The sequence below is a fragment of the Diceros bicornis genome (genome assembly GCF_020826845.1).
Source record: "Diceros bicornis minor isolate mBicDic1 chromosome 32 unlocalized genomic scaffold, mDicBic1.mat.cur SUPER_32_unloc_2, whole genome shotgun sequence".
NCBI lineage: Eukaryota > Metazoa > Chordata > Mammalia > Perissodactyla > Rhinocerotidae > Diceros > Diceros bicornis.
Genome location: NW_026690908.1, coordinates 295,361 through 700,779, shown reverse-complemented (window position 1 = coordinate 700,779; position 405,419 = coordinate 295,361). Strand labels below are relative to the sequence as shown.

The 405,419-nt window shown below is 43.2% G+C and overlaps 2 protein-coding genes and 3 long non-coding RNA genes across 44 annotated transcripts; 1 reads left to right on the top strand and 4 right to left on the bottom strand.

The window, feature by feature from the left end:
* Positions 1 to 37,584: 37,584 nt before the first annotated feature.
* Positions 37,585 to 391,543, bottom strand: LOC131402214 (ral-GDS-related protein-like). Of its 36 annotated transcripts, none has more exons than XR_009218398.1 (11): positions 368,091 to 368,306; positions 367,273 to 367,568; positions 366,887 to 366,981; positions 366,289 to 366,354; positions 361,851 to 361,972; positions 360,715 to 360,892; positions 237,054 to 237,175; positions 235,920 to 236,097; positions 231,999 to 232,197; positions 231,487 to 231,582; positions 221,150 to 222,403 (listed from the first exon to the last, which is right to left on the bottom strand). XR_009218398.1 is itself a non-coding variant. In XM_058537092.1 (9 exons), the coding sequence occupies exons 5-9, from the start codon at positions 138,397 to 138,399 to the stop codon at positions 133,366 to 133,368; spliced, it is 435 nt and encodes a 144-aa protein (XP_058393075.1). In that variant the 5' UTR covers positions 138,400 to 138,561; positions 139,080 to 139,150; positions 139,322 to 139,635; positions 142,238 to 142,359; positions 182,179 to 182,299; the 3' UTR covers positions 133,204 to 133,365. The 36 variants fall into 36 exon arrangements, 13 of the variants coding, with proteins under 13 accessions (XP_058393075.1, XP_058393073.1, XP_058393082.1 ...); XR_009218401.1 differs by having other exon boundaries at positions 360,715 to 360,813; XR_009218404.1 differs by having other exon boundaries at positions 367,362 to 367,568.
* On the bottom strand, positions 45,607 to 53,009 carry LOC131402209 (ral guanine nucleotide dissociation stimulator-like). 2 transcript variants are annotated; one of them, XM_058537069.1, is made up of 8 exons: positions 52,835 to 53,009; positions 52,402 to 52,718; positions 51,452 to 51,631; positions 50,945 to 51,044; positions 50,377 to 50,446; positions 49,001 to 49,074; positions 47,891 to 47,923; positions 45,607 to 47,530 (listed from the first exon to the last, which is right to left on the bottom strand). In XM_058537069.1, the coding sequence occupies exons 1-5, from the start codon at positions 52,935 to 52,937 to the stop codon at positions 50,397 to 50,399; spliced, it is 750 nt and encodes a 249-aa protein (XP_058393052.1). In that variant the 5' UTR covers positions 52,938 to 53,009; the 3' UTR covers positions 45,607 to 47,530; positions 47,891 to 47,923; positions 49,001 to 49,074; positions 50,377 to 50,396. The 2 variants fall into 2 exon arrangements, with proteins under 2 accessions (XP_058393052.1, XP_058393053.1); XM_058537070.1 differs by having other exon boundaries at positions 50,377 to 50,442; positions 50,953 to 51,044.
* On the top strand, positions 68,528 to 71,535 carry LOC131402229 (uncharacterized). The gene is made up of 3 exons (XR_009218438.1): positions 68,528 to 68,884; positions 70,879 to 70,925; positions 71,298 to 71,535. It is a non-coding gene; the product is annotated as an uncharacterized LOC131402229 (long non-coding RNA).
* LOC131402220 (uncharacterized) lies at positions 271,805 to 308,211 on the bottom strand. Its single transcript, XR_009218425.1, has 3 exons — positions 308,042 to 308,211; positions 275,261 to 275,345; positions 271,805 to 273,089 (listed from the first exon to the last, which is right to left on the bottom strand). It is a non-coding gene; the product is annotated as an uncharacterized LOC131402220 (long non-coding RNA).
* LOC131402222 (uncharacterized) lies at positions 325,640 to 341,838 on the bottom strand. 4 transcript variants are annotated; one of them, XR_009218429.1, is made up of 3 exons: positions 341,724 to 341,838; positions 341,262 to 341,627; positions 325,640 to 325,850 (listed from the first exon to the last, which is right to left on the bottom strand). It is a non-coding gene; the product is annotated as an uncharacterized LOC131402222 (long non-coding RNA). The 4 variants fall into 4 exon arrangements; XR_009218430.1 differs by having other exon boundaries at positions 325,836 to 325,850; positions 341,471 to 341,627; XR_009218431.1 differs by lacking the exon at positions 325,640 to 325,850 and adding an exon at positions 326,171 to 326,215 and having other exon boundaries at positions 341,471 to 341,627.
* Positions 391,544 to 405,419: the final 13,876 nt, after the last annotated feature.

Below are 405,419 nucleotides of genomic sequence, written 5' to 3'. Positions count from 1 at the left end.
CTTGGTGGAATGTCCCTTTTATCCTTATATAATGTCTGTCTTTGTCTCTTGTCAGGCAAGGGAAACAAAAGAAAAAGTAAGGAAGTGGGACTACATCAGACTAAAAAGTTTCTGCACAGCAAAGGAAACTGCCAACAAAATGAAAAGACAACCTACCAACTGGGAGAAAATATTTACAAATCATATATCTGACAAGGGGTTAATTTCCAAAATATACAAAGAACACATACAACTCCACAACAGAAAAATGAACAACCTGATCAATACATGAGCAGAGGACATGAAAAGACATTTTTCCAAAGAAGTTATACAGATGGCCAACAGGCACATGAAAGATGTTCAACATCACTAATTATTAGGGCAATGCAAATCAAAACTACAATGAGATATCAACTCACACCAATCAGAATGGCTATTATTAAAAAGGCAAGAAATAATAAGTGTTGGAAAGCATGTGGAGAAAAGGGAACCCTCATACATTGCTGGTGGGAAGGCAAACTGCTGCAGCCACAATGGAAAAAAGGATGGAGATTACCCAAAAAATTAAAAATAAAAATACAATAAGATCCAGCTATTCTACCTCTGGATATTTATCCGAAGAATATGAAGTCAGTAATTCAAAAGAATGTATGCGCCCCTATGTTCTTCACAGCATTATTCACAATAGCCAACACTGGGTAGCAACTCAAGTACTTATCAATGGATGAATGAATAAAGATGTGATATATATACATATATACCATGGAATACTACTCAGCCATAAAGAAGACAACCTCATGCCATTTGTGACAGTATGGATGGACATTGACGGTATTATACTAAGTGAAACAAGTCAGATAGAGAAAGAAAAATACTGATTGATTTCACTCATATTTGGAAAATAAACAAACACATAGATAAGGAGTACAGATTGTAGATACCAGAGGGAAAGAGGGAAAGGTGTAAAGGGACACATACGTATGGTGACAGATGAAAACAAGACTATTGGTGGGGAACATGATCCAGTCTATACAGAACTGAAATATAGTAATGTACACCTGAAATTTACACAGTTATAAGCCACAAGACCTCAATAAAATTAAAAAGAAATTTATTTTTAAATATGGCAAGACCCACTTTACACCTGGGCTGCAGGCAGCCCACGCACTCACTGAATTACACAGAAGGGCAGTTTCCCAGGTGAGTCCTGTCTGTTTTGCCACCCTCGGAACCTCCTGATGAAGAACACAGGCCCTAGGATGCTGAAGCAGGTGGTACCCCTGGAGCAGGTAATGTTCTGAGAGTGTGTGACACAAAGTATCTGTGCAGTGCATACTGGATAGTGAGTTTGTGCTTCTCTTCAAGGTATGGCTTTGGTCATAATCTGCCGATAACTCAAGGAAAATCACTCTTAGGCTTGTTAAATGGAAAATTCTCATGTCCCAACTTCAATGCTGCTGAGTTAGAATTCTGGGGAAAGGGACACTGGACTTGTCCAGTTATTATCGTGTAGACTGAAGTCTGAGAAGCACTGCTGCTGGTGTCCAGGTGTAGCCACTGCCCGAGGTCAAAGCTCCACATCTTGTGAGGTCTGAGACGGCTCCCAGAGGAGATTTCTGTCTGTCGTCTGCAGAGGGGCGGCCGCCTCACCTCTTCCCGCTGACTCGCTTCCCTAACTGGCTTCCTTGTGCCTTTCTTAGTCCTTTTCTTTACCTTCAGAGATAACTGGGAGAGGCAAGATAGAGATACAAATTTTACTAAATCTATCTTTTAAATAATCTTTAAAAAAATTGTACAGCGTTCAGATGTAATATTTATTTTTCTGTTGGGTTGCTTTTTGTCTTTCTCCCTATTGTTGTCTTAAAGTATTTTGTGTTATTGGCTGGGAAGATAGCATGATATTAACATCGGCTTTATATTGGGCCCCAAACCAGGAAAGCACTTTATATTTGTCATATGGAATTAAGAATCACATTTGTGTAATGATGTTTAAAGGAATTTTGTTGTTTTATTCCTTGTTTTTTCTTCTTTTTGACATAATAAGGTCCCAGTTTCTTCTTGGTGGACTGATCAGGAATATTGATGTCTGATCTATAAGTGAAGATTAAATAGAAGGGCATTGTTACTATTCATAAATCTGTTCCTCACCAACTTTTCCTAAATGATAGCATGGGTGTTAGAGTTAAGAATTTTGATTTTTCCCCCATTGGATTATAGAAAGAAAGATAGTCATTAGAGACTTCACTTGGAGTTGTAGTAAAAGAGCATAACATAAGAGCACTGAGCTTGGGCTCTGCCATGCATCAGCTTTGTAACCTGGGTGAGTTTTCTAGCTACTGTACCCAGTCTCTTCATCTATAAAATGATGAGAAGAACAACATTTACTACGTCAGGATATTTTGAGGGTTATGGGAGTTAATGTATGTTCAAGCACAGAATTGACATTCAGAATGCAGTGCCTGGTTCAGTAGAAGTGTTTGCTGCTGTTATTATAGTTATCATTATTTCATGTCCTATCTTCCTCATGAGTTCCCTGTAAAACCAGCAATATTCCACAGTGTAAACAGTTTTATTCCAGGTCCCTGCTTAAAGGCCTTCACAGGGAGCCTCGTGCTCATAACCTCCTGTTTTTATCCCAGTCTCTTGAGGGATACATTGACCTCTTTCTTCTTTGCACTGAGGCACTGAATGGGGGCCCACACCCAACCATGCATGTCCTCCTTTTAGTATCCGATGCTTCTGAGACACTGCTTAGTGTTTACTTGGTGGACTATACTCCCTGACATGAACAACTCATGGGAGATAAAATGTAGGAAACATTGTTCCATCTAGGTCTCTGAGTTTATCATAACTCTGAGTACAGTTGATCAAGGACCAAGGTAGAGTTCCGCAATGCAAAGATCTTCAGAGATGAGGGTGTTCTAATGTGACACCACCTGAAAATAAAGCAAGCACATAAAAGCATATGAAGTTTTCAAAGGAAAAGCACACAACTAAAAGAATTGATCCCATTACATACACTATTCTATTTGTTTATGCATCAAATTACTGATAGGAAATAGCCAGGTGTAGAGATAGTAGAATTGATCAATTTCATGGAGAATCCTTTTTAACAGTTGTTCATATCTTGTGTTTTACATCATTGATTAGGGTAATATTTTCAGCATTTCCTTTCCTAGTGTCTTTATCTTTCTCAACTTTTCCAAGAGATATATTTATATTATCCTCTAAAATTTTAGGGCAATATAAAAAAAGTTATCAAACATTTTAAGTTATTGATTTTGTATACTGGAGGAGATCTAGATTGAAAGTTAATTAGTGATAATTAGAGTTTTAGTTTGGTAAAAGATGGTAGTTGGAATTGATAACAGGATGTTTGTAACCTAGTTTTTTCTTCATTATTTGATGTAGTTTTCAAAATGACAGAGCAAGTAATTTTTCATGTAATATATTGTCTCATTTTAAAATATGTGTTCTTGGAGAGGGTGATGGAGGTAACTAGAAAATAATTTAATGTAGTGACTTGTTTTTCTCAAGTTGATCTGTTATAAACCCAACAGCTATATAGCGTCATTTTGTCCAAATGACCTGATGGCACTTTCTTCACTTTTCTTGCTGTGACTCTAGCAATCTGAGATCACACCATCTTTTCCCTCCTAGTCATCTTTTCAGTTGTAAGAGTGACACTATCAATAATATAGTGACAACATTGCACACAGTCTACTATTTACTAAAATATATATGTCAATTGCAAACTTTGATAACATAATTATTAAGTAATGAACTATTTGCAGTGCACTTAACAACTGATTGCTACACATTATTTTGTAGTGACATCATGGTTAAAACCATTATTTGCAACATGTGACCCCTTTCAATTTTATTTTAAATGAAAGGGTTCAATGACTTTTTTCTTTTTGAAGAAAAAAGACTTTCATTTCCATCTTAGAAAATTGAGAACTTGCTTTTTGCCTTTTTTTGTCTTCAGCTCTTCTTCCTACCAGTTACTAATTCACAAGTCCAGTTTCTTCAGATTCATGGTGCTACCTCTTCTGCCTTTTTCATGGTTCTCACTTTAATTTTTCTATAATCCCATCTGAGAAAGATGTTTATCTCCACCTTCATATATCGAGGAAGGAACCGACCCTCCTTTATGTGAACTTGGAGACAGAGGCCAAAGCGAAGCCTTGGTGCCTCTCCCCACCAGTGAGCTGCAGAAGGGCTGCAGATTCCTGTGAATCTTTTGCTCCCCTACTGACTCACTACATAGTTGACATTGACTCCACGGAGAAGCCCAGCTTGGTACAATCGAATTTTTGAAGTCTATAGAAGCCTGCTGAAGATAAGATTGGCTAGAAAGGACATCAGCAAGTAGTGTGCTCCAAAAGTTGGTGGCAGAAACATTAAGAAGAAGAAAATCTTTCTGTTTATCTTGTTTTCTTTTTATGTTCTCTATCTTCATTTTCCTTTACTTAGATGGTAAAAACCCTGTCCACCCCCCATGGTGGTTCTTTTCCTGGAGTCCCACGACAGTTTATTCATATCTCTTTCATTCAAATTATTTCTGTAGTGTAATTTATCTTTTCATATATATCTGTTTCCTTGCAGACTGCCAACATTTCAAGACCTTTGGACACATAGTGTATACTTAAGTATTTAAGTGAATAATGAAGTATAAAGTGAATAAATGAAGCTCTTTTGTGGAATAAGATCAAAATAAATAAAATACCTACTAAGCACATGAATGCAAGCATTTGAGAGAGAGTGTTGTGTCTGCTGAAGCAGCCTGTGGACCAGTTTAGGGGCTCAGTGCCAAGGTTACTTAATAGATTTAGATAAAATGAAAGAGATAATTTAGTTTTAAAATTCTTTGAGAACAGGAACAGCATATCTAGGTGTGGATCAGGACTTTATCATTCTTGTTGCATCTTTGGAAAATCCAGTCCTTTATCTTTCTATGAAAATGTGACTGGCCAAGAGAATGAACAGAGGACTGGCTTTTAGAAAGGGAATTTTGTCACAGGAAATCCTGGAGGAAAAAATGTAGAAGGAGAGCTGGTAGAAACACGGCAGAAACTTTTTGTATAGAAACCCTAAAAGTTGGGTTTACATGCTGGCTGAAAGAATTGTAACCCAACTTTTCTCCAATATAGATTTGAGCAGCTTTTAAATATCTAGGTATACAAAAGGATTACAAAGGAAAATAGATCAAACTGAAAGGAATTTAGGATGGAACAAGGAAATGAAGCTGAAGTAAGCCAGTGCACTGAAATGTGTTTCAGAAGGACCTGCAGTTTTTAAAGGTAGTTGGAAATGTATCCCTCAGGTTTAAAGTAGAAAGGGAAATGGGAACAATTCTCTATCATCTCATGTCCATGAGATTAAAAGCAACAGTCTCTCAGAGAAGCAAAACTTTTCTGGCCTCTAATGTCCCCAAAAGTGTTTTGAATGGTGCCTAATGAAAGAGATTCTGTGTGACGTAATGCAAATACAGTATCATCAACTCATTTCCGAGTTTAGTTCAAACACTTTAGGACACGTTCAATTGAGGTAATGCAGAATTCTATAAGGGGCCAAGGAAGAGGCCGACAGCATTCTCTCTCAGCTTCTCACTTGACCAAGGGAGTAATTGTTCTTGAACAGATTGACCACATCTCCTAAAGACAATGCTCCATTTTCAATTTTTCTTTTTGTAATCTCAGTCTGCATTTCCCATTACATATGCAAGCTGAAGCCTGTGTGTAGACATCCTTCATTGGCAATGAGGAGCAGATCCATACTATTAAGTAATCAAATAAGCAGAACATCTGGTTGGCCCCTTTTAGGAAAATTGCAGGTTTAAGCTCACCTTCATTGGTGGAAGGACATGGTATACCTGAATTAAAATATCTATCACTTATTATGCAGCTAATGATAAGTCATGCTATTTAAATGAAACTGAATGAATTCTTCTTCTATTAAGTGGACTAGATTTTAGACAAACTGATGTATAATTTCAAATAGGTGCATTTTTACTTAAAATGTAAAACTCTTTAGAGACCGTTTCATTCAGTTTTAGAGGCATATTTTGTATATTTTGATGATTTTATTTATTTTCCTTCATAGTAGAAAGGAACATCCTACACTTTTTCTTGCTGCCTTTTCTCTACAAGATAAAACTCATCCAAGTTTATTTTGTTTTCTAAGGCATAGGCTTACATTGTCATGATAAAGAGATCATTTCTGAAACATGTTTGGAACTGTAAGGAGCCCAGAATTTTAGATTATGCTCAGAATTTCGTGAGGTAACTTCAAAAAAGATGGAACATTTAAAATTTGGGCAGAAAAGCTTTCTCTTACTTTTCTTCACAGTAATTAAAAAAAAAAAAAAGTTTAGTGTCTTAATTCTTCAGATGGGTGAGTGAAGGAGTTGGCAGGATTAAATGTACCCTTGAAAGAGCTCTTTCTGGGTTACTCTTTCAAAACAACCATTGTGGGCCGACCCCGTGGCTTAACAGTTAGGTGCACGTGCTCTGCTGCTGGCGGCCTTGGTTCGGATCCCCGGCTCCAACCGACGCACCTCTTCTCCGGCCATGCTGAGGCCGTGTCCCACATACAACAACTAGAAGGATGTGCAGCTATGACATACAACTATCTACTGGGGCTTTGGGGGAAAAAATAAATAAATAAAATTTTTTAAAAACGTAATTCAAAGAAAAACCCACCATCCTAGTTGATGAGTATTTAATGGGGACTCTGTCAGTCCCAGAGCTGCTGACAGAGGCAGTTCCCAAAGCTCCAGCAGGTCCCGGGAGAAGACAGCACTGGTAATTAGTGTCATCAGAGTTTGGATGAGGCGTGGTCATTCTGTGGATGTTAAAACTGAATGGAGTTCTCAAATGCAGGCCAGTGACTCTAGACCTGAGCCCTGCTCAGAAGCCACTTGACTTGTCATTCCTTCTGAACATGGTGTCTTCCCTCTGCTTGTGCCCCTTTTTGCCATTTCTCATGCCTCTCTTGACTCTTTCTCTTTCCTACACCTTCTTTCTTATTTTTTCTCTCTTTCTTACTTTTACTCTCTATTATACTCCTTCTCCTTATCATTTTTTCTTCCTTCTCTTATTGTTCTCATTTATTTTCTTTTTATTTTGTAGTACAGTTACTCTGTACATCATGTTCATCTTAAAATCTTGACCCTCTACAACTCTTATACTTCAGCTAACTATTTTGAAGAAAGCGTTTTGATAAATTTCTCTTAGATGTAATAACATGCTGAGTCAAGAAGATAAAAACTATCATGAAAGGGATGGGAATGGAGAATGAATTCAGTTCAGGTAGCCATGGAATTAGACAGAGGGAAACTGAGAGCTTAGGTGTGGGTGTTCACAATATTTCCTGATACATCTTTGTAGTTCATTGTTGTGGTAAACTACACATGGTCTTATTTACTGTTGGAGCCCAGAAGTTTGCTCCTCTGGGCAGGTCAGCAGGTCTCGGCCTATAGAAAAGAAGCTAGGAACACTGCATGCATTTCTAATGTAAAGAACTGTTCATGTTCCACCAGGAGAACTTTGGGCTCTTCCCTGCACTATCTGAATAGAAAAAGAGGAAGAAGGCCGCCAGCAGTGGAGCGTGCACACTCAACCGCTAAGCCACAGGGCCGGCCCTATTCTACTCTTAATCTACTCTTGATAGAGGTTATTACGTAAAAAGATTTTTCTTTACCTTTGAGTTAAGTTTATCTAAAAAACAGAGATCTGTTTTGTTAAGGTAATTTCCTATGTTCAGAAGACTGAGGTCTCTCTTTTAAGGTCTTTTTGACTGTTTAACCGCTGTTTGTTAACTAAGCATGGTTTCACTGCAACAAGAGCAGCAACTCCTTGATCTTGTCGGACCAAGTGTTTGAAACCCTTCTATATTTTTGACAATCTCCCCAAAATTCATATCCTAAATAAAGTCTGTCTTATAACTTTTTTCTTTGAGAATTTTCAAAGGACCCTGGCAATTCTCAAGAAAATTTTCTCTCTTCCTATAAAGAGGGAGATACTAAACTAATTAGGCTAGTTTGCTATGTTAAATTGCACGGGAGACATTGTCAAGTAAATGATAAAACTTCTTAGGTTATACTGTGTAGGTAAATATTACTCACTATGTTTCCAACATTACAAGAGGAAGGACCACGACTGCATTCTATTTAATTTGGTTTACAGATGGATCTTACTTAAGTGATAAGCAAGATATTACCAAGCTGGATATGCTGTCTACCCTCGACAATGCCTGTGTTGGGGAAGAGGGAGAATCCCGCTCTGCCCTTTCCCTTAAGGTTCTTATGGCTGGCCAAATAATTAACAAGACAAGTTAGCAGGAGAAATTAATACCAAGTATAATAACATGTATATGAAGAATGTAAATTATGTTAAAAATTTAATATGTTAACACCTTAAGGGGCAGTTGGGGCGAGTCTTCTATGAATAGAGTCTATCGATCTCAACTGACTCTGTTCGCGGAAGACTCACCCTAAACTGTTCAGAGAAAATTGAGAACAAGGGAGTGCTACAGAGGGATAAGTTTGGGAGGGTCGGGGTGGAGGGGGGCCAGATGGGGACATGTGTGTGCACCTTGATAGCTGTTTCGCGCCGTAGCAATTCGCGCCATAAAATGTAACTGTCTGAATGTTTTGAATTAACCAATCATGTAAAACCGCGCCAACCTTTTCCCGCTTTATGCTCCCAAATCCTATAAAAGAACTTGCCCCCTAAGGCTCGGGGTCGACCCCTCTGTCTCCTGCGAGAGACACTAGTCGACCCGGAGCTCCGTTCAATAAACCTCTTGCGTTTGCATCAAGTTCGGTCTTCTGTGTCTGTGGGCCCGCGTCATCCCGAGACCTGGTGAGTTGGGATTTCCCTCCCCTTCCCCTTGGGAATCCAACAGTATACATGGGGGAAACAAGGGACACTGCGATTCTCAACAAAATAGCAGAAATTCTGATCTTAAATACTGTCTTTACATAAAGACAGAGGAGGATGTGGGGGTCAGGGGTGTCAGTTACAGGAGATCACCACTAAAGCACTGTAAACAAGAGTAAGACTATTATGCAGATTTAAGGCCTCACCTTCCATGTTCCACCTTCCACCTTCCAAGTTTCTAGAAATGAGGTCATTTCTCTTCCAATACAGAGAGGGAGATACCTTTACAAATGGAGATTTCCCTTATAAATGTAAATGTTTGTCTGGCAACTCCTCAGCAGGGCCATCCAGAGAATGTGGCCAGAGAGACAAAACTTCTGATAAGACGGGCTTGTTGATGTCTTTCCTATTGTAACATCTATTTTACATTATGTTACAGCCATCAGATAGAAGATCTGTTGCGGGAAAGAGTTACTATGTCAAATTCTTTAGGCAGTTAGTGGGGGAGGTCAAATGTCCGTCAGAGAAAACAATCGAGGTAAAGAGATATATTTCAGGGTGGCCAAATCTTTATCTCCCACACCTGCTAATTCCTATTAACTCTGTTAACCCTATAAAAGACTTCTTTCCACAGGCTTGAAAGAAATTGCCACCGAAGAAGAGAAACAGATACAGCAGTCAAAAGGGGGAGTTTTTGACACCCCCTCACAGATGTGGTTTGCACCCAGTAAAAAATCCCATAGTAGCTATTGGAGCACAATTGCCACTGCTCCAGCATATTCACCAATGAACCCACTGGGCACCTGAAAAGATAATTTTGTGGGAAGACCAATGCTTTTAAAAACCTTCTCCCACAGAGGCTCATAAAGCTATACTGATTGTGTTATATGCCCAAAATATCATCTAGGGACACTACTACATGAATCACAAGGCCACTTTCCCTTTACTAAAGGACCCTTTGAGGTATAGCAATCAGATTTTGTCCAAATGCGACCATCTCAAGGATAAATACATCTTGTAATGACTGCGTGTTCTCACATTGGGTTGAGGCCTTTCCTTGCAGAAGAGCAATGGCTCTAATAGTAGGTAAATTACTATTAGAGAGAATAATTCCTGTTTGGGGAATTCCTGCTGAGTTACATAGTGACCAGGGAACTCATTTCACTGGACAAATAGTCTATGTGTAATATTGGGCAAATGATACAGCATTTCCACTGCGCTTAACATTCCCAATCCTCAGGATTGTTGGAAAGAACTAACGGCACAATCAAAACTCAATTAGCAAAGCTTTCAGGAACATTTCATCTCATGGCTGAAAGCTCTTCCACTACTGTTCCTCAATCTTAGATCCACGCCCTTTGCTAAACATCGGTTGTCTCCTTTTGAGATAATAACTGGACAGCCTCTGCAATTAGATAAAGAAATGTATGAATCAACTTCGAGTAAAGAAAATATCTTAATTACTGCCAAGGTCTCATTGAGACACTTAAAAATATATATATATGAGAAGTCGGTAGCCGATTCTTTTTACAGAGCCCTCCCAGACCTTAAGGATGATAACCTAGAAAATTTATTTATCAGAGAAGACATCAAATAAAAGACTCTACAGCCCTATTGAAATAGACCATACCAGGTACTTTTAACCAGTTCCTGCACTGCAGAATCAAAAGACATAGACTCATGGATTCACATTTCTTGTTTTAAAAAGAGGCTTTTGCATCTGAGTGCATTACAGTTCCTATTTCTGAAATCTGACTTCAACTGGCCAATACGAATATCTCCAAACCAGGATGAGAAGACAACATCAGTTGTAGACAGCTGTCCCAAGACTCCGGACTAGGACTGTATTCCCAACCTTAAATCCACTCATTTATACCTTTGTTATGCTTAAACTGCATACCTATTTTATAATTGTTACATTTAAGATTTTCAGAATACTATCATACTTAAGGAAGGTGCTTGATTTGGAACAGACTGGTCTTAATGTCCAGGCATTTATCAGGTGGCTCCTAATATAACTTAATGGTTGTATAGAACAAATCTCTGGCCTTGGCTACTGGCCTGATGGCTAAAACACTGCACCCGATCTTCCCTTAAATGCAGGGAAGGATTCACAGTCACAACTGCTGCCAACCTTCCTCTGCTTAAGGCCAGACGGGCTCATTCAGTGTTCCCCTGGTATGACCACCGAGCAGCTAGCTATATTTGTTCCTTTTTTAGGGCTAAAGGATGTCACATCACATACAGAAGCCCTTAATGACAGTCAAGCAAGAATTGCCTTATTAAATACTAAAATGTCTTTAATAAAAAGACTGTCCTTCAAAATAGAATGGCCTTAGATATTTTAACTACATCCCAAGGTGGTACATGTACAATCATTCAAACTGAATGCTGTGTTTTCATACCTGACGAGTCTTCCTATGTGTTCTCTCTGCTAAAGCCCATGAAAAAGCAGGTGAATGCCTTAAGCGATCCTGCGTTCAGTCTTGAGTTGTTTGGTTGGCTCCTTTCTGGTATTGGTTCCCTTTTTTGATCTGGATTGCAATTCCTATTTCTATTACTTCCTGGAATTCTTGTACTAGTCATAATACTTAAACTAATTGCTGTTTTCTTTACTCAGTGCTGTAAGACTGTCATGTAAGCTGGAGTAATGAAACTTGAGGTGGTCGATTGATCTTATAGCCTTGGACAAACTTCCTTTTTTGATAAGGACTACGCCTAAGAACTCATTTTAAAATAATCTTTTCAAAGATGTTAAATGATTATCATTGTTACTGTACTTGTTCTATAATTGTGCATAGCGTAAACACAAGGAGTCATAAAAAGCACATACACAGTGTTTGTGCAACAACCTAAAATTAATCCAAAACCCATGAAATGCTTCCTCTATTAATATATATATCCCTCTTTGCTTGTCCACTATATCCAATTAATTCCCCCCAACGGGGACAACTGGGCAAATAAACGTGATAAAAGCCTGGCACCGAGGGACATGAGGGACCCAGGGCAGGCAGCAACCACTCTGGGGCCGAGGGACAATATTTTGATCATCAATGCTTTCTATCAAAATATTATAGATCAAACAGGGGAAAATGATAAATAAATGGCAAGCAATAGGATATATTGGAACATAAGAGGAAGCCGTTTGGGGTAAAACTAATTCAGCCTGGGTTTTTTTTTCCAGAAGTGCCTGTCGCCTGCATTGTGTATGTGCTTTGCCATGTCCCAAAGAGATGAGTAAATGTCCTTAAGATAAGGATACAACTTCCCCCTCCTTGTCATTTCCTTAAGGATAAGCATTTCTCCCTAGGCTAGGATTTGACTGCTGCAGTCATCCTGTGACCACCCAGCTGGAGACAACAGACCTGACACCAGCCACGCCCTCCCCACTGTGTCCATCAATAGCTATTCTGGCAGGGCAACCTGGCAGGGCGATCTTGTGGTTATTGTGAAAGGGACATTGCAATCCTATGTGATACATGCTCTTTGATGGTATATAACCACTCTGTACGCTCCATCTCTTTGGTGCCCTTCCTTCTTTAGGGAAGGAAGACCCTGGGCCATGGTCCTCAATAGTTGGTTCATAATAAACTCGCGCCAATTTTGATTTATAGATTGATTATGGATTATTTACGTCGACATGTTTTACAAGTAATAAAATTTCTTGAAAGGAAAAAACAATAAAGCAGCAGCCCTGCATTACACATGAAAGTTGTGCTCCCCCTGGAGGGAAAATGAAGATACAACATGGGTCGAGTACTTGATTTTATAATCCACTGGTGCCTTTCAAAAATATAGCTATTATTGTAAGAGTAAAGATATCCTTAAGAATATTGCCACAAAACAGGTTTTCCCAGCTTCTTTTGTCAGATCTGAGACCGACATCAGGCTGGGGCACTTGAAGAGGCATGGGGGACTCAGCTGAGGGTTATTTAATTACTGTAGTTTATTAGCCAATAGTGAATAAGATGCAGAATGATTAAAAACAGGTAAAGGGGCATAAAGTTGGAAATAATTAAGAAAAATAATGCCTTCAAAATATCCTCTCATTATTTTTATAGAATTTTTTTTTTTTTAAGGTATGACTAGGATAGTATGTTAGATTTTTCTAAATCCTTATCTCCAGGGAATATGTTACTGAGTTCTTCATTAAATATGATAATGCCAAAGAAAACCTGGACAAAAGTATTCTGTACTATCAACAAGGATAAAACATGTACAACATTGTTCTATATATTAAGATTCCAGCTGTAATAGTCAAGATATATATTCATGTGTGTAAAATTATAATGATTTTCTATTTTTCTCGGGCTGTGAACCATGGTAAAATATATAATAATAAGCAGAAAACCTGATGAACTAGGTGATTTAAAACACCTGATTTTACAGCTTGGACATTCAAGGGTGAAATACACCAATTTAAATTTCACACCTTCTCCTTTCCTTCTAGCCAGTGAAGTGTCTGGAAGACACAAAATACATAAAATTAATTGAGAGTTAACAGTATTTGGAAGCAGTTGAGGTTAAGCCTTCAACAATGGTGGCCCTTACTTCTGGAGCCATTGACTCTTTGTCATAAGTTTATTGTATAGACGAGTTCTCTTCTTAGATGATTTGTGCATGTTTCACAGAAGAGAGACAGGGCAGGAGAATTAACTATCACTCTACACCCGTCCCTTTACTGTATTACCTCATGCAATTCTTACAGTAATCCTTTAAAGTAACTATTATAATTCATATTTAACTGATAAAGAAAACCATGTTTAGGGGCCTGCCCGGTGGCGCAAGCGGTTAAGTGTGCTTACTCCGCTGCGTAGGCCTAGAGTTCGCCGGTTCGGATCCTGGGCACGCGCAGACACACCACTTGGCAAGGCATGCTGTGGTGGCATCCCGTATAAAGTGGAACCAGATGGGTATGGATGTTAGCCAAGGGCCAGTCTTCCTCAGCAAAAAAGATGAGGATTGGCAGATGTTAGCACAGGGCTGATCTTCCTCACAAACAAAATAAGACCATGTTTACAAAATTGATCAAGGGTGAGAGGGAAGATCTGAACATCAGTCTGTTGGGTTTTATGCCTCTATTCTCTCTACTGTGATAAAAATGGTACTTCAACATGGGTACTCACCATCTGGCTATTTAATACCAGTTCTTGCCAGCATCACTGGATGAGATGAGATGAGAAGTTTATTTCCAAAGTTATTCTATTATATTTAAACTATACTATTTATGAGTCAAATGTCAAGTGATATTTTAGAGGCATAGAGAACTGATTAATTCATCTACACATTTTTCAGTTTTACTATAACTTTCGTGTGCCACATTGTGTCAACTTTGTGTCAACTTTACCAACTTTAGTGCTTCACTGTTCTTTTTTTAAAAACTCACAATTTCATTTTCCATGTAAAGCACCTTGCTGTTTTCTTCTTAGTCACTAGATGGCAGTTCTGCATCTCTGTAAATTACCACTGCAGCAGGAAACGAGAGGTCTTAAGCCAGTTTACTCTGTACAAATGATGGACATAGGAGGATTTCTGGTCCATCAAGGCTGCCTGTGTTATTCTGTGGCCGAAACTGGGATATCCAGGACTGCTTAGTCAGGGGCACGAAGAAGAGTCAGAAAGCATCCTCTAAGTTCTTCTTCAGATGTGAGTTCAGGGACCTAGCCTCTCACTTGAGCACACTGGAGTTTATTGAACGTGTTCTGACTCTTACTTTCTCCCTGTAGTTAATAAGTCTGGGAGCTTCATACCCCGAGAAAAAAACAGGACTCATAAAGCCTTTTCTCAACTAAACGGAGTTGAGGGCTATGGTGTTGCCCGAGAGTCTGATGCTTAAAGCAAACGCAGCTGGTGCTCATATGGAGGGAAAGAGCGTCAGCTACACCTGAAGCACTTTTATTGTTGCTCCTATGGAATGAGCAAGTTTAAAATAAAACCACATTGCTTAAACCTCACTAACTGATTATTTTATTTTCAAGTAATATGCTGTGAAAATCTGCTTTGTCTAAAAAACTATTTCATAAAACTGAAACAATTCTGTTTTTTATTCTCTGGTATTTGAAATACTATTAAAACTGTAAATAACATTCTACAATATACAAATAGGCAAATATCAATTTTATTCTCTAAAAATGTTTGCTCCCATGTTAAAGATTAATACATGGTAGCAAAACGGGTTACCACCCAGTTTTTAACTAAGTTTTTGCTTTTGAAATTACATATAAAATTTGTGTTTTGAAGTGTTTTTCTAAAACAGCATCTTTCTGATATAAATGGACTAGTTGACAGGTAAGTAGAATGAAATTTGATCTTTAAAACTCTAGCTTTGTGTAAGAATTGATAATATCAGGCAGTTGAAAGTTGGGTCTCTCCACATTATGATATTTATTAATTGTGAATAGCCACATCTATTACAAAGTGCTGAATAATAAAAAGAAATTAAACAATATCAGCCCTCTCTTACCCCACATGTACAGTTTATATGCAAATAAACTCTCAAAGGTCAGAAAAATGCTTATGATTTCAGCTAACTGGTAAAATACTATCTCATTCCAGTTTTAACCTCATTTGAAATTGATTTAATACTCTTCTCTTAGGATCCTGCTCTGATCAGTGCCCCCTCGTCCCCTCAATGCCTTATTTGATTGCAAACTTATCTGAGGAATTGAATATTCTTTTCCATTTGTTCTCTTGAAGGTATCTGTGATAGTACTTTTTATACAATTTATTATTATTTTCAGAAACATCTTGGGCCAGCCTCGTGGCTTAGCGGTTAAGTGCGTACACTCAGCTACTGGCAGCTCGGGTTCAGATCCCAGGTGCGCACTGACGTACCGCTTCTCTGGCCATGCTGAGGCCAAGTCCCACATACAGCACCTAGAAAGATGTGCAACTATGACATACAACTATCTACTGGGGCTTTGGGGGAAAAAAAAGGAGGAAGATTGGCAATAGATGTTAGCTCAGAGCTGGTCTTCCTCAGCAAAAGAAAAAGAGGAGGATTAGCATGGATGTTAGCTGAGAGCTGATCTTGCTCACACACACACAAAAGAAACATCTTTATTTAGGAGCAAATCAAGGAAACAGATGTGAGGAATGTGAGGTCGCCTAGTTGATGGTGCTTGAGGGATTCCTCACGTGAGTCTCGGCATAGAAAAGTTTAAAGAGTAAAGCAGCATTGGTCAGATCAAAAGTGTGGGGTGAACATAATTCTGAAAGAATAATGATGGAGACGTAAAAACAAGAAGCCACTTGAATTGCATTGGAAGGTATTAGACACATCAAACGGCTGAGAAAAAACCTTGTTTAATGTAAGTTCTTTCTAAACTCTAAGGCAAAAAGTAATATGAATTTACATGGTAATTATAAACCACAAAACATCAACTCACAAGACAAGTAAACAACTAAAGTAGAAACCAGAATAGGAAAAATAGAGGTTAAAGGAGAGATGGAGAGAGATGGTTGGGGTCAGAAAACATGGCTTAGTCATCCTTGAAGTCTCCCTCAGACTCTGATCATTCTTAGTGCTCAGTAAACACTTTGAACCCATGAGCCTGGGGAGGGGCAAAGCGAGAGGTGGTTAGAAGGGAAACAATGCGAGGATACCCTTGTGGAGGCACTGACATTGAAAATCAGTGACATTTTGCCAAGGTGTTTACCATAATATATTAAGGATTATTCTGGAAAGTTAAGGATTTTTCTGGAATGTATATTTTCATTTTATGGAAACTCCAAATAGCCCAGAGAATGATTTAGACATATCAGCTTTAGAAATAAAGAGAGGGACCAGCCCTGTGGCACAGCGGGTAAGTGCACGCGCTCTGCTGCGGCGATCCCAGGTTCACATGTTCAGATCCTGGCGCGCGTTGATGCACCGCTTGTCAAGCCATGCTGTGGTAACATCCAATATAAAGTAGAGGAAGATGGGCGCAGATGTTAACCCAGGGCTAATCTTCCTCAGCAAAAAGAGGAAGATTGGCATCGGAAATTAGCTCAAGGCTGAACTTCCTCACAAAAAAAAAAAAGAAAAGGAAATAATGAGAAACTTTTCTGTCAGTTTTAAGAATGAAAACCAGTTAGCATTTGGAAAACAGTTGCAATTTGAGATGAGAATGTGGAGGAAAAATTAGATGTCACACGTTGTTTTTGCTTTTCTCTGGGACAGTAAGGCTTGCAGGGGGAATGAAGTTCCATCTTTGCTCTATTGAGTTTGAGAAGGTGTAAAATTCATTTGTTCTGGGCAACACTGTTGACCTGTGGAGAAAGACAAATGGTTCAAGCAACTGATCTAAAGGAATAACTGAGCTCATAAAAGTTTTTAGCTCATAAAGGGTGCTTCTTTATTGAACTTTACTGGACATCTATTGACCTATATATGCAAGGTATTTGTGGTAGGTATTGAGGGAAATACAAAGAATTATAAGGTTCCAAGCTCCTCCACATACATGAAATTGTTTGCAAGATGTAATTAGATTCTACCAAGGTATTAGTGTATGTTGTATTATAGACCTTAAAAAAATGGGAATGTTATCCAGAAATTGTAATTAAGGACAGCTTCTTAGGAGAGGTGAACTAGATCAAGTCCTCAAAGGGACCACTTTTGGGCAGGTGGAGGAAAGAAAGAGTGAGGATTTCAGATGGGGGAAGAGGGGAAAGGTACAGACGTAGAAAGGAACATGGCATTTGGGCATGGGGGTGGGGAGGCCATGACAGGCACAGTCTTCTCGTGACTGAGAGGCAGCTCAGTTTCCTCCTCCAGAAGCCCAGCACTGCTTCCCACCTCCTGGCCTCCTCCACCTGCAGACCCCCCGCCTGAGCCAAGGCCTATCTTATCTGGATCACTGCCTAATCTCCCAACAGGTCCCTTTACTTCCAGTCTTAATTTCTTCTAATCTTTCCTCCACAATGCCTCCAGAGTTACCTCCTAGAATCCAAATTTGCTTAAATCTGACATCTGCTTAGACTCCTTCAATGACTGCTCAGAGCATTTGAGAGAACATTCAGACTCCTGAGCTGGACACGCAGGCTTTCCCTTGCTGTCCTCATCTTTAGCCTCATCACCCACTGTCTCCTACATGTTCGCTTTGTTCCAGCCTTAAAAATACCATTTTCTGAAATCTTTAGCATCCTTTGTATCTGTATTTTTATATGTGTTTCTTCTGTCCTCCTACCCGCTTTTTTAATCAACTTAATTCCTATTTCTTAATCTAAACTCATGTCAAAGGTTCCGTCCTCATGGACACATCTCCTGAGAGGTCTCCATCCAGAGACCCCTTTTGATGTCCCCACTCTGGGACCCGGTACTTATCTACTTTTCCATAACTGTTGTTTCATTCATGTCTCATAGACAGTGAGCTCCTTCAAGCTGACACTATCCTACTTCTTGATGAATAAACGGCGAACAATAGGATACATTGGAGCATATGAGGAAGCCATTTAGTGTAAAACTAATTGGGCCTGACCTTGTTTTTTTTCTTCCAAAAGGGGCCTGTAGCCTCTGTTCATCCATTGTATATCCGGTTTAAGCAATTAACATGTCCCAAAGACAAAAGCAACGCCCTTAAGATGTAAATGCAACTTCCCCCACATTGGCATTTCCTTAAGGATAAGCATTTCTCCCTAGGCTAGGATTTGATTGCTGTGCTCATCCTGTGATGAGCCAACTCGAGACAACAGCCACGCCCATAGAGACAGCAGACCTGATACCCACTGTGTCCATCAATCGACATGCCGAAAGGTCAACGTCATGACTACTGTAAAAGGGACATTGCAATCACGTGATACGTGCTCTTTGATGGTATATAACCACTCTGCACACCCCACTTTTTTGGAGTGCTCCATTTCGTCGTGAAAGGACTCTCCTAGGCTATATGACCCTCAAAGGTTGGCTCATCATAAACTCACCCCAATTTTGATTTATAGATTGGTTATGGATTATATGCATTGACATTCTATTTGTCCATCCAGTATCTAAACACAGTACCTGACACCTTTGGGGCACTCAGAAAATGTTTGATGAGTGAATAAGTATGTGGAAGACCACACTGACTGGTGCAGAAGGGGCTTTTCAGGGAGTGGTAGAAAATCCGCTCACATTCCTACCATAGTGGTTGAGGCTGTGGGCTTTGGATCAGTTTGTCTGGGCACCAATCCCAGTTATTCCACTTTTTTTTTTTTTTTAAACATTGTTGGTTTTTTTTTTAATTTATTTTATTTATTTTTCCCCCAAAGCCCCAGTAGATAGTTGTATGTCATAGTTGCACATCCTTCTAGTTGCTGTACATGGGACGCGGCCTCAGCGTGGCGGGAGAAGCGGTGCGTTGGTGCGCGCCCGGGATCCGAACCCGGGCTGCCAGTAGCAGAGTGCGCACACCCAACCACTAAGCCACGGGGCCGGGCCCCCAGTTATTCCACTTTTAACTGGGGAACCTGTGCAAAGTATTTACTCTCTGAGCCTTAGTTTCCTCATGTATAAAATGCGGCTACTGAGAACTCCTGTCTCATAGGGTTTTAGTGAGATTTAAATGCATTAACTAATGTAAAGTGCTTAGAAGAGCTCCTGGCACATAGTAGGCACTTAAATGTTAGCTGTTATGTTATCATTATTGCTCTTATTTCTGAGCAAAACTCTGGTTTTGAAAAGACGCTTTCATAATATAGTTGATCCTCATTATTTGTGGAGTCCGTGTTTGCACACTTGCCCACTAGCTAAAATGTACTGGCAGCCTCCAAATAAACACTCACAGGGCTTTCATGTCCATTTGAAGATATGCACAAAGTGGTGATAAATTTGATTCACTGGACGTGCACGTTCCCAGCTGAGGGGAACCAGGTGACGCTCTGCCCTCCTTTCAGCTCATATTGTAAACAAGTGTCCTTCTTGCAGTCTATTTAGTGCCTCATTTCTTATCTTTTTGTGCTTTGTGTTGGTGACTTTGCTGTTTAATATGTCCCACATGTGTAGTGCTGCAATGCTGCCTGGTGTTCCTCAGGGCAAGACGCTGTGACGTACCTTTACAGAGAAAGTATGTGTGTTCAACAAGCTTCTTTCAGACACGAGGTACAGTGCTGTTGGTGTGAGTTCAATGTTAATATATCAACAATATATCTTAAATAAGGTGACTTTAAAGAGAGACACACAGAAAATAATGTTATGTATTGATCAATTGAAGAAAATGTGACTAAGGCTTGCAGCAACCTAACCCTGCATTTCCTGTAGTAGCAGTGGTTCATATTCACCAATTCAGTGTTCACGGTGACTTTATAGAATGTCACACTGTGCATAACGAGAACTGACTGTATCTTACGTAATCCTCACATACTCCTTTATAGTAGGCAGGGTAGGGAACAGGGTGTCCACATTCTACAGGCCATTACAGGCCTTATGAGCTAAGTAGAGAATTTAAAATGTCTTGTGCTCAGCATAAGAGCCATGAGATTTTGAGCAAGGAAGACTTATGATGAACTGATGTTTAAGTAACAATTACCTGGCAAGAGATTGTAGTATTGAGAGGAAGAGGGAGAACTGAGCCGGAAAGGAGGACCAGCTGTGAAACTCTCCAAGTATTCCCATTGTTAGGTGAGGCGATTCGGAGCTAAGGTGCTGATGTGATAAAGGAAAAGTAGCAGCCAAAGGATGAAATAATGGATTTGGTAACCACATATAGGGTGTAAGTTAGGCTGTGGATCTCAAAGTGGGGTCCGTGGACCAGCAGCATCAGCATCACCTGGGAACTGGGTAGAAATGCAAATTCTCAGGTGCTGCTGCAGACCTGCAGAACTGGAAACTCTGGGGTGGGGCCCGGCAATCTGGGTTTCAACAAGGCCTCCAGGTGCTTCTGGTGCCCATCAAGTTTAAGAGCCAATGAATTAGAAAATGATTCCAACACGTCACCATGCCCAGGTAAGCTGCATGGCAGGGAGGTGGTATTTGTTTAGAGGATAAGATGCATTTTAAATTTTAGGCAAAAGTAGTTCAGCGTCTGTTTCATCGTAAGGATTCCAGAGATGCCATTTGAGCTCTCTGCGTTTAAGCTCTTTTTTCCACAATGTGTTCTCTTTTAGAGACCCTTTGGTAACTTATTTACCACTTACCACATGTTCTGAGAGTCCCTTCTTTCTTGAAATCCCCTTTCAGACGTGAAAATATATTTTATTTTTGTGCACAATCTCCTTTATTTAAAATCTGGATTTCTCTTCCTATAGGATCATGTATTGCAAGTGCAGCCTTACTGTAAATTTGGAATGCCATTGGTTTGTTCTAAAACCTTAGAATGTTTTAGAATTTAGAACCTGATGAATAGAGAATTTATATGCTTCTGTGTAGGACTCATATTTTTCAGATGTCTAGAGGTATCCCAACTTGCCAGTAATGTGGCCTTAGATTTAGCAGAACTTGAAAATCTGAATATAGTAGAGAATGAATTACTTCTCTCATATTAACATTTACAAAATAAATGATCACAATGTTAACTTACCAATAAGCACTTTCTATATTCTAGGCTCTGAAAGTATCATGCTTACATAATAAACATGTCAAAGTTTCAAAGATGAGCCAATTAACTTTTCAGCAAAAGCTTTACTTGAGTGTATCTTGGCTTCCTTTTTGATAGTTTTAGCCTTAATAATAATGTTTTCTTTTCTGGGAATCAGATAATCTTGTATTTGGTGAACATTTTAATTTTTAATGGCCACTTGTATTTTGTGATATGCACGTGTTCAAACAATCTGTAAGAACTAACCATTACCACCCACATATAAGATTATACAGGAATGGAAGAATGTTGGCTGACTTATTGTATATAATTGTTCAGCCAAAGCAGATGACAGACTCTATCACTCACAATGATTTAGGGGTTTGAAGCAGTTTTAAATACAAATAATCTCAAAATTAGTAATATATAAAGTATATTACTTACTGTGTTAACTAATCAAAATAGTTAAATTTGTTATTTTTCCTCCATTTATAAGGATGCACCCATTATATAGATTCTGTACAAAATTGCAAAGATCACTTTTTTCCTTTTCAAAATTTATTTATTTTAATTTTTATAGTGAGAATCTTAGTGTTGGGTAAAGTGCTGCACAATTACTGGAAATGCTGAGAGTCTTTTGGAAAAGTGTAGAAGTTGAAAGAGAATGTAAAGTACATTTCTCCAATGTCAAGTCCTTTGAGCCTCTGTCTAGTTGTACCTTGAAGAGAAGGAAGATTAAGTACCAGTGTGGGAGATCAAGATTTGGCCACCCTGAAATATATCTCTTTACCTTGATTGTTTTTTTTTGAAGGACATTTGACCTCCCCCGCTAACTGCCTAAAGAATTTGACATGGTGGCTCCTTCCTAGAACAGATCTATCATGATGGCTGTAAAGATAAGGTAGGGTAAATGTTACAATAAGAAAGGCACCAACAAGCCCATCTTATCGGGAGTTTTGTCTCTCTGGCCACATTCTTTGGATGGCCCTGCAAGGAGTTGCCAGACAATCATTTACATTTATAAGGGAAATCTCCATTTGTAAAGGTATCTCCCTCTCTGTTTTGAGAAGAGAGGGGGATGGCCTCATTTCTAGAGGCTTATCAATGTGGAAGTTGAGGCCTTGGGACTGTATAATAAACCTTATTCTTGTTTACTGTGCTTTAGTGGTGATCTCCTGTAACTGACTCCCCCACCCCCAAAATCCTCCTTTGTCATTGGCTGAACATGGTATTTAAGACGAGAATTTCTGTTATTGTGTTGAGAAACGTAGTGTCCCTGCTTTCTCCCATGTATACATGTTATTAACCTTGGTATTATTTTCTCCTGCTAACCTGTCTTGTTAATTATTTGGCCAGCCATAAGAACCTTAAGGGAAAGGGCAGAGGGAGATTCTCCCTCTTCCCCCGACAGTTTTGGCGTAGTCGCCAGGAGCCACACTGGCTGGCAAGTTGCCTTCTCTGGCTGGAAGACCTGCCTTCTCCCTGGACTACTGCAGATGATGGGATACGGGAGCGCCTGACGAAAGCAGGCAAAAGGTAAGACTTCTTACCACGTCAGCCTCCCGGAATCTCTATCTGCAGAGTCCGGCGGAAGGAAATGGTGAGAATTTTTTCTCTTTCTAAATTTAGATTGGCAGGAGAAAATATTTGGGAAACTAGTTTCTTGGGTTTTTAGTGACTCTTGGTTTAAATTTGGTAAAGTACTCTTGGTTTTGATCTTGATCCCTTTTCCTCCCAGAGTAGTCTCTGTCTTGTTCTGTGCCCTGAGAACTTGGCTTTGTGACCAGTGAGAATCTTCTCCTTGGTCTCCACCATACGGAAGGTGCATTTATCGGAGTGCACCTTGGTGGCCAGTCAAGTAGACTGGGGTTCCGAACTGTCTCTTTGTCCGGCTGTGCCAAGCTCTCAGGGGAGTTTGTCATAAAGGGCCCAGTCCATAAGGGCTTTTGTCGTCTTAACCTTTGTTGCTTGTTAGTGCTAGAAAAATCCCATTCCAGTATCACCTGCCCGGTGTCACAGATTAGCGGGTCTGTGACTGGAGGCGTCCCACACTATTGTGGGAGACCGGAGACACCGTTTTCACTACACCATCCTTACCGCCTGTGCAACGAAGGTCTTTACTTTCTCTGAATATCTTTGAGAGTAAATTCTGTAGATCTTGGGGGCTACATCATCTGCGCCCTTACCAGGGACGACTCTTGCATCCATGGTAGATTTATTCTAAGCGTAAAAAGTTACCTCCGGGTCTTTCCTTAAAAAGGCTTATTGGTTCGAGTCACTATTAGAATAAATATACAAATGAAGATCCTACTCGTCAATGGCCAGACGACGGATCCTTTGATTTGAAAAAACTTCTAAATTTGAGGAAAAAAAATTGTTTTGAGAGCTCTCACATAATTATTTATTTGGTACCTAAAAAAGGCCAGAAAAAGAAAGGAAAAAATTTGACTAGCCTTACGACCTTGACTCAGGTTACAATTAAATTGAGAACATATAAAAGTGTAAGTGTTGATAAGATTATAAAGGTTAAAATGTTTGAGCTAATTTTATATAAAGATGTTACATCAACTTTGCCTGAGTATGTTTTAAAATATCTGACTGGGAATGCTTCCCTTGTCCAAAATTAAAAGACCAAGACCTATTGATAAAAATCTTAATGATAACTATGTTTAAAGGTATAAGAGGTGATGAAATTTACATAAAATTTTGTAGAAAAAAACTGATGTTATTTCTATTACAGAACTGATTAACAAAAATAGTAATTTAAATGATGGCTAATTTTATCTGATGTCTTATGAAGTCTTATAGGCAATCTAAATAATTATTGAGAACAAGTAAATAGTTGTGAAAAAAATAAATGTTAGATGAACTTTAAACAATAATTATGTGTTATTGTGGTTACAGCTTCCAAACTCTTTTTGGTGACTTAAAACTTTAGAGTTTTGCTAAAATTTATGATAAAAATTCTCTGAGTATCATCATTTCCAAATAACATAAGATATTAGACATTGATTGCTAAACTTACGTTTGTCTACACTTGGCTTTTCATTACAGGAAAACTAAAAGGTGTTTTGGGTCTATTGGTAAACGTGTTTTATTAAAAGATTGTACTATAAAGTAACATATTTCTAGAAGTTATAAAGTGTTCACAAATTTTCCAATCCACAAAATGCTAATATAAAAAAAAAGTTTATAACTGCTTACTTAGTTTTTACTTAGAAGTCAAAGTCTATAAGGGTTAAAATTTCTAATTAATATATGTGATTGAAACTACTAAAAATTAAGAAAAATATGTCTGTGTACAAGGAAAATAAGATGTATAAAAAAGGTACAAAAAATGAAAATATTTTGTTTGATTGATTAAAAAGATAAATTTGTCCTCAAGTACTAAGAAGAAAAAAAAAGACATGGGACAAATTCTGAATGTAAAAAAGAAGTTATAGAAGGTTTGTGGAAGAGGAATTCTGGAAAAAGAGTTTTTGCATGGTCAAGTTGGCTAAGATTGAAATGAATTTAATTAAGTAAATGAGTTTTAATAGCGGAAGTAAGCTGGTGCAAAATTGAAATTTCTCGTAAAAGGATAATTTGCTTAAACTTGATAAAGAGGTTATAAAAGATTTTTCTTTACCTTTGAGTAAGTCTACCAAAAAAAAAAAAACTGTTAAAATAATTTCCTGTGTTCAAAAGACTGAGGTCTCTCTATTAAGGCTTTTTGGACTGTTAATGCTCTGTTTGCTTTGACTTTTTATATTTTTGACAAGCTCCCCAAAATTCATATCTTAAATAAAGTCTTTATTTTTACCTTTTTCTTTGCGAATTTTCAAAGGGAGACTTCTCAAAGAAATTTGCTCTCTTCCTATAAGGAGGAAGACAAATAAATTTGCTCTCTACCTATAAGGAGGAAGATACTAAACTTATTAGGCTTACTCAGTATGTTAAATTACATAGAAAACATTGTGAGACAAGTGATGATAAGCCTGCTTAGGTGGTATTTTATGGGTTAATGTTATTGACATAGGTGTTTTAAAATTGTATAACATTACTGAAATGCTGATCTGTCCTGATTATCAGTCATAATTCTGGTTATTATTCTAAAGTGTTGTATGTCACAAAATTAACCAAATTTCTTTGTCAATTGACATTTTGAAGTCTTGTTGTTTACAGACATTTCTTTGCTCTAATGCTTTTGCAAAATATGTTTCAACTTCAGAAAAATTCATGGAAAGGACTCTGATATTTACACTGGAATACAGGTTTCTGACAAACTTTCTGATCATAAAACTGAACTTGGTAAAAAAATTACAGAAATCTGATGGAGAAACTGACATCATAAAGCTGGTAACAAAAAGACTGGGATCAAGAATGGATTACACAGGACTGAACGAACTGATAAAGATGATTATAATTTTTATGATTTTTCATTTGAAGTATTGCTGAACTTTTAATGTTTTGTTTTTTCAGATTTAAAGAAAACTTTTTCTTGTTTCTCCTGTGCTAGCTATGACTTATAACAATTTGGTAAATAATACTTTTGTAAGTACAATGGAAATATTTATCTTTTTCTCTCTACCTGATCCCTCCAGGATTTGGAAACTCTTAGTAAGTGAGTATTGTTGTTTTCATGGCAATATAGTTATTTGCATAAGTTCAATAAGAATCTGTTCTCCTTATAACAGGACACAATTAGAAACACTGGTTATATTACCAAGGTTGTGACTAGAACATCATATTTACGATATAACCATACAGCTTTTGAGGAATGAAGATTAGACTTTATGGAATAAAGCCACGTGGAAATATTGGCCTGGTACCTTATGTTCCAAGCAGCACTTACCAGGATAAGTAAAAAATGTCACTTATCTGGCAGGTACAAGGAACCTCGAAATATTTTGGGGGAACCACAGAAGAGAGGAATTCACCCAAATCTGTAGGTATTGCAGGCAAAGTCTGATGACAAAATCCTTGGCTTGGCTTTCCTGGCCTCGAGAGGCTTTTGAAGTTCAATCTGAGATTCCTTATAAAAAGTTCCAGCAAAGCAGATTTAAGAGAGCCTATGTGATCAACTGTTATTCTTGCTGTACTTATGCAAATAATTGGGCCAACTCTATTGGAACTAGACTTATTTTGCAAACTAGTTAGTTTTAATTTGGCTATCTTTGATAAAAATGAAGGTGATTTTAGAAAAAAAATTATATTTCAGTAAAAACTATAGTATACATTAGCGGATATTAGATCCTAGTTTTGTTAATTGTCTTTTAAGGTTTTTGTTTTATATCTGTTGACGGGACTGGATCCTGATTTCTTCTAGTCTCCTAAAATATCTGGCTACAGATGTCCAAACTAACGTTTTTGATTTTTTCCGTCATTTTCATTTAGAATCACTAAAAACTGAAACTGCTCTTTTTCCTGAAGCCTTACAAACTAAAGCTGATGGACTTGATATAAACTTGACCTGAAGACGCCATCAGAGACATTTAAACTGCAAAAGATACTTTGACGCTGACATCTAAAATTCTTCTTCACTGGCTGTCCTCTGAACTCAAAAACTACTTTACAACTTGCTCTAACCATTAACCTTGTTTTTCTTTCATTTACACAGAAATGCTTCTTATTAAATATTTCATTGCTTGCTTCCACAACATAGGTTTAACCTTCAGAGCTCACCTACATCACCACCTTCTAAAATGAACTTAATTGAACTGATCTATCATCAAGACAAAAAAAAGTGTGTTCAGTGAGATGAAACAATCTATCAACTCAGTTTCTGGACTATGAAACTTCTTTAAGTTTCAAAAGGACTGTGAAACTTTTAGTTTCAAAGGCGGGACTGTGGGAGATCAAGATTTGGCCACCCTGAAATATATCTCTTTACCTTGATTGTTTTCTCTGAAGGACATTTGACCTCCCCTGCTAACTGCCTAAAGAATTTGACATGGTGGTTCCTTCCTAGAACAGATCTATCATGATGGCTGTAAAGATAAAGTAGGGTAAATGTTACAATAAGAAAGGCACCAACAAGCCCATCTTATCCGGAGTTCTGTCTCTCTGGCCACATTCTTTGGATGGCCCTGCAAGGAGTTGCCAGACAATCATTTACATTTATAAGGGAAATCTCCATTTGTAAAGGTATGTCCCTCTCTGTTTTGAGAAGAGAGGGGGATGGCCTCATTTCTAGAGGCTTATCAATGTGGAAGTTGAAGCCTTAGGGCTGCATAATAAACCTTACTCTTGTTTACTGTGTTTTAGTGGTAATCTCCTGTAACTGACTCCCCCCACCCCCAAAATCCTCCTTTGTCATTGGCTGAACATGGTATTTAAGACGAGAATTTCTGCTATTGTGTTGAGAAACGCAGTGTCCCTGCTTTCTCCCATGTATACATGTTATTAAACTTGGTATTATTTTCTCCTGCTAATCTGTCTTGTTAATTATTTGGCCAGCCATAAGAACCTTAAGGGAAAGGGCAGAGGGAGATTCTCCCTCTTCCCCCGACACCAGCAAAGGACACAAGAGAACAGGCTGCCAACTTGAGAGCTTCCCACTGACCACAGAATGCCTGGCAGATGCTTGGAGATTAAATCTGGGCTTTGTCCATGGGTGGACCCTGAGAGGAGGATTTTGCTTAAATGACCAGACAATAGACAACCATTTTTCTTCATAATAAGTAATACTTACCATGTAAATTTCTTCATAAATCTCTGAATAAAATAAAAATATATAACCCACATAGATATAAACTCTTACTGACAAGCCCCACAGCCTTCTCTAGAGAGCCCAACAGAAAATGTTGCAGCTGACTGTGAATTGGTCTTCTCTGAAGCCAGCCAGCCCTTCACTGATAGCCCTGGATAAGGAAGGCCAGATACAATTCTTTGAAGATGTTTAGCTGAATTCAGAACCCAAAATCCTACCTCCAGTTGGCTCCTCTGTGAGAATGGATGGCCAGCCTTATTTCACAGGCTGGGCAGTTGAGGTTTCAGATGAGCTTATTTGCCCTGTTCCCCGGGGATGGGAAAGGAGGAATGTGACATTCATTCAGGGCTGAGATTTTGCAGGTAAAGATAGGGTTGTCGGGAGAGAGGGAGAATCTCCCTCTGCCATTTTCCTTAAGGTTCTTATGGCTGGCCAAATAATTAACAAGACAGGTTAGCAGGAGAAAATAATACGAAGTTTAATAACATGTATACATGGGAGAAAGCAGGGACACTGTGTTTCTCAACACAATAGCAGAATTCTCGTCTTAAATATCATGTTCAGCCAATGACAAAGGAGGATGTTGGAGGTGGGGGGAGTCAGTTACAGGAGATTACCACTAAAGCACAGTAAACAAGAGTGAGGTTATTATGCAGATTTAAGGCCTCACATTTTACAATGATAAGTTTCTAGAAATGAGGTCATCCCCCCTCTTCCCAATACAGAGAGGGAGATACCTTTACAAATGGAGATTTCCCTTATAAATGTAAATGTCTGTCTGGCAACTCCTTGCAGGGCCATCCAAAGAATATGGCCAGAGACAGAACTTCTGATAAGATGGGCTTGTTGGTGCCTTTTCTATTGTAACATCTATTTTATATTATATTTACAGCCATCATGATAATAACTCCTTCCTGAAACAGATGTTTTGTTTTAAATTCTTTAGGCAGTTAGTGGGGGAGGTCAAATGCCCTCAGAGAAAACAACCAAGGTAAAGAGATAGATTTCAGGCTGGGCAAATCTTGATCTCCCACAGGGTCATAGAGGGGAATAAAGATTTCAGCAAATTGTTTTTTTGTTCTCTACAGTGGAAGTAATTTAAGAAGAAGATAGTCTCTCACTCCAATTTGTCTTCCCTGTTCTCTATCTGTAAGATGGCTGTAAAAATTCTGTCTACAAAAATTTCAGTCTTTTTTCTTTGTAGTCTATTATCATCTTTACAAATTCTTTGACTTCACCACCTTCTTGGCACCACAGCACTAGCCATTGAGATATTATTATAGATTCAGTTTTGCAATTTCATCCTTTTATCTCTATTTCCTCTGCCATTTCTTAGTTTTAGTTCTTATTGTATCTTATGCTTGAAAACATTTCAAGCCTACAGAGTATATCAGTTCCTTATCTTCTCAACTTTTTATTATCTAAGTGCCCTCAACTATCACTTTTTTAAAAAAAGAAGTGAAATAGATAATACAACAATATACTGTAATAAATTGACCACTTATAAAATTTAGTTCAACCTGCAATCCCTCCACACTTAACAGCGATCATCTTTTATAACTCACCATGCTTTAGTTTGGGCAGGGTGTGTTTATCAATGATTTCTGGATGTTTTAAACCACATGAGATAAGTACAGTGTAAGGTAAAATTGTTATTCTTGCAGAAGTTGTAGAATATCCTGATGGTTATGGAAGTTGGTGGCGGAGAACCTGAATCATATGAAAAGTAGTTGATTAATTAGCACCTGACAGAGTTTGTTAATTTGGTAAGGACAATAATAAGGCATAAATGTTGAAAAGATAACTTTGCATATCAGAATATTGTCAGAGGCCACTGGGGAAATTCATAATATTCTCAAAATCCAAAAAATGACCATTTTTTCATAAAAGATGTCATACATGATGACACCATATACTTCTGTCAGAAAATTTGCAATGAAGAAAATTAAGACTTGAGTCATTTTAACGATTTGTTCCTGCTTACTATTAGGTTAAAAAATCATATTAGAAATAAAGTGATAAGGGATGTACTTGCTTAATTTTTAATTTTTTTTAAGAAAAAGTCTTTTTCACATTTTGAAAAACTATTTATTTGTATTTATTTTATGCTGAATTTATTTGTGGGCCCAAAGCCTTTTTTTAATTAACTACCACCAATTCTTTTCAAACTCTTTCAAAAAGTTGAAGAGGAGAGAATACTTCTAAAGTCATCCTATGGGGTTAGCACTACCCTGATATGAAAGCCAAAGACACTAAGAGAAAAGAAAACCACAAGTCAGTATCTTTGATGAATATTGATACAGAAATCCTCAATGAAATAATAACTAACCAAATTCAGCAGCATATTAAAAGGATTATACATCATTTTTAAGTGGGATTTATTCCTGGAATACAAGGATGTTTCAATATATGAAAATGAATCAATGTAATAATCCACATTAACAGAATGAAGAAAAAAAACATGATCATCTCAATGGATGCAGAAAAAGACTTGACAAAACTAAACATGTTTTCATGTTAAAAACACCAGAAAACTCTCAGAGTAAAAGGAAGCTATTTCAACATAATAAAAGCCAGATATAGAAATACACAGAGAACATCATATTCAAAGTTGAAAGACTGAAAGCTTTTCCTCTAAGATCAGGAAAAAGGCAAGAATGCTCACTGTCACCACTTCTATTCAACATGGTGTTAGATGTTCTAGCCAAACCAATTAGGCACGAAAAAGAAAACAATAGCATCCAAATTGGAAAGGAAGAAGTAATATTATATTTGTTTACAAATATTATCTTATATGTTGAAACCCCTAAAAATTCCACAAAAAAATTGTTAGAACTGATAAATTCTGCAGAGCAGTGGGACACAAAATCAACATGCAAAAATTAGTTGTTCTTCTATACATTAATAATAAGTAATCTGAAAAAGAAATTTACAAACTTTACATTTTTATTTACAATATCATCAAAAAGAGTAAAATACCTAAGAATCAACTTACTCAAGGAGATAAAAATTCCAATGATGTTTTTTGCAAAAATAGAAAAATCTATCCTAAAATTCATATGGACTCTCAAGAGACTCTAAATAGCCAAAACAATGTAGAAAAAGAAGAACAAAGTTAGAGAAGTCACACTTCCTGATTTCAACTTACTACTAAGTAATCAAAACAGTGTGGTACTGGCATAAATACACACAACATACTAATGAAATAGTATAGAGAGCCCAGAAATAAACCTTTGCATATATGGTCAAATGATTTTTGACAAGGGTGCAAAGACCATTCATTGGAGAAAGGATATGTTTTTCAACAAATAGTGCTGGGAAAACTAGATGACCACATGCAAAAGAATGAGATTGGACCATTACCTTACACCATATACAAAAATTAACTCAAAATGGATCAAAGATCTAATGTTAGAGTTGAAGCTATAAAATCCTTAGAAGAAAACACAGGGTAAAACCTGCGTGTCATTGTCCAAACGCCATTGCCAACAATGATTTCTTTAATATGACACCAAAGACATAAGCAACAAAAAAACCCAACAAATTGGACTTCATCAACATGCAAGTTTTCTGTATCACAAGATACTATTAACAAAGTAAAAAGGCAACCCACAGAATAGTTGAAAATATATGCAAATCACATATCTGATAAGGGATTAATATCTAGAATATATAAAGAACTCCCACAACTCAACAATTAAAAAAACAACCCAATTTAAAAATGCACAAAGGACTTGAATAGACATTTCTCCAAAGATATAAAATGGCCAGTAAACACGTGAAAAGATGCTCAACATCACTAAGTATCAGGAAAATGCAAAATAAAACCACATTGGGAGATACCTCTTCACGCACATTAGGATAGTTTTACCATCACAAAATCAGAAAATAACAAGTGTTGGCAAGGATGTTGAAAAATTGGGACCCTTGTGCTTGGATGGTGAGAATACAAACTGTGGAAAACAGTATGACAGTTCCTTCAAAAATTAAAAATAGAATTACCATATGATCTAGAAATTCTACCTATGGGTTCTGAAATAATAGAAAATATATGCATGGATCTCTGCCTCCAGTTCCTGGCACAGAGCTCCTAAAACCCTTGTAATTTCCTAAATGATAAGAACACTAGGAGAATCATTTGTTCTATTGAGGCAACTCGGGGTGGGCTCTTGGATGGCTCCTGGATGGGGGCTGGTCACCAGAAAGACCAAGCCCCGATTAGAAGCTTGGAATTTTTAGTCCTACCCCTTATCCTCGAGAGAGGGGAGAGGGGCTAGAAACTGAGTTAATAATTGATCATGCCTACATGAGGGAGCCTCCATAAAAATCCCAATAGAATGAGGTTCAGAGAGCTTCCAGATTGGCCATGACAAGGAGTGCTTGGAGAGTGGTGCTCCTGGAGATGGCATGAAAGCTCTGTGCCCCTTCTCCATACCTTTTCCTATGCACCACTTCCATCAGGCTGTTCTTGAGTTATATCCTTTTATAATAAACTGGTGATCTAGTAAATGTTTCTCTGAGTTTTGTGAACCACTCTAGCAAATTAATCAAACCCAAGGAGGAGGTTGTGGGACTCTCTGGTTTACAGTCATTCAGTCAGAAGTATAGGTAACAGCTTGGGCTTGTAACTGGCATCTGAAGTTGAGGTGAGGTGGGTGGGTGTGCAGTCTTATAGGACTGAGACCTCAACCTGTGGAATCGGATGTATCTCTGGATTGACAGTATCAAATTGAGTTGAATTATCTAATGACCAGCTGGCATTCCAAGTATTGCTTGTTGGAGGTGTGGGGAACCCTCCCACATGTGAAAAAATGAATCTCAGAACACCATATATGGATATAAACCCAAAAGAACTGAACGCATATATAAAGACATATACATACACCCGTGTTCTTAACAGCGTTATTCAAAATAAGCAGAAGCTGGAAGCAGGCCAGGTGTCCATAAACAGATGAATTGACAAAAATATGTGTATACACACAGTGGAATACCATTCACCCTTAAAAAGGATGGAATTCTGACACATTCTATGACATGGATGAACCTTGAGGACTTTATGCTAAGTGAAATAAAGCCAGCCACAAAAGGAAAAATACTGTATGATTCCACTCATATAAGGCACTTAGAGTAGTCAAATTCATAGGAATAGAAAGGAAAATGGTGGTTTCCAGGGGCAAGAGGGAGGGACAACAGGGAGTTGTTTCTTAATGGCTACAGAGTTTCAGTGCAAGGTGAAAATAGATCTGTGGATGGTTGGAGGTTATCACTACACAATAATGTGAATTTACTGAATGTCACTGAACTGTACACTTAAAAATGGATAAAGTGGTCAATTTCATGTTATGCATATTTTATGACCATTTAACAACATTAATTATTTTCAACAAATGAACAAACACTAGCTACATGCAATAACATAGATGAATATCACAACCATAACGCTGCATAAAAGAAATTATATTCAAAAGGCTATACATTTTATAATTCCATTTATATAAAATACAAAAAAGAAACAAAACCAAGGTCTAGGTTCCAGTAATAGTGGAGTAGCTTGTTGAACTAACACTCTCACAGATAATGATAAAATCTGCATGAAATATTATATATATTTATATAGAATCACGTATCTATATGTAATACACATATAATAAATGTGTATATGTGTGTACGCATAAATCTCTTCCAAAGGCAAGCAGAACTGAGGGGAAGTCTTCCCTTGAATCATGGGAATTTTACCAGGAGATATTTGCAAGCTTGAGTCTTTGCCTCAAAGCATTCTAAAATCTGTACATGGCCCAGACAGGGGAAAAACTACAGTATTACTTGTAATGTTAGAGGATGTATTTTGGGGCTGGCAGAGCAGCTGGAAAGTTAGGAGAGAAATTCTGGAAGGGAGGGAACCACAAAGAGGAAAATCTTAAAATATGTATGAAAGTCTGCCCCCCACACACTACCCAATTGGCAGATCTTTGGACAACACACATGCAGGGTAGACCCCAGAGGGTGTAGTGTAAAAACAGCAGTTGGAAAATGAAAGAACTGAATGAGGATTTCAGCTATGTCCACTGTAAAGGAGAGAGGATTGCAGTTTCAGTCCAGCCAAGTTAACACCCTGTTAGAAAAATAACAACACTCTTCAAAGGGATACAATAGAATCCAGAGTCTCTATAACTATCATCCATGGTTTCCAGTACATAATTTAAAAAATCATGAGATTTGAAGAAATAGGAAAATATAATCCATATACGACCAAAAGCGGGCAGTAGAAATTATTCCCAAGGTGTTGCAATTAGCAGACAAGAATGAGAAAGCAGCTTTTATAAAGATGATCATGGTGGTAAAGAAAAATATTCTCATAATGAATGAACAGATGTAGAAACTGAGCAGAGAAATGGAAATTACAAAAAAGAACCAAATAGGAAGATGAAATACAGAAAATATTTTTGAGTTTACAGGTAGATTCGAAACAGTAGAAGAAACATGAAGATAGAGCAATAGAAATTATCCAATCTGAAGAAAAGAATGTAAAAGTTTTGAAGAAAATTGAAGACAGCCTTAAGATCTGTGAGATGAGTGATTCCCCATCAGAGAGGGGAGAGACAAAAAATTAAATGAGGCAGAAAGGCAAATCAATAAATAATAGCATAAAACTTACAAAATTTGGTGAAAAATCTAAAATTTTAGATCCAAGAAAGGAAACCCACAAAATAAAATACAAACTAAAACCATACCTAGGCACAGGATAGTCAAGCTGCTAAAATCCAAAGATAAAAAGAAAATCTTGAAAGCAGTCAGGGAAATACATATGTACAGGGGAAGACATTACATACAGGGAGAAATAATGTGACTGATGGATGATATATTATCAAAAACAAAAGAGACAAATCAACAACAAAATGACATTTCTCAAGTGCAGAAAGAAAACCCCAAAGTCAACACAGGATTCTATATTTAGCGGAACTCACTTTCAAAAAGGAAGCAGAAGCCACAATAAGAGACCACACACCTATTAGGTGGCTAAAATAAAAAATAAAATTGCAAATACCAAGTGCTGGTGAGGACTAGGAGCAACTAGAACTGGGAATGCTACATGATAGTTGCATTCGGAAAACAGTTTAGCAGGTTCTTATAAAGTTAAACATACACTTATTATATGACTCAGATATCCCACTCCTAGAGATTTACTAAAGCAAATTGAAAACTAATGTTTAAACAAAAATCTTTGTGTGAATCTTCATACCCATTTTATTCATAATCGCGAAAAGCTGGCAACAAACTAAATGTCCTTCATCAGGTGAATGGAGAAAGAAACTGGTGCGTCAGTACATTAGAATCCACTTGACAATAAAAAGGATAAACTCTTGATTCACACAACAACATGGATGAATCTTGGATGCATTTCTCTAAGTGAAGGAAGCCAGATTCAAAAGGCAATATAATATATGATTCCATTTATATGACTTTCTAGAAAAGGCAGCATTACAGGGATGGAAAATGAACAGTGGTTGCCAAGGGATGGAGTGGGGGAAGGGGTTGACTACAAAGAGACAGTATGGGAGAATTTTGGGAGTGAAAGGAACAGCTCTGTGTGGTACCGTGGACGTGGATACATGACCATAAAGTTGTCAAAACCCATAGAACTGTACACCGCATAGAGTGAATTTTACTCTGCAAATTTTAAAAATCAATCAGGATGCTGGGGAACTCAGATGGAATGCAGTGACAAATGAATCTCACTGTATTACAAGCATGTGACATAACCACACAGAAGGGGTGGGGATGAAAGGTCCTGACCTAAGTAACTTTGAAAGACAGTGTTTTGATGGGATACTGTAAAACTAAAGTACTGTACAAAAACACTGTACTCTAGGTGGTAAATGTGTTTTTCATAAGGGTATGGATTAGCAATTCTGAAACTAATGACACATTAGTAAATATATTGTAGGTAACAGTTTCTCACTGTTGGTGAAAGAAGTTACAAATAAACAAAAGGGGAATGCTGGAATAAACTCTGTGGTGCTGGATTGGACTTGGAAGTATCAGTATGAATCCATGTCTCTTTTAATATATCTATCCAGATAGATAGATAGATTGATAGATAGATTGATAGATTGACATATCGATAGGAAGATGTGTATATACCTGAGTTTATAGTCATACATACATTCCCAAGCTCTGCTGAGAGGGTCTAGAAGCAGTGACACCCTAGTATCAATGAGCACACCTAGCTCCCAGATCTTGGTTTCTAAATATCATTCTCCAATAAAAAGAACCATGTTTTCTTGGAGAAATGGCTAATTCTAGATCTGGGGATGGGAAATAGAATATGAGGCTGGAGCTTCTTGTAGTGACAGAAAGTAGGAAAGTGCTTTAAAAAAAAACACAGAAAATGATGAGATGTGTCAAAAGGAATCAATCTTAAAGACTTCCCAACGGCTCAAGCTGGAAAACTGAGAGCAACAAAATAAATAATGGTAGCATTGGATTATTACCCAGAGAATAAAATAAATATCCATGAGTCTATACTGATATAAAGAAGATTAAATAAGAAAGGAAGAAAGAAAAAAAAGGGGGTGAAGAATGAGAGAAAGAGAGAAAGAAAGGAAGAAGGAAGGGAGAGGGAGGGGGGGAATCTTCCTCACAGAATTCCAAATAATAAACGCGGCTGGATAGCATGAAATAGAAAATCGCCACTAGAACACCACAGTAATAATTACTGTGGGCAAGACTGACTAATGAATGCAAAAACTGTGAGTGAAACTTAAAGAAGAAACAGTACATTTGCAGATCCTCAAAGCATTTCCCTCCCAATACTTAACATTTTTCTCTTAATTTCATTAAAAGACCTATGACTATTTAAAGAAAAATCATAACACTGTATTGTGGGATTTATAACATGGGGATATGTAAAATTTATGACAACAATAGCACAAAGGACAGACAGAGGTAAATGGAACTGTTCTGTAGCAAGGCTTCCATATTTTACATTGATTAAACTGCTGCACTATTAAGTCTAGGTAGGCTGTGATATGTTAAAGATGAATATTGTAATCTGGACCAACCACTAAAAAATGCAAAAGTGTGTCACTTAAATGCTAATAAAGGAATCAAACAGCATACAAAAAGCGTTTGTAGAAGAATGTTCGCAGGAGATGACCTGCACATCACCAGGAGGAAGATGAGCGCACTGTGGGGCATCCACAGAGCAGAACGCCCTCAGCCATGCCGAGGAACAAACCCTGACACACACTTGCTGGGTGAGACTCATCAACCTCGTGCCGAGGGAGGCAAGCTGGACAGAAAACAATACACGTGGGATGAATTCAGCCAAGATGAACCTATGGTGAAAAATCCAGAACAGTGATTGCCTCGGGGGAAGGAAAAAATTGCCTGGGAAGGAACAGGAAGGAGTTTTCTGGGGGTGATGGAAATACTTTATTCTTAAAGGGGTGAAGGTTATATGGGCATGTTTATTTGCCAAAACTGTATGATTGAGATTTGTGCCTTTCAGTGTGCGTACATCTAACCCCCCCACACACATAAAAAGGACTAAAAGAATAATAAAGTGAGGTGGGAATGGGAGGGAGTGTGGATAAAACAAAAATGGCAGATGATTAGTAGTTGTTGAAGTTGGGTGATGGGCCTACTATGCTATTTTGTTTATTTTGTATATTGTTTAAATTGTCCTGTAATAAAACACTTGTATAAGAAGACAAACTCGATATACAGTGTTTGCTGGTAAGATATTGGTTACCTTTGGGGAGGATGGAGGGAGAAAGGGATTGTCGGGGCCTGAATGAACCTGGTGCTAGTTCTTGGTCACACAAATGTGTTCACTTTGTAATAATTCTTTGAGGTTTACACGGATGACTTCTGCATATATTTCTGTACGAATGTTATACATCAATAAACACTTTAAATCCTGAATATTTTCACAAAGATACTAACTCAGTATCTGAGAATAACAGCAGTGTTTTGTTTTAAAGTGGAACACATTCACTCATGACACCATCAGATGGATTTTAATACTCCCAAGTATCTATTAATGCCCTCACCCTTGCTTGGCCCGCTGGGTCTTTCCATTTTTGCCTCAATTTGGCAAGTGGCATGGCTTTGAGTTTTTATGACGCAATCTTTTTCCAACAATGTCCATCCCCACAATGATGCTCACCAAGGCCTTGACATCTAGCACAGTGCCGTCTTCACAGCAATCACTCAAGAATTGTGGGACTGGGTTGAATGAGGAACAAAACGAGGAGCAACGATGTTCATAACTTATGTCTAGGTGCCATATCGTGACTTAGGAAATTGGTAGGATTTTTTGATAGATTTGCTATGCTTTCTAATTTTTCCTATTTAAAACAATGGGAAATAGAGTCTCAGAGTTCTTTCTCAGAGAAAGTCTGACATTTTAGGCACAGATTACTGACAACTATTAATGGTATATGACTTTCCCACCTCATCTTAGTTTTAAGTTTTTAATTCCTTACCTTGGAAATGACCTAACTTCGCTTCTTCCAAATCTTGTAGTAATACTGATACTCCAGAAAGTTGGGCCACGGATATTCTGCTGTTGTGCGTCCTCCCTGCAAAGAAGTGGAGCTGTGCATCCACCAGTCTAGAAGGGTGTGGTGCTGTAGTATTTGGAGTCAATCAAAGAAGCTAAGTGGAAAAACGACTCAAGAGAATTATCGCTATAACCCCCAAGAGCAACAAATTATTTTGCTTAATTATTTTGTGATTCTGAGGGTATATTTAAAAAGGGATATTAAAACTGGTTCCCAAGGAGCCAGCCCTATAGCAGAGCAGAAATTGCATATTACCTTCCTGCACAAACTTCCCTGACATTGTGAGAAGGACCAACGGGAAGTTTCAGGTCTATTGCCTGTGTTAATGAGGCCAAGAGGTCCACACCAGTATAAGGAAGTCCAGTGAACAAGCCTGTGTGCAGCATCAGAGAAGGGGCATGCATGTGGTCCCTTGAAGTGGCTTAGGGGTCACTTACCAGTGCACTTTAGTTTCCCGTCTGTATATGCAAGAATTGGGGCTGTCCACTGTGATGTTTTATCCTTTTTGTGACATGGCTCACGGCAGTCCTTCAAAGATGCCTGACCAAGGTAGAGGCCCTTCAGGCAGGCGGGGTCCAAAGGGAGGATCTCTGCAGCGACCCTGACCATGGAGTCCAAAGGGAGGATCATGGCAGCCTGGAGGGATGGAGGGGATAGTAGGACAAGCGGTCTTGAAAAGGCAAATTCCAGGATCCCAGTCACCCGGTATTTCCATTTTAGATATTGAATTTACATTTCAAATACTGGCCAGAGAGCTTCAAGGAGGGCTGCAAGCATCTTCAGCAAGAGCCAGGCTGGTGAGCCCCACCCCTACCTGAGTACCGGCCTCAAGGGATGCAGCCCAACAACGCTGTGCGAACTCCGGGTGGTGGGCAGGGCATGGAGTGTGGGCGTGGTAGAGAGAAGAGGTAGGATAGAGGGTGGGGTGGACAAGGAGAGGAGTGGGGCCCAGGGGTGGAGGGACAAGGAGGGAGTTGGGGCCCCTAGCTGTGCATGCTGGGAGCATTTGTCTCTCAACCGCTCCTGGCTGGGAGTTTGCAGGACTACAGGACTACAACTCCCAGGATGCTCTGGGAACAGGGCGGTGCCTAGCCCTGAGGGGAGAAGCAAGGCAGTGTGCTCTTGGCCAAGGGCCAAACCACCATTGGCTGCGGACTCTGGTCCTGCACCTGCTCCACGTGGACTGAGTCCCAAAGGGATGTGACAGGACGAGAGGGACCAAGGAGTTAGGAGGGTGTGGCGGCTGCATGGGCAGCCGCGGGCCTGCATCGTGCAACCGCTTTTGTCCAAAATTGAAGCCGGACTCACGTCTATTCCACACCGCCTCCCTCCGTTGCTTGATTCCTCCTCCCACCTGCATGCCTGTGGGTCTTTCCACAGCCTCCTACCTAGTCCAGGGCCAGGTGCTTCTCTAAAGTGCTTATGGGAACTGGTTTGACATCCCAGAAACTTTCCTCTGCCTGCTGCCCTCTGCCTTCTCCAGCCAAAGTGCCATCATTTCATCAGCTTCTGGGAAAAATTCACCCTTGTGACCCCTCTTGCAAGTGCAATTTAAGAGCTTTGCAGGGTGGTAACATTGGCTGTTGCTTGCCTTTTTCGCAGATGTGGAAGTTGAGGCATCCGTGAGGTTAATCATTGGTTTTCCCAGGATCCGCCAAGAGCAGAGGAGAACAACCCAATTCCCACGCAAGTCTAGTAGAACATTTTCACCAACACATTCCAGTGCAGAGGCCTCTGAAACAGCATCCTTAAGATGAGAATAGCTTAAGCATTTTGCCATTTAGATTGATAGCCTAATCTCAGCTCAGGCCTGAGGGCCAGTCTCTCAGGGACATGGGTGACGACTCTGATCCCTCAGGAAGAGACTGGTGGTCCAGCTTTGGGAGAGGGATGTTCAAGGTCGACAGCACTTGGGCAGCATTTGAAACCCATCAGCTTTAACATCTCTGCTTTGGATTCCGGCAAGGTTCCAGGATAAACACGCCTAGGGATAGTCAGATGTACCATATTCTTTAAAAGTTGTTTAGAGTAGTGAAAGGAACAGAGCATAAAATATCCTGCTTATTTGCAAAAGATGAAATGCAACCAAGACCTTGTTTTTTTCTTTTTTTTTTTGTGAGGAAGATCAGCCCTGAGTTAACATCCACGCTAATCCTCCTCTTTTTGCTGAGGAAGACCGGCTCTGAGCTAACATCTATTTCCAATCCTCCTCCTTTTTTTTCCCCAAAGCCCCAGTAGATAGTTGTACGTCATAGTTGCACATCCTTCTAGTTGCTGTATGTGGGATGCAGCCTCAGCATGGTTGGACAAGCAGTGCATCAGTGCGTGCCCTGGATCCGAACCTGGGCCACCAATAGCAGAGCGCGCTTACCTAACCGCTAAGCCACCGGGCCTGCACAAGACCTTCTTGTTAATTTTTTTCTGCTCATTCTCTATTGGAATCATTGTATCATTACATGATAATTTATTCCTCAAACCTGTAGGATGGCGAGCTAAAAGAAAATCAAATTTCAATGGCTTCTTTTCTTTGAAGGACCAAGATGTTCTTTCACACTTGGAATCCGGATTAGAGGATAAATCCATCAAATCAATGGAAACAAGCTAAGAAATGGACAGAGGAAGCCATCTGCCTCGATCTCCTGGGTTACATGTAGATTCAGGGGTCTTGAGTGTGGCTTCAGAGCAGCTAAATTTTATCTATTTCTCCCCTTCCTTCTCTCCAGCTGATCTCAGTCTTGACTATCATATTTTAAAGACCAATTATAGTTATTTACATGAGTTTCTTGTTCATTATTGCAGAGTAATAATCAGGCATACCATTAAATATCATTTAATTGACCTAATTTAATTTGTTGTACCTTATAAATGATTAGAACACTAACTTTATTTCAGAGTTTGATATTCACCAAATGTGTTAATCTGCTTACAACTGCCATGTGTCTCACTCCTCTTAGATGTGCATCTTTGGCCCATCACAAGATTTTAATGAATGAAATCATCATAAATTAAGATAATGTACTGTCTTTTGGATGATAGGGAGGCATATGGGTCCATTTTGGAAATATGTCCATCTGTCTTTGCTCCCCATGGGAAGTTTCTGGTCACTAGGTCTCCAGGTGGCTTGCACAAGCCCTAGGTCTGTAATAGTTTGGTGCCTCTCCTTCTACTTGGGGTAGAAATAAAAGAGATCAGAGATACTTACTAAAGTTTTGGTTGCATGAAGTCTTCGATGAAGAATATCCATACATATTGTTCTGGATAGCTCTCTGTTCCTAAGAGTACTAGTTACTTTAAGGGCTTGTCAGGAACCGTGAAAGGTATGATATTTTACCTTACCTGCAAGCTAATAAGTCAGCCTATCATGGTCTTATAGATGTTGGCAAAAGATACGAGACCCGTGGGTCAGAGACAAAGGACTTAATGACACAGCAATAGCAGTGGCCAGAGTATCAACATTTGCACTGGTTCACTAAATCCCACTTCCTACAGGGTAATACACAGTGGGCCAGGTGACATGCAGAAGGTTGCAAGAACACAGAGCTTAAGGAACTCTAATCTTTGATAATGGGCAGGACGTCTGCTGACCTTTGTGCCGGGGAGGGGTGTTATTTTTATTATACTGGGCAGTAAGCAAGCCTGCCCTTTGCTCCAGAGGAGGCCACTATTTCTATCTTCCAAGGCTGACAGCTCTACACACATCCTTGAAAAGATATCCTGGTTTCACTGGCTTTCAAAGATAAGCTTGACTGAGACTCGATCATCATTCAGTTCTTCTGTTTCCTTTATTGAGATTGTGCAAATATGCTCTTTTCTCTGTAAAGTTCACTAACTTTATTCATACATAAGGGATGCTTTTGGTTTTATTTATTAAGTTGAGATTTTCGTATTAGAGCAAATGAACTATTATGGGTTGGATCTGAAAGTATGCTTTTCCAGGAAAAATGTGAAAGAAGATCAGTGCTCACAGAACTCTGCCACAAGGATCTGATAGCAACTTAAATGATTTTAATTTGAATACTGTTTTGTACAACTTTCTTCCATCTTACTTCATCCTCTCTGCTTCCTGTAACTCCCATATGGGAATGGGGCAGTTTCAGGGATTCACTGAACTCATTTACAATATTCACATCATTTTGTCTGTTGTGTTTTTTTAATTGAGCTAAAGTTGACATACAACATTATATTAGTTTCAGGGGTACAACGTAATGATTCAATGTTTGAGTATATATTGAAATGATCAGCACAATAAGTCCAGTTAACATCTGTCCCCGTATATAGTTACAAAATTTTCTCATGTGATGAGGACATGGCGTATTTCAAGATGCAGAAGAATCAACGATGATGTCATACTTTTCCATATACAGCTTGATGAATTTGGACATAAGTATACACCCTTGAGACTGTCACCACCATCAAGGCCACAAACATATCCATCACCTCCCAAAGTTTTCTCTCACTTCCTTTATTACTATCATTCTGAGGTAAGATCTCTTAAGATCTACTCTATTAGCAAATGTGATGTATGCAATACAGTCTTGTTACCTGTAGGCCCTATGCTGTAGCCTACATCTCCAGAACTTATCTATCTTGATAACTGAAACTGTATCCTTTGACCATCAGCACCCGAATTCTCCATCCTCCCAGCCCCTGGCAACCACCATTCTAACCTCTGCTTGTATGAGTTTAACTACTTTAGATTCCACATATAAGTATTTGCCTTTCTCTGTCTGCCTTATTTCACTTTGCATAATGATTTCTAGGTGCATCCATGTTGTCAAAAATGGCAGGAATTCCTTCTTTTTTCAAGGTTGACTAATATTCCATTTCTTTATCCTTTCATTCATCAGTGACATTCAGGTTACTTCCATGTCTTGGCTATTGTAAATTAGCTGCAATGAACATTAGAGTGCAGGTATCTCGTTGAGACCCTGATGTCAATTCCTGTGAGTATATACCAGAAGTGGGATTGCTGGATCATATGCAAGTTTTAATTTTTGGAGGAAGCTCCATACTGTTTTCCATAATGGCTGTACTAGTTTACATTCCCACAAGGGTTTCTTTTTTCCACATCCTCACCAACATTTGCCATCTTTAGTTTTTTTGATAATCGCCATCTCAACAGGTGTGAAGTGATAGCTTACTGTGGTTTTGATTTGCATTCCCTGATTAGTGATGCCGAACACCTTTTCAGACACCTATTGGCCACTTGTATGTCTTCATTGGAAAAAGTCTATTCTTCTCCCTTGCCCATTTTTTAATTGATTTTTCTTTTTGTTATTGACTCAACACAAAAAAGGAGAACAAAATTTTCAGGCATTATGGGTGCTTCCCAGTTGATGCAGATGGTTTTGTATTTACAGTGGTACCAAAAGATTATGTTTCCTGCTTTTTCTTCAGCTTGTTATAAGACCAGCAGTAGCTGCAGCATGGCAGATAATCGGGATCATCTGGGTTTGGAGGTTTACAACATAAATGAGTGGTAAGGAATTTTTTATTATTCCAAGGAAATTATTGAGATCATAGTCCATGGAATCCAGGATTGATAGGTGTAGGAGGAAATTAAGGTGAGGATCGGTGATCTGGCATTACTTCTGATCTTGAGGGACAGGTATCTACTGTATGAGTGTTTGAATAAAAGTATTAGAGATCAGTAATTTGTGGTGGGTTAATATGTTTTCTGAATTATTTACTTTGAACATAACCATTTGGATTATGTGAACATCTGGGATATGGGAGTAAGTCCCTAACAGGGGGCGGTTGACAATGTCACTATTGATTTAACTTCTATGAACACCGAGTGGTCAATGGATTAAGCAAATGAGTAGTCAGAAAACACAGAAATGGTAGGATTTGGGATTTAGTAAAGGACTGGGGACCGACTGTCCTGAGAGGGAGTGCCAGGACTTGTGCGGTTGAGAGTGACAAGGACAAGAAGACAATAGAAACACACTCAAACAAGGAGGGGGTGTTAACAGGATGGAGGGAGAGAAATGATCTGGAGTAGCCTTGAATTTTGACCTTGAGCTTTCTGTTCTTGATGCAAATCTGCCTGATGACATCCCAGGACACAGGTCAGATCCCCAGATAGAGGGAGGGTGGAAGTACAAAACAGCCAGGATAATTGTCCTAAAAAGGCAGGCTTCCTTTATCATTTGACCCAATTTCATGATTTATTTTTGCAGGGTAAAAGGAAAAGAAGGATGATAGTCATGTCTTCACAGAGGAAGCAGCGTAACTGTGGGAACTAGTCCAAACCAAAGCCTGGTTTAAGCATCTCCATCCCTTTGAGGATGTCCAGTGACATATTCAAGAGGCCGGTGACTAGAATCCCATCCCATCCTGGCAATGAAGGGTCTCTAGGAGGACACCTTGGACCAGCCCCACCAGGTCTGCTGGCCCGAGAGACCACAAGGACTCCAGGCCTGCAGCAGTGCAGCACAACTAGTAAGTCCTTTCAATCTTGCCAAAGTGTTGCAAAAACTTGCACCTAGTCACACAGGTGAATCCCTTCCAGGTGTGCTCCCAGGTGGTCTGCACTCCAGGTCCCATGCCCACTCCTGCTGGTCTTCAGATTTGGCAGGGATGACTCCAGGAGCTGATCTGGGCATTCCACAGCTCCACTGCCAACAACTTCTGGTGACTGAGGAATGTATCAGGAAGGAGGAAAGGGCAGTGAGGAGCACAGGAGAGAGACTGGTGGTAGCGCTGATGGTGGACAGATTTGCTATCGAGGCAGAGAAAGTGAGGGGTCAAGAAGGCCGTCCTGACAGCAGAGGCAATGGAGCAGGCACCTCAGTGAGGTCCCTTGGCAGCGTCCCTAATGTTTCCTTGCTTTGAGCTCTTGAAACTTTAAAACATACCAATACGTTTCTTTTATGAAACGCCACTGCATGATATAGAAAATATAGACAGCAGTTTCTTTCTGAGGTGAGAGGTTGGGTTTCAGGTGAAGAGAACAAGGAGATCTTCCTTTTTCATGCCATTCTCTCATTTTCCCTTACTATGTACATTATTTATTTGTACTTTCAAGTCAGCAGCGAGTTATCAATGTCACGAGATGATTCAGTTTTTCCCCTCACAGTCACAGTAAAATCTACTTAAAGTGGATTATTCTTTTTGTGTAATATTCCAATAGATTCCAAAATATTGTTTCAAAAGCACTTTGATGTCTATGTACTCAAATTAGATATTTACTTCTAGGTCTCCATTTTTATGTTCTTTGTTGCATGCTAATTCAGAGTTGCATCTAAGGAAATACCAGATTTCCCTCAGTTTTTTAGATCCATATGTGTTGGAAATTTGATTCATGAAGATGGACATGGCAGTTGGGGGATTGTGCTATTATCAAAAGAGGCCTTTTCAGCGTCAGTAATCTGACATGAACCCACTGCTTGTTGGGATTTAATTGTCTATTTGAGGGATCAAGCTTTCACAGTTGGCACTTCTCTTTCTCTTTCAAGGGAAAGTACGGCCTTCCCAGTCTTTCCATTACCAAATCACTTTCCTGGGTGGCTATGCCGGGTCAGGAAGGGCCTGGGATGCCGAGAACCAGGATTCACCCTCAGCTTCTGGCTGTCCTGAGAAGGCTTCCGTGGCAGAGTCCAGCCTGTGTGTCTGGGTGACACTTGCAGCCATAAGAAAGGAGGGGATAGCTCACAAGTGCCAAGCGATTCATCTGTCCCTTGTCTTACAGGGTGTTCCCAAGGGAAGAGGTTCAAGATGCCACTTGGTAACCCACTGAAAGCTCCTAGTCATGGGACGGGTTCTCGGTGTGAGCTCAGAGCAATGTCTATTCACCACCAGATGGGGAACATTTCAGTATTTTAATTGGTAAGGCTGTGTTCATGTACGTCCACAGATCATCAGTTCTGTGGCATTCCCTGCTGGACACCCCAACACCCCTGTCATGTCTCATCTTTCAAAGCTCCAAACAGGGTTCACACCCCAGCAGGTTGTTGTAATGTAACCACAGCACAAGACTGGGGAAAAAAACACAGCCACCCAGGGGTGACACACTTTATTGGCTTGGGCCCAATTGCCCCATTTGGACGAGTTCGGAACACCAACACTGAGTGTGTAAACTGGAGGATTGGCCAAGGCCATGGACCTCAGAAGGACACGGGCTCAGAATTCACCTTGGACAGCAAGGGACAATGTGGGGTCACTGACTCGCCAGGATTATGGTCCCTTATCCTGGCAAAGCAGAGCTCACTCGGGATCCATCTGGCCAAGCCAGGGAGGAGACTGGGGGCCTTCTAGGGAATTTCTGTCCTAAAGGGAATTGCATAAGGAAGGCAGGGGTGCTGAAAATCCTAGTTCACAGGGAGCAGTCATGTTTATGTAACGAGGCCCAGCAGTAGCCTTAAAAGCTGCATCAGAAATCGTTCCTCCTGGATACAAATCAAGCAGGAAAAGGAATTCAGAGTCCTGTACAAGGATCCCAGCAGGATTCAAATCTAGGTCAGGGGTGAACACGGAGCCCCTAGAAGGGTCTCAGGAGGGAAAGTCCTGCCTGCCTTTAGTCCATTTTCAAATGATCTTCCTCGGGCCTTGTCCTCTCCACCTGCACGTTTTGATCTTTTTACATTGGTTTCCCCACTTAGAGCTGATGCAATTCCAGAGATTGAACTAGAAAACTAAAAGTTCCTAAAATTTGGTCAAAAGAAACCTCAGCAGCTGGAGTCTGGGTGCCCTGGGGTGGTCATGCAATAAGTTCTGGGGCTGACCAGGGGGCCACGGAGACAGGCTCTCTGCACTGGCCAACAGGGAGAATCCACCCCTGCCCTCACCCAACTCCTGTACGGCCTCACCTATCATTCTCGTTGAGCAACTCCATGTCCTGGAACCAGGCCCCAAATCACTCCTCGGGGTCTTGGTATAATTCTTTGCGGTGACCTGGAGCAGCAGGATCTCCCTCATGACTCGGTATTATTCCTGGGACCAGAGGGAAGGAGAGGATACAGACAGGGCCTGGGTGGGGGATGCTGCAGGGGACTTGTAGGGGGTGAGGAGTGGGGCAGGGGACGAGTCCTGGGAACCCTCCTTCACTCCAGTTCCATCAAGGCTCTACCTGTTCTCAGAATGGGAATAATCAGCCCCTACTCCAGGATGTTTTCCTCGATGCCATCCTCACCTCAACCCACGCGCCAACTGGATGGGTCTCCCACTTCTCTGTTATCAAACTGTTCCATTCAATGTAAGATACAGGGGGTGGAGCCAGAAACTGTTCTGCCCAGAGGGTCTCTGGTTTCCACCTCCTTCCCCTCCCCTGCAGGGAGTGCCACAGCTGCTCACCTCAGTCCTCTTCTCAAGGTTGATCTCATTCCCCTGGAAGGCAGAGAGCCAGAGTCCATCAGACAGAGCCCCCTAGCCTGACTAGCCCCCTATGTCCACCCCTTCTCATGGTGCACGACTGCCAGGTCCCCAGAGGTGGCCGAGCATGCACAGAAAACAGGACTTGGAACTAGGCCGGGCTCTGGGCTCCAGAGAAGGAGGCCATGGGGGTGAGGCTGAGGGACCTGGTAGCACAACCCTCTCTGATGACAGACTTGGAGGCTGAGGCCTCAGGCAGAGGGGACTGCTCAGCCACTTATGTGTTGCCTGACTTGGGGGTCCCAACTTCTCTCTCCCTCCATGGGCAGCATGGGAGGGAGAGGCTGAGTCCAGCTCAGATAAAACCTCATGCAGCTGTGCCATCAAGCAGCTCTGAGCTTCCCCAGCCTGGAGAACCGGAATGGATGTCTCAGGCAGAGCCTCTGTTCACTCATCCCTAAGATGGGCCTGATGCCCCAGCTCCCAGGGGCGGCTGGGAGGCTCTCAGGAGAGGAGATGTGTCAAGTGCTGAGAGCTCAGAGCTCAGTTCGGGGGCTTTCGCATCCCAAGGCTCAGGATCCTGGTCCTCCCTGCCTGGTCCTCAGATTCATCCACTTCAAGATAATCACCCATCGCCAGGTGCAGCATCAGCAGGTCGCCGAGGAAAATGCCAAGATAGGGGATGACACTCTGTGACATCGGGGTGCAGGTGGGATGAGCCCTTGCTCTCAAGTCGACCCCCTGCATACCCTCCCCTGAAAAGTCCTCAGCATCCTGGCCCACCCAAGGGTTCCCACGGGGAGCAGCCTAGGACCCTCAGCAGTCTCCCCTCAATTCCTCCTCCCTTCACACCCCAAGAACACCACACTCCTCCTCCTCACCTCCCAGGGCTGGCTTCTGGCAAATCACAGGGTGTGCGGTCCCTGGACCTCCCCACAACAAACCCATCCTGCACCAGCTCTTCCAGGCCCTCCTCCTGGTCACTTCTACTGGGGGATTCGGACACTGTGGCACCAAGAGGAAGGGCCCTCCCCTCTTGATTTGAGGCCTCCAGTTGGGAGCGCAGAGCCCCTCCCCCACAGGCACACTCACCTGCTGCTGCTGCTGCTGCTTCTCCTGCACTCTCTGAGGGTTGCTCTCCAGGGGGCAAACGTGGAAGGCCCCTCCTGCCAGGGTCGAGGACAGTGCCAGTGAGGCCATAGTCCCCTCACCCCATTTCTCTCTGTCATCATTGTTCTCGCCCTCGCCCCTCCAGGTGGAGCAGGCAGAAAGCTCCCACATTCCTTTCCTCCCTCTTACCTCTTCACCCCCCTGTGAGGCCTGCACCACACAATCACCATACCTCCATTTCCTTGATGGGGAGACAGAGGCCAAATAGGGGCAGTGAGTTGCTCAGGGGCCCACAGAGGAGAGGCCGCTTGCCCCTCTCAGCCAGAGGCCCTGTTCCAACATCCTCGCCTAACCCCCAGCCCCACCACTGACAACAGTCCTGTCCCCTGATCTCTCAAAGCTTGGCCCTGGGCCGAGCCGTGGATGGAGAGGATGGGGTGTCTTGGGAGTCTGGTTGAGTGGCTCCTGCCTGCCCCAGTCCCCGTGGAGTGTCTCACCCCCAGGCTGGGACTGAGGCAATGCCAAACCCTTCTCCTCCCCAAAGAACCACTCAGGATATTCGCCTGCACTGAACTCTTTCTTTATCCACTCAGGAACTGGACCCACAAGGTGCCACCTCTGATCAACAGCAAGGGGGTGACAGGACGCTTTGCTTCCCCGTTTACATGAAGCTCCTAACGTCCTTTCAGCAGGATCCACTAAGAATCCATCAGTTGCCTAGACGCTACTCATAAGCCACCTGGGACCTAAGTCATTGCCAACCAGGCACTCAGGTGAGACTCCTGTGGTTGACTCGAGTGACTGCTCTAGGGGTCCAGTGGGGAGTCCCACAATGCACACACATCTGTCTCTGGTCCAGCCGTTCAGATCCAAGGATGAGCAGCCTCTTTGGCCACCTGGGCCAGGGGAATCCCCTGCTGTGCCCGTCCCTGGGGCAGGCAAGGTGCCCTCCCCTTGGAGACATGGTGAAGATAGAAGGAGCGGCAGGGTCCTGGCTTCCTGAGGACAGGTTTAGGCTGAGGGCTAAACCCACGCCAACCACCCAACAGCCTGGAAAAAGCTACATCCAGCAGGATGGATGTGCATGGAAGCCAGAGACCTGCTGATGGCGCCAGCTCAGCAACTCCTCCTGGAACAGCCCAGCCAACACCACTGTGTCCCATGACCAAGGCCTCCTGCCCAAAAATGGCACCCCACCTGCCCATGGGCAGAACAGATCCCTCTACTTGTTAACCTGGACAAGATAGATGGGAACGTTTCAGAGAAAGTTCAAGTGAGAAACTATCAAAACCACAGCCTACCCAGTCCCTCTCCCCCCCCGCCCCTCCTCTCTTTCCAGACCCCAGCCTCCACTCTACCTTGGTCATCAGTTCTCTGCTCAAGGACTCGTCTTGGCTATAGCGCTCCTTAAGTTTTTCAGAGCTCTCCCTGAGGGGAGGGGAAAGAAGGAAGGATAAATTTAGGGATAATGTGAGGGGTCTAAGTGCAAATCCTTTTCTTTGACAACCTGGGCGTTTCAAACTTCCTGGAGGAGTGTTCTCACTGGGCTCCTCTGAGCGCTAAGGTCTCGTGGGACTGGGAGAGGGCTCTCCTGTTGGTCACTGGGGTATCCATTTCCCAGCTATACAGAGCAGCTCTCTTTTGACCACTTTGAGTTTCAACTGGGCATAGAGTTCTGTTGCTATAAACACTTGAAAATCTCCAATGTGGCTCAATCCAGTACCTGGTATTTAGGGAAACCGAGTCCTGAAGCAGAATTGGTGCACTAAGCACACCGGAAGACTTAGAGACCCACCGCCGAGGCCCAGGCCCTGTCCCAAGCATTTGCTGCCTCCCAGGAGTTCCCACCTGACTGAAGGGCCAATGGCAGACATACAGGAAATCCCCCATCCACCCTGGTCCTCCTATGGAGAGAGGCCTACCCACCAGGAAACTTCCCCCATGTGTTCTTCAGGTGGCATATGGATGTTTTCTGCAGAACAGAGATGACAGTGCAGAGAGAGGAGTTCTTCAGGCTCTCCCACTCCTGGGGAAGGGAAGGGAATGAGTTGTGAGGTGGGGTGCTGGAGCCCTGCTTGCTCTAGTTTCAGTCCCCTTCTATTTAAATCTCCTCTCTTGGATGAGACAGATGCTCAGGGAGCCCCAGAAGGGTACATTTAGGACCCAAAGTGTAACACTCACAGGGAGGAGGATTTTAGCTCAACCCAGGGAGAGAGCCAGGTAGGAAGTGAGCATCCTCGCACTAGGACCTGGAGTCAAGTTCAGCGTGCCCCTGGCAGGAAGGGCCTAGGGACTTGCAGGGGCTCAGACCACACACTTCAATCCTGGGAGCTGATAAAGGTGGAGGCAGTTCCTAAGGCTCCAGAGAGGGGCTCCACTGGGCCTCCCACAGCACACCTGGGCCACCTGGATCCAGCACTCCACCACCCTCACCCTGTCCTGGGCCATCATGCTCGGGTCCCCAAGGTAGGTGGTGATGACGAGGCTGGCTACCCTTCTGAAGTGGTCGAGAGTGGCCCGGACGGTGGGTGCCAGGTGCTCATGGCCGGGCTTGTTCCTCTTGCCCCAGGTGGAGCCCAGGCACTGAGAGGGCACCACCTTCTGGAAGAGCTCCTGGGGAACAGGGGGAGTGTCACCCAGCATTGCCACACCCTAGCTCTGTGTCCCCAGCCCCCAAAGTCCCACACAGGGGTCACAATTTAGAGCTGGAGCTCAGGAAGCTCAGGATGTGGCCTGAGCCTTGTGAGAGTCCCTGGCTTTTCTTCTCTGTCCACCGAGGACACCCAGCACAGGATGACCCAGGACCCAATACTGGCAGGGAAGGGAGAGGGGCATTTGCATCCAGCCCATCCTGGCTAACTCCAAGCTCCAGACGGTGGATCAGCTCGGCTTCTCCCAAGGGGACATCTTCCAACACCCTGATCCCCCCTCTGGTCCCACTCCACATTCAGATGCACATTCCCCTGTGGCAGCTACACCCACGGGCCTTGTCTGTCTCCCTCATAGTGAAGTACACATCAGGCGTCTAATAAGTCCTGAGGCTGTTGAGCCTCTTGAGCAGACGGTTGGGCCAACAGGGACCTGGCTGCACACAGTGAGTTCCCCTCCACCACTGATGTGCCAGGCCCTGCTCACCCTTCCGTTTTTTCTACTTCATGGAGCCGTCACAGCCACTCTGTGCAGCAGGTCCTGTTAGTGTCCACCTCTACGGTCTGCAGGTGGACAGCAAATGTTTGGGGTTCAGAAAGTTGCCCAGGTCGTATGGTTGGTAAAGGGGTGGAGCCAGGATTCGGGCCCAGATCATAGGAGTCTGGATCAGGTCTGGGGCACTGATGGCAGAGGGAAGGCCTGTTCCACCCTGCCCTGAGAGCCCAGCTGCTCACCGCATCCATCACGGTCAACTGCTCCACCACCAGCTTAGGAGGGAAGGCCGTGAGGTTAGGCTTCTTCTCACGCTCCTTAACAGCCACAAATGGAGATGGACTTCCCACTAGAAATGATGGTCCAGGTGACTCCAGCTCAGCAGCTCCCACTCCTGCTGGAGCCGATGTTGGCCCTTGCTCCAGCTCCAATGCCGCTGATGGAGGGGATGCTGGCTCCAGCGCTAGAGAGGGTGGTGTCAATGGAGCTGGAGCCAGCTCTACCTCCACCACTGCCCACTGCTCTGCTTCTGCTGCTGGCTGGAGCTCTGCAGCTGGAGCTGGAGCGAGATAAAGACAAAGGTTCACTCACATAGCTGACTTTCCATGTGTCCTTCTAAACACAGGAAAGATCCCACTTCCTTTCCTGGAATACCCAGGCTGCAGTCCCCCTTACCCTCTGGCTCTGCCTCAGTGGCCTCCAGAAGCTCACACCAGACAAGGGTAAGAGGGTCACAGCAGTTCAGCTCTGAACCAGGCAAGGTTACTTGCATGTACATCCCCCTTAGCTTGAAAAAGAGACAGCCCCTGTCTGGTCCCACCCTAGTTCTGGTCCAACCCCATCATCTCAAGGTCCTAGTGTGGAGGCCCTCTGCTCCTGCTCTCATCTCAGAGCAGCACTGGATGGTGTGGGTGGCCTCATGCACCTGCCCCTTGTCTAGTGAGTTGGTGGAGTTGAAACCATTGGGCAGCTACTCGATGACCTCCTGAGTTGAGTTCTGCAAAGACTGCCAGGGAGCTGGGCCAGAGGGAATCAGGGGCTGCCTTCACACTGCCACTGGGGCCAACCCCCAAGAGAAAGTCTGCTCCTCAGTTCAGGCACAGAGGGCATCTTGGCAAAGAACTCTGGTCAGGGAGGGAAGGAGATGAAACCTCTAGGGCTCAATAACATACGACTTGAGGAGCTCACTTTCTCATGCTGCCAGCCATGACCTGGTAATGAACATGACAGACCCGCCAGACTTCCGACACCTAACAACCAGCTCCTGCCCAGGAATGGCCTGCCCCACATACCCTGCCTTCCTCACTCCACACAGACACACAATAACACACAAACACACGATGAGGGGCCTGGATTTTGGGGTTGATCAGGTGGGATCACCGTTGTGTCCTGGTCTGCACTAACCTTTCCTGGGCTGCCCCATGTTACCCTTCACTGCCTCCTGTCAGACACCCAGAGGCGTCAGGGATGAGGGCTGAGCCAATGCCGGCAACAATCAAAAAGATTCTCTTTCTGGGCTTTTTTGAGCCCAGATCCTCCAAAAGTTGGGATAAAACAACAAAACATTTTTGCCTCTTGACAGTCTCCAGTCAAGTGAGCTGGATGAGGGGCTGTGGGTGCCTGGTTACCAGAGTTCAAAGATCTGTTGAGGCCTAGGACCAAGTAGATGAGGTCATTTTTCAATATTCCTATACCTGGGCCCCTTACCTCAATCAGACTTCTCCAGAGCTGCCCCCTGAGCCCGGGCTGCTCACCCTCCTCTCTCATGTCACTTCCTGAACTGTACACAAGGAGCCTACACAGCCCTAGCCACAGCTCCCTAGAAACCTAACTCAGGTCCTAGCTTTGAGGAGACAGAGATGAATGCAGACCTCCTTTAACTTACCAGTTCTTCATCCTGGGATAGTCCCTGTGCCTCTCAGGTCCTCCCCAGTCTCCAAACCTACACCAGGGGAATCAGGCTAGAATCTACTTCCTAGGGATGTCACCCGGTGTATATGAGATAATATCTATTACCCCTGTGGGCTGGTGTCACATGTACCTAAGGCACAAAATTAGAGATGGAAAAATAACAAGAAGGGGTGACATGTAGCACAGAACACCACTCAAAACAGGCCTGGGTTCTAGCAATGTGATATTGGAACAGTCATTTCCAACTTGGCCTCATTTTCAGGTCAGCATGATGAGGGGGTTGAAACTAATGGAAATTTAGATACTGCCATCCTGTGGCATTAAACCATTCAATTGTTTGCTGTTTTATGGAGAATGAGACCCAAGTGCCTCATCTTGGCCTATGAGGTGGGCAGCCTCCACAGTGGTACCCAGTAAGCCCCACCCATGGTATACACATCCCCATGGAACCACTAAGTGGTTAGTAACTGGCTTCTGAACATAATAACAGCCAAAGCAATGGGATGTCTTGTCTAAATTTTAACTACACAAGTCTCTCACTTCCTCTTACACCCTCTCTCATGTTCCATCTCTCCCTCTCACTCTGTCGAATCCCTGTAACTGAGGAATCAAATACCAGTGTTTTGGGGCTGCCCAATGTGAAGGCCTATAGAGGAGAGAAGCACAGGAGTGCCCAGGCCAACAGACAGAAAGGAACTCAGGCTCTCAGTCCAAACTGAACCCTGAAAGCTGAGAGTGACCTTGGGGGCTAGTCCTCCCCCCGTCAAGCCACAGTTGAGGCCACAGCACCAACCTGTTCAACTCACTGAGGCAGAGGCACCCAGCTAAAACGTGCCTGATTGCTGATCCACACAAATTGCGAGATAGTCAACATTTGTAGTTTTGAAATGCAAGGTTACGGGCAATGAAGTCAGAGAGGGAAAGGTAACTGACACAGCCTACCAGGCCCTGGCCCTATCTTCCACCCCAGCTCCTGTTCTCTCCTCCCAGGCTCCCTCCAGCCACACTGGCCACATTTCTAACCTCCTCTGGCCAAACTCACTTCTGCCTGTGAGACTCAGGACCAGTGGTGCCATCTCCCTGACACACTGTTCCCAGACTTGTGCAGGGCTGACTCCCTCTTGTCATTCTGGTCCCAGCAAATGTCACCCTAGTGAGGTCTTTCAGACCCTCCTACCCAATGACACCCAACCCTTCCTCACAGCCCCCTGCTGTGTTTCTCTACAGCACTTGCTCTTTTCTTTCTCATGTCTTTGCTTTTGTCCATTTCCCCTCTGGACTGTGATCTCCTGGCAGGCAGGGACCACTTGGTCATTTTCATCCTGCACTTTGGCCCACCAGGGCACCTGGCACAGGGTGAGTGCTCAGTGCACAGCTGCTGAATGAGTACATGGGAAGATCTTGCACCCCTCCCCCTGCTTCTGACCAACTTTGATTGTGGAGATGAACACTAGTAATAGGAGGTACAAGTTGTTTCTGAGGCAGGGGGACAGCCAGAAAGACCTCTGCTTGACTCTTCTCTGCTCCAGGAGGTCAAGTAAAGTTCAGTGGACACCGTGTAAATTCCAGGTTTACAGCAGAAGGAAAGGACTTGATGTATATATATATTATGTAATGGTTACCAAATAAGTTTAGTTAACATCACTCACCAAACAGAAATAAAAGATTTTCTCCTGGTGATGAGAAGTTTTAGGATCTACTTTCTTAGCAACTTTCAAATGTACCACACAGCAATGTTAACTTGCATAGTGCTGTATATCAAGTATATCTCAATACAACTGAAAAAAATAAAAACAAAATTTAACTTGCCACCACTGATGCAAGAGGCTGCCCGCCCCCTGGTGGCCAGCACTAGCACTGCAGCTCTCACCAAAACTCCACCAAACAGAAGGGAACCATTCCTCAGATGTCCTCAAGGCAGAGGCTCTCCAGGGTCCCAGAGGTAAAGGAGCAGGACCTGTCGCCTTCGAGAGAGTGGGGTGAATCTCGGGAGCTTACCTTTCCCATCTTGCTGTCCCCCACAACCTGTCTTCTTCATTCCTGAGGCATCCAACCTCAACCAGGACAATGACTCCCCCCTGCCTCCAGATGAGGACCCCGAGGGTCCAACAAGAACTGGTCTTCTCCCTCATCTCTAGACTTGGTGTCCAGTGCTCTGGCATCTTCTTCCTTATCCCCAGTTCTCATCCACCCAAGCCCCCATGTCTCCTCAGTTCTAAATGATCTCAAGTGGGTGGAAAGCATTTTCTCAGCATTTCAGAGCACAGTAGGTCATCAACAGAGAACCTAGTCCAACAGACACGTTGTGAGTGCATGGAACACTTGGAGTCACCTGCTGGATGCACTCCACTTTATACAGGAGGACCCTCACTGAGGTCTTCTCTCCTGTTCCCAATGCCTACACAAGGTGAGATGCACTCATCACAGTTCTGGGTGCCCACAGAGGTGGACTGCAGGACCCCAGTCCTGTGCTCCCCAGGCTTGGCCAGGGATGGGTCTGGAACAGGCAGAAACCTAGGAACCTTAGGGATTCCTCTGCCCATCTTTGGGCCCCCGGGCATGTATCTAGGAGAAGGAATGCCATGGTCCCCTGGGAGAGCTGCCTCCAATCTCTCTCCCCCTGCCTCTTGTCACTTGCTCTGGATCGGTTCTTTCTTGACTGCACCTCCATGGCCCCCACATGAGAAGTCAGCGTGAGTGGGGGTGCCTGTGCACATGTGATGATGAGGAGAGGAAAATGACCCCATATGGAGAGGGGTGGGCAGCAATCCTCTAAGATCTTAATGCCTCTCATTAGCAAAGGAAACCTGAGGGAAAGGGTGGAGCCTTGGCCAAGGACGCTGGAGCTCTGTCTAGTCTTTGGGACCCTGACTACCTCCTGTGGTCTGGGCCAGTACTTACATCTTTCTGGGCTAGTTTCCCAACTATACAGTGAGGGGTAAGATGTGCAACAGCAAAAGCACGTGCTTGGCCAGGACAAGTCATCAGCTCCATCAATACATTAAGTATGTTTTAAGTGTATTGAAGACATTAATATTGCTGTGCAATCATCACCACGATCCATCTTTAGAAGTCTTTTCATCCTACAAAACTGAAACTCTATACCCGTTAATGAATAACCCCCCATTCCTCCTCCTCCCAGCCCCTGGCAAACACCATTCTACTTTCTGTCTCTCTGAATCTAGAGATTTCAGGAACCTCATAGAAGGGAAATCACACAAGGTTGTATTTTTGTGACTGGCTTATTTCATTTAGAGTAATATTCTGAAGGTTCATCCATGGTGTGCCATATCTTAAAATTTCCTTCCTTTGTTAAGGATGAATAATATGCCATTTTATGTATATACCACATTTTGCATATCCATACATCCCTGGACAGATACCCTAGCCAGGCCCAAAACCAAGCCCAAAATAAAATGGGGCCCCAACCAGACTTTTATCACGGGCCCTGGAGACTACTTTCTTAAGCCACGTTCCATATATTTACTAAGGATCTAGTCTTGGGCCATGAGTTGTTTTTCAGAAACTCCGTTTTTCCTCCTTGAGCAAGTTTCAACTGGTTTGAACCAGTGAGACCACAAGACAGCTGGCAAGACTCAAACCGTCACTCCTGTTTGAGTCAAGTGACTGGAGGATGACGTAGGGGACAAAGAACTCTCCTGCCAATCATGTTAAGGACACTGCCTTTTGAACGTGGGATGTATGACAGAACATGAAAATCTTCTTGAGCAAAATGTGTAGGACCGCCCCCAACCTCCCGCACCCACTCCTTTGCCCTTAAAGAGCCCTTTCAACTGCCCATTGGGGAGAAGGATTTAACCTTTGTCTCCTGTCTCCCTGCTGGCCAACCTCGTAATAAAGCTTTTTCCCTTCTACAACAGCAGGTATCTCATGGTTGGCTTAAGGGGTGCATTGGGCAGTGAGCCCCTCCTCGGTTACAATACTTGGGTGGCTTCTATGTTTTAGCTATTATGAATAGTGATGCTATGAATATGGGTGTTGAAATATGTTTTGAAGAATATGCTTTCAACTCTTTGGGGGCATATATACCCAGAATTGGAATTGCTGGGTCCTATATATTTTTAATTTTTTTTAGGAATTGTTATACTGATTTCTACAGCAACTATATATTTTATCTTCCCAAGACAGTGCACAAGGGTTCCAACTTCTCCACATCTTGACCAACACTGGTTCTATTCATTTTCTTCTTCTTCTTCTTCTTTTTTTTTTTTTGATAGATGCCATCTTTTTTTTTTTTTGATAGAAGAATGTGAGGTGGTCTCTCACTGTTTCTGATTTGCATTTCCCATTGATTACTGATGATGAGCATCTTTTCATATGCTTATTGGTTATTTGCAGATCTTCTATGAGGAAATGTCTACTCATGTACTTTGTTCCTCTTTTTGCTGAGGAAGATTGGCCCTGGGCTAACATCTGTGCCCATCTTAATCTACTGTTATATGGGACACCGCTACAGCATCGCTTGACAAGAGTGCATCAGTGCTCACCCGGAATCCAAACCTGCAAACCCTTGGGCTGCCGAAGTGGAGCACACACACTTAGCCACTGCACCACTGGGCCATCCCTAGACTGGGCACTTTTAACAACAGAAATACATTCCTCACAGTTCTGAAGACTAGGATGTTCAAGATCTGGATTCCAGCTGATTTGCTTTTGGCGAGAGCTCCCTTCCTGTTTTGCAGAAGGACAGCTCCTTGCTCTACTCTCATCTAGCAGAGAGAGTTCTGGCCCTCCATCTCCTTACAAAGACACGAATCCCATCACTGGGGCTTCACATGCATGGCCTCACCTAACCTAATTAACTCCTCACGGCCCCACTTCCAAATACTATCATGTCGTTGATTAGGATTTTAACATATGAAATTGAGCTACATAGACATTTAGTCCATAGCGTTCATGAAACCAAAAATTAACAAATATTTATAGAAGTCATACAGCCCAAACTGAAGAATGTTCTGCAGATCATGTGGCAAATGGTACAATGTTCTTCCCTTCACAGAGTCTTCTAGTGGAGGCAACAAAAATTAAGCCAAACAAAGCTTGTGATATTAAAAAGCTAACATAGACCAATTATGACAGATTATACTTCCTATTGTCTTCTGGTAACACAAGTCTGATTATCAGAGTCCAGATTCAGCAAATTCCCCTGGGTGAGGGCTTGTCTGGCAATCTCACCTTAAAAGGCTCTTCTTTTTTTGAAATTTTATTTCATCTAGTCCTGTTTGCTTCCACATCTCCTTGGTGTTTTCAAACATACAGTATTTATTAAATCAACGTTTAATTGTTGCTTTGCCTTTACCACATCTGACTGGAAGCAGAAGTTACTGGACTTGGCTGGAACCAAATTTCAGTTCATTTTTCCTCCTCTTTCTGCTCAGACTCTCTTCTCTCACTGTTGAAATAGCAAATGCCTTAGGGGAGAAGCCGCGTGGAGCTGGTGCTCACAATCTTGTGCTTCCCTCATCTCAGAGATTATAGACCCCCAAGTCCTGCCTGCACGGGATGTTCTCTGACCCTTCACACAGCTGTTCTGTGTGCTTTGTCCTGCTTTTCTAGCTGCCCAAGGAAAGCTACTCAATAAAAGTGGAACCTGCAGTTATTTTACCCTGAAATGTTTTAAATGTTTTAAATCAACGAATATTTGTCATTTTTCAATGAGTATTTCTATAATTTTATAAGAAACATTTAAACAGGAATTTTAACAGCAATAATGGCTGTTCCTTGGCCAGAATTCCACGTCATTCATTGTCTGGAATTATACCTAAGCTTTGATGAACTCTCCTCAGTGCCTTTTGAAATATCACTGTTCCTTACATTTCAATATCTTGTGATGGGTTTGTATCAGTCACCTCCTTTGTACCATTTCAGACCCTCTTGGCTCCTCATACCTTTGAGTCATATGTCATTTAGGAACCAGCTTTGCAGGTGTCACATTTGCTTTACGCAAGTGTCTCCTGACTGCTCCCCACATTTTCTCCCTGTGCCCTCTGCCTCTCCCTCTCACCCTGGGATGTCCATGTTGATGCTGAGGTGTGAAAAATCCCCTGATCAAGCCCACATGTGCACGGCCACGTTCCTTGTTGTGTGGATGTGTGTGTGTTCAGCAATTCTGTATGGTCACAGGGTGCACGGCTATTATGGCATCTATGTGAAGGTGTGTTTTGTTGATGTTTGTGTGTGTTTAGAGAGTTCAAGTCACTGTGAGCTCTGAAAAAGTGAGTGGTCTGTATGTGTGTGAGTTTGTGTGTATGTTCTGAGTATCAGTGTGCATTATCAGGTGTAGTTTACAGTCTGAATGCTGCTGGTCATTTGCGAATAGTGTGTATGTGGGTGTGGGTGTGTTGTCAGCATTTCCATGTGTTCAGACGATGTCTGTCATTGTGGGAATGCGTAGAATAAGTATGTTGTTACAGATCAGCAGGGGCAGCAACAGTGTTTGCCTGTTACTAGTTCAACACTCAAGACCCCTGAAGAAACACTGAGTCCAGACAGACACAGCCCCCATTAGGCCCACAGAGATCCTACTCAGCTGTTTTCTTCTCATCACAGAAATATGAATGGGTAGCCAAGGACCACTTGATATTTGAAGAATTCCTCTAGCATGAAAAATGGAGCAAGAAACACATACACTGAAGTGAGGGACTAAAGGAGCAGCAAGGAAATGCAGAGATCATAGTGAAACTTCAATTGCATATCTAGTAACATCTTCAAAACAATTAGACATGGGCCGGTCCCATGGCCTAGTGGTTAAGAGAACTCCATTTCAGCAGCCCAGGTTCAGTTCCTGGGCATGGACCTACACCATTCATCAGTGGCCAGGCTGTGGTGGCAAGTCACATACAAAATAGAGGAAGACTGGCACAGATGTTAGCTCAGGGTGAATCCTCCTCAGCAAAGAAAAAAAAAAAGACAAAACATCCATTAAGTGTATATATATGTATTGATGTTACTGCACAATATTGGGGTTCTCTTTCCCAATGCATATTAAAAAAGCCAATTATTCTGGCATCAGCCTTTGGGGAAAGAATTGTAGCTTTACTTTGTGATATTTATCTGCAAGGAGACAGGGCGCATGTGTCTGTCTCAGATCTGTCTCCCTGATCCAGGGCTTGGGGCATAATTTATGGGATGAAGGGCAGGGTGGTCTGACATGTGGAGGTAGATAATTGGAAGTAAGGAGAAGTGAGGTAATTGATGATCTGCACAAGCAAAGTCAAGCTTCGTGCCTCTTCATCGGATGTGTGTTCAGAAATTGGCAGTGTTACGATGATCTGAGGATGGAGCTTTTAGCTCCTTGATGTCAAAAATGTCACTTATCAAGCATTTGCGCAGGCCTAGTTGATGAGTTGGTGGTCTCAACTGGCCTGAACTGGACTAGGGGTCTCAGTTCCTGAAAGAAAACTCTTAACTACTCTGTTGATAAGATGGGGTCAGTTGAACTGGTCCTGGAGGGCCCATGGTTATGTTGGTATATGCCTATATATGCATATGGATGAGATTATCTGTGTGTTAAACGTAGAGTATACACAAAGCCAGGATCTAGTTAAAGAGGTCAGGACAGATTTTAATCAGTAAAATACCACTGCAATAGGGAACAGGGAACAGGGTGACCTGAACTCAATTTGATTTGTGCAGAGGTGACTGGGCATTTGAAAAGGAGAATGAGGGAGCAGGCAGAGGGGTGAGCAGGGGCTCAGTAGAGTCAGGGAGGGAAAAGTTACAGAGTGTTGGTAAGGGGCAGTTTCATCTGGCCAGTCATGTCTGCTGGTTGGAAATGATCAAAGTTTTACTTCTCTCCTCTCGCAGAGTCTGGGAGACAGACACCCTGTCCTCATATCAATGAATGGCTCTATACAATTCAAAAGGACAGAGGAAATATTCACAGTTGTCAGCACTTTTGGGTAAATGCCCTAAGAAAGGGATGTCAGGGGCCAATGATTGAGTGTTGGCCAGAACAAACAGTCAATTCTTTTGGCTGCCTTGAGCTTTCTCAGGCAGGCACTTTTAGGGGGCAGTGGTCATCCTAAGGATGTGGATTTGAGCTGTTAGAAACTATGTCAGCATTTAAGTCCTATAATGTGTGTGTGTGGGGGTGAAATGACTGGCGCTGAGAGGCCATAGTTATAATTGGCCAAGATTGAGGCCTAGTCAAGAAGAGGGCTCAATGGAGCCTGGCTTGAGTTTGGTCAAGTACAGGATCATATAAAGAAATAAGATATGTACATTTTTTTGAATAATATAAGTCATTATATTGAATAATATATTGAATTAATATATAGTTAATGAATATATATTGAACGTGTATAAATAAGTATGTGTATATATATTTGAATTAAATAATATAAATATATAGAAGAGAGTGACGTCAGCATCATGGCAGAGTGAGCTTCCCCTACTGAACTCTCCTCCTCTAAGACACAACACAAAAGACATTCACATTCCAACAGAAGCTATTCACAAATAATATAAATATATATATGATTTAAAGGAATATTCAGACATAATAACAGAAATTTCCAGGGCCAGCCCCATGGCTTAGTGGTTAGGTGCACGCGCTCTGCTGCTGATGGCCCGGGTTCAGATCCTGGGCGAGCACCAATGCACCGCTTCTCCGGCCATGCTGTGGCGGCGTCCCACATACAGCTACTAGAAGGATGTGCAACAATGACATACAACTATCTACTGCAGCTTTGGGGGAAAAAAAAAAGAAGGAGGATTGGCAATAGATGTTAGCTCAGAGCCAGTCTTCCTCAGTAAAAAGAGGAGGATTAGCATGGATGTTAGCTCAGGGCTGATCTTCCACACACACAAAAAAAAAAAAGAAATTTCCAGAATTGATAAAAGACTTCTATCCTAGATTCAGGCAGCTGAATACATCTCAAACACAATTAAAAAAAAAAAAATCTAGAGTCAGATTCATCCAGGGAAACCAAAGAACACCAAATACAAGAGAAGATATTCAAAGCCCCACAGAGGGACAGAACACTTACAGAGACTTACATTTAGACCTATGATACATTTCTTAACAATGGAAGGCAAGAGAGAGTTGGATTAAATATTCAAGGTACAGAGAGAAAATAACTTTCAGTGTACATCCAATCAAACCATATCTCAAGAACTAGGGTGACTTAAAGATATTTTTATGCAAACATTTACTAAGAGTATTACCACCAACAAATGCTCATTAAGGAACTTCTAAAGAATGTACTTTAAGGGGTCCGGCCACCTGGTGTAGTGGTTTAAGTTCATCACACTCTGCTTCCAAGGCCTGGGTTCGTGGGTTTGGATCCCAGGTGTGGACCTACACCACTCATGAGCCATGCCATGGTGGTGACCCACATACAAAATAAAGGAAGATTGGCACAGATGTTAGCCCAGGGCAAATATTCCTCAAGGAAAAAACTTAAAAAGTAAAAAAGAATGTACTTTAAGAAGAAAGAAATTGATAGAAGAAGAAACGGTAAGAGGTAAAAATGGATCGTGAGGATAAAAAAATGTAAACATCTGAATAAATCATTGAAAGCATGACTTTACCAAACAATAATAATATTGACAATGTATAACAGATGGAGTTAAAAACTAATGACAAGGGAACTTCTGGTTTAGAGGAGACTAGGACAGGAAAGCACACTTGCTGCAAAACTGGACAAAGCCAGATAAATTATAGATATATTTTTAGAGCATCAGACAACTCCAGAATCAACCAATTAAAATTCCAGAAAGAAGAAAAAGTCTTTTATGTGAGCAAGTATTTTTATCTTTCTTTCCCCTGGAGGCGTTTTCTGATTCTAGCTGATTGCCAAGGATCTGGCTTGCTCAGTCAGAGCCTCTGCTAGAGAAAAGAGAAACTAGGCAAACTTGTAGTGATTCTGCAGGACTGGTGTGGCAGAGGAAACGTGAGGGCTTTCAGACACACAACTGCTCTTCCTCACAGCACCTGTGCTAAGTTTTGGTGCCACACAGGAATCTGGGGAGCTAGGCCACAAGCTTCCACAAACCAAAGTGAAACCTCCAGAAGTGGTGGAAGTGGCCTAAGTCAAACATACTGCTAGTCTGACCTTCAGGGAATTTGCCATATTGTGAAGCGATGTAAGGTAGGAGGCTGGAGAGCTGCACTGAGATGCCTGAAGGGAGTAGCTGAATTTTCTGTGGGCTCCCAAACCTGAAGAGACAGAGATCTACCAGACTTAGAACTAGACTCCTGTGCGGGGAAGAGGAGCACAGCAAACAGGAACGGGGGAAAGCGGAAGGGCTGGGTTTACTAAAAGTGAGACCCGGCCCCAACTCTGATCAACGTCTGATTGGACTCAGGTGCTCCAACCTCACTCTGTTTCTCAACGAAGGAAAATAAGGTCATGTGGAGCCTCTCGAGTTACGTTACACAGACCTTCCAAAGACACTGGTGAGAGGATGGAGAAGGCACGCCACAGACTGGGAGAAGACCTTTGCAAATCACATATCTGACAGGACTATAAAGAACTCTCAAAACTTGGTAATAAGAAAATCCAAGTTTAAAATGGGCACAGATTTGGACACTTCACCAAAAACCATACACAGATGGCCAATAAGCACATGAAAAGATGCTCAACGTCATTAATCGTGAGAAAAATGTACATAAAAACCACATTGAGATACCGCTATGTACCTATTAGAATGACTAGAATTAAAGAGGATGAACATACCAAGTGTTAATGAGGATGGAAAGTAACTGGAACACTCCTACATTGCTGGTGGGAACACAAAGTAGTTCAGCCTCTTTGGAAAACAGCTTTCAAGTGGAGTTTGTTATGCTGCTGTAACAAATTACCACAAATTTCATGGCTTAAAACAACTCAGATTTATTGTTTTCCAGTTCTGTAGGTTAACAGTCTGACACGGGTCTCCTTGGGCTAAAATCAAGGTGTTGGCAGAGCTAGGTTCTTTTTGGGGGACTCTAAAGGTTAATCCATTTCCTAGCCTTTTCAAGCTTCTAGAGACCACCACATTCCTTAGCCTATGGCCCCCCTCCTCCACCCTCAAAACCAAGAACTGGGCATCTCTCTGGCCCTGCTTCCCTTGTTGCATCTTTTTTCTACTCGACTGCTTCTCTTTCCCCTTTAAGGGCCTTTGTGATGCACTGGGCCCACCTGGATAAGCCAGGATAAGCTCCCTATTTTAAAGTCAGTTGATTAGCAACCTTACTTCCATCTGCAAATTTAATTCACCTTTGCCAAGTAAACTAATGTATTCCCAGGTTCCAGGGATTAGGACATCTTTGTGGGCCAAGACTTTGCTACACAAGCAGTTTTTAAAATAAAGTTAAACATACACATACTATATGAACCAGCAATTCCAATTCTATGTGCTTACCCAAGAGAAGATATGTTCTCACAGAAACTTGTTTGCAAAGATCTATAGCAGTTTTATTCATAGTCAAAAAAGACAAAACTGAAAATAACTCAAATATCCTTCAACGGGTGGATGGATAAACCGTGGTACATTCATACAATAGATACTACATTCAGCAATAAAACAGAAAGAACTGCTGATACAGGCAACAACACGGATGAACACTCACATAAATGTGTTGTGCTACATGAAAGAAACCACACTCAAAAGGCCAAATACTGTAGGATTCCATTTATAGGATATTCTAGAAAAGACAAACCATAGGGAAAGACAACAGATCATTAGCCACCAGGGGTTAAGGGTGGGAGAAGAGTTGACTACAAAAGAGCAGCTCAAGGAGTTCTGGGTGCTGGAACTGTTCTGTATCTCAATTTTGGTAGTTGCACAGCTCTGTGCATTTGTCAAAACAGTTGTACAAGGAGGAAAACAAATACATCATTTCTCACTCATCAGATTGGCAAAAATTTAAAAATCTAACAATGCCCATCTGACAATTCCTAGGGCAAGGATGACTCAGACATTGTTGGCGGGAATGGAAATTGTTAAAACTTCAGAGGATGATTTGGCTGCAGCTCGTCAAGTTACAGATGCACATCAGCCTCTGGCCCAGCAGCCCACTCACAGGCAGGTGTCCATTCTAGGGAGTCCTTCACAGGTGTGCTGGAGGAGACACATACAAGGATAGTCCTTAAACATGGTAGGGGAATGAATTAATTGTGGTTAGTAGTTATTTAAAAAAGAAAGGAAAAAAATGCATAAGGGAAAGAATTAACCCTGATGGCTACATATATGATTTGGGAAGGTAACTCATTGGTTTGTCTACTTAATAGTATGTAGCACAGAGAGCACTGTACTAGGAATCTGGAGACAAGCATCTGAACATTTAGTTTCAACTCTGCCACTAAAGTAGCAGTCAGACTATGGACGACTTAAGAAAACTTACTTTCCATTTCCTGGAAAATGAAGGGGTTAAGTTCTACAATCACTAATATTATTTCCAAATCAACAATTCTATGATTCAATAAGTCAACAATCAAAAATTATATTCCAAAGTACCTATGTTGAGAAACTGTTTTTCCCAGACACCCTGAAATCAGAAACTATCAGAGAAATAAGACATCTTAATATATTGATACATAGAATGGTCCAAATTTCTTGGAATGTTTATGACCAGCTTTTTAATCAAGATCGTAACTCAGAAAGAGTGTATAAGCAGCTAAACCCACCATATTGACTTGGGTCACCCTCAGGTAAAACTTATATATCTTCTCCCACTTTAACATTCCAAAACAAGTTCACCATACTAATGAGTCCATCTTGTCAAGTTCAGGTCTGTCTAGCCAAAAGTCATTCACGTATATGGTAAGATTTACTTGATATGTTAACAAAGATAAAATGATGAATGGCTTTTTGTATTTTTGCCTGTTTCATCAAGATCTTACATTATAATTTAATAGCTTCAGCCTGCTACTTTAAAGAGCCTTTTGAAACTTGTAATATGCCGTGTCTAACAGGATCTAATAAAAAAATCAGTAGTCCAGAATCCAAAAAAGCTTATTTAAAAATTTCATTACCGCCAATACTTACGCTTCAAAGACACCAATAACCAACATGTCATTTGTTCCTACTGCAGAATTTAATAGGTTATTAACTTCTGGTCTCATCCAAAAGCATAATTAGGATGCTATCATTAAAATGTATATTTTTAATCAGAAATATTAAAACTAATGATTAAACTATTAAACTAAATGATTAACTAAATCTTAAAACTAATGACAACTAATGATCTGTTGTCTTTTCCTATGGTTTGTCTTTTCTAGAATATCATATAAATGAAATCCTACCGTATTTGGCCTTTGGACCTTTCACCTTGTCAGTCAAATCAAAATTTCAAAGTTCTTGTTCTATGGGCTTTCCAAATCTAAATTCTTACAATTCTGAGTACGGAGACAAAACACGCACTACATACTGCTTCTAAAAACCTCCTCCTTATCGGATTTTAATTTTAGCACCAACTGCCAAGAAAATTTTTTCGACTGAAACTAAAATTCCGTACACATTATATCAATCATCAATTGATCAGTCATCAATCTATGTTAACAGAAGGTGAGTTATTATTAGGAAGTTACATAATTTGTACCAAAGATTGTTAAAATTCCTTTCATTAAATGCAGTTTACAACAATTCACAGGCTTCAAAGTTCGCCTTGCAAATATACAGTCAATTATCAGAAACCATTAATGGGATTAGGCTTTTCTATAAAGGTGGTCCCAAGGAAGTAGGAACCTTTATTTGTTTCAAGAACGCAATGAGGAGCCCAATAGCCTGCGCGGAGTCAGGCAGAGGAGCGCTGACCACAGTCCATCTTCTGAAGGAAAGTGTTCACCCGGGGATGTCGAGACCTGGCCTAGACCGGGTGGGGGGGGTGCGAACTCAAGGGCGCGCGCAGAGGGCAGGCGACTCCCTGCCGCCCCCTGCACCTCCGCTGGGTGGGGCCCCGCCAAGGCAGAGGGACCGGCGGGCCAGGCGGCGCTCCTCTGCTCCTCCAGAGGTTGGGCTCCCCCGCCTGGGGCAGCCCGCCAGCAGCCCCGGCCCCCGACCCCATCTGCCGCCCCGGACACCGCGCTCCCGCAGTCTGCGCGGAGATCTCTACGCCGAGCCCGCCGCCCACCGCCCACCGCCTACCTCCGCGCCGCCTCCTGCCCAGCGCTCCTCCACACTGCAGAAAGGAGAGCTCCCCAGCGCTGAAAATCCTGGAGGAAAGATCCCGCCAAAGCCCCTACACAAACCAGTGTGGCTGCCACCTCCGCACCAGACCCTCCACCTCCAGTGTGCGGCCCAGGGCTCTCCAGCTCGCCGACCCCTCTGCTGCTCCCAGCCCCGGTTCTGCGCGTGCGCGGGCCTCCGAGGATACAATGGGAACCGCTGGGGCGGGGGTGGGAGGCGCTGCCGCTCCTAGCGCCGGTCCTGCGCACGCGCGGGCCTCCAAGGATACAATGGGAACCGCTGGGGGGGCGCCAGGAGGGGTAGGGGGATGGGGACCACAGTGTCCCTGAGACGGAGAGCAGAGCGGGCTGGCGCTCTGCAGCCCTTGACTCTGCTCTCCCTGGATGACCGTCAGCTCCTGGAGAAGATCTGCCTTCCCTTGAGGTGGCTTCTCCTGTCCTGAGAAGCATGTCACACGATCTAACATTTGTTTAAAAAAGAATGATGACATCCTTAACACCTGATGTGTCGTGTCCCCAGAAGAATTCTCTGCTTCCCCAGAAGACTAGACAGCGAGCAGCTGGGACCGAGTTCTGATCCAGGAAGCAAGGATGCTGAGGGCACAGCTGTCTCCCCTCTGCCGGCTCCTACCCCTGATCTGTGGCCCTGATGGGGAAACAGCGCTGGGGACTCGTGCAGGTGACAACGCTCAAGTGTTTGCCCACCATATTACATTTCTTATGGTTGAGTGGTTAAAACGGGAGGCTAGCTGTCAGTTTTTCAGATGATTTCACTTGCAGAAATGTCTTTGGACAAAGAAGTTTGTTTTCATTTCTGATTTTTAAAACCAATAACGATAATTAAAATACTTATTTTCTTAATCTCATTGGCATGCTAAAACAAACAAGTCACTTGGTTTTCACCAAATTGGCCACATTTTCATTAAAACTTTGGAAGTATTGTTGTTTGAGGTAAAGAAAGCATTTGGGAAGAACAATTACCCTTGGATAATATCTTCCCAGATAAATGTACAAACACACAGTTATGAGCCATTTTGAGGGGCCTGGCAAATCCAGTTTGAGGTCTACAATGGATCGTCCAAAGTAAAAGTTAAATTAGTAATTTTCTGAGGAGTTTGCAAGTAAATGTTCATGTCGCCTTCATCAAATAGGTCTGGTGATTTAAATGAAGATTGAGCTTAATGATAAAAGTTTTCAAGAGACTGAGAAATACTGAGTAAACGTACTTAAAAAAAAAAAGGTGGAAATTGAAGTAAAGCCCGCCATTATCCACTTTAAAACAGAGTCACAGTAGCACTATTGTCAAGGTATAAGAAGGAATAGAAATGCTTTATAAGGTCAATTCTTCACTTCTAAAGGACCTAACATGACATTCTAGAAATCTCCATAGTCTTTCACTCATCTAGATTTAAATTGCTCAATTTATATTTTAAAGACTAATGAATCTGTGGGCAAAATATTCAAGGTCATTGTTTAATTGTTTTTCATTATTGCAAAGTACATGTGTATAAAGTGTGGCTGAAATCCATGGTCTTGGAGAAGAAAAATATAGAGAACTTATTTATCACTCTCACAGTGTGTCCTGACTTAATCCTACAAATGTCCCAAGAGTAAAACCTCAGTGAGTTCCATTCTGTTCTTAGATATGACATCTTTCATTCATAATGAATATTCTCAAATTAGGTTCTAGTTAGTAATTATGTTCCTGATGCAAATAGGCAATAAAAACAAATCCATGCTTGACTAAATTGGGCTCAAGAGGACTGCTTAGAACCAAAATTTGTTTTTGGTTTTGTTTTTCTTTATCAATTTCTTTCTTTCTCCTCAGCGGAGTCGGCAGATAAATGACACAGACAGCTGAGAGACTGAGGGCAGGGTCTTGAAGAAAATGGGATTTCCTGATCTTCAAGATCCTTTTTATCTTTAAAATTCTATGATTTATGCTATTTATATGGGGATTCATTTTTTCTAATAGTGAGACTAACAAAAGTTAGCACCTGTGGAACATTTTTCCTCGTAAAAATTTAAGTTATTCTGACAATTGTTAATATTTTAACAAGCCATTAAGAGCTAATCTGATGTTCAGAGGATTTTTAGGGTAGTGAGACTGTTCTGTACGTAATGGTGGCTACATGTCACTATATGTGTGTCAAAACCCATGGAACTGTACAACGCAAAGAGTGCCCCTTAAACTAGGGACTGTAGTTCATAACAACGTTTCAATATTGTTCATTCATTATAACAAACGTATCACACTAATGCAAGGTGTTAATAATAGGGGAGATGGGGCTTGGGAGAGAGAGGAGGGGCAGTGTGAGGGGTGTATGGAGCTCTATGTACTATCTGTTCAATTATCTGTAAATCTAAAGCTCTACTTTTAAGAATAAAGTTTTTTAAAGTTTGTTTGAAAGGCACCGAAAGGTGAGCTAACACTGTAGGGCATCTATTATGTGCAGAAGGGCAAGGAAGAAGTTGAAATGATTTAAACAGTCCACCTTGTGACAGTTTGAATTGCGGTGTTTCTGAAGCCTTAGACAAGGGCAGGACATGGAATTTGAGACATGGATGAAATAAAGGAGACGGAAGACATCAGCGTGATCAGACCTGATCAATTAATATTTAGGACAAATTACTAAATTGGATGGATTTGTTTTTATTTTCTTTGCTTTTTAGAAACCTTACACCTGTCTATGAAAGCCACACGTGCACAGTGTCAACAGGTATGTTTCCTACCGAGCGGCACCTGCTTCTCTCCCTCTGCATCTTCTATTCCTTTCCCCCGCCTCTCACTACCTCTGACTGATGGTCGCTGTGTCTATCTCCCTTCCTTACTCTCCCTCTCTCCTGTTTGTTTGTTTGTTTATCTTTGTGCTTCTTTCTCCTCTAACACATCAGACTAACCATAACCTTCCTGGTCACTGTTTAGTTCCACTGAAGGAACTCAGTGGTTTCCATCAAGAAATGATAGATCAGTGTTCTGGGAAAAATTTCTCTATTTCAGCTACTTCTCCACCCTCAATCTGAAGCAGGAAAATTTCTTGAACGTTGAACCAATTTTTTATATTTTTTTCTTTTTTGAATCCAAATTTCAGAGCTCCTGGTCATATTGGAAAAATTCCTGAAGAAGGCTGCCTGGAGTTGAGCCGATACTTCTTCCTATGGCCATAAAGAGGAATCCTTATTTTGTCCATGGGGCCTCAGGAGAAGCCCTCGTGAGAGAGGAATCCTTGCTAACCCTATGTTGTACCTAGGACTGGCTTCTCCTAAGACAGTGGTTCTCGAACTCCAGTGTGCATTAGAACCGTGTGGAGGTCCCCTGCAACACAGAGTGCTGAGCCCATCCAAGAATTTGTGATCTAATAGGATGGAGGGACCCAAGAATTTACGTCTCTGACCATTTCCCAGGTGATGCTGCTGACCAGCCACACTTGAGAACCACCGGCTTAGAAGCCCTAGGTTTCAAAGGAAGCTTTGCTTGAGCAGACAGCCAAAACTATCAAAAGCTTAATCAAGATTCACCAACAACTTGAATGTGTTGGCATTTGGATCTAGAGGCTCCTGAATTTTCGGGGGCTAAAGCAAACATTACTCTGAGTTCAGGGTTTGTGACTCTCCTAAGTGTCACCCAATTCCTTTGCTTGCTTCCGTCAACCCCTACCTGGCTAGGAAAGAATATTAAAAACAAAGCCAGCTTTGATTATTTAATCTTCAGTCAATTAAGACATTTTTGAGTGAGGTTTTTTTCTTTTTTTTTAATTTATTGTTTTTATTGATGTTTTAATGGTTTTTAACATTGTGAAATTTTGGGTTGTGCATTTTTGTTTGTCCATCACCATATATATGTCTCCCTTCACCTCTTGTGCCCACCTCCCCACCCCCACTGCCCCTGGTAACCACAGTCCAGTTTTCTCTGTCCACGTGTTGGTTTATATTCCACATATGAGTGAGATCATACAGTGTTTGTCTTTCTCTTTCTGGCTTATTTCACTTAACATAATACGCTCCAGGCCCATCCATGTTGTTGTAAATGGGAAGATTTTGTCTTTTTTTATGGCTGAGTAGTATTCCATTGTATATATATACCACATTTTCTTAGTCCAATCGTCAGTCGAGGGACACATAGGTTGCTTCCACTTCTTGGCTATGGTGAACAATGCTGCAATGAACATAGGGGTGTATAAGCCTCTTTGGATTGTTGATTTCAGGTTTGTTGGATAGATTCCCAGTAGTGGGATGGCTGGGTCATAGGGCATCTCTATTTTTAAGTCTTTGAGGAGTCTCCATACCGTTTTCCATAGAGGCTGCACCAGTTTGCATTCCCACCAGCTGTGTATGAGAGTTCCTGTTTCTCCACATCCTCTCCAACACTTGTTGTTTTTTGTCTTGGTGATTATAGACATTCTACCGGGCGTGAGGTGGTATCTTAGTGTTGTTTTGATTTGCATTTCTCTGATGATTAGTGATGTTGAACATCTTTTCATGTGCCTATTGGCCATCTGTATATCTTCTTTGGAGAAGTGTCTGTCCATTTCCTCTGCCCATTTTTTGATTGAGTTGTTTGTTTCTCTGTTGTTCAGTTGTGTGAGTTCTTTCTATATTATGGAGATCAATCCCTTGTCAGATGTATGTTTTGCAAATATTCCCTCCCAGCTGGTGGTTTGTCTGTTCATCTTGATTCTGGTTTCGTTTGTCTTATAGAAGCTCTTTAATCTGATAAAGTCCCACTTGTTTATTTTTTCTTTAGTTTCCCTAGTCTGGGTAGGCATGTCATCCGAAAAGATTCCTTTATAACCAATGTCAAATAGTGTGTTGCCTATATTTTCTTCCATGAGTTTTATAGTTTCAGGTCTCACCTTCAGGTCTTTGATCCATTTTGAGTTAATTTTTGTTAATGGCAATAGTAGATGGTCCACTTTCATTCTTTTGCATGTGGCTGTCCAGTTTTCCCAACACCATTTATTGAAGAGACTTTCCTTTCTCCATTGTATGTTCTTAGCACCTTTGTCGAAAATTAGCTGTCCATATATGTGTGGTTTTATTTCTGGGTTTTCAATTCTGTTCCATTGATCTGTGTGTCTGTTTTTGTACAAGTACCATGCTGTTTTGATTTTGAGTAAGATTTTTTTGACAGAAGGGCAAACTTTATCTACACTATAGGAAATGAATTATTACTGATAACAATGGTTATTTACTGAGGTCCTAATATGTCTCAAGCCCTATACATACTTTGATTGCTCTGCTTCTCAGAACCCTACGGCATCCCAGGTGTGTTTACTGTTTCTCTACCACTCCTCTAAGGAACTCCCCAGAGCACACTCATATTTGACCTCACCATGCCTTCTCTCATTTAATTTAGCAGTAGATTAAAATTACAGAAGAAACTTGAATGGGTCTTGAGCCCCAGCAGGAGAAGGTCTAAAGTCTATCTAGGACAAATGGCTTAATGTTTGTTTCTGAGAAGTTTCCAGGGACCAAGACTCCACAACCTCCAGAAACCAGTTCTGTTGATTATTAATATCTCTAATCAATGATCTACATTAATTGTTTTCTTGTTGATTGGTTGATTGTCTGCTATATTACTTTGCCATATAATAAAATTTTTCTTTGTGTTATTTAAATAATTTTCACTTTATATCCACTTTTTAAATTTAGCCTTCTCTGGACTTCCTCATACATTGAAGATGGTAATTGTCACCTATTAGCATTTTCCTCTTCAGTTTAGATAACCTAAGTTTCTTTACTGTGTTAAAAATATTTAATACGTTTTGTGTTTTTTTTCTCCAGTTCTTCTCTAGGTTCACTTTATTAGGTAGTATAGTGGAAAGATGACTTCAGAGGTCCTGTGTGGTAAAGAATCATCTTTGTACTGTATTCAACATGAATAAAATCTCTATTAGTTTTGTGTTCAGTCTAATCTGGAATCTGAACCTTTCCTTCCTTCCTCCCTCTATTGTCTGGAATAGTTAATAATCCCAGACCTAGAGTTTTGCTTGTGGAAAGTGTTTGTTGTCTTTGTTGGTTAGTTGGCTTGACGTTCTAACAATTCAATTTATTTAGTAGATATGTGAGTTTTCCTATTTTATGTTATTTTTTGTGTCAGTTTCAGTATATTGGTTTTTTATAAAGTGAATTTTGACCTTTGATATCTAATTCACAGTCCTAAGTATTTCACAAAATGGTGTATCTCGTTAAGATCTAAGCACTCTGTAGAGAATATTTCTTATTTGATTTCTGATACTGGTCATCTGTGTTTCATTTCTTTTTTTTTCCTTAATCAGTTTTGCTAGTGGTTTATTAACTTTATTATTATTTTAAAAATAACTTTTAGCCTTTGTTTCTTTAGTATTTTTCTATTTCATTGATTCTTATCTTTATTATTGTTTCCATTCTGTATTTTTTCCAGTGTTATTCTCTTTTAATTCTTGAGACAGAAGCTGAGATTGTGGATTTCCTGTCTTTCTTCCATACTCATACATTCGTTTAAGGCTACACACCATTGCCTTCTAAGCACAGATGTAGCTGATATCTCTTGTCTTCCCTAGTGTATTTCTAAACTCTGTGCTGCAAGCCATGTCTGCCCCATAGGATCTCCAGCCCATGAGCCTGCAACGATGTCAGCCTTCGTGTGTCTCCATCCCTCTACCTGAAGCTCATATCTTCTGTCCAGTGTCACCATCTCATATGATTGCAGCCCATGTCTGACCTTTTGTGTTGTCAAGTTTTTCTCTCCCCTCTGTCCATACCACCTCTCAAAAGTCTCCATTCCTTGTTCCTGTAGCCCATGCCAACCCATATGAGTCTCCATCCCATCTCTCTAAAACCCATGTCAGACAACTAATGTCATTCTCTCACGTAATTGCAGCGCGTATCTTTCCTCGAGTGTCTCTCTCCTGTGCCCACATTTGATACCAGACCTCACATGTCTCTCTCCTTGTGTCTGCATCCCTTTCCATCCCTGAGCATGCCTGTCCGCTGTGCGTCAGCCCACGCCAGCTCGTGTTTGTGTACGTTCTCTGTGCCTCCAGCCCATCTAGACAACCAGTGTTTTCATTTACTATTCCTCTAGCCCCTGTCCGAACTTGTGTGTTCCCTTACCCTGTGCCTGTAGCCCATGTGTGCCTCAAGTATCTTCACCCAGTGTCCCACACTTGGGACACTGTTAAAGGATATCATGGTTCCTTCTAGGTTTTGGCCATTGTGAATAAAATTGCTTTTTAGATGTTCTTAGCGGTCTGTGTGTGGATGTATATTTTCATGGTAGTTGGAGATATACACTGGTGCACAATATAGTGACACTATGCTTAGCTTCACAAGAATTAGCAAGATGTCTTCTTAAAAGGTTATACTGTGTGTATTCCCATGAGCAATGAATGAGATTTCCTATTGTCCCACATCCTCACCAGTAATTGGTATTGTGAGTTTTTGGTTTTTAGCTATTCTACTACAAGAGTAGAGTATCTCATTGGTGTTTTAGTTTGCTTTTTCTTAATGCACAATGGATTTTATTTTCCAATAATTCCTTGTTGTTGAGCAATTTATATTTGCTTATTTCCCATGTATATATATATTTTTGGTAACTTGTCTATTCATATTTTGGTCTATTTATTTTAATTTCGGGAGTTTGTTTTCTTGTTGCAGCGTTTGACTGGTTCTTTGAATATTTTGCATGCAAGTCTTTCTGAAGATATGTGTTTTACAAATGTATTATCTTAGTCAGGAGTTGTATTTCCACTCTGTGAATGCTGTCTTTCCCAGATTGGAGAGTTTAAATTTAACCAAGTCCACATGATCAATTGTTTTCTTCATGGATTGTGCTTTTTGTGTTGTATATGAAAACAAATCATCAAACTATAAATCATGAAGATTTTCTCTTGTTTCCCAGTATGATTTTTATAGTTTTGCATTTTATATTTAAGTTGATGAGTGATTTTGAGTAAATTTGTGTGTAAGGTGCAAAGTTTGTGTCTTTGTTCATTTATTTCCATAGGGTCGTCCTTTTGTATCATCACCATGGTTGATGATTACTAGAGACTAAAAGACTAAGGACTAAAAGACTATTATTTTTTATGTTAGAGTGCATTTACTGTCATGACCAAGATCAAGTTGTCTGTACTTGTAGAGATCTATGTGTGGACTTTCCATGTTTTTTCATTTACCTCTGTGTATATTCATTTTAAAATATCACGGTCTCTTGATTATTGTATTATTGTAAAATATCACAGTCTCTTGACTTTGTAATTAATCTTGAAATTGAGAAGTGTGAGTTCATCAATTTTTTCTTCATCAGGATTTTCTATCTGACGAAGAAAGTCTGTATGTCTGTGTTATATCCAATGCTGAAAACTAACAAGCTTAAATAAGCTTTTATTTACCAAATATTATTTCATATCACGTTAACTGGAAAAACATTTGGATTTAGAAATAACTTTTCTAAGCACTTGCTTCAAGTTAATTGAATAGAGCTCTTAATTTTGACCATAACCTCCAGAGGTAAAATACAGTGCACATATAACATACATGTAGACACACACATATAAAGAAGAGACAGATGTTGGGGCCGGCCCAGTGGCTTAGTGGTTAAGTGCGCACGCTCCGCTACTTGTGGCCCAGGTTCATATCTCGGGCGGACACCGACCCACCGCTTCTCCGGCCATGCTGAGGCCGCGTCCCACATACAGCAACTAGAAGCATGTGCAACTATGACATACAACTATCTACTGGGGGCTTTGGGGAAGAAAAAAAGGAGGAGGATTGGCAATAGATGTTAGCTCAGAGCCGGTCTTCCTCAGCAAAAAGAGGAGGATTAGCACGGATGTTAGCTCAGGGCTGATCTCCCTCACAAAAAAAAAAAAGAAAACCGGTACTCAACTCGGCGTGCCAGTGGCAGTTTGGTGAGAAACTGCAGAGATAGATTGTATGTATAACTGAGATCAAATGGTATTTGTCTTTCTCTGTCTCAGTTATTTCACTTAGAATAATGACCTCAAGGTCCATCCATGACATCACAAATGGCAAGATTTCTTCTTTTTTATCGCTGAATAATATTCCATTGTAAATATATACCCCATTTTCTTTCCTTTTTTTTTTTGTGAGGAAGATCAGACCTGTGCTAACATGTGCCAATCCTCCTCTTTTTGCTGAGGAAGACTGGCCCTGGGCTAACATCGTGCCCATCTTCCTCCACTTTATATGGGACTCCATCACAACATGGCCTGACAAGCGGTGAGGCAGTGCACGCCCAGGATCCGAACCCTGGGCCACCACAGCGGAGCACATGCACTTAACCACTACGCCACCAGGCTGGCACATACTACATTTTCTTTATCCACTCATCTATTGATGGACATTTAGGTTGTTTCCATATCTTAGCTATACAAATAATGCTGTAATAATCACAGGGGTGCATATATCTTTTCAAGTTAGTGTTTTCATTTTCTTCGAATAAATACACTGAAGTGTATCTATTTTTAATTTTTTCAGGAACCTCCACTGTCTTTTCCACAGTGGCCACACCAATTTAAATTCCCATGAACAGCACACAAGTGTTCCCTTTTCTTCATATCCTTGCCAACACTTATTATCTCTTGTCTCTTTGATGATCACCATCCTTACACGAGTGAGATGATAGCTCTATGTGGTTTTGATTTGCATTTCCCTGATGATTAGTGACGTTGATCTCCTTCTCATGTATGTGTTGGCTATTTGGATGTGTTCTTTGGACAAACGTCTACTTAGTCTTTTGCCCATTTTTCAATTGGATTGCTTTGATGTTATTGGGTTGTATGAGTTCTTTATAAATATTCTTATGGGTTGTATAAGTTTTTTATAAATTTTGGATATTTAACCCCTTATCTGATACGTGGTTTGTAAAATTTTTCTCCCAGCCGTTTGATTTTGTTGGTTGTTTCTTTTGCTGCGCAGAAGCTTTTAAGTTTGATGTAGTCCCATTTGTTGATTTTTTCTTTTGTTGTTTGCAGTTTTGGTGGGATATCCACAAAATCATTGCCAAGACCAATGTGGAGGAGCCTCTTGCCTATGTTTTCTTCTAGCAGTTTTACAGCTTCAGGTCTGAGAATGCCCAAAAGGCCGGGAGGAGCAATGTCCCTTTTGTTGGAGCTGAACAGATTCAGTCTCTCATTTCTCTATCAAGCAGTTTTGTTCAGACCTTATAAACACAATTCTTTCCAATTTTAAGCCAAATTAAAAAGGTCAGCTTGCCCCATTCACTCCAAAAGTGCCCCCTAGGCTCCTCTGGTCTAGGAAATACCCCCTGGGTTTCTATTTCCTAGGAATTCCCCCCTAGGTTCCTCTGACCTAGGGAATGTACCAGTACCCCCTTAAGACACCTAGCCTTAAGCCTTGAAAACAGCTCAAATAAACTCTGAACCGTTGACTTACAATAAGGAGGTCCGGGTTTCAGGAGAACTCACCAGGATCACCTGAAGAATGCAGTGATCTGGGGGGCACAATGGGCCCCTATTAGTACCCAATGCCAGTTCAGTATAGATTCCAGGTGGTCTCTGGTGGGTTTCTCTGAAATCCTGCCATGACTACACCAACAAATGTCTACGTCAATAATCCATAATCAATCTATAAATCAAAATTGGAGTGAGTTTATTATGAGCCAACTTTTGAGAACCATGGCCCTGGGGCTTCCTTCCATAAGGAGGGAAGAGCACCAAAGAAGTGGGGTGTTATACCATCAAAGAGCATGTATCACATAGGATTGTAATGTCCCTTTTACTATAGCCACAAGATCACCCTGTCAGATTGCCTAGCCAGAATAGCTATTGATGGACACAGCGGGGAGCAGGTCTGCTGTCTCGATGGGCTTGGCTGGTGTCGGGTCTGTTGTCTCGAACTGGGTGGTCATAGGATGACTGCAGCAACCAAATCCTAGCTTAGGGAGAAATGCTCATCCTTAAGGTACTGCCAATGAGGGGGAAGTTGCATCCTTATCTTACGGGCATTTACTCTTCTCTTTGGGACATGGGAAAACAGATACACAATGCAGGAGACAGGCCCTTTTGGTAAAACAAACTTCAGCCAAATTAATTTTACCCCAAATGGCTTTCTCATGTGCTCCAATATATCCTATTGCTTGCCATTTATTTATCAGTTCCTTAGTACTCATTGTGTGTCTGTTATGTATATAGAATATGTAATACCCTGGGGAAAACAGGCGTTATACCATATGGTGCCTGGAGGCAAGGAGCTTATAACCCTACTTGGAAAATAACTACATTTCTGAAGTGCTAAACAGAAATACAGCAGAGAAAAAGACATGCCTCAATGGTCGAGGAAATCCCACAGCAAAGTTATTAATTGAATGCAAAACTTAGCGACAGTCAGCACCAATGCCAAGAAAGCTCTGGAGACTCAAGTTTGCTCAACTAGCTTCTCACAACAAAGCAAAGATTCAGCACTGGTTCTGGAGAGACCTTGATGTGGACATATGGTGATGACTTTGAATTCCTCTGAAGAGAATTTTTTAATTTTTTTTTTTTTTGTGAGGAAGATCAGCCCTGAGTTCTAACATCCATGCTAATCCTCCTCTTTTTGCTGAGGAAGACCGGCTCTGAGCTAACATCTATTGCCAATCCTCCTTTTTTTTCCCACAAAGCCCCAGTAGATAGTTGTATGTCATTGCTGCCCATCCTTCTAGTTGCTGTATGTGGGAGGTGGCCTCAGCATGGCCGGAGAAGCGGTGTGTCGGTGCGCGTCCGGGATCCAAACCCGGGCTGCCAGTAGCGGAGCGCGCGCACTTAACTCCTAAGCCACGGGCCGGCCCTGAAGAGGATTTTTTAAACACAGGAAATAATGTGTGATTATTCTAACTAAACGTAGATTTTTAAAATGTCAAAACGAGTGGTACCCCTGGTTTGTTATTTCTGAATAACAGCTGTCATTGTCTTAGCTCTTTCCGCATAGTGTTTACTCCTGCCTCACACCAGCCCTATGAACAGGGCCAGGGCGGGTATCATTCCTGATTTCCTGATGAGAACGCTGAGGCCTTGTAAAGTTAGGACATCTGTCATGGCGCCAGTATTGATGATACCCTAGGATTTTTGTCTACTCTGTATTTTTTATCTTCTGTAATTGCCGTTAGGTTTCGATATAACTGATAACTTGCTACCTTGATTTTTCAAATGAAACCCACAAAGGTTGTGGGTATCTTTTGGTACCTTATTAAGCAAATGAGGAAAATTAGATTACCAGCTACAGCTGCTGCTCATATTGACAAACCATTTCATTTATTTTTCTACCTGACAAGCGTGTTCATTCAATAGACATTAAGTGGCTGTTATGCAGTCATCATCACATTGTCAAGAGTGGGGGGATTGACAGGACAAGTGTGCACACTTCTCATGCTGAGGAGGCTTTCATTGCACTTGAGGGAAGATGAGATACACTCAGGAAAGTGTTAAGCCTCCACCCTTCCAGACAGCACAACATTATTGTCAAAACGAGGAGTGCAGGTGTGCCGTGTCTGTGTGTTGATTCCAGAGGGGTCCAGGTGAGCTGGGGCTTCAACCTGACTTTACTGATTGATGAGACTCTGTGAGGGGAGGACCAGGGAGGGCCTTCTAGTGGACTGGAGCTAGACTCAGGAAACAGGGAGAGACGATTTTGCGGGGAGGACGGGAAGCATGTAGAAAAATATAAGTGATAGTCTGGTTGAAGAGATGGCATCTGTAGACACTAAAAAGCCATGAAAGAAATTGTGTTTTCCTTATTTTCTGCTACTGGATCCATGAGGTGAAGGAGAGGTTTTGAGATTTCATCACAGCACTGCAACGTGTGACAGTCTTGGGGTGTGGCTGAAAGTCTGGAGGACCAACTGAACTTTCCATATATATATAGTTTATATGGGGTTGTATAGAGTGCTTATAGCATACTTTGTATTGGGGTGAACCTGCAATCCTAAGTGAAACCATTTATCCCTTTGGCTGTTGGTGTTGCCTGTTTTATATGGAGCCAGTGAAGTCCAAGATTGAGTGGCATTGTATTAAGATGATGAAGCGCTCTAGGCAAGAGTCCCTTCATCAGGGGATGTGCAGCTTGCTACCCGGATAAATGCCCGGCTACACCTTCCATGAAAGTTTCACATGATACAGACATGAAGGAGGCAGGATCCTGTGCCTAAAGGCTGACAACAGGCAAGGAGACGTTTTCCTAAACCAGCAGCTGGCACAGCGCTGTCAGGACATCACGCCTGACATCCTCTCTTGCCCGAGTCATACCTTCTTCCACTAAGTATGAAGATATTCTCTGATGTTTTGGCCAATCGACATGTATGGGATGCCTTCAGTTTCACCAATGAGAGCTCATTTGTAAATTCATGCTAATTAAATGAACCACTCATTTCACCAGTGAAAAGCTATTTCTGATATTCAGTAAGCTAAGTAGCAAAGCCTCTGATGCTTATCAAGATATGACTAGCTTATGGGCCGGCCCCATGGCTTAGTGGTTAAGTGCGCATGCTCCGCTACTGGCAGCCCAGTTTCAGATCCCGGGCATGCACCAACGCATCGCTTCTCCGGCCATGCTGAGGCCGCCTCCCACATACAACTAGAAGTATGTGCAGCTATGACATACAACTATCTACTGGGGCTTTGGGGGAAAAATAAACAAATAAAATTATTAAAAATAAATAAATAAATAAAAGATATGACTAGCTTAAAGAGACGTGAATAGCTGAAACGCACAGCCACGTCTGAAATGTGACACTTGCTGATACAAGACTAGCTGACCCCTGGAATCTGAATTCTCTATTAGGGTCAATGACTGTCCCTGAAGGTAAAGCTTGAACTAACTGATCTATGCATTGTGTATTACCGTCAATACTGAAGAATATTTTATGAATTTTTTAATTTGTTAAAAAAATTACAGAAAGAGCATCTCCTGTCCATCAGCTAATTCAGTCTACTTTATAGTCTCAACACGATGACTACAGTATGTTTTTTGTTTTTAATTTGCTCTTTACCTCTGCCACACAGTTATTCTCTTCTCTTTGCTTTATAATCAACAAAGGTTTAGGGAAATATACGTATAAGTAAGTGAAATATCATGAGGAGAACCGAGGACAAAAAATGCATATGGGAAAGAATCAACCCTGCTGGCTACACATAAGATATGGGAAGGTAACTCACTGGTTTGTCTACTTAATAGTACGTAGCTGTGGGAGATCAAGATTTGGCCACCCTGAAATCTATCTCTTTACCTTGGTTGTTTTCTCTGAGGACATTTGACCTCCCCCACTACCTGCCTAAAGAATTTGACATGGTGGCTCCTTTCTGGAACAGATCTATCATGATGGCTGTAAAGATAACTTAGGGTAAATGTTACAATAGGAAAGGCACCGACAAGCCCCTCTTATCAGAAGTTCTGTCTCTCTGGCCACATTCTCTGGATGACACTGCGAAGAGTTGCCAGACAATCATTTACATTTATAAGGGAAATCTCCATTTGTAAAGGTATCTCCCTCTCTGTTTGGAGAAGAGAGGGGGATGAGCTCATCTCTAGTGACTTGTCAATGTGGAAGGTGAGGCCTTGAGCTACATAATAAAACTTACTCTTGTTTACTGTGCTTTAGTGGTAATCTCCTGTAACTGACTCCCCCCACCACCAAAATCCTCCTTTGTCATTGGCTGAAAAAAGATATTTAAGACTAGAATTTCTGCTATTGTGTTGAGAAACACAGTGTCCCTGCTTTCTCCCATGTATACATGTTATTAAACTTGGTATTATTTTCTCCTGCTAACCTGTCTTTTTGATTATTTGGCCAGCCAGAAGAACCTTAAGGGAAAGGGCAGAGGGAGATTATCCCTCTTCCCCCGACATAGCACAGACAGCACTGTACTAGGAATCTGGAGACAAGCATCTGAGCATATAGTTCCAACTCAGCCACTAAGTAGCAGTCAGACTATGGATGACTTAACTTGAGAAATCGCACTTTTCATTTACTGGAAAATGAAGAGGTTAGGCTCTACAACCACTAAAATTATTTCCAACTCCACAATTCTATGCTTCAATAAGTCAACAATCAAAAATTATATTCCAAAGTACCTATGTTCAGAAACTGTTTTTCCCAGACACTCTGAAATTAGAAACTATCCGGGAAATAGGATATGTTAAAATATTGATACATAGGGCCGGCCCCGTGGCTTAACGGTTAAGTGAGCGTACTCTGCTGCTGGCGGCCTGGGTTCGGATCCTGGCTGTTCACTGACGCACCGCTTCTCTGGCCATACTGAGGCTGTGTCCCACATACAGCAAATAGAAGGATGTGCAGCTATGACATACAACTATCTACTGGGGCTTTGGGGGAAAAAATAAATAAACAAAATTTAAAAAAAAGTAATTCAGAACAAAAACCACCATCCTAGTTGATGAATATTTAATGGGGACTCTGTCAGTCCCAGAGCTGCTGACAGAGGCAGTTCCCAAAGCTCCAGCAGGTCCCGGGAGAGGACAGCGCTGGTAATCAGTGTCGTCAGAGTTTGGATGAGGCGTGGTCATTCTGTGGATGTTAGAACTGAGTGGAGTGCTCAAATGCAGCCCAGTGACTCTAGACCTGAGCTCGGCTCAGAAGCCAGTTGACTTGTCATTCGCTCTGAGCATGGTGTCTTCCCTCTGCTCGTGCCCCTTTTTGCCATTTCTCATGCTCCTCCTGACTCTTTCTCTTTCCTACACCTTCTTTCTTATTTTTTCTCTCTTTCTTACTTTTACTCTCTATTATATTCCTTCTCCTTATCAATTTTTTCTTCCTTCTCTTATTGTTCTCATTCATTTTCTTTTTACTTTGTAGTACAGTTACTCTGTACATCACGTTCATCTTAAAATCTTGACCCTCTACAACTTTTATACTTCAGCTAGCTATTTTGAAGAAAGTGTTTTGATAAATTTCTTTTAGATGTTATAACATGGTGATTCAAGGAGATAAAAACTATCACGAAAGGAATGGGGATGGAGAATGAATTCAGTTCAGGTAGCCATGGAATTAGACAGAGGGAAACTGAGAGCTTAGGTGTGGGTGTTCAAAATATTTCTTGATACATCTTTGTAGTTCATTGGTGTGGTAAACTGCACACAGTCTTATTTACTGTTGGAGCCCAGAAGTTTGCTCCTCTGGGCAGGTCAGCAGGTCTCGCTCGGCCTATAGAAAAGAAGCTAGGAAACACTGCCTGCATTTCTAATGTAAAGAACTGTTCGTGATCCACCAGGAGATCTTTTGGGCTCTTCCCTGCACTATCTGAATAGAAAAAGAGGAAGAGAAGCTTTTCTCCATCTGCAGAAAACCGGGACCTTATCTTGAGTTTGAGAGGATTTGCATGTGACTGAAAACAAAGTGTTCCCGAGTTTGGATTTGCTTTAACAAGATCTATTGGCTGGGTTTGATGTTAAAGGTCTTTATTCAAAATTGGCTACCTCTAGTGTTAAGTTCAGAGTTGAGATTTGTGAGTATAAGAAAGAAGAATCCCTTTTTGATTAACTCAGTGAAATACAATATTTGGGAAAATGGTTATATTTGATGGCCACTTGTTAATATTCTGTTGCCACAGTGACATCTGTTGGTAAGTGACTACTTCATGCTATTTTCGATGATTTCTGTTTGAAAGACACACCCTGAGCTTGATAAATAAATGGCAAGCAATAGGATATATTGGAGCATATGAGGAAGCCATTTGAGGTAAATCTAATTCAGCCTGAGTTTGTTTTTCCAAAAGGGCCTGCCACCTGCATTGTGTATCTGCTTTGCCATGTCTCAAAGAGAAGAGTAAATTCCCTTAAGATAAGGATGCAGCTTCCCCCTCATTGGCATTGCCTTATGGATAAGCATTTCTCCCTAAGCTGGGATTATAGTGCTGCATTCATCCTGTGACCACCCAGCTCCAGACAACAGACCTGACACCAGCCATGCCCATGGAGACAGCAGACCTGCTCCCTGTTGTGTCCATCAATAGCTATTCTGGCAGGGCAACCTGGCATGGTGATCTTGTGGCTATTGTAAAAGGTACATTACAATCCTACGTGATACATGCTCTTTGACGATACATAACTGCTCTATACATCCCACTTCTTCAGTGCCCTTCCTTCCTTATGGAAGGAAGGCCCAAGGCCATGGTCCTCAAACCTTGGCTCATAATAAATTCACCCCAATTTTGATTTGTACATTGGTTACAGATTATCGACGTAGACATTCCTTGGTGTAATCATGGCAGGATTTCAGAGAAACCCACCAGAGACCACCTGGAATCTACACTGAACTGGCATTGGGTACCAATAGGGGCTCATTGTGTCCTCCAGATTACTGCATACTTCAGGTGACCCCAGTGAGTTCTCCTGAAACTTAGACCTCTTTATTTTAAGTCCACGCTCCAGAGTGTATTCAAGCTGTTTTCAAGCCTTAAGGCTAGATGTCTTGTCGGGGGAAGAGGGAGAATCTCCTTCTGCCCTTTTCCTTAAGGTTCTTATGGCTGGCCAAATAATTAACAAGACAGGTTAGCAGGAGAAAATAATAGCAAGTTTAATAACATGTATACATGGGAGAAACTCAGAAATGAGCAACTCGCCCCTCTGTCTAAGCTGCTTGCTTAAGTATTGCAGCTAAAGGCGAGGAACATGTTGGGAGTGGGTAGTGGCCTGGGACTTCAGAGGGCAGGAGGACAATTCTTTTCAGAGTCATCTATAGATAATGTGGTCAGGGAGAGACAAAGTTTTTGATAAAAGAGGCTTGGTGCCTTTCCTATTATAACCTCTATCCTACATTATCCTTACAGCCGTCATGATAGATCTGTTCCAGGAAGGAGCTACCATGTCAAATTCTTTAGGCAGTTAGGGGGGGGGTCAAATGTCCTTCAGAGAAAACAATCAAGGTAAAGAGATATATTTTAGGGTGGCCAAATCTTGATCTCCCACAGTCTTAAGGGGGTGCTGGTACATTCTCTAGGTCAGAGGAACCTAGGGAGGAATTCCTAAGAAAGAGAAATGTAAAGGGAATTTCATAGGCCTGGGGAGCCTAGGGGGAACTTTTGGAGTGAATGGGGCAAGGTGACTTATTAATATGGCTTAAAATTGGGAAGAATTATGTTTATAAAGTATGAACAAAACTGCTTGACAGAGAAATGAGAGACTGAATCTGTTCAGCTCCGAAGAAAAGGGACATTGTTCCTCCCGACCTTTCATGAATTCTCAGGCAACTGAGAATCTCAACGGGGGTGTCAGAGGCGAACACCACGACGTGTAACGGTCCTTCCTATAGGGAGCTCCACTATCATTCATGTTAATTAATCACAGGTTCGTCCAGGGACGCACACAGGAGGGTTGGTCACCCGGGCTCCACACCCCCATGGCAGTACCTAGACTGCGGGCGGAAGAAACTGAGGCACATAAGAGAGTGATTACGACCTTTCTTTAGCGAGAAACACTCACAAGCAGTACACTCTTGACCCACTACACAGTCCCTAGAAATTGTTCAGACTTTGTAGCAAAATAAAAGAAAAGAAAAGCGGGAAATTGAGTTTGCTGAACCGTTCCCGGCTGGGCGGCCTGGCCTCTGAACCCAGGAGACTTGCCCAAGTGCTAAGACAGCAGGGGGACTAAGACTGAAAGAAAAAAAAAAGGTTAAGAAGATTTCTGCAGATAGAAGCTAATAAATTTTCTAAAACAACGGCTATAAAATCTTTGTTGCATTTGTCTGTTCTTTATGTGTGCGTCTCTACATGTATGTTGTATGTGTGTGATATCTTACCTCCGGAGGTTATGGTCAAAATCCAGAGGTCTATTCAATTAACTTGAAGTAAGCACTTACAAAAGTTGTTTCTAAATCCAAATATTTTTCCAGTTAACGTGATATGAAATAATCTTTGGTAAATAAAAGCTTGTTTAAGCTTGTTAGTTTTCAGCACTGGATATGATGCAGATATGCAGCCTTTATTCGTCAAATAAATTGATGTTATTTCTATTACAAAACTGGTCTCAAAAATAGTAAATGATGGCTAATATTATCTAATGTCTCATAAAGTCTTGTAGGCAATCTAAATAATTATTGAGGGGCCGCCCCGTGGCTTGGCGGTTAAGTGCGCGCGCTCCGCTGCTGGTGGCTCGGGTTCAGATCCCGGGTGCGCACCGATGCACCACTTGTCAGGCCATGCTGTGGCGGCGTCCCATATAAAGTGGGGGAAGATGGGCACAGATGTTAGCCCAGGGCCAGTCTTCGTCAGCAAAAGCAGGAAGATTAGCATGGAAGTTAGCTGAGGGCTGATCTTCCTCAGAAAAAAAAAAATTCATTAGGTATCTAGGTCATTTCCAAATAAGATAAAATATTGGACATTGATTGCTAAATATAGGTTTATCTACTTTTGGCTTATTACAGAAAAACTAAAAGGTGTTTTGGGTCTATTGGTAAACATGTCTTGTGTTTTATTTAGAAGATTGTACTATAAGATAACATGTTTCGCAAAATTATAAAAAGTGTCCATATAAATTTGTCAAGCCACAAAATGCTAAAGTAAAAGAAATTTTATAATTGCTTACTTAGTTTTTACTTAAAAATTAATGTTTCTAAGGGTTAAAAATTTCTAATATGTGATTACTCTACTAAAAAATTAAGAAAAATATGTTTGTATTCAAGGAGAGTAAGATGTGTGTTTTCATTAAGAAGATATGAAAAATGGAAATATTTTTGTTTGGTTAGGAAAGATAAATTTGCCCTGAAAAGTACTAGAAGGAAAAAAAAAACAGCACATGGCACAAATTCTGAATGTAAACAAAAAGTTATAGAAGGTTTGTTGAAGAGAAACCCTGAGGAGTTTTATACACGGTCAAGTTGGTTAAGATTAAACTAAATCCAATTAAGTAAATGATTTTTAATATCAAAAGTAAGCTGGTACAAAATTCAAATTTGGTCTTCTTCCTTTTAAAAGGATAATTTTATTCTACTCTTTTTTTTCTTCCCCTAAAGCCCCAGTATATACTTGTACGTCAGAGTTGCACATCCTTCTAGTTGCTGTATGTGGGACGTGGCCTCAAAATGGCTGGAGAAGCAGTGCGTCGGTGCGCGTCTGGGATCAGAACCAGGGCCACCAGCAGTGGAGCATGCGCACTCAACCGCTAAGCCACAGGGCCGGCCCTATTCTACTCTTAATCTACTCTTGATAGAGGTTATTACATAAAAAGATTTTTCTTCACCTTTGAGTTAAGTTTATCTAAAGAACAGAAATCTGTTTTGTTAAGGTAATTTCCTATGTTCAAAAGACTGAGGTTTCTCTATTAAGGTCTTTTTGACTGTTTAACTGCTGTTTGTTAACTAAGCATGGTTTCACTGCGACAAGAGCAGCAACTACTTGATCTTGTCTGACCAAGTGTTTAAAACCCTTCTATATTTTTGAAAATCTCCCCAAAATTCATATCCTAAATAAAGTCTGTCTAATAACTTTTTTCTTTGAGAATTTTCAAAGGGCCCTGGCAATTCTCAAGCAAATTTTATCTCTTCCTATAAAGAGGGAGATACTAAACTAATTAGACTTGTTAAGTATGCTAAATTGCACGGGTAGCATTGTCAAGTAAATGAGAAAACTTCTTATGTTATACTGCGTAGGTAAATATTACTCACTATTTTAACCCTACCATCTTGCTTCCAACATTACAAGGGGAAGGACCACGACTGCATTCTATTTAATTTGGTTTACAGATGGGTCTTACTTAAGTGATAAGCAAGATATTACCAAGCTGGATATACTGTCCAGCCTCGAGAATGCCTGTGTGAGGGAAGAGGGAGAATCCCCCTCTGCCTTTTCCCTTAAGGTTCTTATGGCTGGCCAAATAATTAACAAGACAGGTTAGCAGGAGAAAATAATACCAAATATAATAACATGTACACATGGGAGAAACCAGGGACAATGTGTTTCTCAACACAATAGCAGAAATTCTGATCTTAAATACCATCTTTACATAAAGACAGAGGAGGATGTTGGGGGAGGGGGTGTCAGTTACAGGAGATCATCACTAAAGCTCTGTAAACAAGAGTAAGGTTATTATGCAGATTTAAGGCCTCACCTTCCACATTGATAAGTTTCTAGAAATGAGGTCATACCCCCTCTTCCCAATACAGAGAGGGAGATACCTTTACAAATGGAGATTTCCCTTATAAATGTAAATGTTTGTCTGACAACGCCTTGGCAGGGCCATCCAGACAATGTGGCCAGAGAGACAGAACTTCTGATAAGATGGGTTTGTTGGTGTCTTTCCTATTGTAACATCTATTTTACATTATATTACAGCCATCAGATAGAAGATCTGTTGCGGGAAAGAGTTACTATGTCAAATTCTTTAGGCAGTTAGTGGGGGAGGTCAAATGTCCGTCAGAGAAAACAATCGAGGTAAAGAGATATATTTCAGGGTGGCCAAATCTTGATCTCCCACACCTGCTAATTCCTATTAACTCTGTTAACCCTATAAAAGACTTCTTTCCACAGGCTTGAAAGAAATTGCCACCAAAGAAGAGAAACAGATATAGCAGTCAAAAGGGGGAGTTTTTGACACCCCCTCACAGATGTGGTTTGCACCCAGTAAAAAAAACCATAGTACCTATTGGAGCACAATTGCCACTGCTCCAGCATATACACCAATGAACCCGTTGGGCACCTGAAAAGATAATTTTGTGGGAAGACCAATGCTTTTAAAAACCTTCTCCACAGCAGCTTATAAAGCTATACTGATTGTGCTATATGTCCAAAATATCATCTAGGGACACTACTACATGAATCACAAGGCCACTTTCCCTTTACTAAGGGACCCTTTGAGGTATATCAATCGGACTTTGTCCAAATGCCACCATCTCAAGGATAAATGTATCTTGTAATGACTGCATGTTCTCACATTGGGTTGAGGCCTTTCCTTGCAGAAGAGCAATGGCTCTAATAGTAGGTAAATTACTATTAGAGAGAATAATTCCTGTTTGGGGAATTCCTGCTGAGTTACATAGTGACCAGGGAACTCATTTCACTGGACAAATAATTAGTCTATTTGTAATATTGGGCCAATGATACAGCATTTCCACTGCACTTAACATTCCCAATCCTCAGGATTGGTGGAAAGAACTAACGGCACAATCAAACCTCAATTGGCAAAGCTTTCAGGAACATTTCATCTCATGGCTGAAAGCTCTTCCACTACCGCTCCTCAATCTTAGATCCACGCCCTTTGCTAAACATCGGCTGTCTCCTTTTGAGATAATAACTGTAAAGCCTATGCAATTAGATAAAGAAATGTATGGATCAACTTCACGTAAAGAAAATATCTTAATTACTTCCAAGGTCTCATTGAGACACTTAAAAATATATATATATGAGAAGTCGGTAGCCGATTCTTTTTACAGAGCCCTCCCAGACCTTAAGGATGATAACCTAGAAAATTTATTTATCAGAAGAGACATCAAATAAAAGACTCTACAGCCCTATTGGAAAAGACCATACCAGGTACTTTTAACCAGTTCGTGCGCTGCAGAATCAAAAGACATAGACTCATGGATTCACATTTCTTGTTTTAAAAAGAGGCTTTTACATCTAAGCGCGTTACAGTTCCTATTTCTGAAAGCTGACTTCAACTGGCCAATACGAATATCTCCAAACCAGTGCGAGAAGAAGACAACATCAGTTATAGACAGCTGTCCCAAGACTCCAGACCAGGACTGTATTCCCAACCTTAAATCCACTCATTTAAACCTTTGTTATGCTTAAACTGTATACCTATTTTATAATTGTTACATTTAAGATTTTCATAATACTATCATACTTAAGGAAGGTCCTTGATTTGGAACAGACTGGTCTTAAAGTCCAGGCATTTATCGGGTGGCTCCTAATATAACTTAATGGTTGTATAGAACAAATCTCTGGCCTTGACTACTGGCCTGATGGCTAAAACACTGCACCCAATCTTCCCTTAAATGCAGGGAAGGATTCACAGTGACAACTGCTGCCAACCTGCCTCTGCTTAAGGCCAGGCGGGCTCATTCAGTGTTCCCCTGGTATGACCACCGAGCAGCTAGCTATATTTGTTCCTTTTTTAGGGCTAAATGGTGTCACATCACATACAGAAGCCCTTAATGACAGTCAAGTAGGAATTGCCTTATTAAATACTAAAATGTCTTTAATAAAAAGACTGTCCTTCAAAATAGAATGGCCTTAGATATTTTAACTACATCCCAAGGTGGTACATGTACAATCATTCAAACTGAATGCTGTGTTTTCATACCTGATGAGTCTTCTAATGTGTCGTCTCTGCTAAAGCCCATGAAAAAGCAGGTGAATGCCCTAAGCGAGCCTGCACCCGGTCTTGAGTTGTTCGGTTGGCTCCCTTCTGGTATTGGTTCCCTTTTTCCATCTGCATTGCAATTCCTATTTCTATTACTTCTTGGAATTCTTGTACTAGCCATAATGTTTAAACTAATTGCTGTTTTCTATACTCAGTGCTGTGAGACTGTCATGTAAGCTGGAGTAATGAAAGCTGAGGTGGTCGATTGATCTTATAACCTTGGACCAACTTCCTTTTTTCATAGGGACTATGCCTAAGAACTCATTTTACACTAATCTTTTCAAAGATGTTAAATTATTATCATTGTTACTGTACTTGTTCTATAATTGTGAATAGCGTAAATACAAGGATTCATAAAAAGCACAGATACAATGTTTGTGCAACAACCTAAAATTAATCCAAAACCCATGAAATGCTTCCTCTATTAATATATATATACCTCTTTGCTTGTCCACTATATCCAATTAATTCCCCCCAAGGTGGACAACTGGGCAAATAAATGAGATAAAAGCCTGGCACCGAGGGACATGAGGGACCCAGGGCAGGCAGCAACCACTCTGGGCCCGAGGGACAATATTTTGATCATTCAATGCTTTCTATCAAAAGATTATAGATCAAAAGGGAGAAAATAACAAATAAATGGCAAGCAATAGGATATATTGGAACATATGAGGAAGTATGGGGGAAGTATTGTTTTGGGGTAAAACAAATTTGGCCTGGGTTTGTTTTTCCAGAAGGGCCTGTCACCTGCGTTGTGTATCTGCTTTGCCATGTCCCAAAGAGAAGAATAAATGCCCTTAATATAAGGATTCAACTTCCCCCTCCTTGGCATTTCCTTAAGGATAAGCATTTCTCCCTAGGTTGGGATTTGACTGCTGCACTGATCCTGTGACCACCCAGCTCCAGACAACAGACCTGACACCAGCCACGCCCTCCCCACTGTGTCCATCAATAGCTATTCTGGCAGGGCAATCTGGCAGGGCGATCTTGTGGTTATTGTGAAAGGGACATTGCAATCTGATGTGATACATGCTCTTTGATGGTATATAACAGCTCTGTACACTCCACTTCTTTGGTACCCTTCCTTCTTTAGGGAAGGAAGGCCCTGGGCCATGGTCCTCAAAAGTTGGTTCATAATAAACTCACCCCAATTTGATTTATGGATTGATTATAGATTATTTACGTCGACATGTTTTACAAGTAATATCTTGAAAGGAAAAAACAATAAAGCAGCAGCCCTGCATTACACATGAAAGTTGTGCTCCCCCTGGAGGGAAAATGAGGATACAACATTGGTCAAGTACTTGATTTTATAATCCACTGGTGCCTTTCAAAAATATAGCTTTATTATTGTAAGAGTAAAGATATCCTTAAGAATAGTGCCACAAAACAGGTTTTCCCAGCTTCTTTTTGTCAACTATGAGAGTGACATCAGCCTGGGGCACTTGAAGAGGCATGGTGGACTCAGCTGAGGGCTATTTAATTACTGTGAGATGATTAGCCAATAGCAAATAAGATGCAGAATGATTAAAAAGAGTTAAAGGGACATAAAGTTGGAAATAATTAGGAAAAATAGTGCCTTCAAAATATCCTCTCATTATTTTATAGCATTTTTTTTGAGGCATAACTAGGATAGTATGTTAGATTTTTCTAAATCTTTATCTCCAGGACATATATTACTGAGTTCTTCATTAAATAAGATAATGCCAAAGAAAACCTGGACAAAAGTATTCTGTACTATCAACAAGGACAAAACATGTACAACATTGCTCTATATATTAATATTCCAGCTGTAATAGTTAAGATATATATTCATGTGAGTAAAATTATAATGAATTTCTATTTTTCTCAGGCCGTGAACCACGGTAAAATATATAGTAATAAGCAGAAAACCTGATGAACTAGGTGATTTAAAACACCTGATGTTACAGCTTGGACATTCAAGGGTGAAATAGATCAATTTAAATTTCACACCTTCTGCTTTCCTTGTAGCCAGTGAAGTGTCTGGAAGACGGAAAGCACATAAAATTAATTGAGAGTTAAGAGTATTTGGAAGCAGTTGAGGTTAAGCCCTCAACAATGGTGGCCCTTACTTCTGGAGCCATTGACTCTTTGTCATAAGTTTATTGTATAGACGAGTTCTCTCCTTAGATGATTTGTGTATGTTTCATAGAAGAGAGACAGGGCAAGAGAATTAACTATCACTCCACACCGGTTGTGGAGTGATATATATTACCTCATGCAATTCTTACAGTAATCCTTTAAAGTAACTATTATAATTCATATTTAACTGATAAACAAAACCATGTTTAGGGGTCTGCCCTGTGGCGCAAGCGGTTAAGCACACGCACTCTGCTGCGCCAGCCTGGGGTTCACCAGTTCTGATCCTGGGCGCGTGCCAATGCACTGGTTGACCAGACATGCTGTGGCGGCGTCCCGTATAAAGTGGAGGAAGATGGGCACGAATGTTAGCCCAGGGTCGGTCTTTCTCAGCAAAAAATGATGAGGATTGGCAGAAGTTAGCACAGGGCTGATCTTCCTCACAAAAAAAAATAAAAAAGACCATGTTTACAAAATTGATCAAGGGTAGAGGGAAGATCTGAACATCAGTCTGTTGGGTTTTATGCCTCTATTCTCTCCACTGTGATAAAAATGGTACTTCAACATGGGTACTCACCATCTGGCTATTTAATACCAGCTCCTGCCAATATCATTGGATGAGATGAGATGAGAAGTTTACTTCCAAAGTTAACCTATTATATTTAAACTATACTATTTATGAGTCAAATGTCAAGTCATATTTTAGAGGCATAGAGAACAACTGATTACTTCTCCTACACATTTTTCAGTTTTATTATAACTTTGTTGTGCCACATTGTGTCAACTTTGTGTCAACTTTACCAACTTTAGTGCTTCACTGTTCTTTTTTAAAACGCTTACAATTTCATTTTCCATGTAAAGCACCTTGCTGTTTTCTTCTTAGTCACTAGATGGCAGTTTTGTATGTCTGTAAATTACCACTGCAGCAGGAAACAAGAGGTCTTAAGCCAGTTTGCTCTGTACAAATGATGGACATAGGAGGATTTCTGGTCCATCAAGGCTGCCTGTGTTATTCTGTGGCTGTAACAGGGATGTCCAGGACTGCTTAGTCAGAGGCATGAAGCAGAGTCAGAAAGCATCCTCTAAGTTCTTCTTCAGATGTGAGTTCAGGCACTTACCCTCTCACCTGAGCACACTGGAGTTTATTGAATGCGTTCTGACTCTTACTCTCACCCTCTAGTTAATAAGTCTGGGAGATCCATACACCTAGAAAAAACACACGACTCATAAAGCCTTTTCTCAACTAAATGGAGTTGAGGCCTATGGTGCTGCCCGAGAGTCTGATGCTTAAAGCAAACGCAGCTGGTGCTCATGTGGAGGGAAAGAGCGTCAGCTACCCCTGGAGGGCTTTTATTGATGCTCCTATGGAATGAGCAAGTTTAAAATAAAACCACATTGCTTAAACCTCACTAACTGATTATTTTATTTTCAAGTAATATGCTGTGAAAATCTGCTATGTCTAAGAAACTATTTCATAAAACTGAAACAATTCTGTTTTTTATTCTCTGGTATTTGAAATACTATTAAAACTGTAACTCCTTTAACATTCTACAATATACAAACAGGCAAATATCAATTATATTCTCTAAAAATGTTTGCTCCCATGTTAAAGATTAATATATGGTAGCAAAACGGGTTACCACCCAGTTTTTAACTAATTTTTTGCTTTTGAAATTACATATAAAATTTGTGTTTTGAAGTATTTTCCTAAAACTCAGCAATTTTCCGATATAAATAGACTAGTTGACAGGTAACTAGAATGAAATTTGATCTTTAAAACTCTAGCTTTGTGTAAGAATTGATAATGTCAAGCAGTTGAAAGTTGGGTCTCTCCACATTATGATATTTATTAATTGTGAATAGCCACATCTATTACAAAGTGCTGAATAATAAAAAGAAATTAAACAATATCAGCCTTCTCTTACCCCACATGTACAGTTTATACGCAAATAAACTCTCAAAGGTCAGGAAAATGCTTATGATTTCAGCTAACTGGTAAAATACTATCTCATTCCAGTTTTAACCTCATTTGAAATTGACTTAAAACTCTTCTCTTAGGATCCTGCTCTGATCAGTGCCCCCTGGTCCCCTCAATGTCTCATTTGATTGCAAACCTATCTGAGGAATTGAATATTCTTTTCCATTTGTTCTCTATAAGGTATCTGTGATAGTGCTTTTTATACAATGACCACTTGGTACAATTTATTATTAGTTTCAGAAACATCTTTGGCCGGCCTTGTGGCTTAGCGGTTAAGTGTGCACGTTGCACTACTGGCAGCCTGAGTTCTGATCTCGGGCGCGCACTGACGAACCGCTTCTCTGGCCATGCTGAGGCTGCATCCCACATACAGCACCTAGAAGGATGTGCAACTATGACATACAACTATCTAGTGGGGCTTTGGGGGAAAAAAAAGGAGGAGGATTGGCAATAGATGTTAGCTCAGATCTGGTCTTCCTCAGCAAAAAAAAAAAGAGGAGGATTAGCATGGATGTTAGCTCAGGGTTGATCTTCCTCACAAAAAAAGAGAAACATCTTTATTTAGGAACAAATCAAGGAAACAGATGTGAGGAATGTGGGGTAGCCTAGTTGATGGTGCTTGAGGGATTCTTCACGTGTCTCAGCATAGAAAAATTTAAAGAGTAAAGCAGCATTGGTCAGATCAAAAGTGTGGGGTGAACATAATTCTGAAGGAATAATGATGGAGACGTAAAAACAAGAAGCCACTTGAATTGCATAGGAAGGTATTAGACACATCAAAGGGCTGGGAGAAAACCTTGTTTAATGTGAGTTCTTTCTAAACTCTAAGGCAAAAAGTAATATGAATTTACATGGTAATTATAAACCACAAAACAATTCACAAGACAAGTAAACAACTAAAGTAGAAACCAAAATAAGAAAAATAGAGGTTAAAGGAGAGAGGATAGAGCTGGTTGGGGTCAGAAAACATGGCTTAGTCATCCTTGAAGTCTCCCTCAGACTCTGATCATTCTTAGTGCTCAGTAAACACTTTGAGCCCATGAGCCTGGGGAGGGGCAAAGTGAGAGGTGGTTGGGAGGGGAGACAATGCAAGGATACCCTTGTGGAGGCACTGACATTGAAAATCAGTGACATTTTGCCAAGGTGTTTACCATAATATATTAAGGATTATTCTGGAAAGTTAAGGATTTTTCTGGAATGTCCATTTTCATTTTATGGAAACTCCAAGTAGCCCAGAGAACGATTGAGACATTTCAGCTTTAGAAATAAAGAGAGGGGCCAGCCCTGTGGCACAGCGGTTAAGTGCCCGTGCTCCACTGTGACAGCCCCGGTTCACAGGTTCGGATCCTGGTGCGCACCGACATACCGCTTGTCAAACCATGCTGTGGTAACATCCCATATAAATTAGAGGGAGATGGGCACAGATGTTAATCCAGGGCCATTCTCCCTCAGCAAAAAGAGGAAGGTTGGCATCAGAAGTTAGCTCAGGGCTGATCTTCCTCACAAAAAAAGAAAGAAAAGGAAATAATGAGAAAATTTTCTGTCAGTTCTAAGAATGAAAACCAGTTAGCATCTGGAAAACAGTTGCAATTTGAGATCAGAATGTGGAGAAAGAATTAGATGTCACAAGTTGTTTTTGCTTTTATCTAGGGCAGTAAGGCTTGCGGGGGGAATGAAGTTCCATCTTGGCTCTATTGAGTTTGAGAAGGTGTAAAATTCATTTGTTCTGGGCAACACTGTTGACCTGCGGAGAAAGACAAATGGTTCAAGCAGCTAATCTAAAGGCATGACCTATATGTGCAAGGTATTTGTGGTAGGTATTGAAGGAAATACAAAGAATTATAAGGTTCCAAGCTCCTCCACATACATGAAATGGCTTGCAAGATGTCACTTGATTCTGCCAAGGTATTTAGTGTATGTTGTATTAGAGAACCTAAAAAAAATGGGAATGTTATCGAGAAATTGTAATTAAGGACAACTTCTTAGGAGAGGTGGACTACATCAAGTCCTCAAAGGGACCACTTTTGGGCAGGTGGAGGGAAGAAAGTGTGAGGATTTCAGATGGGGAAAGAGAGGAAAGTTACAGACGTAGAAAGGAACATGGCATTTGGGCATGGGGGTGGGGAGGCCATGACAGGCACAGTCTTCCCGTGACTGAGAGGGAGCTCAGTTTCCTCCTCTAGGAGCCCAGCACTGCTTCCTACCTCCTGGCCTCTTCCACCTGCAGACCCCACGCCTAAGCCAAGGCCTATCTTATCTGGATCACTGCCTAATCTCCCAACAGGTCCCTTTACTTCCAGTCTTAATTTCTTCTAATCTTTCCTCCACAATGCCTCCAGAGTTACCTTCTAGAATCTAAATTTGTTTAAATGTGACATCTGCTTATACTATTTCAATGACTGCTCAGAGCATTGGAGAGAACATTCAGACTCCTGAGCTGGACACTCAGGCTTTCTCTTGCTGTCCTCATCTTTAGCCTCATCACCCACTGTTTCCTACATGTTCGCTTTGTTCCAGCCTTAAAAATACCCCCATATTCTGAAAGCTTTAGCATCCTTTATATCTGCCTTTTTTATGTGTGTCTACTGCACTCCTGCCCCTTGTTTAATCAACTTAATTCCTATTTCTTAATCTAAACTCATATCAAATGTTCCTTCCTCTTGGACACTTTTCCTGAGAGGTCTCCATCTAGAGACCTTTTGATGTCCCCACTCTGGGACCCTGTACTTATCTGCTTTTCCATAACTGTTGTTTTATTCATGTCTCATAGACAGTGAGCTCCTTCAAGCTGAGACTATCCTTCTTCTTGATAAATAAATGGCATGCAGTGGGATACATTGGAGCATATGAGGAAGCCATTTGGTGTAAACCTAATTGGGCCTGACCTATTTTTTTATAACTTTTTTCCAAAAGGGGCCTGTAGCCTCTGTTCATCCATTGTACATCCACTTTAAGCAATTAACATGTCCCAAAGACAAGAACAATGCCCTTAAGATGTAAATGCAACTTCCCCCACATTGGCATTTCCTTAAGGATAAGCATTTCTCCCTAGGCTAGGATTTGATTGCTGTGCTCATCCTGTGACCACCCAACTCGAGACAACAGCCACGCCCATGGAGACAGCAGACCTGATACCCACTGTGTCCATCAATTGAGGTGCTCACAGGTCAATGTCGCGGCTATTGTAAAAGGACATTGCAATCACATGTGATACATGCTCTTTGATAGTATATAACCACTGTGTACACCCCACTTCTTCAGAGTGCTCCATTTCTTCATGAAAGGACTCTCCCGGGTTATATGGTCTTCAAAGGTTGGCTCGTAATAAACTCACCCCAATTTTGATTTATAGATTGGTTATGGGTTATTTGCATCGACATTTCTTGGTGTAATTGCGGCAGGATCTCAGAGAAACCCACCGGATACCACCTGGAATCTACACTGAACCGACAGTTGGTACCGCAGGGGCACTTTGAGCCCCACCCGGATCACTGCATTCTTCAGGTGACCCTGGTGAGTTCTCCTGAATCCTGGACTTCTTTATTTTAAGTTGATAGTCCAAGAGTTTATTTGAGCTGTTTTAAGATATTAAGACTAGAGGCTTTGAAGGGTACCAGTACATTTCCTAGGTGGAGAAAAACCTAGGGGGAATTTCCCAGGCCAAGGAACTTTAGGGGAAGCTTGGAGTAAACTGGGTTGGTTGTCCTTTTAATTTGGCTTTAAAATTGGAAAGAATTATGTTTATAAGGTCTGAACAAAACTGCTTGATAGAGAAATGAGAGTCTGATCTTGTTCAGCTATGAAGAAAAGAGACATGGCTCCTCCCGGCTGAAAAGGCGTTTTACAGGTGACTGAAAAACCTCAGTAGGCGTGTCAGAGGTGAACCTCACGATGTGTAGCCGTCCTATAAGGCATTCCGTTATCACTCACGTTAATTAATTATAGCTTCGTCCGGGGATGCGCACATGAGGGTTGGTCACCCGCGCTCCGAACCGCCACAGTGGTCCTAGACTGCCAGCGGGAGAAACCTAGACAAATAAGACAGTGAATACGACATTCCTTTAGGGAATAACACTCAAAGCAGCACACTTGTGACCCGCTACACAGTTCGAGAAGTTGTTCAGACTTTAGAAAAAACAAACGAACAAACAGAACTAAAAATGGGAAACCGTGCTTCAAAAGCCTGCCGGCTTCCAGATGGACAACCCCCGACGGGGACTCCCGCTGGTTTCCCGTATAATGCAGACGGAAACAATGCTTGCAAGTATTTAACTAAATAGGAAATGTTAACTAAGGATGACTTAGGTCGTAAATGGCCAAAATGGTGAACGTTTGACCTCTGAAAACTACTGTATTTGCACGCCCATGTTGAAAAAGCCGGCGATAAAACCAAAACAAAGGAAGGGGAAGATTATTACGATTGGCATTTAGAGACTTCAAAGTGTAATAATGATAAAATGACCTCTCTACAGGAGACTAACCATAAACTGACTGAGAATATTTCTGAATTAAAGAGAGATAAGAAGTCAGAAGCTGTCCACCCCCTTCACCTCCTCTACCTCCTCCACCACCGCTGCTTTCAGCACCTCAGAGCTCATCTCCTTCTCCGTCAGCACCCGTGTATCCTTTCCTTTCTGAGCTTCCGTACCCTGACCTATCCACTTCACCTCCTCCTCCCTCACCTCCTCCCTCACCTCCTCCTCCTCCCTCACCTCCTCCTCCTCCCTCTCCTCCTCCTCCTCCCTCACCTCCTCCTCCTCCCTCACCTCCTCCTCCTCTCTCTCCTCCCACACCTCCTCCTCTTTCCTCTCCTCCTACGCCCTCACCTACTCCTCCTCCGTCACCTTCTCCTCCTCCTTCACCTCCTCCTCCTCCTTCACCTTCCCCTCCTCCTCCACCCCTAGAGAAAACAAGAAGTAACTCTCAGGGAGCAGATACTGAAAGTCCTAAAGTTATAATGGCTGCCTTTAAGGAGAAAACTGTTACTGGGTGAGGTGAGCCTGCTCTTGTGTATACTCCTTGGACTAGAACTGAATTTAAGAATTTGACGAAGGACTTCCCAGGCCCTTTGCAAGATCCTTTACAGTTTGCTCAAGAATTTGATTTTATTGTTAGAACATATGCACCAGCATTTGCTGGTGTCTGAGAACAAAGCAAATGAATGGATAAAAGAGGCAGATTGGAGAGACCCCCTGGAGGATTTCCATAAGCATGAGGCTCACCGCCTTAAGGAGTGTAGGAATATTGCTCGAAACTTACACAAAGCCATTCCAGTAGTTTTTCCCAGGAGGATAGATTGGGCTAAAGTCCATCAATGTAAGCACAGACCCGAGGACTCTATCTTTGATTATTTCGAAAGGCTTGAGAGAGCCTTCAAACAGCACTCTGGGGCGGCTCCTGAATGTTTTGAGGATCATTAAAATGATTCAATTTTCAATTCAATTTCCTTGGAAGGATTAGATGAGGAATTAGCAAAATTAGTTAAGAGACATGAACTGGATTGGACCTTAATGCACACTAGTGCTCTTGTCACTATTACAGATAAACTATCTAAAACCCTCCAGAGGGCCGGCCCCGTGGCTTAGAGGTTAAGGGCACGCGCTCCGCTGCTGGCAGCCCGGGTTCGGATCCTAGGCGCACACCACTTTTCCGGAACATGCTGGGGATGCATCCCACATACAGCAACTGGAAGGATGTGCAGCTATGACATAAACTATCTACTGGGGCTTTGGAGGGAAAAAATAAATAAATAAAATCTTTAAAACCCTCCAGCAAAAAAAAAAGGCCACTGAGGTTATGAGTATACAGCTACAACAGCTTAGTGGCCCAACAAACGCCATCCTTTTAAAATCTGACCAGAAACGAAATCACCGTGTTTGTTACTATTGCAAAAATCCCGGTCATTTCAAACAAGACTGCCATAAACTCAAATGGGATTTAGGGGGTGACAACAAAACACAGGAATAGGGCTGCTCCAAGGATTACGAGAGGGCATTTCCCCTCCTCCTCACAAATGCCTTAGGGGAAATTAGATAAATAATGGAGGAGAAACTTTAAAGGTCCTTGTAGATACCGGGGCTACCTTATCTGTCCTCAATCCTACCCTTATTCATTGCCCTCTCCCTCGGAGTAAACGGGCAGTTGAAATGGTAGAGGTTTCGAATTTTCCAATGTAGGTTTTTAAATCAGAACCAATAATATTTCAATTAAGAACCATCACAGTAAAAATGTGTTTCTCCTGGTTAAATGTGCTCCAATTCATTTGATTGGACGAGATCTTCTAGAACCATACAACGTCCATATTGCCTTTTCACGAAAGGGCAAAATGATTCTAGATTCAGAAAATCGGGATGCTGACCAGACTGTAATTGCTGAAAGGTTGATGATTGTGAAATCAATGACTCAAATAAAAGAGAAAATTGATGACCTGTTATTACAAGTGCCTAGAGAATTATGGTCATCATCCTCTTCAGATATTGGGAAAATTAAATCAGCCACTCCTATTAAGGTGACTGTTGACAACCCTAAGCCTCTATCTAATATTCGGCAATATCCACTTAGACCAGAGGCATTAAATGGGATAAACCCTATCATTCAGGATTTCTTGAAAAGAGACTTATAATTCCTTGTACTAGTCCCTGTAATACACCTATGTTGCCTGTAAAAAGCCAAATGGGAAAGGCTGGAGATTTGTTCAAGATCCCAGAGCTATAAATAACATCGTGATTCCCCGACATCCTGTGGTTCCTAACCCACACACTTTGCTCTCGGCCATTCCAACTAACAGCTGCTATTTCTCAGTCACTGATTTATGCAGTGCCTTCTTCAACATTCCCGTAGAAAATAATAGTCAATATCTTTTTGCCTTCACGTGGGAAGATCGTCAGGATACCTGGACAGTTATGCCACAGGGCTATACTGAGATGCCCACTTATTTTTCCCGGATACGCCAGGCTGATTTAGTGAATATAGAATTCCCTAATGACTCCACTTTAATTCAATATGTGGATGATTTCTCTTGTGTTCAAACACTAAGTTGGATTCTGAGAAGGACACAATTTATCTGTTGCAACAGCTAGCATCTAAGGGGCATAAAGTGTCCAAGGACAAATTGCATTTTTGCCTGCCTGTTGTAAAATATCTAGGACACTTGATATCTAAGGATGGACTGTTGATTGATTGATTTTGAAAGGATTAAAGGAATCCTGGCTTTTTCTCTCCCTAAGACAAAGAAACAGTTGAGGATTCCTAGGACTAACTGGATATTGCAGGAACTGGGTACCTAACTTTTCACTTATTGCCCAGCCCTTATATACATTACTAAAGTCTGACCAGCCTGATGTAATTGAATGGACACCAGAAGGAGAGAAGGCAGTAACTACCTTTAAGTCTGTTGTGGCCCAAGCACCAGCCTTAGGACATCCTAATTACAGCTTGCCATTTTTCCTCTTCGTACATGAAGATAAAGGAAATGTTTTAGGTATCTTAACTCAAAAACACGGAGGTCGACATCTACCTATAGGGTATTATAGTCAGCAGTTAGACTCAGTGGCAAAAGGGCTTCCGCCTTGTATGAGAGCCGTTTCAGCAGCAGCGCTCTTATGCAAGACCACTGAAGAAATAGTGATGGGGTCTCCTTTGACTATCTATGTTCCTCACTCAGTCTAATCTCTCCTAAAATCTCATCACACTCAGCATTACTCTGTCAGCTGACTAGCCTCCTATGAAGCTCTGTTGCTCTCTGTTCCTAATATTACCTTAGCCCGGTGTAATAATCTTAACCCTGCAACTTTACTTCCAGCATCACAAGAAGAAGATGCCCACTACTACATTTATTAACTAATTACCTACTTACTCCTAGGAATGATTTGCAAGAAACTCCCATTGATAATGCAGATCTAATTTGGTTTACAGATGGATCTTACTCAAAGGATGAACAAGGGTGTTATCGGGCTGGATATGCAGTAACGTCCTCAGTAGACGTAATTTACCAGAGATAAAGTCAGCCCAGCAAGCCGAGTCAATTGCTTTAACTCGAGCTTGTCAATTGGCCAGAGACCAGGTAGCAAATATCGACACTGACAACCGTTATGCTTTCGGAGTAGCACATGACTTTGGAATGCTGTGGAAACAACGAGGGTTTTTAACCTCTTCAGATCAGCCTATAAAGACGGAGAAACAGGTTGCAGAATTATTACATTCTATACAGCTGCCGAGACAACTAGCGATTATTAAAATACTAGGGCATTCCAAATCTGATACTTTGGAAGCTAAAGGAAACCGGCTTGCTGATGCAGCTGCTAAACAAGCAGCCTTGAAGGCTTGCCCTACCCAGCCTCGAGAATGCCTGCTGCTTCCTAGTAACTCTGCTAACCCAGGAAAAGACTTCCTTCTACAGGCCCAAGAAGTGGCCACGGAAGAAGAAAAACAGATATGGCAGTCAAAAGGGGGAATTTTAGACCCCCCTCACAGATGTGGTTTGGGCCCAATAGGAAACCCATAGTACCTGTTGGAGCACAATTGCCCCTGCTCCAACATATACACCAACTAACCCACTGGGCACCTGAAAAGATGATTTTATGGGGAAAACAATACTTTTGGAAACTTTCTCCCACAGTGGCCCATACAACTTATATTCGTTGTGTTATATGCCCAAAGTAGAATCCAGGGAAACCACTTCATGGGTCACAAGGTCACTTTCCCCTTCCTAAGGGACCCTTTGAGGTATGGCAATTGGACTTTGTCTAAATGCCACCACCTCAAGGATATAAATACATCTTGGTAATGATCTGTATGTTCTCACATTGGGTTGAGGCCCTTCCTTGCAGAAGAGCAACGGCTCTAACAGTAGGTAAATTACTATGAGAGAGAATAATTCCTGCTTGAGGAATTCCTACCGAGTTACATAGTGACAAGGGAACTCATTTCACCGGACAAATAATTAAATCTATTTGTAATATTTGGCCAATAATGCAGCATTTCCACTGTGTTTACCATCCCCAATCCTCAGGATTGGTGGAAAGAACTAATAGCAGGATCAAACTTCAATTGGCAAAGCTTTCAGAAGCATTTAATCTCTCATGGCCAAAAGGTCTTCCGTTAGTGCTCCTTAGTCTTAGATCTACATCATTTGGTAAATATCGACTGTCTCCTTTCGAAATAATAACTGGACGACCTATGCAATTAGATGAAGAAATGTATGAACCAACTTTACTTAAAGGAGATATTTTACATTATTGTCAAGGTCTCATTGAGGGTCTTAAAAGAAATGAGAAACTGGTAGCTAATTCTTTTCACAGTAAGCTCCCGGGAGACGAAGACCTTAAGGATCATGGATTACAACCTGGAGATTTTCTTTATTGGAAAAGACACCTGATAAAGGACTCTTTACAGCCCCGTTGGAAAGGACCATGTCAGGTGCTTTTAACCAATCCATGTGCTGCAAAATTAAAAGGCGTAGACTCATGGATTCACATTTCTCATTTAACATAGTCTTCTCCTCCTGAATGGACTTCAACTCCAGTCTCTGACACCCAACTTCGACTGACCAAGACGAATATCTCCAAACCATGATGAGAAGAAGATGACATCTGTTGAAGACAGCTGTCCCGAGACTCTGGACCAGGCCCGTATTCCTAACCTTATATCTCCTCATTTAAACCCTTGTAGTGTTTAAGCTTTATGTAATTGCTAAAATAATCAATTTCTAGATTGCCTTACCATTTTCCTACACCAATGCTTTACCCTTCAACTTTATAAGATAGATCAGAACCTAATTACAAAACCTTTTGTTGATTACAAAAAAAAAATGCCATTCAAGGTTTCCCTAATGCTTTGTTTTTCCAGTCTACATCTGAATGGACCTCTGATGGCAATGTTTTTCTGCAATGGGCACATTTCTTTGCTACTCACAAAAATCAGTCCAATTGTTGGCTATGTGGCCAACTTCCACTTTCTAACACCTCTGGGTTGCCTTGGTGGGTCTTTCCCTTTCAAGGCACAGATTGGAAAGCTCTCAAGCAATTTATTGTGATAGAAAGATCTAGTTCTAATGTTCACAGTTCATCTGATATTACTAATTATGATCCTGAAACATGGTCAATAGCCCATACTATTAATAATACAGGACACGGTTATTCTTTTTCTGTTACTCAAACCATCCAATTATCCGAACAAATTGCAGATAAACAAAAGAAACCAGACATTACAGTAAAAACTATGGAAGGTTTCACACAAATTTGGATGGGTATGTTTGGCTTACTCCTAGCCATGGGTCTTTAAACATACCAGCACCTTTAGGTTGGGAACAGAGAAATCATTCCAAACAAAATCTACCAAATTACACTCTAAAGATGGGCTGGATATCCCCCGAGTAATGTCAGAATACTATTATACATAAAAAAAGTGATTGGTTTGGAACAGACTGGTCTCGAAGACCAGGCATCTATTGGATGGCTCCTAATGGAACTCAATGGTTATGTGGAACAAATCTCTAGCCTTGGCTGCCACCAGGATGGCTAGGGCGCTGCACTCTTGGCTTCTCTTGGATACAGGGAAAGATTCGACCAGAGCTAATATCTGTGGCTAATCTGCCTTTCCTTAAGGCCAGATGGGCTCGCTCAGTGTTCCACTGGTATGACCACCTAGCAGCTACATTTGCTCCTTCTTTGGGGCTGGAAGACGTCATATCACATATAGAGGCTCTGACAAAATTTACTCAACAAGCCCTTAACGATAGTCAGGCAAGAATAGCTTTCTTAAATACTGAAATGTTTTTAATGAGAAAAGCCGTCCTTCAAAATAGAATGGCCTTAGATATTCTTACAGCAACCCAAGGTGGTACACGTGCGATCATTCAAAGTGAATGCTGTATGTTTATACCTGACGAGTCTTCCAATGTGTCATCTCTACTAAAGGACATGAAAAAACAGGTGAATGCTTTAAGCGATCCTATACCCAGCCTTGATTTGTTTGGTTGGCTCCCTCCTGGTATTGGTTCCCTTTTTTGAACTGGATTGCAATTCCTATTTCTATTACTTCTTGGAATTCTTGTACTAATCATAATATTCAAACTGATTATTTTTTTCTTTACTTAGTGTTGTAAGACTGGCATGGAAACTAGAGTAATGGTGGCTCAGTGACTTGAGATGGCCAATCAATCTTATAACCCTGGACAAATATCCTTTTCTGATAAGGACTATGCCTAAAAACTCATTTTAAACTAATCTTTTAAAAAAATGTTTAATTATTATCATTGTTACCGTACTTATTATATAATTGTGCACAATGTAACATAAGGGGCTATATATATTTAAAAATATATTTTTTAATATAAAATAAAAATAAATATAATATAAAATATAAAAAATATTAAAAAAAGTGCATATACAATGTTTGTGCAACAACCTAAAATTAATCCAAAACCCATAAAATGCTTCCTCTGTTTATATATATATATATATATATATATATATATATATATATATATATACCTCTTTGCTTGTCCACAATATCCAACTAATTCCACCCAACGTGAACAACTGGGCAAATAGACGAGATAAAAGCCTGGCACTGAGGGACCTGATAGACCCAGGGCATGCAGGAACCACCCTGGCTCTGAGGGACAATATTTTGATCATCAGTGCTTTCTGTTGAAAGATTATACATCAAAAGGGGGAAAATGATAAATAAATGGCCAGTGATAGGATATATTGGAGCACATGAGGAAACAATTTGGTGTAAAACTATTTGGGCTTGACCATTTTTTTTTTCCAAAAGGGGCCTGTAGCCTCTGTTCATCCATTATATACCCACTTTAAGCAATTAACATGTCCCAAAGACAAGAACAATGCCCTTAAGATGTAAATGCAACTTCCCCCACATTGGCATTTCCTTAAGGATAAGCATTTCTCCCTAGGCTAGGATTTGATTGCTGTGCTCATCTTGTGACCACCCAACTTGAGACAACAGCCACGCCTATGGAGACAGCAGACCTGATACCCACTGTGTCCATCAATCAACGTGCCAACAGGTCAATGTCGTGGCTATTGTAAAAGGGAAATTGCAATCACATGTGGTACATGCTCTTTGATGGTATATAAGCACTCTGTACACCCCACTTCTTTGGAGTGCTCCCATTCTTCATGAAAGGACTCCCCCGGGCTATATGGCTCTCAAAGGTTGGCTCATAATAAACTCAACCCAATTTTGATTTATATATTGGTTATAGATTATTTGCATTGACATTCTATTTGTCCCTCCAGTATCTAAACACAGTACCTGACACATTTGGGGCACTCAGAAAATGTTTGATGAGTGAATAAGTATGTGGGAGACCACACTTGGTGGAGCAGAAGGGGCTTTTTGGGGAGTGGTAGAAAATTCGCTCACATTCCTACCATAGTAGTTGAGGTTGTGGGCTTTGGACTAGTTTGTCTGGGCACCAATCCCAGTTATTCCACTTTTAACTGGGGAATCTGTGCAAAATATTTACTCTCTGAGCCTTAGTTTCCTCATCTATAAAATGGGGCTACTGCTAACTCCTGTCTCATAGGGTTTTAGTGAGATTGAAATGCATTAACTAATATAAAGTTCTTAGAAGAGCTCCTGGCACATAGTAGGCACTTAAATGTTAGCTGTTATGTTATCATTACTGCTCTTATTTCTGAGCAATACTCTGGTTTTGAAAAGATGCTTTCATAATATAGTTGATCCTCATTATTTGTGGATTCCGTGTTTGCACACTTGCCCACTAGCTAAAATGAACTGGCAGCCCCCAAATCAACACTCTCAGGGCTTTCATGTCCATTTGCAGATATGCACAATGTGTTGAAAAATTTGATTCACTCGACGTGCATGTCCCAGCTGAGGGGAACAAGGTGACGCTCTGCCCTCTTGTTTCAGCCCATACTGTAAACAAGTGTCCTTCTTGCAGTCTATTTAGTGCCCCATTTCTTATCTTTTTGTGCGTTGTGTTGGTGACTTTGCTGTTTAATATGTCCCCCATGTGTAGTGCTGCAATGCTGCCTGGTGTTCCTCAGAGCAAGAGGCTGTGACGTGCCTTTACAGAGAAAGTATGTGTGTTAGACAAGCTTCTTTCAGTCACGAGTTACAGTGCTGTTGGTGTGAGTTCAATGTTAATATATCAACAATATATATTAAATAAGGTGACTTTAAAGAGAAACACAGAAAACAAAGTTATGTATTGATCAGTTGAAGAAAATGTGACTAAAGCTTGCAGGAATCTAACCCTGCATTTCCCGTAGGAGCAGTGTTCCCGTAGGAGCATATTCACTGATTCAGTGTTCACAGTGAATTTATAGAATGTCACACTGTGCATAATGAAAACTGACTGTCTCTTATGTAATCCTCACATACTCCTTTATAGTAGATAGGTAGGGAACAGGGTGTCCACATTTTACTATTCAAGTAAGGCTATTAAAGACCTTATGAGCCAAGTAGAGAATTTAAAATGTCTTGTGCTCACCATAAGAGCCATGAATTTTTTCTTTTTTTGGTTAGGAAGATCAGCCCTGAGCTAACATCTATGGCCAATCCTCCTCTTTTTACTGAGGAAGACTGACCCTGGGTTAACATCTGTGCCTATCTTCCTCCATTTTATATGGGACGCCTCCACAGCATGGCTTGACAAGCGGTGCATTGGTGTGCACCTGGGATCCGAACCTGGGCTGCCAGCAGCAGAGCGTGAGCACTTAACTGCTACGCCACGGGGCTGGCCCCTAGCCATGAGTTTTTGAGCAAGGAAGAACTATGATGAACTGATGTTTAAGGAACAATTACCTGGCAAGAGAATGTAGTATTGAGAGGAAGAGGGAAAACTGAGCCGGAAAGGAGAACCAGCTGTGAAACTCTCTAAGTATTCCCATTACTAGGTGAGGAGATTCAGAGCTAAGGTGTTGATGTGATAAATGAAAAGTAGCAACCAAAGGATGAAATAATGGATTTGGTAACCATATATAGGGTGTAAGTTAGGCTGTGGTTCTCAAAGTGGGGTCCCTGGACCAGCGGCATCAGCATCACCTGGGAACTGGGTAGAAATGCAAATTCTCAGGTGCTGCTGCAGACCTGCTGAACTGGAAACTCTGGGGTGGGGTCTGGCAATCTGGGTTTCAACAAGGTCTCCCAGTGCTTCTGGTGCCCATCAAGTTTAAGAGCCAGGGAATTAAAGAAATGATTCCAACACGTCACCATGCCCAGGTAAGCCGCAAGGCAGGGAGGTGGTATTTGTTTGGAGGATAAGACGCATTTTAAGTTTTAGGAAAAAATAGTTTAGCGTCTGTTTCATTTTAAGGGTTCCAGAGATGCCATTTTAGCTCTCTGCCTGTGAAGCTGTTTTGTTCACAATATGTTCTCCTTTAGAGAGCCCTTGGTAAGTTATTTACCACTTACCACATGTTCTGAGAGTCCCTTCCTTCTTGAAATCCCCTTTCAGACTTGAATACGTACTTTATTTTTGTGCACAAGCTCCTCTATTTAAAATCTGGATTTTTGGGCCGGCCCCGTGTCTTAGCAGTTAAGTGCACGTGTTCTGCTGCTGGTGGCCCAGGTTCTGATCCCAGGTGCACACCGACACACCACGTGTCCGGCCATGCTGATGCTGCTTCCCACATGCAGCAACTGGAAGGATGTGCAGCTATGATATACAACTATCTACTTGGGCTTTGGGGGAAAAATGAATAAATAAATAAAATTTAAAAAAAAACAAAATCTGAATTTCTCTTCCTATAGGATCATGTATGCCCTACTGTCAATTTGGAATGCCATTGGTTTGTTCCAAAACCTTAGAAGGTTTTAGAATTTAGAACCTGATAAATAGAGAATGTATAAGCTTCTGTGTAGGACTCATATTTTTCAGATGTCTAGAGGTATCCCAACTTGCCAGTAACGTGGCCTTAGATTTAGCGGAACTTGATAATCCTAATATAGTAGAAAATGAATTACATCTCTCACATTAACATTTACAAAATAAATGATCACAATGTTGACTTACCAATAATGACTTTCTATATTCTAAGCTCTGAAAGTATCTTGCTTACATAATAAACATGATAAAGTTTCAAAGATGAGACAATTAACTTTTCAGCAAAAGCTTGACTTGAGTGTATCTTGGCTTCCTTTTTGACAATTTTAGCCTCAATGTTACAGTAATATTTTCTTTTTCTGGGAATCAGATAACCTTGTATTTGGTGAATATTTTAATTTTTAATGGCCACTTGTGTTTTGTGATATGCACGTGTTTGAACAATCTATAAGAACTAACCATTACCACCCATATATAAGATTATACAGGAATGGAGGAATTTTGGCTGACTTGTTGTATATAACTGTTCAGCCAAAGCAGATGGCAGACTCTGCCACTTACAATGATTTAGGGGTTTGAAGCAGTATTGTTAAATACAAATAATCTCAAAATTGGTAGTATATAAAGTATATTACTTACTGTGTTAACTAACCAAAATAGTTAAATTTGTTATCTTTCCTCCATTTATAAGGATGCACCCATTACATAGATTCTGTACAAAATTGCAAAGATCATTTTTTTGCTTTACAAAATTTATTTATTTTAATTTTCAATAGTGAGAACCTTAGTGTTGGGTAAACTGCTGCATAATTACTGGAAATGCTGAAAGTCTTTTTGAAAAGTGTAGAAATCTAAAGATAATGAAAAGTACATTTCTCCAATGTCAAGTCCCTTGAGGATCTGATAGGCCTCTGTCTAGTTGCACCCTGAAGAGATGGAAGATTAAACACCAGCACAGGACACAAGGGAAGAGGCTGCCAACTTGAGGGCTTCCCACGGACCACAGAGTGCCTGGCAGACAGTTGGAGATTAAATCTGGGCTTTGTCCATGGGTGGACCCTGAGAGAAGGATTTTGCATAACTGACCAGAGAATAGACAATATTGGTTCTTGATAACAAGTAATACTTACCATGTAAATTTCTTTATTAATCTCTGAATAAATAAAAATTATAACCTGTATAGAAATCAACTCTTACTGACAAGCCCCGCAGCCTTCTCTGGAGAGCTCACCAGAAAATGTCTGAGCTGACTGTGAATTGCTCTTCTCTGAAAGCCAGCCAGCCCTTCACTGATAGCCCTGGATAAGGAAGGCCAGATACAATTCTTTGAAGATGTTTAGCTGAATTCAGAAGCAAAATTCCTACCTCCAGTTGGCTTCTCTGTGAGAATGGATGGCCGGCCTTATTTCACAGGCTGGGCAGTTGAGGTTTCAGATGAGCTTAATTGCTCTGTTCCCCAAGTATGGAAAAGGAGGATTGTGACATTGATCCAGGGCTGAGATTTTGCAGATAAAGATAGGGTCATAGAGGGGAATAAGTATTTCAACAAATTGATTTTTTGTTCTCTACTGTGGAAGTAATTTAAGAAGCAGATTGTCTCTTAATCGAACTTCTCTTCCCTGTTCTCTATCTGTAATATCGCTGTAAAATTCTCTCTATAAAAATTTTAGTCTTTTTCTTTGCAGTCTGTTTATTATCATCTTTACGAATTCTTTGACTTCACCACCTTCTTGGCACCACAACGCTAGCCATTGTGATATTATCATAGATTCAGTTTTGCAATTTCATCCTCTTATCTCTATCTCCTCTACCATTTTGTTAGTTTTAGTTCTTATTGTATCTTATGCTTGAAAATATTTGAAGCTTACAGAGTATATCAGTTCCTTATTTTCTCAACTTTTGATTATCTAAGTGGCCTCAACTATCACTCTTTTTTTTTATAATTTTATTTATTTATTTTTCCCCCCAAAGACCCAGTAGGTAGTTGTATGTCATAGCCGCACATCCCTCTAGTCGCTGCACGTGGGACGCGGCCTCAGCATGGCCGGAGAAGCGGTGCGTTGGCGCGCGCCCAGGATCCAAACCCGGGCCGCCAGCAGTGGAGCGCGCGCACTTAACCGCTGAGCCACGGGGCCGGCCCTATCACTCTTTTTAAAAAAGTGAAATACATAACAGAACAATACACTGTCATAAATTCACCACTTCTATTCAACATGATATTAGAAGATCTAGCCAAAGCAATTAGGCCAGATAAAAAAAGAAATAACATCCAAATTGGAAAGGAAGAAGTAATATTATATTTGTTTACAAATAATATCTTATTCGTTGAAACCCCTAAAAATTCCACAAAAAAAATTGTTAGAACTAATAAATTCTGCAGACTAGTGGAACACAAAATCAACATGAAAAAATTAGTTGTTCTTCTATACATTAATAATAAGTAATCTGAAAAAGAAATTTACAATCATTATATTTTTATTTACAATAGCATCAGAAAGAGTAAAATACTTAAGAATCAACTTACACAAGGAGGTAAAAATCCCAATGATGTTTTTTACAAAAATAGAAAAATCTATCCTAAAATTCATATGGACTCTCAAGGGACCCTGAATAGACAAAACAATCTAGAAAAAGAAGAACAAATTTGGAGAACTCGCACTTTCTGATTTCAAAACTTACTACAAAGTAATCAAAACAGTGTAGTACTCGCATAAATAAACACAATATACTAACGAAGTAGTATACAGAGCCCTGAAATAAACTTTTACATATACGGTCAAATGATTTTTGACAAGAGTGCAAAGACTATTCATTGGAGAAAGGATAAGTTTTTCAACAAATGGTGCTGGGAAAACTGGATACCCACATGCAAAAGAATGAGGTTGGACCCTTATCTCACACGATATCTAAAAATTAACTCAAAATGGATCAAAGATATAAATGTTACAGTTGAAGCTATAAAATCTTTAGAAGAAAACACAGAGAAAAAGCTGCATGTCATTGGGTCCAAATGCCATTGCCAACAATGATTTCTTCAATATGACACCAAAGACATAAGCAACAACAAAAAAACAAATTGGACTTCATTAAAATGCAAAGGTTTTCTGTATCACAAGATAAAATCAACAGAGTAAAAAGGCAACACACAGAATGGCTGAAAATATTTGCAAATCACATATCTGATAAGGGATTAATAACTAGAATATATAAAGAACTCCTACAACTCAACAATAAAAAAAAAACCAATTTAAAAATGCACAAAGGACTTGAATACACATTTCTCCAAAGAAGATATAAAATGGCCAATAAACACATGAAAAGATGCTCAACATCACAAAGTATCAGGAAAATGCAAAAATAAAACCACAATGAGATACCTCTTCACACCCATTAGGATAGTTACTATCACAAAATAAGAAAATAACATGCGTTGGTAAGGATGTTGAGAAATTGGAACCCTTATACTTTGATGGTGAGAATATAAAACTGGAAAACAGTATGGCAGTTCCTTCAAAAATTAAAAATAGAATTACCATATGATCTAGAATTTCCACTTATGGGTTCTGAAATAATAGAAAATATATTTATTGGTGTCTGCCTCCAATTCCTGGCACAGAGCTACTGAAAACCTTTTACTTTCCTAAACAATAAGAACACTAAGAGCATCTCTTGTTCTAATATTTGTCTTTGACCCATTCCCTGACACAGAGCTCCTAAAACTCTTGTAATTTCCTAAGTGATAAGAACACTAGGAGAATCTTTTGTTCTATTGAGGCAACTCTGGGTGGGCTCTTAAATGGGGGCTGGTCACCAGAAAGACCAAGCCCTCATTAGAAGCTTGGAATTTTTAGCCCTACCTCTTATCCTCCAGAGAGGGGAGAGGGGCTGGAAACTGAGTTAATAATTGATCATGCCTACGTGAGGGAGCCTCCATAAAAATCCCAATAGAAGGAGGTTCAGAGAGCTTCCAGGTTGACAATGACAAGGAGTGCTTGGAGAGTGGTGCATCTGGAGATTGCATGAAAGCTCTGTGTCCCTTCTCACATACCTTTCCCTATGCACCACTTCCAACAGGCTGTTCTTGAGTTATATCCTTGTATAATAAACTGGTGATCTAGTAAATGTTTCTCTGAGTTTTGTGAGCCACTCTAGCAAATTAATCAAACCCAAGGAGGAGGTTGTGGAAAGCTCTGGTTTACAGCCAGTCAGTCAGAAGTACAGGAAACAGCCTGGGCTTCTAACTAACATATGAAGTTGAAGTGAGTTTGGGTGGGTGTGCAGTCTTATAGGACTGAGCCCTCAACCTGTGGAATCGGATGTATCTCTGGGTTGACAGCATCAAATTGAGTTGAATTATCTGACGACCAGCTGCCATTCCAAGTATTTCTTGTTGGAGGTGTGGGGAACCCTCCCACATGTGAAAAAATGAATCTCAAACACCATTTATGGGTATACATCCAAAAGAAGTGAATGCAGAGGTATAAAGACATATATGTACACCCGTGTTCTTAACAGCATTACTCAAAATAACCAGAAGCTTGAAGTAAGCCAGGTGTCCATCAAAGGATGAATTGACAAAAAAAAAAAAATGTGGTTTATAACATAATGGAATACCAATCACCCTTAAAAAGGAAGGAATTCTGGGTCCAGCCCGGTTGTGCATGCGGTTAAGTGACTGCGCTCTGCTGCGGTGGCCAGGGGTTCACCGGTTCGGATAATGGACACGCACTGATGCACTGCTTGGCAAGCCATGCTGTGGCGGCTTCCCATATAAAGTGGAGGAAGATGGACATGGATGTTAGTCCACGGCCAGTCTTCCTCAGCAAAAAGAGGAGGATTGGCAGATGTTAACTCAGGGCCGATAGTCCTCACCAAAAAACAAAAAAAAAAAAAAGGAAGGAATTCTGACGTATGCTATGACATGGATGAACCTTGAAGACTTTATTCTAAGTGAAATAAAGCCAGCCACAAAAGGAAAAATACTGTATGATTCCACTCATATAAGGTACTTAGAGAAGTCAAATTCATAGGAATAGAGAGGACAATGGTGGTTCCCAGGGGCAAGAGGGAGGGATAACAGGGAGTTGTTGCTTAACGGGCACAGAGTTTCAGTGCAAGGTGAAAATAGTTCTGTGGATGGTTGGAAGTTATGGCTACACAATAATGTGAATGTACTGAATATCACTGAACTGTACACATAAAAATGGTTAAAATGGTCAATTTTATGTTATGCATATTTTATGACCATTAAATAATTAATTATTTTCAACAAATGAACGAACACTAGCTACATGCAATAGCATGGATGAATATCACAACCATAATGATACATAAAAGAAATTATATTCAAAAGGCTATGTATTGTATAATTCCATTTATATAAAATCCAAAAAAGAAACAAAACCGAGGTCTGGCTTCCAGTAATGGTGGAGTAGCTTGTTGAACTAACACTCTCACAGATAACAGTGATAAAATCTGCATAAAATATTTTATATATTTATTATATATACATATTGTGTATATATATATAGTATATACATATTGTATATATAGTATATATATATACTTTATATATATATATTTACATAGACTCATGTATCTATATGTAATACACATACAATAAATGTGTATATGTGTGTATGTATAAATCTCTTCCAAAGCAAGCAGAACTGAGAGGGAGTCTTCCCTTGAATGATGGGAATTGCACCAGGAGATATTTGCAAGCTTGAGGCTTTTAACTCAAAGCATTCCAAAATCTGTACGTGGCCCAGACAGGGGAGAAACTACAGTCTTACTTGTAATGTTAGAGGATGTATTTTGGGGCTGCCAGAGTAGCTGGAAAGTTAGGGGAGAAATTCTGGAAAGGAGGGAGCCACTAAGAGGAAAATCTCAAAATATGTATGAAAGTCTCCCCCCCAACACACACCAAATTGGCAGATCTTTGAACAACACACATGCAGGGTAGGTCCCAGAGGGACTATTGTAAAAACAGCAGTTGGAAGATGAAAGATCTGATTGAAGATTTCAGCTATGCCCACTGTAAAGGAGATAGGATTGGAGTTTCAGTCCAGCCAAGTTAACTCCCTGCTAGAAAAATAACAACACTCTTCAGAGGAATACAATAGAATCCAAAGTCTCTATAACTATCATACATGATTTCCAGTACACAATTTAAAAAAGCATGAGATTTGAAGAAATAGGAAAATGTAATCCATATATGACCAAAAGCAGGCAGTAGAAACTATCCCCAAGTTGTTGCAATTAGCAGACAAGGATAAGAAATTAGCTTTTATAAAGATGATAATGGTGGTAAAGAAACATATTCTCATAATGAATGAACAGATGTGGAAACTCAGCAGAGAAATGGGAATTATAAAAACGAACCAAATAGGAAGATGAAATAAAAAAAAGTACTTATGAGTTTACCAGTAGATTAGAAACAGTAGAAGAAACATGAAGACAGAGCAATAGAAATTATCCAGTCTGAAGAAAAGAATGTAAAATTTTTGAAGGAAAATGAAAAGAGCCTTACAACCTGTGAGATGATTGAGTCCCCAGCAGAGAGAGGAATGACAGAAAAATTAAATGAGACAGAAAGGCAAATCAATAAGTAATAACATAAAACTTCCAAAATTTGGTGGAAAATCTAAAATTTTAGATCTAAGAAAGTCAACAAACCCACAAAATAAAATACAAAATAAAACCATACCTCGGCACATGATAGTCAAGCTGTTAAAATCCAAAGATAAAAAGAAAATCCTGAAAGCATTCAGGGAAATACATACATACCAGGGAAGACATTACATAGAAGGAGAAATAATGTGAATGAAGGATGATATATTATAAAAAAAAAATAGACAAATCAACAACAAATTCACATCTTTCAAGTACAGAAAGAAAACCCAAAAGTCAACACAGGATCCTATATTTAGCAGAACTCACTTTCATAAAGGAAGCAGAAGCCACAACAAGATACCACACACCAATTAGATGGCTAAAATAAAAAAATAAAATTGCAAATACCAATAAAATTGCAACTACAAAGTGCTGGTGAGGACTAGGAGCAACTAGAACTGGGAATGCAACATGATAGTTGCATTCAGACAACAGTTTAGCAGGTTCTTATAAAGTTAAACATATACTTATTATATGACACAGATATCCCACACCTAGGTATTTAGTGAAACAAATTGAAAACTAATGTTTAAGCAAAAATCCTTGTGTGAATCTTCATAGCAATTTTATTCATAATTGTCAAAGATGGAAACAAACTAAATGTCCTTCATAAGGTGAATGGAGAAAGAAACTGTGGTGCATCGGTACATTAGAATACTACTTGGCAATAAAAAGGATAAACTCTTAATTCACACAACAACATGGATGAATCTTGGATGCATTTCTCTAAGGGAAGGAAGCCAGATTCAAAAGGCTATATAGTATATGATTCCATTTATATGACATTCCAGCAAAGGCAGAAATACAGGGATGGAAAATGATCAGTGGTTGCCAACGGATGGAGTGGGGGAAGGGGTTGACTACAAAGTGACAGCATGAGAGAAATTTGGGGGTGAATAAAACAGCTCTGTATGGTACTGTGGGGGTGGATATACGACCATAAAGTTGTCAAAACCCATAGAACTGTACACCACAAAGAGTGAATTTTACTCTGCAAATTTTAAAAATCAATCAGGATGCTAGGGAACTCAGATGGAATGAAGTGACAAATGAATCTCACTGTATTATAAGCATGTGACATAACCACACTGAAGGTGTGGAGATGAAAGGTCCTGACTTGAGTAACTGTGGAAGACAATGTTTTGACGGGATACTGTAAAACTAATGTACTCGACACAAACACTGTACTCTAGGTGGTAAGTTTGTTTTTCATAAGGGTATGGATTAGCAATTCTGAAAGTAGTTGACACATTAGTAAATATATTGTAGCTAACTGGAGTTAAGTTTCTCACTGTTGGTGAAAGAAGTTACAAATAAGCAAAAGGAGAATGCTAGAATAAACTCTGTGGTGCTGGATTGGAGTTGGAATTCTCAGTATGAATCCAGGTCTCTTTTAATATATCTATCCAGATAGACAGATTGATAGATAGACTGATAGATCGATTGATAGATGTGTATACCTGAGTTTATATTCATACATACATTTCCAAGCTCTGCTGAGAGGGTCTAGAAGCAGTGACACCCTAGTATCAATGAGCACACCTAGCTCCTAGATCTTGGTTTCTAAATATCATTTTCCAATAAAAATAAGCAGGTTTTCTTGGAGAAATGGGTACTTCTAGGGCTGGAGATGGAAAATACAAGATAAGCCTGGAGCATCTTGTAGTGCCAGGAAGTCTGAAAGTGCTTTAAAAAAACAACACAGAAAATGATGAGATGTGTCAAAAGCAATCAATCTGAAAGACTTCCCAATGGCTCAAGTTGGAAAACTGTGAGCAACAAAATAAATAATGGTAGCATTGGATTATTACCCAGAGAATAAAATAAATATCCATGAGTCTATACTGATATAAAAAAGATTAAATAAGAAAGAAAGAAAAAAGGGGGAAAAAAAGAATGAAAGAAAGAGAGAAAGAGAGGAAGAAGGAAGGGAGAGGGAGGAGGGGAATCTTCCTCACAGAATTCCAAATAATAACCGCAGCTGGATAGCGTGAAATAGAAAATTGCCACTAGAACACCACAGTAATAATTACTGTGGGCAAGACTGACTGGTGAATGCAAAAACTGTGGGTGAAACTTAAAGAAGAAACAGTACATTTGCAGAACCTCAAAGCATCTACCTCCAAATACTTAACTTCTTTCTCTTAATTTATTTAAAAGTCCTATGACTATTTAAAGCAAAAATTATAACACTGTATTGTGGGATTTATAACATGAGTAGATGTAAAATTTATGAAAACAATAGCACAAAGGACAGACAGAGGTAAATGGAACTGTTCTGTAGCAAGGCTTCCATATTTTACATTGATTAAACTGGTGCACTATTAAGTCTAGGTAGGCTGTGATATGTTAAAGATGTATATTGTAATCTGGAACAACCACTAAAAAGTGCAAAATGTGTGTCACTTAAATGCTAATAAAGGAATCAAACAGCATACAAAAAGCTTTTGTACAAGAATGTTCACAGGAGATGACCTGCAAGTCCCCAGGAGGAAGACGAGCACACTGCAGGGCATCCACAGAGCAGAACACCCTAAGCCGTGCCAAGGAGCAAACGCTGACACACACATGCTGGGTGAGTCTCATCAACCTCGTGCCGAGGGAGGCAAGCTGGACAGAAAACAATACACGTGGGATGATTTCAGCCAAGATGAACCTATGGTGAAAAAACCAGAACAGAGGTTGCCTCGGGGGAAGGAAAAAATTGCCTGAGAATGAACAGGAAGGAGTTTTCTGGGGGTGTTGGAAACATTCTATTCTTAAAGGGGTGAAGGTTATGTGGGCATGTTTATTTGCCAAAACTGTAGAATTGAGATTTGTGCCTTTCACTGTACATCTTACCTCCACACACACACAAAAGACTAAAAGAATAATAAAGTGAGGTGGGAATGGGATGGAGTGTGGATGAAACAAAAATGGCAGATGATTAGTAGTTGTTGAAGCTGGGTGATGGGCCTACTATGCTATTTTGTTTTTTTGTATATTGTTTAAATTTTTCTGGCATCCACAGAGCAGAATGCTCTCAGATATTGTTCTGTAATAAAACAGAAATTTTCTGTAATAAAACACTTGTATAAGAAGACAAACTTGATATACAGTGTTTTTTGGTAAGATATTGGTTACCTTTGAGGAGGAAGGAGGAAGAAAGGGATTGTCCAGGTCTGAGTGAAGCTGCTGCTAGTTCTTGGTCACACAAGTGTGTTCACTTTATAATAATTCTTTGAGGTTTACATGGATGACTTCTGCATATATTTCTGTACGCATGTTATACATCAATAAACATTTTAAATCCTGCATATTTGCACAAAGATCCTAACTCAATATCTCAGAATAACAGCAGGGTTTTGTTTTAAAGTGGAACACATTCACTCATGACATCATCAGATGGATTTTAATACTCCCAAGTATCTATTAATGCCCTCACCCTGTGTGGTCCCCTGGGTCTTTCCATTCTTGCCTCAATTTGGTAACTGGCATGGTTTTGTGATTTTATGATGTCATCTTTCTCCAGCAAGTTCCACTCCCACGATGATGCTCACCAAGGCCTCGACACCTAGCACAGTGCAGTGTTCACAGCATGCATTCAAGACCTGTGGGACTGGGTTGAATGAGGAACAAAACGAGGAGCACATGATGTTCGTAACTTATGTCTGGGTGCCATATCATGACTTAGGAAATTGGTAGGGTTTTTCGATAGATTTGCTATGTTTTCTAATTTTTCCTATTGAAAACAATGGGAAATAGGGTCTCAGAGTTCTTTCTCAGAGACAGTCTGACATTTCAGGCACAGATTACTGACAATTATTAATGGCATATGACTTTCCCACCTCATCTTAGTTTTAAGTTTTTAACTCCTTACCTCGGAAATGACATAACTTTGCTTCTTCTAAATCTTGTAGTAATACTGATGCTCCAGAAAGTCGGGCCACGGATATTCTGCTGTTGTGCATCCTCTCTGCAAAGAAGTGGAGCTGTGCATCCACCAGTCTGAGAAACATGTGGTGCTGTAGTATTTGGAGTCAGAGTAGCTAAATGGAAAAATGACTTCAGAGAATTATCACCATAACCCCCAACAGCAACAAATTATTTTGCTTAATTATTTTGTGATTCTGAGGGTATATTTAAAAAGGGATATTAAAACTGGTTGCCAAGGAGCCAGCCCTATAGTAGAGCAGAAATTGCACATTACCTTCCTACACAAACTTGCCTAACATAGTGGGAAAGAGCAACGAGAGGTTTTGGTGCTGTTGCCTGTGTTAACGAGGCCAAGAGGTCCACACTGGGATAAAGAAGTCCAGTGAACAAGCCTGTGTGCAGCGTCGGACAAGGGGCATGAGTGTGGTTACCCAAAGTGGCTTAGGGGTCACTTACCAGTGCATCTGAGTTTCCTGTCTGTACAATGCAGGAATTGGGGCTGTGCACTGTGATGTTTTCTCCTTTTTATGACATGTCTCAGGGCAGTCCTTCTAAGATGCCTGACCAAGGTATGGGCCCTTCAGGTGGGTGGGGTCCAAAAGGAGGATCTCTGCAGCGACCCTGACCACGGGGTCCAGAGGGAGGATCATGGCAGCCTGGAGGGATGCAGGGGATGGTAGGACCGGTGGCCTTGAAAAGGCAAATTCCAGGATCCCAGGCACCCGGTATTTCCATTTTAGATATTGAATTTACTTTTCAAATACTGACCAGGGTGCTTCCAATAGGGCTGCAAGCATCCTCAGCAACAGCTAGTCTGGTGAGCCCCACCCCTATCTGAGTACCGGGCTCAAGGGATGCAGTCCATCCTCACTGCGCATACTCTGGGGGGTGCACAGGGCATGAAGGGTGGGTGTGGTATAGAGAAGAGGCGGGGTAGAGAGTGGGGTGGAGAAGCAGAGGATTGGGGCCCAGGGACGGAGGGACGAGGCAGGAATTGGGGCCCCTAGCTGTTCATGCTGGGAGCTTTTGTCTCTTAACTGCTCCCAGCAGGCAGCCTGAAGGGCTGCAGCACTACAACTCCCAGGATGCTCTGGGCACAGGGCGGTGCCTAGCCCTAGGGGGAGGAACAGGGTGGTGTGTGTTTGGCTGAGGGCAAAACCGTCATTGGCTGCAGACACTTGTCCTGCACCTGCTCCACGTGGACTGAGCCCCGGAGGGATGTGATGGGACAAGAAGGACCAGGGAGTTAGGAGGGTGTGGCAGCTGCATGGGCAGCCTCTGGCCTGCAGCGTGCAACTGCTTTTGTCCAAAGTTGAAGCCAGACTCATCCCTCTTCCACACCGCCTCCCTCCGTGGCTTGATTCCTCCTCCCACCTGCATGCCTGTGGGTCTTTCCACAGCCTCCTACCTAGTCCAGGGCCAGGTGCTTCTCTAAAATGCTTATGGGAACTGGTTTGACATCCCAGAAACTTTCCACTTTCCATGTTGCCCTCTGCCTTCTCCAGCCAAAGTGCCAACATTTCATTAGCTTTTGGGAGAAATTCGCCCTTGTGGCCCCTCTTACAAGCACAACTTAAGAGCTTTGCAGGGTGGTAACATTGGCTGTTGCTTGCCTTTTTTGCAGATGTGGAAGTTGAGGCATCCTTGATGTTAATCACTGGTTTCCCCACGATCCGCTAAGAGCAGAGGAGAACAAGCCAATTCCCAGGAAAGTATATAGTAGGCCATTTTCACCAACCCATTCCAGTGCAGAGGCCTCTGAAACAGCATCCTTAAGATGAGAATAGCTTAAGCATTTTGCCCTTTAGATTGATCACCTAATCTCAGCTCAGGCCTGAGTGGCCAGTCTCTCAGAGACACAGGTGACGACTCTGATCCCTCAGGAAGAGACCGGTGGTCCACCTTTGGGAGACGGATGTGTAAGGTAGACAGCACTTGGGCAGCATTTGAAATTCGTCAGCTTTAACATCTCTGCTTTGGATTCCGGCAAAGTTCCCGGATAAACACGCCCAGGGATAGTCAGATGTACCGTATTCTTTAAAAATTGATTAGAATAGTGAAAGGAACAGAGCATAAAATAGCTTGCTTATTTGCAAAAGATGAAATGCAAGCAAGATCTTCTTGTCAATTTTTTTCTGTTTATTCTCTTGGCTATACTGTACACTTGAATGCAGAAATAAAAAATTTGAATGGCCAAAATCTCTTTTCCTGAGATTGGTAAATTAATTTAAAAGTTCTATTGAAACCTGTGGAGGAGTGGTTAGCAGCTTTCACGACTTATGTCCTCCCCAAAAATCTGGGCATTGATCTACATGAAAAAAAGTCCTTGTTTATATTACACATCCCAGTAGGTTACATTTCCGATTCCTGAATGTGGGATATTATCAAAATAACTGAAAAACCTGGTCATGGAAACTGGACCCTGTCACTTTGTCAAGAATTTGCCTCTTTATGAATAAATGACACATGAATTCTCTAACATTTTTGTAAAATGTTATTTTGTAAAATGGACGAGAAACTCTGTGGTGTCTCTGAATGTGGCAAGACAGGGAATTCTCATTAGACCACATCCTCGGATTCTTCTCTCGTGTTCAATAGGCCCAGGTGATAGTGCGTGTGGTCAGGTGCAGCGCTGCTCCCCCAGCGCCCAGTGTTCCATCCTACTCTGGCCTGTGCATTTTTCAGGGGGTTCTGACAACACTCGTCCACAAGGGTTGGAAGGAGACATTGAAACATGAGGATATTCATCAACTTAAAACAAGAATTAATGGAGAGGAAAGTTTTGGGGTGTGTGTGCTCCGATGCACTGCTGTTGAGGTGTGGCTGCAGTGACCACTGTGCTCCCAGCGTCCCCACAATGGCTTTCTCAGAAGTTTGATCTCCTAGCGCAACCACAACAGCTGTTGACAGAGCTGGGAGCTCATCGTGGTTCAGTGTCTTCCATCAGATTTTGTGGCTCTTACCCTCCTCTGCTTGCCCCTTTCCTATTCCTATCTGCTGTGTTGATTGCTTTGTAGTTGTTTCCTAGGAGCCACTGTGTGTAACTGTATTTCGCAGTGTCTTTAGGGACCCACCCTCACTACACGAGTCATTGTACAACATTGACTTATCCAGGTGTAGCCCGTGTTCGTCCTCTCCAGTGGAGCTGTGAAGAACCCTGCTTAGTCAGAGCTCCTCTCATTCTCATGCTGCTTATGAAGCTGGGCATCTCATCTTTGGTCTCATTAACATTATTCTTTTCATCGATTATTCTGAAGTCAGATACAACTTTGTTAATAATGTGGACACTGGCTGTCACAGGCACTTTTATGTATCTTCCCCAACAGCTCTGTGAAGTAGACCTGTGATCCCCATTCTACATGGGGGGGACACTGAGGCTCAGAGAGGTCGAGTAGCTTCCTTCACTTCACAAAATTTCTTGGTACATTTTGAATCTCCACTTGGAACTCCGCCTCTCACCCCATCCTGAGTCCATTATCTGCTTGATGGCAGTCACCTTGCATATACAGGCCCCGGGCAGGCAGTGGACTAGTTGGGCGTGGTCCTCCGGCTTATCCTGGGAAGGTTCTAGGTTTACTGCGAGAGCTGGAGCAGTGGACACTGACCATCACTCGCCTGGAAGTTTTGTTATGTAGAAATACTCCACTGACTTTTTGCGGGTGTCATGTCTTCTTTGTCTTCATTGCTCCCCTGGGCTTTCTCCTACAGTCCGTGCTGTGCAGTAACATACAGTACAGAGACTGGTGAACATAATACTGTTGCCCTGCACAAAATGGCCACATCACTCATTTTTCTAATTATGAAAGAAATACACCCTGTTAAAAATGTCAAATTACACAGATCTATAGAAAACGAAACCCTCCACTTTCATCCTCTTCCCTGAAAACTCACTGCTCTACTCAGAGGGAACTGTTGTTAACAAGGTGGGGTTTATTCTTCTGGACATTTCCTATGTATTTATAAACACACATAAAGTTTTTTAACATAAATTACATAACTACATCGTTTTGCAATTTGCTGTTTCCCAAACCATATATCATAGACGTTTCCCGTTATCAGTGCACATCATTCTAACTTACCATTTTAAATGTTTTAGAGGTATTCCAAAGAACAGGAATACCATAATCTGTTTACTTCTTCTTTGATAGAAATGGGATTACATCCAGTTTCACTATTGTACATAACGCTGCAGTAAGATCATTGTATGGAATTTATTGCACCGCTATTCAACTGCTCAGTTTGCTTTGTTTCCTTTTAGTGAGAGACTATGATATATTTTTAACATTTTTATGGGAATTATTTTATAGGGAAATTAATTTTATCACTGAATAAATACATTTATGGGGAAATTGGCCTTCAAGGTCATCCATCTCAGTATTCTGGAGAAAAATCTTGAAACTTAGAAGGTATTATGCTTGCTCCATCACATTCTAACGAGTCATGTTAACAATTTAAAGTTGAATGTTTGAATAGCCTCTACTCTCTCTGTTCAGAAGGATGACTTTTTCTTGTCTTGAAAACTTCTGACTCCAGGGGCTCTCAGTTGGACTTCAGAGAGGATAAGATATTGGTGTCACATCTGTTTCTCTTCAGCTGTAGGCTGAATCTTCCAAAGATCATAGAATTGAGCATGGTCCAATCGATATATATGATTTGGGTCAAAAATTCAAAGTAATGAACCCAAGATAGGAATCTATAACTTTGGTTCTTAATAAAGAATTTCCTTTGAGGACCTGCCCAGTGGCACAAGCGGTTAAGCCCACACACTCCGCTGCAGCGGCCCGGGGTTTGCCGGTTCAGATCCCAGGCACACAGCGATGCACCGCTTCTTAAGCCATGCTGTAGCAGTGTCCCATATAAAGTAGAGGAGGATGGGCACGGATGTTAACCCAGAGCCGGTCTTCCTCAGCAAAAAAGTGGGGGATTGACATTGGATGTTAGCTCAGGACTGGTCCTTCTCACACACACACACAAAAAAACAACAGAATTTCCTTTGATATTCTTAAGTCTCTGTGATTACTAGTAAAAACTCACCTATTGGTGAAGAGATTTGGTTCTGCTGGCAATGTCTGGCTTGAACATACATAGTTAAACCTGCCACATCTGTAGGTAGATTAGACTTGACCTCTTGATGACCTCTGCCCTTGGTCTTTGACCGGGGAAAAATAAGAATTTTAAAAAGCTGCTGTTATTAGCACTCAATGCTAGAAATGCCCATTAAAGAGTGAGTTTCATTTGGTAAACCAAAGGGAATATAAGCAAAACAATGTCTTTAATATCTATAAAATTTCAAAAAATTCTCATTTTTTAAAATGTAACTCTGTTTTTGCCACAGTGAAAACTGTGTATATATAGGAATGAAATATTCCTCTGTTCATTTCTTAAGTTGTTTCCATTGACTTGGATTTATCCTCTAATCCGTATTCCAACTGTGAAAGAATGTCTTGGTCCTTGAAAGAAAAGAAGCCATTGAAATTTGATTTTCTTTTAGCTCGCCATCCTACAGGTTTGAGGAATAAATGATCATGTAATGACACAATGATTTTGAAATCTAATTGTAAATTAGAGAGGTGTAAGGGATGATTGAATGGTGTTTCATCCTCATGGTCAGGGGTATTGTACACATGGACATGTAAACACGATTCAGAAAGCTGCTTCAACCCCGTGACATCCCCGAGAACCACAGTTCAGGGAGGATCTAGGCACACAGCCATCTGCCTCGATCTCCTGGGTTACATGTAGATCCAGCTGTCTTGAAAGTGGCTTTAGAGTAGCTATCTATTTCTCCCCTTCCTTCTCTCCAGCTTATCTCAAAAAGTCTTGACTATCATATTTTAAAGTAAGACCAATTATAGTTATTTATATGAGCTTCTTGATCATTATTGCAGAGTAATAATCAGGCATACCATTAAATATCATTTAATTGATCTAATTAAATTTGTTGTACCTTATAATTGATTAGAAAACTAAGTTTAGTTTAGAGTTTCATATTCACCAAATCTGTTAATCTACTTACAACTGCCATGTGCCTCACTCCTCTTAGAAGTGTATCTTTGGCCCATCACAAGATTTTAATGAATGAAATCATCATAAATTAAGATAATGTACTGTCTTTTGGATGATAGGGAGGCAGATGGGTCCATTTTGGAAATATGCCCATCTGTCTTTGCTCCCCATGGGAAGTTTCTGGTCACTAGGTCTCCAGGTGGCTTGCACAAGCCATAGGTCTGTAATAGCTTGGTGCCTCTCCTTCTAATTGGGGTAGAAATAAAAGAGGTCATAGAGCCTTATTAAAGTTTTGGTTGCATGAAGTCTTCTATGAAGACCATCCATGCATATTGTTCTGGGTAACTCTCTGTTCCTAGGACTACTAGTTACTTAAAGTGCTTGTCAGGTACTGTGAAAGGCCTGATATTTTACCTTACCTGCAAGTTAATAAGTCAGCCTACCATGGTCTTATAGATCTTGGCAAAAGACATGAGACCCATGGGTCAGAGACAAAGGACTTAATGTCACAGCAATAGCAGTGGCCAGAGTATCAGCATTTGCACCGGTTCACTAAATCCCACTTCTTACAGGGTGATACACAGTGGGCCGGGTGACATGCAGAGGGTTGCAAGAACTCAGAGCTTAAGGAACTCAAATCTTTGATAATGGGCAGGAAGTTTGCTGACCTTTGCCCCAGAGAGGGGTGTTATTTCTATTATACTGGGCAGTAAGCAAGCCTGCCCTTTGCTCCAGAGGAGGTCACTATTTCTGTCTTCCAAGGCTGACAGCTCTACACACATCCTTGAAAAGATAACCTGGTTTTACTGGCTTTCAAAGATAAGCTTGAATGAGAATCAATCATCATTCAGTTCTTCTGTTTCCTTTATTGAGTGTGCAAATATGCTCTTTTCTCTGTAAAGTTCACTAACTTTATTCATACATAAGGGATGTTTTTGGTTTTATTTATTAAGTTGAAATTTTCTTATTAGAGCAAATGAGGAAACTATTATGGGTTGGATCTGAAAGTATGCTTTTCCAAGAAAAGGTGAATGATCAGTGCTCATAGAACTTTGCCACAAGGAGCTCATAGCAACTTAAATGATTTTAATTTGATTACTGTTTTGTACAACTTTCTTCCATCTTACTTCATCCTCTCTGCTTCCAGTAACTCTCATATGGGAATGGGGCAGTTTCAGGGATTCACTGAACTCATTTACAATATTCAAATGGTTTTCTCTGTTATATTGTCTTTATTGAGGTAATGTTGACATACAACATTATATTAGTTTCAGGGGTACAACATAATGATTCATTGTTTGTATATATGTTGAAATGATCACCACAATAAGTCCAGTTAACATCCGTCCCCATACATAGTTACAAATTTTTTTCTCTTGTGATGAGGACACGGTGTATTTCAAGGTGCAGAGGAATCAACGATTATGTCTTACTTTTCCATATACAGCTTGATGGATTTGGACCTAAGTATACACCCTTGAGACTGTCACCACCATCAAGGCCACAAACATATCCATCACCTCCCAAAGTTTTCTCTCAACTCCTTTTGTACTATTATTCTGTGGTAAGAACTCTTAATATCTACTCTATTAGCAAATGTGACGTATGCAATACAGTCTTGTCAGCTGTAGGCACTATGCTTGTCCTACATCTCCAGAACTTATTTATCTTGATAACAGAAATTTTGTATCCTTTGGCCATCAGCTCCTTGTTTATCCATCCCCCCAGCCCCTGGTAACCACCATTCTAACCTCTGCTTGTATGAGTTTGACTATTTTAGATTCCACATATAAGTGAGTATTCGCCTTTCTCTGTCTGCCTTATTTCACTTAGCATAATGTCTTCCAGGTCCATCCATGTTGTCAAAAATGGCAGAAATTCCTTCTTTTTTCAAGGTTGACTAATATTGCATTTCTTTTTCCATTCATCCATCAGTGACATTTAGGTTACTTCCGTGTCTTGGCTATTGTGAATTAGCTGCAATGAACATTAGAGAGCAGGTATCTCGTTGAGACCCTGATTTCAATTCCTGTGGGTATATACTAGAAGTGGGATTGCTGCATCATATGTTAGTTTTCATTTTTGGAGGAAGCTCACTGTTTTCCATAATGGCTGTACTAATTTACATTCCCACAAGGGTTGCTTTTCTCCACATCCTCACCAACATTTGCCATCTTTAGTTTTTTTGATAATCACCATCTTAACAGGTGTGAAGTGATAGCTCATTGTGGTTTTGATTTGCATTCCCTGATTAGTGATGCCGAACACCTTTTCATACACCTATTGGTCCCTTGTATGTCTTCACTGGAAAAAGTCTATTCTGGTCCATTGCCCATTTTTTAATTGATTTTTCTTTTTGTTATTGACCCAACACAAAAAAAGAGAACAAAATTTTCAGGCATTATGGGTGCTTCCCAGTTGATGCAGATGGTTTTGTTTTTACAATGGTACCAAAAGATAATGTTTCATGTTTTTTCTTCAGTTTGTTATAAGACCAGCAGTAGCTACGGCATGGCAGATAATTGGGAACGTCTTGGTTTGGAGGTTTACATCATAAATGAGTGGTAAGGAATTTTTTATTATTCCAAGGAAAGTATTGAGATCATAGTCCATGGAATCCAGGATTGATAGGTGTAGGAGGAACTTAAGGTGGGGATCGGTGATCTGGAATTACTTCTGATCTTGAGGGACAGGTATCTACTGTATGAGTGTTTGAATAAAAGTATTAGAGATCAGGAATTTGTGGTGAGTGAATACGTTTTCTGAATTATTTACTTTTGACCATAACCGTTTGGATTATGTGAACATCTGGGACATGGGAGTAAGTCGTTAACAGGGGGTGGTTGATAATGTCACTATTGATTTAACTTCTATGAACACCAAGTGGTCAATGGATTAAGCACATGAGTAGTCAGAAAACACAGAAATGGTAGGATTTAGGATTTAGTAAAGGTTTGGGGACCGACTGCCCTGAGAGGGAGTGTCAGGACTTGTGCGGTTTAGAGTGACAAGGACAAGAATATAATAGAAACACACTCAAACAGGGAGGGGTGTTAACAGGATGGGGGAGGAGAAATGATCTGGAGTAGCCTTAAATTTTGACCTTGAGCTTTCTGTTCTTGATGCAAATTTGCCTGATGACATCCCAGGACACAAGTCAGATCTATCCCTGGAGGACAGAGGGAGGGTGGAAGTACAAAACAACCAGGATAATTGTCCTAAAAAGTCAGGGTTCCTTTGTCATTTGACCCAATTTCATGATTTATTTTTGTAAGGTAAGAGGAAAAGAAGGATGATAGTTACGTCTTCACAGAGGAAGCAGTGTAACTGTGGGAACCAGTCCAAACCAAAGCCTGGTTTAAGCATCTTCAACCCTTTGAGGATGTCCAGTGACATATTCAAGAGGCCGGATACTAGAATCCCATCCCATTCTGGCAGTGACGGGTCTCTGGGAGGACACTTTGGACCAGCCCCACCAGGTCTGCTGGCCCGAGAGACCACAAGGACTCCAGGCCTGCAGCAATGCAGGAAAACTGGTAAGTCCTTTCAATCTTGCCAAAGCGTTGCAAAAACTTGCACCTAGTCACACAGGTGAATCCCTGCCAGGTGTGCTCGCAGGTAGTCTGCATTCCAGGTTCCATGCCCACTCCTGCCGGTCTTCAGATTTGGCAGAGATGATTCCAGGAGCTGATCTGGGCATTCCACAGTTCCACTGCCAACAATTTCTGGCGACTGAGGAAGGTATCAGGAAGGAGGAAAGGGCAGTGAAGAGCACAGGAGAGAGACTGGTGGTAGCACTGATGGCGGACAGACTTGCTAGTGAGGCAGAGAAAGTGAGGGGCCAAGAAGGCCGTCCTGACAGCAGATGAAATGGAGCAGGCACCTCAGTGAGGTCTCTTGGCAGCGTCCCTAATGTTTCCTTGCTTTGAGCTCTTGAAACTTTAAAACATACCAATACGTTTCTTTTATTAAACTCTGCTGCGTGAAATAGAAAATATAGACAGTGGTTTCTTTCTGAGGTGAGAGGTTGAGTTTCAGGTGAGGAGAGAAAGATCTTCTTTTTTCATGCTGTTCTCTCATTTTCCTTTACTATGCACATTATTTATTTTTACTTTCAAGTCAGCAGAGAGTTATCAACGTCACGGGATGATTCAGTTTTTCCCCACAGTCACAGTAAAACCTACTTAAAGTGGATTATTCTTTTTGTGTAATATTCCAATAGATTCCAAAATATTAGTTCAAAAGCACTTCGATGTCTATGTTCTCAAATTAGATATTTACTTCTAAGTCTCCATTTTTATGTTCTTTGTTGCATGCTACTTCAGAGTTGCATCTAAGGAAATACCAGATTTCCCTCAGTTTTTTAGATCCATATGTGTTGGAAATTTGATTCATGTAGATGGACACGGCAGTTGGGGGATCGTGCTATTATCAAAAGAGGCCTTTTCAGCATCAGTAATCTGACAAGAACCCACTGCTTGTTGGGATTCAATTGTCTATTTGGGGGATCAATCTTTCACTGTTGGCACTTCTCTTTCTCTTTGGAGGGAAAGTATGGCCTTCCCAGTTTTTTCATTACCAAACCACTTTCCTGGGTGGTTATGCTGTGTCAGGAAGGGCCTGGGATGCCGGGAACCAGAATTCATCCTCAGCTTCTGGCTGTCCTGAGAAGGCTTCCCTGACAGAGTCCAGCCTGTGTGTCTGGGTGACACTTGCAGCCATCAGAAAGGAGGCGATAACTCACAAGTGCCAAGCGATTCATCTGGCCCTCGTCTTACAGGGTGTTCCCAAGGGAAGAGCTTCAAAATGCCACTTAGTAACCCTTTGAAAGCTTCTAGTCATGTGGTGGGTTCTCGGTGTGAGCTCAGAGCAGTGTCTATTCACCACCAGATGGGGAGCATTTCAGTATTTTAATTGGTAAGGCTGTGTTCATGTACGTCCATGGATCATCAGTTCCGTGGCTTTCCCTGCTGGAGCCCCCCACACCCCCGTCATACCTGATCTTTCAAAGCTCCAAACAGGGTTCACACCCCAGCAGGTGGTTGTAATGTAACCACAACACAAGACTGGGGAAAAAATCACAGACACCCAGGGTTGACACACTTTAAGGGCTTGGGCCCAGTTGCCCCATTTGGACGAGTTTGGAACACCAACACTGAGTGTGTAAACTTGAGGATTGTCCAAGACCATGGACCTCAGAAGAACACGGGCTCAGAAGTCACCTTGGACAGCAAGGGACAATGTGGGGTCACTGACTGGCCAGGATTATGGTCCCTTATCCTGGCAAAGTAGAGCTCACTCGGGATCCATCAGGCCAAGTCAGGAAGGAGGTTTGGGGCTTTCTAGGGAAATTCTGTCCTAAAGGGAATTGCATAAGGAAGGCAGGGGTGCTGAAAATCCTAGTTCACAGGGAGCAGTAATGTTTATGTAACAAGGCCCAGCTGTAGCCTTAAAAGCTGCATCACAAATCTTTCCTCCTGGATACAAATCAAGCAGGAAAAGGAATTCAGGGTCCTGGACAAGGATTCCAGCAGGATTCAAATCTAGGTCAGAGGTGAACATGGAGCCCCTAGAGGGCCCTCAGGAGGGAAAGTCCTGCCTGCCTTTAGTCCATCTGCAAATGAACTTCCGCGGGTCTTGTCCTCTCAACGTGCACATTTTGATCTTTTTCCATTGTTTTCTCCACTTAGAGCTGATATATTCCCAGAGATTGAACTAGAAAACAACAAGTTCCTAAAATTTGGTCAAAAGAAACCTCAAGAAGAGAAGCAGAAAACATTCCCTCTTCCTCCAGAATTAGGAAGGCAGCCCCTGCCTGTGGCATGACATGGTCCTGCGTAGTGCTGTTTTAAAGTCACCCACATTTCAGTGGTTTTTTTCTCTGCCTGTGAAAGTACCTTCAACCTTTAAATCTCAGGAGAAGGGGTGGTGGGCTGTGTCTGCTCCTGGAGGAGCTGAATGATACTGAAATGAACTGGTCCTCGGTGTTAGGGGGACTTGGGATTGTCCCCACTAGCCAGAGAAGGGGTTGGCCCTTCTCCCTTCTCCCACATACAATAAGCTGATGACCCGGAAGAGTTCTTGATTCAAGGAGAAATGTGAGATTCTGTGTCTCCCTCACATGCCTACAGAAAGTGACAGAACCACACCACAAGTTCCAGGCTGTAAAGGGAACAGGACTTTAATATAATATTCAAACATGGCATTTATTATTTACAACAAATAACTACTGTCCCTCCCCAATGGGTTCATAGGTGCTGGGGGATGTCAGGGAGCTGAGATGGGGTCGTCCTCTCTCTCTTGGGCTTCAGGGGACTCCAGGAATCAGCTTACAATGCTCCCCTTCCTGTCAGGTGGGAGGAGCTGGCCCGGTGCATCGCAAGCTTCCCAGCTGTGTCCCGGCTGCTGAGGATGAGGCTGTGATCGTCCACTGGTATGGGGCTCGGTATTGGGTCCTGGGGGCTGAGTAGAAGTGTCGGGTTATCTTGGGGGGCCTCCCTCAGAATCATGGCCACCCACCCTGTCCCCACTGCACTGGGTGCTGCAGACCTTGTGCTCAGTGCTGTTAGCCACCAGTACCCCACTTGTCCCTGCCACGGGAGAAATCGTTTACTATCACCTAGTTCACAGAGGAGGAAACGGAGTCTCAGGAAGCTGAAGAGAGTCACCCCAGTCACAGGACTGCTCAGTAGTGGAGGTGGGATCCCAGTGCCAGCTATCGGACTCCCCAAGGACACGCTTAGCTCAAAGCTTTACTGAACTCCTAGGAGTCAGTCACCCCAGTCCAGACACTCACTCACCCCTGAACTTGATGATGGCCGGCTCTTCTTGGCCTTGAATATTCTGCTGGCCAACTAGATCTGGGGATCCAGCAGGCAGGACAGGCTGTAGCTACAGGGCAGAGAGGCACCTCTGAGCCTACCAGGAGCCACACCTCAGGTGTCCCCCCACTGCCTTCCCAGCAGCTGGAGTCTGGGTGTCCCAGAGTTCACCAAGCAATAAGGCCTGGGGCTGAGCAGGGGGCCATGGAGACAGGCTCTCTGGACTGGCCAACATGGAGAGTCCACCCCTGCCCTCACTCAACTCCTGCACAGCCTCAACTATCATTCTCGTTGAGCAGCTCCATGTCCTGGAATCAGGCCCCAAATCACTCCTCCAGCTCTGGTTGTAATTCTTTGCAACCACTGGGAGCAGCAGCATCTCCCTCATGACTCAGTATTCCTGGGACCAGAGGGAAGGAGAGAATGCACACAGGGCCTGGGTGGGAGATGCTGCAGGGGCCTTGTGGGGGGTGAGGGGTGGGGCAGGGGACCAGTCCTGGCAACGCTCCTTCCCACCAGTTCTATCCAGGCTCTACCTGTTCTCAAAATGAGAATAATCAGCCCTTCCTCCAGGAAGTTATCCTTGATGCCATCCTCCCCTCAACCAACCCGCCAATTGGATGGGTCTCCCACTTCTCTGTTATCGAAGTCTTCCACTCAATGTAAGACACAGGGGGTGGAACCAGGGACTGTTCTGCCCAGAGGGTCTCTGATTTCCACCTCCTTCCCCTCCCCTGCAGGGAGTGCCACAGCTGCTCACCTCAGTCCCTTTCTTAAGGTTGATCTCATTCCCCTGGAAGGTGGAGAGCCAGAGTCCATCAGACAGAATGCCATAGACTGACTAGCCCCTTATGTCCACCCCTTCTCATGGTGCACGACTGCCAGGTCCCCAGAGGGGGTGGAGCATGCAGAGAAAACAGGACTTGGACCTAGGCCGGGCTCTGGGCTCCAGAGAAGGAGGACATGGGGGGAAGCTGAGGGACCTGGCAGCACAACCCTCTCTGATGACAGACTTGGAGGCTGAGGCCTCAGGCAGAGGGGCCTGCTCAGCAACTTATGTGCTGCCTGACTTGGGGGGGGGCCGACCCCTCTCTCCCTCCATGGGGAGCATGGGAGTTAGAGGCTGAGTCCAGCTCAGATAAAACCTCACGCGGCTGTGCCATCAGGCAGCTCTGAGTTTCCCCAGCCTGGGGAACCGGAATGGGTGTCTCAGGTGGAGCCTCTGTTCACTCATCTCTAAGATGGGCCTGATGCCCCAGCTCCCAGGGGCCACTGCGAGGCTCCCAGGAGAGATGTGTCAAGTGCTGAGAGCTCGGAGCACATTTCGGGGGCTCCCGCATCCCAAGGTTCAGGATCGTGGTCCTTCCTGCCTGGCCTCAGGTTCACCCACCTCGAGATAATCACCCATCGCCAGACACAGCATAAGCAGGTCACCAAGGAAAGTGCCAAGATAGGGGACGACACCTTGTGACATTGGGGTGCGGGTGGGATGAGCCCTTGCTCTCAAGTCAACCCCCTGCAGACCCTCCCCTGAAAAGTCCACAGCCACAGCCTCCTGGCCCACCCCAGGGTTCCCACGGGGAACAGCCTAGGACCCTTACTAGCCTCCCCTCAATTCCTCCTTGCTTCACACCCCAAGAACACCACACTCCTCCTCCTCCTCTCCCAGGGCAGGCTTCTAGCAAATCACAGGGTATGCGGTCCCTGTCCCTCCCCACAACAAACCCATCCTGCACCAGCTCTTCCAGGCCATCCCAGTCACTTCTACTGGGGGATTCGGACACTGTGGGGCACCAAGAGAAAGGGCCCTCCTCTCTTGATTTGAGGCCTCCAGCTGGGAACGCAGAGCCCCTCCCCCACAGGCACACTCACCTGCTGCTGCTGCTGCTCCTTCTCCTGCACCCTCTGGGGGTTGATTTCCGGGGGGCAAACGTGGAAGGCCCCTCCTGTCAGGGTCGAGGACAGTGTCAGTGAGGCCATAGTCCCCTCACCGCATTTCTCTCCAGCACCACTCTCCTCCGACACTGGACATCTGACTCGAGTCAACTGGTACCAATGCCACTCCACCCTCCAAGGTCTTGTGATTCCAGAACAAGCCCAGTTTCAACTCTCTGAGTGTAAGCTTGGGCTTGCGTCCTGGACTCCCTGAGCCTGTTTCCTCATCTGGAAAGTGTGAGAACTCCAGCTACTTCACAGGTTCTCCTGAGGACTCACTGTGGCATGACTGTCATTGCTGTTCTTGCCCTCACCCCTCCAGGGAGCAGGCAGAAAGCTCCCACATTCCTTTCCTCCCTCTTACCTCATCACCCCCATGCGAGGCCTGCACCACACGATCACCATCCTTCCATTTCCCTGATGGGGAGACAGAGGCCCAAACAGGGGCAGTGAGTTGCTCAGGGGCCACAGAGGAGAGGCCACTTGGCCCTCCCAGCCAGAGACCCTGTTCCAACATCCTCACCTAACCCCCAGCCCCACCACTGACAACAGTCCTGACCCCCGAGCTCTCGAAGCTTGGTCGTGGGCCGAGGCGTGGATGGAGAGGATGTGGTGTCTTGGGAGTCTGGTTGAATGGCTCCTGCCTGCCCCAGTCTCGTGGAGTGTCTGGCCCCCAGGCTGGGACAGAGGCAATGCCAAACCCTTCTCCTCCCCAAGGAACCACTCAGGATATTCCCCTGCACTGAACTCTTTCTTTATCCACTCAGAAACTGGACCCCCAAGGTGCCACCTCTGATCAACAGGGAAGGGGTGAGAGGACATTTTGCTTCCCTGTTTACATGAAGCACCTAACTCCCTTTCAGCAGGATCCACTAAGAATCTATCAGTTGCCTAGGCGCTACTCATAAGCCACCTGGGGTATATGTCATTGCCAACCAGGCATTCAGGTGAGACTCCGTTGTTGACTCGAATGACTGTTCTAGGCGTCCAGGGGGGGTCCCAGAACGCACACACATCTGTCTCTGGTCCAGCTGTTCAGATCCAAGGATGAGCATCTTGTTTGTCCACCTGGGCCAGGGGAATTCCCTGCTGTGCCCGTCCCTGGGGTAGGCAGTGTTCCCTCCCATTGGAGACATGGTGAAGATAGAAGGAGCAGCAGGGGCCTGGCTTCCTGAGGACAGGTTTAGGCTGAGGGATAAACCCACCCAACCACCCAACAGTCTGGGAGAAGCTACATTCAGCAGGACGGAAGTGCATGGAAGCCAGAAATCTGCTGATGGCGCCAGCTCGGCAACTCGCTCTGGAACAGCACAGCCAACACAACTGTGTCCCATGACCAGGGCCTCCTGCCCACAAACGGCACCCCACCTGCCCATGGGCCAAACAGATCCCTAAGCTTGTTAACCTGGACAAGATAGATGGGAACGTTTCAGAGAAAGTTCAAGTGAGAAACTATCAAAACCACAGCTTGCCCAGTCACCCTCCCCCCGTGGCCCTTCCTCTCTTTCCAGACCCCCAGCCTCCACTCTACCTTGGTCATCAGTTCTCTGCTCAAGGACTCGTCTTGGCTATAGTGCTCCTTAAGTTTTTCAGAGCGCTGCCTGAGGAGAGGGGAAAGAGGGAAGGATAAATTTAGGGATAATGTGAGGGGTCTGAGTGCAAATCTTTTTCTTTGACAACCTGAGAGATTCAAACTGCCTGGAGGAGTGCTCTCACTGGGCTCCTCTGAGGGCTAAGGTCTTGTGAGACTGGGAGGGGGCTCTCCTGTTGGTCACTGGGGTCTCCATTCCCCCGCTATACAGAGCAGCTCTCTTTTGACCACTTTCAGTTTCAACTGGGCATAGAGTTCTGTTGCTATAAACACTTGAAAATCTCCAATGTGGCTCAACCCAGTACCTGACATTTAGAGAAACCGAATCCTGAAGCAGAATTGGTGCACTAAGGACACCAGGAGACTTAGAGACCCACCGCTGAGGCCCAGGCCCTGTTCCAAGCATTTGCTGCCACCCAGGAGTTCCCAGCTGACTGAGGGGCCAATGGCAGACATACGGGAGATCCCCCATCCACCCTGGTCCTCCTATGGAGAGAGGCCTACCCACCAGGAAACTTCCTCCATGTGTTCTTCAGGTGGCATATGGATGTTTTCTGCAGAACAGAGATGACAGTGCAGGGCGAGGAGAAGTTCTTCAGGATCTTGCACTCCTGGGGAAGGGAAGAGAATGAGCTGTGAGGTGGGGCGCTGGAGCCCTGCTTGCTCTAGCTTCAGTCCCCTTCTATTTAAATCTCCTCTCCTGGATGAGACAGACGCTCAGGGAGCCCCAGAAGGGCACATTTAGGACCCAAAGAGTAACACTCACAAGGAGGAGGATTTTAGCTCAACCCAGGGAGGGAGCCAGGTAGGAAGTGAGCATCCCCGCACTGGGACCTGGAGTCAAGGTCAGCATTCCCCTGGCAAGAAGGGCCTAGGGACTTGCAGGGGCTTAGACCACACACTACAATCCTGGGATCTGATAAAGGTGGAGGCAGTTCCAAAGGCTCCAGAGAGGGGCTCCACTGGGCCTCCCACAGCACACCTGGGCCACCTGGATCCAGCGCTCCACCACCCTCACCCTGTCCTGTGCCATCATGCTCGGGTCCCCGAGGCAGGTGGTGACGACGAGGCTGGCCACCCTTCTGAAGTGGTCGATGGTGGCCCGGACGGTGTGTGCCAGGTGCTCATTGCTGGGCTTGTTCCTCTTGCCCCAGGTGGAGCCCAGGCACTGAGAGGGCACCACCTTCCGGAAGAGCTCCTGGGGAACAGGGGGAGTGTCACCCAACATTGCCACACCCCAGCTCTGTGTCCACATCCACAAAAGTCCCACACAGGGGTCACAGTTTAGAGCTGGAGCTCAGGAAGCTCATGATGTGGCCTGAGCCTTGTGAGAGTCCCTGGCTTTTCTTCTCTGTCCACTGAGGGTACCCAGAGGATGACCCAGGACCCAATACTGGCAGGGAAGGGAGAGGGACATTTGCATCCAGCCCGTCCTGGCTAACTCCAAGCTCCAGATGGTGGCTCACCTCGGCTCATCCCAAGGGGGCATCTTCCAACACACTGATCCCCCTCTGGTCACACTCCCCATTCTGATGCACATTCTCCCCTGGCAGCTACAACCACGGGCCTTGTCTGTCTCCCTTGTAGTGGAGTACACATCAGGTGTCTAATAAGTCCTGAGGCTGTTGAGCTTCCTGAGCAGACGGTTGGGCCACCAGGGACCTGGCTGCATACAGTGAGTTCCCCTCCACTACTGATGTGCCAGGCCCTGCTCACCCTTCCTTCTCTTCAAGGAGCCGGCACAGCCACTCTGTGCAGCAGGTCCTGTTAGTGTCCACCTCTACGCTCTGCAGGTGGAAAGCAAAGGCTTAGGGGTTCAGAAAGTTGCCCAGGTCGTATGGTTGGTAAGGGGTGGAGCCAGGATTCGGGCCCAGATCATAGGAGACTGGATGAGGTCTGGGGCAACGATGGCAGAGGGAAGGCCTACCCCACCCCGCCCTCAGAGCCCAGTTGCTCACTGCATCCATCACGATCAACTGCTCCACCACCAGCTTAGGAGGGAAGGCCGTAGGGTTGGGTTTCTTCTCACACTTCTTAGCCACAGGTGGAGATGGACTTCCCACTAGAAATGATGGTCCAGGTGACTCCAACTCAGCAGCTCCCACTCCTGCTGGAGTCCATGTTGGCCCTTGCTCCACCTCCAACACTGCTGGTAGAGGGGACACTGGCTCCAGTGCTAGAGGGTGTGGTGTCAACGGAGCTGGAGCCAGCTCTACCTCCACCACTGCCCACAGCTCTGCTTCTGCTGCTGGCTGAAACTCTGGAGCTGACTCTGGAGCGGGATAAAGAGAAAGGTTCACTCACATAGCTGACTTTCCATGTGTCCTTCTAAATACAGGAAAGATCCCACTTCTCTTCCAGGAATAGAAAGCCTGCAGTCCCCTTTAGCCTCTGGCTCTGCCTCAGTGGCCTCCTAAACTCACAACAGACAAGGGAAATAGGGTCAAGGGAGCACAGCTCTGAACCAGACAAGGTTACCTGCATGTACGTCCCCTTTAGCTTGAAAAAGAGACAGCCCCTGACTGGTCCCACCCTAGTTCTGGTCCAACCCCATCATCTCAAGGTCCTGAGTGTGGAGGCCCTCTGCTCCTGCTCTCATCTCAGAGCAGCACTGGATGGTGTGGGTGGCCTCATGTACCTGCTCCTTGTCTAGTGAGTTGGTGGAGTTGAAACCATTGGGCAGCTACTCGATGACCTCCTGAGTGGAGTTCTGCAAAGACTGCCTGGGAGCTGGGCCAGAGGGAATCAGGGGTGGCCTGCACACTGCCACTGAGGCCAACCCCCAAGAGAAAGTCTGCTCCTCAGTTCAGGCACAGAGGGCATCCTGGCAAAGATTTTTGGTCAGGGAGGGAAGGAAATGAAACCTCTAGGGCTCAATAATATACGAGTAGAGGAGCTCACCTTCTCATGCTGTCAGCCATGATCTGGGGTATGAACGTGACAGACCCACCAGGTTTCCGACACCTAACAACAAGCTCCTGCTTAGGAATGGCCTGTCCCACATACCCTGCCTTCCGCACTCCACACAGACACACAAAGACACACACACACACACTATGAGGGGCCTGGAGTGTGGGGTTGATCAGGTGGGATCACCGTTGTGTCCTGGCCTGCACTAGCCTTTCCTGGGCTCCCCCATGTTACCCTTCACTGCCTCCTGTCAGACACCCAGAGGCGTCAGGGATGAGGGCTGAGCCAACATCGGCAACAATCAAAAAGATTCTCTTTCTGGGTTTTTTTGAGGCCAGATCCTGCAAAAGTTTGGATACAACAACAAAACATTTTTGCTTCTTGGCTGTCTCCATTCAAGTGAGCTGGATGGGGGGCTGTGGGTGCCTGGTTACCAGAGTTCTAAGATCTGTTGAGGCCTAGGACCAAGGAGATGGGGTCATTTTTCAAGATTCCTTTACCTGGGACCCTTACCTCAATCAGATTTCTCCAGAGCTGCCCATTGAGCCCGGGTTGCTCACCCTCCTCTCTCATGTCACTTCCTGAACTGTACACAAGGAGCCTACACAGCCCTAGCCACAGTTCCCTGGAAACCTAACTCAGGTCCTAGCTTTGAGGAGACAGAGATGAATGCAGACCTCCTCTTTCTTACCAGTTCTGCATCCTGGGAAAGTCACTGTGCCTCTCAGGTCCTCCCTAGTCTCCAAACCTGCACCATGGGGATCAGGCTAGAATCTACTTCCTAGGGACCTCACCCGGTGTATATGAGATAATATCTATTACCCCTGTGGGCTGGTGTCACATGTACCTAAGGCACAAACTTAGAGATGGAAGAATAACAAGAAGGGGTGACATGTAGCACAGAACACCACTCAAAACAGGCCTGGATTCTAGCAATGTGATATTGGAACAGTCACTTCCAACTTGGCCTCATTTTCAGGTCAGCATCATGAGGGGTTTGAAACTAACGGAAATTTAGACACTGCCTTCTGTGGCATAAAACCATTCAACTGTTTCCTGTTTTATGGAGAATGAGACCCAAGGGCCTCATCTTGGCCTATGAGGTGGGAAGCCTCCACAATGGTACCCAGTAAACCCCACTCATGGCATAGCCATCCCCGTGGAACCACTAAGTAGTTAGTAACTGGCTTATGAACATAATAAGAGCCAATGTGATGGGATGTCTTGTCTAAATTTTAACTACACAAGTCTCTCACTTCCTCTTACTCCCTCTCTCATGTTCCATCTCTCTCTCTCACTCTGTCGAATCCCTGTAACTGAGGAATCAAATACCAGTGTTTTGGGACTGCCCAATGTGGAGGCCTATAGAGGAGAGAAGCACGGGAGTGCCCAGGCCAACAGACAGAAAGGAACTCAGGCTCTCAGTCCAAACTGAATCCTGAAGGCTGAGAGTGACCTTGGGGGCTTGTCCTCCCCCAGTTGAGCCTCAGTTGAGGCCACAGCCCCAACCTGTTCAACTCAGTGAGGCAGAGGCACCCAGCTAAAACGTGCCTCATTGCTGATACACACAAATTGTGAGATAGTCAACATTTGTAGTTTTGAAAAGCAAGGTTAGGGGCAATGAAGTCAGAGAGGGAAAGGTAACTGACACAGCCTACCAGGCCCTGGCCCTACCTTCCACCCCAGCTCCTGTTCTCTCCTCCCAGCCTCCCTCCAGCTGCACTGGCCATATTTCTGACCTCCTCTGGCCAAACTCACTTCTGCCTGTGAGACTCAGGACCGGTGGTGCCATCTCCCTGACACACTGCTCCCAGACCCCTGAAGGGCTGGCTCCCTCTTGTCATTCTGGTCCCAGCAAATGTCACCCTATTGAGGCCTTTCAGATCCTCCTACCAAGTGACGCCCAACCCTCCCTCACAGCCCCCTGCTGTGTTTCTCTACAGCACTTGCTGAGAGGAACTTACCCACGGCTCTCAGAATCAGTGACAAACATGGAGAACTCAAAGGTTTTGCGGGTACCAATGCCTGTGTTTCTCATCCCCTAAGCCATCAGATGTCTCCTTTGGGTCCCACTGCTGCCACCAAACTGGTACAAAGCAAAATAAAACTGAGTAAATTTTAAACATCTTATCGGCTTTATTCAACAGTTCATGAATCAGGCAGCATCCAGTCTAGCAGAGAGAAAGGAGCTCTAAGGAGCTGTACAAAATGAAAGACTTTTATAGGCAGAAGGGAGCAGGAACAAGGAAATTACACTACACCAAAAAGAGGGTTGGTTACTGCAAGGTTACCTTCCTTTAGGGGATGGCAGGTCTCTATTAGGAAGGTGACCTACCTGCTGCTCATCAGGCGATTCCCAATTGACTGGTTTATGATTCTATTCCTGGGAGGGCAAAAAGTCTAATTAAATCTCGGCTTGTTGATGTGAGACTTAGGCTAAGTGGCTCTATTAGGGCCTGGTGTCTTGTTTTATTATTTTATTTATTTTTTTTTTTTGTGAGGGAGATCAGCCCTGAGCTAACATCCATGCTGATCCTCCTCTTCCTTTTTCCTGAGGCAGACCAGCTCTGAGCTAACATCTATTGCCAATCCTCCTCCTTTTTTCCTTCCCCAAAGCCCAGGTAGATAGTTGTATGTCATAGTTACACATCCTTCTAGTTTCTGTATGTGGGATGTAGTCTCAGCATGGCTGGGGAAGAGGTGCGTCGGTCACGCCCGGGATCCGAACCCAGGCCGCCAGTAGTGGAGCGTGCGCACTTAACAGCTGGGCCTGCCCTGGTGTCTTGTTTTAAACACATTACTTCTGCTGGTCCCTGATTTCCCCAGTTACACTCCAGCTGTCCCTTCATTGACCATTGTTAGTCACACACCCACTGCACCTGCCTCCAGTCCTTCCCCTTCAACACCGTAATCTCACACACAGCTCCTCCCGACACTATCATGACGTCTCCCACCACACGTCCCTTATACTTTCCACACTGCCAGCAAGATGCTTCACAAACACAACCATTTATGTCCAATGGGCTTAGAGGTCTAACCGTGCACTGGGAATCAGGAGTCACAGGGTCTGTCACTTGGCCTCCAATCACCTACTGTACCCCAGCTGAAGGGCTTACCCTGCAGAGAGACTCAGTTGTAGCCAACTCCATCGAACAACATCTTTGCCCCAGGCTTCCTTCAAAATGCTCCACCCACTTTCTGCCCCAACTGCTCCTTGAGGGGTCATTTTGGGGTAGCCTTCGAGGCCACTTTGGTGATTTTGTGCCCAGGCACAAACAGCTCTTGGCCGACAAACACTTTAACCATACCCCCTGAAATCATATAGCACAGGTAACCAGTGAATGCGTGCAAATTATTTTACCTCAAGACACCTAAGGAATATTTCACACCAGGAGCATCCACTTTTGGGTTTCACTGTGGGCTGATATCACAAGGCTCTCACCCAGTGAGCGTCTTTCTTCCCCAGCTCTCTGAGCAGCTTTCTCCAGGCTATATTGTGCAACGCATTATTGTTTCTCTCTCAGCCTACTTCCCTCAGGTCGCAGGTCCCCTGAGTTTCCTGCCCTGACAGGCTACCACCAACCCATAGAAACAATGTCAGTCCTATAGCACTGGGTGTTCAGTTCTACTAGGATTGACTGACTGGACTGGGCACAGGTGCGGTGGCCCTACCCACACAAAATCAGGAAACTGAGGCAACTAAGAAGTATCAACAACCTTAACAGAACATGGACAACAACTCCATAGGAACATATCCTAACCCCTGAACAACACTCTCATGAGTCTCTCGCCTAAATGGTTTTAGAAAATTGTCTGGCCCTAGACTGTCTATACCGGCCAAGGAAGGAGGGGTTGGTGCCTTTCCTAGAACCACACTTGCTGAGTGTACATCAACAGAGAAGTTCAAACCTACCTTCACCAAATGGCCCAAGAGGTTAAAATATTGCATAATATTACCCAAATCTTTGAATAGATACCAAAGGCCCCCGAGGTCACTGACCTATTTTCATGGCTGGTCTCTCCAAGTTGGGGACAATGGAAATGGACTGGATTTTAGACTGTTGCTTGTATAGTCATAGGATTTGTTACTATAGCCCTCGTCGGATGTTTACTCTCTTGGCTACAACTTGCCCTACCCCTAATAACTCCATTAATTACACTTATTAAATATACCAGCCAACTTAAAATTAACCAATACCCTGATTAACTTAAAAAATTCAAAAATTTTATGTGGAAAATCTGCTTAACATAGAATACACCGTTTTAAGTATTTCAAAGTATACATTTCTGTGGCTTTTAGCACAATGATTATGTCGTGTGGCTATCACCACTATCTAATTCCAGAACATTTTCAACACCCCCAAACAAACCCATACTCATTCACAATCTATTTTCTGCTAACCCAAACCCATGGAAACAACTCATCTGTTTTCTCCCCCTATGGATTTTCCTATTCTGGACATTTCATTCAAATGGCATCCTGTTATCTATTGCCTTTGTGGATGGCTTCAGTGAGTACACATGTTTCAAGATTCACCCACGGCCGAGCATGTAGCAGTACTTAATTCTTTTTTATGGCTTATAATATCCTATATTATGAATAGGCCACATTTGGTTTATGCAGTGATAACTGGATAGAAATTTGGGTTTGTTTCACTTTTGGACCATTGTGAACACTGTTGCTTTGAATGTCTATGGGCAAGTTTGCTCTTTTGGACATATCTACCATGGGCCTCTCCAGGTCAATGGTAATTCTAGGTTTAAGATTTTAGAAAATGCCAAGCTGTTTTCTGCAGTGGCTGCATCATTTTACTTTCCCACCAGTAATGTATGTGGGTTTCCCTTTCTACACATCTTTACCAACACTTGTTATTTTCCATTATGTTGAATATAGCCTTCATTTTGAGTGTGAAATAGTATCACATTGTGCTTTGAATTTGTATTTTCCTAATAATTAATGATACTGAGCAACTATCTTGTGCTTATTGGCCGTCTATATATTTCCTGGAGACATGTCTATTCCAGTTGCTTACCCCGTTTCATTGACTTGTCTTTTATAATTGAGTTCTAAGAGATCTTTATATATACCCAATATAAGAGCCCTCTCACGTATATAAGTTGCAAATAGTAGGAGACTTCAAAGACCACTTTTAACGGATAGAATATCCATACAGAAAATCAGGAAATAGCAGACATGAAAACATTAAATACTAAATGGACCTATCAGACACACACAGAATATTTTACTGGACAGCAACAAAATGTACACTCTTCTCAAGGGCACACAGACTATTTTCCAGAACAGATCACATGTTAGGTCACAAAACAAGTCTTAACAAGATTAAAGAAGACTGAAATAATACCAAGTAACTTTTCTAAACACAATGGCATGAAACTAGAAGTCAATAACAGAAGGAAAACTGGAACATTCATAATATGTGGAAGTTCAACAAAAACTCTTAAACTTAAAAGTAGATCAGGGTGCAGACAGGTGCTGTAGCGGTTAAGTGCATGTGTTCCGCTGCTGGCGGCCTGGGTTCGGATCCTGGGCACGCACCAACCCATGCTTGTCAGGCCATGCTGTAGTGGCATCCCATATAAAGTGGAGCAATATGGGCAAGGATGATAGCTCAGGGCCGGTCTTCCTGAGCAAAAAGAGGAGGATTGGCATGGATGTTAGCTCAGGGCTGATCTTCTTCACACACAAAAAATGTAGATCAAAGAAGAAATCAAAAGGGAAATTAGAAAACAGCTCAAAACATACAAAAAGAAACAATAGGGACCGGCCGGGTGGCACAAGCGGTTAAGTGCGTGCACTCCACTGCGGCGGCCCGTAGTTCGCCGGCTCAGTTCCCGGGTGCACACCAACGCACCGCTTGGCAAGCTATGCTGTGGCAGCATCCCATATAAAGTGCAGGAAGATGGGCACGGATGTTAGCCCAGGGCCAGTCTTCCTCAGCAAAAAATAAAATAAAATAAAATAAAAGAGGATTGGCAGATGTTAGCACAGGGCCAATCTTCATCACACACACACAAAAAGAAACAATATGGGCCGGCCCTGTGGCTTAGCGGTTAAGTGCGTGCTCTCTGATGCTGGTGGCCCGGGTTCGGATCCCGGGCACACACCGACGCACCGCTTCTCCGGCCACGCTGAGGCCGCGTCCCACATACGGCAACTAGAAAGCTGTGCAACTATGGCATACAACTATCTACTGGGGCTTTGTGGCGAAAATAAATAAATAAATCTTTAAAAAAAAGAAACAATAAACACACCAAAACTTATAGGCTGCAGCAAAATAGTACTAAGAGGAAAATTTACAGTGATAAACTTGTACATTACAAGAGAAGAAAGATGTCAAAGAAACAACCTGACTTACAACACACAGCATTAAAAAAAGAAAAAATGAAACCCAAAGTTAGCAGAAGGATGGAAGTCACCAAGAGGAGAGTGGAAAAAAAAATGAAAGACAGTATGGACGATTAATAAAAGTAAAAGTTGAGTTTTGGAAAAAATAAAATTGAGAAACCCTTAGATAAAATATCTAGGAAAACAAAGAAAGATGACTCAAACTAAATCAGAAATGAAAGAGGAGGCATTACAACTGATGCTTCAGAAAGAGATCAGAAGAGACTATTCTGAACTAGTGTACACTCACAAATTGGGTAACCTAGACAAAATAGATAAATTCCTAGAAACAACCTACAAAAGCTGAATCATGAAGAAATAGAAATCTTGAATAGACCAGTAACAAATAAGCAGACTGAATCAGTAATCAAACACCTCCCAATGAGAAGGGACTTCTCCACTCTGCCTGACCTTAGCCAGCCTGCCCCAGCGCCAGGCTGACTCCCGTGGACCTAGCTGGCTCCCTGCAGGCTTCTGCAAATCCAGGCCCCTGGCTCACCCTGGAGCATGCCAGCTCTGGCGGCCTCAAGCAGCATCCTTGACACCAGGCTCCCACCAGGCTCCTGGGAACCCAGGCCCCCATCTCAGCCTAGGAGCTGCCATCTTCAACAGCCCAAGGTGGCTCTTGTGACCACAAGAGGTGTCCTTGGCACCAGGCTCCTGGTGGGCTTTGGTGAATCCAGACCCTGGCTCACCCAAGGTCCTGCGTATGCCAGGCAGCCACAGGCAGCACCCACAGCCACAGGCAGCTTCTGTAACAGGGCAAACCCAAGACCCCAGTGGGCTCCCACAAACCCAAGACCCCAGGTCACTCCAGCACTTGCTGGCTCCAGCAACCCAGGTAGATTCCATGACACCAGGCTCCCAGGGGGCTGCTGGGAACTCAGGCCCATGGATCACCACACCACCTGCCAGTTCCAGCAGCTGTAGACAGCTCTTATGGAACGAGGCTCCTTGCAGGCTCCCACAAAACCAGGCCCCCAGTTTACCCAGGTGCTTGCTGACTCAGGCGGCCCCAGGCAGCTCCCATGGCACCAGGCACCGGCAGGTTCCCATGAACCCAGGCTTCCATCTTGATCCAGTGCCTGCTGGCTTCTGCAGCCTCAGGCAGCTCCTGTGGCCCCAGGATCCCAGCAGGCTCCCAGGAATCCAGACTTCTGGCCTACCACAGCACAAGCTGTCTCTCGTGGTGCCAGGCTCCTGGCAGTCTCCCTTGAACCAAGGCTCTCAGCTCATCCCAGCACTGGCGAACTCTCATGGCCCTGGATGACTCCTGTGGCTGCAGGCTCTCAAAGAGGACCTGCCAAAACAGGCTCCAGTGGGGCTACTCATGATCTCAGGGTCCCAGCTGTGCCCAGGGCCAGACACAATACCATAGACCCAAGCTTTCCACTCACCCCAGTACCAGGCTGTCCAAGGACTCCAGCAGCAAGCTTGCCCCTGGACACCACCAGATGGCCTACCCAGGACCCCTAGATGGGATGACTATGAAGGCTTTGGTTTGCTAAAGCCAGTCTGTAAAGGGTGGAAGAGGTGCCTACGTCCTCAAATTTGCAGACACCAATGGAAGGCCACAAGGATCATGAATAATCAAAGACTCATGACACCACCAAAGAAAAAGAATAAAACTCCAATGACCGACCAAGCAATGGAGATATAGGAACTATGACACAAAGGCTTCAGAACAACCCTCTTTGAGAAACTCATAAAACTCTAAGAAAACATAGATAGACTACTAAATGAAATAAGGAAACAGTGCATGAAAAAGTGAGAAGTTCATTATAGAAACAGAAATCATTAAGGAAAAACAAACAGAAATCCTAGAATTGAAGAACACGACGACTGAACTGAAGAATTTAATAGAGAGGTTCTAAATCAGATTCAACCATGTACAAGAAATAATTAGTGAACTAGAAGATGTGTCGTTTGAAATCATCCAGTCAAAGAAACAAAAAGAAAAACGGTACTGCATAGGAATGGGGAAAGGCAGTGTGAATTATGGGATACCATGAAAAGAAATAGATAAGCATTATTAAAGTACCAGAGAAGACAGGGATAAAGGAAAAGAGTGTTTACTTAAAAAAAAAATAGCAGCTTGTATCACTATGAGTTTCCCTCTCAGGACTGCTTTTGCTGCATCCCATATGGTTTGATATGGCATGTTATCATTTTCGTTTGTTTCCAGATAGTTTTTGATTTCTCCTTTAATTTCATCAATGATCCATTGGTTGTTCAGTAGCATGTTGTTTAATCTCCACATTTTTGTCACTTTCCCAGTTTTTTTTTCATGGTTCATTTCCAGTTTCATAGCCTTATGGTCTGAAAAGATGCTTGTTATGATTTCAATCTTCTTAAATTTATTGAGACTTGCTTTGTTTCCCAACATATGGTCTACCCTAGAGAATGTTCCATGCGCGCTTGAGAAGAATGTGTAGTCAGCTGTTTTTGGATGGAGTGCTCTGTATATGTCTACTAGGTCCATCTCGTCCAGTTTTTCATTTAAGTCTAATATTTCTTTATTAACTTTTTGTCTGGATGATCTATCCATTGCTGTAAGTGGGGTGTTAAGATCCCCTACTATTATTGTGTTGTTGTTGATTTCTCCTTTTAGGTTTGTTAATAGTTGCTTTATGTACATTGGTGCTCCTATGTTGGGTGCATATATATTTATAAGTGATATGTCTTCTTGATGTAGTGTCCCTTTTATCATTATATATTTCCCTTCTTTGTCTTTCTTAACCTGTTTTATCTTGAAGTCTACTTTGTCTGATATGAGTATGGCAACACCTGCTTTCTTTTGTTTGCCATTAGCTTGGAGTATTGTCTTCCATCCTTTCACTCTGACCCTGTGCTTGTCTTTAGTTCTAAGATGTGTTTCCTGAAGGCAGCATATTGTTGGGTCTTGCTTTTTAATCCATCCTGCCACTCTGTATCTTTTGATTGGAGAGTTCAATCCATTTACATTTAGGGTAATTATTGATATATGAGGGCTTAATGTTGCTGTTTTGTCACTTATTTTCTGGTTCTTTTGCATTTCCTTTGTTTCTTGTCCCACTTGTTTTGGACTGCCAATTCAGTTTGGTTGTTCTGTCTTATGATTCTTCTAGTTTTCTCTTTGTTTATCATATGTAGTTTTGCTTTGATTATTTGTTTAGTGTTTACCTTGAGGTTTGGGCAAAAAATCTTGTGTATGAGATAGTCCATTATCTGATAGCCTCCTATTTCCTTATACTAAGTCAATTCAGTCACTTTCCTCTTCCCCTTAAGTGATACAATAAGTTAGGAAACAGATCTGTTGACAAACACAAAAAAGCTAGATCTAGCCTCAGCCTGAGGGACAACAACATAAGAAACTAGTGGAGAGGAAACATTCTTCTCAAACCACAATGAAACAGTCACCACAATGGATTGTGTGCTAAGCCACAGTGAAATCTCTAAAGAGTCCAAAAAGCAGAAATCTATAAGTAACCATATTATGGGACCTTAAAGCAATACAAATAAAAAATAATCACAAAATATTGGCTCCCCTCCCCCAACCTATCCACTTGAAAATCTGTCCACACCCTTCTAAATCTCTCAGGTTACAGAGGGGATCCAGACAGACAGGACAAACTCTTTAGAAATGAGCAGCACTGAGAGCAGCATGAGCCAAATCCATGGCGTGGAGACTAAGGGACAGAAGAGACACAGCCTCCACTGCAGGTATCAGGGAATATCAACTCTACATGAAGAAGCTGAGCACTTCCCTCCAGGAGCCAGAATAACACCACAATAAAACCAACAACAGCCGAATGAAGTGAGGATTCACGAGGCAGGAAAAACAATGCAGACCTAAGCAATGGAGTTAAGGGCTGGCTCTCTGGAAAGACTTGTACCAGTGAGAAACCTTGCGCAGTCTGACCAAAAGGAACAGACAAAGGCACCAAACTGTACCATCAGGTACAAGAAACTACCGAAACTGCTTTAACGTGATAGGAGAACATAGTGGATAACTCTGACCAAGACATCAGCGGTCCTCAACTGGAGCTGTCCTTCCACCAGAATGCATCTGGAAACACGCAGGATGGGTTTTGTTTCTTGTTTTGTGTTGTCCTAATGGTTGTTGCCCTGGGGGTCCCGGAGATCCTGAACAGCCAGTCACATAGAGCCGTTTCCCTCCTGAAGTGTTACTGACATCTGGGAAGACAAGCACTGATCCAGATTAAATGAACTATGTGGTAGGGAAATGTTTTCCATGGATGTATAACAGGCAAAAGATGGTACCCTCAATACATAAGGAATATTGAGAAACCAATGTTTACAACTACTAAACTGTAAGAGAGCGGGAAAATCAGAAACATAGCCAATAAACACACCAAAAATATATCCAACTTATTCGTACAGGTGGAGAAATATGCATGTAAAGCACAGGGAAGAGTTGAGGAGATTACACACCAAATTTTACTACCAACAAGGAATAAAAGTTGGGAGGTAGGTGAGAAATAGGAGTTTTTACCACTTCTTAGCTTATATATTTCTGTAGTGCTTTAATATTTACAAAAGAGAATGTACTCTACTCAAAAAGATGTTTAAAATTTTAAAGAAATTATTAAAATGTTCAAAATGACTTCAGTTCATGGATATTCATTAAAACACAAATGGAAAGAACCTCCCCATGACTTTAAGAGTCTCCTATAACTTTTCTAATAGTTACTATGTCGATTTTATTTCACATTTAGATCCTAACTCATTGGAATTTACATTTGTGTGAGGGATGCAACAGAAGCTGATTTTCTCCTGTTCAAGTGGAAAAACAAGGATCCAGGCACCGTTCATTGTGTAGGTCTGGCTTTCCCAGCAGACCTGCAATGCCTCCTTTCCCAGCGGCTAAACCTTGACAACTACCGCTGCCTCTCGAGCACCCTAGAACTGGCGGGGTGAGCTCTGCAGCCTGGGCTCCCTGTCTGCAAGGGGCAGCTACCAGCAGAGCCTTCTCCCAAGACAGCAGCAGGCATGCTGCACAAAGAAGTGGTCAGTGGCAGTCTGCTGCATAGCAGGAAACCCCTCATGATGAGCAGGCAGTGGGGGAGCCCCGAGCACGGGCACTGACCTCGGCGGGGGGCACCAGGCTGCTAAGGCAGGGAGCCCCCTCCCTTCAGCTCGTCCAGCTCCTCCTGCAGCGTGTGCACCTGGCTGTCGGCAGCTGCCCCTCTTCAGCTCGCCATTCTTCTCCACCTGCTCCCACAGGTGGCACCCGTGCTCCTGTTCCCCTGGGAGCAGAAGCAGTAGGAGTGCAGCGAGTTGAGGAGTTCTTGGGCCCCCAGTGCTGACAGGATGACCTTTCTGAGAGACGTGGGGCCGGTGTTGCTGTGCTTGCTCTGCACAGCTTCTGTGTCTGGCTTTAAGGTGACATCTGTTGGAGGGTGGAGGGGCTCTGGGAGGCTTTCTGAGGCATCATTGTGAATGATGAACTTGAGGGTTCTGGGCCAAGCCCTAGTCAGGCACAAGGCTGGTCCCTCTGCAGCTGGGCTCCACATCTCTCTTCAACCTCTTTCGGTCAACAGCCTCGTGGGGGACAGATGACCTTTCTCGAGTGTGCTCTGAGAAGAAAGTGTAAGAAAGTTGCCAGCCCATAAATCTGCACACCCCAGATCCTGAGGGATAAAGTCACCCACGGAAATGCCACTCTTACCTAAGAGACCCTGGCAGGGAAGAGGCGGGTCTCATTGCCAGCATCCATAGCAGACATGTTTGCATCTCCCTGGCTGCCTGATGCTGTGGAGGCCACACTGTATCCTGGAGTTCCTTCCAGAGACTCTGCACCTGCTCCTGACTGGCGGCTTCCTGGGCAGCCCTGGGTGCAGGTTCACCCTGCACAGTGGCTCGCTTCAACTTGCGGGAGCCCTGCTAGGCCCTCAGGTTTTCCCTCAAGGACAACGATGAACCTGCAGCTCCTTTCCCATCTGCTTCACTCGCATGTTCCTTAGGTCCCCGGTGGCCTTCCTGGTGTCCTTTCTCCTGGGGCAGCCACGGACTTCAGCCCCCCCTTCTCAATCAGGTGGAAGATGGAGGGCACGGCCATGGCTTGAGCATGTAATACTGACCATCCAGCCTTTCCAAGAGCTTTTTTTTGGTGAAACGTTCACTACAGATGAAAGAATGCTTAGTGGGGTCCAGTCATCCCTGTGAACAACTTTTAACCACTGAACCAGACATTGAGCCCTTTATGTGGAGCCTGCAAGGATAAATGAAAAAGTAACTAGAAAGAAAGGATTAAATGTCTACCCCTAAAATAATCAAGTATAGAAACAAAACAAGTGTTTTTGGGAACACCGACACCTGTAGCCAATTTACCCATTTAAACCTTTAGTAAAGATTTAAGAAGCACCTTCTGCTTGCAAGTTATTACTGGAATAGAAAGATGAAAGACCCACTGTCTACCTTAAGAAACTGACCATCTAAGGCAGAGGAGGAAGAAAGGTGAATACCTCCTCCCAGGCTGTGGTAAGTGCCCTGTAGGGACACAGACACTCGGGCAGATAGCACAGGATGGCATCAAGACAACAGGAAAGGCTTCAGGAAGCCTCAGAAATAGTTCCTAGAAGCTCATGGCTACCCAACCCTCCTGCTGTCCATGGGACGCAGTGCTAAAACAGCGAGGGTTGGTCCCCCTGTTTCAAAGCCAGGCCAGGCGTCGGACAGCAGAGCCTCCCAGGCACTCAGCGGGGCGTCTGGCCCCAGCTCTGCTCAAGTAGCTGAGGTATGCAGGACTGCCGCCAGGAGAAGGTCAGCCCCAAGGGTTGTGGTTGCGTGTTCCTCCTGTCCTCCCCTTACCAGGAGGAAAGCTGTTCTCTGTACAAAGCAACAAGCCCCTGCAAGGTACTGACCAAGACACTTCATCATCTCTTCTCCTCATTAGGGTAAATTCTCTATTTAGACCAAACTCTGCACATGGGGGTTTGGGGGGTCTCTCTCAAGGGCTTTCTGCTCCACCTGAGGTCATCTAGCCCCCCTGAGTCCGCTGTGGACCAGACCAGGTGGATACTAGGTCCTCAGGGAGTTCCAAGCAACATGACCTTCTAACCTTTCTCAATGCTTTGTGACTAGTTACCAAAGGACCACCACCTCCTTTGCCCCCAGACCACGTTAAACAATGACACATGCCAAGAGCAACCTTCACTGCAGTGCTTTGTCTCATTCTCAAAAACAGTAACAAAACTTATGGGACACAGGCTCTGAAGGAACTGTCAAGAAAGCAGGGTGGCTGACCTATGAAACAAGCTCACATTACTAGTTCTTTGGATAGATTGTAACAACTTCCGACTTAGAACAAACCACTGTAAACCTTCAATAATTCTACAGACAACAAGTGGCATTCAGCTCTTTCAAAATTCAACAAGAACCTGCAATGCAAAACAAAAGGATCTGCCAGGAGATTTTCAAAGTAAAATGTGTTCAGTGCACTGTTTTGGGACCTCCAGTGTGGAGTCCGCAGGAAAGGACTCACTGAACTGGCTGAATTCCAGAAGCCCTCATGAAGGGAGCCAAGCCAGGGGACAGGCAAACTCCTCACCATGCTGTTGGAGCCCAAGGAAGAAGTGAAGAGAGAGCCCCTTCCCCGAGTCCCCAGGGTAAACCCCCGGGTGAGGAGTGGGCCACGCCCTCCACCACCCAGGATGCTGTCAAATGCAGAGTCCACTGTCAGATGCCTCTCCAGGACTCACCTCCAGTGCAGAGCCACCTTTCCCTGCACTGCCAGGACCCGTCTAGCAAGAGCATCTGGGAGGTGCGTCCATCCCGGAGGTACAAGCGGCTTTTGCTCAGCCACATTCCTGATCACAGAGATCAAGGCAGGCTCACTGCCATCAAAAGAGCAGAAAAGTCACAGCAAATGCCAGAAGATAGTGACCTAAGGAAGAGCGTTTCCAGAATACCCTGTTTCCCGACATTGTAGGCCTCAGCCCAAATCAATGGAGAGCACGGTGGTCATGGGGTGGGACTGAGAGGGTGGTGGAGGCCATAAGGTGGGTGCTGGTGGCCATGGGGAGGCCGTAGTGGCCCGAGGCACCCAGAGCAGAGATGGTGGCACAGACCAAGGCCACACAGTGCCCGGTGCTGACTCACCTGCTGGACCGGCCCGGAGGGCCTGAGCACAGAGTGCCGCCTGCCTCAGGCTGAACCTCGAAGCAGGCTGACCAGGCGGCAGGATGGCATTGTTTTTAATTCCTTTTTCTTTTCCTGGCAGCTGCAACGTAAGTTTACTGAAATCTCAGTTTGGGAACGGTACAGTAGACTAGTAGGCAATATTTCAATGGTTTGTGGCATCTGGCCACTTAAACGTGAGGTGGCTGACTTCCAAAGGAGCATGTTCAGCAGATGTATTTCTGGTGACGTTTGTTTAAAAAAGATAAAGAATCAGACAGTGATGCACTGTTTGCTGGGGGCACACGGTGGGGGAAGGAATAGAATTATTTACTTCTCCATCTGTTCTCAGGTTATTACCGCTTACATACCTATGACCATTCCCAGGAGAGACTTGGTTAAGGTAGAAAACACAGTTTAATATCAGTCATATTACCTTAGATATGAAAGTCATCATGGTAAAGTCAGGAAAAGACATGCGATGAGTGGTAATGAGACACGGAAGGCTGCTTCAAAGTAGAAAAGGTGTTTCTGTTTGAAGGCCTCTGTTGATGCTGATAAGAACATGTACGGTATTTGTAGGATGGGGTGGGGAGTTTTCTTTCTAACATGATGCTGTGCGTCCTTTTAGGGCTGATTAATGGATCAGCCTCTCCTGGCCCCTGGTGTTCTTACAGATTCGGCCTCCCTTGCCCAAGGGTTAGGCAGTTCCTGGTAGTTTTTCTAGTTATCCATTCATTAAGCTACATTTCTTATTGAGCGCAAGGTTTGGTTCATGCATTGTCCTAGACCCTGGTGCCAGAGAAGTGAGCAAAACACAAAAAGCATGCCCTGGGTGACGTTCTAGATGTGACACCAATGGTGTGGCTCATGTGGGAGAGTGATGTGTGCCAGGCTGGAGGGGGGTGGAGTTGTAGCCAGGAGGGCCAGGAAAGGTCTCACTGCAGAGGTAGATTTTGAACAAGCTCCAAAAGCAATGCAGGAGGAAGAGCAAGTGGCCTGCTCTGGGAGCAGCAAGGAGGCCAGTGTGGCCAGGGCACAGCCGGTGACGGCAGCAGGAGCTGAAAGCAGAGTTGTGATTTTGGCCCAATCGTCGGCCCTTGTTGGTCATAACGAGGACTCGGGCATTGATTTATTCTGAATGAGATGGTGACCCTTTGGAAGGTTTTGAGAGCAGGAGTAACATGGCTGGACATAGGTTTAGCAGACTTGATCTGGCTGCTCTGTTGAGAACATACCACAGAGGGGCCGGGGCAGAGGCAAGGAGACCAGTTAGGGTGCTGTTGCAATAAGCCAGGCAAGAGGCCTTGGAGATGTAGGTCAGGGTGGGGAGAGGAGGTTGAATTCTGGGTGTGTTTGGAGATCGAGACAGTAGGACTGTGTACAGATGGGAAGTGGTGAGGGGTGGGGCTGGGGAGGGAGGACTTGAAGTCGGTGCTGAGTTTATGGCCTGAGTCAAGAAACTTAGCTGGGGAGACTTGGAGAGGTCCTGCTTGGTGGGGAGCTGTGGGAGTTTGGTTTTGGCTGAGTTGACTCTGAGATTTATAGTTTGTCTGTGGCTCTTTTCCACGAGAGGAGAGCAGAGAATGGCCACCTGGAATCTGTCGTATGAAGTCCCTGTGCCCCTCCCAGGCTCCCTCCTGGCACAGACATCCTATTGGAAGGCCTTGGAGTGGAGGTTCCTCTGTGCCAACTTTCTTGGGTGTTCTGGCCTGTTTGCACTGCCCCTCCCTGGGTTTGTCACCTTGAAAAGATTTGCTCACTTAGTGGAGCCTCAGGTTTTCAAAAGTTAAAGTTTATGTAATCAGTGGGCTTGAAAAGCAGTATAAAATATTTCCAAAGATGCAAGAAATAGGTAAATTTCAGAAAAAAAAAGATTCTAGTATTACATTGTATGTGTTAAAAATTCTTGTTTCCCTTTCTGCCTCCCCTGAGCGTGTGTAGTCATATTGTTAGTTCTGTTCTTTTCCTTGTGATGCAGTATTTTCAAATGGAATTCCAGGGCTTACAATTGCACAGCAAGTTGTAATATGATTAATTGTTTATAAAACAATGTCTTTCCACGGAAATAGTTAATTAACATTATTTTCTGAAAGTAATAAATACATGTGGCTTTTCTTGTTGAACTAGAAAAATGCTTTACAACTTTCTTCTCTCCTTTCCATTAAAGTGTAGGTTTGTGTGAATTTGCTGGATTCTTCAAACACTGGGTTTGCCATTTACAAGGTCACTGTGGTCCAAAGCAACATGACTGGGAGCAGAGGCCTGGGGTCAGGGTCTCTAAGATAAGCCCCCCTTGAGCCTGCACTGAGAAGTACTTGAGGCCCACACGTTCTTCCTGGGTGTCCTCCCTGCTCATACTCACTGCAGAAGGAGGCTTTCTGCTGAGAGAAGCTACAGAGCCCTGGAAAGCTGGGAAGGCACCTGCACAGGGGGAGGGAGTTGCTGCCCTTCCTGAGGTTGTCCCTTTGCTTCCCTTGAGCCTGTGTCTACACGTAGGGTGGAGTTTTGCACCCACAGTGTAGGGGCCCCGCAGAGTGTAATTTGTTCACATTGAGAAAGTCTGTGAATGTCAGGAGTTCTGTGTCTGGATTAGAGTTTATGAATTTAGGGTTCATTTGAGTTACAACATTAAACTGCATCCTGTCGAGAGTCTCCTCACTTGTGAGAGTGGAAGTTGAGAGAGGGAGCCCTTCTTTTCCTTCCCAGGCAGGGGAGGGTGTATGAGCTCCCAGAGTCCATTCCTGTGGCTGCTCAGGTATCGCCACCCTTCTGCACCAGGGACTGACCCACTCCAGGGCTTCTGTCTCTACCAGGAGAGTTTAGAATGTGTTTAACTTTCTGCATGTTGCTTTCCTTCTGTCCTGTGGGAAGCAGGCAGCTTATCTGTGCTGATCCCAATATTTGTGTTTCTTTGCTTTGGATTCCTGTATCGATTGAGCAGTGCAGCCCTATATTTCTGGTTTCCCTTAGCTCTTTGTAATTTTATTTCCTGTATGAGAAATAACATTTTGAGTTTCTTGGGATTAAAAATGTGAATTGATGGAGAGATATAATGTCAGTAAGGCAAGAAAATTGTAGAACTAAATAGAGTTTTTGTTTTTAGGCAAAAGAATCTCAAGATGTGAAATGAATGTCTTGAAGTTTTCAGGTGCATTTTAATTTTTACATCAGTGTTTGCATGTGCTTGTCCCTAGAGAACATTGACATTTAAAAAGCTAAAACAATGGAATTTCTATTTTAATTGATGTGAAGAAAATTAACCAAACTAGTCCCACTATGTTTAAGGAGCTAATCCCAAACCCCTCTTGCATTATAATGTGCCACTGACTCTTGAAAATCCTGCCTGTGTGAGACGCAGTGGAGGACAAACTAGGATGCAGCTTGTCCTTTTACTTAGCGAGAGATATGAAAATGTCATTTCGTATGGTTACTCTTTTGTAACCGTTAGTGTGCTAAAGGAATTAAATCTTAGAATGGTTTCCTATGTACAGAAGTTTAAGTTAAAGAAAAGCTATGAAATGGGAAAACATGGTATGTGTAAATTTCTCTATTTATATTAGATAAATCTGTAAGATAGAAAAGTCTAACCTCAGAAGAGTCACTGCCAACACTTCTGGGTCCCCTCCAGCCACCCCCAGTGCACAGTTCTGATCATCCTTGAGCTTCCTGTTGGTGTTTCTTTCTATAAAAACAAGCCATTGTGAATGTATATTTTTGTACGCATGTTTGTCCTTGTAATGAGCGGTCAGACTCCGCACTTTTTGATGTATGCTGACAACTTACGCCTCTCCTCTCCCTCTTCCTCTCGTGTCCACACCTGGACAAGCTGAGGAACAAGTCCGGAGGCTCTGTTCTCTGACATTGGCTTTGGATCCAACCACACAATCCCTGTCTGTGTGCAGAAGTCTTGCCCTGGTCTCAGCCCTGGCAAAGATTTTTCGCTTTGACCAAACTTTAGTCAGGCCCCTGAACCTTCTTGTATGCCTGTCTGTGCACTTCCTTGTAAAATCCAGTTTTAGCAACAACCTTGCAAAGTCAGTTTAACCAGAACCCACACACGAATGTCTGATCACACTTGAGATCTGCTCAGGCACCTCCTCCTCCTCCACCATCCCTCAGGTGGTGTCTGATCACTCTGGCCTGTCTCTGGTAAGAATCCTATTAGGTCAGGTTAGCCAGAAACCCCAACACTTGACTTTCTCTTAGTAATTTTCCATCCCCTGACCCCCACCATGCTGCCTGGCTGTGAAAACCCACTTGCCCATGCTGCATTTAGAGTCGAGCCCAACCTCATTTCTCCCCCGCTGTGAATCACATCACAGGGGTCTCTGCGTATCACAGTGGTTCTGAATAAAATATGCGTTACCATCTTTGATAAACTTCATTGAAGATTTTTTGTTTAAAACCCCAAACCACAATAAGAACCCAGGCCAGGCTCCTTTCTTTGCTCCCTCAAGCCTTTTCAGAGCTGCATGTGATTCTGGCCCTGCTCTCCTCAGAGACCTCTATTATGTGAGTCATAAGACTTTTCCTAACTTCTGTGTGTGTGTGGAGGGGGGCACACACCAGCATCAGTCTCTCCATGGGAATCACAGCACTTGCCAGTGAGCAGTCATATTTTGAAAGGAATCTCTTTCTCTGAGTAGTAGGTCTCAACAGTGGGCTCAAAATACTCAGTGAACCGTGTTGTAAACAGATGTGCTGTCCTCTGGGCTTTGTTCTTCCATTTGAGAGTTGACTTTAACTTAAAGTTACCAGATGCATTACCCTTAACAAGAGAGTGAGCCTGTACAAAGGCCTGGGGGTGGATTGGATGGGGAGGAGAGAGAACAGGATCAGTTAGAGGGACCAGAGGTCAGAGTGTGAGAGAGGAGTTGGAGAAGGGGCCAGAGCAGTCGGTAACAACACAGCAGCCAGGTCAAGGCCCTGTGCACCATGTCTGGGAGTCAGGATCTTCTAATAGCAGTCAGTGGGGGAGCCCCACTTTTGCTTGGATCTCTGGCGGACAAGAAGACAGTGTCTTACCACGTCTGACTGTCCACAGCTACCAGACCCTGGCCAGGGAGCATGAAGCGCTGATGCAGGAGTACCTGCACCTGCTGCAGATCGTGGAGGCGAGAAGACAGTGGCCAAGCAGCTACGGCAGGAGATGGAGGATGGGGAGATCAATATCGAGCGGCTGAAGGCAGAGGTGACTGCTGGCTAGGGGTGCAGAGGAGGCTGGCCAGGGGACACAGGGCACAAGCCCAACACCTCACACTCCAGGCTCCTGCAGGACCAGGGGGCACATGACGAGCAGGGGGAGCAGCTTCCGGTCACAGCTATGCCAGCCTCGAAACTTAAATTTAGTGATGCTGGCAGAGTGGGAAGGGCTTTAGTTAGATCTGAGTTCAGATCCTACCTCTGCCACTTGACAGTTGCAACCTGGAGTACATCCCCCCATCCTCTGTGCCTCCATTCCTTCATCTATACAACAGCCTTTTTATACTTGCCTGGCCAGGTTGTGAGGATTGAGTGAGGTTATTTATGGACGAGTTTTTAGTTACTTTTCTGATGACCACATTGACTAAGCATTCCCACATTATCAGCTGGAGTCCAGGGACACAGAGTCCCGGGTAGGTCGTCATAGTGTGGGATCCTGGCTCAGTTCCAAGCATTCGTTCCTTCTGCCTGTTGTAAGAGCTCCTACAGGGGCTTACCGCGCATGAGTCTGGAGGCCACGCTGCTCCTAGGTTAAGCCTTGTAGAAATTCACTACTCAAACTGTGGTCCATGAAGCAAGAGCATGTTGGAAATGCAGAATCTCAGGCCCTGCCCAGACCTCCAGAATCAGAATCTGCACTTTCACAACATCCCAGTCGATTGCCATTTACATTAAAGCTTGGGAGGCGCTGGCTCTCTGTCCCTTAGACGCCCCTCACCAGCTGTCTACCCCAGCACGGAATGATCTGATTGCCTCTCCCCCCTCATCTCACCATGCTCACCAGATGTTCAGAGCCATTTGGCCACATCACACGAGGACCGTGGACTCTGAGCTGAGGATGGGAAAATGGAAACATAGATTCTAACGAGGGTCGGATGCATGATTTGTAGGGCCTGATGCAAGGGAAAAATGCAAGGCCCTGGGTGGAGTCGGGGAAGTCGACCTCCCCTTCTCACAGCCCACCAACCCACCCATGGCAGACAGGCGACCCCCCAATATCAACCTCCAACCTCCTCTAACCTCTGTGCCATGATACAATTGGTACCTAGATGAGGGGTGGGTAAGATGCCCGTGCTGAGTCACCCACCTAGTGCCAGACACTGTCTTCTCACTCTGCCCTGAGACACCATCGGGTGTGCACTGCACTCACCCTTTCTGCACTTACCCCGAGGCCCCTGCAGAGGGTGGGGGGTGACTCACAGTGGGAGGTGTGTCTTCCTGGCTGACTCAACCCATTTCCTCCCAGACAGAGGGTAGACGAGGTCATGGGTTCTGGGGTGCCGGCGTTTGGGGAGCGAGCAGCTGAGAAACCATCCCAGGGAGGCAGCAGGAGGCAGTAACACATGAGGGCTGAGGCTCCACTCCCCTGGGGAGTGCTCCATTGTTCCATCAGATGTTACTCGTGAAAACAAATTCAAAGAGAAATGATTAAGAACTTCAGGGTGGCAACTGCAGAACTTGAAGCCCCAAGCATGGGGCCTTCTGAGCATAGGACCCCATCACACGCCCTTGAAGCCAGCTCTGCCTGGAATGTTCAAAGAGCCAAAGTTTCCAATTCCACATTATGGTACCGCTGCCAAGCTCTGAACTAATGGTCACATCAGCTTGGAACTTGAGCTTGAACAAAAGTTTAAGATTCCACACACCTCCTCTACCCTGCACCAGGCACTGTCAGACAAGCTTCCTTAGTCAGTCCCCATAGCCATCTTCATAGGATCAAAAGATGAAGCAGGTTCAGAGAACTCAAGTCACCTGCCCAAGCTCACACAGCTGGGAGGTTGCAGAGCCAGGACTAGAACCCAGGTGTGAGTGTCTACTTGCCAGTCTTGCCACTCGTAGCCTCTTGTCACATGGCTCCGGGGATGAGGGCTTCTCCCATGTCCAAACCATCTGGTTCATTCTGAGATCTATCCTAGCCCTACACATATCCCTGAAGCCAAGTTGAGTCCTTGTTAGGGACCAGGGAATAGGTCTAGGGACCAGCACCAGATTAGTGGCTTCATGATCAAGCGTGTCATTCATTCACTCAATCACTCGTTCACTAACTGCCTAAGATCAGCTGACCACTGCCTCATCCTCTGCCCCAGGCTCTTCTTTCCCTATCACTTTGGGCTCCAGCCAGTGTCCCTGGTCATGAGCTGTGCACCTCTTGGCCTTGGCACATGCTGGGGCTTCTGTTTGGAGTGCTCCTGCCACCCCCACGCTTTCTTGCCTGGTGGAATCCTACCAAGCTTGAATGCCTCCTCCTGGGGACTCTCATCACAGAATGTGCTCCACGTCCCCTGCTCCCTCGGCTTTCCCACCCTCAGCATGCCACGTCAGAGCCAGGTCCTTGGGTGTCTGTCCCCCATCCAGCCTGGTGGGACCTCCTTGAAGGCAGGAGTGTCCTTTATCACTGTGTCCCTTCTGCCTCGCACATAGTAGGTACTCTGTAGGGGCTTGATGAATGAATGGACATCAGGCTCTGTGGTAGGCAGTAAGAGATGGAAGTTTCTGCACTTAAGGTCTGATTGTGGTAAAGTGTGACTGGCACCATAATAGAGCTTTTGGTGTGAACCCAGGTAGAAAATGAGTCACTTTATGGCCAAAGAGGGTGCGGGTTCATGTCGCATATGACCTTGAAAAGTTTCGGGGGTTGATAGGCCAGAGAAGGGGTGGGTGCAAAGGGCAGGGCCCTCTCTGGTGCTGGAGAGAACCAAACTGGTCAGTTTTGAGTGAAAGTGTGTGTGTGTGAGTGTGTGTGTGTCAGTGTGGCAGCAGAGGCCTTTTTGGTGGGAATTTGGAACAACGTTTCCAACTGAGTACATTACTCTCTAGGGCAAACGATTTCTTTAAACAAGACTTTAAAAGATCAGCTTGGTAAAGCTTTCTGGCTATAGTCTCTCTCTTTCTCTCTCTCTCTCTCTAACACACACACACACACACACACACACACACACACACACACACACACACACATAAACATCCTGCAGGGCAGAGGGCAGCTGTGTGCTCTGGAGGGGCTCCAGGAAGGTGAAACAGAGCACATTTCCCAGGAAGTAGGCCATCAGGTAGGCAGGAGGCACTGAGAAGCCAAGTAAGTGATGAGTGACGCCCATGACAAAGACAGAGTGTCTTAGAACATCAGAGCTGGGAGGGATCTGAGAACTCTGATGTCCACAGAAGAGGAAGGGACTTATCCAAGGTCACTCCAAGGTCACTTCCAGCGCTGGAATCCAGGCTTAACCTTGGGTCTCCTGGCTTTAGATCCTTGACCTGTACCTGCCCCACAACTGATTCCTTCCTTGCTGGGGAGATGGGCCATCTAAAACGTGCATGTTCAGGAACCACTGTGTCACCTGGATGGCGTCAAGCTCTCATGGTCCACCTGATAGCCAGAAAACTTCCTCAAACCCCATCCCACATATTCCTGAGGATTTTCAGGGTCTTCCATTTTCCTAGCCATGTCTGGTTTCCAATTCTGCTCTCCTGACTTCTAATATCACTTCTCACAGTGGCTGTCTTCACTCAGTCTTGACTGCTCCTTGCCCCCGTGTGGTCACTCCACGTGCCCATCAGGTGGAGCTAGATTCTGCTGCAATTACAAACAGCCTCCGAATCTCAGTGGCATAAACAACAAAGATTGCTTTCTCTCTCACATTGTGTGTCCATTGTGTGTTCTGCTCCACAACATTCTCACTCAGAGACAGGGACTCAGTCTGATGGGGCTCCACCATCAGGAAATTCACCAGTCCCATGGCAGGGGAAGGATCATGACAAATCATGCCTGACAGCTCTGCTCATGTTTCACTGGACAAAGTGAGTCACATGACCACACCCGGACTTCAGGGTCCTGGGCTGTACAGTCCTGCCTTGCACCAGGAGGAGAACCAGAGTATCCAGGAAAGCCCTAATGACACCCAACTGGCTCCTCCTTCAGTCCCCAAGCCCCTGACACCAGCCAAGTATGGACCAGACTTTCTGAATGGTTTAGATACAGTCAAGGTGTTTTCCAGTACTGAAACAGAAAACAGCTTAAATGTGAATAGAAGACATACCTGCCCTCCTGTCACTCAGCCTTTCCTGCTACAGGGATTTCTTGCTGACCTCCTCTCCTCACACTGGCCTCTCTCCACACGCTCCCAACTGCCATTTTGTTGGTGGTGGGGGTGTTCATAATCCCTCTATCTGCCAAGACCCTCGTCCCCGTCCAGTGATGTGCTGGAGCTGGCTCATACCAACTTGCAAGTCACTTGTGAAATTTTCAAGAATCTTGCAAGCTTGTTATTCACCCTTCGGTAGCTTAAAATGGGCCAAGGTAGGAATGTTTACACCATGGAAATCGGCCGGTGCTACCAGTCAGAGTTTTTATTTGAGAGAGCTGGTGGTTAATCATTTAACAATATACGATTCTCTATACCTTTTTTCAGGACCAGCTAAATACTTTGCTGGGCCCAGTGCAAAATGAAAGTGCAGTGCTCTTAAGAATTTCAGGGCAGCAACAGCGAAGCTTTAAACCAGGTATTAGGCCCTTCTAAGCGGGCTGTTCACAGGTCACACTTCGAGGACATCGGCCCTGTCTCTACTCCCTCTATATTCTCCAGCGCTGGAGCCTCCACCCATAGCCATCTCTTCCTAGAGGTAATGGGAGATGACACATAAACAAAAGTCTGCACAAAATTTATTAAGCAAAACTATCCAGCTTTGCTCAGTCTCTTCTCTCCCACCTAACAGGCCTCTTGGACCTCATCTTTTGTAACCAGAAAGCTCCAAGGACCATCTAAAACAAAGGGAGCATCCTCCTCTGAGAAGAATCCTCCCCTCCTCTAGAATCTTCAGTTTGGCACCATTTCATTGTTTTAATAGCTATTTTTCTCCCATTTATGATTGGAAGTAAGTTGGGACTGCTCAAGCAACCCTAGAAGGCAGGGTAGGAGTTTAGAGATGGTCGTGGTATTTTCCTGGCTTGGAAGCACTCAGAATCCTGGAAGCCTGACTCTGCAAGAAACTGCAGAGATCTTTAGTTCAGGGTTTAAGGTAAAACTGTAGCCGAGGAATCAGGTTTGCAAACCAACTTTGTCATGGAGAGGGCCGCCTTGACCCCTCCCCAGTCAGCCCCTCTGCAGGGCCCAGTCTGTGCCTTGAGTCCTGTTTCCCATGTTCCTCCTGCCATCCCCACCCCTGCTGCCCTGCACTCAACACCCTGTCGTACTCGGCATCTTTGTTCACACTATCCCCTCTGCTCCAATTCCTTCCATTCTATAACACACCTGCTGGGCTCCTTTTTGTGTGTGTGAGCAAGATCAGCCTTCAACAAATATCCACGCCAATCCTCCTCTTGATGCTGAGGAAGACTGGCCCTGGGCTAACATCTGTGCCCATTTTCCTACACTTTTATATGGGATGCCACCACAGCATAGCCTGACAAGCAGTGCATGGGTGCAGGCCCGGGATGAGAACCCCAGGCCGCCAGCAGCAGAGCGTGTGCACTTGATCACTACACCACAAGGCCAGCCCAATTGGGCTCCTTTTTTGTCCTGCTAAATCTCTGGGTAGCGCTTGTGGCTTCCATGGTGAGACCCTCCCACTGCAGGAGGTGTGCACCTCTGGTCTGGCCTCACCTTGTTGGAGTATAAGTTACCTCTGTGGGTATCTGACCCGCTTCTTAGGCTGGAAGCTCCTCCAGGGAAGGGATCTGACTTATCCACCTCTGGCTGTGTTTCACCCGTGCCCAGCATGGTGCCCACCACAGAAACTCCATCAGGACATGCTGACAGGATTGGCACAAAGGGAGACAGAGATGGGCATCTCTTAGGCTTGGAACAGGTCAGAGGGAATCGAGAATGAAGGAGAGAGAACTGAGTTGTGTGGCAGCTGTTTAAAAAGAAAGAAGTACAGAGATCTTTAGCAAAACCTTGACTGCTAACAAAAGAGAGAAAACCATGGACTAATTCCTCCGTCAATGACTGCACTGACTAAATGAATTCTGGGTTAAAGACACTGTCTCTAGAGAGGGGAGTGGGGTGGGGCAGGAGCCAACGAGCAGTGCACCTAAGGGGTGTGGCAAACGAGGGTTCGACTGTGATGGGCCAAGAAGGCCACACTGTGTGGTGGCAAGTGGGCAGGGTTCAGCTGAGATGCCAGGCATTGGGCCAGGTTGGGCAGCCAGAGCTAGACTGTAGCCAGAGTGTTGGGGTATAAGCCAAAGTCCCAACTCTCCATGACCATCGTTGACAAAGGTCAACTGAGCAGGCTTGGATGTTAGCCAAGCCAACCCAGATCCAAAGCAAATGCATCCCCAGAAGGGACCTGCAGGATAAGGGAAAGGCAGCCTCTGTGATGTCAGTGGGGCTGGGGCTCCTCCCGCCAACCTGACACTGGCTCGTAGCAGGGGTGGGCCGTGTCCCAAGGCTTCTGCAGGGTCCGCAGGCTCACAGCTTTCCAGAGCTTTGCCCACCCGGCCCGATCCTTAAATTAGGCTCCCAGACTGCCAGTGCTGCTTTTGCAGGGAGCAGAGAGCCTGACCTGACTGCATCTGGTTTTTGCTCTGGTCCCTGGGGAGTAGGTGTCCTGTAGATGTCTCTGAGAAGAGCGCCATCAGTTTAACATACAGACTACATTTACACACACACACACACACACCCTGCCATCCTAAAGAGAAAAGAATACCGCGTGCAAATCCCAGAACTGGCCAAGAGAGCAGACTGGGATGGGGGTGCTGACATGAGGGCAGTGAGGGTGCTGACTGGGCATCCACGAGTCTCTGAGCTCTCCACAAGCATGTGTGTGTGAGTCCCTTAGCTCTTTAGAGTTCAGATCCAAGAACAGCCATTATTTCATGTGCCAAGGTTCTCAGAGAATTGAAAAAACAGAAAAGCCTGCATCAGCCCTGAATATTTCTCCATTAGATATTTTCAGCAGCTCTTCAAGCACAGGCCGGGGTAGTTTTAGCAACCCGAAAGTGGAGATTGGGTAACTGTCCCATTTTGCTCTCAAAGTGCACCATAGGCTCAATGGTCAGAGCCCATTCATCCTGCAGATCAGCAAGTGGTCTTGAGGGGACAAAGCCACATGCCCTGAAAAGGGAGGCGAGTTGGCTCTGTGGCATGTTTGTGATTTCCTGAGCTACTATCTTTGGACGTCTGCCACACAGCTCAGGGTTGTCTCTGCGCCCACTCAGCACCTTCCACCCCCTGCTCTTATTGTACTCAGTGAGACCCCAGGGTAGGGGTTTGCCCTCAGTGCACAAACTGCTGGGAGAGGGCACAGTCCCCTGTGACAGCTCCCCAAGGAGGACAACACCAGGGACCTCCAACAGCCAAAGTGCTGGGTCATCACAGAGAGATGGAGCAGAGAACACACGTGGAGAAAGGGACCAGGGAGGGGCATCTGATGTGGCAGAGAAAGACAGAGACCACTGCAGGAAGAGGGGGACAGGCTTCTAGGCTGGGGCTGCCCTGACTCCCAGGGGTTTCACTCTTTCTCTTTGAGCCTGTTTGCCTGTCCACCAATGGGGTGTATGACAGAGTCCCTTTGGCTTCCATTCTGTAGTTCAGCTCAAATCCCAGACACATTGGGGAGGTTCCCAGGTCTCCAGGGTGGTAGGAGCTGAGGGTGTTGAGCAGGGGCAGAGGAGGAACAGTTGGGAGGGGAGGGGGCTGCAGGAAGTAGCAAAAGTCTCTCTGGCATCCTTATAGCTCATCCTAGGAGAGGAGACTCGGGCTGTGTTCTGGAGCTGGCTGGCCGGGTAGCATGGGCGGGGAAAAGGGTGCTGGGAGGGGAGCCACAGCAATGTGGCTGGAGGGTGCTCAGAGACCCATTACCCAGCCTGGTGCTAAGCTGCCAGTGAGGAGGCATGATCCCCAGGGCTCTTTAGGTGGTGACAGGGCAGGTGCTTGGGAGAATCTGGGTGTTTTTGCTTTTCTAAGTTTTCCCCCAAAAGGGGGTGGTGGAGAGCTAGCGTTTACTAAGCACCTTCTCTGCACCAAGCCCTCAAATTTTCCCATTACATACAGGGGTGACCTCATTTCACCTTCATATTTTACGGGAAAGGCCTGAGGTTCAGAGATGTTAGGCATCTTGCTGGAGGTCACACAGCTGAGAAGCAGCATAAGGAGGATTTGAGCCTGCTCTGCGTGGGTCTCAAGCCCTAGCTCTTTTCACATCATCAGTGGCATTTCCTCTGAATTCTCCAGAGCCCTGAGTTCCTCTAAGATCCCTTAGGGTCACCCCAGCAGGTGGGCACTGAGGGTGCCAGGAGGGCTGGCGGTGAGAGCAGCTCCCGCCCTCTGCCAGCTTCTGGGGCATGTGACCCATGTTTACAAAAGTCTGTGTTTGGTTTAGTGGTCTGCTGTCACCATCTTGAAATTTTGTCATTTTTTAAAGAAGTGGTCCTGCATATTTTCTCTGCACTGGGCCTCACAAGTTACATAGTCCATCCCGCTGATGGGGTTTTCACATAAGGTGTCACTTGAGAAAGGTGTTTGCTGCTAGAGTCCCACTGGTGGTGGCAGCCCCTGCCCTCTCCCTGGTCCCCTCAGCTCTGCTGGACTTGGGGGTGAGGGCCCCTTGGAGGGGCAGGAACTCCGTGGCCAGAGCTTACCCTGTGCCTCCTCTGTCAGTGAGGCCATCGTGTGTTTGCACCAGATCTCTACCAAGGGCTGAAGGCCTGCGTCTCCAGCTGGCCCACTGGGGCCTGGATGAGCAGGCAGCCCTGGCAGAGGTCCCCAGGCCTCCTGCTTCCGCCTCCACCTGAGAAGTCCCTCTCCAGGGCCCACTCCTTCAGGCTGGCGGCACTTCCATCCTCCCCGAGTGTAACAGTGGCCCCTTAAAAACACAGAATCCCTCAGAGGGAGCAGAAGAGGAAAGACAAGTTGGCAAAAGCTGTTCTTCTAGGAGGAAGAGATATATTTTTAGTTTCTTATCTACATTTCCCTTTTAAAAATAATATATATGAACCCATTTGAGAAAATCTGACAATCTAGAGAAGCAGAAAATGTTAAAAGCTGTATCAACCATAGTTCTGTTTCTCAAAGATAACCACTGTAAACACTTTGTTGTGTTTTCTTCAAATTTTTTCTATGCACAGATCTTGGGATTTTTCCCCGTTTTATTTACATAATGTCACACATATGAATATTGAATTTGAATCGTAATGTGTTTTTTTTTTTTACTTAAGATTGTAGCACAATTGTTTTCTCATGCTGAAAGTATGCTTTTTGATGGCTGTATGATGCCCCAGTACCTGTGAGCATGCCATCATCCATGCAGCCATCTCCCATCCTTGGCTCTTAAAGTTGTTGCAAATTTTTGTTACTAGAAACACTCATCTCTGCATCTGAAATGTTCATATGAGAGAGCGTCTCCTTGGGACAGGTTTCCAAAAGTAGAATGACTGAAACAAAAGGTAGAAGCACGGTCAAGGCTCCCACTCCGTCCACCCTGCGTCACTGCTCTCCGAGCGGGGTGAACCGCCCTGACGGCCCCGAGGGCTGCACAGCAGGACCCCTGCATTGCGCCTCTCCCACACTGAGTGTGACATTTTGTTGTTCACTTTCCCTAAGTCAGAGAGCCCCGCTTTTCCCCAAGGTCACAATGGGAAGTGGCCCTAGAAAGACGAGGTCTGAACTTCCTGTAGTTACGTGGTTGAAGGTGCCGTCCCTTGGGTAGTGGAATGTCCTGTGTAAGCTCCCACTTAGGGTTTATCGCAAAGGAGGCATGCTTCTCTTTTTCAATGGAGTTTATAAGCAGAGGTTTCAGTGGACCCATCCCTGCCAATCAAGTACTGAAGGGCAGGTTTGGGGAGATTGGCTGGGCTTTCGGGGGCTGGAAGGCAGGGGACTGTGTTTCCAAGAGGTTGGGACAGAGCAGGCCAGCAGCAGACCCAAGTTGCTGAACCTTGGGAGGCATGGAAGGACAGGGACACGTGGATAAGTGGACAGGCAGCTGAGGGGACGAGACTCGGGAGGGCATGTCATGTGGGGGAAGCACTGGAATGGGGGACTCAGGAGACCTGGCTCCAAGCCAGCTACTGACTCACCTTATGACCTCGGATGGGTCACTTCTGTCACTGGCGGGGCACTCTGGGAGGGAGGCCTCATGGGGGGGAAAGGGCCAAAGGGGATGTGGAGCTGCAATTCACTTACCACAGAGACCTCAGCCAACCCCCCCAAAGCTCCAGAGCTGGGTGGCCCTTCAGACCCTTCAGGCGGCGAGGCACACCACAGCACCCACAGCAGCCCCCTCCGACCTTCCAATACACAAGAGTCAGACTAGTCGGGGCCCCATCTCTATAAAGATCTGTGACTCTGATGTTGTCCTGTTGCCTGAGGCCACCTATCTGGCCCTGGATAGGGCAGTGGTGCCAGAGTCATCCCCAAAGGCAAGGGTGTCTCTGGGTGGGAGCTCTGAGCCTGGCCCTGACCTCCGTGGGTGGGGCTGGGTGACCAAGGGCTTGTGGGACATCCCACCGAGCAGACCTGTTGGCCATCCTGCTGCCCATGGTCAATTTCTATCAGGAGTTGGTCTCCAGCCACCAGTACAGCCTGCAGATCCTGGCCCACTGCAAGCAGAACAGTGACTTTGACAAGCTGCTGAAGCACTATGAGGCCAAACTGACTGCAAGGAGATAGTTCTGGAGACATTCCTCACTGACCCCATGCTCCAGCTGGCACCTAGCCCTGTCCTTGAGGGCGCATGGCTGGGGAGCCTGCTGGGGGGCCATGGCAGTGACGGCCCCAGCTGGGAGGAAGCCACAACTGGGGGCACCAGGGGGCCATGGCCAGGAGGCCCCAGGCCCTAACAGTCCCCAGGTCTGGGCTGCCTGGAGAATGAAGTTACAGCCAGCCCCTGACCCAGTGGACCGCAGGCCTGTCCAGCCTCACAGAGCAGGCAGTGTGGGAAGGTGAGGGGGAGCTCCTGGTCCTGAGCCCACCTCCAGGCCCTTCTGCTTGCCAGCTTAGAGCCTCAAGCTCTGGGCTCTTGGCCCAGACAAGACCCTGGAAGAGCCTCCACGTTAGAGTCTGAGATCAGAAGTGCTGTGTGTGTCCGTCCTCAGCCCTGCTCATGGGAGTGCTGGGAGCTGCGAGTACCATTCTCCATCCACTTGGTGTCTCTCTCTCCCTCTCTCCATTGTTGCTATATCTCTGACTTGTTTCATCACTATCTCTCTCCTTGCCTTTGTCTCCCTGTCCCTCTGTCCTTCCCCATCCTTGCCTCTGTCCCTGTCCCCCTGCCTCTCCCTGCTGCATATTCCCAGGCATATTCTGACACTGCACGAGATCCTGGCCCACTTTTCACGAGCACATCGAGCCAACAGCTTGGAGAACGCCAGGGCTAAACTGGGGGTGCTGTCTGGGTGAACTCAGCTCCCAGGTGCCCCCCCGGTGGACAGGCCAGGGCTGAGGATGCTCCCCAGTGGGAGTTTGCTGAGCCCCAGATGGTAAAATGTCAAGTTCAGGTTAGGATCCCAAGGGGTGGGTGTTGGGGGACCCCCAGCCTGTCCCACCTGGAAGCAGGGACACGGAGCAATCTGAGGAGTTCATAGCTCAAGCCCAGGGGGCACTTGGTGGGATTGTGTGGGTGGTGTGCTGTCCCTGGCACAGATGGGGTTCGAGGAAGGGCCATGAGCACTCACGTGGGCCCGCCTGCCAGGGTGGGGATCCGCCAAGGGACTCACAGGCACTCTGCCAACTTCCTCTGTTCTCCAGTGCCAGTGTGTCACAACCTGTGGTATAGGAGCCCCAGAGGGGGTCCTGGGTGATGGGCCTTCAAGTGCCAAAGGCTGCAGTCAACAGCAGGCAGTGACATGGGTGGACAAGCCCATGACTTGTCCAGTGTCAGAGGCCCCAGCCCTCTAGTCAAGGCCCCTCTGCTGCCCCTCTTTCAGTCCCCAAAGCCCAGGGGGAAACTTCCTCTGCCGGGTCAGAAGCAGAGGGATCAGGGAGGAGGCGCCTACAACAGCACAGGCAGCAGTTGACGGTGGCCTGCACCAGGTGGTGGTATGAATGTGAGCAGGAGGTTCAGATTCTGGGTGTGTTTTGAAGATGGAAACAACAGGATTTTCTGATGCATTAGATGTGGGGAGAGAGAAGATGGGAGTCAAGAGTGATTCAAGAGTTTTTGGTTGAGCAAGCAGAAGGTTGGAGTTGCTGCTAACCAAGATGGGGAAAGATGCAGGAGCGGCAGGTGTGGAGGGGAAGTCTTTCTTGCTTCATTGGAGCTTTACTGGGGGCGTGTTGAACTTGAGATGGACAACAGTGGTGGAGAGGACAAGAAGGGAGGAGGACGTTTGGGTCTGGAGTGTAAGGGAGTGAGCCATTCAGGAGCCATCAGGTCAGAGGTGGTATTTAAAGTCACATGAGTGGTGCGATCACCAGGGGAGTGAGTTTAGGCAGGAACGAGGTGCGTACCAAGAGCTGAGCCCTGGGCTCTGCACCTTATGGAGGCCAAGAGATGATGAGCAGCCTCATACGCAGTGATGGGCTGCCAGAAGCTGCAAGGGAGTGTGGTTCTGCAGCATGTGGGGTACAGTCCCCAGCCCTGCCAACCACTCAGTGCCCTAAATGTCTTCCCGTGTCCAGCAAAAGGCAGCCAGTAGGGCCATGTCTCCCAGCCTGGCAGTGGGAGGACCAAGCTGGACTAGGGCAGAGCACAGGCCCCGGAGTGGAGGTTCATTCAGGGAGCAGATGTAATCAGAGCGTGATTGTAGACTAACAGAAACCATTGTGGGGTGGGGACCCCAGTCCTCTCATACCCCAAGGAGCCAAATCCTGCACACTTCCCCAAGGAGAAGACTTGGGGCTCCAGCGAGGCTCCTCATCCCTGTGGGATGCCCTGTCCCGGTGCGGGCAGTTGCGAGGAAGGCACATGGGTGCCAAGGCATTTATCCTAAGATTCTGATCCCCTTTCCCAAAGCCTACTCATCCTTTGTTCCACCTGATCACCTGCATCTGACCTGAACACAACCTTAATGGCACAGAAGTGAGTTTTCCCATCGCCCTGACAGCAGCCCTTTCATGCTCCTCTCTCCCCTTGGGGGACTGAGGAAAGCTCCCAGCCAGGCATGAAGCCATCAGATAACCAACCCTCTCTGGCTGTGCTCAGAAACACTCCTCGCCTGGGGCTGGGTCTCTCCTACCTCTGGCCTTCGTCCCGCTTTTTCTCCTGAATCTCATCTGTTGGGCTCACTGTAACCCAGGTCGTCACTTCCAGTTCCCCCGGGAGCCTGTGGCCCTGGGAACTCCTCCCCAGCTGCCTGGACGGTGTGGCTCTCAGCACAAACTCCAGTTGGGGCTGGCAGGAGTCCTGAGCAGCTGCAGCTGGCACTTGTCTAACAGTGAAACTAGTGTTGCTACTCTGGGATCGCCCCCTTGTTTGTAGCAAATACAGCCCTCCTCAGCAAAATCCCCACCCTCGTCAAAAGAAATGGTTCTGCTTACTTTTGCTCACCTCCAAATATGAATCCCTATCCAGGGAACTAGCATATCCTTGAAAGGTGCCTCCCTGTGCCCCGTCCCTTCCAGAAGAGGGCTAGGGCCTGGGCTGCTGAGAAGAGCATTGCTGGGAGAGACAGACTGAGGCTCCTAAGGAAGAGACCCCATCTCCATGACCCAGTCTGATAACCAGAAAACAACGGATAATAATAGTTTTATAATAACACCTTTGCAACCAGTGATACTAGCAACAGCGATCACGGCCCTTTACTCAAGCGCCTGCCATGTGCTGGGCCTGAGGTCAGCAAGTGAAATGCATTCTCTTCCATCCTCACTCCGACCTTCTACAGGTGAGCAAACTGAGGGTCGGAGGGGCCCAGTAATTTGCTCATCACGCTGAGTTCATTAATTAGGGATGCAGCTCGACCAGTGTCATCTCTCATTGCTGGGAGGGTTAAACTGGACAGTGTCTACTACCACACACATTAACCAGCCCTCTTGGTGATCTGGTCGTGGTTGTAGAATTTGAGGCATCAGCAGACAAATAAGAGGTTTTGTGCTTTTCTTGGAGTAGGTGGGGTAATTTCTCCAGAAGCTCCTCCCCACATGATTACTAACCTCCTAAGACTCCTGAAAACCCACCAAGGCTCTTAGCAAAGTTGGTAACTCACAGGCTTCTTTTCCCACCACTGCTATTTTTTTTTTTTTTTTGGTAAGGAAGATCAGCCCTGAGCTAACATCCATGGTAATCCTCCTTTTTTTCTTTTGCTGAGGAAGACCAGCTCTGAGCTATCATCTATTGACAATCCTCCTCCTTTTTTTCCCCAAAGCCCCAGTAGATAGTTGTGTGTCATAGTTGCACATCCTTCTAGTTGCTGTATGTGGGACGCGTCCCCAGCATGGCTGGAGAAGCGGTGCGTTGGTGAGCACCGGGGATCCGAACCCGGGCCACTGGTAGCAGAGCTTGCATACTTAACCGCTAAGGCACGGCCGGCCCCACCACCAATGCTATTTTTAAAAAGCAGTTAAATGGCGCCACCTCCTGGAGGAGGGGTGTTGCGGCAGTCAGAACAGGACAAATAAGAGAGTTGTCCTTCTTTCTAGATTAAGAGGCAAGGTGTGTCTTGCTCCCCCCAAGACGTGCTGGAGCCTAATGGAGTCAGTCTTTCCGTGAGCCAGCTGGATTGCCAGGTGCTCCAAAACTAAGTCATTCCAGGGCCCAAACATTAAGGAAGCAACTGTATAAAGTGCATTGGGGGAGGGGTGGAGACATTAAGTGCAAAGGCCCTGAGGAAGGATGGGTGGGTGGAGTTCTATGGATGGAGATAAGCCCAGTAGTGTTGTGGAGATCAGAGTAATGAAGAAAGGTTGTTTCCAGTACTCCTGTCCTCCCAGTTTTGCCATCTCTGTTCCACGTGGTTCAGACTTTTAAATCAGACCTGCTTTCTAGCTATTAATCTCTATTTACATTTCCAACACCTGTCTCCTTGGGCTATCAAAATGATGATGGGAGATCATGCCCCTAGAGTGCCCTGCAGAGCGGGCATTCAATATGCATGCTCTCTCCCCCTTTGTGAACACAAGATCCACCTGAGAATCCTAGGCTTTCTTCTTAGGTCTGGCCAGAGGCCTGGCATTACCTTCTCGCTGAGAGGTGGGGCAGCCTGTCTCTGACATTTTCTCTCTCCACAGGATAATGCACAATGAAGTAAATGAAACACAGAGCATCCAGGAAAACATAGCCATGGGGGGCATGATTGTCGAAGGCTGTGAGACCCTCCTGGACACCAGCCAGACTTTTGTGAGATGGGGCATGGCACCCTGCCTCTTCCCACCCTCATGGTAGGCCCCAGCAGTGGTGGCACTTGGGGACACCACAAGTTGGTTTGGCTACCATGTGCCAAAATCTGCCAGCGTGATTGCAGAGTATTCCAGGGCTGCTGGAGGAATGTGACAGCTGTATGTGGATGTCAGTATCTGCACACATGGATGCAGATATTGCTGGTTTTCACAGTGCCCTTCTCTCCAGATGTACACATGATTCTTCCCAGATGCCCTTGATGTGTCTGTGGATGTCATAGTAAACACTGACATGTCCTTTTGGGGAGAGACGAGTGGAGGATGGGGACAGATACTGATTGGTCTGGTGAATCACAAGCATGTTCAGCATCCGAGGGGAAGTCGTGTGTGTCAGTCCCTCTGTCCCTTTCTCATCATCCTTGGCCCCTTGCGGGAGGCTGTGATCCCAACGGTTCTCACGGGTAGGAGGTTGCCTTCACCCTCAGCCTCCACTCTCCTTGGGAGCGGTGTTTGGGAGGCACAGCCCTGTGAGGGGGCAGCTAGAGGCTGTGACTGAGGAGACTGACTTCCAACTCGGAGACGTTAGAGCCGCAAGGAGTTTGAGGGTCACCTCTTCAGATTCCACTTGCTGTGGGACCCTCAGCTTCTGCTTGCATGCCCCCGAGGTGACCTCCACCTCAGATGGGCCTCCTGAGTTCCTTGTATCCAGCCCTGGGACTCTCTGAGCAGATGAAAGACTCGCCAGGACGTCCTGCGGCCTGCGCAGCTGCCTTTGGCCCCTGCTGCCCTTAGCAAGGGTATCGTCGACTTGGAGTTTTGCCCCAAGCCCCTCTGTGTGGCCCCCTGTGCCTTTTCCCTAGGCCCACCCTGTGATCTGCTGAGCCCAGAGCCAGCCTCCCTGTGTCCTGGCTCCCCCTGAGCTGCATTGGGCCCAAGCTGGAAGAGGCCCAAAGAATGACCTCTCCTGGGGTGGGCAGTGTCACCACAGTCCAGGAATCTGCTCCATTGCCCTGAGCCTAAGCATTTCCTCCCCTCCTGAGGGGCTGGGCTGGACATGAAGTCCAGACAAGGGGGCCCAGCAAGGTGCCAGGCAGTGATGGACGTGGGCAGGAGGCAGGGTGGTGGCCTAGAGCAGGTCTGGGGAGATAGAACGTCAGGGAGGGCTTCCCAAGGAGGCATCACTGGAGTCGAGTCTTGAAGGGTAAGGTGAGCTCACAGGGTGGATGGGGTGAAGGAAGGCCCTTCCAGGCCAAGGAGCAGCACTCAGGAGCCACAGGTAACTTGCCCTGGAACTAGAGTGGGAGCACAGAGGGGAGGCGATGGTAAGGAAGGAGAAGTGATCCTGTGTATAGTGGCGGCTATACCACCATTAATGGCTCATTTGTTGAATGATTCAAGTCCTACGTGATAGGAGTTCAGACAAGACTAATCCAGTCTGTTTCTATCTCTTCTGTGTTTCTCCCAGTACAAACAGTAAGTACAGGAATCTACATATATAAATAATATATGTATATTTTTTGAATAATACAAATCACTAGACTGAATAATAGAGTTAAATAATATAAATATATATTTAATGAATATATAATGAATATGTATAAGTATGTTTATATATATTTGAATTAAATAATATAAATATATATATGATTTAAAGGAATATTCAGACATAATAACAGTAATTTACAGAATTGATAAAAGACTCCTACTCTAGATACAGGCAGCTGAATACATCTCAAGCACAACTAAAAAAAAAAAAAAAAATCTAGAGCCAGATCCATCCAGGGAAACCAAAGAACACTAAATACAAAAGAAGATATTCGAAGCTCCACAGAGGAACAGAACACTTACAGAGACTTACATTTAGACCTATGATACATTTCTTAACAACGGAAGGCAAAAGAGAGTTGGAATAAATCTTCCAGGTACAGAGAGAAAAGAACTTTCAGTGTATATCCAATCAAACCATACCTCAAGAACTAGGGTGACTTAAAGATATTTTTATGCAAACATTTACTAAGGGTATTACCACCAACAAATGCTCATTAAGGATCTTCTAAAGAATATACTTTAAGGGGGCCAGCCACCTGGTGTAGTGGTTTAAGTTCAGCACGCTCCGTTTCCAAGGCCTGGGTTCGTGGGTTTGGATCCCAAGAGTGGATCTACAACACTCATCAGCCATGCCATGGTGGTGACCCACATACAAAATAGAGGAAGACTGGCACAGATGTTAGCCCAGGGCTAATCTTCCTCAAGGAAAAAAACTTAAAAAGTGAAAACTTTCTTCTTTAAGAAGAAAGAAACTGATAGAAGAAATGCTAAGATGTAAAAATGGATCATCAGGATAAAAAAGGGTAACATCTGAATAAATCATTGAAAGCATGACTTTACCAAACAATAATAATATTGACAATGTATAACTGATGGAGTTAAAAACTAATGACAAGGCAACTTCTGTTTTAGAGTAGACTAGGACAGGAAAGCACACTTGCTGCAAAACTGGACACAGCCAGATAAATTATAGATATATTTTTAGAGCATCAGAGAGCTTCAGAACCAACCAACTAAAATTCCAGAAAGAAGAAAAACACTTTTATGTGACCAAGGATTTTTATCTTTCTTTCTCCTGCAGGCGTTTTCTGATTCTGAGTGCTTGCCGAGGATCTGGCTTGCTCAGCCCGAGTCTCGGCTAGGGAAAAGAGAAACTAGCCAAACTTGTAGTGATTCTGCAGGACTGGTGTGGCAGAGGAAACCTGAGGGCTTTCAGACACACAAACTGCTCTTCCTCACAGCACCTGTGCTAAGTTTTGGTACAACACAGGAATCTGGGGAACTAGGCCAAAAGCTTCCACGAAGCAAAGTGAAACCTCCAGCAGTGGTGGAAGTGGCCGAAGCCAAACATACTATTAGTCTGACCTTCAGGGAATGTGCCATATTGTGAAGCGATGTAAGGTAGGAGGTTGGAGAACTGCGCTGAGATGTCTGAAGGGCATAGCTGAATTTTCTGTGGGCTCCCAAACCAGAGGAGACAGAGATCTACCAGACTTAGAACCAGAGGGAGAGGAGCACAGCAAACAGGAACAGGGGAAAGCGGAAGGGCTGGGTTTACTAAAAGTGAGACCCGGCCCCAACTCTGATCAACGTCTGATTGGACTCAGGTGCTCCAACCTCACTCTGTTTCCCAAGGAAGGAAGACAAGTTCATGTAGATCCTCTCGAGTTACATTACACAGACCTTCCAAAGACACTGGTGAGAGGATGGAGAAGGCAAGCCACAGACTGGAAGAAGACTTTTGCCAATCACATATCTGACAGGACTATAAAGAACTCTCAAAACTCGGCAATAAGAAAATCCAAGTTTAAAATGGGCACAGATTTGGAGACTTCACTAAAGACGATACACAGATGGCAAATAAGCACATGAAAAGATGCTCAATGTCATTAATCATGAGAAAAATGCACATAAAAACCACATTGACATACTGCTACGTACCTATTAGAATGACTAGAATTAAAGAGGTTGACCATACCAAGTGTTAATGAGGATGGAAAGTAACTGGAACACTCCTACATTGCTGGTGGGAACACAAAGTGGTTCAGCCTCTTTGGAAAACAGTTTTAAAGTGGAGTTTGTTATGCTGCTGTAACCAATTAGCACAAATTTCATGGCTTAAAAACAACTCAGATTTATTGTTTTACAGTTCTGTAGGTTAACAGTCTGACACGGGTCTCCTTGGACTATAATCAAGGTGTTGGCAGAGCTGGGTTCTTTTTGGGGGACTCTAAAGGTTAATCCATTTCCTAGCCTTTTCAAGCTTCTAGAGACAACCACATTCCTTAGGCTGTGGCCCCCCTCCTCCACCCTCAAAACCAGAAACTCTGCATCTCTCTGGCCCTGCTTCCCTTGTTGCATCTTTTTCTACTCTGCTGCTTCTCTTTCCCTTTTAAGGGCCTTTGTGATGCACTGGGCCCACCTAGATAATCCAGGATAATCGCCCTATTTTGAAGTCAGTTGATTAGCAACCTTAATTCCATCTGCAAATTTAATTCACCTTTGGCAAGTAAACTAATATATTCCTATGTTCCAGGGATTAAGACACATTTGTGGGCCATGACTTTGCTACACAAACAGTTTTTAAAATAAAGTTAAACATACACATACCATGTGACCCAGCAATTCCACTTTTAAGTGCTTACCCAAGAGAAGAAGACTTATGTTCACACAAAAACTTGTTTGCAAAGATTTATAGCAGCTTTATTCATAGTCAAAAAAGACAAAACTGAAAATAACTCAAATGTCCTTCAACTGGTGGATGGATAAACTGTGGTACATTCATACAATGGATACTACATTCAGCAATAAAACAGAGGGAAGTGCTGATACAGGCAACAACATGGATGAACACTAAAATGAATGTATTGTGCTAAATGAAAGAATCCAGACTCAAAAGGCCAAATGCTGTAGAATTCCATTTATATGATATTCTAGAAAGGACAAACCATAGGGAAAGACAGCAGATCGTTAGTCTCCAGGGGTTAAGGGTGGGGGAAGAGTTGACTACAAAAGAGCAGCTGAAGGGAGTTCTGGGTGCTGGAACTGTTCTGTATATTGAATGTGGTAGTGGCACAGCTCTCTGCATTTGTCAAAACAGTTGTAACAAGAGGAAAACAAATACATCATTGCTCACCCATCAGATTGGCAAACCTTTAAAAATCTGACAATGCCAATCTGACAATTCCCAGGGCAAGGATGACCCATACACTGTTGGTGGGAATGGAAATTGTTAAAACTTCAGAGGATGATTTGGCTGCAGCTCGTCAAGTTGCCGATGCACATCAGCCTTTGGCCCAGCAATCCACTCACAGGCAGGTGTCCATTCTAGGGAATCCATGTGTGCTCGAGGAGACACACATAAGGATAGTCATTAGACATGGTAGGAGAATGAATTAATTGTAGTTAGTAGTTATTTTAAAAAGAAAGGAAAAAATGCATATGGGAAAGAATCAACCCTGCTGGCTACATATATGATCTGAGAAGGCAACTCATTAGTTTGTCTCCTTAATAGTATGCATACAGCACAGAGAGCACTGTACTAAGAATCTGGAGACAAGCATCCGAGCATTTACTTCCAACTCTGTCACTAAGTAGCAGTCAGACTATGGATGACTTAACTCAAGAAACCTCACTTTCCATTTCGTGGAAAATGAAGAGTTTAGGCTCTACAACCACTAAAATTATTTCCATCTCCACGATTCTATGATTCAATAAGCCAACTATCAAAAATTATATTCCAAAGTACCTATGTTGAGAAACTGTTCTTCCCAGACACCCTGAAATCAGAAACTATCAGAGAAATAGGACTTCTTAATATGTTGATACATAAAATGGTCCAAATTTCTTGGTATGTCTATGACCAGCTGTTTAATCAAGATCGTAACTCAGAAAGAGCATATAAGCAGCTAAACCCACCACATTGACTCGGGTCACCCTCAGGTAAAACTAATATATCTTCTCCCATTTTAACATTCCAAAACAAGTTCCCCATACTAATGAGTCCATCTTGTCAAGTTCAGGACTGTCTAGCCAAAAGTCATTCATGTATATGATAAGATTTACTTGATTTTTTAACAAAGATAAAATGATGAATGGCTTTTTGTATTTTGCCTGTTTCATCTATAAAGCTCTTACATTACAATTTAATAGCTTCAGCCTGCTACAATAATTTAAAGAGCCTTTTGAAACTTGTAATATGCCACGTCCAACATGATCTAGTAAAAAAACCAGTAGTTCAGAATCCAAAAAGCTTAGTTAAAAATTTCAGTACCACCAATACTTACACTTCAAAGACACCAATAACAAGTCATTTGTTCCTACTGCAGAATTTAATAGGTTATTAACTTCTGTAATCATCCAAAAGCATAATTAGGAAGTTATCATTAAAATGTATTTTTTTAATCAGAAATATTAAAACTAATGATTAAACTATTAAATTAAATAATTAACTAAATATTAAAACTAATGGCAACTAACGATCTGTTGTCTTTCTTTATGGTTTATCTTTTCTAGAATATCATATAAATGAAATCCTACAGTATTTGGCCTTTTGACCTTTCACCATGTCAGTCAAATCAAAATTTCAAAATTCTTGTTCTATGGGCTTTCCAAATCTAAATTCTTACGATTCTAAATGAGTACGGAGACAAAACACACACTACATACTACTTCTAAAAACCTCCTCCTTATCCGATTTTAATTTTAGCACCAACTGCCAAGAAAAACCTTTCCACTGAAACCTAAATTCCATACACATTATGTCAATCATCAATTGATCAGTCATCAGTCTATCTTAACCAAAGGTGAGTTATTATTAGGAAGTTACATAATTTTCACCAAGGATTGTTTGAAGCTCCTTTCATTAAATGCAGTTTACAATAATTCACAGGCTTCAAAGTTCCCCTTGCAAATATAGAGTCAATTATCAGAAACCATTAATGGGATTAGGCTTTTCTATAAAGGTGGTCCCAAGGAAGTAGGAACGTTTATTTGTTTAAAGAACGCAGTGAGGAGCCCAATAGCCTGCGCGGAGTCAGGCAGAGGAGCGCTGACCACTGGCTGTCTTCTGAAGGAAAGTGTTCACCCCGGGATGTCGCGACCTGGCCTAGAAGGGGTCCTGGGGGAGCGCGAACTCAAGGGCGCACACAGAGGGCAGGCGACTCCATGCCGCCCCCTGCACCTCTGCTGGGTGGGCAGGAGGCCCTGCCGAGGTGGGGCCCCGCCAAGGCAAAGGGGCCCGCGGGCCAGGCGACGCTCCTCTGCTCCTCCAAGGGACAGAGGTTTGGCTCCCCCGCCTGAGGCAGCCCGCCAGCAGCCCCGTCCCCATCCGCCGACCCCCCCCCCACCGCGCTCCCGCCATCAGCGGCGGCGATCTCCTCGCGGAGCCCGCCGCCCACCACCCACCGCCTACCTCGGCGCTGCCTCCTGCCCAGCGCTCCTCCACACTGCAGAAAGGAGAGCTCCACAGCGCTGAAAATCCTGGAGGAAGGATCCAGAAACTGCCAATCCCCACACACAAACCAGCGCAGCCGCCTCCTCCGCACCAGGGACCCTGCCTCCAGTGCACGCGTCACGCAGCTCTCCAGCTCGCGGCCCCTCTGCCGCTCTGAGCGCCGGTTCTGCGCATGCGCGGGCCTCTGAGGCTACAATGAGAACGGCTGGGCGGGGGCACGGCCTGGGCATGGGCGCGTGGTTACCGAGGTGTCCATGAGACGCGAGCAGGAGCGGGCTGGCGCTTTGCAGCCCTTGACTCTGCTCTCCCTGGATGACCGTCAGCTCCTGGAGAAGATCTGCCTTCCCTTGAGGCGGCTCCTCCTGTCCTGAGAAGTGCGTCACATGATCTAACATTTGTTTAAAAAAGAATGATGACATTCTTAACACCTGAAGTGTGTCGTGTCCCCAGAAGAATTCTCTGCTTCCCCAGAAGACTAGACAGCGAGCAGCTGGTACTGAGTTCTGACCCAGGAAGGAAAGACGCTGAGTGTGAAGCCGTCTCCCCTCCGCCAACTCCTCACCCTGATCTGTGGCCTTGATGGGGTGACAGCGCTGGGGAGTTGTGCAGGTGACAATGCTCAAGTGTTTGCCCACGGTATTACATTTCTTATGGTTTCGTGGTTAAAAGAGGAGGCAAGCTGTCAGTTTTTTAGACAATTTCACTTGCAGAAATGTCTTTGGACAAAGAAGTTTGTTTTCTTCTGATTTTTATAATCAATAACAATAATTAAAATACTTATTTTCTTAATCTCATTGGCATGCTAAAACAAACAAGTCACTTGGTTTTCACCAAATTGTCCACATTTTCATTTAAACTTTGGAAGTATTGCTGTTTGAGGTAAAGAAAGCATCTGGGAAGAACAATTACCCTTAGTTGACATCTTCCCAGATAAATGTACAAACACAGAGCTATGAGCCGTTCTGAGGGGCCTGGCAAATCCAGTTTGAGTTCTAGAATGGATCATCCAAAGTAAGGTTAAATTAGTAATTTTCTGAGGAGTTTGCAAGTAAATCATCATGTTGACTTCATCAAATAGGTCTGGTGATTTAAATGAAGTTTGAGTTTAATGATAAAAGTTTTCAAGAGACTGAGAAATATTAAGTACACGTACTTAAAAACGTGTAAATTAAAGTAAAGCCTGGCATTATCCTCTTTAAACAGTCACAGTAGCACGATTGTCAAGGTATGACAAGGAATAGAAATGTTTTATAGAGTCAATTCTTCACTTCTAAAGGACCTAATGTGACATTCTAGAAATCTCCATAGTCTTTCAGTCATCTACATTTAAATTGCTCAATTTATATTTTAAAGACTAATGAATCTGAGGGCTAAATATTCAAGGTCATTGTTTAATTGTTTTTCATTGTTGCAAAGTACATGGGTATAAAGTGTGGCTGAAATCCATGGTCTTGGAGAAGAAAAATATACAGAACTTATTTATCACTCTCACAGTGTGTCCTGACTTAATCCTACAAATGTTCCAAGAATAAAGCCTCAGTGAATTCCATTCTGTTCTTAGATATGACATTTCATTCATAATGAATGTTCTCAAATTAGGCTCCAGCTAGTAATTATGTTCCTGATGCAAATAGGCAATAAAAAAGAATCCGTATTTGATTAAATTGGGCTCAAGAGGACCACTTAGAACCAAAATTTGTTTTTTGCTTTGTTTTTCTTTATCGATGTCTTTCTTTCTCCTCAGTGGATTTGGCAGATAAATGACACAGAAAGGTGAGAGACTGGAGGGCAGGGTCTTGAAGAATATGGGGTTTCCTCATCTTCAAGATCTTTTTATCTTTCAAATTCTATGATTTTTACTATTTATATAGGGATTCTTTTTTTTCCATTATTTCTAATAGTGATCATAATAGTGAGACTAACAAAACTTAGCACCTGTGGAACATTTTTCATCGTAAAAATTTACGTTATTCTGACAACTTAATATTTTAAAAAGCCATTAACAGCTAATCTGATGCTTAGAGGATTTTTAGGGTAGTGAGACTGTTCTGTACATAATGGTGGCTACATGTCACTATATGTGTGTCAAAACCCATGGAACAGTACAACACAAAGAGTGACCCTCAAACTAGGCTCTGTAGTTCATAACAAAGTATCAATATTGTTCATTCATTATAACAAATGTATCACACTAATGCAAGGTGTTAATAATAGGGGAGATGGGGCTTGGAGGAGAGGAGGGGGCAGTGCGGTGGGTGTATGGAACGCTATGTACTCTCTGTTCAATTATCTGTAAATCTAAAACTGTACTTTTAAGAATCAAATTTTTTAAAGTTTTTTTGAAAGGCACTGAAAGGTAATTTAACAGTGTAAGGCATCTATTTTGTGCAGAAGGGCAAGGAAAGAAGAAGGTGAAATGATTTAAACAGTTCACCTTGTGAAAGTTTGAATTGTGGTGTGTTTCTGAAGCCTTAGACAAGGGCAGGACATAGACTTTGAGACAGGAATGAAATAAAGGAGAAGGAAGACATCAGCGTGATCAGACCTGATCAATTAATATTTAGGACAAATTACTATATTGGGTGGATTTGTTTTTATTTTCTTTGCTTTTTAGAAACCTTACACCTTTCTATGAAAGCCACACGTGCACAGTATCAACAGGTGTGTTTCCTACCGAGCGGCAGCTGCTTCTCTCCCTCTGCATCTTCTATTCCTTTACCCCGCCTCTCACTACCTCTGACTGATGGTCGCTGTTTCTATCTCCCTTCCTCACCCTCCCTCTCTCCTTTTTTTTTTTTTTCCTCTTTGTGCTTTCTCCTCTAACACATCAGACTAACCATAACCTTCCTGGTCATTGTTTAGTTCCACTGAAAGAAGTCAGTGGTTTCCATCAAGAAATGATAGATCAGTGTTCTGGGAAAATTTTCTCTATTTCAGCTACTTCTCCACCCTCAATCTGAAGCAGGAAAATTTCTTGAACGTTGAACCAATTTTTTGTATTTTTTTCTTTTTTGAATCCAAATTTCAGACCTCCTGGTTGTATTGGAAAAATTCCTGAAGAAGGCTGCCTGGAGTTGAGCGGATAGTTCTTCCTATAAAAAGAACCATAAAAAAGAATCCTTATTTTGTCCATGGGGCCTCAGGAGAAGCCCTCGTGAGAGAGGAGTCCTTGCTAACCCTATGTTGTACCTAGGACTGGCTTCTCCTAAGACAGTGGTTCTCAAACTCCAGTGTGCATTAGAACTGTGTGGAGGTCCCCTACAACACAGAATGCTGAGCCCATCCCAGAGTTTGTGATCCAGTAGGATGGCGGACCCGAGAATTTACGTCTCTGACCATTTCCTAGGTGATGCTCCTGAACCAGCTACACATTGAGAACCACCGACTTAGAAACCTTAGGTTTCAAAGGATGCTTTCCTTGAGCAGACAGCCAAAACTATCAAAATCTTAATCAAGATTCACCAACAACTTCAATGTGTTGGCATTTGGATCTAGAGGCTCCTGAATTGTAAGAGACTAAAGCAAAGATTACGCTAAGTTCAAGGTTTGTGACTCTCCTAAGTGTCGCCCAATTCCTTTGCTTGCTTCCCTTGACCCCTACCTGGCTAGAAAAGAATATTAAAAACAAAGCCAGCTTTGATTATTTAATCTTCAGTCAATTAAGACATTTTTGAGTAAGATTTTTTTTGACAGAATAGCCAACTTTCTTTTATCTACACTATTGGAAACAAATTATTAGTGATAACAATGGTTATTTACTGAGGACCTAATATGTCTCAAGCCCTTTACATACTTTTATTCCTCTGCTTCTCAGAACCCTATGGCATCCCATGTGTGTTCACTGTTTCTCCACCACTCCTCTAATGAATCCCCCAGACCACACTCATATTTGACTTCACCATGCCTTCTCTCATTTAATTTAGCAGTAGATTAAAATTACAGAAGAAACTTGAAGGGGTCGTGAACCCCAGCAGGAGAAGGTCTAAAGTCTATCCAGGACAAATGGCTTAATGTTTGTTTCTGAGAAGTTTCCAGGGACAAAAACTCCACAACCTCCAGAAACTAGTTCTGTTGAATATTAATATCTCTAATCAATGATATACATTAATTAATTGGTTTTTTATTGATTGGTTGATTGTCTGCTATATTACTTTGCCATATGATAAAATTTTTCTTCATGTTATTTAAATAATTTTCACTTTATATCCACTTTTTAAAGTTAGCCTTCTCTGGACTTCCTCATACATTGAAGACGGTAATTGTCACCTATTAACCTTTTCCTCTTCTGTTTAGATAACCTCAGTTTCTTTACTGTGTTAAAAATATTTATTAAGTGTTGTGCTTTTTTTCTCCAGTTCTTCTCTAGGTTCAATTTATTGGGTAGTATAGTGGAAAGGTGACTTCAGAGGTCCTGTGTGATAAAGAATCATCTTTGTACTGTACTCAATGTGAATAAAATCTATACTACTTTTGTGTTCAGTCTAATCTGGAATCTGAACCTTTCCTTCCTCCCTCCCTCTACTGTCTGGAATAGTTAATGATCCCAGACCTAAAGTTTTGCTTGTGAAAAGTGTTTGTTGTTCTTGTTGGTTAGTTGGCTTGACGTTCTAACAATTCAATTTATTTAGTAGATATGTCAGTTTTCCTATTTTATGTTTTTTTGTGTGTCAGTTTCAGTATATGGGTTTTTTATAAAGTGAATTTTGACCTTTGCTGTCTAATTTGTAGTGCTAAGTATTTCACAAAATGGTGTATCTCGTTAAGATCTAAGCACTCTGTAGACAATACTTCTTATTTGATTTCTGATACTGGTCATTTGTGTTTCACTTCTTTTTCTTTTCCTTAATCAGTGTTGCTAGTGGTTTATTAACATTATTAATATTTTAAAAATAACTACTTTTAGCCTGATTTATTTCTTTAGTATTTTTCTATTTCATTGATTCTTATCTTTATTATTGTTTCCTATCTGTATTTTTTCCAGTGTTATTCTCTTTTAATTCTTGGGACAGAAGCTGAGATTGTGGATTTCCTGTCTTTCTTCCATACTCATACATTCATTTAAGGCTACACACAGATGTAGCTGGTATCTTTTGTTTTCCCTAGTGTATTACTAAACTCTGTGCTGCAAGCCATGTCTGCCCCATAACGTCTCCAGCCCATGGTCTGCAACCATACCAGCCTTTGTGTGTCTCCGTCCCTCTATCTGAAGCTCATATCTTGTGTCGAGTGTCACCATCTCATATGACTGCAGCCCATGTCTGCCCTTTTGTTTTGTCAAGATTTTCTCTCCCCTCTGTCCATACCACCTCTCAAAATTCTCCATTCCTTGTTCCTGTAGCCCTTGCCAACCCATATGAGTTTCCAACCCCTCTCTCTAAAACCCATGTCAGACAACTAATGTAATTCTCTCATGTACCTGCAGCGCATACATTTCCTCGAGTGTTTCTATCTCCTGTGCCCACATTTTATACCAGACCTCACATGTCTCTCTCACTCCATGTGTCTGCATCCCTTTCCACCCCTGAGTGTGCCTGTCCGCTGTGCTTCAGCCCATGCCAGCTCGTGTTTGTCTACATTCTCTGTGCCTCCAGCCTATCTAGACAACCAGTGTTTTCATCTACTGTTCCTCTAGCCCTTGTCTGAACTCGTGTGTTTCCTTACCCTGTGCCTGTAGCCCATGTGTGCCTCAAGTGTCTTCACTCAGTGTCCCACGCTTGGGTGTCATTCACTTGTTAAAGGACATATTGGTTCCTTCTAGGTTTTGGCCACTGTGAATAAAGCTGCTATTTAGATGTTCTTAGGGGTCTGTGTGTGGATGTATATTTTCACAGTAGTTGGAGAAATACACTGGTGCACAATTGGTGCACCATATAGTGACACTATATTTAGCTTCACAAGAATTAGCAAGATGTCTTCTTAAGAGGTTGTATTGTGTGTATTCCCATCAGCAGTGAATGAGATTTCTTATTGTCCTAACCCCTCACCAGTAATTGGTATTGTCAGTTTTTGTTTTTTAGCTATTCTACTAGAAGAGTAGAGTATCTCATTGGTGTTTTAATTTGCTTTTTCTTAATGCACAATGCATTTTATTTTCCAATAATTCCTTGTTGTTGAGCAATTTTTATTTGCTTATTTGCCATGTATATATATATTTTTGGTAACTTGTGTATTCACATTTTGGTCTATTTATTTTAATTTCGGGAGTTTGTTTTCTTGTTGCAGCATTTGATTGGTTCTTTGAATATTTTGCATACAGGTCTTTCTGCAGATATGTGTTTTACAAATGTATTATCCTAGTCAGGAGTTTGTATTTCCACTCTGTGAATGCCGCCTTTCCCAGATTGGACAGTTTAAATTTAACCAAGTCCACATGATCAATTATTTTCCTCATGGATTGTGCTTTTTGTGTTGTATATGAAAACTAATCATCAAACTGTATATCATGAAGATTTTCTCCTGTTTCCCAGTATGATTTTTACAGTTTTACATTTTATATTTAAGTTGATGAGTGATTTTTAGAAAATATATGTCTAAGGTGCAAAGTTGGTGTCTTGGTTCATTTATTTCCATAGGGTCGTCCTTTTTTATCATCACCATGGTTGATGATGACTAAAGACCTAAAAGACTATTATTTTTTATGTTGGAGTGCATTTATTGTCTTGACCAAGATCAAGTTGTCTGTATTTGCAGAGGTCTGTGTGTGGACTTTCCGTGCTTTTTCATTTACCTCTATGTCTATTCATTTTATTTTTTATTTATTTTTTAATTTTTATTTGTTTATTTTCCCCCCAAAGCCCCAGTAGACAGTTGTATGTCACAGCTGCACATCCTTCCAGCTGCTGCACGTGGGACGCCGCCCCAGCATGGCCAGAGAAGCAGTGCTTCGGTGCACGCCTGGGATCCGAACCCGGGCCGCCAGCAGCGGAGCGCGTGTACGCAACCGCCAAGCCATGGGGCCAGCCCCATTCATTTTAAAATATCACAGTTTGGATCCCGGGCGTGCACCGATGCATGGCTTCTCCGGCCATGCTGAGGCTGAATCCCACATACAGCAACTAGAAGAATGTGCAGCTATGACATTCAACTATCTACTGGTTCTTTGGGGGAAAACAATAAATAAATAAAATTATAAAAAAAAAATCACGGTCTCTTGATTATTGTAGTATTGTAAAATATCACAGTCTCTTGACTTTGTAATTAATCTTGACATTGAGAAGTGTGAGTTCATCAATTTGTTCTTCATCAGGATTGTCTAGACCACTCAAGGTTTCAAATGAGTTCTTCAATATCTACAAAATAGCTTGGTGAGATTTTTATTGGAATTGCACTGGATCTTTAGATCAATTTAAGATGAATTGACATCTTAATAATATTGTGACTTTTGATCATGAGCAAGGAATATATCTCAATCGATTTATTTTTCCTTTATTGTTTTTAAGAGTGTCTCATATTTTTTTCCACAGATATCTGTAAATATTTTATTGGATTTACACTTGAGGATTTCTTTGTGTATGTGTGTGTGCTGTTAACGGTATTGTTTCATATTCCAATTATTTGTTGGTATATAGAAAATCAACAGAATTTTGTATCTGAATTTGAACTTCTCTTCATGATATCTCTATAAATTCCCATCTGGGCACAGAACAGGGGGTTCCGTTTCTGTTTGAACATCCCAAATCATAACATTGAATAATCTGAACACTGAATTTCAGCCATTCACCAGAACTGCCAAGGCACACAGCCACCACTAACACTGCAGTTACAAGCCTTTTCTGAGAGGCATGCCCTCGGATTCATTAAAGAACGCCCATTTTCCACTCAGCCTGGTAGTGGCAGTTTGGCAGGAAGACTGCAGAGCCCTTACAGGCTTATTCCTAGAGCTGAGACAAACTATCCCTGTCTTCCATTCCTAAAATGGAGACTGACCTGAACCTCCCTCGGCTCTAGGAATTAAGGCTCTCTCACACATAACTTCCCAGACACACTGCAGTTACAAGCCTTTTCTGAGAGTCATTCCCTCGGACTCACTAAAGAAAGCCAGTTCTCAACTCAGCCCGCCAGTGGCAGTTTGGCAAGAAACTGCAGAGCCCTTAGAGTCTTGTCCCTAGAGCTGAGCCAAACTATCTCTGTCTTCCATTTCTGGATCTGAGACCGTGCAGAACCTCTCTCAGCTCTAGGAATTAAGACTGTCTCACACATAAATTCCAAGACACACTGCAGTTAAAAGCCTTTTCTGAGAGGCATCCCCTTGGATTCACTAAAGAAAACTGGTACTTGACTCGGCCTGCCAGTGGCAGTTTGGTGAGAAACTGCAGAGCCAGATTGTATGTATAACTGAGATCAAATGGTATTTGTCTTTCTCTGTCTCAGTTATATCACTTAATATAATGATCTCAAGGTCCATCCATGACATTGCAAATGGCAAGATTTTTTCATTTTTATGGCTGAATAATATTCCATTGTAAGTATATACCCCATTTTCTTTCCTTTTTTTTGTGAGGAAGATCAGCCCTGAGCTAACATGTGCCAATCCTCCTCTTTTTGCTGAGGAAGACTGGCCCTGTGCTAACATCCGTGCCCACCTTCCTCCACTTTATATGGGACTGCATCACAACATGGCCTGAGAAGCGGTGAGGCAGTGCGCGCCAGGGATCTGAACCCCGGGCTGCCACAGCAGAGCACACACACTTAACCACTATGCCACCAGGCCAGCCCATACCACGTTTTCTTTATCCATTCATCTATTGATGGACATTTAGGTTGTTTCCATATCTTAGCTATTATAAATAATTCTGTAATAATCACAGGGGTGCATATATCTTTTCAAGTTAGTGTTTTCATTTTCTTCGGATAAATACACTGAAGTGTATCTATTTTTAATTTTTTCAGGAACCTCCACTCTCTTTTCCATAGTGGCTGCACCAGTTTAAATCCCCATGAACAGCACACAAGGGTTTCCTTTTCTTCACATCCTTGCCAACACTTATTATCTCTTGTCACTTTGATGATCACCACCCTTACAGGTGTGAGGTGATAGCTCTTTGTGCTTTGGGTTTGCATTTCCCTGATGATTAGTGACAATTGAGCTCCTTCTAATGTACGTGTTGGCCATTTAGATGTCTTCTTGGGACAAATGTCTACTTAGTCCTTTGCCCATTTTTCAATTGGATTGCTTTTTTGTTATTGCGTTGTATGAGTTCTTTATAAATTTTGTTATGGGTTGTATAAATTTTTTATAAAATTTAGATATTTAACTCTTTATCTGATACATGGTTTGTAAAACTTTTCTCCCAGCCTTTTGATTTTGTTGGTTGTTTCTTTTGCTGGGCAGAAGCTTTTAAGTTTGATGTAGTCCCATTTGTTGATTTTTTCTTTTGTTGTTTGCAGTTTTGGTGGGATATCCACAAAATCATTGCCAAGACCAACGTGGAGGAGCCTCTTCCCTATGTTTTCTTCTAGCAGTTTTACAGCTTCAGGTCTGAGAATGCCCAAAAGGCCGGGAGGAGCAATGTCCCTTTTTTTCGGAGCTGAACAGATTCAGTCTCTCATTTCTCTATCAAGCAATTTTGTTCAGACCTTATAAACACAATTCTTCCCAATTTTAAGCCAAATTAAAAAGGTCAGCCTCCCCCATTCACTCCAAAAGTGCCCCCTAGGCTCCCCTGGTCAAGGAAATTCCCCCTGGGTTTCTCGTTCCTAGGAATTCCGCCCTAGGTTCCTCTGACCTAGGGAATGTACCAGTACCCCCTTAAGACACCTAGCCTTAAGCCTTGAAAACAGCTCAAATAAACTCTGAACTGTTGACTTACAATAAGGAGGTCCAGGTTTCAGGAGAACTCACTGGGGTCACCTGAAGAATGCAGTGATCTGGAGGGCACAGTGGGCCCCTATTGGTACCCAATGCCAGTTCAGTGTAGATTCCAGGTGGTCTCTGGTGGGTTTCTCTGAAATCCTGCCATGACTACACCAACAAATGTCTACGTAAATAATCCATAATCAATGTATAAATCAAAATTGGAGTGAGTTTATTATGAGCCGCCTTTTGAGGACCATGGCCAGGGCCTTCCTTCCCTAAGGAAGGAAGGGCATCAACGAAGTGGGGTGTACAGAGCAGTTATATGATGTCAAAGAGCATGTATCACATAGGATTGTAATGTCCCTTTTACTATAGTGACAAGATCACCCTGTCAGACTGCCCTGCCAGAATAGCTATTGATGGACACAGCAGGGAGCAGGTCTGCTGTCTCGATGGGCTTGGCTGGTGTCAGGTCTGTTGTCTCAAACTGGGTGGTCACAGGATGACTGCAGCAACCAAGTCCTAGCTTAGGGAGAAATGCTCATCCTTAAGGTTCTGCCAATGAGGGCATCCTTATCTTAAGGGCATATTCTCTTCTCTTTGGGACATGGGAAAGCAGATACACAATGCAGGCGACAGGCCCCTTTGTAAAAACAAACTCCGGCCAAATTAGTTTTACCCCAAATGGCTTCCTCATGTACTCCAATATATCCTATTGCTTGCCATTTATTTATCAGTTCCTTAGTACTCATTGTGTGTCTGTTATGTATACAGAATATGTAATATCCTGGGGAAAACGGGGGTTATAGGATATAGTGTCTGTAGACAAGAAGCTTATTACCCTACTTGGAAAATAACTACATTTCTTTCTGTTTTTTTGTGAGGAAGATCAGCCCTGAGCTAACATCCATGGTAATCCTCCTCTTTTTGCTGAGGAACACTGGCTCTGAGCTAACATCTATTGCCAATCCTCCTCCTTCCCCCCCCCAAAACCCCAACAGATAGTTGTATATCATAGTTGCACATCCTTCTAGTTGCTGTATGTGGGACACGGCCTCAGCATGGCCAGAGAAGCGGTGCGTCGGTTCGCGCCCGGGATCCGAACCCAGGCCACCAACAGTGGAGCTCGCACACCTAACCGCTAAGCCACGGGGCCGGCCCTAAACATAGATTTTTAAAATGTCAAAATGAGTGGTACTCCTGGTGTGTTGTTTCTGAATAACAGCTGTCATTGTCTTAGCTCTTTCCATATAGTGTTTGCTCCTGCCTCACACCAGCCCTATGAACAGGGCCAGGGCGGGTATCATTCATGATTTCCTGATGAGAACGCTGAGGCCTTGTAAAGTTAGGAGATCTGTCCGGGCGCCGGTATTGATGATATCCTAGGATTTTTATCTACTATGTATTTTTCTTTATCTTCTGTAATTGCCATTAGATTTCGATATAATTGGTAACTTGCTACCTTGGTTTTTCAAATGAAACCCACAAAGTTTGTGGGTATCTTTTGGTACCTTATTAAGCAAATGAGGAAAATGAGATTACCAGCTACAGCTGCTGCTCATATTGACAAACCATTTCATTTATTTTTCTACCTGACAAGCGTGTTCATGCAATAGACATTAAGTGGCTGTTATGCAGTCATCATGAAATTGTCAAGAGTGGGGGGATTGACAGGACAAGTGTGTACACTTCTCATGCTGAAGAGACTTTCAGTGCATTTGAGGGAAGATAAGATACACTCATGAAAGTGTTAAGCCGCTACCCTTCCAGACAGCACAACATTATTGTCAAAACGAGGGATGCAGGTGTGCCGTGTCTGTGTGTTGATTCCAGAGGGGTCCAGGTGAGCTGGGGCTTCAACCTGACTTTACTGATTGATGAGACTCTGTGAGGGGAGGACCAGGGAGGGCCTTCTAGTGGAGTGGAGCTTGACTCAGGAAACAGGGAGAGACGAATTTGGGGGGTGGACGGGAGGCATGTAGAAAAATATAAGTGATAGTCTACTTGAAGAGATGGCATCTGTAGACACTAAAAAGCCATGAAAGAAATTGTGTTTTCCTTATTTTCTGCTACTGGAGCCATGAGGTGAAGGAGAGCTTTTGAGATTACATCACAGCACTGTAATGTGTGAGAGCCCTGGGGCGTGTCTGAAAGCCTGGAGGACCAACTGAACTTTCCATATATATATAGTTTATATGGGGTTGTATAGAGTGCTTATAGCATACATTGTATTGGGGTGAACGTGGAATCCTAAGTGAAACCATTTATCTCTTTGGCTGTTGGTGCCGCCTGTTTTACATGGAGGCAGAGATGTCCAAGACTGAGTGGCATTGTATTAGGATGATGAAGCGCTCTAGGCAAGAGTCCATTCATCAGGTGATGTGCAGCTTGCTACCCTGATAGATGCCCGGCTACACCTTCCGTGAAAGGTTCACATGATACAGATAGGAAGGAGGCAAGATCTTGTGCCTAATGGCTGGCAACAGGCAGGGAGACATTTTCCTAAACCAGCAGCTGGCGCATCACTGTCAGGACATCACACCTGACATCCTCGCTTGCCCGACTCTTACCTTCTTCCTCTAAGTATGAGGATATTCTCTGATGTTTTGGCCAATCCACATATACAGAATCCCTTCAGTTTCACCAATGAGAGCTCATTTCTAAATTCATGCTAATTAAACGAACCACTCATTTCACCAATGAAAAGCTATTTCTGATATTCAGTAAGCTAAGTAGCAAAGCCTGTGGTGCTTATCAAGATATGACTAGCTTAAAGATTCTATTTATTTATTTTTTCCCCTCCAAAAGCCCAGTAGATAGCTGTATGTCATAGTTGCACATCCTTCCAGCTGCTGCATGTGGGACACGGCCTCAGCATGGCCAGAGAAGTGGCGCGTCGGTGCGCGCCCGGGATCCGAACCCGGGCCGCCAGCAGCGGAGCGCGTGCACCCAACCGCTAAGCCATGGGGCCGGCCCTAGATATGACTAAACAGCTTAAAGAGACGTGAATAGCTGAAACGCACAGCCAGGTCTGAAATGTGACACTTTCTGATACAAGACTAGCTGACCCCTGGAATCTGAATTCTCTATTATGGTCAATGACTGTCCCTGAAGGTAAAGCTTGAACTAACTCATCTATGTGTTGTATATTACCGTCAATGTTGAAGAATATTTTATGAATTTCTTATTTTATTAAAAAAAATTACAGGGGCCGGCCCGGTGGCGCAAGCGGTTAAGTGCGCTCGCTCCGCTGCGGCGGCCCGGGGTTCGCTGGTTCGGATCCCGGGCGCGCACCGAAGTACTGCTTGGTAAGCCATGCTGTGGCGGCGTCCCATATAAAGTGGAGGAAGATAGGCACCGATGTTAGCCCAGGGCCGTCTTCCTCAGCAAAAAAAAAAAGAGGAGGATTGGCGGATGTTAGCTCAGGGCTGATCTCCTCACAAAAAAAAAAAAAAAAAAAAATTACAGAAAGAGCATCTCCTGTCCATCAGTTGATTCAGTTTACTTTATAGTCTTAACATGATGACTACAGTATGTTTTTTGCTTTTAATTTGCTCTTTACCTCTGCCACACTCTTACTCTCTTCGCTTTGCTTTATAATCCACAAAGGTTTAGCGGAATCTACATATAGGTAAGGCAAATATCACGAGGAGAACCCGGGACGTGCGGATATTGAGCACACACACCCTAAACATGTTGTTGTTCTGAAACCCTAATGAGTAGCTTTGCAAGGTGTTTATAGGCCTCAAAGTGGCCTCCTTTGTGAGATTTCCACTTTACTCCCTGGTGCCAGGTGTAGTTGTGAGCCTTCTCATTCTGTCCAGATTCTATTGGTCTGTAGCTGGGAAAAGTTTTCTTTGCCAGCAGATCCCTGTCCAATTCTTTTATTCTTGTCTGGTTTATTTACTTTTTCACTATATTTCTCCAAAACACTTCCCAACTTGGACCCAAGATAACTCGGTTTCCTGGACCTTTTGTTGTTGAAGGCAGGGAAGCTATTATCATCCTGTGGTGCCTAGTATACGCTGTCCTTTGACTTTGCCACACGTATTCAAACAGATGTTAAAGGGACAGCATATTTGAATGTAGTAAAGATGCTAAGAAATTGCTTAAAAGATGCTTAAAGTTCAGGGAGATCTCCGATTGAGTGTCTGGATTTTCTGATCTTATAATCTCGGCCCACATGCCATCTCTACCTCTAAAGAAAGAGACTTATCGTCTCAAAGAATCAGCTCTTAGTTTCATTGAACTTTTCTGTTCTTTTTCTAGCCTCTCTTTCATCTATTTCTGCTCTGATTTTTATTTCTGTCCTTCTACTGACTTTAGGCTTTGTTTATTCTTCTTTTTCTAGTTCTTTTAGATACTGTGTTAGATTGTTTATTTGGGCTTTTTCTCATTCCTTGAGGTAGGCTTGTATTGCTATAAATTTCACTCTTAGTACTACTTTTGTTGCATCCCATATGTTTTCATATGTTGTTTTTCATTTTCATTTGTCTCTAGGTATATTTTGAATTCTCCTTTGACTTATTCATTGATCCAATAGTTGTTCAGTAGCATGTGGTTTACTGTCCAAATATTTGTGACTTTTCCAATTTTTTCTTCTAGTTGATTTCTAGTTTCATACACTTGTGGTCAGAAAAATGCGTGATATGATTTCAGTCTTCTTAGAAATATTGAGGCTTGCTTTGTTTCCCAACGTATTTCTATCTTTGATAATGTTCCATATGAACTTGAGAAGAATGTGTATTCTGCTGTTTTAGGATGAAATGTTCTATATATATCTATTAAGACCATCTGGTCTGATGTTTCATATAAGGCCACTGTTTCCTTGTTGACTATCTGTGTGGATGATCAATCCATTGATGTAGGTGGGGTGTTGAAGTCCCCTACAATTATTGTGTTGCTGTCAACTTTTCCCTTTAAGTCTGATAATAGTTGCTTTATATAGTTTGTTGCTCCTGTGTTAGGTGCATGTATATTAATGTATTATGTCTTCTTGGTGAAATGTCCCTTTTATCCTTATGTAATGTCTGCCTTTGTCTCTTGTCAGGCAAGGGAAACAAAAGAAAAAATAAGGAAGTGGGACTACATCAGACTAAAAAGTTTCTGCACAGCAAAGGAAACTGTCAACAAAATGAAAAGACAACCTAACAACTGGGAGAAAATATTTGCAAATCATATATCTGACAAGGGGTTAATTTCCAAAATATATAATGAACACAAACAACTCCACAACAAAAAAAATGAACGACCTGATCAAAACATGAGCAGAAGATATGAAAAGACATTTTTCCAAAGAAGTTATACAGATGGCCAAGAGGAACATGAAAGATGTTCAACATCACTAATTATTAGGGCAATGCAAATCAAAACTACAATGAGATATCACGTCACACCCATCAGAATGGCTATAATTAAAAAGGCAAGAAATAATAAGTGTTGAAAAGGATGTGGAGAAAAGGGAACCCTCATACATTGCTGGTGGGAATACAAACTGCTGCAGCCACAATGGAAAAAAGGATGGAGATTACTCAAAAAATTAAAAATAAAAATACCATAAGATCCAGCTATTCCAACTCTGGATATTTATCTGAAGAATATGAAGTCAGTAATTCAAAAAATGTATGCGCCCCTATGTTCTTCACAGCATTATTCACAATAGCCAACACTGGGAAGCAACTCAAGTACTTATCAATGGAAGAATGAATAAAGATGTGATATATATACATATATACCATGGAATACTACTCAGCCATAAAGAAGACAACCTCATGCCATTTGTGAAAGTATGGATGGACATTGACGGTATTATACTAAGTGAAACGAGTCAGATAGACAAAGAAAAATACTGATTGAGTTCACTCATATTTGGAAAATAAACAAACACATAGATAAGGAGTACAGATTGTAGTTACCAGAGGGAAAGAGGGAAAGGTGTAAAGGGGCACATATGTATGGTGACAGATGAAAACAAGACTATTGGTGGGGAAAATGATCCAGTCTATACAGAACTGAAATATAGTAATGTACGCCTGAAATTTACACAGTTATAAGCCATATGACCTCAATAAAATTTAAAAGAAATTTATTTTTAAATATAGCAAGACCCATTTTACACCTGGGCTGCAGGCAGCCCACGCACTCACTGAATTACACAGAAGGGCAGTTTCCCAGGTGAGTCCTGTCTGCTTTGCCACCCTCGGAACCTCCTGACGAAGAACACAGGCCCTAGGATGCTGAAGCAGGTGGGACCCCTGGGGCAGGGAATGTTCTGAGAGTGTGTGACACAAAGTATCTGTGCAGTGCATACTGGGTAGTGAGTTTGTGCTTCTCTTCAAGGTATGTCTTTGGTCATAATCTGCCAATAACTCAAGGAAAATCACTCTTAGGCTTCTTAAATGGAAAATTCTCGTGTCCCAACTTCAAAGCTGCTGAGTTAGAATTCCGGGGAAGGGACACTGGACTTGTCCAGTTATTATCGTGTAGACTGAAGTCTGAGAAGCACTGCTGCTGGCGTCCAGCTGTAGCCACTGCCCGAGGTCCAAGCTCCACACCTTGTGAGGCCTGAGACGGCTCGCAGGGGAGATTTCTGTCTGTCGTCTGCAGAGGGGCGGCCACCTCACCTCTTCCCGCTGACTCGCTTCCCTAACTGGCTTCGTTGTGCTTTTCTTAGTCCTTTTCTTTACCTTCAGAGATAACTGGGAGAGGCAAGATAGAGATACAAATTTTACTAAATCTAACACTTAAGTAATCTTTAAAAAATTGTACAGCGTTCAGATGTAATATTTATTTTTCTGTTGGGTTGTTTTTTGTCTTTCTCCCTTTTGTTGTCTTAAAGTATTTTGTGTTATTGGCTGGGAAGATAACATGATATTAACATCAGCTTTTTATGGAGCCCCAAACCAGGAAAGCACTTTATATTTGTCATATGGAATTAAGAATCACATTTGTGTAATGATGTTTAAAGGAATTTGGTTGTTTTATTCCTTGTTTTTTCTTCTTTTTGGCATAATAATGTCCCAGTTTCTTCTTGGTGGACTGATCAGGAATATTGATGTCTGATCTATGAGTGAAGAGTAAATAGAAGGGCATTATTACTATTCATAAATCTCTTCCTCACTAACATTTCCTAAATGATAGCATGGGTGTTAGAGTTAAGAATTTTGATGTTTCCCCCATTGGATTATAGAGAGAAAGATAGTCGTTAGAGACTTCACTTGGAGTTGTAGTCCAAGAGCATCACAGAAGAGCACTGAGCTTGGGCTCGGCCATTTCTCCGCTTTGTAACCTGGCTGAGTTTTCTAGCCGCTGTACCCAGTCTCTTCATCTATGAAATGATGAGAAGCACAACATCTACTACGTCGGGATATTTTGAGGGTTATGGGAGTTAATGTATGTTCAAGCACAGAATTAACATTCAGAGTGCAGTGCCTGCTTCAGTAGAAGTGTTTGCTGCTGTTATTTTAATTATCATTATTTCATGTCCTATCTTCCTCATGAGTTCCCTGTAAAACCAACAATATTCCACAGTGTAAACAGTTTTATTCCAGGTCCCTGCTTAAAGGCCTTCAGAGGGAGCCTCGTGCTCATAATCTCCTGTTTTTATCCCAGTCTCTGGAGGGATGCATTTATCTCTTTCTTCTTTGCACTGAGGCACTGAATGGGGGCCCACACCCAGCCCTGCATGTCCTCCTTTTAGTATCCGATGCTTTTCAGACACTGCTTAGTGTTTACTTGGTGGACTATACTGCCTGACATGAACAACTCATGGGAGATAAGACGTAGGAAACATTGTTCCATGTAGGTCTCTGAGTTTATCATAACTCTGAGTACAGTTGATCAAGGGCCAAGGTAGAGTCCCTTAATGCAAAGATATTCAGAGATGAGGGTGTTCTAATGTGACACCACCTGAAAATAAAGCAAGCACATAAAAGCATATGAAGTTTTAAAAGGAAAAGCACACAACTAGAAGAATTGATCCCATGAAATACACTATTCTATTTGTTTATGCATCAAATTACTGATAGGAAATAGCCAGATGTAGAGATAGTAGAATTGATCAATTTCATAGAGAATTCTTTTTAACAGTTGTTCATATCTTGTGTTTTACATCATTGATTAGGGTAATATTTTCATCATTTCCTTTCCTAGTGTCTTTATCTTTCTCAACTTTTCAAAGAGATATATTTATATTATCCTCTAAAATTTTAGGGCAATTTAAAAAAGTTATCAAACATTTTATGTTATTGATTTTGTATACTGGAGGAGATCTAGATTGAAAGTTAATTAGTGATAATTAGAGTTTTAGTTTGGTAAAAGATGGTAGTTGGAATTGATACCAGGCTGTTTGTAACCTAGTTTTTTCTTCATTATTTGATGTAGTTTTCAAAATGACAGAGCAAGTAATTTTTCATGTAATATATTGTCTCATTTTAAAATATGTGTTCTTGGAGAGGGTGATGGAGGTAACTAGAAAATAATTTAATGTAGTGACTTGTTTTTCTCAAGTAGATCTGTTATAAACCCAACAGCCATATAGCATCCTTTTGTCCAAATGACCTGATGGCACTTTCTTGACTTTTCTTGCTGTGACTCTAGCAATCTGAGGTCACACCATCTTTTCCCTCCTAGTCATGTTTTCAGTTGTAAGAGTGACACTATCAGTAATACAGTGACAACTTTGCACACAGTCTACTATTTACTAAAATATATATATCAATTGCAAACTTTGGTAACATAATTGTTAAGGTGTGAACTATTTGCAGTGCACCTAACAACTGATTGCTACACATTATTGTGTAGTGACATCATGGTTAAAACCATTATTTGCAACATGTGACCCCTTTCAATTTCATTTTAAAGGAAAAGGTTCAATGACTTTTTTCTTTTTGAAGAAGAAAGATTTGCATTTCCATCTTAGAAAATTGAGAACTTGCTTTTTGCCTTTTTTTTTGTCTTCAGCTCTTCTTCCTACTGGTTACTAATTCACATGTCCAGTTTCTTCAGATTCATGGTGCTACCTCTTCTGCCTTTTTCATGGTTCTCACTTTAATTTTTCTATAATCCCGTCTGAGAAAGATGCTTATTTCCACCTTCATATATCAAGGAAGGAACGGACCCTCCTTTATGTGAACTTGGAGACAGAGGCCAAGGTGAAGCCTTGGTGCCCCTCCACACCAGTGAGCTGCAGAAGGGCTGCAGAGTCCTGTGAATCTTTTGCTCCCCTCCTGACTCCCTACATAGTTGGCATTGACTCCACGGAGAAGCCCAGCTTGGTACAATCGAATTTTTGAAGTCTATAGAAGCCTGCTGAAGGATAAGATTGGCTAGAAAGGACATCAGCAAGCAGTGTGCTCCAAAAGTTGGTGGCAGAAACATTAAGAAGAAGAAAATCTTTTCGTTTATCTTGTTTTCTTTTTATGTTCTCTATCTTCATTTCCCTTTACTTAGATGGTAAAAACCCTGTCCACTCCCCATCGTGGTTCTTTTCCTGGAGTCCCACGGCAGTTTATTCATATCTCTTTCATTCAAATTATTTCTGTAGTGTAATTTATCTGGTCATATATATCTGTTTTCCTTGCAGATTGCCAACATTTCAAGACCTTTGGGCACATAGTGTATACTTAAGTATTTGAGTGAATAAATGAAGCTCTTTTGTGGCATAAGATCTAAATAAATAAAATACCTACTAAGCACATGAATGCAAGCATTTGAGAGAGAGTTTTGTGTCTCCTGAAGCAGCCTGTGGACCAGTTTAGAGGCTCAGTGCCAAGGTTATTTAATAGATTTAGATAAAATGAAAGAGATAATTAACTTTAGTTTTAAAATTCTTGGAGAACAGGAACAGCATATCTAGGTGTGGATCAGGACTTGATCATTCTTGTTGCATCTTTGGAAAATCCAGTCCTTTATCTTTCTATGAAAATGTGACTGGCCAAGAGAATGAACAGAGGACTGGCTTTTAGAACGTCAATTTTGTCAGAGGAAATCCTGGAGGAAAAAATATAGAAGGAGAGCTGGTAGAAACACAGCAGAAACGTTTTGTGTAGAAGCCCTGAAAATTGGGTTTACATGCTGTCTGAAAGAACTGTAACCCAACTTTTCTCCAATATAGATTTGAGCAGCTTTTAAATATCTAGGTATACAAAAGGATTACAAAGGAAAATAGATCAAACTGAAAGGAATTTAGGATGGAACAATGAAATGAAGCTGAAGTAAGCCAGTGCACTGAAATGTGTTTCAGAAGGACCTGCAGTTTTCAAAGGTAGTTGGAAATGTATCCCTCAGGTTTCAAGTAGAAAGGGAAATGGGAACAATTCTGTATCATCTCATGTCCATGAGATTAAAAGCAACAGTCTCTCAGAGAAGCAATACTTTTCTGGCCTCTAATGTCCCAAAAAGTGTTTTGAATGGTGCCTAATGAAAGAGATTCTGTGTGACGTAATGCAAATACAGTATCATCGACTCATTTCCGAGTTTAGTTCAAACACTTTAGGACACGTTCAATTGAGGTAACGCAGAATTCTATAAGGGGCCAAGGAAGAGGCCGACAGCATTCTCTCTCATCTTCTCACTTGACCAAGGGAGAAAATGTTCTTGAACAGATCGACCACATCTCCTAAAGACAATGCTGCATTTTCAATTTTTCTTTTTGTAAACTCAGTCTGCATTTCCCATTACATACGCAAGCTAAAGCCTGTGTGTAGACATCCTTCGTTGGCAATGAGGAGCAGATCCATACTATTAAATAATCAAATAAGCAAAACATCTGGTTGGCCCCTTTTAGGAAAATTACAAGTTTAAGTCCACCTTCATTGGTGGAAGTACATGGTATATCAGAATTAAAATATCTACCACTTATTATGCAGCTAATCATTAGTCATGCTATTTAAATGAAACTGAATGAATTCTTCTTCTATTAAGTGGAATAGATTTTAGACAAACTGATGTATAATTTCATATAGGTGCATTTTTACTTAAAATGTAAAACTCTTTAGAGACCGTTTCATTCAGTTTTAGAGGCATATTTTGTATATTTTGATGATTTTATTTATTTTCCTTCATAGTAGAAAGGCGCATCCTACTCTTTTTCTTGCTGCCTTCTCTCTACAAGATAAAACTCATCCAAGTTTATTTTGTTTTATAAGGCATAGGCTTACGTTGTGATGATAAAGAGATCATTTCTGAAACATGTTTGGAACTGTAGGGAGCCCAGAATTTTAGGTTATGCTCAGAATTTTGTGAGGTAACTTCAAAGCAGATGGAACATTTAAAATTTTGCCAGAAAAGTTTTCTCTTACTTTTCTTCACAGTAATTAAAAAAAAAAAAAGTTTAGTTTCTTAATTCTTCAGATGGGTGAGTGCAGGAGTTGGCAGGATTAAATGTACCCTTGAGAGAGCTCTTACTGGGTTACTCTTTCAAAACAACCATTGTGGGCCGACCCCGTGGCTTAACAGTTAGGTGCACGTGCTCCGCTGCTGGCGGCCCTGGTTTGGATCCCAGGCGCAAACCGACGCACCGCTTCTCCAGCCATGCTGAGGCCACGTCCCACATACAGCAACTAGAAGGATGTGCAGCTATCACATACAACTATCTACTGGGGCTTTGGGGGAAAAAATAAATAAAAAAAAATTTTTTTTAAAAAGTAATTAAAAAAAACACCACCATCCTAGTTTATGAGTATTTAATGGGGATTCTGTCAGTCCCCCAGCTGCTGACAGAGGCAGTTCCCAAAGCTCCAGCAGGTCCCGGGAGAAGACAGCGCTGGTAATCAGTGTCACCAGAGTTTGCATGAGGAGTGGTCATTCTGTGGATGTTAGAACTGAGTGGAGTTCTCAAATGCAGGCCAGTGACTCTAGACATGAGCCCTGGTCAGAAGCCAGTTGACTTGTCATTCCCTCTGAACATGGTGTCTTCCCTCTGCTCGTGCCCCTTTTTGCCATTTCTCATGCTTCTCCTGACTCTTTCTCTTTCCTACACCTTCTTTCTTCTTTTTTCTCTCTTTCTTACTTTTACTCTCTGTTATATTCCTTCTCCTTATCATTTTTTTCCTCCTTTTCTTATTGTTCTCATTTATTTTCTTTTTATTTTGTAGCACAGTTACTCTGTACATCACGTTCATCTTAAAATCTTGACCCTCTACAACTCCTATATTTCAGTTAGCTATTTTGAAGAAAGTGTTTTGATAAATTTCTCTTAGATGTTATAGCATGCTGATTTAAGGAGATAAAAACTATCATGAAAGGGATGGGGATGGAGAATGAATTCAGTTCAGGTAGCCATGGAATTAGACAGAGGGAAACTGAAAGCTTAGGTGTTGATGTTCAAAATATTTCCTGATACATCTTTGTAGTTCATTGTTGTGGTAAACTGCACACAGTCTTATTTACTGTTGGAGCCCAGAAGTTTGCTCCTCTGGGCAGGTCAGCATGTCTCGGCCTATAGAAAAGAAGCTAGGAAACACTGCCTGCATTTCTAATGTAAAGAACTGTTCGTGTTCCACCAGGAGATCTTTTGGGCTCTTCCCTGCACTATCTGAATAGAAAAAGAGGAACAGAAGCTTTTCTCCATCTGCACAAAGCCGAGACCCTATTTTGAGTTTGAGAGGATTTACATGTGACTGAAAACAAAAGTGTTCCCAAGTTTGGATTTGCTTTAACAAGATCTATTGGCTGGCTTTGATGTTAAAGGTCTTTATTCAAAATTGGCTACATCTAGTGTTAAGTTCAGAGTTGAGATTTCTGAGTGTAAGACAGAAGAATGCCTTTTTGATTAACTCAGTGAAATACAATATTTGGGAAAATGGTTATATTTGAAAGCTACTTGTTAATATTCTGTTACCACAGTGACATCTGTAGGTAAGTGACTACTTCATGCTATTCTCGATTATTTCTGTTTGAAAGACACGCCCTGAGCTTGATAAATAAATGGCAAGCAATAAGATATATTGGAGCATATGAGGAAGCGATTTGGAGTAAATCTAACTCGGCCTGAGTTTGTTTTTCCAAAAGGTCTAGTCGCCTGCATTCTGTATCTGCTTTGCCATGTCTCCAAGAGAAGAATAAATGCCCTTAAGATAAGAATGCAGCTTCCCCCTCATTGGCATTGCCTTAAGGATAAGCATTTCTCCCTAGGCTGTGATTTTACTGCTGCAGTCATCCTGTGACCGCCCAGCTCCAGACAACAGACCTGACACCAGCCACATCCATCGAGACAGCAGACCTGCTCCCTGCTGTGTCCATCAATAGCTATTCTAGCAGGGCAACCTGGCAGGGCGATCTTGTGGTTATTGTAAAAGTTACATTACAATCCTATGTGATACATGCTCTTTGATGGTATATAACCACCCTGTACTCTCCACTTCTTTGGTGCCCTTCCTTCTTTAGGGAAGGAAGGCCCAGGGCCATGGTCCTCAAAAGTTAGTTCATAATAAACTCACCCTAATTTTGATTTATAGATTGATTATGGATTATTTACATCGACATGTTTTACAAGTAATAAAATATCTTGAAAGGAAACAATAAAGCAGCAGCCCTGCATTACACATGAAAGTTGTGCTCCCCCTGGAGGCAAAATGAGGATACAACATGGGTCGAGTACTTGATTTTATAATCCACTGGTGTCTTTCAAAAATATAGCTATTATTGTAAGAGTAAAGATATCCTTAAGAATAGTGCCACAAAACAGGTTTTCCCAGCTTCTTTTGTCAGAGCTGAGACCGACATCAGGCTGGGGCACTTGAAGAGGCATGGTGGACTCAACTGAGGGTTACTTAATTACTGTGAGATGATTAGCCAATAGTGAATAAGATGCAGAATGATTAAAAACAGGTAAAGGGACATAAAGTTGGAAATAATTAAGAAAAATAATGCCTTCAAAATATCCTCTCATTATTTTTATAGCATATTTTGTGGCATGACTAGGATAGTATGTTAGATTTTTCTAAATCCTTATCTCCAGGGCATATATTACTGAGTTCTTCATTGTATATGATAATGCCAAGGAAAACCTGGACAAAAGTACTCTGTACTATCAACAAGGAGAAAACATGTACAACATTGTTCTATATATTAAGATTCCAGCTGTAATAGTCAAGATATATATTCAGGTGTGTAAAATTATAATGATTTTCTATTTTTCTCGGGCTGTGAACCATGGTAAAATATATAATAATAAGCAGAAAACCTGATGAACTAGGTGATTTAAAACACCTGATTTTACAGCTTGGACATTCAAGGGTGAAATACATCAATTTAAATTTCACACCTTCTCATTTCCTTCTAGCCAGTGAAGTGTCTGGAAGACACAAAATACATAAAATTAATTGAGAGTTAACGGTATTTGGAAGCAGTTGAGGTTAAGCCGTCAACAATGGTGGCCCTTACTTCTAGAACCATTGAATCTTTGTCATAAGTTTATTGTATAGACAAGTTCTCTTCTTAGATGATTTGTGCATGTTTCATAGAAGAGAGACAGGGCAGGAGAATTAACTATTACTCTACACCCGTCCCTTTACTGTATTACCTCATGCAATTCTTACAGTAATCCTTTAAAGTAACTATTATAATTCATATTTAACTGATAAAGAAAACCATGTTTAGCGGCCTGCCCGGTGGCGCAAGCGGTTAAGTGTGCTCGCTCCGATGCACCGGCCTGGAGTTCGCCGGTTCGGATCCTGGGCGCAGGCCAACGCACTGCTTGGCAAGGCATGCTGTGGTGGCATCCCGTATAAAGTGGAACCAGATGGGTATGGATATTAGCCCAGGGCCAGTCTTCCTCAGCAAAAAAAGATGAGGATTTGCAGATGTTAGCACAGGGCTGATCTTCCTCACAAACAAAATAAGACCATGTTCACAAAATTGATCAAGGGTGAGAGGGAAGATCTGAACATCAGTCTGTTGGGTTTTATGCCTCCTATTCTCTCCACTGTGATAAAAATGGTACTTCAACATGGGTACTCCCCATCTGGCTATTTAATACCAGTTCTTGCCAGCATCACTGGATGAGATGAGATGAGAAGTTTATTTCCAAAGTTATTCTATTATATTTAAACTATACTATTTATGAGTCAGATGTCAAGACATGTTTTAGAGGCAGAGAGAACAACTGATTACTTCACCTACACATTTTTCAGTTTTACTATAACTTTCGTGTGTCACATTGTGTCAACTTTGTGTCAACTTTACCAACTTTAGTGCTTCACTGTTCTTTTTTAAAAAACTCACAATTTCATTTTCCATGTAAAGCATCTTGCTGTTTTCTTCTTAGTCACTAGATGGCAGTTCTGTATGTCTGTAAATTACCACTGCAGCAGGAAACGAGAGGTCTTAAGCCAGTTTGCTCTGTACAAATGATGGACATAGGAGGATTTCTGGTCCATCAAGGCTGCCTGTGTTATTCCGTGGCCGTAACGGGGGTGTCCAGGACTGCTTACTCAGAGGCATGAAGCAGAGTGAGAAAGCATCCTCTAAGTTCTTCTTCAGATGTGAGTTCAGGCACCTATCCTCTCACCTGAGCACACTGGAGTTTATTGAATGTGTTCTGACTCTTACTCTCTCTCTGTAGTTAATAAGTCTGGGAGCTCCATACCCCTAGAAAAAACACACGACTCAAAAAGCCTTTTCTCAACTAAACGGAGTTGAGGGCTATGGTGTTGCCTGAGAGTCTGATGCTTAAAGCAAACGCACCTGGTGCTCATGTGGAGGGAAAGAGCGACAGCTACTCCTGGAGGGCTTTTATTGATGCTCCTATGGCAGGAACAAGTTTAAAATAAAACCACATTGCTTAAACCTCACTAACTGATTATTTTATTTTCAAGTAATATGCTGTGAAAATCTGCTATGTCTAAAAAACTATTTCATAAAACTGAAACAATTCTGTTTTTTATTCTCTGGTATTTGAAATACGATTAAAACTGTAAATCCTTTAACATTCTACAATATACAAACAGGCAAATATGAATTATATTCTCAAAAAAAGTTTGCTCCCATGCTAAAGATTAATATATGGTAGCAAAACGGGTTACCACCCAGTTTTTAACTAAGTTTTTGCTTTTGAAATTACATATAAAATTTGTGTTTTGAAGTATTTTCCTAAAACTCAGCATCTTTCTGATATAAATGGACTAGTTGACAGGTAACTAGAATGAAATTTGATCTTTAAAACTCTAGCTTTGTGTAAGAATTGGTAATATCAGGCAGTTGAAAGTTGGGTCTCTACACTTTATGATATTTATTAATTGTGAATAGCCACATCTATTACAAAGTGCTGAATAATAAAAAGAAATTAAACAATATCAGCCTTCTCTTACCCCACATGTACAGTTTATATGCAAATAAACTCTCAAAGGTCAGAAAAATGTGTATGATTTCAGCTAACTGGTAAAATACTATCTCATTCCAGTTTTAACCTCATTTGAAATTGATTTAAAAAACTCTTCTCTTAGGATCCTGCTCTGATCAGTGCCCCCTGGTCCCCTCAATGCCTCATTTGATTGCAAACCTATCTGAGGAATTGAATATTCTTTTCCATTTGTTCTCTTTAAGGTATCTGTGATAGTGCTTTTTATACAATTTATTATTATTTTCAGAAACATCTTGGGCCAGCCTCGTGGCTTAGCGCTAAAGTGCGCAAGCTGAGCTACTGGCAGCCCGGGTTCGGATCCCGGGCGCGCACTGACGTACCGCTTCTCTGGCCATGCTGAGGCCAAGTCCCACATACAGCACCTAGAAGGATGTGCAACTATGACATACAACTATCTACTGGAGCTTTGGGGAGAAAAAAAGGAGGAGGATTGGCAGTAGATGTTAGCTCAGAGATGGTATTCCTCAGAAAAAGAAAAAGAGGAGGATTAGCATGGATGTTAGCTGAGAGCTGATCTTGCTCACACACACAAAAAAGAAACTCTTTAGGAACAAATCAAGGAAACAGATGTGGGAATGTGGGGTCGCCTAGTTGATGGTGCTTGAGGGATTCCTCACGTGAGTCTCGGCATAGAAAAGTTTAAAGAGTAAAGCAGCATTGGTCAGATCAAAAGTGTGGGGTGAACATAATTCTGAAGGAATAATGATGGAGACATAAAAACAAGAAGCCACTTGAATTGCATTGGAAGATATTAGACACATCAAAGGGCTGGGAAAAAACATTGTTTAATGTAAGTTCTTTCTAAACTCTAAGGCAAAAAGTAATATGAATTTACATGGTAATTATAAACCACAAAACATCAATTCACAAGTAAACAACTAAAGTAGAAACCAGAATAAGAAAAATAGAGGTTAAAGGAGAGATGGAGAGAGATTCTTGGGGTCAGAAAACATGGCTGAGTCATCCTTGAAGTCTCCCTCAGACTCTGATCATTCTTAGTGCTCAGTAAACACTTTGAGCCCATGAGCCTGGGGAGGGGCAAAGTGAGAGGTGGTTGGGAGGGGAGACAATGCAAGGATACCCTTGTGGAGGCACTGACATTGAAAATCAGTGACATTCTGCCAAGGTGTTTACCATAATATATTAAGGATTATTCTGGAAAGTTAAGGATTTTTCTGGAATGTATATTTTCATTTTATGGAAACTCCAACTAGTCCAGAGAATGATTTAAACATTTCAGCTTTAGAAATAAAGAGAGGGGCCAGCCCTGTGGCACAGCGGGTAAGTGCACGTGCTCCGCTGCCGCGATCCCAGGTTCACGTTCACATGATCAGATCCTGGCGCGCATTGATGCACCGCTTGTCAAGCCATGCTGTGGTAACATCCAATATAAAGTAGAGGAAGATGGGCACAGATGTTAACCCAGGGCCAATCTTCCTCAGCAAAAAGAGGAAGATTGGCATCGGAAGTTAGCTCAGGGCTGATCTTCCTCACAAAAAGAAAAAAAAGAAACGGAAATAATGAGAAACTTTTCTGTCAGTTTTAAGAATGAAAACCAGTTAGCATCTGGAAAACAGTTGCAATTTGAGATGAGAATGTGGAGAAAAAATTAGATGTCACGCGTTGTTTTTGCTTTTCTCTAGGGCAGTAAGGCTTGCAGGGGGAATGAAGTTCCATCTTTGCTCTATTGAGTTTGAGAAGGTGTAAAATTCATTTGTTCTGGGCAACACTGTTGACCTGTGGAGAAAGACAGATGGTTCAAGCAGCTGATCTAAAGGAATAACTGAGCTCATAAAAGTTTTTAGCTAATAAAGGGTGCTTCTTTATTGAACTTTACTGGACATCTATTGACCTATATATGCAAAGTATTTGTGGTAGGTATTGAGGGAAATACAAAGAATTATAAGGTTCCAAGCTCCTCCACGTACATGAAATGGTTTGCAAGATGTAATTAGATTCTACCAAGGTATTAGTGTATATTGTATTATAGAACTTAAAACAATGGGACTGTTATCCAGAAATTGTAATTAAGGACAGCTTCTTAGGAGAGGTGAACTAGATCAAGTCCTCAAAGGGACCACTGTTGGGCAGGTGGAGGGAAGAAAGAGTGAGGATTTCAGATGGGGGAAGAGGAGAAAGGTACAGGCATAGAAAGGAACATGGCATTTGGGCATGGGGGTGGGGAGGCCATGACAGGCACAGTCTTCCTGTGACTGAGAGGCAGCTCAGTTTCCTCCTCCAGGAGCCCAGCACTGCTTCCCACCTCCTGGCCTCCTCCACCTGCAGACCCCCCGCCTTAGCCAATGCCTATCTTATCTGGATCGCTGCCTAATCTCCCAACAGGACCCTTTACTTCCAGTCTTAATTTCTTCTAATCTTTCCTCCACAATGCCTCCAGAGTTACCTTCAAGAGTCCAAATTTGTTTAAATGTGACATCTGCTTAGACTCTTTCAATGACAGCCCAGATCATCTGAGAGATCATTCAGATTCCTGAGCTGGACACGCAGGCTTTCTCTTGCTGTCCTCATCTTTAGCTTCATCACCCACTGTTTCCTACATGTTTGCTTTGTTCCAGCCTTAAAAATACACCAATTTTGTGAAAGCTTTAGCATCCTTTATATCTGTATTTTTATATGTGTTTCTTCTGTCCTCCTACCCACTTTTTTGATCAACTTAATTCCTATTTCTTAACCTAAACTCATGTTAAATGTTCCTTCCTCTTGGACACTTTTCCTGAGAGGTCTCCATCTGGAGACCCCTTTTGATGTCCCCACTCTGGGCCCCTGTACTTATCTACTTTTCCATAACGGTTGTTTTATTCATGTCTCATAGACAGTGAGCTTCTTCAAGCGGAGACTATCCTACTTCTTGATGAATAAATGGCGAGCAATAGGATATATTGGAGCACATGAGGAAGCCACTTAGTGTAAAACTAATTGGGCCTGACCTTGTTTTTTTTTTTTTTCCCCAAAAGGGGCCTGTAGCCTCTGTTCATCCATTGTATATCTGCTTTAAACAATTAACATGTCCCAAAGACAAAAGCAAAGCCCTTAAGATGTAAATGCAACTTTCCCCACATTGGTATTTCCTTAAGGGTAAGCATTTCTCCCTAGGCTAGGATTTGATTGCTGTGCTCATCCTGTGATGACCCAACTCGAGACAACAGCCACGCCCATAGAGACAGCAGACCCACTGTGTCCATCAATCGACATGCCGAGAGGTCAAAGTCATGACTACTGTAAAAGGGACATTGCAATCACATGTGATACGTGCTCTTTGATGGTATATAACCACTCTGTACACCCCACTTCTTTGGAGTGCTCCATTTCTTCGTGAAAGGACTCTCCTGGGCTATATGACCCTCAAAGTTTGGCTCATCATAAACTCAACCCAATTTTGATTTATAGATTGGTTATGGATTATATGCATTGACATTCTATTTGTCCCTCCAGTATCTAAACACAGTACCTGACACCTTTGGGGCACTCAGAAAATGTTTGATGAGTGAATATGTGGGAGACCACACTGGCTGGAGCAGAAGGGGCTTTTCAGGGAGTGGTAGAAAATACGCTCACATTCCTACCATAGTGGTTGAGGCTGTGGGCTTTGGACCAGTTTGTCTGGGTACCAATCCCAGTTATTCCACTTTTAACTGGGGAACCTGTACAAAGTATTTACTCTCTGAGCCTTAGTTTCCTCATCTATAAAATGCAGCTAATGATTACTCCTGTCTCATAGGGTTTTAGTGAGATTTAAATGCATTAACTAATGTAAAGTGCTTAGAAGAGCTCCTGGCGCATAGCAGGCACTAAAATATTAGCTGTTCTGTTATCATTATTGCTCTTATATCTGAGCAATACTCTGGTTTTGAAAAGATGCTTTCATAATATAGTTGATCCTCATTATTTGTGGATTCCGTGTTTGCACACTTGCCCATTAACTACAATGTACTGGCAGCCTCCGAATAAGCACTCACAGGGCTTTCATGTCCATTTGCAGATATGCACAAAGTGGTGAAAAATTTATTCACTGGATGAGCACGTTCCCAGCGGAGGGGAACCAGGTGACGCTCTGCCCTCGTTTCAGCTCATACTGTAAACAAGTGTCCTTCTTGCGGTCTATTTAGTGCCTCGTTTCTTATCTTTTGTGCTTTGTGTTGGTGACTTTGCTATTTAATGTGTCCCCCATGTGTAGTGCTGCAATGTTGCCTGGTGTTCCTCAGGGCAAGAGGCTTAGCCTTTACAGAGAAAGTATGTGTGTTCAACAAGCTTCTTTCAGACACGAGGTACAGTGCTGTCGGTGTGAGTTCAATGTTAATATATCACCAATATATCTTAAATAAGGTGACTTTAAAGAGAAACACACAGAAAATAAGGTTATGTATTGATCAGTTGAAGAAAATGTAACTAAGGCTTGCAGCAACCTAACCCTGCATTTCCTGTAGTAGCAGTGGTTCATATTCACCAATTCAGTGTTCACGGTGACTTTATAGAATGTCACACTGTGCATAACGAGAACTGACTGTATCTTATGTAATCCTCACATATTCCTTTATAGTAGGCAGGGTAAGTATCAGGGTGTCCACATTCTATAGGCGATTACAGACCTTATGAGCAAAGTAGAGAATTTAAAATGTCTTGTGCTCAGCATAAGAGCCATGAGATTTTGAGCAAGGAAGATCTATGATGAACTGATGTTTAAGGAACAGTTACCTGGCAAGAGAATGTAGTTTTGAGAGGAAGAGGGAGAACTGAGCCGGAAAGGAGGACCAGCTGTTAAAGTCTCCAAGTATTCCCATTGTTAGGTGAGGAGATTCGGAGCTGATGTGATAAAGGAAAAGTAGCAGCCAAAGGATGAAATAATGGATTTGGTAACAATATATAGGGTGTAAGTTAGGCTGTGGTTCTCAAAGTGGGGTCCGTGGACCAGCAGCATCAGCATCACCTGGGAACTGGGTATAAATGCAAATTCTCAGGTGCTGCTGCAGATCCGCAGAACTGGAAACTCTGGGGTGGGGCCTGGCAATCTGGGTTTCAACAAGGCCTCCAGGTGCTTCTGGTGCCCATCAAGTTTAAGAGCCAATGAATTAGAAAATGATTCAAACACGTCACCGTGCCCCGGTAAGATGCATGGCAGGGACGTGGTATTTGTTTAGAGGATAAGATGCATTTTAAATTTTAGGCAAAAGTAGTTCAGTGTCTGTTTCACCGTAAGGATTCCAGAGATGCCATTTTAGCTCTCTGCGTTTAAGCTCTTTTTTCCACAATATGTTCTCTTTTAGAGACCCTTTGGTAACTTATTTACCACTTAGCACATATTCTGAGAGTCCCTTCTTTCTTATAATCCCGTTTCAGACGTGAAAATATATTTTATTTTTGTGCACAATCTCCTTTATTTAAAATCTGGATGTCTCTTCCTATAGGATCATGTATTGCACGTGCAACTTTACTGTAAATTCGGAATGCCATTGGTTTGATCCAAAACCTTAGAATGTTTTAGAATTTAGAACCTGATGAATAGAGAAGGTATAAGCTTCTGTGTAGGACTCATATTTTTCAGATGTCTAGAGGTATCCCAACTTGCCAGTAATGTGGCCTTAGATTTAGCAGAACTTGAAAATCTGAATATAATAGAAAATGAATTACGTCTCTCATATTAACATTTACAAAATAAATGATCACAATGTTAACTTACCAATAAGCACTCTCTATATTTTAGGCTCTGAAAGTATCTTGCTTACATAATAAACATGATAAAGTTTCAAAGATGAGCCAATTAACTTTTCAGCAAAAGCTTTACTTGAGTGTATCTTGGCTTCCTTTTTGATAGTTTTAGCCTTAATGTTACAATATTGTTTTCTTTTTCTGGGAATCAGATAATCTTGTATTTGGTGAACATTTTAATTTTTAATGGCCACTTGTATTTCGTGATATGCACGTGTTCAAACAATCTATAAGAACTAACCACTACTACCCACATATAGGATTATACAGGAATGGAGGAGTTTTGGCTGACTTGTTGTATATAATGGTAGACTCTACCACTTACAATAATTTAGGGATTTGAAGCAGTATTTTTAAATACAAATAATCTCAAAATCAGTAATATATAAAGTATATTACTTACTGTGTTAACTAATCAAAATAGTTAAATTTGTTATTTTTCCTCCATTTATAAGGATGCACCCATTATACAGATTCTGTACAAATTGCAAAGATCACTTTTTTCCTTTTCAAAATTTATTTATTTTAATTTTTATAGTGAGAATCTTAGTGTTGGGTAAACTGCTGCACAATTACTGGAAATGCTGAGAGTCATTTGGAAAAGTGTAGAAGTCGAAAGAGAATGTGAAGTACATTTCTCCAATGTCAAGTCCTTTGAGCCTCTGTCTAGTTGTACCTTGAAGAGATGGAAGATTAAGTACCAGCAAAGGACACAAGAGAACTGGCTGCCAACTTGAGAGCTTCCCACTGACCACAGAATGCCTGGCAGACGCTTGGAGATGTCGGGGGAAGAGGGAGAATCTCTCTCTGCCCTTTCCCTTAAGGTTCTTCTGGCTGGCCAAATAATCAACAAGACAGGTTAGCAGGAGAAAATAATACCAAGTTTAATAACATGTATACATGGGAGAAAGCAGGGACACTGCGTTTCTCAACACAATAGCAGAAATTCTCGTCTTAAATACCATTTTCAGCTAATGACAAAGGAGGATTTTGGGGGTGGGGGGAGTCAGTTACAGGAGATTACCACTAAAGCACAATAAACAAGAGTAAGGTTTATTATGTAGCTCAAGGCCTCACCTTCCACATTGATAAGTCACTAGAAATGAGCTCATCCCCCTCTCTTCCCAATACAGAGAGGGAGATACTTTTACGAATGGAGACTTCCCTTGTAAATGATTGTCTGGCAACTCCTCGCAGGGCCATCCAAAGAATGTGGCCAGAGAGACAGAACTCCCGATAAGATGGGCTTGTTGGTGCCTTTTCTATTGTAACCTCTATCCTACATTATCTTTATAGCAGTCATGATAGATCTGTTCTAGGAAGGAGCCACCATGTCAAATTCTTTAGGCAGTTAGTGGGGGAGGTCAAATGTCCCTAGAGAAAACAACCAAGGTAAAGAGATAGATTTCAGGGTGGCCAAATCTTGATCTCCCACAGTCCCGCCTTTGAAACTAAAAGTTTCACAGTCCTTTTGAAACTTAAAGAAGTTTCATAGTCCAGAAGCTGAGTTGGTAGATTGTTTAATCTCACTGAACACATTTCTTAGTCTTGATAATAGATCAGTTCAATTAAGTTCATTTTGGAAGGTGGTGATGCAGGTGGGCTCTCAAGGTTACGCCTATATTGTGGAAGCAAACAATCAAGTATTTAATAGAAGTATTTCTATGTAAACAAAAGAAAAACAAGGTTAATGGTTGGAGCAAGTCGTAAAACAGTTTCTGAGTTCAGAGGACAGCCAGTGAAGAAGAATTTCAGATGTCAGCGTCACAGCATCTTTTGCAGTTTAAAATGTCTCTGATGATGTCATCAAGTAATCTCTTAAGTTTGTATCAAGTCCATCAGCTTCAGTTTGTAAGGCTTCAGGAAAAAGGGCAGGTTCAGTTTTTAGTGATTTCACATGAAAATGATGGAAAAAATCAAAAACGTTAGTTTGGACATCTGTAGCCAGATATTTCAGGAGACTAGAAGAAATCAGGATCCAGTCCCGTCAACAGATATAAAACAAAAACCTCAAAAGACAATTAACAAAACTAGGATCTAATATCCGCAAATGTATACTATAGTTTTTACTGAAACATAATTTTTTTTCTCTAAAATCACCCTCATTTTTATCAAAGATAGCCAAATTAAAACTAAGTAATTTGCAAAATAAGTCTAGTTTCAATAGAGTTGGACCAATTATTTACATAAGTACAGCAAGAATAGCAATTGATCACATAGGCTCTTTTAAATCTGCTTTGCTGGAACTTTTTGTAAGGAATCTCACATTGAACTTCAAAAGCCTCTCGAGGCCAGGAAAGCCAAGCCAAGGATTTTGTCATCAGACTTTGCCTGCAATACCTACAGATTTGGGTGAATTCCTCTCTTCCAAGGTTCCCCCCAAATATTTCAAGGTTCCTTGTACCTGCCAGACAAGTAACATTCTTTATTTATCCTGGTAAGTGCTGCTTGGAACATAAGGTACCAGGCCAATATTTCCACGTGTCTTTATTCCATAAAGTCCAATCTTCATTCCTCAAAAGCTATATGGTTATATCGCAAATATGATGTTCCAGTCACAACCTTGGTAATATAACAAGTGTTTCCAATTGTGTCTTGTTATAAGGGGAACAGATTCTTATTGAACTTATGCAAATAACCATATTGCCATGAAAACAACAATACTCACTTACTAAGAGTTTCCAAATCCTGGAGGGATCAGGTAGAGAGAAAAAGATAAATATTTCCATTTTACTTACAAAAATATCATTTATCAAATTGTTATAAGTCATAGCTAGCTCAGGAGAAACAAGAAAAAGTTTTCCTTAAATCTGAAAAAACAAAACATTAAAAATTCAGCAATACTTCAAATGAAAAATCATAAAAATTATAAGCATCCTTATCAGTTTATTCAGTCCCGTGTAATCCATTCTTGATCTCAATCTTTTTGTTAGCAGCTTCATGAAGTTATCAGTCTCTCCATCAGATTTCTGTAATTTCTTACCAAGTTTAGTTTTATGATCAGAAAGTTTATCAGAAGCCTGTACTTCAGTGTAAATGTCAGAGTCCTTTCCAAGAATTTTTCTGAAGTTGAAACATATTTTGCAAAAACATTAGAGCAAAGAAATGAGTCTGTAAACAACAAGACCTCAAAATGGCAAGTGACAAAGAAATTTGGTTAATTTTGTGACATACAACACTTTAAAATAATAATAACCAGAATTATGACTGATAATCAGGACAGATCAGAATTTCAATAATGTTATACAATTTTAAAACACCTATATCAATAACATTTGCCCACATAATACCACCTAAGAAGGTTTTATCTTCACTTGTCTGACAATGTTTTCTAGGTAATTTAACATACTGAATAAGCCTAATAAGTTTAGTATCTTCCTCCTTATAGGAAGAGAGCAAATTTCTTTGAGAAGTTTCAGGGCCCTTTGAAAATTCTCAAAGAAAAAAAGACTTATTTTAAGATATGAATTTTGGTGGAGCTTGTCAAAAATATAAACAATCAAAGCAAACAGAACATTAACAGTCCAAAAAGCCTTAATAGCGAGACCTCAGTCTTTTGAACGTAGGAAATTATTTTAACAGGTTTTTTTTTTTTTTTTTTTTTAGGTAGACTTACTCAAAGGTAAAGAAAAATCTTTTATAACCTCTTTATCAAGTTTAAGCAAATTATCTTTTTACGAGAAATTTCAATTTTGCACCAGCTTACTTCTGCTATTAAAACTCATTTACTTAATTAAATTCATTTCAATCTTAGCCAACTTGACCATACAAAAACTCCTTTTCCAGAATTCCTCTTCCACAAACCTTCTATAACTTTCTTTTTACATCTAGAATTTGTCCCATGTCTTTCTTTTCCCTTCTAGTACTTGAGGACAAATTTATCTTTCTTAACCAAACAAAATATTTCCATTCTTTGCACCTTCTTTATACATCTTACTTTCCTTGTACACAGACATATTTTTCTTAATATTTAGTAGCTTCAATCACATATATTAATTAGAAATTTTAACCTTTAGAAACCTTAATTTGTAAGTAAAAACTAAACAATTATAAACTTTTTTTTACATTAGTATCTTGTGGCTTGGAAAATTTATAAACACTTCATAACTTCTAGAAACATGTTACTTTATAGTACAATCTTTTAATAAAACACATGTTTACCAATAGACCCAAAACACCTTTTAGTTTTCCTGTAATGAAAAGCCAAAAGTAGACAAATGTACATTTAGCAATCAATGTCTAATATCTTATCTTATTTGGAAATGATGATTCTCAGAGAATTTTTTATCATAAATTTTAGCAAAACTCTAAAAGTCACCAAAAAGAGTTTGGAAGCTCTAACCACCATAACACATAATTATTGTTATAGTTCATCCAACATTTATCTTTTTCACAACTATTTACTTGTTCCCAATAATTATTTAGATTGCCTATAAGACTTCATAAGACTTCAGATAAAATTAGCCATCATTTAAATTACTATTTTTGTTAACCAGTTCTGTAATAGAAATAACATCAGTTTTTTCCTACAAAATTTCATGTAAATTTTATCACCTCTTATACCTTTAAACATAGTTATCATTAAGATTTTTATCAATAGGTCTTGGTCTTATAATTTTGGACAATGGAAGCATTCCCAGTCAGACATTTTAAAACATACTCAGGCAAAGTTGATGTAACCTCTATGTAAAATTAGCTCAAACATTCCAACCTTTATAATCTTATCTACGCTTTTACATGTTCTCAATTCAATTGTAACCTGAGTCAAGGTCTTAAGGCTAGTCAAATTTTTCCCTTCCTTTTTTTTTTGGCCTTTTCTTAGGTACCAAATAACTAATTATGTGAGAGCTTTCAAAACATTTTTTTTTTCCCCCCAATTTAGAAGTTTTTCCAATTCAAAGGATCCATCGTCTGGCCATTGACGAGTAGGATCTTCATTTGTATATTTATTCCAATAGTGACTCGAACCAATAAGACTTTTTAAGGAAAGACCCGGAGGTAACTTTCCACGCTTAGAATAAATCTACCATGGACGCAAAGAGGAGTCCCTGGTGAGGGCGCAGATGATGTAGCCCCCGTGATCCACAGAATTCACTCCCAAAGATATTCAGAGAAAGTAAAGACCTTCGTTGCACAGGCGGTAAGGATGGTGTCTCCGATCTCCCACAATAGTGTGGGACGCCTCCAGTCACAGACCCGCTAATCTGTGACACCGGGCAGGCGATACTGGAATGGGATTTTTCCAGCACTAACAAGCAACGAAGGTAAAGACGACAAAAGCCCTTATGGACTGGGCCCTTTATAACAAATTCCCCTGAGAGCTTGGCACAGCCAGACAAAGAGACAGTTCGGAACCCCAGTCTACTCGACTGGCCACCGAGGTGCACCCCGGTAAATGCACCTTCCGTATGGTGGAGACCAAGGAGAAGATTCTCACTGGTCACAAAGCCAAGTTTTCTCAGGACACAGAACAAGACAGAGATTACTCTGGGAGGAAAAGGGATCAAGATCAAAACCAAGAGTACTCTACCAAATTTAAACCAAGAGTCACTAAAAGCCCAAGAAACTAGTTTCCCAAATATTTTCTCCTGCCAATGTAAATTTAGAGAGAAAAAATTCTCACCATTTCCTTCCGCCGGACTCCGCAGATAGAGATTCCGAGAGGCTGACATGGTAAGAAGTCTTACCTTTTGCCGGCTTTTGTCAGGAGTTGCCGTATCTCACCATCTGCAGTAGTCCAGGGAGAAGGCAGGTCTTCCAGCCAGAGAAGGCAACTTGCCAGCCAGTGTGGCTCCTGGCGACTACGCCAAAACTGTCGGGGGAAGAGGGAGAATCTCCCTCTGCCCTTTCCCTTAAGGTTCTTCTGGCTGGCCAAATAATCAACAAGACAGGTTAGCAGGAGAATATAATACCAAGTTTAATAACATGTATACATGGGAGAAAGCAGGGACACTGCGTTTCTCAACACAATAGCAGAAATTCTCGTCTTAAATACCATTTTCAGCTAATGACAAAGGAGGATTTTGGGGGTGGGGGGAGTCAGTTACAGGAAATTAACACTAAAGCACAGTAAACAAGAGTAAGGTTTATTACGTAGCTCAAGGCCTCACCTTCCACATTGATAAGTCACTAGAAATGAGCTCATCCCCCTCTCTTCCCAATACAGAGAGGGAGATACCTTTACAAATGGAGACTTCCCTTGTAAATGATTGTCTGGCAACTCCTTGCAGGGCCATCCAAAGAATGTGGCCAGAGAGACAGAACTCCCGATAAGATGGGCTTGTTGGTGCCTTTTCTATTGTAACCTCTATCCTACATTATCTTTATAGCAGTCATGATAGATCTGTTCTAGGAAGGAGCCACCATGTCAAATTCTTTAGGCAGTTAGTGGGGGAGGTCAAATGTCCCTAGAGAAAACAACCAAGGTAAAGAGACAGATTTCAGGGTGGCCAAATCTTGATCTCCCACAGAGATTAAATCTGGGCTTTGTCTATGGTTGGACCCTGAAAGGAGGATTTTGCTTAAATGACCAGAGAATACAGAACCATTTTTCTTGATAATAAGTAATACTTACCATGTAAATTTCTTCATAAATCTCTGAATAAAATAAAAATATATAACCCATATAGATATAGACTCTTACTGACAAACCCCACAGCCTTCTCTAGAGAGCCCAACAGAAAATGTCTCAGCTGACTGTGAATTGGTCTTCTCTAAAAGCCAGCCAGCCCTTCACTGATAGCCCTGGATAAGGAAGGGCAGATAAAATTCTTTGAAGATGTTTAGCTGAATTCAGAAGCAAAAATCCTACCTCCAGTTGGCTCCTCTGTGAGAATTGATGGCCGGCCTTATTTCACAGGCTGGGCAGCTGAGGTTTCAGATGAGCTTATTTGCCCTGTTCCCCAGGGATGCAAAAGGAGGAATGTGACATTCATTCAGGGCTGAGATTTTGCACGTAAAGATAGTGTTGTCGGGATAGAGGGAGAATCTCCCTCTGCCCTTTTCCTTAAGGTTCTTATGGCTGGCCAAATAATTAACAAGACAGGTTAGAAGGAGAAAATAATACCAAGTTTAATAACATGTATGCATGGGAGAAAGCAAGGACACTGCGTTTCTCAACACAATAGCAGAATTCTCATCTTAAATATCATGTTCAGCCAATGACAAAGGAAGATGTTGGGGGTGGGGGGAGTCAGTTACAGGAGATTACCACTAAAGCACAGTAAACAAGAGTGAGGTTATTATGCAGATTTAAGGCCTCACCTTTTACATTGATAAGTTTCTAGAAATGAGGTCATTCCCCCTCTTCCCAATTCAGAGAGGCAGATACCTTTACAAATGGAGATTTCCCTTATAAATGTAAATGTCTGTCTGGCAACTCCTTGCAGGGCCATCCAAAGAATATGGTCAGAGACAGAACTTCTGATAAGATGGGCTTGTTGGTGTCTTTTCTATTGTAACATCTATTGTACATTATATTTACAGCCATCATGATAATAACTCCTTCCTGAAACAGATGTTTTGTTTTAAATTCTTTAGGCAGTTAGTGGGGGAGGTCAAATGCCCTCAGAGAAAACAACCAAGGTAAAGAGATAGATTTCAGGGTGGCCAAATCTTGATCTTCCACAGGGTCATAGAAGGGAATAAAGATTTCAGCAAATTGGTTTTTTGTTCTCTACAGTGGTAGTAATTTAAGAAGATAGTCTCTCACTCCAACTTCTCTTCCCTGTTCTCTATCTGTAATATCGCTGTAAAAATTCTCTCTGCAAAAATTTCAGTCTTTTTTCTTTGCAGTCTATTATCATCTTTACGAATTCTTTGACTTCACCACCTTCTTGGCACCACAGCGCTAGCCATTGAGATATTATTATAGATTCAGTTTTGCAATTTCATCCTCTTATCTCTATTTCCTCTGCCATTTCTTAGTTTTAGTTCTTATTGTATCTTATGCTTGAAAACATTTCAAGCTTACAGAGTATATCAGTTCGTTATCTTCTCAACTTTTTATTATCTAAGTGCCCTCAAATATCACTTTTTTTAAAAAAGAAGTGAAATAGATAATAGAACAATATATTGTAATAAATTGACCACTTATAAAATTAAGTTCAACCTGCAATCCCTCCCCACTTAACAGCGACCATCTTTTATAACTCACCATGCTTTAGTTTGGGCAGGGTCAGTTTATCAATGATTTCTGGATGTTTTAAACCGCATGAGACAAATACAGTGTAAGGTAAAATTGTTACTCTTGCAGAAGTTGTAGAATATCCTGATGGTTATGGAAGTTGGTGGCGGAGAACCTGAATCATATGAAAAGTAGTTGATTAATTAGCACCTGACAGAATTTGTTAATTTGGTAAGGACAATAATAAGACATAAATGTTGAAACGATAACTTTGCATATCAGAGTATTGTCAAAGGCCACTGGGGAAATTCATAATATTCTCAAATACCACAAAAAATGACCACTTTTTCATAAAAGATGTCATACATGATGGCACCATATACTTCTGTCAGAAAATTTGCAATGAAAGAAATTAAGACTTGAGTCATTTTAATTTTAACTATTTGTTTCTGCTTACTATTAGGTTAAAAAACCCTTTTAGAAATAAAGTGATAAGGCATGTACTTGCTTAATTTTTATTTTTTTTAAGAAAAAGTCTTTTTCACATTTTAAAAAAATATTTATTTGTATTTATTTTATGCTGAATTTATTTGTGTGCCCAAAGCCTTTTTTTAATTAACTACCACCAATTCTTTTCAAACTCTTTCAAAAAGTTGAAGAGGAGAGAATACTTCTAAAGTCATCCTATGGAGTTAGCACTACCCTGATATGAAAGCCAAAGACACTAAGAGAAAAGAAAACTACAAGTCAGTATCTTTGAGGAATATTGATACAAAAATCCTCAATAAAATAATAACTAACCAGATTCAGCAGCATATTAAAAGGATTATACATCATTTTAAGTGGGATTTATTTCTGGAATACAAGGATGTTTCAATATATGAAAATGAATCAATGTAATAAAGCACATTAACAGAATGAGGGGAAAAAACACAGGATCATCTCAATGGATGCAGAAAAAGACTTGACAAAACTAAACATGTTTTCATGTTAAAAACACTAGAAAACTCTTAGAGTAAAAGGAAGCTACTTCAACATAATAAAAGCCAGATATAGAAATACACAGAGAACATCGTATTCAAGGGAGAAAGACTGAAAGCTTTTCTTCTAAGATCAGGAAAAAGGCAAGAATGCCCACTGTCACCATTTCTATTCAACATGGTATTAGATGTTCTAGCCAAAGCAATTAGGCAAGAAAAAGAAAGCAATAGCATCCAAATTGGAAAGGAAGAAGTAATATTATATTTGTTTACAAATAATATCTTATATGTTGAAACCCCTAAAAATTCCACGAAAAAATTTTTAGAACTGATAAATTCTGCAGAGTAGTGGAACACAAAATCAACATGAAAAAATTAGTTGTTCTTCTATACATTAATAATAAGTAATCTGAAAAAGAAATTTAAAAACTTTACATTTTTATTTACAATATCATCAAAAAGAGAAAAATACTTAAGAATCAACTTACTCAAGGAGGTAAAAATTCCAATGATGTTTTTTGCACAAATAGAAAAATCTATCCTAAAATTCATATGGACTCTCAAGGGACCTTAAATAGCAAAAAGAATGTAGAAAAAGAAGAACAATTTAGAGAAGTCACACTTCCTGATTTCAAAACTTACTACAAAGTAATCAAAACAGTGTGGTACTGGCATAAATACACACAATATACTAATGAAATAGTATAGAGAGCCCAGAAATAAACCTTTGCATATATGGTCAAATGATTTTTGACAAGGGTGCAAAGACCATTCATTGGAGAAAGGATAAGTTTTTCAACAAATAGTGATGGGAAAACTAGATGACCACATGCAAAAGAATGAGATTGGACCCTTACCTTACCCCGTATACAAAAATTAACTCAAAATGGATCAAAGATCTAATATTAGAGCTGAAGCTATAAAATCCTTAGAAGAAAACACAGAGTAAAAGCTGCATGTCATTGGGTCCAAATGCCATTGCCAACAATGATTTCTTTCATCTGACACCAAAGACATAAGCAACAAAAAAAAAACAACAAATTGGACATCATCAAAATGCAAAAGTTTTCTGTATCACAAGATACTATTAACAAAGTAAAAAGGCAACCCACAGAATGGTTGAAAATATTTGCAAATCACATATCTGATAAGGGATTAATATCTAGAATATATAAAGAACTCCCACAACTCAACAATAAAAAAACAATCCAATTTAAGAATGCACAAAGGACTTGAATAGACATTTCTCCAAAGACATAAAATGGCCAGTAAACACGTGAAAAGATGCTCAACATCACTAAGTATCAGGAAAATGCAAAATAAAACCACATTGAGATACCTCTTCACACACATTAGAATAGTTTTATTATCACAAAATCAGAAAATAACAAGTGTTGGCAAGGATTTTGAAAAATTGGAACCCTTGTGCTTGGATGGTGAGAATATGAAACTGTGGAAAACAGTATGGCAGTTCCTTCAAAAATGAAAAATAGAATTACCATATGATCTAGAAATTCTACCTATGGGTTCTGAAATAACAGAAAATATATTTATGGATCTCTGTCTCCAGTTCCTGGCACAGAGCTCCTAAAATCCTTGTAATTTCCTAAATGATAAGAACACTAGGAGCATCTCTTGTTGTAATATTTGTCTTTGACCCCATCCCTAACACAGAGCTCCTAAAACCCTTGTAATTTCCTAAGTGATAAGAACACTAAGAGAATCATTTCTTCTATTGAGGCAACTCTGGGTGGGCTCCTGGATGGCTCCTGGATGGGGGCTGGTCACCGGAAAGACCAAGCCCCGATTAGAAGCTTGGAATTTTTAGTCCTATCCCTTATCCTCCAGAGAGGGGAGAGAGGCTAGAAACTGAGTTAATAATTGATCATGCCTACGTGAGGGAGCCTCCATAAAAATCCCAATAGAATGAGTTTCAGAGAGCTTCCAGATTGGCAATGACAAGGAGTGCTTGGAGAGTGGTGCACCTGGAGATGGCATGAAAGCTCTGTGCCCCTTCTCCATACCTTTTCCTATGCACCACTTCCATTAGGCTGTTCTTGAGTTATATCCTTCTATAATAAACTGGTGATCTAGTAAATGTTTCTCTGAGTTTTGTGAGCCACTCTAGCAAATTAATCAAACCCAAGGAGGATGTTGTGGGAATCTCTGGTTTACAGTCACTCAGTCAGAAGTACAGGTAACAGCCTGGGCTTGTAACTGGCATCTGAAGTAGAGGTGAGGTTGGGTGGGTGTGCAGTCTTATAGGACTGAGCCCTTAAACTGTGGAATCTGATGTATCTCTGGGTTGACAGCATCAAATTGAGTTGAATTATCTTACAACCATCTGGCATTCCCAGAATTGCTTGTTGGAGGTGTGGGGAACCCTCCCACATGTGAAAAAATGAATCTCAGAACACCATATATGGGTATAAACCCAAAAGAACTGAACGCATATATAAAGACATATACGTACACCCGTGTTCTTAACAGCATTATTCAAAATAAGCAGAAGCTGGAAGCAGGCCAGGTGTCCATAAATGGATGAGTTGACAAAAATTGTTGTGTAAAACACAGTGGAATACCATTCACCCTTAAAAAGGATGGAATTCTGACACATGTTATGACATGGATGAACCTTGAGGACTTTATGCTAAGTGAAGTAAAGCCAGACACAAAAGGAAAAATACTGCATGATTCCACTCATATAAGGTACTTAGAGTAGTCAAATTCATAGGAATAGAAAGGAGAATGGTGGTTCCCAGGGTCAAGAGGGAGGGACAACAGGGAGTTGTTGCTTAATGGGCACAGAGTTTCAGTGCAAGGTGGAAATAGATCTGTGGATGGTTAGAGGTTATCACTACACAGTTATGTGAATGTACTGAATGTCACTGAACTGTACACTTAAAAATGGATAAAGTGGTCAATTTCATGTTATGCATATTTTATGACCATCTAACAACATTAATTATTTTCAACAAATGAACTAACACTAGCTACATGCAATACCATGGATGAATATCACAACCATAATGCTGAATAAAAGAAATTATATTCAAAAGGCTATATATTTTATAATTCCATTTATATAAAATGCAAAAAAGAAACAAAACCGAGGTCTAGCTTCCAGTACTAGTGGAGTAGCTTGTTGAACTAACACTCTCACGGATAACAATGATAAAATCTGCATGAAATATTATATATATTTATATAGAATCATGTATCTATATGTAATACACATATAATAAATGTGTATATGTATGTATGCATAAATCTCTTCCAAAGGCAAGCAGAACTGAAGGGGAGTCTTCCCTTGAATCATGGGAATTTTACCAGGAGATATTTGCAAGCTTGAGTTTTTTGCCTCAAAACATTCCAAAATCTGTACATGGCCCAGACGGGAAAAACTATAGTATTACTTGTAATGTTAGAGGATGTATTTTGGGGCTGACAGAGTAGCCGGAAAGTTAGGGGAGAAATTCTGGAAGGGAGGGAACCACAAAGAGGAAAATCTTAAAATATGTATGAAAGTCTGCCCCCCACACACAGCAGATTGGCAGATCTTTGAACAACACACTTGCAGGGTAGGCCCCAGAGGGCGTAGTGTAAAAACAGCAGTTGGAAGATGAAAGAACTGAATGAGGATTTCAGCTATGCCCATTGTAAAGGAGATAGGATTGGAGTTTCAGTCCAGCCAAGTTAACTCTCTGCTAGAAAAATAACAACACTCTTCACAGGGATACAATAGAATCCAGAGTCTCTATAACTATCATCCATGGTTTCTAGTACATAATTTTAAAAATCATGAGATTTGAAGAAATAGGAAAATATAATCCATATACGACCAAAGTGGGCAGTAGAAACTATTCCCAAGGTGTTGCTATTAGCAGACAAGGATGAGAAAACAGCATTTATAAAGATGATCATGGTGGTAAAGAAAAATATTCTCATAATGAATGAACAGATGTAGAAATTCAGCAGAGAAATGGAAATTACAAAAAAGAACCAAATAGGAAGATGAAATACAGAAAATATTTTTGAGTTTACTGGTAGATTAGAAACAGTAGAAGAAACATGAAGATAGAGCAATAGAAATTATCCAGTCTGAAGAAAAGAACATAAAAGTTTTGAGAAAAATGAAGACAGCCTTAAGACCTGTGAGATGAGTGAGTCCCCATCAGAGAGGGGAGAGACAAAAAATTAAATGAAGCAGAAAGGCAAATCAATGAGTAATAGCATAAAACTTCCAAAATTTGGTGAAAAATCTAAAATTTTAGATCCAAGAAAGTCAGGAAACACACAAAATAAAATACAAAATAAAACCATACCTGGGCACATGATAGTCAAGCTGCTAAAATCCAAAGATAAAAAGAAAATCTTGAAAGCAGTCAGGGAAATACATATGTACAGGGGAAGACATTACATACAGGGAGAAATAATGTGAATGATGGATGATATATTATCAAAAACAAAAGAGACAAATCAACAACAAAATGACATCTCTCAAGTGCAGAAAGAAAACCCAAAAGTCAACACAGGATTTTATATTTAGCAGAACTCACTTTCAAAAAGGAAGCAGAAGCCACAATAAGATACCACACACTTATTAGGTGGCTAAAATAAAAAATAAATTTGCAACTACAGAGTGCTGGTGAGGACTAGGAGCAACTAGAACTGGGAATGCTACGTGATAGTTGCATTCGGAAAACACTTAACACGTTCTTATAAAGTTAAACATACACTTATTATATGACTCAGATATCCCACTCCTAGAGATTTACTGAAGCAAATTGAAAACTAATGTTTAAACAAAACTCTTTGCATGAATCTTCATAGCCATTTTATTCATAATTGTGAAAAGCCGGCAACAAACTAAATGTCCTTCATCAGGTGAATGGAGAAAGAAACTGTGGTGCATCAGTACATTAGAATACTACTTGGCAATAAAAAGGATAAACTCTTGATTCACACAACAACAAGGATTAATCTTGGATGCATATCTCTAAGTGAAGGAAGCCAGATTCAAAAGGCTATATAGTATATGATTCCATTTACATGACTTTCTAGAAAAGACAGCATTACAGGGATGGAAAATGATCAGTGGTTGCCAAGGAATGGAGTGGGGGAAGGGGTTGACTACAAAGAGACAGTATGAGAGAATTTTGGGAGTGAAAGAAACAGCGCTGTGTGGTACCGTGGACGTGGATACATGACCGTAAAGTTGTCAAAACCCATACAACTGTACACCGCATAGAGTGAATTTTACTCTGCAAATTTTAAAAATCAATCAGGATGCTGGGGAACTCAGATGGAATGCAGTGACAAATGTACCTCACTGTATTACAAGCATGTGACATAACCACACAGAAGGGGTGGGGATGAAAGGTCCTGACCGAAGTAACTTTGGAAGACAGTGTTTTGATGGGATACTGTAAAACTAAAGTACTGTACAAAAACACTGTACTCTAGGTGGTAAATTTGTTTTTCATAAGGGTATGGATTAGCGATTCTGAAACTAGTTGACACATTAGTAAATATATTGTAGATAACTGGAGTTAAGTTTCTCACTGTTGGTGAAAGAAGTTACAAATAAACAAAACGAGAATGCTGGAATAAACTCTGTGGTGCTGGATTGGAGTTGGAAGTATCAGTATGAATACATGTCTCTTTTAATATATCTATCCAGATAGATAGATTGATTGATAGATTGATATATCGATAGGTAGATGTGTATACCTCAGTTTACATTCATACATACATTTCCAAGCTCTGCTGAGAGGGTCTAGAAGCAGTGACACCCTCGTATCAATGGTCACACCTAGCTCGCACATTTTGGTTTCTAAATATCATTCTTCAATAAAAAGAACCAGGTTTTCTTGGAGAAATGGCTAATTCAAATCTGGGGATGGGAAATACAATATGAGCCTGGAGCTTCTTGTAGTGCCAGAAAGTAGGAAAGTGCTTTCAAAAAAAACCACAGAAAATGATGAGATGTGTCAAAAGGAATCAATCTGGGCTGGCCCTGTGGCTTAGCGGTTAAGTGAGCGTGCTCCGCTGCTGGCAGCCTGGGTTTGGTCCCGGGCGCGCACCACTTCTCTGGCCATGCTGAGGCCACGTCCCACATACAGCAACTAGAAAGATGTGCAGCTATGACATACAACTATCTACTGGGGATTTGTGGGGAAAAAATAAATAAATAAAATCTTTAAAAAAAAAACCAAAAGGAATCAATCTTAAAGACTTCTCAACGGCTCAAGCTGGAAAACTGGGAGCAACAAAATAAATAATGGTAGCATTGGATTATTACCCAGAGAATAAAATAAATATCCATGAGTCTATACTGATATAAAGAAGATTAAATAAGAAAGGAAGAAAGAAAAAAAGGGGGGGAGAAGAAAGAGAGAAAGACAGGAAGAAGGCAGGGAGAGGGAGGGGGGAATCTTCCTCACAGAATTCCAAATAATAAACGCGGCTGGATAGCATGAAATAGAAAATCGCCACTAGAACACCACAGTAATAATTACTGTGGGCAAGACTGACTGATGAATGCAAAAACTGTGAGTGAAACTTAGAGAAGAAACAGTACATTTGCAGATCCTCGAAGCATTTCCCTCCCAATACTTAACATTTTTCTCTTAATTTCTTTAAAAGACCTATGACTATTTAAAGAAAAATCATAACACTGTATTGTGGGATTTATAACATGGGTAGATGTAAAATTTATGACAACATAGCACAAAGGACAGACAGAGGTAAATGGAACTGTTCTGTAGCAAGGCTCCCATATTTTACATTGATTAAACTGGTGCACTATTGAGTCTAGGTAGGCTGTGATATGTTAAAGATGCATATTGTAATCTGGATCAACCACTAAAAACTGCAAAGGTGTGTCACTTAAAAGCTAATAAAGGAATTAAACAGCATACAAAAAGGGTTTGTACAAGAATGTTCACAGGAGATGATCTGCACGTCCCCAGGAGGAAGACGAGCCCACTTCGGGGCATCCACAGAGCAGAACGCCCTCAGCCGTGCTGAGGAGCAAACGCTGACACACACGTGCTGGGTGAATCTCATCTACCTCGTGCCGAGGGATGCAAGCTAGACAGAAAACAATACATGTGGGCTGATTTCTGCCAAGATGAACCTATGGTGAAAAAAACAGAACAGTGGTTGCCTCAGGGGAAGGAAAAAATTGCCTGGGAAGGAACAGGAAGGAGTTTTCTGGGGGTGAAGGAAATACATTATTCTTAAAGGGGTGAAGGTTATATGGGCATGTTTATTTGCTAAAACTGTACGATTGAGATTTGTGCCTTTCAGTGTGTGTACATCTTACCTCCCCACACACACAAAAAGGACTAAAAGAATAATAAACTGAGGTGAGAATGGGATGGAGTCTGGATAAAACAAAAATGGCAGATGATTAATAGTTGTTGAAGTTGGGTGATGGGCCTACTATGCTATTTTGTTTATTTTGTATATTGTTTAAATTTTCCTGTAATAAAACACTTGTATAAGAAGACAAACTCGATATACAGTGTTTGCTGGTAAGATATTGGTTACCTTTGGGGAGGAAGGAGGGAGAAAGGGATTGTCGGGGCCTGAATGAAGCTGGTGCTAGTTCTTGGTCACACAAGTGTGTTGACTTTGTAATAATTTTTTGAGGTTTACACGGATGACCTCTGCATATATTTCTGTATGCATGTTATACATCAATAAACACTTTAAATCCTGCATATTTGCACAAAGATAAACTCAATATCTGAGAACAACAGCTGAGTTTTGTTTTAAAGTGGAACACATTCACTCATGACACCATTAGATGGATTTTAATACTCCCAAGTATCTATTAATGCCCTCACCCTTCCTTGGCGCCCTAGGTCTTTCCATTTTTGCCTCAATTTGGCAAGTGGCATGGCTTTGAGTTTTTATGATGCAATCTTTTTCCATCAACGTCCACCCCCACAATTATGCTCACCAAGGCCTTGACATCTAGCACAGTGCAGTGTTCACAGCAATCACTCAAGACCTGTGGGACTGGGTTGAATGAGGAAGAAAACAAGGAGCAATGATGTTCATAACTTATGTCTAAGTGTCATATCGTGACTTAGGAAATTGGTAGGATTTTTCGATAGATTTGCTATGCCTTCTAATTTTTTCTATTTAAAACAATGGGAAATAGGGTCTCAGAGACAGTCTGACATTTCAGGCACAGATTACTGACAACTATTAATGGTATATGACTTTCCCACCTCATCTTAGTTTTAAGTTTTTAATTCCTTACCTTGGAAATGACCTAACTTTGCTTTTTCTAAATCTTGTAGTAATACTGATGCTCCAGAAAGTCGGGCCACGGATATTCTGCTGTTGTGCATCCTCTCTGCAAAGAAGTGGACCTGTGCATCCACCAGTCTGAGAAGCATGTGGTGCTGTAGTATTTGGAGTCAGAGTAGCTAAATGGAAAGATAACTTCAGAGAGTTATCACCATAACCCCCAACAGCAACAAATTATTTTGCTTAATTATTTTGTGATTCTGAGGTTATATTTAAAAAGGGATATTAAAACTGGTTGCCAAGGAGCCAGCCCTATAGTGGAGCAAAAATTGAATATTACCTTCCTACAAAAACTTCCCTGACATTGTGGGAAGGACCAACGGGAAGTTTCAGTGCTGTTGCCTGTGTTAATGAGGCCACGAGGTCCACACTGGGATAAGGAAGTCCAGTGAACAAGCCTGTGTGCAGCGTTGGAGAAGGGGCGTGCGTGTGGTCCCCTGAAGTGGCTTAGGAGTCACTTACCAGTGCACCTAAGTTTCCCGTCTGTATATGCAGGAATTGGGGCTGTCCAATGTGATGTTTTCTCCTTTTTATGACATGGCTCACGGCAGTCCTTCTAAGATGCCTGACCAAGGTATGGGCCCTTCAGGCAGGCGGGGTCCAAAGGGAGGATCTCTGCAGCGACCCTGACCACAGGGTCCAGAGGGAGGATCATGGCAGCCTGGAGGGATGGAGGGGATAGTAGGACAAGTGGCCTTGAAAAGGCAAATTCCAGGATCCCAGTCACCCGGTATTTCCATTTTAGATGTTGAATTTACATTTCAAATACTGGCCAGGGAGCTTCAAGGAGGGCTGCAAGCATCCTCAGCAACAGCCAGGCTGGTGAGCCCCAGCCCTACCTGAGTACCGGCCTCAAGGGATGCAGCCCAACCACGCTGCGCATACTCCAGGCGGTGGGCAGGGCATGGAGGGTGGGCATGGTAGAGAGAAGAGGCATGATAGAGGGTGGGGTGGACAAGGAGAGGAGTGGGGCCCAGGGGTGGAGGGACAAGGAGGGAGTTGGGGCCCCTAGCAGTGCATGCTGGGAGCTTTTGTTTCTCAACCGCTCCCGGCTGGGAGCTTGCAGGACTACAGGACTACAACTCCCGGGATGCTCTGGGCACGGGGCAGTGCCTAGTCCTGAGGGGAGGAGCAAGGAGGTGTGCTCTGCACTGTGGTCCTGCACCTGCTCCACGTGGACTGAGTCTCAGAGGGATGTGATGGGACGAGAAGGACCAAGGAGTTAGGAGGGTGTGGCGGCTGCATGGGCAGCCGCGGGCCTGCATCGTGCAACTGCTTTTGTCCAAAATTGAAGCCGGACTCACGTCTATTCCACACCGCCTCCCTCCGTTGCTTGATTCCTCCTCCCACCTGCATGTCTGTGGGTCTTTCCACAGCCTCCTACCTAGTCCAGGGCCAGGTGCTTCTCTAAAGTGCTTATGGGAACTAGTTTGACATCCCAGAAACTTTCCTCTGCCTGCTGCCCTCTGCCTTCTGCAGCCAAAGTGCCATCATTTCATCAGCTTTTGGGAGAAATTCGCCCTTGTGGCCCCTCTTGCAAGCACAACTTAAGAGCTTTGCAGGGTGGTAACAGTGGCTGTTGCTTGACTTTTTCGCAGATTTGGAAGTTGAGGCATCCATCAGGTTAATCATTGGTTTCCCCAGGATCCGCCAAGAGCATCGGAGAACAACCCAATTCCCAGGCAAGTATCTAATAGAACATTTTCACCAACACCTTCCAGTGCAGGGGCCTCTGAAACAGCATCCTTAAGATGAAAATAGCTTAAGCATTTTGCCATTTAGATTGATAGCCTAATCTCAGCTCAGGCCTGAGTGGCCAGTCTCTCAGGGACACGGGTGACGACTCTGATCCCTCAGGAAGAGACTGGTGGTCCAGCTTTGGGAGAGGGATGTTCAAGGTAGACAGCACTTGGGCAGCATTTGAAACCCATCAGCTTTAACATCTCTGCTTTGTATTCTGGCAAGGTTCCAGGATAAACACACCCAGGGATAGTCAGATGTACCATATTCTTTAAAAATTGTTTACAGTAGTGAAAGGAACAGAGCATAAAATATCCTGCTTATTTGCAAAAGATGAAATGCAACCAAGACCTTGTTTTTTTCTTTTGTTTTTTGAGGAAGATCAGCCCTGAGTTAACATCCATGCTAATCTTCCTCTTTTTGCTGAGGAAGACCGGCTCTGAGCTAACATCTACTGCCAATCCTCCTCCTTTTTTTTCCCCAAAGCCCCAGTAGATAGTTGTATGTCATAGTTGCACATCCTTCTAGTTGCTGTATGTGGGACGTGGCCTCAGCATGGCCAGACAAGCGGTGCATCGGTGTGTGCCCGGATCCGAACCCGGGCCACCAATAGCAGAGCGTGCACACTTAACCGCTAAGCCACCGGGCAGGCACAAGACCTTCTTGTTAATTTTTTTCTGCTCATTCTCTTGCCTGTACTGTACGCTTGAATGCAGAAACAAAAAACTTGAATTGCCAAATTCTTTTTTCCTGAGATTGGTAAATTAACTTAAAAGTCTTATTGAAACCTGTGGAGGAATGGTTAGCAGCTTTCATGATTTATGTCATCTCTAAAAATCTGGGCGTTGATCTACATCAAAAAAAGTTCTTGTTTATATTACACATCCCAATAGGTTACATTTCTGATTCCTGAATGTGGGATATTATCAAAACAACTGAAAAACCTGGTCATGGAATCTGGACTCTGTCACTTTGTCAAGAATTTGCCTCTTTATGAATTAATGACGCATGAATTCCTTGACATTTTTGTAAAGAACGGAAGAGAAACTCTGTAGTGTCTCTGAATGTGGCAAGATGGGGAATTCTCATTAGACTACATCCTTGGGTTCTTCTCTCGTGTTCAATAGGCCCAGGTGATAGTCTGTGTGGTCAGGTGCAGCGCCACTCCCTCAGCCCCCAGTGTTCCATCCTATTCTGGCCTGTGCCTTCTTCAGGGGGTTCTGATTACACTCGTCCACAAGGGTTGGAAAGAGACATTGTAATATGAGGATATTCATCATCTTATTTTATTTTTTTAGATTTTATTTATTTATTTTTTTCCCCCCAAAGCCCCAGTAGATAGTTGTCTGTCATAGCTGCACATCCTTCTAGCTGCTGTATGTGGGACGTGGCCTCAGCATGGCTGGAGAAGCGGTGCGTGCCCGGGATCCGAACCCGGGCTGCCAGCAGCAGAGTGCGCGCACCCAACCGCTAAGCCACGGGGCTGGCCCTTTTTTTTTTTTAAAGATTTTATTTATTTATTTATTTTCCCCCCAAAGCCCCAGTGGATAGTTGTATGTCATAGCTGCACATCCTTCTAGTTGCTGTATGTGGGACGCGGCCTCAGCATGGCTGGAGAAGCAGTGTGTTGGTGCGCGCCCAGGATCCGAACCTGGGCCACCAGCAGAGGAGCGCGAGCACTTAACTGCTAAGCCACGGGGCCGGCCCTTATCATCTTAAAACAAGGATTAATGGAGAGGAAAATCTCAGGGTGTGTGTGCTCCGATGCACTGCTGTTGGGGTGTGGCCGCAGTGACCATTGTGCTCCCAGCAGTCCCCACAATGGCTGTCTCAGACGTTTGATCTCCTGGTGCAACCACAGAAGCTGTTGACAGAGCTGGGCTCTTGTGGTTCAGTGTCTTCCTTCAGATTTTGTGGCTCTGACCCTCCTCTGCTCGCCGCCTTCCTATTCCTATCTGCTGCATTGATTGCTTTTAGTTGTTTCCTAGGAGCCACTGTGTGTAACTGTATTTCACAGTGTCTTTAGGGACCCACCCTCACTACACGAGTCACTGTACAACAGCGACTTATCCTGGTGTAGCCCATGTTCATCCTCTCCAGTAGAGCTGTGAAGAACCCTGCTTACTCGGAGCTCCTCTCATTCTCATGCTGCTGGGGCTGTTATGAAGCTGGGTATCTCGTCTTTGGTCTCATCAACATTACTCTTTTCATCAATTATTCTGAAGTTGGAGACGACTTTGTTAACAATGTGGACACTGACTGTCACAGGCACTTTTATGTATCTTCCCCAACAGCTCTGTGAAGTAGGCCTGTGATTCCCATTTTACAGGGGGGGACACTGAGGCTCAGGGAGGTGGAGTAGCTTCCTTCATGCAGTGTCTTGGTACATTTTGAGTCTCCACCTGGAACTCCACCTCTCAGGTGTGTGCCCTTAGCTGGTGTTCGACTTTGTGCCTCTCTACCAGCCTCCCCAAAGACACAGGCCCCATCCTGAGTCCACTGTCTGCTTGATGGCAGTCACCCTGCACAAACAGGCCCTGGGCGGGGAGTGGACTAGTGGGCCGTGGTCCTCCAGCTTACCCTGGGAAGGTACTAGGTTTCTTGCGAGAGCTGGAGCAGTGGAAGATACTGACCGTCACTCACCTGGAAGGTTTGTTGTGTAGAAATACTTCACTGACTTTTTGCAGGTGTCGTGTCTTCTTTGTCTTCATTGCTCCTCTGGGCTTTTTCCTACAGTCCGTGCTGTGCAGTAACATACAGTACAGAGACTGGTGAACATAATACTGTTGTCCTGCACCAAATGGTCACATCATTCATTTTTCTAATTATGAAAGAAATACATATTGTAAAAAAAGTCACAGTACACAGATCTGTATAAAGTGAAACCCACCCCTTTCATCCCCTTCCCTGAAAACTCACTCCCCTACTCAGAAGCCACTACTGTTAACAGGGTGGGGTTTATTCTTCTGGAAATTTCCTATGAATTTATAAATACACGTAAAGTTTTTTAACATAAATTATATAACTACATCGTTTTGCTATTTGCTGTTTCCCAAATCATATATCAAAGACGTCTCCCCTTATCAGTGCACATCATTCTAACGTACCATGTTAGATGTTTTAGAGGTATTCCAAAGAACAGGAATACCATAATCTGTTTACTTCTTCTTTGATAGAAATGGGATTACATCCAGTTTCACTATTATACATAATGCTGCCGTAAGATCCTTGTGTGGAATTAATTACACTGCTATTCAACTGCTCAATTTGCTTTGTTTCCTTTTAGTCAGAGACTATGACATAAGATTTTCATGGTAATTATAGGGAAATTAATTTTATCATTGAATAAATACATTTATGGGGAAACTGGACTTCAAGGTCATCCATCTCAATATTGTGGAGAAAAATCATGAAACTTAGAAGGTGTGCTCCATCACATTCTAACAAGTCATGTTAACAATTTAAAGTTGAATGTTTGAGTAGCCTCTACTGTCTCTCTTCCAAAGACGGATGACTTCTTCTTTTCTTGAAAACTGCTGACTCCAGGGGCTCTGAGTTTGGCTAGAGAGGATAAGATATTGGTGTTGTATCTGTTTCTCTTCAGCTGTAGGCTGCATCTTCTAAAGATCATAGAATTGAACATGGTCCAATTGATAGATATGATTTGAGTCAAAAATTCAAAGTAATGAACCTAAGAGAGGAATCTATAACTTGGGTTCTTAATAAAAAATTTCCTTTGATATCCTTAAGTTTCTGTGATTACTAGTAAAAACTCACCTATGGGTGAAGAGATGTAGTTCTTCTGGCAATGTCTGGCTTGAACATCCATAGGTAAGCCTGCCACACCCGTAGGTAGATTAGACTTGATCTCTTGAAGACCTCTACCCTTGGTGTTTGACCTGGGAAAAATAAGAATTTAAAAAAGCTGCTGTTATTAGCACTCAATGCTAGATGCCCATTAAAGAGTGAGTTTGATTTGGTAAACCAAAGGGAGTATAAGCAGAACAAAGTCTTTAAAATCTCTAAAATTTCAAAAAATTATAATTTTTTAAAATATAACTCTATTTTTGCCACAGTGCAAACTGTGTATATATGAATGAAATATCCCTCTGTCCATTTCTTAACTTGTTTCCATTGATATGATGGATTTATCCTCTAATCCAGATTCCAAGTGTGAACGAACATCTTGGTCCTTCAAAGAAAAGAAGCCATTGAAATTTGATTTTCTTTTACCTCGGCATCCTACAGGTTTGAAGAATAAATTATCATGTAATGATACAACGATTCTGAAATCTAATTGTTAATTAGAGGGGTGTAAGGGATGATTGAATGGTGGTTCATCCCCATGGTCAGGGGTATTGTACACATGGATGTGTAAACATGATTCAGGAAGCTGCTTCAGCCCCGTGACATCCCTGAGAACCACAGTGCAGGAGGATCTAGGCACACAGCCATCTGCCTCGATCTCCTGGGTTACATGTAGATCCAAGGGTTTTGAGAGTGGTTTCAGAGCAGCTAACTTTTATCTATTTCCCCCCTTCCTTCTCTCCAGCTTATCTCAAACAGTCTTGACTATCATATTTTAAAGTAAGACCAATTATAGTTATTTACATGAGTTTCTTGTTCATTATTGCAGAGTAATATTCAGGCATACCATTAAATATCATTTAATTGACCTAATTAAATTTGTCGTACCTTATAATTGATTAGACCACTAAGTTTAGTTCAGAGTTTGATATTCACCAAATGTGTTAATCTGCTTACAACTGCCATGTGTCTCACTCCTCTTAGATATGTATCTTTGGCCCATCACAAGATTTTAATGAATGAAATCATCATAAATTAAGATAATGTACTGTCTTTTGGATGATAAGGAGGCATATGGGTCCATTTTGGAAATATGCCCATCTGTCTTTGCTCCCCATGGGAAGTTTCTGGTCACTAGGTCTCCAGGTGGCTTGCACAAGCCCTAGGTCTGTAATAGTTTGGTGCCTCTCCTTCTACTTGGGGTAGAAATAAAAGAGATCAGAGAGACTTATTAAAGTTTTGGTTGTATGAAGTCATCGATGAAGAATATCCATACATATTGTTCTGGATAGCTCTCTGTTCCTAAGAGTACTGGTTACATTAAGGACTTGTCAGGAACCGTGAAAGGTATGATATTTTACCTTACCTGCAAGCTAATAAGTCAGCCTACCATGGTCTTATAGATGCTGGCAAAAGAAACTAGACCCATGGGTCAGAGACAAAGGACTTAACGACACAGCAATAACAGTGGCCTGAGTATCAGCATTTGCACTGGTTCACTAAATCCCACTTCCTACAGGGTGATACACAGTGAGCCAGCTGACATGCAGAGGGTTGCAAGAGCTCCGAGCTTAAGGAACTCAAATCTTTGATAATGGACAGGAAGTCTGCTGACCTTTGCCCCAGGGAGGGGTGTTATTTCTATTATATTGGGCAGTAAGCAAGCCTGCCCTTTGTTCCAGAGGAGGCCACTATTTCTATCTTCCAAGGCTGACAGCTCTACACACATCCTTGAAAAGATATCCTGGTTTCACTGGCTTTCAAAGATAAGCTTGACTGAGACTCGATCATCATTCAGTTCTTCTGTTTCCTTTATTGAGATTGTGCAAATATGCTCTTTTCTCTGTAAAGTTCACTAACTTTATTCATACATAAGGGATGCTTTTGGTTTTATTTATTAAGTTGAGATTTTCGTATTAGAGCAAATGATGAACTTTCATGGGTTGTGTCTGAAAGTATACTTTTCCAAGATAAATGTGAAAGAAGATCAGGGCTCACAGAACTCTGCCACAAGGAGCTGATAGCAACTCAAATGATTTTAATTTGAATAGTGTTTTGTACAACTTTCTTCCATCTTACTTCATCCTCTCTGCTTCCTGTAACTCCCATATGGGAATGGGGCAGTTTCAGGGATTCACTGAACTCATTTACAATATTCAAATCATTTTGTCTGTTGTGTTTTTTTAATTGAGGTAAAGTTGACATACAACATTATATTAGTTTCAGAGGTACAACTTAATGATTCAATGTTTGAATATATGTTGAAATGATCAGCACAATAAGTCCAGTTAACATCTGTCCCCATATATAGTTACAAAATTTTCTCATGTGATGAGAACTTGGCATATTTCAAGATGCAGAAGAATCAACGATGATGTCATACTTTTTCATACACAGCTTGATGAATTTGGACATAAGTATACACCCTTGAGACTGTCACCGCCATCAAGGCCACAAACATATCCATCAATTCCCAAAGTTTTCTCTCACCTCCTTTATTACTATTATTCTGTGGTAAGAACTCTTAATATCTACTGTATTAGCAAATGTGATGTATGCAGTACAGTCTTGTTACCTGTAGGCACTATGCCGTAGCCTACACCTCCAGAACTTATTTATCTTGATAACTGAAACTTTGTATACTTTGACCGTCAGATCCCAAATTCTCCATCCTCCCATCCCCTGGCAACCACCATTCTAATCTCTGCTTGTATGCGTTTAACTATTTTAGATTCCACATATAAGTATTTGCCTTTCTCTGTCTGCCTTATTTCACTTAGCATAATGTCTACCAGGTCCATCCATGTTGTCAAAAATGGCAGGAATTGCTTTTTTTCAAGGTTGACTAATATTCCATTTCTTTATCCTTTCATTCGTCAGTGACATTTAGGCTACTTCAGTGTCTTGGTTATTGTAAATTAGCTGCAATGAACATTAGAGAGCAGGTATCTCTCTGAGACCCTGATTTCAATTGCTGTGGGTATATGCTAGAAGTGGGATTGCTGGATCATATGTTAGTTTTCATTTTTGGAGGAAGCTCCATACTGTTTTCCATAATGGCTGTACTAGTTTACATTCCCACAAGGGTTTCTTTTCTCCACATCCTCACCAACATTTGCCATCTTTAGTTTTTTTGATAATCGCCATCTTAACACGTGTGAAGTGATAGCTCATTGTGGTTTTGATTTGCATTCCCTGATTAGTGATGCCAAACACCTTTTCATACACCTATTGGCCACTTGTATGTCTTCTTTGGAAAAAGTCTATTCTGGTCCCTTGTCCATTTTTTAATTGAATTTTCTTTTTGTTATTGACCCAACACAAAAAAAGAGAACAAAATTTTCAGGCATTATGAGTGCTTCCCAGTTGATGCAGATGGTTTTGTAATTACAGTGGTACCAAAAGATCATGTTTCCTGCTTTTTCTTCAGCTTGTTATAAGACCAGCAGTAGCTGCGGCATGGCAGATAATTGGGATCTTCTGGGTTTGGAGGTTTGCAACATAACTAAGTGGTAAGGAATTTTTTATTATTCCAAGGAAATTATTGAGTTCATAGTCCATGGAATCCAGGATTGATAGGGGTAGGAGGAAATTAAGGTGAGGATCAGTGATCTGGCATTACTTCTGATCTTGAGGGACAGGTATCCACTGTAGAGTGTTTGAATAAAAGTATTAGATATCAGGAATTTGTGGTGAGTGAATATGTTTTCTGAATTATTTACTTTGAACATAACCATTTGGATTATGTGAACATCTGGGATGTGGGAGTAAGTCGCTAACAAGGGCTGGTTGACAATGTCACTATTGATTTGACTTCTATGAACACCGAGTGGTCAATGGATTAAGCAAATGAGTAGTCAGAAAACACAGAAATGGTGGGATTTGGGATTTAGTAAAAGATTGGGGACCGACTGTCCTGAGAGTGAGTGCCAGGACTTGTACAGTTGAGAGTGACAAGGACAAGAAAGGAATAGAAACACACTTAAACAAGGAGAGGGTGTTAACAGGATGGAGGGAGAGAAATGATCTGGAGTAGCCTTGAGTTTTGACCTGGAGCTTTCTGTTCTTGATGCAAATCTGCCTGATGACATCCCAGGACACAGGTCAGATCCCCAGAGGATAGAGGGAGGGTGGAAGTACAAAACAGCCATGATAATTGTCCTAAAATGGCAGGCTTCCTTTGTCATTTGACCCAATTTCATGATTTATTTTTGTAGGGTAAGAGGAAAAGAAGGATGATAGTCATGTCTTCACAGAGGAAGCTGCGTGACTGTGGGAACCAGTCCAAACCAAAGCCTGGTTTAAGCACCTCCATCCCTTTTAGGATGTCCAGTGACATAGTCAAGGGATGGGTTACTAGAATCCCATCCCATCCTAGCAGTGACGGGTCTCTGGGAGGACACCTTGGACCAGCCCCACAAGGTCTGCTGGCCCGAGAGACTGCAAGGACTCCAGGCCTGCAGCAGTGCAGGACAACTGGTAAGTCCTTTCAATCTTGCCAAAGCGTTGCAAAAACTTGCACCTAGTCACACAGGTGAATCCCTGCCAGGTGTGCTCGCAGGTGGTCTGCACTCCAGGTCCCATGCCCACTCCTGCCGGTCTTCAGATTTGACAGAGTTGATTCCAGGAGCTGATCTGGGCATTCCACAGCTTCACTGCCAACAATTTCTGGTGACTGTGGAAGGTATCAGGAAGGAGGAAAGGGCAGTGAGGAGCACAAGAGAGAGACTGGTGGTAGCACTGATGGCGGACAGACTTGCTAGCGAGGCAGAGAAAACGAAGGGCCAAGAAGGACGTCCTGACAGCAGATGAAATGGAGCAGGCACCTCAGTGAGGTCTCATGGGTGCGTCCCTAATGCTTCCTTGCTTTGAGCTCTTGAAACTTTAAAACATACCAATACGTTTCTTTTATTAAACTCTGCTGTGTGACATAGAAAATATAGACAGCGGTTTCTTTCTGAGGTGAGAGGTTGAGTTTCAGGTGAGGAGAGAAAGATCTTCTTTTTTCATGCTGTTCTCTCATTTTCTTTTTCTATGTACATCATTTATTTTTACTTTCAAGTCAGCAGCGAGTTACCAACGTCACGGGATGATTCAGTTTTTCCCCTCACAGTCACAGTAAAACGTACTAAAAGTGGATTATTCTTTTTGTGTAATATTCCAATAGATTCCAAAATATTGTTTCAAAAGCACTTTGATGCCTATGTACTCAAATTAGGTATTTACTTCTAGGTCTCCATTTTTATGTTCTTTGTTGCATGCTAATGCAGTGTTGCATCTAAGGAAATACCAGATTTCCCTCAGTTTTTTAGATCCATATGTGTTGGAAATTTGATTCATGAAGATGGACATGGCAGCTGGGGGATCGTGCTATTATCAAAAGAGGCCTTTTCAGCATCAGTAATCTGACAAGAACCCACTGCTTGTTGGGATTTCATTGTCTATTTGAGGGATCAAGCTTTCACTGTTGGCACTTCTCTTTCTCTTTGGAGGGAAAGTACGGCCTTCCCAGTCTTTCCATTACCAAATCATTTTCCTAGGTGCCTGTGCCATGTCAGGAAGGGCCTGGGATGCCGGGAACCAGAATTCATCCTCAGCTTCTGGCTGTCCTGAGAAGGCTTCCCTGGCAGAGTCCAGCCTGTGTGTCTCGGTGACACTTGCAGCCATCAGAAAGGAGGCGATAACACACAAGTGCCAAGCGATTCATCTGTCCCTTGTCTTACAGGGTGTTCCCAAGGGAAGAGGTTCAAAATGCCACTTGGTAACCCTTTGAAAGCTGCTAGTCATGGGTCGGGTTCTTGGTGTGAGATCAGAGCAGTGTCTATTCACCACCAGATGGGGAGCATTTCAGTATTTTAATTGGTAAGGCTGTGTTCATGCACCACCATGGATCATCAGTTCCGTGGCATTCCTTGCTGGAATGCCACGGGTGTGTTGATGACAGGGGTGTTCCTCCCAACACCCCTGTCATGCCTCATCTTTCAAAGCTCCAAACAGGGTTCACACCCTAGCAGCTGGTTGTAATGTAACCACAGCACAAGACTGGGGAAAAAAACACAGCCACCCAGGGGTGACACACTTTAATGACTTGGGCCCAATTACCCCATTTGGACGAGTTCAGAACACCAACACTGAGTGTGTAAACTGGAGGATTGCCCAAGACCTTGGACCTCAGAAGGACACGAGCTCAGAATTCACCTTGGACAGCAAGGGACAATGTGGGGTCACTGACTGGCCAGGATTACGGTCCCTTATCCTGGCAAAGCAGAGCTCACTCGGGATCCCTCAGGCCAAGCCAGGGAGGAGGCTGGGGGCCTTCTAGGGAATTTCTGTCCTAAAGGGAATGGCATAAGGAAGGCAGGGGTGCTGAGAATCCTAGTTCACAGGGAGCAGTCATGTTTATGGAACAAGGCCCAACAGTAGCCTTAAAAGCTGCATCAGAAATCGTTCCTCCTGGATACAAATCAAGCAGGAAAATGAATTCAGAGTCCTGTACAGGGATCCCAGCAGGATTCAAATCCAGGTTAGGGGTGAACACGGAGCCCCTAGAGGGGTCTCAGGAGGGAAAGTCCTGCCTGCCTTTAGTCCATTTTCAAATGATCTTCCTCGGGCCTTGTCCTCTCCACATGCATGTTTTGATCTTTTTACATTGGTTTCCCCACTTAGAGCTGATGCAATTCCAGAGATTCAACTAGAAAACTAAAAGTTCCTAAAATTTGGTCAAAAGAAACCTCAGCAGTTGGGGTCTGGGTGTCCCAGAGGTCACCATGCCATAAGGCCTGGGGCTGACCAGGGGGCCACTGAGACAGGCTCTCTGGACTGGCCAACAGGGAGAATCCACCCCTGCCCTCACCCAACTCCTGCCCGGCCTCACTCATTCTCGTTGAGCAGCTCCATGTCCTGGAACCAGGCCCCAAATCACTCCTTGGGGTCTTGTTATAATTCTTTGCAGCGACCTGGAGCAGCAGGATCTCCCTCATGACTCGGTATTCCTGGGACCAGAGGGAAGGAGAGGATGCAGACAGGGCCTGGGTGGGGGATGCTGCAGGGGCCTTGTGGGGGGTGAGGACTGGGGCAGAGGACCAGTCCTGGGAACGCTCCTTCCCTCCAGTTCCATCCAGGATCTACCTGTTCTCAGAATGGGAATAATCAGCCCCTCCTCCAGGAAGATATCCTTGATGCCATCCTCCCCTCAACCCACGCCCCAACTGGATGGGTCTCGACTTCTACCAAAATCTTCCACTCAATGTAAGATACAAGGGGTGGAGCCAGAAACTGTTCTCCCCAGAGGGTTTCTGATTTCCACCTCCTTCCCCTCCCCTGCAGGGAGTGCCACAGCTGCTCCTCAGTCCTCTTCTCAAGGTTGATCTCATTCCCCTGGAAGGCAGACAGCCAGAGTCCATCAGACAGAGCCCCCTAGACTGACTAGCCCCCTATGCCCTGCCCTTCTCATGTGGCACTACTGCCAGGTCCCCAGAGGGGGCGGGGCATGCAGAGAAAACAGGACTTGGACCTAGGATGGGCTCTGGGCTCCAGAGTAGTAGGACATGGGGGGAGGCTGAGGGACCTGGCAGCACAACCCTCTCTGATGACAGACTTGGAGGCTGAGGCCTCAGGCAGAGGGGACTGCTCAGCCACTTATGTGCTGCCTGACTTGGGGGTCCCAACTTCTCTCTCCCTCCACGGGCAGCATGGGAGGGACAGGCAGAGTCCAGCTCAGATAAAACCTCACGCAGCTGTGCCATCAGGCAGCTCTGAGCTTCCCCAGCCTGAGGAACGAGAATGGATGTTTCAGGCGGAGCCTCTGTTCACTCATCCCTAAGATGGGCCTGATGCCCCAGCTCCCAGGGGCGGCTGTGAGGCTCTCATGAGAGGAGATGTGCCAAGTTCTGAGAGCTCAGAGCTCAGTTCGGGGGCTCACGCATCCCCAGGCTCAGGATCCTGGTCCTTCCTGCCTAGTCCTCAGATTCATCCACTTCGAGATAATCACCCATCTCCAGGTGCAGCATCTGCAGGTCACCGAGGAAAGTGCCAAGATAGGGGACAACACCCTGTGACATCGGGGTGCGGGTGGGATGAGCCCTTGCTCTCAAGTCGGCCCCCTGCAGACCCTCCCCTGAAAAGTCCTCACCCTCAGCCTCCTGGCCCACCCCAGGGTTCCCACGGGGAGCAGCCTAGGACCCTTAGCAGCCTCCCCTCAATTCTTCCTCCCTTCACACCCCAAGAACACCACACTCCTCCTCCTCACCTCCCAGGGCCGGCTTCTGGCAAATCACAGGGTATGCGGTCCCTGGCCCTCCCCACAACAACCCATCCTGCACCAGCTCTTCCAGGCCCCCCTCCTGGTCACTTCTACTGGGGGATTCAGACACTGTGGCACCAGGAGGAAGGGACCTCCTCTCTTGATTTGAGGCCTCCGGCTGGGAAGGCAGAGCCCCTCCCCCACAGGCACACTCACCTGCTGCTGCTGCTGCTTCTCCTGCACTCTCTGGGGGTTGCTCTCCGGGGGGCAAACGTGGAGGGCCCCTCCTGTCAGAGTCGAGGACAGTGTCAGCGAGACCATACTCCCCTCACCCCATTTCTCTCGAGCACCACTGGCCTTTGACCCTGAACATCTGACTCGAGTGAACTGCAACCAATGCCACTCCACCCTGCAAGGTCTTGTGATTCCAGAACAAGCTCAGCTCCAACTCTCACTCTGGGTGTGAGCTCGGGCTTTTGGCCTGGCCTCCCCGAGCCTGTTTCCTCATCTAGGAAGCGTGAGAACTCCAGCTACCCCACAGGTTCTCCTGAGGACTCACTGTCGCATGACTGTCATCATTGTTCTGGCCCTCACCCCTCCGGGTGGAGCAGGCAGAAAGCTCCCACATTCTTTTCCTCCCTCTTACATCATCACCCCCATGTGAGGCCTGCACCACACAATCACCACACAATCACCATACCTCCATTTCCCTGATGGGGAGACAGAGGCCCAAACAGGGGCAGTGAGTTGTTGAGGGGCCAACAGAGGAGAGGCCGCTTGCCCCTCTCAGCCAGAGGCCCTGTTCCAACATCCTTCCCTAACCCCCAGCCCCACCACTGACAACAGTCCTGTCCCCTGAGCTCTCAAAGCTTGGCCCTGGGCCGAGCCGTGGATGGAGAGGATGGGGTGTCTTGGGAGTCTGGTTGTTGAGTGGCTCCTGCCTGCCCCAGTCCCATGGAGTGTCTGGCCCCCATGCCGGACAGAGGCAATGCCAAACCCTTCTCCTCTCCAAAGAACCACTCAGGATATTCGCCTGCACTGAACTCTTTCTTTATCCACTCAGGAACTGGACCCACAAGGTGCCACCTCTGATCAACAGGGAAGGGGGTGACAGGATGCTTTGCTTCCCCATTTACATGAAGCTCCTAATGTCCTTTCAGCAGGATCCACTAAGAATCCACCAGTTGCCTAGACGCTACTCATAAGCCACCTGGGGCCTATATCATTGCCAACCAGGCACTCAGGTGAGACTCCTGTGGTTGACTCGAGTGACTGCTCTAGGGGTCCAGGGGGGAGTCCCACAATGCACACACATCTGTCTCTGGTCCAGCTGTTCAGATCCAAGGATGAGCAGCCTGTTTGTCCACCTGGGCCAGGGGAATCCCTAGCTGTGCCCGTCCCTGGGGCAGGCAGTGTGCCCTCCCCTTGGAGACATGGTGAAGATAGAAGGAGCAGCAGGGGCCTGGCTTCCTGAGGACAGGTTTAGGCTGAGGGATAAACCCACCCAACCACCCAACAGCCTGGAAGAAGCTATATCCAGCAGGATGGACGTGAGTGGAAGCCAGAGACCTGCTGATGGCGCCAGCTCGGCAACTCGTCCTGGAACAGCCCAGCCAACACCACTGTGTCCCATGACCAAGGCCTCCTGCCCAAAAATGGCACCCCACCTGCCCATGGGCAGAACAGATCCCTCTGCTTGTTAATCTGGACAAGATAGACGGGAACGTTTCAGAGAAAGTTCAAGTGAGAAATTATCAAAACCACAGCTTGCTCAGTCCCCCTCCCCCCCTGGCCCCTCCTCTCTTTCCAGACCCCCAGCCTCCACTCTACCTTGGTCATCAGTTCTCTGTTCAAGGACACGTCTTGGTTATAGCTCTTCTTAAATTTTTGAGAGCTCTCCCTGAGGGGAAGGAAAAGAGGGAAGGATAAATTTAGGGATAATGTGAGGGGTCTAAGTGCATATCCTTTTCTTTGACAACCTGAGAGATTCAAACTACCTGGAGGAGTGCTCTCACTGAGCTCCTCTGAGCGCTAAGGTCTCGTGGGACTGGGAGGGGGCTCTCCTGTTGGTCACTGGGGTATCCATTCCCCAGCTATACAGAGCAGCTCTCTTTTGACCACTTTGAGTTTCAACTGGGCATAGAGTTCTGTTGCTATAAACACTTGAAAATCTCCAATGTGGCTCACTCCAGTACCTGGCATTTAGGGAAACCGAGTCCTGAAGCAGAACTGGTGCACTAAGGACCCCGGGAGACTTAGAGACCCACCGCTGAGGCCCAGGCCCTGTCCCCATCATTTGCTGCCTCCCAGGAGTTCCCACCTGACTGAGGGGCCAATGGCAGATATTCAGGAGATCCCCCATCCACCCTGGTCCTCCTATGGAGAGGGGCACTACCCACCAGGAAACTTCCCCCATGTGTTCTTCAAGTGGCATATGGATGTTTTCTGCAGAGCAGAGATGACAGTGCGGGGCGAGGAGAAGTTCTTCAGGATCTCGAACTCCTGGGGAAGGGAAGAGAATGAGCTGTGAGGTGGGGCGCAGGAGCCCTGCCTGCTCTAGCTTCAGTCCCCTTCTATTTAAATCTCCCCTCCTGGATTAGACAGATGTTCAGGGAGCCCCAGAAGGGCACGTTTAGGACCCAAAGTGTAACACTCACAAGGAGGAGGATTTTAGCTCAACCCAAGGAGGGAGCCACGTAGGAAGTGACCATCCCCGCACTGGGACCTGGAGTCAAGATCAGCGTGCTCCTGGCAGGAAGGACCTAGGGACTTGCAGGGGCTTAGACCACACACTGCAATCCTGGGAGCTGATAAAGGTGGAGGCAGTTCCTAAGGCTCCAGAGAGGGGCTCCACTGGGCCTGCCACAGCACACCTGGGCCACCTGGATCCAGCGCTATACCACCCTCGCCCTGTCCTGGGACATCATGCTCGGGTCCCCGAGGCAGGTGGTGATGACGAGGTTGGCCACCCTTCTGAAGTGGTCGATATTGGCCCGGACGGTGTGTGCCAGGTGCTCATTGTCGGGCTTGTTCCTCTTGCCCCAGGTGGAGCCCAGACACTGAGAGGGCACCACCTTCTGGAAGGGCTCCTGGGGAACAGGGGGAGTGTCACCCAGCATTGCCACACCCTAGCTCTGTGTCCACAGCCCACAAAGTCCCACACAGGGGTCACAATTTAGAGCTGGAGCTCAGGAAGCTCAGGATGTGGCCTGAGCCTTGTTCGAGTCCCTGGCTTTTCTTCTCTGTCACTGCAGGCACCCAGCAGAAGATGACCCAGGACCCAATACTGGCAGGGAAGGGAGAGGGGCATTTGCATCCATCCCGTCCTGGCTAACTCCAAGCTCCAGATGGTGGCTCAGCTTGGCTCATCCCAAGGGGGCATATTCCAACAACATGATCCCCCCTCTGGTCCCACTCCCCATTCTGATGCACATTCCCCTGTGGCAGCTACAACCACGGGCCTTGTCTGTCTCCCTCATAGTGAAGTACACATCAGGTGTCTAATAAGTCCTGAGGCTGTTGAGCCTCCTGAGCAGAAGGTTGGGCCATCAGGGACCTGGCTGCACACAGTGAGTTCCCCTCCCCCACTGATGTGCCAGGCCCTGCTCACCCTTCAGTCTCTTCTACCTCATGGAGCCGGCACAACCACTCTGTGCAGCAGGTCCTGTTAGTGTCCACCTCTACGGTCTGCAGGTGGACAGCAAATGTTTAGGGGTTCAGAAAGTTGCCCAGGTCGTATGGTTGGTAAGGGGTGGAGCCAGGATTCGGGCCCAGATCATAGGAGACTGGATGAGGTCTGGGGCAATGATGGCAGAAGGAAGGCCTACCCCACCCACCCTGAGAGCCCAGCTGCTCACCGCATCCATCACGGTCAACTGCTCCACCACCAGCTTAGGAGGTTGGGCTCCTACAGCAACCTACAGCAACCGTAGTTTGGGCTTCTTCTCATGCTTCTTAGCCACAGGTGGAGATGGGCTTCCCACTAGAAATGATGGTCCAGGTGACTCCAGCTCAGCAGCTCCCACTCCTGCTGCAGCCGATGTCGGCCCTTGCTCCAGCTCCAACACTGCTGATGGAGGGGACACTGGCTCCAGTGCTAGAGAGGGTGGTGTCAATGGAGCTGGAGCCAGCTCTACCTCCACCACTGCCCACTGCTCTGCTTCTGCTGCTGGCTGAAGCTCTGCATCTGGCGCTGGAGCGGGATAAAGAGAAAGGTTCACTCACATAGCTGACTTTCCATATGTCCTCCTAAATACAGGAAAGATCCCACTTCCTTTCCAGGAATAGCCAGCCTGCAGTCCCCCTTACCCTCTGGCTCTGCCTCAGTGGCCTCCAGAAGCTCACACCAGTCAAAGGAAAGAGGGTCACAGCAGCTCAGCTCTGAATCAGGCAAGGTTTCCTGCATGTACATCCCCTTTAGCTTGAAAAAGAGACAGCCCCTGACTGGTCCCACCCTAGTTCTGGTCCAACCCCATCATCTCAAGGTCCTGAGTGTGGAGGCCCTCTGCTCCTGTTCTCATCTTAGAGCAGCACTGGATGTTGTGGGTGGCCTCATGCACCTGCCCCTTGTCTAGTGAGTTGGTGGACTTGAAACCATTGGGCAGCTACTCGATGACCTCCTGAGTGGAGTTCTGCAAAGACTGCCTGGGAGCTGGGCCAGAGGGAATCAGGGGCTGCCTGCACACTGCCACTGTGGTCAACCCCCAAGAGAAAGTCTGCTCCTCAGTTCAGGCACAGAGGGCATCCTGGCAAAGAACTCTGGTCAGGAAGGGAAGGAGATGAAACCTCTAGGGCTCAGTAACATACGAGTTGAGCAGCTCACCTTCTCATGCTGCCAGCCATGACTGGGTATGAACATGACAGACCCACCAGACTTCCGACACCTAACAACCAGCTCCTGCCCAGGAATGGCCTGCCCCACATACCCTGCCTTCCCCACACCACACAGACACACAAACACACACAAACACACGATGAGGGGCCTGGATTTTGGGGTTGATCAGGTGAGATCACCGTTGTGTCCTGGTCTGCACTAACCTTTCCTGGGCTGCCCCATGTTACCCTTCACTGCCTCCTGTCAGACACCCAGAGGCGTCAGGGATGAGGGCTGAGCCAATGTAGGCAACAATCAAAAAGATTCTTTTTCTGGGATTTTTTGAGCCCAGATCCTGCAAAAGTTGGGATACAACAACAAAACATTTTTGCCTCTTGACTGTCTCCCGTCAAGTGAGCTGGATGGGGGACTGTGGGTGCCTGGTTACCAGAGTTCAAAGATCTGTTGAGGCCTAGGGCCAAGGAGATGGGGTCATTTTTCAAGATTCCTATAACTGGACCCCTTACCTCAATCAGATTTCTCCAGAGCTGCCCCCTGAGCCCGGGCTGCTCACCCTCCTCTCTCATGTCACTTCCTGAACTGTACACAAGGAGCCTACACAGCCCTAGCCCCAGCTCCCTAGAAACCTAACTCAGGTCCTTGCTTTGAGGAGACAGAGATGAATGCAGACATCCTTTAACTTACCAGTTCTTCATCCTGGGATAGTCCCTGTGCCTCTCAGGTCCTCCCCAGTCTCCAAACCTACACCAGGGGGATCAGGCTAGAATCTACTTCCTAGGGACCTCACCTGGTGTACATGAGATAATATCTATTACCCCTGTGGGCTGGTGTCACATGTACATAAGGCACAAAATTAGAGATGGAAGAATAACAAGAAGGGGTGACAGGTAGCACAGAACACCACTCAAAACAGGCCTGGGTTCTAGCAATGTGATATTGGAACAGTCACTCCCAACTTGGCCTCACTTTCAGGTCAGCATCATGAAGGGGTTGAAACTAATGGAAATTTAGATACTGCCATCCTGTGGCATTAAACCATTCAATTGTTTACTGTTTTATGGAGAATGAGACCCAAGTGCCTCATCTTGGCCTATGAGGTGGGCAGCCTCCACAGTGGTACCCAGTAAGCCCCACTCATGGTATAGCCATCCCCGTGGAACCACTAAGTAGTTAGTAACTGGCTTCTGAACATAATAACAGCCAAAGTGATGGGATGTCTTGTCTAAATTTTAACTACACAAGTCTCTCACTTCCTCTTACTCTGTCTTTCATGTTTCATCTCTCTCTCTCTCTCTGTCGAATCCTTGTAACTGAGGAATCAAATACCAGTGTTTTGGGACTGCCCAATGTGGAGGCCTATAGAGGAGAAAAGCACGGGTGTGCCCAGGCCAACAGACAGAAAGAAACTTAAACTCTCAGTCCAAACTGAACCCTGAAGTCTGAGAGTGAACTTTGGGGCTAGTCGTCCCCCAGTTGAGCCTCAGTTGAGGCCACAGCACCAACCTGTTCAACTCACTGAGGCAGAGGCACCAAGCTGAAACGTGCCTGATTGCTGATCCACACAAATTGTGAGATAGTCAACATTTGTAGTTTTGAAATGCAAGGTTGGGGCAATGAAGTCAGAGAGGGAAAGGTAGCTGACACAGCCTACCGGGCCCTGGCCCTACCTTCCACCCCAGCTCCTGTTCTCTCCTCCCAGCCTCCCTCCAGCTGCACTGGCCACATTTCTAACCTCCTCTGGCCAAACTCACTTCTGCCTGTGAGACTCAGGACCAGTGGTGCCATCTCCCTGACACACTGCTCCCAGACCCCTGAAGGGCTGGCTCCCTCTTGTCATTCTGGTCCCAGAAAACGTCACCCCAGTGAGGCCTTTCAGACCCTCCTACCCAGTGATGCCCAGCCCTCCCTCACAGCCCCCTGATGTGTTTCTCTACAGCACTTGCTCTTTTCTTGCTCCTGTCTTTGCTTTTGTCCATTTCCCCTCTAGGCTGTGAGCTCCTGGCAGGCAGGGACCACTTGGTCATTTTCATCCTGCACTTTGGCCCACCAGGGCACCTGGCACAGGGTGAGTGCTCAGTGCACAGCTGCTGAATGAGTACATGGGAAGATCTTGCACCCCTCTCCCTGCTTCTGACCAACTGTGATTGTGGAGATGAACACTAGAAATAGGAGGTACAAGTTGTTTCTGAGGCAGAGGGACAGCCAGAAAGACCTCTGCTTGACTCTTCTCTGCTCCAGGAGGTCAAGAAAAGTTCAGTGGACACCGTGTAAATTCCGGGTTTACAGGAGAAGGAAAGGACTTGATGTATATGTATATTATGTAATGGTTACCAAAATAAGTTTAGTTAACATCAATCACCAAGCAAACATAAAAGATTTTTTCCTGGTGATGAGAAGTTTTAGGATCTACTTTCTTAGCAACTTTCAAATGTACCACATAGCAATGTTAACTTGCATAGTGCTGTATATCAAGTATATCTCAATACAACTGAAAAAAATAAAAACAAAATCTAACTTGCCACCACTGACACAAGAGGCTGCCCGCCCCCTGGTGGCCAGCACTAGCACTGCAGCCCTCACCAAAACTCCACCAAACAGAAAGGAACCATTCTTCAGATGTCCTCAAGGCAGAGGCTCTCCAGGGTCCCAGAGGTAAAGGAGCAGGACCTGTCGGCTTCGAGAGAGTGGGGTGAATCTTGGGAGCCTACCTTTCCCCCCATCTTGCTGTCCCCCACCAGGTGTCTTCTTCATTCCTGAGGCATCCAACCTCAACCAGGACAATGACTCCCCCCTGCCTCCAGATGAGGACCCCGAGGATCCAACAAGAACTGGTCTTCTCCCTCATCTCTAGACTTGGTGTCTAGTGCTCTGGCATCTTCTTCCTTATCTCCAGTTCTCATCCACCTATGCCCCCATGTCTCCTCAGTTCTAAATGATCTCAAGTGGGTGGAAAGCATCTTCTCAACATCTCAGAGCACAGTAGGTCATGAACAGAGAACCTAGTCCAACAGACACATTGCGAGTGCATGGAACACTTGGAGTCACCTGCTGGATGCACTCCGTTTTATACAGGAGGACCCTCACTGAGGTATTCTCTCCTGTTCCCAATGCCTACACAAGGGGAGGATGGACTCATCACAGTTCTGGGTGCCCACAGAGGTGGACTGCAGGATCCCAGTCCTGTGCTCCCCAGGCTGGGCCAAGGATGGGTCTGGAACAGACAGATAGGCAGAAACCTAGGAACCTTAGGGATTCCTCTGCCCATCTCTGGGCATGTATCTAGGAGAATGAATGCCATGGTCCCCTGGGAGAGCTGCCTCCCATCTCTCTCCCTCCTGCCTCTTGTCACTTCCTCCGGGTCAGCTCTTTCTTGACTGCACCTCCATGGCCCCCACATGAGAATTCAGTGTGAGTGGGGGTGCCTATGCACATGCTATGATGAGGAGAGGAAAATGATCTCATATGGAGAGGGGTGGGCAGCAATCCTCTAAGATCTTAATGCCTCTCATTGCCAAAGGAGACCTGAGGGAAGGAGCGGAGCCTTGGCCAAGGAAGCTGGAGCTCTGTCTAGTCTTTGGGACCCAGACTACCTCCTGTGGTCTGGGCCAGTACTTGCCTCTTTCTGGGCTAGTTTCCCAACTGTACAGTGAGGGGTAAGATGTGCAACAGCACAAGCATGTGCTCGACCAGGACAAGTCATCAAGCCCCATAGATACATTAAGTATGTTTTAAGTGTATTGAAGACATTAATATTGCTGTGCAATCATCACCACGATCCATCTTTAGAAGTCTTTTCATCCTACAAAACTGAAACTCTATACCCATTCATGAATAACCCCCCATTCCTCCTCCTCCCAGCCCCTGGCAAACACCATTCTACTTTCTGTCTCTCTGAATCTAGCGATTTCAGCAACCTCATAGAAGGGAAATCACACAAGGTTGTATTTTTGTGACTGGCTTATTTCATTTAGAGTAATATCCTGAAGATTCATCCATGGTGTGCCATATCTTAGACTTTCCTTCCTTTGTTAAGGATGAATAATATGCCATTTTATGTATATACCACATTTTGCATATCCATACATCCCTGGACAGATAGCCTAGCCGGGCCCAAAACCAAGCCCAAAATAAAATGGGGCCCCAACCCGACTTTTATCAACGGTCCCCTGGAGACTACTTTCTTAAGCCACGTTCCATATATTTACTAAGGATCTAGTATTGGGCCATGAGTTCTTTTTCAGAAACTCCGTTTTTCCTCCTTGAGCAAGTTTCAACTGGTTTGAACCAGTGAGACCACAAGACGGCTGGCAAGACTCAAACCAACACTGCTGTTTGAGTCAAGTGACTGGAGGATGACGTAGGGGACCAAGAACTCAGCTGCCAATCATGTTAAGGACACTGCCTTTTGAACGTGGGATGTATGACAGAACATGAACATCTACTTGTGCAAAATGCGTAGGACTGCCCCCAACCTCCCACACCCACTCCTTTGCCCTTAAAAAGCCCTTTCAACTTCCCATTGGGGAGAAGGATTTAACCTTTGGCTCCTGTCTCCCTGCTGGCCAACCTCGTAATAAAGCTTTTTCCCTTCTACAAGAGCGGTATCTCATGGTTGGCTTAAGGGGTGCATTGGGCAGCGAGCCCTTCCTCGGTTATGATACTTGGGTGGCTTCTATGTTTTATCTATTATGAATACTGATGCTATGAATATGGGTGTTGAAATATGTTTTGAAGAATATGCTTTCAACTCTTTTGGGGCGTATATACCCAGAATTGAAATTGCTGGGTCCTATATAATTATATTTTTAATTTTTTTTTAGGAATTGCTATACTGATTTCTACAGCAACTATATATTTTATCTTCCCAAGACAGTGCACAAGGGTTCCAACTTCTCCACATCTTGACCAACACTGGTTCTATTCTTTTTCTTCTTCTTCTTCTTTTTTTTTTTGGATGCCATCTTTTTTTTTTTTTTTTGATCGATGAATGTGAGGTGGTCTCTCACTGTATTTCTGATTTGCATTTCCCTAATGATTAGTGATGATGAGCGTCTTTTTATATGCTTATTGGTTATTTGCAGATCTTCTTTGAGGAAACGTCTACTCATGTACTTTGTTCAAATTTGATTTGGGTTGTTTGATTTTTGTTGTTGAGTTTAGGAGTTCTCTATCTATTCTGGATATTAAGCCCTTGTCAGACACATGGTTTGCAAATATGGTCGCCCATCCTGTGAGTTGTGCTTTTACTGTTGATAATGTCTTTTGAGATACAAAACTTTTTAATATCTATGAAGTCCAGCATGTGTATTTTCTTATTTTATTGGCTGCTCCTTGGGGGTCATATCCTTGAAATCATTACCAAATCCTATCTTGTAAAGTTTTGTCTTATGTTTTCTTCTAAGAGTATTATAGTTTTAGCTCTTACATTTAGGTCTTTGATCTATTGGGAATTAAGCTTTGTATATGGTGTTAGGTAAGGGTCCAAGTTGATTCTTTTGCATGTAGATATCCACATTTTCCAGCACAACTTGTTGAAAAGGCTTTTCTCCTTTGAATAATCTTGGCACCCTTGTCAAACATCGTTTGATCACATGAGTGAGGGTTAATTTCTGGGCTCTCAATTCTGTTTCCATTGGTCAATATGTCTGACTTTATGCTATGACAATGCAGTTTTGATACTGTAGATTTGTAGTAAGTTTTCAATCAGGAAGAATCAGTCCTCCAACTTAGTACCTTCTTTCAAGATTATTTTTGGTATCTGGGCTTACTTGAGATTCCATAAGAATTTTAGGATGGGTTTTTTTCTATTTCAGCACAAAACGTCCTTGGGATTTTGGTAAGGACTGCACTGGATTTGTTGATCTCTTTGGATAATGTTGACATCGTCACAATAAGGAGTCTTCCAATCCATGGTGATGGGATGTCTTTCATTTCTAGCAGTGCCGGGTGGTTGTTCAGGTTGAGGGGGCGGCACTCCTAGAGGTAGTCGTGCAGAAACCCACAATTCCTCCTCACTGTGCCTTCACCATTTCCTTAGAACTCATCGACCATCAACAGAAGAGAAAATGCATGTAAAATGCATGTGGGAAATTTGCAAGGACTGGGTGTGCCAGTCAGTGCGCACCCAGGATCCGACCCTGGGCCCCCAGTAGCGGAGCATGCGCACTTAACCGCTAAGCCACTGGGCAGGCCCTGGTGTCTTGTTTTAAACACATGACTTCTGTTGGTCCTTGATTTCCCCAGTTACACCCCAGCTGTCCTTTCACTGACCATTGTTGGTCACACACCCACTGCACCTGCCTCCAATCCTTCCCCTTCAACACCGTAATCTCACACACAGCTCCTCCCGACACTATCATGGCATCTCCCACCACACGTCCCCTATACCTTCCATACAGCCATCAAGATGCTTCACAAACACCATCACCATTTATGTCCAGTGGGCTGAGAGGGCTGCCCGTGCACTGGGAATCAGGAGTCACAGGGTCTGTCACTTGGCCTCCAATCACCTACTGTACCCCAGATGAAGGGCTTACCCTGCGGAGACACTCACTAGTAGCCAACTCCATCGAACAACAACATCTTTGCCCCAGGCTTCCCTCAAAATTATCCCCGCACTTTCTGCCCCAACTGCTCCTTGAGGGGTCATTTTGGGGCAGCCTTTGAGGCCACCTTGGTGATTTTGTGCCCAGGCCCAGACAGCTCTTGGCCCACAAACACTTTAACCATAACCTCTGAAATCATATAGCACAGGTAACCAGTGAATGGGTGCAAATTACTGGTTTTACCTCAAGACACCTAAGGAATATTTCACACCAGGAGCATCCACTTTTGGGTTTTACTGTGGGCTGATATCACAAGGCTCTCATCCAGTGAGCTTCTCTCTTCCCCAACCCCGTGAACAGCTTTCTCCAGGCTATATTGTGTAATGCATTATTGTCTCTCTCTCAGCCTGCTTCTCTCATTTCGCAGGTCCTTTGAGTTTCCTGCTCTGACTAGCTACCATCAACCCATAGAAACAATGTCAGTCCTATAGCACTGGGTGTTCAGTTCTACTAGGATTGACTGACTGGACTGGGCACAGGTGTGGTGGCCCTACCCACACAAAATCAGGAAACTGAGGCAACTAAGAGGTATCAACAACCTTAACACAACATGGACAACAACTCCATAAGAACATATCCTAGCCCTTGAACAACAGTCTCATGAGTCTCTCGCCTAAATGGTTTTAGAAAATGGCCTGGCCCTAGACTGTCTATACTGGCCAAGGAAGGAGGGGTTGGTGCCTTTCCTAGAACCACTTGCTGAGTGTACATCAACAGAGAAGTTCAAACCTACCTCCACCAAATGGCCCAAGAGGTTAAAATATTGCATAATATTACCCAAATCTTTGAATAGATACCAAAGGTCCCCGAGATCACTGACCTATTTTCATGGCTGGTCTCTCCATGTTGTGGACAATGGAAATGGACTGGATTTTAAATTGTTGCCTGTATAATCATAGGATTTCTTACTATAGCCCTCGTCGGATGTTCACTCTCTTGGCTACAACCTGCCATACTCCTAATAACTCCATTAATTACACTTATTAAATATACTAACCAACTTAAAATTAACCAATACCCTGATTAACTTTAAAAATTCAAAATTTTTATGTGGAAAATCTGCTTAACATAGAATACACCGTTTTAAGCATTTCAAAGTATACATTTCTGTGGCTTTTAGCACAATGATTATGTCGTGTGGCTATCACCACTATTTAATTCCAGAACATTTTCAACGCCCCCAAACAAACCCATACTCATTCACAATCTATTTTCTGCTAACCCAAACCCATGGAAACAACTCATCTGTTTTCTCCCCCTATGGATTTCCCTATTCTGGACAGTTCATTCAAATGGCATCAAGTTATCTATTGCCTTTGTGGATGGCTTCAGTGAGCACACATGTTTCAAGGTTCACCCATGGCCTAGTATGTAGCAGTACTTAATTCCTTTTTTTTGGCTTATAATATCCTATATTATGAATAGGCCACATTTGGTTTATGCAGTGATAACTGGATAGAAATTTGGGTTTGTTTCACTTTTGGACCATTGTGAACACTGTTGCTTTGAATGTCTATGGGCAAGTTTGCTCTTTTGGACATATCTACCATGGGCCTCTCCAGGTCAATGGTAATTCTAGGTTTAAGATTTTAGAAAATGCCAAGTTGTTTTCTGCAGTGGCTGCATCATTTTACTTTCCCACCAGTAATGTATGTGGGTTTCCCTTTCTCCACATCTTTACCAACACTTGTTATTTTCCATTATGTTGAATATAGCCTTCATTTTGATCATGAAATAGTATCACATTGTGCTTTGAATTTGCATTTTCCTAATAATTAATGATACTGAGCAACTATCTTGTGCTTATTGGCCATCTATGTATTTCCTATTCCAGTTGCTTACCCCGTTTCATTGACTTGTCTTTTATAATTGAGTTCTAAGAGATCTTTATATATTCTCAAAATAAGAGCCTTCTCACTTATATAAGTTGCAAATAGTAGGAGACATCAAAGACCCACATTTAACAACGGATAGAATATCCAGACAGAAAACAGGAAATAGCAGACATGAAAACATTAAATACTAAATGGAGCTATCAGACACACACAGAACATTTTGCTGGACAGCAACAAAATGCACACTCTTCTCATGGGCACACAGAATATTTTCCAGAACAGATCACGTGTTAGGTCACAAAACAAGTCTTAACAAGATTAAGAAGACTGAAATAATACCAGGTAACTTTTCTAAACACAGTGGCATGAAACCAGAAGTCAATAACAGAAGGAAAACTGGAACATTCGTAATACGTGGAAGTTCAACAAAAACGCTTAAACTTAAAAGTAGATCGGGGGCTGACAGGTGCTGTAGCGGTTAAGTGCATGTGCTTCGCTGCTGGTGGCCCGGGTTCGGATCCTGGGCATGCACCGATGCATGCTTTTCAGGCCATGTTGTAGTGGCATCTCACATAAAGTGGAGGAAGATGGGCAAGGATGATAGCTCTGGGCCGGTCTTCCTCAGCAAAAAGAGGAGGATTGGCATGGATGTTAGCTCAGGGCTCATCTTCCTCACACACAAAAAAGGTAGATCAAAGAAAAAATCAAAAGGGAAATTAGAAAATAGCTCAAAACATACAAAAAGAAACAATAGGGGCCGGTCCGGTGGCGCAAGTGGTTAAGTGTGTGTGCTCCACTGTGGCGGCCCGTGGTTCGCCGGCTCAGATCCCGGGTGTGCACCGACACACCGTTTGGCAAGCTATGCTGTGGCAGCATCCCATATAAAGTGGAGGAAGATGGGCATGGATGTTAGCCCAGGGCCAGTCTTCCTCAGCAAAAAAAAAATAAAATAAAATAAAAGAGGATTGGCAGATGTGAGCACAGGGCCAATCTTCCTCAGCAAAAAAAAAAAAAAAAAGAAAGAAAGAAAGAAAGAAAGAAACAATAAACACACCAAAACTTCTAGGATGCAGAAAAAGTAGTAGTAAGAGGACAGTTTATAGTGATAAACTTGTACATTATAAGAGAAGAAAGATGTCAAAGAAACAACCTGACTTACAACACGCAGCATTAACAAAAGAAAAAAATGAAACCCAAAGTTAGCAGAAGGACGGAAGTCACCAAGAGGAGAGTGGAAAAAAATTGAAAGACAGTATGGAAGATCAATAAAAGTAAAAGTAGAGTTTTGGAAAAAATAAAATTGAGAAACCCTTAGATAAAATATCTAGGAAAACAAAGATAGATGACTCAAACTAAATCAGAAATGAAAAAGGAGGCATTACAACTGATGCTTCAGAAAGAAAAAGATCAGAAGAGACTATTCTGAACTAGTGTACACTCATAAATTGGGTAACCTAGACAAAATAGATAAATTCCTAGAAACAACCTATGAAAGCTGAATCATGAAGAAATAGAAATCTTGAACAGACCAGTAACAAATAAGCAGACTGAATCAGTAATCAAACACCTCCCAACAAGAAGGGACTTCTCCACTCTGCCTGACCTTAGCCAGCGTGCCCCAGCGCCAGGCTGACTCCCGTGGACCTAGCTGGCTCCCTGCAGGCTTCTGCAAATCCAGGCCCCTGGCTCACCCTGGAGCATGCCAGCTCTGGTGGCCTCAAGCAGCATCCTTGACACCAGGCTCCCACCAGGCTCCTGGGAACCCAGGCCCCCATCTCAGCCTAGGAGCTGCCATCTTCAACAGCCCAAGGTGGCTCTTGTGACCACAAGTGGTGTCCTTGGCACCAGGCTCCTGGTGGGCTCTGGTGAATCCAGACCCTGGCTCACCCAAGTTCCTGCCACTACAGGCAGCCACAGGCAACACTCAGCCACAGGCAGCTTTTGTACCAGGGCACCCAGTAGGCTCCCACACCCCCAAGACCCCAAGTCACTCCAGCACTTGCTGGCTCCAGCAACCCCAGGTAAACTCCATGGCACCAGGCTCCCCAAGAGCTGCTGGGGAACTCAGGCCCATGGCTCACCACACCACCTGCCAGTTCCAGGAGCCATAGACAGCTCTCATGGAACCAGGCCCCTGGCAGGCTCCCACAAAATCAGGCCCCCAGTTTACCCAGGTGCTTGCTGACTCAGGCGGCCCCAGGCAGCTCCCATGGCACCAGGCACCGGCTGGTTCCCATGAACCCAGGCTTCCATCTTGACCCAGTGCCTGCTGGCTTCTGCAGCCTCAGGCAGCTCCTGTGGCCCCAGGATCCCAGCAGGCTCCCAGGAATCCAGACTTCTGGCCTACCCCAGCACAAGCTGTCTCTCGTGGTGCCAGGCTCCTGGCAGTCTCCCATGAACCAAGGCTCTCAGCTCATCCCAGCACTGGCGAACTCTCATGGCCCTGGATGACTCCTGTGGCTACAGGCTCTCAATGAGGACCTGCCAAACCAGGCTCCAGTGGGGCTACTCATGAACTCAGGGTCCCAGATGTGCCCAGGGCCAGACACAATACCATAGACCCAAGCTTTCCACTCGCCCCAGTACCAGGCTGCCCAAGGACTCCAGCAGCAAGCCTGCACCTGGACACTACCAGATGGCCTACACAGGACCCCTAGATGGGATGACTGTGAAGGCTTTGGTTTGCTAAAGCCAGTCTGTAAAGAGTGGAAGAGGTGCCTACTTCCTCAAATTTGCAGACACCAATGGAAGGCCACAAGGATCATGAATAATCAAAAACCCATCACACCCCCAAAGAAAAAGAATAAAACTTCAATGACTGACCAAGCTATGGAGATATAGGAACTATGTGACAAAGACTTCAGAACAACCCTCTTTGAGAAAATCATAAAACTCTAAGGAAACATAGATAGACTACTAAATGAAATAAGGAAACAGTGCATGAACAAGTGAGAAATTCACTATAGAAACAGAAATCATTAAGGAAAAACAAACAGAAATCCTAGAGTTGAAGAACACAATGTGTGAACTGAAGAATTCAATAGAGAGCTTCTAGATCAGATTCAACTATAACAAGAAATAATTAGTGAACAAGGAGATGTGTCATTTGTAATCATCCAGTCAAAGAAGCAAAAAGAAAAATGGGAATGGATAGGAATGGGGAAAGGCAGTGTGAATTATGGGATACCATGAAAAGAAATAGATAAGCATTATTAAAGTACCAGAGGAGAAGACAGGGATAAAGGAAAAGAGTGTTTACTTAAACAAAATAGCAGCTGACACCTTCCCAAATCTGGAGAGAGATTTACACATCCAAGGTCCTGAAGCCAATCTGTCAACCTAAAATTTCAAACTAAAACTTTCTTCTCCAAGACACATTATAACAAAACTATCTGAACTCAAAAAAAGGATCAAACAACATGATCAAGTTCAACATGATGCAAATCAATGAATGTGATACACCACATTAATAGAATGAAAGATAAAAATCACAAAATAATCTCAATCGATGCAGAAAAAGCAGTTTGACAAAATTCAACAGCCATTCATGATAAAAATTCTTAATAAAGGGTTACAGAAAGAACATACCTGAACATAATAAAAGGTTTACATGACAAAACCCACAGCTAACATCATATTGAACAGTGAAAGGTTGAAAGCTTTCTTGCTAAGACAAAGAACAAGACAAGGGTGCCCAGTCTCAACACCACTCTTCAACATACTGCTGCAAGTCTCACCCAGAGACATTTGGCAACGAAAAGAAATAAAATACATCTAAATTGGAAATGAAGAATCAAAGTGGTCTCTGTTTGCAGATGATATGATTTTATATAGAGAAATACGTAAGGACTCCCCCCCAAACTTTTAGGACTAATAAACGAATTCACTCAAGCTGCAGGAGACAAAATCAACATGTAGAAATCTGTTGCCTTTCTGTACACTCACAATGAACTATCTAAAAAAGATATAAAGAAAAAAATCCTATTTACAATAGCATCAAAAACAGTAAAATACTCATAAATAAATTTAACCAAGAAGGTGAAAGATCTAGACACTGACAACTATAAGACATTGATGAAAGAAATCAAAGACACAGAGAAATGAAAAGATATCTTATGTTCATGGATCAGAAGAATTAATATTGTTAAAATGTCCATGCTACCCAATGCCATCTCAAGATTCAATGCAATTCTTAGTAAAACTCCCATGACATTTTTCACAGAAATGGGACAAACAATCCTAATACTCATATGGATCCACAAAAGACCTCCAATAACGAAAACAACCCTGAGAAAGAAAAAGCTGAAGGCATCACATTCCTGATTTCAAATTTTATTACAAATCTATAGTAATAAAAACGGTAATGATACAGGTGTAAAAAGAGACACATAGACCATTAGAACAGAATCAAAGGCCCAGAAATAAAACCACACACATACACTTTGCTAAAAGTTGATGAGTCAGCTAAGAAGACTCCATGGGGAACAGATAGTTTCTACAATAAATGGTGTTGGGAAAACTGGATAACCACATGCAGAAAACTGAAATTGGACCCCTATTTTACAACACTCTAAAAGTAATCCCAGGGCCGGCCCCGTGGCTTAGCGGTTAAGTGCATGAGCTCCGCTGCTGGCGTCCCGGGTTCGGATCCCTGGCCCGCACTGATGCACCGCTTCTCTGGCCATGCTGAGGCTGTGTCCCACATACAGAAACTAGAAGGATTTCTCTGTGCAGCTATGACACAACTATCTACTGGGGCTTTGGGGGAAAAATAAATAAATAAATAAATAAATAAATAAATAATTAAAAAAATAAATAAATAAATAAAAGTAATCCCAAATTGAATTAAAGACCTAAATGCAAGACACTAAATATAAAACAACTAGAAGAAAATATAGAGAAAACAGCCCCAAGAAACTCATCTTGACAATGATTTTCTTGGATATAACATCAAAAGTGCAAACAACAAATGTAAAACTTAACAAGTGGGATGACATCAATCTAAAAATTTTCTGCACAGCAAATAAAATAATTGGCAAATTAAGGGGTTAATATCCACAGTATATAAGAAACTCTTACAACTCAACAACAAAGAAACCAACAAAACAATATGAAAATGGTCAAAGGACCTGAATAGTTACTTTTCCAAAGAAGACATAAAAATGGTTAACAGGTACATGAGAAGATGCTCGTAATCACTCATCATCAGGGAAATAAAATCAAAACTACAATGAGATATTACCTCACATCTGCTAGAATGGTTATTTTCAAAGAGACAACAGACAACAAGTGTTGGCGAGGCTGTGTAGAAAAGAGAACGCTGTGCACTGTTGGTATGAATGTAAATTCCTACAGTCACTATGGAAAAAATTTGGAATTTTCTCAAAAAATAAAAATAGAAATACTATATAAATGAGCAATTCCCCTTCTGCTTGTATATGCAAAGGAAATGAAGTCACTATTCTGAAGAGATATCTGCACCCCTATGTTCATTTCAGCATTAATCACAAACTGAGGACGTGGACACAATCCATGTGTCCATCAATGGATAAATAGATAAAGAAAATGTCAGACATATGTATATATACATGAAATATATAATGGAATATTATTTAGCCATGCAAGAGAATGAAATCCTGCATTTTGTAACAACACAGATGGAACTTGAGGCATTACGCTAAGTGATATAAGTCAGACAGACAAAGACAAATACTATATATTCTCACCCATATGTGAAATCTAAAAAAGCCCAACTCAAAGGAATAGAGGCTAGAATTGTGTTTGCCAGGACCTTGGGCTTGGGGGAAACGGGGAGAGGTAAGTCAAAGTGCACAAATTTCTAGCTGTAAAATGAATAAGCTTTGGGGATCTAATGTACAACATGGTGACCATAATTAACAATAATATATTATAGACTTGAAAGTTGTTAAGAGAGTAGATCTTAAAAGTGATCGCTAGAAAAAACAAGTTAATTATGTGAGGGAATGGAGGTGCTAACTCACTGTATTGTGGTAATTCTTTCAGAAATCATCATCTTGAACACCTAAAACTTACATGTGTTATATGTCACTAATATTTCAAGAAATATAAAAAAAAAATCTCTCAACAAATTAAAACCCAGGACCATATGACTGCAGTGGTGAATTCTACCATACATATAAAGAAGTTTTAAAAAGAAGCCTTCTTACACTCTGTCAAATATTGAAAAAGAGAGAATACTTCCAAACTCATTTTACGACGCCAGAATTACCCTGATACCAACACTAGACAAGGACACTAAAAGAAAATAAAATTACAGACCATTACCCCTGATGAACATAGATACAAAAATCCTCAACAAAATACTAACAAATTGAATTCAACAGCGTATTAAAAGAATTATACACTACCACCAAGTGAAATTTATTCCTGATATACAAGGGTAGATTAACACACAAAAATCGATCAATGTAATATGCAACATCAAGAAAATGAAGGGGAAAAAACAGGACCATCACGATTGATGGACAAAAACCTGTTGACAAAATTCAACACCCTTTCATGATAAAACACTTGAGAAACAAGGAATAGGAGGAAAAACACACAGGAAACACAAAACTCAGTGTTGGAAGACTGAAAGCTTTTCCTGAAAGAGCTAAGATCAGGAACAAGGCAAGGATGCCCACTTTCACCACTTCTATTCAACACAGTACTGAAGTTCAAGCCAGAACCATGAGGCAATAAAAATAAATAAATAAAAGTCATCCAAATTGGAAAGAAAGAAGTAAAACAGTCTCTGTTTGACGATGATATCATCTCATATGTAGAAAATCGGAAAGACTCCACAAAAAGGCGTTTGATCTAACAGAGAATTCAGGAAAGTAGCAGGATACAAAGTCAATACACAAAAATTAGTTGCATTTCTATACATGAACCGGGAGCTCTCTGAAAAGGAAATTACAAAAACAATTCATTTATATCAGAAAGAATAACATGCTTAGGAATTAGCTTAACCAAGGAGGTGAAAGGCTTGCACCATAAAAACTACGAAACATTTCAGAAAGAAATTTAAGAAGACATACATAAATGGACAGATATCCCATATTCATGGATTGGAAGGTTTAGTATTGTTAAAGTGTCAATATTACCCAAAGCAGTCTACCGATTCAATGTAATCCCTATCCAAATCCTAATGATGTTTTTTGCAGAAATAGAAAAACCCGTCCTAAAATTCACATGGAATCTCAAGGGACTCAGAATAGCCAAAACAATCCTGAAAAAGAAGAACAAAACTGGAGGACTCACACTTCCTGATTTCAAAACTTACTACAAAGCCACAGTAATCAACAGTATGGTATTGGCATAAAGGCAGACATAGAGACCAATGGCATAGAATAGCTAGCCCAGAAACAAACCCTCACATATATGGTCAAGTGATTTTTGACAAGGGTGCCAAGATAGTGCAATGGAGAAAGGTTTCTTGTCAACAAATGGTACTGGGAAAACTGGATATCTGCATGCAAAAGAATGAACTTGGACCCTCATCCAACACCATATACAAAAATTAACTCAAGGATATAAATGTAAGACCTAAAATAAGAAAACTCTTAGAAGAAAACAGGACAAAATCTTTATGACACCGGACTTGCAAATGATTTCTTGGATATGACACCAAAGGCACAGGTAACGAAAGAAAAACAACGGACAACTTGGACTCCACGAAAATTTTATAAGTTGGTACATCAAGAGGCACTGTGCATAGAGTAAAAAGGCAACCCACAGAGTGGGAGAAAATATTTGCAAATCATATTTCTGACAAGAGACTGGTATCCGGAATATACAGAGATGTCTTAAAACTGAACAACTAAAAAACAAGCCAATTCAAATATGGGCAAAGGACTTGAAGAGACAGTTCTCCAAAGACTTATGAATGGCATATAAGCACATGAAAAGACGCTCAACACCACTAATCATTAGAGAAATGCAAATCAAAACCACAATGAGACACCACCTCACACCCACTAAGATGAGTGCTACAGGAAAGACAGAAAACAACATGTGTTGGACAGGATGCGGTGAAATGGGAATCCGTGTACACTGTTGATAGGAATGTAAAATGGTGCAGCCGCTATGGAAAACAGTATGAATGTTCCTCAAAAAATTGAACATAGAATTATCACATGATCCAGCAATTCCACTTCTGGATATACACCCAAAAGATCTGAAAGCAGAGCCTTGAAGAGAGATTTGTACACCCATGTTTATAGCAGTATTATTCACAATAGCTAAAACGTGGAAACAACCCCAGTGTCCACTGACACATGAATGGATACACAAATTGTAGTATATCCATACAACAGAATATTATTCAGCATTACAAAGGAAGCAAATTCTGCAATATGCTACATGTGTATTAACCTTGGGGACATTATGCTAACAGAAATAAGCCAGTCACAAAAAGAAAAATACTGTATGATTCCACTAACACGAGGAACTGAGATTAGTCAAAATCACAGAGATGGAAAGAGGAATGGTGGCTCCCAAGGGCTGGGGGAGGGGAGAAGGGAGACTTACTCTTTAATAGGTATAGAGTTTCAGATTTATAAGAGTAATGGGGATGAATGGTGGCGATGACTGTGCAACAGCGTAAATGTATTTAACGCCACTGAAGTATACACTTAAAAATGGTTAAGATGTCACGCTTTTTGTTATGTATATTTTAACTCAATATACAAAAAGAAAAAAAAAGAAATTAGCTATCAAGGCACAAAAAGACATAGTGGACTTTTAAATACATATTGTTAAGTGAAAGAACCCAACTGGAGAAGGTTATATACTCTGTTCCATAGTTTTCATATATTCCAATCACACGACATTCTAGACAAGGCAAAACCATAGAAACAGTATAAAGATCAGTGTTGCCAGAAGTTGGAAGGCAAGGGATGAAGAGGCAGAGCACAGGGAATTTAGGGCAATCCAATTCTTCTGTAGGCTCTGTCATGGTGGATACATGAGATTATGCATTTGTCAAGATCCAAGTACGTGACAGTGAGACAGTGAACCCTTATGTAAACCACTGACTTGGTTACGAACACTGTAGCAGCATCAGCTCCTCACTTGTAAGGAATGAACCGCACTAACACAGGTGGTCATGCAAGATGTTAACAGTAGGGGAAACTGTAGGGGAGGAGGGAGAAACGCTTTGCACTGTCTGCTGAATTTCTCTGTCCAACTAAAACTTTCCTAAAAACAATCTATTAATTAAAAACTAATCAATGCAAGGTAGGGAGTGAGTAGAAATATGGAGGAAACAAGAATATCAGAATATTAATGTGTTGGAGCTGGGTAATAGGGACATGGGGGGCTATCACACTTTTCTGTTTAATTTGTGTATGTTAAAGGTTTTCCACAATAAAACATTTTTAAAGCTCCAGGTTAAATCTAGATTATATGTACAAAGAATCAAAGAATGTGAAGAAAACATATTTTTGAAGCAAGTACTCAAGGGGTACACTGAGGGAATGTGCAATCACACTGGAAGGTTCAGAGCTCAGTGAGCAAGGCAGGGGACAGCACAGTCAGGGAAATGACAGATAATGAACACGGAAAAATGTTCGCCCTCGCTGGTCACAGAAATGCCAATGATGGGCCCTGATAGAACTGCCAGAAGATTTACAACGTTGTGACACTCACAGTTAGAGCAGGCTCAGGGACAGTGTACCACGTCCTGTGAGAAACCCAATCATCACCGGCTTTCTGGAGGGCAAACCTCTCAAACCCTGGAACTTGCAGGCCACTGGCCCGGCTGTTCTGTTGTACAGAATCGGTCCAAAAACAAAGGTATTGGGTAAAGATGATAGACTGAATAAACACATGTAGAGCCCCCTTGACATAAAATCCCTAAAAAATGACCCAAAGATTCCTTGATTGTTGAACAAATTCATAATAGCCCTGAGAACCATCAAGAGAGCTGACATTTTGAGGAAGACATCAAAGAGAGACAGCAGCTGGTGACCGGGGATCCCAGTGGGGAGCTCCTGGTGGGCCATGGAAACCAAGCCAGAGCGCCCTCTCCCTCTCCCCCTCCTCCCCCTGCCGCTCACCTAACACCTCCTGCATCGCCCCTCCACTCCCAGCCACTGCCCACATCACACTCCAGGAACACAGGAAGAGAAGCACAGGGTGCCCTTTCCACCAGCACATCTGTCCTCTTGTTCTCTGCACCTCCCCTGGCGGTGTAGCCCAGCCCTGCATCTCCTCAGGGCCCAGCATGCTCCTCCCTGACCCTCAGCCTCCTCCTCTCCATCCGGTCCTACCTGCAGCACCTGTTAGCTCATCTCCACCTTACAAACAAAACTCTCCCTTGGACGCATGCTCCTTTTTGGCTATTGTCCACTTTCCTGACTCCCCTTCATGGCTAAACCTCTTAAGTAAAGTGTCTCATCCCTACTGCCCTCCCATGGCCCCCCTTCACCCACTCTAGACCCAGCTTCATTCCCACCCTCTCAAGGAGACTGAGGTCACCAGTGATCCCATGTGGCCAAGTCCAGCCATCTTTTCTCCATTCTGATCAGAGCTGTATCCCACCCAGCAGAGCACCCCTCCTTTCTGCAATACCCTTTTCCCCTCGTGGCTCCTGCGACTCCATGCTCCAACCTTTCAGTCTCCTTTCCTGGACCCTCTTCAGCTGCACCTCTGTAAACACTGCCTGCTCCTAGGCTGGGCCCTCATCCCTTCTACAGCTGCAGTGTCTCCAGGAGACCTCATTCAATTCCATGGTTTTAAACATCTCTGACCTCATCCTGACTCTGCAGACACACTGATGCAACTTTAACAGGATAGGTGCTGGCTCCCCAGTGTCAGCACCTAAGAAGTATTTCAGACTCGATTCCTTTCAAAATTTTACTGTCATATGAGTTCCAAAATAGCATCAAATATTTCCAAAAAGGAGGAAAAATTTGGCAACAATAAATAGTAGTGAACAAAGTAACCAATAAAACGTCTACTTGCATATAACCATCGTTGCTTGATGGGGAAAATAAGAACATAGAACTAAGTAAGATCAGACAGTCTCGAGCTGGGGAGTGGAAGGTGATGAGTTGGGAGTGTACAACACAGGAACTGATCGATTCTAAGCATTTACAGAAAGAGAGGCAGAAATCGTTGTTCCTAAAAGCTGAAAGACACCCACTAGAAGAATAGAAAAATCATGAGAAAGCCTAACAAATTAAAAATTAAATTAAATGGTAGACTCAACTTCCAATTTATTGATAATCACAATTGTAAATGGATCAAATTGCTCTATAAAAAGATGAAGGCTCTCAAGTTGAGTTAAAATATAGTTATAAAATAAAGGTATATAATATGGTTGAAAATAAGGAGATAAAGAAATAAGACTTTAAATGGGACAAAAAGGGGTTCTCTGTGTTGATAACTGTCAGAAACACATACACCTAACAATATGGTCTTGAAACATAAAGCAAAACTGGACAAACAAGAAGACACAGGCACCTCAAGAATCACAGGGAAACCTACCTTACCTCTCTTAGAAATCCAGAAGTCAACTGATACAGTAAGTTAGGAAACAGATCTGATGATGAACACAAAAAAGCTAGATCTAGACTCAGCCCAAGGGACAACAACATAAGCAACTAGTGGAGAGGAAACATTCTTCTCAAACCACAATGAAACAGTCACCACAATGGACTGTGTGCTAAGCCACAGTGAAATCTCTAAAGAGTCCAAAAAGCAGAAATCTATGTGACCATATTACCGGACCTTAAAACAATAAAAGTAAAAAATAATCACAAAATATTGGCTCCCCTCCCCCAACCTATCCACTTGAAAATATATCCAAACCCTTCTAAATCTCTCAGGTTAAAGAGGGAATCCAGACAGACAGGACAACCTCTTTAGAAATGAATAGCAATGAGAGGAGCATGAGACAAATCTATGGCGTGGGGACAAAGGAAGAGAAGAAGGGACACAGCCTCCACTGCAAGTATCAGGGAATATCAACTGTACACGAAGAAGCTGAGCACTTCCCTCCAGGAGCCAGAACAACACCACAATAAAACCAACATCAGCAGAATGAAGTGAGGATTCACAAGACAAGAACAACAATGTAGACCTGAGCAATGGAGTCAAGGGCTGACTGTCTGGAAAGACCTGTACCAGTGAGAAACCTTGCGCAATCTGACCAAAAGGAACAGACAAAGGCACCAAACTGTACCATCAGGTACAAGAAACTACAGAAACAGCTTTAACGTGATAGGAGAACATAGGGGATAACTCTGACCAGGACATCAGCGGTCCTCAACTGGAGCTGTCCTTCCCCCGGGATGCATCTGGAAACACGCAGGATGGGTTTTGTTTCTTGCTTTGTGTTTTCTTAATGGTTGTTGCCCTGGGGGTCCGGGAGGTCCTGAACAGCCTGTCATATAGAGCCGTTTCCCTCCTGAAGTGTTACTGACATCTGGGAAGACAAGCACTGATCCAGATTAAATGAACAATGTGGTAGGGAAATGTTCTCCATGGGTGTATAACAGGCAAAAGATGGTACCCTCAATACATAAGGAATATCGAGAAACCAATGTTTACAAGGACTAAACTGTAAAAGAGCAGGAAAATCAGAAATGTAGCCAATAAACACACCAACAATATTCCAACCTATTTGTACAGGTAGAGAAATATGTATGTAAAGCACAGGAAATAGTCTAGGAGATTACACACCAAATTTTACTACCAACAAGGAATAAAAGTTGGGAGGTACGTGAGAAATAGGAGTTTTTACCACTTGTTAGCTTGTATATTTCTGGAGTGTTTTAATTTTTACAAAAGAGAATGTATTCTACTCAAAAAGATGTTTCAAATTTTAAAGAAATTATTAAAATGTTCAAAATGACTTCAGTTCAAGGATATTCATTAAAACATGAAGGGAAAGAACCCCCCCATGACTTTAAGAGTCTCCTGTAACTATTCTAATAGTTACTATGTCGATTTTATTTCACATTTAGATCCTAACTCATTGGAATTTACATTTGTTTGAGGGATGCAACAGAACCTGATTTTCTCCTGTTCAAGTGGAAAACCAACCATCCAGGAACCATTCATTTCGTAGGTCTGGCTTTCCCAGCAGACCTGCAATGCCTCCTTCCCCACCTGCTAAACCCTGACAACTACCACTGCCTCTCGAGCGCCCTAAAGCGAGCGGAGTGAGCTCTGCAACCTAGGCTCCCTGTCTACGAGGGGCGGCTACCAGCAGAGCCTTCTCCCAAGACAGCAGCAGGCATGCTGCACACAGAAGTGCTCAGGGGCCGTCTGCTGCGGAGCAGGAAACCCCTCATGATGAGCAGGCAGTGGGGGAGCCCCGAGCCCCGGGACTGACCTCGGCGGGGGGCACCAGGCTGCTAAGGCAGGGAGCCCCCTCCCTTCAGCTCGTCCAGCTCCTCCTGCAGCTTGTGCACCTGGCTGTCGGCGGCTGCCCCTCTTCAGCTGGCCGTTCTTCTCCACCTGCTCCCGCAGGCGGCACCCGTGCTCCTGTTCCCCCGGGAGCAGAAGCAATAGGAGTGCAGCAGTCGAGGAGATCTTGGGCCCCCAGTGCTGACAGGATGACCCCGCTGAGGGACGGAGGGCTGGTGTCGCTGTTCTCGCCCCGCACAGCTTCTGCGGCTGGCTTCAGGGTGACATCCGTCGGAGGGTGAAGGGGCTCTGGGAGGGTTTCTGAGGCATCATTGTGAATGATGAACTTGGGGGTTCTGGGCCAAGCTCTCATCAGGCCCCAGGCTGGTCCCGCTGCAGCTGGGCTCCACATCCTTCTTCAGCCTCTTTTGGTCAACAGCCTCTCAAGGGACAGATGGCCTCTCTTGAGTGTGCTCTGAGAAGAAACTGTAAGAAGGAAGCCAGCCAATAAATCTGCACGCCCCGATCCTGAGGGATAAAGTCACCCACGGAAATGCCACTCTTACCCAGCAGGCCCTGGCTGGGAAGAGGGGGTCTCATCGCCAGCATCTACAGCAGACTTGTTTGCATCTCCTTGGCTGCCTAATGCTGTGGAGGCCACACTGTCTCCTGGAGTTCCTTCCAGAGACTGCGCCCAATCCTGACTGGCAGCTCCCTGGGCGGCACTGGGTGCGTGTTCACCCTGCAGAGCGGGTTACTTCCACTTGCGGGACCACGGCTGGGCCCTCAGCTTTTCCCTCAAGGCCCACAATGAACCTGCAGCTCCTTTCGCATCTGCTTCACGCGCATGTTCCTCAGGCCCCCGGTGGCCTTCCTGATGTCTTTTCTCCTGGGGTGGCTGTGGCCTTCAGCCCCCCCCCCGTCTCAGTCAGGTGGAAGATAGAGGGCGTGGCCATGGCTTGAGCACATAGTACTGATCCTCCAGCCTTTCCTAGAGCTGTTTTTGGTGAAATATTCACTACAGACGAAAGAATGCTTAGTGGGGTCCAGTCACCCCTGTGAACAGCTTTTAACCACTGGACCAGACGTTTTGAGCCCATTATGTGGAGCCTGCAAGGATAAATGAAAAAGTAATTAGAAAGAAAGAATTAAATGTTTCCCCCTAAAATAATCAGCAATAAAAGCAAAACAAGTGTGTTTGGGAACACCCACACCTGTAGCCACTTTGCCCATTTAAACCTTTAGTAAAGATTTAAGGAACACCTGCTTGCAACTTATTACTGGAATAGAAACATGAAAGACCCACTGTCTAACTTAAGGAGGTGACCGTCTGTAGGGCAGAGAAGGAAGGAAGGTGAGGACCTCCTCCCAGGCTGTGGTAAGTGCCCTGTAGGGACACAGACGTTCTGGCAGATAACACAGGATGGCATCAAGACAACAGGAAAGGCTTCAAAAAGCCTCAGAAATAGTTCTTAGAAGCTCATGGCTGCCCAATCCTCCTGCTGTCCCTAGGATGCAAGACTTTGGGTGCTAAAATGGGGAGGGTTGGTCCCCCTATTTCAAAGCCAGGCCAGGTGTTGGCCAGCAGAGCCTCCCAGGCACCCAGCAGGGCGCCTGGCCCCAGCTCTGCTCAAGCAGCTGAGGATGCGAGACCACCGCCAAGGGGAGGTCAGCCCCAAGAGCTGTGGATCAGTATTACTCCTGTCCTCCCACTACCAGGAGGAAAGCTGCTTCCTGTACAAATCAACCAGCCCCTGCAAGGTACTGACCAAGACACTTCATAATCTCTTCTCCTCATTAAGGTAAAATCTCTATTTAGACCAAACTGTGCACGTCGGGGGTTGGGGGGGTCTGTCCCGAGGGCTTTCTGTTCCACTTGAGGTCATCTAACCCCCCTGAGGCCACTGTGGACCAGACCAGGTGGATACTAGGTCCTCAGGGAGTTCCAAGCAACATGACTTTCTAACCTTTCTCAATGCTTTGTGACTAGTTACCAAAGGACTCCTACCTCATTTGCCCCCAGACCACATTAGACCATGACACATGCCAAGAGCCACCTTCTCTGCAGGGCTTTGCCTCATTCTCAAAACAGTTACAAAACTTTTGGGACACAGGCTCTGAAGGAAACCGTCAAGAAAGCATGGTGGCTGACCTCTGAAACAAGCTCATGTTACTAGTTCTTTGGATAGATTGTAACAACTTCCGAATTAGAACAAACCACTGTAAACCTTCAACAAGACTACAGACAACAAGTGGCATTCAGGTCTTTCAAAATTCAATAACAACCTGCAACATGAAACAAAATGATCTGCCAGGAGGTTTTCAAAGTAGAATGTCTTCAGCGCACTGTTCTGGGACCTCCAGTGTGGAGTCCGCAGGAAAGGACTCATTGAACTAGCTGAATTCCAGAAGCCCTCATGAAGGGAGCCAGGCCAGGGGGAAAGCAAACACCTCACCCTGCTGTAGGAGCCCAAGGACGATGTGTAGAGAGGAGCCCCTTCACCGAGTCCCCGAGGTAAGCCTCCCGGTGAGGAGTGGGCCGTGCCCTCCTCCACCCAGGATGCTGTCAGATGCAGAATCCAAGTCCACATGGTCAGCCTCCCTATGAGGAGTGGACCGTGCCCTGCTCCCCCAGGATGCTGTCAGATGCCCAGTCTGCAGGGTCAGCCTCCCCGTGAGGAGTGGGCCTCGCCCTGCTCCACCCAGGATGCTGTCAGATGCAGAGTCCCAAGTGTAAGTCTCCCCTTGAGGAGTGGGCTGAACCCTGCTCCTCCCAGGATGCTGTCTGAGTCCAAGTCCACAGGGTCAGCCTTCCCATGAGGAGTGGGCCTTGACCTGCTCTGCCCAGGATGCTGTCAGACACCTCTCCAGCACTCACCTCCACCTGCAGAGCCACCTTTCCCTGCACTGCCAGGAACCTTCTAGCCACAGAGCATCTGGGAGGTGTATCCATCCAGCAGGTACAAGCTGCATTTGCTCAGCCACATTCCTGATTGCAGAGATCAAGGCAGGCTCCTTGCCATCAAAAGAGCAGAAAAGTCACAGCAAATCCAAGAAGATAGTGACCTAAGGAAGAGCGTTTCCAGACTATCCTGTTACTTGACATTGTTGGCCCTAGCCCAAATCAGTGGAGAGCAGGGTGGCTGCAGGGTAGGGGTGAGAGGGTGGTGGAGGCCATAAGGTGGGTGCTGGTGGCTGTGGGGTGGGCATGGTGGCCCGAGGTGCCCCGAGCAGAGACGGTGGCGCAGACCACAGCTACACAGCACCCAGCGCTGACTCACCTGCTGGACAGGCCCCGAGCACAAAGTGCTGCCCACCTCGGGCTGGACCTCATGGGGGGCTGACTGGGCAGTGGCGACCAGTTACCTGTGGAAGGAGACGGTGGTTTCTTCTCGTTGCCTGGCCAATGGGAGCAGATCGTGGCCGCACAGCGAACACCATCTCAGGCCTCAGGCTGTTGCACCGCCAGGCTCCGTCCCCCTCCTCACCACCTCTGAGTGGGACCACCACGAGGGTAGAGCTCTGGGCAACACTCTATGGGATGTGGAACTGGTCCCCGTGGCCTACAGGACAGCAAGATGGCAGCACTTACTCCAGCCACCCCCAGTGCACAGTTCTGATCGTTCTTGAGCTTCTGTTAGTGTTTCTTTATATAAAAACAAGCCATTGCGGATGCATGCTTTTCTTTGCATGTTTGTCCTTGTAATGAGCAGTCAGACTCCGCACTTTTTGATGTGTGCTGACAGCTTACGCCTCTCCTCTCCCTCTTCCCCTCATGTCCACACCTGGACAAGCTGAAGAGCAAGTCCAGAGTCTCCTTTCTCTGGCATTGGCTTCGGATCCAACCACACAAGCCCCTGTATGTGTGCAGAACTCTCGCCCTGGTCTCACCCCTGGCAAAGATTTCTTGCTTTGACCAAACTTTAGTCAGGATCCTGAACCTTTTCCTAGGTTTGTGTGTGCACTTCCTTGTAAAATCCAGTTTTAGTAAGAACCTTGCTAAGTCAGTTTAAGCAGAACCCACACCCGTAGATCTGATCACCCTCGAGATCTGCTTGGGCTCCTCCACGTCCCCCACCATCCCTCAGGTGGTGTCTGATAACTCTGGCCTGGTTTCGGTAATAATCTTGTTAGGTCAGGTTAGCTAGAAACCCCAACATTTGTTTTTTCTCTTAGTAATTTTCCATCTCCTGACCCCCACAATGCTGCCTGGCCGTGAATGCTCACTTGCCCATGCTGCATTCAAAGTCGAGCCCAATCTCATTTCTCCCCAGCTGTGAATCCCATCACAGTGGTCTCTACTTATTGCAGTGGTTCTGAATAAAATATGCCTTACCATTTTTGACAAGTGTCATTGAATATTTTTTCTTTAAAACCTCCAACCACGATAAAAACCCAGGCCTGGCTTCTTTCCTTGCTCCCTCAAGCCATTTCAGAGCTGCTTGTGATTTTGACCCTGCTCTCCTCAGAGACGTCTATTATGTGAGTCATAAGACTTTTGCTAACTTCTGTGTGTGTGTGGAGGGGGACACACACCAGCATCAGTCTCTCCATGGCAACCATAGCACTTACCAGTGAGCAGTCATATTTTGAAAGGAATCTCTTTCTCTGGGCGGTAGGTCTCAACAATGAGTTCAAAATATTCAGTGAACGATGTACTAAACAGATGTGCTGTCATCCAGGCTTTGTTGTTCCATTTGAGCATTGACTCTAAGTTAAAGTCACCGGATGCATCACACCTAACAAGAGAGCGAGACTGTACAAAGGCCTGGGGGGGGGGTGGATTGGAGGGGGAGGGGAGAGAACAGGATCAGTTAGAGGAACCAGAGGTCAGAGTGTGAGACAGGAGTTGGAGAAGAGGCCAGAGCAGTCGGTAACAGCACAGCAGCCAGGTCAAGGCCCTATGCACCATGTCTGGGAGTCAGGATCTTCTAATTGCAGTCAGTGTGGGAGCCCCATTTCTGCTTGGATCTCTGGGGGACAAGAAGGCAGTGTCTTACCAATTCTGTCTGTCCACAGCTCCCAGACCCTGGCCAGGGAGCACGAAGCACTGATGCAGAAGTACCTGCACCTGCTGCAGATCGTGGAGAGGAGAAGACAGTGGCCAAGCAGCTACGGCAGCAGATCGAGAATGGGGAGATCAATATCAAGCGGCTGAAGGCAGAGGTGACTGCTGACGAGGGGTGCAGAGGAGGCTGGCTGGGGTGCCCAGGGCACAGGCCCAACACCTCACACTCCAGGCTTCAGCAGGATCGGGGGGGCACATGACCGGCAGCGGGGACCAGCTTCCAGCCACAACTAAGCCAGTCTCCAAAAGTAAATTTAGTGATGCTGGCAGAGTGGGAAGGGCCTTAGTCAGATCTGAGTTCAGATCTGCCACTTGACAGTTGCAACTTGGAGTGCGCCCCCCCATCCTCTATGCGTCCATTCCTTCATCTATAAAACAGCCTTTTTATACTTGCCTGACAAGGGTGTGAGGATTGAGTGAGGTTATTTATGGGCGAGTTTTTATTTACTCTGCTGATGACCACATTGAGTAAGCATCCCCACATTATCAGCTGAAGAGTCCGGGGACACAGAGTCCCTGGTAAGTCATCATAGTGTGGGCTCTTGGCTCAGTTCCAAGCAGTCGTTCTCTCTGCCTGTCATAAGAGCACCTACAGGGGCTCACCGGCTCCAGGCTCATCGGTCTGGAGGCCATGCTGTTGCTAAGTTAAGCCATCTAGAACTTCACTACTCAAAATGTGGTCCATGAAGCAAGAGCATGTTAGAAATGTAGAATCTCAGGCCCTGCCCAGACCTCCGGAATCAGAATCTGCACTTTCACAACAGCCCAGTCGATTGCCATTTACATTAAAGCTTGGGAGGCGCTGGCTCTCTGTCCCTTAGACGCCCCTCACCAGCTGTCTACCCCAGCGCCGAATGATCTGATTGCCTCTCCCCCCTCATCTCACCATGCTCACCAGATGCTCAGAGCCATTTGACCACGTCACACGAGGACCGTGGACTCTGAGCTGAGGACGGGAAAATGGAAACATAGATTCTAACGAGGGTCAGATGTATGATATGTAGGGCCTGAGGCAAGGGAAAAATGCAAGGCCTTGGGTGGAGTCGGGGAAGTCGACCTCCCCTTCTCACAGCCCACCAACCCACCCATGGCAGACAGACGCCCCCCCCAGTTTCAACCTCCAACCTCCTCTAACCTCTGTGCCATGATACACTTGGTACCTTGATGAGGGGTGGGCAAGATGTCCCTGCTGAGTCACCCACCTAGTGCCCAGGCATTGTCCCTCACCCTGCCCTGAGACACCATCGGGATTGCACTGCACCCACTCTTACTGCACCTACACCGAGGCTCCTGAAGAGGGTTGAGGGTGACTCACGGAGGGATGTGAGTTTTCCTTGCTGACTAGACCCATTTGCTCCCAGAGAGAGGGTAGAGGAGGTCATGGGTTCTGGGGGTGCCAACGTGTGTTGAGCAAGCAGCTGAGAGACCATCCCAGTGAGGCAGCAGGAGGCAGGAACACATGGGGGCTGAGGCTCCAAGCCCCTGGGGAGTGCTCCATTGTTCCATCAGATGTTACTCATGAAAACAAATAAAAGAGAAATGGTTAAGAACTACAAGGTTACAACTGCGGAACTTGAAGCCCCAAGCACGGGGCCCTCTGAGCATAGGACCCCATCACATGACTTTGAAGCCAGCTCTGCCTGGAATGTTCAAAGATCTGAAGTTGCCAATTCCACCTTATGGTGCCGCTGCCAAGCTCTGAACTGAAGGTCACGTCAGCTCGGAACTTGAGGTTGAACAAAAGGTTCAGATTCCACACACCTCCTCTACCCTGCACCAGGCACTGTCAGACATGCTTCCTTAGTCAGTCCCCATAGCTGTAATCATAGGATTGAACGAGGAAGGGGGCTAAGAGAACTCAAGTCACCTGCCCAAGCTCACACAGCTGGGAGGTGGCACAGCCAGGACTAGAACCCACGTCTCCTTGTCTACTTGCTAGTCTTGCCACTCTACTCATAGCCTCTTCCCATGTCGCTCCTGGGATGGGGGCTTGTCCCGAGTCTAAACCATCTGGTTCATTCTGAGATCTAGCCTAGCCCTACACATATCCCTGAAACCAAGCTGAGTCGTTTTTAGGGACCAGGGAATAGGTCTAGGGACCAGCACCAGGTTAGTGGCTTCATGATCGAGAGTGTCGGGTGTCATTCATTCACTCACTCACTCATTCACTAACTGCCTAAGATCAGCTGACCACTGCCTCATCCTCTCCCCCAGACTCCTCTTCCCCCATCACTTGGGGATCCAGCCAGTGCTCCCTGGTCATGAGCTGTGCACCTCTTTGCCTTTGCACATGCTGGGGCTTCTGTTTGGAGTGCCCCTGCCACCCCCACGCTTCCCTGCCTGGTGGGATCCTACCAAGCTCGAATGCCTCCTCCTGGGGACTCTCATCCCAGAATGTTCTCCTTGCCCCCTGCTCCCACGGCTTTCCCACCCTCAGCATGCCATGTCAGAGCCAGGTCCTTGGGTGTCTGTCCCCAACCCGGCCTGGTGAGACCTCCTTGAAAGCAGTGGTGTCCTTTATCACTCTGTCCCTTCTGCCTCACACATAGTAGGTACTCTGTAAGGGCTTGATGAATGAATGGGCATCAGGCTCTGTGGCAGGCAGTAAAGAGATGTAAGATTCTACCCTTAAGGTCTGATTGGGGTAGAGTGTGATTGGTGCCATAATAGAGTTTGTGGTGTGAACCCAGCTAGAAAATGAGTCATTTTATGGCCAAAGAAGGTGTGGGTTCATGTCGCATATGGCCTTGAAAGGTTTCAGGGGTTGGTAGGCCAGAGAAGGGGTGGGTGCAAAAGGCAGGGCCCTCTCTGGTGCTGGGGAGCACAAAACTGGTCAGTTTTGAGTGAAAATGTGTGTGTGTGTGTGTGTGTGTGTGTTTGTCAGTGTGGCAGCAGAGGCCTGTTTGGTGGGAATTTGGAGCAACGTTTTCAACTGAGTGCATTACTCTCCAGGGCAAAGGATTTCTTTAAGAAGACTGAAAGATCACCTTGGTAAAGCCTTCTGGCTGTAGTCTCTCTCTCTCTCTCACTGTCTCTCACTGTCTCTCACTCTCACTCACACACACACATCCACATCCTGCAGGGCAGAGGGCACCTGTGTGCTCTGGAGGGGCTTTAGGAAGGTGAAACAGAGCCCATTTCCCAGGAAGTAGGCCATCAGGTAGGCAGGAGGCACTGAGAAGCCAAGTAAGTGATGAGTGACGCCCGTGACAAAGATAGAGGGTCTTAGAAAGTCAGAGCTGGGAGGGATCTGAGAACTCAGAGGTCCACAGAAGAGGGAGGACTTATCCAAGGTCACTCCAAGGTCACTTCCAGTGTTAGAATCCAGGCTTAAACTTGGGTCTCCTGGCTGCAGATCCTTGGCCTGTGCCTGCCCCACAACTTATTCCTTCCTTGATGGGGAGACGAGCCAGATAAAAGGTGCATGTTCGGGAACCACTGTGTCACCTGGATGGCCTCAAGCTCTCATGGTCCACCTGATAGCCAGAAAAACTCCTCAAGCCCCATCCCACTTATTCCTGAGGATTTTCAGGGTCTTCCATTTTCATGGCCACGTCTGGCTTCCAATTCTGCTCTCCTGGCTTCTTGTATCACTTCTCACAGTGGCTGTCTTCACTCAGTCTTGACTGCTCCTTACCCCCGTATGGGCACTCCTTGTGTCCATCAGGTGGAGCTAGATTCTGCAGCAATTACAAACAGCCCCCAAGTCTCAGTGGCTTAAAACAACAAAGATTGCTTTTTCTCTCACTCTGTGTGTCCATTGTGGGTTCCGCTCCACAACATTCTCACTCAGAGTCAGGGTCACAGGCTGATGGGTCTCCCACAATCAGGAAATTCACCAGTCCCATGGCAGGGGAAGCAATGTGGCAAATGGTGCCTGACAGCACTGCTCACATTTCATTGGACAAAGTGAGTCACTTGAACACACTCAACTTCAGGGGCTTGGGAAGTACAGTCTTGCCCTGTCCCAGGAGGACAACCAGAGTATCCAGGAAAGACCTAATGACACCCAACTGGCTCCTCTTTCAGTCCCCAAGCCCCTGACACCAGCCAAGTATAGACCAGACTTTCTGAAAGGCTTAGATACAGTAGAAGGGGTTTGCAGTACTGAAACAGAAAATGGCTTAAAGGTGAATAGAAGACATCCTTGCCCTCCTGTCACTCAGCCTTTCCTGCTACACGGATTTCTTGCTGACCTCCTCTCCTCACACTGGCCTCTCTCCACATGCTTCCAACACCATTTTGTTGGTGGTGGGGGTGTTCATAATCTCTTTATCTGCCAAGACCCTCGCCCCCGTCCAGTGATGTGTTGGAGCTGGCTTATACCAATTTGCAAGTTTGTTGTGAAATTTTCAAGACTCTTGCAAGCTTGTTATTCGCCCTTTGGTAGCTTAAAATGGGCCAAGGTTGGAATGTTTACACCGTGGAAATCAGCCAGTGCTACCAGTCAGAGTTTTTTTTTCAGAGAGCTGGTCATTAATCCTTTACCAATATACCCTTGTATACACTTTCTTCAGAACCAGCTAAATACTTTGCTGGGTCCAGTGCAAAATGAAAATGCAAGGCTCTTAAGAATTTCAAGGCAACAACAACAGAGCCTGAAACCAGGCATTAGGCCCTTCTAAGCGGGCTGTGGACAGGTCACACATCAAGGACATTGACCCTGTCTCTACTCCATGTATACTCTCCATCCCTGGAGCCCCCACCCACAGCCATGTCTCCCTAGAGGTAACGGGAGAGCATACCCAAACAAAAGTCTGCACAAAATTTATTAAGCAAAACTATCCAGCTCTGCTTAGTCTCTTCTTTTCCATCTAAACAGCCCTCTTGGGCCTTATCTTTTGTAACCAAAAAGCTCCAAGGACCATCTAAAACAAAGGGAGCATCCTCCTCTGAGAAGAATCCTCCGCTCCTCTAGAATCTTCAGTTTGGCACCATTTCATTGTTTTAATAGCTATTTTTCTCCCATTTATGATTGGAAGTAAGTTGGGATGGCTCAGGCAGCTCTAAAGGGCAGGGTAGGAGTTTAGAGATGGTGGTGATATTTTCCTGACTTGGTAGCACTCAGAATCCTGCAAGCCTGACTCTGCAAGAAACTGCAGAGATCTTTAGTTCAGGGTGTAAGGTAAAACTGTAGCCATGGAATCAGGTTTGCAAACCAACTTTGACATGGAGAGGGCCGCCTTGACCCCTCCCCAGTCAGCCCCTCTGCAGGGCCCACTCTGTGCCTTGAGTCCTGTTTCCCATGTTCCTCCTGCCATCCCCAACCCTGCTGTCCTGCACTCAACACCCTGTCGTACTCTGCATATTTGTTCACACCATCCCCTCTGCTCCAATTCCTTCCATTCTATAACACACTTGCTGGGCTCCTTTTTTTCTTTGTGAGGAAGATAAGCCCTGAGCTAAAATCCATGCCAATCCTCCTCTTTTTGCTGAGGAAGACTGGCCCTGGGTTAACATCTGTGCCCATGTTCCTCCACTTTTATATGGGATGACACCACAACATGGCCTGACATGAGGTGCATCGGTGCAGGCCCGGGATCCGAACCCAGGCCGCCAGCAGCGGAGCTCGTGCACTTAACTGCTACACCACGGGGCCAGCGCAGTTGGGCTCCTATTTGTCCTGCAAAACCTCTGGGTAGCACTTGTGGCTTCCATGGTGAGACCCTCCCACTGCAGGAGGTGTGCACCTTGTTGGAGTATAAGTTACCTCTGTGGGTATCTGACCCTCTTCTTAGGCTGGAAGCTCCTCCAGGGAAGGGATCTGACTTATCCACCTCTGGCTGTGTCTCACCCATGCCCAGCATGGTGCCCACCACAGAGACTCCATCAGGACATGCTGACAGGATTGGCACAAAGGGAGGCAGAGATGGACATCTCTTAGGCTTGGAAGAGGCCAGAGGGAATGGAGAATGAAGGAGAGAGAACTGAGTTGTGTGGCAGATGTTGGAAAAGCAAGAAGTGCAGAGATCTTTAGCAAAACTTTGCTAACAAAAGAGAGAAAACCCAGGACTAATTCTTCCACCAATGACTGCACTGACTAAATGCATTCTGGATTAAAGACACTGTCTCCAGAGAGGGGACTGGGGTGTGGCAGGAGCCGATGAGCAGTGCTGCTAAGGAGTGTGACAAATGAGGGTTTGCCTCTGATGGGCCAAGAAGGTCAGACTGTGGGGTGGAAAGTGGGCAGGGCTCAGCTGAGACACCAGGCATTGACCCAGTTGGGCAGACAGAGCTGGACTCTAGCTGGCGAGTTGGGGTGTAAGCCAAATTCCAAACTCTCCATGGACATCGTTGACAAGGGTCAGCTGAGCAGGCCCTGATGTCAGCCAAGCAAACCCAGATCCAAAGCAAATGCATCCCCAGAAGGGACCTGCAGGATAAGGGAAAGGAGGCCTCTGCGATCTCAGTGGGGCTGGGGCTCCTGCCACCATCCTGACACTGGTTTGTAGCAGGGTTGGGCCATGGTCCAAGGCTTCTGCAGGGTCCCCAGGCTCACAGCTTTCCAGAGCTTTGCCAACCTGGCCCAATCCTTAAATCAGATTCCCAGACTGCCAGTGTTGCCTATGCAGGGAGCAGAGTGCCTGACCTGACGGCATCTGGTTTTTGCTCTTGTCCCTGGGGAGTAGATGTCTTGTAGACGTATCTGAGAAGAGCGCCATCAGTTTTACATACAGACTAGTCTTACACACACACACACACACACACACACACACACATCCCTCCAGCCTAAAGAGAAAAGGGTACCACGTGCAGATACCAGAACTGGCAAAGACAGCAGACTGGCATGAGGGTGATGACATCAGGACAGTAAGGGTGCTGACTGGGCATTCACGTGTCTCTGAGCTCTCCACGAGCCTGTGTGTGAGTCCCTTAGCTCTTTAGAGTTCAGATCCAAGAACAGCCATTTTTTCATGTGCCAAGGGTCTCAGAGAATCGAAAAAATAGAAAAGCCTGCATCAGCAATGCATATTTCTCCATTAGATATTTTCAGCCGCTCTTCAAGCACAGTCCGGGGCAGTTTTAGTAACCCAGAAGTGGAGAGAGGGTAACTGTCCCATTTTGCTTTCAAAGTGCTCCATTCACTCAATTGTCAGAGCCCATTCATCCTGCGGTTCAGCAAGTGGCCTTGAGGGGACAAAGCCACGTGCCCTGAAAAGGGAGCAGAGCTGGCTCTGTGGCGTGTTTGTGATTTCCTGAGCTACTATCTTTGGACGTCTGCCACACAGCTCAGGGATGTCTCCACCCATTTAGCACCTTCCACTCCTGCTCTTGTTGTACTGAGGGAGTGAGACCCCAGGGTGGGGGTTTGCCCTCAGGCAACACACTGCTGGGAGAGGGGACAGCCTCCTGTGACACATCCCCGAGGAGGACAACACCAGGGGCCTCCAACAGCCAAAGTGCTGGATCATCACAGAGGAGGGAGCAGAGAGCACACGTGGACAATGGGACCAGGGAGGGGCATCTGATGTGGCAGAGAAAGACAGAGACCACGGCAGGGAGATGAGGACAGGCTCCTAGGCTGGGGCTGCCCTGACTCCCGGGGGGGTTCACACTTTCTCTCTGGGCCTGTTTTCCTGTCCACAAATGGGGTGTATGACAGAGTCCCTATGGCATCCCCTATGTCGTTCAGCTCAAACCCCAGACACACTGGAGAAGTTCCCAGTTCTCCAGGGTGGTAGGAGATGGGGTTTATGAGCAGAGGCAGAGGAGGAACAGTTGGAAGGGGAGGGGGCTGCAGGAAGTAGCAGAAGTCTCTCTGGCATCCTTACAGCTCACCCTGGAGAGGAGACTCAGGCTGTGTTCTGGAGCTGGCTGGCTGGGGAGCATGGGTGGAGAGGAGGATGCTGGGAGGGGAGCCACAGCAAATGTGGCTGCCAGGGGTGCTCAGAGGGCCATTACTCAGCCTGGTGCTAAGCTGCTAGTGAGAAGGCATGTTTCCCAGTGCTCTTTAGGTGGTGACAGGGCACTTGCATGGGAGAATCTGGGTGTTTTTGCTTTTCTGTTTTCCCTCAAAATGGGGTTGTGGAGAGCTAGCATTTACTGAGCACCTTCTCTGCATCAGGCCCTCAAATTGTCCCATTACTTGCAGGGGTGACCTCATTTCACCTTCAGATTTTCCAGGAAAGACCTGAAGTTAAGAGATGTTAGGCATCTTGCTGGAGGTCACACAGCTGAGAAGCAGCATAAGGCGGATTTGAGCCTGCTCTGAGTGGGTCTCAAGCCTTAGCTCTTTTCACACCATCAGTGGCATTTCCTCTGAATTCTCTAGAGCCCTGAGTTCCTCTAAGATCCTTTAGGGTCACCCCAGCAGGTGGGCACTGAGGGTGCCAGGAAGGCTGGCAGCGAGAGCAGCTCCCATCCTCTGCCGGCTTTTGGGGAGTGTGACCCATGTTTAGAAAAGCCTGTGTTTGGTGTAGAGCTCTGCTGTCACCATCTTGAAATTTTGTCATTTTTTAAAGAAGGGATCCTGCATATTTGCTCTGCACTGGGCCCCACAAGTTACATAGTCTATCCCGCTGATGAGGTTTTCACATAAGGTGTCACTTGAGAAAGGTGTTTGCTGCTAGAGTCCCACGGACGGTGGCAGCCCCTGCCCTCTCCCTGGGCCCCTCAGCTCTGCTGGGACTTGGGGGCAGAGGCCCTTTGAGGGGCAGGAACTCCATGGCCGGAGCTTATACTGTGCTTCCTCTGTCAGTGAGGCCATTGTGTGTTTGCACCACATCTTTACCAAGGCCCAAAGACCTGCATCTCCAGCTGGCCCACTGGGGCCTGGGTGAGCAGCCAGCCCTGGCAGAGGTCCCCAGCCACCACCTGAGAAGTCCCTCTCCAAGGCCCACTCCTCCAGGCTGGCGGCACTTCCATCCTCCCCGACTGTAACAGTAGCCCCTTAAAAACTCACATAATCCCTCAGAGGGAGCAGAAGAGGAAAGACAAGTTGGCAAAAGCTGTTTTTCTAGGAAGAAGAGATATTTTTAGTTTCTTATCTATTTTCCCTTTTAAAAATAATATATATGAACACATTTGAGAAAATTTGACTATCTAGAAAAGCAGAAAATGTTAAAAGCTATATCAACCATAGTTCTCCTTCTCAAAGATAACCACTGTAAACACATTGATGTGTTTTCCTCAAACTTTTCTACACACAGATCTTGGGATCCCCCCCCCCCATTTGATTTACATAATGTCACACATATGAATATTGAATTTGAATATTAATGTGTTTTTTTTTAACTTAAGATTAGCACATGCTTTTTGATGGTTGTATGATGCTCCAGTACCTGTGAGCATGCCCTCATCCATGTAGCCATCTCCCATCATTGGCTCTTACAGTTGTCGCAACTACTAGAAACACTCATCTCTGCATCTGAAATGTTCATATGAGAGAGCGTCTCCTTGGGACAGGTTTCCAAAAGTAGAATGACAAAGAAAAGGTAGAAGCACGGTCAAGGCTCCCACTCCATCCACCCTGCGTCACTGCTCTCTGAGCTGGCTGCACCGTCCTGATGGCCCCGAGGGCTGCACAGCAGGACCCCTGCATCGCGCCTCTCCCACACTGAGTGTGACCCTTTTATTGTTCACTTTCCTAAGTCAGAGAGCCCCGCTTTTCCCCAAGGTCACAATGAGAAGACTACCTAGAAGGAAAAGGTCTGCACTTCCTGTAGTTGCGTCATTGAAGGTGCTGTCTCTTGGGTAGTGTAAGAGCTCCCACTTAAGAGTTTATCGCAAAGGAAGCACGTTTTTCTTTTTTAATGGAGTTTATAAGCAGAGGTTTCAGTGGGTTCATCCCTGCCAATCAAGTATTGAAGGGCAGGTTTGGGGAGATTGGCTGGGCTTTCAGGGGCTGGAAGGCAGGGTATTGTGTATCCAGGAGGTTGGGACAGAGCAGGCCAGCAACAGACCCACCTTGCTGAACCTGGGGAGGCATGGAAGGACAGGGACACACAGATAAAGGGACAGAGAGCTGAGGGGACATGACCCGGGAGGGCATGTCATGTGCGGAGAAGCCCTGGAATGGGGGACTCAAGAGAGCTGGTTCCAGGCCAGCTACTGATTCACCTTATGACCACGGATGGGTCACTTCTGTCACTGGTGGGGCACTCTGGGAGGCCTCTTGGGGGAGCCAGGGCTGAGGGGGATGTGGAGCTGCAATTCAGTTACCACAGAGGCCTCAGCTGAACCCCCAAAACTCCGGAGCTGGGTGGCCCTTCAGACCCTTCAGGCAGTGGGGCACACCACAGCACCCACAACAGCCCTCTCCGACCTTCCAATACACAGGTGTCAGAGTAGACGGAGCCCCATCTCTATAAAGATCTGTGACTCTGATGTGGTCCCAATGCCTGGGGCCACCTATCTGGCCCTGGATAGGGCAGTGGTGTCAGAGTCATCCCCAAAGGCAAGGGTGTCTCTGGGTGGGAGGTCTGAGCCTAGCCTTGACCTCCGTGGGTAGGGCTGGGTGACCGAGGGTTTGTGGGGCATCTCACCGAGCAGACCTGTTGGCCATCCTGCTGCCCGTGTTCAATTTCTATCAGGAGCTAGTATCCAGCCAGCAGTACAGCCTGCAGACCCTGGCCAACTGCAAGCAGAACAGTGACTGACAAGCTGCTGAAGCACTATGAGGCCAAACTGACTGCAAGGAGAGAGTTTTGGAGACCTTCCTTACTGACCCCATGTTCCAGCTGGCATTTAGCCCTGTCCTTGAGGGCAAATGCATGGGGAGCCCACTGGGGGCCATGACAGTGAGGGCCACATCTGGGAGGAAGCCACACCTGGGGGCACCAGGGGGCCATGGCCGGGAGAGCCCAAGCCCTAACAGGCCCCAGCTCTGGGCTGCCTGGAGAATGGGGTTAGAGCCAGTCCCTGACCTAGTGGACCACAGGCCTGTCCAGCTCCACAGAGCAGGCAGTGTGGGAAGGCGAGGGGGAGCTCCTGGTCCTGAGCCCACCTCCAGGCCCTTCCTCTTGCTGGCTTAGAGCCTCAAGCTCTGGGCTCTTGCCCTAGACAAGACCCTGGAAAAGTCTCCACATTAGAGTCTGAGATCAGAAGCGCTGTGGGTGTCCGTCCTCAGCCCTGCTCATGGGAGTGCTGGGAGTTCAGAGAACCATCCTCCATCTGCTTTCTCTCTCCCTCTCTACATTGCTGCTTTCTCTGACTTGCTTCATCACAGTCTCTCTCGTTCCTCATCTTTGCCTCTGTCCCTCTCCCCCTGCCTCTCCCTCCTGCAGATTCCCAGGCACATTCTGACACTGCACGAGCTCCTGGCCCACTTTTCACATGCACATCCAGCCAACAGCCTGGACGATGCCAGGGCTAAACTGGGGGGGTTGTCTGGGTGAGCTCGCCTCCCGGGTGCCCCCGCCAGTGGACAGGCCAGGGCTGAGGATGCTCCCCAGCGGGAGTTTGCTGAGCCCCAGATGGTAAATCTCATGTTCAGGTTAGGATCCCAGGAGGTGGTGTTTGGGGGACCCCCAGCCTGCCCCACCTGGAAGCAGGGTCCCCGGAGCAATCTGAGTTCACAGCTGAAGCCCAGGGGGCAGTTGGTGGGATGGTGTGGGTGGTGTGCTGTCCCTGGCACAGTTGTGGTTCGAGGAAGGGCCCTGGGCACTCACGTGGGCCCATCTGCCAGGATGGGGATCGGCCCAGGGACTCACAGGCACTCTGCCAACTTCCTCTGTTCTCCAGTGTCAGTGTCTCACAACCTGTGGTATAGGAGCCCCAGGGGGAGCCTGGATGGTGGGCCTTCATGAGCCCAAGACTGCAGTCAACAGCAGGCAGTGTCACAAGTGGACAAGCCCATGACTTGTCCAGTGTCAGAGGCCCCAGCCCTCTGGTCAAGGCACCTCTGCTGCCCCTCTTTCAGTCTCCAAAGCCCAGGGGGAACCTTCCTCTGCCAGGGCAGAAGCAGGGGGACCAGGGAGGAGGCGCCTACAACAGCCCAGGCAGCAGTTGACGGTGGCCTGCACCAGGTGGTGGCAGTGGAGGTGAGGAGGAGGTTCAGATTCAGGGTGTGTTTTGAAGATGGAACCAACAGGAGTTTCTGATGCATTAGATGTGGGGAGAGAGAAGATGGGAGTCAAGGGCGATTCCAGAGTTTTTGGCTGAGAAAGCAGAAGGTTAGAGTTGCTGCTAACGGGGATGGAGAAAGGTGCAGGAGGGGCAGGTGTGGAGGGGGAATCTTTCTTGTTTCATTGGAGCTTAACTGGGGGCGTGTTGAACTTGAGATGGATAACAGTTGTGGAGAGGACAAGACGAGAGCAGGGCATTTGAGTCTGGAGTGTAAGGGAGTGAGCCATTCGGGAGCCATCAGCTCGGAGATGGGATTATAGTCACAAGACTGGTGAGATCACCAGGGGAGTGAGTTTAGGCAGGAACGAGATGTGCACCAGGAGCTAGGCCCTGGGCTCTGCACCTTATGGAGGCCAAGATATGATGAGCAGCCTTGTACTCAGTGATGGGCTGCCAGAAGCTGCAAAGGAGGGTCGGTCTGCAGCGTGTGAGGTGCTGTCCCCAGCTCTGCCAACCACTCAGTGCCCTAAATGGCTTCCCGAGTCCAGCAAGAGGCAGCCAGTAGGGCCACGGATCCCAGCTGGGCAGAGAGAGGACCAGGCTGGACCAGGGCAGGGCACAGGCCCCGGAAAGGAGGTTCATTCAGGGAGCAGATGTAATCAGAGCGTGATTGTAGACTAACAGAAACCATTGCGGGGTGGAGACCCCAGTCCTCTCGTGTCGCAAGTAGCCAAATCCTGCACACTTCCTCAAGGAGAAGACTTGGGACACCAGCGAGGCTCCTCATCCCTGCGGGATGCCCTGTCCTGGTGCGGGCAGCGGTGAGGAAGGCACATGGGTGCCAAGGCATTTATTCTATGATCCTGATCCCCTTTCCCACAGCCTACTCGTCCTTTGTCCCACCTGATCACCTGTACCTGGCCTGAACACAGCCCTACTGGCACAGAAGAGTGTTTTCCTATCAGCCTGACAGCAGCCCTTTCATCCTCCTCTCTCCCTCCGGGGACTGAGGAAAGCTCCCAGCCCGGCAGTAAGCCATCAGATAAGAAACCCTCCCTGGCTGTGCTCAGAAACACTCCTCTCCTGGGGCTGGCTCTCTCCTACCTCTGGCCTTTGTCCCGCTTTTTCTCCTGAACCTCATCTCTTGGGCTCAATGTAACCCAGGTCATCAGTTCCAGTTCCCCCGGGAGCCTGCGGCCCTGGGAACTCCTCCCCAGCTGCGTGGACGGTGTGGCTCTCAGCACAAAACCCAGCCGGGGCTGGCAGGAGTCCTGAGCAGCTGCAGCTGGCACTTGTCTAACAGTGAAACTAGTGTTGCTACTCTGGGATCGCCCCCTTGTTTGTAGCAAATACGGCCCTCCTCAGCAAAATCCCCACCCTCTTCAAAAGAAATGGTTCTGCTTACTTTTGCTCACCTCCAAATATGAGTCCATCTCCAGGGAACTAGCATATCTTTGAAAGGTGCCTCCCTAGAAGAGGGCTAGGGCCTGGGTTGCTGAGAGCATTGCTGGGAGGGACGGACTGAGGCTCCTAAGGAAGATACCCCATCTCCATCACCCAATCTGATAACCAGAAAACAACGGATGATAATAGTTTTATAATAACAACTTTGAAACCAGTGATAATAGCAACAGTGATCACTGCCCTTTATTCAAGCACCTGCCGTGTGGGCTGGGCCTGAGGTCAGCACGTGAAATGCGTTGTCGGGGGAAGAGAGAATCTCCCTCTGCCCTTTTCCTTAAGGTTCTTAAGGCTAGCCAAATAATTAACAAGACAGGTTAGCAGGAGAAAATAATACCAAATTTAATAACATGTATACATGGGAGAAAGCAGGGACACTGCGTTTCTCCACAATAGCAGAAATTCTCGTCTTAAATACCATGTTCAGCCAATGACAAAGGAGGATGTTGGGGGTGGGGGTGTCAGTTACAGATTATCACTAAAGCACTGTAAACAAGAGTAAGGTTTATTATGCAGTTTTAAGGCCTCACCTTCCACATTGATAAGTTTCTAGAAATGAGGTCATCCCCCCTCTTCCCAATACAGAGAGGGAGATACCTTTACAAATGGAAACTTCCCTTGTAAATGATTGTCTGGCAACTCCTCACAGGGCCATCCAGAGAATGTGGCCAGAGAGACAGAACTTCCGATAAGATGGGCTTGTTGGTGCCTTTTCTATTGTAACCTCTGTCCTACATTATCTTTATAGCAGTCATGATAATAACTCCTTCCTGAAACAGATCTTTTGTTTTAAATTCTTTAGGCAGTTTGGGAGGGGAAACTCAAATATTCTTCCTGAGTTCCCTGAATCCTTATTGTCTTCAGCTCGAAATAATCCACATACCAGAGTGGTGCTTCCTGGGGTAGCTTGCCCTGAGCACCATCAGCGTTCTCTTCCATCCTCACTCTGACCTTCTAAAGGTGAGCAAACTGAGAGTCAGAGGGGCCCAGTAATTGCTCATCACGCTGAGTTCATTAATCACGGATCCAGCTCAACCAGTGTCATCTCTCATTGCTCGGAGGGTTAAATTGGACAGTGTCTACTACCACACACATTAACCAGCCCTCTTGGTGATCCGGTCGTGCTTGTAGAATTTGAGGCATCAGCAGACAAATAAGAGGTTTTGTGCTTTTCTTGGAGTAGGTGGGGTACTTTTTCCAGACGCTCCTCCCCACAAAATTACTAACATCCTAAGATTCCTGAAAACCCACCAAGGCTCTTAGCAAAGTTGGCAACTCACAGGCCTCTTTTCCCACCAATGCTATTTTTAAAAAGCAGTTAAATGGCGCCACCTGCTGGAGGAGGAGTGTTGCGGCAGTCAGAACAGGACAAATAGGAGAGTTGTCCTTATTCTCAGACTAAGGGGCAAGGTGTGTTCTGCTTCCCCCCAGAAGTGCTGGAGCCTACGGGAGTCAGTCTTTCCATGAGCCAGTGCGATTGCCAGGTGCTCAAAAACTAAGCCATTCCAGGGCCGAACATTAAGGAAGCAACTGTATAAAGTGCATTGGAGGAGGGGTGGAAAGAGTAAGTGCAAAGGCCCTGAGGCAGGATGGGTGGGTGGAGTTCGATGGATGGAGATAAGACCAGTAGTGGTGTGGGGCACAGAGTAATGAAGAAATGTTGTTTCCTGTACTCCCGTCCTCCTCTCAGTTTTGCCGTCTCTTTTCCACGTGGTTCAGACTTTCAGATCAGACCTGCTTTCTAGCTATTAATCTCCATTTCCTTCTCTCTGAAATAAGAACACCTGTCTCCTTGGGCTGTCAGAAGGATGATGTGAGCTCATGCCCATAGAGTGCCCAGCACAGCAGGTATTCAATATGCATGCTCTTTCCCCCTCCGTGACCACAGTCTCCACCTGAGCATCTTGGGTGCCAGGCCTTCTTCCTAGGTCTGGCCAGAGGCCCGGCATTCCCTTCTTCCTGAGAGGTGGGGGCAGCCTGTCTCTGACTTATTTTCTGTCCCCACAGGATAATGCACAATGAAGTAAACGAGACAGAGATCATCCAGGAAAACATAGCCATGGAGTGCATGATCATCAAAGGCTATGAGACCCACCTGGACACCAGCCAGACTTTTGTGAGACAGGGCATGGCACCCTGCCTCCCCCCAACCTCAAGGTAGGCCCCAGCAGTGGTGGCATTCGGGGACACCACCAGTTGGTTTGGCTACCTTGTGCCAAAAACCTGCCAACATGATTGCGGAGTATTCCAGGGCTGCTGGAGGAATGTGACAGCTGTATGTAGATGTCGGTATCTGCACACATGGATGCAGATATTACTGGTTTTCACAGTTCCCTTCTCTCCAGATGTACACATGATTCTTCCCAGATGCCCTTGATGTGTCTGTGGATGTCACAGTAAACACTGACATGTCCTTTTGGGGAGAGAGGAGTGGAGGATGAAGACAGATACTGATTGGCCCCATGAATCACAAGCATGTTCAGCATCCGAGGGGAAGTCGTGTGGGTCAGTCCCTCTGTCCCTTGCTCATCATCCTTTGCCCCTTGCGGGAGGCCGTGATCATAGCAGTTCTCAGGGGTAGGAGGTTGCCTTCACCCTCAGCCTCCACTCTCCTTGGGAGCTGTGTTTGAGAGGCACAGCCCTGTGAGGGGGCAGCCAGAGGCTGTGACTGAGGGGACTGACTTCCAACTCGAAGACGTTAGAGCCACTAGGACTTTGAGAGTCAGCTCTTCAGATTCCACTTGCTGTGGGACCCTCAGCTTCTGCTTGCATGCCCCCGAGGTGACCTCCACCTCAGATGGGCCTCCTGAGTTCCTTCTATCCAGCCCTGGGACTCTCTGAGCAGATGAAAAGCTCGCCAGACCCTCGTGCGCCCTGCGCAGCTGCCTTTGGCCCCTGCTGCCCTTAGCAAGGGTATTGTTGACTTGGAGTTCTGTCCTGAGCCCCTCTGTGTGGCCCCTGTGCCTTTTCCCTAGGCTGACCCTGTGACCTGCTGGGCCCAGAGCCAGCCTCCCTGTGTCCTGGCTCCCCCTGAGCTGCATTGGGTCCAAGTTGGAAGTGCCCCAAAGAATGACCTCTCCTGGGGTGGGCAGTGTCACCACAGTCCAGGAATCTGCTCCATTGCCCTGAGCCCAAGCATTTCCTCCCCTCCTGAGGGGCTTGGACTTGAAGACCAGACAAGGGGGCCCAGCAAGGTTCCCGGCAGTGATGGATGTGGGCAGGAGGCAGAGTGGTGGTCCAGAGCAGGCCTGGGGAGAGGGAGCGTCAGGGAGGGCTTCCCGAGGAGGCATCACTGGAGTCGAGTCTTGAAGGGTAAGTAGGAGTGCACAGGGTGGAAGGGTGAAGGATGGGGCTCCTTCCAGGCCAAGGAGCAGCACTCAGGAGCCACAGGTAACTTGCCCTGGAACTAGAGTGGGAGCAGAGAGGGGAGGCGGTGGTAAGGAAGGAGAAGTGCTGGAGCAGCCTGCTGGCGGGCCTTGAAGGCCTGAGTCCCGAGGACAGTGAGGAGCTGGTGGAGTAAGTGGGGAGAGGAGGCCTGGAGCACGTCTTAGGGGAGCGGGGATGGCAAATGTGTTCATCACAGTCCCCTGCTCTGCCCGGGAGTGGCTTCCGAGTGCACATTGTTGAGGACTGGGGGGCTCTCTGGGCTCTGCAGCCCAGCATGTCGTGACTGATGGGTGATGTCTGCTGCGGCTGTGTGTGGCAGCAGGTGCCCTGTGTCTCTTGCTCATCCCTCTGGGTCAGAGCCAGCTCCACACTTGTCCAGCCTCCTGCCTCCTCCAGACCCAACCCAAAAGAGGTACAGCCTTTTAGATACAGGATACAACCTTCCTTAGAGAGGGAGTACAAAGAATACCCTAGTTGGCCTAAATTCAGCCACCAATTAAGAAAGCCTTCAGGTTCAACAATATACTTATCTTAATTTCAATCACAGAAACTAACTCCTAATCTAATACTGCATTAATCTATTAATTCATAGAAGTAGTACTGTTACTATAAGCAACAAGAATTATTTCTCCTTGCATAATCTTATAACAGATAATCACCAAAAGTTAACAATAAAATAAATTCAACCCAATAATTATTTATTACATTAATTGTTAACCCAACACAGGTAGGCATTCAAGGAAAGATTTAAAAAAGTAAACTCTGCAAACACAGCCCCCACCTGTTTACCAAAAGCATCTCCTCTGGCATTTCTGGTGTTACAGGCACTGCTTGCCCAGTGCCACGGTGTAAAGGCCGCAGTGACTGGACCCTGCAAAGGCAGCATCATCATTTGTTGTCTAAATGAGGACTTGTAATAACAGCCACTCGAGGGTTTTACTCTCTTTTACTTTTAATCAGTGAAATTGACCTTTCCCTGAAGAGGCAGGAATGACAAAATAAGACAAGAAGACCCTGTGGAGCTTCAATTAATTCAAAAAAAAAAAAAAGTAAGCCAAATCAAGGGATAACAAATCTTAAATGGACTAACAATTTTGGTTAGGGTGACCTCAGAGAAGAAAATAACCTCTGAGTGATTAGACCAACTAGTCAAAATATTTCATCACTTATTGATCCAAAATATTGATCAACAGAACAAGTTAGCCTCGGGATAACAGCACAATCCTATTCTAGAGTCCATATCCACAATAGGGTGTATGACTGCGATGTTGGATCAGGAAATCCCAGTGGTGTAGCCACTATTAATGGCTCATTTGTTGAATGATTCAAGTCCTATGTGATCTGAGTTCAGACCAGAGTAATCCAGGCAGTTTCTATCTATTCCATATTTCTCCCAGTAAGAAAGGGCAAGAGAAACAAGGCGTACTTTACAAAAGCACATTCAAACTAATAGATGATATAATCTTAATCTAATATATATATGTATATAGCCCTGCCTATGAACGGGGTTTGTTAGGCTGGCTGATTAATTGAATGAAACGTAAACCTGTATAGCCAGAGGTTCAATTTTTCTCCCTAACAGCATGTTCATAATCAATAATCTTTTATTAATTGTCCCCAATCTACTTTCCATAGCATGCCTTACACTAATTGAATGAAAAGTATTAGGTTATATATGACTTCGTAAAGGACCACACATCATTGGCCCCATGATCTGTGGAGACAACAGTATTTACATCAGTGTCACAAGGCCATCAGCTGGAGTTCACACTGGAAAACGTACCCAGGAAGACAGCCTACAAAGGACCCATTAGCACACAACAGAACAAGTAATGTGGACTTTTGTCGATGACCCTGTGAAAACATACCTGGGAAGACACCCTACAAAGGACCCACTAGCACACAACTGAACAAGTCATGTGGAATTTTGTCGATGACCTAGTATTTAAAATGGTAGGATAAAGATGCAGGACTCTAAAGTGTTCATGGAAATGCTGAATGCACAACTCAGAAATAAGGAATAATCGACAAGGTAAACCAACTTCAATAGATTTATAATTGCTTACATGTACACAGGAAGAGTTTTTGCTGAACAATTAAGTATTCGTGTATTTGTCTTGATGAAAACATGAAACTTTATGTTGAATAAAAATGGGCCATTTTCCTGTATTAGTACATTACTACTCATCATTTAGTCAATTTCTATAGTTAATGGAGTTATAAACATAATTACAAAGTCATGCATCCATCAGAAAACAACTATGAATGAATCTGGAAATTGTAGGGCCAAAAATAATGTTTTCAATATTATGTATTAGAACATGTATATACGTAACAAGGATGAGAGAAAACTCTGATTAAAGGAGATTAAAATGTAATCTAATCTTAAAAGAATAAAAAGAGTGTCAGTCCTGGGAGACTGGGGATAGGCAGTAAAATTTCACAGAATTCTGAGACTGGAAATGGGCCATTCCCTACTTTCATTTTTTTATTGTCGTTGCCAAGGGAATTTTTCCACCAAGAACAGAGAGATGGAGGGGAAAGGGGACATGGAAGGATATTACAGACGTGAGAAGGTTTCCATTTTCAAGACACCTTAGAGCAGCCAGGTGTCCATATTCTAGACCATGTAACCACAAAGAATTTCCCCTGGCAGATGCCTTCTGTAGCTCTTCCCTCCAAATTTACACTCATTGCTCCTGGTGAGATCATCCTAAATGAGAACAGGCTGGGAGAAACACAGAGCTGCCTGGAGGAAAGCCCATCTTGTAAATTGACCCTGTGCTGGAGCTGGCTGGGCAGAGGACAGGAGCTGCATGATGGATACCGACCCCTCTTCAGTCCAGGGACTTTCTTTTATTGCCCAAAGCACTGGCTGTAACACTGAAGTTCGCTGAAGGCCAATGGGATGAGGTGTAAGACTAAGGTGTCGATAAAACACATGATGCAACATGTTTTCATGTGTAGCAATATGTGCACAACTAGGGAGAAGGGCCCTAAAGTCTTTATGATCCTTAAGGGGAATTTGACTCACACCAATTTAGGGATCATTGGCAATAATGTGTCATGTAGAAGAAGGATCGTCAATCTAAACGAACTTATTCACACACTCAGTGTCCTAGTCTGTATGGGATGTCATAACAAAAATACCATAGACTGGGTACTTTATTTTTTTTGCTGAGGAAGATTCACCATGAGCTAATATCCATGCCAGTCTTCCTCTATTTTGTATGTTGGTCACCCCCACAGCATGGCTGCTGATGAGTGGTATAGGTCTGTGTCCAGGAACTGAACCCATGCTACCAAGAGGAGCTCACTGAACTTAACCAGTAGGCTGTGGGGCAGGCCCCTAGACCAGGCACTTTTGGGGTTCCTTTTGTGTGTGTGAGGAAGATCAGCCCTGAGCTAACATCTGATGCCAATCCTCCTCTTTTTTGCTGAGGAAGATTGGCCCTGGGCTAACATCTGTGCCCATCTTCCTCTACTTTTTTATGGGATACAGACAGAGCATGGCTTGACAAGCTGTGCATCGGTGTGTGCCCAGGATCTGAACCTGCAAACCCTTGGGCCACCATAGCGGAGCACCCACACTTAGCCACTGCACCGCCTGGCCATCTGTAGACTGGGCACTTTTAACAACAGAAGTGCATTCCTCACAGTTCTGAAGACTGGGATGTTCAAGATCTAGGTTCAAGCTGATTTGTTTTTGGTGAGAGCTCTCTTCCTGTTTTGCAGAAGGACAGCTTCTTGCTCTACCCTCATCTAGCAGAGAGAGCTCTGGCCCTCCATCTCCCTATAAGGGCACTAATCCCGTCATGGGGGCTTCGCACTCATGGCCTCATCTAAGCTAATTAACTCCCAAAGGCCCCACTTCCAAATACAATCACTTCGGGGATTAGGATTTTAACTTATGAAATTGGATTACGTAGACATTCAGTCCATAGCATTCATGAAACCAACAATTAACACATATTTATAGAAGTCATACAGCCCCAACTGAAGAATGTTCTGGAGATCATGTGGCAAATGATACAATGTCTTTCCCTTTACAGAGTCTTCTAGTGGAGGCAATAAAAATTAACAGCCAAACAAAGCTTGTGATATTAAAAAGCTAACATAGACCAATTATGACAGATTGTATTTACAATTGTTTTCTGGTAAGACAGGTCTGATTATCAGAGTCCAGATTAAGCAAATTCCCCTGGGTGAGGGCATGTGTGGCTATCTCACCTAAAAAGGCTCTTTCCTTTTTGAAATTTTATTTCATCTAGTCCTGTTTGCTTCCACATCCCTTTGGTGTTTTCAATCTTACAGTATTTATTAAATCAACGTTTAATTGTTGCTCTGCCTTTACCACAACTGACTGGAAGCAGAAGTTACTGGACTTGGCTGAAATGAAATTTCAGTTCATTTTTCCTCCTCTTTCTGCTCAGACTCTCTTCTCTCACTGTTGAAATAGCAAATGCCTTAGGGGAGAAGCCACGTGGAGCTGGTGCTCACAATCTTCTGCTTCCCTCATCTCCGAGATTGTAGACCCCCAAGTCCTGTCTGCACGGGATGTTCTAAGACCCCTCAAACAGCTGTTCTGTGTGCATTGTACAGCTTTTCTAGCTGCCCCAGGAAAGCTACTCAATAAAAGTGGAAGCTGCATTAATTTTACCCTGAAATGTTTTAAACCAATGAGCATTTGTCATTTTTCAATGAGTATTTCTATAATTTTATAAGAACATTTAAATAGGAATTTTAACAGCAATAATGGCTGTTCTTTGGCCAGAATTCCATGTCATTGTTTGAAATTATATCTAAGCTTTGATGGACTCTCCTCAGTGCCTTTTAAAATATCACTGTTCCTTACATTTAAATATCTTGTGATGGGTTTGTATCAGTCACCTCTTTTGTACCATTTCAGATCCTCTTGGGTCTTCCTATCCTTGAGTCGTATGTCATTTAGCAACCAGCTTTGCAGGTATCATATTTGTTTTATGCAAGTGCCTCCTGACTGCTCCTCACATTTTGTCCCTGTGCCCTCTGCCTCTCCCTCTTGCCCCGGGGTGTCCATGTTGATACTGAGGTGTGAAAAACTTCCTGATCAAGCCCACACATGCACGGCCGTGCTCCTTGTTGTATGGATGTGTGTGTGTTCAGCAATTCTGTATGGTCACAGGGTGCACGGCTATTATGGAATCTATGTGAAGGTGTGTTTTGTTGATGTCTGTGTGTGTTTAGAGAGTTCAAGTCACCGTGGGCTCTGAGACAGTGAGTGGTCTGTAAGTGTGTGAGTTTGTGTGTATGTTCTGAGTATCAGTGTGCATTATCAAATGTAGTTTACAGACTGAATGCTGATGGTCATTTACAAATAGTGTGTATGTGGGTGTGGGTGTGTTGTCAGCATTTCCATGTGTTCAGAGGATGTCTGTCATTGTGGGAATGTGTGGAATAAGTATGTTGTTACAGATCAGCATGGGCACCAACACTGTTTGCCTGTTACTAGTTCAACACTCAACACCCCTGAAGAAACACTGAGTCCAGACATTCACAGGCCCCATCAGGCCCACAGAGATCCTACTCAGCTGTTTTGTTCCCATCACAGAAATATGAACAGGTAGCCAAGGACCACTTGATATTTGAGAAAATCCTCTAGCATGAAAAATGGAGCAAGAAACACATACACTGAAGTGAAGGACTAAAGGAGTAGCAAGGAAATCCAGAGATCATAGTGAAACTTCAATTGCATATCTAGTAACATCGTCAAAACAATTAGACATGGGCCGGTCCCATGGCCTAGTGGTTAAGTTCAGAGAACTCTACTTCAGCAGCCCAGGCTCCATTCCTGGGCATGGACCTACACCACTCATCAGTGGCCAGGCTGTGGTGGCAACCCACATACAAAATAGAGGAAGAGTGGCACAGATGTTAGCTCAAGGTGAATCCTCATCATCAAAGGAAAAAAAAAAAGAAGATAAAACATCCATTAAGTGTATCTATATATATGTATTGATGTTACTGCACAATATTGGGGTTCTCTTGCCCAATGCACATTAAAAAAGCCAGTTATTTTGGCATCAGCTTTTGGGAAAAGAATTGTAGCTTTATTTTTGTGAGATTTATCTGCAAGGAGACAGGGGCCATGTGTCTGTCTCAGATCTGTCTCCCCGATCCAGGGCTTGGGGCACAATTTATGGGATGAAGGGCAGGGCAGTCTGACATTTGGAAGTAGATGATTGAAAGTAAGCAGAAGTGAGGTAATTGATGATCTTCACAAGCAAAGTCAAGCTTTGTGGCTCTTCATCGGATGTGTGTTCAGAAATTGGCAGTGTTACGATGATCTGAGGATGGAGCTTTTAGCTGATTGATGTCAAAAATATCATTTATCGAGCATTTGCGCAGGTGTAGTTGATGGGTTGGTGGTGTCAACTGGCCTGAACTGGACTAGGGGTCTCAGTTCCTGAAAGAAAACTCTTAACTACTCTGTTGATAAGATGGGGTCAGTTGAAGTGGTCCTGGAGGGCCCATGGTTATGTTGAATATATATGCATATGCCTGAGATTATCTATATGTGTGTTAAATGTAGAATATATGCAAAACCAGGCTCTAGTGAAAGTGGTCAGGACAGATTTTAATCAGTAATATACCACTGCAATAGGGAAGAGGGAACAAGGTGAACTGAACTCAATTTGATTTGTACAGAGGTGACTGGGCATTTGAAAGGGAGAATGAGGGAGCAGGCAGAGGGGTGAGCAGGGGCTCAGTAGAGTCAGGGAGGGAAAAGTTACAGAGTGTTGGTCAGTGTAGTGTAATCTGGCCAGTTGTGTCTGCTGGTTGGAAATGATCAAAGTTTCACTTTTCTCCTCTCACAGAGTCTGGGAGACAGACACCCTATCCTCATCTCAATGAATGGCTCTCAGGACCTTGAGAAATGCATTCCTTGGTTATTAGAGACACTTATATATATAAGTGTCTCTAAATATATATTTATATATATGTATATAATATATATATATATATAAAACTCAAAAGGACAGAGGAAATATTCACAGTTGTAAGCACTTTTGGGTAAATGCTCTATAAAAGGGATGTCAGAGGCAAATGATTGAGTGTTGGCCAGAACAAACAGTCAGTTCTTTTGGCTGCTTTGAGCTTTCTCAGGCCAACACTCTTTAAGGGGGCAGGGGTCATCCTAGGGATGTGGATTTGAGCTGTTAGAAACTGTGTCAGTGTTTAAGTCTTATAATGCGTGTGGAGGTGTGAAACCATTTGTGCTGAGAGGCTGTAGTTATTATAGGATAAGATTGAGGCCTAGTCAAGAAGAGGGCTCAATGGAGCCTGGCTTGAGTTTGGTCAAGTACAGGATCATATATAGAAATAAGATATGTACATTTTTTGGATAATATAAATCATTATATTGAATAATATAATATATTGAATTAAATAATATATATAATGAATATATATTGAATGTGTATAAATAACATAAGTATGTGTACATATATTTGAATTAAATAATATAAATATATAGAAGAGAGTGACATCAACATCATGGCAGAGTGAGCTTCCCCTATTGAACTCTCCTCCTCTAAGACACAACAAAAAGGACATTCATAGTCCAACAGAAGCTATTCACAAATAATATAAATATATATATGATTTAAAGGAATATTCAGACATAATAGAAATTTCCAGGGCCAGCTCCGGGGCTTAGCAGTTAGGTGCGCGCACTCCACTGCTGATGGCCCGGGTTCGGATCTCAGGTGCGCACCAATGCACTGCTTCTCCGGCCATGCTGAGGCGGCGTCCCACATACAGCAACTAAAAGGATGTGCAACTATGACATACAACTATCTGCTGGGGCTTTGGGGGAAAAAAAAAAAGGAGGAGGATTGGCAATAGGTGTTAGCTCAGAGCCAGTCTTCCTCAGCAAAAAGAGGAGGATTAGCATGGATGTTAGCTCAGGGCTAATCTTCCTCACAAAAAAAAAAAAAAAGAAATTTCCAGAATTAATAAAAGACTTCTATTCTAGATTCAGGCAGGTGAACACATCTCAAGCATAATTAAAAAAAATAAATCTAGAGTTAGATCCATCCAGGGAAACCAAAGAACACCAAATACAAAAGAAGATATTCAAAGCCCCACAGAGGGACAGAACACTTACAGAGACTTACATTTAGACCTATGATACATTTCTTAACAATGGAAGGCAAGAGAGAGTTGGATTAAATCTTAAAGATACAGAGAGAAAATGACTTTCATTGTATACCCAATCAAATCATATCTCAAGAACTGGGGTGAATTACAGATATTTTTATGCAAACATTTACTAAGAGTATTACCACCAACAAATGCTCATTAAGGAACTTCTAAAGAATGTACTTTAAGGGGGCCAGCTACCCAGTGTAGAGGTTTAAGTTCAGCACGCTCTGCTTCCAAGGCGTGGGTTCATGGGTTCAGATCCTAGGAGTGGACCTACACCACACATCAGCCATGATATGGTGGTGACCCACATACAAAATAGAGGAAGACTGGCACAGAGGTTAGCCCAGAGCTAATATTACTCAAGGAAAAAAATTAAAAAGTAAAATGAATGTACTTTAACAAAAAATTGATAGAAGAAATGCTAAGATGTAAAAATGGATTGTGAGGATAAAAAAGGGTAAACATCTGAATAAATCATTGAAAGCATCACTTTACCAAACAATAATAATATTGACAATGTATAACTGATGGAGTTAAAAACTAATGACAAGGGAACTTCTGTTTTAGAGTAGACGAGGACAGGAAAGCACTCTTGCTGCAAAACCGGACAAAGCCAGATAAATTATAGATATATTTTTAGAGCATCAGAGAACTTCAGAACCAACCAACTAAAATTCCAGAAAGAAGAAAAAGTCTTTTATGTGAGCAAGAATTTTTACCTTTCTTTCCCCCAGAAGCATTTTCTGATTCTGGGTGCCTGTTGAGGATCTGGCTTGCTCAGTCTGAGCCTCGGCTAGAGAAAAGAGAAACTAGGCAAACTTGTAGTGATTCTGCAGGATTGGTGTGGCAGAGGAAACCTGAGTGCTTTCACACACACAACTGCTCTTCCTCACAGCACCTGTGCTAAGTTTTGGTTCCACACAGGAATCCGGGGAACTAGGCCAAAGCTTCCATAAAGCAAAGTGAAACCTCCAGAAGTGGTGGAAGTGGCCTAAGTCCAACATACTGCTAGTCTGACCTTCAGGGAATTTGCCATATTGTGAAGCGATGTAAGGTAGGAGGATGGAGAGCTGCGCTGAAATGTCTGGAGGGCATAGCTGAATTTTCTGTGGGCTCCCAAACCTGAGGAGACAGAGATCTACGAGACTTAGAACCAGACGCCTGTGCGGGGGAGGGGAGCAGAGCAAACAGGAACAGGGGGAAAGCGGAAGGGCTGGGTTTACTAAAAGTGAGACCCAGCCCCAAGTCTGATCAACGTCTGATTGGACTCAGGTGCTCCAACCTCACTGTTTCCCAATGAAGGAAGACAAGGTCACGTGGAGCCTCTCGAGTTACATTACACAGACCTTCCAAAGACACTGGTGAGAGGATGGAGAAGGCACGCCACAGACTGGGAGAAGACCTTTGCAAATCACATATCTGACAGGACTATAAAGAACTGTCAAAACTCAGCAATAAAAAAATCCAAGTTTAAAATGGGCACAGAATTGGACACTTCACCAAAGAAGATAAACAGATGGCAAATAAGCTCATGAAAAGATGCTCAACGTCATTAATCATGAGAAAAATGCACATGAAAACCACATTGAGATACTGCTATGTACATATTAGAATGTCTAAAATTAAAGATGTTGACCATACCAAGTGTTAATGAGGATGGAAAGTCACTGGAACGCTCCTACATTGCTGGTAGGAACACAAAGTGGTTCAGCCTCTTTGGAAAACAGCTTTCAAGTGGAGTTTGTTATGCTGCTGTAACAAATTAGCACAAATTTCATGGCTTAAAACAGCTCAGATTTGTTTTACAGTTCTGTAGGTTAACAGTCTGACACGGGTCTCCTTGGGCTAAAATCAAGGTGTTGGCAGAGCTAGGTTCTTTTGGGGGGACTCTAAAGGTTAATCCATTTCCTAGCCTTTTCAAGCTTCTAGAGACAACCACATTCCTTAGCCTATGGCCCCCCTCCTCCACCCTCAAGAGCAAGAACTCGGCATCTCTCTGGCCCTGCTTCCCTTGTTGCATCTTTTTTCTACTCGCCTGCTGTTCTTTCCCTTTTAAGGGCCTTTGTGATGCACTGGGCCCACCTGGATAATCCATGATAATCTCCATATTTTAAAGTCAGTTGATTAGCAACCTTAATTCCATCTGCAAACTTAATTAACTAACCTTTGCCAAGTAAACTAATGTATTCCCAGGTTCCAGGGATTAGGACATCTTTCTGGGCCATGACTTTGCTACCACAAACAGTTTTTAAAATAAAGTTAAACATAAACACACCATGTGACCCAGCAATTCCACTTCTAGGTGCTTACCTAAGAGAAGAAGACTAATGTTCACACAAAAACTTGTTTGCAAAGATTTATAGCAGCTTTATTCATAGTCAAAAAAGACAAAACTGAAAATAACTCAAATGTCCGTCAACTGGTGGATGGATAAACTGTGGTACATTCATACAATAGATACTACATTCAGCAATAAAACAGAAGGAACTGCTGATACAGGCAACAACATGGATGAACACTAAACTGAATGTATTTTGCTACATGAAAGAATCCAGACTCAAAAGGCCAAATACTGTAGGATTCCATTTATATGATATTCTAGAAAAGATAAACCATAGGGAAAGACAACAAATCATTAGTTGCCAGGGGTTAAGGGTGGGGCAAGAGTTGACTACAAAAGAGCAGCTGAAGGGAGTTCTGGGTGCTGGAACTGTTCTGTATATTGAAGGTGGTAGTGGCACAGCTCTATGCATTTGTCAAAACAGTTGTACAAAGAGGGAAACAAATACATCATTTCTCAGTCATCAGATTGGCAAAACTTTAAAAATCTGACAATCCCGATCTGACAATTCCCAGGGAAAGGATGACTCAGACACTGTTGGCAAGAATGGAAATTGTTAAAACTTCAGAGGATGATTTGGCTGCAGCTCGTCAAGTTGCAGATGCACATCAGCCTCTGGACCAGCAATCCACTCACAGGCAGGCGTCCATTCTAGGGAATCCACGTGTGCTCGAGGAGACACACACAAGTATAGTTATTAAACATGGTATGGGAATGAATTAATTGTGGTTAGTAGTTATTTAAAAAAGAAAGCAAAAAATGCATATGGGAAAGAATCAACCCTGCTGGCTACATATATGATCTGGGAAGGTAACTCACTGGTTTGTCTACTTAATAGTACATAGCACAGACAGCACTGTACTAGGAATCTGGAGACAAGCATCTGAGCATATAGTTCCAACTCTGCCACTAAGTAGCAGTCAGACTATGGATGACTTAACTTGAGAAACCTCACTTTTCATTTACTGGAAAATGAAGAGGTTAGGCTCTACAACCACTAAAATTATTTCCAACTCCACAAATCTATGCTTCAATAAGTCAACAATCAAAAATTATATTCCAAAGTACCTATGTTCAGAAACTGTTTTTCCCAGACACCCTGAAATTAGAAACTATCAGGGAAATAGGATATCTTAAAATATTGATACATAAGGCTGGCCCCGTGGCTTAGTGGTTAAGTGCGCGCACTCTGCTGCTGGCGGCCTGGGTTCGGATCCCAGGCACGCACTGACGCACCGCTTCTCTGGCCATACTGAGGCCGTGTCCCACATACAGCAAATAGAAGGATGTGCAGCTATGACATACAACTATCTACTGGGGCTTTGGGGGAAAAAATAAATAAATAAAATTATTTAAAAAAATATTGATACATAAAATGGCCCAAATTTCTTGGTACGTCTATGACAAGCTGTTTAATCAAGATGGTAACTCAGAAAGAGCGTATAAACAGCAAAACCTACCATATTGACTTGGGTCACCCTCAGGAAAAACGTATGTCCTCTCCCACTTTAACATTCCAAAACAAATTCACCATACTAGTGAGTCCGTCTTGTCAAGTTCAGGTCTGTCTAGCCAGAAGTCATTCATGTATATAGTAAGATTTACTTCATTTTTTAACAAAGATAAAAAGATAAATGGCTTTTTGTATTTTTGCCTGTTTCATCTATAAAGATCTTACATTACAATTTAATAGCTTCAGCCTGCTACAGTAATTTAAAGAGCATTTTGAAACTTGTAATATGCCATGTCCAACAGAATCCAGTAAAAAAATCAGTAGTTCACAATCCAACAATGCTTATTTAGATTCATTACCAACAATCCTTACACTTCAAAGACACCAATAACCAACATGTCATTTGTTCCTCCTGCAGAATTTCATAGGTTGTTAAATTCTGGTATCATCCAAAAGTATAATTAGGATGCTATCAATAAAATGTATTTTTTTATCAGAAATATTAAAACTAATGATTAAACTATTAAACTAAATGATTAACTAAATATTAAAACTAATGGCAACTAACGATCTGTTGTCTTTCCCTATGGTTTATCTTTTCTAGAATATCATATAAATGAAATCCTACCGTATTTGGCCTTTTAACCTTTCACCCTCTCAGTTGTGGGAGGTTAAGATTTGGCCACCCTGAAATCCATCTCTTTACCTTGGTTGTTTTCTCTAGGGACATTTGACCTCCCCCACTAACTAAACAATTTGACATAGTAACTCCTTCTTGGAACAGATCTATCATGATGGCTGTAAAGATAATGTAGGATAAATGTTACAATAGGAAAGGCACCAACAAGCCCATCTTATCCGAAGTTCTGTCTCTCTGGCCACCTTCTCTGGATGGCCCTGCGAGAAGTTGCCAGACAATCATTTACATTTATAAGGAAAATCTCCATTTGTAAAGGTATCTCCCTCTTTGTTTTGGGAAGAGGGGGGAATGGCCTCATTTCTAGAGGCTTATCAATGTGAAACGTGAGGCCTTAAATCTGCATAATAACCTTACTCTTGTTTACTGTGCTTTAGTGGTAATCTCCTGTAACTGACTCCCCCCATCCCCAACACCCTCCTTTGTCTTTGGCTGAACATGGTACTTAAGACAAGAATTTCTGCTATTGTGTTGAGAAAAGCAGTGTCCCTGCTTTCTCCCATGTATACATGTTATTAAACTTGGTATTATTTTCTCCTGCTAACCTGTCTTGTTAATTATTTGGCCAGCCATAAGAACCTTAAAGAAAAGGGCAGAGGGAGATTCCACCTCTTCCCCCGACACAATCAAATCAAAATTTGAAAATTCTTGCTCTACGAGCTTTCCAAATCTAAATTCTTACGATTCTAAATGAGTATGGAGACAAAACACACACTACATACTACTTCTAAAAACCTCCTCCTTATCCGATTTTAATTTTAGCACCAACTGCCAAGAAAAACCTTTCCACTGAAACCAAAATTCCGTACACATTATGTCAATCATCAACTGATCAGTCATCAGTCTATGTTAACAGAAGGTGAGTTATTATTAGGAAGCTACATAATTTGCACCAAAGACTGTTTAAAGCTCCTTTCATTAAATGCAGTTTACAACAATTCACAGGCTTCAAAGTTCCCCTTGCAAATATAGAGTCAATTATCAGAAACCATTAATGGGATTAGGCTTTTCTATAAAAGTGGTCCCAAGGAAGTAGGAACGCTTATTTGTTTCAAGAACGCAATGAGGAGCCCAATAGCCTGCGCGGAGTCAGGCAGAGGAGCGCTGACCACAGTCCATCTTCTGAAGGAAAGTGTTCACCCGGGGATGTCGAGACCTGGCCTAGACGGGCCCCGGGGGCACTAACTCAAGGGCTCGAGCAGAGGGCAGGCGACTCCTTGCCGCCCCCTGCACCTCCGCTGGGTGGGCAGGAGGCCCCGCCGGGGTGGGGCACCGCCAAAGCAGAGGGACCCGCCAGCCAGGCGGCGCTCCTCTGCTCCTCAAAGGGACAGAGTTGGGCTCCCCCGCCTGGGGCAGCCCGCCAGCAGCCCCGTCCCCCGGCCCCATCCGCCGAACCCCCACCGCGCTCCCGCCATCTGCGGCGGAGATCTCCACGCCAAGCCCGCCGCCCACCGCCTACCTCAGCGCCGCCTCCTGCCCAGCGCTCCTCCACACTGCAGAAAGGAGAGCTCCCCTGTGCTGAAAATCATGGAGGAAGGATCCAGAAACCGCCAATCCCCCTACACAAACCTCCGAGACAGCCACCTGCGCACCTGGGGCCCCGCCTCCAGTGCACACGCCCCGGGGCTCTCCAGCTCCCCAGCCCCTCTGCCGCTCTGAGAGCCAGTCCTGCGCATGCGCGGGCCTCCAAGAACAATGGGAGCCGCTGGGGGTCACCGGGAGGGGGGTGGGGGTGCGGGGTCCAAGGTGTCCCTGAGAGGGAGAGCGGAAGCGGGCTGGCTCTCTGCAGTCCTTGACTCTGCTCTACCTGGATGACCATCAGTTCCTGGAGAAGATCTGCCTTCCCTTGAGGCCGCTCCTCCTGTCCTGAGAAGCACGTTACATGATCTAACATTTGTTTAAAAAAGAACAATGACATCCTTAACACCTGATGTGTCGTGTCCCCAGAAGAATTATCTGCTTCCCCAGAAGACTAGACAGTGAGCAGCTGGGACTGAGTTCTGACCTAGGAAGGAAGGACGTTGAGGGCACAGCTGTCTCCCCTCTGCCGGCTCCTTCCTCTGAGTTGTGGCCGTGATGGGGCCACAGCGTTGGGGACTCGTGCAGGTGACAACACTCACGTTTGCCCACCATATTACATTTCTTATGGTTGAGTGGTTAAAATGGGAGGCTAGCTGTCAGTTTTTCTGACGATTTCACTTGCAGAAATGTCTTTGGACAATGAAGTTTGTTTTCTTAAGTTCTGATTTTTATAATCAATAACAATAGTTAAAATACTTATTTTCTTAATCTCATTGGCAAGCAAAAACAAACAAGTCACTTGGTTTTCACCAAATTGGCCACATTTTCATTAAAACTTTGGAAGTATTGCTGTTTGAGGTAAAGAAAGCATTTGGGAAGAACAATTACCCTTAGATAATATCTTCCCAGATAAATGGACAAACACACAGTTATGAGCCGTTCTGAGGGGCCTGGGAAATCCAGTTTGAGTTCTACAATGGATCATCTGAAGTAAGGTTAAATTAGTAATTTTCTAAGAAGTTTGCTAGTAAATATTCACGTCGCCTTCATCAAATAGGTCTGGTGATTTAAATGAAGGTTGAGCTTAATGATAAAAGTTTTCAAGAGACTGAGAAATATTAAGTAAATGTACTTAAAACAAAAAGGTGCAAATCAAAGTAAAGCCTGCCATTATCCTCTTTAAAACAGAGTCACAGTAGCACTATTGTCAAGGTATGAGAAGGAATAGAAATGCTTTATAAAGTCAATTCTTCACTTCTAAAGGACCTAACGTGACATTCTAGAAATGTCCATAGTCTTTCACTCATCTAGATTAAAATTGCTCAATTTATATTTTAAAGACTAATGTATCTGAGGGCAAAATATTCAAGGTCAGTGTTTAATTGTTTTTCATTGTTGCAAAGTACATGGGTATAAAGTGTGGCTGAAATCCATGGTCTTGGAGAAGAAAAATATATAGAACTTATTTATCACTCTCACAGCATGTCCTGACTTAATCCTACAAATATCCCAAGAATAAAGCCTCAGTGAATTCCATTCTGTTCTTAGATATGACATCTTTCATTTCTAATGAATATTCTCAAATTAGGCTCTAGCTAGTAATTATGTTCCTGATGCAAATAGGCAGTAAAAAAGAATCCATGCTTGATTAACTCGGGCTCAAGAGGACTACTTAGAACCAAAATTTGTTTTTTGCTTTGTTTTTCTTTATCGATTTCTTTCTTTCTCCTCAGTGGAGTCGGCAGATAAATGACACAGAAAGCTGAGAGACTGGAGGGCAGGGTCTTGAAGAATGTAAGATTTCCTAATCTTCCAGATCTTTTTTATCTTTAAAATTCTGTGATTTTTGCTGTTTATATAGGAGTTCATTTTTTTCATTATTTCTCATAGTGATCATAATAGTGAGACTAACAAAACTTAACACCTGTGGAACATTTTTTGTGGTAAAAATTTATGTCATTCTGACAACTGTTAATATTTTAAAAAGCCACTAAGAGATAACCTGATGCTCAGAGGATTATTAGGGTGGTGAGATTGTTCTGTACATAATGGTGGCTACATGTCACTATATGTGTGTCAAAACTCATGTAACTGTACAACACAAAGAGTGACCCTTAATCTAGGGAGTGTAGTTCATAATGTGAGAGATCAAGATTTGGCCACCTGAAATCTATCTCTTTACCTTGGTTGTTTTCTCTGAGGACATTTGACCTCCTCCACTAACTGCCTAAAGAATTTGACATAGTAACTCCTTCCTGGAACAGATCTTCTGTCTGATGGCTGTAATATAATGTGCAATAGATGTTACAATAGAAAAGGCACCAACAAGCCCATCTTCTCAGAAGTTCTGTCTCTGGCCACATTCTTTGGATGGCCCTGCAAGGAGTTGCCAGACAGACATTTACATTTATACGGGAAATCTCCATTTGTAAAGGTATCTCCCTCTCTGTATTTGGGAAGAGGGGGGATGACCTCATTCCTAGAAACTTATCAATGTGAAAAATGAGGTCTTAAATCTGCATAATAACCTTACTCTTGTTTACTGTGCTTTAGTGATAATCTCCTGTAACTGACTCTCCCCACCCCCAACATCCTCCTTCATCATTAGCTGAACATGGTATTTAAGACGAGAATTTCTGCTATTGTGTTGAGAAACGCAATGTCCCTGCTTTCTCCCATGTATACATGTTATTAAACTTGATATTATTTTCTCCTGCTAACCTGTCTTGTTAATTATTTGGGCAGCCATAAGAATCTTAAGGAAAAGGGCAGAGGGAGATTCTCTCTCACTTCCCCAACAATAACAACGTTTCAATATTGTTCATTCATTATAACAAACGTATCACACTAATGCAAGGTGTTAATAACAGGGGAGATGGCGCTTGGGAGAGAGGGGAGAGGCAGTACGGTGGGTGTATGGAGCTCTATGTACTGTGGGAGATCAAGGTTTGGCCACCCTGAAATATATCTCTTTACCTTGATTGTTTTCTCTGAGGGACATTTGACCTCCCCCACTAACTGCCTAAAGAATTTATACATGATGGCTCCTTCCTGGAATAGATCTTCTATCATGATGGCTGTAAAGATAATGTAGGATAGAGGTTACAATAGGAAAGGCACCAAGCCTCTTTTATCAAAAACTCTGTGTCTCCTGACCACATTATCTATAGATGACCCTGAAAAGAATTGTTTTCCTGCCCTCTGAAGTCCCAAGCCACTACCCGCAGCCAACACGCTCCTCGCCTTTAGCTGCGATACTTAAGCAAGCAGCTTAGACAGAGTGACGAGTTGCTCATTTCTGAGTTTCTCCCATGTATACACGTTATTAAACTTGGTATTATTTTCTCCTGCTAACCTGTCTTGTTAATTATTTGGCCAGCCATAAGAACCTTAAGGGAAAGGGCAGAGGGAGACTCTCTCCCTCTCCCGACATACTATCTGTTCAATTCTCTGTGAATCTAAAGCAGTATTGTTAAGAATAAAGTGTTTAAAGATTTTTCGAAAGGCACCGAAAGGTGAGCTAACACTGTAGGGCATCTATTTTGTGCAGAAGGTCAAGGAAGAAGAAGTTGAAATGATTTAAAAAGTTCACCTTGTGACAGTTTGAATTGTGGTGTGTTTCTGAAGCCTTAGACAAGGGCAGGACATAGAATTTGAGACAGGAATGAAATAAAGGAGAAGGAAGACATCAGCGTGATCAGACCTGATCAATTAATATTTAGGACAAGTTACTATATTGGATGGATTTGTTTTTATTTTCTTTGCTTTTTAGAAACCTTACACCTTTCTATGAAAGCCACACGTGCACAGTGTCCACAGGTATGTTTCCTACCGAGCGGCAGCTGCTTCTCTCCCTCTGCATCTTCTATTCCTTCCCCCTCCTCTCACCACCTCTGACTGATGGTCGCTGTTTCTATCTCCCTTCCTTACTCTTCCTCTCTCCTATTTTTTTTTTTTTTTTTTTTTGCTTTATCTTTGTGTTTCTTTCTCCTCTAACACATCAGACTAACCATAACCTTCCTGGTCATTGTTTAGTTCTACTGAAGGAACTCAGTGGTTTCCATCAAGAAATGATAGATCAGTGTTCTGGGAAAATTTTCTCTATTTCAGCTACTTCTCCACCCTCAATCTAAAGCAGGAAAATTTCTTGAACGTTGAGCCAATTTTTTATATTTTTTTCTTTTTTGAATCCAAATTTCAGAGCTCCTGGTCATATTGGAAAAATTGCTGAAGAAGGCTACCTGGAGTTGAGCCGATACTTCTTCCTATGGCCATAAAAAAGAATCCTTATTTTGGCCATGGGGCCTCAGGAGAAGCCCTCGTGAGAGAGGAATCCACGCTAACCCTATGTTGTACCTGGGACTGGCTTCTCCTAAGACAGTGGTTCTCGAACTCCAGTGTGCATTAGAACCGTGTGGAGGTCCCCTACAACACAGAATGCTGAGCCCATCCCAGAGTTTGTGATCCAGCAGGATGGCGGACCCGAGAATTTACGTCTCTGATCATTTCCCAGGTGATGCTGCTGACCAGCCACACACTGAGAACCACCGGCTTAGAAACCCTAGGTTTCAAAGGAAGCTTTGCTTGAGCAGACAGCCAAAACTATCAAAATCTTAATCAAGATTCACCAACAACTTCAATGTGTTGGCATTTGGATCTAGAGGCTCCTGAATTTTCAGAGACTAAAGCAAAGATTACTCTGAGTTCAAGGTTTGTGACTCTCCTAAGTGTCGCCCAATTCCTTTGCTTGCTTCCGGCAACCCCTACCTGGCTAGGAAAGAATATTAAAAACAAAGCCAGCTTTGATTATTTAATCTTCAGTCAATTAAGACATTTTTGAGGAAGATTTTTTTGACAGAATAGCCCACTTTCTTTTATCTACACTATTGGAAATGAATTATTAGTGATAACAATGGTTATTTACTGAGGACCTAATATGTCTCAAGCCCTTTACAGACTTTTATTGCTCTGCTTCTCAGAACCCTACGGCATCCCAGGTGTGTTTACTGTTTCTCCACCACTCCTCTAATGAACCCCCCAGACCACACTTATATTTGACTTCACTATGCCTTCTCTCATTTAATTTAGCAATAGAGTAAAATTACAGAAGAAACTTGAAGGGGCCTTGAGCCCCAGCAGGAGAAGGTCTAAAGTCTATCCAGGACAAATGCCTTAATGTTTGTTTCTGAGAAGTTTCCAGGGACAAATGCTCCACTAACTCCAGAAATCAGTTCTGATATCTCTAATCAATGATATACATTAATTAATTGGTTTTTTATTGATTGGTTGATTGTCTGCTATATTACTTTGCCATATAATAAAATTTTTCTTTGTGTTATTTAAATAATTTTCACTTTATATCCACTTTTTAAATTTAGCCTTCTCTGGACTTCCTCATACATTGAAGATGGTAAATGTCACCTATTAGTATTTTCCTCTTCTGTTTAGATAACCTCAGTTTCTTTACTGTATTAAAAATATTTAATAAGGCCGGCCCCATGGCTTCGGATCCCGGGCACGCACCGACGCACAGCTTCTCCGGCCATGCTGAGGCCTCGTCCCACATACAGCAACTAGAAAGATGTGCAGCTGTGACATACAACTATCTACTGGAGATTTGGGGGAAAAAATAAATAAATAAAATTATAAAAAATATATATATATATTTATAAGTGTTGTGCTTTTTTTCTCCAGTTCTTCTCTAGGTTCAATTTATTGGGTAGTATAGTGGAAAGGTGACTTCAGAGGTCCTGTGTGGTAAAGAATCATCTTTGTACTGTATTCAATGTGAATAAAATCTATATTAGTTTTGTGTTCAGTCTAATCTGGAATCTGAACCTTTCCTTCCATCCTCCCTCTATTGTCTGGAATAGTTAATAATCCCAGACCTAGAGTTTTGCTTGTGGAAAGTGTTTGTTGTTCTTGTTGGTTAGTTGGTTTAACCATCTAACAATTCAATTTATTTAGTAGATATGTGAGTTTTCCTATTTTATGTTTTTTTGTGTGTGTTAGTTTCAGTATATGGATTTTTTATAAAGTGAATTTTGACCTTTGCTGTCTAATTCGTAGTGCTAAGTATTTCACAAAATGATGTATCTCGTTAAGATCTAAGCACTCTGTAGAGAATACTTCTTATTTGATTTCTGATACTGGTCATTTGTGTTTCATTTCTTTTTCTTTTCCTTAATCGGTTTTGCTAGTGGTTTATTAACATTATTAATATTTTAAAAATAACTTTTAGCCTGATTTATTTCTTTAGTATTTTTCTATTTCATTGATTCTTATCTTTATTATTGTTTCCTATCTGTATTTTTTCCAGTGTTATTCTCTTTTAATTCTTGGGACAGAAGCTGAGATTGTGGATTTCCTGTCTTTCTTCCATACTCATACATTCATTTAAGGCTACATACAGATGTAGCTGGTATCTCTTGTCTTCCCTAGTGTATTTCTAAATTCTGTGCTGCAAGCCATGTCTGCCCCATAGCGTCTCCAGCCCATGATCTGCAACCATGCCAGCCTTTGTGTGTCTCCATCCTTCTACCTGAAGCTCATACATTGTGTCGAGTGTCACCATCTCATATGACTGCAGTCCATGTCTGCCCTTTTGTTTTGTCAAGATTTTCTCTCCCCTCTGTCCATACCACCTCTCAAAAGTCTTCATTCCTTGTTCCTGTAGCCCTTGCCAACCCATATGAGTCTCCATCCCCTCTCTCTAAAACCCATGTCAGACAACTCATGTCGTTCTCTCAATTACCTGCAGCGCGTATATTTTCCTCGAGTGTCTCTATCTCCTGTGCCCACATTTTATACCAGACCTCACATGCCTCTCTCATTCCATGTGTCTGCATCCCTTTCCATCCCTGAGCATGCCTGTCCGCTGTGCTTCAGCCCATGCCAGCTGGTGTTTGTCTACATTCTCTGTGCCTCCAGCCTATCTAGACAACCAGTGTTTTCATTTACTGTTCCTCTAGCCCCTGTCTGAACTCGTGTGTTTCCTTACCCTGTGCCTGTAGCCCATGTGTGCCTCAAGTGTCTTCACTCAGTGTCCCACGCTTGGGTGTCATTCACTTGTTAAAGGACATATTGGTTCCTTCTAGGTTTTGGCCACTGTGAATAAAGCTGCTTTTTAGATGTTCTTAGGGGTCTGTGTGTGGATGTATATTTTCACAGTAGTTGGAGAAACACACTGGTGCACAATTGGTGCACCATATAGTGACACTATATTTAGCTTCACAAGAATTAGCAAGATGTCTTCTTAAGAGGTTGTACTGTGTGTATTCCCATCAGCAGTGAATGAGATTTCCTATTGTCCTACATCCTCACCAGTAATTAGTATTGTCAGTTTTTGGGTTTTAGCTATTCTACTAGAAGAGTAGAGTATCTCATTGGTGTTTTAATTTGCTTTTTCTTAATGCACAATGCATTTTATTTTCCAATAATTTCTTGTTGTTGAGCAATTTTTATTTGCTTATTTGCCATGTATATATATATTTTTGGTAACTTGTCTATTCATATTTTGGTCTATTTATTTTAATTTGGGGAGTTTGTTTTCTTGTTGCAGTATTTGATTGGTTCTTTGAATATTTTGCATACAGGTCTTTCTGCAGATATGTGTTTTACAAATGTATTATCCTAGTCAGGAGTTTGTATTTCCACTCTGTGAATGCCGTCTGTCCCAGATTGGATAGTTTAAACTCAACCAAGTCCACATGATCAATTATTTTCTTCATGGATGGTGCTTTTTGTGTTGTATATGAAAACTAATCATCAAACTATAAATCATGAAGATTTTCTCCTGTTTCCCAGTATGATTTTTACAGTTTTGCATTTTATTTTAAGTTGATGAGTAATTTTGAGTAAATTTATGTCTAAGGTGCAAAGTTTGTGTCTTTGTTCATTTATTTCCATAGGGTCATCCTTTTGTATCATCACCATGATTGATGATGACTAGAGACTAAAAGACTAAAGACCTAAAAGACTATTATTTTTTATGTTGGAGTGCATTTATTGTCTTGACCAAGATCAAGTTGTCTGTATTTGCAGAGGTCTTTGTGTGGACTTTCCATGATTTTTCATTTACCTCTCTGTCTATTCATTTTATTTTTTTATTTTTTATTTATTTTTTAATTTTTTTAAATTTATTTTTCCCCCAAAGCCCCAGTAGATAGTTGTATGTCACAGCTGCACATCCTTCCAGTTGCTGCACGTGGGATGCGGCCCCAGCATGGCCGGAAAAGCAGTGCGTCGGGGTCAGCCCGGGATCCGAACCCTGGCCACCTGCAGCAGAGCGCGCACACCCAACTGCCAAGCCATGGGACCGGCCCTATTTTTAAAATATCACGGTTGCAGATCCCGGGGGTGCACCGAAGCACGGATTCTCCGGCCATGCTGAGGCAGCATCCCACATACAGCAAATAGAAGGATGTGCAGCTATGACATTCAACTATCTACTGGTTCTTTGGGGGGAAAAAATAAATAAATAAAATTATAAAAAAAAAATCACGGTCTCTTGATTATTGTAGTATTGTAAAATATCGCAGTCTCTTGACTTTGTAATTAATCTTGAAATTGAGAAGTGTGAGTTCATCAATTTGTTCTTCATCAGGATTGTCTAGACCACTCAAGGTTTCAAATGAGTTCTTCAATATCTACAAAATAGCTTGGTGAGATTTTTATTGGAATTGCACTGGATCTTTAGATCAATTTAAGAAGAATTGACATCTTAATAATATTGTGACTTTTGATCATGAGCAAGGAATATATCTCAATTGATTTATTTTTTCCTTTATTGCTTTTAAGAGTGTCTCATATTTTTTTTCCACAGATATCTGTAAATATTTTATTGGATTTACACTTGAGGATTTCTTTGTGTATGTGTGTGTGTTGTTAACGGTATTGTTTCATATTCCAATTATTTGTTGGTATATAGAAAATCAACTGAATTTTGTATACTGAATTTGAAACTCTCTTCATGATATCTCTATAAATTCCCATCTGGGCACAGAACAGGGGCCTCCGTTTCTGTTTGAACATCCCAAATCATGGCATTGAATAATCTGAATACTGAATTTCAGCCATTCACCAGAACTGCCAAGGCACACAGCCACCACTAATACTGCAGTTACAAGTTTTTTCCAAGAGACTTGCCCTCGGATTCATTAAAGAACGCCTGTTTTCCACTCGGCCTGGCAGTGGCAGTTTGGCAAGAAGACTGCAGAGCCCTTACAGGCTTATTCCTAGAGCTGAGCCAAACTCTCCCTGTCTTCCATTGTTGAAACTGAGTCTGTGCAGAACCTCCCTCAGCTCTAGGAATTAAGGCTCTCTCACACATAACTTCCCAGACACACTGCAGTTACCAAACTTTTCTGAGAGTCATTCCCTCAGATTCACTAAAGAAAGCCAGTTCTCAACTCGGCCTGCCAGTGGCAGTTTGGCAAGAAACTGCAGAGCCCTTAGAGGCTTGTCTCTAGAGCTGAGTCAAACTATCTCTGTCTTCCATTTCTGGATCTGAAACTGTGCAGAACCTCCCTCAGCTCTAGGAATTAAGACTGTCTCACACATAAATTCCAAGACACACTGCAATTAAAAGCCTTTTCTGAGAGGCATTCCCTTGGATTCACTAAAGAAAACTGGTATTTGACTCGACCTGCCAGTGGCAGTTTGGTGAGAAACTGCAGAGCCAGATTGTATGTATAACTGAGATCAAATGGTATTTGTCTTTCTCTGTCTCAGTTATATCACTTAGCATAATGACCTCAAGGTCCATCCATGACATTGCAAATGGCAAGATTTTTTCATTTTTATGGCTGAATAATATTCCATTGTAAATATATACCCGATTTTCTTTACTTTTTTTTTGTGAGGAGGATGAGCCCTGAGCTAACATGTGCCAACCCTCCGTTTTTTCCTGAGGGAGACTGGCCCTGGACAAACATCCGTGCCCACCTTTCTCAACTTTATATGGGACTCCATCACTACATGGCCTGACAAGTGGTGAGGCAGTGTGCACCCGGGATCTGAACCCCGGGCTGCCACAGCAGAGCACACACACTTAACCACTATGCCACCAGGCCGGCCCATACCACGTTTTCTTTATCCACTCATCTATTGATGGACGTTTAGGTTGTTTCCATATCTTAGCTATTATAAATAATGCTGTAATAATCGCAGGGTTGCATATATCTTTTCAAGTTAGTGTTTTCATTTTCTTTGGATAAATATACTGAAGTGTATCTATTTTTAATTTTTTCAGGAACCTCCACTGTCTTTTCCATAGTGGCTGCACCAATTTAAATTCCCATGAACAGCACACAAGGGTTTCCTTTTCTTCATATCCTTGCCAACACTTATTATCTCTTGTCTCTTTGATGATCACCATCCTTACAAGTGTGAGGGGATGGATCTTTGTGGTTTTGGTTTGCATTTCCTTGATGATTAGTGACATTGATCTCCTTCTAATGTACATGTTGGCCATTTGGATGTCTTCTTGGGACAAATATCTACTTAGTCCTTTGCCCATTTTTCAATTGGATTGCTTTTTTGTTATTGGGTTGTATGAGTTCATTATAAATTTTGTTATGGGTTGTATAAATTTTTTATAAATTTTAGATATTTAACCCCTTATCTATACATGGTTTGTAAAACTTTTCTCCCAGCCTTTTGATTTTGTTGGTTGTTTGTTTTGCTAGGCAGAAGCTTTTAAGTTTGATGTAGTCCCATTTGTTGATTTTTTCTTTTGTTGTTTGCAGTTTTGGTGAGATATCCACAAAATCATTGCCAAGACCAATGTCGAGGAGCCTCTTCCCTATGTTTTCTTCTAGCAGTTTTACAGCTTCAGGTCTGAGAATGCACAAAAGGCCGGGAGGAGCAATGTCCCTTTTTTTCACAGCTGAACAGATTCAGTCTCTCATTTCTCTATCAAGAAGTTTTGTTCAGACCTTATAAACACAATTCTTTCCAATTTTAAGCCAAATTAAAAAGGTCAGCCTGGCCCCTTCACTCCAAAAGTGCCCCCTAGCCTCCCCTGGTCTAGGAAATTCCCCCTGGGTTTCTCGTTCCTAGGAATTCCCCCCTAGGTTCCTCTAACCTAGATTATGTACCAGTACACCCTTAAGACACCTAGCCTTAAGCCTTGAAAACAGCTCAAATAAATTCTGAACTGTTGACTTACAATAAGGAGGTCCAGGTTTCAGGAGAACTCACTGGGGTCACCTGAAGAATGCAGTGATCTGGAGGGCACAGTAGGCCCCTATTGGTACCCAATGCCAGTTCAGTGTAGATTCCAGGTGGTCTCTGGTGGGTTTCTCTGAAATCCTGCCATGACTACACCAACAAATGTCTACATAAATAATCCATAATCAATGTATAAATCAAAATTGGAGTGAGTTTATTATGAGCCGCCTTTTGAGGACCATGGCCCAGGGCCTTCCTTCCCTAAGGAAGGAAGGGCATCAACGAAGTGGGGTGTACAGAGTGGTTATATGCTGTCAAAGAGCATGTATCACATAGGATTGTAATGTCCCTTTTACTACAGCGACAAGATCACCCTGTCAGACTGCCCTGCCAGAATAGCTATTGATGGACACAGCAGGGAGCAGGTCTGCTGTCTCGATGGGCTTGGCTGGTGTCAGGTCTGTTGTCTCGAACTAGGTGGTCACAGGATGACTGCAGCAAGCAAATCCTAGCTTAGGGAGAAATGCTCATGCTTAAGGTAATGCCAATGAGGGCATCCTTATCTTAAGGGCATATTCTCTTCTCTTTGGGACATGGGAAAGCAGATACACAATGCAGGCGACAGGCCCTTTTGGAAAAACAAACTCCGGCCAAATTAGTTTTACCCCAAATGGCTTTCTCATGTGCTCCAATATATCCTATTGCTTGCCATTTATTTATCAGTTCCTTAGTACTCATTGTGTGTCTGTTATGTATACAGAATATGTAATATCCTGGGGAAAACAGGGGTTATAGGATATAGTGTCTGCAGACAAGGAGCTTATTACCCTACTTGGAAAAAAACTACATTTCTTTTTTTTTTTTTTTTTTGGGAGGAAGATCAGCCCTGAGCTAACATCCATGCTAATCCTCCTCTTTTTGCTGAGGAAGACCGGCTCTGAGCTAACATCTATTGCCAGTCCTCCTCCTTTTTTTTTTCCCCCCAAAACCCGAGCAGTTATTGGGGCCAGACCCAATAACTACATTTCTGAAATGCTAAACAGAAACACAGCAGAGAAAAAGACACGCCTCAATGGTCGATTAAATGCCACAGCAAATTTATTAAGTGAATGCAAATAGTGACAATCAGCACAAATGCCAAGAAAGCTCTGGAGTCTCAAGCTAGCTCAAATAGCTTCTCACAATAAAGCAAATATTCAGCACTGGTTCTGGAGAGACCTTGATGTGGACATATGGTGATGACTTTGAATTCCTCAGAGGAGAAATTTTTAAATACAGGAAATAATGTGTGATTATTCTAACTAAACATAGATTTTTTTTGTTTTATTTATTTATTTTTTCCCCCAAAGCCCCAGTAGATAGCTGTATGTCATAGCTGCACATCCTTCTAGTTGCTGTATGTGGGACGCGGCCTCAGCATGGCCCGAGAAGCGATGCGTCGGTTCGCACCCGGGATCTGAACCCGGGCCGCCAACAGCGGAGCCCTCACACCTAACCGCTAAGCCACGGGGCCGGCCCTAAACGTAGATTTTTAAAATGTCAAAAGGAGTGGTACTCCTGGTGTGTTATTTCTGAATAACAGCTGTCATCGTCTTAGCTCTTTCCGCATAGTGTTTGCTCCTGCCTCACACCAGCCCCATGAACAGGGCCAGAGCGGGTATCATACCTGATTTCCTGATGAGAATGCTGAGGCCTTGTAAAGTTAGGAGATCTGTCTGGGCGCCAGTATTGATGATATCCTAGGATTTTTGTCTACTCAGTATTTTTCTTTATCTTCTGTAATTGCCATTATTTCAATATAACATAACTTTCTACCTTGGTTTTTGAAATTAAACCCACAAAGTTTGTGGGTATCTTTTGGTCCCTTGTTAAGCAAATGATGAAAATATGAGATTACCAGCTACAGCTGCTGCTCATATTGACAAGCCATCTCCTTTATTTTTCTACCTGACAAGCGTGTTCATTCAATAGACATTAAGTGGCTGTTATGCAGTCATCATCACATTGTCAAGAGTGGGGGGATTGACAGGACAAGTGTGCACACTTCTCGTGCTGAAGAGACTTTCAGTGCATTTGAGGGAAGATGAGATACACTCAGGAAAGTGTTAAGCTGCCACCCTTCCAGAAAGCACAACATTATTGTCACAACGAGGGGTGCAGGTGTGCCGTGTTTGTGTGCTGATTCCGAAGTGGTCCAGGTGAGCTGGGCCATCAACCAGACTTTAGTGATTGATGAGACTCTGTGAGGGGAGGACCAGGGAGGGCCTTCTAGAGAAGTGGAGCTTGACTAAAGAAACAGGGAGAGATGAATTTGGGGGGTGGACAGGAGGCATGTAGAAAAATATAAGTGATAGTCTGGTTGAAGAGATGGCATCTGTAGACACTAAAAAGCCATGAAAGAAATTGTGTTTTCCTTATTTTCTGCTACTGGAGCCATGCGGTGAAGGAGAGGTTTTGAGATTACATCACAGCACTGTAATGTGTGAGAGCCCTGGGGCGTGTCTGAAAGCCTGGAGGACCAACTGAACTTTCCATATATATATAGTTTATATGGGGTTGTATAGAGTGCTTATAGCATACATTGTATTGGGGTGAACGTGGAATCCTAAGTGAAACCATTTATCCCTTTGGCTGTTGGTGCCGCCTGTTTTATATGGAGCCAGCGATGTCCAAGACTGAGTGGAATCATTGTATTAGGATGAGGAAGCGCTCTAGGCAAGAGTCCATTCATCAGGGGATATGCAGTTTGCTACCCTGATAGATGCCCGGCTACACCTTCCATGAAAGGTTCACATGATACAGATATGAAGGAGGCAGGATCCTGTGCCTAATGGCTGGCAACAGGCAGGGAGACATTTTCCTAAACCAGCAGCTGGTGCAGCACTGTCAGGACATCACGCCTGACATCCTCCTTGCCCGACTCTTACCTTCTTCCTCTAAGTATGAGGATATTCTCTGATATTTTGGCCAATGCACATATACAGAATTCTTTCAGTTTCACCAATGAGAGCTCATTTCTAAATTCGTGCTAATTAAGGGAACCACTCATTTCACCAATGAAAAGCTATTTCTGATATTCAGTAAGCTAAGTAGCAAAGCCTGTGGTGCTTATCAAGATATGACTAGCTTAAAGAGACGTGAATAGCTGAAACGCACAGCCAGGTCTTAAATGTGACACTTTCTGATACAAGACTAGCTGACCCCTGGAATCTGAATTCTCTATTAGGGTCAATGACTGTCCCTAAAGGTAAAGCTTGAACTAACTCATCTATGCATTGTATATTACCGTCAATGCTGAAGAATATTTTATGAATCTCTTAATTTGTTAAAAAAAATTACAGAAAGAGCATCTCCTGTCCATCAGTTAATTCAGTTTACTTTATAGTCTCAACATGATGACTACAGTATGTTTTTTGTTTTTAATTTGCTCTTTACCTCTGCCACACTCTTATTCTCTTTGCTTTGCTTTATAATCAACAAAGGTTTAGCAAAATATACATATAAGTAAGGAAAATATCATAGGGAGAACCCAGGACATGCATATATTGAACACATACATACTAAACATGTTGTTGTTCTGAAATACTAATGAGTAGTTTTGCAAGGTGTTTATAGGCCTCAAAGTGGCCTCCTTTGTGAGATTTCCACTTTACTCCCTGGTGCCAGGTGTAGTTGTGAGCCTTCTCATTCTGTCCAGATTCTATTTGTCTGTAACTGGGAAAAGTTTTCTTTGCTAGCAGATCTCTGTCCAATTCTTTTATTCTTGTCTGGTTTATTTACTTTTTCACTATATTTCTCCCAAACAGTTCCCAACTTGGACCTAAGATAAGTCAGTTTCCTGGACCTTTTGTTGTTGAAGGCAGGGAAGGTATTATCATCCTGTGGTGCCTAGTACAGCCTCTCCTTTGACTTTGCCACACGTATTCAAAGAGATGTTAAAGGGACAGCATATTTGAATGTATTAAAGATGCTAAAAAATTGCTTAAAAGATGCTTAAAGTTCAGGGAGTTCTCTGACTGAGCGTCTGGATTTTCTGATCTTATAATCTCTGCCCACATGCCATCTCTACCTCAAAAGGAAGAGACTTATCTTCTCAAAGAAACTGCTCTTAGTTTGATTGAATGTTTCTATTCTTTTTCTAGCCTCTCTTTCATCTATTTCTGCTCTGATTTTTATTTCTGTCCTTCTACTGACTTTAGGCTTTGTTTATTCTTCTTTTTCTAGTTCTTTTAGGTACAGTGTTAGATTGTTTATTTGGGCTTTTTCTCGTTCCTTGAGTTAGGCTTCTATTGCTATAAATTTCACTCTTAGTACTACTTTTGCTGCATCCCATAAGTTTTCATATGTTGTTTTTCATTTTCATTTGTCTCTAGGTATATTTTGACTTCTCCTTTGATTTATTCATTGATCCAATAGTTGTTCAGTAGCATGTTGTTTACTGTCCAAATATTTGTGACTTTTCCAATTTTTTCTTGTAGTTGATTTCTAGTTTCATACAATTGTGGTCAGAAAAATGCGTGATCTGATTTCAGTCTTCTTAGAATTATTGAGGCTTGCTTTGTTTCCCAACATATGTCTATCTTTGAGAATGTTTCATGTGAACTTGGGAAGAATGTGTATTCTGCTGTTTTGGGATGAAATGTTCTCTATATATCTATTAGGACCATCTGGTCTGATGTTTCTTTTAAGGCCACTGTTACCTTGTTGACTTTCTGTGTGGATGATCAATCCATTGATGTGGGTGGGGTGTTGAAGTCCCCTACAATTATTGTGTTGCTGTCAATTTCTCCCTTTAAGTCTGTTAATAGTTTCTTTACATAGTTTGTTACTCCTGTGTTAGGTGCATGTATATTAATGTATTATGTCTTCTTGGTGGAATGTCCCCTTTATCATTATATAATGTCTGTCTTTGTCTCTTGTTAGGCAAGGGAAACAAAAGAAAAAATAAGGAAGTGGGACTACATCAGACTAAAAAGTTTCTGCACAGCAAAGGAAACTGTCAACAAGATGAAAAGACAACCTACCCACTGGGAGAAAATATTTGCAAATCATATATCTGACAAGGGGTTAATTTCCATAATATATAAAGAACACATACAACTCCACAACAAAAAAAAGAACGACCTGATCAAAACATGAGCAGAGGTTATGAAAAGACATTTTTTCAAAGAAGGTATACAGATGGCCAACAGGCACATAAAAGATGTTCAACGTCACTAATTATTAGGGCAATGCAAATCAAAACTACAATGAGATATCACCTCACACCCATCAGAATGGTTATTATTAAAAAGACAAAAAGTAATAAGTGTTGGAGAGGATGTGGAGAAAAGGGAACCCTCATACATTGCTGGTGGGAATGCAAACTGCTGCAGCCACTATGGAAAAAAGGATGGAGATTACTCAAAAAATTAAAAATAAAAATACCATAAGATCCAGCTAGTCTACCTCTGGATATTTATCCAAGGAATATGAAGTCAGTAATTCAAAAAAATGTATGTGTCCCTATGTTCTTCACAGCATTATTCACAATAGCCAACACTGGTAAGCAACTCAAGTACTTATCAATGGATGAATGAATAAAGATGTGATATATACACATATATACCATGGAATACTACTCAGCCATAAAGAAGACAACATCATGCCATTTGTGGCAGTATGGATGGACATTGACGGTATTATACTAAGTGAAACAAGTCAGATAGACAAAGAAACATACTGATTGATTTCCCTCATATTGGGAAAATAAATAAACAAACACATAGATAAGGAGTACAGATTGTAGTTACCAGAGGGAAAGAGGGAAAGGTGTAAAGGGGCACATATGTATGGTGACAGATGAAAACAAGACTATTGGCTGTGAACATGATCCAGTCTATACAGAACTGAAATATAGTAATGTACACCTGAAATTTACACAGTTATAAGCCATATGACCTCAATAAAATTAAAAAGAAATTTATTTTTAAATATAGCAAGACCCACTTTACACCTGGGCTGCAGGCAGCCCACGCACTCACTGAATTACACAGAAGGGCAGTTTCCCAGGTGAGTCCTGTCTGCTTTGCCACCCTCGGAACCTCCTGACGAAGAACACAGGCCCTAGGATGCTGAAGCAGGTGGGATCCCTGGAGCAGGGAATGTTCTGAGAGTGTGTGACACAAAGTATCTGTGCAGTGCATACTGGGTAGTAAGTTTGTGCTTCTCTTCAAGGTATGCCTTTGGTCATAATCTGCAGATAACTCAAGGAAAATCACTGGTAGGCTTGTTAAATGGAAAATTCTCATGTCCCAACTTCAAAGCTGCTGAGTTAGAATTCCGGCGAAGGGACACTGGACTTGTCCAGTTATTACCGTGTAGACTGAGGTCTGAGAAGCACTGCTGCTGGCGTCCAGCTGTAGCCACTGCCCGAGGTCAAAGCTCCACACCTTGTGAGGCCTGAGACGGCTCGCAGGGGAGATTTCTGTCTGTCGTCTGCAGAGGGGCGGCCACCTCACCTCTTCCCGCTGACTCGCTTCCCTAACTGGCTTCCTTGTGCCTTTCTTATGCCTTTTCTTTACCTTCAGAGATAACTGGGAAAGGCAAGATAGAGATACAAATTTTACTAAATCTAACACTTAAGTAATCTTTAAAAAATTGTACAGCGTTCAGATGTAATATTTATTTTTCTGTTGGGTTGTTTTTTGTCTTTCTCCCTTTTGTTGTCTTAAAGCATTTTGTGTTATTGGTTGGGAAGATAGCATGATATTAACATCAGCTTTATATTGAGCCCCAAATCAGGAAAGCACTTTATATTTGTCATATGGAATTAAGAATCACATTTGTGTAATGATGTATAAAGGAATTTGGTTGTTTTATTCCTTGTTTTTTCTTCTTTTTGGCATAATGAAGTCCCAGTTTCTTCTTGGTGGACTGATCAGGAATACTGATGTCTGGTCTATAAGTGAAGAGTAAATAGAAGGGCATTGTTACTATTCATAAATCTCTTCCTCACTAACTTTTCCTAAAGGATAGCATGGGTGTTAGAGTTAAGAATTTTGATGTTCCCCCCATTGGATTATAGAGAGAAAGATAGTCGTTAGAGACTTCACTTGGAGTTGTAGTCCAAGAGCATCACAGAAGAGCACTGAGCTTGGGCTCGGCCATGTATCCGCTTTGTAACCTGGCTGAGTTTTCTAGCCGCTGTACCCAGTTTCTTCATCTATGAAATGATGAGAAGCACAACATCTACTACGTCGGGATATTTTGAGGGTTATGGGAGTTAATGTATGTTCAAGCACAGAATTAACATTCAGAATGCAGTGCCTGGTTCAGTAGAAGTGTTTGCTGCTGTTATTATAATTATCATTGTTTCATGTCCTATCTTCCTCATGAGTTCCCTGTAAAACCAACAATGATCCACAGTGTAAACAGTTTTATTCCAGGTCCCTGCTTAAAGGCCTTCAGAGGGAGCCTCGTGCTCATAACCTCCTGTTTTTATCCCAGTCTCTGGAGAGATGCATTTACCTCTTTCTTCTTTGCACTAAGGCACTGAATGGGGGCCCACACCCCACCCTGCATGTCCTCCTTTTAGTATCCGATGCTTTTCAGACACTGCTTAGTGTTTACTTGGTGGACTATACTCCCTGACATGAACAACTCATGGGAGATAAGACGTAGAAAACATTGTTCCATGTAAGTCTCTGAGTTTATCATAACTCTGAGTACAGTTGATCAAGGGCCAAGGTAGAGTTCCATAATGCAAAGATATTCAGAGATGAGGGTGTTCTAATGTGACACCACCTGAAAATAAAGCAAGCACATAAAAGCATATGAAGTTTTAAAAGGAAAAGCACACATCTAAAAGAATTGATCCCATTAAATACACTATTCTATTTTTTTATGCATCAAATTACTGATAGGAAATAGCCAGGTGTAGAGATAGTAGAATTGATCAATTTCATAGAGAATTCTTTTTAACAGTTGTTCGTATCTTGTGTTTTACATCATTGATTGGGGTAATATTTTCATCATTTCCTTTCCTAGTGTCTTTATCTTTCTCAACTTTTCCAAGAGATATATTTATATTATCCTCTAAAATTTTAGGGCAATTTGAAAAAAGTTATCAAACATTTTAAGTTATTGATTTTGTATACTGGAGGAGCTCTAGATTGAAAGTTAATTAGTGATAATTAGAGTTTTAGTTTGGTAAAAGATGGTAGTTGGAACTGATAACAGGATGTTTGTAACCTAGTTTTTTCTTCATTATTTGATGTAGTTTTCAAAATGAGAGAGCAAGTAATTTTTCATGTAATATATTGTCTCATTTTAAAATATGTGTTCTTGGAGAGGGTGATGGAGGTAAGTAGAAAATAATTTAATGTAGTGACTTATTTTTCTCAAGCTGATCTGTTATAAACCCAACAGATATATAGCGTCATTTTGTCCAAATGACCTGATGGCACGTTCTTGACTTTTCTTGCTGTGACTCTAGCAATCTGAGGTCACACCATCTTTTCCCTCCTAGTTATGTTTTTAGTTGTAAGTGTGACACTATCAATAATATAGTGACAACTTTGCACACAGTCTACTATTTACTAAAATATATATATCAATTGCAAACTTTGATAACATAATTATTAAGTAATGAACTATTTGCAGTGCACTTAACAACTGATTGCTACACTTTATTGTGTAGTGACATCATGGTTAAAACCAGTATTTGCAACATGTGACCCCTTTCAATTTTATTTTAAAGGAAAAAGTTCAATGACTTTTTTCTTTTTGAAGAAGAAAGATTTACATTTCCATCTTAGAAAATTGAGAACTTGCTTTTTGCCTTTTTTTTGTCTTCAGCTCTTCTTCCTACTGGTTACTAATTCACATGTCCAGTTTCTTCAGATTCATGGTGCTACCTCTTCTGCCTTTTTAATGGTTCTCACTTTAATTTTTCTATAATCCCGTCTGAGAAAGATGTTTATCTCCACCTTCATATATCAAGGAAGGAACCGACCCTCCTTTATGTGAACTTGGAGACAGAGGCCAAGGTGAAGCCTTGGTGCCCCTCCCCACCAGTGAGCTGCAGAAGGGCTGCAGACTCCTGTGAATCTTTGGCTCCCCTCCTGACTCCCTACACAGTTGGCATTGACTCCACGGAGAAGCCCAGCTTGGTACAATCGAATTTTTGAAGTCTATAGAAGCCTGCTGAAGGATAAGACTGGCTAGAAAGGACATCAGCAAGTAATGTGCTCCAAAAGTTGGTGGCAGAAACATTAATAAGAAGAAAATCTTTTCGTTTATCTTGTTTTCTTTTTATGTTCTCTATCTTCATTTTCCTTTACTTAGATGGTACAAACCCTGTCCACTCCCCATGGTGGTTCTTTTCCTGGAGTCCCACGGCAGTTTATTCATATCTCTTTCATTCAAATTATTTCTGTAGTGTAACTTATTTGTTCATATATATCTGTTTTACTTGCAGACTGCCAACATTTCAAGACCTTTGGGCACATAGTGTATACTTAAGTATTTGAGTGAATAAATGAAGCTCTTTTGTGGAATAAGATCTAAATAAATAAAATACCTACTAAGCACATGAATGCAAGCATTTGAGAGAGAGTTTTGTGTCTCCTGAAGCAGCCTATGGACCAGTTTAGGGGCTCAGTGCCAAGGTTACTTAATAGATTTAGATAAAATGAAAGAGATAATTAACTTTAGTTGTAAAATTCTTGGAGAACAGGAACAGCATATCTAGGTGTGGATCAGGACTTGATCATTCTTGTTGCATCTTTGGAAAATCCAGTCCTTTATCTTTCTATGAAAATGTGACTGGCCAAGAGAATTAACAGAGGACTGGCTTCTAGAAAGGCAATTTTGTCACAGGAAAAAATATAGAAGGAGAGCTGGTAGAAACACAGCAGAAACTTTTTGTGTAGAAACCCTAAAAATTGGGTTTACATGCTGTCTGAAAGAACTGTAACCCAACTTTTCTCCAATATAGATTTGAGCAGCTTTTAAATATCTAGGAATACAAAAGGATTACAAAGGAAAATAGATCAAAATGAAAGGAATTTAAGATGGAACAATGAAATGAAGCTGAAGTAAGCCAGTGCACTGAAATGTGTTTCAGAAGGACCTACAGTTTTTAAAGGTAGTTGGAAATGTATCCCTCAGGTTTCAAGTAGAAAGGGAAATGGGAACAATTCTCTATCATCTCATGTCCATGAGATCAAAAGCAACAGTCTCTCAGAGAAGCAAAACTTTTCTGGCTTCTAATGTCCCAAAAAGTGTTTTGAATGGTGCCTAATGAAAGAGATTCTGTGTGACGTAATGCAAATACATTATCATCAACTCATTTCCAAGTTTAGTTCAAACACTTTAGGACACGTTCAATTGAGGTAATGGAGAATTCTATAAGGGGCCAAAGAAGAGGCTGACAGCATTCTCTCTCAGCTTCTCACTTGACCAAGGGAGAAAATGTTCTTGAACAGATCGACCACATCTCCTAAAGACAATGCTCCATTTTTAATTTTTCTTTTTGTAAACTCAGTCTGCATTTTCCATTACATATGCAAGCTAAAGCCTGTGTGTAGACATCCTTCGTTGGCAATGAGGAGCAGATCCATACTATTAAGTAATCAAATAAGCAGAACATCCGGTTGGCCCCTTTTAGGAAAATTACAGGTTTAAGCCCACCTTTAGCGGTGGAAAGACATGGTATACCAGAATTAAAATATCTACCACTTATTATGCAGCGAATCATAAGTCATGCTATTTAAATGAAACTGAATGAATTCTTCTTCTATAAAGTGGACTAGATTTTAGACAAACTGATGTATAATTTCATATAGGTGCATTTTTACTTAAAATGTAAAACTCTTTAGAGACCGTTTCATTCAGTTTTAGAGGCATATTTTGTATAGTTTGATGATTTTATTTATTTTCATTCATAGTAGAAAGACACATCCTACTCTTTTTCTTGCTGCCTTCTCTCTACAAGATAAAACTCATCCAAGTTTATTTTGTTTTATAAGGCATAGGCTTACATTGTCATGATAAAGAGATCATTTCTGAAACATGTTTGGAACTGTAGGGAGCCCAGAATTTTAGATTATGCTCAGAATTTTGTGAGGTAACTTCAAAGAAGATGGAACATTTAAAATTTTGCCAGGAAAGTTTTCTCCTACTTTTCTTCACAGTAATTAAAAAAAAAAGTTTAGTTTCTTAATTCTTCAGATGGGTGAGTGAAAGAGTTGGAAGGATTAAATGTATGCTTGAGAGAGCTCTTTCTGGGTTATTCTTTCAAAAGAAGCATTGTGGGCCGACCCCGTGGTTTAACAGGTGCACGCACTCCGCTGCTGGCGGCCCTGGTTCGGATCCCAGGCACGAACCGATGCACCGCTTCTCTGGCCATGCTGAGGCCGCTTCCCACATACAGCAACTAGAAGGATGTGCAGCTATGACATACAGCTATTTATTGGGGCTTTGGGGGAAAAAAATAAATAAAATTTTTAAAAAAAGTAATTCAAAAGAAAAACCACCATCCTAGTTGATGAGGATTTAACGGGGACTCTGTCAGTCCCAGAGCTGCTGACAGAGGCAGTTCCCAAAGCTCCAGCAGGTCCCGGGAGAAGACAGTGCTGGTAATCAGTGTCATCAGAGTTTGCATGAGGAGTGGTCATTCTGTGGATGTTAGAACTTAGTGGAGTTCTCAAATGCAGGCCAGTGACTCTAGACCTGAGCCCTGCTCAGAAGCCAGTTGACTTGTCATTCCCCCTGAACATGGTGTCTTCCCTCTGCTCGTGCCCCTTTTTGCCATTTCTCATGCTTCTCCTGACTCTTTCTCTTACCTACACATTCTTTCTTCTTTTTTCTCTCTTTGTTACTTTTACTCTCTATTATATTCCTTTTCCATATCATTTTTTTCTTCCTTCTCTTATTGTTCTCATTTATTTTCTTTTTATTTTGTACAGTTACTCTGTACATCACGTTCATCTTAAAATCTTGACCCTCTACAACTCTTATATTTCAGTTAGCTATTTTGAAGAAAGTGTTTTGATAAATTTCTCTTAGATGTTATAACATGCTGATTCAAGGAGATAAAAACTATCACGAAAGTGATGGGGATGGAGAATGAATTCAGTTCAGGTAACCATGGAATTAGACAGAGGGAAACTGAGAGCTTAGGTGTTGGTGTTCAAAATATTTCCTGATACATCTTTGTAGTTCATTGTTGTGGTAAACTGCACATGGTCTTATTTACTGTCGGAGCCCAGAAATTTGCTCCTCTGGGCAGGTCAGCATGTCTTGCTTGGCCTATAGAAAAGAAGCTAGGAAACACTGCCTGCATTTCTAATGTAAAGAACTGTTCGTGTTCCACCAGGAGACCTTTTGGGCTCTTCCCTGCACTATCTGAATAGAAAAAGAGGAAGAGAAGCTTTTCTCCATCTGCCTTATCTTGAGTTTGAGAGGATTTGCATGTGACTGAAAACAAAAGTGTTCCCGAGTTTGGATTTGCTTTAACAAGATCTATTGGCTGGCTTTGATGTTAAAGGTCTTTATTCAAAATTGGCTACCTCTAGTGTTAAGTTCAGAGTTGAGATTTGTCAGTATAAGAAAGAAGAATCCCTTTTTGATTAACTCAGTGAAATACAATATTTGGGAAAATGGTTATATTTGAAGGCTACTTGTTAATATTCTGTTGCCACAGTGACATCTGTAGGTAAGTGACTACTTCATGTTATTCTTGATGATTTCTGTTTGAAAGACACGCCCTGAGCTTGATAAATAAACGGCAAGCAATAAGATATATTGGAGCATATGAGGAAGCCATTTGGGGTAAATCTAATTCAGCCTGAGTTTGTTTTTCCAAAAGGTCTTGTCGCCTGCATTGTGTATCTGCTTTGCCATGTCTCAAAGAGAAGAGTAAATGCCCTTAAGATAAGAATGCAACTTCCCCCTCACTGGCATTCCCTTAAGGATAAGTATTTCTCCCTAGGCTGGGATTTGACTGCTGCATTCATCCTGTGACCCCCCAGCTCCAGACAACAGACCTGACACCAGCCACGCCCATCGAGACAGCAGACCTGCTCCCTGCTGTGTCCATCAATAGCTATTCTGGCAGGGCAACCTAGCAGGGCGATCTTGTGGCTTTTGTAAAAGGTACATTACAATCCTATGTGATACATGCTCTTTGACGATATATAACCGCTCTGTACATCCCACATCTTCAGTGCTCTTCCTTCCTTATGGATGGAAGGCCCAGGGCCGTGATCCTCAAAAGTTGGCTCATAATAAATTCACCCCAAGTTTGATTTATACATTGGTTATGGATTATTTACGTAGACATTTGTTGGTGTAGTCATGGCAGGATTTCAGAGAAACCCACGAGAGACAACCTGGAATCTACACTGAACTGGCATTGGGTACCAATAGGGGCCCATTGTGCCCTCAAGATTAGTGCATTCTTCAGGTGACTCCAGTGAGTTCTCCTGAAACCTAGACCTCTTTATTTTAAGTCAACGGTCCAGAGTTTATTCGAGCTGTTTTCAAAGCTTAAGGATAAAATAAAAGAAAAGTGAGAAATTGAGTTTGCTGGACCAGTCCCGGCTGGGCCGCCTGACCTCTGAACCCAGGAGACTTGCGCAAGTGCTAAGACAGCAGGGGACCTAAGACTGAAAGAAAAAAAAATGGTTAAGAAGCTTTCTGCAGATAGAAACTAATAAATTTTCTAAAACAGCGGCTATAAAATCTTTGTTGTATCTGTTGTTCTTTATGTGTGTGTCTCTACATGTATGTTATATGTGCCTGATATTATAGCTCCAGAGGGTTTGGTCAAAATCAAGAGGTCTATTCAATTAACTTGAAGTAAGCACTTACAAAAGTTGTTTCTAAATCCAAATGTTTTTCCAGTTAACGTGATATGAAATAATCTTTGGTAAATAAAAGCTTATTTAAGCTTGTTAGTTTTCAGCATGGGATATAATGCAGATATGCAGCCTTTATTCGTCAGATAAACTGTTATTTCTATTACAAAACTGGTCTCAAAAATAATAAATGATGGTGTCGGGAGAGAGGGAGAATCTCCCTCTGCCCTTTTCCTTAAGGTTCTTATGGCTGGCCAAATAATTAACAAGACATGTTAGCAGGAGAAAATAATACCAAGTTTAATAACATGTATACATGGGAGAAACTCAGAAATGAGCAACTCATCCCTCTGTCTAAGCTGCCTGCTTAAGTATTGTAGCTAAAGGTGAGGAAGGTGTTGGGGTTGGGTAGTGGTCTGGAACCTCAGAGGGCAAGAAGACAACTCACATGGAGATAGAAATGCAAATGTTCGCCTGACAACTCTTCTCAGGGTCATCTATAGATAATGTGGTCAGGGAGAGATAGTGTTTTTGATAAAAGGGGCTTGGTGTCTCTCCTGTTGTAACCTCTATCCTACATTATCTTTACAGCCATCAGGATAATAACTCCTTCATGAAACAGATCTTTTGTTTTAAATTCTTTAGGCAGTTTGGGAGGGGAAACTCAAATATTATTCCTAAGTTCTCTGAGTCCTTATTGTCCTCAGCTCAAAACAATCTGCATACCAGTGTGGTGCCTCCTGGGGTAGCTTGACCTGAGCACCATCAATGACTAATATTATCTAATGTCTCATAAAGTCTTGTAGGCAATCTAAATAATTTTTGAGAACAGATAACTAAATAGATGTGAAAAAAATGAGTATTAAGTGATCTTTAAACAATAATCATGTGTTATAGTGTATATAGCTTCTAAAGTCTTTTTGGTGACTTAAAACTTGAGAGTTTTGCCAAATTTTATGATAAAAATTCATTGAGGGGCCAGCCCCATGGCTTAGTAGTTAAGTGCGCATGCTCCGCTGCTTGCGGCCCGGGTTCGGATCCCGGGAGCGCACCGATGCACTGCTCGTCAGGCCATGGTGTGGCGGCGTCCCATATAAAGTAGAGGAAGATAGGCACAGATGTTAGCCCAGGGCCAGTCTTCCTCAGCAAAAAGAGGAGGATTAGCATGGAGGTTAGCTCAGGGCTGATCTTCCTCAGGAAAAAAAAAAAATTCATTGAGTATCTAGATCATTTCCAAATAAGATAAGATATTAGACATTGATTGCTAAATATAGGTTTATCTACTTTTGGCTTATTACAGAAAAACTAAAAGATGTTTTGGGTCTATTGGTAAACATGTCTTGTGTTTTATTTAAAAGATTGTATTATAAAGTAACCTGTTTCCAAAAATTATAAAAAGTGTCCATATAAATTTGTCAAGCCATGAAATGCTATTGTAAAAGAAACTTTATAATTGCTTACTTAGTTTTTACTTAAAAATTAAGGTTTCTAAGGGTTAAAAATTTCTAATATGTGATTAAGCTACTTGAAAATTAAGAAAAATATGTTTGTATTCAAGGAGAGTAAGATGTGTGTTTTCATTAAGAAGATATGAGAAATGGAAATATTTTTGTTTGGGTAGGAAAGATAAATTTGACCTGAAAAGTACTAGACGGAAAAAAAAGGAGCACATGGCACAAATTCTGAATGTAAACAAAAAGTTATAGAAGGTTTGTTGAAGAGAAACCCTGAGGAGTTTTATACACGGTCAAGTTGGCTAAGATTAAACTAAATCCGATTAAGTAAATGATTTTTAATATCAAAAGTAAGCTGGTACAAAATTCAAATTTGGTCTTCTTCCTTTTAAAAGGATAATTTTATTCTACTCTTTTTTTTCTTACCCCAAAGCCCCAGTAGATACTTGTACGTCATAGTTGCACATCCTTCTAGTTGCTGTATGTGGGACGTGGCCTCAGCATGGCTGGAGAAGCAGTGCGTTGGTGCATGACTGGGATCCGAACCAGGGCCACCAGCAGTGGAGCTTGAGCACTCAACCGCTAAGCCACAGGGCCGGCCCTATTCTACTCTTAATCTACTCTTGATAGAGGTTATTACGTAAAAAGATTTTTCTTTACCTTTGAGTTATGTTTATCTAAAGAACAGAGATCTGTTTTGTTAAGGTAATTTCCTATGTTCCAAAGACTGAGGTCTCTCTATTAAAGTCTTTTTGACTGTTTAACTGCTGTTTGTTAACTAAGCATGGTTTCACTGCGACAAGAGCAGCAACTCCTTGATCTTGTCTGACTAAGTCTTTGAAACCCTTCTATATTTTTGACAATCTCCCCAAAATTCATATCCTAAATAAAGTCTGTCATAACTTTTTTCTTTGAGAATTTTCAAAAGACCCTGGCAATTCTCAAGAAAATTTTATCTCTTCCTATAAAGAGGGAGATACTAAAATAATTAGGCTAGTTTGCTATACTAAATTGCACGGGAGGCATTGTCAAGTAAATGATAAAACTTCTTAGGTTATACTGTGTAGGTAAATATTACTCACTATGCTTCCAACATTACAAGAGGAAGGACCACGACTGTATTCTATTTAATTTGGTTTACAGATGGGTCTTACTTAAGTGATAAGCAAGATATTACCAAGCTGGATATGTTATCTACCCTTCAGAATGCCTGTGTGGGGGAAGAGGGAGAATCCCCCTCTGCCCTTTCCCTTAAGCTTCTTCTGGCTGGCCAAATAATTAACAAGACAGGTTAGCAGGAGAAATTAATACCAAGTATAATAACATGTATACATGGGAGAAACCAGGGACACTGCGATTCTCAACAAAATAGCAGAGATTCTGATCTTAAATACCTTCTTTACATAAAGACAGAGGAGGATGTGGGGGTGGGGGGAGTCAGTTACAAGAGATTACCGCTAAAGCACTGTAAACAAGAGTAAGGCTATTATGCAGATTTAAGGCCTCAGCTTCCATGTTCCATCTTCCACCTTCCAGGTTTCTAGAAATAAGGTCATACCCCCTCTTCCCAATACAGAGAGAGAGATACCTTTACAAATGGAGATTTCCCTTATAAATGTAAATGTTTGTCTGGCAACTCCTCACAGGGCCATCCAGACAATGTGGCCAGAGAGACAGAACTTCTGATAAGACGGGCTTGTTGGTGTCTTTCCTATTGTAACATTATTTTACATTATATTACAGCCATCAGATAGAAGATCTGTTGCAGGAAAGAGTTACTATGTCAAATTCTTTAGGCAGTTAGTGGGGGAGGTCAAATGTCCATCAGAGAAAACAATCGAGGTAAAGAGATATATTTCAGGGTGGCCAAATCTTGATCTCCCACACCTGCTAATTCCTATTAACTCTGCTAACCCAATAAAAGAATTCTTTCCACAGGCTTGAAAGAAATCGCCACCGAAAAAGAGAAACAGATATAGCAGTCAAAAGGGGGAGTTTTTGACAGCCCCTCACAGATGTGATTTGCACCCAGTAAAAAAACCCATAGTACCTATTGGAGCACAATTGCCACTGCTCCAGCATATACACCAATTAACCCATTGGGCACCTGAAATGATGATTTTGTGGGAAGAGCAATGCTTTTAAAAACCTTCTCCCACAGTGACTCATAAAGCTATACTGATTGTGTTATATGTCCAAAATATCATCTAGGGACACTACTACATGAATCGCAAGGCCACTTTCCCTTTACTAAGGGACGCTTTGAGGTATAGCAATCGGACTTTGTCCAAATGCAACCATCTCAAGGATAAATATATCTTGTAATGACTGCGTGTTCTCACATTGGGTGGAGGCCTTTCCTTGCAGAAGAGCAATGGCTCTAATAGTAGGTAAATTACTATTAGAGAGAATAATTTCTGTTTGGAGAATTCCGGTTGAGTTACATAGCGGCCAGGGAACTCATTTCACTGGACAAATAATTCGTCTATTTGTAATATTGGGCCAATAAGACAGCATTTCCACTGCGCTTAACATTCCCAACCTCAGGATTGGTGGAAAGAACTAACGGCACAATCAAAACTCAATTGGCAAAGCTTTCAGGAACATTTCATCTCATGGCTGAAAGCTCTTCCACTACTGCTCCTCAATCTTAGATCCACCCCCTTTGCTAAACATCGGCTGTCTCCTTTTGAGATAATAACTGGACAGCCTATGCAATTAGATAAAGAAATGTATGGATCAACTTCACGTAAAGAAAATATATTAATTACTGCCAAGGTCTCATTGAGACACTTAAAAAAATATATATATATATGAGAAGTCGGTAGCCGATTCTTTTTACAGAGCCCTCCCAGACCGTAAGGATGATAACCTAGAAAATTTATTTATCAGAGAAGACATCAAATAAAAGACTCTACAGCCCTATTGGAATAGACCATACCAGGTACATTTAACCAGTTCGTGCGCTGCAGAATCAAAAGACATAGACTCATGGATTCACATTTCTTGTTTTAAAAAGAGGTTTTTGCATCTGAGTGCGTTACAGTTCCTATTTCTGAAACCTGACTTCAAGTGGCCAATACGAATATCTCCAAACCAGGATGAGAAGAAGACAACATCAGTTGTGGACAGCTGTCCCAAGACTCCGGACCAGGCCTGTATTCCCAACCTTAAATCCACTCACTTAAACCTTTGTTATGCTTAAACTGTATACCTATTTTATAATTGTTACATTTAAGATTTTCAGAATACTATCATACTTAAGGAAGGTGCTTGATTTGGAACAGACTGGTCTTAATGTCCAGGCATTTATCAGGTGACTCCTAATATAACTTAATGGTTGTATAGAACAAATCTCTGTCCTTGACTACTGGCCTGATGGCTAAAACACTACACCCGATCTTCCCTTAAATGCAGGGAAGGATTCACAGTGACAACTGCTGCCAACCTTCCTCTGCTTAAGGCCAGACGGGCTCATTCAGTGTTCCCCTGGTATGACCACCGAGCAGCTAGCTATATTTGTTCCTTTTTTAGGGCTAAAGGATGTCACATCACATACAGAAGCCCTTAATGACAGTCAAGCAAGAATTGCCTTATTAAATACTAAAATGTCTTTAATAAAAAGACTGTCCTTCAAAATAGAATGGCCTTAGATATTTTAACTACATCCCAAGGTGGTACGTGTACAATCATTCAAACTGAATGCTGTGTTTCCATACCTGACGAGTCTTCCAATGTGTCGTCTCTGCTAAAGCCCATGAAAAAGCAGGTGAATGCTTGAAGCGAGCCTGCACCCGGTCTTGAGTTGTTTGGTTGGCTCCCTTCTGGTATTGGTTCCCTTTTTAGATCTGGATTGCAATTCCTATTTCTATTACTTCCTGGAATTCTTGTACTAGCCATAATACTTAAACTAATTGCTGTTTTCTTTACTCAGTGCTGTAAGACTGTCATGTAAGCTGGAGTAATGAAACTTGAGGTGGTCAATTGATCTTATAACCTAGGACAAACTTCCTTTTTTGATAAGGAATACACCTAAGAACTCATTTTAAAATAATCTTTTCAAAGATGTTAAATGATTATCATTGTTACTGTACTTGTTCTATAATTGTGAATAGCGTAAATACAAGGAGTGATAAAAAGCACATACACAGTGTTTGTGCAACAACCTAAAATTAATCCAAAACCCATGAAATGCTTCCTCTATCAATATATGTATACCTCTTTGCTTGTCCACTATATCCAATTAATTCCCCCCAACAGGGACAGCTGGACAAATAAACGAGATAAAAGCCTGGCACCGAGGGACATGAGGGACCCAGGGCTGGCAGCAACAACCCTGGGGCCGAAGGACAATATTTTGATCATCAATGCTTTCTATCAAAATATTATAGATCGAAAAGAGAGAAAATGATAAATAAATGGCAAGCAATAGGAAATATTGGAGCATATGAGGAAGCCGTTTGGGGTAAAACTAATTCAGCCTGGGTTTGTTTTTCCAGAAGGGCCTGTCGCCTGCATTGTGTATCTGCTTTGCCATGTCCCAAAGAGAAGAATAAATGCCCTTAAGATAAGGATGCAACTTCCCCCTCCTTGGCATTTCCTTAAGGATAAGCATTTCTCCCTAGGCTGGGATTTGACTGCTGCAGTCATCCTGAGACAACCCAGCTGGAGACAACAGACTTGACACGAGCCACGCCCTCCCCACTGTGTCCATCAATATCTGGCAGGGCAATCTTGTGACTATTGTGAAAGGGACATTGCAATCTGATGTGATACATGCTCTTTGATGGTATATAACTGCCCTGTACACTCCACTTCTTTGGTGCCCTTCCTTCCTTAGGGAAGGAAGGCCGAGGGCCATGGTCCTCAAAAGTTGGTTCATAGTAAACTCACCCCAATTTTGATTTATAGATTGATTATGGATTATTTACATTGACATGTTTTACAAGTAATAAAATGTCTTGAAAGGAAAAAACAATAAAGCAGCAGCCCTGCATTACACATGAAAGTTGTGCTCCCCCTGGAGGGAAAATGAGGATACGACATTGGTCGAGTACTTGATTTTATAATCTACTGGGGCCTTTCAAAAATATAGCTATTATTGTAAGAGTAAAGATATCCTTAAGAATACTGTCACAAAACAGGTTTTCCCAGCTTCTTTTGTCAGAGCTGAGACCGACATCAGGCTGGGGCACTTGAAGAGGCATGGTGGACTCAGCTGAGGGTTATTTAATTACTGTGAGTTAATTAGCCAATAGTGAATAAGATGCAGAATGATTAAAAATAGGTAAAGGGACATAAAGTTGGAAATAATTAAGAAAAATAATGTCTTCAAAATATCCTCTCATTATTTTTATAGCATTTTTTTTTTTTTGAGGCATGACTAGGATAGTATGTTAGATTTTTCTAAATCCTTATCTCCAGGGCATATATTACTGAGTTCTTCATTATATATGATAATACCAAAGAAAACCTGGACAAAAGTATTCTGTACAATCAACAAGGACAAAACATGTACAACATTGTTCTATATATTAAGATTCCAGCTGTAATAGTCAAGATATATATTCAGGTGTGTAAAATTATAATGATTTGCTATTTTTCTCGGGCTGTGAACCATGGTAAAATATATAATAACAAGCAGAAAACCTGATGAACTAGGTGATTTAAAACACCTGATTTTACAGCTTGGACATTCAAGGGTGAAATACATCAATTTAAATTTCACACCTTCTCCTTTCCTTCTAGACAGTCAAGTGTCTGGAAGACACAAAATACATAAAATTAATTGAAAGTTAACAGTATTTGGAAGCAGTTGAGGTTAAGCACTCAACAATGGTGACCCTTACTTCTGGAACCATTGACTCTTTGTCAGAAGTTTATTGTATAGACAAGTTCTCTTCTTAGATGATTTGTGCATGTTTCATAGAAGAGAGACAGGGCAGGAGAATTAACTATCACTCTACACCCGTCCCTTTACTGTATTACCTCATGCAATTCTTACAGTAATCCTTTAAAGTAACTATTATAATTCATATTTAACTGATAAAGAAAACCATGTTTAGGGGCCTGCCCGGTGGCGAAAGCGGTTAAGTGTGCTCGCTCCGCTGCACCGGGCTGGAGTTCGCCGGTTCGGATCCTGGGCGCGCGCTGACGCACCGCTTGGCAAGGCATGCTGTGGTGGCATCCCGTATAAAGTAGAGGAAGATGGGCATGGATGTTACCCCAGGGCCAGTCTTCCTCAGCAAAAAAAGATGAGGATTGGCAGATGTTAGCACAGGGCTGATCGTCCTCACAAACAAAATAAGACCATGTTCTCAAAATTGATCAAGGGTGAGAGGGAAGATCTGAACATCAGTCTGTTGGGTTTTATGCCTCTATTCTCTCCACTGTGATAGAAATGGTACTTCAACATGGGTACTCCCCATCTGGCTATTTAATACCAGTTCTTGCCAGCATCACTGGATGAGATGAGATGAGAAGTTTATTTCCAAAGTTATTCTATTATATTTAAACTATACTATTTATGAGTCAGATGTGAAGACATGTTTTAGAGGCAGAGAGAACAACTGATTACTTCACCTACACATTTTTCAGTTTTACTATAACTTTCGTGTGTCACATTGTGTCAACTTTGTGTCAACTTTACCAACTTTAGTGCTTCACTGTTCTTTTTTAAAAAACTCACAATTTCATTTTCCATGTAAAGCACCTTGCTGTTTTCTTCTTAGTCACTAGATGGCAGTTCTGTATGTCTGTAAATTACCACTGCAGCAGGAAACGAGAGGTCTTAAGCCAGTTTGCTCTGTACAAATGATGGACATAGGAGGATTTCTGGTCCATCAAGGCTGCCTGTGTTATTCCGTGGCCGTAACGGGGGTGTCCAGGACTGCTTACTCAGAGGCATGAAGCAGAGTGAGAAAGCATCCTCTAAGTTCTTCTTCAGATGTGAGTTCAGGCACCTATCCTCTCACCTGAGCACACTGGAGTTTATTGAATGTGTTCTGACTCTTACTCTCTCTCTGTAGTTAATAAGTCTGGGAGCTCCATACCCCTAGAAAAAACATACGACTCATAAAGCCTTTTCTCAACTAAACGGAGTTGAGGGCTATGGTGTTGCCTGAGAGTCTGATGCTTAAAGCAAACGCACCTGGTGCTCATGTGGAGGGAAAGAACCACAGCTACTCCTGGAGGGCTTTTATTGATGCTCCTGTGGAAGGAACAAGTTTAAAATAAAACCACATTGCTTAAACCTCACTAACTGATTATTTTATTTTCAAGTAATATGCTGTGAGAATCTGCTATGTCTAAAAAACTATTTCATAAAACTGAAACAATTCTGTTTTTTATTCTCTGATATTTGAAATGCGATTAAAACTGTAAATCCTTTAACATTCTACAATATACAAACAGGCAAATATGAATTATATTCTCAAAAAATGTTTGCTCCCATGCTAAAGATTAATATATGGTAGCAAAACGGATTACCACCCAGTTTTTAACTAAGTTTTTGCTTTTGAAATTACATATAAAATTTGTGTTTTGAAGTATTTTCCTAAAACTCAGCATCTTTCTGATATAAATGGACTAGATGACAGGTAACTAGAATGAAATTTGATCTTTAAAACTCTAGCTTTGTGTAAGAATTGATAATATCAGGCAGTTGAAAGTTGGGTCTCTCCACATTATGATATTTATTAATTGTGAATAGCCACATCTATTACAAAGTGCTGAATAATAAAAAGAAATTAAACAATATCAGCCTTCTCTTACCCCACATGTACAGTTTATATGCAAATAAACTCTCAAAGGTCAGGAAAATGCGTATGATTTCAGCTAACTGGTAAAATACTATCTCATTCCAGTTTTAACCTCATTTGAAATTGATTTAAAAAACTCTTCTCTTAGGATCCTGCTCTGATCAGTGCCCCCTGGTCCCCTCAATGTCTCATTTGATTGCAAACCTATCTGAGGAATTGAATATTCTTTTCCATTTGTTCTCTTTAAGGTATCTGTGATAGTGCTTTTTATACAATTTATTATTATTTTCAGAAACATCTTGGGCCGGCCTCGTGGCTTAGCGCTACAGTACACAAGCTCAGCTACTGGCAGCCCGGGTTCGGATCCCGGGCGCGCACTGACGTACGGCTTCTCTGGCCATGCTGAGGCCAAGTCCCACATACAGCAACTAGAAGGATGTGCAACTATGACATACAGCTATCTACTGGAGATTTGGGGAGAAAAAAAAGGAGGAGGATTGTCAATAGATGTTAGCTCAGAGACGGTATTCCTCAGCAAAAGAAAAAGAGGAGGATTAGCATGGATGTTAGCTGAGAGCTGATCTTGCTCACACACACAAAAAAGAAACTATTTAGGAACAAATCAAGGAAACAGATGTGAGGAATGTGGGGTCGCCTAGTTGATGGTGCTTGAGGGATTCCTCACGTGAGTCTCGGCATAGAAAAGTTTAAAGAGTAAAGCAGCATTGGTCAGATCAAAAGTGTGGGGTGAACATAATTCTGAAGGAATAATGATGGAGACATAAAAACAAGAAGCCACTTGAATTGCATTGGAAGGTATTAGACACATCAAAGGGCTGGGAAAAAACATTGTTTAATGTAAGTTCTTTCTAAACTCTAAGGCAAAAAGTAATATGAATTTACATGGTAATTCTAAACCACAAAACATCAATTCACAAGACAAGTAAACAACTAAAGTAGAAACCAGAATAAGAAAAATAGAGGTTAAAGGAGAGATGGAGAGAGATTCTTGGGGTCAGAAAACATGGCTGAGTCATCCGTGAAGTCTCCCTCAGACTCTGATCATTCTTAGTGCTCAGTAAACACTTTGAGCCCATGAGCCTGGGGAGGGGCAAAGTGAGAGTTGGTTGGGAGGGGAGACAATGCAAGGATACCCTTGTGGAGGCACTGACATTGAAAATCAGTGACATTCTGCCAAGGTGTTTACCATAATATATTAAGGATTATTCTGGAAAGTTAAGGATTTTTCTAGAATGTATATTTTCATTTTATGGAAACTCCAACTAGCCTAGAGAATGATTTAAACATTTCAGCTTTAGAAATAAAGAGAGGGGCCAGCCCTGTGGCACAGCGGGTAAGTGCACGTGCTCCGCTGCCGCGATCCCAGGTTCACATGATCAGATCCTGGCGCGCATTGATGCACTGCTTGTCAAGCCATGCTGTGGTAACATCCAATATAAATAAGAGGAAGATGGGCACAGATGTTAACCCAGGGCCAATCTTCCTCAGCAAAAAGAGGAAGATTGGCATCGGAAGTTAGCTCAGGGCTGATCTTCCTCACAAAAAAAAAAAAAGAAACGGAAATAATGAGAAAATTTTCTGTCAGTTTTAAGAATGAAAACCAGTTAGCATCTGGAAAACAGTTGCAATTTGAGATGAGAATGTGGAGAAAAAATTAGATGTCACGCGTTGTTTTTGCTTTTCTCTAGGGCAGTAAGGCTTGCAGGGGGAATGAAGTTCCATCTTTGCTCTATTGAGTTTGAGAAGGTGTAAAATTCATTTGTTCTGGGCAACACTGTTGACCTGTGGAGAAAGACAGATGGTTCAAGCAGCTGATCTAAAGGAATAACTGAGCTCATAAAAGTTTTTAGCTAATAAAGGGTGCTTCTTTATTGAACTTTACTGGACATCTATTGACCTATATATGCAAGGTATTTGTGGTAGGTATTGAGGGAAATACAAAGAATTATAAGGTTCCAAGCTCCTCCACGTACATGAAATGGTTTGCAAGACGTAATTAGATTCTACCAAGGTATTAGTGTATGTTGTATTATAGAACTTAAAAAAATGGGAATGTTATCCAGAAATTGTAATTAAGGACAGCTTCTTAGGAGAGGTGAACTAGATCAAGTCCTCAAAGGGACCACTGTTGGGCAGGTGGAGGGAAGAAAGAGTGAGGATTTCAGATGGGGGAAGAGGGGAAATGTACAGACGTAGAAAGGAACATGGCATTTGGGCATGGAGGTGGGGAGGCCATGACAGGCACAGTCTTCCTGTGACTGAGAGGCAGCTCAGTTTCCTCCTCCAGGAGCCCAGCACTGCTTCCCACCTCCTGGCCTCCTCCACCTGCAGACCCCCCGCCTAAGCCAAGGCCTATCTTATCTGGATCGCTGCCTAATCTCCCAACAGGACCCTTTACTTCCAGTCTTAATTTCTTCTAATCTTTCCTCCCCAATGCCTCCAGAGTTACCTTCAAGAATCCAAATTTGTTTAAATGTGACATCTGCTTATACTCTTTCAATGACTGCTCAGAGCATCTGAGAGATCATTCAGATTCCTGAGCTGGACACGCAGGCTTTCTCTTGCTGTCCTCATCTTTAGCCTCATCACACACTGTTTCCTACATGTTTGCTTTGTTCCAGCCTTAAAAATACCCCAATTTTGTGAAATCTTTAGCATCCTTTATATCTGTATTTTTATATGCGTTTCTTCTGTCCTCCTACCCACTTTTTTGATCAACTTAATTCCTATTTCTTAATCTAAACTCATGTCAAATGTTCCTTCCTCTTAGACACTTTTCCTGAGAAATCTCCATCCAGAGACCCCTTTTGATGTCCTCACTCTGGGACCCTGTACTTATCTACTTTTCCATAACTGTTGTTTTATTCATGTCTCATAAACAGTGAGCTCCTTAAAGCTGAGACTATCCTACGTCTTGATAAATAAATGGCGAGCAATAAGATATATTGGAGCATATGTGGAAGCCACTTAGTGTAAAACTAACTGAGCCTGACCTTGTTTTTTTTTTTTTCCAAAAGGGGCCTGTAGCCTCTGTTCATCCATTGTATATCCGCTTTAAGCAATTAACATGTCCCAAAGACAAAAACAATGCCCTTAAGATGTAAATGCAACTTCCCCAACATTGGCATTTCCTTAAGGATAAGCATTTCTCCCTAGGCTAGGATTTGATTGCTGCGCTTATCCTGTGATGATCCAACTCGGGACAACAGCCACGCCCGTGGAGACAGCAAACCTGATACCCACTGTGTCCATCAATCCACATGCTGAGAGGTCGTCATGACTACTGTAAAAGGGACATTGCAATCACATGTGATACGTGCTCTTTGATGGTATATAACCACTCTGTACACCCCACTTCTTTGGAGTGCTCCATTTCTTCGTGAAAGGACTCTCCTGGGCTATATGACCCTCAAAGTTTGGCTCATCATAAACTCACCCCAGTTTTGATTTATAGATTGGTTATGAATTATATGACATTCTATTTGTCCCTCCAGTATCTAAACACAGTACCTGACACCTTTGGGGCACTCAGAAAATGTTTGATGAGTGAACAAGTATGTAGGAGACTACACTGACTGGAGAAGAAGGGGCTTTTCAGGGAGTGGTAGAAAATCCGCTCACATTCCTACCATAGTGATTGAGGCTGTGGGCTTTGGACCAGTTTGTCTGGGTACCAATCCCAGTTATTCCACTTTTAACTGGGGAACCTGTGCAAAGTATTTACTCTCTGAGCCTTAGTTTCCTCATCTATAAAATGCGGCTAATGATTACTCCTTTCTCATAGGGTTTTAGTGAGATTTAAATGCATTAACTTATGTAAAGTACTTAGAAGAGCTCCTGGCACATAGCAGGCACTAAAATATTAGCTGTTATGTTATCATTATTGCTCTTATATCTGAGCAATACTCTGGTTTTGAAAAGATGCTTTCATAATATTGTTGATTCTCATTATTTGTGGATTCCGTGTTTGCACACTTGCACACTAGTTAAAATGTACTGGCAGCCTTTGAATAAACACTCACAGGGCTTTCATGTCCATTTGCAGATATGCACAAAGTGGTGAAAAATTTGATCCACTGGATGAACATTTTCCAGCTGAGGGGAACCAGGTGACGCTCTGCCCTCGTTTCAGCTCATACTGTAAACAAGTGTCCTTCTTGCAGTCTATTTAGTGCCTCATTTCTTATCTTTTTGTGCTTTGTGTTGGTGACTTTGCTGTTTAATATGTCCCCCATGTGTAGTGCTGCAATGCTGCCTGGTGTTCCTCAGGGCAAGAGGCTGTACCTTTACAGAGAAAATATGTGTGTTCAACAAGCTTCTGTCAGACACGAGGTACAGTGCTGTTGGTGTGAGTTCAATGTTAATATATCAACAATATATCTTGAATAAGGTGACTTTAAAGAGAAACACACAGAAAATAAGGTTATGTATTGATGAATTGAAGAAAACGTAACTAAGGCTTGCAGCAACCTAACCCTGCATATCCTGTAGTAGCAGTGGGTCATATTCACCAATTCAGTTTTCACAGTGACTTTATAGAATGTCACACTGTGTATAACGAGAACTGACTGTATCTTATGTAATCCTCACATACTACTTTATAGTAGGCAGGGTAGGGAACAGGGTGTCCACATTCTACAGGCTATTACAGACCTTATGAGCTAAGTAGAGAATTTAAAATGTCTTGTGCTCACCATAAGAGCCAGGAGATTTTGAGCAAGGAAGATCTATGATGAACTGATGTTTAAGGAACAATTACCTGGCAAGAGAATGTAATATTGAGAGGAAGAGGGAGAACTGAGCCAGAAAGGAGGACCAGCTGTTAAATTCTCCAAGTATTCCCATTGTTAGGTGAGGAGATTCAGAGCTAAGGTGCTGATGTGATAAAGGAAAAGTAGCAGCCAAAGGATGAAATAATGGATTTGGTAACAATATATAGGGTGTAAGTTAGGCTGTGGATCTCAAAGTGGGGTCCGTGGACCAACAGCATCAGGATCACCTGGGAACTGGGTAGAAATGCAAATTCTCAGGTGCTGCTGCAGACCTGCAGATCTGGAAACTCTGGGGTGGGGCCTGGCAATCTGGGTTTCAACAAGGCCTCCAGGTGCTTCTGGTGCCCATCAAGTTTAAGAGCCAATGAATTAGAAAATGATTCAAACACGTCACCATACCCAGGTAAGCTGCATGGCAGGGACGTGGTATTTGTTTAGAGGATAAGATGCATTTTAAATTTTAGGCAAACGTAGTTCAGTGTCTGTTTCACCGTAAGTATTCCAGAGATGCCATTTTAACTCTCTGCGTTTAAGCTCTTTTTTCCACAATATGTTCTCCTTTAGAGACCCTTTGGTAACTTATTTACCACTTACCACATGTTCTGAGAGTCCCTTCTTTCTTGAAATCCCCTTTCAGACGTGAAAATATATTTTATTTTTGTGCACAATCTCCTTTATTTAAAATCTGGATGTCTCTTCCTATAGGATCATGTATTGCACGTGCAACCTTACTGTAAATTTGGAATGCCATTGGTTTGTTCCAAAACCTTAGAATGTTTTAGAATTTAGAACCTGATGAATAGAGAATGTATAAGCTTCTGTGTAGGACTCATATTTTTCAGATGTCTAGAGGTATCCCAACTTGCCAGTAATGTGGCCTTAGATTTAGCAGAACTTGAAAATCTGAATATAGTAGAAAATGAATTACATCTCTCATATTAACATTTACAAAATAAATGATCACAATGTTAACTTACCAATAAGTCCTTCTATATTCTAGACTCCGAAAGTATCTTGCTTACATAATAAACATGACAAAGTTTTAAAGATGAGCCAATTAACTTTTCAGCAAAAGCTTTACTTGAGTGTATCTTGGCTTCCTTTTTGATAGTTTTAGCCTTAATGTTACAGTAATGTTTTCTTTTTCTGGGAATCAGATAATCTTGTATTTGGTGAACATTTTAATTTTTAATGGCCACTTGTATTTTGTGATATGCACGTGTTCAAACAATCTATAAGAACTAACCATTACCACCCACATATAGGATTATACAGGAATGGAGGAATTTTGGCTGACTTGTTGTATATATCTGTTCAGTCAAAGCAGATGGCAGACTCTACCACTTACAATGATTTAGGGGTTTGAAGCAGTATTTTTAAATACAAATAATCTCAAAATTAGTAATATATAAAGTATGTTACTTACAGTGTTAACTAATCAAAATAGTTAAATTTGTTATTTTTTCTCCATTTATAAGGATGCACCCATTATATAGATTCTGTACAAAATTGCAAAGATCACTTTTTTCATTTTCAAAATTTATTTATTTTAATTTTTATAGTGAGAATCTTAGTGTTGGGTAAACTGCTGCACAATTACTGGAAATGCTGAGAGTCTTTTGGAAAAGAGTAGAAGTCGAAAGAGAATGTAAAGTACATTTCTCCAATGTCAAGTCCTTTGAGCCTCCGTCTAGTTGTACTTGAAGAGATGGAAGATTAATTACCAGCAAAGGACACAAGAGAACAGGCTGCCAACTTGAGAGCTTCCCACTGACCACAGAATGCCTGGCAGACGCTTGGAGATTAAATCTGGGCTTTGTCTATGGGTGGACCCTGAGAGGAGGATTTTGCTTAAATGACCAGAGAATAGACAACCATTTTTCTTGATAATAAGTAATACTTGCCATGTAAATTTTTTCATAAATCTCTGAATAAAATAAAAATATATAACCCATATAGATATAAACTCTTACAGACAAGCCCCACAGCCTTCTCTAGAGAGCTCAACAGAAAATGTCTCAGCTGACTGTGAATTGGTCTTCTCTAAAAGCCAGCCAGCCCTTCACTGATAGTCCTGGATAAGGAAGGCCAGATACAATTCTTTGAAGATGTTTAGCTGAATTCAGAACCAAAAGTCCTACCTCCAGTTGGCTCCTCTGTGAGAATGGATGGCCAGCCTTATTTCACAGGCTGGGCAGTTGAGGTTTCAGATGAGCTTATTTGCCCTGTTCCCCAGGGATGCAAAAGGAGGAATGTGACATTCATTCAGGGCTGAGATTTTGCAGGTAAAGATAGGGTTGTCAGGAGAGAGGGAGAATCTCCCTCTGCCCTTTCCTTAAGGATCTTATGGCTGGCCAAATAATTAACAGGACAGGTTAGAAGGAGAAAATAATACCAAGTTTAATAACATGTATGCATGGGAGAAAGCAAGGACACTGCGTTTCTCAACACAATAGCAGAATTCTCGTCTTAAATATCATGTTCAGCCAATGACAAAGGAGGATGTTGGGGGTGGGGGGAGTCAGTTACAGGAGATTACCACTAAAGCACAGTAAACAAGAGTGAGGTTATTATGCAGATTTAAGGCCTCACCTTTTACATTGATAAGTTTCTAGAAATGAGGTCATTCCCCCTCTTCCTAATACAGAGAGGCAGATACCTTTACAAATGGAGATTTCCCTTATAAATGTAAATGTCTGTCTAGCAACTCCTTGCAGGGCCATCCAAAGAATATGGCCAGAGACAGAACTTCTGATAAGAGGGGCTTGTTGGTGCCTTTTCTATTGTAACATCTATTGTACATTATATTTACAGCCATCATGATAATAACTCCTTCTTGAAACAGATGTTTTGTTTTAAATTCTGTAGGCAGTTAGTGGGGGAGGTCAAATGCCTTCAGAGAAAACAACCAAGGTAAAGAGATAGATTTCTGGGTGGCCAAATCTTGATCTTCCACAGGGTCATAGAAGGGAATAAAGATTTCAGCAAATTGGTTTTTTGTTCTCTACAGTGGAAGTAATTGAAGAAGAAGATAGTCTCTCACTCCAACTTCTCTTCCCTGTTTTCTATCTCTAATATGTCTGTAAAAATTCTCTCTACAAAAATTTCAGTCTTTTTTCTTTGCAGCCTATTATCATCTTTATGAATTCTTTGACTTCACCACCTTTTTGGCACCACAGTGCTAGCCATTGAGATATTATTATAGATTCAGTTTTGCAATTTCATCCTCTTATCTCTATTTCCTCTGCCATTTCTTAGTTTTAGTTCTTATTGTATCTTATGCTTGAAAACATTTCAAGCTTACAGAGTATATCAGTTCCTTATCTTCTCAAATTTTTATTATCTAAATACCCTCAAATATGACTTTTTTAAAAAATGAAGTGAAATAGATAATAGAACAATATACTGTAATAAATTGACCACTTATAAAATTAAGTTCAACCTGCAATCCCTCCCCACTTAACAGCGACCATCTTTTATAACTCACCATGCTTTAGTTTGGGCAGGGTCAGTTTATCAATGATTTCTGGATGTTTTAAACCACATGAGATAAATACAGTGTAAGGTAAAATTGTTATTCTCACAGAAGTTGTAGAATATCCTGATGCTTATGGAAGTTGGTGGCAGAGAACCTGAATCATATGAAAAGTAGTTGATTAATTAGCACCTGACAGAGTTTGTTAATTTGGCAAGGAAAATAATAAGACATAAATGTTGAAAAGATAACTTTGCATATCAGAGTATTGTCAAAGGCCACTGGGGAAATTCATAACATTCTCAAATACTACAAAAAATGACCATTTTTTCATAAAAGATGTCATACATGATGGCATCATATACTCCTGTCAGAAAATTTGCAATGAAGAAAATTAAGACTTGAGTCATTTTAATTTTAATGATTTGTTTCTGCTTACTATTAGGTTAAAAAACCCTTTTAGAAATAAAGTGGTAAGGAATGTACTTGCTTAATTTTTAATTTTTTTTAAGAAAAAGTCTTTTTCACATTTAAAAAAATATTTATTTGTATTTATTTTATGCTGAATTTATTTGTGGGCCCAAAGCCTTTTTTTAATTAACTACCACCAATTCTTTTCAAACTCTTTCAAAAAGTTGAAGAGGAGAGAATGCTTCTAAAGTCATCCTATGGGGTTAGCACTACCCTGATATGAAAACCAAAGACACTAAGAGAAAAGAAAACTACAAGTCAGTATCTTTGATGAATATTGATACAAAAATCCTCAATAAAATAATAACTAACCAGATTCAGCAGCATATTAAAAGGATTATACATCATTTTTAAGTGGGATTTATTTCTGGAATACAAGGATGTTTCAATATATGAAAATGAATCAATTTAATAAACCATATTAACAGAATGAGGGGAAAAAACACAGGATCATCTCAATGGATGCAGAAAAAGACTTGACAAAACTAAACATGTTTTCATGTTAAAAACACTAGAAAACTCTCAGAGTAAAAGGAAGCTACTTCAACATAATAAAAGCCAGATATAGAAATACACAGAGAACATCGTATTCAAGGGTGAAAGACTGAAAGCTTTTCCTCTAAGATCAGGAAAAAGGCAAGAATGCCCACTGTCACCACTTCTATTCATCATGGTATTAGATGTTCTAGCCAAAGCAACAAGGCAAGAAAAAGAAAGCAATAGCACCCAAATTGGAAAGGAAGAAGTAATATTATATTTGTTTACAAATAATATCTTATATGTTGAAACTCCTAAAAATTCCCCAAAATTTGTTAGAACTGATAAATTCTGCAGAGTACTGGAACACAAAATCAACATGCAAAAATTAGTTGTTCTTCTATACATTAATAATAAGTAATCTGAAAAAGAAATTTACAAACTTTACATTTTTATTTACAATATCATCAAAAAGAGTAAAATACTTAAGAATAAACTTACTCAAGGAGGTAAAAATTCCAATGATGTTTTTTGCAAAAATAGAAAAATCTATCCTAAAATTCATATGGACTCTCAAGGGACCCTAAATAGTCAAAACAATGTAGAAAAGGAAGAACAAAGTTAGAGAAGTCACACTTCCTGATTTCAAAACTTACTACAAAGTAATCAAAACAGTGTGGTACTGGCATAAATACACACAATATACTAATGAAATAGTATAGAGAGCCCAGAAATAAACCTTTGCATATATGGTCAAATGATTTTTGACAAGGGTGCAAAGACCATTCATTGGAGAAAGGATAAGTTTTTCAACAAATAGTGCTGGGAAAACTAGATGACCACATGCAAAAGAATGAGATTGGACCCTTACCTTACACCATATACAAAAATTAACTCAAAATGGATCAAAGATCTAATATTAGAGTTGAAGCTATAAAATCCTTAGAAGAAAACACAGGGTAAAAGCTGCATGTCATTGGGTCCAAATGCCATTGCCAACAATGATTTCTTTAATATGACACCAAAGACATAAGCAACAAAAAAACCCAACAACTTGGACTTCATCAAAATGCAAAAGTTTTGTGTATCACAAGATACTATTAACAAAGTAAAAAGGCAACCCACAGAATGGTTGAAAATATTTGCAAATCACATATCTGATAAGGGATTAATATCTGGAATATATAAAGAACTCCCACAACTCAACAATAAAAAAACCCCAATTTAAAAATGCACAAAGGACTTGAATAGACATTTCTCCAAAGATATAAAATGGCCAGTAAACACGTGAAAAGATGCTCAACATAACCAAGTATCAGGAAAATGCAAAATAAAACCACATTGAGATACCTCTTCACACACATTAGAATAGTTTTACTATCACAAAATCAGAAAATAACAAGTGTTAGCAAGGATGATGAAAAATTGGAACCCTTGTGCTTGGATGGTGAGAATATAAAACTGTGGAAAACAGTATGGCAGTTCCTTCAAAAGTTAAAAATAGAATTACCATATGATCTAGAAATTCTACCTATGGGTTCTGAAATAATAGAAAATATATTTATGGATCTCTGTCTCCAGTTCCTGGCACAGAGCTCCTAAAATCCTTGTAATAAACTAAATGATAAGAACACTAGGAGCATCTCTTGTTCTAATATTTGTCTTTGACCCCATCCCTGACACAGAGCTCCTAAAGCCCTTGTAATTTCCTAAGTGATAAGAACACTAGGAGAATCATTTGTTCTATTAAGGCAACTCTGGATGGGCTCCTGGGTGACTCCTGGATGGGGGCTGGTCACCGGAAAGACCAAGCCCCGATTGGAAGCTTGGAAATTTTAGTTCTACCCCTTATCCTCCAGAGAGGGGAGAGGGGCTAGAAACTGAGTTAATAATTGATCATGCCTACGTGAGGGAGCCTTCCTAAAAATCCCAATAGAATGAGTTTCAGAGAGCTTCCAGATTGGCAATGACAAGGAGTTCTTGGAGAGTGGTGTACCTGGAGATGGCATGAAAGCTCTGTGCCCCTCCTCCATACCTTTTCCTATGCACCACTTCCATCAGACTGTTCTTGAGTTATATCTTTTTATAATAAACTGGTGATCTAGTAAATGTTTCTCTGAGTTTTGTGAGCCACTCTAGCAAATAAATCAAAACCAAGGAGGAGGTTGTGGGAATCTCTGGTTTACAGTCACTCAGTCAGAAGTACAGGTAACAGCCTGGGCTTGTAACTGGCATCTGAAATTGAGGTGAGGTTGGGTGGGTGTGCAGTCTTATAGGACTGAGCCCTTAAATTGTGGAATCTGACGTATCTCTAGGTTGACAGCATCAAATTGAGTTGAATTATCTGACAACCAGCTGGCATTCCAAGAATTGCTTGTTGGAGGTGTGGGGAACCCTCCCACATGTGAAAAAATGAATCTCAGAACACCATATATGGGTATAAACCCAAAAGAACTGAACGCATATATAAAGACATATACGTACACCCGTGTTCTTAACAGCGTTATTCAAAATAAGCAGAAGCTGGAAGCAGACCAGGTGTCCATAAACGGATGAGTTGACAAAAATTGTGGTGTAAAACACAGTGGAATACCATTCACCCTTAAAAAGGATGGAATTCTGACACATGCTATGACATGGATGAACCTTGAGGACTTTACGCTAAGTGAAGTAAAGCCAGACACAAAAGGAATAATACTGTATGATTCCACTCATATAAGGTACTTAGAGTAGTCAAATTCATAGGAATAGAAAGGAGAATGGTGGTTCCCAGGGTCAAGAGGGAGGGACAACAGGGAGTTGTTGCTTAATGGGCACAGAGTTTCAGCAGAAGGTGAAAATAGATCTGTGGATGGTTGGAGGTTATCACTACACAGTTATGTGAATGTACTGAATGTCACTGAACTGTACACTTAAAAGTGGATAAAGTGGTCAATTTCATGTTATGCATATTTTATGACCATTTAACAACATTAATTATTTTCAACAAATGAACAAACACTAGCTACATGCAATAACATGCATGAATATCACAACCATAATGCTGCATGAAAGAAATTATATTCAAAAGACTATGTATTGTATAATTCCATTTATATAAAATGTAAAAAAGAAACAAAACTGAGGTCTAGCTTCCAGTAATAGTGGAGTAGCTTGTTGAACTAAAACTCTCACAGATAACAATGATATAATCTGCATGAAATATTATATATATTTATATAGAATCATGTATCTATATGTAATACACATATAATAAATGTGTATATGTGTGTATGCATAAATCTCTTCCAAAGGCAAGCAGAACCGAGGAGGAGTCTTCCCTTGAATCATGGGAATTTTACCAGGAGATATTTGCAAGCTTGAGTCTTTTGCCTGAAAGCACTCCAAAATCTGTACATGGCCCAGACAGGGGAAAAACTATAGTATTACTTGTAATGTTAGAGGATGTATTTTGGGGCTGGCAGAGTAGCTGGAAATTTAGGGGAGAAATTCTGGAATGGAGGGAACCACAAAGAGGAAAATCTTAAAATATGTATGAAAATCTGCCCCCCACACACACACCAAATTGGCAGATTTTTGAACAACACACATGCAGGGTAGGCCCCAGAGGGCCTAGTGTAAAAACGGCAGTTGGAAGATGAAAGAACTGAATGAGGATTTCAGCTATGCCCATTGTAAAGGAGATAAGATTGGAGTTTCAGTCCAGCCAAGTTAATTCCTTGCTAGAAAAATAACAACACTCTTCAAAGGGATACAATAGAATCCAGAGTCTCTATAACTATCATCCATGGTTTCCAGTACATAATTTAAAAAATCATGAGATTTGAAGAAATAGGAAAATATAATCCATATACGACCAAAAGTGGGCAGTAGTAACTATTACCAAGGTGTTGCAATTAGCAGGCAAGGATGAGAAAGCAGCTTTTATAAAGATGACCATGGTGGTAAAGAAAAATATTCTCACAATGAATGAACAGATGTAGAAACTCAGCAGAGAAATGGAAATTACAAAAAAGAACCAAATAGGAAGATGAAATACAGAAAATATTTTTGAGTTTACCGGTAGATTAGAAACAGTAGAAGAAACATGAAGATAGAGCAATAGAAATTATCCAGTCTGAAGAAAAGAACATAAAAGTTTTGAGAAAAATGAAGAGTGCCTTAAGACCTGTGAGATGAGTGAATCCCCATCAGAGAGGGGAGAGACAAAAAATTAAATGAAGCAGAAAGGCAAATCAATGAGTAATAGCATAAAAATTCCAAAATTTGGTGAAAAATCTAAAATTTTAGATCCAAGAAAGTCAGGAAACCCACACAATAAAATACAAAATAAAACCATACCTGGGCACATGATAGTCAAGCTGCTAAAATCCAAAGACAAAAAGAAAATCTTGAAAGCAGTCAGGGAAATACACATATACAGGGGAAGACATTACATACAGGAAGAAATAATGTGAATGATGGATGATATATTATCAAAAACAAAAGAGACATATCAACAACAAAATGACATCTCTCAAGTGCAGAAAGAAAACACAAAAGTCAACACAGGATTCTATATTTAGCAGAACTCACTTTCAAAAAGGAAGCAGAAGCCACAATAAGATACCGCACACCTATTAGGTGACTAAAATAAAAAATAAAATTGCAAATACCAAGTGCTGGTGAGGACTAGGAGCAACTAGAACTGGGAATGCTACATGATACTTGCATTCAGAAAACAGTTTAGCAGGTTCTTATAAAGTTAAACATACACTTATTATATGACTCAGATATCCCACTCCTAGAGATTTACTGAAGCAAATTGAAAACTAATGTTTAAACAAAAATCTTTGTATGAATCTTCATAGCCATTTTATTCATAATTGTGAAAAGCCGGCAACAAACTAAATGTCCTTCATCAGGTGAATGGAGAAAGAAACTGTGGTGCATCAGTACATTAGAATACTACTTGGCAATAAAAAGGATAAACTCTTGATTCACACAACAACATGGATGAATCTTGGATGCATATCTCTAAGTGAAGGAAGCCAGATTCAAAAGGCTATATAGTATATGATTCCATTTATATGACTTTTTAGAAAAGACAGCATTACAGGGATGTAAAATGATCAGTGGTTGCCAAGGGATGGAGTGGGGGAAGGGGTTGACTACAAAGAGACAGTATGAGAGAATTTTGGGAGTGAAAGAAACAGCTCTGTGTGGTACCGTGGACGTGGATACATGACCATAAAGTTGTCAAAACCCATAGAACTATACACCGCATAGAGTGAATTTTACTCTGCAAATTTTAAAAATCAATCAGGATGCTGGGGAACTCAGATGGAATGCAGTGACAAATGAACGTCACTGTATTACAAGCATGTGACATAACCACACAGAAGGGGTGGGGATGAAAGGTCCTGACCTAAGTAACTTTGGAAGACAGTGTTTTGATGGGATACTGTAAAACTAAAGTACTGTACAAAAACACTGTACTCTAGGTGGTAAATATGTTTTTCATAAGGGTATGGATTAGTGATTCTGAAACTAGTTGACACATTAGTAAATATATTGTAGCTAACTGGAGTTAAGTTTCTCACTGTTGGTGAAAGAAGTTACAAATAAACAAAAGGAGAATGATGGAATAAACTCTGTGGTGCTGGATTGGAGTTGGAAGTATCAGTTTGAATCCATATCTCTTTTAATATATCTATCCAGATAGATAGATAGATTGATAGATTGATATATCGATAGGTAGATGTGTATACCTGAGTTTATATTCATGCATGCATTTCCAAGCTCTGCTGAGAGGGTCTAGAAGCAGTGACACCCTAGTATCAATGGGCACACCTAGCTCCCAGATTTTGCTTTCTAAATATCATTCTCAAATAAAAAGAACCAGGTTTTCTTGGTGAAATGGCTAATTCTAGATCTGGGGATGGTAAATACAATATGAGCCTGGAGCTTCTTGTAGTGCCAGAAAGTAGGAAAGTGCTTTCAAAAAGAACACAGAAAACGATGAGATGTGTCAAAAGGAATCAATCTTAAAGACTTCCCAATGGCTCAAGCTGGAAAACTGGGAGCAACAAAATAAATAATGGTAGCATTGGATTATTACCCAGAGAATAAAATAAATATCCATGAGTCTATACTGATATAAAGAAGATTAAATAAGAAAGGAAGAAAGAAAGAAAGGGGGGGGATGAATGAGAGAAAGAGAGAAAGACAGGTAGAAGGCAGGGAGAGGGAGGGGGGGAATATTCCTCACAGAATTCCAAATAATAAACGCTGCTGGATAGCATGAAATAGCAAATTGCCACTAGAACATCACAGTAATAATTACTGTGGGCAAGACTGACTGATGAATGCAAAAACTGTGAGTGAAACTTAGAGAAGAAACAGTACATTTGCAGATCCTCAAAGCATTTCCCTCCCAATACTTAACATTTTTCTCTTAATTTCTTTAAAAGACCTATGACTATTTAAAGAAAAATCATAACACTATATTGTGGGATTTATAACATGGGTAGATGTAAAATTTATGACAACATAGCACAAAGGACAGACAAAGGTAAATGGAACTGTTCTGTAGCAAGGCTTCCATATTTTACATTGATTAAACTGGTGCACTATTAAGTCTAGGTAGGCTGTGATATGTTAAAGATGCATATTGTAATCTGGATCAACCACTAAAAACTGCAAAGGTGTGTCACTTAAATGCTAATAAAGGAATTAAACAGCATACAAAAAGTGTTTGTACAAGAATGTTCACAGGAGATTACCTGCACGTCCCCAGGAGGAAGACGAGCCCACTTTGGGGCATCCACAGAACAGAACGCCCTCAGCCGTGCTGAGGAGCAAATGCTGACACACACGTGCTGGGTGAGTCTCATCTACCTCGTGCCGAGGGATGCAAGCTAGACAGAAAACAATACACGTGGGCTGATTTCTGCCAAGATGAACCTATGGTGAAAAAACCAGAACAGTGGTTGCCTCGGGGGAAGGAGAAAATTGCCTGGGAAGGAACAGGAAAGAGTTTTCTGGGAGTGATGGAAATACTTTATTCTTAAAGGGGTGAAGGTTATGTGGGCATGTTTATTTGCCAAAACTGTAGGATTGAAATTTTAGCCTTTCAGTGTGTGTACATCTTACCCCCCTACACATACAAAAAGGACTAAAAGAATAATAAAGTGAGGTGAGAATGGGATGGAGTCTGGATAAAACAAAAATGGCAGATGATTAGTAGATGTTGAAGTTGGGTGACAGGCCTACTATGCTATTTTGTTTATTTTGTATATTGTTTAAATTGTCCTGTAATAAAACACTTGTATAAGAAGACACACTCGATATACAATGTTTGCTGCTAAGATATTGGTTACCTTTGGGGAGGAAGGAGGGAGAAAGGGATTGTCGGGGCCTGAATGAAGCTGGTGCTAGTTCTTGGTCACACAAGTGTGTTCACTTTGTAATAACTATTTGAGGTTTACATGGATGACCTCTGCATATATTTCTGTATGCATGTTATACATCAATAAACACTTTAAATTCTGGATATTTGCACAAAGATAAATTCAATATCTGAGAACAACAGCAGTGTTTTGTTTTAAAGTGGAACACGTTCACTCATGACATCATCAGATGGGTTTTAATACTCCCAAGTATCTATTAATACCCTCACCCTTCCTTGGCATCCTAGGTCTTTCCATTTTTGCCTCAATTTGGCAAGTGGCATGGCTTTGAGTTGTTATGATGCAATCTTTTTCCATCAACGTCCACCCCCACAATGATGCTCACCAAGGCCTTGACATCTAGCACAGTGCAGTGTTCACAGCATGCACTCAAGACCTGTGGGACTGGGTTGAATGAGGAACAAAACGAGGAGAAATGATGATCATAACTTATGTCTAGGTGCCATATCCCCCTAGCCCCCAGTGTTCCATCTTATTCTGGCCTGTGCCTTCTTCAGGGGGTTCTGATTACACTCGTCCACAAGGGTTGGAAAGAGACATTGTAACATGAGGATATTCATCATCTTATTTTTTTTTTTAGATTTTATTTATTTTTTTCCCCCCAAAACCCCAGTAGATAGTTGTATGTCATAGCTGCACATCCTTTTAGCTGCTGTATGTGGGACGCGGCCTCAGCATGGCTGGAGAAGCAGTGTGTTGGTGCGCGCCCAGGATCCGAGCCCAGGCCGCCAGCAGCAGAGCACGCGCACTTAACTGCTAAGCCACGGGGCCGGCCCTCATCATCTTAAAACAAGGATTAATGGAGAGGAAAATCTCAGGGTGTGTGTGCTCCGATGCACTGCTGTTGGGGTGTGGCCGCAGTGACCACTGTGCTCCCAGCAGTCCCCACAATGGCTGTCTCAAACGTTTGATCTCCTGGTGCAACCACAGCAGCTGTTGACAGAGCTGGGCTCTTGTCGTGGTTCAGTTTCTTCCTTCAGATTTTGTGGCTCTGACCCTCCTCAGCTCGCCCCCTTCCTATTCCTATCTGCTGCGTTGATTGCTTTTAGTTGTTTCCTAGGAGCCACTGTGTGTAACTTTATTTCACAGTGTCTTTAGGGACCCACTCTCACTACACGAGTCACTGTACAACAGCCCCTTATCCTGGTGTAGCCCATGTTCATCCTCTCCAGTGGAGCTGTGAAGAACCCTGCTTACTCGGAGCTCCTCTCATTCTCATGCTGCTGGGGCTGTTATGAAGCTGGGCATCTCGTCTTTGGTCTCATCAACATTATTCTTTTCATTGATTATTCTGAAGTCAGAGACGGCTTTGTTAATAATGTGACACTGGCTGTCACAGGCACTTTTATGTATCTTCCCCAAAAGCTCTGTGAAGTAGGCCTGTGATCCCCATTTTACAGGGGGGGACACTGAGGCTCAGAGAGGTCGAGTAGCTCCCTTCACGCAGTTTCTTGGTACATTTTGAGTCTCCACCTGGAACTCCACCTCTCAGGTGTATACCCTTAGCTGGTGTTCCACTTTGTGCCTCTCTACCAGCCTCCCCAAAGGCACAGGCCCCATCCTGAGTCCATTGTCCGCTTGATGGCAGTCACCCTGCACAGACAGGCCTTGGGCGGGGAGTGGACTAGTGGGGCGTGGTCCTCCAGCTTACCCTGGGCAAGTTCTAGGTTTCTTGGGAGAGCTGGAGCAGTGGAAGATACTGACTGTCACTCACCTCGAAGGTTTGTTATGTAGAAATACTCCACTGACTTTTTGCAGGTGTCATGTCTTCTTTGTCTTCATTGCTCCTCTGGACTTTCTCCTACAGTCCGTGCTGTGCAGTAACATACAGTACAGAGACTGGTGAACATAATACTGTTGTCCTGCACCAAATGGTCACATCATTCATTTTTCTAATTATGAAAGAAATACATATTGTAAAAAAGTCAAAGTACACGGATCTATATAAAGTGAAACCCACCCCTTTCATCACCTTCCCTGAAAACTCACTCCCCTACTCAGAAGCCACTATTGTTAACAGGGTGGGGTTTATTCTTCTGGAAATTTCCTATGAATTTATAAATACACATAAAGTTTTTTAACATACATTACATAACTACATCATTTTGCAATTTGCTGTTTCCCAAATCATATATCATAGACGTCTCCCCTTATCAGTGCACATCATTCTAACTTACCATTTTAGGTGTTTTAGAGGTATTCCAAAGAACAGGAATACCATAATCTGTTTACTTCTTCTTTGATAGAAATGGGATTACATCCAGTTTCACTATTATACATAACGCTGCAGTAAAGATCCTTGTATGGAATTAATTACACTGTTATTCAACTGCTCAATTTGCTTTGTTTCCTTTTAGTCAGAGACTATGACATAAGATTTTCATGGTAATTATAGGGAAATTAATTTTATCATGGAATAAATACATTTATAGGGAAACTGGACTTCAAGGTCATCCATCTCAATATTCTGGAGAAAAATCATGAAACTTAGAAGGTGTGCTCCATCATATTCTAACAAGTCATGTTAACAATTTAAAGTTGAATGTTTGACTAGCCTCTACTGTCTCTTTTCCGAAGACGGATGACTTTTTCTTTTCTTGGAAACTTCTGACTCCAGGGGCTGTCAGTTTGGCTTCAGAGAGGATAAGATATTGGTGTTGTATCTGTTTCTCTTCAACTGTAGGCTGTATCTTCTAAAGATCATAGAATTGGACATGGTCCAATCGATATATATGATTTGAGTCAAAAATTCAAAGTAATGAACCTAAGAGAGGAATCTATAACTTGGGTTCTTAATAAAAAATTTCCTTTGATATCCTTAAGTTTCTGTGATTACTAGTAAAAACTCACCTATGGGTGAAGAGATGTAGTTCTTCTGGCAATGTCTGGCTTGAACATCCATAGTTAAGCCTGCCACACCCGTAGGTAGATTAGACTTGATCTCTTGATGACCTCTACCCTTGGTGTTTGACCTGGGAAAAATAAGAATTTAAAAAGCTGCTGTTATTAGCACTCAATGCTAGAAATGCCCATTAAAGAGTGAGTTTGATTTGGTAAACCAAAGGGAGTATAAGCAGAACAAAGTCTTTAAAAATCTCTAAAATTTCAAAAAATTCTAATTTTTAAAAATATAAGTCTATTTTTGCCACAGTTCAAACTGTGTATATATGAATGAAATATCTCTCTGTCCATTTCTTAACTTGTTTCCATTGATTTGATGGATTTATCCTCTAATCCAGATTCCAAGTGTGAAAGAACATCTTGGTCCTTCAAAGAAAAGAAGCCATTGAAATTTGATTTTCTTTTAGCTCGGCATCCTACAGGTTTGGAGAATAAATGATCATGCAATGATACAATGATTCTGAAATCTAATTGTTAATTACAGGCGTGTAAGGGATGATTGAATGGTGTTTCATCCCCATGGTCAGGGGTATTGTACACATGGATGTGTAAACACGATTTAGGAAGCTGCTTCAGCCCTGTGACATCCCTGAGAACCACAGTGCAGGAGGATCTAGGCACACAGCCATCTGCCTCGATCTCCTGGGTTACATGTAGATCCAGGGGTCTTGAGAGTGGCTTCAGAGCAGCTAACATTTATCTATTTCTCCCCTTCTTTCTCTCCAGCTTACCTCAGTCTTGACTAGCATATTTTAAAGTAAGACCAATTATAGTTATTTACATGAGTTTCTTGTTCATTATTGCAGAGTAATAATCAGGCATACCATTAAATATCATTTAATTGACCTAATTAAATTTGTTGTGCCTTATAATTGATTAGAACACTAAGTTTAGTTCAGAGTTTGATATTCACCAAATGTGTTAATCTGCTTACAACTGCCATGTGTCTCACTCTTCTTAGATGTGCATCTTTGGCCCATCACAAGATTTTAGTGAATGAAATCATCATAAATTAAGATAATGTACTGTCTTTTGGATGATAAGGAGGCATATGGGTCCATTTTGGAAATATGCCCATCTGTCTTTGCTCCCCATGGGAAGTTTCTGGTCACTAGGTCTCCAGGTGGCTTGCACAAGCCCTAGGTCTGTAATAGTTTGGTGCCTCTCCTTCTACTTGGGGTAGAAATAAAAGAGATCAAAGAGACTTATTAAAGTTTTGGTTGCATGAAGTCATCGATGAAGAATATCCATACATATTGTTCTGGATAGCTCTCTGTTCCTAAGAGTACTAGTTACATTAAGGGCTTGTGAGGAACCGTGAAAGGTATGATTTTACCTCACCTGCAAGGTAATGTCAGCCTACCATGGTCTTATAGATGCTGGCAAAAGAAACTAGACCCATGGGTCAGAGACAAAATACTAGTGGCCAGAGTATCAACATTTGCACCAGTTCACTAAATCCCACTTCCTACAGGGTGATACACAGTGGGCCAGGTGACATGCAGAGGGTTGCAAGAACTCAGAGCTTAAGGAACTCAAATCTTTGATAATGGGCAGGAAGTCTGCTGACCTTTGCCCCAGGGAGGGGTGTTATTTCTATTATATTGGGCAGTAAGCAAGCCTGCCCTTTGCTCCAGAGGAGGCCACTATTTCTATCTTCCAAGGCTGACAGCTCTAGACATATCCTTGAAAAGATATCCTGGTTTCACTGGCTTTCAAAAATAAGCTTGACTGAGACTCGATCATCATTCTGTTCTTCTGTTTCCTTTACTGAGATTGTGCAAATATGCTCTTTTCTCTGTAAAGTTCACTAACTTTATTCATACATAAGGGATGCTTTTGGTTTTATTTATTAAGTTGAGATTTTCGTATTAGAGCAAATGATGAACTATTATGGGTTGGATCTGAAAGTATGATTTTCCAGGATAAATGTGAAAGAACATCAGGGCTCACAGAACTCTGCCACAAGGAGCTGATAGCAACTCCAATGATTTTAATTTGAATACTGTTTTGTACAACTTTCTTCCATTTTCCTTCATCCTCTCTGCTTCCTGTAACTCCCATATAGGAATGGGGCAGTTTCAGGGATTCACGGAACTCATTTACAATATTCAAATCATTTTGTCTGTGTGTTTTTTTAATTGAGGTAAAGTTGACATACAACATTATATTAGTTTCAGGGGTACAACTTAATGATTCAATGTTTGAGTATATGTTGAAATGATCAGCACAATAAGTCCAGTTAACATCTGTCCCCATATATAGTTACAAAATTTTCTCATGTGATGAGGACATGGCGTATTTCAAGATGCAGAAGAATCAACGATGATGTCATACTTCTCCATACACAGCTTGATGAATTTGGACATAACTATACACCCTTGAGACTGTCACCACCATCAAGGCCACAAACATATCCATCACTTCCCAAAGTTTTCTTTCACCTCCTTTATTATTATTATTCTGCGGTAAGAACTCTTAATATCTACTCTATTAGCAAATGTGATGTATGCATTACAGTCTTGTTACCCGTAGGCACTATGCCGTAGCCTACATCTCCAGAACTTATTTATCTTGATAACTGAAATTTTGTATCCTTTGACCATCAGCTCCCAAATTCTCCATCCTCCCAGCCCCTGGCAACCACCATTCTAACCTCTGCTTGTATGAGTTTAACTATTTTAGATTCCACATATAAGTGAGTATTTGCCTTTCTCTGTCTGCCTTATTTCACTTAGCATAATGCCTTCCAGGTCCATCCATGTTGTCAAAAATGGCAGGAATTGCTTCTTTTTTCAAGGTTGACTAATATTCCATTTCTTTATCCTTTCATCCATCAGTGACATTTAGGTTACTTCCGTGTCTTGGCTATTGTAAATTAGCTGCAATGAACATTAGAGTGCAGGTATCTCTTCAAGACCCTGATTTCAATTCCTGTGGGTATATACTAGAAGTGGGATTGCTGGATCATATGCTAGTTTTCATTTTTGGAGGAACCTCCATACTGTTTTCCATAATGGCTGTACTAGTTTACATTCCCACAAGGGTTTCTTTTCTCCACATCCTCACCAACATTTGCCACCTTTAGTTTTTTTGATAATCGCCATCTTAACAGGTGTGAAGTGATAGCTCATTGTGGTTTTGATTTGCATTCCCTGATTAGTGATGCCAAACACCTTTTCATACACCTATTGGCCACTTGTATGTCTTCATTGGAAAAAGTCCATTCTGGTCCCTTGCCCATTTTTTAATTGATTTTTCTTTTTGTTATTGACCCAACACAAAAAAAGAGAACAAAATTTTCAGGTATTATGGGTGCTTCCCAGTTGATGCAGATGGTTTTGTATTTACAGTGGTACCAAAAGATCATGTTTCGTGCTTTTTCTTCAGCTTGTTATAAGACCAGCAGTAGCTGCGGCATGGCAGATAATAGGGATCTTCTGGGTTTGGAGGTTTACAACATAACTGAATGGTAAGGAACTTTTTATTATTCCAACGAAATTATTGAGATCACAGTCCATGGAATCCAGGATTGATAGGTGTAGGAGGAAATTAAGGTGAGGATCGGTGATCTGACATTACTTCTGATCTTGAGGGACAGGTATCCACTGTATGAGTGTTTGAATAAAAGCATTAGATATCAGGAATTTGTGGTGGGTGAATATGTTTTCTGAATTATTTACTTTGAACATAACCATTTGGATTATGTGAACATCTGGGATGTGGGAGTAAGTCGCCAACAGGGGCTGGTTGACACTCTTACTATTGATTTCACTTCTATGAACCAACCGGGCACTCAGGTGAGACTACTGTGGTTGGCTCCAGTGACTGCTCTAGGGGTTCAGGGGGGGTCCCAGAATGCACACACATCTGTCTCTGGCCCAGACGTTCAGAACCAAGGATGAGCAGCCTGTTTGTCCACCTGGGCCAGGGGAATCTCCTGCTGTGCCCGTCCCTGGGGCAGGCAGGGTGCCCTCCCCTTGGAGACATGGTGAAGACAGAAGGAGCAGCAGGGTCCTGGCTTCCTGAGGACAGGTTTAGGCTGAGGGATAAACCCACCCCAACCACCCAACAGCCTGGAAGAAGATACATCCAGCAGGATGGATGTGCATGGAAGCCAGAGACCTGCTGATGGCGCCAGCTCGGCAACTCGTCCTGAAACAGCCCAGCCAACACCACTGTGTCCCATGACCAAGGCCTCCTGCCCAAAAATGGCACCCCACCTGCCCATGGGCAGAACAGATCCCTAAGCTTGTTAACCTGGACAAGATAGATGGGAATGTTTCAGAGAAAGTTCAAGTGAGAAACAATCAAAACCACAGCTTGCTCAGTCCCCCTCCCCCTCTGACCCCCTCCTCTCTTTCCAGACCCCCAGCCTCCACTCTACCTTGGTCATCAGTTCTCTGCTCAAGGACTCGTCTTGGCTATAGCGCTCCTTAAGTTTTTCAGAGCTCTCCCTGAGGGGAGGGGAAAGAGGCAAGGATAAATTTAGGGATAATATGAAGGGTCTAAGTGCCAATCCTTTTCTTTGACAACCTGAGAGATTCAAACTGCCTGGAGGAGTGCTCTCACTGGGCTCCTCTGAGCGCTAAGGTCTCATGGGACTGGGAGGGGGCTCTCCTGTTGGTCACTGGGGTCTCCATTCCCCAGCTATACAGAGCGGCTCTCTTTTGACCACTTTGAGTTTCAACTGGGCATAGAGTTCTGTTGCTATAAACACTTGAAAATCTCCAATGTGGATCATTGTCCAACTGGGCCAGGCTCAATCCAGTACCTGGCATTTAGGGAAACCGAGTCCTGAAACAGAATGGGTGCAGTAAGGACACCGGGAGACTTAGAGACCCACCGCCGAGGCCCAGGCCCTGTCCCCATCATTTGCTGCCTCCCAGAAGTTCCTAGCTGACTGAGGGACCAATGGCAGACATTCAGGAGATCCCCCATCTACCCTGGTCCTCCTATGAAGAGAGGCCTACCCACCAGGAAACCTCTCCCATGTGTTCTTCAGGTGGCATATGGATGTTTTCTGCAGAGCAGAGATGACATTGCAGGGCGAGGAGAAGTTCTTCAGGATCTCGCACTCCTGGGGTAGGGAAGAGAATGAGATGTGAGGTGGGGCACTGAAGCCCTGCTTGCTCTAGCTTCAGTCCCCTTCTATTTAAATCTCTCCTCCTGGATTAGACAGATATTCAGGGGGCCCCAGAAGGGCACATTTAGGCCCCAAAATGTAACACTCACAAGGAGGAGGATTTTAGCTCAACCCAGGGAGGGAGCCAGGTAGGAATTGAGCATCTCCGCACTGGGACCTGGAGTCAAGGTCAGCATGCCCCTGGCAGGAAGGGCCTAGGGACTTGCAGGGGCTTAGATCCCACACTTCAATCCTGGGAGCTGATAAAGGTGGAGGCAGTTCCTAAGGCTCCAGAGAGGGGCTCCACTGGGCCTCCCACAGCACACCTGGGCCACCTGGATCCAGCGCTCCACCACACTAGCCCTGTCCTGGGCCATCATGCTCGGGTCCCCGAGGCAGGTGGTGGTGACGAGGTTGGCAATCCTTCTGAAGTGGTCGACGTTGGCCCGGAGGGTGGGTGCCAGGTGCTCATTGCCGGGCTTGTTCCTCTTGCCCCAGGTGGAGCCCAGACACTGAGAGGGTACCACCTTCTGGAAGAGCTCCTGGGGAACAGGGCGAGTGTCACCCAGCAGTGCCACACCCCAGCTCTGTGTCCACAGCCCCCAAAGTCCCACACAGGGGTCACAGTTTAGAGCTGGAGCTCAGGAAGCTCAGGATGTGGCCTGAGCCTTGTTAGAGTCCCTGGCTTTTCTTCTCTGTCCACTGCAGGCACCCAGCAGAGGATGACCCAGGACCCAATACTGGCAGGGAAGGGAGAGGGGCATCTGCATCCAGCCTGTCCTGGCTAACTCCAAGCTCCAGATGGTGGTTCAGCTCGGCTCAACCCAAGGCGGCTACTTCCAACAACCTGATCCCCCCTCTGGTCCCACTCCCCATTCTGATGCACATTCCCCTGTGGCAGCTACAACCACGGGCCTTGTCTGTCTCCCTCATAGTGAAGTACACATCACGTGTCTAATAAATCCTGAGGCTGTTGAGCCTCCTGAGCAGACGGTTGGGCCACCAGGGACCTGGCTGCACACAGTGAGTTCCCCTCCACCACTGATGGGCCAGGCCCTGCTCACCTTTCCATCTCTTCTACCTCATGGAGCCGGCACAGCCACTCTGTGCAGCAGGTCCTGTTAGTGTCCACCTCTACGCTCTGCAGGTGGACAGCAAATTTTTGGGGGTTCAGAAAGTTGCCCAGGTAGTATGGTTGGTAAAGGGTGGAGCCAGGATTCGGGCCCAGATCATGGGAGTTTGGATCAGGTCTGGGGCAACGATGGCAGAAGGAAGGCCTGCTCCACTCCGCCCTGAGAGCCCACCTGCTCACCGCATCCATCATGGTCAACTGCTCCACCACCAGCTTAGGAGGGAAGGCCTTGAGGTTAAGCTTCTTTCACGCTTCTTAGCCACAGGTGGAGATGGACTTCCCACTAGAAATGATGGTCCAAGTGAGTCCAGCTCAGCAGCTCCCACTCCTGCTGCAGCCGATGTCGGCCCTTGCTCCAGCTCCAACACTGCTGGTGGAGGGGACGCTGGCGCCAGCGCTAGAGGGGGTGTTGTCAACGGAGCTGGAGCCAGCTCTACCTCCACCACTGCCCACTCCTCTGTTTCTGCCACCGGCTGGAGCTTTGCAGCTGGCACTGCAGCGGGATAAAGAGAAAGATTCACTCACTTAGCTAACTTTCCATGTGTCCTTCTAAACACAGGAAAGATCCCACTTCCTTTCCAGGAATAGCCAGCCTGCAGTCCCCCTTACCCTCTGGCTCTGCCTCAGTGGCCTCCAGAAGCTCACACCAGTCAAAGGAAAGAGGGTCACAGCAGCTCAGCTCTGAATCAGGCAAGGTTTCCTGCATGTACATCCCCTTTAGCTTGAAAAATAGACAGCCCCTGACTGGTCCCACCCTAGTTCTGGTCCAACCCCATCATCTCAAGGTCCTGAGTGTGGAGGCCCTCTGCTCCTGCTCTCATCTCAGAGCAGCACTGGATGGTGTGGGTGGCCTCATGCACCTGCTCCCTGTCTAGTGAGTTGGTAGAGTTGAAACCATTGGGCAGCTACTCGACAACATCCTGAGTGGAGTTCTGCAAAGACTGCCTGGGAGCTGGGCCAGAGGGAATCAGGGGCTGCCTGCACACTGCCACTGTGGCCAATGCCCAAGAGAAAGTCTGCTCCTCAGTTCAGGCACAGAGGGCATCCTGGCAAAGAACTCTGGTCAGGAAGGGAAGGAGATGAAACCTCTAGGGCTCAATAACATACGAGTTGAGGAGCTCACCTTCTCATGCTGTCAGCCATGACCTGGGGTATGAACGTGACAGACCCACCAGGTTTCCGACACCTAACAACCAGCTCCTGCACAGGAATGGCCTGCCCCACATACCCTACCTTCCCCACTCCACACAGACACACAAACACACACAAACACACGATGAGGGGCCTGGATTTTGGGGTTGATCAGGTGGGATCACCGTTGTGTCCTGGCCTGCACTAACCTTTCCTGGACTGCCCCATGTTACCCTTCACTGCCTCCTGTCAGACACTCAGAGGCGTCAGGGATGAGGGCTGAGCCAACGTAGGCAACAATCAAAAAGATTCTCTTTCTGGGATCTTTTGAACCCAGATGCTGCAAAAGTTGGGATACAACAACAAAACATTTTTGCCTCTTGACTGTCTCCCATCAAGTGAGCTGGATGGGGGACTGTGGGTGCCTGGTTACCAGAGTTCAAAGATCTGTTGAGGCCTAGGACCAAGGAGATGAGGTCATTTTTCAAGATTCCATTACCTGGGCCCCTTACCTCAGTCAGATTTCTCCAGAGCTGCACCCTGAGCCTGGGCTGCTCACCCTCTTTTCTCATGTCACTTCCTGAACTGTACACAAGGAGCCTACACAGCCCTAGCCACAGCTCCCTAGAAACCTAACTCAGGTCCTAGCTTTGAGGAGACAGAGATGAATGCAGACTTCCTTTAACTTACCAGTTCTTCATCCTGGGATAGTCCCTGTGCCTCTCAGGTCCTCCCCAGTCTCCAAACCTACACCAGGGGGATCAGGCTAGAATCTACTTCCTAGGGATGTCACCCAGTGTATATGACATAATATCTATTACCCCTGTGGGCTGGCGTCACATGTACCTAAGGCACAAACTTAGACATGGAAAAATAACAAGAAGGAGTGACAGGTAGCACAGAACACCACTCAAAACAGGCCTGGGTTCTAGCAATGTGATATTGGAACAGTCACTTCCAACTTGGCCTCGTTTTCAGGTCAGCATCATTAGGGGGTTGAAACTAATGGAAATTTAGATACTGCCACCCTGTGGCATTAAACCATTCAATTGTTTCCTGTTTTATGGAGAATGAGACCCAAGTGCCTCATCTTGGCCTATGAGGTGGGCAGCCTCCACAGTGGTATCCAGTAAGCCCCACCCATGTTATACACATCGCCGTGGAACCACTAAGTGGTTAGTAACTGGCTTCTGAACATAATAACAGCCAAAGTGATGGAATGTCTTGTCTAAATTTTAACTACACAAGTCTCTCACTTCCTCTTACTTCCTCTTTCATGTTCCATCTCTCTCTCTCTCACACTCTGTCGAATCCCTGTAACTGAGGAATCAAATACCAGTGTTTTGGGGCTGCCCAATGTGGAGGCCTAAAGAGGAGAGAAGTACGGGAGTGCCCAGGCCAACAGACAGAAAGAAACTTAGACTCTCAGTCCAAACTGAACCCTGAAGGCTGAGAGTGACCTTTGGGGCTAGTCCTCCCCCAGTTGAGCCTCAGTTGAGGCCACAGCACCAACCTGTTCAACTCACTGAGGCAGAGGCACCAAGCTGAAACATGCCTGATTGCTGATCCACACAAATTGTGTGATAGTCAACATTTGTAGTTTTGAAATGCAAGGTTAAGGGCAATGAAGTCAGAGAGGGAAAGGTAACTGACACAGCCCACCAGGCCCTGGCCCTACCTTCCACCCCAGCTCCTGTTCTCTCCTCCCAGCCTCCCTCCAGCTGCACTGGTCACATTTCTAACCTCCTCTGGCCAAACTCACTTCTGCCTGTGAGACTCAGGACCAGTGGTGCCATCTCTCTGACACACTGCTCCCAGACTCGTGCAGGGTTGGCTCCCTCTTATCATTCTGGTCCCAGCAAACGTCACCCCAGTGAGGCCTTTCAGACCCTCCTACCCAGTGACGCCAAGCCCCCCTCACAGCCCCCTGATATGTTTCTCTACAGCACTTGTTCTTTTCTTGCTCCTGTCTTTGCTTTTGTCTATTTCCCCTCTAGACTGTGAGCTCCTGGCAGGCAGTGACCACTTGGTCATTTTCATCCTGTATTTTGGCCCACCAGGACACCTGGCACAGGGTGAGTGCTCAGTGCACAGCTGCTGAATGAGTACATGGGAAGATCTTGCACCCCTCTCCCTGCTTCTGACCAACTGTGATTGTGGAGATGAACACTAGAAATAGGAGGTACAAGTTGTTTCTGAGGCAGAGGGACAGCCAGAAAGACCTCTGCTTGACTCTTCTCTGCTCCAGGAGGTCAAGAAAAGTTCAGTGGACACCGTGTAAATTCCAGGTTTACAGGAGAAGGAAAGGACTTGATGTATATGTATATTATGTAATGGTTACCAAAATAAGTTTAGTTAACATCAATCACGAAGCAAACATAAAAGATTTTTTCCTGGTGATGAGAAGTTTTAGGATCTACTTTCTTAGCAACTTTCAAATGTACCACACAGCAATGTTAACTTGCATAGTGCTGTATATCAAGTATATCTCAATTAAAATAAAAATCTAACTTGCCACCACTGACACAAGAGGCTGCCCGCCCCCTGGTGGCCAGCACTAGCACTGCAGCCCTCACCAAAACTCCACCAAACAGAAAGGAACCATTCTTCAGATGTCCTCAAGGCAGAGGCTCTCCAGGGTCCCAGAGGTAAAGGAGCAGGACCTGTCGGCTTCGAGAGACTGGGGTGAATCTCGGGAGCCTACATTTCCCCCCATCTTGCTGTCCCCCACCAGGTGTCTTCTTCATTCCTGAGGCATCCAACCTCAACCAGGACAATGACTCTCTCGTGCCTCCTGATGAGGACCCCGAGGATCCAACAAGAACTGGTCTTCTCCCTCATCTCTAGACTTGGGGTCCAGTGCTCTGGCATCTTCTTCCTTATCCCCAGTTCTCATCCACCCATGCCCCCATGTCTCCTCAGTTCTAAATGATTTCAAGTGGGTGGAAAGCATCTTCTCAGCGTTTCAGAGCACAGTAGGTCATCAACAGAGAACCTAGTCCAACAGGCACATTGCGAGTGCATGGAACACTTGGAGTCATCTGCTGGATGCACTCCATTTTATACAGGAGGACCCTCACTGAGGTATTCTCTCCTGTTCTCAATGCCTACACAAGGGGAGGATGGACTCATCACAGTTCTGGGAGCCCACAGAGGTGGACTGCAGGACCCAAGTCCTGTGTTCCCCAGGCTGGGCCAGGGATGGGTCTGGAACAGGCAGAAAACTAGGAACATTAGGGACTCCTTTGCCCATCTCTAGGCCCCTGGGCTTGTATCTAGGAGAACGAATGCCATGGTCCCCTGGGAGAGCTGCCTCCCATCTCTCTCCCTCCTGCCTCTTGTCACTTCCTCCGGGTCAGCTCTTTCTTGACTGCACCTCCATGGCCCCCACATGAGAAGTCAGTGTGAGTGGGGGTGCCTGTGCACATGCGATGATGAGGAGAGGAAAATGACCCCATATGGAGAGGGGTGGGCAGCAATCCTCTAAGATCTTAATGCCTCTCATTGCCAAAGGAACATGAGGGAAGGGGCGGAACCTTGGCCAAGGAAGCTGGAGCTCTGTCTAGTCTTTGGGACCCGGACTACCTCCCATGGTCTGGGCCAGTACTTGCCTCTTTCTGGGCCAGTTTCCCAACTGCACAGTGAGGGGTAAGATGTGCAACAGCACAAGCGTGTGCTCAGCCAGGACAAGTCATCAGGCCCCATAGATACATTAAGTATGTTTTAAGTGTACTGAAGACATTAATATTGCTGTGCAATCATCACCACGATCCATCTTTAGAAGACTTTCCATCCTACAAAACTGAAACTCTATACACATTCATGAATAACCCCCCCTTCCTCCCCCTCCCAGCCCCTGGCAAACACCATTCTACTTTCTGTCTCTCTGAATCTAGCGATTTCAACAACGTCATAGAAGGGAAATCACACAAGGTTGTATTTTTGTGACTGGCTTATTTCATTTAGAATAATATCCTGAAGATTCATCCATGGTGTGCCATATCTTAGAATTCCCTTCCTTTGTTAAGGATGAATAATATGCCATTTTATGTATATACCACATTTTGCATATCCATACATCCCTGGACAGATACCCTAGCCGGGCCCAAAACCAAGCCCAAAATAAAATGGGGCCCCAACCGGACTTTTATCAATGGTCCCCTGGAGACTACTTTCTTAAGCCACGTTCCATATATTTACTAAGGATCTAGTCTTGGGCCATGAGCTGTTTTTCAGAAACTCCGTTTTTCCTCCTTGAGCAAGTTTCAACTGGTTTGAACCAGTGAGACCACAAGACGGCTGGCAAGACTCAAACCGTCACTGCTGTTTGAGTCAAGTGACTGGAGGATGACGTAGGGGACAAAGAACTACGATGCCAATCATGTTAAGGACACTGCCTTTTGAACGTGGGATGTATGACAGAACATGAACATCTTCTTGTGCAAAATGCGTAGGACCACTCCCAACCTCCCGTACCCACTCCTTTGCCCCTAAAAGCCCTTTCAACTGCCCGTTGGGGAGAAGGATTTAACCTTTGGCTCCTGTCTCCCTGCTGGCCAACCTCGTAATAAAGCTTTTTCCCTTCTACAAGAGCGAGTATCTCATGGTCGGCCTAAGGGGTGCATTGGGCAGTGAGCCCTTCCTCAGTTACGATACTTGGGTGGCCTCTATGTTTTAGCTATTATGAATAGTGATGCTATGAATATGGGTGTTGAAATATGTTTTGAAGAATATGCTTTCAACTCTTTGGGGGCATATATACCCAGAATTGGAATTGCTGGGTCCTATATAATTATATTTTTAATTTTTTTTTAGGAATTGTTATACTAATTTCTACACAACTATATATTTTATCTTCCCAAGACAGTGCACAAGGGTTCCAACATCTACACATCTTGACCAACACTGGTTCTATTCTTTTTCTTCTTCTTCTTCTTTTTTTTTTTTTTATAGATGCCATCTTTTTTTTTTTTTTTGATAGATGAATGTGAGGTGGTCTCTCACTGTGTTTCTGATTTGCATTTCCCTAATGATTACTGATGATGAGCATATTTTCATATGTTTATTGGTTATTTGCAGATCTTCTTTGAGGAAATGTCTACTCATGTACTTTGTTCAAATTTGATTTGGGTTGTTTGATTTTTGTTGTTGAGTTTAGGAGTTCTCTATCTATTCTGGATATTAAGCCCTTGTCAGACACATGGTTTGCAAAAATAGTCGCCCATCTTGTGAGTTGTGCTTTTACTGTTGATAATGTCTTTTGAGATACAAAACTTTTTAATATCCATGAAGTCCAGCATGTGTATTTTCTTATTTTATTGGCTGCTCCTTGGGGGTCATATCCATGAAATCATTACCAAATCCTATCTTGTAAAGTTTTGTCTTATGTTTTCTTCTAAGAGTATTATAGTTTTAGCTCTTACATTTAGGTCTTTGATCTATTGGGAATTAAGCTTTGTATATGGTGATAGGTAAGGGTTCAAGTTGATTCTTTTGCATGTAGATATCCACATTTTCCAGCACAACTTGTTGAAAGGGCTTTTCCCCTTTGAATAATCTTGGCACCCTTGTCAAACATCATTTGATCACATGGGTGAGGGTTAATTTCTGGGCTCTCAATTCTGTTTCCATTGGTCAATATGTCTGTCTTTATGCTATGACAATGCAGTTTTGATACTGTAGATTTGTAGTAAGTTTTCAATCAGGAAGAATCAGTCCTCCAACTTAGTACCTTCTTTCAAGATTATTTTTGGTATCTGGGCTTACTTGAGATTCCATAAGAATTTTAGGATGGGTTTTTTTCTATTTCAGCACAAAACGTCCTTGGGATTTTGGTAAGGACTGCACTGGATTTGTTGATCTCTTTGGATAATGTTGACATCGTCACAATAAGGAGTCTTCCAATCCATGGTGATGGGATGTGTTTCATTTCTAGTAGTGCCAGGTGGTTGTTCAGGTTGAGGGGGTGGCACTCCTAGAGGTAGTTGTGCAGAAACCCACAATTCCTCCTCACTGTGACTTCACCGTTTCCTTAGAACTCATCGACCATCAAAAGAAGAGAAAATGCATGTAAAATGCATGTGGGAAATTTGCAAGGACTGGGTGTGCCAGTCGGTGCACACCCAGGATCCGAACCAGGGCCGCCAGTAGCGGAACGTGCTCACTTAACCGCTAAGCCACTGGGCAGGCCCTAGTGTCTTGTTTTAAACACATGACTTCTGCTGGTCCCTGATTTCCCCAGTTACACCTCAGCTGTCCTTTCACCGACCATTGTTGGTCACACACCCACTGCACCTGCCTCCAGTCCTTCCCCTTCAACACCGTAATCTCACACACAGCTCCTCCCGACACGATCATGACATCTCCCACCACACATCTCCTATACCTTCCACACAGCCATCAAGATGCTTCACAAACACCATCACCATTTATGCCCAATGGGCTGAGAGGGCTGCCCATACACTGGGAATCAGGAGTCACAGGGTCTGTCACTTGGCCTCCAATCACCTACTGTATCCCAGCTGAAGGGCTTACCCTGCGGAGATCTCACTTGTAGCCAACTCCATCGAACAACAACATCTTTGCCCCAGGCTTCCTTCAAAATGCTCCCCCCACTTTCTGCCCCAACTGCTCCTTGAGGGGTCATTTTGTGGTAGCATTTGAGGCCACCTTGGTGATTTTGTGCTCAGGCCCAGACAGCTCTTGGCCCACAAACACTTTAACCATACGCCCTGCAATCATATAGCACAGGTAGTCAGTGAATGGGTGCAAATTACTGGTTTTACCTCAAGACACCTAAGGAATATTTTACACCAGGAGCATCCACTTTTGGGTTTTACTGTGGGCTGATATCACAAGGCTCTCATCCAGTGAGCTTCTCTCTTCCCCAACCCCGTGAACAGCTTTCTCCAGGCTATATTGTGCAATGCATTATTTTCTCTCTCAGCTTACTTCTCTCAGGTCGCAGGTCCCTTGAGTTTCCTGCCCTGACTGGCTACCACCAACCCATAGAAACAATGTCAGTCCTATAGCACTGGGTGTTCAGTTCTACTAGGATTGACTGACTGGACTGGGCACAGGTGTGGTGGCCCTACCCACACAAAATCAGGAAACTGAGGCAACTAAGAGGTATCAACAACCTTAACACAACATGGACAACAACTCCATAAGAACATATCCTAGCCCTTGAACAACAGTCTCATGAGTCTCTCGCCTAAATGGTTTTAGAAAATGGCCTGGCCCTAGACTGTCTATACCGGCCAAGGAAGGAGGGGTTGGTGCCTTTCCTAGAACCACTTGCTGAGTGTACATCAACAGAGAAGTTCAAACCTACCTCCACCAAATGGCTCAAGAGGTTAAAATATTGCATAACATTACCCAAATCTTTGAAAAGATACCAAAGGCCTCCGAGATCACTGACCTATTTTCATGACTGATCTCTCCAAGTTGGGGACAATGGAAATGGACTGGATTTTAGACTGTTTTTTGTATAATCATAGGATTTGTTACTATAGCCCTCATTGGATGTTTACTCTCTTGGCTACAACCTGCTCTAGCCCTAATAACTCCATTAATTACACTTATTAAATGTACTAACCAACTTTAAATTAACCAATACCCTGATTAACTTAAAAAATTCAAAGTTTTTATGTGGAAAATCTGCTTAACGTAGAATACACCGTTTTAAGCATTTCAAAGTATACATTTCTGTGGCTTTTAGCACAATGATTATGTCGTGTGGCTATCACCACTATCTAATTCCAGAACATTTTCAACACCTCCAAACAAACCCATACTCATTCACACTCTATTTTCTGTTAACCCAAGCCCATGGAAACAACTCATCTGTTTTCTCCCTCTATGGATTTGCCTATTCTGGACATTTCGTTCAAATGGCATCATGTTATCTGTTGCCTTTGTGGATGGCTTCAGTGAGCACACATGTTTCAAGGTTCACCCATGGCCTAGTATGTAGCAGTACTTAATTCCTTTTTATGGCTTATAATATCCTATATTATGAATAGGCCACATTTGGTTTATGCAGTGATAACTGGATAGAAATTTGGGTTTGTTCCACTTTTGGACCATTGTGAACAATGTTGCTTTGAATGTCTATGGGCAAGTTTGTTCTTTTGGACATATCTACCACGGGCCTCTCCAGGTCAATGGTAATTCTAGGTTTAAGATTTTAGAAAATGCCAAGTTGTTTTCTGCAGTGGCTGCATCATTTTACTTTCCCACCAGTAATGTATGTGGGTTTCCCTTTCTCCACATCTTTACTAACACTTGTTCTTTTCCATTATGTTGAATATAGCCTTCATTTTGAGCATGAAATAGTATTACACTGTGCTTTGAATTTGCATTTTCCTAATAATTAATGATACTGAGCAACTATCTTGTGCTTATTGGCCGTCTATATATTTCCTGGAGACATGTCTATTCCAGTTGCTTACCCCGTTTCATTGACTTGTCTTTTATAATTGAGTTCTAAGGGATCTTTGTATATTCTCAAAATAAGAGCCTTCTCACTTATATGAGTTGCAAATAGTAGGAGATTTCAAAGACCCACTTTTAACAATGGATAGAATATCCAGACAGAAAACAGGAAATAGCAGACATGAAAACATTAAATACTAAATGGAGATATCAGACACACACAGAACATTTTACTGGACAGCAACAAAATGCACACTCTTCTCATGGGCACACAGACTATTTTCCAGAACGGATCACGTGTTAGGTCACAAAACAAGTCTTAACAAGATTAAGAAGACTGAAATAATACCAAGTAACTTTTCTAACCACAATGGCATGAAACCAGAAGTCAATAACAGAAGTAAAACGGGAACATTCATAACACGTGGAAGTTCAACAAAAACTCTTAAACTTAAAAGTATGTCGGGGGCTGACACGTGCTGTAGCGGTTAAGTGCGTGTGCTTCGCTGCTGGTGGCCCGGGTTAGGATCCTGGGCATGCACCGATGCATGCTTGTCAGGCCATGCTTTAGTGGCATCCCACATAAAGTGGAAGAAGATGGGCATGGATGTTAGCTCAGGGTTGATCTTCCTCACACACAAAAAAAGGTAGATCAAAGAAGAAATCAAAAGGGAAATTAGAAAATAGCTCAAAACATACAAAAAGAAACAACAGGGGCCAGCCTGGTGGCACAAGCAGTTAAGTGTGTGTGCTCCACTGCGGCAGCCCGTGGTTCACTGGCTCAGATCCTGGGTGTGCACTGACGCACCGCTTGGCAAGCTATGCTGTGGCGTCCCATATAAAGTGGAGGAAGATGGGCACGGATGTTAGCCCAGGGCCAGTCTTCCTCAGCAAAAAATAAAATAAAATAAAATAAAAGAGGATTGGCAGATGTGAGCACAGGGCCAATCTTCCTCACCAAAAAAAAAAAAAAGAAAGAAACAATAAACACACCAAAACTTACAGGATGCAGCAAAAGTAGTACTAAGAAGAAAGTTTATAGTGATAAACTTGTACATTATAAGAGAAGAAAGATGTCAAAGAAACAACCTGACTTACAACACACAACATTAACAAAAGAAAAAATGAAACCCAAAGTTAGCAGAAGGATGGAAGTCACCAAGAGGAGAGTGGAAAAAAAATGAAAGACAGTATGGAAGATCAATAAAAGAAAAGTTGAGTTTTGGAAAAAATAAAATTGAGAAACCCTTAGATAAAATATCTAGGAAAACAAAGAGGATGACTCAAACTAAATCAGAAATGAAAAAGGAGACATTACAACTGATGCTTCAGAAAGAAAAAGATCAGAAGAGACTATTCTGAACTAGTGTACACTCATAAATTGGGTAACCTAGACAAAATAAATTCCTAGAAACAACGTACGAAAGCTGAATAATGAAGAAATAGAAATCTTGAACAGATCAGTAACAAATAAGCAGACTGAATCAGTAATCAAATACCTCTCAATGAGAAGGGACTTCTCCACTCTGCCTGACCTTAGCCAGCCTGCCCCAGCCCCAGGCTGACTTCTGTGGACCTAGCTGGCTCCCTGTAAGTTTCTGCAAATCCAGGCCCCTGGCTCACCCTGGAGCATGCCAGCTCTGGTGGCCTCAAGCAGCATCCTTGACACCAGGCTCCCACCAGGCTCCTGGGAACCCAGGCCCCCATCTCAGCCTAGGAGCTGCCATCTTCAACAGCCCAAGGTGGCTCCTGTGATGTCCTTGGCACCAGGCTCCTGGTGGGCTCTGGTGAATCCAGACCCTGGCTCACCCAAGTTCCTGCCACTACAGGCAGCCACAGGCAGCACCCACAGCCACAGGCAGCTTCTGTACCAGCGCACCGAGTGGGGTCCCACACCCCCAAGACCCCAAGTCACTCCAGCACTTGCTAGATCCAGCAACCGCAGGTAGATTCCATGGCACCAGGCTCCCCAGTGGCTGCTGGGAACTCAGGCCCATGGCTCACCACACCACCTACCAGTTCCAGCAGCTGTAGACAGCTCTCATGGAACCAGGTTCCTGGCAGGCTCCCACAAAACCAGGCCCCCCGCTCACCCAGGTGCTTGCTGACTCAGGCGGCCCCAGGCAGCTCCCATGACACCAGGCACTGGCTGGTTCACATGAACCCAGGCTTCCACCTTGAGCCAGCGCCTGCTGGCTTCTGCAGCCTCAGGCAGCTCCTGTGGCCCCAGGCACCCAGCATGCTCCCAGGAATCCAGACTTCTGGCCTACCCCAGCACAAGCTGTCTCTCATGGCGCCAGGCTCCTGGCAGGCTCCCGTGAACCAAGGCTCTCAGCTCATCCCAGCACTGGCCAACTCCCATGGCCTTCGATGACTCCTGTGGCTGCAGGCTCTCAGTGAGGACCTGCCAAACCAGGCTCCAGTGGGGCTACTCATGAACTCAGGGTCCCAGATGTGCCCAGGGCCAGACACAATACTGTGGACCCAAGCTTTCCACTCACCCCAGTACCAGGCTGCCCAAGGACTCCAGCAGCAAGCCTGTCCCTGGACACTACTAGATGGCCTACCCAGGACCCCTAGATGGGCTGACTGTGAAGGCTTTGGTTTGCTAAAGCCAGTCTGTAAAGAGTGGAAGAGGTGCCTACTTCCTCAAATTTGCAGACACCAATGGAAGGCCACAAGGATCATGAATAATCAAAAACCCATGACACCACCAAAGAAAAAGAATAAAACTCCAATGACTGACCAAGAAATGGAGATATAGGAACTATGTGACAAAGACTTCAGAACAACCTTCTTTGAGAAATTCGTAAAATTCTAAGGAAACATAGATAGACTACTAAATGAAATAAGGAAACAGTGCATGAACAAGTGAGAAGTTTATTATAGAAACAGAAATCATTAAGGGAAAACAAACAGAAATCCTAGAGTTGAAGAACACAATGACTGAAATGAAGAAGTCAACAGAGAGCTTCGAAATCAGATTCAACCATGTACAAGAAATAATTAGTGAACTAGGAGATGTGTCATTTGTAATCATCCAGTCAAAGAAGCAAAAAGAAAAATGGGAATGGATAGGAACAGGGAAAGGCAGTGTGAATTATGGGATACCAGGAAAAGAAATAGATAAGCATTATTAAAGTACCAGAGGAGAAGACAGGGAGAAAGGAAAAAAGTGTTTACTTAAACAAAATATCAGCTGACACCTTCCCAAATCTGGAGAGAGATTTACACATCCAAGGTCCTGAAGCCAATCTGTCAACCTAAAATTTCAAACTAAAACTTTCTTCTCCAAGACACATTATAACAAAACTATCTGAACTCAAAAAAAGATCATACAACATGATCAAATTCAACATGATGCAAATCAATGAATGTGATAAACCACATTAATAGAATGAATGATAAAAATCACAAAATAATCTCAATCGATGCAGAAAAAGCAGTTTGACATAATTCAACAGCCCTTCATGATAAAAACTCTCAATAAAGTGTTACAGAAAGAACATACCTGAACAAAAGAAAAGGTTTACATAACAAAACCCACAGCTAACATCATATTGAATAGTGAAAGGTTGAAAGCTTTCTTGCTAAGACAAAGAACAAGACAAGGGTGCCCAGTCACAACACCACTCTTCAACATACTGCTGCAAGTCTCACCCAGAGACATTTGGCAATGAAAAGAAATAAGATACTTCTAAATTGGAAATGAAGAGTCAAAGTGGTCTCTGTTTGCAGACGGTATGATTTTATATAGAGAAATACCTAAGGATTCCCCCCCAAACTGTTAGGACTAATAAACGAATTCAGTCAAGCTGCAGGAGACAAAATCAACATATAGAAATCTGTTGCCTTTCTGTACACTAACAATGAACTACCTAAAAAAGATATAAAGAAAAAATTCCTATTTACAATAGCATCAAAAACAGTAAAATACTCATAAATAAATTTAACCAAGAAGGTGAAAGATCTAGACACTGACAAGTATAAGACATTGATGAAAGAAACCAAAGACACAAAGAAATGAAAAGATATCTTATGTTCGTGGATCAGAAGAATTAATATTGTTAAAATGTCCATGCTACCCAATGCCATCTCAAGATTCAATGCAATTCCTATTAAAATTCCCATGACATTTTTCACAGAAATAGGACAAGCAATCCTAACATTCATATGGATCCACAAAAGACCTCCAATAACCAAAGCAACTCTGAGAAAGAAAAAGCTGAAGGCATCACATTCCTGATTTCAAATTTTATTACAAATCTATAGTAATAAAAACGGTAATGATACAGGTATAAAAAGAGACATATAGACCAATAAAACAGAATCAAAGGCCCAGAAATAAAACCACACACATACATTTTGCTAACACTTGACTAGTCAGCTAAGAAGACTCCATGGGGAACAGATAGTTTGTACAATAAATGGTGTTGGGAAAACTGGATAACCACATGCAGAAAACTGAAATTGGACCCCTATTTTACACCACTCTATAAATAATCCCAAATTGAACTAAAGACTTAAATGGAAGACACCAAATATAAAACAACTAGAAGAAAATATAGAGAAAACAGCCCCAAGAAACTCGTTTTGACAATGATTTTTTTGGATATAACATCAAAAGTGCAAACAACAAATGTAAAACTTAACAAGTGAGATGACATCAATCTAAAAATCTTCTGGACAGCAAATAAAATAATTGGCAAACTAAAGGGGTTAATATCCACAGTATATAAGAAACTCTTACAACTCAACAGCAAAGAAACCAACAAAACAATATGAAAATGGTCAAAGGACCTGAACACTTTTCCAAAGAAGACATAAAAATGGTTAACAGGTACATGAGAAGATGCTCGTAATCACTCATCATCAGGGAAATAAAATCAAAACTACAATGAGATATCACCTCACATCTGCTAGAATGGTTATTTTCAAAGAGACAACACACAACAAGTGTTGACGAGGCTGTGTAGAAAAGAGAACACTGTGCACTGTTGGTATGAATGTAAATTGCTACAGTCACTATGGAAAAAATATGGAATTTTCTCAAAAAAATACAAAGAGAAATACTATATAAATGAGCAATTCCCCTTCTGGTTGTATATCCAAAGGAAATGAAGTCACTATTCTGAAGAGATTTCTGCACCCCTATGTTCATTGCAGCATTAATCACAAACTGAGAACGTGGACACAATCCATGTGTCCATCAATGGATAAATAGATAAAGAAAATGTCAGACATATGTATATATGCAAGAAATATATAATGGAATATTATTTAGCCATGCAAGAGAATGAAATCCTGCATTTTGTAACAACACAGATGGAACTTGAGGCATTGCGCTAAGTGATATAAGTCAGACAGACAAAGACAAATACTATATATTCTCACTCACGTGAAATCTAAAAAAGCCCAACTCAAAGGAATAGAGGTTAGAATGGTGTTTGCCAGGACCTTGGGCGTGGGGGAAAGGGGGAAATGTAAGTCAAAGTGCACAAATTTCTATCTGTAAAATCAATAAGTTTTGGGGATCTAATGTACAGCATGGTGACCATAATTAACAATAATATATTATAGACTTGAAAGTTGTTAAGAGAGTAGATCTTAAAAGTGATCACTAGAAAAAACAAGTTAATTATGTGAGGGAATGGAGGTGCTAACTCACTGTATTGTGGTAATCCCTTCACAAATCATCATCTTGAACACCTAAAACTTACATGTGTTATATGTCACTAATATTTCAAGAAATCTAAAAAGAAAAATCTCTCAACAAATTAAAACCCAGGACCATATGACTGCACTGGTGAATTCTACCAAACATATAAAGAAGCTTTAAAAACAAGCCTTCTTACACTCTGTCAAATATTGAAAAGGAAAGAACACTTCCAAACTCATTTTACGACGCCAGCATTACCCTGATACCAACACTAGACAAGGACACTAAAAGAAAATAAAATTACAGACCATTACCCCGATGAACATAGATGCAAAAATCCTCAACAAAATACTAACCATCTAAATTCAACAACATATTAAAAGAATTATACACTACCACCAAGTGAAATTTATTCCTGATATACAAGGGTAGTTTAACATACAAAAATCGATCAATGTAATATGCAACATCAAGAAAATGAAGGGGAAAAAACATGACCATCTCGATTGATGCAGAAAAACCATTTGACAAAATTCAACACCGTTTCATGATAAAACACTCAGGAAACAAGGAATAGGAGGAAAAACACACAGCAAACACAAAACTCAGTGATGGAAGACTGAAAGCTTTTCCTAAGATCAGGAACAAGGCAAGGATGCCCACTTTCACCACTTCTATTCAACACAGTACTGAAAGTTCAAGCCAGAACCATGAGGCAATAAAAATAAATAAATAAAAGGCATCCAAATTGGAAAGAAAGCAGTAAAATGGTCTCTGACGATGATATCATCTCATATGTAGAAAATCTTTAAGACTCCGCAAAAAGCCGTTTGATCTAACAGATTAATTCAGGAAAGTAGGAGGACACAAAGTCAGTACACAAAAATCAGTTGCATTTCTATACATGAACCAGGAGTTCTCTGAAAAGGAAATTACAAAAACAATTCATTTATATCAGAAAGAATAACATGCTTAAGAATTAACTTAACCAAGGAGGTGAAAGGCTTGCACCATAAAAACTAGAAAACACTTCAGAAAGAAATTAAAGAAAACATACATATGCAGAGATTGGATTAGTGGTTACCAGAGCGGAAGGGGAGAGGGAGGAGGGTGAAAGAGATAATTCGGTACATGTGTCTGGTGATGGGTTGTAATTAGTATTTTGGTGGTGAACATGATGTAATCTATGCAGAAATAGAAGTATAATGATGTACACCTGAAATTTTTACAATGTTATAAACCAATGTTATTGCAATAAACAAAAAATTAAAAAAAAAAAAAGAAGACATACATAAATGGACACACATCCCATATTCATGGATTGGAAGGCTTACTATTGGTAAAGTGTCAATATTACCCAAAGCAGTCTACAGAGTCAATGTAATCCCTATCCAAATCCTAATGATGTTTTTTGCAGAAATAGAAAAACTCGTCGTAAAATTCACATGGAATCTCAAGGGACTCAGAATAGCTAAAACAATCCTGAAAAAGAACAAAACTGGAGGATTCACATTTCCTGATTTCAAAACTTACTACGAAGCCACAGCAATCAACAGTATGGTATTGGCATAAACACAGACATAGAGACCAATGGCATAGAACAGCAAGCCCAGAAATAAACCCTCACATATATGGTCAAGTGATTTTTGACAAGGGTGCCAAGACCATGCCATAGAGAAAGGTTTCTTGTCAACAAATGGTACTGGGAAAACTGGATATCCACATGCTAAAGAATGAACTTGGACCCTCATCCAACACCATATACAAAAATTAACTCAAGGATATAAATGTAAGACCTAAAATGAGAAAGCTCTTAGAAGAAAACAGGACAAAATCTTTATGACACCAGACTTGCCAATGATTTCTTGGATATGACACCAAAGGCACAGGTAACAAAAGAAAAACAACTGACAAATTGGACTCCATGAAAATTGTATAAGTTGGTACATCAAAAGGCACTGTCCATAGAGTAAAAGGGCAACGCACAGAGTAGGAGAAAACATTTGCAAGTCATATTTCTGACAAGAGACTGGTATCCGCAATATACAGAGATCTCCTAAAACTAAACAACAAAAAAACAAGCCAATTCAAATATGGGCAAAGGACTTGAAGAGACAGTTCTCCAAAGACTTATGAATGGCATATAAACACATGAAAAGACGCTCAACACCACTAATCATTAGGGAAATGCAAATCAAAACCACAATGAGACACCATCTCACACCTACTAAGATGAGTGCTACAGGAAAGACAGAAAACAAGTGTTGGACAGGATGTGGTGAAAAGGGAACCCGTGTACACTGTTGATAGGAATGTAAAATGGTGCAGCCGCTATGGAAAACAGTATGGATGTTCCTCAAAAACTTGAACATAGAATTATCACATGATCCAGCAATTCCACGTCTGGATATACACCCAAAACTTCTGAAAGCAGAGCCTTGAAGAGATATTTGTACACCCATGTTTATAGCAGTATTATTCACAATAGCTAAAACGTGGAAGCCACCACAGTGTCCACTGACACATGAATGGATACACAAAATGTAGTATATCCATACAACAGAATATTATTCAGCATTACAAAGGAAGCAAATTCTACAATATGCTACACGTGGATTAACCTTGGGGACATTATGTTAACAGAAATAAGCCAGTCACAAAGAGAAAAATACTGTATGATTCCACTAACATGAGGAACTGAGAATAGTCAAAATCACAGAGATGGAAAGTGGAATGGTGGCTGCCAAGGGCTGGGGGGAGGGGAGAAGGGAGAGTTATTGTTTAATAGGTATAGAGTTTCACATTTATAAGAGTTATGGGGATGAATGGTGGTGATAACTGTGCAACAGCGTAAATGTCTTTAATGCCACTGAAGTATACACTTAAAAATGGTTAAGATGTCACACTTTTTGTTATGTATATTTTAACTCAATATACAAAAAGGAAAAAAGAAAGAAATTAGCTATCAAGCCACAAAAAGACATAGTGGACCCTTAAATACATATTGCTAAGTGAAAGAACCCAACTGGAGAAGGCTATATACTCTGTTCCATAGTTTTCATATATTCCAATTACACGACATTCTAGACAAGGCAAAACTATAGAAACAGTATAAAGATCAGTGTTGCCAGGAGTTGGAAGGCAAGGGATGAAGAGGCAGAGCGCAGAGATTTTAGGGCAATCCAACTCTTCTGTAGGATACTGTCATGGTGGATACATGAGATTATGCATTTGTCAAAATCCAAGTACATGACAGTGAGACAGTGAACCTTAATGTAAACCACGGACTTGGTTACGAACACATCAGCTCCTCACTTGTAAGGAATGAACTGCACTAACACAGGTGGTCATGCAAGATGTTAACAGTAGGGGAAACTGCAGGGGAGGAGGGAGAAATGCTCTGCACTATGAGCTGAATTTCTCTGTCCATCTAAAACTTTCCTAAAAAAGAATCTATTAATTAAAAATTAATCAATGGAAGATAGGGAGTGGGTAGAAATATAGAGGAAACAAAAATATCAGAATACTGATAAATGTTGAAGCTGGGTAACAGGGACATGGGGGGCTATCACTATTATCTCTTTAATTTGTGTATGTTCAATGTTTTCCACAATAAAACATATTTAAAGCCCCAGATGAAATCTAGATTATATGAAGAAGGAATCAAAGAATGTGAAGAAAACAGATATTTTTGAAGCAAGTACTCAAGGGGCACACTGAGGGAACGTGCAATCACACTGGATAGAGAGTGAACGTCCTGGTTCCATCAGGAAGGTTCGGAGCTCAGTGAGGAAGGCAGGAGACAGCACAGTCAGGGAAATGACAAATAATGAACACGGAAAAATGTTCGCCCTCACTGGTCACAGAAATGTTAATGATGGGCCCTGATAGGACTGCCCTAGGATTTACAACGTCGTGACAACCACACTTAGAGCAGGCTCATGGAGACAGCACCACGTCATGTGAGAATGCCAATCAGCACTGGCTTTCTGGAGGGCAAACTTCCTGATCCCTGAAACCTGCAGGCCACTGGCCTGGCTCCTTTGTTGTATGGAACCTGTCCAAAAACAAAGGGATTGGGTAAAGCTGATGGATTGAATAAACACATGTAGAGCCCCTTTGACATAAAATCCCTAAAAAAATGACCCAAAGATTCTTTCATTGATGAACAAATTCATAATAGCCCAGGGAACCATCAAGAGAGCCGACATTTTGAGGAAGACATCAAAGAGAGACAGCAGCTGGTGACCGGGGACCCCAGTGGGGAGCTCCGTGTGGGCCATGGAGACCCAGCCAGGGCACCCTCTCCCCTTCCCCCTCCTCCCCCTGCCGCTCATCTAATACCTCCTGCATCGCCCCTCCACTCCCAGCCACTGTCCACCTCATGCTCCAGGAATACAGGAGCAGAGGCGCAGGGCGCCCTTTCCACCAGCACATCTGTCCTCTTGCTCTCTGCAACTCCCAGGCAGCGGGGGCCAGCCCTGCACCTCCTCAGGGCCCAGCACGCTCCTCACGGGCCCTCAGCCTCCTCCTATCCATCCTGTCCTAGGTGCAGCAACTGTTAACTCATCTTCACCTTACAAACAAACTCTCCCTTGGACACATGCTCCCTTTTGGCTACTGTCCACTTTCCCGACTCCCCTTCATGGCTAAACCTCTTAAGTAAAATGCGTCATCCCTACAGCCCTCCAATGGCCCCCTTCCCCCACTCCAGACCCAGTTCCATTTCCATCCTCTCAAGGAGACTGATGTCACTCATGATCCCAAGAGGCCAAATCCAGCCATCATTTCTCCATTCTGATCATAGCTGTATCCCACCCAGCTGAGCACCCCTCCTTTCTGCAATACCCTTTTCCCCTTGTGACTCTTGCGACTCCGTGCTCCACTGTTTCAGTCTCATTTCCTGAACCCTCTTCAGCTGCACCTCTGCAAACTCTGCCTGTTCCTAGGTGGGGCCCTGGTCCCTTCCACAGCTGCAGTGTCTCCAGGAAACCTCATTCAATTCCATGGTTTTAAACATCTCTGACCTCATCCTGACTCTGCAGACATACCGATGCAACTTTAAGAGCTTAGGTGCTAGCTCCCCAGCATCAGCACCTAAGGAGTATCTCAGACTCGATTCCTCTCAAAATTTTACTGTCATATGAGTTCCCAAATAGCATCAAATATTTCCAAGAAAGAGGAAAACTTTGGATACAACAAATAGTGGTGAACAAAGTAACCAATAAAACGTATACTTACATCCAATCATGGTTGTATGATGGGGAAAATAAGAACACAGAACTGGGATCAGCCCTTCTCAAGCTGGGGAGTGAAAGGTGATGAGTTGGGAGTGTAGAACACAGGAACTGATCAACTCTAAGCATTTACAGAAAGAGAAGCAGAAATCGTTGTTCCTAAAAGCTGAAAGACACCCACTAGAAGAAGAGAAAAGTCATGAGAAAGCCTAACAAATTAAAAATTAAATTAAAGGGTAGACTCAAATTCCAATTTATCAATAATCATAATTGTAAATGGATCAAATTGCTCTAGAAAAACATGAAGGCTCTCAAGTTGAGTTAAAATATAATTATAAAATAAAGGTATATAATATGGTTGAAAATAAGGAGATAAAGAAATAAGACTTTAAATGGGAGAAACAGGGGTTTTCTGTGTTGATAACTGTCAGGGACACTTATGCACCTAACAATATGGTCTTGAAACATAAAGCAAAACTGGACAAACAAGAAGACACAGGCACCTCAAGAATCACAGGGAAACCTACCTTACCTCTCTTAGAAATCCACAGGTCAAGTGATACAGTAAGTTAGGAAACAGATCTGTTGACAAACACAAAAAAGCTAGATCTGGCCTAAGCCTGAGGGACAACAACATAAGGAACTATTGGTGAGGAAACATTCTCCTCAAACCACAATGGAACAATCACCACAATGGACTGTGTGCTAAGCCACAATGAAATCTCTAAGGAGTCCAAAAAGCAGAAATCTACAAGTGACCATATTACCGGAACTTAAAGCAATAAAAGTAAAAAATAATCACAAAATATTGGCTCCCGTCCCCCAACCTATCCACCTGAAAATCTGTCCACACCCTTCTAAATCTCTCAGGTTACAGAGGGGATCTAGACAGACAGGACAAACTCTTTAGAAATGAACAGCAATGAGAGCAGCATGAGGTAAATCCATGGCGTGGAGACTAAGGGACAGAAAAAGTGACACAACCTCCACTGCAGGTATCAGAGAATATCAACTCTACATGAAGAAGCTGAGCACTTCCCTCCAGGAGCCAGAACACCACCACAATGAAACCAACAACAGCAGAATGAAGTGAGGATTCATGAGGCAGGAACAACAATGTAGACCTAAGCAATGGAGTTAAGGGCTGGCTCTCCGGAAAGACCTGTAACAGTGAGACACCTTGCGCAGTCTGACCAAGAGGAACAGACAAAGGCACCAAACTGTACCATCAGGTACGACATACAACAGAAACAGCTTTAACGTGATAGGAGATCATAGGGGATAACTCTGACCAAGGCATCAGTGGTCCTCAACTGGAGCTGTCCTTCCCCCAGAATGCACCTGGAAACACGCGGGATGGGTTTTGTTTCTTGTTTTGTGTTGTCCTAATGGTTGTTGCCCTGGGGGTCCTGGAGGTCTTGAACAGCCTGTCACATAGAGCCATTTCCCACCTGAAGTGTTACTGACATCTGAGAAGACAAGCACTGATCCAGATTAAATGAACAATGTGGTAGGGAAATGTTCTCCATAGATGTATAACAGGCAAAAGATAGTACCCTCAATATGTAAGGAATATCGAGAAACCAAAGTTTACAACTACTAAATTGTAAAAGAGTGGGAAAATCAGAAACATAGCCAATAAACACACCAAAAATATATCCAACCTATCCATACAGGTGGAGAAATATGCATGTAAAGCACAGGGAACAGTGGAGGAGATTACACACGAAATTTTACTACCAACAAGGAATAAAAGTTGGGAGGTAGGTGAGAAATAGGAGTTTTTACCACTTCTTAGCTTATGTATTTCTCTAGTGTTTTAATTTTTATAAAAGAAAATGTATTCTACTCAAAAAGATGTTTCAAATTTTAAAGAAATTATTAAAATGTTCAAAATGACTTCAGTTCAAGGATATTCATTAAAACATGAATGGAAAGAACCTCTCCACAACTTTAAGAGTCTCCTGTAACTTTTCTAATAGTTTACTATGTCGATTTTATTTCACATTTAGATCCTAACTCTTTGGAATTTACATTTGTGTGAGGGATGCTACAGAAGCTGCTTTTCTCCTGTTTAAGTGGAAAACCAACCGTCCAGGCACCATTCATTGGGTAGGTGTGGCTTTCCCAGCTGACCTGCAATGCCTCCTTCCCCACCTGCTAAACTCCAACAACTACCGCTGCCTCTCGAGCGCCCTAGAGCCAGCGGGGTGAGCTCTGCAGCCTGGGCTCCCTGTGTGCGAGGGGCGGCTACCAGCAGAGCCTTCTCCCAGGACAGCAGCAGGTGTGCTGCACACAGAAGTGTTCAGGGGACATCTGCTGCGGAGCAGGAAACCCCTCATGATGAGCAGGCAGTGGGGGAGCCCCGAGCCCCAGGACTGACCTCGGCGGGGGGCAGCAGGCTGCTCAGTTAGGGAGCCCCTCCCTTCAGCTCGTCCAGCTCCTCCTGCAGCGTGTGCACCTGGCTGTCGGCGGCTGTCCCTCTTCAGCTCGCCGTTCTTCCCCACCTGCTCCCGCAGGCGGCACCCGTGCTCCTGTTCCCCCGGGAGCAGAAGCAGTAGGAGTGAAGCTAGTCGAGCAGTGATTGGGCCCCCAGTGTTGACAGGATGACCCCGCTGAGGGACGTGGGGCTGGTGTCGCTGTGCTCGCCCTGCACATCTTCTGTGTCTGGCTTTAAGGTGACATCTGTTGGAGGGTGGAGGGGCTCTGGGAGGGTTTCTGAGGCATCATTGTGAATGTTGAACTTGGGGGTCTGGGCCAAGCCCTCGTCAGGCTCAAGGCTGGTCCCTCTGCAGCTGGGCTCCACATCTCTCTTCAGCCTCTTTCAGTCAATAGCCTCTCGGGGGACAGATGGCATCTCTCGACTGTGTTCTGAGAAGAAACTGTAAGAAGGTTGTCAGCCAATAAATCTGCACACCCCAGATCCTGGGGGATAAAGTCACCCACGGAAATGCCACTCTTACCTAAGAGGCCCTGGCAGGGAAGAGGGGGGGTCTCATCCCCAGCATCTATAGCAGACGTGTTTGCATCTCCCTGGCTGCCTGACGCTGTGGAGGCCACACTGTCTCCTGCAGTTCCTTCCAGAGACTCTGCACGTGCTCCCGACTGGCGGCTTCCTGGGCAGCCCTGGGTGTTCGTTTCAACTTGCGGGACCCCGGCTGGGCCCGCAGGTTTTCCCTCGAGGACAACGATGAACCTGCAGGTCCTTTCCCATCTGCTTCACTGGCATGTTCCTCAGGCCCCAGAAGGCCTTCCTGATGTCCTTTCTCCTGGGGTGGCTGTGGCCTTCGGCCCCCCCTTCTCAGTCAGGTGGTAGATGGAGGGCACGGCCATGGCTTGAGCATGTAGTACTGACCCTCCAGCCTTTCCAAGAGCTTTTTTTGGTGAAACATTCACTACAGATGAAAGAATGCTTAGTGGGTTCCAGTCATCCCTGTGAACAGCTTTTAACCACTGAACAAGACGTTTTGAGCCCTTTATGTGGAGTCTGCAAGGATAAATGAAAAAGAAATTAAAAAGAAAGAATTAAATGTCTACCCCTAAAATAATCAACTATAGAAACAAAACAAGTGTGTTTGGGAACACCCACACCTGTAGCCACTTTGCCCATTTAAACCTTTAGTAAAGATTTAAGGAACACCTTCTGCTTGCAAGTTATTACTGGAATAGAAAGATGAAAGACCCACTGTCTACCTTAAGAAACTGACCGTCTGTAGGGTAGAGAATGAAGAAAGGTGAAGACCTCCGCCCAGGCTGTGTTAAGTGCCCTGTAGGTACACAGATGCTCGGGCAGATAGCACAGGATGGCATCAAGACAAAAGGAAAGGCTTCAGGAAGCCTCAGAAATAGTTCCTAGAAGCTCATGGCTGCCCAACTCTACTGCTGTCCCTGGGATGCAGGAATTTGGGTGCTAAAATGGGGAGAGTTGGTCCCCCTATTTCAAACCCAGGCAAGGTGTTGGACAGCAGAGCCTCCCAGGCACTCAGCAGGGCGCCTGGCCCCAGCTCTGCTCAAGCAGCTGAGGATGCGGGACTGCCGCCAAGAGAAGGTCAGCCCCAAGGGTTGTGGTTCCGTGTTCCTCCTGTCCTCCCCCTACCAGGAGGAAAGCTGTTCCCTGTACCAAGCAACCAGACCCTGCAAGGTACTGAGCAAGACACTTCATAATCTCTTCTCCTCATTAAGGTAAAATCTCTATTTAGACCAAACTGTGCATGTAGGGGATTGGCAGGGTCTCTCTCAAGGACTTTCTGCTCCACCTGAGGTCATCTAACCTCCCTGAGGCTGTTGTGGTCCAGACCAGGTGGATACTAGGTCCTCATGGAGTTCCACACAACATGACTTTCTAACCTTTCTCAATACTTTGTGACTAGTTACTGAAGGACCACCACCTCCTTTGCCCCCAGATCATGTTAGATCATGACACATGCCAAGAGCAACCTTCTCTGCAGTGCTTTGTTTCATTCTCAAAAACAGTAACAAAACTTTTGGTTCACAGGCTCTGAAGGAAATGTCAAGAAAGCATGGTGGCTGACCTCTGAAACAAGCTCATGTTACTAGTTCTTTGGATATATTGTAACAATTTCCTACTTAGAACAAACCACTGTAAACCTTCAATAATTCTACAGACAACAAGTGGCATTCAGGTCTTTCAAAATTCAACAAGAACTTGCAAAGCAAAACAAAAGGATCTGCCAGGAGATTTTCAAAGTAAAATGTCTTCAGTGCACTGTTCTGGGACCTCCAGTTCGGAGTCTGTAGGAAAGGACTCGCTGAACTGGCTGAATTCCAGAAGCCCTCATGAAGGGAGCCAGGCCAACGGGCAGGCAAACTCCTCACCATGCTGTGGAAGCCCAAGGAAGAAGTGAAGAGAGGAGCCCCTTCCCCGAGTCCCCAGGGTAAGCCCCCAGGTGAGGAGTGGGCCGTGCCCTCCATCACCCAAGATGCTGTCAGATGCAGAGTCCACTGTCAGATGCAGAGTCCACTGTCAGATGCCTCTGCAGGACTCACCTCCAGTACAGAGCCACCTTTCCCTGCACTGCCAGGACTCATCTAGCAACAGAGCAACTGGGAAGTGTATCCATCCAGCAGGTACAAGCTGCATTTGCTCAGCTACATTCCGGATCACAGAGATCAAGGCAGGCTCCCGGCCATCAAAAGAGCAGGAAAGTCATAGCAAATGCCAGAAGATAGTGAGCTAAGGAAGATCCTTTTCAGAATACCTTTTCTCAACATTGTTGGCCCCAGCCCGAACCAATGGAGAGCAGGGTGGTCATGGGGTGGGACTGAGAGGGTGGTAGAGAAGGTGGGTGCTGGTGGCCATGGGGAGGCCACAGTGGCCCGAGGCACCCAGAGCAGAGGTGGTGGCACAGACCAAGGCCACACAGTTCCCGGCGCTGACTCACCCACTGGACGGGCCCTGAGGACCCGAGCACAGAGTGCTGCCTGCCTCAGGCTGAACCGCAAGGGGGGCTGACTAGGTGGTGGCAGCCAGTTACCTGTGGAAGGCGGCAGCAGTTTCTCCTTGTTGCCTGGCAGTGGGAGCAGTTCGCGGCAGTGCAACGATCACCATCCTGGGCCTCAGGCTGTCACGCCACCAGCCTCTGGCCCCCTTCTCACTACCCCACAGCAGGACCACCACGAGGTCAAGGGCTCACGGTGATACTCTGCAGCATGTGGGAGCTGGTCCCTGCACCCCGCAGGATGGCAAGATGGTGGCGCGCACCCGTCCGTCCTCAGTAGAGCAAGATGGCAGTGCCTGCGGGCCAAGGCAAAATGCCGGCTGACGCGCCAACCCCAGGGTCGTGCTGCCCAAAATCGTTTGTTCAGCTGTCCCAATGGGTCGCTGCTGCGGTGTTCTGAATGAAGGATGCAGACCGCAGGGGAGCGAGATTGCCGCTGGCCCTCCATGAGGGGAATCGCCGGACGTCAAGATGGCAAATGACGCACTTCCGCCCACTTCTGGGCCCACCCACGTTGCTCCGCCGAATTGGCCCCAGCGGCTGCCCATCGCATTGCGCTCATTCTCTGGGGCAGTGGGAAGAGGGATGCAGGTGAGGGCACACCCGCATCTGGCGGCCTGGGAGGCTGCACTCGCCTGGGCCTTCAGCTGCTGGGGCTGGCTGGCTCAGTTTGGAGTGAGCCTGTGGTGTGGAGCTGGTCCTCATGGGGAGTGGGCAGGGGTGGCTTCCGTAGTGAGACCGGTGCGTCTGACAGCCTGGTCCCTGTGGGTCTGGACTCTCTTTCCCTCCGCTTTTGGTGTTCGGGCACTGGCCTGACAGGCCCACGGCCGCTGGGGAGGGAGGGGAAGTGGGGGGTCGGGGAGGTAAGGGGCAGTGCCAGGTGGGCTGGGGCACCGGCCTGACAGACCCACGGCAGCTGGGGTGGGATGGGCAGTGGGGTTTCGGGGAGGGGAGGTGGGTGCTGAGCGGGGCTGAGGTGCTGATTCTTGGGAGGCTTTTTCCTTTCCCTCCAGGAGTTAAGAAGTGGAAGCTCTCTAACTCCTCTGAAGTTATGTTGTAGGCTGAAGGGGAGGATACTACTCCAATGCTCAGAATACATGCATGATTTTGTTGACAGATAGATCATTCCAACTTCTTTTTCTGTGATGAGAAAGAGAAACAATCCATGTCATTGGGCCTTAACATCTTGGGGTCCTAATACAATGTGTTGGAGGGCAGAGGTCAGGTACTGGTGCTTTGGTCAATGCTAGTGTTGGGCAGGAGGGAGAATCCTCCTGTGCCCTTTCCCTCAAGGTTCTTATGGCTGCCCAAATAATGAAAAGACAGGTTAGCAGGACAAAATAATACCAAGTTTAATAACAGGTATATATGGGAGAAACTCTGGAATGAGCAGCTCGTCATTCAGTCTAAGCTGCTTGCTTAAGTATTGTATTGTAGCTAAAGGCATGGAAGGTGTTCGAGGGGTAGTGGTTTGGGATTTCAGAGGGGAAGAAGACAATTCTCGTGGAGATAGAAATGCAAACGTTTGTCTGACAACTCTTTTCAGGGCAAGCTATAGAGACTGTGGCCAGGGAGACACAGAAATCTTGACAAAATGGGATTTTTGGTGCCTTTCGTATTGTAACATCTATTTTACATTATGTTGCAGCCATCATATGATATTGGCTCCTTCCGGAAACAGGTCTTCTATGTTAAATTCTTTACGCAGTTTGGGAGGGGAAACTCAAATGTTCTTCCTGAGTGTTCTGAGTCTTTATTGTCTTCAGCTCAAAATAATCTGCATGCTAGAATGGTGCATCTTGGCGTCGCCGACCCTGAGCACCATCACTAGCATGCTTCTGCTCCAGAGGAGAGTTTATTAATTTTTGCTGGCAAGATATTTTGGATTTTTGCAAGTTTCCTTGAAAGCATTTGTACACAGACTCTCTTTTTCTTCCTATAGCAATTTTAGTTCCCTCATTCCTTGTAAGGAGTGATTTTCTTTCAAGTATCCCTGCATCTGTAAAGGAAGACTTCCATTTGGTTTAATTCCACCTGTCTTCATGGATGGCATTGTTTTTGCTTCCTTTTTCTTTTCCTGGCAGCTGCAACATAAGTTTACTGAAATCTCAGTTTGGGAACTGTTAAGTAGACTTGTAGGCAATATTTCAATGGTTTGTGGCATCTGGCCACTTAAACATGTTATGTGGCTGGAGGAAACAGTAGCCCTGACTTCCAAAGGAGCATGTTCAGCAGATGTATTTCTGGTGACGTTTGTTTAAAAAAGAAAAAGAATCGGACAGTGTTGTACTGTTTGCTGGGGGCACATGGTGGGGGGAGGAATAGAAATATTTACTTCTCCACCTGTTCTCAGGTTATTACTACTTGCATACCTACGACCATTCCCAGGAGCGACTTGATTAAGGTATGAAATACAGTTTAATGTCAGTCATATTACCTTAGATATGAAAGTCATCATGTTAAAGTTAGGAGAAGGCAAGTGATGAGTGGTAATGGGACACTGAAGGCTGCTTCAAAGTAGAAAAGGTGTTGGCGTTTGAAAGCCTCTGTTGATGCTGATAAAAACGTATGGTATTTGTGGGATGTGGTGGGGAGTTTTCTTTCTAACATGATGCTGTGCGACCTTTTAGGGATGATTAATGGATCAGCCTCCCCTGGCCCCTGGTGTTCTTACAGATTCGGCCTTCCTTGCCCAAAGGTTAGGCAGTTCCTGGTTGTTTTTATAGTTATCCATTCATTAACCTACATTTCTTATTCAGTGCAAGGTTTGTGTCATTCATTGTTCTAGACCCTAGGTCCAGAGAAGTGAAGAAAACACAAAAAGGATGCCCTCGGTGACATTCTGGATGTGACACCAATGGTGTGGCTCATGTGGGAGAGTGATGTGTGCCAGGCTGGAGGGGGGTGGAGTTGTAGCCAGGATGGCCAGGAAAGGTCTCACCACAGAGGGTAGGTTTTGAACAAGGCCCAAAAGCAGGGCAGAAGGAAGGGCAAGTGGCCTGCTCTGGGAGCAGCAAGGAGGCCAGTGTGGCCAGGGCACAGCCGGTAAGGGCAGCAGGAGCTGAAGGCAGAGTGGTGACTTGGGCGCAATTGTCAGCCCTTGTTGGTCATAATGAGGACACGGGCATTTATTTATTCTGAATGAGATGGTGACCCTTTGGAAGGTTTTGAAAGGAGGAGTAACGCGGCTGGACATATGTTTAGCAGACTCAATCTGGCTGCTCTGTTGAGAATATACCACAGAGGGGCCGGGGCAGAGGCAAGGAGACCAGTTAAGGGGCTGTTGCAATAAACCAGGCAAGAGGCCTTGGAGGTTCAGGTCAGGGTGGGGAGAAGATGAATTCTGGGTGTGTTTGGAGATCGAGACAGTAGGACCGTGTACAGATGGGAATTGGTGAGGGGTAGGGCTGGGGAGGGAGGACTTGAAGTCGGTGCTGAGTTTATGGCCTGAGTCAAGAAATAAGAGACTCAGATGGGGAGACTTGGGGAGGTCCTGCTTGGTGGGGAGCTGTTGGGAGTTTGGTTTTGGCTGAGTTGACTGTGAGATTTATATTTTGTCTGTGGCTCTTTTCAACGAGAGGAGAGCAGAGAATGGCCACCTGGAATCTGTCCTATGAAGTCCCTGTGCCCCTCCCAGGCTCCCTCCTGGCACAGACATCCTATGGGAAGGTCTTAGAGTGGAGGCTCCTCTGTGCCAACTTTCTTGGGTGTTCTGGCCTGTTTACACTGCCCCTTCCTGGGTTTGTCACCTTGAAAAGATTTACTCACTTAGTGGAGCCTCAGGTTTTCAAAAGTTAAAGTTTATGTAATCAGTGGGCTTGAAAAGCAGTATAAAATATTTCCAAAGAGGTAATAAATAGGTAAATTTCAGAAAAAAATAAATGATTCTAGTATTACATTGAATGTGTTAAAAATTCTTGTTTCCCTTTCTGCCTCCCTTGAGCGTGTGTAGTCATATTGTTAGTTCTCTTGTTTTCTTTGGGATACAGTGTTTTCAAATGGAATTCCAGGGCTTACACTTGAACAGCAAGTGCTAAATATGATTGTTTATAAAACAACGTCTTGCCACGGAAATAACAGTTGACACTATTTTCTGAAAGTAATAAATACATGTGGCTTTTCTTGTTGAACTAGAAAAATGTTTTACAACTTTCTTCTCTCCTTTCCATTAAAGTGTAGGTTGTGTGAATTTGCTGGATTCTGCAACACTGGGTTTGCCATTTACAAGGTCACTGTGGTCCAAAGCAACGTGACTGGGAGCAGAGGCCTGGGGTCAGGGTCTCTAAGCTAAGCCCCACTTGAGCCTGCACAGGGAAGTACTTGAGGGCCCACACGTTCTTCCTGGGTGTCCTCCCTGCTCATATCCACTGCAGAAGGAGCCTTTCTGCTAAGAGAAGCTGCAGAGCCCTGCAAAGCTGGGAAGGCACCTGCACAGCGGTGGGAGTTGCTGCCCTTCCTGAGGTTGTCCCTGTGCTCCCCTTGGGCCTATGTCTACAAGTAAGGTGGAGTTTAGCACTCACAGTGTAGGGGCTTAGAGAGTGTAATTTGTTCACATTGAGAAAGTCAGTGACTGTCAGTTCTGTGTCTGGATTAGAGTTTATGAATTTAGGGTTCATTTGAGTCACAACCTTAAACTGCATCCTGTCGAGAGTCTCCTCACCTATGAGAGTGGAAGCTGAGAGAGGGAGCCCTTCTCTTCGTCCCCGGGCAGAGAAGGGTGTGTGAGCTCCCAGAGTCCATTCCTGTGGCTGCTCAGGTGTCCCCACCCTCCTGCACCAGGAACTGACCCACTCAGGGCTTCTGTCCCCACCAGGAGAGTTTAGAATGTGTTTAAGTTTCTGCATGTGGCTTTCCTTCTGTCCCTGGGAAGCAGGCTGCTTATCTGTGCTGATCCCGATATTTGTGTTTCTTTCCTTTGGATTCCTGTATCGATTGAACAGCGCAGCCCTGTGTTTCTGGTTTCCCTTAGCTCTTTGTAATTTTATTTCCTGTATGAGAAATAACATTTTGAGTTTCTTGGGCTTAAAAATATGAATTGATGGAGATATATAATGTCAGTAAGGCAAGTAAATTGTAGAACTACATAGAATTTTGGTTTTTAGGCAAGAGAATCTCAAGATGTGAAATGAATGTGTTGAAGTTTTCAGGTGCAGTTTTCATTTTTACATCAGTGTTTGCATGTGTGTGTCCCTAGAGAACATTGAGATTTAAAAAGCTAAAACAATGGAATTTTTATTTTAATTGATGTGAAGAAAATTAATCAAACAAATCCCACTATGTTTAAGGAGCTAAACCCAAACCCCTCTTGCATTATAATATGCCATTGACTCCTGAAAATCCTGCCTGTGTGAGACACAGTGGAGGACAAACTAGGATGCAGCTTGTCCTTTTACTTAGCAAGAGATATGAAAATGTCATTTCGTATGGTTACTCTTTTGTAACCGTTAGTGTGCTAAAGGAATTAAATCTTAGAATTGTTTCCTATGTACAGAAGTTAAAGTTAAAGAAAAACTATTAAATGGGAAAACATGGTATGTGTAAATTTCTGTTTCTATTAGATAAATCTGTAAGATAGAAAAGTCTAACCTCAGAAGAGTCACTGCCAACATTTCTGGGTCCCCTCCAGAGCTGTTACTCCCGCCATCCCCAGTACACAGTTCTGATCATTCTTGAGCTTCCTGTTGGTATTTCTTTGTATTAAAAAAAGCCATTGTGAATGCATATTTTTGTACTCATGCTTGTTCTTGTAATGAGCAGTCAGACTCAGCCATTTTTGATGTATGCTGACAGCTTATGCCTCTCCTCTCCCTCTTCCCCTTGTGTCCACACCTGGATAAGCTGAGGAGCAAGTCCGGAGGCTCTGTTCTCTGGCATTGGCTTTGGATCCAACCACACAAGTGCCTGTCTGTGTGCAGAAGTCCTACCCTGGTCTCAGCCCTGGCAAAGATTTCTTGCTTTGACCAACCTTTACTCAGGCCCCTGAACCTTTTTGTATGCCTGTCTGTGCACTTCCTTGTAAAATCCAGTTTTAGCAAGAACCTTGCCAAGTCAGTTTAACCAGAACCCACACCCGTATGTCTGATCACACTTGAGTTCTGTTCAGGATCCTCCTCCTCCTCCATTATCCCTCAGGTGGTGTCTCATGACACTGGCCTGTCTCTGGTAAGAATCCTGTTAGGTCAGGTTAGCCAGAAACCCCAACACTTGAGTTTCTTTTAGTAATTTTCCATCCCTTTACCTCCACCATGCTGCCTGGTCATGAATTCCCACGTGCCCATGCTGCACTCAGAGTCGAGCCCAATCTCATTTCTCCCCCGCTGTGAATCCCATCACGGTGGTCCCTACGTATCACAGTGGTTCTGAATAAAATATGCCTTACTAGCTTTGACAAATGTCACTGAATATTTTTAGTTTAAAACCCCCAACCACAATAACCCAGGCCAGGCTCCTTTCCTTGCTCCCTCAAGCCATTTCATAATTTTATTTATTTATTTATTTCCCCCAAAGCCCCAGTAGATAGTTGTATGTCATAGTTGCACATCCTTCTAATTGCTGTATGTGGGACGCGGCCTCAGCATGGCCGGAGAAGCGGTGCGTCGGTGCGCACCCGGGATCTGAACCCAGGCCGCCCAGCAGCAGAGCACACGCACTTAACCACTAAGCCACGGGGCCAGCACTCCCTCAAGCCATTTCAGAGCTGCTTGAGATTCTGGCCCTGCTCTCCTCGGAGACCTCTATTATGTGAGTCATAAGACTTTTCCTAACTTGTGTGCATGTGTGGAGGGGGGCACACACCAGCATCAGTCTCTGCATGGGAATCACAGCACTTGCCAGTGAGCAGTCATATTTTGCAAGGAAGCTCTTTCTCTGAGTGGTAGGTCTCAACAGTGGACTCAAAATACTCAGTGAACCGTGCTGTAAACAGATGTGCTGTCATCCAGGCTTAGTTGTTACATTTGAACGTTGACTTTAACTTAAAGTTACCAGATGCATTACATTTAACAAGTGAGTGAGCCTGTACAAAGGTCTGGGGGTGGATTGGAGGGAGAAGGGAGAGAACAGGATCAGTTAGAGGAACCAGAGGTCAGAGTGTGAGAGAGGAGTTGGAGAAGGGGCCAGAGCAGTCGGTAACAGCACAGCAGCCAGGTCAAGGCCCTGTGCACCATGTCTGGGAGTCAGGATCTTCTAATTGCAGTCACTGTGGGAGCCCTACTTCTGCTTGGATCTCTGGGGGACAAGAAGACAGTGTGTTACCACGTCTTTCTGTCCACAGCTACCAGACCCTGGCCAGAGAGCATGAAGCGCTGATGCAGAAGTACCTGCACCTGCTGCACATCGTGGAGACGAGAAGATAGTGGCCAAGAAGCTATGGCAGCAGATCGAGGATGGGGAGATCAATATCGAGTGGCTGAAGGCAGAGGTGACTGCTGGCTAGGGGTGCAGAGGAGGCTGGCCAGGGGGCCCAGGGCACAGGCCCAACACCTCACACTCTAGGCTCCTGCAGGACCAGGGGGCACATGATGGGCAGGGGGACCAGCTTCCAGCCACAGCTAGGCAGCCTCCAAACTTAAATTTAGTGATGCTGGCAGAGTGGGAAGGGCCTTAGTCAGATCTGAGTTCAGATCCTACCTCTGCCACTTGACAGTTGCAACCTGGAGTACGTCCCCCCATCCTCTGTGCCTCCATTCCTTCATCTATAAAACAGCCTTTTTATACTTGCCTGACAAAGTTGTGAGAATTGAGTGAGGTTATTTATGGGCGAGCTTTTAGTTACTCTGCTGATGACCACATTGACTAAGCATTCCCACATTATCAGCGGAAGTGTCCAAGGACACAGGGTCCTGGTAGGTCATCATAGTGTGGGCTCCTGGCTCAGTTCCAAACAGTCGTTCCCTCTGTCTGTTGTAAGAGCTCCTACAGGGGCTCACCAGGCATGAGTCTGGAGGCCATGCTCTTGCTAGGTTAAGCCTTCTAGAAATTAACTACTCAAAATGTGGTCCATGAAGCAAGAGCATGTTAGAAATGCAGAATTTCAGGCCCTGCCCAGACCTGCAGAATCATAATCTGCACTTTCACAACATCCCAGTTGATTGCCATTTACATTAAATCATGGGAGGCGCTGGCTCTCTTAGACGCCCCTCACCAGCTGTCTACCCCAGCACGGAATGATGTGATTGCCTTTCCCCCCTCATCTCACCAGTGCTCACCAGATGCTCAGAGCCATTTGGCCATGTCACACGAGGACCTTGGCCTCTCAGCTGAGGATGGGAAAATGGAAACATAGATTCTAACGAGGGTCGGCTGCATGATTTGTAGGGCCTGATGCAAGGGAAAAATGCATGGCCCTGAGTGGAGTCAGGGAAGTCGACCTTCCCTTCTCACAGCCCACCAACCCACCCATGGCAGACAGGCGACACCCCAATTTCAACCTCCAACCTCCTCTAACCTTTGTGCCATGATACACTTGGTACCTAGATGAGGGGTGGGCAAGAGGCCCATGCTGAGTCATCCACCTAGTGCCCAGGCATTGTCTCCTTGCCCTGCCCTGAGACACCATCGGGAGTGCACTGCACCCACTCTTACTGCACCTACACCGAGGCCCCTGCAGAGGGTGGAAGGTGACTCTCGGTGGGATGTAAGTCTTCCTGGCTGACTCAACTCATTTGCTCCCAGAGAGCCGGTAGACGACGTCATGGGTTCTGGGGTGCCAACGTATGGGGATCGAGCAGCTGAGAAACCATCCCAGGGAGGCAGCAGGAGGCAGGAACACATGCGGGCTTAGGCTCCAAGCCCCTGGGGCGTGTTCCATTGTTCCATCAGATGTTACTCATGAAACATAAATTCAAAGACAAATGATTAAGAACTTCAAGGTTGCAACTGCAGAACTTGAAGCTCCAAGCATGGGGCCTTCTGTACATAGGACCCCATCACATGCCCTTGAAAACAGCTCTGCCTGGAATGTTCAAAGATCTGAAGTTTCCAATTCTACCTTATGGTGCCGCTGCCAAGTTCTGAACTAATGGTCACATCAGCTTGGAACTTGAGGTTTAATAAAAGTTTCAGATTCCACACACCTCCTCTATCCTGCACCAGGCACTGTCAGACATGCTTCCTTAGTCAGTCCACACAACCATCCTCATAGGATCGAATGAAGAAGCAGGCTCAGAGAACTCAAGACACCTGCCCAAGCTCACACAGCTGGGAGGTGGCAGAGCCAGGACTAGAACCCAGGTCTGCGTGTCTACTTGCCAGTCTTGCCACTCGTAGCCTCTTCTCATATGGCAGCTGGGATGGGGGCTTGTCCCGTGTCTAAACCATCTGGTTTTCTGAGATCTATCATAGCCCTACACATATTCATGAAGCCAAGCTGAGTCCTTGTTAGGGACCAGGGAATAGGTCTAGGGACCAGCACCAGATTAGTGGCTTCATGTTCAAAGTGTTATTCACTCACGCACTGGTTCACTAACTGCCCAAGATCAGCTGACCACTGCCTCATCCTCTTCCCCAGGCTTCTCTTCCCCCATCATTCGGGACTCCAGCCAGTGTCCCTCGTCATGAGCTGTGCACCTCTTGGTCTTTGCACATGCTGGGGCTTATGTTTGGAGTGCTCCTGCCACCCCCATGCTTTCTTCCCTGGTGGAATCCTACCAAGCTCGAATGCCTCCTCCTGGGGACTCTCATCACAGAATGTGCTCCGCATCCCCTGCTCCCTCGGCTTTCCCACTCTCAGCATGCCACGTCAGAGCCAGGTCCTTGGGTGTCTGTCCCCCACCCGGCCTGGGGGGACCTCCTTGAAGGCAGGAGTGTCCTTTATCACTCTGTCCCTTCTGCCTCGCACATAGTAGGTACTCTGTAAGGGCTTGATGAATGAATGGACATCAGGCTCTGTGGTAGGCAGTAAAGAGATGGAAGTTTCTACCCTCAAGGTCTGATTGTGGTAGAGTGTGACTGGCACCATAGTAGAGCTTGCAGTGTGAACCCAGGTAGAAAATGAGTCACTTTATGGCCAAAAGGGTGCGGGTTCATGTCGCATGTGACCTTGAAAGGTTTCGGGGGTTGATAGGTGAGAGAAGGGGTGGGTGCAAAGGGCAGGGCCCTCTCTGGTGCTGGGGAGCACAAAACTGGTCAGTTTTGAGTGAAAGTGTATGTGTGTGTGTGTGTGTGTCAGTGTGACAGCAGAGGCCTTTTTGGTGGGAATATGGAGCAACGTTTCCAACCGAGTGCATTACTCTCCAAGGCAAATGATTCTTTTAAAGAAGCCTTTGAAAGATCAGCTTGGTAAAGCTGTCTGGCTGTAGTCTCTCTCTCTCTCTCACCCACACACACACATACACATCCTGCAGGGCAGAGGGCACGTGTGTGCTCTGGAGGGGCTCGTGTAAGGTGAAACAGACCCCATTTCCCAGGAAGTAGGCCATCATGTAGGCAGGAGGTGCTAAGGAGCAAAGTAAGTGATGAGTGACGTCCATGACAAAGACAGAGGGTCTTAGAACGTCAGAGCTGAGAGGGATCTGAGAACTCTGAGGTCCACAGAAGAGGAAAGGACTTATCCAAGGTCACTTCCAGTGCTGGAATCCAGGCTTAACCTTGGGTCTCTTGGCTGTAGATCCTTGGCCTGTACCTGCCCCGCAACTTATTCCTTCCCTGCTGGGGAGACGGGCCATATAAAAGGTGCATGTTTGGGAACCACCGTGTCACCTGGATGGCCTCAAGCTCTCATGGTCCACCTGATAGCCAGAAAAATTCCTCAAACCCCATCCCACATATTCCTGAGGATTTTCAGGGTCTTCCGTGTTCCTGGCCACATCTGGCTTCCAATTCTGCTCTCCTGACTTCTTGTATCACTTCTCACAATGGCTGTCTTCACTCAGTCTTGACTGCTCCTTACCCCCGTGTGGTCACTCCATGTGTCTGTCAGGTGGAGCTAGATTCTACTGCAATTACAAACAACCCCCAAGTCTCAGTGGCTTAAAACAACAAAGATTGCTTTCTCTCTCACAGTGTGTCCATTGTGGGTTCTGCTCCACAACCATCTCACTCAGAGACAGGGACACAGGCTGATGGGGCTCCACTATCAGGAAATTCACCAGTCCCATAGCAGGGGAAGGAACATGGCAAATCGTGCCCAACAGCTCTGCTCACGTTTCATTGGACAAAGTGAGTCACATGACCACACCCGACTTCAGGGGCCTGGGCTGTACAGTCCTGCCCTGTCCCAGGAGGAGAACCAGAGTATCCACGAAAGCCCTAATGACATCCGACTGGCTCCTCCTTCAGTCCCCAAGACCCCAACACCAGCCAAGTATGGACCAGACTGTCTGAGAGGCTTAGATACAGTC

What these genes read in the sequence shown, in the direction of transcription:
- LOC131402209 (XM_058537069.1), bottom strand. Translation starts at nt 52,937, where the DNA reads ATGTACATGCAAGTAACCTTGCCTGGTTCAGAGCTGAACTGCTGTGAC. An exon ending in AGTTGACCGTGATGGATGCG is followed by an intron (nt 51,632 to 52,401) that starts GTGAGCAGCTGG and finishes CCTGTTCCCCAG; the next exon opens with GAGCTCTTCCAGAAGGTGGT. An exon ending in GCATGATGGCCCAGGACAGG is followed by an intron (nt 51,045 to 51,451) that starts GTGAGGGTGGTG and finishes TCCCTTCCCCAG; the next exon opens with GAGTGGGAGAGCCTGAAGAA.
- LOC131402214 (XM_058537088.1), bottom strand. Translation starts at nt 247,000, where the DNA reads ATGGGCAGGTGGGGTGCCATTTTTGGGCAGGAGGCCTTGGTCATGGGA. An exon ending in CGAGCTGGCGCCATCAGCAG is followed by an intron (nt 245,613 to 246,894) that starts GTCTCTGGCTTC and finishes CGACTCTGACAG; the next exon opens with GAGGGGCCCTCCACGTTTGC. An exon ending in AGAAGCAGCAGCAGCAGCAG is followed by an intron (nt 244,076 to 245,541) that starts GTGAGTGTGCCT and finishes CTCTGGTCCCAG; the next exon opens with GAATACCGAGTCATGAGGGA.